At 44.0% G+C, this 524,128-nt stretch overlaps 3 protein-coding genes across 5 annotated transcripts; 2 read left to right on the top strand and 1 right to left on the bottom strand.

The window, feature by feature from the left end:
• Positions 1-74,648: 74,648 nt before the first annotated feature.
• Positions 74,649-190,916, top strand: LOC141080594 (granulocyte-macrophage colony-stimulating factor receptor subunit alpha-like). The gene is made up of 11 exons (XM_073565921.1): positions 74,649-74,703; positions 90,583-90,700; positions 103,617-103,765; positions 113,669-113,810; positions 124,700-124,820; positions 151,155-151,336; positions 165,898-166,034; positions 168,543-168,693; positions 178,877-178,973; positions 183,044-183,128; positions 189,085-190,916. Exons 2-11 carry the CDS (start codon positions 90,616-90,618, stop codon positions 189,178-189,180), a joined length of 1,245 nt encoding a protein of 414 aa, XP_073422022.1. The 5' UTR covers positions 74,649-74,703; positions 90,583-90,615; the 3' UTR covers positions 189,181-190,916.
• Positions 190,917-231,351: 40,435 nt separating this feature from the next.
• Positions 231,352-362,117, top strand: LOC141080595 (granulocyte-macrophage colony-stimulating factor receptor subunit alpha-like). The gene is made up of 11 exons (XM_073565922.1): positions 231,352-231,429; positions 271,021-271,120; positions 281,004-281,161; positions 287,110-287,251; positions 294,906-295,017; positions 295,098-295,273; positions 298,547-298,677; positions 336,756-336,894; positions 358,215-358,323; positions 360,483-360,571; positions 361,852-362,117. Exons 2-10 carry the CDS (start codon positions 271,042-271,044, stop codon positions 360,550-360,552), a joined length of 1,116 nt encoding a protein of 371 aa, XP_073422023.1. The 5' UTR covers positions 231,352-231,429; positions 271,021-271,041; the 3' UTR covers positions 360,553-360,571; positions 361,852-362,117.
• Positions 362,118-383,034: 20,917 nt separating this feature from the next.
• ASMTL (acetylserotonin O-methyltransferase like) lies at positions 383,035-479,644 on the bottom strand. 3 transcript variants are annotated; one of them, XM_073565923.1, is made up of 14 exons: positions 479,384-479,644; positions 476,728-476,849; positions 463,984-464,115; positions 463,110-463,157; positions 451,518-451,582; positions 451,269-451,333; positions 431,643-431,751; positions 429,985-430,393; positions 427,640-427,802; positions 413,041-413,216; positions 391,959-392,076; positions 391,658-391,801; positions 383,374-383,496; positions 383,035-383,288 (listed from the first exon to the last, which is right to left on the bottom strand). In XM_073565923.1, the coding sequence occupies exons 2-14, from the start codon at positions 476,818-476,820 to the stop codon at positions 383,083-383,085; spliced, it is 1,851 nt and encodes a 616-aa protein (XP_073422024.1). In that variant the 5' UTR covers positions 476,821-476,849; positions 479,384-479,644; the 3' UTR covers positions 383,035-383,082. The 3 variants fall into 3 exon arrangements, with proteins under 3 accessions (XP_073422024.1, XP_073422026.1, XP_073422025.1); XM_073565925.1 differs by having other exon boundaries at positions 479,272-479,388; XM_073565924.1 differs by lacking the exon at positions 479,384-479,644 and adding an exon at positions 477,103-477,205.
• Positions 479,645-524,128: the final 44,484 nt, after the last annotated feature.

Below are 524,128 nucleotides of genomic sequence, written 5' to 3' on the forward strand. Positions count from 1 at the left end.
GTGTCCAACACCTGGGTGCACCTCTACAGCAACAGCGTCCAGCACCGAGTGCTGCCTTGTAGCAACAGAGTCCAGCACCTGTGTGCAGCTGTCCAGCAACCGAGTCCAGCAAACTGAGTGCAGCTCTACACCATAGCTGCCACTCCACCATGCTTTGCAAGACTTCTTCACTGACACCATAGCTGCCACTCCACCATGCTTTACACGAACTCCTCACTGACACCATAGCTGCCACTCCAGGCCTCTGACTGAGCTGTCCTGGACTCTCCTCAGCTCCCTCCATCACCCAGGCTGGCAGGAGAACCAATAATAATAATATCACCAACGTGAGTGAGCACTACTGACACACCTTTATTGAGCAAACACACCTGTTAGTGATTCCCGAGCAATTACACTAACCACCAACGGGGGCAAACTATCTCTAAACACACCAGTGCAAAAACTTTCTCTCAGCACAAGTGCAATGACCATACTGGCCAAGGGGACAAAACCAACCCTGAGCAAAACCACTCACAGGAAAAAAAGGTTACTTGTGCATTTTATCTGTCATGTTCCAGCATGGATCATGACACCTACACCTTAGAGTTGTGTCCGTTTTTCAAACAGTTTCGTATATTTGCTGTTTGATTACAGTCAAAACTAGACTGAGACAGCATGTGTCAGTCTGTATACAAATACACAGAGCTTGACAATTTTACATAAACACACCGTACAGCGGTGTACACTCCTCACACACTACCGTGTACCGCCTTTTAGCACGGACAAATAGAAGCTACCTGTGTGTGACTCTGGAAAAAAAAAACAGGAGTTTTTCCATTTTTCCAGACCTACACCTTAGAGTCATGTTTGTTTTTCAAACAGTTTTGTATATCTGCTGTTTGATTGCGGTCTAAACTAGACAGAGACAGCGTGTGTCAGTCCGTATACAAATACACGGAGATTGACAAGTTTACATACACACACCGTACAGCGGTGTACGCTCCTCACACACTACCGTGTACCACCTTCTTGCACGGACAAATAGAAGCTACCTGTGTGTGACTCTGGAAAAAAAACGAGGAGTTTTTCCGTTTTTCCAGCCCTACACTTTAGAGTCGTGTCTGTTTTTCCAAACAGTTTCGCATATCTGCTGTTTGATCATGGTCTAAACTAGACAGAGACAGCGTGTGTCAGTCCGTTTACAAATACACGGAGCTTGGCAATTTTACATACACACACCGTACAGCGGTGTACGCTCCTCACACACTACCGTGTACCGCCTTCTAGCACGGACAAATAGAAGCTACCTGTGTGTGACTCTGAAAAAAAAAACAAGGAGTTTTTCCGTTTTTCCAGACCTACACCTTAGAGTACAAATACACGGAGCTTGACAATTTTCCTTACACACATCGTATAGAGCTGTCTGATTCTCCAACAGTATTGTATATCTGCCATTCACATTACAGTCACTTTTATACCTAGTCAGCGAGTGTGTGTGACACTCCGTAAATACATATACGGAGATTGTTAGTTGCACAAAAATCGTATGCAGCTGTACACTTCTGATACAGTTCCGTATATCTGCTTGTTGGATTATGGTCCAATATATACTGTGAGAGCGTCTGTGACTAACATAATATATACGTTGATTTAATTTGTTTAATACACCTTACACAGCTGGACGCTCCTCATACAGTACAATCTCTTGGCTTTCCAAGGTCAGGGACAGTGTTTGTGCGTGACTGTAGGGATGTGGATTTGCCAGAAACTGCTCCTCCACCCACCACGGGCAGTGCATCATTGACACCTGGAACATTGGCCCACATGTGCGATTATGCCTTGCGGATTCTAAAAAGGGACCCCCGCATTGCCAAATTGATGAATGATGACGACTACTGGCTGGCCAGCATCCTCGATCCATGCTACAAAGGCACATTACCCAACATCATGCCACAGGAGAACCTAGTGATAATATTGGCAAACAAACAAGCAACTCTGGTAAACCGTTTGTTTGAGGCTTTCCCAGCACACAGCAGCGGTGCTGGTTCTCCCACGAGCCATAGTGGACACAATGGAAGAGGTGTTCGTGGTGCACAGAGCAGATGTGGCGCTGGACACAGGGGTTTAATGACCATGTTGTGGAATGATTTCTCAAGTAACCCTGACACGACTGCTAATACTGCATCGATTAAAAGTGACAGGAGTTAGCAGTTGTCAATAATGGTTACAAACTACTTTTCCTCCCATATTGATGTTCTCCCTCACAGGTCATTCCCCTTTGACTATTGGCCCTCTAAACTGGACGCCTGGCTTGAATTGGCACAATATGCCTTACAGGAGCTCGCTTACCCTGCTGCTAATGTGTTATCTGAAAGAGTCTTCAGTGCTGCTGGATCAATCCTGACAGAAAAGAGGACCTGTCTGTTGACCCAAAATTTTAATGATCTAACCTTCATTAAAATGAACCATGCATGGGTTTCAAAGGATTTTGTTCCACCTTCCCCTGATGACACATAGGTTACCAGAAAGGTGCCTAGGTTTTTTTCTCCTCTTCCTCGGACTTGCCCAATTACTCCCTTTGCAGCAGCTGAATGTCCAGCCAACACATCTACAAATGCCAATTTTTAAACCTCCCTAACTGGGCTGCCCACCCCTCCCCCAATGGCTGGGGTCAAGACCTGGCGCACCCGAGCAAGTGCCGTTGCTCTGAACAGGTGGATGGGCCCACTGATGGGTCATAGTACAATACAGTGTCTCAGATGGTGGGAGGGCCCACTTGCCGTCAGACACACCAGCGTACTATGAGGGGCCCTGTGCCAGTACCGTCGACCATGATTGTGCCCCCCCTGCTTGGTCATGGCCACAGCACTTGCAAGTTGCAATACTTACCTCTCCCTGCTCCACCGCTGTGTAGTCTGTGCAGTTAAATGCTTCACAGGGAAGGCCACTAGAAATTTGGTGTATTGATCAATGATGATTAAGATGTAGCTATGGCCTGTCCTGCTGGCCTCTACCTTCAGATGATCAATGGCTACCATTTGAAATGGACGTCAACTTACAAGCAGATGCAGTGGTGGTTTATAATCACCTTTCACAGTTGTGATAGTCACAGATGTGTGACATTCCTGCCACCATTTTTCAATGTCTCCCCTCATGCCAATCCAATAGAATTCCCTACGGCCTGTGGCTTCTGTCTTTTGCACTCCAAAATGACCAGACACATCATGATAGGCAGTGAGGACCATGGGTACATCTCTCCCTGTGATCATAATTTGATGGATACGAGTAACGGTGATGTGATCCTCGCTACTGCGATAAAGCAATCCTTTCTTCACAAAGAACCTTTTTTGCTTTCTCCACAGATACAGTAATTGAGGGTCTGCATCGCCTCTGCAACATCTACCAGGAGGTTTTCCCGCGATGAGTAATTCGAAAATTTCTGCTAACACTCGACTTTGCGTCTATACTTGTATCCATGTAGTTTCCAGTAGCAGAGAGTCTGGACTGGCTTACTGAGATTGAAATATATACGAAGATTTAAAAGTACCACAACATTGTATACTGGTGTACGCTATAAATACTGTACCTTTCCCTTTTTCTACTTTTGTAATTCTGGTGTAATACATAGTGAGCCTGTGAGTGTCTGTGTCTGACTCCGGAAGTATAGACGGAAATTTAACCCTAGACAGGACACACCTGGTATGTGCTGATACAGTACCTTGTTTCAAAAATTTGTATTAAGGTATCATCTGTAGGATAAACAACTGTGGGGGGGACCCTCTTCTTGCCGCAGACAAACACGAGACTGAGACAGAGTTTGTGTTGAACAGGTCCGTTTTTAGTGCCCATCTTTCTGTCGACAACAGCAATTCACCACAGCCGTTTCACATTTCTCTGTACACAGGCCCCGGTACCTTCACTTCCTTTGTAACTATAATCGTGGTGTCCTCTGTGGCTCTTCCACTGTGGCTGGCCTAGGCCCAACCACCACAGCGCTGCACCAATCTGAGCACACCATCCGTATGATAGCCCCAGGCCGTCTTCGTCTGCGGCTACCGTCCTCTGGGCCACCCCCCGTGACCGCCTCAACTGTCAGTCCTCTCTGGAGCCTCTCCACTGTCTCTATTTCCTCAGCAGAACTTCCTCTTTACTGTACTTCCTTCGCTGACTGACTCTTCCAGAACCTTCCCTCAGCCTTTTATACTTCCAGTTCTGGTAACTCCACCCACCATCACCTAACAGTTTCTCTGACCAATGGCAGTTATTCAGTCCCACTCCTACATTCCCCACTGCCCTCCAATGGGCAATGGGCTAAAACACTGCACCTTTTCTCTTTATCTTAGCGGTTTCACACCTACACTGGGCTACACCTCTGCTTCTCACTACAGGCTGGTTTGTCTGTCAGTCCACCTTCCCTACATCATCCATAGTGAGTGAGCATGTGTGGGTTACGCCTTTTATATATATGGTGAATCGGAGAAACAAATTTTTACACTATACTCGATACAGCTTGTATATTGTTATACAGTACCTTTGCTTGACATTTAGCATTACAGTCAAATCCATACTGTGTAAGCGTTTGAGAGTGACTACGGGACTATTTATACGGAGATTTCAATTGTACCCTAAAAATATATATACTTGCTATCTTGTTATCCAGGAACTTTTTTACAACATTTTTTATTATGGTCAAAACCAAACTGAGTGAGCGTCTGAGGGTGACTACGGAAATATATACCGATATTTTAAATTTGCCCAACACTGTATACAGTATAACCCTTCTGATACAGTAACCTTTTAAGCTATTTAGATTCTGGTGTAATCCATAATGAGCCTGTAAACGTCTGTCTGTTACTCCGGCAATATATTTGGAACTTTAAGATTACCCCAGCACTGTATACAGCTGTACGCTTGTGTTACATAACCCATTTACAGCTTTTCATATTCTTGTGTAATCCATACTGGGCCTGAGAGCGTTTGTGTCTGCCTCCTGAAATGTATACGGAGAATCAGAATGTTTACACTATACTATATATACCTTGTATCTGGTGATACTGTACCCTTTTTCAACTTGTTATTTTATTGGGTAATGCATACTGAGCCTGTGAGCGTCTGTGTATGCCTCATGAAATATGTACGGAGATTTACTGTTATCCATAGACTGTATAGAGCTGTACGCTTTTGATACAGTACCATATATCTGCTGGTATTTTGGGTCCATTTTCAAAAACATGAGGAAGTATGGTGGAAGAGGACGTGGATGTGGGCGTGGAGGGCCACCGTGTACTGATAGTGGTGGTGGTGGTGCATCTGCTGGTAGTGCCAAAAACACAATAGCAGTTAAGGCAGGAGGTGTTGAGCCAGCGTCATGGTGTAGCTCTGGAAGGCCTGTAAGGCTCCCTTTTCTGGGAGTAGGTAGACTGCTTTTAAAGCCAGAGTATCAGGAACTGGTTGTGGCTTACATTGCTGAAACAGCCTCCAGCTCTATCGCCTCCTCTTCTGAAGTTGTAAAAAATGCAAGCACTGAGTCGTAACTGCAGGCTTCTGGTCAGGAGCAACCCCTTTCCTTGTGTCCTTCACCCACACCAAAAGTGTAGAATGTGGAAGCACACACCTCAGATTACTCCATGGAGCTCTTTTCACATACCATGTCTGGGTTAATTAAAAATAGGGCCCATCATGTACTGGAGCAATGTAAATCGGGCAGATCAGACACTGGAGCAGCATCTAAGGGGCACATTATACACTGGAGCATTACAAATGGGGCCCATTATGTATGGAGCATTATTGGAGCCCATCATACACTGGAACATCATCCATGAATCCATGAGGCCCATCAAGTACTGGAGCAACATAAATGGGGCAGATCAGACACTGCAGCAGCATCTAAGGGGCACATTATGCACTGGAGCATTACAAATGGGGCCCATTATATATGGAGCATTATTAGGGCCCATGATACACTGGAGCATAATCCATGAGGCCCATCATGTACTGGAGCATTGTAAATGGGGCAGATCAGACACTGGAGTAGCATCTAAGGGGCAAATTATACACTGGAGCATTACAAATGAAGCCCATTATATATGGAGCATTATTGGAGCCCATCATACACTGGAGCATCATCCATGAGGCCCATCATGTACTGGAGCAATGTAAATGGGGCAGATCAGACACTGGATCAGCATCTAAGGGGCCCATTATACACTGGAGCATTACAAATGGGGCCCATTATATATGGAGCATTATTGGAGCCCATCATACACTGGAGCATCATCCATGAGGCCCATCATGTACTGGAGCAATGTAAATGGGGCAGGTCAGACACTGGATCAGCATCCAAGGGGCCCATTATACACTGGAGCATTACAAATGGGGCCCATTATATATGGAGCATTATTGGAGCCCATCATACACTGGAGCATTATCCATGAGGCCCATCATGTACTGGACCATTGTAAATGGGGCAGATCATACACTGAAGCAGCATCTAAGGGGCACATTATACACTGGAGCATTACAAATGGGGCCCATTATATATGGAGCATTATTGGAGCCCATCATACACTGGAGCATCATCCATGAATCCATGAGGCCCATCATGTACTGTAGCAATGTAAATGGGGCAGATCAGACACTGGAGCAGCATCTAAGGGGCACATTATACACTGGAGCATTACAAATGGGGCCCATTATATATGGAGCATTATTGGAGCCCATCATACACTCGAGCATCATCCATGAATCCATGATGCCCATCATGTACTGGAGCAATGTAAATGGGTCAGATCAGACACTGGAGCATCATCCATGAGGCCCATCATGTACTGGAGCATTGTAAATGGGGCAGATCAGACACTGGAGCAGCATCTAAGGGGCACATTATACACTGGAGCATTACAAATGGGGCCCATTATATATGGAGCATTATTGGAACCCATCATACACTGGAGCATCATCCATGAATCCATGAGGCCCATCATGTACTGAAGCAATGTAAATGGGGCAGATCAGACACTGGAGCAGCATCTAAGGGGCATATTATACACTGGAGTATTACAAATGGGGCCCATTATATATGGAGCATTATGTGGAGCTCATCAGATACTGTATGGAACATTATATGTGACTAATTATTTGGTATGGAGAAATATATGGGGCTCATTATTCTGTATGGCGCACAATGTGGTGGCCATAACACTGTATGGAGTAATATACTGTCCTGTTTTTGAGCTATTGTACAATTTAAAATAGATCAGTCATGTCATGTAAGCAGTGAAGTATGTGTCATTGTACTATACCTATATTTCTGTGGCATATCGGAGCATCATGAGTTGTGGTATGTGTTAAAGGGGCGTACTGACACTCTTTGGCCCAGGGCACACGAAAACCTAGAGCTAGCCCAACCCCCCCACAACTTTAGCTAAATAACACCCAGTTTTCAATGAGTAACTATTATTAGGAAGTTTACTGTCTTCCACTCCCTGCCGACTTTGCTTCCCCATTGACTTGCATTGGGTTTCGTGTTTCAGTCGGCCTCCGACTTTTCCCTATAGTCGGCAGATTTCGTTCTACCCGACTTTTGCGAAAGTCTCGTTTCATGAAACCCGACTCGACCCGAAAAAAGGCAAAGTCGCTCATCTCTAATGATGAGGTTTGTGCACATGACAGGAGGAATTTTGGTCCACACCTCTTTGAAGATTATCTCTAAATCATTAAGATTTTGAAGCTATTAACTTGGAGCTTCAACTCCCTCCATAAAATTTCTTTGGGAATAAGGTCTGGAGACGGGCTAGGCCACTCCCTGACCTTAATGTGCTTATTTTTGAGCCACTCTTTTGTTGCCTTGGCTGTATGTTTTGGGTCAGTGTCTTGCTGGAAGACCCAACCATGACCCATTTTTAATGTCCTGGTGGAGGGAAGAAGGTTGTCACTCAGGATTTTACAGTACATGGCTCCATCCATTCTGCCATTGATGCGGTGAAGTAGTCCTGTGCCCTTAGCAGATAAGCACCCCCAAAACATAATGCTTATACCTCCATGATTGACAGTGGGGACAGTGTTCTTTGGGTCATAGGCAGCATTTCTCTTTCTCCAAACACTGAGAGTTGAGTTAATGCCAAAAATTTTTGTCTCATCTTACCACAGCACCTTCTCCCAATCACTCACAGAATCATCCAGATGTTCATTAGCAAGCTTGAGACGAGCCTGCACATGTGCCTTCTTGAGTAGGGGGACCTTGCAGGCACTGCAGGATTTTATCCTTTACGGTGTAATGTGCTAGCAATGGTTTTCTTGGTGACTGTATTCCCAGCTGCCTTGAGATCATTACCAAGTTTATCCCATGTAGATTTAGGCTAATCTCTCCCCTTCCTCAGGAAACCCCATGAGGTGAGATTTTGCATGGTGCCCCAGATCAATGTCAATTGACAGTCATTTTGTATTTCTTCGATTTTCGTACTATTGCACCAACAGTTGTCTCCTTCTCACCCAGCATCTTACTTATGGTTATGTAGCCCATTCCATCTTTGTGCAGATCTATGATCTTGTCCCTGACATCCTTAGAAAGCTCTTTGGTCTTCCCCATGTTGTAGAGGTTAGAGTCTGACTGATTAATTGAGTCTGTGGACAGGAGTCTTTTATAAAGGTGACTATGTAAGTCTGCTGTCTTTAATGCAGGTAATGAGTTGATTAGGAACATCTAACTGGTCTGTAGGAGCCAGAACTATTAGGATATGTGCACACGTTGCGGTTTGCTGTGCGGAATTTTCCGCTCGGAATCTGCATCTTTTGGCAGAATCCGTAGGTCAAAATCCGCACGTTTTTAATGTTGATTTCCTGTGGATTTATTGCGGATTTTGTGTGGATTTGGCATGCGTTTTTCCACCTGCAGATTCCTATAATGGAATGGGTGTAAAAATGCTGCGGAATCAGCACAAAGAATTGACAGGGGAAGAGTCTTGAGGAGATCATTTGCATATTCCCAGTGCCTTCTGGGATAAGTGAAGAGTCTCCGCGAGCTCAACGATCACTGGGTTTTGGCGGTTGCAGCTGAAAAGAGGAAATCGGAAAAACCGCGCGCCGATATTGTCTCATCTTTCATAGTTTTTAAGAAATCTCAAGATGGAAGAGGCCAGGAGCCATTTGGTGAGCTGCATTTCTTGCTACATGTTCACAGATTTACCAGTGGAAAAGCCAAACTTCACATGCCACAAATGCAAGCTTGTGTCCCTGTTGGAGGAAAAGTTGCATAATCTCGAAGAGAGGTTAGCTACGTTGAAGATCATTAAGGAAGGTGAAGAGTTCTTGGACAGAGCAGAATTATCTCTTCATGTTACAGAAAGAGAAGAAATTCGAAGTACACCTGAAGAAACAGAGGAATGGAGACATGTGACCCAGAGAAGCAGGCGGATCAGGAGGCAGTCAGCACCCATACTGCTCAGAAACCAGTACCAGGCTCTCACGCAGGAAAACGATGAAGAAATACATCAGGATAAGACTTTGCCAACAAACAGCAACCTTGTACGCCTTCAGAGTCCTCCTGGATGGAGAAAGAAAAATGTTGTGAAGAAGAAACGGAGAGTGGTGGTCATGGGGGATTCCCTGCTGAGAGGAACAGAGGCCGCTATCTGCAGACCGGATATAACTACAAGAGAAATGTGCTGTCTTCCAGGTGCAAAAATTAAAGATGTGTCTGACAGGATATCAGGACTCTTCAGACCTACAGATGACTACCCATTCCTGCTACTACATGTGGGGACAAATGACACCGCAAGAAACGACCTGGAAATCATCTGCAGAGACTTTGAAGACTTAGGCAAGAAAGTGAAAGAACTGGGAGCGCAGGTGGTCTTCTCTTCCATCCTCCCAGTGGATGGCCATGGAACAAGGAGGTGGAATAAGATTCTGCAGGTGAACAACTGGCTACGTCGATGGTGCCGTCAGCAAGGATTTGGATTTCTGGATCACGGAGTGAACTACTTATACGATGGACTACTTGCTAGAGATGGGGTGCACCTTACGAAGACTGGAAAGCATGTATTTGGAAGTCGCCTTGCTACACTTGTAAGGAGAGCTTTAAACTAGAACAACATGGGAAGGGAAGCAAAAGACCAGAAAAAGCCATACACCTGACAAATGCTATTGAGAACTCTGCTATTAGAAGTGGAAAGGAAGAACAAAGACGAAAGAATCTAATTAATAAAAATATTGGAGAAAGAGAAACCAATCACAAACTAAAATGTTTCTATACTAATGCACAAAGCATGGGCAACAAACAAGGAGAATTGGAACTACTAACACAGGAACAGAAATATGATGTAATTGGAATCACTGAAACTTGGTGGGACAATACACATGATTGGAATACAAGACTAGAAGGATACAACTTATTTGCAAGAAACAGACTTGATAAACGAGGAGGGGGTGTCGCATTGTATGTTCGAAATGCGTATATCTGCACAGAGATTGAAGCTTCAGAGACTGGGAGTTCTGTGGAAACTGTTTGGGTAAGAATACAAGGACAGAACAATGGAAAGGACACCATTGTAGGCATTTACTACAGGCCGCCTGTGCAAGCCGAATATATAGATGAACTCTTTATGCATCAGATGGCCAAGTTCTCCAAAAAATATGACATAGTTGTCATGGGAGATTTCAACTATCCAGACATTTGTTGGGAATCTCTCTCAGGCAAAACTAACAGGTCAAGGAAATTCTTATCCTCTCTTGCTGACAACTTTATCTTCCAAAAGGTAAGGGAGAAAACAAGGGGAACTGCTACCTTGGATCTAATCCTTATAAACAGGGAGGAAATGGTTGAGGAGGTAAAAGTGGCTGGGACCCTAGGAGGTAGCGACCATGCTATTTTAGAATTTTGGATTACTAGAGGTGGAAGACCTGTGAAGACTCAGACGTCAAGGTTAGATTTCAGAAAGGCAGATTTCAAGGGATTCAGAAAGAGAATTGGAGGGATCCAATGGCTGGATATCCTTAAAGACAAAAATGTCCAGGAAGGATGGGAAATCTTGAAAAATGAAATTCTCAAAGCACAGTTGTTAACAATTCCGAAAAGAGGGAAGAATAGGAAGTATTTAAGGAAACCAGGATGGATGAACACAGAACTTAAGCACATGCTAAAAAGGAAGAAAAAAATGTTTATAAAATGGAAAGAGGGAGGCATATCTAAAGAAGAATATAATGCTGTCTGCAGAACCTGCAGGGCACAAATCAGATTATCTAAAGCTGAAAATGAACTGAGGCTTGCAAGAGATGTCAAAAGCAATAATAAAGGATTTTGGGGATATGTCAAAAGTAAAAGAAAAGTCAAAGATGCTATAGGATTTTTACAGGATGAAAATGATGAAATGGTAAGACAGGATGTTGAGAAGGCTGAACTTTTAAATTCCTATTTTGCATCTGTTTTCTCTCAGAAAGGAAATGCAACATCAACTGTTATTCACTGTCCTATTAAGGGAATAGAAGAATCCAGGATATCTATAAACAGAAAGATAGTGAGGAAACACTTAGCTAACCTAAATGAATTCAAGTCTCCAGGTCCAGATGAATTACACCCCAGAGTACTGAAGGAGATAGCAGAAGAAATTTTTGAACCCCTCTCCATAATCTTTGAAAATTCTTGGAGAACAGGAGAAGTGCCAGAAGACTGGAGAAGAGCAAATGTTGTTCCTATCTTCAAAAAGGGGAAGAAGGTGGACCCAGGCAACTATAGGCCGGTGAGTCTGACTTCTATACCAGGAAAGATCTTTGAACAAATTATTAAACAACATGTATGTCAATACCTGGATAAGAATGAAGTGATTAAACAGAGTCAGCATGGGTTTCTAACTAATAAGTCATGTCAGACTAACTTAATTTCCTTCTATGACGGTATCACTGATTGGGTGGATCAAGGAAATGCTGTAGATATAGTATATCTTGACTTCAGCAAAGCATTTGACAAAGTCTCTCATACAATCCTTATTGAAAAAATGACTAAGTATGGAATGGACAAGGCAACTGTTAGGTGGATTCATAACTGGCTTAGTGATCGGACCCAAAGAGTGGTCGTAAATGGCTGTACATCCAGTTGGAAGAATGTCTCAAGTGGGGTACCACAGGGCTCTGTCCTGGGCCCTGTATTGTTCAACATCTTTATCAACGATTTAGATGAAGGAATTGAGGGTAAACTGATTAAATTTGCTGATGACACAAAGCTAGGAGGGATAGCTAATACTAGAGAAGAGAGAGAGAGGATTCAAAAAGATTTAAATAAACTGGAGAAGTGGGCATCAACTAACAGAATGGTTTTTAACAGGGAGAAATGCAAAGTACTACATCTGGGCAATAAAAATGAAAAAAGCATATATAGAATGGGAGGAATAGGGCTAAGTGACAGCACATGTGAAAAAGACTTGGGTATACTAATAGATCACAGACTGAATATGAGTCAACAGTGTGATGCAGCAGCAAAAAAGGCAAATGCAATTCTAGGATGTATTAACAGAAGCATACAGTCTAGATCACGTGAAGTCATTATTTCCCTCTACTCCTCTTTGGTCAGACCTCATCTGGAATATTGTGTCCAGTTTTGGGCACCACATTTTAAAAAAGACATCAACAAACTGGAGCAAGTTCAGAAAAGAGCGACCAGAATGGTGACCGGTCTGCAAACCCTGTCTTATGAGGAAAGGTTGCAGGATTTGGGAATGTTTAGTTTGCAAAAGAGAAGACTGAGAGGAGACTTAATAGCTGTCTACAAATATCTAAAGGGCTGTCACATTGTAGAAGGATCATCTTTATTCTCATTTGCACAAGGAAAGACTAGAAGCAATGGGATGAAACTGAATGGGAAGAGACACAGATTAGATATTAGAAAAAACTTTTTGACAGTTAGAGTGATCAATGAGTGGAACAGGCTGCCACGAGAAGTGGTGAGTTCTCCTTCAATGGAAGTCTTCAAACAGAGGCTGGACAGACATCTGACTGGGATGATTTAGCGAATCCTGCTTTGAGCAGGGGGTTGGACCAGATGGCCCAGGAGGTCCCTTCCAACTCTACGATTCTATGATTCTATGATTCTATGACATGCTGTGGAAAAAAACACTGCGTTTCTGTGAGGATTTTTCCGCAGCATGTGCACAGCGTTTTTTTTCCCCCATAGAATAACATTGTACTGTAAATCACTTGCGGATCTGCAGCGGATCCGCAGGGGCAAAAATCCGCAACATGTGCACATACCCTTAATGGTTGGTAGTGGTAGGGGATCAAATACTTATTTCTCACTGCAAAATGCAGATAAATTTATATAATTTATGCAATGTGATTTTCTGGATTTTATTTTTGATATTCTATCTCTCAATGTTAAAATTAACCTACCCTTAAAATTATAGACTGTTCATGTCTTTGTCGGTGGGCAAACTTACAAAATCAGCCAGGGATCAAATACTTATTTCCCCCACTGTACATCTAATGAATTACTGGCTATTCTTCTATCTATCTCTGCAATATAAATACATATATATACAGTATATATATATATATACTGTATATATATATATGTGTGTGTGTGTGTGTGTTGGTCACTGACACACACATATATTATTTATTATATACATACATTATATATACTGTATATATACACTGCTCAAGCAACACTGATTTGACAATCAACTTCTCGTGCTGTTGTGCAAGTGGAATAGACAACAGATGGAAACTATTGGCAATTATAAAGACACACTCAATAAAGGAGTGGTCCTGCATGTGAGGGACCACTGACCACAGCTCAGTACCAATGCTTTCTGGCTGATGTTTTGGTCACTTTTGAATATTGGTTGTGCTTTCACACTCGTAGTAGCATGAGATGGACTCTACAACCCACACAAGTGGCTCAAGCAGTGCAGCTCATCCAGGATGGCACATCAATGCGAGCTTTGGCAAGAAGGTTTGCTGTGTCTGTCAGCGTAGTGTCCAGAGGCTGCAGGTGCTACCAGGAGACAGGCCAGTAATCCAGGAGACATGGAGGGGGCCATAGGAGGGCAAAACCCAGCAGCAGGACCGCTACCTCTGCCTTTGTGCAAGGAGGAACAGGAGGAGCACTGCCAGAGCCCTGCAAAATGACCTCCAGCAGGCCACAAATGTGCATGTGTCTGCACAAACGGTTAGAATCCGACTCCATGAGGATGGTCTGAGGGCCCGACGGGGGTTGTGCTCAGCGCCGGAGCCCACATCAAAGGGGGAGACACAACATGTGCAGAACTATTACAGCGCATGTCATGAAGGGGTTAAACCACCTGTCAGAGGCCTTTCACCTAGCCCAATCAGATCTCCTGCTTCATTTACTAATGATGGACATACACCCCAAAACATGTGCTTGCATTTGAAGAAACTGGTTTGGTTTCCTTTCCGAAGTCATGTGGCAAAGCTCATTAAAAGGTCAGTATTGAATATTAGGTTTGCTGCCCAAATAGGTGGCACTGGAGTTCAAGTCCTCTTCCTCTCTAAATAGGCTATTTGCATATTTAAATTCCCAGAGGAGCATTGCATAAGTCTACTTATGCATTTATGGTACTCTCAAAAACAAGAAATGATCCTACTAAGACCTACTATTAAATTATAAATTGTACACAATATCTCTTGATCATAATGACACAGGACACTGAGGTCTAAGGGGTAACGATTCTCCTTGTGGAGAGTGACATGCCAATCCTGCACAGAGAAATGCTACCCCTTAGATCTCAGTCTTAGCCTCTCACCTAGTCAAGATCTCACACTTTCCACTGACGAGGGGAAATACCCCAAAACACTGTGCCTGCAAATTGAGATTCTGATTTGTTTTTTATCAGAAGTCATATTGGAAAACTCGTTAAAGGGTCGATAATGACTTGTAGGATTGCTGCTTCCAACAGGTGGAGCTGTAGAGTTCTAGTTCTCTTCCTCTTTGAAGAGGAAATTTGCATATTAATTTTTGTAGGTCATTTAAATGGTAATTCCAAAAGGCACCACTAGATGTCAGCAGTAGATTATAAGCGAGAGTAGTGACTATAATGTATTTAAAGGCTGGATTACAACAGCAGTGGAAAGCATGCTACTGTTTGCCATTCATGTTTATCATCATTTTGCAGTAGGTACAAAGTGTCACAGTTTTAAGAAACATTATAAATTAAGAGTTGCTTTAAGAATCTGGGCATTGGCTGTGATGCAAGAAGACACACATGTAGGCATACATTTAGACACACATGTAAGAGTAGTGGCTAAACACATTTTCTACTTTTACTTGGTATCCATATATACTTCTGAATTGCTCAAAATGTTCTAACTATATATACAATTATACAAGTGATATTTTCAACAAGTTTAAAATTCAGTAGTTTTGCACATTACTAGAATTAAGGGTCTAGCATGTCATGAGTGATAGTCCCAAATCATAACTTTATTCGCTTTATGCCACAGCAGAACATATGAACACTGTTTTAGTTGATTAGACAGTTCTCATTTTCCCTCACAATTTTAACAGTATACAGTTTTTTCTTAAAGGCTTATTCCCAAAATCTCAATGTGGTCTTATAATAATGGACACATATATTTATTAATTTGTGCCAATATACCTGATTTTCAATCTGCTCCATTATGCACATATCCCTTTCCCCAAAGGATGCCCTCCAACTGTTATTTACCCTCCTGTTGGAGCTGTCTTACTGTAGTTCCAGAGTTCCTGTTTTATCATGCACAGTGCAAACTCTCTCAGGTTGTTCTCTTCTAGCATATCTCTGCTGAGCCACCAATAATGGAGTGTATTCTATCTTTACAATACACCATGCTTCAGTGCACTGTATGATCCTCGACTCTGCCTAGCAGATTTTATCTTCTACCATATACATCATAGAATCATAGAAAGGTAGAGTTGGAAGGGACCTCCTGGGTCATCTGGTGCAACCCCCTGCTCAATGCAGGATTCAGTAAATGATCTCAGACAGATGTCTGTCCAGCCTCTGTTTGAAGACGTTCATGGAAGGAGAACTCACCACCTCTCGTGACAGCCTGGTCCATTCATTGATCACCCTAACTGTCAAAAAGTTTTTTTCTAATATCTAATCTGTGTCTCCTCCCATTTAGTTTCGTCCCATTGCTTCTAGTATTGTGCAAATGAGAATAAAGATGATCCTTCTACAATGTGACAGCCCTTGAGATATTTGTAGACAGCTATTAAGTCTCCACTCAGTTTTCTTTTTTGCAAGCTGAACATTCCCAAATCCTGTAACCGCTCCTCATAGGACATGGTTTGCAGACCAGTCACCATTCTGGTCGCTCTTCTCTGAACTTGCTCCAGTTTGTTGATGTCTTTTATAAAATGTGGTACCCAAATCTGGACACAATATTCCAGATGAGGTCTGACCAAAGAGGAGTAGAGGGCAAAAATGGCTTCATGTAATCAAGACTGTATGCTTCTGTTAATACAACCCAGAATTGCATTTGCCTTTTTTGCTGCTGTATCACACTGTTGATGCATATTCAGTTTATGATCTATTAGTATTCTATACTTAGTCATTTTTTTCTATAAGGATAGTGTGAGATACTTTGTCAAATGCTTTGCTGAAGTCAAGATATACTATATCTACAACATTTCCCTGATCCACCCAGTCAGTGATTCTGTCATAGAAGGAAATTAAGTTAGTCTGACATGACTTATTAGTTACAAACCCATGCTGACTCTGATTAATCACTTCATTCTTATCCAGGTACTTACATACATTTTGTTTAATAATTTTTTCAAAGATCTTTCCTGGTATAGAAGTCAGACTCACCGGCCTATAGTTCCCTGGGTCCACCTTCTTCCCCTTTTTGAAGATAGGAACAACATTTGTTCTTCTCCAGTCTTCAGGGACTTCAGGGACTTCTTCTGTTCTTCAAGAATTTTCAAAGATTAGTTTTCAAATATTATGGAGAGTGGTTCAAAAATTTCTTCTGCTATCTCCTTTAATACTCTGGGGTGTAATTCTTCTGGACCTGGAGACTTGAATTCATTTATATTAGCTAAGTGTTTCCTCACTATCTTTCTGTTTATAGATATCCAGGATTCTTCTATTCCTTTAACAGGACAATGAAAATCTGTTGATGTTACATTTCCTTTCTGAGAGAAAACAGATGCAAAATAGAAATTTAAAAGTTCAGCCTTCTCAACATCCTGTATTACCATATCATCATTTGCATCCTGTAAAAATCCTATAGCATCTTTGACTTTTCTTTTAATTTTGACATATCCCCAAAATACTTCGTTATTGCTTTTGACGTCTCTTTCAAGCCTTACTTCATTGTCAGCTTTAGTAATCTGATTTGTGCCCTGCAGGTACTGCAGACAGCATTATATTCTTCTTTAGACATGCCTCACTCTTTCTGTTTGATAAACATTTCTTTCTTCCTTTTAGCATGTGTTTAAGTTCTGTGTTCATCCATCCTGGTTTCCTTAAATGCTTTGTATACTTCCCTCTTTTGGGAATTGTTAACAATTGTGCTTTGAGAATCTCATTTTTCAAGATTCCCCATCCTTCCTGTATATTTTTGTCTTTAAGGATATCTAGCCATTTGATCCCTCTGATTCTCTTACTGAATCCCTTAACCCCTTCATGACCCAGCCTATTTTGACCTTAATGACCTGGCCATTTTTTGCAATTCTGACCAGTGTCCCTTTATGAGGTAATAACTCTGGAACACTTCAACGCATCTTAGCGATTCTGAGATTGTTTTTTTGTGACATATTGGGCTTCATGTTAGTGGTAAACTTAGGTCGATAATTTTTGCGTTTATTTGTGAAAAAAACAGAAATTTGGCGAAAATTTTGAAAATTTCGCAATTTTCAAATTTTGAATTTTTATTCTGTTAAACCAGAGAGTGATGTGACACAAAATAGTTACTAAATAACATTTCCCACATGTCTACTTTACATCAGCACAATTTTGGAAACAATTTTTTTTGTTAGGAAGTTATAAGGGTTAAAAGTTGACCAGCGATTTCTCATTTTTACAACAATATTTACAAAACCATTTTTTTTAGGGACCACCTCACATTTGAAGTCACTTTGAGGGGTCTATATGGCAGAAAATACCCAAAAGTGACACCATTCTAAAAACTGCACCCCTCAAGCTACTCAAAACTATATTCTAGGAGATTATTAACCCTTCAGGTGCTTCACAGGAACTAAAGCAACGTGGAAGGAAAAAATGGACATTTTATTTTTTGCACCACAAATTTTCTTTTATCATTAATTTTTTTCATTTTCACATGGGCTACAGGATAAAATGGATCATAAAATTTGTTGGGCAATTTCTCCTGAGTACACTGATACCTCATATGTGGTCATAAACCACTGTTTGGGCGCACGGCAGGGCAGGAAGGGAAGGAGCACATTTGACTTTTTGAATGGAAAATATGCTGGAATATTTAGCGCTTGCCATGTCGCGTTTGGAGAGTCGCTGTGCGCCTAAGCACTGGAGATTCCCCTCAAGTGACCCCATTTTGGAAACTAGACCCCCCAAGGAACTTATCTACATGCATAGTGATCACTTTGAACCCCCCAGGTGCTTCACAAATTGATCGGTAAAAAAAAAAAGTACTTTTTTTTCACAAAAATTTTCTTTTGGTCTCAGTTTTTCCATTTTCACATGGGCAACAGGATAAAATGGATCCTAAAATGTGTTGGGCAATTTCTCCTGAGTGCACAGATACCTTATATGTGGTCATAAACCACTCTTTGGGCGCACGGCAGCGTCCGTAAGTGAAGGAGCGCTATTTGACTTTTTGAATGGAAAATTCGCTCCAATCGTTATCGGACACCATGTCGCGTTTGGAGAGCCCCTGTGTACCTAAACATTGGAGCTCCCCCACAAGTGACACCATTTTGGAAGCTAGACCCCTTAAGGAACTTATGTTGCTGTGTAGGGAGCACTTTGAACCCCCAAGTGCTTCACAAAAGTTTATAACGTAGAGCAGTGAAAATAAAAAATCATTTTTTTTCCTCAAAAAAGATTTTTTTAGCACGCTATTTTTTATTTTCACAAGGGTAACAGGAGAAATTGGACCACAAAAGTTGTTGTCCAGTTTGTCCTGAGTACGCTGGTACCCCATATGTGGGGGGGAACCACTGTTTGGGCGCACGGCAGGGCTCAGAAGGGAAGGAGTGCCATTTGACTTTTTGAAATGAAAATTAGCTCCAATCGTTAGCGGACACCATGTCATGTTTGGAGAGCCCCTGTGTGCCTAAACTTTGGAGCTCCCCCACAAATGACCCCAGTATGGAAACTAGACCCCCTAAGGAACTTATCTAGATGCATAGTGAGCACTTTGAACCCCCAGGTGCTTCACAGAAGTTTATAACGCAGAGCCGTGAAAATAAAAAATATTTTTTATTCTTAAAAAAAATATTTTTAGTCCGCAATTTTTTATTTTCACAGGGGTACCAGGATAAATTGGACCCAAAAGTTGTTGTATAGTTAGTCCTGAGTACACTGGTACCTCATATGTAGGGGGGGACCACTGTTTGGGCACACGTCGGGGCTCAGCAGGGAGGTAGTGACATTTTGAAATGCTGACTTTGATGGCATGGTCTGCGGGCGTCATGTTACATTTGCAGAGCCCTTGATGTACCTAAACTGTTGAAACCCCCCACAAGTGACCCCATTTTGGAAACTATACCCCATAAGGAAGTTGCCTAGATGTGTAGTTAGCACACTGAACCCTCAAGTGCTTCACAGAAGATTATAACGCAGAGCCATGAAAATAAAAAAAAAATTTTTCCTCAAAAAAATGATTTTTTAGCTCGCAATTTTTTATTTTCACAAGGGTAACAGGAGAAATTGGACCCCAAAAGTTGTTGTCCAGTTTGTACCCCATATGTGGGGGGGAACCATTGTTTGGGCACACGTCAGAGCTCGGAATGGAAGTAGTGACGTTTTGAAATGCAGACTTTGATGGAATAGTCTGCGGTCGTAATTACGTTTGCAGAGCCCCTGATGTGCCTAAACAGTGGAAACACCCCACAAGTGACCCCATTTTGGAAACTAGACCTTCCAAGGAACGTAAGTAAGATGTGTTGTGAGCACTTTGAACCCCCAAGTGCTTCACAGAAGTTTATAATGCAGAGACGTGAAAATGAAAAAATAATTTTTTTCCACAAAAATAATTTTTTAGCCCCCAATTTTTTATTTTCCCAAGGGTAACACGGGAAATTAGTCCCCAAAAGTTGTTGTGCAATTTTTCCTGAGTACGCTGATACCTCATATGTTGGGGTAAACCACTGTTTTGGCACATGTCAGGGCTTGGAAGGGAGGGTGCACCGTTTGACTTTTTGAACGCAAAATTGGCTGGAATCAATGGTTGCACCATGTCGCGTTTGGAGACCCCCTAATGTGCCTAAACAGTGGAAACACCTCAATTCTAACGCCAACCCTAACCCCAACACACCCCTAACCACAGCCCTAACCCTAACACATCCCTAACCACATGCCTAACCCTAATTCCAACGCTAACCCTAATTCTAACCCTAATTCCAACCCTAACCCTAATTCCAACCCTAACCCTAATTCCAACCCTAACCCTAATTCCAACCCTAACCCTCTTTCCAACCCTAACCCTCTTTCCAATCCTAACCCTAACCCTCTTTCCAACCCTAACCCTAACCCTCTTTCCAATCCTAACCCTCTTTCCAACCCTAACCCTAACCCTCTTTCCAACCCTAACCCTCTTTCCAACCCTAACCCTAACCCTCTTTCCAACCCTAACCCTCTTTCCAACCCTAACCCTAACCCTCTTTTCAACCCTAACCCTAACCCTCTTTTCAACCCTAACCCTAACCCTAACCCTCTTTTCAACCCTAACCCTAACCCTAATGGAAAAATAAAAATAAAAATATTTTCTTTACTTTATTAGTTGTGCCTACCTATGGGGGTGATAATCGGGGGGTTTATTTACTTTTTCTTTCATTTTGATCACTGTGAGAGTGATCAAAATGAAAGAATGGAATCTGCAGCCGGCAGATTCGGGCGGGCGCACTGCGCATGCGCCCGCCATTTTCAAGATGGCGGCGGCCATGAACCGGACCCGCCGGACACCGGGAGCGACAGGGGGACTTAGAAGGTGCTGGGGGAGGTGAGATGGGGTGAGGGGGTTATCGGAAGCTGGCGGGGAGCAGAGGGAATGGGAGGGGGGCAGATGATGACAGCGGCGGCAGATCGCCGCTGTCATTCAGTTGCGTGGGGGGCGATCGCCGGTGGGGGGTGGAATCGGTGTTTCCTGCCATGTCCGATGCTACAGCAGCATCGGCCATGGCTGGATTGTAATATTTCATCAATTTTCATTGATGAAATATTACTATCGCTCTGATTGGCTGTTTCACTTTTAACAGCCAATCAGAGCGATCGTAGCCACGTGGGGGCGAAGCCACGCCCCCTGTGGTGAAGAACAAAGCCCCCTGTATCTGCGGGTCGGGTGACCTTTCAGTGACCCCGACCCGCAGGGGGGCTTTAAAGTCATGACGCCACATAGGCGTCATGGGTCGCTCTGGCACGACTTTTCATGACGCCTACGTGGCGTCAAAGGTCGTGAAGGGGTTAAAACCTGCCTTTCTGAAATCTAACCTTGAAGTCTGAGTCTTTACAGGTCTTCTTCCTCTAGTTATCCAAAATTCTAAAATAGGATGGTTGCAACCTCTGAGGGTCTAGCCACTCTTTTTATAGTGGATTACTGTTTATAAGGCTTAGATCCAAGGTAACAGATGCCCTAATTTTCTCCCTTACTTTTAACATCAACATTAGCTGGTTTCTATAAGCGCATAATTGTCCTGCAATTCTCCAAAACTGAGCTTGTAATACCTAAGCAGTACAGAGCTGAGACACAAGGTGAGCTGTGATCATTCCCTGTTGCTTACAGATCAGTGGTGTGAAACTACAACTGATGCTCTGTTGGTGCATATTGGAAAAGATAATCCTCTGTCATTTGCATTAACAGTGTAGCAATTGAAGTCGTACATTACTGTTATGTTAGCAGGGCTGCCACCAGGAATGTCAGTCAGGGCCCTATATTGGCAAAATTCTCAAGCCCCCTAGAAACTTCGTCCAGTCTCTATCCTAGCTTTGCCTCCAGCCCACCTCCACCTCCAACCCTCAAACCTTCTACAGTCTCACCACCCACTCATCAAAAAACTCCACTTCGGTGCCACATCCTCATCAATCACACAGTAACAGTTCCCATCAATTTGTTCCTCGGCTCCTGCATCTTCAATAACAGTAAGTCTGGTACCATAAACACCTCAATTGCTGTAAACCACCCTCCCATGGCACCCACCTGTGTGACGACAGTCTGGAAATTAGAGATATTGTTATCCCTTCTGCATCCTTCTCTGCTTCCACCACCTCTTCATGCATACTGTTCAAAGTGTGCTCCAGCATGCAGATGACTAGAATATTGATGCTGATGACAGCATCAGCAACGCTAGCCATCTTAGTAGCCATTTCTAAACTGTGCAGAAGGGTGCAGAAGTTTTTCATCTGAGCCCACTTCGCAAGCGTGATTTGCATCACGTCCGCGTTAACCCCGGCTATGCAAAAGGACAAACTGCACAAGTGCTCGTTGCTGCTGCCACAGTCGCTGCAAAATGTGGAGACTGTCACAGTCAGCAATAGTATGGTCTATATGACCCACTAGACAATACTCTCTGGAAAATTGGATTAATTAGCAAGGAGAGATTCCATTAACTAAAACATAACTTTTAATGTAATAACTGAAACTGGATAAATCAAGTGATTACAGCCAAACAACACAACATGAAAAAGTTTTACTACAACCTAGTTAGATGCTGCAAGATTGATTTCACACAGGACAGGAAACTATCTAGCTAAATGACAAGGTCACTTTCACCAGTAGCAGCACTAGCAGATACAGCTTTCCTGCACTGTAACATTGAGAAAATGGCAACCTTAAAACATGATGTCCACTTTTTATATGACCAGGGACATGTGACTTTGGCAGCCAATCACAGAATACCTTGTATCATGATGTTGTGGATGGTTTCTGCGCCCTAATGTACACACATTAAGTTAACGCAAAGATGTGGAAACCACAAAAATATGACCAATAGATCCAAATTAGCAAAGAGAATTCATACTTTAATAAAGGGAAATACACAGAATGGGAAAAATGGGGAACATCTGCAAAAGGAAAACAAAGTGCAGCAGTGCTAGAAGACACGTGACCTAACCCTGGCCATATTATCACATATGCAAATTAAGGTCTAAATACCATCCTTCACTGAAAGAACTATATATCCTGATAGACTTTCCGGTATACTAAAGGGGATTAATGAACGACATGCTGCCAGTACATATGGGTGCCGGTTATAATTAGCCACAATTGTGACCAATTCACAAACATGAGTTATCTTAAAAAAGAGTGAACTGGTAGTGCAGCATCCCAAATGAACGGGGCACAATGTCGTCCCCTAAAACAGAGCATCTGAACCGCCTACCCACACTGGACTGAACAGTACCGGAGAAAGACATTACCTCAGGAGAAGAAAATACAGATGGCCGGACGGTCAGCGCGTCCCCCGACGAGCGTTTCGGAGATGTACTCCTTCGTCAGGGGACGTGCAATGTATTGAACCAGTGAGTTTAAATATCGCCGGACCGGAAGTGCCCGAGACGTGGACCAGAAGTGAAGCAGGTGCAGTCAAGGAGACCGGGAAGGCAGGATGGGCCCAGCGTCATGCGGTGGGAGGGACCCAGTGAGGGCCAGGCACTCCCCCACCACAAGAAGACGCTGAATCCAACCCACATGCCGGTACTTGGCGAACACGCATGCAGGACCGCCGCCACGTCAAATCCACTACCCCTGTATCATAGGGAAGAATATCCTTTAAAAGCATTATGCCACTATCTGTACCGTTATCCATGCCCAAGTCTACCAAGATATATAGATACCAATAGTATCCCTGCACCTCACTAAATCCACATAGTACGCAATATGTAGAGACACAGTGTCAAATTATAATATCCAATAATGCATATGGGCGACAGTAGATGCAACAGTATAGAATCTTCATATCCATGGGATCCATCTATCCAGGCAAAAAACAAAGGCATATATGTTGTACACCTCATATTACAAAAACATGACATGAAAAATAAAATGAAAACGAGATAAAAAATAAAAAAATGAAAAAAAATAAATAAAAAATAAAAAGTGTATAAAATAAAAATTGAAAAATAATAAATGAAAAAAATACACAAGGAAATAATAATGCAGAGAAACATAATAAAGATAAGACTAAAACAAATTACAAAGCAATATCCAGAATTACAAAAATACACAAATATACACAAAATATGCATAGCGCATAATCATGTCAATAGAGAAAAGAGGGGGAGGGGAAGGGGGCATTCCTCGTTCATGACAGGCGGAGGTGAACCAAGATATACCGGAGAGTCTACCAGGATATATAGTTCTTTCAGTGAAGGATGGTATTTTGACCTTAATTTGCATATGTGATAATATGGCCAGGGTTAGGTCACGTGTCCTCTAACACTGCTGCACTTTGTTTTCCTTTTGCAGATGTTCCCCATTTTTCCCGTTCTGTGTATTTCCCTTTATTAAAGTATCAATTCTCTTTGCTAATTTGGTAATTTGGATCTATTGGTCGTATTTTTGTGGTTTCCACATCTTTGCGTTATATGTTATAGCGACTGATCCTCTAATTGTCCAGCATTATCAGCATCCAATACTGATTAAAACACACAGGATGCTGTTATATACCATTGCTTGTTTGTTATATTGTTACTGTTCTGTGTTTTGCACAGGTCTCGGCACGGGTCAAATGGACTATAAGGCCAGGGAAAAATCCTGGTTAGGACAAATTGATGATGTTTTAGGTCAGGACGGGAACAGTGGTACACAGGCTGGTGATCATAGGAATGATGTGTTATTCGATTCCATAAAGAAAATGATGACTAAACGCACAAAAATTTGGTGGAATAGAATTTTTTTAGAAAAGTATATTGCAAAAAATATGATACCTAGGGGCCTCCGGGTCCGGGTCCTGCCCACCTTTACCATTGATGATGCAGAATTTGTGGTTGGTTGGGAGAATGCATGTGGGACTTGCTCTTCTACCCTTATGAAATTGCTTGTGGGACATAATACCAAATCTATTAATGGTTTGGACAAAGATATTGATCAGGCTTTGGTAGATCTTCGTGCCCATTGTTCAGTTCAGCAGTTGAAAATATATGAGGAGACCCTTGATAAATCTGTTGATGCAGTTGTGAAGAAGATAAATGAGACACAGGTCTCAAAATTCAACAGGGATTTAAAAGACTATCAAACTAATTCCTTATATCAATGGAAGAAATATACTACAAATCCACCGTCTATGCATCGCAGTGTGTCCAATACCTCGGTGTCATGCACAGTCTGACGTTTCTGCCTCTTCGATAGTCTCTTGGTCCAGGGTTAATTAGGGGAGGATGAGGAGTCATAACTTCCACCCATATAAAAGAAAGAAAAAACGCTCACCTGGAGGCTATAATAGAGACAATAAGGTAATTATCCTTAGTACCCATACTCTCACACAAGCTGACTGTGCACTTTTATATAAAGGCCTGTCTTTTTCACCTGTGGCGGGTTTTGATAGGTTCACGGCCATTAAAGATCTACATATTTTTGCTAGGTCTCTTTTGTTTAAGCGGCTTTTCTTTGATGACAACTTGAATAAATTATTCCCCACAGAGAAAGAACGATCAGCTCTGAGGATATTAGAGGATCTGTCTGAAGAGCACCTGACACCTGAGGGAGGTAAGATACCTCCGTCCATCAGGACACACTCCAAGAGATCACCCCCCCTCTCGAGCTGTAGTGCTATTGATCTCTTTGTAAAAGTGGTGAGAAATGAGTTCTTGAAGGTACCCCAGTATATTCAGAGAAATAATTTGACTGGGGAGGAGAGGAGGCGTTTGAACCATTTGAAGAATCTCCCTGATGTTGTGATCAAACCGGCGGACAAGGGGGGGAACATTGTTCTTTGGCCTAAACAACTCTATGAGAAAGAAGCCAAGTGTCAACTCTCTAACACCACGTGTTATAAGAGATTGACACATAACCCCTTGTCCGCCTTTTGTGGGCAACTCAGGGAGATTCTAACAAGAGCTATGGAAACTGACATTATCTCCAAAGAACTCCTGTCAGCATTGATTGTAGTTGAACCAACCATTCCTACATTCTATCTCCTCCCCAAAACACATAAGAACATACAAACTCCACCAGGTAGGCCTATAGCTTCGGGGCGGGGGAGTTACCTGGAGTGTGTCAACAAGTGGCTGGACTCATTACTCCAGCCGCTTGTGGAGGCTATGCCCTCGTACCTTAAGGACACCAATCAGCTATTGCATAAGACAGATGGCCTTTTTTTGGATAGGGATACTGTTTTAGTTACCATGGACGTTGAATCGCTATACACCAGTATTCGCCATGGTGATGGCTTGCGAGCCACGGAATTCTTTCTATCCATGTCCAATCTATTCCCAGGACTAAGGGCCCTAATCCTGGAGGTCTTGGAGTTTAATCTTACACACATTTTTTTTGTTTTCAGGGGGTCCTTCTTTCCGCAGCTCCAGGGTACAGCCATGGGAGCAGCCTTTGCGCCCTCCCATGCTAATCTGTTCCTGGGGCTATGGGAGAGGGACCTCCTGATGTCAGATCGTCTGTCATCTATGGAGCGCATCCTCATGTGGACGCGCTACATAGATGACAATCTTGTTATCTGGCAGGGTGACACCAAATCATTGGAGGAGTTTATAATGGATCTGAATGATAATGACCGGAACATCCATCTCACCGCCACTTTTGACAAAGATAGGGTTGAGTTTTTAGATGTTTCACTCAGGAGGGGGAAGGAGGGAATGGTCCAAACAACCATATTTCGAAAACCGACGGCAACAAACATGCTCCTACATGCATCCTCCTCTCACCCAACACATATGGTGCGGTCTGTACCGGTTGGCCAGTTTTTGCGCCTTCGACGCATCTGCTCAACCGAAAATTTGAGTCTCAGGCTATAGATTTGAGGAATCGTTTCTCAGAGAGGGGATATAGCAATCGTTCCATCAAATGGGCGTATCTCCGTGCCAAGCACAGTAGTAGGAATTCTCTCCTATATAAAACTGGGGATGAGCAATGTAAATCTGATACGGTAAGATTCATCACTAATTTTAGTGCATGATCGGAACAAATGCGTGGGATTTTGGATAGATGTTGGGTCATACTGAAGACGGATCCCATCATCACTAAGATCATTCCAGATAGACCTTAGATCACTTTTAGGAGGGCCAAAAATCTACGGGATCATATTGTACGTAGTCATTACATTGGTGAATCCCCTAAGACCTTCTTAGATGACTTTGCCCATAATAGAAGTGGTGGTAGTAAGGCCTGTGGTCATTGCGTGGCTTGTGTTAATATGGTCAAAGATGACACATTCACTGATTCCTCTGGACGCAAACAGTATAAGATCAGGAAATCCATTACTTGTACGTCCCATAATGTCATCCACTATGCCACATGTCCCTCCTGTTCCTTAATCTATGTAGGGCTGACTACCTGACAGTTGAAGGTTAGGATCAGGGAGCATGTTTTAGGCATTGCGCAGCAGTTTGGGTTTTATCTGATTTTAAACTCCCTTATTTTGTTTTAGATTGATTTTTGCACTTTTCGGACTGGACGTAACACGGAAGATCTTGGTTCACCTCCGCCTGTCATGGACGAAGATTGCCCCCTTCTCCTCCCCTCCCCCCCTTTTCTCTATTGACATTATTATGAGCTATGCATATTTTGTGTATTTTTGTAATTCTGGATATTGCTTTGTAATTTGTTTTTGTCTTATCTTTATTATGTTTCTATGCATTATTATTTCCTTGTGTATTTTTTCATTTTTTTTTCATTTATTATTTTTAAATTTTTATTTTATACACTTTTTATTTTTTATTTATTTTTTTAATTTTTTTATTTTTTATCTCTTTTTCATTTTATTTTTCATGTCATGTTTTTGTAATATGAGGTGTACAACATATATGCCTTTGTTTTTTGCCTGGATAGATTGATCCCATGGATATGAAGATTCTATACTGTTGCATCTACTGACGTCCATATGCATTATTGGATATTATAATTTGACACTGTGTCTCTACATATTGCGTACTATGTGGATTTAGTGAGGTGCAGGGAAACTATTGGTATTTATATATCTTGGTAGACTTGACAATGGATAATGGTACAGATAGTGGCATAATGCTTTTATAGGATATTCTTCCCTATGTTACAGGGGTGGTGGATCTGACGTGGCGGCGGTCCTGCACGTGTGTGCGCCATGTCCCGGCATGTGGGTTGGTCTCAGCGTCTTCATGTGGTGGGGGAGTGCCTGGCCCTCACTGGGTCCCTCCCACCGCATGACGCTGCGCCCATCCTGCATTCCTGGTCTCCTTGACTGCACCCGCGTCACTTCCGGTCCACGTCACGGGCACTCCCGGTCCGGCGATATTTAAAATCACTGGTTCAATACATTGCACGACCCCTGATGAAGGAGTACATCTCCGAAAAGCGGACGCACTGACCGCCCGGCCATCTGTATTTTCTTCTCCTGAGGTAATGTCTTTCTCAGGTACCGTTCACTCCAGTGTGGGTGGGCGGTTCAGATGCTATGTTTTAGGGGTGGACATTGTGCCCCGTTCATTTGGGATGCCGCACTACCAGTTTACTCTTTTTTAAGATAATTCATGTTTGTGAATTGGTCACAATTGTGGCTAATTATAACCGTCACCCATATGTACTGGCAGCATGTCGTTCATTAATCCCCTTTAGTGTACCGGAGAGTCTACCACGATATATAGTTCTTTCAGTGAAGGATGGTATTTTGACCTTAATTTTCATATGTGATATTATGGCCAGGGTTAGGTCACGTGTCCTCTAGCACTGCTGCACTTTGTTTTCCTTTTGCACATGTTCCCCATTTTTCCCGTTCTGTGTATTTCCATTTATTAAAGTATCAATTCTCTTTGCTAATTTGGATCTATTGGTCGTATTTTTGTGGTTTCCACATCTTTGCGTTATATGTTATAGCGACTGATCCTCTAATTGTCCAGCATTATCAGCATCCAATACTGATTATAACACACAGGATGCTGTTATATACCATTGCTTGTTTGTTACACATTAAGTTAAGAAAATAAAATAGTCAGCTGCTCTACTAACCTCTCCACACCCCCTCCCATCATCAAACATATCCCCCCGTCCCTCCCACTCATCATACAGCCCCACGATTCTAGACAAAGTGAAAACAAAAGCATTAGTGAAAACGTGATGATTTACTGAATTTTGCTGACTTTGATTAAAAATGCTCTTGAAACTGAGCACAAATATGAACGTGCTATGTTTGCACGGAATTTGAGATTGGGGAACGTTTTCCAAACAAGTTTGCTCATTTCTACTCATTGGTCTTTTTTCAACCTATTTAACTATGTTACTATGTAACTGTGAATGATTGCTTCAACTCATCTCGCAGAAAACAAGCCCTCACCCAGCTTTTTCAGTGGAAAAATAAAAATATAATAGCTCTCAGAATGTGGTGATGCAGTAAAACATACTGTACATTTTTTGTGAATCAGTGTGTTTTAGCGTGCAAAAACAGCAAATTCTAAAAGTAGTATACAACCATCCAGTCGCTGTGATCCTGCTTTTTCACCTATTGACCTTAATTGAGTCAATGAAATATGCAGCAAAAATGTAGGAATAAAAATTTTTGCAGATTTGTGGAGTTTTTATGGAATTCCTATGGTGGTTCCCATGCTGTTATCTGTTCCGCTGGTAGATTGGTACCGTCGGTTAGAGCACTGTAGGGTCACAATGTCAGATGTAAAAAGCTTACCGCAGGTCAGCAGGCATTGACTGAGGAGTGACTAAGACTCCCATCAGGCTATGTCTGTTGTCACTAATAACAATGAAAGCAGGCGCCTCTGATGGGCGAAGTAGTCTCTCATCAGCCGGCGCCTGTGCTCAAACTTAAAAAAGTTAGTGTACTCCTTCCTGTCCCTATCCCTGTTTTGTCTTTGTGTCTTGTTTGTTTACATTATATTTCTGTCCCATGCCGCATGAGGTGGGGGAGGGGACAAATTAGGGTTTTTGCAGGAGCATGATAAGGTCGGAGACTCTCTACCTTTAATAGTACCACCAGGGTTAGTTAGGGTCCTATTTCCAGTGGGAAAAACAAGCCGTGGAGACACCATCACATGTTTCTCAACGCAAGCAATGACTAGCCAGCTCTTTCCCCGGGAAGGAACAACCACGGGAAGGGCAGTCTCCAATGAAGGAAACCACCTTTGCCAAAACATGGTATCCATCCACTGACAGCTGTTTCTGGGTATTGCCCCTCATCAGTGTGAAGTAGGAAACTGGCCAGTAGGAGCAGTGCCTAGAAGAAGACTGTGAAAAATGAGGATGAATGAACTCATGGAGATCAACATCCAACACTGCGGAGACACCATCACTTGTTTCTCAACACAGTGATTCTAAAGAGCAATGCCCCCATCCCTTATGGGAAACATGTAAAAACATGCAAAACACAAGCCGCGGAGACACCATCACATGTTTCTCAACGCAAGCAATGACTAGCCAGGTCTTTCCCCGGGAAGGAACAACCACGGGAAGGGCAGTCTCCAATGAAAGAAACCACCTATGCCAAAACATGGTATCCATCCACAGACAGCTGTTTCAGGGTATTGCCTCTCATCAGTGTGGAGTAAGAAACTGGCCAGTAGGAGCAATATATGTTTTTACATATTTCCCATAAGGGATGGGGGCATTGCTCTAGAATGACTGCGTTGAGAAACATGTGATGGTGTTTCCGCAGCGTTGTATGTTAATCTCCATGAGTTCATTCATCCTCATTTTTCACTATTTCCAGTGGGAGCTTGAGGTCCCTCTTCCTTATTGAAGACAGTCACAGAGTGACAGTATTACTAATATCACAGAAGTGGTTATGCGGTATTGTTATTTCGCATTTACACTTTACAAGGGCTGTTCAATACTTGGAAAACCGCTCATGAAATATTGTATTCCTCAGAGTAAAAGAGATATAACAAATACTTACTTCTTGCACCAGCGCCATGCCTGTGCCCCTAGTCATGAGCTCTGCAGTTCTTAAACTGTTGATTGGCTGCAGCTATCACTTGACATAACATTGTTACATGAGCGAAGGAAATGTGACGCTTACATATTGCTAGTGTGAGTGATGAGTATCTTTTTTATTCTACACTGGAGAGGAAAGAATTTAGGAAAGGGTTGTCCTTTTAACGACGGCAAACTCACCATTTTTTTAAAGTGCAGACTATTAGGCTATGTGCACACGTAGTTGGAAGTGCTGCGGATTTTTCTGCACAGAGTTTGAAAAATCCGCAGGTAAATCCGCAGGTCAGGGAGCGGGTCGTAGGTAAGTATCAGACACAGCGATATCGCTAGCAATATCGCTATAACGTCACAAGTTCACAAGTTATAGCAATATTGCTAGCGATATCGCTTAGTGTGACAGTACCTTTACTCTATAGCTGGAAAGATTGTGGGGGAAATCCTGTTAAGATAATGTGACACAGAATCAGCAACTTTGTGAGGCACATTATACTTTCTTTTCAAACCGCAGCATTGAATGTCATGTAATGGAAAACCAGATGCAAAGAGTGTTATACTGATATTTGCACGCACTGCTATAATCACCATTTACCCATGAAAAGTGACATTCCTGGAAATAACTGATGCCAATGATTGCTGAAAAAGCCCTGTATGTATTGTCTTGCTCTTACAATTTAGCTATTCAGAGACATCTAGATATGTGAGCCCCTTGAGAATTATATCTGAAGGACAAATTACAAAGAAGATATTAAATTTGAATATTGGAGCGAGTTTACTGCTGTCTCCATGATGTGAATGTAACCACTATTTTGAATAAATGCTGGTGAAGATAGATTTGGATATTATTCTGTTATCATTTCCAACATGTGCTGAGTTGGTTAGTCCTCAGGCTATGTGCCCACGTTAGCGTTTTTAAACGCTCAGAAAACCAGACTCCTTCCCAGAAACCGCGCGTTTTATTTCCGCACGTTTTTTGCGCGATTTTGGCACAAAAACTGCGTGTTTGTGATGCGTTTCTTTCCGCGCGGTTTCTGGGAACATTGGAAATAGCTAAAAACGCGGACCTTTGTGGAAAATAATGAGCATGCTGCGTTTTTAGCCGCTAAGCGTTTTCTGAGCGGTTAAAAACGCATGCATTGGCACAAAAAGCCAAAAATGCATTAAATTGAATGGGAAGCTTCTTTTAAGCGTTTCTGAAGTGTCTGATCCGGCACAAAAGCTTCAAAAACACTTAAAAAAACGCAACGTGGGCACACAGCCTCAAACATGCAATGCTATTAAAGGGAAGCTCTGATCAGAAAAAGTTCAGTTGTTCAAATCAGGTTGAGGGGTTACATGTATTTTTAAATAAAGCTTGACTTTTTTTATTTCATATTATAATCTTTATTAAAAACCACAAAACAAAACAAACTGACTAATCTTGTAATTTTCACACTGGCTACTTGACTTACAGGTGCTTCTCACAAAATTTGAATATCATCAAAAAGTTTATTTCATTTCTTCAATACAACAAATTAAACTCATATATTATATTGAGTCATTACAAACAGAGTGATCTATTTCCAGTGTTTATTTCTGATAATGTTGATGATTATGGCTTACAGCTGAAGCCCTGCTATGTGTAGCACAAGTGATCGAATGATCACAGCTTCTAGTCTCCCATGGAGACTATTAAAGCAAGTAAAAAGTTAAAAAAAAGTTTTTAAAATTATGTTAAAAAATTTAAAAAATATAAAAGTTCAAGTCACCCCTCTTTTCCCCCATTCAAAATAAAACAATAAAAAATGCACATATTTGGGATCACCACATTCAGAATAGCCCAATCTACCAATATATAAAAATAATTCATCTGATCGGTAAACAAGCATAACGAGAAAAAAAATCCAAATACCAGAATTACATTTTTTTGGTTGCTGCAAAATTGCAATAAAATGCAATACTGAGCGATCAAAACATTGTATCTATCCAAAAATGGTGTCAACAAAAACATCAGCTCGGCGCAGAAAACATAAGCCTGCACTCAGCCCCAGATTCAGAAAAATTGAGATGCTATGAGTCTCCAAAAATTGGCGCAAATTTTTTTTTTTAACAATTTTGCATTTTTTTTCACCACTTAAATAAAAAAGAACCTATCCATGTTTTTTATCTATGAACTCATAATGACCTGGAGAATCATAATGGCAGGTCAGTTTTTGCATTTAGTGAACATGATAACAAAAAAAAACAATTGTGTAATTGCACAAAAGCAATGGTGCAACTCGTTCCATAAAAAAAACAAGCCCTCACAAGGCCATATAGATAGAAAAACAACAAAGTTACGGCTTTGGAAAGAAAGGGAGAAAAAAATGGAAATGCAAAAATGGAAATACACCTGGTCCTTAAAGGGTTAACTCTTTTGTCCTACTGTTTCTAATGCAACACAAAAAGAAAACACAGAATGACAAATGTGCAAAAATACTCCGCAGTAAAAAGATATGACAGTAGTCAGCAAGTGCTGGTAAAAAGATGATAACAAATACAGGGTATTTAGTCGATACTTTTTTTGCAAAAAAATGTATACCAAGCCACTCCACCTTGTCACGGTAACCCTTAACTGAGCAGTCCCTATTTAATGTATTTAAAACCTGAACATATTGTGGTGTAGTAACCACTATGTCCGCTAGGGGGCGCTGTGTTGAGGTTCCAAGGGAGAGGATGAGTGGCAGAATCCTGAAGGATGGTTGTGTATCTCAAAGGGGGTGGCTTTGAGATGGAGACTTAGTTATGCATATTGATCAGCAGTGGTATTGCTGAGGTGTTATTTCAAGGTATAAGGGAGAAGTCTCTAGGGAACTTGGGAGTTGGGCAGGCCAGTTACCTACAAACCCACCCAGGGGTGTGTCTGAAAACACCTGTAGTAAAAGACTATGTGAGGGTGTGAAGGACCTGTGATGAGGTCATAGTCACGTGACCCGGTGGGTGTGGCTATAGACCATATAATGTGGCCAGGGTAGGTCACATGTGTTAAATGCTGGGACCTGGTTGGTCCAGTGTGGAAGGTCCTGCAGAGATGGAACTTCCTGCCAGACAGCACGTGTGAAGTGGCTGGGAGCAATGGCAATATGTGCCTGAAAGTTCCCTGGAGGGAACGAACGTGTGCGGAATGCTGCAGCCGCATGAGGAACCCTGACGTGGGTGAGATAATTGTGAGGCTAAGTGAGCCTGCGTACTGGACATTGATAATAAGAGTGAAGCATTATAATGGACGCTATGCTGGTAATGCTAGTAAGTGAACTTTCTGTTGCTGCTGTGGTTTATGAGTAAACTGCAAGGACTGTATGATTTGATGGAAAATCCGTGCCGGAACTGGTTTTTGTTCGCTGCAAGCGAGCATCTCCTAAGTAAATGACAGCGTTACCTCACATTTGGTGGAGAATGCAGGCAATGTTGTAGCCTTGTTGCTGGGAGCAACGGAAGAGGACTGCAAAGTCAGTTGCTAAGGGCAACAGTTTCCAAAAAGTGCATGTTGCAATGCTGGCAACGCTGAGCCAGGAAGGCTGACGAGGAAGCCACTGCCCGGCTGTGGTTCTGGAACCATGGGGCGGCCTAGTGAGTAAGGCACTCTCCGAATCGGTGAGCCCAGTGCGGCCGTTTCCTCAAGAGAAAGAGACTGGTATTTACTAGGATACCTCTGCGGTAGAGGGGTCCGAGAACCTGCGCGGCCAGCAGGTGACGGTCGTGAAAACCGTGTTGTACTGACTGGGCTCAGTGAGCAAGAGACTGGTGATTGCTATAGGGTGCCTCTGCGGATAAGAGGTACCCGAGAACCTGTGTGGCCAACACAGGCAACGGACTGGTGTTTGTGTGGTACTGACCTGGGTCAGTGGGAAAGACTGTGTTCCTGGAGGGTTCAGTGAACAAGGTCCTGGAGGGTCAGTGTTGGGAAGATCCCTGGAGCACGTGGTATGACCTTGTACCTGGTGAGGCATAAGTGTTGGGCAGTCTCAGGCCGAGACGGATGTCCTGAATAGCACCCGCTAAGCCCCTGGACCTGGTGAGGCCGGTGTGTTGGGAAACCCTGGAAAGAGGGTCGGCTCCCTGAATAGCACCCAGTGCGCCCTGTGTGTTGGACGGTCTCAGGCGGAGTCGGTGCGTCCTGAATAGCACACAGACAGGACACGTGAGTTTTGTGTTGGTGAGGCCGATGTTGGGAAACGCTGGGAGGAGGGTCGCTCCCTGAATAGCACCCGGTGCGCCCTGTGTTTTGGACGGTCTCAGGCGGAGACGGTACGTCCTGAATAACACACAGAAAGGACACATGAGTTTTTGAGTTTTTTGTGTGGTGTTTTTCTTTTCTTCTTGTCTCAACTCAGCCGGCGGTGGCTCAGTGGGAGTCAAGAAGGTGACAAGCGGCTTGATGTGGCTCAGTGGGGTCACGAAGGTGACAAGCGGCTTCCGGTGGATTGGCGGGTCCACGAAGATGGCGCAGCAGGTGCTGCAGGGACACCAGCCGCTGTGTGTGTGTGTGAACAGCAGCCAGTGGTGTCGGTGATCGGTGACAGCAGGAGCTGTGGTGGTGCCAGCAAGGACTTGTGTGGTATCGTTAAGACATAAACTGTGTTGTGTGAACTGTGGTCTGAGAAGACCGGTGTAACGGACATGGGGAGATCCCGAAAGGGGGTGGAGTCCCAGAAGGGGGCGGTGACACAAAGTGGGGTGGTAATCCAAAAAGGGTGGAGTCCCGGGAGGGGGCGGTAACCCAATTTGGGGTGGTTCAGGAAATGGCAGCACTGGTTGACTCAGTGGGTATGTCTGGAGTACCGCAGTGTATGTGTATGTCTTGGGAGGAATGTGGGATATCCTTTACAGGTAGTAATGATGAGCCGCAGGTGTGTACCGTGATGCTGTACCAGGAAGGAGTCTCTGGTAGGCTGGACTCCAAGAGTCAGGTGACTCTAACAGGAACTCCGCTCATTTTATCTCTGACCGAGAAAAACATCAGAGTTCGCTGCGTCCACGGGGGCATTGTGAATTATAAGGTGGACAGAGTCCTGATTGAGATGAAAAAGGGAGAGTGCCAAGGCGGTAGGATACCACCAAACTTAGTGCAAACCTTTGAGAAGCGCCGGGACTTTATCATATTTAATGATATGGGGGAGGAGGATAGAAACGTTTCTACTGTGGGCCTAGCAGACACTGAGACGCTGACGCCTCCTAACGTGGACAGGCCAGACGTAGGGGCGACCGGAGAAAGAATCACGTCAGACGAATTTACTGACCTGACGTCACCTGAAGGGTACATCAGTGTGAATGAGAAGGGTGTGGTAAACAAAAAGAGCAGAGCTGACACACAGATAGAGAGTACCTTGGGGGTTTACCGTACATTGTGGTGTGATTGTGATGTGTTGTTGCCAGTAGCCACCACTAGGACAGAATCTAGTGCTGTGCTGACTGAAACTCGTGACAGGACTGATGGGAACCTGGTCGAGAAGATAACGGAAGTAGAAACACGGTCAGAGGGTAACGGGGGCTCGACTGAGGGGACTAACCCAGGAGTACCCTTTGACGATATAATTAAAGAAGTAATGGTGCAACACATACTGGCCAAAAGTGAACTAGAGCAGGAGATATAGTTAATAAAAGAGACAGTGAAGGAACAGCTCGAACGAGAAAGTGTGATGAGACAAACGGCCGAGCACAGAGTGAAGGAGCTCGACAAAGAAGTCTTGAACCTCAGAGATCACCTATCAACGTGGCATAGTGTGAACAACACCTTAAGAGAGGATGTGGTAGGGCTTGAGAAAGAAGTCTTGGAGCTCAGAAGTCACCTGTCAACGTGGCAAAATGTGAACCAGACCCTTACAGAAGAAATGGAGGAACTCAGAGGAGTAGTTAAAAGTCTTCTGCGGAAGAAGTTGGATGAAGACTTACCGCGGGTGAGTGCAAGTGATAACAGGACAGAACAACCAGTAGCCCTTGGGGCAAAGGGTCATGAAGGGACCAAGTCATGTGAAGTCGATGAGTTAAGAACGGAAGAAGACAGTCACCCGGTCGGGTCAACGGCAGTGAGGGAAGTGTCCGTGGTAAAGCTAGAGCCTTCGGTCCAGGAAGAGAGCAAGACCACAACGTTCCAGTTTGTGATTGATGTACCAGAGGACATGCAAGGGGCCTGTGCAGAGGAAGGTGTGCATGAGGCTTTCAAGGAAGCGGTCAAGGCGTGTGAGGTGCACTGGGAACCTGAGACTCGGCAGTTGGTGATAGTATCGGACAGAGAAGATACGTCTACCCGATTAGCTGTCCTAAAGGAGATGCATCTACAATGTCTCTACACTAAACAAAGGGTCAGGAAGAGTAATGTGAACGCTGCTCGACGCCTAGAGTTAGCAAGGGAGGCTATGGATCAGCTGGGTTTGCGGAATGAGGTGGTGCCGGTACCCAAAGCTCTGATTGGGAGAATCATTGGAAGATCCGGGAAGGTAAGGCAAGACCTTGTAAATATCTCTGGTGTGGTGAGAGTGAGGATCCCTCCTGATGATGAAGACCAAGTATCTAGTGAGGTGGGTAGGATTCCCATCCTGGTGGTTGGCTCCGTGGAGAGCCTGAGAGACTTTCAGATGCTCTTGGAGTATCGAGTGAGGTACCTGCAAGAGATCGAGCAGTTGAGGCAGGACCGCCGGCGAATTAATAAAGAAGTACGGAATACCAGGTGGCGGCCGCCTGCAACCCAACCAGATGTAAGAACTCGAAGAGTTCCGCCAAGAAGTGACAGGGCAGCAAGTGGTAGTTCAACTGGCAGGATGACGTTGAGAGACCATAGTTCCTGTGAAACCCTGAATGAATCAGACTCAGGCCAGACAGTAGGCCTGATTAGGACTGATGACTGTACCAACTGGGAGAGCTGGTTGGGGAACGGAATAAACAGAGAGGAAGGTGGTGACTGGACCGTGTCTGATGACGCACTGTAACTGGAGGGTCAAAGAGCAGGACCGATATTCTGACCCCGCACGTTCCAATTCACCAAACAATTTGGCCTATTATTCTTATCATTTCTATGGTGTTATCGTCCTTCTGTAAAGCTGGAAATAACACAATTTATTACCGTGCCAACACAGACCCCCCTCTGACACAGACTGCAGCGGAATCCCAGTATCACACAGGATAGGATTAGATACACGGCTCAGCAGTCAGTATCACACAGGAGAGGATTAGACACATGGCTCAGCAGTCAGTATCACACAGGATAGGATTAGATACACAGCTCAGCAGTCAGTATCACACAGGATAGGAATAGATACACAGCTCAGCAGACAGTATCACACAGATTAGTATTAGATACACGGCTCAGCAGACAGTATCACACAAAATAGGATTAGATACACGGCTCTGCAGTCAGTATTACACAGGATAGGATTAGATACATGGCTCAGCAGTCAGTATCACACAGGATAGGATTAGATACATGGCTCAGCAGACGGTATCACACAGGATAAGATTAGATCCACTGCTCAGCAGTCAGTATCACACAGGATAGGATTAGATACACAGCTGAGCAGTCAGTAACACACAATAGGATTAGATACACAGCTCAGCAGAAAGTATCACACAGGAGAGGATTAGGTACACAGCTCAGCAGACATTATCATACAGAATAGGGTTAGATACACAGCTCACAAATAGGATGTGCCAAAGGAGAGGACATTTTCATTCCAAGAATTCCACTCATTCCTTCTGATTTGTTTTTTGATTTTAAACGCCTCCAGTTTCCAGTTCAACTGCTATTTGCAATGTCCATTAACAATGCTCAGGGACAGTTCTTGAAAGTAGTAGGGATCGATTTGCAATCTCCATGCTTTTCTCATGGCCAACTTTACATGGTCTGTTCAAGAGTTGGAACTGCCAAAAATCTGTTCATCTTTGCACCAAAAGGAAAAACCAAAAATCTTGAATGAGTTGAAAATAAAATACTATCAATACTTGGGTAATCGTTTAGTTAATTTGTTTTGCAAATCTGTAGTGTTGAATATACCTGTATGATGTGAAATGTTTTTATGTGCAATATAATCATTATAATTTGTTGTAACTAACAACAGTTGGTTACTATGCCCAGGCAACGCCGGGCTCTTCAGCTAGTAATTAATAAATGACATTTACCTACATTTAGTCTACTTTACATCAGCATGATTTTGTAAACACAATTTTTTCTTGTTAGGGAGTTAGAAGGGTTAAAATTGTGTCAGCAATTATTCATTTTTCCAACAAAATTTACTAAACCAATTCTTTTACCAACCACATCACATTTGAAGCGACTTTGAGGGCCCTATGTGACAAAAAATATCCCAAAATGACACCATTTTAAAAACGGCACCCCTCAAAGTGCTCAAAACATTCAATAAGTCTATTAACCCTTTAAGTGCTTCACATGAATTAAAGTAATGTGCAAGGAAAAATGAAAATTTTATTTTTTCTCACAAAAATGCTAATTTTTTTCATTTTAAAGGGTAACAGGAGAAAATGACCCACACATTTTGTTGTGCAATTTCCTCTGATTACACTGATACCCTGTATGTTGTGGGAGACTACTTTTTGGGATCACGGCAGAGTTTGGTAGGGAAGGAGCACCAGTTGACTTTTGGAGCACAAAATTGGCTGGAATATATAGAAAACATCATGTCACATTTACAGAGCTCCTGATATTCCTAAATAGTGAAAATCTCCAGCAAGTGATCTAATTTTGGGAGGTACACCTCAAGGAATTTTTTTAGAGGTGGAGAAATTTTAACCCTCAGGTGATTCACAGAATGGTATAACATTGGGCTGAGTAAATTAAAAATTTACCATTTTTTCCATTAAAATTATGTCTTGGCCCCAAGTTTTAGTTTTTAAAAGGACTAATAAGAAATAATGAGCAGTAACATTTGTTATGCAAATTCTCCTGTGAATATCAATGGGGTATTTATTGATATCCTCAGGAGAATTTGCATAACAGATTTAACTGCTCATTTTTTCTTATTAGTAGCAGTTGAGGTACAATACAAAGCTCAGAAGGGAAGGAGCGCCATACTATAGTGCAGATTTTGCTGTTATAGTTTGGGGGTGCAACGTCACATTGGCAGAGTCTCTGAGATGCTCAAACAGATGAAGACTCCCATATGTTACCCCATTTTACAAATTAAAACCCCTTTATACCATTGGACGGTGAAGAAAAAAAAGAATTATATTTTTACTCAAAAAAGTTTGTTTTAGCTCTAGACTTTACATTGTCACATGGAAAAATGGGTAAAAATGTCTCAAAATTTCACAGGCACACAATTTTACTGAACATGAAAGTACTTTAGATGCGCTTGTGCACTGTTGCTCAGCCTCACGGTGAGGGAAGGAGCGCTATTTGACACCTGCAGCACAGATTTTTCTAGAATAGTTTGCCAGCTCCATATACACAAACCCTAAAGCTCCCTTCACACATAGTGATATTGCTAAAGCGTCACCGATTTTGTGATGCAACAGCGATATCGGTAGCGATCTCGTTACATGTGACACTTACCTCCGACCCGGCTCCCCACTGGATATCGCTGATCGCGCGATAATGGGATGGTCCATTTCTCGTTGTCAGCTTCCTGCTGGCGCCGACGAGCAACTCCATGGACGCAGGCAGAAGACGTCACCCATCGCTGGTGAGATCTGCCTGTTTGGCTGCTCACTAGTGACCACTTAGCGATGCACCAGCGATCCTGACCGGGTCGTATCGTTGTCGGGATCGCTGATGCATCGCTAAATGTAACGGGACCTTAAGTGCCAGAACAGCAGAATCCCGTCTCAATTGACCCCAGTTTGGAAATTACACCACTTTGGGAATTTATCTACAGGTGCAGTGACAATTTTGATTCCAGTGGTATTTTCAAGAAACGAACAGCAATGGATGTTGCTGAGTGAAAATTGCAAATCTCCTAATTTGTAGTGCCCAGTATATTGTGGTGCCTGTAGACTGTGCCTAGCTTATGCTTCTGGAGACTGCACGCTGTAAATTAAGTCCTTACTACAGTTATGCAAAACATGTAGATGCTAAATGTGGTCTAGGCACAATGGGTATAGAAGGAGGGGGGCATTTGGATTTGAAATATGATGCTGGATTTCTTTTGTGGGGCGAGGAGCCATTTTGCTGTTCCAGAGCATTTTTGTTACCAGTGAGATAGAAGCCCCTTATATTTTCATTTACTGATTAATTTTGTTCTTTGGGTCAGGGCAATTACAGTAATACCAGATTTATATTTTTTTAATGTTTGGCTACTATCACATACTATTTTTTTTTTAACAATGATAAGGTGTTTGCATCGTGATATATTGAGAGCTATAATTTTTCTATATTTCTGCTGATAGTCATGTGACAGCTTGTTTTTTGCAGGATGAATTGAAGGGTTTTTTCGGGGACAGAAAATTTTGGATTACTTTATATTCCACTTTATTATCCCTTTTTTTATAAATAATTTTTATTCATTTTTGGAAGGCAGAATGAGCAAAAAAACAGCAATTCAGGATTTTTTATGCAGTTCACAATGTGATTATAGAAATTAGACGGCTTTATTCTTTGGGTCAGTACGATTACAGTGATGCCTCATTTATGTCATATTTTTATGTTTTTCTGCTTTTACACAGTAAAACCAATTTTATAAAAAAAAGAATTGATTTTGCATCGCTGTATTATAAGAGCTATAGCTTTTTCTTTTTTTTGCTAATGGATCTGTATGGCTGCTTTGTAGCGGGACAATAGTTTACAACCGGGAGCCTGACCAGAAAATATTCAGAAACTTACCCATGCTACTGAGTTCATGTACGGTCAGGCGGGCAGCTTTTCATTCATTCTGCGGTGGTTTAGAGCCGGTCTGGTAGAATTAGCACCGCTCCCGGTTGTAAACTATTTAACCCCTTGGGATGGATTGCAGCATGGGACTTGACTGTACGGCGGACAGGTATGGGATTTTGTTGCTTTTTTATTTTTTACAAGAGTAATAGGGCTTAGCTTGAATTGGGAGTTTAATAAAGATGGGAAACCTGTGAGTTAATTATTTCATTAAAAGACTTTATTCTTAATGTGCTTGTGTTTTTTTTAACCCTTTTATACTATTGGATTAATAATGGAGAGGTGTCTTATTGACACCTCTCCATTATTAACTGGGCTTAATGTCACCATACAATAGCAAGGTGACATTAACCCCTTAATACCCCATATTACCCCATATGCTACCAGGCAATGGGAAGAGAAAGGCTAAGTGCCAGAATTGGCGCATCTTACAGATGCGCCTTTTCAGGGGTGGCTGGCGGCAGATGTTTTTAGCTAGGGGTGCCAAAAACAATGGTCCCTTCCTAGGCTATTAATATCTGCCCTCAGTCACTGGCTTTCCCTCTCTGGTGGAGAAAATTGCGTGGGAGGCCACGCTATTTTTTTTCCATGATTATATTCTTTCATTTAACACCTACAGCTCCATAATTTTACACAAACACACTAATAAAATTAGTAGTTAAAAAAATTACTAATAAAATTAGTAGTCACTGACATATCTAAATCTCTCTGATATGCAATGGTTTACTATATGGTTTACCATGTCTCCTTTTCTGTCGGCTTCAGCAATTATTTTACAGAAAACAACAAATGAATTAACGGTTATTCTGCTATCTATCTCTATCTCAAATATATATGTGTGTGTGTGTAACATATATATACAGTGCATTGCAAAAGTATTCGGCCCCCTGGAACTTTTCAACCTTTTCCCACATATCATGCTTCAAACATAAAGATACCAAATGTAAATTTTTGGTGAAGAATCAACAGCAAGTGGGACACAATTGTGAAGTTGAATGAAATTTATTGGTTATTTTAAATTTTTGTGGAAATTCAAACACTGAAAAGTGGTGTGTGCAATATTATTCGGCCCCATTAACTTAATACTTTGTTGCGTCACCTTTTGCTGCGATTACAGCTGCAAGTCGCTTGGGGTATGTCTCTATCAGTTTTGTACATCGAGAGACTGAAATTCTTGCCCATTCTTCCTTGGTAAACAGCTCGAGCTCAGTGACGTTTGATGGAGATCATTTGTGAACAGCAGTTTTCAGCTCTTTCCAGGTTCTCGATTGGATTCAGCTCTGGACTTTGACTTGACCATTCTAACACCTGGATACATTTATTTGTGAACCATTCCAGTTTAGATTTTGCTTTATGTTTGGGATCATTGTCTTGTTGGAAGTCAAATCTCCGTTCCAGTCTCAGGTCTTTTGCAGACTCCAACAGGTTTTCTTCAAGAATGGCCATGTGTTTGGCTCCATCCATCTTCCCATCAATTTAAACCATCCTCCCTGCTGAAGAAAAGCAGGCTCAAACCATGATGCTGTCACCACCATGTTTGACAATAGGGATGGTGTGTTCAAGGTGATGAGCTGTGTTGCCTTTACGCCAAACATATCGTTTGGCATTGCTGCCAAAAATTTTGATTTTGGTTTCATCTGACCAGAGCACCTTCTTCCACATGTTTTGGTGTGTCTCCCAGATGGCTTGTTGCAAATTTTAAATGACACTTTTTATGGATATCTTTGAGAAATGGCTTTCTTCTTGCCACTCTTCCATAAAGGCCAGATTTGTGCAGTGTACGACTGATTGTTGTCCTATGGACAGACTGTCCCACCTCAGCTGTAGATCTTTGCAGTTCATCCAGAGTGATCATGGGCCTCTTGGCTGCATCTCTGTTAAGTTTTCTCCTTGTTTGAGATAAAAGTTTAGAGGAACGGCCGGGTCTTGGTAGATTTGCAGTAGTATGATACTCCTTCCATTTCAATATGATCGCTTGCACAGTCCTCCTTGGGATGTTTAAAGTTTTGGAAATCATTTTGTATCCAAATCTGGCTTAAACTTCTCCACAACAGTGTCATGTACCTGCCTGTGCATCAAACAGAACCCTAAGACTATCACAGAGCAGATGCATTTATACGGAGACTTGATTACACACAGGTGGATTATATTTATCATCATTAGTCATTTAGGATAACATTGGATCATTCAGAGATTCATTCAGAGATCATTCAGAGGCACAGCACACAGCTGCTATGGGGGCCCTCGGTGCCAGTGGGGGACAGGAGGCAGAAACCGACTGCTGCAGCTAGTCCTATCCCTACTGCTAAAGAGAAATTAATATTCACTCTTCCCCATGCCCCTTTGGGCATGGAGAGGGGTGAATATTCATTTCACATTAATAGGGGGCAGTGCTAGCAGCAGGCTGCAGCTAACACTGCCCGCTATCAGGGCAAGCAGACCAGGGCCCACAGTCTCCCAGGGGCCCCTAGCCTACACAGCCGCTAAGTGGCTGCAAGTCAGGGGGGCCCGTCACCAGCGCCGCCCCCCAGTGCACACTGCATTCAACTGTAACGCGTCATAGATGCCGATACAGTTGAAAGCAATAATGGAGGCGAGAGCGTCAGATGATGCTCCCTCTCTCATCATTCCCCTCTGCCTCTGACACAGCGGGTGCACGATTGCGTCACTTCATCGCGTACTCCCTGTGTGTCGGGCAGATGACAGTACAGCCGCTAATACCGGAACCGAGCTGGAATCATCGTGGAAGCGACGAGGAAAGGTGAGTATTGTGTTTGTTTTTTATATACATATCAGTGAGTCCTGGTTACATTATACCCTATGGGTGAGCTGCATTATACACTATGAAAGGGCAGCATGATAACCTATGAAGGGGCAGCATTATGCCCTATGAGGGGGCAGCATTATACCCTATGGGGGTCAGCATTATACACTATGAGGGGGACAGCATGATACCCTTATGAAGGGGGCAACATGATACCCTATAAGGTGGGCAGCTGTCACGTGTACCTGTCCTGTGTGACACGACCCGCTGGTCGGTAACTGAAACAACAAGACTGTCATGTATACCTGTCCTGTGTGACACGATCCGCAGGTCGGTAACTGAAACAACAAGACAAAAGGGGAACACCGGGGAAACAGTTACAATGGTGGGCCCTGCAATAGGGAACGGGGACGTGGAGACCTCCTGCACTCCCCTGAGGCAGTGTCCCAGAACACTCCTAATTTTCCCTATACAGGCTCTTCACCTGTTGCCGATCAGGATACCTGAATCCCTCACTAGCCCTGCACCTATTCCTTACTAGGGAACTGGATAGTGCGGACACTGGTCCCACCGCTGCACTAATACACAAAGAAATATACACCAAATGGGGGAAAACAAAAAAACACTTATCTTTCTCTGCTGCAGTCACCGGGCAGCAGAGTTCATCACCGGATTAGTTTTCAGCAGTGGCTCGACACCTAAGAGCCAGCTGCTATCTTCACCATCTTTCTCTGCTGCAGTCACCGGGCAGCAGAGTTCAGCAAAAAATCAGCTTTCAGCAGTGGCTAGACACCTCAGAGCCAGCTGCTACCTTCCTTCTCTTTCTCTTCTGCAGTCACCGGGCAGCAGAGTTCAGCACCAGATCAGCTTTCAGCAGTGGCTAAACACCTGAGAGCCAGCTGCTAACTTCACCATGGTTGGAATCCACCAAGGACCTGCTATAACCAACACCAGCTGATACACCATGTGACCTTATATAGCAAAGGAGGAGTGGTCACATCAGCAGGGAAAGCAACAAACATGTAATAACCTCAGTGACCACCGGGGGGGGCAAAAACCCATATTAAGGCCCCAAAGACCTGAAAGGAAAAAAAAAGGTTTAAATGAGGGAATCCAGAATCTGACACAGATCCAAGAATTGGACTGTGACAGCAGCATTATACACTATGAAGGGGGCAGCATGATACCCCTTTGAGGGGGCCGCATGATACCCTATGAGGGGGACAACATGACACCCTATGAACGGGCAGCATGATACCCTATGAGGGGGCAGCATTATACCCTATGTGGGGGTGCATTATACCCTGTTAGGGGGCTGCATTATATACTGTGAGGGGAGCTGAATTATACAGTACCTTATGATGGGACTACATTATATTCTATGGGGGGCTGCATTATACCTTATGAGGGGGTTGCATTATACTCTGTGGGGGCTACATTATAACCTATGGCGGGCTGCATTATACTCTATGAGGCTGGCTGCATTATATTCTATGTAGGCTACATTATATTCTATGAGGAGGCTACTTTACATTCTATGAGGGAGGCTACCCCAACACCTGCTATAAAATTAAGACGTGTACTACCTTATATTATACCCTGATATTCGCGCATTTTACCGCACAATTGGTGGTCTTGTATTTATTTCTATGTAGCTACATAATGGGCCCCAAGAATGATTTTCTCTGGTGGGCCCAAGGTGCTCCAGTCCGACTCTGCACTGAATGTCCCCCAAATCAAAGTGTTCTCCTTCGGCTAAGTTGACTCATCTCTGTAAGCGGCATAGTAAGTTTCTCCCGTTATTCCTCTTATGTACTGTATATCCTGTATTATTTTGTCACCTTTGTAAAATCATTTGTATATTTTTTATAAACAATACCTGATTTTTGATTAAATATAAAATTTAATAGTTCTTTAAATCACAGTCCTGAAAGCCATATGCTACCAGAACCAGATCTCTAGTCAGCCTGAATATAAAAATCAACTGGTGGTAGCAGCGAGTAATGCTGGAATTATCATGGAGTTTGCAGTGACTTATCGGGGGGTATATATAAATATATTCCCTACACTGAAATAGGAGGTGTATATACCATACGATCACTATTAGTTTCCCGATAATCTGCCTACTAGTAGAAGCAGCTTGCAGCCTCCTCCCTTAATCGCCGGACAATTGTATAATTGTCCAGATAATAGGGTGTAGCAGAGAGCTGTTCAACACAAAGATCCCAGAGGGTGGTTCTGTGTGAACTTCTCGGGCTGCGATTCTTGACAAATCTGTGTTGCAACTGGTGGGATATTACAGAACATCAGTGAACCGGTTTGAGCAATCATTCCTGTCACTGAAAGCTTACACTGTTTTGTGACAATTCTGTGCAGTTTTGAGGAATCAGACTCAGTGTTTTACTTTTTTTTTATCTGGGACAATACTGTACTTGTAGTAGTTACACCTCTCCCTTTCTCTTGTTTTTCTCTTCTAACTTTCATTTGGCAAGTGCCTGCTAAATGGCAGCTGCTTATAAAAAGCATGAGAAAAATTGTGCTGATCAGTCTGTGTGAAAAGCAAGGTCTCGATGGGTCGGCCAAGACCAAGGAGATGTTATTCTGTGCCTTTGTGGAGAATGACCCCAGAGACCAACACATGGTGGCCCCAGAGCCTGGGATCGGTGGAGCACCAGGAAACCTAGTTATGGATCTGGCTCTAGAGCTGTCAGACTCAGGGGCTGATAGCAGCAACAACAGTTTGCAGAATTAACTCTTGTGTGATCCTCCCTGTGCAGAAAATGGGAGACTGTGACCCTCAAACGCTCCTGCAGCTGCTACTACAAGAATGCAAAGCAGAGCATGAGTTCACAGAGTGGCAAGCTGAGCGAGAGGATCAACAAGTTCAAGTTCAGAGAGCACGAGCTGAGCATGTCCCAAATCCAGAAGCAGAGATCTTTCCCACTGAACCGTGAGTCCGGTATTGCCCAGCTTTAAACCCCGTCCTGAGCATTCTCCTGTAATGAACAAGCATGGCGACTTGGACATATTTCTGTGGGGGTTGATAAAGCTTGCAGGCTGTATGAGCATTTTCCTGTAATGGACAAGGATGGGGACTTGGACATATTTCTGTGCGGGTTGATAAAGCCTGCAGGCAGTACCAGCTGCCTCAGGATCAGTGGGGACCCGATATTTAACCCCAAAGCTCCAAGAAAAAGCTTTGAAGGTGTTTGCGTCTCTTCCTTGAGACCAAGATGGAGACTATGAGGCCATCAAGGAGACCATGATAAAAAAGCACCAGCTGACTCCTGAGGTGTACCTCAAAAAGTTCCGTGCCCTCCAGCATGAACCACATGACAGCTACAGTGATGTGCTGGATAGGCTCAGGACCAACTTTAAGCAGTGGATCTAGGGACTATCAGTTACCACCTTCGAGGAATTGGAGGACCTGATGGTGAAATACCAGTTCTCTAGTTTGATACGTTGATAGTTGGCTACAAAGGACCTACCTGGGCTGTGATCCTGGACAGTATTAATGGCTTCTTTTTTTGTTATATTATCTTTGTTTACCATACAGTAAAAATTAAAGAAAATTGCTGATGAGGAAGAAATAGTATGCAAAAAGACAATGTCGTTCTGTAGTATACTGAAAAATATCTTTTTAGATTCTTCTACACAATAGTTGTAGAAAGGTGGCAGAACTTCAAGTCTTCTTTAGATTTTTGGCTGTCTTGACAATTCGCTGGCACCCCTGGATCATGTGTCCAGGGATCTAATCTTTATAATCCTGATTCAAAAGGAGATAAATGGTGAAGATCCTGTTTATCATGCTGGCTGGTGCAGAAGAACATAACTGGTGAGCTGCTCATTCTGTGGCATCATAGCACTGTGCATATTTGATGGATTGAACAAATTTCTTGGTGGCATCATCATATACAGTATATGTGTGGTAAAATAATATTTAGGAGATGATGCCAAGTGGGTATTATTTAAATTGAGATAACTATAAACATATAACATTAAAACATGTTGAAATATAAACAATAACCAATTAAATAAACAAAGTAATAGGATTTTCTGAAAATATCCTTTCTTTCCAGTTATATACAGTTGGCATGGCACGCTGCCAAACAGCAGATTAGTGTAATTTTATTTCTATCTACATGCTGAATTCTAAAGGTTTTCTTAAAGCATAAATCATTCTTCCATAATTAGGGTCAATAATTGTACATTGCTATTTGTAAATGTAAGGCTAATTTCACACTTGCTTTTTTTTGCAGCGCGTTTTTCCAGCAAAAAAACGCATTGAAAAAACGCATACAAACGCATACAAATGCTGCGTTTTTTTCAAGCATTTTTATGAGCATGCATGAAAAAAACGCAGCGTTTTTATGCATTTGTATGCATTTTTAGTGCGTTTTTACCGCATTTGCGTTTTTTTCCAACATTAGGTGGCCCCTCACACTAACCCAAACCATGACTTTACTAACCCTAACCCTAACCCTAACCCTGACCCTAACCCTAACCCTAACCCTGACCCTAACCCTAATCCTAACCCTGACCCTAACCCTAACCCTGACCCTAACCCTAACCCTGACCCTAACCCTAACCCTAACCCTAACCCTAACCCTGACCCTAACCCTAACCCTAACCCTGACCCTAACCCTAACCCTGACCCTAACCCTAACCCTTAACCAAACCATACTAACCCTAACCCTAACCCTGACCCTAACCCTAACCCTTAACCAAACCATACTAACCCTAACCCTAACCCTGACTCTAAACCCTAGCTAACCCTAACCCTAGCCCTAAACCCCCTTAACTAACCCTAACTCTAACCCAAACCCCTAAATTCCATTGTCCAACTAATGGTAAAAAAAAAAACGCATGCGCAAAAAAACGCATACATAAGCATGCCAATGCGCACATATGCGCACCCATAGACTTATAATGGGTGTCTTGCTGTAAAAAAAACGCATTGCGCGCGCATGCATTTTTTTGAGGCAAGTCAGACGCCCAAAAAATGCAACAGGATGCATTTTGTGCGCCCGAGCGCATACCGCAAAAAAACGCATGCGCGGAAAAACGCATACAAACGCATGTGTATGCGCACATAAGCGCATCCCATGCAAAGTATAGGAAAAAAAAGCATGCGTTTTTTAGCGCTAAAATCCCGCGAAAAAAACGCAAGTGTGAAACCAGCCTAATGGACAAATTTTCCATAAATTCTTCAGTACTTTCCCAGGTTCACTGACCTTTCCTAATGAGCTCTGTGACTATTGAAAACATTTCCCTGGGAATTGTTTACAATATATTTTGGGGTCCTTGGTCTTTAAATTTACAGAACATGTGAGATTTTAGAGTTTATGAAGAGTAACTAAATAAACGTAAACTTAACTTTATCAACAGGAAACATGATTTTCTTATGTATTTACTTAGCACAGTTTGTTGGAAGGTTGCTTACATATGTAAATGTTGTAAGCAAGATTTTACATTTATTGTGTAAAAAAATTTTTTTGTTCTATCCAAAAGTCCCATAAATCTGTTATCACAAAAGATTAACAATACAATTTGCACTTTGGAATCATTATTCCCAATGCCTTTGCTACCAGAGGTTTTGTTCATTTTGCACATTAAGCAACCAAGCCAATTTTAAAGTTTTTATGTATATGAATAAAGCCTAAATGCATAAGAACACATTATGCTAAACAAACAATCATGTATATTTTCTAATAGTAAGACACCTGCACAGCAAGACACATCATGCAATTTTCTTTCAGTGAGTAATGATTTCTAAAAATACAAATACATATATAATACTGGTTAAAAATCCAACATAAGCAGATGAGAAGGCACACAAAATAAAATTTCAAACGTGCAGAACTCGTACATACTGTGTACTGTACAATTTCAAACGTGCAGAACTCGTACATACTGTGTACTGTACATATACCAATAAAATCATGAATAAATATGATACAGGAAAGATGTATATCTTTGTACCGTGTTAGCCACATCATATTAGGAGAACCCAATCAGAGGAAAATAAAACATCCAGACTCCTTATCTATGAAGTGGTGCAATATTTAGTTTCTCCCTCTCCCACAATGATAGTTCTGCTTCAAGTCACTTGTCTTATCTATGGCATTTTTTCTGTGTTGTGCATAAATATGTGACTCTTCAGATTTTGTATTAGTCAATGCCTGATGAAGAGACCTGAGTAGTCTCGTAAGCTTGCAATGTGTTACCAGCTTTTCAGTTAGCCATTATCTGAAGAGCAGATAATATTTGGCCAAATTTTATGTTAAGCGTCTCATATTTTTTCCTTATACTCCAAAGCCGTATTGCTATTCAAATATCACATATTCCACATTGACATGCTTTAGCATGATGTGCAACTTTTTTTGTATATTGTATATGGAGGTAGCTCCTCCTGGTGTACACCTGTTCACAATTCTCTGGATGTGCCAGTCAGTTTTTTGTCTTTTGTATGTTAGCTTACTGACTGAGCACTCCGCCCTCCACCAGATGGTGATTTTAATTACAGCAGGTCCCTACTTACCCATAAATGCAGGCATTGCTGACAGAGGTGTCCACATTCACCCAGGAATTCAGACATCAGTCTCAGAGAGGTATTCACACAGGTCAGGGACCCATCAGACTGAGACCACTTTGACGGTTGATGGGCAGATAATATTTGGCCAAATGTTATGCTTAGCATCTCATATTTTTTCCTAATACTCCAAAGACGTATTGCTATTTATATTTCACATATTCCACCTTGACATGCTTTAGCATGATAGAGTGCAACCTTTTTTTGAACATTGTAAATGGAGGTAGCTCCTCCTGGTATGCACCTAATCACACTAGTCTGGATGTGCCAGTCAGTTTTTTGTCTTTCATGAAATCAAAAAAATTGACTAAAAGAAGAAAGAGGCGTCAGCAAATTCCACATAAGGATAGAAAAAGGGCCAATATGATTTTAGCATGATTGAATTGAGATGTAATGCTGTTGAAACACATTAATAATGGTCTTTTATTTAATCTTCACACACTGCAAACAAGGAGAGCAGTTTTAAACCCTTCAGTACTTTTACTACTAAAACAAAATCCTGAATCCAAGGCTTGTGTGTCTCAAAAAGTGGGATTTCTGCATTGTAAGACAGATAAGTAATAAGTACACTTTGTTGTTCTAATAGTCCAATATTAGTCCTGTATACATGCTACCTGAATACAGCAGAATCAAACAATATAAATATTTAAAAATAAATAATAATATGTAATAAATAAATAGTAAATTAAGAAAGAAATAAAAAGGGATAATATTTGAACCGTTTATACAATTTATGAAACCTACAAAGTTTGACATTGAAGTGTGTAATTAAATAGGCATTTGGATACCACTGCTTACCATCAAGGTTTTGTTTGTATTACAGAGGTCAAAACGAGTATACACCATAAAATCTTGTTTGCTTTTGCAGCTGCTGCATGACATTGAGTACTACTGCTCAGCTTACTTGTAATCAGAATAACCAAGGTCCTGTTCTGCAGTCTCACGTATGCTCCCATTTAATACATATGCAGCAATAGGATTACTCCGTCCTAGGTGCATTACAGTGCAATTATCTACATTAAACCTCCTTTGCCAAGTGTTTGCCCATTCAGTCATCTTGTCCAGATCTTTTTGCAAAATTGTACTGTCAAGGTCAGATTTTAGTATAGTTTGATGTCATCAGCAAAGACTGACACTTTACTCTCAATCCCATCCATCATTAATAGCGAGGTTAAAAGGAATCGGCCCTAGCACATATCCCTGCGGTCCCCACTGCTGACTATATCCCATTTAACTTACCATTTATGATGACTCTGCTTCCAGTCATTTAGCCAATTCCTTATCAATCTGCATACAGTTTTCCCAGTCCTTGCCTCTGTAGCTTCAGTATAAGGCTGTTATGTGGTACAGTATCAAATGCCTTTGCAAATTCCAGATAAATATGGTGATATATTCATATACTGATGGAGCTTTTGGCCTTCATGGAAGAGTCATCAGAAGAAAACCTTTCCTCCATCCTAACCATTCACCATCAGAAGTATGCAAAAGGGCATCTAAACAAGCTGATGCATTTTGGAATCAGGTTGTGGATCAATGGTGCTAAAATAGAACTCTTTAGGCACAATGATCAAAGGTATGTGCAGAGGAAAAAGGGCACAGAATTTCAGGAAAAGAACATCTCGCCATTAGAGTTGAGCGAAACGGGTCGAAAAATTTCAAGTCGCCGACATTTGGTAAAGTCGGGTTTCATGAAACGAAACCCGACCCTAGGATGAGGTTGGCCACGAGCTCGGCAACTTTAGCACCAAAGTCGCGTTTCAAAAGTTTGTTTTCCGCCCTTTTTCAGCCAATAAGGATCCACAGACACTGTGGGCAACGTGATGACATAGGCAGGGGTCACCACCATCTTTGAGAAGGGCATGCAAGTGATTGGCTTGCTTTGGGGGGCGTCACAGGGGGTATAAAAGGGCGTGCACGCCGACCGCCATGTTACTCATGCTGATCTCAGAATAGGGAGAGCTGCTGCTGCTGCTGCTGATTCTGTAGGGAGAGCGTTAGGCAGGGAAGAAGACACCAAAAACTGCTTCTGCTGCTAGCGATTTTGCCTGTACAACACACCAGTCACTGTGTGTGCAGTGCAAGTGGAGGCTATATTTTGCTGGATCAGCTGTGTTGGTTGTTAGGCTGCCTTAAAAGGCTTCCTGATAGCTGCATTGCTGTTTTCCCACTGCTCTGCACACTGCTTTTTTAAAAGCAATCCAAATTTTTTTTTTTGTCCTGGTGAGGTACTGAGCGTGCAATTTTTCACACCATACAGTGGTGTACGCTCCTCACACAGTACTGTGTAACGGCTGTTATCACGGCCACAGTGAAGCTATCTGTGTGTGACTCTGTAAGGATAAGTCGAGGACATGTTGCGTTCTTACAGACCTCCACCTTCTAGTTTTGTCTGGTTTTCAAACAGTTAAGTATATTTGCTGTTTGATCACATTCAAAAGTTTAGAGAGACAGCGTGTGTCAGTCCGTATACTTAAAAAAACACGGAGCTTGACAATTTTACGGACACCGGACAGCGGTGTACGTGCACGCTCCTCTCTCAGTACCGTGTAACGGCTGTTATCACGGCCACAGTGAAGCTATCTGTGTGTGACTCTGTAAGGATAAGTCGAGGACTTGTTCCGTTCTTACAGACCTACACTCTAGGGAGATTCCTATTCTGCCCAATTCTATATACACCTTGTAGTTTGTCATACACTAGCCAATTTCTGCCTGTGACATAGCGGTGTGATATTCACTGGGCCTCACACAATCCAACAGTGTCCACAAGTGTGTTCAGAAATTCTACATCTCCCCTGTCCTATAGTGACATTTTTCACACCTACGACATTGAGCCTGTGACATAGCGGTGTGATATTCACTGGGCCTCACACAATCCAACAGTGTCCACAAGTGTGTTCAGAAATTCTACATCTCCCCTGTCCTATAGTGACATTTTTCACACCTACGACATTGAGCCTGTGACATAGCGGTGTGATATTCACTGGGCCTCACACAATCCAACAGTGTCCACAAGTGTGTTCAGAAATTCTACATCTCCCCTGTCCTATATACACCTTGTACCTTGTTTTACATTACTATATAGTTTGTGGGATTTTGTGTACATTTTTACCAAAAATGAGGAAGGCTGGTGGAAGAGGCCGTGGAATTGGGTGGGGGTTGCCAGCTGGTAATGATGGTGTTGGTGGTGGATCTGATGGTAGTGGCAAAAGCAAAATAGGACCGAATGCAGGAGGTGTTGAGCCTGCGTTATCGTCTGGCTCCACAAGGCCTCGAAGGCTTAGTTTTCTAGGAGTTGGCAAACCGCTTTTAAAGCCAGAGCTTCAGGAAAAAGTTTTGGCTTACATTGCTGACTCAGCCTCCAGCTCTATCGAGTCCTCTTCTGAAGTTGTAAAAAATTATAGCACTCGTTGAGTCGTCATTGGAGGCTCATGTTCATGAACCACACCTTTCCTTGTGTCCTTCACCCCAACCAAGATTGAAGGATGACGCAGGCCATACAACTGATTACTCCATGGAGCTGTTTTCACATACCATGCCTGGATTATCAAGTCAAATGGTGAATTACCCAGGCCAAGATGAATCTGACATGGAGTGCACTGATGCACAGCCACTGATAGATGATTCTGCTGGTACATTCACTCAGAGCACTACATTGTCCTCGCAGTGTAATGAGCCAGATTCTGACCCTGATGAGACTCAGGTGCCCCTTCCCGCATACTATACCACCATACACGGTGACACAAAGGAAGGTGCACATGACATTGAAGAGGAGGTGATGGATGACCCAGTTGTTGACCCAGATTGGCATCCATTGGGGGAAGAGGGTGCTGCTTCCAATAGCTCACATGAGGAGGGGGCGCATCCACAGCAGACATCGACATCGCAACAGCTGTTATCTGGTAGGACCGGAGCACTCCAAACACAGGTTCCAAAAATCAAAAGAGTTGCTGGACAGCTTGTCCAGACGGTCAAAATAGCACAGCGTGCTATGCCGCAAAATGTCTTCCAAAGTAGGAAGAGTGCAGTGTGGCACTTTTTTGAACAAAATCCTCATGATCAGGCCAAGGTTATCTGTAAGAAGTGCGCAAAGACCTTTAGCCGAGGGAAAAATCTGAAAAATTTGAATACCAGTTGCATGCTTAGACATTTAACCAGCATGCACTTGCAAGTGTGGACACAACAGCTTTCCGCGAACTCATGGCCTATGCAGTACCACGCTATGACCTACCAAGTCACCACTTCTTCTCTCGCAAAGCCATACCAGCCCTCCACCATCATGTGAAAGACCGCATTGTCCATGCACTCAAGCAGTCAGTGAGTGGAAAGGTGCACCTCACAACAGATGCATGGTCCAGTCGGCATGGCCAGGGCCGTTATGTGTCCATCACTGCGCACTGGGTTAATGTGGTGGATGCAGGGTCCACAGGGGACAGCGGTGGTGGGACAGTGCTGCCTAGCCCACGGTATAGGAAACAGTTGGCTGTAGGCGTTCGAACCTCCTCCTCCTCCAGAAGCGAAAGCTCGTCCACAGAGCGCAGTCGTACGAGCACTCCATCTGCAGCTGCCACTGTTGCACACGAGGTGTCCCCCTATCGAGCAGCTAGGGGAAAGCGTCAGCAGGCTGTGTTGCAGATGATGTGTTTGGGTGACAGACACACCGCGGAGGTGCTGGCCGAGTACTTTCAGCGACAAACTGAGTCATGGCTGGGCAGTATACATCTTGAGGCAGGCAAGGTAGTTAATTTTGTGGCAGCCATAGCCCTTTCAAAACTCAGCCACATACCTTGCTTGGCTCACACCTTGAACCTGGTGGTGCAGTGCTTCCTCAACAATTATCCGGAGTTAACAGCCCTGCTCCAGAAGGTGCGAAGACCGTGCGCGCACATCCGCCGGTCGCCTGTACACTCCATTCGTATGAAGAAGCTGCAGCGATTGCTCCACCTTCCCAACCACTGCCTCATTATCGACATTGCAACAAGGTGGAACTCCACCCTGCACATGGTTGAGCGGCTGTGCAAACAGAGGCAGGCCATAATGCATTTGTGGGAGGATACACGGCGAGGCACTTTGAGAGCAGACATGGAGTTGACAGGTGTGCAGTGGTCGAAGCTGAAAGACCTCTGTAAAGTCCTTCAGTATTTTGAGGAATGCACACGGCTGGTAAGCGCAGACGACGCCATCCTAATCATGAGCATCCCACTTATGCGTCTGCTCGAGCAAACTTTGACGCACCTTAAGGAGCAGGCGTCTGCAGCCAATGTTGACGAGGAGGAAGAGGAGGAGGGAATCCTTGATGACATTCAGCCATTGTCTGCTCAGGGACCTCTCCTGGACGAGGTGGAGGAAGAAGAGGAGGAGGAGGATGATGATGGGGATGATTACTTAGGGGAGGAGGATGCATCTCGTGGGGCAAGTGAAAATGTTGGCGTGGCAAGGTCTGGTACAGGGTTTGTGCGTGACTGGAGGGATGTGGATTTGCCAGAAAGTGCTCCTCCAGCCAGCACTCGCAGTGCATCATTGACACTGGGAACATTGGCCCACATGTCAGATTATGCCTTGCAGATCCTAAAAAGAGACCCCCGCATTGCCAAAATGATGAACGATGACGACTACTGGTTGGCCAGCATCCTGGATCCACGCTATAAAGGCAAATTACAAAGCATCATGCCACAGGAGAACCTTGACCTAATATTGGCTAATAAACAAGCAACTCTGGTAAACCGGTTGGTTGAGGCATTCCCAGCACACAGCAGCGGTGATGGTTCTCACACGAGCCGTACGGGCCAGGGGCAGCTTGGCAGAGGTGTTCGTGGTGCACACAGCAGAAGTGGCGTTGGAGACAGGGGTTTCATGACAATGTTGTGGACTGATTTTTCAAGTACCGCTCACACAACTGGTAATACTGCATCGATGGAAAGTGACAGGAGACAGCAGTTGTCAACTATGGTTACAAACTACTTTTCCTCCCATATCGATGTTCTCCTGCACAGGTCATTCCCCTTTGACTATTGGGCCGCTAAACTGGACACCTGGCCTGAATTGGTACAATATGCCTTACAGGAGCTCGCTTGCCCAGCTGCAAGTGTGCTATCGGAAAGAGTCTTCAGTGCAGCTGAATCAATCCTGACAGAAAAAAGGACCCGTCTGTCAACCCAAAATGTGGATGATCTAACCTTCATTAAAATGAACCATGCATGGTTTTCCAAGGATTTTGTCCCACCTTCCCTTGATGACACATAGGTTGCCAGAAAAATGGCTTGCTTTGGTCCTCCTCCTATTCCGTGAACTTGACCTATTTCACCTTTTGCAGCAGCTGAATGTCCCACATCAACATATGCCACTTTGTAAACCGCCCTAACTAGGCTCCCCCCCATGGCCGGGGTCACCACCTAGCGCACAAAACCGTGCGAGTGCCATTGCCCTGGATAGGTGGGTAGGCCGACTCTTATATCCAGTCAGAATTTCCTGTTACCCAGTCATCATCTACCAGATCAGGTGTTTGGTAATCAGCCTCCCTACCTTCCTTCACCAGAAGAGGGAGTTCATCAGACATCGACGGTGAAGGGGAAAATGAACTCACAACAAGGACCCCTACTCTTCTCCATTTACACCTTTGGCCTCGGACAGCTCATAGAATCTCACGGCTTTCAGTATCACCTCTATGCTGATGACACACAGATCTACATCTCTGGACCAGATATCACCTCCCTACTAACCAGAATCCCTCAATGTCTGTCTGCTATTTCATCCTTCTTCTCTGCTAGATTTCTAAAACTTAATATGGACAAAGCAGAAATCATCATCTCACCTCACAAGATCTCCTTCTCTACTCCCCTCTTATCTCCTCTTCCCACAATCGCATACAAGATTGTTTCTGCGCATCCCCCCTACTTTGGAACTCTACCACAACATATCAGACTCTTGCCTTCCATGGAAACCTTCAAAAAGAACCTGAAGACCTACCTCTTGCAACAAGCCTACAACCTGCAGTAACCACCAATCCACCAAACCACTGCATGACCAGCTCTACCCTTGCCTACTGTAGCCTCACCCATCCCTTGTAGATTGTGAGCCCTCGCGGGCAAGGTCCTCTCTCCTCCTGTACCAGTCATGACTTGTATTGTTTAAGATTACTGTACTTAAATTTATTATGTATACCCCCCTCACATGTAAAGCGCCATGGAATAAATGGTGTTGTAATAATAATAGCTTACAGCACAGGCTTGGATTCGTTTGGTGTTTTACGTCCATCTTTGTTTAAATTACTGTGCCTCAAAAGTAGTTTTCAACCACATATGGGATATCGGTGAACTCAGAAGAAATTACACAAGAAAGTTTGGGGTCCATTTTCTCCTTTTGCCTTTATGAAAATACAAAATTTGTAGCTAAAATTGAATTTTGTTGGTAAAATGTATTTTTTTTTCTCGGCTTAACGTTATAAACTTCTGTAAAGCACCTGGGGGTTCAAAGTGCTCAATACACATCTAGATAAGTTCCCTAAGGGATCTAGTTTCCAAAATGGCATCACTTGTGGGGGATTTCCACTGTTGAGGCACATCAGGGGATATTCAAATGTGGCATGGCATCCGCTAATCATTCCATCAAATTTTGCATTCAAAAAGTCAAATGGCGCTCCACGTGGTGAGCGCCTCTGATCGCGGCCGGGTGTCAGCTGATTATCACAGCTGACACCCGGCACTATGTGTCAGGGGTGGTCACAGACTGCCCCCGACACGTAAACCCCTGGCAGCATCGGCAGGGAAGGGCCTTTCTCCGTGCTTCCCTGCGACCCCCGCAGCAGCGCAATGTGCAGTGCTGCTGCAGGGGCCTCCCTCCCTGCAGGTCCCTGGATCCAATATGGTGACAGGGACCTTCGGGGGCCTGCAGGGAGTTGGCTTCCTCACTGCTCGCAGAGCGCAGGCATGAAGAAGCCTGCAGCAGTCCCTATGATAGATCGCTGATCTGTCACAGCGATCTGTGATGTGACAGATCAGTGATCTGTCACATGACAGTTATGTCCCCCCTGGGACATTGTAATAAAGTTAAAAAAAAAAAAAAGTGTAAAAATAATTTATAAAAAATCGCTAAATAAATTAAAAAAAAAATATTCCCTAATAAATTCATTTTTTGGAAATTAAAAACAACAATAAAAGTACACATATTTGGTATCACCGCATCCGTAACGACCCCCCCTATAAAACTGTCCCATTAGTTAACCCCTTTAGCGAACCCCTTAAAAAATAAAAATAAAAAACAAAATCTAAAGCTTTATCATCATACCGCTGAACAAAAAGTGCAATAACGCGCGATCAAAAAGACGCATATAAATAGCCATGGTACCGCTCTAAACGTAATCTTGTCCTGCAAAAAACGAGCTGCCACACAGTATCATCGGCGAAAAAAAAAATAAGTTATAGCTGGCAGAATAAAGCAATGCAAAAATTGTTATTTTTAATATAAAATTGTTTTCATTGCATAAAAGCGCCAAAACATAAAAAAAATATAAATGAGGTATCGCTGTAACCGTACTGACCCAAAGAATAATACAGCCTTATCAATTTTACCACACGCGGAACGGTGTAAACGCACCCCCCAAAAGAAATTCTTGAAATGCTGGTTTTTGTTCATTCTGCGTCCCAAAAATCGTAATAAAAAGCGATAAAAAAGTCACGTGCTCGAAAATGGTACCAATTAAAATGTCAACTCGTCCCGCAAAAATTAAGACCTCAAATGACTCGGTGGGTAAAAATATGGAAAAATTATAGCTCTCAAAATGTGGTGCAAAAACTATCTTTACAATAAATAGCGTCTTTTAGCGTATGACAGCTGCCAAAAATAAAAACCCGCCATAAATAGTAAATCAAACCCCCCCGTTATCACCCCCTTAGTTAGGGAAAAATAATAAAATTAAAAAATTGTATTTATTTCCATTTTCCCACTAGGGCTAGGGTTAGGGCTGAGATTAGGGTTAGGGGTGTGTTGGGGTTAAGGTTGGAGTTAGAATTGGGGGGTTTCCACTGTTTGGACACATCAGGTGCTCTCCAAACACAACATGGCATCTGATCTCAATTCCAGCCAATTCTGCGCTGAAAAAGTCAAACGATGCGCCTTCCCCTTCAAGTTCTGCCATGTGCCCAAACAGTGTTTTACCCCCAGCCTACTCAGGACAAATTGGAAAACAAATTTTGGGGTCCAATTTCTCCTGTTACCCTTAGGAAAATAAAAAACTGGGGGCAAAAATATCATTTTTGTGGAAAAAAAATATGATTTTTTTATTTTCACACCCGGGCGTTATAAACTTCTGTGAAGCACTTGGGGGTTCAAAGTGCTCACCACACATCTAGATAAGTTCCGTAGGGGGGTCTAGTTTCCAAGATGGGGTCACTTGTGGGGGGTTTCCACTGTTTAGGTACATCAGGGGCTCTCCAAAGGCAATATGACACCCGCAGACCATTCCATCAAAGTCTGCATTCCAAAGCGTCACTACTTCCCTTCCGAGCCTTGACGTGTGCCCATACAGTAGTTTTCTCCCACATATGAGGTATCAGCATACTCAGGACAAAATGGACAACAACTTTTGGGGTCCAGTTTCTCCTGTTACCATTGGGAAAATAAAAAAATTGGGGACTTAAAGATCATGTTTGTGGAAAAAATATGATTTTTTTTATTTTCACACCCGGGAGTTATAAACTTCTGTGAAGCCCTTGGGGGTTCAAAGTGCTCACCACACATCTAGATAAGTTCCTTGGGGGGTCTAGTTTCCAAAATGGTGTCATTTGTGGGGGGTTTCCACTGTTTAGGCACATCAGGGGCTTTCCAAACGCGGCATGGCGTCCAATCCCAATTCCAGCCAAAAAAGTCAAATGGCGCTGCTTCCCTTCCGAGCTCTGCCATGCGCCCAAATAGTGGTTTACCCCCCCCATATGGGGCATCAGCGTACTCAGGACAAATTGCAAAACAATGTCAGAATCACCAGGATCCATGGAAGCATTTCAGAGTTATTACCTCATAAAGGGACAGTGGTCAGAATTGTAAAAATTGGCCTGTTCATGAACATGCAAACCACCCTTGGGGTTAAGGGGTTACTATACAAATAGCGCTCCATCCCTTCTGAGCCCTGACGTGTGCCCAAACAGTAGATTTCCCCACATATGGGGGGAAAATTGCACAACTAAATGCATGGTCCATTTTCTCCTGTTACCCTTCCAAAAGTAAAAAAAAATAGGTCTAAAGAAAATTTTTGTGAAAGAAACAGTAAATGTTTATTTTTTCCTTCCACATTCCAAAAATTCCTGTGAAGCATCTGAAGGGTTATTAAACTTTTTGAATATGGTTTTGAGTACCTTGAGGGGTGCAATTTTTAGTATGGTGTCATTTTTGGGTATTTTCTGTCATATAGGCTCCTCAAAGTGACTTCAAGTGTGAGGCGGTCCCTAAAGAAAATGGTTTTGCAAATTTTGTTGTAAAAATGAGAAATCACTGGTCAACTTTTAACCCTTCTATCTTCCTAACAAAATAATTACGCTTCCAAAATTTTGGTGATGTAAAGTAGAGATGTGGGAAATGTTATTTATTAACTATTTTGTGTGATATGACTCTCTGGTTTAAGGGAATAAAAATTAAAAGTTTGAAAATTGCAAAATTTTAAAATTTTTTGCCAAATTTCCATTTTTTTCACAAATAAACGCAAGTCATGTCAAAGAAATTTTAACACTATCATAAAGTACTCTATGTCTTGAGAAAACATTCTTAGAAACACCTGGATCCGTTGAAGTTTTCCAGAGTTATTACTTCATAAAGTGAGCGTGGTCAGAATTGTAAAAATTGGCTTGGTCATTAAGGTGAAAACAGGCTTCATCTCAAAGTGATTAAAATTAAACCTTGGTTGATGATGAAATCCATCTTGTGATTGTTCTTTAATCTTTATTTTCAGTTTAGTGTTAATGAGATTCTTGTGCCCTAATATTCATATTGCAGACTGCTGACAGGTCACTGATCCCTAACTGACCTGCCTCCTAGTGTGCATAATGAGTATCTGTATATACCGTACTCAAAAAAAAACAAAAAAAAAACATTTCTGCAGGCAGGTGCCAGCCGTGGCACCTGCCTGCAGCAAAATCGCATGTTTTGTGTGTCAATTATAAGACCTTGATTTTGTGAGATAAATAATAGCAGCTTGTCAGGAGCTGAGAGGGAGGGGAATTGAAGATATACTTATTTGTATGCTTTCTAACTAAGTAAATTAATATAATAACATGAGAATACTCCTATGTCACGTACACACCTCTCAACATGTAACATGGAGTGCGCCTGCACAGGTTAATTTATCTCCTCTCATTCAATCTGGCTCTCAACTTTTTTTTTAAGCTATAAAATGAGCATAAATCACACCCTGACACATTCAGAACACCCGGGTTTCTTAACTTGCTGCCACTACTCATCAAACACACGAGGTGATGAGTCGCCAAAATATGTTACTGTCAGACAATCTAAAGGTCACACACTCTCTGAAGGGCTACAGGATTCTTTTAGATCATACAATGTCAAACTTATTAAAGATTTTAAGCTGTAATACAAAAATATACAGTGCTTACAATAAATTAATAAAAAAGGTTAAAATAAAATGACATAAAAATATGCAAAATAGTTATAATATAAAAAAGGGAGAAACAACAGAAATATCTAAATGTTTCCATGTACAGTTACCTTTTGTTGTCCTAACGTTAAGGAGAAGTGAATCATGGATCACATCGGCCTATTAGGCTTCCGTCACATGTGAACACCTTCTATTTATGTCACCCAGCTTTTGTAGCCCTGATCATAGGCTTATTTTTCCAGCATGACCCCGATTGACCCATTCAAAGATTACTGTCTGTGAATGGATGATAAGCCAAGTTGTGGCATTTCAAATACCTTGTGTCCTCCCTCCCTTCCTCTCTATATACAGACAATAGGAAATATTCCTTCTAGTTACAACCATCTGCTAGCTCTCTGATGCTGCTGTGTTTTGACATCTCTTCATGTTCCCAGGAGATTACCTCCTGTGATTGAGTTCCTGCGATAAGAGTAGGTGGATGTTATATCCTTTATGGGGAGACAAAATATGGATGTACTCTTAATCATTCGCTCTACTGACTTTAGTCTACCTTGCAATCATATACTTGCTTCACATCCTATAAAGAGTTTTTTCTACTAAATTAATTTACAACTTATAAATAGGATAGGTAACTAATGTGAAGACAACATGCTGTAGGGGTTAAAACACATATATCAGCGATGCTTCTCTTATCCAGCTCTGTGGGTTTGCTAACTTGCAATGATTGTTTTAGGAGCTTGTCATTGTTCAGACACACCAGTGTGTGTCTCCTAGTCTGACTCCGCAAACCTCTGTGATAAGCACCTCACTGTCTACAGCCATTATATATTGAGAGCCTGGTGTGGGAGATTAACTCTCTGAGCTCTGTTTCATGCTAAATCTAAAAACTGTGTCAGAACCGCTGTACTCAGTAAACTAAGTGATACATCGTTGGATTAAGGGTCTCTTTGCCTACATCATGCTGCTCTTAAACGAGGTAGCAAAAACCTGATGACAAATTCCCTTTAATAATTGACATATCACATCAGTCGGCTCCATCTACTTCAAAATCCATACTTCAAAGTACATATTTCTAAGTACTCTGAATTAGACTAGAATTGGACTGGAATTGACTGTAAGGTAACGGACTATAACACCACAACAATGTTTCACCTTCTTTTTACTATCACCCCCATACTACTCTATTTCTCCCTAACTCCTGCAATCCCTCCACCCAGTAAGGAACTAGTCATTTCCCCCTCCATCCTTCCCAGCCATCTCACCGCTTCGTCATAACTGTTCCTCCACGTACAATCCTTTTTCTCCAGGCACACACAGTCACATCATGTCCTATCCTGCTCCCACCTTCTAATGCTCTGTCTACTACTCCTCATTGCTGGCGATGTATCCCCAAATCCTGGCCCTCCTCAACACATCCCCACACTCATTTCTAACATCCTGCCACGATCCTCTACACTTTTTTGCAACTATGACAACCTCATACCTATTCATTCAGCCCCCACTCCCCCGGTCCCCCTACATGGAGCACTATGGAACGCACGCTCTGTCTGCAACAAGCTATCGTTTATCCATGACCTCTTTATCACCAACAAACTCTCCTTCCTTGCCATCACTGAAGCCTGGCTCACTCCCTCTGACACAGCCTCTCCAGCTGCGCTTTCCTATGGCGGATTCCATCTCTCTCACACCCCTCGCCCCAGCAACAAACGTGGTGGAGGAGTTGGCTTCCTCCTCTCCTATACCTGCTCCTTTACCCCAATTCCTTTGCCACCCTCCGCTACTCTTCCCTCATTCGAGGTGCACTCCGTCTGCATCTATTCCCTCTCCAACCTCCAACTGGCTGTCATCTACCGCCCCCCAGAACTAGCCATCTCCACCTTTCTCGACCACTTCACCACCTGGCTACTCCATTTCCTTTCTTCTGACATCCCCACCATCATCATGGGTGACTTCAGCATCCCCATTGACACTTCCACCACAGCTGCCTCTAAACGTCTATCACTCACGGCTTTCCTTGGCCTCTCTCAATGGTCCTCTGCGGCCACTCACAAAGATGGTCACACGCTGGACCTTATCTTCACCCGTCTCTGTTCCCTCACTAATCTCAATAACTCACCCCCCCTGTCTGACCACAGCCTACTGACATTCTCTTCCCTCTCCTATCCTACTGCGCAACCCCCGCTCCATAAACTCACTCACCCTCGCAGGAATCTCAAACACCTCAATTTACAATCACTCTCTGAGTCCCTTCTCCCTCATACAGACATAGCTTCCCTTCATGACACAGATGCTGCTGCCACTTTTTATAACACCACAATAACAGCAACACTTGATTCGGCTGCCCCATCACACAGAGCAAAACTCATACAATCAACAGGCAGCCCTGGCTGACCAGCCTGACCAAAGAACTGAGATGGGTTTCCAGGGCCGCTGAGTGGAGATGGAAGAGAACCCATTCTACTGAGCACTTCAGCGCATACAAGCAGTCCCTTGCCAGCTTTATGTCCACACTCTCTGCTGGTAAACAAACTTTCTTTGCATCTGTCATATCCTCCCTGTCTCACAACCCTAAACAACTCTTCAACACTTTCAATTCTCTACCTGTCCCACAGCACATCCTCCCCCTCCTCTCATTTCTGCTGAAGACTTTGCCTCCTTCTTTAAGCAGAAGATCAACAAGATCAGACAAAACTTTGGCCCGCAGCCTCCAATGCCCCCATAGCCGCTCAGCCCTGTTCTGCAAAAGCCAGCTTCTCCACCATGACAGAAGATCAGCTCTCCACCCTTCTGTCAAGATCACACCTCACCACTTGTGCCCTCGACCCCCTCCCTTCTCACCTCATCCCTATCTTGGCCACAGTCTTCATCCCATCTCTAACACACCTCTTCAACCTTTCACTTACAAATGGTGTCTTTACCTCATCCTACAAACATGCCTCAATCACACCCATCCTCAAAAAGCCCTCCATTGATCCATCCTCTGTGACTAACTATCGCCCGATATCTCTTCTCCCTTATGCCTCAAAACTACTTGAACAGCATGTATATCTTGAACTGTCCTCCCACCTCTCCTCTGTTCCCTCTTTGACCGCTTACAATCTGCATTCCGACCGCATCACTCAACTGAAACTGCCCTAACTAAAGTCACTCACGACTTACTAACCGCCAAGAGCAAGCGACACTACTCTGTCCTCCTTCTCCTGGACCTGTCCTCTGCCTTCGACACGGTAGACCATTCCCTCCTACTACAGACTTTTTCATCTCTTGCATCACAGACTTGACCCTATCCTGGATCTCATCATACCTAACAGACCGAACATTTAGCGTCTCCCTCTCACACACAACCTCCTCACCTCGCCCCCTGTCTGTTGGTGTTCCTCAAAGCTCTGTCCTAGGACCCCTATTATTCTCCATCTACACCTTTGGCTTGGGACAGCTCATAGAATCCTACGGTTTGCAGTATCACCTCTATGCCGATGATACGCAGATCTACCTATCTGGACCCAACCTCGCCTCCTTACTGACTGAAATCCCACAATGTCTGTTTGCTATCTCAGCCTTCTTCTCTGCTCGCTTTCTCAAACTGAACATGGACAAATCAGAATTCATCATCTTTCCCCCATCTCACTCTACCCCTCCACCAGACCTATCCATCAATGTCAATGGCTGCTTTCTTTCCTCAGTCCCGCATGCACGGTGCCTTGGGGTGATCCTCGACTCTGCGCTCTCTTTCAAACCACATATCTAAGCCCTCGCCTCCTCCTGCCGCCTCAAACTCAAAAATATTTCCCGAATCCATTAATTCCTCAACCACGAAACCACAAAAACATTAGTGCATGCTCTTATCATCTCCCGCCTCGACTACTGCAACCTCCTACTCTCTGGCCTCCCCTCTAGCACTCTGGCTCCGCTCCAGTCCATCCTACACTCTGCTGCCCGACTAATCCACATGTCTCCCCGCTATTCCCCAGCCTCCCCCCTATGCCAGGCCCTTCACTGGCTTCCTATTGCCCAGAGGCTCCAATTCAAAACCCTAACCATGACATACAAAGCCATCCACAACCTGTCCCCTCCATACATCTGTGACATGGTCTCTAGGTACCTACCCGCACGCAACCTTCGATCATCTCAAGATCTCCTTCTCTACTCCCCCCTTATCTATTCTTCCCACAACCGCATACAAGACTTCTCCCGTGCATCCCCATACTCTGGAACTCTCTGCCGCAACACATCAGACTCTCACCATCAACAGAAACCTTCAAGAAGAACCTGAAGACCCACCTGTTCTGACAAGCCTACAGCCTGCAATGATCCTCGGTCTACTGAACCACCGCACAACCTGCTCTACCCTCTCCTACTGTATCCTCACCCATCCCTGTAGACTATGAGCCCTCGCGGGCAGGGTCCCCTCTCCTTATGAACTTGTGTGTCCCTTGTCTTACACATGTTTATTATACTTGGCTATATTTCCCCTTTTCACATGTAAAGCGCCATGGAATAAATGGCGCTATATAAATGCATAATAATAATCACTAAAATCAGTGTTTCAGCCTGAAAATTATTTTGTTCTCAAGCTACCAATTTTTTATTCATTACTAAACTAATAAAAAAACTGGGCATGTTTGGTATCACCATAATTGAACTTATGAGCCAAACCATATTGCAAGGTAATTTTTACCACACACTGTACATCGTAAAAACAATTCTCCAAAGAAAGATGGTCAGAATTGCGTTTTTTTTCACAGCTTCAATGCAGTTTGATTTTTTTCTTGTTTTCCAGTACTTTATGTGGTAATGTGAATTGTGTCATTCAAAAGCACAGCTCGCCCACAAGAAATAAGGCCTCGTACGTCGATTTGAACAGAAAAGTAAAAAGGTTATGGCTCTGTGGAGAAGGGGAGGAAAAATTGAAAATGCAAAAACAGAAATCGGCCATGTCGAGAAGGGGTTAAATAGGTTGGAGATAGGCTGTACATGGTTGCGGATCGCCTATAAGGTAGGCTGCACTAACAAACTTTACAGAGGAAGAACTCAGAAGTGAACCTCTAATGGCTATATATTAGCAAGTGGCCCAATATCAAGTCAGGGTAAGACTTCCTTTTCCCAAAAAAGTTAATAAATGTGTCAGAATTTGTTATATTCTTCTAAAATACAAAATGTACAATGACGGATCTTCTGACATGTTCCCAAAGGTGCAGCTCTCCAATATCAGATAGCTGAAAACTTCTCAACATGGCATTTGCAAAAGTCGTGGCAATATTTTTTCTAGACAAGATCTAGGAGGAATTAGGAGGAAATATTCTATTTTTATACATATTGCCACAATGTTGTGTAATTCACAGGTTTCCCTTCTCTTTAAATTTGTGAGAATGCTGCAAAACATTTCATAGAATCATAGAATCGTAGAGTTGGAAGGAACCTCCTGGGCCATCTGGTCCAACCCCCTGCTCAAAGCAGGATTCGCTAAATCATCCCAGTCAGATGTCTGTCCAGCCTCTGTTTGGAGACTTCCATTGAAGGAGAACTCACCACTTCTCGTGGCAGCTTGTTCCACTCATTGATCACTCTAACTGTCAAAAAGTTTTTTCTAATATCTAATCTGTGTCTCCTCCCAGTTTCATCCCATTGCTTCTAGTCTTTCCTTGTGCAAATGAGAATAAAGTTGATCCTTCTACAATGTGACAGCCCTTTAGATATTTGTAGACAGCTATTAAGTCTCCTCTCAGTCTTCTCTTTTGCAAACTAAACATTCCTAAATCCTGCAACCTTTCCTCATAAGGCAGAGTTTGCAGTCCGGTCAAACATTGTAAAGGATATTACAATTGCAGAAAAGAATTACATTTCTTATCACAAAATACTTTAACATGTTCTTTTATAACATGGTTTTAAACGTTAATTTAAATAGTCATAAACTGTTATGGATGTGGCTTAGAGGGTCTGTTTCCTGAAGACAACCATTGTTTATATGTTCAATTAAGGCATACAGAAATTATGAAGAGGGGTCCTTCATTAAGAGATAAGAATACTCATTTTATTTATATAGCACCACACATATTCCGCTCCAGTTTACAATTATGAAAGGGAGAAATGAATTGTATGAGCAACTTCAATTCTGGCAGACTCAAACCATCCTTGTAATATATGGACAGGTACTGAGACAATGCCTGAATGGCTTTAGCCTTCACTTGTAAATTTTGCTGCCAGTGTTTTCAGCTAGTTATACCAGGGACCACATTCACTCAGGGATTGCATCAGATGAGACAATGTCTTGAAAAATTATTCAAAGCCCCAGATGACTTCAAATAAACAGTTTGTCTACTATTCAGACAACCCCTTCTCAATCTGTGTATTTCCCCCCTTGTAAAATACAGTAGTAACACTTAGGCTGCATTCACACGTTGCTTTTTTTTTCATTTTCTCGGCGGTTTTTAAAGCGCGATTTTGCCAAGAAAACGCAAAAAAACAGCATCCCATGCTATCCTATGGGATTCCACAATGCTGTACTAATGCTGTGGATTTTCCCGCAGCGGAATTGCATCGCAGAAAAATACGCAGCCTGCTCATTAATTTTGCGGAATCGCGGCGATTCCTCCCACATAGGAATGCATTGTTCTGCTTACTTTCTGCATGTGGCTGTGCCCACCATGCAAAAAGTAAGCAGAACATTTGCGGATGGTACCCAGGGGGTGGAGGAGAGGAGACTCTCCTCCAGACTGTGGGTACCATATCCCTGTAAAAAATAGAATTAAAATAAAAAATCAGGTTATATTCACCTTCCGGCATCTCGCGCAGCCTTACCGATGCTCCCGCCAACTCCCGTTCCAAGTAATGCCTTGCGGCAAGAATCTGTGATGACGTAGCAGTCTCATGAGACCGCTACAGTATCGCAAAACCGCTACGTCATCAAAGGTCTTGCAAGGCATTACTGGGAATGGGAGCATCGCGTTGATCAGGAACGCTATGCGGGACGTCGGAAGGTGAGAAAAACACGATTTTTTATTTTTTTTTATTTTTTTATTCTTTTTAACATTAGATCTTATTACTACTGATGCTGCATAGGCAGCCTCAATAGTAAAAAGTTGGTCACACTAGTCAAACACTGTGTTTAATGAGTGTGACCAACCTGTCAATCAGTTCTCCAAGCGATGTTACAGATCGCTTGGAAAACGCTAGCATTCTGCAAGCGAATTACACTTGCAAATCGCTAGTTTTTCCGCCAGAAAATCACGGGAATTTAAAATGCGGCTTTCCCGCAGAATGGAATTCCGAAATTCCTGCGGTAACTTCCGCAACTTGTGCACATAGCCTTATACTCACCTTTGGTGTTGGCTCCATTCCAGCCGTGTTGGCACTGGCTCTTCCGGTGATCGTGTGACATATTTATGTCACATGATCCCTGTAGCCAATCAGAACTGGTTTCACTCTCCCCACCTTTGGATATATCACATATATCCAAAGGAAGTGTAAGAGAAGCAGCTGTCGGTGTGTTGATTGACAGCTTGGCTGTCCAATCTAAGACTGAGAGGCTCTAACTGTCTTCAAGTGTTTAAAATCCCAGGTGATTGACAGCCTACTTAACTGAGCTGTTTCTCCCAGACCTCTGTCAGCCGTACATTCAGCCAAGTGTGTTTTTTCTCTCTGTGCCTTGCGTTCTGTATGTTGATCTTTCATTGCCTGACCGTGGCCCTCGTTCTGACCATCTGTCTGTTTAATCCCTTCTGCTCTGTTCCGCTATCTCCTGGTATACTGACTTCAGAATGTTACCTGACAACACTTTTGTCTTTTCTGTTAGGCGTCGGGTTCCTGCCACTGCACAGCAGGAATCCAGAGCCTTGCACTTGGCGGTCTCCGATTCTCCTTCGGCCGCAGAGAAGCCTGCTCAGCAGACTCGTCATTCCCAGCACTCTGCTCAGACCAGCACTGTGGGCTTGCTGGCTGCTGCCACCTCTGGTCCACATATAGCAATGCAGGCTGGCCAGCAGCGAGTCTCTCCAGGGGCTAAGTCCTCCTTTCGGTCCATTGAGCATGCCCGTGGAGTGATCTCCCATTGGAAACCGGAGGTCACGTGCTCAGGTCCTTCTCCAGCTCAGATTGGTCCATCCGAAAGGCCAGGAAGGTCCCGGAAGCACACGGCTATAAAAGGTTTGCATGGCCGCTTGGCCATGTGCTAGTGTAGACTGCATTATCAGACTATGAGGAGTGAGTGTTGTATGCATGTATGAATGTCTCTGGTGAATGACTCATTAAGAATCCCCTACCCTTGGTATGCATGTGTTGTGCAGCCTAGCCTGTTAAGCGCCCAGGCGTAGGTGTAGGTAGGACAGAGTCTGAGAAAGGCATCAGTCTCCACCAGTGGCTTGGCACGCATCAGTGCACCTGCTCTTCACTCCGTAGTCAGCATCTATAGCGTGCTCAGAAGGTCTAGAGGGACTCTGACCCCGTGTCCTTAGGGCAGAGTTCTGTGATCGCTTTCTGTGCACTCCTTGGCCGGGCTATGTGAGCTAAACAGGCTCCGGCATTTATCTTCAGTGGTAGTGCGGCTCTGTGAGTTAACAGAGTTTGCTTCTGTTCACACTGGGTGACGTTAACCCACGTGTGACCTTTCCACACCACTTTATACTCCCGCCATTACCTAGCAGCAGTGTCCAACCTTTGCACGGTGGACCCCGGGCTGCGAACGCACCTACTATTATTTTTTAATTTGGTGCGTTCCGCCAGCCCTAATATCTTCCTTCTGTTTGACATACCCTCCTGGCTTCAGATCTTGGACTACTTGACTATCCTGACTCACGACTTGGCTGTAAGAAGTGACTAGCGTAATACACAACCCCTTTAAATTGCCTTATTCCATGATGACTAGATATTTATGAAACCTTTGACAGTGTCAGTAGACATACATTTTTGCAGTTCTCTAAATTTGTCTTCCACATTCCCATTATGAGTGTTCTCAAACTGCCATATGATATTCCAACAGCCTACCCTGTTATGAGCTCATTTTCTCCTTCACCTTTGATGTCCGATGAACTCCCTCTGCTGGTGAAAGGAGGTAGTGAAATTGATTTGGATGGGAAAAACCTGTCATCTGAACAGGTGGAGAGTGATTGGACATCCGGAATCTCTGAGTGGATATAAGGCCGCCGACGCCCTGCTGGGTTGCTGGTGATCCTCTCTGCTCTGAGCTCTGGCCTCCAGTTTAGTCCTGTCTACTAAAGCTAAGTTTTTGCTCTGCGATTGTTCCATGAGATTTTGTCTGCACAGAAGTTGACACAAATGGGTTTGACTGGCTACGAAAGGTAACATCCTCACTTGTGACCTGTTTGCTTGCAATCAGTGTGTGTGCATAAAAGCTTAGTGAGTTTCTGGGATCCAGACAGACTCCTGCATCTTTCATCCAGCCACTATCGTTTCTGCATTGTGAATCATGAGGCAAGCAAAAGAATTGTCAACAGATCTACGGGAAAAGGTAGTTGAGCTGTATTAAACAGGAAAGGGATACAAAAAGATATCTATGGAATTTATAATGCCAGTCAGCAGCATTCAAACTGTGATTAACAAATGAAAAATCAGGGGCTCTGTAAAAACAAAACCACGGTCAGGTAGACCAGCAGAAATTTACTCCACAACTACCAGGAAAATTGTTTGGGATGCAAATAAAAACCCACAAATAGCATCAGCTGAAGCAATGGACTCTCTGAAAACTAGCGATGTGGCTGTTTCAAGTTGCACAATAAGGAGGTACTTGAAGAAAAATGGGCTGCATGGTTGAGTCGCCAGAAGAAAGCCATTACTGCGCAAATGCCTCAAAGTATCTTGCCTACAATATGCAAAACAGCACAGAGACAAGCCTCAGAATTTCTGGAACAAGGTTTTTTGGAGTGATGAGACCAAAATGTAACTATTTGGCTTCAACCATAAACTTTACATTTAGAGAGAGGTTAACAAGGCCTATGATGAAAGGAACACCATTCCTACTGTAAAGCAAGGAGGTGGATCACTGATGCTTTGTGGATGTGTGAGCTACAAAGGCACAGAAAGCTTGGACAAAATTGAAGGAAAGATTAATGCAGCATATTATCAGCAAATAATGCAGTACAAGGGACATATTTGGACGTTCCAACATGACAACAATCCAAAACACAAGGCCAAGTCAAACTGTCATTGGCTACAGCAGAACAAAGTGAAGGTTCTGGAGTAGCCATCTCAGTCTCTTGACCTCAATATCATTGAGCCACTCTGGGGAGATCTCATGTGCACAGTTCATGCTAAACAGCCCAGGAATTTACAGGACCTGGAGGCTTTTTGCCAAGAAGAATGGGCAGCTTTACCATCTGAGAAAATAAAGAACCTCATCCACAACTACCACAAAAGACTTCAAGCTGTCATTGATGTTAGAGTGGGCAATACACGGTATTAAGAAATAGGGTATGCAAACTTTTGATCAGGGTGATTTGGATGTTTTGGGTTGTCATTATGATTTAAAAATAAAAAACACAGTAGTTTGACAATAAATGGCTTCACCCAACTACAAACCACGAGTGGAGAAAATATTTTGGTGTTATCATTCATATTCTCTGAAAATTGGCCAAGAAATCAAATATTCTGCCGGGGTATGTAAACTTTTGAGCACAACTGTATGTTAGTTCCTGTTGCATCACATTTTTGGCAGTTCTTGTTTCCTTCATAAATTACACTAAAATTTCCATTTTTTTATAAAACATTTAAATTTTAGTTTACTAAAATTATTATTTTTTAAAAAATCATTTAAAAAATTTGGGTTACATAAAAGTCATTATACTGGAAAGAATATTTCTTAACTTTTTTTTCCTGTAAACTCAAATTTCTTGTCAATTTTGAATTTTTTTTTCAGTCCTTAAAGTGGAGTAAAGTGTCACACCATTGTTCTCAGCAGCAGCGTTCTGAGAGTCAGAGATGCTTCCAGAGGTATTCCCTATCCTGTTCTCCCATTCAGCACTTTTTCCATCCATTTCAACATTTTCAATGTGCCCCAGACCTCGTTCGAGGGTCTGCCGGAAAAATGCTCGGATTTCAGTTCAAGTAACAAGCATTCGAGCATTTTATTGCTCGGCCATCTCTTTAACTGCCCTAGGCACCTCAGCATCTCATCTATGTAATATTTGCTTAATATTAAAGAAAAAATCAATATCATTATTATTGTTATGCTTTGCTTATATAGCACTATCTTATTCCACAGCGCTTTACAGATATTATCATCACTGTCCCCAATGTGGCTTACAATCTAAATTCCCTATCAGTATGTCTGTTGAGTGTGGGAGGAAACTGGAGAACCCAGTGGAAACCGACACAAACACTGGGAGAGCAATCAAACTCCTTGCAGATGTTGTCCTTGGGGGGATTTGAACCCTAGACCCCAGTGCTGCAAGGCTGCTGTCCTAACCACTAAGCCAACATTCTAAAAAAAAAGGACCTCTGCATTTTACGTACTTATTCATTTCATAATTTTGGATTTCCTTTTGCTTTTTAAAGGACAGTAGAGCAAAATATAAAATTGAAGCCCGATGTGAATATTTAAATAACAGGTGTCGATAAATGTACTTTATGCAGTAAAGCTTAACTTCTTCACGTTTAAGTCACCACTCCCTCCCTCCCTCTCGATTTCCTTCTTCCTGTTTCTCATATGCTGGAAAGTCCTTTCAACTATTAGCTAATGTCTTTTCCTCTGACCATGCAACTTTATGTCGGACATGGTAAAAATATTCTGCTTCTCTTCTATCTTCCATGAGTGTGTTGTTCTCAATGCTGAATGTTTTTTTTTTAATAGTAAGAATGAAAGATTAGATCTTGTTTTTTACGTAGCTTCTTGAAATGGTTCTCTGACATTTTGTAATTTGCTTGCTTCACTTTTCTTGAACGTTTTCTACTTACTAGTTATTTTAGCTCATGTTGATAACCTGCTGATGTTGATTTTTGAAATGGAAATGTAGTTTTACTTTACTGTTTCAGAAAGTGTTGAATATTTGCTTGGCTCTGATCTAGGTTGTACATAAATTCCTGCACGGTCCACAAAAATAGACAATTTTTGTCAAGCATTTGTAATGCAGTTAACATATCGATATGAGTATAATGTGGTCTAGACATGCACTATATGCAATATCAAACTTACGTATACTGTATATTTTTTTGTTTCAAGAGGACCTGTCACGTGTCCAAAATCTATGTGCTGCCCAGAATATGCCAATGGTTTCCGTTTTTGTTTAGTTCCTCTATTGGGGAGAAATGACACTTTTCCCTCTTTTGGCAGTAAGTACCTTTGTGGTCCAAGAGGGTGTGGTCAGAAGAGTTTTCTTAGGTGGTGGGTTCTCTTTTAGCCTTCCCCCTCTATAACACTGCCAATCACAGCTTGGCAGGATCTCAAACTGGTTAAGCAATGTGATCTCAGGAGATCAACCTGGTCTAGTGGGACCACACTGTAAAAAGGCTAATCTGAGCACACGCCACAGGGTGACCTTCTCTTTTTTTTTAGACACATGACAGGTCTCCTTTCAGGGTTGAAACATTTGTGTTGAATATTGCAAAAAAAAAATATTTTCTGCTGACCCGTAATGTTTTTACTTTTTCTTTGTTGGTGCTGTGTGAGGGCATGTTATTTATATAGCGAGCTGACATTTTTATTGATAGCAATTTATGGTACATACAATGCTTTGAACACTTTTTATTGCACTCAGGGGAGTGCGGTGACCAAAAACAATGCATTTTGGCATTTCGATTTATTTTTGCTTACAGCATTTACAATATGGGTTAAACGCTCTTATATTTTGATAGATAAGTTTTTTATGGATGCGACAGTACCAAATATGTTTTTTTTTATTTATTATGAAAAAAAGACATGGGTGTTCAATTTTCGTTTAAACTTTTTTTATTTTTTTATTTAATTATTATTCCCCCTAAGGGACTTGACCCTATGATCGTCTGATGACATAATATGTATTGTAATACCAAAGCATTGCATTTTATAAGGCAAATCACAGTTTGCTATGATGCCAGCCTGCGGCTGAGAATGAATATACTGTATTTGGGAGAATCTGAGCTCCATAATGGAAATATGTAAAAGGCAAACACTTCTAAGGGAACATGGGAATAAAACACAGGCAATACGAAAAGTACTACCTTAGATGCCCCTGAACAAACCAAAATGTTTAGCTTGTGTTATTAATCCCACTAGTTTTTAAACTTTTAAGTCTTAAAAACGTTACAGTAGCTCCAAATGGAATAGCTCTGCTAGGCCCACCAATATGTTAAAAATGCCTCAGATGCTTATTATCCAATTCACTCTTTTGCTCAATTTTTTTAGCATAGTTGTGGCAGTTCATGTAAATTTTATTTATGTGAGTATATAGTACCATTCATATAGATGATGACAGCTAAAATTATACATACCTTCTACTTTAACTGTATTCTACTAAACTATGATGTGAACAATCAAAAAAGTTTACTAAAAAGGTTCGTCTGAAAATGATATTGCCAATTTTTGGCCCTTTCATATACCAAGAGAAAACACAGCTATCTCCCTGAAAAAACACCTACTGGATTAGGGCAGATCTATCACCACAGTGTGCTTTAACCACTGTAATTGTAATGCCCACTGAGTCAGTGACAGAACAGAAAATGTAGGCAATCCCCACATGTGTTGAGGTTGTCCACCACAGAGTCTCAAACATAATATACGAGCACTCCCAGATGCTTGGATAAGACCCAAGCGTGCTCGGATAAGACATTATCTAAGCACATTCGCCCCCACAGAGCCCTAATTGTAACATTGGCTAGTCTTTGTGACATTACATAAAGAGACAGAAGGATTTGCATAAGGCTAGGTTCACATTACTTTAAGCAGCCCGTTCAACGCATAGCGTTGACGGGTTGCGTTAACGGTATAGCATAACGAGATTGCGTTACGTTATACCCGCTAGTGCAGATGAATCATGATGATTCATCTGCACTAGCGGTGACGGAGCCTCAGATGCTGCAGCCAGCGTCCGAGGCTCCGTCAGTGAATGAAGGCACATCGCGAACACGTGCCGCTTTACGGCATGCATTGCGATGCGCCCGACAATGGGCTAAATGGCAGGGTTAATGGACTGCGTTACACCGCATTATACCATGGCTACGTACCTACACATGGACACAAGCACGGGTAAGAGATGAGTACAACTCAACCAATCCTTTCTTGTTCCCTTTCCCCTAGGCAACTTGGCCACGATAATATTAGATATGTGGAGGCATTTCATTGCTGCATGCCATAGGGAACAAGTCTTTGTGAATGGATATTGTTATTTGGCCTTCCATTTATTGAATCTTAGGCTAGTTTCACACTTGCTTTTTTTTGCAGCGCGTTTTTCCCGCAAAAAAACGCATTGAAAAAACGTATACAAAAGCATACAACTGCTGGGTTTTTTTCAAGCATTTTTATGAGCATGCATGAAAAAAACGCAGCGTTTTTATGCGTTTGTATGCGTTTTTAGTGCGTTTTTACCGCGTTTGCGGTTTTTTCCAACATTAGGTGGCCCCTCACACTAACCCAAACCATGACTTTACTAACCCTAACCCTGACCCTAACCCTTAACCCTAACCCTGACCCTAACCCTAACCCTAACCCTGACCCTAAACCTTAACCAAACCATACTTAACCCTAACCCAAACCCTAAACCCTAACTAACCCTAACCCTAACCCTAACCCTGACCCTAACCCTAACCCTAACCCTGACCCTAACCCTAACCCTGACCCTAACCCTTAACCAAACCATACTTAACCCTAACCCAAACCCTAAACCCTAACTAACCCTAACCCTAACCCTAACCCTAACCCTAACCCTGACCCTAACCCTAACCCTGACCCTAACCCTTAACCAAACCATACTTAACCCTAACCCTGACCCTAACCCTTAACCAAACCATACTTAACCCTAACCCAAACCCTAACTAACCCTAACCCTGACCTTAACCCTAACCCTAACCCTAACCCTGACCCTAACCCTAACCCTGACCCTAACCCTAACCCTGACCCTAACCCTTAACCAAACCATACTTAACCCTAACCCTGACCCTAACCCTTAACCAAACCATACTTAACCCTAACCCTGACCCTAACCCTAACCCTGACCCTAACCCTAACCCTAAACCCCCTTAACTAACCCTAACTCTAACCCAAACCCCTAAATTCCATGGTTAACAAAAAAAACGCATGTGCAAAAAAACGCATACATGATCATGCCAGTGCGCACGTATGCGCATCCATAGGCTATAATGGCCATTTTTAGCGCAAAACGTGCGCATACGTGCGCATGCGCTTTTTTGCAGGGCCAAAAAATGCAACATGCTGCGTCTGGAAAATACAAACGCACACCCCAAAAAAACGCAGCGCATGAAAATCGCATACGTGCGCTTACCAGCGCGCAGGTATGCGCACCCATGTTAAATATAGGGGAAAAACGCATGCGCAGGTATGCGTTTTTTTCCAGCGCAAAAAAACGCAAATGTGAAACCAGCCTTATGCTGCACAGGCAGCTTGTAGATACATATCTCTTTGGATAAATTCAGTGTGATATATATGCTGTATATGGAGGACCTCACCTGCACTTTGTGCTCATGGAATGGCACGTTTCTTCAATAACTGGTGCACCTTGACCTTTATCATCTAAGCACTGCATTTGTTTATCACATAATGGAATAATTGTGGTCTGTTCTTATATATTTGTATCATTAAAATCATTCTTATATTGATACTATCTCAGACTCTGCTGTTATGGATTATATGCTCCAATTTTTTTTCGTGTGTGCAACTGTCTATGGGAACGCATGTGTATGCAAGGACATGCGTACGCATGCATTCGATACGCATGCATTATTCAAAATACATATGGAAATCCCATGAGACACACCCATTTTTGCCTGATGTCATATCAAATGCATGTGCATAAACAATGCAAACGCATGCAAAAATGCATACAAACGCATGCACATGCAGCGCTTTTTCCGTCATGCGTAAGATGATGCGCATAAAAAGCGCTGCATAAACATGCATTTTGCAAGCTGCGGACTCAAATGCTAATGTGAACCTAGCCTTAAAGAATTCATGCTGTTTTGAATGCAAAGGAAGGACACACCAAATACTGATTTGATTTAGATCTATTTTATTCACTTACTTTGTATTTTCTTAACTCATAAAAATAAACTATGAACATTTTTTTAAAGAATTTTTACTTTCCATCTCTGTCTAAAACTTTTGCAGAGCACTGCATAGTATGTAAATCTTACTTAGCAAAGAGAGTATACTCATTTATGCTGAGCATTATATATATATTTACATTTATTATATATATTCCGTATATACTCAAGTATAAGCCGACCCGAGTATAAGCAGAGGTCCCTAATTTTGCCACGGAAAACTGGATAAGCTTATTGACTCGAGTATAAGCCGGGTGTGCATTGTCCCCTCATTCTTGTCCTGCACTGTGTGGCTCTCCCTCATCCCATCCTTGTATGTATGTCTAAGCTCAGCTCTCTGTCCTCCCCCCGTCCTTCTCAGTGCTCCCCCTTCCTCCTCTGTGCTCCTCAGTTCTCCCTCGTCCTTGTCTGTGCTCCCCCGTGCTTCCTCCATCCTCCTCTGAGCTCCCCCATCCTACTCCATGCTCCCCCCATCCTCCTCTGTACTACCCCATCCTGCTCTTTGCTCTCCTGTACTTCCCCTGTCCTCCCCCGTGCTTCCCCCATCTTCTCTGTGGTCCCCCATCCCGCTCCATGCTCCCCTGTGCATCCCTGTCCTTCCCTGTGCTTCCCCCATCCTGCTCCGTACTCCCCTGTGCTTCCCCCATCCTGCTCCGGGCTCCCTTGTGCTTCGTCCATCCTCCCCCGTGCTTCCCCTGTCCTCCTCCGTCATACTCACCCTGCTGTGCAATCACTGAACATCCCTGCATTCTCCTTTGTCCTGGTGCAGCAGCTTTTTCCTGTGTTGAGCGGTCATGTGGTACCGCTCTTTAAGGTCATGAATATGGATGGCACGGAGTGGAGTTGCGTCCATATTCATGACCTTAATGAGCGGTACCATGTGACCGCTCAACGCAGGAAGAAGCTGTCAGCCCTGGGACAAAGGAGGATGCAGGGCACATTCAGCGATGGTACAGCAGGGTGAGTATGACGTGTCAGCCACCGGCTCCTGCCGTTGCTCCCCCTCTCCCGCTGGTTTCTGCACAATGACTTGTGTATAAGCCGAGGGGGCATTTTCAGCACAAATTAATGTGCTGAAAATCTCGGCTTATACACGAGTATATACGGTATATAATATATATACAGTATATATTTTCAGGGCCACCATCAGGGCATTACTGCTCTGCCTGGCGTAAGAGCAGAGGAGGCCGCATTGGGCTCTGTCTCTTCTGCTCATCGTGACCCAGTGGCAGGATTCTGCCGGTGCAGAAACTGAACCTGCGTCTGAGACGCAGGTTCAATTGAATTGTATTGCCATGTTAAAATAGTTAAAAATAGTTAAAATCCACCAGCCAGTCAGAGGCTGGCAGCTGCCGTCAGAGCGCACATCACCGGCATATGACGTCATTGTCATTCGCCATCGAGTCCGCACTTGAAATGCCTGGAGGGAACGCGCCAGCTAAGGAGAAAGTTTTTGTTTTTATTTTTATTGAAAGTGGCAAGCCGCAATATGTTTTGATGGCAGGATGGAGACACAAGGAACATGTTTCTCCATCTTGCCCAGGGCAGAATGGAGACAAGGGGCAGAATGAAAACACTGGGCAGAATGGAGGCACAGGGGCAGAATGGAGACACGGGGGCAGGATGGGGGACACAGGGGCAAGATGGGAGACACGGGGGCAGGATGGGAGGCACGAGGCAGGAAGTCAACACAGGGGGCAGAATGGAGACATGGGCAGAAAGGAGGCACGGGGCAAGATGGAGAGATTAGGACAGGATGGAGACATGGGGCAGGATAGAGAAATGGGGCAGGATGGTGACAGATGTGGCAGGAATATGGGGCAGGATGGCAATAGATGGGGCAGGATCATGGTGCAGGATGGAGACACATGGTGCAGGATCATGGGAAAGGATGGATACGATGGAGACAGATGGTACAGGGTCATGGAACAGATGGGGCAAGATCATGGGACAGATGGGCAGGATCATGGGACAGATGGAGCAGGATGAAGACAGATGGGGAGGATGGAGACAGATGAGGCATAATGGGGAGATCATGTGGGGTAGAATGGATACTCATGAAGGTAGAATGGGAGAACATATGGGGCCAGGATGGGAGAATATATGGCTGGAGCCAGGAATGAGATACACAGGGGCCAGGATGGGGGATATTATTACCATAAGGGCTTATTAAGGGATATTATTACTGAAGTGATGTATTTATTTTATTTTTTTAAGGATACTGTTTTAAATGGGGGGGTGGTCCTGTTACTGTGCAGAGTGACACTATGTCACCTTTCTTTCTTCATTTGGTGTAGTGTAGATTTTGGACAAAAATAAGTGATGTGTTCTGCAAGCGGAGCTCTAGATAACTCTGCTATTTCCTGCAGAGATGAACCCTGGATGGAAGAAGTGATGGCGGTCTGTGCTGGATGAAGATGAAAAGTGAAGATGAAGGACTTCACCAAGAGACTAGTGAGTCAGTGTGTTACCTCTACACTCACTATCCACTGTATACTATATACAGAGGTCCTGTTTACAATGTCATCAGTGATCACAGTATTACCTTTACACTGACACTATATACAGAGCTCCTGTGTATGTTATCACTGGTGATCACTGTATTACCTGTACACTGACACTATACCGCAAAGGGTCTGAATACTTATGACCATGTGATATTTCAGCTTTTCTTTTTAAATAAATTTGCAAAAAATTCTACATTTCTGTTTTTTCAGTCAAGATGGGGTGCAGAGTGTGCATTAATGAGAAAAAAATGAACTTTTTTGAATTTACCAAATGGCTGCAATGAAACAGTGAAAAATTTGAAGGGGTTTGAATACTTTATGTACCCACTGTATACAGAGCTCCTGTGTATAAAGTCACTGTTGATGCTAGTATTACCTGTACACTGACACTATATACAGAGATCCTGTGTATGTCACCGGTGATCACTGTATTACCTGTACACAGATACTGCATACTAAGTACAGATCTCCTGTGTATAATGGCACTTATGGTGATAGTATTGTGTTTTTTGTTAATGATCAGTATTGTAGTATTCATTTCACTATGTGGTGGTAATATGTTGTCTGGCCATGGTGTGGTGGTATTTGTTGCTTGTTTGTGCTATTATTCAGTCACTGTGAGGTGGTAATATGTGGTCTGGTCATGTTGTGTTGGTAGTTGTTCCTTGTATGTGGTATTATTGGTCACCATGTGGTGGTAATATGTGGTCTGGACATGGTGCTGTGGTATTTGTCTCTTGTATGTTATATTATTCGGTCACTGTGGTGGTAATATGTGGTCTGGACATGGTGTGGTGGTATTTCTTTCTTGCTTGTGATATTATTGGTCATTTTAAAAATTGAAAAATAAATAAAAATATGCCTAAATTGTATTGCATATTTTAACAAATGTTTAATATTTTAGAGTAGAGTGGGGCCTGGCCAAAAGTGTCTACCATGTTATGGTGGCATATTAAAAAAATATTTTGGCCAAAACAAAAGCTGATGGCTATATGTGTGATCTGGTGATGGGAGCTCTTAATGTGTGATTGGTGAGAAGGAGTTTTTCCAAGAGAGAGCAGTGGGACTGGACAGTTCAAAAAGGTGGAGGCGGGGCTGGGGTGGAGCCTGGGTGGAGTCTCAAGGGAGCCCCAAAAATGTTGCCAGTATAGAGCCCCGAAATTCCTAGTGACAGTCCTTTATATATTAAAATGTATTTAAATATATACAGCTCTGGCAAAAATTAAGAGACCACTTTGAAATGTTCAGTTTGTCTGATTTTTTCTTTTATAGGTACAGTATATTTATGAGTAAAATATAAATTGTTCTTTTAGTCTATAAACTTCTGCCAACATGTCACCGAATTTCCAAGCAATAAATTTTGTATTTTTTTCTGACAAAGAAAAATGGTCACAATTAAAAAAAACAGTGCTTTCAGATCTCAAATAATGCCAAGAAAACAAGTTCATAATCATTTAGAAACAACAATACTGTTTTAACTCAGGAAGAGTTCAGAAATCAATATTTTGTGGAATAACCATGATTTGTAATCACAGTTTTCATGCATCTTGGCATGCTTGCCACCAGTCTTTCACACTGCTTCTGGACCCAAAAAAATTAAGCAGTTCTTTGTTTGATGGCTTGTGACTATCCATCTTCCTCTTGATTACATTCCAGATGTTTTCAATGGGGTTCAGGTCTGGAGAATGGGCTGCCCATGACAGGATTTTGATGTGGTGCTCTCGTAATTTTTTACCAGAGCTTTATATACAGTGGGGAAAAAAGTATTTAGTCAGCCACTAATTGTGCAAGTTCTTCCACTTAAAAAGATGAGAGAGGCATGTAATTGACATCATGGATAGACCACAACTATGAGGGTCAAAATGAGAAAACAAATCCAGAAAATCACCTTGTCTGATTTGGCAAGATTTATTTTGCAAATTATGGTGGAAAATAAGTATTTTGTCACCTAAAAATATGCACGATTTCTGCTCTCACAGACCTGTAACTTCTTCTTTAAGAGGATTCTCTGTCCTCCACTCATTACTTGTAGTAATGGTACCTGTTTGAATTTGTAATCAGTATAAAAGACACCTATCCACAAACTCAAACAGTCACACTCCAAACTCCACTATGCTGAACACCAGAGCTGTCGAAGGACACCAGAAACAATATTGTAGCCCTGCACCAGGCTGGGAAGACTGAATCTGCAATAGGTAAGCAGCTTGGTGTGATGAAATCAACTGTGCGAGCAATAGTAAGAAAACGGAAGACATACAAGATTACTAAAAATCTCCCTCGATCTGGGGCTCCACACAAGATCTCACCCCTTGGGGTCAAAAGGATCACAAGAACGGTGAGCAAAAATCCCAGAACCACATGGGGGGGCCTAGTGAATGACCTGCATAGAGCTTGGACCACCGTAACAAAGACTTCCATCAGTAAAACACTACGCCGCCAGTGACTCAGATCTTGCAATGCCAGACATGTCCCCCTGCTTAAGTCAGTATATATCCGGGCCTGTCTGAAGTTTACTAGAGAGCATTTGGATTATCCAGAAGAGTATTGGGAGAATGTCATATGGTCTGATGAAACCAAAGTAGAACTGTTTGGTAGAATCAAAACTCGTAGTGTTTGGAGGAGACAGAATGCTGAGTTGCATCCAAAGAACACAATATCTATTGTGAAGCATGGGGGTGGCAACATCATGCTTTGGGGCTGTTTCTCTGCAAAGGGACCAGGATGACTGATCCGTGCACATGAAAGAATGAATGGGGCCATGTATCGTGAGATTTTGAGTGCAAACCTCCTTCCATCAGTAAGGGCATTGAAGATGAAAGTGGATCGGTCTTTCAGCATGATAATGATCCCAAGCACACCACCAGGACAACGAAGGAGTGACCAACATACCACCAACAGTGTGTGCCAGCCTTGTGAAGACTTACAGAAAACGTTTGACCTCTGTCATTGCCAACAAAGGATAGATTACAAAATATTGAGATGAACTTTTGTTAATGACTTAATTTCCACCATAATTTGCAAAATAAATCTTGCCAATTCTGACAAGATGATTTTCTGCATTTGTTTTCTCATTTTGACTCTCATAGTTGTGGTCTACCTATGATGTCAATGACAGGCCTCTCTCATCTTTTTAAGTGGGAGAACTGGCACAATTGGTGGCTGACTAAATAATTTTTCCCCCATTGTATATACTGTATGTGTGTGTTGCTCAGTAAAAATGAGTACATTCTCTTTGAAAAGTAAGATATATACATTTCACTGAATTCTGTAATGAAAGTTATTATTAACTCTACTTTCATGCTATGCATGAAAAAACGTTCTATGAAACGCATTCTGGTCAAAATTTTGGAAATTGTTCCTGAGCTCAGTGAGATATTGATTAAGATCTTACTTTTCAAAAGGGGGTGTACTCATTTATGCTGAGCACTATTTACAATTTCTAGACATAATTGAATTCTCAAATATGAGATATTTAATTGCAATCTAAAAAAGATAAATAAAAGCAATATACCAAGCAGCATGTAATATATAAGTGTAGCAGGCTGCAAAATAAAAATATAAACAGTTGTAAAAAAAGCCAGCACATTGGAAACACTTGTCATGAGTGTGCCAGGCCTCCTCCCTTTGTGGAGATAAGTATCGCTGCTCTTATTGGACCTGTCTTTTGCCAGATAAAGCACAGTGAGAACTTTTACAACTCTTATTTGCTAGGCGATGCTGCCTGTGTTTTTTACAGAAACATCTGGAAACAATTATACAGAGGTAAGTGAATACTGAACAAACCCGACAAAGCAATGAAAGACAGAAAGTAAAGGGTTGGTTAAGGCTAGAGTTAAAAATGAAAAAATAATCAGAGAACTGTAATAAACAGAGGAAGCAGGAAGTGAAACGCAAACAGAATACATTTTATGCTGGTAAAAGCCTCTTTAGCTATCTTACACTTCCAGAAGCACCAGCTTTAAAAAAAAATCCATGAGCATTTGCCTTATTAATATATAACGATATAAAAAAATATGTTTACATGGATACAAATTTGTCTTTGGTATAAATCTAAAAAAATATTAGAGAAAATATATACGTGCGGCAGCGCGGTGGCCCTGGGTTCAAATCCCAACAAGGACAATATCTTTATGTTCTCCCCATGTTTGTGTGAGTTTTCTCCGGGTTCTCTGATTTCCTCCCACACTCCAAAGACATACTGATGGGGAATTTAAACTATGAGCCCCATTGGGGAGAGTGATGATAATGTCTGTAAAGCGTGGTAGAATATGACAGTACTATATAAGATATAAGCAAAGCGTAATAAAAATGGAGACATGTCTCCCAGAAATGTTCAGTACTCAATATATAAAGCTCACGAAAAAGTGAACACCACCAATAGATTTATTCTTATATGAAGGGAAACAGGGAGAAAGGAGGGAAAAGATTAAGAACTTTTGAAAAATTGGGAACTGGCGATCAGTTTGACATTTAGAATCTTCTTAACCAGTATAGGGAAAATAACTGAAGTCTCAATTAGGCCGGGATCACACTTGCGAGTGCAATGCGAAAAACTCACACGGGTCTCTCGCATCAACCGCCGGCACTCAGACCAGAGTGTGCGGCTGCACACTCCGGTCCGAGAGCCAGCGGCAGTGCCAGGTGTTGATGAGAGAGACTCGTACGAGTTCCTCGCATTGCACTCGCAAGTTTGACCCCGGCCTTAGGGTGGTAATACAGTCGTAAAATTGTCAGAAACTCCTCACCAAATTTTCAGGGTCTATGGAGAGTTATTGGAATAGTTGTGACACCGACATCACCATGTTTATAAATATACCCCTATTTTGTACCACTAACCCACTAGCAGCTCCTTTCAATTATACAGACAGTAAATGATAGAGATTAAGGTGTAAAATTAATATTGGTCACCCACCCTGATCGTATATCGTTCTATTGTACAGTATGTGTTTGGCTTTTATTTTGCTCTGCGATAATGTAAGATATTTAATTCCATATTATTTTGAATAATCCTTACTATTACTGCATATAGCATTTCATTTTGTGACATGGCAGTAGAATGGTAATTTTATCTTTCCAGATTTGAAATGATAAATTGGTGTGCTATGTAGAAATCAACCACTAATTGAAGCGCTGTATATTCATGTATTCAACAGCATGGGTACAACTGTTGAGCTGGAGTGCCGCAAGTGCTGAGTGCAGCACTGATTGTGGAAGCAAGCACTCACAATCCCAATGTGATCAGCACTTCATGAGGTAGTCACTGCCCTGTGGCACATCCCCATAGTATAACTATTCCTATTTTTTATATTATTTAATATGCATTGCTTATATAGTGCTATCATATTACACAGCACTTTACATACATTATAATCACTATCCCCATGGGGAGCTCAGTATGTCTTCGGAGTGTGGCAGGAAACTAGAGTACCCTTAGGAAACCCAAACAAATACGGAAATAACATAAAGTGGGTACGGAAAGTAATCAGACCCCTTTAAATTTATCACTCTTTGGTTCATTGCAGCAACTTGGTAAATTAAAAAAGGTTATTTTTTTCTCATAAATGTACACTCTGCACCCCATCTTCACTGAAAAAAGCAGAAATGTAGACAATTTTGCAAATTTATTAAAAAAAGAAAATAGGGTCCTCCTAATTTTGTTAACCAGTAAAGGAAAAATTGAACAGCTGCGGCCTGGTATTCTCAGGTTGGCGAGGCCCATGGATTTTGGCCCTCTCCAGCCTAAAAATAGCAGCCCGCAGCCACCCCACAATTGGCACATCCAAAGATGCGCCAATTGTGGCACTTTACCTGGCTTTTCCCACTTATCCTGTAGCGGTGGCAAGTGGGATTCATATTTGTGGGGTTAATGTCACCTTTGTATTGTCAGGTAGCATCAAGCCCACAGCTTAGCAATGAAGAAGCGTTTATAAGACACCTATCCTTTACTAATCCTTTAGTTATATGGTAAATAAAGACACAGCAAGAAAAAAGTCTTTTAATTGAAAAATTGACACAGACTCCTTTAATAGATCTTAATTAAACCATACTTACTGCAGCGCCTATTCCACCAATGCCCTTGTCTCCTGGCAGAGAATTAAAATAAAAAAGCAACCATATCGCTTTCTGGCCTCCCTCTGGTTATTACTGAAGGTAGTGGAGCTGGTCAGATTGACAGAGGGGTTGTGAGTTCCCTTTCTGGGCTCCCTCTGGTGGTTACTGGAGGTAATGGAGCTGATCTGATTAACAGAGGCTTGCCAGCTGATGATGAGGACGACGATTGGAGATCTGGGGTTTCAGATTGGGATTTAAGACAGCCGATTCCCTCTATCCCTGCTGGTGATTTTCTTATTGCCTCCTGAGGTCTGATGTTTCCAGCTCAGTCCCTGCATGTTCAGCAAAGTGTTCATTTGCTATTCTGATTGCATTTGATCTGGTTTTGTCTATCTCATTTTTGTGTGGGTCAGCCAGATCCGGCTGGGGCTGTGCTGAATCAACGTCCATATGTTACTGCTTGTGCCAGTTTGTTTTTGTCCCTTATTAGATTGGCCTCTTTTTGCTCTGCTTTCAGAATATACCAGAGTGCTGATATAGTGGGTGAAGTCGTGCGACTTCACTGTTTTTTGCATCAGATGTGTTGGACTTTTTGCAGGGTTTTTTGCGTGATTGCAGACAGCGTCTTTCCTTTCCTGTCCTGTCTAGTCAGAGTGGGCCCCATCATTTGCTCAGTCTATTTTCCTGCCTGCGTTTGTGTTTTCATCTTGTCTCACCGACAATATATGTTTGGGGTCTATCTATTCCTTTGGGGTCTGCTCTGGGGCAGTTTAGATTTCCCCTTTCTTGCTTTAGGCTTAGTTAGCTCTCCGGCTGTGCCGAGGCGTCTAGGATCATCGTAGGTACGCTCCACAGCTACTGCTAGTTGTGTGGATAGGATCAGGGGTCTGCCATCCGCTTAGTTACCAACCTCTCTGGTTTTCTGTGGCTTAGCTTGGGCTTGCTCTCCTCCTCTGAGACCCAATCATAACACATATCCTTACCTGTCTGCCGAGAAGATATTCATACTGTCCCACGACGACTCCAGCTCTGCTAAAGCTGGATGACTTTGGCTGAGCAGTGGCATTATGCCACCATTCAGCTTGACATCCAGAACACAGCTGAGCTTGAAGATGATCACCGGAGATAGCTCGGTCCCCGTAGCCATAGTTGTATTTTCTGGAAAAATATTCTGTTCAGGCAAAAACAATTCCAGTCCCATGTCAACCTGTGACACAAGAGGAAGTTACAAGTGTCTGACTTATACAATACTTGTAACACAATGTCCACAGCTTGTTTTGGGTTCTTACTGTACCTATCCAGTATAAAGTGTCTCCAATAATGTGCAGGGGAGGAAAAGGAACACAGAGGTATATATATATATTGTGGCGTGGCTAAGGGTCGTATAGCCAATGGGAGGTATGTGTCTCGAGGTGGCTTGTCTCTGTGATGTAGCCCAGAGTGTTTTCTTTAGTGCACATAAGCACTAAGGGACGTCACCAAACTTCTATATGTGTTTAAGGACCTGTGGTGATGTCACAGTCACGTGACTAGTCAGGTGGTGGGAACGTGGGTGTGCCTATAACTTTATAATGTAAACTACTGCTTAACACAGGGCTGTATGTGGGGAGGGATAAGCCTCCTGTGTGTGTTGAGGTTCCAGGACTGAGCCTAAAGTATTGTACATTTGTACTGTGTTTTGCCTGAACTAAAGGCTATTTTGTTCTGTTCTGTTTTGTGGGTTTGTGGAGCAATAAACCCCCTGAACTTTAAAAGGAACGTGCCTCCTGATTGCCACCCGTTGCACCTGAGCGAGTACAATCCCTACTATATATATATATATTGGATACTATGTTACTTATATATTGTTCCTTAGAAGCATGTGGATATGCAAGAATTGTGAGCACAATTACCATGCAGGGCCACCGCAGGACAAATTAAAGTGTTGGTCAGCCGCTACCTAAAATGTCCTTTCTAAATATCTACTTTACAGCCTAACCACTTTTGTAATGAGCTTTATTATAACATATCCTATACTTCTCAGTATCTAGTTAATCCTTAAATGTGCTTTTTTTACTCCACTCCTTGTGATGTTTTTTTGAGAGGAGTCTCAAACAGGACAGCTCAGGAGGCTGGGGCTGCACTCACTTCTTCGCAGCACTTATCGCTCCTCCTAGAGCAAGATGTCATCTGGAGACAGTGCTGCAGTGTTAGTCACTGCTTCTATCTCAACCCCTTGACAATGTCTTTTTTCACACTTGGAGATCCAGCGCTGTGCTCAAATCTTCCTTAGATCCAGGACGTCTTCAAATTGCGACAATGCAATAAACTATAGTAAGAAACTGCAGGACTGATTCCTAATGACATCCTGTTCCAGGGAAGAGAATGCAGCCCCAGACTCCTGTGACATCCAATTTGAGAATCCTTTCAAATGAAACATCACAGGACGTGAAATAAAAAACAACCCATTAAGGGGTTAGTTAGATAGGGAAAATGTAGGGTACTGTGTAGCAAAGCTCATTACAAAAGTGGTTAGTGTGTAAAGATAGGCATTTAGAAAGGACATTTTAGGTCCAGGACCACCTCTTTAAACATTGCACAGTGCCTATTAACACTTCTGGGTTGTCTCTGTAATACATGGTATGACAGGTCCTCCAAGGAGAAAGATGCTCATTGTAAACACCCAATACTTGGACCAAAAGATGCAGATCACGAAAAAGGACTTCCTTTGTTAACTAAGAATTCCCTATTGAAAAATATTTTAAATGTTTCAAATATGCTTCTGGGTAATTCTTTTATTGATCTACTGTATGTGACACATTTAAAAATGTGATAATAACCATTTTTTTTCACATTTCTGCTTTCTAGATCTTATAAGATTGAAATCTAAATTACCAGAAAATGGTTAATTCATCCTATCTGGTATTTTTTCTCTTTATATGGTTTCCTCTGAAAACAGTATGTAATGAAGAAAATACTACCGAAGGTATGAACATTTTCAGATATAGAATATCTCATGTAAAAGCCAATGCACGGGTACTCTGGTAACAAAAAAATAGAGTGCAGGGCTGATTATGTATGGATTCTAGGAATGCTTGATGGATGCGGTGGCAATTCAAGGCCAAATAACAGCCTTAAAGTCTGTTCAAAACTTAGCGATATTTAGTTGGTATTTTTTTTTTCTTTCTGATCATGCCACTTTGCATTAATTCCTGAAAAGCACTTAAAGAGTTAATATACTTAATAGTTTTGAACATGTTGAGGGGTGCTGTTTTTAAAATGGTATCACTTTTGAAGGTTTTCCGATATACAGGTCTACCAAAAGTATCGAAGCTGACTATGTCCCTAAAAGAATAATATTTTACAGATGGTGCTGATGCTAGTATCTCAAGCTCCTCATTTGATTAGCTGGCCTGTCTCTATGTCATCCCAGTGGGGTGACGATCATAGCCAGGAATGCTAATCAAAAACAGAGCCGGGGATGCATTAGTATGTGATCGCCAAGGCTCTCGTCAAGCAGCCACAAAAAACTAATGTGACAGCTGGACCAGGGTTGTGCAAATCAATTCACTTATCTCTACTTGATTGTAAAGAAGTTAAAGGGGAATTCTGGTCTCTAATAATTTTACCTCTACAAGCAAGAATCAAAATATTATTGAACATAGTTATATGATATACTGGCTTGGCCCGTGTGAAATTTTGGCCACCGCCATCAGTATTTGCTCCCCCTCTGCTTCCCCCCGCTTCCCCCTGCCTTCTGATCCCCCTCTATAGCCCCGCCCAGTACCTCCTGAGTCCCGGTGTCCCGCCGTCTTCACTCCATGGGCGCCGCTATCTTACAAAATGGCGGGTGCATGCGCAGTGCGCCCGCAAATCTGCCAGTCGACGGATTCATTCATTCATTTTACAGGTACATTTTGATCACTGTGATAAACTATCACAGTGATCAAAATACAAAAAATGTAAATAAAGCCCCTCTTTATCACCCCCATAGGTAGGGACACATAATAAAGTAAAGAAAATATATTTATCTTTATTTTTCCTTTAGGGTTAGAATTAGGGTTAGGGTTGCAATTAAGGTTAGGGTTAGGATTGCAATTAGGGTTAGGGTTAGAATTAGGGTTAGGGTTGCAATTAGCGTTAGGGTTAGAATTAGGGTTAGGGTTGGGATTAGGGTTGGTATTAGGGTTAGGGTTGGAATTAGGGTTAAGATTAGGGTTAGGGATGTGTTGGGGTTGGGATTAGGGTTAGGCTTGTGGTTAGAGTTATGGTTGGGATTAGGGCTGGGGTGTGTTGGGGTTAGGGTAGGGATTAGAGTTAGGGGTGTGTTGGGGTTATGGTTGAGTTAGAATTGAGAGGGTTTCCACTATTTAGGCACACCAAGGGGTCTCCAAACGTGACATGGTGCCACTAGGGATGAGCGAGCATATTCGTGGGTGCTCGTTACTCGGCAAGTAATGCGGTACTCACTGTACTTGGAAAATGGCAAGTATTTCACTACTCGCCTCGCTTTTCGGTTCTCCCGCCCAGCAGTTTCCTATCACAGTAATGCCGCACCCTTCTTGGTTGTGGGTGGCATTACTATGATTGGCTGGCTGCCCAGTGTCCTATGAGTCATCATAGCCTGGCACTAAGCTCTGCCACTGCCATTTTCTGCACATTGCATGCAGAACACAGCTAGTGTAGGGAGAGTGTGAGCAGCTGCTAGGGAGAGTTGTGTTTTTTGTTTCAAATCAGCCAGAAATCCTCTGTGAAACCCAAAAACTCTTTTCAGAGCTGAAAGTATAAGGTCAGGGTGGGACTGAGTAGTGACCATTTTCCCAGCTTTTTTTTAGGTCACATTTACCCCTGCAGGGCAGATTTTTTGTGCAGTTGCGGTGCTGTGTTCACAGCGAATAGCACGCATGGTACTACACAACTGACACGCAGCCAGCACTGCTGTCTTGTTTGGTGTCTGGGCTGCGTATTCTTGCCTTAAACCTCAGGGCAGTTTTTTTGTGCAGTTGTGGTGCTGTGTTCACAATGAATAGCACTCCCGGTACTGCACAACACATGGCATTAGTGTGTAAATAACACGTCGTAAGTGTGCAAATAGCATGGTATTTGTCAGGATCCTGTCAGCGTCGGCAACTGCCACGGCTGAGCAGGGTGACTTACCCACACTGCAGGAGAACACGGGGCCCAATACGGTAGTGAAGGTTTAAACAGACAGGACCTGAGGCATGGAAAATAGTAAGGAGTACCAGGACCTACAATCATGTGACTGCAGGGGGCGGGGCTTAGCATTCTACTACTGCAGATGATGTAATGTACCTACTGCAGGAATACTGTAGTAGAGGAGAGGAAAACGCAGGTCAGACAAGCAGAGGTCATTCACGAGAGGGCGGTGCGGTACAAAAGGGACGAGCAGAGAATAGTCAAGTCACAAGCAGAGAGTCATACACGAGAGGGCGGTGCGGTACAAGAGGGACAGGCAGAACTCGTAACAGGGACAGAACCGGATCAAAACCAAACAAGCAACAAGTTATCAGGCACAAGGCACATGTACACAAGAGGTCAACTAACTCAGCCGAGGGCAGGAGTATAACTGACACCGGACCTAGGTCCAGTGAGCATTAAATAGCCACCCTCTGCCAGAGAGAGGCAGAAACAATTAACCCCCTGTCTGACCAGGACAGGCCAAAACGAAACCCCGTCCTGGATCATGACAGTATTAGTGTGCAACTCATATGGCATTAGTGTGCAACTCACATGGCATTAGTGTGCAAATAGCATGGCATTAGAGTGCAAATCACATGGCATTAGTGTGTAAATAACATGTCATAAGTGTGCAAATAGCATAGCATTGTTGCAATTCATATGGCATTAGTGTGCAACTCAAATGGCATTAGAGTGCAACTCACATGGCATTAGTGTACAAAAACATGGCATAAGTGTGCAACTCACATGACATTAGTGTGCAAATCACATGGCATTAGTGTGCAAATCACATGGCTTTAGTGTGCAACTCAGATCAGTGTGCTGCATAAGTCTATTTTATGGACCCATAGACTTGAATTGTAAACATGAAAAGTAAATCTAGCACCAAAATTGAAGTCATAATTATGAGTTATCATCTAAAACAAGTTGAATACGCTGTGTTCTCCATTGACCATGTTTTTGTAATGTGTGTTTTTATGGGAGCTGCTTTTATGGAATTTTCCTAATAAAGAAGTCTTTTATCAAGAGTCTGGAGATGTGGTGCTGGGTCTATTTTTCATGATTATAGTTTATAGCTCATATAGGAGCCTTGATTCATGATACCAGGTGTGGGTGAGCTGCATTTACTTCATAAATATTTTTATATTGGTGAGTTTGATCTCTGAAGGATCAAAAATGGAAATGATTATTTTTTAAAATTGTTTATTCACACTTGATAAAAAGAAAACCCACGATCCATAGCAATTGTGGAAATTAAAAGGTTGTGAGAGGGTGGGGACTCCTCTCACTCCCATTGGCACCTCCGTAATGAAATCACAGCGAGTCATGGCACCAAAAATGCTATGGAATCCTTATGCAAGCTAGGTCAATGACAATCCTGAAATGTTGTGCACATGATCAGTAAATTTCCTTAAGTATTTGCATTGCATTTTTCTCTTCAGCATGTCAATTCTTTGTGCATTTCTGCAGCATTTTTTCACCCATTGAATTCAGTTCAATCAGTTAAATCCGCAGCAAAATCACCGGTATAAAAATCTTTGGGATTTGCTGAGTTTTTGCTTTCCTTTTTAACCAGCTTCCTATGGTGTTTCCCACACTGTCATCTGTGTGACAGCGTGGGAAACCCCTGCATGGTGGTTCTTATCATCAGTAATGCTACCATCAGTAAGACCATCGGTCAGAGCATTGCGGGATCATGCTGTCAGATGTCAGCGTGACCCCCACAGCTGTGATTGCGACCCACAATAATCTTCCTGCAGACTGTCAGTCAGTGCGCTGTGGGGTCACGCTGTCACTGTGACCTGCAGCGGTGACCTGCGGTAAAAACCTTACAGCAAGTCAGTAAGCGTGGGCTGATGAGACTACTGCTCTCATTAGGCTACGTCTGCCGTCACTGATAACAATGACAGCAGGCACCGCTGATGGGAGACGTAGTCTCATCTGCCGGCACAGTTGAAAAAAGAAAGTAAAATAATTACATACATATTCAAATAAAAATAAAAACCCATTATACTCACCTAACACCAAATCCCTGATGCCCTCATCTCCTAGAAATAATGTAAAATAATAAACCAACATATACTCACCTGTCTGCCATAGTCCAGGTAATCCTGAGTATCCCACGGCGATCTCACGTGTAGAACAGTCACATCAGGAGATGTGACTGCTCTACCCGGGCATTGGCAATACACTGCAGGAGCGATTACCTCCTGTTAGTGTATAACTGAGCTGCCATGAGAGAGGTCACTGGAGTTCATCAGCTGATCCGCTCCGGTGCTCTCACTTACGACACTGCTGCGTGATAACTTTCCCATGCAGCAGTGGTGCCATAAGGACTATGATGAACTCTCTCACTGCAGCTCAGTGATACACTGTGGGAGCAATTACCTCATGTCAGTTAATAAATCATCCAACTGCCAAATAAATCGAAGATAAGCTCATAACTGACAACACATGGCCACCATCAGGTAGCTAGATTAAAGCCCCAAAACATATGAGCATCAAACCATTAATATTAAAAATACCAAATTTATTAATTGTCCATTAAAAATATTTGCAAAAATACATAACAGAGTACAAGAACAAAAAACAATGACAGACTAGCCCCTCTTAATTTACATATGTTGCTGCATAGTAAGTGACATGACGCTACACAAATGTTTGATATTTCAAAAAAGTTGTCATCCTGCATATTTTACATACCCCAAAGTGCTCATTGCTTTGTGAACTCAATAGCCCAATAGAACCACAAAAAGGGATTAATAGCAGGAAAACAGGCCCATTTAACGCTCTAAATACTGCCTCTAACCACTCATGAATTCTGTGCCTGAGATATATCATATGTGGCTTTTTTACAGCGGGATGAATATGCCCTACCTATAATTCATCATGTAGCAAAAAGTATAACCAAAAATAGTGAAACATTGTGAGCCGCCATTCACACATTACCTGGATCCCAGCAGCGTGTATCAATGAATGTGGAGCCCTGTCACCCGACCCCAAAGTTATTACAAAATAAAGTAACACTGGTCAGAATTGCAAAATGAGGCTCCTTAATTAACATTAATGTAAAAAGTGCCTATGGTTGCTTTACCATATTTTGTACAGTAACAGAAATACGGTAAATGTGGAATAAAATAGTGGCATCCTGGACTGGGATAGTTTTAGTAGAAACACAGTTCCTTTTAGCATATTGAAGTATTCAATTAAATATATAGACAGTTTGTATACAGTTTGTAAATTGATTAAACTGATAAATATGGAGAAGGCACTTTATCCCTTCACCCAGAAGCCTGTTTTCACCTTCTTGACCGGACCATTTTTTTCAATTCTGACATATGTCACTTTATGATGTAATAACTCTGGAACAGTTCAACATATCCCAGTGACTCTGAGGCTAAGTGCACACGTACTTTTTCGTCCTGCGGATTTTTCAGCGCAGAATTGAAGAAATCCGCAGGTCAAATGACCTGCATTTTTCCTGCGGATTTCTTCCTTTTTTCTTGCGGTTTTCTTGCGGTTTTTGTGCGGTTTTCCCCTGCGGATTTGGAGAATGGACAGGTGGAAAACCGCACAAAAGAAGAGACATGCTGCATATTTTGAACCACAAGAAAACTGCGCGGAAAAATCCGCAGCGTCTGCACAGCGTTTTTTTTTCTATTGATTAACATGCTACTGTACATCACAATGCGGATATGCAGCGTTTCTGCGCGGTAAAATCCGCTGCGGATCCTCTAGAAATCTGCATCGTGTGCACATGGCCTGAGTCTGTATTTTTCTGACGTGTGAGGCAATGAGGGGGATCATATGCAAGTGTCGACATGTGTCCCGCAGGATGCCGACGGAGTAAAAATAAACCCGCTGGAGCGCCTTGTGTTTACAGTAGGATGCCTATGAGTCACAAGGCAAAATAAAAGGAAGTGTGGATTAGGTCCATGTAGGGACTTAGATTTTTAGGAAAACCCAACAAGGGCTTTTATTTTTAGAGGGATTTGCAGATTTGGTATTGGAGCGAATCCCTCTCTCCACTCCATGTTTTGGAAGCTGCTCTATGGCTACGATTCCATTTAAATCTCTCAGTTTGGCCTTGCGGGTGTCAGTTTGGAGATTGAAAGGTGCTGAGCAGGAGGCTCTGTGCAACCCAGGTCTGTGTGGCGCTAACACAGAGCCAGGAACTTCAAGGTGGCTGATGCACCCAAGAGACACAGCTGTGCCATTGTCCACGGGAATGGGTTTTGAACACAGAATGTATTTGTGGAAACCCAGCTGCAATCCAGAGGATATCACTCCTGTATGTGAGTCTGGAAATAAAGATACTGTTTATGCTGAACTTTCTGTGGACCCTGCATATCTGTCGCACTGCACCAACCATGCTGCACTACACATTATACTTCATATTAATGGTAAATTTAGGTCAGTGTGATTTACATTTATTTATGAAAATGTTGAAAATTTTACAAAAAATAAAAATTTTGCCGTTTTCAAACGTTAATTTTTTTTTGCCCTTAAACCAGATAGTTATACCACACAAAATAGTTAATAAATAACATTAACCACATGTTTACTTCACATCCGAATCATTTTTGAACAATATTATTTTTTTCGCTACAAGGTTAGAAGGGCAAAAAATCTGAGCAATTTCTAATTTTTCCAGCAAAATTTACAAAACCATTTTTTTAGGGACCACAACCCTTTTGAAGTAACTTTGTGAACTCTATGTGATAGAAAAAACCCAAAAGTGACACCCTTTTTAAAACCATGCTCCTCAAAGTGCTCAAAGACCACATTCAACAAGTTTATTGACCCTTTAGGTACTTCACCAGAATAAAAGCAATGTGAAAGGAAAAAATACAAATTTTACCTTTTCCCACCCAAAATTATGATTTAGCCCCAAATTTGCATTTTCAAAACTGTAACTGGAGTAAATGAACCATAAAATGCATTGTCATTTTCTCCTGACTACGCCAATAGCCTAATTGTGGTGGAAAACTACCGTTTGGGTACACAGCAGGGCTCAGAAGGGAAGGAGTACCCTTCAACTTTTGGAGCTGAAAATAGACAGCGAATGCCATGTTACGTTTGCAGAGCCCTTAATGTGCCCAAATGGTGGAAACTCTCCACAAGTGACCACATTTTGGAAACTAGACCCTCAAGCAATATATCTACAGGTGGAGTGAGTACCTTGAACCTGCAGGTGCGTTACCAAATTTTATAACCTCAAGCCATGAAACTAAAAAATGGCATCATTACCACAAAAATGTTGCTTTACCCCAAATTATTCACTCTTACCAGGGTAACAGGAGAAAATAGACCTAAAAATTTGTTGTTCAATTTTTCCAATTACACACATATGTGGTGTAAAACTATTGTTTGAGTACTTGGCAGGGCTTGAAAGGGAAGGAGCATCATTTGACTTTGGATGGACTAGATAGCCAACGCCATGTTACGTTTGCAGAACCCCTGATGTTCCAAAAGAGTAGACAGCCCCCACAAGTGACTCCATTTTTGGAAATTACTCTACTCAAGAAAGTTATCTACAGGTGCAGTGATCACTTTTAAACCCCAGGCACTTCACAGAATTTTATAATGTTAAGCCATGAAAATAAAATAATATATTTTTCACACAAAAATATTGCTTCTGAATCAAATTTTTCATTTTCACAAGAGTAACAGAAGAATGGACCAAACTATTTGTTCTGCAATTTCTCCTGAGTATGCCGTTACCCTATACATGGTCAAAAACTACTCTTTAGACACATGCAGAGCTTGTAAAGGAAGGAGCACTATTGACTTTTGGAGCACTAAATTGGCTAGAATTGATACCATATCCAGTTTGCAGAGCCACTGAGGTGCCTACAAAATGGATACCTCCCACAAGTGACCCCATTTTGGAAACTACACCATAAAGTAACTTATCTAGTGGTGTGGTGAGCACTTTGAACCCCCAAGATGCTTCACAGAATTTTATAACATTGACTCGTGAAAATGTAAAATACATTTTTCCTCAAAATGTCACTTTAGCCCTAGAGTTTTCCTTTCCACATTGGTAACAGGAGAAAATGGGCTACAAAAAATGATGTGCAATTTCTCCTGTGGACGCAGATATCCTACATGTGGTGGAAAAGTACTGTTTGGGCGCACAGCAGGACTTGGATGGGAAGGAGTACCATTTTAATACTGGAGCACAATTTTTGCTGGAAGAGATTGCGGATGTCACATTTAAAGAGCCTTTGACAAAGCCAACAAGTGACCCTACTTTGGAAACTACATATCTTGAGAAATTATTCTAGGGGCATATTGATCATTTTTAACCCTTAGGTAGTTCACAGAATTGTCTAAAATTGGGCTGAGTCAAGGTAACTTTATCATTTTTTCCACTAAAATGTTGCTTTATCCCTAATTTATTAATTTTCAAAAGGGATAAATGGAGAAAAAAAATCACACAATTTGTTAAGCAACTTCTTCTGAGTAGAGATGAGCAAACCTTTAAAGGTTCAGCTTGATTTGCTGAACGTTTAGACGTTCACCACACATGTTCACCAAAAAGTTCAATTCAATGGTAGGCCAAACCAAATGTATACACAACACCTTAAGGGGCTGACAAAGAGCTTCCCAAACAGGTAAATTTAAAGGCAGACACCATGAAAATTGGCATAAATTGACCCATAGTTGAAAATTGCAAATGGAATGGCAGCAGTCAACCATGGGCCATGCATGATGTATCAGGGTCTGGGCCAGCATTAACAGTTTGGAACTGAAGTTTCAATGAGGACCTGGTGGTTAAGGGAGCGGTGTTTATTCCCCTTAGCTGGGAGCCCTGATACCTTATTCAACACCTCCATTTTTTTTCCAGTCACACTCAGATGGCACAAACATCAGTTTCATACAGTATTTTTGGTAGAAAAATTCAGGAAAAGTAACACAGGTTGTTGAATGATTAATTGATCCACAGTAGAACCTTTTATAATGGCACAGAAGCATTCAGCAATAGGCCATGCATGGGGTATCAGGGTCTGGACCAGCATTTACAGCTTTGACCTGAAGTTTTAATGAGGACCTGGTGGTTGAGGGAGAAATGTAAGCCTTCTTAACTAGGAACCTTGATACCTCATGCAACACCTCCAATTTTTTTCCAGCCACAATCAGATGACACAAACATCAGTTTCATACAGTACTATTGATAAAAAAATATAAGAGAAGTAACACAGTTAGTTAACTGAAAGTAAGTGCAGGCCTGTCTGTCTGGGAGCCCTACTTACACAGGCAACCCACCTGATGGAGACCCAACATTGAGTCTCCACATTCCAAATAATTATTGTCACAACCACAAAAGTGGTATCAATTTCCACAAAGTAGAAATATTATAATAGACCTCTGACACACCTCCCACCACAGGCAACCCACCATTTCAAAAAATTGTCTGTAACATCAGTAGCAGTAGCAACAGCAAACACAGAAGACACCACAAAGTTGACACAGACTGCAATAATGCAAGATCAATGCATGACACTAAAAACTACATCATTGCCTAGTCTGCCCAGTCTGTGACTGGGCTGCAAAGGCATTGGAGATCCATCACTTGTTCATTTTGATGAAAGTTAGGCTGTCTACACTTTCAGGGGACAGCAGGATGAGCTTATCCATCAGGACACCACCAACAGTGCTAAAGACACATTCTGAGAGAATGCTGGCTGCTGGGCATGACATAACCCCTAAGGCATGACAGGCGAGCTCAGGCCACTCTTCCATTTTTGAAGACCAAAATGCAAAACAGTCCCCCTGATGGCATTGATATTGACCTCTAGATACTCCTGCAGCATCCTCTCTAGTCGTTCATGTGTCAGACTTGTACTGTGTTCTCCTGGTGCACAGGCTGATCTAAAAAATGTGTGAAACGACTCACAGAAATTTCTTATGCCACTTACACTGCTATTGTTGCTGCTGCTAATGTTTTTGCGATGACATCTTGACGTTCCCGTGATTGGACGTCTAGAACTGGAATACACACTGTGTGCCTCACTGCTGTCTTGGGGAAAACCACTCTTAAAATTGCCTACAAGCGTGTTTCCATACTCCAGCATGCATGCATCTCGACACTGAGTGCAGTCCTATAGTGCAGTCCAAAGACAATAGAGAAAATGGAGAAATTAAGTTCCCCGTCTTCTCAGCACCTGTGATATGATTCTTTAATGCAAGAGAATAGAATCACAGTAAACTGACATATGGCTCAAACTCTGATCAGAGTCTGAACTAAGTATCATTACAATGATCGATCCAATTCTCTTGAAAGAGAGAATCATTGCTCGTGTGAGGGAGCCCTCTAAGGCTAGTTTCACACTTGCTTTTTTTTGCAGCGCGTTTTTCCCGCAAAAAAACGCATTGAAAAAACGCATACATAAGCATACAACTGCTGCGTTTTTTTCAAGCATTTTTATGAGCATGCATGAAAAAAACGCAGCGTTTTTATGCGTTTGTATGCGTTTTTAGTGCGTTTTTACCGCGTTTGCGTTTTTTTCCAACATTTTTAGGTGGCCCCTCACACTACCCAAACCATGACTTTACTAACCCTAACCCTGACCCTAACCCTAACCCTAACCCTGACCCTAACCCTAACCCTAACCCTGACCCTAACCCTTAACCAAATCATACTTAACCCTAACCCAAACCCTAAACCCTAACTAACCCTAACCCTAACCCTGACCCTAACCCTAACCCTGACCCTAACCCTAACCCTGACCCTAACCCTAACCCTAACCCTAACCCTAACCCTAACCCTGACCCTAACCCTTAACCAAACCATACTTAACCCTAATCCTGACCCTAACCCTGACCCTAATCCTTAACAAAACCATACTTAACCCTAACCCTGACCCTAACCCTAACCCTGACCCTAACCCTAACCCTAACCCTGACCCTAACCCTTAACAAAACCATACTTAACCCTAATCCTGACCCTAACCCTGACCCTAATCCTTAACAAAACCATACTTAACCCTAACCCTGACCCTAACCCTAACCCTGACCCTAACCCTAACCCTAACCCTGACCCTAACCCTAACCCTAACCCTGACCCTAACCCTTAACAAAACCATACTTAACCCTAATCCTGACCCTAACCCTGACCCTAATCCTTAGCAAAACCATACTTAACCCTAACCCTGACCCTAACCCTAACCCTGACCCTAACCCTAACCCTAACCCTGACCCTAACCCTAACCCTAACCCTAACCCTGACCCTAACCCTTAACAAAACCATACTTAACCCTAATCCTGACCCTAACCCTGACCCTAATCCTTAACAAAACCATACTTAACCCTAACCCTGACCCTAACCCTAACCCTGACCCCAACCCTAACCCTAACCCTGACCCTAACTCTAACCCAAACCCCTAAATTCCATGGTAAAAAAAAAAAAACGCATATGCAAGAAAAAACGCATACATGAGCATGCCAGTGCGCACATCTGCGCATCCATAGGCTATAATGGCCATTTTTAGCGCAAAACGTGCGCATATGTGCGCATGCGCTTTTTTGCAGGGCCAAAAAATGCAACATGCTGCGTCTGGAAAATACCAACGCACACCCCAAAAAAACGCAGCGCATGAAAATCGCATACATGCGCTAACCAGCGCGCAGGTATGCGCACCCATGTTAAATATAGGGGAAAAAACGCATGCGCAGGTATGCGTTTTTTTCCAGCGCTAAAAAATGCAAATGTGAAACCAGCCTTAATGAATCAGGAGAGTCTGACAAGTATCATGCACCTCTGTGTGCCTCACCACAAATTCTACTACAATCAGGCGCTGGAGTAATATTTCTTGCATAAGCAACACCATCATGAATTAGACGGGCTGTGGCGTCATGCCCCTGTTGCAGTCCAGTCCTACCCCAGCTCTACCCATTTTGACAGAGTTGGGTGAAACTGTAGTGAAAACACCAAAAGTTGTATATTTTTTTGTGTAACTCAGTACTGAGCCAAAATGGCCAATTCTGGTGTAATCACTTTGAGAAATCAGATTTTTATTAAAAATTAATTAATATAAGAATTGAAATTTAATTTAAAGCTAATTTGTGCTGGAAATTGTTCACATGTCTGTTTGGCATCTGTTTGCATTGGATCCAGTAGAAATAAAAAAGTTGGCTTGTAAGAAAGGTGTCACAGCAAAGTTTCCAGAGATCCTGGGGCTAGGGGCTCCTTCCCTACTCCTAAAGCTAAGGACGCTCTAGCTATCCCTGCTCCCCAGATTACTTCTGATGATGAAGATGCTTAGACCAAGTGGGGAATAGCAGTATATACGAATATACAAACCAGACTAACAGAGGAAAATGTACAGGGATAAATGAGAATACTAATCCTACAAATATGCACTCACAAACAGAGTGGAATTCTCGGAGGAAAAACTAAATAATAGAGACAAATCACCGAGCAAACAATTCCTAAATCGGACCCAAAGTTCCCAATTTTAAACAGTTAAAGGGATTCGTTTGCGGTCCGTCAAATTTAAGGTAAAAGAAAAATTGTAGACTACTTTTTTGTCCATCAAAAACACAGAGGCAGAGGCACTATTAAATTCTATGGGAAACGGATCAAAATGGATGTTCATCCGACAAATGGGTAAGTGCAAAATGAAGACTTTTTAGAAAAAATAAAACCAGTTCAAATTCAAAACTTTTTTTTAAATTTGTTTTTTTCTTTTATATAGAAGAAAATACTGTTCCATTATTAAAGGATTTCTCAGTTAACATTTCTCCTGCATTCGTCACTATTACATGGAACTGCAATATAACAAAGTCTATGAAGAAATACAAGTATTGTGTTATAATTGGAAACGTAATTTATGAAGAACTGACGGTAAGAATATAACACTTTATTTTTAATGTGTTAAGGACAATCTATGCTTCATTAGAATAACCTTAACTATTAGGGCATGTTTATGCAAAGCGGACACGATGTGGATTTTCAGTCTGTCAACTCATAGATTTTGCCACAGATTCATAGCTATTTTTTTTCTGCACACATTAGAGCCTACGTGGATGTACCCTTATGAGAAAAAATAGCTTAGTTCTTAAGGTCCTGGTACATTTAGCGATGCACCAACGATCACGACAGCGATACGACCCGGTCAGGATCGCTGGTGCATTGCTAAATGGTCGCTCGTGAGCTGCCAAACAGGCAGATCTCACCAGCGATGCAGCAGCGGTCGGCGGTCGCTCTTACCTGTCAGACGGCAGCTCTGCTGACAACTTCCTCCCGCGTCCATGAGTCATTCGTCGGCGCCAGCAGGAAGCCGACGATGAGAAATGGACCAGGACGATCTCGCGCGATCAGTGATATCCAGCGGGTAGCCGGGTCGCAGGTAAGTATCAAATGTAGCGATATCACTGTTGCATCACAAAATTGGTGACGCTTTAGCGAGATCGCTAGCGATCTCTCTATGTGTGAAGGGGGCTTTAGTTTCCCTCTTCTTCCACCCCCTTATGACTTCTCAGATTAAGACCAAGTTCAGTATTTGGTCAATATTTCATATCAGTATTTGTAAGCCAAGCCAGGTGTGGGTGAAATATGGGAAGTGGTGACGTGTTTCTATTAGTTCTCTTCTGATTGTTTCACTCCTGATTTTGGCTTACAAATACTAATGTAAAATACTGAACATGTGAACATGGTCTAAAGAAAATATCCCTTATTCATGTGAATAGTGAAAGTCACAAAGATGCTGTATATCATTTATCTAGCACTTATTACCTTAAGGCAGGAGTTACACGAACATATATCATGGCTAAGTGCTATCTGATATTTTATTGAATAGCACTTGAACCAATGTTATATTTTAAGCAGTGCAGATCAGCAATGATTTTCTCATGCCATTTTTAAGTTGGCCATTTTAGATGTATCTTTATAAATGGCCCACCCAGGTGTGTCCATATAAATGGCCCAACCTGTAGATCCTATTAACCCTGGCATAAAGAGTAACCATTTTTTAATTTTTATTTTTATTGACTGCAGCGGGAGCCATGCTGTCATGAGCATACCCGGAGCCTGAGAATAGCGGTCACTTTACTGCTATGCACAGTCACCGGAGCCAGAGTTGGGGAATGTGGACTAAGTCGGAGTTTCATGGGAACATTTGTGGTAATAAATTGGTGAATGAGGGACTGTCTCTGTGACTTTTGACAAATCATAGGTGTCATCAACACCAACTACCATTACCCTGATTGCCAACGCACCAGTGAAATCGGGACAAGCTGGAGATATATTTTCCCGGTAGACAGATTGCACCCATGAATTTAGAATTTTCAAAATTAATAATTACTCCTGGCGGTGAAAGAAGCAGATTTCTCTTAGATATATTACAAAGTTGCTTATTTTCATGATTTATTAAATAAAAATTAAAACAGCAGTTATTCACTAAGTTTGGTGCTTGCCAAGGTTAATAGGATCAATAATTTTTCTACATGACCAAACGCCTGCCAGACATTATACCTACTTGATCTTTTTTTAAAAATGTTTCATTAGATCAAATATTTTCGGTGATGTTTTTAAATGAAACATAAATGTTTACAGAAGAGAAGAAAAATAGTTGTTTTGTCAGCACACCCACATGTAGATAGGAATCCGGAGCATGGAAGACAGCGGTGCAGCAGGAAGACAGCGGTGCAGCAGGAAAAAAATGTCACAAGCACCCTATTCTTCTTAGGCCATGTGCACACGCTACGGTTTTGCTGCGGTTCTGCTGCGGTTTTGGCCCTGCAGAACTGCAGCAGTTCCGCAGACATGGTACTTCACCATGTTAGCCTATGGGTTTTCAAAACCGCAGTGCTCACGCTGCGGTTTTTTACCTGTGGAAAAGATGCATTTTTTTTTCCGCAGCATGTCAATTGTTTCTGCGGATTCTGCTGCGGTTTCACACCTTTAACATAGTAGAGGTGTGAAACCGCAGGGCAAAACCGCAGGCCAAACCGCAGCAAAACCGCAGGTCACTTTACCTGCGGTTTTACCTGCGTTTCCACAGGAAAAAACCTGCAGGTGAATCCGCAGCGTGTGCACATACCCTTAGACTTCGCGTACACTGTAGTGTACAACGGAAACTCTATTATAAGACTTCTGGGTCTGAGGAGGCTTTGAGGGAGGTATACAGTAGCATATGGGTTTCAAATCTTGAGGTTCTTAATCATTGCACTGATTGCAAAGTGAGAATAGTCTCCTATGGGCCCTTAGATATCTTTAAATCTAAGAACTCAATGCTTGTAAAGGAAAATGTATGTGAAAAATTTAGTCCCTATGTGTTTCTATTGACATTTTGAACAAATAGTTCTGTCTCTTCGGAAGTACCTGTCCATATGATGAAAAGGTCATCTATACATCTTTTATAGTAGAAGATGTGGCCCACCTGCAGGGGGGGAGCGAGCGATGTGGACCGATTCAAAACAACTCATGAAGAGGTTTGCATAACTTGGGTGCAAATCTCGTCCCCATAGCACAGTCCCTCAACTGCCTGTAGGCCACACCCTCGAGAGAGAAAAACATTGTACCAAGACCAACTGTATGCCTTTCAGAAAAAAAGGACTAGATATCAGATATTGATGGATCTTGAGTTCAATAATATTGAACGGCTTTCAAGCTCAAATCATGTGAGATGTTGGAGCAAAGGGCTGCTACTGCCAATGCAAAAATTTTAGGTAATTTGAGTTTCTTGAGATCCATAATGAGATGAGTAAAATCTCTCAAATGAGAGGGCAGCTGTAATACATAGGACTGCATAAGATGTCAACATAATGGGATATGTTGGCTGTGAGTGAATGGATTACCGATATAATTTGATAACCGGGGGGATTGGTAAGGTTCTTATGCTCTTAAGTACCTTCGGTAGGTAGTAGAAAAAAAAATGGCAGTTGGCATTGCTTGATGTCAGGAAAATCCCTTTCCTTTTTATTCAACAAGTTATGGCAGTTGGTTAACCAGATAAAGGACATATATTCAGCATGATGTTGGGAGAAGGGATGGGTTTTTAGTTGAACATAGTATTCCTTATCATTAAGAATCCTAAAGCCTTCTTTACGATAATCCTCTGTTTAGAACGACCACCCCTCCACCTTTATCAGCTGCCCTTTTGATAATGTGGGTTCTGTTTGAGTCATTCCATGGTGGTCCATTTACCCAAAGAGATATTATCTTTATAAATTCTGTTGGGTAGTATCCTTAGTTCTTTCTGTACTAGATGATAAAGAGCTTCTATGTGACTATTATGGTGATGTGGATAAAATTTGGATTTAGGGTGGACTTCAACATTTTGAATTATATCGGCTGTAGCAGACTCTTTGGGCGGTTTTGAAAACCCATAGGTTAACATGGTACTGTACCATGTCTGCAGAACTGCTGCGGATCCACAGGGCCAAAAACGCTGTGGAACCGCAGCAGAATCCGCAGCGTGTGCACATACCCTTATGGGGCCCATCATGAACTGTATGGAGCATTATATGGGGCTCCTGATTCAATATGGATATTCAAAAACATTTAACCTACTGATGTCTGAATTAATTTTACTTTTATTGGTATCTATTTTTATTTTTGATATTTACCAGTAGCTGCTGCATTCTCCACCCTAGGCTTATACGCGATTCAATAAGTTTTCCCAGTTTTTTGTGGCAAAATTAGGGGGTCGGCTTATACTCGGGTCGGCTTATACACGACAGTATACTGTCTTGAAGGCAAAAATTGGTCACACTAAATATTGATATAATTTAGATTTATCTTCTATTTATTCATTTTACATTTTGTTAAATGACAAAAATAAATTATTAACACTTCTATTTTAGAGTTGAGCGGTCAGATTCAAAAGTCGCCGACTTTCGCCAAAGTCGGGTTTCATGAAACGAAACCCGACCACAGTGCGAAGTCGGCCATGCAGTCGGCGACCCAAGCGCCAAAGTCGGGTTTCGCCAAATGCTTGCATGTGACTTTTTTCAGCGTAGCGTCGCAGGAGCGTACCTGGAGTGGGAGTGGGAGAGAGAGAGAGGGAGAGGGAGAGAAGAGAGAGAGAGAAGAGAGATTTCGCTGCCTCTAGGGTTAAAATTCATGCCAGGTGTGTTTACAGTCCTCCACTCACTGCCGACTTTTCTCCCCATTGACTTGCATTGGGTTTCATGTTTCACGACTTTTCCCTATAGTCGGCCGATTTAGTTCGACTCGACTTTTGAGAAAGTCAGGTTTCATGAAACCCGACTTGACCCTAAAAAAGGCAAAGTCGCTCATCTCTATTCTATTTTCTTAAATCCTTCTTACTTTGCAGTAATTTTTCCACACCTGCCTAAAAGTTTTTGACAGAAGGCTTAAACCTGGCTAATTTCCCCTTTGTGCCTAAATTTCCTTTCCTTGTTGGATTGATAGAATAGATAATTGTAAATATCCTCTATCGAGGTAAGTACCCTAATTAACTCCTTATAGTGATGTCCCCACCTGGGACAATATAATAAAGTAAACAAAAAAAAAACAAGTGTAAAAATAATTTATAAAAAAATCCCTTAATAAACTAAAAAAAAAAAAATTCCCCAATAAATTCTATTTTTTGTAAATAAAAAAACCCATAAAAATGCACATATTTAGTATCACCGTGTCCGTAATGACCCGCCCTATAAAACTGTCCCACTAGATAACCCCTTTAGTTAACCCCTAAAAAAAAAAGAAGCAAAAAACAATCCTTTATCATCATATCGCCGAACAAAAAGTGCAATAACGCGCAATCAAAAAGATGAATATAAATAAACTTGGTACCACTGAAAACGTCATCTTGTCCCTCAACAAACGAGCTGCCGTACAGCATCATCAGCGAAAAAATTAAAAAGTTATAGATCGCAGAATAAAGCGATGCAAAAATAATTATTTTTTATGTAAAATAGTTTTCATTGCATAAAAGCGCCAAAACATAAAAAAACAACATAAATGAGGTATTGCTGTAATCGTACTGACCCAAAGAATAAAACCGCTTTATCAATTTTATCACATGCGAAATGGTGTGAATGCATCCCCCAAAAGAAATTCATGAAATGCTGATTTTTGTTCATTCTGTGTCCCAAAAATGGAAATAAAAAGCGGTCAAAAAATGTGATGTGCCCAAAAATGATAGCAATAAACATGTTGACTCGTCCCGCAAAAAATAAGACCTCACATGACTCGGTGGGTCAAAATATGGAAAAATTATAGATCTCAAAATGTGGTAATGCAAAAACTTTTTCTACAATAAAAAGCATCTTTTAGCGTGTGACAGCTGCCAAACATGAAAACCCACCATAAAGAGTAAATCAAACCCCCCTTTATCACCCCCTTAGTTAGGGAAAAATAATAATATAAAAAAATGTATTTATTTCCATTTTCCCATTAGGTTTAGGGTTAGGGCTAGGGCTAAGGGCTAAGATCATGTTTGTGGAAAAATATGATTTTTTTGTTTTCACGCCCGGGCGTTATAAACTTCTGTGAAGCACTTAGAGATTCAAAGTGCTCACCATACATCTAGATAAGTTCCTTGGGGTGTCTAGTTTCCAAAATGGGGTAATTTGTAGGGGTTTCCACTGTTTTGGCACATCAGGGGCTTTCTAAACGCGGCATGGCATCTGATCTCAATTCCAGCCAGAAAAGCAATTGGCACTGCTTCCCTTCTGAGTTGTGCCATGCACCCAAATAGTCGTTTATCCCCACATATGGGGTATCAGCGTACTCAGGACAAATTGCACAATACCTTTGGGATCCTGTTACCCTTGGGAAAATAAAAATTGGGGGTGAAAAGATCATTTTTGTGGAAAAAATATGATTTTTTAATTGTACGGCTGTACGTTATAAACTTCACGTCCTTGGGGGTTCAAAGTTCTCATCACACATCTAGATAAGTTCCTTGTGGGGTCTAGTTTCCAAAATGGTGTCATTTGTGGGGGGTTTCTACTGTTTTGGCACATCAGGGGTTTTCCAAACGCGACATGGCGTCCAATCGCAATTCCAGCCAATTTTGCAGAGAAAAAGTCAAACGGCGCTCCTTCCCTTCTGAGATCTGCCATGCACCGAAACAGTGGTTCCCCCCCACATATCAGGTATCAGCGTACTCAGGACAAATTGCACAATAACTTTTGTAGTCCAATTTCTCCTGTTACCCTTGGTAAAATAAAAAAAATTGGACCTGAAGTAATTTTTTTGTGAAAAAAAGTTAAATGTTCATTTTTTTTTAAACATCAAAAAATCCTGTGAAGCACCTGAAGGGTTAATAAACTTCTTGAATGTGATTTTGAGCACCTTGAGTGGTGCAGCTTTTAGAATGGTGTCACTTTGGGGTATTTTATATCATATAGACCCCTCAAAGTGAATTCAAATGTGATGTGGTCCCTAAAAATAAAATTGTGTTGTAAAAATGAGAAATCGCTGGTCAATTTTAACCCTTATAACTTCCTAATACAAAAAAATTTTGGTTCCCAAATTGTGCTGATGTAAAGTAAACATGTGGGAAATGTTATTTCTTTTTTGTGTGCCATACAGTGGGGCAAAAAAGTATTTAGTCAGTCAGCAATAGTGCAAGTTCCACCACTTAAAAAGATGAGAGGCGTCTGTAATTTACATCATAGGTAGACCTCAACTATGGGAGACAAACTGAGAAAAAAAAATCCAGAAAATCACATTGTCTGTTTTTTTTTCATTTTATTTGCATATTATGGTGGAAAATAAGTATTTGGTCAGAAACAAAATTTCATCTCAATACTTTGTGATATATCCTTTGTTGGCAATGACAGAGGTCAAACGTTTTCTGTAAGTCTTCACAAGGTTGCCACACACTGTTGTTGGTATATTGGCCCATTCCTCCATGCAGATCTCCTCTAGAGCAGTGATGTTTTTGGCTTTTCGCTTGGCAACACGGACTTTCAACTCCCTCCAAAGGTTTTCTATAGGGTTGAGATCTGGAGACTGGCTAGGCCACTCCAGGACCTTGAAATGCTTCTTACGAAGCCACTCCTTCGTTGCCCTGGTGGTGTGCTTTGGATCATTGTCATGTTGAAAGACCCAGCCACGTTTCATCTTCAATGCCCTTGCTGATGGAAGGAGGTTTGCACTCAAAATCTCACGATACATGGCCCCATTCATTCTTTCATGTACCCGGATCAGTCGTCCTGGCCCCTTTGCAGAGAAACAGCCCCAAAGCATGATGTTTCCACCACCATGCTTTACAGTAGGTATGGTGTTTGATGGATGCAACTCAGTATTCTTTTTCCTCCAAACACGACAAGTTGTGTTTCTACCATTGGTCCCAGCTCTCTGCAGTTCATTCACTAGGTCCCCCAGCGTGGTTCTGGGATTTTTGCTCACCGTTCTTGTGATCATTCTGACCCCACGGGGTGGGATTTTGCGTGGAGCACCAGATCGAGGGAGATTATCAGTGGTCTTGTATGTCTTCCATTTTCTAATTATTGCTCCCACAGTTGATTTCTTCACTCCAAGCTGGTTGGCTATTGCAGATTCAGTCTTCCCAGCCTGGTGCAGGGCTACAATTTTGTTTCTGGTGTCCTTTGACAGCTCTTTGGTCTTCATCATAGTGGAGTTTGGAGTCAGACTGTTTGAGGGTGTGCACAGGTGTCTTTTTATACTGATAACAAGTTTAAACAGGTGCCATTACTACAGGTAATGAGTGGAGGAAAGAGGAGACTCTTAAAGAAGAAGTTACAGGTCTGTGAGAGCCAGAAATCTTGATTGCTTGTTTCTGACCAAATACTTATTTTCCACCATAATATGCAAATAAAATGAAAAAAAAACAGACAATGTGATTTTCTGGATTTTTTTTTCTCAGTTTGTCTCCCATAGTTGAGGTCTACCTATGATGTAAATTACAGACGCCTCTCATCTTTTTAAGTGGTGGAACTTGCACTATTGCTGACTGACTAAATACTTTCTTGCCCCACTGTATCTCTGTGATTTAAGGGCATAAAAATTCAATGTTGGAAAATGGCAACATTTTCAAAATTTTAGCCAAATTTCCATTTTTTTCATAAATAAATGCAAGCAATATGAATGAAATTTTACCACTAACATGACGTACAATATGTCACGACAAAACAATGTCAGAATCACCAGGATCCATGGAAGCGTTCCAGAGTTATTACCTCATAAAGGGACAGTGGTCAGAATTGTAAAAATTGGCCCAGGCATTAACATGCAAACCACCCTTGGGAGTAAAGGGGTTAATCTTCAAATCTGTGCCTAATGGGGTTATCCAAAATATGTAATAAAATAAATAAAATAAATAATGGACATATAGCATGGCAAGTACTCAGACATACAGTTTGGACGGACTGCGCGAAGCATGAGTCAAACGCCCTAAAACTGTCAGTCTGACTGAGATGAATGTTCATTATCAGTCAGCTAAAAAAGGTGCTTCTCTTCTCCTTTAGTTCAACTCCTCTCAGTGTCCTGTCAGCTTGACTGAACAGAGGCAGGGCCGGACTGGCCATCTGGCAATTCTGGCAAATGCTAGAAGGGCCTGTCTGGTCGTGGACTGCCTTGTCTGCTATGTTGCTAACAAAATCTGTGTTCTCAAGACATTCATACTGTTAAGAGTTGTGACGGAGCACCAAGTCGCTGACTTGGTCACTTACCACTGCAGGCCACGGGTATCATTAGAAATATTGGTCTTGTAGTAAATCTTCCTTTCCTCCATCCATGGTAATATTAGCAATATAAGTATATCCCATCTGGTGCTTGGGGATGGAGATGACATGGGCCTGTGCGATTTCAAATGCCAGGGCTGAATTTCAGCCCCAGTCCGTACCTGAACAGAGGAATATGCGTTCCCAATGCCTGGCTTTACTTGACCACTATCTCCTGCTTCATGCAGCCCATCCTATTCCTACTCCTCTGAGATTTAGGATGGGTTGTGATTGATGGCAGCTGCCATCTTGGAACCCTGTCAGAGCGCAGTAGATAAAGAAATCTTTTTGCTGTATAAAGGAATTTTGAAAAATTATTCATATTTAAATGTTTATTATTTACTTTATTTATTTTAGTACATTTAATGTAAAATCCCTTTAAGAACCTAAATCAGACATTGTAAGTGATGGAAAAACTGTACAATACTATACATTGCATCCTGAATTTGTTCTACATAATTGATTATTTTTTTAGCCTTGAAAATGGAACTCATCCATTGGATCAACATCCTCTATTCTGGCTGTAGAGAAGTTGTTTTGCGATATAAGATAGGTAGATTTTTGTATTGATGCAAATCAATAATATATGTGCCTAAATTATAAAGAGACAAATTGACTAGACTATTTCAAATGCGTTGTCTCAACCTCTTATATAGGTAAAAATGCAAGGTGCTTGTAAAAAGCTTTGCTATTTAATTCTTATTAAATATTTTCTCCGTAAAGAACGGAAAGATTTTTAATTCTGTTACTGTATGTAGAGTAAATTGCGGTGACCTCCTCACAATACTGCACGTGGTCAGTTTGCCAAACAGCTTGCATGCGCAGCTCTGAAGCTTGTCTGATCATCAGATCCAGCTAGAATCAGTGGTCCTGCGCAACCCTGATGCCGACGAGGCAAGTCTACCTCTGTTTGTAGCATGGGAGAGCATTTAGTCCAGATCATTGGTGAGATCTTGATACTGGTTCGAATTGTCAATCTTCTGGAGCGCAGGAAGTCAGGAAACAAAGGACAGGTAGGCTCCTGAAGAAAGAAGATTCCAGAATAGGCAACCCTTTTTAAAACATTATCTTCTACATCTTGTAGGTTGCCAATTGTTCCTATGTATACAAAGTTTTTTATGAAATGTCACTCACATTACACAAAGGAGTAAGTGTCCAACTTTCTGTATATAATTCGTTGAAAGAAGAAGTACATAGTGGTAGAGAAGAAACATACCTGCCTGAAGGTAAGGGTCTTTTACTTGGTACTCAGCATAATTTACAATAGCTTTGTATACATGTGTGTAGATAGTGAAGGAAGTGTGTTTTTATTACTGCATTTAGGCATTACTGTAATGTGTGAGCTCTTCTTGAAAACTGGGTTTACAGTATATATTCATTTACCAGAGGGAGACACAAACAGAAAAGGACCTCTGCCAAAGAAGAGCTTTTTACAGTCCATCATAATGCACAATTCTACCTGCTTTGAAGGTGGAAATGGGCCCCTCTACCATTTGGGCTCCTGTGCAGTTGCGCAGGTTGCACCAATGGGATGTCCGCCCCTCTCTTCTACCAATCCACTGATGCTTGTCTCCTAGAACTGCCCAGGTCCCATGTGATTTTTCAAGCTTCAATCACTGGCCACAGTGATAACCAACGAATGACTACTGCAGCCAATGATTGGCTGTAGGTGTCATGTAATCATAATGCTGGAACATGATGTACAAAGTCAATACTTCACCACTACACCTATCATTGACTGCCGAGGTGACATGTCTATATGAAGAGAATAAAATGTAGAGAGCTGGTAATCACATGATGGCATGTGACCACTGCAATCACTTGTCACAAAATTGACATGTTTTGCTGCTGCAGACGGTGATTGGCTTCAGTGGTTATGGTCACATGCCGATGCTCACCAGAAGAGGGAGTTTGGAAGAAGGGATTTGAGCAGTGTGGGAAAGGAGTAGCAGTGGATTGGTAGGAATATTTAATGTCTCATCATGCTGCAATCTCCTTTAGAAAAATATTATAACAATGCAAATAACATTGCTGTCAGTACAATATATTTCTTTGCATTTTGGACTGGCACAAAAGGGTATCATGGCATCCTCTGGCAGACTTAAAGGGGTTTAAAAATATATATTTTACTCCACAGACTTGCCAAGGTTTAAAATATTAAATTAAATGTTCCTCCCCACCGATGTTTCATCATTAGCGCCCTGCTGCTGACTCTGTTTTTTGTTAAAATAAAATCGAGCTCACCATGATTGTATGTTGAGGGTGTTCAGAGCCTGGAAGCACCTTGTCAAGGCATGGAAAATGCAAAAATGAAGAGACTCCAGCTCCATTTACTGTAATTCTTTATTCACATAAACAATTCTGAGGACATACGTGTTTCAGGTGTCTGCGCACCCTTAATCATGATTTTTGTTGTCTAGCTGAGACGTCACAACATCAGCACATTTCGCAGCTGCAGTCTTTCACTAGGTTCAGCAGTAGTGCCGAGGCGGTTGACAAGAGACAACTAAGAATAGTGTTTGGTTGTCAGCCAAGACCAGTAGCAGCAGCAGAGAGCTGGCACTGGGGCAGAGATGGGGGAGTAATGTTCTTGCTGTTGTTTTAATTTTGGAAGTCCTGGGGAATAACATTTATTCTTGGAAAACCCTTTTCAGCTGTAAAAAAAAAATAAAGGAGCCACCAATTTTGTATATTAAGGAACCAAGCATCTAGCAGAAGACCAGGTCTTTGGGAGCAGGCTTTAACAATTTATTAGATCTTTCAATGATATGTCCCGTATTTGCAACTAACAAAGAATTTAATTGACTTAAAAGTACAGGAGTTTCTCACAAAATTAGAATATCATCAAAAAGTTAATTTATTTCAGTTCTTCAATACAAAAAGTGAAACTCATATATTATATAGTCATTACAGAGTGATTTCAAGTGTTTATTTCTGTTAATGTTGATGATTATGGCTTACAGCCTACTGAAATGTATATTCTGTAAACGCACTCAATACTTGGTCCGGGCTCCTTTTGCATCAATTACTGCATCAATGTGGCGTGTCATGGAGGCTATCAGCCTGTGGCACTGCTGAGGTGTTATGGGAGCCCAGGTTGCTTTGATAGCAGCCTTCAGCTCAACTGCATTTTTGTGTCTGGTGTCTCTCATCTTCCTCTTGTTATTACCCCATAGATTCTCTATGGGTATAAGGTCAGTCGAGCTTGCTCACTAATCAAGAACAGTGATACTGTTGTTTTTAAGCCAGGTATTGGCACTTTTGGCAGTGTGGACAGGTACCAAGTCCTACTGGAGAATGAAATATCTGTCTCCAAAAAGCTTTTCGGCAGAGGGAAGCATGAAGTGCTTTAAAATTTCCTGGTAGATGGCTGCCATGACTTTGGTCTTGTTAAAAGACAGTGGACCTACACCAGCAGATGACATGGCTCCCCAAACCATCACTGATTGTAGAAACTTCACACTAGACCACAAGCAGCTTGGATTGTGTGCCTCTCCACTCTTCCTCCAGACTCTGGGACCTTGATTTCCAAATGAAATGCAAAATTTACTTTCATCTGAAAACAACACCTTGGATCACTGAGCAACAATCAAGCTTTTTTCTCCTTGGCCCAGGCAAGACACTTCTGGCGTTGTCTATTAATCATGAGTGACTTGACACAAGGAATTCGACACTTGTAACCAATGTCCTGGATTCGTCTGTGTGTGGTGGCTCTAGAAGCAATGACTCCAGCAGCAGTCCAGTCCTTGTGAATCTCCCCCAACTTTTTGAATGGCCTTTTCTTAACAATCCTTTCAAGATTTCTGTTATTCCGTTGACTTGTGCACCTTTTTCTACCACACTTTTTTCCTTCCACTCAAGTTTCCTTTAATATGTTTGGATACAGCACTCTATGAACAGCCAGCTTCCCTAACAATGACCTTTTGTGGCTTACCCTCCTTGTGGAGTGTGTCAATGACTGCCTTCTAGACATCTGTCAAGTCAGCAGTCTTCCCCATGATTGTAGAGCTACTGAAGCAGACTAAGGGATCTTTTTATATGCTTAGACAAACTTTGCAGGTGTTTTTTGTTAATTATTCTAATTTACTGAGATAATGACTTTTGGGTTTTCATTTGATGTAAGCTATAGTCATCAACATTAACAGAAATAAACACTTGAAATGGATCACTCTGTTTGCAATGACTCTATATAATACCAGTTTTACCTTTTGTATTGAATTGAAATAAATTAACTTTTTCATGATACTCTAATTTTTGGAGAAGCACCTGTAGATGTGCACATGTAGGAGGCGATATTATATGTTAAGAGCGTACTTAGAGGGCAATATTAATTAAGATTTAAAGGAGTTAAAAAAACTCAAGGGAGTTAAAAAAAAACTGTTAATAGTGCACTAAGGGGCATCATTAATTGTTAAGAGTCACACAAGGGGCATCTTTATTTTTGGGGGTCAATCAGTGAGAATTATCTCATTTTGGAGGTATTATTTTATGTTAAAGGGCACTCACAGGGTATAATTACATTTAAGTGATCATAATAATTTACAATAATAATAATAATTTACAATTGTAGGTTCTAGAAACACAGTCTAAAGTTAAAGGGCTTTTTCTCTAAAGGACAGTCCCTTATTATAGGGGGTGTTCGGTCTAAAACTACTCTATGTCACTGCACTGCAAACTTGTGAATCCTCAGATTGCATGCTCTGCATGCTGTGAGGGTTCTCCTTTGTCGGCGCCTGGAATGGTGGTCATATGAATACAAGTATGGGATATGCATACAGCTGGCCACATTCTGATAAGATGGGTCAATGGCTCAATGCAAATGTATTATGCAAGGCCAGAAAGAGTCTAGACTAGAGAATCTATATCGCATACATGCAATCATATGACCGTCGTTCCCGGTACTGACATCGGAGAATCCTCACAGCATGGTGTGTGCATTCTGGTGATTCACAAATTTGCAGTCACATAGAGTGACTACAGACTTGTAGATTTCTAGACTGAACAATCCATTTACAGTGGAAGAAATAAGTATTTGATCCCTTGCTGATTTTGTAAGTTTGACTACTGACAAAGGCATGAACCGTCTATAATTTTAAGGGTAGGTTAATTTTAATTTTGACGCTTTGTGAGAAGGAGACAACTGTTGGTGAAATAGTAAGAAAATGGAAGGAACACAAAATGACTGTCAATCAATATCTATCTGGGGCATCATACAAAATCTCACCTTGTGGGGTATCCATTATCATGAGAAAGGTGTATAACAATTATATGGGTACTACGGGATCTGACTGCATGGGATAATACGAAAGTGAGACCAAAGTTGATGCAGATGAGTATATTAACAAGAGGAACAAAACTAACAGAGCACTTCTTGCAATAGTAACGAAAACACAGCACAATATAGAATGATGCAAGTAAAGCAAAACTAACAGAACACTTCCTGCAACAGTAACGAATGCACAACACAATATGGAGATGTCCAGTGTAACTGAAGAGCGGGGCGCGACCGCTAATATGAACCAGTCCAACAGTAATATGACGTAGGCGTGCACGAGTCACTAAACATGGGAGTCCAGCAGTAAGTATGAGAATAAGCACACTGCATTTAATTAGGTAAGTTCAGCTATATTATGAATGAGCACGCACACAGCACTAAAGTGTAGAAGTCCTGCAATCATATGGATGGAAATGCACACGGCCCTTAAACGTAGAAAACCAGCATTATATGGGAGTAGCATTAACAGGAGAAGGTCACTATATGTACCATTTTGGGCTGAATGTCCAGCACAAGACCAGCATTGCAGCCCAACAAACAGAGGCCTAGAGGAAATGGTGATGTTAGGATTCTTTACAGGCCACAGGAGATCCAGAGGTGAATAGTTCCACACTAGAAGTCCAGACAGTAGTTAAGCACAGACAGCATCAGGGAGATGCACAGAGGACTGTAGGCAGCATAATTTGGCAGAGCACCAAGTAATGAGCAGCAGCAGCAGGGAGTCCACCAGTAGACAGGCAGGAGCTCTGGAGCCAACAGCAACAAAATACTCAGACTAAGAGGAACACACGGCCTGGACTTAAATAGTCAGAACAGACAGGAAGTTCCATGACAAGGCGAGAGTCAGGACTCAATCTTGGACAAAGGCGCACAGGCACAAAGTCCGGAATCCTTACAAGGTGAGAAATCAGTCTAAAACTACACAGGGAGAACTTGTTAATGATCTCAAGGCAGCTGAGACTGCAGTCACCAAGAAAACCATTGGTAACACATTATGCCGTGAAGGTTATAATAATAATAATAATAATAATAAATTTTATTTTTATAGCGCCGACATATTCCGCAGCACTTTACATTTCAGGTTTAAAATCCTGCAGTGCCCTCATGTCCCCCTGCTCAAGAAGGCCCATCTGAAGTTTTCCAATGAACACCTGGATGATTCTGTTAGTGATTAGGAGAAGGTGCTGTGGTCAGATGAGACAAAAATTGAGCTCTTTGGCATTAACTCAACATGTCGTGTTTGGAGGAAGAGAAATGTTGCCTATGACGCAAAGAACACTGTCCCCACTGTCAAGCATGGAGGTGGAAACATTATGTTTTGGAGGTGTTTCTCTGCAACAGGCACAGGACTACTTCATCGCATCAGTGGGAGAATGAATGGAGCCATGTACCGTAAAATCCAGAGTGACCACCTCCTTCCTTCCACCAGGACATTAAAAATGGATCGTGGCTGAGTCTTCCAGCAAGACAATGACCCAAAACATACACTGAAGGCAACAAATGAGTGGCTCAAAAAGAAGAACATTAAGGTCATGGAGTGGCCTAGCCAGTCTCCAGACCTTAATCCCATAGAAAACATATGGAGGGAGTTGTAGCTCCAAGTTGCCAAGCGATAGCCTCTAAATCTTAATGATTTAGAGATGATCTGCAAATAGGTGTGGACCAAAATTCCTCCTGACATGTGCGCAAACCTAATCATCAACTGCAAAAAACTTTTGATTGCTGTGCTTGCCAACAAGGGTTTTGCCACCAAGTATTAAGCTGTGTTTGCCAGAAGGAACAAACACTTATTTCTCACTGCAAAATGCAAATAAATGTATATAATTTATACAATGTGATTTTCTGGATTTTATTTTTGATATTCTATCTCTCAATGTAAAAATTATCCTACCCTTAAATTATAAACTGCTCATGTCTTTGTCAGTGGGCAAACTTACAAAATCAGCAAGGGATCAAATACTTATTTCCCTAACTGTAATTGCCCTAGGGATTGAAGCTTGAGGAAGATAATTTGCATATTCCAGCTGCCTTCTGGGAAAAGTGAAGAGTCTCCCTAAGCAAGAGGATCGTTGAATACAGCCAGGACCAGCAGCTTGGAAAGCATCGCCGAACCGCGCGCCTTACGGCGCGCAAATTTTTGCCTCTAGGACATTATTGCAAGTCAGCAGGATCTAGGAGCAACATGGCAGATGTGACAACCTACATGGTGAGCTGCAACATGTGCTACATGTTCACAGATCGACCAGAAGAAGAATCCAACTTCACCTACCAGAAGTGTAGATTAGTGGCCCTTTTAGAAGAAAAGGTGCGTGGTCTGGAAAAATGAATTGCAACTTTGAAACTCATCAAAAAAAGGAAGACTTCCTAGACAGAACAGAAGCATCTCTACTGGTCACAGAAGGTGAAGAAAGTGTCAGAGAACCTCCAAAAGCAGACGAGTGAAAGCATGTGACCAAAAGAAGCAAGAAGACCATAGAGACATCACCAACCACACAACTGACAAACCGATACCAAGGCCTTGTGGAGGATGATGATAGTACACCTAAGGATGAGGCACAACCAGCAAGCAAAGAAGAAAAGGGCACACAGCAACACCCAGAAGTGACAACAAAAAGTACAGCCAAGAAGCGAAGAAGAGTGGTAGCGGTGGGAGACTCACTACTGAGAGGCACAGAAGCAGCCATCTGCAGACCGGATATAACTGCAAGAGAAGTATGCTGCCTCCCAGGTGCGAAGATCAAGGATGTGACCGATAGGATACCAAAGCTCATCAGTTCCAAGGACGTCCACCCATTTCTTCTGATACATGTTGGCACCAATGACACGGCAAGGAAGGACCTACCGACAATCTGCAAGGAGTTTGAAGAGTTGGGGAAGAAAGTAAAGGAACTGGATGCACAGGTAGTTTTTTCTTCTAACCTTCCAATAGACGGGCATGACACCAGGAGATGGAACAGGATCCTTGATGCGAACAACTGGCTAAGACGATGGTGCAGACAACAAGGATTTGGATTCCTGGACCATGGTGTGAATTACCTGTACGATGGACTCCTCGCCAGAGATGGACTACACCTCAACAAACTTGGGAAACACACATTCGCCAGAAGACTTGCTACACTCATCAGGAGTGCGTTAAACTAGAAGAAGAGGGGATGGGAAGAAAAATGTTAGACACGAACATGAAACCAGATATTATACTGATGAATGATATGAGGTGTGGCAAAGAAGATCCAAGACAACATACTCAGAAGGGAGGTAAGAACATTTCAAAAACAATCAAAAGGGAGGAGATTGGAAAATTCTCTAAAATGCATGCTCGCAAACGCCAGAAGCCTGACAAACAAGATGGAAGAACTAGCTAATAGCTGCTAATAGCCAAGAATAATTATCTTTCACAATTGGTGCAGAATCCAACCAGAGGAGCAGCACTTTTAGACCTAATACTATCTTACAGACCTGACAGAATAACAAATCTGCAGGTTGTTGGACATCTAGGAAATAGCGACCACAATATTGTACAGTTTCACTTGTCTTTCGCTAGGGGGACAAGTCAGGGAGTCACAAAAACACTGAACTTTAGGAAGGCAAAGTTTGACCAGCTTAGAGATGCCCTTAATATGGTTGACTGGGACAATGTCCTCAGAAATAAGAATACAGAAAATAAATGGGAAATGTTTAAGAACATCCTTAATAGGCACTGCAAGCGGTTTATACCTTGTAAGAATAAAAGGACAAGAAATAGGAAAAACCCAATGTGGCTAAACAAAAAAGTAAGAAGGGCAATTAACAGTAAAAAGAAAGCATTTAAACTACTAAAGTAGGATGGCACCGTTGAAGCTCTAAAAAACTATAAGGAGAAAAATTCTTTATCTAAAAAAATAATTAAAGCTGCCAAAAAGGAAACAGAAAAGCACATTGCTAAGGAGAGTAAAACTAATCCCAAGCTGTTCTTCAACTATATCAATAGTAAAAGAATCAAAAGTGAAAGTGTAGGCCCATTAAAAAATTGTGAGGAAAGTATGGTTGTAGATGATGAGGAAAAAGCTAATGTATTAAACACCTTCTTCTTCACGGTATCCACGGTGGAAAATGAAATGCTAGGTGAAATGCCGAGAGACAAAGAAAACCCCTATATTAAGGGCCACCAATCTAACCCAAGAAGAGGTGCAAAACCGGCTAAATAAGATTAAAATAGATAAATCTCCGGGTCCAGATGGCATACACCCACGAGTACTAAGAGAACTAAGTAATGTAATAGACAAACCATTAGTTCTTATATTTAGTGACTCGATAGCGTTGGGGTCTGTTCCACAGGACTGGTGCATAGCAAATGTGGTACCAATATTCAAAAAGGGCTCTAAAAGTGAACCTGGAAATTATAGGCCAGTAAGTCTAACCTCTATTGTTGGTAAAATATTTGAAGGGTTTCTGAGGGATGTTATTCTGGATTATCTCAATGAGAATAACTGTTTAACGCCATGTCAGCATGGGTTTATGAGGAATCGCTCCTGTCAAACCAATCTAATCAGTTTTTATGAAGAGGTAAGCTATAGACTGGACCAAGGTGAGTCATTGGATGTGGTATATCTTGATTTTTCCAAAGTGTTTGATATCGTGCCACACAAGAGGTTGGCACACAAAATGTGAATGCTGGGTCTGGGGGAAAATGTGTGTAAATGGGTAAGTAACTGGCTTAGTGATAGAAAGCAGAGGGTGGTTATAAATGGTATATTCTCTAACTGGGTCGCTGTGACCAGTGGGGTACCGCAGGGGTCGGTGTTTGGACCTATTCTCTTCAACATATTTATTAACGATCTGGTAGAAGGTTTGCACAGTAAAATATCGATATTTGCAGATGATACAAAACTATGTAAAGCAGTCAATACAAGAGAAGATAGTATTCTGCTACAGATGGATCTGGATAAGTTGGGAACTTGGGACGAAAGGTGGCAGATGCAGTTTAACAATGATAAATGTAAGGTTATACACATGGGAAGAAGGAATCAATATCACCATTACACACTGAACGGTAAACCACTGGGTAAATCTGACATGGAGAAGGACTTGGGGATCCTAGTTAATGATAACCTTACCTGGAGCAGCCAGTGCCAGGCAGCGGCTGCCAAGGCAAACAGGATCATGGGGTTCATTAAAAGAGGTCTGGATACACATGATGAGAGCATTATACTGCCTCTGTACAAATCTCTGGTTAGACCGCACATGGAGTACTGTGTACAGTTTTGGGCATTGGTGCTCAGGAAGGATATAATGGAACTAGAGCGGGTACAAAGGAGGGCATCAAAATTAATAAAGGGGATGGGGAACTGCAATAACCAGAGAGATTAGCAAAATTAGGATTATTTAGTCTAGAAAAAAGACGACTGAGGGGCGAACTAATAACCATGTATAAGTATATAAGACTGAAATACAAATTTTTCTCCGAGCATCTGTTTATACCAAGGAAGGTGACGGTCACAAAGGGGCATTCTCTGCGTCTGGAGGAGAAAAGGTTTTACCACCAACATAGAAGAGGATTCTTTACTGTTAGGGCAGTGAGAATCTGGAATTCCCTGCCTGAGGAGGTGGTGATGGCAAACTTAGTCGAAGGGTTCAAGAGAGGCCTGGATGTCTTCCTGGAGCGTAACAATATTGTATCTTACAGTTATTGTTAGGTTCTTTAGAAGGACGTAGATCTGGGGATTTATTCTGACAGAATTTTATAGGCTGAACTGGATGGACTAATGTCTTTTTTCGGCCTTACTAACTATGTTACTAGTGTGCTGCATAAATAGAAAAAAAATGTATACTTACTTCCATTATTATTAGTGCTGCATCGCTAAGTCATAGTTCCAAAAGAAAACATATTGTAGTTACAGCCCTTCTAATATACTGAGCTTGCTAAGAGATAGCGCTAGGAAATACAGTATGTATATTGCATCTCTTGGGGATCTATTTAGGGAGCTGAATGTTTTTTTAAGAAAAGCCATATGTCATCTATATTATTATTTATTTTTAGAGCACCATTGATTCAATAGTGCTGTACATGAGACGGGGTTACATATAAGATGCATTTATCAAATACAGTGAACAAACTAACAATAACAGACTAGTACAGAAAGGACAGGGTCCTATCATTGCATGCTTAGTCTACAGGCTAATGAGGAAAGGAGACAGCAGGTTGGGGAATTTCAGCAGCTCTGGTAATGGTGAGGTGGGCTTTCAAATTCCGTCTGAACATTCCAAGTGTGGTGGATAATCAGATGTGTTGAGGCACAGAATTTGTGAGGCTGGGGGGAGAAGTTTTAGAAGCAATTTGGGGAGAAACATATGAGTGTGAAGGAGTGAAGGAGGCCTTGGGAGGACCGGAGGCTGCATGTTAAAAGATATTGGGGAATTATTTCAAAGATATATGAAGGAGACAGATTATGGATGACTTTGTAGGACAGTGTTAGCAATTTGAACTGGATACATTGGCGAATTGAGAACCAAAGAAGGGTTTTGCAAGGGGGAGAATCAGAGGAGTAGCATGGAGAGAGATGGATTAGCCAGGTAACAGAGTTAAGGACAGACTGGAGAGATGCAAGAGTGTTAGCAGGGATGCCACAGAGGAGGATATTGCAATAGTCAAGGCAGGAGATGATGAGGGCATTCACTTCCATTTTAATAGATTCAGGGTTGAGGAAAGGTCGGAATATGGAAATATTTTTTAGTTGGAGGCGGCAGGAGGAGGCAAGAACTTGGATGTGCGGTTTGAAGCCAGGACAGAGTCATGGGTTACTCTGAGACAGCTGACTTCCGGTACTGCGGAATACTTAGTTCTACTAAACTTTTGTTTTTCAGGAAAGAAATACACAGCTGCAGAGAATTTTTCCTGTGTGATTTACAATGTTGACATTGTGAACTGTTCATGGTCTGTGGGCAGGGAAGCCCGTGAAGATACTCAATATTCTTTGGTTTTCAGGTAAAAAGTAATATTAATGGGGTACTCCACTACTTTTACTTAGTTTAAATAAACATATTCCCCTATAGCATGCCTTTCTCTTCTAGTGGGATGTATTAGGTGACCACTTCAAGTGGCCACTGATTGTTTGAAGCATTCGTCTTACACCATAACTAGGAGATTGATTCTTCCAGCTCACAAGGAAGATAACCACTGCAGTCAAACAGTGGCCACTGATTGGCTGCAGTTGTCACCTAACGCCCCCATGTCGGAAGACAAAGACAAGAAACTGATAGGATACCCAAGTAGCAGTAAAGAGAAGTACGTGTTTTGCTTTGCTTTCCTAAAAGTTAATTTATATTGGTGCCAATTCTTAATCCTGCTCACGATGCACAGATCGGGATAATTGTTTTTTAACGGGTAATCCAAGCTCAAGGATAAGGGACAGCACAGAAAAATAAAAACCATCAAGCAAAACATCCTCAGAGATTCTTCCTTTGCATTTCAAACCTTATAGACTCTTAGTCTGAGCATACACGACAGGCTGTCTCCCACTTTAGAACACAGTGTGAAATTAATAAACACCATGCCACTATTTCACAAATCAAGGTGTCTTGAATGCAGTGATTGACAACTCAGTCATCCAGTCTGGAGCAGGAGAGTGCCGAGCTGTCTGTGTTTTGATTGACAGCTCTTCCATCCAAGCTGAGACGTGGAGGTGCCGAGCTCCAATCAGGTTTTCCCTGTTCCTTATGAAACTTATCTTGGCTGGCAGTCCCAGATTCCTGTCAGTTGTAGCTTCAGATCAGTGTGGATTGTTTTTCTGTGCCTTGTGCTTTGCTTGTAGATCTATTGCTGCCAGACTTTGGACCTCGTTCTGACCATCTGACCCTTTGCTATGATCCGCTATCTTTCTGATATTCTTACCTCGGACCGCTACCTGACCACACCTCTGTCTTTTCCCTCTGTTTATGACTTACTCTCCTGGTTTCTGACCTCGGACTCATTCACTACCCTGATGTAATGACACCGGTAGTGTCCCTGAGGAAGCCTAGGGGGCACTAGCAGGGGGCACGGGACTGAGTGCAGGGAGTGTGAGAACTGAGGCACACAGGACCTGAGACTAAGCAGTCATGTGACAGCAGGGGGCAGAGTCACTGCAAGTGAGGATGGGGAAGCAGCTGAGAATGTGGAATACAGGGCAAAATTGATAACAAAGTCAGTAGCAAGCCTTGGGTCAGAAGCCAACCGAGAGCGAGGAAGGACAGAACAGTACCGAGGAGAAAACAGAGGCAGAAGTTAGGGGACAAACCAGGTCATACACAGCAAAGCTCACACACACAGAGGCACAACGATTACAGATGAGATGAGTAACCTGGGTCAGTTTCCTCTAACCGAGTACAATCAAGTATCAGCGACACTGAAACCAGAAACTACCAGCATTAAATAGTTGCCCCAGAACCAAAAAGAGGCAAACTCACTTAACCCTGACCTGACCAGGATGGAGCTAGAACCAACTCGTCCTGAGTCATGACAGTACCCCCCTCTCAATGGGGGGCCACCAGACCCCAAGGTTTCCAAGGAAATCGGGCATGAAAGACGATAGGCATGAACCGATCGGACAGGAACCCAAGATTGGTCCTCTGGACCATACCCCTTCCAGTGCACAAGATACTGGAGGGTACGACAGACCAACCGGGAATCTACGATGCGCTCCACCTTGTACTCCTCCTGATACAATACAGGTGGCGCGGGACCCAATGATCCTTCTTCCACAGCCCCCAATGGTTTCAGCAGGGCCCTATGGGATACATTGGGGATCTTAAAATACAATGGGAGGCGCAAACGAAACGCCACTGGGTTAACCACTTCCGTGCACTCATGAGGGTCAATAAACTTAGTCCCCAATTTCGTCGAAGGAACTTTAAACTTAATGTTCCTGGTGGACAGCCACACTTTATCCTCAACCCGGAGAGCAGGTCCCACAGCCCGTCTCCGGTCCACAAAAACTTTAAACTTCCTCTGGACCTCCCGCCACAAATTCCCCAACTCCTGTACAGCCACATCAGCCCCAGGGCATCTGGAGTCCAAACGAGAAAACGCCCCAAAGTGTGGATTGAACCCGTAATTGCAGAAGAAAGGGGAGTGGTTAACATGGTTATTGAACACGAACTCTACTAAAGGCAAGAGATCACACCAATCATTCTGACAGGAAGTGGAAAGATAGCATAAAATATGCTTCAACGACTGGTTGGTCCATTCAGTCTGTTCACTGGTCTCTGGATGATATGCAGATGAAAAGGACAACGCAACCCCCAACCATTTTCAAAATGTTCTCCAAAACCTGGACACAAACTGCAGTCCACTGTCAGACACCACACTCAAGGGCACACCATGCAATCGAACCACATGCTGTATGAACATCCTAGACAAGGTCTCCACAGAGGGCAACGCCACCAAGGGTACAGTGTGCTTCGAAAACCTGTCCACCACCACCTAAATGACAGTATTATCATTGGAAGAAGGAAGATTGGTGATAAAATCCATGGAAAATGTGTCCCTGGTTTATGAGGAACTGGCAACAGCACCAACTCCCCTGCCGGCCGGTTATGAGAGCTCTTAGCGCGGGTACAAACTTCAAAGGTAGACACAAACTTTTTAACATCAGACGTAAGTGAGGCCCACCAAAACCCTCGTGATGGCCCCACGAGTAGTCGAGATCCCAGGATGTCCACTCAGGGCTGAATCATGGAACTCCTGAAGAACTCTGAGTCGAAACTGAATAGGAACAAACAGTTTATCAACTGTTTTGGATAGGGGAGCCTGAGACTGAGGTTCCCGAATCTCCTGTTCTCACCCTGACGACACATCAGCCACCACCACCCCAGGTTGAAGAATGGAGGATGGAGGCTCTGGGGGAGAAACTGGATCTAGACTCCGGGACAAGGCATCGGCTTTCACATTCTTGGATCCCGGATGAAACCTGATTGAGAACTGGAACCAGGAAAAAAAGTGACCATCTAGCCTGCCTAGGGGTCAACCTTTTAGCAGACTCAATATACGCCAGGTTCTTGCTATCAGTAACCACATTAATGGGATGAGCCGCCCCCTCCAAAAATGTCTCCATTCTTCAAAGGCCATCTTAACCACCAGAAGCTCCCGATTGCCCATGTCATAATTTCTTTCTACCAGGGAGAAGAAGGCGCATGTTCTTAGATTGGACAAGATGGCGGGCCCATGGGACAACACCGCCCCACCCCCACCTCTGAGCCGTCAACCTCTAACACGAAGGGTTCAGATGGATCTGGTTGAACCAGAACCAGGGCAGTCTGAAGCATTTTTTCAAAGGCAGAAATGCCAGTACTGCTGAGGCCGACCAGTTCTTAACATCAGCCCCCTTCTGTGTCAAGTCGGTGAGGGGCTTGACCACTTGTGAGAACCCCATAAAGGGAATCTAATTATAGAAGGATAGGGAAAATGAAGGGAGGTCAGCTCACCAGTCTCGGTTGCGATCCATAATCCTCCTGCGCACGGAGTCACCTTGATCAGGGGTGTTGACTGAAGCAAAATAAAGGATGGAATCTCCAGCGCTGGACTTCAGTTAAAAATACATCATTTATTGTAAATTCTTAAAATAGAACAGAAAAAAGTATGGATAAGGACATACAGGCAGATGGGGTCTCTGGTGGTCTCCAACCAACGCGTTTCGACCTAGAGAGTCTTACTCAACTTCGGGGACCGGACCCCGGCCTTGCACTGAGAACTTGAGGAAGGGCTCTGCTCTAACCCTAGTCCTTAGTTCTCTTCTTCTCCTTACGTTCCGTACAAATCAATCTTTCTTATGGAGAATTAGGCTTTCTGAATATCTCTTTCCTGTGCCAGCAGACTCTGGTCACTGAAGTCTTCTGCAGCACTTCCTTCCATCCATCCCACTCAGGGATCTTCTCTCACAGACAGACCAAGTCAGACTGACCTAGTCCTAAAGAACTGCTGCTCTCTTGTGCAGACTAAGCTCCACTCACCTCCCAGCACTCTTCGTGTTCCAAGCAGGGAGCCACCAAAGGTGCTTTGCTACACTACTATGTTGTGTGGGATGAAGGTGTTGGAGTGTGGTCAGGTGTCTCCACCTTACCTGAATGGTGGGGTACCACACCTCAGAAGGAGGTGAAGTGCCTCTGTGGTGACTTAACCCTCAGGGGCACCACATACCCCACGTCAAACACACCACGTCCATGGGCTGCAAGTGAAACAAAGATAAAACAAATAAGGAACATACAAAAAATTTTGAATGCTTAATAAACAATACTTATCTAAACTTCCCAATTTGGGAGGTACTGACTCTTGAACATTGCAGAACAGTTTAACTAATTATCTATACTTAATATATTAAAAGCTATATTATCTAATTTAAAGTGCTATGGTACCAGTTCAAGTATTATTCTTCTACACAAATTCTTCTTTGTCTTTCACTTTTTTCCATCTTTGACCTTGGGTGACAACTGCTGAAATTTATTCAAATTTCACATCTTTATTAAAGTACTACAATTTAGTCTAAATTCTGCAAAATATTCATTCCTAATCCAATACCTAGATACTACTATCAAGTAGAGTTGAGCGACTTTTGGTTTTTTAGGGTCGCGTTTCGTTTCGTGAAACCCGACTTTTCCAAAAGTCGGGTCGAGCAAGATCGTCCGATTATAGGGAAAAGTCGGGGTCGTACCGAAACACGAAACCCAATGTAAGTCAATGGGGAATAAAAGTCGGCAGTGAGAGGAGGACAGGAAACACACCAACAGTGCCCATTTGAATGCCAAAAGCATCAATTCTTCTTACTTAAGCTTGTCAACCTTAATTAACTTCATAATACAAATTACGCACTGAAAAATGGGGGTTATTTGGCTACAGTTGTGGGGGGGGAGGGCTGGCTCCAGGTTTTCATGTGCCCTGGGCGAAAGAGCGCCCCTTTAACACATACCACAACTCATCATGCTCCGATACGGCAGAGAAATAGCGGTATAGTACAATGAAAAATACTTCACTTTTTACATCTCATGACGAGGCCCATCTATTTCTCCATACAGAATCATTGGTCCCATATAATGTTTGAAACAGTATATGATGAGCTCCACATAATACTACAGTATATGTTGGTCCCCATGGATGAAGCTCCACTGTCTTATGGGCCCAAATAATGCTCCAAACATAATGGGCCCAATTTCTAATGCTCTAGTGTATAATGGGCCCTGTAAATGCTGCTCCAGTGTCTGATGTCCACCTTTGGAATGTTCCAGTGTATGGTGGGCCCCATCTATCATTCTCCAGAGTATAGTGCTCCCCAAAAATTGCTGTCCCAACATTGAAAACAATCAAATAAGTCTCCTCGCTAGGGAATCCCTGTACTTGTCTGGACTCCTCGTCGTCCCCATCTTCCATCTCACTGCACAGCATTTCAACTTTGCAAGTGCTGTGATCCTGAGCAAGCAGGGGGGGCCCACTCGTTGGCGACGGCACTGGCACAGGGCCCCTGATAGTACGGTGGTGTGTCTGACGGCGGGTGAGCCGAACCTGCACTTTCATCTGCAGCTTCCTCTTTGTCACCGTGTAAAATGGAACTGTATATGGGAAGGGTAACCCTTAGTTTCATCAGGGTCAGATTCAGGCCGTGTAGCGTGCGAGGGGAATGTAGTGGTCTGGGTCAATGTACCAGCAGATTCATCGAGCAGTGGCTGGGCATCAGTGCACTTGTGTCGCCCCCAGGAGTACGGTTGCCACAGTGGCATTACCTTCTTCCTAGGGAGTGTGATGTCATGCTTGGGAGCAACGAACGATCTCTCTAGCAGGTTAACTGATTGGGCGGCGTTATTCCCACGAGTCATGACCCTCCAAACAGTGTTCATGAAGGCAAAGTGTTTGTTTTACGTGGGCAGTATGGTTGCAAAGCTGAACCTTAAAGGAATGTCCAGAAGGGCACCACCAGGAGAGGAGCCTACGGTTAAATTCGACTCCACCTGGGAAACCTCAACCATGCCAGCTACAGAACAGATGCACACATTGCAAGCTTAATTCCGTTAACGAACGAGACTCCGTCATGCCCCGCGGTCCGAGTCCGGCTTACTAGAGGGACACGTGAGGCTCTGGTACATGAGATTGGCCAATAACTGGTGTGTCATGCCCTTACATGTCCGTGGCTGCATGTGCGCTACACTGAAAAGGCCAGCGTTTGTCGCTTACAGGTGCAGATAACCCGCTGAACAACGTTAGTGATGGGGATCACTGATTACAATTATTACCCGCGAACAATGATTTCCCAGTAAGTGCAGGTCAACCGCAGTTCCGGAATTAGGCCTAACTGTCATTCCTGAAAAAATGAAAAACTTACGTATGCAAACCACAGGTGCTGTAGCTTGCTTAACAGCTCGCCAGCCGTTCTCACGCCCAGTATGGATTACACGTGATTGCACAAAGGTGAGAAAGGGTACTGTATCCCCAGATAACATGTATGGATAGCGTACACATTCAAAATATATGTCTATACATCAGGAGGCAGGCTCAGACGGTGTTAGGCCCAGTATGGATTGCACGTGATTGCACAAAGGTTAGAAAGGGTACCGTATCCCCATATAACATGTATGGATAGCGTACACATTCAAAATATATGTCTATACATCAGGAGGCAGGCTCAGACGTTGTTAGGCCCAGTATGGATTGCACGTGATTGCACAAAGGTTAGAAAGGGTACCGTATCCCCAGATAACATGTATGGATAGCATACACATTCAAAATATATGTCTATACATCAGGAGGCAGGCTCAGATGGTGTTAGGCCCAGTATGGATTGCACGTGATTGCACAAAGGTTAGAAAGGGTACCGTATCCCCAGATAACATGTATGGATAGCGTACACATTCAAAATATATGACTATACATCAGGAGGCAGGCTCAGACGGTGTTAGGCCCAGTATGGATTGCACGTGATTGCACAAAGGTGAGAAAGGGTACCGTATCCCCAGATAACATGTATGGATAGTGTACACATTCAAAATATATGTCTATACATCAGGAGGCAGGCTCAGACGGTGTTAGGCCCAGTATGGATTGCACGTGATTGCACAAAGGTGAGAAAGGGTACCGTATCCCCAGATAACATGTATGGATAGCGTACACATTCAAAATATATGTCTATACATCAGGAGGCAGGCTCAAACGGTGTCAGGCACAGTATGGATTTGACGGCCCAGACTACACAGCGGAGGAGCAGGGAGAGGTAAAGATTGCAAATGCTGGGGCCCTGCCCAAGCAAGGGGGGCCCACTCGTGGGTGTCGGTACTGGCACTGGGCCCCTCATAGTACGGCGGTGTGTCTGACGGTGGGTGTGCACTACCACCGTCAGAGACACTTGATTGCACTATGAGGGACCCTGTGCCAGTGCCCGCGCCCAAGAGTCGGCCTACCCACCTGTCCAGGGCATCGGCACTCGCACGGTGTCATGCGCTAGGTGGTGACCCCGGCCATGGGGGGGGAGGCAGCACAGTTAGGGAGTTTTAGAAAGTGGCATATGTTGATGTTGGACATTCAGCTGATGCAAAAGGTAAAATAGGTCAAGTCCCAGGAAGAGGTGGACCAAAGCAAGCCATTTTTCTGTCACCCTATGTGTCATCAGGGGAAGGTGGGACAAAATCCTTGGAAACCCATGCATGGTTCATTTTAATGAAGGTTAGATCATCCACATTTTGGGTTGACAGACGGGTCCTTTTTTCTGTCAGGATTGATCCAGCTGCACTGAAGACTCTTTCAGATAGCACACTTGCAGCTGGGCAAGCAAGCTCCTGTAAGGCATATTGTGCCAATTCAGGCCAGGTGTCCAGTTTAGCGGCCCAATAGTCAAAGGGGAATGACCTGTGTGGGAGAACATCGATATGGGAGGAAAAGTAGTTTGTAACCATAGTTGACAACTGCTGTCTCCTGTCACTTTCCATCGATGCAGTATTACCAGTTGAATCATAGAATCATAGAATCGTAGAGTTGGAAAGGTCCCCCAGGGCCATCTAGTCCAACCACCTGCTCAAAGCAGGATTCGCTAAATCATCCCAGTCAGATGTCTGTCCAGCCTCTGTTTGAAGACTTCCATTGAAGGAGAACTCACCACTTCTCGTGGCAGCTTGTTCCACTCATTGATCACTCTAACTGTCAAAAAGTTTTTTCTAATATCTAATCTGTGTCTCCTCCCATTCAGTTTCATCCCATTGCTTCTAGTCTTTCCTTGTGCAAATGAGAATAAAGTTGAGCCTTCTACAATGTGACAGCCCTTTAGATATTTGTAGACAGCTATTAAGTCTCCTCTCAGTCTTCTCTTTTTCAAACTAAACATTCCCAAATCCTGCAACCTTTCCTCATAAGACAGGGTTTGCAGACCGGTCACCATTCTGGTCGCTCTTTTCTGAACTTGCTCCAGTTTGTTGATGTCTTTTTTAAAATGTGGTGCCCAAAACTGGACACAATATTCCAGATGAGGTCTGACCAACGAGGAGTAGAAGGAAATAATGACTTCACGTGATCTAGACTGTATGCTTCTGTTAATACATCCTAGAATTGCATTTGCCTTTTTTGCTGCTGCATCACACTGTTGACTCATATTCAGTCTGTGATCTATTAGTATACCCAAGTCTTTTTCACATGTGCTGTTGCTTAGCCCTATTCCTCCCATTCTGTATATGCTTTTTTCATTTTTATTGCCCAGATGTAGTACTTTGCATTTTTCCCTGTTAAAAACCATTCTGTTAGTTGCTGCCCACTTCTCCAGTTTATTTATATCTTTTTGAATCCTCTCTCTCTCTTCTCTAGTATTAGCTATCCCTCCTAGCTTTGTGTCATCAGCAAATTTAATCAGTTTACCCTCAATTCCTTCATCTAAATCATTGATAAAGATGTTGAACAATACAGGGCCCAGGACAGACACAGTCTTCCAACTGGATGTGCAGCCATTTACGACCACTCTTTGGGTCCGATCACTAAGCCAGTTATGAATCCACCTAACAGTTGCCTTGTCCATTCCATACTTAGTCATTTTTTCAATAAGGATTGTATGAGATACTTTGTCAAATGCTTTGCTGAAGTCAAGATATACTATATCTACAGCATTTCCTTGATCCACCCAATCAGTGATTCCGTCATAGAAGGAAATTAAGTTAGTTTGACATGACTTATTAGTTACAAACCCATGCTGACTCTGTTTAATCACTTCATTCTTATCCAGGTACTGACATACATGTTGTTTAATAATCTGTTCAAAGATCTTTCCTGGTATAGAAGTCAGACTCACCGGCCTATAGTTGCCTGGGTCCACCTTCATCCCCTTTTTGAAGATAGGAACAACATTTGCTCTTCTCCAGTCTTCTGGGACTTCTCCTGTTCTCCAAGAATTTTCAAAGATTATGGAGAGGGGTTCAAAAATTTCTTCTGCTATCTCCTTCAGTACTCTGGGGTGTAATTCATCTGGACCTGGAGACTTGAATTCATTTAGGTTAGCTAAGTGTTTCCTCACTATCTTTCTGTTTATAGATATCCTGGATTCTTCTATTCCCTTAATAGGACAGTGAAGAACAGTTGATGTTACATTTCCTTTCTGAGAGAAAACAGATGCAAAATAGGAATTTAAAAGTTCGGCCTTCTCAACATCCTGTCTTACCATTTCATCATTTTCATCCTGTAAAAATCCTATAGCATCTTTGACTTTTCTTTTACTTTTGACATATCCCCAAAATCCTTTATTATTGCTTTTGACATCTCTTGCAAGCCTCAATTCATTTTCAGCTTTAGATAATCTGATTTGTGCCCTGCAGGTTCTGCAGACAGCATTATATTCTTCTTTAGATATGCCTCCCTCTTTCCATTTTATAAACATTTTTTTCTTCCTTTTTAGCATGTGCTTAAGTTCTGTGTTCATCCATCCTGGTTTCCTTAAATGCTTCCTATTCTTCCCTCTTTTCGTAATTGTTAACAATTGTGCTTTGAGAATTTCACTTTTCAAGATTTCCCATCCTTCCTGGACATTTTTGTCTTTAAGGATATCCAGCCATTGGATCCCTCCAATTCTCTTTCTGAATCCCTTAAAATCTGCCTTTCTGAAATCTAACCTTGACGTCTGAGTCTTCACAGGTCTTCCTCCTCTAGTTATCCAAAATTCTAAAATAGCATGGTCGCTACCTCCTAGGGTCCCAGCCACTTTTACCTCCTCAACCATTTCCTCCCTGTTAATAAGGATTAGATCCAAGGTAGCAGTTCCCCTTGTTTTCTCCCCTACCTTTTGGAAGATAAAGTTGTCAGCAAGAGAGGATAAGAATTTCCTTGACCTGTTAGTTTTGCCTGAGAGAGATTCCCAACAAATGTCTGGATAGTTGAAATCTCCCATGACAACTAGGTCATATTTTTTGGAGAACTTGGCCATTTGATGCATAAAGAGTTCATCCATATCTTCAGCTTGCACAGGCGGCCTGTAGTAAATGCCTACAATGGTGTCCTTTCCATTGTTCTGTCCTTGTATTCTTACCCAAACAGTTTCCACAGAACTCCCAGTCTCTGAAGCTTCAATCTCTGTGCAGATATACGCGTTTCTAACATACAATGCAACACCTCCTCCTCGTTTATCAAGTCTGTTTCTTGCAAATAAGTTGTATCCTTCTTGTCTTGTATTCCAATCATGTGTATCGTCCCACCAAGTTTCAGTGATTCCAATGACATCATATTTCTTTTCCTGTGTTAGTAGTTCCAATTCTCCTTGTTTGTTGCCCATGCTTTGTGCATTAGTATAGAAACATTTTAGTTTGTGATTGGTTTCTCTTTCTCCAATTTTTTTATTAATTAGATTCTTTTGTCTTTGTTCTTCCTTTCCACTTCTAATAGCAGAGTTCTCAATAGCATTTGTCAGGTGTATGGCTTTTTCTGGTCTTTTGCTTCCCTTCCCATATTGTTCTAGTTTAAAGCTCTCCTTACAAGTGTAGCAAGGCGACTTCCAAATACATGCTTTCCAGTCTTCATAAGGTGCACCCCATCTCTAGCAAGTAGTCCATCGTATAAGTAATTCACTCCGTGATCCAGAAATCCAAATCTTTGCTGACGGCACCATCGACGTAGCCAGTTGTTCACCTGTAGAATCTTATTCCACCTCCTTGTTCCATGGCCATCCACTGGGAGGATAGAAGAGAAGACCACCTGCGCTTCAAGTTCTTTCACTTTCTTGCCTAAGTCTTCAAAGTCTCTGCAGATGGTTTCCAGGTCATTTCTTGCGGTGTCATTTGTCCCCACATGTAGTAGGAGGAATGGGTAGTCATCTGTAGGTCTGAAGAGTTCTGATATCCTGTCAGACACGTCTTTAATTTTTGCACCTGGAAGACAGCACATTTCTCTTGAAGTTATATCCGGTCTGCAGATTACGGCCTCTGTTCCTCTCAACAGGGAATCCCCCATGACCACCACTCTCCGTTTCTTCTTCACAACATTTTTCTTTCTCCATCCAGGAGGACTCTGAAGGCGTACAAGGTTGCTGTTTGTTGGCAAAGTCTTATCCTGATGTATTTCTTCGTTTTCTTGCATGAGAGCCTGGTACTGGTTCCTGAGCAGTATGGGTGCTGACTGCCTCCTGATCCTCTTGCTTCTCTGGGTCACATGCTTCCATTCCTCTCTTTCTTCAGGTGCACTTCGAATTTCTTCTCTTTCTGTAACATGAAGAGATAATTCTGCTCTGTCCAAGAACTCTTCACCTTCCTTAATGATCTTCAACGTAGCTAACCTCTCTTCGAGATTTTGCAACTTTTCCTCCAACAGGGACACAAGCTTGCATTTGTGGCATGTGAAGTTTGGCTTTTCCACTGGTAAGTCTGTGAACATGTAGCAAGAAATGCAGCTCACCAAATGGCTCCTGGCCTCTTCCATATTGAGATTTCTTAAAAACGATGAAAGATGAGCCAAAATTCGCGAGCCAAAACCCAGTGATCGTTGAGCTTGCGGAGACTCTTTGCTTATCCCAGAAGGCACTGGGAATATGCAAATGATCTCCTCAAGACTCTTCCCCTGGTTGTGTGAGCGGTACTTGAAAAATCAGTCCACAACATTGTCATGAAACCCCTGTCTCCAACGCCACTTCTGCTGTGTGCACCACGAACACCTCTGCCAAGCTGACCCCGGCCCGTACGGCTCGTGTGAGAACCATCACCGCTGCTGTGTGCTGGGAATGCCTCAAGCAACCGATTTACCAGAGTTGCTTGTTTATTAGCCAATATTAGGTCAAGGTTCTCCTGTGGCATGATGTTTTGTAATTTGCCTTTATAGCGTGGATCCAGGATGCTGGCCAACCAGTAGTCGTCATCGTTCATCATTTTGGCAATGCGGGGGTCCCTTTTTAGGATCTGCAAGGCATAATCTGACATGTGGGCCAATGTTCCCGGTGTCAATGATGCACTGCGAGTGCTGGTTGGAGGAGCACTTTCTGGCAAATCCACATCCCTCCAGTCACGCACAAACCCTGTACCAGACCTTGCCACGCCAACATTTTCACTTGCCCCACGAGATGCATCCTCCTCCCCTAAGTAATCATCCCCATCATCCTCCTCCTCCTCTTCTTCCTCCACCTCGTCCAGGAGAGGTCCCTGAGCAGACAATGGGTGAATGTCATCAAGGATTCCCTCCTCCTCTTCCTCCTCATCAACATTGGCTGCAGAAGCCTGCTCCTTAAGGTGCGTCAAAGTTAGCATGAGCAGATGCATAAGTGGGATGCTCATGCTTAGGATGGCGTCGTCTGCGCTTACCAGCCGTGTGCATTCCTCAAAACACTGAAGGACTTTACAGAGGTCTTTCAGCTTCGACCACTGCACACCTGTCAACTCCATGTCTGCTCTCAAAGTGCCTGGCCGTGTATCCTCCCACAAATGCATTATGGCCTGCCTCTGCTCGCACAGCCGCTCCACCATGTGCAGGGTGGATTTCCACCTTGTTGCAATGTCGATAATGAGGCGGTGGTTGGGAAGGTGGAGCAATCGCTGCAGCTTCTGCATACGAACGGAGTGTACAGGCGACCGGCGGATGTGCGCGCACAGTCTTCGCACCTTCTGGAGCAGGGCTGTTAACTCCGGATAATTTTAGAGGAAGCACTGCACCACCAGGTTCAAGGTGTGAGCCAAGCAAGGTATGTGGCTGAGTTTTGAAAGGGCTATGGCTGCCACAAAATTACGGCCGTTATCACTAACTACCTTGCCTGCCTCAAGATGTACACTGCCCAGCCATGACTCAGTTTGTCGCTTCAAGTACTCGGCCAGCACCTCGGCGGTATGTCTGTCGCCCAAACACATCATCTGCAACACAGCCTGCTGACGATTTCCACTAGCTGCTCGATAGGGGGACACCTCGTGTGCAACAGTGGCAGCTGCAGATGGAGTGCTCGTACGACTGCGCTCTGTGGACGAGCTTTCGCTTCTGGAGGAGGAGGAGGAGGAGGGTCGAACACCTACAGCCAACTGTTTCCTATACCGTGGGCTAGGCAGCATTGTCCCACCACAGCTGTCCCCTGTGGACCCTGCATCCACCACATTAACCCAGTGCGCAGTGATGGACACGTAACGGCCCTGGCCATGCCGACTGGACCATGCATCAGTTGTGAGGTGCACCTTTCCGCTCACTGACTGCTTGAGTGCATGGACAATGCGGTCTTTCACATGATGGTGGAGGGCTGGGATGGCTTTGCGAGAGAAGAAGTGGCGACTGGGTAGGTCATAGCGTGGTACTGCATAGGCCATGAGTTCGCGGAAAGCTGCGCTTTCCACCAACCGAAAGGGCATCATCTCAAACGAGATTAGTTTGGCATTGTGGGCGTTCAAACCCAGTGTACGTGGATGAGAGACTGAGTACTTTCTTGACCTACTCATAGTGTCTGGGAGGGTGAGCTGGACTTGAGAGCTGCATACGGTGGAAGTAGCGGTGGACAGGGCGGACTGAGAGAGGGTTGATGATGGTGATGGAGTTGGTGTTCTTTCTGATGGCCTAGAATTAGTCTTTCGTTGATATAACAGTGGGATTCCCTGACTGCTGTGGCCTTGCAACGACACCTCAACATTTGCTGCTGTGCTAACCGGTGGGCTTACAGTGGGGGAAACAATATAGCGTTCCTGACTACCTTCGTTGTGATCAGTTGCACATGTGGCACTTGAGGTTTGGTGTTGTGTCCACGCTTGCAAGTGCATGGTGTTTAAATGTCTAAGCATGCAACTGGTATTCAAATTTTTCAGATTTTTCCCTCGGCTAAAGGTCTTTGCGCACTTCTTACAGATAACCTTGGCCTGATCATGAGGATTTTGTTCAAAAAAGTGCCACACTGCACTCTTCCTACTTTGACAGACTTTTTGCGGCCTAGCACGCTGTGATCTTTTGACCCTCTGGACAAGCTGTCCAGCAACTCTTTTGATTTTTGGAACCTGTCTTTGGAGTGCTCCGGGCCTGCCAGATAACAGCTGTTGCAATGTCGATGTCTGCTGTGGATGCTCCTCATCTGAGCTATTGGAAGCAGCACCCTCTTCCCCCAATGGATGCCAATCTGGGTCAACAACTGGGTCATCCATCACCTCCTCTTCAATGTCATGTGCACCTTCCTCTGTGTCACCATGTATGGTGGTATAGTGTGCGGGAAGGGGTACCTGAGTCTTATCAGGGTCAGAATCTGGCTCTGTACACTGCGAGGACAATGTAGTGCTCTGAGTGAATGTACCAGCAGAATCATCCATCAGCGGCTGTGCATCAGTGCACTCCATGTCAGATTCATCTTGGCCTGGGTAATTCACCATTTGACTTGATAATCCAGGCATGGTATGTGAAAACAGCTCCATGGAATAATCAGTAGTATGGCCTGCGTCATCCTTCAATCTTGGTTGGGGTGAAGGACACAAGGAAAGGTGTGGTTCATGAATATGAGCCTCCAATGACGACTCAGTGCTTTTACTTTTTACAACTGAAGAAGAGGAGGCGATAGAGCTGGAGGCTGAGTCAGCAATGTAAGACAAAACTTTTTCCTGATGCTCTGCCTTTAAAAGCGGTTTGCCAACTCCTAGAAAACTAAGCCTTCGAAGCCTTATGGAGCCAGACGATGACGCAGGCTCAACACCTCCTGCATTCGGTCCTATTTTGCTCTTGCCACTACCATCAGATCCACCACCAACACCATCATTACCAGCTGCCAACCCCCGCCCAATTCCACGGCCTCTTCCACCAGCCTTCCTCATTTTTGGTAGAAATGTAGACAAAATCCAACAAACTATATAGTAATGTAAAACAAGGTACAAGGTGTCTATAGTACAGGAGAGATTTTGAATTTCTGCTCACACTAGTGGACACTGGAAACTTTTGGATTGTGTGAGGCCCACTGAATATCTGAGCACTATGTCACAGGCTCGATGGCACAGCTGTGACCAAAGTGACTAGAGGATAAGTGAGATTTTGAATTTCTGCAGACACTTGTGGACACTGGACACTTTTGGATTGTGTGAGGCCCACTGAATATCTGAGCGCTATGTCACAGGCTCAATGGCACAGCTGTGCCAAAGTGACTAGAGGATAAGTGAGATTTTGAATTTCTGCAGACACTTGTGGACACTGGACACTTTTGGATTGTGTGAGGCCCACTGAATATCTGAGCGCTATGTCACAGGCTCGATGGCACAGCTGTGACCAAAGTGACTAGAGGATAAGTGAGATTTTGAATTTCTGCAGACACTTGTGGACACTGGACAATTTTGGATTGTGTGAGGCCCACTGAATATCTGAGCACTATGTCACAGGCTCGATGGCACAGCTGTGACCAAAGTGATTAGAGGATAAGTGAGATTTTGAATTTCTGCAGACACTTGTGGACACTGGACACTTTTGGATTGTGTGAGGCCCACTGAATATCTGAGTGCTATGTCACAGGCTCGATGGCACAGCTGTGACCAAAGTGACTAGAGGATAAGTGAGATTTTGAATTTCTGCTCACACTAGTGGACACTGGACACTTTTGGATTGTGTGAGGCCCACTGAATATCTGAGCGCTATGTCACAGGCTCGATGGCACAGCTGTGACCAAAGTGACTAGAGGATAAGTGAGATTTTGAATTTCTGCAGACACTTGTGGACACTGGACACTTTTGGATTGTGTGAGGCCCACTGAATATCTGAGCGCTATGTCACAGGCTCGATGGCACAGCTGTGACCAAAGTGACTAGAGGATAAGTGAGATTTTGAATTTTTGCAGACACTTGTGGACACTGGACACTTTTGGATTGTGTGAGGCCCACTGAATATCTGAGCGGTATGTCACAGGCTCGATGGCACAGCTGTGACCAAAGTGACTAGAGGATAAGTGAGATTTTGAATTTCTGCAGACACTTGTGGACACTGGACACTTTTGGATTGTGTGAGGCCCACTGATTATCTGAGCGCTATGTCACAGGCTCGATGGCACAGCTGTGACCAAAGTGACTAGAGGATAAGTGAGATTTTGAATTTCTGCAGACACTTGTGGACACTGGACACTTTTGGATTGTGTGAGGCCCACTGAATATCTGAGCGCTATGTCACAGGCTCGATGGCACAGCTGTGACCAAAGTGATTAGAGGATAAGTGAGATTTTGAATTTCTGCAGACACTTGTGGACACTGGACACTTTTGGATTGTGTGAGGCCCACTGAATATCTGAGCGCTATGTCACAGGCTCGATGGCACAGCTGTGACCAAAGTGACTAGAGGATAAGTGAGATTTTGAATTTCTGCAGACACTGGACACTTTTGGATTGTGTGAGGCCCACTGAATATCTGAGCGCTATGTCACAGGCTCGATGGCACAGCTGTGACCAAAGTGACTAGAGGATAAGGGAGATTTTGAATTTCTGCAGACACTTGTGGACACTGGACACTTTTGGATTGTGTGAGGCCCACTGAATATCTGAGCGCTATGTCACAGGCTCGATGGCACAGCTGTGACCAAAGTAACTAGAGGATAAGTGAGATTTTGAATTTCTGCAGACACTGGACACTTTTGGATTGTGTGAGGCCCACTGAATATCTGAGCGCTATGTCACAGGCTCGATGGCACAGCTGTGACCAAAGTGACTAGAGGATAAGGGAGATTTTGAATTTCTGCAGACACTTGTGGACACTGGACACTTTTGGATTGTGTGAGGCCCACTGAATATCACAGCGCTATGTCACAGGCAGAAATTGGCTAGTGTATCACAAACTACAAGGTGTATGTAGAATTGGGCAGAGTAGGAATCTCCCTAGAGTGCAGGTCTGTAAGAACGGAACATGTCCTCGACTTATTCTCTCAGAGTGACACAGATAGCTTCACTGTGGCTGTGATAACAGCCGTTACACGGTACTGTGTGAGGAGCGTACACCGCTGTATGGTGTGAAAAAATGCACGCTCAGTACCTCAGCAGGACAAAAAAAAAAAATTGGGATTGCTTTTAAAAAAGCAGTTTGCAGCTCAGTACCTCAGCAGGACAAAAAAAAAAAAATTGGGATTGCTTTTAAAAAAGCAGTTTGCAGAGCAGTGGGTAAACAGCAATGCAGCTGTCAGGAAGCCTTAGAAGGCAGCCCAACAACCAACACCACTGATACACCACAATATTGCCTCCCCTTGCACTGCACACACAGTGACTGGTGTTTTGTACAGGCACAATCGCTAGCAGCAGAAGCAGTTTTTTTTTCTTCTTCCCTGCCTAACACTCTCCCTACAGAATCAGCAGTAACCTCTCCCTATGCTAAGATCGGCAGAAGTAAGATGGCGGTCAGCGTGCACGCCCTTTTATACCCCCTGTGACTCCCACCAAAGCAAGCCAATCACTTGCATGCCCTTCTGAAAGATGGTGGTGACCCATGCCTATGTCATCACGTTGCCCACAGTGTCCGTGGATCCTGATTGGCTGAAAAAGAGCGCAAAACAAACTTTTGAAACGCGACTTTGGCGCGTAAGTCGCCGACCTCGTGGCCGACCTCATCCTAGGGTCGGGTTTCGTTTCATGAAACGTGACTTTGCCAAAAGTCGGCGACTTTTGAAATTTTTTGACCCGTTTCGCTCAACTCTACTATCAAGTAAACTCTATATAAAATCTGTTCTATTATTATCAACATTTTTATAAGGCACATTATACAATACTTCACATTAAGACATCAATAATTCTTGCACGTGCTGGACACCGCTCCCAGCCGGGATTTCTTGCAGTGTCCTTAGGTTGGAGCAATGCTCCAAGTTGAGGTAGTTCTTATCTATAGAAGACCTATGTAAAACCAAGAGAGGGCACCTTAAAAGGCGCAACTATTTACAAACACAGTTTGTGGATCACTCATTGTCCATGATCTCTGCAGTTCAGTAAGAATGCTGCCAATGCAACTAGGCAAAAACTGGAATCAAAAAGAAAAAAAACATAATAAACGAGAAGGCACAACGGTGCTAATACCCTCCTGGGTAACAGTTAGTTAGCTGGGGAATGTTCTTTATTAGTGGTCTCCTCCTGGGTTGGTGGAAGCTGGTTTCTTCTGCTGCTTCCAGGGGAGAACTTCTGATTTTCCTCTTTCTGTTGATGGTCTACAAATTGCAGGTATTCCTTCTCCCAAGGAGTTAGGTTGGTGGCTGCCTGTGTAGATGGGGTGGCAGCTTGTGGAACTGCTGCCTGGGTACAGCAGGGGTAACACCTTGTACCTGGGGGTGCTGCTCCTTGGCTTCAGGTGGTATCTCTGCTGCCTTGGCTTTTGGTCTGACAGCAGGTGAAACTTGGGTGCTGCCACGTAAGACCTGAGCAAGCACTGAACCATTTCGGTCCACAGGTACAGTTCCCAGCACCAGGATCATGGCAGGGGTGGTGATCATACCTGGTACCTCCCGGTGATGTTCTGGCTCCTTTGCAGGTACAGGGTGGTGAACAGTTGCAGCTGCAACCTCCGGAGCTGCTTGGTGAGCGGGCGGCAGCTGGATCCGAGCTGGCACAGGAGTGGTGCCTGCCGAGGCCTCCGATGGGGACCTGCGCGGCCGCGCCAGGTCCAGGCGGGGATACAACCCCCGCCCGACAGGCTGTTCCGGGGCCCTCATGTATCTCCTCCTTGCAGGCTGCATCCAGTGGCAGTATCGGCTTGGAGGTGGTGGCGGGTGCTGCAAAGGGTATCGCAGCGGTCGTATGTTCCGCAGGTGCTGCCTGGGGTAGAGTTGTTTTTCTCCGCCGCTTTCTCCTGTCCTCCTTTCTTCCATCATGGCGTCCTGGCCTTCTCTCTCCTTCCCGGGCTCCTTTCCGCCACAGGGCTTCGCTCCTCCTTCTGGGGGCGGCGTCTTCTTCCTACTCCTCCATACCAGGCCAGTATACAAACCCCGCTGGGGGTGGGCCATGTCGCTGTAGCATAGAAGTTTAGGCAGGGGAGGCCCAGGACAGTTCGCTCTCATTTCTTAGGACCACCCATGTTGTCACGTCCTTCTTCAACGCGCCAGCGGCCATTTTGAGAGTCCATTTTACAGTCTATAATTTTGGTTATTTTGCACATTCTCAGCAATTAAGTCCAATAAATCTTCCGCACACAGAACCCGGTGGCACCGGGCTTTGTCATCCTGTTCGTGACGCCAAGTAATGGATCGCCCCGTGCCAGGGCCATGGGGTACTCGGTACCGGGCCCGTTGAGTTCAATGGGAGATGTCATGGTAGCTGTGACCCGGTCCGTGGCCCTGGGCATCCATTGTAAAAAGGGGAAGATGTTGAACGTGTGGATGATGATTAAAGTTTATTAGTGAATGATTCGTGACACCACCTGTGGTTTCGGCAATGAAGATGTTAAGCCGACGCTGCAGACAGATCCTCTAGGACAGATGGTGTGGTGCAGCAATGATGCTGTGGCCCTCCACAGGTAGGGCAGTGGTCCCAGGGCAGTGTAGATGAAGAGAGAGTGAGGAGACGTAAATGGTGCAGTGTTAAGCACAGCGACGTAGCAGTGCTGAGTGTGTTGGCGCAGGAATAAGTGGAGGACACCAGGGCATGTAGTTCCAAAGCTTTACTCACAGTCTGTTGTGCATACAGGTGCCCGCATCCATGCCATGTCCTCCAGGTCAGGAGCTCAGCCAACTTCCAGGCAAGATGAAGTACTCCGTTCCAACACTCCGCCAACATGTGCCTTTCCTGAGCGTCTCCCTTCTAGCGCCTATTTGAAGTACTCACAGTACTGAGTTACACTGGAGTTCCTCCTTTCAGATGTTCTTAGAACTCTACTTGTATGGCAGACAGCTGTAGCCTGCTTCGGGGACTCCTTGCTTCTAAGTCCCGGCTCACTCACGTTGCTGTTGTGCCCCCAAGTCTTGTGTGGGAATAAAGTGGTGACAACTTCTATTCCTCCGGTGTCTGCTGCAGGACCATTAGTATCCATACAACCTCAGGGACCGGACTCCGGTCTTGCACTGAGAATTTGAGGAAGGGCTCTGCTCTAACCCTAATCCTTAGTTCTCTTCTTCTCCTTACGTTCCGTACAAATCAATCTTTCTTATGGAGAATTAGGCTTTCTGAATATCTCTTTCCTGTGCCAGCAGACTCAGGTCACTGAAGTCTGCTGCAGCACTTCCTTCCATCCATCCCACTCAGGGGATCTTCTCTCACAGACTGACCTAGTCAGACTGACCTAGTCCAAAAGAACTCCTGCTCTCTGGTGCAGACTAAGCTCCACCCACCTCCCAGCACTCTTCGTGTTCCAAGCAGGGAGCCACCAAAGGTGCTCTGCAACACTACTATGTTGTGTGGGATGCAGGGGTTGGAGTGTGGTCAGGTGTCTCCACCTTACCTGAATGGTGGGGTACCACACCTCAGGAGGAGGTGCAGTGCCTCTGTGGCGGCTGGACCCTCAGGGGCACTACATATGAACCTGCGAATGACTCATTAAGATCCCCTCCCTCTGATATTACGACTGTGTACAGGGACTTAGATTGGAGTCAGCACCAGTGCGTGGCAAGCCTCAAGCCACTACAGCATCACCCACAGTGCTAGCATCCGACATTGCGCCAGCTTCCTTGCTTTGTCGACCAGCGGCAGTGTCCTATGCCACACTGCAGTTGCAGTGCTCTTTGGCATCCGCAGTAGCGACGCCGCACGCACGGTAGGTCTAGACGGACGCAGCTCCTCTGTCTTGGGTCCTGCTCCTGTGACCAGATACCGTGTGTGCATTTACCTGAGACCAGTGACACTAACAGGCTCAGCCTTTTGTGTTTACCTCTGCTGACATCTCTGTTAGCAAGCAGAGATTGCTTAGCGCACTTGGGTGACATTCAACCCGCGTGCGCATTTCCGCCATATTGCTCGTCTGTCACTAAAATACTTAGCAGCAGTGTTTACATCTACTGCACGGTGGACCCCGAGCGGCGAACGCACTTTATTATTTCTTTTTATTTAGTGCGTTCCGCCGTTCCTAACAGATACTTCTTGGTAATCAGTCAGACGCCTCTCTCACAGCCAAACCAGATCTCACACTTTGCACTGACGAGGGGCAGTACCCCGAAACACAGTGTCTGCAAATTGAGATTCTGGCTTGGCTTTTATCCTAAGTCATGTAACAAGGCTCGTTAAAGGGTCAACATTGACTTTTAGGATTGCTACTTCCAATAGGTGGCACTAGAGTTCTAGTTCTCTTCCTCTCTGAAGAGACAATTTGCATAATTAGCATATTTCCCAGAGGAGAAATGATACTTCTTGGATATGGCTAGATGCATCTTTTAATATTTTTTAGTAAATGTTTAACTAAATTAACACAGTGAAGAACCATAACGATTATAGCAATTAGACCTCATTCCAACATAATATATTCACGTATATGTTTAATCCACAGTGTTCATGGAATAAAACACGCGGTATCCGCACAAAAATCATGGAGAGATGTGCAGTTTTGATTGGAGTTATGAATTACAATTACCCATACAAGGTTATGGGTGTGTGAAAATTATGGACAACACACGGATGGCATCAGTGAGCAGTATGTGTGCTCTCTGTGGCAATTTATTTCTTTATTTTTTCCATACAAGAAAATCACTGATGAAAACGCTACTGGTCCACAAGTTAAGGTGTGCTTCTCGCATGCTTAAGCAGCAGACATAGGAGATAGCTGCGGTAGTCGGTTTCTGGGTCCTGTGATCTGCTGCTTCACCGCTCCCCCTCCATCTTCTGGGAAACTCACTTGAGTATAAGCCAAGTGGGGTGATTTCAGCACAATAAAATGTGCTAAAAACCTTGACTTATACTCTAATATATACAGTACATTAACTTAAAATCTAAATGATCAATGATTTTACAATAAGTTGAGAAAATCTGCTGCCAGGTATTGTAGATCAGCTGCTATTGATGTGCACTGCTCCACATTGGCGTGCAGGGCAGCTCTGGTCAATGTTTCCATCTGCCCATGACAGAGCCTTTAGCAGCTGATCCTGATGGTGCCACATGCCAAAACCCCACTGATCCGATTTTGATGATCTAGCCTTATGATAGGTCATCTATAATTTTTGACCAGACAACCCCTTCACATTTGTACCTTATTATATAAGTTGAGGTAAGTCTTATGTCTTGTATTTTTTATGGTCATGTTTGTCTTACTATATGTTGTTTAGCATATATCCAGTATGGCACACAGCTGATTAGCCAAGGTCAATGCACGTTCATTCACATCACACTATGTTTTAAGCAGGAAAAATCAGCCAGTTAGCTATGTAATGACTAAGAACCTCATGAAGTTCAAAACATGTAGGCTAGCTACACCGAGGATGGGTTTTTTTTGCTATTATATGAAGTTAAGTTTCTACAATAAGTTTTTGGGGAGTTTCAATGGTGCATTTTTTTCACTGAGTCAGAAAAGCAGCGTCTTAGGACACGTGCGCACGTTGAGAATTTGGTGAGTTTTTACATCAGTATTTGTAAGCCAAAACTAGGAATGGATCAATCCGAGGAAAAAGTATAATAAAAACATGTCACCACTTCTGTGTTTTTCATCCACGCCTTGTTTTGGTTTACATATACTGAGGTAAAAAAAACTCACCAAACTCTCAATGTGTCCATTACAGTTCTAGCAGCATGGATGTGATTTAGGCCACATGCACACATTTAGAATTTGGTGAGTTTTTTACCCCAGTATTTGTAAGCCAAAACAAGGAATGGGTGAAAAATGCAGAAGTGGTGCCCATGTTTCTATTATACTTTTCCTCTGACTGTTCCACTTCTGGTTTTGGATTTCAAGTACTGAGGTAAAAAACTCATGAAATACTTGTGGGCGCATGGCCTTAAGGCTACGTTCCCATGATGAGCATTTGGTGAGTATATGATGTAGCATTTCTGTACCTATTACCTAATTAGTTTGCTTGCATTTTTTTCCATTGTGTTTTTGGGTGCACTTGTTATACATGCGCTGGTGTGTCATGTTTAAATTCCTTAGTTTTTGATAATTCTTGAGAGTTAGTGATAAAGTCATGTGTGGTTTAGATGATTGTTTAGGTCATGGGAATACAAGGACTACTAAATTAATAAAACTTAATTAAATGCTAACTAGAAACCAATTAATACCATACATGAATAAATACTCAACAACCAGTCGGACAAATTAGACCACAGTGTTTTATTAAGGATAAAATTGCAACAGTGAAATAAATATAACTTTAAAAAACCATTAAAAAAACATAAAACCTTACCGACTCAGTCCTTACTTGACTTGAGTCGGTCAACCAAGTCCATTATAAATAATTAATAAAGATCAAACAGCCAGATGACTTAGGGCCCTGTTATACACAACGATATTGTGAACGATATCATTGCAACGTCACCAGTTTGGTGACGTTGCAGCGATGTCGAAACTACATTGTTGCGTGTGACATGTAGCAACCATCAACGATCAGTTGGCTGATCGTTAATCGTTGCCTAATGGTCTGGGCCATAATTCTATCATTGGTCTCCCACTGGGCAGCACACGTCACTGCGTGTGATGAGAGACCAACGATCAGCGACGCTGGAAGCTGGTATCCAGGGTAAACGGTGGGTGACTAAGAGCCGCGTGGCTCTTAGATACCCTCTGTTTACCCTGGATACCAGCTTGCTCGCTGGTCCTGATCGCTGGTGAGTCTATCTATGTGACAGCTCACCAGCGATCAACTAACTATGTCCCAGCGATCCTATCCACGTCAGATCGTTGGTGGGATCACTGGGACATTGAAGCATGTAACGGGGCCCTTAGTGTTACCTCTGTTCAATAAAGCAATGTGACAAGATGATTAACAAATAAACAAAGGGCTCGGTGGGAGGTTAAAAATCTTCTGGATCTCTGTCAGAATGGCAGCACAAGCATCCTGTCAGTCTTAAATATTGGTCAGAAAACAGCCTCCCTGTGGTGTCCATCATCCAACTGGTCCATATTTTTGGAGGGAAATGCAGTATCCACGTCTCTGAATTCGCCCAGTAATCTGCACAGATAACTCCCGCCGTTTTCAACAGAAGTATGCATTAATGGTATAGATTGTTCAAACATCTTAAGTCCTGTAATCTCATGAGTCCCCTTTATCTTACAATTCGGGGGCTAACATTTTCACAGTGGAAACACACTAAAAATGCATATGCATTTTTTGCCTGTGGATTTTTCATATCTAATGCAATTTAATGGAGAAAATCTGCACATAAAGCTCGAGATAACCGCCAGAGAAATGGACATGTTGTGGATCTCAAACATGCATCACAGGTCAATTTGCATCGCATATGACCTCCTTCACACGTCCGTATTTGTGGCACAGTATGTGTGGCATCGTTTTTTTTTTTCACAGATACCACACGTACCCATTATATAACTTACGATGCTATTCACAAGTCCGAGTTGTTACACAGACAGTGTGTCTATGCAAAACACACAGATATCTCCGTTTTTTCCAGATGCATGGATGAGAAGGGCCAATACAAGTCTATGAGTCCATAAAAAACACATACAGGACACAGATGGATGCGTGTGCCATCCTTGTCCTGTCCGCGTTTTACATTACCAAGTGTATGAGAAGATTTGTCATTTATTTATTTCTTTATCCGTACTGGAAAGGCACTGATGGCACACAGAAGGTAAAAACGGACACATAGATGACACACTGATGGGAAGCACAGGTGACACTGGCATCGTTTATTCATGTACGTGTTTTATATGGAAGTGGGAAGAAGGCGCTTAAAAGGACTTCACGTGCTGGATCCATATTCCCTGAAGTATAACTGCAATCTCCTATCTCAGTAATGGAAAAATCTGTTTTGACTGAACACAAGTTTTACATGTGAATTGAGAATTTTGAGAATGATTGATTAGTCCTGGTAGAGAAAAGCATATTTCTTTGATAAGATATATTACAAAGTTTTCTTGTTTTGATGTGTACTATTAATTTATTAAATAAAAATTAAAACGATTACTCTGTAAAGACGCACTCTAAGTAAAATTTGCATGGTTTCTTCTGTTAGTAACGTACATGTGATAAATAGTAGAGATTTATTTTCCTACTAAGGGTCCCGTTACATTTAGCAATGCACCAGCGATCCCGACAACGATATGACCCAGTCAGGATCGCTGGTGCATCGCTAAATGGTCGCTAGTGAGCTGCCAAACAGGCAGATCTCTCCAGCGACGCAGCAATAAGCGATCCCTCGGCGGTCGTTCTTACCTGTCACACCGCAGTGATGATGACGACTTCTGCCTGTGTCCATGCATCGCTAGTCGGCCCCAGCGGGATGCCAATGAGGAAAAAATGGCCCAGGACATTCAAGCGCGATCAGCGATATCCAGCGGGGGGGGGGGGGCTGTCGCAGGTACGTGTCACACAAAGCGAGATCACTAGCGATATCGCTGTTGCGTCACAAAATCGGTGACGCTTTAGCGATATCGCTAGTGATCTCGCTATGTGAGAAGGGGGCTTAAATCCTTAATCTGTGATTTACCATCTCTGTTCGAGTCCTTCAGTTGTACCATAGGATTCTGGCTCTCTGAATTATCCAGGCTCATATGTGCTGCTGACTGTAAGTCACTTTCTCTACTCATTAATATGAGAGTCCCATCAAGGTTCTCGTAAGACTGTATAGAGAGAATGGCTTTATATACTATTAATGTCTGTACAATTCAGAGAGTCAGAGTCATGTCTTACAGCCGACGGACAAGACAAGGCTAGGAAACAAAGAATGGAGACATAGGAAAGAAAATGTACAATATTATACTTACATCATGTACTTTACAAATGGAGGACACAATAAAAACATTTTCCCGAAGTGTTTATTTAACAAAATAAATATGCAATTCTTTTTACCAAGTGCTTATTTCATTTTGGATTAGGCAGCTGTCTGTATATGACAAGTGCCAAGACTACAGATATGATTTCCTTGGGCGACAAGTAGGATGTGTAATGAGAAAGCCAAACGTTTCTTTCAGCGAAGAAGTTTATGTGGACGTATCGGGATTAAGCAATCAAACTTCAGTCCAGTTCTTCGATGCCCTGTACTGTCCCATTAATGATGGTAACGCGATGTGCTTCTTATATCATTTGTTTCTAACTTTACTGCGTATTCTTACAGTCAATTGATTTAACTTAAAGAAAGCCAAGTATTTTTATATCCGTGTAGTAATACACACTAGTGCTGCTAACATTCAATGACAGGGCAGTAGGGTGAGGGTGAGGTGTCTGTTAAAGAGTAAAAGCCAATATGTAATAATGTGAGCCTCCTACAATTATGTCTGAAGCAACATGAAGAGACAGCCATAAAATGTTATGAAATAGCCCTAATATACTACCCAAAAAAATACAATGTGCCCTGATTTAGCAAGACTGCCCGTCTTGATGAGAGGATGTGCTGCAGTCAGAGGTGCCTGATTCCCTGATTCATTAAAGGGGTTATCTGGTCTTAAGCTACAAGTCTCCAGTCACTCATTGTGACACAGACTTTTTAATCCTCTCATCTCGTGCACTGTGGGGATTATCATGTGACCGCAAGTATGCAATATGCCACATTACATGGAACAATTCACTGTCATCTAGTCGGAATGTGGCCTGGAGTATGCATATTACATACTTGCGTACACATGACCACCCGCGCTGGCATAGAAGACTCCTTACAGCGTGAAGTGCACGTGATGCGAGGATTCACCAATCTGTATTCATAGAGTAACTGCAGACTTATAGTTTAAAACTCGACAAACCCTTTAAGAGAATGAATTGGCCATGTCACAAAAGTTGTGAGCACTTTCGTGCACCTCTCCAAGAAATATTATTGAAGTCAAAGACTGGAGTAAGATTTACAACATCAAGTACACCACAGGTCATCATAAACTAGATGAGCTGTGGTCTCACACCGCCATTCTACTCTTGTCTTGCCCCAGTTTACCCAGTTTGCCAGTGCTTGGTAAAGCTGGTGTGGAAATTCCAAAATTTATAACATTTTTGAGCAACTTCAAGTTGCACAAAATGTTACGATTCCGCAAAGTGTTTTACACCAAATTTCTGGCAAAAAAAATTTCATGAATCGAGGCCTATTACTGTGAATGAACAGGTAAAATACAGTATGATAATGAATATAAAAAATGCAATGAAAATTTATATGAAAGAGCAATGATCAACTGGAACTAATGGGTAGGGAAATAGACATATAAAATCGTATAAAAGCAAAGCCGCTGCAATAGTAAGGTTATAACAAAGAGGAACATTTTAAATGTGTCACACTACTGAATACAAAAAAGCTTTGGTAATATTGTAGCATTGATGGTACAACAATTTATGGGGAAAAAAAGAATGTTTTGTCTGATTGCACTTGGACAGCAAATATGCTTGTCTGCATCTGTCCTTAAGAAAAATGATTTGGCTTTTTTCCTATGTAAAAAAAATGACCCTTGTGTCAGGTCATCAAAATCGAGAGAAATATCTGTGTAGTCAGCATCACAGATAATTCAAAATAAAACAACAAAATATTACATTGTTGCATGATCATGTTCCCTTGTCACAATAATCATGTAGGATTTTACAAAACACCTTTACATGTAAGGATGAGAGAACATTTCTAAAATATTTTTAATAAATACTGTAGAACATAATTAATTAACAAATTAAGGTACTTTACTCACAAACTGACAAATTCATGTTTGCCATCAAGCCACTGCAAGGTGACCATTCTCTGTGAGGACACTAAACCTAATATTTATAAAACATGCCTCTCCGGTCTAAAATCCTACAAATTTAAAGCTTTGCTATTTTTAATAACCAGCAAATGCTAAGCAGACAGCTGCAGGCTGATATTAATAGGCTGTAAAGGTCCATTTTTTTGGTTCCTTCCCTGATTAATAAGACCAGCCCACAGCAGTCTGCTTTCCCTTAGCTGGTTATTAAAAATAGGGGGAGCTGGATATGCTTCACAGAGCTTATTAAATATCTGATGGCTATCTATATCTCTATATATATCCAATTTATTCTATCTATATCTGCATATGACATTACCTTATTAGTTAGAAAACTGGCTTTAAATTACATAGAGATTACCTCATGCTATAGATTATGTTAAAAATGCATAGCATACAAATTGCATACAGATGCTAGGTGAGGAAAAAAATCACAGACTTGCATGATATAAGTGCAAACATATGGATTCCAGACATCAAACTTTCCAGGAGCAATATTGGAGCTATTTTTATACTTTAATGTGAGTGGGCCCTAAGCCTGATGGGAGAAGTGCTCAGTCAAGTATGGAGGCAGTCACAACCCCCAACAGTATACAACAAAAACCAGACTAACAGAATAAAGTGTAACCAAGTGCATGCTGCTTAGACCGGATAATACCAGAGCTGAGCGGAATGATCCGTGGAGGATCGAGATCCAGTTGAATTTCCTGAAATGTGAATTTGAACACCTTGAAATTCAATTTGGGGTTCGCAAAAAAAAAAAAGTCTTCCACCATTTACACACTGCTGAAGCATCAAATTTGGCTAATGGTTGCACGGGCTTCCACATAATGCCCTGCAGCTATATTTTCAGGATTGCCATTCCACGTACAGTGGGGGCCATTACCTGGGCCATCACAAAACAATGTTTCCCAGTGGAGCACAGTTTGTACTCCACAGTCACTGGGTACACCTTTCTCCTGTGTAAGCTCTTATAGCTAACGGGATTCTCCCTTTCTTTATCCTATAGAGTGTAAACTCTTATGTTCAGCAAGATCCTCTCTCACCTAAAGAGTGTAAACTCTGGTCAGAAACAGGGGTGGACACAGACAAAAGGGCAGCCTCTGTGCAAGAACTGTATATGGGCCCTTTGCAGTCCAATAATGTGTCTGTGACAGAAGATGTTTTCCGTTTTAAAGGTGGAAGTGGGCCCCTTACGTCTGGGCCTCTGTATGGCTGCAGAGGTTGCACCAATGCTATGTCCACCCCAGTTCAGCGGGATCCTCTTCTCTCTCGCATGTAAAGTGTAAGCTCGTATGATGGTCAACTTGGTTCTCCCTCTCTCACCTCTCCCTAAGTGAATTTTCCTTTGTGCTCTTTTTACATCCTGCTCAGTCAACTGAATGAAACAAAGGTGTATTCTATCACTGTAAGGATTATATAAGCCAAGTGAGGAGTGATCTCCAATTTCCATAATGCTTGAAATTCAGCCTAAAGAATTTAACATTTATTTTTTCACTAGATCATAGTTTCTGTAGTCTTTTGAACAATGTTTTACAAACTTCCAATATGATATCAAATACATGTTACTGAGGAAATGCTTCCATCAAAATATAGTATTATAAAGGCCTTATTTTTTCTCAAACCTTGATAGTGGCTGTTTGAAGCTATGCCATAGTGATCAAGAAGATATTTTGGTCACCTCTATAGCCAAGGACTTTCTTCAAATTGCTGTGGTGGTTCTGGTGTTTTGGAAGTTCTTAGCTTTACCAAAAATGACAAAGTGTTTTTCATGACCTCCAATACTACAGGAATACTGTAACTTGACACAATCACGAGAGGTATACCTTCACGTGGGTTTGTTAATATCAAAGTAATTTTATGTATATGCCCAATTGATTAAAGTTGCAACTAGAGTTATAGAAACATCTCAAAAAGATTCCTTCAGGAAACAGGATGCCCCTGAGCTCGAATTTCACACAGCAGAGAGATTGGATACATAGTATATACAGAATTTGTGAATGTAAATATGATCTTACAGTTGTTTGATTTTAATAAAATTGCATGTCACTCCTTAGAGCTCAGTCCAGAGCCTCTCACCTAGACAAATCAGATCTCATACTTTGCACTTATGAGGGGCAATACCTCAGAAGAGGTAATTTGCATATTTATTTTCCTAGAGTAGCATTGCATGACAAATAAGTCTCCTTACATTGGCATGCCAGTGCCTGTATGTCACTCTCCACAAGGAGGAACATTACCCCTTAGACTGAAACATAGAAAAATCCACCAAGTATGACTGGGACACATGGTATCAATTATTACCTGTAATTATACTCCCCATGTATCCACTCGGATTAATGATGCCTATCATCAGATACACAGCATATCCACAGAAAAGATGATTAAAAGGCACTTTTACTAATATAGAAAAAAGCTTTATTTTTAGAACCACATTTAAAATATAACACATCACCAATTAGAGGAATAAGGGGAAATAGACATACACATATGTATAGTGTGATTGCACACATAAAAATGACGCACACATCCAGCACATGGAGGATAATAGCCGCTGTATGTCTCCAATTATATAGCTATCATAAATATGGTAACTATCCAAAGGTGGATCACCCTCAGAAAACAAAAAAAATAATTGATAATAGTATTAAAATTACCATATGCCAAAGATAATTATCTCAGATTTTACCACTGAGGTTGTATACTATAACCTCACATAATACCACATAATATAAGGAAACCATATTCTAGATGTCTATTTATGTTATTAAGCATCCACCACTAAAAAATGGCCACTATAATTAGCACATATTGCCACTATATGATACTGATTATTTGTGGGACGATGCATAGACACAGCCACACATCCTGACTAACCAACTATTTCACTGCCTATAATACCGCCAAAATGGCCGCTGTGTAAATAGGGAACAAAGCCCATTATGTAATAACTACCGGCGGTGATGGTCAGTTGGTACTCCGATGTCTGGATAGCGCGTCCACCCCGATGCGCGTTTTGGACCCACCTTCTTCAAGGGGCATGGCCAGTATGTAAACTGGCATCATTTTATAGTATGCCCGGGCGCCGCATATTGCGGCGTTACCAGAAGTCGTGCCCGCGGCCCTGGAAATGACTCGCTCCGTCGCCGAGGCAACCGCAACACCGGTCTGCACTGGCGTCACACAGTGGGAGTGGCCGGGGCGGGCCTCCCCACCATGTAGAGACGCCACATACAGACAGGGGCAGCGGCAACAGGGAGACAGGCGTGTACTGAGCCCGTGGCACTGACTTACAAATACATAGAGCACACACCCATTGTGAACCTACCAAGTCAAGTATGCCGACCAATAATATATGAATACATACAAAATGCATATGACATCAGCAATTGCCTATCAGGACAATATCATATATATTTAGATACAAAATTTCTTTCATCATAAATAATTATTACATATCAATACTAACCTAAAAAAAATAATAAACCTAACAATAACATCATAATCATTGCTGGTTTCTTCACTTCTTGGCAATAGTTATTCACCCACAATGGGCTGGATTATATATGGTGTCCATGAATATATAGTTCACATTATCCACGGTGGCTCAGTGGTTAGCGCTGTAGCCTTGCAGCGCTGGGGTCCTGGATTCGAATCCCACCAAAGAACAACATCTGCATGGAGTTTGTATGTTCTCCCCGTGTCTGCGTGGGTTTCCTCCGGTTTCCTCCCACACTCCAAAGACATACTGATAGGGAATTTAGATTGTGAGCCCCATCGGGGACAGTGATGAAAATGTGTGCAAACTGTAAAGCACTGCAGAATATGTTAGCGCTATGTAAAGATTATTATTATTATCCATCCTTATAGCTCCAAACACTAAAATTGTAAAGAATTAAAAAATTAAAAAATTAAAAGTGGGAAACCACATAACATAGGTGATATCCATAAACAGAACAGTACTTATAGGAATGGGGAATAACTAATATTTTCATTGAGTCCAGATGTATGGACTGATCCAATTGTCCATATCCATCTGGACTCAAGTTGGGCCAACTTCCTAGAGATCCCACCCCCGTGGATACCCGTCTCAACCATGTCGATACCCCTCACTCTGAGAAGGCTGCCATAGCAGCCATGATATTTCCTGAAATGGTGGGGAATGGTCTTTAACGACATTATATCTTCTGCGGTCGCTGATGCCTTTATGCTCAAAACATGTTCACGCACTCGCACCTTCAGCTGTCTGGTAGTCATGCCCACGTAAATCATATTACATGGGCAGACAGCATAATATATTACATTTTTACTGGTGCATGTAATATATTTTCTTATTTTGAATTCCCGAGATCCGTCTTGGGTGGCAAAAACATCGGTGCGATCCATGTTTGGGCAAGCGACGCAGCGACCACAAAGAGTACTACCACAACGAATTGCCATTTGATCTAAGAAAGTGACTACTGGCTCACCCACATAGTGGCTTTGAACCAGCTTGTCTCACAAGTTTCTTGATCTTCTGGCTGCAATAGCAGCCCTATCCGGCAGGAGTCCCGACAGGACTGGATCAGCTTTCAATATATGCCAGGATTTATCAAGGATTTTCCGCATGCGTGGGAAATGTGAATGATAGTTTGTGACAAATCTCACTTTACCAGACTCTTTATTGGGTCTTGTACCGTATAAGAGTGTATCCCTTGAAGAGTATCTGGCCCTATTAAATGCCTTTTTGATCATTCGGTTGCTGAAACCACGTTCAAGCAACCTTTCTTTCAAATCTTCCGCCTGCTTGAAAAAATCTTCGTTAGTTGAACATAACCTGCGTAATCGCAAGAATTGTCCGGTGGGAACAGAATGGATTATATGTCCCAGGTGGGAAGACGATGCATGAAGCAACATATTGGTGGCAGTTGGCTTACGGAAAATAGCCATTTGTATCTCCCCTTTATGATTTTTCTTCAGGACTATATCCAAACACTGGATCATAATTGTAAGTAATGTGGATGTTTAATTTGTTATTATTTAAGGATAGCATAAAGGACTCGAGGTCATCGCTGGCCCCCTGCCAGATCAACAGTATGTCATCGATGTACCGCGTCCAAGAGAGGACGCGACACATCGGCGACGGTTGATCCGGCAGGGAGAGGTCTTTCTTCCACAGCCCCAGGAACAGGTTAGCGTACGCAGGGGCAAAAGATGCCCCCATAGCTGTCCCTTCGAGCTGCAGGAAGAAAGACCCGTTAAAAACAAAAAAATTTATGTCTTAGTGTAAAACGCAATAATTCAATGACCAGCTCTTTAATTTCCACAGGTAAATTAGACATACCGAGAAAAAATGTTGTAGCCCTAATGCCATCCTCATGCCTGATGCTGGTGTACAGGGACTCGACGTCTCCTGTTACCAGCATCATATCATCTTCTAGTTGCAAACCATCCACTCGTCTCAGCAGCTCGCCTGTATCTTTTAAGAATGATGGCAACCCCTCCACTAGCAGTTGCAGTTTAGAGTCTATCCACCTGTTTTAGTGTTCCATGTAATTACCTCTCCCAGATATAATTGGCCGGCCAGGGGGCGTCTGCGCATCCTTATGGACCTTTGGAAGTAAATAAAAAGTCGGGATGGTTGGTTCCACGACACTCAGGGCATCAGCCAATTCCTTAGAGATGCTTCCTGCTTCCCTTGCTTTATTAATAATAGTATGCAGCGGTAAGGAATAGGCGGACAAGGGGTTAAACGTGAGCTTTTTGTAGTAGGTCTTATTGTCAAGTTGGCTAAAGGCTTCTTTCTCATATAACACCTTTGGCCATATTACCACATTGCTCCCCTTGTCTGCCGGCTTAAAAACCACATCTTTTAGGTCCTGAAGGACACGCAGACGTCCCCGTTCTTCCTTTGTAAGGTTATCACCATGAATATACCTTGGAATTTCCAAGAATTCCTTACTTACAATTTGTACAGAAAGGTCCACATTAGGACATGAAGATAAAAGGGGAACCTCTTTGACCTAGGCTGTATCGAGGATGGAACCTTACCTCCCTCTGGGACACTGTGTTCACTGGACAGATCCTCCAATATCCGCAAAGCTATTTGTTCTTCCTCTGTTGGAAACAAATTGGAGAGGTTGCCATCAAAAAAATGCTTTTTATAGATCAATGAGCAGGCAAACAAATGTAAGTGTTTGATTGCCGAAAATGCATCGAAGGATGCAGCTGGTGAATATGACAAACCCTTCTCCAACAATTTCAAATCAGTCTCAGTAAATATATGATTACTAAGGTTAATTACCTTGTTACCATATCTAGTAGATACAGGGGAGTGGTCATGACGTCTATATGGATGAAACGTGTGTTCGCTTTGATTCCGTCTCATTGATCCTCATCCAGTGGCCATAGATGACCCTGACCTTTCTGACATATCACTTATAGATGAAACAGACGTTTGAGATGGAGTACGACCTAATTGGTGGCCCTGTGATGTAGACTTTCTCCATAAATTTACTGTATTATTTTCGTAATCATGACGATCACAATTTATTTTATCTAGCTGTGTAGCCTGAATCTTCTTTACCACCATTTCCAAGGTCATCTGACTGTGGAAAGACTTTAATTTCTCAACAGTGCCAATAGATTTAAGTTCTTCCTCAAGATTTTGGATAGATCCGTCCAATTGAGTAATAATTTTACTATTACGCTCACTTAAAAGCTGTATGAGGGATCTAGAGCACTCATTGCATACATCTTCCCACCGAGACACAAATCCACTATCCTCCACCGGAAAAGTGGGGATTACCCGAACTCGCAGGCCCCTAGGTATAACTTTCTTATTCAAGTATTTCTCCAAAAATGTGCGATTCCAAAGCTTGGTTCTTTTGACTACCATATTTTGTAGTACCAATGCACGATCATCCCATTTCCCATCACTTTCTCCTTTGTTCCTTATTTACATAGTGGCCATTTTGGCGGTATTATAGGCAGTGAAATAGGTGGTTAGTCAGGATGTGTGGCTGTATCTATGCATCGTCCCACAAATACTCAGTATCATATAGTGGCAATGTGTGCTAATTATAGTGGCCATTTTTAGTGGTGGATGCTTAATAACATAAATAGACATCTAGAATATGGTTGCCTTATATTATGTGGTATTATGTGAGGTTATAGTATACAACCACAGTGGTAAAATCTGAGATAATTATCTTTGGCATATGGTAATTTTAATACTATTATCAATTAATTTTTTTGTTTTCTGAGGTTGATCCACCTTTGGATAATTACCATATTTATGATAGCTATATAATTGGAGACATACAGCAGCTATTATCCTCCATGTGCTGGATGTGTGCGTCATTTTTATGTGTGCAATCACACTATACATATGTGTATATCTATTTCCCCTTATTCCTCTAATTGGTGATGTGTAATATTTTAAATGTGGTTCTAAAAATAAAGTATTTTTTCTATATTAGTAAAAGTGCCTTTTAATCATCTTTTTTGTGGATATGCTATGTATTTGATGATAAGCATCATTAATCCGAGTGGATACATGGGGAGTATAATTACAGGTAATAATTGATACCATGTGTCCCAGTCATACTTGGTGGATTTGTCTAATTGTTACTGTGTTTTGCACAGGTTTCTTGTGTGACATGGATTTCCAGGCCAAGGAGAAAGCTTGGCTTTCACATATCGACCAAGTCTTTGGGGAGAAGGGTCCAACATACAGCAAAATAGTGATGGGAAATGGGATGATCGTGCGTTGGTACTACAAAATATGGTAGCCAAAAGAACCAAGCTTTGGTGGAATCGCACATTTTTGGAGAAATACTTGAATAAGAAAATTATACCTAGGGGCTTGCGAGTTTGGGTAATCCCCACTTTTCCGATGGAGGATAGTGGATTTGTATCTCGGTGGGAAGATGTATGCAATGAGTGCTCTAGATCCCTCATGCAGCTTTTAAGTGAGCATAATAGTAAAATTATTACTCAATTGGACGAATCTATCCAAAATCTTGAGGAAGAACTTAAATCTATTGGCACTGTTGAGAAATTAAAGTCTTTCCACAGTCAGATGGATAAGACCTTGAAAACGGTGGTAAAGAAGATTCAGGCTACACAGCTAAATAAAATAAATCGTGATCGTCGTGATTACAAAAATAATACAGTATATTTATGGAGAAAGTCTACATCACAGGGCCACCAATTAGGTCATACTCCATCTCAAACATCTGTTTCATCTATAAGTGATATGTCAGAAAGGTCAGGGTCATCTATGGCCACTGAATCAGGATCAATGAGACGGAATCAAAGAGAACGCACGTTTCATCCATACAGACGTCATGACCGCTCCCCTGTATCTACTAGATATGGTAACAAGGTAATTAACCTTAGTAATCATAAATTTACTGAGATTGATTTTAAATTGTTGGAAAAGGGTTTGTCATATTCACCAGCTGCATCCTTCGATGCATTTTCGGCAATCAAAGACTTACATTTGTTTGCCCGCTCATTGATCTATAAAAAGTATTTTTTTTTATGGCAACCTCTCCAATTTGTTTCCAACAGAGGAAGAACAAATAGCTTTGCGGATATTGGAGGATCGGTCCACTGAACACAGTGTCCCAGAAAGAGGTAAGGTTACACCCTCGATACGACCTAAGTCAAAGAGCTTTCTCCTTATGTCATCATGTCCTAATGTGGACCTTTTTGTACAAATTGTAAGTAAGGAATTCTTGGAAATTCCAAGGTATATTCATGGTGATAACCTTACAAAGGAAGAACAGGGACGTCTGCGTGTCCTTCAGGACCTAAAAGATGTGGCTTTTAAGCCAGCGGACAAGGGGAGCAATGTGGTAGTATGGCCAAAGGTGTTATATGAGAAAGAAGCCTTTGGCCAACTTGACAATAAGACCTGCTACAAAATGCTCACGTTTAACCGCTTGTCCGCCTATTCCTTACCGCTGCATACTATTATTAATAAAGCAAGGGAAGCAGGAAGCATCTCTAAGGAATTGGCTGATGCCCTGAGTGTCGTGGAACCAACCATCCCGACTTTTTATTTACTTCCAAAGGTCCATAAGGACGCGCAGATGCCCCCTGGCCGGCCAATTATATCTGGGAGAGGTAATTACCTGGAACACGTAAACAGGTGGATAGACTCTAAACTACAACCGCTAGTGGAGGGGTTGCCATCATTCTTAAAAGATACAGGCGAGCTGCTGAGACGAGTGGATGGTTTGCAACTAGAAGATGATATGATGCTGGTAACAGGAGACGTCGAGTCCCTGTACACCAGCATCAGGCATGAGGATGGCATTAGGGCTACAACATTTTTTCTGGGTATGTCTAATTTACCTGTGGAAATTAAAGAGCTGGTCATCTAATTATTGCGTTTTACACTAACGCATAATTTTTTTGTTTTAAGGGGTCTTTCTTCCTGCAGCTCGAAGGGACAGCTATGGGGGCATCTTTTGCCCCTGCGTACGCTAACCTGTTCCTGGGGCTGTGGAAGAGAGACCTCTCCCTGCCGGATCAACCGTCGCCGATGTGCCGCGTCCTCTCTTGGACGCGGTACATCAATGACATACTGTTGATCTGGCAGGGGTCTAGCGATGACCTTGAGTCCTTTATGCTATACTTAAATAATAAATTAAACATCCACATTACTTACAATTATGATCTAGTGTTTGGATATAGTCCTGAAGAAAGATCATAAGGGGGAGATACAAATGGATATTTTCCGTAAGCCAACTGCCACCAATATGTTGCTTCATGCATCGTCTTCCCACCTGGGACATATAATCCAGTCTGTTCCCACCGGACAATTCTTGCGATTACGCAGGTTATGTTCAACTAACGAAGATTTTTTCAAGCAGGCAGAAGATTTGAAAGAAAGGTTGCTTGAACGTGGTTTCAGCAACCGAATGATCAAAAAGGCATTTAATAGGGCCAGATACACTCTTTTACGGTACAAGACCCAATAAAGAGTCTGGTAAAGTGAGATTTGTCACAAACTATCATTCACATTTCCCGCGCATGCGGAAGATCCTTGATAAATCCTGGCATATATTGAAAGCTGATCCGGTCCTGTCGGGACTCCTGCCGGATAGGGCTGCTATTGCAGCCAGAAGATCAAGAAACTTGCGAGACAAGCTGGTTCAAAGCCACTATGTGGGTGAGCCAGTAATCACTTTCTTAGATCAAATGGCGGTTCGTTGTGGTAGTACTCCGTGTGGTCACTGCATCGCTTGCCCAAACATGGATCGCACCGAGGTTTTTGCCACCCAAGACGGATCTCGGGAATTCAAAATAAGAAAATATATTATATGCACCAGTAAAAATGTAATATATTATGCTGTCTGCCCATGTAATATGATTTACGTGGGCATGACCACCAGACAGCTGAAGGTGCGAGTGCGCGAACACGTTTTGGGCATAAAGGCGGCAGCGGCCACAGAAGATATAATATCGTTAAAGACCATTCCCCGCCATTTCAGGAAATATCATGGCTGCGATGGCAGCCTTCTCAGAGTGAGGGGTATCGACATGGTTGAGACGGGTATCTGCGGGGGTGGGATCTCTAGGAAGCTGGCCCAACTTGAGTCCAGACGGATATGGACAATTGGGTCAGTCCATCCATCTGAACTCAATGAAAATATTAGTTATGCCCCATTCCTATAAGTACTGTTCTGTTTATGGATAACACCTGTGTTATGTGGTTTCCCACTTTTAATTTTTTAATTTTTTAATTCTTTACAATTTTAGTGTTTGGAGCTATAAGGATGGATAATGTGAACTATATATTCATGGACACCATATATAATCCAGCCCATTGTGGGTGAATAACTATTGCCAAGAAGTGAAGAAGCCAGTAATGATTATGATGTTATTGCTATGTTTATTATATTTTTTTAGGTTAGTATTGATATGTAATAATTATTTATGGTGAAAGAATTTTTGTATCTAAATATATATGATATTGTCCTGATAGGCAATTGCTGATGTCATATGCATTTTGTATGTATTCATACATTATGGGTCGGTATACTTGGCTTGGTAGGTTCACAATGGGTGTGTGCTCTATGTATTTGTAAGTCAGTGCCACGGGCTCAGTACGCATCTGTCTCCCTGTCGCTGCTGCCCCTGTCTGTATGTGGCATCTCTACATGGTGGGGAGGCCCGCCCCGGCCACTCCCACTGTGTGACGCCAGTGCAGACCGGCGTTGCGGTTGCCTCGGCGACGGAGCGAGTCTTTTCCGGGCCGCGGGCACGACTTCCGGTAACGCCGCAATATGCGGCGCCCGGGCATACTATAAAATGATGCCAGTTTACATACTGGCCATGCCCCTTGAAGAAGGTGGGTCCAAAACGCGCATCGGGGTGGACGCGCTATCCAGACATCGGAGTACCAACTGACCATCACCGCCGGTAATTATTACATAATGGGCTTTGTTCCCTATTTACACAGCGGCCATTTTGGCGGTATTATAGGCAGTGAAATAGGTGGTTAATCAGGATGTGTGGCTGTATCTATGCATCGTCCCACAAATACTCAGTATCATATAGTGGCAATGTGTGCTAATTATAGTGGCCATTTTTTAGTGGTGGATGCTTAATAACATAAATAAACAACTAGAATATGGTTTCCTTATATTATGTGGTATTATGTGAGGTTATAGTACACAACCTCAGTGGTAAAATCTGAGATAATTATCTTTGGCATATGGTAATTTTAATACTATTATCAATTAATTTTTTTGTTTTCTGAGGTTGATCCACCTTTGGATAATTACCATATTTATGATAGCTATATAATTGGAGACATACAGCAGCTATTATCCTCCATGTGCTGGATGTGTGCGTCATTTTTATGTGTGCAATCACACTATACATATGTGTATGTCTATTTCCCCTTATTCCTCTAATTGGTGATGTGTTATATTTTAAATGTGGTTCTAAAAATAAAGCTTTTTTCTATATTAGTAAAAGTGCCTTTTAATCATCTTTTTTGTGGATATGAAACATAGAAAAGTACAGTAAAGCAAACATATAAAAATACTCTGTTGTAAAGAAGTAACAGTAAACAGCAAGTGCTAGTAAAAAGATGATAAAAATGGGGCATTTGGTTGATATGTTTTTTGCAAAAGAATTTATACTAAGCCGCTCTACCAAACATCAAGGTAACCCATATCAGAGCAGTCCCTAACTGATGTATTGGGAGCCTCCATTTTCCCTTCTGGTGAGGACCTCACAGGCTGAGGTGTGTCACTATGACTCTTCACAACTTCCCCCATGGTATGCCATTGCATCTTCATTTTTCCTCCGGATTACACATGTCCTAGCCTGGCCATCTTCTATGAACCTGAGGTCTCGCTACACTTCCATTTCTTGTCTAGTATAGATAAGGCTTGATGTAGTCCCCCACTTGCCTGAGACAAGGAATCCTTCTGTCACTTAATTCTTGTTTACTTCAGAACCTGTTACTCGAGTATGGTCCCCCCATCTGCACACAACACCATTTTCAATGCAGGTCTGTGAACAATGGGACATAGGTCTTTCCCTTTTCAGTAATTTCCACTAACTGCCTAACAGGAAGCTGGATTTCTTATGCCCATTTAGCTCCTCCCACCATGGGTTGTCCCCAATAAATAACCCTCTCCACTGATTAGGCAACTGCCGTATGCCACAAAATATATAAAACAACATTCAAAATATGACAATGCATTATATTACTTTAAGATCTTCAAGAGGATTGTTGACAGCTTCTGCACTTCCTTACATTTATAGTATTACAAGTAATGTTATTGCTATGCATTGGGTAATTGCCAGCAATGCAACATTGTTTCATTTTTTACTTCCTAATAATTTTTTTTACTTACATGAAATGTAACAGTGTGAATAATTCTACAACATTTAATTTCAGTCATTTTAGATCCTCCAAGGAACATAACATTAACATACAAAGGAGATGATCTTGAAATTAAATGGCAGAAGCCAAAAACGCATGACGATATGAAAGAAACCTGTTTTTTCTACAATATTAATGTCACACACAAAGAGGTAACCATTTTACATTCAATTAATATTTAAATGTAAGAATATATTTCTACTAAGAAATAATGTAACACTTAGAATGAATTATTAATATGAATATTACAAACCATAATATTATTTTTAAAAAATTAAAGACAGTCCTATGTAACCCATGTATCTGCGTGGCTACATGTGTAATCTGATCTTGATATAATGTCAAGCCTCTACCGCCTCTTCTTAAAGTGTAACCATCATCTTCATTTTTCCTTCATATATTAATAGTACAGATGAAGATAAGAAATGTTGTAACATATCTTATTAGAGAATATAACTAAAGAAAATGGGTCTGTATCTCCATATAACCTGGCCAGAATAAAGCATATTACTTAGTTGGCCCTATCAGAGATGATAGACAACCAAAAACACAAGGGGAAAAATTTGGAAATATTAATTGAACAATACTTATATACACATACAATATTAAAGTGAAAAGTATAAGGTGAGAAGGACGGCTAATATTAGATATGGAAAGTGATGAAAAAGGTCACCATATCAAGAAAAGAGACAACAAATCCCTTGGGTAAAATGGCTCTTTTCTTGATATGGTGACCTTTTTCATCACTTTCCATATCTAATATTAGCTGTCCTTCTCACCTTATACTTTTCACTTTAATATTGTGTGTGTACATTTCACTTTTCACTTTTACTTTATTGTATGTGTATATTGTGGTGTAGTGACTACTATGTCCGCTAGGGGGCGCTGTATTGGTGTCCCAGGACGGGTGTACAGGCACATTCAGTGTGGTAACAGGAGCAGGGTCCTAAATGACCATTATGGGTCTCAAGGTGGGTGGCCTTGGGATGCAGGCTCCAGGGTGTATTGATCAGCAGAGGTACTGCTGATATTTCTGTTACACTGTGTCAGGGAAGCCTGTGTGTGTCTATGTGCAATAGAACCTTTAGTGATGTCATAGCCATGTGATCACCTGTGGGTGTGGTTACAGGGCTATGTAATTGAGGTGCTTGGCACATGAGAAAAAATGTGAGAGAGTCTGTCAGAGTGTGGACAGACTTCCATGTGTCCAGGTGGGACACTACAGAAAGTGTATATGGGGAGGACTACAGCTCCCAGCATGTGCTCAGACTCTCGGTCCGAGTCTCCAACCACGGACGTTTTGTGTTCCTTTGCCTGAGCTGAAGGTTACTTTTCAGTGTTACGCTGCCTTGTGGGTTTATGAAGTGATTAAACCACATGAACTTTGGGAAGAACCTGTCTCATGATTGTCTCCCGCTGCACCTAAGCGAGTCGCATCCCTACAATATAAGTATTGTTCAATTAATATTTCCAAATGTATGCCCTTGTGTTTTTGGCTCTCTATCATCCCTTATAGAATTTGCAGTTAGTACAGCCTAAGTACTATGATTTATTCTGGCCAGGTTATACGTAGATAGAGACCCATTTTCTTTGGTTATATACTTTAGATCAGGGGCATGCTCCACTTTTCAGTGGGATTTCTTTTATAGGTTAACATATCTTAGTACAGAAATTCACCTTCTCAAAGTTCTCAATTCAGGGGTGAAATCTGTATTCAGTGACTACAGAGTCTCCCATTATTGAGATAGGAGATGGCAGTTGGTGTTCATAAAGTTCTATGAAGAAATGTAACTGTTGTTTCACATGAAATTGCAGCAGCATATCTGTGTCTACCTCTAGCTCCTCCCAATCTCCATAGAAGTGTGAAAGCACCAACTGTCATTTTCTATCTCAGCAATGAGAAAGTCTCTATTCACTAAATACAGATTTTACCTATGAATTGAGAATGAAAGATCAGTCCAGGAGGAGAAAGAAGCAGATCTGATGAGGGATATTGCAAAGTTATTTTCAGATATACAAATGATTTATGAGATAAAAATTAAAATGACGGATACAATTTAAAGAACAGAAGACATTTCTGCAGCTAGATTCCAACAGTCAAAAAAAAAGTAACATATGACTAGAGAATCAAGCTGCACACTTTATAATCTGTAACTATTGAGACACATGGCTCTCCATTGGAGCTACATACACAAAATGTTATTAAAATAACAAAATAAAATGAATGCCATGATGGACAAACCCTTTAACTTGGATGTTAGTAGGTGGGATAAATATGAAGGTCAACTTCCAAAATCAAAATGAATAAATGTTTGTAGTGAACTGTTCTAACGTTTTTGTGGAAAATCTTGGTCTAAAGTTGCACTCTCGAAAAGAATATACCATATCTTTTATGGGAAATTAGACACAATAGGGTGAAATGTACTCTCAGACAGGAGGGTCCGGCTGCTGATGTTCTTTACAAAGTGAGAAGACGTTCCTGTAGAGCGCTAGGGCAGAACGATATTTCCATTGCCTGCAGATTTTTGGGGGATGATGCAGCTTGTTCTTCTTGAGAATGCCATTGTAACATAGAGTATTACATTGAGACATCGTTGCGTCATATAAGATGATAATTAATTCTTTTATTTCTTTTTAACTTTCCATTTATTAAATTTTAGGAAACAAACAGTTTGGGGAGCGAGGGAAATGTTTATAAAATCACTAGATTCCATCCAAATGAAAAAGCTACTGTAACCATGAGAGTAAAATGGCTCAGACGTTGTTCACGTAATCATGAGTGGAGTGCATGGAGCAAACCACAGACAATAGGCAAGTAACAGTTGGTAAAAGTTGAGTATTTGCTGAATATTTAACTCAGCATTTGGAAGCCAAAACTAGGAGAGGGTTAAAAAAATGCAGAAATGTTGACATGCTTCTGATATATTTTTCCTCTGATTGCTCCAATCCTGGGTTTGGCTTACAAATACTGAGGTAAAATAGCGACCAAATACTCAATCTTGCCGTAGGGTTATAATCTATAAACAGTGGTAGTTTCATCTGTCTACGTTCCCACAATGAGCTTTTGGTGAGTTTTTGATGTTGCACATTTTCAGCACCCATTAACCATCCATCAGGTGTACCTCTGACACTTCTGAGATTATGCTCAGTGCGCCTGACAGGCACAGGTTGTAAAACCACCTATAATATCTAGTTATCTAAATTTCTGGACTCTAAGGCTATGTGCCCACGTAGCGATTTTTAAGCGTTTTTGCCGCGATTTTCGGTGCGAAAACGCAGCGAAAACGTTTAAAAATTGTGTACAAAACGCCCCCCCATGCATTCCTATGGCATTCCGCACATGCTGTGCTAATGCTGCGCTTTTTTCTGCAGCGGAATCACATCGCGGAAAAAGTCGCAGCATGCTCATTCTTTTGTGCGGAATCGCAAAGAATTGCCGCGATTCCGCACCCATAGGAATGCATGAGAATCGCTTAGTTCCCGCATGTTGCTATGCCCACCATGCGGGAAGTTAAGCGTCTCATGTGCGGCTGGTACCCACGGTGTGGAGGAGAGGAGACTGTCCTCCAGGCCCTGGGTACCATACCCCTGTAAAAAAAAGAATAAAAAATAAAAAATCGGGGTATATTTACCTTCCGATGTCCCGCGCTGCATTCCCGGGCCTCAGCGTTCCCAGTAATGCCTTGCAGCAAGGCCCTGTAATGACGTAGTCTCGCGTGACTCTAGCGGGCCTTGCCGCAAGGCATTACTGGGAACGCTGAGGCCCGGGAATGCAGCGCGGGACGCCGGAAGGTAAATATACCCCGATTTTTTTTATTTTTTTTAGCATTTTTAACATTCTATCTTTTACTATTGATGCCGCATAGGCGGCCTCAATAGTAAAAACCTGGTCACACTTGTCAAACACTATGTTTGACGAGTGTGACCAACCTGTCAATCACTTTCCAAGCGATGCTTCAAATCGCTTGGAAAGTGCTTGAATATCGCACACGAAAATCGCGGCAAAATCGCGATCATAATCGCAGTAAAATCGAGCGGAAAAAAACGCGCGATTTCTGGGAAGGAGTGCGGTTTTTAGTGAGCGTTTTAAAACGCTACGTGGGCCCACAGCCTAAAAGTAATCAGTGAGCTTCATAAGGATGTTTTAAAGGAGAATACACAAAATCAGATGCCAAAAAAAAAATTTAAATCGGCCCTCAGTGTGCGGTCTCCCTTATCATTATTTATGTCTAACCCTTCTCAATTTGCAATAACGGTATCAAAAACAAGTTAACGAAACAAAATCCCTTAAAATCAGTTTTATTTAGTATAATTAAAATGCACCTATAACGTGCCAAATCACCAGAAGATACAAACAACAGATACAGTGGGGCAAAAAAGTATTTAGTCAGTCAGCAATAGTGCAAGTTCCACCACTTAAAAAGATGAGAGGCGTCTGTAATTTACATCATAGGTAGACCTCAACTATGGGAGACAAACTGAGAAAAAAAAATCCAGAAAATCACATTGTCTGTTTTTTTTTCATTTTATTTGCATATTATGGTGGAAAATAAGTATTTGGTCAGAAACAAAATTTCATCTCAATACTTTGTGATATATCCTTTGTTGGCAATGACAGAGGTCAAACGTTTTCTGTAAGTCTTCACAAGGTTGCCACACACTGTTGTTGGTATGTTGGCCCATTCCTCCATGCAGATCTCCTCTAGAGCAGTGATGTTTTTGGCTTTTCGCTTGGCAACACGGACTTTCAACTCCCTCCAAATGTTTTCTATAGGGTTGAGATCTGGAGACTGGCTAGGCCACTCCAGGACCTTGAAATGCTTCTTACGAAGCCACTCCTTCGTTGCCCTGGCAGTGTGCTTTGGATCATTGTCATGTTGAAAGACCCAGCCACATTTCATCTTCAATGCCCTTGCTGATGGAAGGAGGTTTGCACTCAAAATCTCACGATACATGGCCCCATTCATTCTTTCATGTACCCGGATCAGTCGTCCTGGCCCCTTTGCAGAGAAACAGCCCCAAAGCATGATGTTTCCACCACCATGCTTTACAGTAGGTATGGTGTTTGATGGATGCAACTCAGTATTCTTTTTCCTCCAAACACGACAAGTTGTGTTTCTACCAAACAGTTCCAGTTTGGTTTCATCAGACCATAGGACATTCTCCCAAAACTCCTCTGGATCATCCAAATGCTCTCTAGCAAACTTCAGACGTTCCCGGACATGTACAGGCTTAAGCAGTGGGACACGTCTGGCACTGCAGGATCTGAGTCCATGGTGGCGTAGTGTGTTACTTATGGTAGGCCTTGTTACATTGGTCCCAGCTCTCTGCAGTTCATTCACTAGGTCCCCCCGCGTGGTTCTGGGATTTTTGCTCACCGTTCTTGTGATCATTCTGACCCCACGGGGTGGGATTTTGCGTGGAGCACCAGATCGAGGGAGATTAGCAGTGGTCTTGTATGTCTTCCATTTTCTAATTATTGCTCCCACAGTTGATTTCTTCACTCCAAGCTGGTTGGCTATTGCAGATTCAGTCTTCCCAGCCTGGTGCAGGGCTACAATTTTGTTTCTGGTGTCCTTTGACAGCTCTTTGGTCTTCACCATAGTGGAGTTTGGAGACAGACTGTTTGAGGGTGTGCACAGGTGTCTTTTTATACTGATAACAAGTTTAAACAGGTGCCATTACTACAGGTAATGAGTGGAGGAAAGAGGAGACTCTTAAAGAAGAAGTTACAGGTCTGTGAGAGCCAGAAATCTTGATTGCTTGTTTCTGACCAAATACTTATTTTCCACCATAATATGCAAATAAAATGAAAAAAAAAACAGACAATGTGATTTTCTGGATTTTTTTTTCTCAGTTTGTCTCCCATAGTTGAGGTCTACCTATGATGTAAATTACAGACGCCTCTCATCTTTTTAAGTGGTGGAACTTGCACTATTGCTGACTGACTAAATACTTTTTTGCCCCACTGTATAACAATATATACAGTGAAGGAAATAAGTATATGATCCTTTGCTGATTTTGTAAGTTTGCCCACTGACAAAGACATGAACAGTCAATAATTTTAAGGGTAGGTTAGTTTTAACATTGAGAGATAGAATATCAAAAATAAAATCCTGAAAATCACATTGCATAAATTATATACATTTATTTGCATTTTTCAGTGAGAAATAAGTATTTGATTCCCTATCAACCATTAAGAGTTCTGGCTCCTACAGAACAGTTAGATTCTCCTAATCAACTTGCTACCTGCATTAAAGACAGTTGTCTTACATAGCTACATTTTTAAAAGATTCCTGTCCACAGACTAAATTAATCAGTCAGACTCTAACTGCTACAACATGGGCAAGACCAAAGAGCTTTCTAAGGATGTCAGGGACAAGATCATAGACCTGCACAAAGCTGGAATGGGCTACAAAACCGTAAGTAAGGTGCTCGGTGAGAAGGAGACAACTGTTGGTGCAATAGTACGAAAATGTAAGAAATACAAAATGACAGTCAGTCGACATCGATCAGGGGCACCATGCAAAATCTCACCTCGTGGGCTATCCTTGACCATGAGGAAGGTGAGAGATCAGCCTTAAACTACACGGGGGAAACTTGTTAATGATCTCACGGCAGCTGGGACCACAGTCACCAAGAAAACCATTGGTAACACATTACACCATAAAGGATTACAATCCTGCAGTGCCCACAAGGTTCCCCTGCTCAAGAAGGCACATGTGCAGGCCTGTCTGAAGTTTGCCCTTGAACACCTGGATGATTCTGTGAGTGATTGGGAGAAGGTGCTGTGGTCAGATGAGACAGAAATTGAGCTATTTGACATTAACTCAACTCGCCGTGTTTGGTGGAAGAGAAATGCTGTCTATGACCCAAAGAACACAGTTCCCAATGTCAAGCATGGAGGTGGAAACATTATGTTTTAGGAGTGTTTCTATGCTAAGGGCATAGGACTACTTCACCGCATCAATGGGAGAATGGATGGAGCCATCTGTCTTTCAATGTTAAAATTAACCTACCCCTAAAATTATAGACTGTTCATGTCTTTGTCAGTGGGAAAACTTACAAAATCAGCAAGGGAACAAATAATTATTTCCTTCACTGTGCATCTAAATATATTTATATACTCTTGATAAGCCCCTTCCTTCTTAATGATTCTATGGAAGACAAATTATTGTGCAAACCACTATTTACTTTGTGCTCCAGTCCTATTAAAGGGTGGAACCCGTTTCAGAATATCAGCACTGTTTTCAACTGAAAAAAAAACTTTTTTACAACTTTATATAAATATCAATACAGTCTATACTATGGATTTATTTGTATAATAGTCTGATTCAGTTATTTTACATAAGGTAATTTTCTTTAGCAATTGCTCATTATTTTCAGTGTACTTCCTTACAGAGTTTTTTTTACACTTTGTCCCTATTTGCTTTAAATTTCTATTTATATCAATAAATTTTGCTATTTTATGGTATTTGCTTCCTACATTTCGTTTTTGGCTTATAATCATTACTTGGGTAGTTCAGAGTACAGAGTGTGGCACACACCCCGATGCATGTTTTTGCTTTTTTTTATTTACCATGTTCACTATATGGTAAAACTGACCTGGCAATATGATTCTCCAGGTCAGTCCAATTATTCGGATAGCACGCAGATGTAGATATTTTTTTATCTGAAAAAAAAATTTGGAAGAACAAAAAAATAGCTTTTGTCACTATTTTTCGAGATCCATAACATTTTCAATTTTCAGGATATGGGGCTGTGTGAGATGCAGTGTTCTGAATGCCACTTATTGCATTTTATTGTAATGTCATGGTGGCCCAAAAAAACATAATTCTGGCATTTCTACTTTTTTCTGATTACGCCATTTACTTATTGGATTAATATATTTTATATTTTGGTGGAGCGGAATTTTCTGAATTCAACTATACCAAACTTTTTTTTTCTTTTTTTTTTAATTGTTTTATTTATAAGAGGCAAAATTGGGGTGATTTTATCTTTTGTAATTTTTTAAATATTTTTAAAAACATTTTTTCTCACTTTTACTGTATTTTTAGTCTCCTTAGGCTAGTTTCACACTTGCTTTTTTTTGCAGCGCGTTTTTCCCGCAAAAAAACGCATTGAAAAAACGCATACAAAAGCATACAACTGCTGCGTTTTTTTCAAGCATTTTTATGAGCATGCATGAAAAAAACGCAGCGTTTTTATGCGTTTGTATGCGTTTTTAGTGCGTTTTTACCGCGTTTGCGTTTTTTCCAACATTAGGTGGCCCCTCACACTAACCCAAACCATGACTTTACTAACCCTAACCCTAACCCTAACCCTGACCCTAACCCTAACCCTAACCCTAACCCTGACCCTAACCCTTAACCAAACCATACTTAACCCTAACCCTGACCTTAACCCTAACCCTAACCCTAACCCTAACCCTGACCCTAACCCTTAACCAAACCATACTTAACCCTAACCCTGACCCTAACCCTAACCCTGACCCTAACCCTTAACCAAACCATACTTAACCCTAACCCTGACCCTAACCCCAACCCTAACCCTGACCCTGACCCTTAACCAAACCATACTTAACCCTAACCCTGACCCTAACCCCAACCCTAACCCTGACCCTGACCCTAACCCTAACCCTAAACCCCCTTAACTAACCCTAACTCTAACCCAAACCCCTAAATTCCATGGTTAACAAAAAAAAACGCATGTGCAAAAAAAAGCATACATGAGCATGCCAGTGCGCATGTATGCGCATCCATAGGCTATAATGGCCATTTTTAGCGCAAAACGTGCGCATATGTGCGCATGCGCTTTTTTGCAGGGCCAAAAAATGCAACATGCTGCGTCTGGAAAATACAAACGCACACCCCAAAAAAACGCAGCGCATGAAAATCACATACATGCGCTTACCAGCGCGCAGGTATGCGCACCCATGTTAAATATAGGGGAAAAAACGCATGCGCACATATGCGTTTTTTTCCAGCGCAAAAAAACGCAAATGTGAAACCAGCCTTAGGGGCCTTGAATCAGTGTTCATATGATCAGAAGTTAACAGCCACTGGCTCCACTCTGTTCCATCCGCATCTGTTAGAGGCCCATGATGGCTAATTAAATAAGCCACTGTGTGCTGGGAAATATGCAGACTCGGAATGTAAGCCCAAACCAAAGGAAGGGGCATGACATATGGCGTAACTGTACGTCATATGTCATGAAGGGGTTAAAGCCATTACACCATGGCAATAATTATACAACATAAATAGATGAGATTTGATATGTATTTCAGTATCTCCTAAATAGATTTATTCAGTGGATGCTCCATGATGCTTAATTGTGATGGATCAGATTGTAACTTCTCCAACATTGGTCAAGACTGACATGGTATTGCTGAAAAGGAATCTATCACCAGGTTTTTGCTATTCCATCAGAGGTCAGCATGTTATAGGGGCAGAGTCTCTGCTCCTGCAATGTGTCACTTACTGGGCTGTTTGCTGTCATTTCAATGTTTTCTCTGCTGCAGATCTACCAGTTCTCTAATGCTGAGCTCTGTATAACACCGCCCACACCACTGATTGGCAACGTTGTGCACATGTACTGTGTACACAGAAAGCTACCAATTAGTGGTGGGGGTGGGGGTATACAGAGCTTATGATTATGGAGGACTACCTGGCAACAGGTTTCCTAGTCCTCTATTTATAATCTCCTGGTGTTAAAGTAGTGATTTATGAACAGTACAATAAGCAGCCAAGTAGGTGAGACATCGCTGGAATCAGTGTCTCTATCTCTACATTATGCTACTCTCAGATTAAGTGGAAAAAACTGTTGATGGATTACCTTTAAGATAGACATACTCATGAGACAATTGTTCTTTCAGAAGACATATCTCACCTGAAACCAAAACAGTTGGCCATGAAAATTCCAATGGTGTGATCTCATCTCCCTGATTTCACCTGTTGTGGAAGGATCAGGAGGCCCCCATAGTTTTCTCTTACAGTCATGTTAAAGAAGACTACAGAAAAGTTTACTACCATTCCACCTAGTGTTTCTAATTATGCTGCTTTTAGCATACCTTGCAGCATTTATACTACAACCCCTGACAAGAATTATGGAATCACCGACCTTGGAGGATGTTCATTCAGTTGTTTAATTTTGTAGAAAAAAAAGCAGATCACAGACATGGCACAAAACTAAAGTCAATTCAAATGGCAACTTTCTTGCTTTAAGAAACACTAAAAGAAATGAAGAACAAAAAATGTGGTAGTCAGTAATGGTTACTTTTTTAAACCAAGCATAGGGGAAAAATTATGGAGTCAATCAATTCTGAGGAAAAAATTATGGAATCACCCTGTAAATTTTCATTCCCAAAACTAACACCTGCATCAAATTAAATCTGCTCGCTAGTCTGCATATAAAAAGGAGTGAGCACACCTTGGAGATCTGTTGCACCAAGTGGACTGACATGAATCATGGCTCTAAAGGTACAGTCACACTTAGCGATGCACCAGCGATCCCGACCAGCAATATGACGTGGTCAGGATCGCTGGTACATCGCTAAGTGGTCGCTAGTGAGCTGCCACACAGGCAGATCTCACCAGCGACATAGCAGCGGCCGGGGGGTCGCTACTTACCTGTCAGACGAGGCGATCTGCCCGCGTCCACGCGTCGCTTGTCGGCGCCACAGGAAGCCCAGCAGGAAGCTAATGACGAGAAACAGTCCAGGACGTTCTCGCGCGATCAGCGATAATCAGAGGGGGAGCCGGTCGGAGGTAAGTATCAGACATAGTGATATCGCTAGCAATATCGCTGCTACATCACAAAACCAGTGACGTTACAGCAATATTGCTAGCGATATCGCTTAGTGTGACAGGAGAGACAAGAGATGTCAATTGAAACAAAGGAGAGGTGTCATGATCCAGGACGGGATTTCGCTTTGACCCGTCCTGGTTAGACTATGGGTTAATTGTGCTGCCTCTCTCTGGCAGCAGGAGGCTATTTAGTGCTCACTGGACCTGGGTTCGATGTCAGTTATACTCCTGCCCTCGGCTGAGTTAAGTGACCTCTTGTATACGTGTGCCTTGTGCCTGATATCTTGCTTGCTTGTTCGGTTGTGATCTGGTTCTGTCCCTGTTACGAGTTCTGCCTGACCCTCTTGTACTGCGCTACCTCTCGTGTATGACTCTCTGCTTGTGACCCGACTTCTCTCTGCTCGTCCCCTTGGTACCACGTCGCCCTGTTGTGTATGACCTTTGGCTCTGTCTGACTACCCTTCTGTTTGTCCCTCCTGTACCTCGTTTGCCCGTACTGCTGTGACCTCTGTTTTGCCTGACTCTGAGTTGTGGTATGGTGTCCTGTCCTATCTGAATACAGGACGCTAAGCCCCGCCCCCTTGCAGTCACGTGACCATAGGTCCCGTGCAGATTATTCATTTTCAGTGTCCGCAGGTCCTATGCCTCTTTACTTTCCAGCCCTGACTGGACCCTGACACTGTTAGCCTGAAGCACGCCTGGTCACCTCTGCTGCCCGTCTCTACAGGTATCTTTTAGCACTGCTTCTGTACTCAGGACACACGCACTGGCTCTATGAGCAAGTGCAGTGCGGTGTCTCTGACAAGAGGATTATCAAACTCTTAAAAGAGGGTAAATCACCACACAATGTTGCAAAAGATGTTGGTTATTCACAGTCAGCTGTGTCTAAAATCTACACTAAATACAAACAACATGGGAAGATTGTTAAAGGCAAACATACTGGAACACCAAGGAAGACATCAAAGCGTCTAGACCGGAAACTTAAAGCAATATGTCTCCAAAACAGGAAATGCACAACAAAACAAATGAGGAACGAATGGGAGGAAACTGGAGTCAACGTCTGTGAACGAACTGTAAGAAACCGCCTAAAGGAAATGGGATTTACATACAGAATAGCTAAACGAAAGCCATCATAAACACCTAAACAGAAAAAAACAAGGTTACAATAGGCTAAGAAAAAGCAATCGTGGACTGTGGATGACTGGATGAAAGTCATATTTGGTGATGAATCACAAATCTACATTGGGCATGGTGATGATGCTGGAACTTTTGCTTGGTGCCATTCCAATGAGATTTATAAAGATGACTGCCTGAAGAGAACATGCAAATTTCCACAGTCATTGATGATATGGGGCTGCATGTCAGGTAAAGGCACTGGGGAGATGTCCGTCATTACATCTTCAATAAATGCACAAGTTCATGTTGATATTTTGGACACTTTTCTTATCCCATCAATTGAAAGGATGTTTGGGGATGATGAAATCATTTTTCAAGATGACAATGCATCCTGCCATAGAGCAAAAACTGTGCAAACATTCCTTGAAAAAAGACACATAAGGTCAGTGTCATGGCCTGCAAATAGTCCAGATCTCAATCCAATTGAAAATCTTTGGTGGAAATAGAAGAAATTGGTCCATGACAAGGCTCCAACCAGCAAAGCTGATCTGGCAACAGCAGTCAGAGAAAGTTGGAGCCAGATTGATGAAGAGTACTGTTTGACACTCATTAAGTCCATGCCTCAGAGACTGCAAGCTGTTATAAAAGCCAGAGATGGTGCAACAAAATATTAGTGATGTGTTGGATTGTTTTTTTGTTGGTTTGTTTTTCATGATTCCATAATTTTTTCCTCAGAATTAAGTGATTCCATAATTTTTTTCCCCTCTGCTTGGTCTAAAAAAGTAACCATTACTGACTACCACATTTTTTGTTCTTGATTTCTTTTAGTGTTTCTTAAAGCAAGAAAGTTGTCATTTGAATTGACTTTAGTTTTGTGCCGTGTCTGTGATCTGCTTTTCTTTCTACAAAGTTAAACAACTGAATGAACATCCTCCATGGTCGGTGATTCCATAATTTTTGCCAGGGGTGGTATAAACCTATATTTGTGAAGCTAATATTCAAAGTGTGTATACTGAGTTAGTTGATGTGCAGTCATTTTTTTTTACTTTTAATGTATATCTTATTTCCCTTAGGAGAAGATTTTGTGCAGTTCTCAATATATCACGTTTTGATAGTAGTAGGAGTTTGTACAGCTATTATTATTAGTGTCCTCATTTTCCTGTGTTACAGGTAAAGTATTACTTAGTCATGAATATTGTCTTTTTAGTAGAGGATATTATATTTCTGTTAAGCCCAGAGATGTCATAAAGAAAATGTCATCAGTAAATGTCTAATTGTCTAAATCAAGTTTTTATATGAAATATATATTTATAAATTTGTAATAATATTTTAGAAATTTTCCATATGGCTACCTATGTAAAAAAAGTGAAATTTTGCAATCTTCACAATTGCCTACGATGTAAGTCCCAGTTCCCCAGCGAAGGATTATCTTGTTGAGCTTTTTCTATTGCTTCTCCTGTGGTTTATTTGTGCATTCCCCTTCTCAGCACTTTCCCATTTTGTTACATTCAGGGTCTGGGGTTTTCACAAATACCAAAGGTCTTTTTGGGTTCGTTTCTTCATCTTCTATCTTTCATGTATGACTGTGTGAACACGTCTTTAGCCCTGTGCATCACCCTCTGTTTGTTTGCACTACATTCTGTTGTTTTTTTTGGGTTAACCTCTGTGAATACTAAAGGGTGCAGTTAAGGACACTCATGGTCAGCTGACGTTGAGTGGGGGTGCCATTGCATAATTTTAGGGTTTAACATCTCCCCCAATTTGTTCATTCATGATTGAGTGTTAAGACTCAGTCATAACAAAGACATTCCTAAATCATTAAGAAGTGCACTGCACTTAATGAACTGGGTACATCTTATCAGTGGTGTGCGCCTCCATGGCCTTGCCAGAAATGTTGGGCAACATTTTTGGCATAAGGAAAACCTCTCTATTTAATAAGTTTGTCAGACAGACTTTGACACAGCCTGTCCTGCCCTAGCCCTTTCCCAGCTCTACCCATTTTGACAGAGCTGCCCAAAACTGCCAAACCTCAAAAGTTGCAAATGTTCTGCAACATACAAAGGTGTTTTGCAACAGAATGCTGGCATATACACCATGATAAATCAGCCCTTATGAGTTTAGTATTAGACTCAGTGGCAAGTGTGAGATTTTCAAGATATTTCTCTGTGTGTGAGATTTTCAAGATATTTCTCTGTAGATATGGAAAATAAAAACAAACATTATCAAACACATTTAAAAAATACAATTCAACTGTACTTGTTTGGATGAATTTTGTGATTTTCAAGTTCTTAAGTTGCTTTCATTCCTTAGACAGCTTGAAAATAACACGTTTGCAGTTGACTTGTTTTTTCTACTTGCTCTTATTCTCCTGTTATGAAAATTTCGCCCAAGGAGCCTAACTTCTAAAGCTACACTGAGTGTGTGCAGTAGTTACAGTGCAGAAGAGAGATTAACTCTTAACATACTAGCCACCTCTCTCCAACGCACTAATTTCTATACAGCAGTTTCTGCTCACCTCCCTCACCCTCTTTTGCAACCACAACCACTCCAGACCACAGCCTTCAGTGCAGGTTTAATCATAGCTCTCTGCTCTGGCCGTCTGGAGCTATGTGCTTGTTAAAATACCTTATCTCTATGTGTAAAATTAGTATTAGCAAACGTAGAACAAACCATTCTTCGCTGAAAGTGTTACAACAGTGGTTGTGTTGAGCTTTAATTCTACTAATACTGTAGCTTTACTCTTCACCATATATGTCACTCAAAGAAGAGTGCCCACCCTGCTGGAATCCAGGAAGTAAGGAAACTGCACTGCTATTAGCTGCTCAAGAGACAACTTGTGGATACCTCTTTATTGGCAAAATCCTATATAGCATATGATATCTGTGCTAGTCTTCACATTTTTGATCCTCCTAATTGTACTTATTGTCCCCTGCATCTGTCATTACAATGGAAGCCATTTTTCCATTTCTCTGAAGAGTAGAGAGTGTGTACTATGCTCGCTGAAATACCACCAGTAAGTACACCTAACTAACTAAATCTCCCTGTCTTCCATCAAAGCATTGCATTATTGTAATGCATTAGGAACATTGCACATGGTTCTATCTACAGTAGGGAAAATACTGTAAGTATTTCATACACTCACGATTTTGGGAGTTTTACCCATTTAGAAAGAATGGAGAGGTCTGTAATTTTTATTGTAGGTACACCTCAAATGTAAGAGATAGAATATAAAAATAAAAAACAAATAAATCACATTGTATGATTTATAAATAATTAAACTGCATTTTATTGCATAAAATAAGTATTTGATACACTAGAAAAACAGAACTTTATATTTGGTACAGAAACCTTTCTTTGCAATTACAGAGGTCAGACGTTTCATGTAGTTCTTGACCAAGTTTGCACACACAGCAGCAGGGATTTTGGCCCTCTCCTCCATATAGATCTTCTCTAGATCTTTCAGGTTTTGAGGCTGTCTGTAGGCAACATTGAATTTCAGCTCCCTCCAAAGATTTTCAATTCAACATTCTGTTCAACATTTTCTGAGACCCATAAAGTTTTCAATTTTTGGGGCTTTAGGGCTGTGTGAGGGCTTATTTTTTGCACCCTGAGTGGATGATTTACTGATACTATTTTGGGGTAGATACAATGTTTTGAACAGTTCTTATTGCATTTTAATGCAATGTTGCGGTGCCCATTTACTAATTGGATTAATCTAATTTATATTTTCATAGTTCGGATGTTTATGAATGCATCAATATCAAATATTTGTACTTTTGTTATTTTTTAATTGTTTTATTTTTAATGAGGCAAAAGGGAGATGAGTTGAACTTTTTTCATATTTAAAAAAAAATTTATTTTTTCATTTTTAAGTGTATTTTTTAGTCACCTTATTGGGCTTGAAGCTGCGATCATTTGATTGCTTGTACTATACACAACAGTGCAACAGGGCTACTATGTACAGCGAAAATCATGATCTATCAACACCAGCTAAATGCTGGCTTTCACAGGAGAATCGTCATGACAATGTCACACACAGTGTAGGAAAGACAACACGAGGGCTTGAGGGGATGAAGGGAAGGAAGCCCAACACTAGGAAAGGGGGGGAGTGGAGATCCCTAGGCAGATCTAAAGTCATCCTGTCTGCCATAAGCATCCCTATAAACATCCCTTTCATCAAGCAGGAACCTAATCCCTGCCTGATACTTAGGGAATGACAGGGTGAGCACTAGTCGATACCCATTACTACTAAAGACAGCTGAGATAGACAAACAAGGGGAACACTTATCTTGAGTAGACTCAGAGATGTAACACAGACGTCCTCCAGCAACTCCAGCAAGAGGAAGATAGCCAACTGCTATAGCTCCAAACCTCATTTGGAAATATTGACGGCAACTCCCAGCAGCAGGCTGGGAGTCTATTAACACCCAGGTCCAGGTGTGTCAATTAGAGCTGGAGAAAGGTTGCCACTGGGTCAAAGAGTCAGAAAAGTTAAAAAGGTGTCTGCAAAGCCAAATGCAAAGACCATCTGCAGCTTCTGACATACCCGTGACAGACAAGCACGGCGGTCTTCTGTCATGGCAACCCATCAGCACCCATCAATCATATCATGGGTGCATTGATGTGCTTGTGGAATGATGCGGCCCCCTGCCGGAGCATGTTGGATGCCATTGTCAGAGATTGGCAGAAGTATTTAAAAGGGCAGACAACTATTAAAGGCAGATGATGGCTGAATGAAAAATGCAGGCATGAAGGGGTTTAATTTACGTAGTAATTCTTCTTGACAGAGTCCCTTGGAAAAAAAAGGCCTTTTATACAAATCAAAACTAACACAGTAACTAAGACTCTGTTCAGACTTGAATTTTGATTTTTGGTTTATAACAAAAACCATGATGTTTTCCCAGATCCATCAACAGATACCAATGAAGCCATTCTTTCTGATGGTGTACTTTCATTCAAATAAGTAGTGCTTATTTTTTCATTATCCTCTATATATGGAATGGATTTTCCATCACAATTTATTTTAGCAGAATTAATGGTGATACTACACTTACTTATAGTACTACGCTTCTTATAGATGGCACTAATTGCAAGGAAAGTTAGAGCATCTAAAAAAAAGCTGATAGAAACCAACGATCCATTGTTTGTACACAATTATTTGCAATTCAATTGACTAGATTTATGAGAGACCGATCTAAGTCATATCAAAAGTATTCAATTTAGTTCTGCTTGTCTTTAAGATTCAAAATATGGAAGAAACTGTTTCCACAAGTTCCTAGACCATCAAAGAAATTGTTTGATCAAGTTCAGCAAAGTGAAAATTCAGTAAGTAGATTTTTACACTTTTAATTTTGGTTGCTTTTAACATACTATATTTTTTCCTTTGAAGTAGAATGTTAAAATAGCGATTCAATTTACTATTAGAATGTAATGTAAAGTAATAATAATGGAAAAGGCCTCCTCTGACCAAACCAAAAGAGTTCTGCTAGAAAAGTGATAGTTTACAATTTTGTAACATACAATATTGAAAGCACACATGGATCATAAAATTAAGTCCAGTTTTGGTGCATCTCTTAATTTAAACGTTGGTGAGAACCTGTCATTGAACCCCTCTCAACAACCCAAATCACAATAGCAAAGAAGTGCATTGAGATTAACCTAAGTATATAGTAGAGCAAAAAGATTTGTAGGACCTTGGTCCAGCGGTCAAGTTAGTAATTCATGGTTGCAGGACCAGAGTTATGTGATTGTTTTTATGATTGCTAATATCCCAGGCACCTCTTCTTATTTGTAGGCCCAGCATGATATCATTGTTGCGGTGTGATCCACTTATGACCTAGTGATGGGACTGTTTATCAGAATGGGCGCCTGTGATGACAGCAGGCAGGAGAAAGTTCACAGAAAACCAACACTGATGTTGTACTGGTGTCCTGCAAATTATTTTGCTCAACTGTACTGAAGTATCTTTGAAAGTATAGAAGGGTACCAAGTAGTGATGAACAGATCTGAAGACATTCGAATTTGCCAAATTGCAGGAATTTTACTGGGAGATATTATTATTTATTTATATAGCGCCATTAATTCCATGGTGCTGTATATGAGAAGGGGGGTTACATACAAAGTTATAGATATTGTTAACCGTAAACAAATTTACGATGACAGACTGGTACAGAGGGGAGAGGACCCTGTCCTTGCAGACTTACATTCTACGGGGAGATATGTTTTGCGACAAATTTATTCACAGCCAATTGAATTTACCATCTTATGCTCTTAGATCTGGTGAGATCCAAGAACATAATAAATGTAAAAAAAACCCAAAAAACAATACTCAACTCATTACCCAACTTCGCTGCTCACTGTCCACTATATGGTCCACGCTCCCTCTTCTTACCACTGCCATGCACTGAAACCCTAGGCATCTTTAAGCTATGCTGGAACTTCTGGACATGGCTAAACCTTGGACGTTCTTTTGCTTTTGCAGGGATGTGTAGTGCCTAGTTATGGCTGGCCTAGAGAGTACATCATAAGGTCATGGCACATGTCATGAAGTCAAAACATCACCTCATTTTTGCAACATGCATGAGCAAAGATGTCCCAATCCCAGTCATAGAACAGAACATCCAGACTAGATTGCCTGGGATAAGATCATGTTGCACATCATGACATCATCACAACATTCGCACTACTCTCCACTCCCACAGGCGTGGAGTGCATATTCATTACCTTAATGAGTGGGGCCACATGATCACTCAGCAGGAAGAGCTGCAGGCACCGGTGGCCGGAACGAGATGCAGTGCCAGCAACCAGGGCACACAGGTAGGTGAGTAGGATGTCTGTTTTTTTTAAATAGGAAACATGCAAACAGGGATATGGGATAAGGAGCTATGCATACAGGGATGGGACGGGGGAGGCATGTATACAATGACAGGGATGGGGGAGCCATGCATACCAGGACAGGGATGAGGGGACAATGCATGCCCAACTTATACTCGAGTCAATAAGCTTACCCAGTTTTCTGAGGCAAAAGTAGGTGCCTCAGCTCATACTCGGGTCAGCTCATACTCGAGTATATACAGTACTTAATATTGAGCAGAGCTAAGTATGATGACTACCTGTTACTGCTAATACTTGTCACAAAAGGGCTTATTGTAACATGTATACTTTACTTAAGCAGCTAATCAACACTATCATTTATGGCTTTTTATAAAGTTTATGAATCATAAAACTCCTGTTTTTTAGCACTTGAATCTTGATCAACAGCATCCATCTCAATATGATGTCCCTACAGCCCTCCACAGTTTGATGTTCCCACAATTACCCCACATATTGATTTACTCACACCCCTACTCACAGTATGATGTTCCCATTGCCAACACAATATACAGTTGTGGCCAAAAGTATTGACACCCTTGCAATTTTGTCAGATAATACTCAGTTTCTTCCTGAAAATTATTGCAAACACAAATTCTTTGTTATTATTATCTTCATTTAATTTGTCTTAAATGAAAAAACACAAAAAGAATTGTCCTAAAGCCAAATTGGATATAATTCCACACCAAACATAAAAAAGAGGGTGGACAAAAGTATTGGCACTGTTAGAAAAATCATGTGATGCTTCTCTAATTTGTCAAATTAACAGCACCTGTAACTTACCTGTGGCACCTAACAGGTGTTGTCAATAGCTAAATCACACTTGCAGCCAGTTGACATGGATTAAAGTTGACTCAACCTCTGTCCTGTGTCCTTGTGTGTACCATATTGAGCATGGAGAAAAGAAAGAAGACCAAAGAACTGTTTGAGGACTTGAGAAACCAAATTGTGAGGAAGCATGAGCAATCTCAAGGCTACAAGTCCATCTCCAAAGACCTGAATGTTCCTGTGTCTACCGTGTGCAGTGTCATCAAGAAGTTTAAAGCCCATGGCACTGTGGCTAACCTCCCTAAATGTGGACAGAAAAGAAAAATTGACAAGAGATTTCAACGCAAGATTGTGCAGATGTTGGATAAAGAACCTCGACTAACATCCAAACAAGTTCAAGCTGCCCTGCAGTCCGAGGGTACAACAGTGTCAACCCGTACTATCCATCGGCGTCTGAATGAAAAGGGACTGTATGGTAGGAGACCCAGGAAGACCCCACTTCTTACCCTGAGACATAAAAAAGCCAGGCTGGAGTTTGCCAAAACTTACCTGAAAAAGCCTAAAATGTTTTGGAAGAATGTTCTCTGATCAGATGAGACAAAAGTAGAGCTTTTTGGGCAAAGGCATCAACACAGAGTTTACAGGAGAAAAAAAGAGGCATTCAAAGAAAAAAACACGGTCCCTACAGTCAAACATGGTGGAGGTTCCCTGATGTTTTGGGATTGCTTTGCTGCCTCTGGCACTGGACTGCTTGACCGTGTGCATGGCATTATGAAGTCTGAAGACTACCAACAAATTTTGCAACATAATGTAGGGCCCAGTGTGAGAAAGCTAGGTCTCCCTCAGAGGTCATGGGTCTTCCAGCAGGACAATGACCCAAAACACACTTCAAAAAGCACTAGAAAATGGTTTGAGAGAAAGCACTGGAGACTTCTAAGGTGGCCAGCAATGAGTCCAGACCTGAATCCTATAGAACACCTGTGGAGAGATCTAAAAATGGCAGTTTGGAGAAGGCACCCTTCTAATATCAGGGACCTGGAGCAGTTTGCCAAAGAAGAATGGTCTAAAATTCTAGCAGAGCATTGTAAGAAACTTATTGATGGTTACCGGAAGCAGTTGGTCGCAGTTATTTTGGCTAAAGGTTGTGCAACCAAGTATTAGGCTGAGGGTGCCAATACTTTTGTCTGGCCCATTTTTGGAGTTTTGTGTGAAATGATCAATGTTTTGCTTTTTGCTTCATTCTCTTTTGTGTTTTTTCATTTAAGACAAATTAAGTGAAGATAATAATACCAAAGAATTTGTGATTGCAATCATTTTCAGGAAGAAGCTGAGTATTATCTGACAGAATTGCAGGAGTGTCAATACTTTTGGCCACAACTGTAATGTCACCACATGCCGAACACAGTATGATTGCCCCAGAGGCCCTCAAACAGTATGATAACCCCAACACATTATGATGCCCTCAAAGCTTACCAACATAGTATGATGGCCCCACAGATCCTTAAACAGTATGGTGAATTTCACTGCCCCTCACACATGGTATGATGGTTCTCACAGGCCCTCTATACACACCATGATCCCTCACAGCCACCCACACAGTTTGAAGGTCCTCATAGTCCCCCCTATAAACAGTGTGATTCCTAAAAGGTCCACCTGTATACAATGGGATCCCCCTATCCAGCCTCCTATATACAGTATGATCCCCACAAAACCCTCTATGTACAATATGAACACGGACCCCCTCTATATACAGTATGAACCCACAGCTCCATTTTATTCAGTATGAGGCAACACACAGGCACCCTTCATAAGTTATGAGCCTGCAATTACCAACTTATGCAGTATGAGCCCTCACAAGGCTGGTCTTATATACTGTATGACCTACAAACAGCCTCCTATATAAAGTGTGAAAAAAATCCCCTTATGTACAATATGAGCCCAGACATTGCCTCCTATATGAATATGAGCCCACACACAACCACTCTATACACCATATAAGTCCACACACAACCTCCCTATATACAGCATGAGCCCACACAATGCTGCTCCTATATACAGTATGAGCTGACAAAAAGCTGCCCTTATATACAGTATGAGCAAATACAATGCTACCCCTACACACAGTATGAGCATATACAACATTGCCCCTATATACAATATAAGCCCACACACACTCACACATATAAAAAAAAATTTAAAAAATAGTCCTCTTGTTCCTGTTCCCTCAATGCTTTGGTCCGGTCTTTGCTGTGTATACTGAGGTGCCACACAAAAGACAGGATGTAGAGATGTCATCAAGTCTACTATACACGTCTACACATCCAAGTTGAATGATGGAAGGAGGATCCGGTGGCGCCATCCCCCACCATTATATTCACCACTCTACCTAAATCATGGGAATGCATATTGCTGTGAAATCAGGACACTGGGTGGAGGAGGGCGGCCACATGCTGTGGAACATGAGCCACTGTTTTCAGCCCTTCGGCTGTCTTAGTCTGCCAGGCAGCATCAGCCCAAGGGTTGGAATGTCACACTTTAACCAGGTCTACTTTGATGCCATTTTTGAAGGCAAATATTGACTGGATTTAGATTTCTTTTTTGTTCATTCACTTTTTATTTTGTTAATTGATAAAAAAAATAACTACTAACACTATTTTTAAAAGCATTCTTACCTTGCAACACTTTTTCACATTTGTCTAAAACTTTTGCACAGTTCTGTATTTTGCCAAATACCTATCTGAAGACGAATAAGCACATGGGAAATCTTTTTAGGAGTGGAAAACTCTTTTAAATGCTAGCATAACTGTTTTTATTAATAAATGGATGCTGCTGAGGCTTTTTCAATTACCGGTAAGTCAAGTGTCAGTAGGTATTCCCAATGAGATGTAGGTGATGATAAGTGGGTGCTAGAATGAAGTATCGGGAGTAAAGAAAGGGTATTTGAAGGTTAATTGGACAAATTCTAAAATCCCTCATTATGCAAACTGATGATGTAAAAAATATTGAACCAGAACCATTTTACTGCATGATGTCCTCTGTAAAATAAATAATGCCATTGCCCACTCACTATTGTCTGAGAATTTTGAACTCGAACATTAAATCCCACAGAGCAATTGGTCATGGTATCAGAAACATTAAGGAGAAATCCAGCATCTCAAAATTTCTATGCAATGATTATTTGGTGAAGCAACAGAGAGTTATAATTCCCTCTTGGATGGCTCTTCAGGGACAAACCCCAATGTGCTATAGCACTTTAATGGATATACTGTAACAATATCATAGCCCTCTATTAAACTTATACCCTTTCTACTTTGTTCATATCTTGCTATGAAGCTAAGACTTTGTTCACATGTGCATCATGGTTGGTATAATGAAAGTCAACATAATTTTTTACAAGTGTATACTATCTACTGTATCACCGAACATGGTGTAACCAAGTCTTAAAAGATCTTATACAGTAAAGTCTAACCTATATATAAAAGTATAGGGGGATCTGTGTCCATAAAAACATTTATTGAAACCATACATACAGTGTAAGTCCTTTTAATTGTTATAAGCACTTCAATAGTTTTATCAACAATTCATGCCATATTGCGCATATTAGTTCTACACATGTTAACCAAGCGGTCTTCTTTGGCTTCAGGTGCAAAAACAGTCTGAAATGCAAATCAAATTCATGGAAAAAGATGAAGAAGAATTTATATGCACAGATGTGACTGAAATGCCGGAAAATCTTTAAACCTTGAATAGAAATTTAAAAATGTGTGATAGATTTGAGAAGGCTGGTAATAAACTTGAATTTTGCCTTAAAAAGTCACTTTAAGATATATGAAGTTTTGGGATGTTTAAAAAAATAAAACAGTATAGCAACCATTTCAGTTTTTCTCAAAAAAAACTCAGGTCTTTAAAAAAGGGAGAATGGAGTCGGCTGAAGTAAAGCTCTCTACAGGCAGCAGAGTAGCCTCACTAATTTTGCAGTGTTGTGAGACTTCCTGCTTCTGAGATAATGGATACAACTGTAAGGAGGACTGTGAGCATGGAGCATGTGAACACGGGAGATTTGTGCTGTCTAAAGTCAACAAAATGTAACCATCTGATGTATATAGGGGGCCTTCAGACTACCACCCCCAATAAATAATTTCATGGAAGAAAGATCGGCCATTTTGAATTAAAGCTTCCCATTCCTTTATTCTCCATGGACTTAGGGATCATGCAGTGGGCTACTCCACTCTGTTCATACAAGACATATCACCTATTTCCTCTTTAAGCAGGTTAATATTTTGCAAACAGAGTTGCCTTCTTTTATGTGAGCTTCATAATATACACAGACTTCTTATTTCATAATTGACAAGTAACAACATTCTTTATTTCATAAAGTTCAGTTCAGGTACCTGGCTAAAAGTTGGAAGAATTTTCACCTAATTGTGAGATATTAATGAAGTATTTGTATTTAAAAGGAGCATTGTTTTTGCTGGGAGTGTCACATGAAATTCTTGTTAGCCAAGTGGGCAGCATTTTTTTTTTTATAATATTTATGTAAAGCAAGACACTTTCTCCAACATAAAATGCAAAATGTTTCAAAAATTAATTTATTACAACTGTTCAACATGTAACCAATCAGACATCACCTGAAACTGCTGTCAAACAGTAAAAAAATTGCACTTTGGTTGTAATGGACAAACCACAAAAGGTTTGGGAGGAATGAACAAGTTATTGATAATAAATCTGAAAATTTGTTGTGTATTCATTAACCCACGCTGCTTTTTACGTACAGTGTTATTAGCAAATGAAGACATATTTACTTGCATTAGTCCAGAATTGCAGTGGAATCTTTACAGACTTCAACACAGAGTCTGGGTATAAATCTTGGATCAGAATCCTTAATTTATGTTTATGGCTTCATTTATCATATGCACAGCAGAAAAAAGGGCAGCACCCTTAACGTTGGGTTGCGAGTTTGCATATCTTGGCCAAAATATCGACCAATACCTCACATATTTATATGTATTTTGTGCACTTTATTTTTCAGGGTGCAGCAAAGCCCAGCACTTTGGGCCTTGTATACAGGGGTGTTCACATGGGATGCATTTAGAGAGTGCTGCCAGCCCACCTAATCAAATAGTAGGGACAGGACTAATAGGCTGAGAACCAGACACTATGCATCACCAGCATGTGAACAGTGCCCTATACAGGCCTCTATTGTGCAAATGTATACTAAGCAGTCACCCCCTCCATGAATGGGTAGGTGGTGAGTGGCTGTCTATTTAGTATTTTGCACCTGTGTTTTGCAACATCTTTGCTATATGGGCTGGCTGCATCTTGTAGTGCATTTGTTCAAAGACCTGGGCAGGTAAGCGGTGCTGCCTTTTTTTTCTGCTGTATTTTTGAATTTTTGGAGGATTTTTAGTCCTCTTTTGTGGCTTTGCTATTAGTTCATTTTATCATATGCACTATAAAACAATATTATGAATCATATATTTGGCTTCTGAGTGTTATAATTCTATTTTAAGGGGAACATGTCTGCAGCATCGTACAAATAATTCATGTGGTCCCCAAGCAGAAGTCCTGATTTTGAAAATCTCTGGCGGATCCTCCAGACACTGATTTAACCCGAAATTCTTTCTGTGTGCCGGACAAAAAAAAAAAAATATTCTCTCTCTCTCTCTCCTTTTCCAGGCTGCGATTCCTTTAAAATTCTTCATTTGTCGGATCCGTCAAAAAAACGGACAGGTGGCATCCGTTGTCATCAGTACTAAAACGGATCCGCCATCCGTCCTTTTGGCGGATTTTGACTGATGCAAAAAACTGAAGTGTGAAAGAGGACTAAGATTTTCCTCAGTTTCATTAGTTTATTGCACTGATGAGAAAAAAAAGGTTTTCCAGTTTCTGTTACTTATTAGTAAAAACTGGACAGCACAAGGATGCCATCCAAATAATGTCAAATTTTTTTTTTCATGTACCCGTAGACTTTCTTTGCCAATTTTAAACCATCACATGGACCAAGTGGTCTGATATTGCACAGATCACTTGTCCAATAAAAAAATGACATGCAAAGAGCCCCATACATTGTCATAGGTAAAAGTGCTATCCATGAAAAAAGGGTAGCACTCACACTTGAAAAACTAACATGTGAATGAGCCCTTCTATTGGGGCATCTCCGTATATTGTATAAGATTGCCTGGGTGAAAAGGAGAGGGATTTTTTCCAAAAAAATATTAAAAGGTAAAGAGGTCAGGGGGCTTCTTGCAGATTTTGTTTTATGGCAGGAAGCAGAGTCTCAGAATGACTTGGTGATGGGGCTGTCCAATAAGATGTAGGAAATGGTACAGGAGTAGAGTTGAGCGAAATGGGTCGAAAAATTTCAAAAGTCGCCGACTTTTGGCAAAGTCGGGTTTCATGAAACGAAACCCGACCCTAGGATGAGGTCGGCCACGAGGTCGGCGACTTACGCGCCAAAGTCGCGTTTCAAAAGTTTGTTTTGCGCTCTTTTTCAGCCAATCAGGATCCACGGACACTGTGGGCAACGTGATGACATAGGCAGGGGTCACCACCATCTTTCAGAAGGGCATGCAAGTGATTGGCTTGCTTTGGTGGGCGTCACAGGGGGTATAAAAGGGCGTGCACGCCGACCGCCATCTTACTTCTGCCGATATCAGTATAGGGAGAGGTTGCTGCTGATTCTGTAGGGAGAGCGTTAGGCAGGGAAGAAGACAAAAAAACTGCTTCTGCTGCTAGCGATTTGGCCTGTACAACACACCAGTCACTGTGTGTGCAGTGCAAGGGGAGGCTATATAGTGGTGTATCAGTGGTGTTGGTTGTTGGGCTGCCTTCTAAGGCTTCCTGACATTCCTGCATTGCTGTTTACCCACTGCTCCGCAAACTGCTTTTTTAAAAGCAATCCAATCTCCCTTATCCTCTAGTCACTTTTGTCACAGCTGTGCCATCGAGCCTGTGACATAGCGCTCAGATATCAGTGGGCCTCACACAATCCAAAAGTGTCCAGTGTCCACAAGTGTGTGCAGAAATTCAAAATCTCCTTTATCCTCTAGTCACTTTGGTCACAGCTGTGCCATCGAGCCTGTCACATAGCGCTCAGATATTCATTGGGCCTCACACAATCCAAAAGTGTCCAGTGTCCACAAGTGTGTGCAGAAATTCAAAATCTCCCTTATCCTCTCGTCACTTTTGTCACAGCTGTGCCATCGAGCCTGTGACATAGCGCTCAGATATCAGTGGGCCTCACACAATCCAAAAGTGTCCACAAGTGTCTGCAGAAATTCAAAATCTCCCTTATCCTCTCGTCACTTTTGTCACAGCTGTGCCATCGAGCCTGTCACATAGCGCTCAGATATTCATTGGGCCTCACACAATCCAAAAGTGTCCAGTGTCCACAAGTGTGTGCAGAAATTCAAAATCTCCTTTATCCTCTAGTCACTTTGGTCACAGCTGTGCCATCGAGCCTGTCACATAGCGCTCAGATATTCATTGGGCCTCACACAATCCAAAAGTGTCCAGTGTCCACAAGTGTGTGCAGAAATTCAAAATCTCCCTTATCCTCTCGTCACTTTTGTCACAGCTGTGCCATCGAGCCTGTCACATAGCGCTCAGATATCAGTGGGCCTCACACAATCCAAAAGTGTCCAGTGTCCACAAGTGTCTGCAGAAATTCAAAATCTCCCCTGTCCTATAGACAACTTGTACCTTGTTTTACATTACTATATAGTTTGTTGGATTTTGTCTACATTTCTACCAAAAATGAGGAAAACTGGTGGAAGAGGCCGTGGAATTGGGCGGGGGTTGGCAGCTGGTAATGATGGTGTTGGTGGTGGATCTGATGGTAGTGGCAAGAGCAAAATAGGACCGAATGCAGGAGGTGTTGAGCCTGCGTCATCGTCTGGCTACATAAGGCCTCGAATGCTTAGTTTTCTAGGAGTTGGCAAACCGCTTTTAAAGCCAGAGCATCAGGAAAAAGTTTTGTCTTACATTGCTGACTCAACCTCCAGCTCTATCGCCTCCTCTTCTTCAGTTGTAAAAAGTAAAAGCACTGAGTCGTCATTGGAGGCTCATGTTCATGAACCACACCTTTCCTTGTGTCCTTCACCCCAACCAAGATTGAAGGATGACGCAGGCCATACTACTGATTACTCCATGGAGCTGTTTTCACATACCATGCCTGGATTATCAAGTCAAATGGTGAATTACCCAGGCCAAGATGAATCTGACATGGAGTGCACTGATGCACAGCCGCTGATTGATGATTCTGCTGGTACATTCACTCAGAGCACTACATTGTCCTCGCAGTGTACAGAGCCAGATTCTGACCCTGATGAGACTCAGGTGCCCCTTCCCGCACACTATACCACCATACACGGTGACACAGAGGAAGGTGCACATGACATAGAAGAGGAGGTGATGGATGACCCAGTTGTTGACCCAGATTGGCATTGGCAGGGTGCTGCTTCCAATAGCTCAGATGAGGAGCATCCACAGCAGACATCGACATCGCAACAGCTGTTATCTGGCAGGCCCGGAGCACTCCAAAGACAGGTTCCAAACATCAAAAGAGTTGCTGGACAGCTTGTCAGAGGGTCAAAAGATCACAGCGTGCTAGGCCGCAAAATGTCTGCCAAAGTAGGAAGAGTGCAGTGTGGCACTTTTTTGAACAAAATCCTCATGATCAGGCCAAGGTTATCTGTAAGAAGTGCGCAAAGACCTTTAGCCGAGGGAAAAATCTGAAAAATTTGAATACCAGTTGCATGCTTAGACATTTAACCAGCATGCACTTGCAAGCGTGGACACAACACCAAACCTCAAGTGCCACATGTGCAACTGATCACAACGAAGGTAGTCAGCAACGCTACATTGTTTCCCCCACTGTAAGCCCACCGGTTAGCACAGCAGCAAATGTTGAGGTGTCGTTGCAAGGCCACAGCAGTCAGGGAATCCCACTGTTATATCAATGAAAGACTGATTCTAGGCCATCAGAAAGAACACCAACTCCATCACCATCATCAACCCTCTCTCAGTCCGCCCTGTCCACCGCTACTTCCACTATATGCAGCTCTCAAGTCCAGCTCACCCTCCCAGACACTATGAGTAGGTCAAGAAAGTACTCAGTCTCTCATCCGCGTACACTGGGTTTGAACGCCCACATTGCCAAACTAATCTCGTTTGAGATGATGCCCTTTCGGTTGGTGGAAAGCACAGCTTTCCGCGAACTCATGGCCTATGCAGTACCACGCTATGACCTACCCAGTCGCCACTTCTTCTCTCGCAAAGCCATCCCAGCCCTCCACCATCATGTGAAAGACCGCATTGTCCATGCACTCAAGCAGTCAGTGAGCGGAAAGGTGCACCTCACAACTGATGCATGGTCCAGTCGGCATGGCCAGGGCCGTTACGTGTCCATCACTGCACACTGGGTTAATGTGGTGGATGCAGGGTCCACAGGGGACAGCGGTGGTGGGACAGTGCTGCCTAGCCCACGGTATAGGAAACAGTTGGCTGTAGGCATTCGACCCTCCTCCTCCTCCAGAAGCGAAAGCTCGTCCACAGAGCGCAGTCGTACGAGCACTCCATCTGCAGCTGCCACTGTTGCACACGATGTGTCCCCCTATCGAGCAGCTAGTGGAAAGCGTCAGCAGGCTGTGTTGCAGATGATGTGTTTGGGCGACAGACACACCGCCGAGGTGCTGGCCGAGTACTTGAAGCGACAAACTGAGTCATGGCTGGGCAGTGTACATCTTGAGGCAGGCAAGGTAGTTAGTTATAACGGCCGTAATTTTGTGGCAGCCATAGCCCTTTCAAAACTCAGCCACATACCTTGCTTGGCTCACACCTTGAACCTGGTGGTGGAGTGCTTCCTCAAAAATTATCCGGAGTTAACAGCCCTGCTCCAGAAGATGCGAAGACTGTGCGCGCACATCCGCCGGTCGCCTGTACACTCCGTTCGTATGCAGAAGCTGCAGCGATTGCTCCACCTTCCCAACCACTGCCTCATTATCGACATTGCAACAAGGTGGAACTCCACCCTGCACATGGTGGAGAGGCTGTGCGAGCAGAGGCAGGCCATAATGCATTTGTGGGAGGATACACGGCCAGGCACTTTGAGAGCAGACATGGAGTTGACAGGTGTGCAGTGGTCGAAGCTGAAAGACCTTTGTAAAGTCCTTCAGTGTTTTGAGGAATGCACACGGCTGGTAAGCGCAGACGACCCCATCCTAAGCATGAGCATCCCACTTATGCGTCTGCTCATGCAAACTTTGACGCACCTTAAGGAGCAGGTGTCTGCAGCCAATGTTGATGAGGAGGAAGAGGAGGAGGGAATCCTTGATGACATTCAGCCATTGTCTGCTCAGGGACCTCTCCTGGACGAGGTGGAGGAAGAAGAGGAGGAGGAGGAGGATGATGGGGATGATTACTTAGGGGAGGAGGATGCATCTCGTGGGGCAAGTGAAAATGTTGGCGTGGCAAGGTATGGTACAGGGTTTGTGCGTGACTGGAGGGATGTGGATTTGCCAGAAAGTGCTCCTCCAACCAGCACTCGCAGTGCATCATTGACACCGGGAACATTGGCCCACATGTCAGATTATGCCTTCGGATCCTAAAAAGGGACCCCCGCATTGCCAAAATGATGAACGATGACGACTACTGGTTGGCCAGCATCCTGGATCCACGCTATAAAGGCAAATTACAAAACATCATGCCACAGGAGAACCTTGACCTAATATTGGCTAATAAACAAGCAACTCTGGTAAATCGGTTGCTTGAGGCATTCCCAGCACACAGCAGCGGTGATGGTTCTCACACGAGCCGTACGGGCCGGGGGCAGCTTGGCAGAGGTGTTCGTGGTGCACACAGCAGAAGTGGCGTTGGAGACAGGGGTTTCATGACAATGTTGTGGACTGATTTTTCAAATACCGCTCACACAACTGGTAATACTGCATCGATGGAAAGTGACAGGAGACAGCAGTTGTCAACTATGGTTACAAACTACTTTTCCTCCCATATCGATGTTCTCCCACACAGGTCATTCCCCTTTGACTATTGGGCCGCTAAACTGGACACCTGGCCTGAATTGGCACAATATGCCTTACAGGAGCTCGCTTGCCCAGCTGCAAGTGTGCTATCGGAAAGAGTCTTCAGTGCAGCTGGATCAATCCTGACAGAAAAAAGGACCCGTCTGTCAACCCAAAATGTGGATGATCTAACCTTCATTAAAATGAACCACGCATGGGTTTCCAAGGATTTTGTCCCACCTTCCCCTGATGACACATAGGGTGACAGAAAAATGGCTTGCTTTGGTCCACCTCTTCCTGGTACTTCACCTATTTCGCCTTTTGCATCAGCTGAATGTCCAACATCAACATATGCCACTTTCTAAAACTCCCTAACTGTGCTGCCTCCCCCCCATGGCCGGGGTCACCACCTACCGCACGACACCATGCGAGTGCCGTTGCCCTGGACAGGTGGGTAGGCCGACTCTTGGGCGCGGGCACTGGCACAGGGTCCCTCATAGTGCAATCAAGTGTCTCTGACGGTGGTGGTGCACACCCGCCGTCAGACACACCGCTGTACTATGAGGGGCCCAGTGCCAGTACCGACGCCCACGAGTGGGCCCCCCTTGCTTGGGCAGGGCCCCAGCATTTGCAATCTTTACCTCTCCCTGCTCCTCCGCTGTGTAATCTGGGCCGTCAAATCCATACTGTGCCTGACACCGTCTGAGCCTGCCTCCTGAGACATATATTTTGAATGTGTACGCTATCCATACATGTTATCCAGGGATACAGTACCCTTTCTAACCTTTGTGCAATCACGTGCAATCCATACTGGGCCTAACACCGTCTGAGCCTGCCTCATGCTGTATAGACATATATTTTGAATGTGTACGCTATCCATACATGTTATCCAGGGATACGGTACCCTTTCTAACCTTTGTGCAATCACGTGCAATCCATACTGGGCCTAACACCGTCTGAGCCTGCCTCCTGAGACATATATTTTGAATGTGTACGCTATCCATACATGTTATCTGGGGATACGGTACCCTTTCTCACCTTTGTGCAATCACGTGTAATCCATACTGGGCGTGAGAACGGCTGGCGAGCTGTTAAGCAAGCTACAGCACCTGTCCAGACAAGTACAGGGATTCCCTAGCGAGGAGACTTATTTGATTGTTTTCAATGTTGGGACAGCAATTTTTGGGGAGCACTATACTCTGGAGAATGATAGATGGGGCCCACCATACACTGGAACATTCCAAAGGTGGACATTAGACACTGGAGCAGCATTTACAGGGCCCATTATACACTAGAGCATTAGAAATGGGGCCCATTATGTTTGGAGCATTATTTGGGCCCATAAGACAGTGGAGCTTCATCCATGGGGACCAACATATACTGTAGCATTATGTGGAGCTCATCATATACTGTTTAAAACATCATATGGGACCAATGATTCTGTATGGAGAAATAGATGGGCCTCGTCATGAGATGTAAAAAGTGAGGTATTTTTCATTGTACTATACCGCTATTTCTCTGCCGTATCGGAGCATGATGAGTTGTGGTATGTGTTAAAGGGGCGCTCTTTCACCCAGGGCACATGAAAACCTGCAGCCAGCCCTCCCCCCCCACAACTTTAGCCAAATAACCCCCATTTTTCAGTGAGTAACTTGTATTATGAAGTTAGTTAAGGTTGACAAGCTTAAGAAAGAAGAATTGATGCTTTTGGCATTCAAATGGGCACTGTAGGTGTGTTTCCTGTCCTCCTCTCACTGCCGACTTTTATTCCCCATTGACTTACATTGGGTTTCGTGTTTCGGGACGACCCCGACTTTTTCCTATAATCGGACGATCTCGCTCGACCCGACTTTTGGAAAAGTCGGGTTTCACGAAACGAAACGCGACCCTAAAAAAACAAAAGTCGCTCAACTCTATACAGGAGTCCCCACATCATCAGCATTGATTATTTGGTAATTTGGTATTAGTCCTGAATAGAGATGAGCAGATTGACCAGAGGCGCATTGAGTTCGAGCTAAATTTCCTGAAATTTGGGGTTTCATGAAAATTCAAACATTTTGAGATTCAATTCATGTTTCACAAAAAAAAACAACTTGCCCCCCACTGTTTCCCACACTGTTAAAGCATCAGAAACTGAGCTAATATCATTTTTCATTGCTGCGCAGGCTTCACCATAATGTCAGCACCCCCCCCCGCCATCAGGAAAAACAATAAAGGGGGGGACTCATGGCTGCATAGGCCCTTAATTGGCTTTATTTAATGTTAAGCCTTTATGGGGTTAATAAAAAGGTCATATGAAGTCCATATGGGCAGTTTTTGCTATGGACAGTAACAAGCTAGAACTGGTTTTTGCTGGTTCTTGGTGCCCTTTTTTGAACAAATGTGATTGGTCAGTTATCTTTTGGCGGGCTCAGGTTGTTTCTATAAATAATTCCATTTGTTTACACTCTGGCACTTCGTCACTGACTGAAGATAAGAAGATTTGAAGATTACCTCATGGAAGACTTGCTGCAGCATATTCTCGCCAGGGCTGGGGACAGGGATGGCGAGGCTTGGCTGAGGAGCTGTCTGGCTATAGAACCTCCCTCGGCAGCTCCGGAGGCTGCCTCCCACCCCCTTGAACCATGCCCCCAGGTTCAGCCTCTGTGTCAAGTCATTATCTCCCCTTCATGTTCAAGCAGCGCCCCGAGGGTGAGGAGACCCCGGGCAGTATTCACCCCTCCAGGGATGCCGCAGAGATCCTCCAGCCGCGCTCAGGAAGCACGCTTGTCTTCCGTCCGCCCTCCAACCAGGAAGTCCCGGAGCCCATTGCGAGACTTCAGCCGGACTCGTCAGGTCTCACCGCCAGCGTCATCTCTGGCTGCCGCCGGGGTGAACACACGCCGCAGCCGTAAAGCGCTGCAGCGGTAGTCTGTACTGCCCCTCCACCGGTCCCAACGTCGGCTTCTACTAGCAGAAATCTCCGGTCGCCTGCAAACCTCCAGCCTTATCAGAGCAGGAATGCAGAGGAGGACTTGGCTTCTACCTTACAGCGGCTGCACTCCCCTGTTAATCAGGGTCTGAGGGCTGGCTGCTCACCGGACCAAGACCCACAGGAGGACTTTTCAGGAAGGGGTGAGAACCTCAATGTTCGCCTGCTTGTCTCCCAAAGAGTTAATCTTAAGTCTGTCATTAGGGATGTACTTGCTGAGGCATTGGGTGATTCTTTTAGTGTCCCTGCCCCCTCAGCCTCTACTAGCATTGAAGTGGATCAGCCTGCTCTCAGGGATAATTTAACCCCTCATAATCCATTTAAAGAAGCTCTGACCTGTGAGCTGTCTCCTTTAGGCTTTCACTTATCTTCATCTACAAAAGAGCTGATTTGGGAAAATAAGTATGTGGATTTGTTTTCTTTGCTTTCTCGCAGAGAACAGCTGGGTAGAGCTGACAAGGATAAGCCTGACTCAGATGACTCTAAGCGTTTTTCCTCAAGATCTTTCAACAATTGGGTTCAGGCTTTTGCAATCTACGCAGCTGTTCTCGGCGAGAGGTTCCCAAATCTCTGTAGCAAGCTATTTCAGCATGTAGACATAATCTTGGAGGCTTATAGAAATTTCAGAGTCACCGCATGGCTCAGCTACGACGAAGCCTTCCATCAAAAATTAGCCGTACACACAGAGGTTCACTGGGGGCTGAAGGATGTGGGTTTATGGATCAATGTCATGCTCCCTCAACGTCAGTTCCTTAATAAACAGAATGAATATCAGGAGAAAACATAGAGCAAGCAATATAAAAAATTATATTCAATTTTATTCAAGTAAAGTACTACAAAAGACATATATCTATAGAGATGTGCGATTGTGGACAAAGACAGATAGTATCCGCATACAGTATCCCAAACCTCCAAATAGGGAAAAATTCCCGGACCATGTCCCAAGGAAGTACAAAAAATTCCCACAATAAGAAATTGTGGCCCCCAGGCACAGTGGCCTAAGCTAGACATTAGTAAGGGGCATCATTATAGTAGAACAGGCCGCAATGAGTAAGCGGCAAAAAAACAATGGGGAAGAAAAAGACCCCCAAGGGGCGCTTACCAGGAATGGAGGAGAGGGAAAGGGCTGTACCACCCCCGACGCGCGTTTCGCGGCGTCTCAGGCCGCTTTCTCAAGAAGGATATCCCTCTTGAGAAAGCGGCCTGAGACGCCGCGAAACGCGCGTCGGGGGTGGTACAGCCCTTTCCCTCTCCTCCATTCCTGGTAAGCGCCCCTTGGGGGTCTTTTTCTTCCCCATTGTTTTTTTGCCGCTTACTCATTGCGGCCTGTTCTACTATAATGATGCCCCTTACTAATGTCTAGCTTAGGCCACTGTGCCTGGGGGCCACAATTTCTTATTGTGGGAATTTTTTGTACTTCCTTGGGACATGGTCCGGGAATTTTTCCCTATTTGGAGGTTTGGGATACTGTATGCGGATACTATCTGTCTTTGTCCACAATCGCACATCTCTATAGATATATGTCTTTTGTAGTACTTTACTTGAATAAAATTGAATATAATTTTTTATATTGCTTGCTCTATGTTTTCTCCTGATATTCACTCCATTGTTTGAGTTTATGCATCATTTTGGCCTTGGGGGATAGTTTTTTCTTCCCTCCATACGCCATATAATGACTAAAGGGTTTTTGCTTTCCTTAATAAACAGTCAACATTTCCTGCCCAAAAAAGGGGTTTCTGCTTTGCCTTTAATGACTCCACCTGTAAATGGAGCAATAGCTGTAGATTTAGACATGAGTGTTCCTTCTGTGGTAACGCTCACCCAGTGTCAAAATGTTTCAAGAAGCAGGCCTCTCAACAACTTCCTTCCAAGGATTTTGTACCAAAAGGCACAGACTCCAGTGAAGCTGGAAAACATGCTGTTTTGGGTAAACAGCTACAAAAATCGGGAGATTAGTCAGCTTTTGTTTAATGGCTTCACGTTTGTTTTTTTCGTTCCACGTTTCAGAGGCTATGGTTGTAAATTATCCAAAAATTTGTTATCTCTATCTATTTTTCCTGAGGTAGCTAGGGAAAAATTTTTTCAGGAGGTCCTTCTGGGGAGGGTAAATATATATAAACTTGGCACACACCAAAGGTTTCTGATGCATCAGAAACCTTTGGTGTGTGCCAAGTTTATATATATTTAGTTCACGGATTGGGATCCTACTTGGGCACCACCTACAATTCTCAGGGTTGTGCCAACGGTTTTGTTCTTCTGGGGAGGGTGGCTGGCCCATTTCTATCGCCGCCGATTCCTAACTTTAGGGTTTCCCCACTGGGCGTTGTGCCAAAAAAAGAGGTGGGGTCAATTCGTTTAATTCACTACTTGTCTTACCCGAAGGGTTTTTCAGTAAATGACGAGGTGGACAAGACACTTTGCTCAGTGAGTTACTCCTCTTTTGACTCAGCCATAGAGTTATTGCGGACATTTGGTAAAAACGCCCTGTTGGCTAAGTCCGACATTAAGTCTGCTTTCAGAATTCTTCCCGTTAACCCTGATGGATTTAATTCCTTGGGTTTTTTCTTTGAAAATGAATATTTTTTCAATAAATGTTTACCTATGGGATTTTCCCTATCCTGTTTTTATTTTGAAAGCTTTTCAACTTTCTTGCAATGGGTGTTGGAGTCTAATTGCATAGTTGCATAGGTGCCGGTGTGTTGCACGATCTGGATGATTTTCTTTTTGTAGGTCCAGCAAAATCTCAAGCATGCTCACGTACACTCCACACCTTTCTGGATATGTGTTCTTACTTTGGTGTTCCTATTGCCAACGATAAGTCTGTATTTCCTTCTCACTCCATTGAATTTTTGGGTATCACCTTGGATTCTGAGAGTCTGGAATGTAGTCTCCCTGTTGAAAAAGTGCTAAACCTCTATGAAGCCCTTACCAGTATCTTATCAAAAGAGAAGGTCACTCTTAAAGAGTTGCAATCAGCTATGGGATTGCTTACCTTTGCCCTTCGAGTTATCCCTATTGGCAGAGTTTTCTCTAGGCGTCTATATGACACAACAAAGGGTTTCTCTTCCCCAAATTCTCACATCAGGGTCTCTTCTGACATGAGAGAAGATATAAAAATTTGGCTTTCATTCCTCTCAGATTTCAACGGCAGATCCTGTTTACAATCTATTTTCATTTTTGCTGATTCATTGCCTCTTCTTTACACAAGCGACAATTTCTCAGGATGCGCAATTATTTTTTTATCACACTGGACAATTGCACATTGGCCTGGATCCTGGTTACACTGCAACATTACCAAGAATGTGGTATTTTCAGAGCTTTTTTCAATTTATTTGGCTATCTATCTATGGGGTTCCTTTTTACAGAACCATAGATTAACCTTCCTGTCCTCTAGCCAAGGTGTAGTTTTTTCCATCAATACCTTATGCTCAAAAAATTTATGGCTTTCTAAGATTCTAAGACAGTTGGTTTTAATGTGCCTGAAGCATAATATTTGGATTAAAGCGAAACTTGGTACTAGTAGGAAAGCTATGCTTGCTAAATTTCTGTGCCTTGGTCATTGGTCAAATTTTTACCACCAGGTTCCCAACGCGGACACGGATCCTACGCCCTGCCCTCCAGCAGTTTGGAACACTGTAGCAATTTAATTCCGCATTTTATTGAACAGTCTCTATCAAAGAGATCATGGGCTGAATATTCAGCCGCATGGTTTCACTGGATTGAATTTTGTAATAGGCATAACCTCGATTTTATGCATTCCACCCCCACTGCAGGTCTGCAATTCGCAGCATCCTTGGTACATAACGGTTTATCCTTTTCAGCGGCGGCAAAATATTTTGCGGGGATATCATTTTTTTTAAAAACTGTGGGGCAACCCTCCCCTAACAGGATTTTTTCCTATTAAGCAATTTCTAAAGGGTTTTAGGAAAGGTAGTTTTCAGCCTCACTCCCGTCGGCCTATATCCCATCCTCTTTTAAGGGAACTCTGCTTATCTTTAGACTCGGTATGCATAAACATATTTGCATCATCTCTTTTTCGTTCGGCATTTTCAATTGCTTTTTTTGGGGCTCTCCGTATTAGTGAATTGGTCTCGCTAAGAAATCCAAACCTTCCGGTCTTCTCTTAACCAACATCAGCTTACAGGATTCGACTCTATTTGTTTTCATACGGAAGTCTAAAACTGACCAGCTGGGAAGGGGTTCTAGGTTAGAATTGAAAAGTTTTTCGGATCCCTCTATTTGCCCATAAACACCACTAAGACATGAATTTCTTTGAGGTCCTGTGCTCCAGGCCCCCTTTTTGTGCATAGGGACTCATCTCCTGCAACCATTTTTCAATTTAATTGCATCCTTAAAAAGTGTTTGCGTTTCCTCGGAAAAGGTCACTTGTATATAACATCTCATTCCTTCAGAATAGGAGCGGCTACAGAGGCAGCACGTTTTTTGCTGCATGTTTTTTGCGCACACAAACGCATGAAAAAAACGCATCATGCATTTGTGTGCGTTTTTTGCGGGTTTTGGTGCGTTTTTTGCGCATACGTGCGCATTACAATGCGCACGTATGCGCACCCATAGACTATAATGGGTGTTTTGCTGTAAAAAAACGCATTGCGTGAGCATGCGTTTTTTGGGGGCAAGTCGGACGCACAAAAAATGCAACAGGATGCATTTTGTGCACCCGAGCGCACACTACAAAAAACCGCATGCGCATACAAATGTGTACAAACGCATGTGTATGCGCACCTATGCGCACCCATGTTAAAGTATAGGGGAAAAAAACACATGCTTTTTTTTGCGCTAAAAAACAGCGCAAAAAAACCGCAAGTGTGAAACCAGCCTTAGACATGAATTATATGTTTACTAATTTCTTATTTATTGTAGGTCCGTTGGTAGTTTGGATCATCAGTCACTCTTTTGTTTACTGGGCTCAGAAGAGGGCCGTCCAGCGGCCTTATACTGAAAATCTGTCTTTTAACCCTGCTAACATTCAAATTTTTTGCCACGGTATTCGCGGGATGCGTTGGGGAAATTTCGTTCCTGAGTTAAAGAAATGCTGTCGCAAGTTTCCTTACCCGGATCTGGTAATATTCCATGTGCCTGGTAATGATCTCGGTAAGGTCAGGACTTTGGATTTGTTAGCTTTCTTAAGATCTGACATCACAAGCTTGAAGCAGTCTTTCCCACAGACTAGTTTTGTCTTTTCCGAGATCATCCCCATACTGGTATGGTTTTAGAATAAATTTTCTTTCTTGGATAAGATTTGTAAAAGGGTAAATAGGAGTATATGAAAGTTTTTACCCCTGATAGGCTGGTTCTCATTTAGGCATGAAGACTTGGAAGGCTTTGTCCCCGGGCTCTATAGGAGCGACCAAGTTCATCTATCCGATATTGGCTTGGATATCTTTAATTTAAATTTGCAGGCAATGGTCGAGAAGTGGCTGTGTTGTTTTGGGGGGCCATGACTTGTTGAGTCTTGGCTTGTGGGGAAATCGCCCATTAATTGGGTGCATTGGATATGGTATTGGAAATATGATTAACTGTTATGGTATTTATTGAATGGACTTATTTATTAATTGACTATGTAACCCAAAAATAAACATCACGGCCACTTTTTATGCCAATCTGTTAGTCTAGTGTATTTATTGAGTGAATGGGCTTTGTGCGGCCATGTCAGCCCCCCTCCGCTGTCAGGAAAAACAATAAAGGGGGGAACTCATGGCTGCATAGGCCCTTAATTGGCTTTATTTAACGTTAAGCCTTTATGGGGTTAATAAAAAGGTCATATGAAGTTCATATGGGGAGTTTTTGCTATGGACAGTAACAAGCTGAACTGTTTTTTGCTGGTTCTTGGCGCCCTTTTTTGAACAAATGTGATTGGTCAGTTATCTTTTGGCAGGCTCAGGTTGTTTCTATAAATAATTCCATTTGTTTACACTCTGGCACTTCGTCACTGACTGAAGATAAGAAGATCCCACCCGCCCTCCCTATTTCATAGCTGTTTTTTTTTCTTTGTCGTGATGTTCTTTTTGTGGGGAAATCGCCCATTAATTGGGTGGATTGGATATGGTATTGGAAATATGATTAACTGTTATGGTATTTTTTGAATGGACTTATTTATTAATTGACTATGTAACCCAAAAATAAACATCATGGCCACTTTTTATGCCAATCTGTTAGTCTAGTGTATTTATTGAGTGAATGGGCTTTGTGCGGCCATGTCCTGCAGTTATGATGTCTCATGGATTATCATACTTTGTACGAGCAGTCAGTACCTGGTCCATCATAGATCAGCAGTTCTCAGCAGGGCACAGTTTGCACAGCAGAGTTGTTTTCCATCTCAAGAGTCACTGGTCAAGTCTCTCTTTTCTGTAGAATGTATGCTCTTGTGGTCAGCAGGGTCCTGTCTTTTTCACCTGTAGAGAGTGTAAGCTTTTATGGTATGCAGGGACATCTAACCCTCTTTCTCCTGTAGAGTGGAAGCTCTTATGATCAGCTTGGTTAAATAACCCTTTGTCTTCTGCAGGGGCGGACACAGACTGTAGTGGGCCCCTGTGCAAGAAATTTTTCGGGCCCCCCCCGCCCTTCATAGGGCAACAAAGTTATTTGTTATTTGTTGTTATCTAATATTGAGGCTATGCAGGGCTGGATATAATATCTGTAGGGTGCTGCTGGGCTGTATTTACTATTTGCCAGTTGCAGCCTCCAAATTATATATACAGGCCAGCACAGCCTCCAAATAAAATATATAGCCCACTAGCCCAGCATTGCCTCTAGTTATTAATATATACAGCCCAGCACAGCCTCCAAATAAAATATTGGATATAGCCCAGCATAGCCTTCAGTTAATATATACAGCCCAGCACAGCATCCAAATAGCATATACAGCCCAGCATAGCCTCCAGTTAATATATACAGTCCAGCAACAGCCTTCAGGTAATATATACAGCGCCCAGCACAGACTCCAGGTAATATATACAGCCCAGCACAGCCTCCAGTTAATATATACTGCTCAGCACAGCCTCCAGTTAATATATACAGCCCAGCACAGCCTTCAGATAATATATACAGCCCACCACAGCCTCCAGGTGATATACAGCCCAGCATAGCCTCCACTCCAGTTAATATATACAGCCCAGCACAGCCTTCAGGTAATATATACAGCCCACCACAGCCTCCAGGTAATATATACAGCCCAGCACAGCCTTCAGGTATTATATACAGCCCACCACAGCCTCCAGCCCAGCATAGCCTCTAAATAACATATATAGCCCAAGACAGCCTCCAGGTAATATATATAGGCACCCCCATTTCCCTTTGTTTCATAATGCTCTCCCCCATATGCGGTCTACTTTTGGCATAGTGCTTCTCGCCCTATGTGGCCCCCCAGTTTATGCTGCATCTCCCCATGTGGCTCCCCCAGTTTATGCTGCTTCTCCCCCTATGTGGGCCTCCCCCAGGGCCCCCCCCATTCATGAGCAGCCATGCTTCTCCCCAGGGGCCCCCCATTCATGAGCAGCCAAGACCATGCTTCTCCCCAGGCCAGGGGCCCCCCAATTCATGAGCAGCCAGGCCATGCTTCTCCCCAGGCCAGGGGCCCCCCATTCATGAGCAACTAGGCCATGCTTCAAGTTCTCCCCAGGCCAGGGGCCCCCCATTCATGAGCAGCCAGGCCATGCTTCTCCCCAGACCAGGGGCCCCCCATTCATGAGCAGCCAAGCCATGCTGCAAGTTCTCCCCAGGCCAGGGGCCCCCACATTCATGAGCAGCCAGGCCATGCTTCCCTTCTCCCCAGGCCAGGGGCCCCCCATTCATGAGCAGCCAGGCCATGCTTCAGTTCTCCCCCAGGAAGGAGCCCCCAAAAATCATGCCTGCCGTGCTTCAGTTCTCCGCCAGGAGCCCCCCAAAATCATGCCTGCCTCGGTCCCAGTCCTTCAGTCCTGCTTAGCTCTGGTACTCTTACCTGGAGCAGGCAGGGCAGGCCAGACCAAGAGGATCCATCCACTGTCCGCACTTTCCTGAGCTGCAACATTTAGTTATGGGGCACGGCACGCAGTGACTTCACAGACACACACTGACGCTGGCGCTGCGGCTGCAGCCACCGTCCGGCTGGTGCCACACGCAAGTGAGTGACAGTCAGTCTGTATCCTCCTCTCCTCCCCCACAGTGGCAGCGCAGCACAGCACTGATGCTGATCTCACCTCAGGGCTGGCTCCTCTGCATCGGCGCTCGCACTCTCAGGACCGCTCCCGCAGCGCTGCTCTCCTCCTTGTGCCTCGGCTCTGCAGCGCTCCACATGGTAAATTTGAATAGGTAAATAATTAGCATACCTCCCAACTTTTGAAGATGGGAAAGAGGGACAAAAGCTGTGGCGCAAGTTTTATGCCACGCCCCGACCACTCCCATTTTGCAACTAGTCACATGCATGTCCACGCCCAGCCGCACCTATTTAGCACTGCTGATCAACTGATTGCTTTTAGGGGCATAGTGGCTGACATTATGGGCAAAGTGGCTGGTACTGTGGGCACACTGACTGGTACTAAGTAAAAGAGAGAAAGAAAACAGAGAGAGAGAAAAAAGAAAATAGAGAAAGAAAGACAGAAAGAGAGAAAAAGAAAGGAGAGCGAGAGAGAAAGAAAAAACAGAGAGAGAAAGAACAGAGAGAAGAACAGAGAGAGAAAGAAGAACAGAGAGAAAGAAAGGGGGAAAGAAAGAGCAGAGAGCGAAAGAAAGAACAGAGAGAGAGAAAGAAAGAGGGGAAAGAAAGAACAGAGAGTGAAAGAACAGAGAGAGAGAAAGAAAGAACAGAGAAAAATAAAGAGGGGAAATAAAGAAAGAACAGAGAAAAAGAAAGAAAGAACACAGAGAGAAAGAAAGTGGGGACTGCAAAAATGAACAGAGAGAGAGAAAGAACAGAGAGAGAGAAAGAGGGGAAAGAAAGAACAGAGAAAGAAAGAAAGAGGGTACAGAAAAAAGAACAGAGGGAGAGCGAAAGAAAGAAAGAGGGGAAAGAAAGAAAGAATAGAGAGACCGAAAGAAAAAGAAAGAAAGAAAGAACAGAGAGAAAAAGAAAGAAAGAGGGGAAAGAACGAACAGAGCGATAGAGAGAAAGAAAGAGGGGAAGAAATAACAGGGAAAGAAAGAAAGAAAGAACAGAGAGAGAAAGAAAGAGGGGGAAGAAAGAACAGAGAGACACAGAGAAAGAACAGAGAGAAAGAAAGAAGTAAAGAGAGAAAGAAAGAAAGAACAGAGAAAGAAAGAGGGGAAAGAAAGAACAGAGAAAGAGAGAAAGAAAAGAAAGATTAGAGAGAGAAAGAAGAGAGAGAGAGAAAAAGAGAGGGAAAGACAGAACAGAGAATGAGAAAGAAACAGAAAGAAAGAACAGAGAAAGAAAGAAACAGAGAAAGAAAGAAAGATTCTATAAAGATACGATAGCAGCCTGGCTCCCATTGTAATGCCCACCTGAGCCTCCCGGTGCAGGACATATCATGATCCGCTCACATGGCCAGCATCCCTGATTCCAAGGCGATCTTGCTGTCCACGCTGTCGGAGGAGGACATGGTGATGAATCTGAAGTATGTCTGGTTCCGTCAAAATCTTCTCATGAAATTACCTCATTTCCGGTCCGCTTCCAGCACATCATTTCCGGTGGAACGTCATGTGCGAGTTTTAAAGTGCTCCTCGGGGCTCTGCCGTGTACTCCTGTGTCCGTTGGAAAAGCCCACTTTGTATGCCTTGTACACACTTGGCTCCGTTCCGTACATCCAGTACACATATGGCTCCACTCCGTACACACACAGCTCCGCATACCCCATACACACGCGGCTCCACTCCGTACACCTCGTACACACGTGGCTCCGCTCTGTACACCTCGTACACGTGCGGCTCCGCCCCGTACACACGCGACTCTGCTCCGTACGCCCTGTACACACGCACTGCTCCGCTCTGTACACCTCGTACACATGCGGCTCCACTCTGTACACCTTGTACACATGCGATTCCACTCCGTGCACCTCATACACACGGGGCTCCGCTCCGTACACCTCGTACACGTGCGGCTCCGCTCTGTACACCTCATACACACTTGGCTCTGCTCCGTACACCCATGGCTCTGCTCCAAACACCTCGTACACACGTGGCTCTGCTCCATACACCCCGTATGCACACAGCTCCAATCCGTACACCTCGCACACACGGCTCCATACACCTCGCACACACACAGCTCTGCTCCGTACACCTCGTATACACACAGCTCCGCTCCATACACCTCGTACACACGCAGCTCCACTCTGTACACCTCATACACACGCAGCTCTGCTCCGTACACCTCGTACACACACGGCTCTGCTCCGTACACCTCGAACACACACGGCTCTGATACATCCACACTGTAAAACCCGAGTCCTGGCCCCACACAGAAACTTTACCTCATCCAGCAAGCACCATGACAACCAGCACAGCAGAGTCCTGCAGAGTGCAGGCAGACACAGAGGCAGACATGGCCCCTGATCATGTGACCCCCTGACTCCTCCCCTCTCACAGGTCCTGTGCGCACAAAACACACACAGCTGAGCCACATAGACATGGAGGCCCCTGATCATGTGACCCCTGACTCCTCCCCCTCACAGGTCCTCTGTGCACAGAACACACACAGCCCAGTCACATCATTACAGGCTGCGGTGCCTCTATCTGGGACGGCAAGCATGGCGTCGGTGGATGGGGGGGAGTGGCGTGGCGGCGGGGTGTCAAAAATGGGACTGTCCAGCGGGAATCGGGACAGTTGGAACTTGGCAGCCATGAATTAGCCATGCAGTGCTGGAAGCTGGAGGGGCCCCGTCTCCCCTGGGGCCTCTGTTCAATGAGCAGGCTGCAGGGGCTGTAGGTCCGCCCCTGGCTTCTGCACTCTAGAGTGTAAACTCTTATGGCCAGTGGAGTCCTCTCTCGTTCCCTCCCGTAAAGTTTAGAATATATGCTCTTACAGTCAGCAGTGTTGCATCGTTCTCTTTCTTGTCTCCTCACATTTATTTTTCAAGCATCTACAAGCTTTCTAGTGTTGAGATTCACACAAATTTATCATTGAAAATCCAATTTTTTTCAGAATATTCCACAAAGTTGGTGAATTCGAATTTTAAAAGATTCACTCATCTCTGGTTCTGATAAATTTTAATGAGACTGCTTAATGACCTATTACCTTTACATGTGGGCTACTCTGAATAATGGCAATTGCACCCGACACTTCCTGGAGTGCTGCACCTTTTTCTTGAGCCCTTTGCAGTTGTTGGATAATTTACCCCCTTTTAAAACATAATATTCTGAAATTTTTTACTGACCTTTAAAGGTGATACAGCCTTTAACTATCATCAAAGATTATCACAGACCATTGGCACTTTGGTGCTGTGTATTATACAGTCATATGTTAAAGTTTGGGCACCCCTATTAATGTTAACCTTTTTTCTTTATAACAATTTTGGTTTTTGCAACAGCTATTTCAGTTTCATATATCTTATAACTGATGGACTCAGTTATATTTCTGGATTCAAATGAGGTTTATTGTACTAACAGAAAATGTGCAATCTGCATTTAAACAAAATTTGACCGGTGCAAAAGTATGGGCACCCTTATCATTTTCTTGATTTGAACACTCCTAACTACTTTTTACTGACTTCCTGAAGCACTAAATTGGTTTTGTAACCTCATTGAGCTTTGAACTTCATAGCCAGGTGTATCAAATCATGAGAAAAGGTATTTAAGGTGGCCACTTGCAAGTAGTTCTCCTATTTGATTCTCCTATGAAGAGTGGCATCATGGGCGCCTCAAAACAACTCTCAAATGATCTGAAAACAAAGATTATTCCACATAGCTTTTCAGGGGAAGGATACAAAAAGTTGTCTCAGAGACTTAACCTGTCAGTTTCCACTGTGAGGAACATAGTATGGAAATGGAAGAACATAGGTACAGTTCTTGTTAAGCCCAGAAGTGGCAGGCCAAGAAAAATATCAGAAACGCAGAGAAGAAGAATGGTGAGAACAGTCAAGGACAATCCACAGACCACCTCCAAAGACCTGCAGCATCATCTTGCTGCAGATGGTGTCACTGTGCATCGGTCAACAATACAGCACACTTTGCACAAGGAGAAGCTGTATGGGAGAGTGATGCGAAAGAAGCCGTTTCTGCAAGCATGCCACAAACAGAGTCGCCTGAGGTATGCAAAAGCACATTTGGACAAGCCAGTTACATTTTGGAAGAATGTCCTGTGGACTGATGAAACAAAGATTGAGTTGCTTGATCATACAAAAAGGCGTTTTGCATGGAGGCTAAAAAACACAGCATTCCAAGATAAACACTTGCTACCCACAGTAAAATTTGGTGGAAGTTCCATCATGCTTTGGGGCTGTGTGGCCAATGCGGCACCGGGAATCTTGTTAAAGTTGAGGGTCGCATGGATTCAACTCAGTATCAGCAGATTCTTGACAATAATGTGCAAGATTCAGTGACGAAGTTGAAGTTACGCAGGGGATGGATATTTCAGCAAGACAATGATCCAAAACACCGCTCCAAATCTACTCAGGCATTCATGCAGAGGAACAATTACAATGTTCTGGAATGGCCATCCCAGTCCCCAGACCTGAATATCATTGAACATCTGTGGGATGATTTGAAGCGGGCTGTCCATGCTCGGCGACCATCAAACTTAACTGAACTGGAATTGTTTTGTAAACAGGAATGGTCACAAATACCTTCATCCAGGATCCAGGAACTCATTAATAGCTACAGGAAGGGACTAGAGGCTGTTATTTTTGCAAAAGGAGGATCTACGAAATATTAATGTCACTTTTATGTTGAGGTGCCCATACTTTTGCACCGGTCTAATTTTGTTTAAATGCAGATTGCACATTTTCTGTTAGTACAATAAACCTCATTTGAATCCAGAAATATAACTGAGTCCATCAGTTATTAGATATATGAAACTGAAATAGCTGTTGCAAAAACCAAAATTGTTATAAAGAAAAAAGGTTAACATTAATAGGGGTGCCCAAACTTTAACATATGACTGTACCTGTCTATTCATTCCTTCAGGCAGTGTTCAGTTACACTGCTGCATTTTCAGTAAGATGGCTGGGCAGCATTGTAATAATGCTTATCTACAGATTATTTCACAGGTATGACAGTCGCTCTGCATCTGGTTGCAGAAGGTCTCTGCATTTGGCATTGCGGATACCTTCTTAATCCTTCTGACTTTTGGACCCAGTGTCAACCTCCCTCCGACTTTAATTGACACACCTGGACCTGGGTGGTTATAGACTCCCAGTCTGCTTCAGGGAGTTGCTGGTGATATTCACATTTTCCCTTTTGAAGGTTTGAAGCAATAGCAGTCAGCAAACGCCCTCTCTGGTGCTGTTGGAGGATCTTTGGTGTTACCTCTCTGAGCCTGCTCAAGATAAGTTGCTTCCCCCTTATTTGCCTTCTTCTCTTTAGTGTACAGTGGGGACAGAGTAGTTCTCACCCCCCCTTCTGTATTCAGGGCCTAGCTATAGGGATATACAGGACTTAGGTTTCTGTTAAGCGATTGGTGTGGAACCAATATTGGAATGTTTTGGAGGCAAGGTGCTATTAGATGCCTAGGATTCTCCACTCCCCCTTTCCTTACTGTTTCAGCTTCCTTCCCCTCTTCCCCTCGTGTTGCACTTAATCTTCTCACACTGTGCAGGACTGGTTAACCCTCTCTCTTCAGGTAAGGAGCATTTTACAAGGTGACAAGTTACCTTTAATGGAGTTGTACTTGCAAAGTTAACACCTAAACAGGAGCACATTCTGATATGAAAGATTGAAGAACATCAACATGCAAGTTCACTGCATTTAGCTAAAGAAGTAGAAGACCAAAACCAGGCTCAATGTTTCTCATGACACACTACGGTGAACACTGGAGAGGAATAGCATGAATGTGTGTCATCCACAAAGTAAGCCTCACATAAAGTCCATGTATAAATTAAGCCTGCTTATGATTTGCCACTTTTACTGAAAAATATGAAGACTAATAAGACTATACTTTGGAGTGCTGATGCGAGGAGACTGCAGGCACGTCGGATGCTGTAACGGACTGTATACAGACCAAGGGTGGAAAAGGTTTATTATACAGTAGAAACTCGATGCAGGGAGAAAACAGAGAGATAATATTCCCTAATACAGCAAAAGGCTAATGGAGATAACTTAGGGAACAGGGACAAGTAAAGCCAACAATATAATAAAATATAACTTATCACTCATGCGCCAGTCACAGTTGAACTTCTGTCTGTGACTGATGCTGCCTAGATTGCGTCGCAGTGGGGGGTCTGTCACAATCCTGAGGTAAATGATGTAGTATCTTTTGACGTTAGCGGTGTCCTCCCGTGGTCCTGACAATGGCAGTGTATCCTCGGGATCCTGATGCGGGTCTTGGGTCCAGCAGATGAGGTGATGAAGAGGGATATGACCCTATCCTCAGCGTCCCTACGATATGTCCCTATCCACTACGGAGATTTGCAGCATTGCTCACAGTTTCAATGGGCAGCCCGATTCGTTGTGCCGATTCAACACACGCCTAAGTCCCGTTCACAGACCTTGTCTCTCACGGTCAGTACTGTCAGTGGGGACTGTAGGGCGTCACAAAGATGAGAAGTACAAAGAATCAGGACTCTCATGTCCAAATCCACAGGCAGCCTACCTGGTCTCGCTCTCATCAGGTATGCTGGAGTACAGTTTATAGAGTTCATTGGAATATGGTTGTAGAGGTCTACCAGATCTGGCAGCTTTTCGGGCCACAGATTTCTCTCCTCCAAGGGCAATGTCTTCAGCAGGTCTATTACTACCTGGTTCATCTTCTCGCACATGCCATTGGTCTGTGGGTGATACGGTGTCGTCCGGATCTTCTTACAACCATACAGGTTACAGAATTCATGAAACACTTCTGCCTCGAAAGCTGGACCTTGATCAGTAAGCACTCTCTCAGGGTACCCATGTGGTCTACAGAAGTGCAGTTGGAACGCTCTGGCTGCCGTTCTGGCAGTTTGATCTTTGACAGGCACAACCACCAGGAATCTTGAATAGTGGTCCACAATGGTAAGGGCATAGAGATAGCCGGATCGGCTTGGAACCAGCTTCACATGGTCCAGGGCCACCAGCTCAAGTGGCTGTCTGGTAATTATTGGCTGCAGGGGAGCTCTCTGGCTGTCTCGATCCTTTCTGCGCAGGTTACACTGTCCACACTCCCAGCACCACTTCTCAATGGCTTTTCTCATGCCAGTCCAGTAGAACCTCTCTCGGAGTAATAGTTCCAACTTCTTCCATCCAAAGTGTCCAGCTCCATTGTGGTATGCCTCCAGTACCATTGATGCATCTCTCTTTGGGACTACTACCTGCCAGACCAGCTCATGTGTGCGGGCATTGATACTCCTCCGACACAGCTTCCCTTCATAAATGAATAACTGACCTTTCTCCTTCCACAACTGATGAGTTTCTTCAGGAGCATTCAACTCTGGGCGTGAGTCACCTTGTGTCAGCAGCTCTTTCACCAAGCGGACTGCGGGGTCATTATCTTGCGCTTCTGCCCAATCATGATGGGGCAATGGATTCAGGGTGACTTCTCTCAAGCCAGACCGCCGGTCTCTCACTCCCTGAGCACGTTGGGCCACCAATGGCCAGTGGAAGGGAGGCAACTCTGTCTCTTCCAGAGCCTCAGGGTCTTCTCCTGCATCTGGCAGATTAGGCATCCTGGATAGAGCATCAGCATTGGCATTCTTGTGCCCTGCCCAGTACTTGATGGTAAACTCATAATTGGATAACCGAGCCATCCATCGCTGCTCCAGTGCTCCTAGCTTGGCAGTGTCCAAGTGGGTCAACAGATTGTTGTCCGTGAAGATCGTAAACTTGGCAGAAGCTAGGTAATGCTTGAACCTTTCTGTGACAGCCCAGACTATGGCCAGGAACTCCAACTTGAAAGAACTGTAATCATCCGGGTTCCTCTCAGTGGGACGCAGCTTCCTGCTGGCGTAGGAGATCACTCTCTCTTTTCCATTCTGTACCTGCGACAGTACTGCTCCTAATCCCACGTTGATGGCATCCGTGTACAGCACAAAGGGTTTGTCATAATCTGGGTAAGCCAGAACTTCGTCACCTGTGAGGGCCATCTTCAGTCTGGTGAAGGACTTCTCCAATTCTTCAGTCCATTCAAACGTGGAATTCTTTTGCTTGCCTTTCTTGGACTGCCCCACCAGAAGGTTTCGGGGTGGCTATTTCAGTAAAGCCTTTGATAAATCTCCGGTAGTAGCCTACCAGTCCCAGGAATTGGCGTACCCCATGGAGGTTGCTGGGCTTCTTCCAGTCCCGGATGACTGTGACCTTGTCAGGATCTGGTGCCACACCTTTTGCACTGACCACGTGACCAAGGTACTGGACCTTAGGCTTCAGGAGGTGACATTTGGAAGGCTTCACCTTCAGGCCAAAATTGGGCAAAGCTTCAAATACTTCAGCCGGGTGTTCCAGATGCTCTTCATAGGTCTTGGAGAAAACAATGACATCATCCAGGTGCAACAGGACCGTCTCAAAGTTCATGTGTCCCAGGCAGCACTCCATCAGCCGTTGAAATGTTCCTGGAGCAGTGCAGAGCCCAAATGGCATATAATTGAACTCACAGAGACCCATTGGAGTAGTAAATGCAGTTTTCTCCTTGTCTGCCTCTGCCACGGGAACCTGCCGATACCCACTGGTGAGATCCAAGGTGGAAAAGTAATTAGCAGTTTTAAGTGCAGCTAAGGATTCCTCAATCCTAGGTAATGGGTAGGCATCTTTATGTGTAATGCTGTTAATTTTCCTGTAATCAACACACATTCTCATGGTACCATCCTTTTTCTTTACAAAAACAATTGGAGCTGCCCATGGGCTACAACTGTCCCTAATGACCCCCGCTTCCTTCATCTCTTTCAACATACTCTTAGCACATTGGTACTATGTTGGGGCTATAGGTCTGTACCTCTCTTTTATGGGTGGATGGTCTCCTGTGGGGATATGATGTTGGACCCCTTTTGCCTAGTGGGTGTTTGCTGAATACCTGCTCATACTCTTGTGTCACCCTGTAAACCCCATTTTTCTGGTATGAAGGTGTAGAGTCAGTTCCCACCTGCAGTTGCTGGCACCACTCTTCTAGCTGCTTTCCAGAGCCATTGTCCTCCACCTGGCCGGATGAGACCAAGGGCTCTGCTGCCTGCAATGAGTTGTTATTAACAGTGAGCAGCTTGGCAACTGTGGCGTACCGAGGTGTTGTGGCTTCCTCCTCCCCACAATTCAAAAGACGTACAGGTACTCTCCCTTTTTGTACATCAACCACCCCTCTGGCTGTCAGGACAGTGGGCCTACTTTCGGAGTATACTGGTTCCACCAATGCCTGGTAATCCTTCCCTCTAAGGCCTATAGCTGCCCAACACCATATCAACATTTCACTCCTTGGGGGTATTACAGTGGGGAAAGCATCACTGACTCTGACACTGCCAATCTCTCCGCCAGAGAGTTCTACCTGTTGTCTTTGCATCAGGGCCCGGATCTCCTTCTGCAGGACTCGTTGCGCTCCGGAACCAGCAGTCTCAGCCACCTGTTGCAACAAGACAATAACCTCGGACAGACAGTTTTCAATTACATTGGTACCAAGAGTCATCATGGGATTACATTCACATCGATCAATATCAACAATTATCAGTCCTTGTGATTTTAACTCCACCCGCCCCACTTTTACAGTAATTTCCTTGCATCCAATCTGCGGCAAGGTACGACCATTACTAGCAACTACTGTTAGTTCATCAGTTGGGCCACGGGTGAGTTCAGAATCAGCCCAGTACCTCTTGTACAAAATATACGGCATAGTGGTCACCTGGGAGCCAGTGTCCAGCAAAGCGCTCATGGGGATGCCGTCAATTACCACAGGAAGGATTGACCTCCCTCCCACATACTTGGCTCTCCATTTCCTTGGGCCTGCTGAACCTACTCCTGGGGGTTGGCCCGTTGCCCCAGGGGTTGCTTGTTTAAAGGACAGTACCTGGCCAGATGACCTGCCTTGTAGCAGCGGCGACAGATGGGACGTCCGTCCTGGTCATAGTGATCGTTGTTCCTTCCTCGAAGTGGCGGGGTTCTCCTCTTCCGGAGCCATGGGACATCCTCTGGACTGGAAGCAAGCTGGACCTTTTCTTTGGAGGAATCCTGTAGGGACTGCACGGTCCTGGTAAGTGCGGCCATTCCCTTGGTAAGCTCCTGGACCTGAAGACGCAGCTCCTCTGTTGGATCCCTATCCAGAGTTTGGGCATCAGCCTCCACCAGGATGGAAGGACAAGGCGTTGTTTATTGATGGTAGGTGATTGCTAGGCGCCTCTGGGGTGCTGGACGGTGGTCAGTGGGTTCCTGCTGTACCCGTATAGCTTTATCCTTAAAATCAGCAAAGTTCAGGTCAGGGGTTTGTATGGTTAGGATGCGTAGCTGCCCCCTGTGGGTACTAGACAGGAGTCCCTCAATGAACTGCTCCTTCAACAGTTTATCTTCTTCTTTTACACTGTCAGGATCAACTTGCTTAACTGCTCGCAGCGCCTTCTGCAGGTTGAGGGCATAGTCCCTGATACTGTCTTGTGCCCTCTGCTTACAGCCAAAGAATCGCATCTTGATCTCAGCTGCAGTACGGGTGTCAAAGGTAGAGTTGAGCGACTTTTGTTTTTTTAGGGTCGCGTTTCGTTTCGTGAAACCTGACTTTTCCAAAAGTCGGGTCGAGCAAGATCGTCCGATTATAGGGAAAAGTCGGGGTCGTCCCGAAACACGAAACCCAATGTAAGTCAATGGGGAATAAAAGTCGGCAGTGAGAGGAGGACAGGAAACACACCTACAGTGCCCATTTGAATGCCAAAAGCATCAATTCTTCTTACTTAAGCTTGTCAACCTTAATTAACTTCATAATACAAGTTACGCACTGAAAAATGGGGGTTATTTGGCTAAAGTTGTGGGGGGGTAGGGCTGGCTCCAGGTTTTCATGTGCCCTGGGCGAAAGAGCGCCCCTTTAACACATACCACAACTCATCATGCTCCGATACGGCAGAGAAATAGCGGTATAGTACAATGAAAAATACTTCACTTTTTACATCTCATGACGAGGCCCATCTATTTCTCCATACAGAATCATTGGTCCCATATAATGTTTGAAACAGTATATGATGAGCTCCACATAATGCTACAGTATATGTTGGTCCCCATGGATGAAGCTCCACTGTCTTTTGGGCCCAAATAATGCTCCAAACATAATGGGCCCCATTTCTAATGCTCTAGTGTATAATGGGCCCTGTAAATGCTGCTCCAGTGTCTGATGTCCACCTTTGGAATGTTCCAGTGTATGGTGGGCACCATCTATCATTCTCCAGAGTATAGTGCTCCCCAAAAATTGCTGTCCCAACATTGAAAACAATCAAATAAGACTCCTCGCTAGGGAATCCCTGTACTTGTCTGGACTCCTCGTCGTCCCCATCTTCCATCTCACTGCACAGTATTTCAACTTTGCAAGTGCTGTGATCCTGAGCAAGCAGGGGGGGCCCACTCGTTGGCGATGGCACTGGCACAGGGCCCCTGATAGTACGGTGGTGTGTCTGATGGCGGGTGGGCCGAACCTGCACTTTCATCTGCAGCTTCCTCTTTGTCACCGTGTAAGATGGAACTGTATATGGGAAGGGTAACCTGAGTTTCATCAGGGTCAGATTCAGGCCGAGTAGCGTGCGAGGGGAATGTAGTGGTCTGGGTCAATGTACCAGCAGATTCATCGAGCAGTGGCTGGGCATCAGTGCACTTGTGTCGCCCCCAGGAGTACGGTCGCCACAGTGGCATTACCTTCTTCCTAGGGAGTGTGATGTCATGCTTGGGAGCAACGAATGATCTCTCTAGCAGGTTAACTGATTGGGCGGCGTTATTCCCACGAGTCATGACCCTCCAAACAGCGTTCATGAAGGCAAAGTGTTTGTTTTACGTGGGCAGTATGGTTGCAAAGCTGAACCTTAAAGGAATGTCCAGAAGGGCACCACCAGAAGTGGAGCCTACGGTTAAATTCGACTCCACCTGGGAAACCTCAACCATGCCAGCTACAGAACAGATGCACACATTTCAAGCTTAATTCCGTTAACGAACGAGACTCCGTCATGCCCCACGGTCCGAGTCCGGCTTACTAGAGGGACACGTGAGGCTCTGGCACATGAGATTGGCCAATAACTGGTGTGTCATGCCATTACATGTCCGTGGCTGCATGTGCGCTACACTGAAAAGGCCAGCGTTTGTCGCTTACAGGTGCAGATAACCCGCTGAACAACGTTAGTGATGGGGATCACTGATGACAATTATTACCCGCGAACAATGATTTCCCAGTAAGTGCAGGTCAACCGCAGTTCCGGAATTAGGCCTAAACGTCATTCCTGAAAAAATGAAAAACTTACGTGTGCAAACCACAGGTGCTGTAGCTTGCTTAACAGCTCGCCAGCCGTTCTCAGGCCCAGCATGGATTGCACGTGATTGCACAAAGGTTAGAAAGGGTACCGTATGCCCGGATAACATGTATGGATAGCGTACACATTCAAAATATATGTCTGTACATCAGGAGGCAGGCTCAGACGGTGTTAGGCCCAGTATGGATTGCACGTGATTGCACAAAGGTTAGAAAGGGTACCGTATCCCTGGATAACATGTATGGATAGCGTACACATTCAAAATATATGTCTGTACATCAGGAGGCAGGCTCAGACGGTGTCAGGCACAGTATGGATTTGACGGCCCAGATTACACAGCGGAGGAGCAGGGAGAGGTAAAGATTGCAAATGCTGGGGCCCTGCCCAAGCACGGGGGGCCCACTCGTGGGCGTCGGTACTGGCACTGGGCCCCTCATAGTACGGCGGTGTGTCTGACGGCGGGTGTGCACCACCACCGTCAGAGACACTTGATTGCACTATGAGGGACCCTGTGCCAGTGCCCGCACCCAAGAGTCGGCCTACCCACCTGTCCAGGGCAACGGCACTCGCATGGTGTCGTGCGCTAGGTGGTGACCCCGGCCATGGGGGGGGAGGCAGCACAGTTAGGGAGTTTTAGAAAGTGGCATATGTTGATGTTGGACATTCAGCTGATGCAAAAGGCAAAATAGGTGAAGTCCCAGGAAGAGGTGGACCAAAGCAAGCCACATTTCTGTCACCCTATGTGTCATCATGGGAAGGTGGGACAAAATCCTTGGAAACCCATGCATGGTTCATTTTAATGAAGGTTAGATCATCCACATTTTGGGTTGACAGACGGGTCCTTTTTTCTGTCAGGATTGATCCAGCTGCACTGAAGACTCTTTCCGATAGCACACTTGCAGCTGGGCAAGCGAGCTCCTGTAAGGCATATTGGGCCAATTCAGGCCAGGTGTCCAGTTTAGCGGCCCAATAGTCAAAGGGGAATGACCTGTGTGGGAGAACATCGATATGGGAGGAAAAGTAGTTTGTAACCATAGTTGACAACTGCTGTCTCCTGTCACTTTCCATCGATGCAGTATTACCAGTTGTGTGAGCGGTATTTGAAAAATCAGTCCACAACATTGTCATGAAACCCCTGTCTCCAACGCCACTTCTGCTGTGTGCACCACGAACACCTCTGCCAAGCTGCCCCCGGCCCGTACGGCTCGTGTGAGAACCATCACCGCTGCTGTGTGCTGGGAATGCCTCAAGCAACCGATTTACCAGAGTTGCTTGTTTATTAGCCAATATTAGGTCAAGGTTCTCCTGTGGCATGATGTTTTGTAATTTGCCTTTATAGCGTGGATCCAGGATGCTGGCCAACCAGTAGTCGTCATCGTTCATCATTTTGGCAATGCGTGGGTCCCTTTTTAGGATCTGCAAGGCATAATCTGACATGTGGGCCAATGTTCCCGGTGTCAATGATGCACTGCGAGTGCTGGGTGGAGGAGCACTTTCTGGCAAATCCACATCCCTCCAGTCACGCACAAACCCTGTACCAGACCTTGCCACGCCAACATTTTCACTTGCCCCACGAGATGCATCCTCCTCCCCTAAGTAATCATCCCCATCATCCTCCTCCTCCTCTTCTTCCTCCACCTCGTCCAGGAGAGGTCCCTGAGCAGACAATGGCTGAATGTCATCAAGGATTCCCTCCTCCTCTTCCTCCTCATCAACATTGGCTGCAGACGCCTGCTCCTTAAGGTGCGTCAAAGTTTGCATGAGCAGACGCATAAGTGGGATGCTCATGCTTAGGATGGCGTCGTCTGCGCTTACCAGCCGTGTGCATTCCTCAAAACACTGAAGGACTTTACAGAGGTCTTTCAGCTTCGACCACTGCACACCTGTCAACTCCATGTCTGCTCTCAAAGTGCCTGGCCGTGTATCCTCCCACAAATGCATTATGGCCTGCCTCTGCTCGCACAGCCGCTCCACCCTGTGCAGGGTGGAGTTCCACCTTGTTGCAATGTCGATAATGAGGCGGTGGTTGGGAAGGTGGAGCAATCGCTGCAGCTTCTGCATACGAACGGAGTGTACAGGCGACCGGCGGATGTGCGCGCACAGTCTTCGCACCTTCTGGAGCAGGGCTGTTAACTCCGGATAATTTTTGAGGAAGCACTGCACCACCAGGTTCAAGGTGTGAGCCAAGCAAGGTATATGGCTGAGTTTTGAAAGGGCTATGGCTGCCACAAAATTACGGCCGTTATCACTAGCTACCTTGCCTGCCTCAAGATGTACACTGCCCAGCCATGACTCAGTTGTCGCTTCAAGTACTCGGCCAGCACCTCGGCGGTGTGTCTGTTGCCCAAACACATCATCTGCAACACAGCCTGCTGACACTTTCCACTAGCTGCTCGATAGGGGGACACATCGTGTGCAACAGTGGCAGCTGCAGATGGAGTGCTCGTACGACTGCGCTCTGTGGACGAGCTTTCGCTTCTGGAGGAGGAGGAGGAGGAGGGTCGAACGCCTACAGCCAACTGTTTCCTATACCGTGGGCTAGGCAGCACTGTCCCACCACCGCTGTCCCCTGTGGACCCTGCATCCACCACATTAACCCAGTGCGCAGTGATGGACACGTAACGGCCCTGGCCATGCCGACTGGACCATGCATCAGTTGTGAGGTGCACCTTTCCGCTCACTGACTGCTTGAGTGCATGGACAATGCGGTCTTTCACATGATGGTGGAGGGCTGGGATGGCTTTGCGAGAGAAGAAGTGGCGACTGGGTAGGTCATAGCATGGTACTGCATAGGCCATGAGTTCGCGGAAAGCTGTGCTTTCCACCAACCGAAAGGGCATCATCTCAAACGAGATTAGTTTGGCAATGTGGGCGTTCAAACCCAGTGTACGCGGATGAGAGATTGAGTACTTTCTTGACCTACTCATAGTGTCTGGGAGGGTGAGCTGGACTTGAGAGCTGCATATGGTGGAAGTAGCGGTGGACAGGGCGGACTGAGAGAGGGTTGATGATGGTGATGGAGTTGGTGTTCTTTCTGATGGCCTAGAATCAGTCTTTCGTTGATATAACAGTGGGATTCCCTGACTGCTGTGGCCTTGCAACGACACCTCAACATTTGCTGCTGTGCTAACCGGTGGGCTTACAGTGGGGGAAACAATGTAGCGTTGCTGACTACCTTCGTTGTGATCAGTTGCACATGTGGCACTTGAGGTTTGGTGTTGTGTCCACGCTTGCAAGTGCATGCTGGTTAAATGTCTAAGCATGCAACTGGTATTCAAATTTTTCAGATTTTTCCCTCGGCTAAAGGTCTTTGCGCACTTCTTACAGATAACCTTGGCCTGATCATGAGGATTTTGTTCAAAAAAGTGCCACACTGCACTCTTCCTACTTTGGCAGACATTTTGCGGCCTAGCACGCTGTGATCTTTTGACCCTCTGACAAGCTGTCCAGCAACTCTTTTGATGTTTGGAACCTGTCTTTGGAGTGCTCCGGGCCTGCCAGATAACAGCTGTTGCGATGTCGATGTCTGCTGTGGATGCTCCTCATCTGAGCTATTGGAAGCAGCACCCTGCCAATGCCAATCTGGGTCAACAACTGGGTCATCCATCACCTCCTCTTCTATGTCATGTGCACCTTCCTCTGTGTCACCGTGTATGGTGGTATAGTGTGCGGGAAGGGGCACCTGAGTCTCATCAGGGTCAGAATCTGGCTCTGTACACAGCGAGGACAATGTAGTGCTCTGAGTGAATGTACCAGCAGAATCATCAATCAGCGGCTGTGCATCAGTGCACTCCATGTCAGATTCTTCTTGGCCTGGGTAATTCACCATTTGACTTGATAATCCAGGCATGGTATGTGAAAACAGCTCCATGGAGTAATCAGTAGTATGGCCTGCGTCATCCTTCAATCTTGGTTGGGGTGAAGGACACAAGGAAAGGTGTGGTTCATGAACATGAGCCTCCAATGACGACTCAGTGCTTTTACTTTTTACAACTGAAGAAGAGGAGGCGATAGAGCTGGAGGTTGAGTCAGCAATGTAAGACAAAACTTTTTCCTGATGCTCTGGCTTTAAAAGCGGTTTGCCAACTCCTAGAAAACTAAGCATTCGAGGCCTTATGTAGCCAGACGATGACGCAGGCTCAACACCTCCTGCATTCGGTCCTATTTTGCTCTTGCCACTACCATCAGATCCACCACCAACACCATCATTACCAGCTGCCAACCCCCGCCCAATTCCACGGCCTCTTCCACCAGTTTTCCTCATTTTTGGTAGAAATGTAGACAAAATCCAACAAACTATATAGTAATGTAAAACAAGGTACAAGTTGTCTATAGGACAGGGGAGATTTTGAATTTCTGCAGACACTTGTGGACACTGGACACTTTTGGATTGTGTGAGGCCCACTGATATCTGAGCGCTATGTGACAGGCTCGATGGCACAGCTGTGACAAAAGTGACTAGAGGATAAGGGAGATTTTGAATTTCTGCAGACACTTGTGGACACTGGACACTTTTGGATTGTGTGAGGCCCAATGAATATCTGAGCGCTATGTGACAGGCTCGATGGCACAGCTGTGACCAAAGTGACTAGAGGATAAAGGAGATTTTGAATTTCTGCACACACTTGTGGACACTGGACACTTTTGGATTGTGTGAGGCCCAATGAATATCTGAGCGCTATGTGACAGGCTCGATGGCACAGCTGTGACAAAAGTGACGAGAGGATAAGGGAGATTTTGAATTTCTGCACACACTTGTGGACACTGGACACTTTTGGATTGTGTGAGGCCCAATGAATATCTGAGCGCTATGTGACAGGCTCGATGGCACAGCTGTGACCAAAGTGACTAGAGGATAAAGGAGATTTTGAATTTCTGCACACACTTGTGGACACTGGACACTTTTGGATTGTGTGAGGCCCAATGAATATCTGAGCGCTATGTGACAGGCTCGATGGCACAGCTGTGACAAAAGTGACGAGAGGATAAGGGAGATTTTGAATTTCTGCAGACACTTGTGGACACTTTTGGATTGTGTGAGGCCCACTGATATCTGAGCGCTATGTCACAGGCTCGATGGCACAGCTGTGACAAAAGTGACGAGAGGATAAGGGAGATTTTGAATTTCTGCACACACTTGTGGACACTGGACACTTTTGGATTGTGTGAGGCCCAATGAATATCTGAGCGCTATGTGACAGGCTCGATGGCACAGCTGTGACCAAAGTGACTAGAGGATAAAGGAGATTTTGAATTTCTGCACACACTTGTGGACACTGGACACTTTTGGATTGTGTGAGGCCCACTGATATCTGAGCGCTATGTCACAGGCTCGATGGCACAGCTGTGACAAAAGTGACTAGAGGATAAGGGAGATTGGATTGCTTTTAAAAAAGCAGTTTGCGGAGCAGTGGGTAAACAGCAATGCAGGAATGTCAGGAAGCCTTAGAAGGCAGCCCAACAACCAACACCACTGATACACCACAATATAGCCTCCCCTTGCACTGCACACACAGTGACTGGTGTGTTGTGCAGGCCAAATCGCTAGCAGCAGAAGCAGTTTTTTTTTCTTCTCAGCAGGACAAAAAAAAAAAAAATGGGATTGCTTTTAAAAAAGCAGTTTGCGGAGCAGTGGGTAAACAGCAATGCAGGAATGTCAGGAAGCCTTAGAAGGCAGCCCAACAACCAACACCACTGATACACCACTATATAGCCTCCCCTTGCACTGCACACACAGTGACTGGTGTGTTGTACAGGCCAAATCGCTAGCAGCAGAAGCAGTCTTCTTCCCTGCCTAACGCTCTCCCTACAGAATCAGCAGCAACCTCTCCCTATACTGATATCGGCAGAAGTAAGATGGCGGTCGGCGTGCACGCCCTTTTATACCCCCTGTGACGCCCACCAAAGCAAGCCAATCACTTGCATGCCCTTCTGAAAGATGGTGGTGACCCCTGCCTATGTCATCACGTTGCCCACAGTGTCCGTGGATCCTGATTGGCTGAAAAAGAGCGCAAAACAAACTTTTGAAACGCGACTTTGGCGCGTAAGTCGCCGACCTCGTGGCCGACCTCATCCTAGGGTCGGGTTTCGTTTCATGAAACCCGACTTTGCCAAAAGTCGGCGACTTTTGAAATTTTTCGACCCGTTTCGTTCAACTCTAGTCAAAGGTGCTCCTCAGCTTGGCCAGGACCTTTGCAACAGTCTCTTTATCGGCAGTCTGCCAGGCCTTCACCTCCCTCAGCGCTGCACCCGTTAGCTGTCCAATCAGGATATTCACTTTCTGCTCTTAGACAGAGGGTACACTTTAAACGAGCTGCACAGTCTTTCTTTAAATTCGTTCAAGGTGTATGACTCACCCGAGTATTGCGGTAGCCAGGCCACTCCCGGTATGCAGGGCATGGATAGCGGCATTATGGGGACCGCTGCGGCGGTTGCTCCTCCTGGCGGCACCGCGGGGTTAGCGGCGGCGTCCGCCGCTGCATCGGCTTGTAGTGCGGACATCTTCTCCCCCCCAGTAGACGTTGGCCAGGGCCGGGGGGTTGTGTGAGCTCACCGGCGGCCACTTCACAGGCTTGACGCACCGGGCTGTAGGCCTCAGCTCCTCCTTCTCTCGCGCGCTGTCCTCTCTTCCCGCGTGGCATCTCTCTTCGCGCTCTGCGCAGGCTCCGCCCACGAAGGCCGCCCCTCTTTCTTCCCGCGCGCGCCAAGCAGCGCGGCAATGGCGATTTCTTGCGCCAAATTCACACAGTTCACAATCACAGTCTATGGAACACAGGACCCGGGGATACCGGGCTCCGTAATCCTGTTTGTGACACCAAATTAGGCCACCCTCCCAGGGCAGTGGGGTACTCGGTACCGGGCCGGTGTCAGGGGGATGTGTCACAGCAGTGGTGACCCGGTCCGTGGCCCAGGGCGCCCAAGCAATGGAGGGATGTAGTTAATGGTAGAATAGTTTGTGACGCTACCCGTGGTGTTTGGCAAATATGGTGTTAGGCCAACGCTGCATACAGATCCGCTGGGACTGATGGTATGTGCAGCTTAGATGGTAAAGCTCCCCACAGGTGAAGCTGTAGTCCCAGGGCAGTGTAGATGTAGCTGGCACGGGGATGTAGCAGTGCCGAAAGCGTAGGGAACAGACAAGACATAGCGGTTGAAGTTTCTGTACCTTCACTGAGTATGTGCAGTCCAGGGTCCTGATTACAGATGGTATGGAGCAGGTTAGCCTGGAAGCAATTCAGGATTCTCTCTCACAGGCTGTGCAGTCTCCTTTCCGAGCGCTTTGTAGTGTGAAGCACCCCAGTCCTTAGTTACTCTGAAATGCCTCTTCTCTGACGTTCCTAGAATGTTACTTGTATGACAGACAGCTGTAACCTCTCTCGGGGACTCCTCTCCTGAGTCCTGGCTCTCTATATAATTACTGTTGTGTCCCAAGTCTTTTGGTGGGAGCAAGGCATTTACAGCCTCCTACTCCTCTGGTATCTGTGGCAGGACTGTCAGTGTCCGTGCCACCGTGGAGACCAGACTCCAGTTCGTGCGCTCTCAACCTGAGGGAGCTCGCCTCCTGCAGCTCAACCTCTCAGCTTCATTCTCCATGTCTGCTCACTTCACCCTCCGCAGACTATCTCCCCACTCCTAACTCTCGGCCCTCAGAGGACACCCTTCCCCTACATCCTGGTTCAGAGTTCCCCCTACTGGCCTGTAGTGGAACTGTGTTGCATGTATGGATTGACTGTGAGAGAGACCCATCATTGCCTCCAAGCCTGGCATTACCCTCCCCTGGAGGAAGGCAAAGCCAGTGTGGCGACCATACTCCTGGGGGCACCACATTTACAGAGAAACATATTGGTGGCAGTGTCCTTATGTGGGGCTACATGAGTGTTTCTGGTGTCAAGGAGCTACATTGCATTGATGGTATCATGAATTCACAGATATACTGTTCTTTAATAAAAAAAGATGTTACCATCATTCCGGGACCTTGGTAGACCTGCACTTTTCCAACATGACAATGATCCAAAAAATACATCTAAGGCATCTTACATGAGCTTTAGTGGTCAGGTAAACACAACATGTAAGTTAAAAAAATGGAGGACAACTTGCAGTGTTTTTGCCATGATTTTGAAAAACCATGGCAAAAACTACACATTTTTGAGATAATTTCAGAAAAGTGTATCAAGGTTGCAACATGCAATCCTACAGTGACCATTTTCTAAATTTATATTAGCTATAGTTAGCAGGGGCGCAACTATCACGGTCGCAGAAGTCGCCACTGTGACCTGGCCCGGGGGAGTCAGGGGCCCGGCAGGTCAGACCATGATATCGCCCAACCGTCCTGATTCTTGCGGGACAGTCCCGTTTTTGACCCCCCCCCCGCATCCCGCATTGCACTGAGCCACCATGCCCCCCCATGCACCCCATCCTGGCCCTCCCAGATAGACCCACCGCAGCCTGCAATGACATCCATGGCTATTCTGTGGCTGTGCGCACAGGACCTGTGATGAGGTCACGGGAGGGGAGGAGTCAGGGAGTCACAAGATCAGGGGCCTCGTTGTCTTCAGGACTCTGCTGTGCTGGTTGTCATGGTGCTGGATGACGTAAAGTTTCTGTGTGGGGTCAGGAGGGGTTTACAGTGTGGATGTAGCAGAGCTGTGTGTATACGAGGTGTACGGAGCGGAGCCGAATGTGTACAAGGTGTACGGAGCAGAGCCGTGTGTGTACGAAGTGTACGGAGCGGAGCCATGTGTGTACGAGGTGTATGGAGCAGAGCCACGTGTGTGCGAGGTGTACGGAGCAGAACCACGTGTGTACGAGGTGTACGGAGCGGAGCTGTGTGTATACCAGGTGTACGGAGCGGAGCCGTGTGTATACCAGGAGTACGGAGCGGAGCCGTGTGTGTACGAGGTGTACGGAGCGGAGCCGTGTGTGTACAAGGTGTACGGAGCGGAGCCGTGTGTATACGAGATGTACAGAGCAGAGCTGCGTGTGTACGAGGTGTACGGAGCGGAGCTGTGTGTATACGAGGTGTACGGAGCGAGCCGTGTGTATACGAGGTGTACGGAGCGAGCCGTGTGTATACGAGGTGTACGGAGCGAGCCGTGTGTATACGAGGTGTACAGAGCGAAGCCCTGTGTGTACGAGGTGTACGGAGCGGAACCCTGTGTGTACGAAGTGTATTAGCGCAGCCGTGTGTGTATGATGTGTACGGAGCGGAACCGTGTGTGTACGAAGTGTACGGAGCAGAGTCGTGTGTGTACGAGATGTACGGAGCAGAGCCGTATGTGTAGGAGGTGTATGGAGCGGAGCCGTGTCTGTACGAGATGTACGGAGCAGAGCTGTGTGTGAACAAGGTGTACGGAGCGGAGTCGTGTGTGTACGAGGTGAGTGGAGCCGTATGTGTACAAGGTGTATGGAGCGCAGCCGTGTGTGTGTATGATGTGTACAGAGAGGAGCCGTGTGTATGAAGTGTACGGAGCACAGACGTGTGTGTACGGAGTGGAGCTATGTGTGTACGAGGTGTATGGAGCGGAGCTGTGTGCGTATGAGGTGTATGGAGTGCAGCTGTGTGTGTACGAGTTGTATGGAGCGGAGCTATGTGTGTACAAGGTGTATGGAGAGGAGCAGTGTGTGTACCGGGTGTACGGAGCGGAGATGTGCGTGTATTTTGGCATGGGGGGGCCCCATTTGAAAGTTCGCACCGGGGCCCATAACTTTGTAGTTACGCCACTGATAGTTATTATTATTAAGATGTCCGTTCTTGGTGATAAACGTCTACATTCCAAAGGATTTATTTTTTTGGTGTGTTTAACATGAAAATTTCAAGGTGCTAAACTAACAAGATAAGACATTACATTGAGCTAATCTGTATGACCACATAAAGTTCAAATGAGGAAGAAAGAAAAAGAGATATCTAATATGATGACCACAGAACTAAGACAAAAAAAAATTGACTTTACAATGGTTGTTAGTATTACAACATTGTCTTTGCTGAACAAATGATATTTTAGTGATTAGTCAGTTCTCCAGTCATTCAACTGAACGGCACAGTGGAATATGTAAGTTTCTCATGGGGTAATAGTAAAACTTTAGAATAACAGAACTATTTGCTAGTAGTTTAATTCAGAAAAAAAATTCAGTTGTGGCTGAATGTGATTCTGTGGCTGAATCTGGCAAGGTTTAGTTTTCTTGTGCAGTTTGTGTTATTACTATCCATGTTTTTCCCTTGTACTGTCTACCTAATTAACAAGAGAAGCTAATTATTCTCAAATGCCTAATGTAAACCTCGGGATTCATTCTGAGTTGAACCAAGTGGCTTCTGAATAAGTGGAGATGAAAAATCAGATGTAAAAGCAATTGTTGAAGTTTCTGTAAGTGCTTTCCTTTTTGTCATTCATCTACAAGTACCGTATATTCACGCCACCGACCAAGAGGTGCTTCATCCATAAATACCATTTATTTAAATCTAAAGTCTATACAAGATGTGTTTACTCGTGGCAATCGTTTCACACCAACAGACATTTCCTCAAGGCTTGGATGAAGCAACTTCCGATGACTGCCCTGTATATACTTCTGTCTAAAAGGCTTTATTGGATGGTGCTTATCGCAACCGAGCACCACCGCTGATGTATACTGTAGCCTGTGTATAATGCCGTCAGATGCAGACTGCCAATAGGAGTGTATCTCTGATGATATGATTAGATACCCAGCTCATCAAACTGTATCACACATGATAGGATTAGATACAGGGGTAAGTGAACTGTAGCACACGTAATAGGAGAAGATGCTCAACACAGAGAACAATTGCTTGGATCTGAGCAGAGCCGTCATATACTGTAATTGCAGTCACAGTAATGAGTGCTCACCGGGTCCGGGAACCAGCACTATGGCGGTGATTTCATCCAGTGACATGTACTCACCGCTGGCTGAAGTCACCAGCGGCGCACTGGTACCCGAACATGGTGTGGCTTTGCACACGCAGCAGTAAAGGGTCATTCAGATGTCTGTGCATCATGGACAGCAAAGCTGAGTCAGTGTTCAGAGAATGATGCTTACACTACAGTGCTCTGAACACTACTGGTGACAGTGGCAGTGGGCACAGGTCGGGCAGCCTGACATTATACTACTAATACCAATCTGTTCTCACTGCTCGATGAAGCGCTCTGACACTTTACAAACCAGTGAATAAAAATTGCAGCTCCACCACAGTGGCTACTGGAAAAAAAAGATTATTAAAAAAATAAATGTTAAAACAGTACTTTTTATTTTGCTTAAAAAATAATTGATTATATAGTAATATTTAATGAATAATTATGAATGCAAAAATAAAAAATATTACACATTCCCTGTAATATAGTAAGGTTGAGTGGGAAGGATTCGAAAAAAGTCACTTCTGCATTTGTGGTTATAAGCAAAATTTGGGTGATTTTGCAATGGTGTCAGTCTCAGAATAGACAGCCCATATGGATACCCCTCTGTCAGACCAACCCAGCAAGTTGTTATGGAGAAGGGATAATGCACGAAAGGTAAGACAGTAAGACTTTATAATGGATTTTATATTTAGGGAGATAGAATATTTTGGTTTGCTGCTGAATGGTTGCTGTCTCCCAGGTGCAATGATTCGCCATACAGTGAAACTAGTGGATAAATTATTGGGGACTGAGTTGTTGATGTCCCGATTGTCTTGGTTCACATGTGAGCCAATGGCAGAATTGTGAAAGGTCATTAAGTATAATTTAAACAATTTAGGCTGAAGGGAAAGGTTGGATTCTCTGGAGGAGTGCCTCTGCTATGCACAACACCAAAGACAGCATGTGCTTAGGGAATTATATGCAGAATGCCTCGATGTAGGCAGGAGAACTCCAGCACTTCTAGCACTGAACTGGATTTTCATTGAAGTAAAAACCACTGTATATTCTGAAGATAATTTGCCCTTGAATAGAAAGGATTTGTTGTGATGTGTGAGAGATAAGTCTGACAGGTGGCACAGTGTTCAAATTAGTGTAAAGGACAAGGGAAAAAATATAAGGAGAGACAGCAAAGAGAGAGTGATCAGGATATATTTGCCAGGTGAAGATATAAACTGTGGAGGGGGAATAATGGCTGTGGAGACAAATATCTATGTGTTGTATCTCTGATGTGTTGACGATTCTTAGTTTTTGGTTTGCAAGTAAACTTTCCTAAGTAACTCTTGTTATTATGTGCCAATTTTCATCAAGATTGCAGAAGACAAGCATCACATCCCATGATCCTAGATCATAATCAGCCATTGCCTCGTTCTAATTGTTCCATTCAACTCAATTTATGAGCATTTCTAATTTCAGCGTTAAATCAGTAAATGCTGTTAGCACTGGCGCAGCATGGGTTACCAGTGCCAAGGGAAAAGCAAGTATTATCCTAGCCCTAAAACTAACCATATCTCTAACCCTAGCATTATTCCTAACAGTCCTTGCCCTAAATTTATTCCCAACCCTAACCCTTTTCTTAACTTTATCTTTATCTATAAGCCTAAATCTACACTACTCCTAACCCTATACAGGATTAGAAAAAGTAAATAAAAGCAATAACAATATTATTTTGTTTTAGTGTTCCTTTTCTTTTGTTTGTTTTTTTTACTTTTACTGGGGAACCTTTTTCTGGATTTAGGAAAGCTTCCTCAGCAGGTCTATGTCTCTCATTTCACAAACTTGCAAATGAGAAGAACATTAAACTGTTGTAGAGCAAAGTGCTGCCTTAGTGATCTCTATTGCTGCCTATACAGAGCACAGCAGTTGAGATTAGATACATTTGTCATCTGCTACTGCACTCTGAGAATTCATACCCTGCAAATTGCAATATTGCAAAGCCTCCAATTGCCCTGAAAAACATTTGCAGCACTCTGAGGAATCCTGCTACTGTACCCAACCTCATTTTAGCTCTTTATCATAAACAGCCTAAGTGTCACAGTGATCTAACCATAGAAATGGACAGTAAAGGCCCCGTCACACAGCAATCTCAATAGCGATCTTGCTGCTGAGTCACAAGTTTTGAGACACAACAGCGATCTCACAGCGAGATCGCTGTGTGTGACAGCGATCAGCGACCGGCCCCGTGCCGGTATCGCTGATCGCTGCAAGAAACCTCTGGACATTTCTTTTGTTGCTGATCTCCCGCTGGCCAGCACGCATCGCTGCGTGTGACAGGCGGGAGACCAGCGATCAGCTGGTAACTAAGGCTAGTTTCACACTTGCTTTTTTTTGCAGCGCGTTTTTCCCGCAAAAAAACGCATTAAAAAAACGCATACAAATGCATACAAACGCTGCGTTTTTTTCCAGCATTTTAATGCGCATGCAGGAAAAAAACGCAGCGTTTTTGCGCGTTTGTATGCGTTTTTTGTGCGTTTGCGTTTTTTTACAGATTTTGGAAAAACCCCACAAAAAAGAAAAAACAACCATTCAACAACACACAAGACCAATGGGACTTCATTGTGGGTGTGGTATGTTAATATATATACACCCTGTCTACAGTATTCTTCACATTTGCTTGATTCTTCTCGTGACCATGGATCTGCGCTGGAAGAGTTTTCACTTCAACTTGGATTTGGACATCGCGATGGCTCAGGCGTATGCAGTTGCTTGCCATGAACAAAGGAAGAGAGAGAGGCAGCGAAGACGGCGGCGTATGTGGATACATCCGATTGTTGAACTCCGGGAGAGCCGTGGGGCATACCATACCCTCTACAGCGAGCTCCAGTCAAACCCGGAGAAATTTACAGATTATATCCGGATGTCCCACGAAAGTTTCATGGATTTGCTTGCTCGTGTCCAACAATCCATCCGGAGACAGGACACACAGCTCCGTCGTGCGATTCCTCCTGAGGAACGGCTACTGGTGACATTACGGTATGTTTTAAAAACAAAGGGGTGTGGTCTGATGTTTTTTTTTGTAAATTTAGTATTCAAAACCTTGGGTAATTAGTTTTCGTGAATGTACTAATATTTTTTTTATAGTTTTTAAAAATAATATACATAAATATTAATTTTACTTCTTTGTCTGTTCACAGATTCCTGGCGACTGGAGAAACCCTATCCTCACTACACTTCCAGTACCGTATTGGAATCTCTACCTTGTCTGGAATTGTTGCTGACACCTGCCGGGCTCTCTGGAATGTTCTTTGCCCAGAATTTATGCCCCTGCCCACCGCTGAAAAGTGGATGGAAATTGCTGACAAATTCTGGACAGTATGCAATTTTCCCAACTGTTTGGGAGCTGTTGATGGGAAACACATACGGATCATCAAACCCCAAAGAACGGGATCTGAGTACTATAATTACAAAAAGTACTTTTCAATAGTACTCATTGCAATTGCGGATGCCGGATGTATGTTTGTAGCAGTGGACATTGGAGCATTTGGCCGTGGTAATGACTCGCAGGCTTTTAAAAACTCAGACATGGGCCGGAGGTTGTATGGCAACCAATTTAATTTCCCTATGCCACGGCCTCTTCCTCACACCGAAGCTCCGCCACTGCCCTTTGTAATGGTTGGCGATGAGGCTTTTCAAATGTGCGGAAACTTACTGAAACCCTACTCCAGCCGGGACTTGGACCACACCAAAAAAATTTTTAATTACAGGCTGACCAGGGCCAGAAGAACTGTCGAGTGTGCTTTTGGGATTCTTGTTTCCAGATGGCGAATTCTGGGCACGGCCATTAATCTTAAACTTGAAACAGTCGATGAGGTGGTGAAGGCCTGTGTGGTTCTACATAACTTTGTGATGGCTAAAGAGCACCCGACCTTTGAACTGGACGATGATGCTCCTAACCCATTGCCTGAATTCACTCAGCACACTCTCAGGTCATCCGTTGAAGTTGGCCAAATGAGGGACAAATTTGCGGCCTACTTTATTTCTGATGTAGGACGGGTGCACTGGCAAGATGAAATGGTGTAATGTTGTTGTTTATGGTAATAAAAATCCTTATTTGATACCATTACTGAGTGCACTATATTTTTTAAACTCCGATTAATTAAAAAACTTCCCATGTATAACTGAATTTTGTTATGTTCACACACCTGGGCAGGTAAATACACATACGAGTTAAAATGCAGCATTGCTAGTCTGCGTGAAATATATTGGAATGAGCAAAGCTGCAGGCCATGAATCAGGAAACAATTTTTTTTCAAGATAAAATTGTGCAAATAGTTTAAAACAAAGTATGTGATTTTCTCAAAACACAACACTCAAAACCCAACCCCAATGAAAGTCCATGGGGAATACAAGTCAGCATTGAGTGGATGAATGTAATCTGCTCCATTAAAAGTTATTACACTAGGCCTTGGAATGACTATACTAGGCCGTGGTATTTCAAATATGAGTATACTAGGCCTTGGGGCTAGTAGTATATGTGAAATACCACGGCCTAGTATAGTCATACCAAGGCCTACTGTAATAACTCGATTTTTAACAACTAGCATCTTGTTTCAACAAAAACAAACTGGTGAAACTAGAAAGAAACTTATTTTTTAGACAAGTTTCAACAGTTTGTTTTTCATGAAACCAGATTCTATTTGGTAAAACTAGAGTTATTACACTAGGCCTTGGAATGACTATACTAGGCCGTGGTATTTCAAATATGAGTATACTAGGCCTTGGGGCTAGTAGTATATGTGAAATACCACGGCCTAGTATAGTCATACCAAGGCCTACTGTAATAACTCGATTTTTAACAACTAGCATCTTGTTTCAACAAAAACAAACTGGTGAAACTAGAAAGAAACTTATTTTTTAGACAAGTTTCAACAGTTTGTTTTTCATGAAACCAGATTCTATTTGGTAAAACTAGAGTTATTACACTAGGCCTTGGAATGACTATACTAGGCCGTGGTATTTCAAATATGAGTATACTAGGCCTTGGGGCTAGTAGTATATGTGAAATACCACGGCCTAGTATAGTCATACCAAGGCCTACTGTAATAACTCGATTTTTAACAACTAGCATCTTGTTTCACCAAAAACAAACTGGTGAAACTAGAAAGAAACTTATTTTTTAGACAAGTTTCAACAGTTTGTTTTTCATGAAAACAGATTCTATTTGGTAAAACTAGAGTTATTACACTAGGCCTTTGAATGACTATACTAGTCCATGTTATTTCACATATGACTATACTAGCCCTTGGGTTGGTTTTTAACATGTATTTACCCATCAGTGTGTGTGAGCGGCGCAAACAACATTAATGAAACTTATTAATGGTGAACCACAAATGTAAATTTATTTTTTATCACAAAAAAAAAATTTAAAAATTATTTTTTACGGCGTTTGGGGGCAGATGGTTTCAATTTGGGGGTGTGCAGGGAATATGCAACACTTGCAGTTGAAGACGGTGTTTGAGGGGAAGGGGCAACAAAACTTGTGGGGGAAGGTAGTCCAGTTAAGGGAATTAAACTTGGAACACTTGTAGGAGAGGAAATCTGTTCAGTTACATTAGTTGTAATGGCATGTCGCCGTAGGCTTGTGTGCCTGGACCGACTTTGGCCCAATGCCCGCCTTGATTGATTTCGCCTTGAAGTAGGGGCAAATATGGAATGTAGGTCCCCCGTCTGCTGGTATGGCTGCTGCTGCTGAGGTGGCGGCTGCTGCTGCAGAGGTTGCGGCTGCTGCTGAGGTGGCGGCTGCTGCTGAGGTGGCGGCTGCTGCTGAGGTGGCAGCTGCTGCTGAGGTGGTTGCTGCTGCTGCTGAGGTGGCGGCTGCTGCTGAGGTGGTTGCTGCTGCTGCTGAGGTGGCGGCTGCTGCTGAGGTGGCTGCTGCTGCTGAGGTGGCGGCTGCTGCTGAGGTGGCTGCTGCTGCTGAGGTGGCGTCTGCTGAGTTGGCTGCTGCTGCTGAGGTGGCTGATGCTGCTCTTCTTGTTCAGTGCTCGTCCTTGCAGGAGGACTGGTGGCGGCAGTGATGGCCCAGGTTTGCAGAGTGGTGGTGGCAGGGCTACTACATGTTGTTGTAGCGGCAGGGCTGTTCCATGTTTGCCTAGTGGTGGCTGAGCTCCACGCATGCATGGGATTGGCGGTGGTGCTCCAGACAGGAGCAGCGCTTGCCATGGTGGTGTCGGTGAAGTGACCAGCTGCACTCAGACTTGTGGTGGTGTAACGGTGGGTGTCCAGCCTTTGAAGAGAGGTGTCCGTGCAGTGGTATGCAGCACAAGTCGGTAGTGAGGTGAAGCGAGTCAATGGTGGCACAGGTGGAAAGGACACCACTGACTGCTGACCGTACCGATTATGCTGCATAGCCTGCAAGAAAGCATTGTTGCAGGCCTGCAGCACATTCAGCTGTTGATCAGGACTAAGGTGTTCCGCCATGCCCTTTTCAATCTTACTAAAAAAATGGTGTGCTGGTCTGTTGAGGTCGGCCTCCAGACGGTCAAGGCGCTGTTCTACAGAATTGAAGCGGTGTTCAAAGTGGTTAAAACCACGTTCCATCAGTGCAAAACCGCTTTCAACTCTGTCGGACAGTGACTTGAGGCTGGAATTAAATGTCTCGCTCAAATGCATAAACTCGGGCAAGACATTCCTTTCCAAGGCCCTCTGCCGCTGGCGGGTAGTGCCCGCATAACCAGTGGCAGAGACCTGGGACAGGGGAACACCTGATGGCCCAGCTTCCTGGTCACCAGCTGTGTGTGTGTGGGACCTGCAAGGTGCTTCCTGGCTGTCGGATGGCTGGGACGGGTCAGAGGACGTCCGACGAAGGACCGCTCCAGGGCCAGGTTGCAGGGTGCTGCTCCAGGTGCTGTGGAAGAAAGGAAAATCATTACTACCATGCCTTTACAAGAAGCATCAGCTGTGGATTAGAAAAACACAGATTAATAAAAATAAAAACCCAAAATGTATAATACTTACGATCTTGTGGCAAGGACCGGTCGTAGGAACTGCAACGCGTGATAGTGACGGTATCTAGTTCTGGTCCTTGACGCAGATCCACTGCGAACCTGGCCCTCAGCACGAACATCACTGTTGAAGCGGTCCTTGATCGAACGCCAACGTGTTCGGACTTTGTCCACTGTTGATAAAAAAAAACAGTGCCGTCAAGTACAACAGTCACTGCTTCACAATTTAGCAATACAATACTCAAAGCAGTCACTGTAGACCACGATGACACTGTTGGGTTTCCTGCTAGAATACGCCTAGCACGAAACCCAACAGTGCCGTCAAGGACAACAGTCACTGCGGCACAATGTAGCAATACAATACTCAAAGCAGTCACTGTAGACCCCGATGACACTGTTGGGTTTCCTGCTAGAATACGCCTAGCACGAAACCCAACAGTGCCGTCAAGGACAACAGTCACTGCGGCACAATGTAGCAATACAATACTCAAAGCAGTCACTGTAGACCCCGATGACACTGTTGGGTTTCCTGCTAGAATACGCCTAGCACGAAACCCAACAGTGCCGTCAAGGACAACAGTCACTGCGGCACAATGTAGCAATACAATACTCAAAGCAGTCACTGTAGACCACGATGACACTGTTGGGTTTCCTGCTAGAATACGCCTAGCACGAAACCCAACAGTGCCGTCAAGGACAACAGTCACTGCGGCACAATGTAGCAATACAATACTCAAAGCAGTCACTGTAGACCCCGATGACACTGTTGGGTTTCCTGCTAGAATACGCCTAGCACGAAACCCAACAGTGCCGTCAAGGACAACAGTCACTGCGGCACAATGTAGCAATACAATACTCAAAGCAGTCACTGTAGACCACGATGACACTGTTGGGTTTCCTGCTAGAATACGCCTAGCACGAAACCCAACAGTGCCGTCAAGGACAACAGTCACTGCGGCACAATACAGAGCAGGGAAATACTCACTAAACGCCTTTTTGGCGGATGCTGTGGCGCTGTCCCAGCCATCCATCAACGCTGCGGCCACCTCATTCCATAGCCGCCGTGTCACCACATTGTCCTTGTACAGCCGGTCACGGCTGTCCCACAACGGCGAACGCTCCTGGACCAGGCTGATGAGCTGCTCATTATCCAGGTAGACGTCTTCATCCCGTTGTGGAACCTAGACAAAACACATTCATTAGAATAATCAAATTTAAATTGACTAAAAAGTTACAAAAAAAGAAAAAAAAAAAAGAGTAAAAATAGAAGATAAAAAAAAAAAAAAAACATTACAAATCATTTGATACTTACATTACGTATCACCACCGGGACTTGGCTTCGCTGCTCCTGCTGTTCGCCCTCACTATTCCCGTCCGCAGATGATGATGACGATGTCTGAAAGTTGAAAAAAACGTAAGAGATTTGGAGAAGCAGCAGATATACTTACCAGATGCACGAAAATAATCACCTCACGGTCTGCTTGCGCCAATTCCTGCCGCGATGGGGAATACTCCGATTCTGAAGACATACTGCATGTAAAAATAATAAAAATCATTAGTACATACATAATTTAAAAGGACAGGCATATAATGTAATATACTCACATTCTTCGCTGATATAATGTGTTCTTGGTTGAATGTCTGCTCTTCAATCTGTCTAGTGTAGTAGTGGCAGAGTTTTGGCAGGCACCTCCTTTATATAGCCTTTTTTTTTTGGACTTTAGAAGATTCTAACTAGGATAAAAAGTGGACACCACCCAAAAAACGCTGCGCTAAAAAAGCGCATACCTGCGCATGCCAGTGCGCACGTATGCGCATCCATAGGCTATAATGGCCATTTTTAGCGCAAAACGTGCGCATACGTGCGCATGCGATTTTTTCAAGGGCCAAAAAATGCAACATGCAGCGTCTGGAAAATACCATCGCACAACCCAAAAAAACGCAGCGCATGAAAATCGCATACATGCGCTTACAAGTGCGCAGGTATGCGCACCCATGTTAAATATAGGGGAAAAATCGCATGCGCACGTATGCGTTTTTTTCCAGCGCTAAAAAACGCAAATGTGAAACCAGCCTTACGTACACATCGGGTATCCAAGGGACGTGTGTCCCTTAGATACCCGATGTGTATGTTAGTTACCGGCGCGCTGATGCAGGGAGCTGGTAACTAACATACACATCGGGTATCTAAGGGACGCAAGTCCCTTTGATACCCGATGTGTACGTTAGTTACCAGCTCCCTGCATCAGCGCGCTGGTAATTAACGAACACAGCGATGCCGCGCGCGGGGCGTCGCTGTGCTGATCGCTGGTGAAGCTGTTTGTGTGATAGCTCACTAGCGATCACATAGCGACTTACCAGCGATCCTGACACGTTGATATCGTTGTCGGGATCGCTGGTAAGTTGTTATGTGTGACTCCAACATAACCCAGCAGTAACCAGCGACCTATTTAATAAAACAGTGCACTGACAAACTTCTTTTTTTAATTAATAAATGGTCCAAAATGTCTGTGCATAACACTGATTTATACTGGCTGTAACTGTCAGAGGTAACATCATCATCATCATCATCATGTGACAGAGTCAAGTAATGTGCTATGTACAATGATGAGAAAAAGCGTAACAATGTCTTGCACTTTTGATTTCCAGCCTCCATATCTCACCATCCACTACTGCTTTGAACATGAGACTACCATCATTTTATAGACGATCATCTTGGCTATCTCCTACATAAATTTGACTTGCAACTATTTAGCATATGATCAGTTAAGCAGATACTGGTCATGTTACTGGATTGTTACGGCTTTGCTTCTGGTAATGTAAAAATCTCTCTGTTCCGGAATACTACAAATTACAAACTGAATTCACATTCCCTAATAAGTCAGTGTGTTATTAGGTTGATTTCCAAATGAAAGGTCACTGGTTCGAACAGAGGAACAGGCATAAAGAAGATTTCCCAAGAAAAGAGCAACAACATCATCATCCAGTTCATTGATAGTTGCTTTCCAGCCAGGAAAATTGCCAAACTGCATCATGTGAGTGCCTTGACAGAGGGAAGAATACAAAATGAAGTCCATCCATCCATTCAAAAGACAAAAGGTGGATGTGCAGGCAAAATATTGGAGTCAACAAGTCGGCTCATCACAAGGTCTATCAGTTCTGATGCGACAAACACAGCAGTGGAGTTGGCTTGTATGCTTCCTAATAGTGAGATCATAGATATCTATGCAAGCACAGTGTGATGCTCATTACACAAGACTGGAATGGTGGCCTGAAAAAAGATCTAGCGTCGGCTCGAGTTTGCAAAACAGTATGAAAAATTGACATCAGAATATTGTAAATGGGTGATTTGGATCATGGAGACTAAAGTAAATAGACTAGGCTCTGATGGGTGCAAATGGGTCAGGGAGAAACAAGCAAAAAAGGGGCTAAAGGATCAAGAAATTGAAACAACTATCAAGTTCAGTGGAGAAAGCCTGATAATACAGTATGGGATTGTTTCTCCGCCAAAGGCATTGGATACTTGACCAGGATCAATGGTGGTCTCAATGCTGGGCTATACTGTATGTGAGTATCCTACAAGACGAGTTACTTTGTATACTCGAGTACTATATGTATGAAAAGGATGACATAGTGTTCCAGCAGGACAATGACCCAAAGCATACATCGAGATTGGAGAGGAAATGGCTCAATGACACTTTGGGAATGTGTAGAATAGACCTGAGATCAGATTTCAGTCGAGACATACTTGAATATGATCGAGAACATGCCCAGAATCATTCAGGCAGTGTGGAAAGTCAAAAGTGGATTTACAAGGTACTAACAAAAAAATTAAAATTAAAATTCAGAGTTTTAGGAGCAAAACAGTAACAATACAGTGACATAACAAGAATCTGCATAACTAATCATTTGCTAAATAGTTGCAGTAGTAAACGAGTAGAGATTGTCACGTCCGCCATGTCTGCCATGTCTGTTTGTCTCAAGAACTCCTGGAGCGATGTGCATGCGCATGTTTTGTCTGCTGTCCTGCATGTTCGCTAGAGCTGTGTGCAGACTCACCTCATGTCTGAGCTGCAGGATCCCTGCGTTTCTGCTCTGCCTTCTGTGATCTTCTCGTCATGTCTGGAGTCCTTGATCATGTGATGTTTCTTAAGATCCTGCACTGTCTGGTTCTGCAATCATCTCGTCATGTCTAGAATCCCGGAAGTGCTCCCCTGGTCCTGACCTGGAGGAGGAGGTGCTATGCCCTATATCAGGCCGCCTCTTCCTATGCTCAGGGCCTGATTATTGTGTTGCTTCCCTGCAAGGCTCTGGGTCTGTGGGGTTGCTCCCTCTATTCTGTGCCCTTGCACTTTGCTCTGTAGTGCGTCTCTGCACACGCTCCGTGCTCGTATTCCGCCTTTTGTCTTGTGCCATGTTTGTCTTTGCCTTGCTTTGCCTTGTAGTCCTTCTGCTGTTCTTTGTCTTAGTCTGTTTTGCTATGTCTCGCCTTAGCTATGCTTTGACTTGTAGTCCTTCCTTTGTTCTCTGCCTCGCCTGTTTTGCCATGTCTTGCTTTTGCTATGCTTTGACTTGTAGTCCTCCCTGTGTTCTCTGCCTTGCTATTCCTTGCTTTGTGTTCCTCCCTATGGTCTCAGTCTTTGCTTGCTCTGCCTCGCTCTCTCCTATGGTGCTCTGTAGTGCTCCCTGGCACACGCACCATTTCTCCTCTCCTTAGTGCTCGTTTCTTTGTCTAGTCCCAAGGTCTTCCCTTGGCCCGGCTCTGGGCTTCTGCCTACGCTCTGCTGCTAGACTCTGTCCTCTCTCTGACCTGGCTCTGTTTCTGCCTGTATTCCTTGCCTTGTTCCCTGCCTTGTACTTGCCTTGAACCCTGGCGTGGCTCCTAGCACGCACCCTGCCTTGAACTCTGGCGTGGCTCCTAGCACGCACCCTGCCTTGAACTCTGGCGTGGCTCCTAGCACGCACCCTGCCCTGAACCTGGCGTGGCTCCTAGCACGAAGGTTCCTTTCCCCCCTCCTGTGCCTTAGTCGTGCCTCGTGCTGGCATTACAGCTGTGTGCATTGGCCAGTGTGGAGTGCCCCCTGCGTGGCTCCTAGCATGCACCCTGGCGTCGCTTCTAGCACGCACCCTGCCTTGAACCTTGGCGTGTCTCTACACGCACCCTGTCTTGTGCCTTTGCGTGTCTCAACACGCACTCTGTCTTGTACCTTGAACCTTGGCATGTCTCTACACGCACTCTGTCTTATACCTTGTACCTTGGCGTGTCTCTACACGCACTGTCTTGTACCTTGTGCCTTGGCGTGTCTCTACACGCACTGTCTTATTCTATGCTTTGGCGTGGCTACACACGCACCCTGTCTCGTTTGTGAACCTTGGCGTGTCCCCTACACACGCACCTCGCTTTGAACCCTGGCGTGTCCCCTACACACGCACCTAGTCTTGAACCCTGGCGTGTCCCCTACACACGCACCTAGCCTTGGACCTTGGCGTGTTCCCTAAACACGCACCCTGCTTGGATATCTGTCGTGCCTCCTTGCCTGAACCCTGGTTTGCCTGCCGGATGCCCGGAACCTGCCGACCGTTGCCAGAGGTCCGGAACCAGATGACTGCGGCCTGATGTCCGGAGCTGACGTCCGCAGCCTGATCCCTGGACCCTGTCTGTTTGCCAGCAGTCCGGAGTCCGATGCCATCATGCCATTACCTGTGCCTAGGCGTGCCATCTGGCACGTACCATGTTATGGACCTTGGCGTGCCCATGCGCGCACCTTGCACGTTTTGCTTGTTTTCTCTGTATGTGATCTTGTGTTATTCTAATGAAGATACCTTGCACCTACGTCTAGTCTCGTCTTGCTTCCTGCTCGTCCTTGTCATCAGACATTCATCTAGTGTCCCCTGAGCCGGCCGTCTGGTCCCAGCAGTCGTGGTGGCTCACCCCCTTGGTCTTGCCCCTGACACTCCCTGTATAGGGGGTGGATTCTCACAAGGTCAGCTCGCCCTCGGTGGGTGGGTGCCACGACCCAGAGGGTCCACTCAAAAAATGGGCTCAGCAGGAGCTGAGTCCGTCACAGTTAATCAGGCCATGGACTCCGCTGGTACCTCGGCTACCCGTCTGATGACCCGTCTGTTATAGAATCTGATCTGCTCTGTCTCCTGGACTCTCCTGAATATGGTGGTACCCCGGCCACTCTTCTGATGTAAATCAGACCTGGCCCTTTACCTCTGGACTCATTTGGAAATGATGGCAGCCAGAGTAAGAAGACTTGCTTGTCTAACCGCAGTCCTCCCCACTGGATCTTCATGTCTCGTTAGCGGCTCCTGTGTCTTGACCGGTGCAGGTGTCCGTTTCAGATGTCGGATCAACATTGTTGGAGTGGTTTGTACTAAACTCTGGTTTCTGCCGAAGAAATTTTTTTTTTTTTTCTTCTTTCCAGCCCCGGTGAGAGGGGGCTTAAAGAGGGGGGTACTGTCACGTCCGCCATGTCTGCCATGTCTGTTTGTCTCAAGAACTCCTGGAGCGATGTGCATGCGCATGTTTTGTCTGCTGTCCTGCATGTTCGCTAGAGCTGTGTGCAGACTCACCTCATGTCTGAGCTGCAGGATCCCTGCGTTTCTGCTCTGCCTTCTGTGATCTTCTCGTCATGTCTGGAGTCCTTGATCATGTGATGTTTCTTAAGATCCTGCACTGTCTGGTTCTGCAATCATCTCGTCATGTCTAGAATCCCGGAAGTGCTCCCCTGGTCCTGACCTGGAGGAGGAGGTGCTATGCCCTATATCAGGCCGCCTCTTCCTATGCTCAGGGCCTGATTATTGTGTTGCTTCCCTGCAAGGCTCTGGGTCTGTGGGGTTGCTCCCTCTATTCTGTGCCCTTGCACTTTGCTCTGTAGTGCGTCTCTGCACACGCTCCGTGCTCGTATTCCGCCTCTTGTCTTGTGTTGTCTCTCGTGCCATGTTTGTCTTTGCCTTGTAGTCCTTCTGCTGTTCTTTGTCTTAGTCTGTTTTGCTATGTCTCGCCTTAGCTATGCTTTGACTTGTAGTCCTTTCTTTGTTCTCTGCCTCGCCTGTTTTGCCATGTCTTGCTTTTGCTATGCTTTGACTTGTAGTCCTCCCTGTGTTCTCTGCCTTGCTATTCCTTGCTTTGTGTTCCTCCCTATGGTCTCAGTCTTTGCTTGCTCTGCCTCGCTCTCTCCTATGGTGCTCTGTAGTGCTCCCTGGCACACGCACCATTTCTCCTCTCCTTAGTGCTCGTTTCTTTGTCTAGTCCCAAGGTCTTCCCTTGGCCCGGCTCTGGGCTTCTGCCTACGCTCCGCTGCTAGACTCTGTCCTCTCTCTGACCTGGCTCTGTTTCTGCCTGTATTCCTTGCCTTGTTCCCTGCCTTGTACTTGCCTTGAACCCTGGCGTGGCTCCTAGCATGCACCCTGCCTTGAACCCTGGCGTGGCTCCTAGCACGCACCATGCCCTGAACCTGGCGTGGCTCCTAGCACGAAGGTTCCTTTGCCCCCTCCTGTGCCTTAGTCGTGCCTCGTGCTGGCGTTACAGCCGTGTGCATTGGCCAGTGTGGCGTGCCCCCTGCGTGGCTCCTAGCACGCACCCTGCCTTGAACCCTGGCGTCGCTTCTAGCACGCACCCTGCCTTGAACCTTGGCGTGTCTCTACACGCACCCTGTCTTGTGCCTTTGCGTGTCTCAACACGCACTCTGTCTTGTACCTTGAACCTTGGCATGTCTCTACACGCACTCTGTCTTATACCTTGTACCTTGGCGTGTCTCTACACGCACTGTCTTGTACCTTGTGCCTTGGCGTGTCTCTACACGCACTGTCTTATTCTATGCTTTGGCGTGGCTACACACGCACCCTGTCTCGTTTGTGAACCTTGGCGTGTCCCCTACACACGCACCTCGCTTTGAACCCTGGTGTGTCCCCTACACACGCACCTTGCCTTGCACCTAGTCTTGAACCCTGGCGTGTCCCCTACACACGCACCTAGCCTTGAACCCTGGCGTGTCCCCTACACACGCACCTAGCCTTGGACCTTGGCGTGTTCCCTAAACACGCACCCTGCTTGGATATCTGTCGTGCCTCCTTGCCTGAACCCTGGTTTGCCTGCCGGATGCCCGGAACCTGCCGACCGTTGCCAGAGGTCCGGAACCAGATGACTGCGGCCTGATGTCCGGAGCTGACGTCCGCAGCCTGATCCCTGGACCCTGTCTGTTTGCCAGCAGTCCGGAGTCCGATGCCATCATGCCATTACCTGTGCCTAGGCGTGCCATCTGGCACGTACCATGTTATGGACCTTGGCGTGCCCACGCGCGCACCTTGCACGTTTTGCTTGTTTTCTCTGTATGTGATCTTGTGTTATTCTAATGAAGATACCTTGCACCTACGTCTAGTCTCGTCTTGCTTCCTGCTCGTCCTTGTCGTCAGACACTCGTCTAGTGTCCCCTGAGCCGGCCGTCTGGTCCCAGCAGTCGTGGTGGCTCACCCCCTTGGTCTTGCCCCTGACACTCCCTGTATAGGGGGTGGATTCTCACAAGGTCAGCTCACCCTCGGTGGGTGGGTGCCACGACCCAGAGGGTCCACTCAAAAAATGGGCTCAGCAGGAGCTGAGTCCGTCACAGAGATGAGCAAATGTGATACTCGGATTTCACTTGAGTATCTGGATGCTCGGATATGCTCGTTACTCGGCGAGCATTGGTAGGTGCTCTATTTAAATGTCGAATCCCCATCCCTCATATCTGGTGCCTTTTACGCAGCCAATCAGCATGCAGGAATTGCCTGCGCATCACTGTAAAGCCGTAGCTATCTTGGCAGTGGCATTACTGTGATCGGTTGGCTGTGTGACATTATCAGAGGTTATAAAAGAACAAGCTCCAAACTGATTGGCACATTGACTCCATTGCACAGTTTTGTGACAGTTTGTATTGTAAGGAGATAGTGGTTGTCCAGGTGTGGGTGTGCACAGTATAACGAATCAGAGTCCTGTAGTGTTGATACTGGTGCTTATGCTGAACTATCATAGTAAGGCTGGTTTCACATTAGCATTTATTCGCGCAGCGCCAGCGCATCATGCTCCCCTATGTTTAACATGGCGGGTGCATGGTCTAGCGCTTGCACGCATTCATCAGCGTTTTCGGGTGCTGCGCTTTTTCCAGGTTTGTGCCCAGACGCGCTAGACGCTACATGTTGCACCTTTTTGTTCCGCACAACCTCGTTAAAAAAACGCGTGTTCATGGAATGCGCAAAAAAATCACATTACAGTCTATGGGGTTGCATGCGTGCGCATGGATTTTTGAGTAAACAATGTCTAGACATTTTTTTAAACCACCCCCTACACAAGAAACATTGTTTGGGAGGAGTGTAGATAAAAGAAGGTGTCTGCACTGTCAGACCACTACTCTACGGCCAGCCTGGAAGAGACCAGACACCCTGCAAAACAACAGCGCCATTTGGATCAAAGCTGCAGCAGCAAGAATGTGAGTATTCTTACATCTAATGTCTGCCTGTCCTTTCAAATTTATTATGTACTAAAGCTTTGTATTTTTTTTTGAGCATGTCTTGTGGATCGAAATACAACCCATCCCGGCAAGAACTGGCCCAAGCAGAGCGTGATGTAAGTATCTTCCTGCTTTTGGGTAAGTATAGCTGCTGCATCTACAATAGTGTAATCATTTTTTTTCTTTTTCAGACATCATCATTGGACACGGCAAGTGAGGCCGAACAGCGGAAACAACAAAGTCAATTCCCGGTGAGGAGACGGAATGTAAGTATATAGACTTACTTTGAATGTCCCTTTTTTAATTTTTTTTCTCTTCCTATTTTTCTGTCCTGTTTTTCATCTTCAATCTTCTTTTATGTATCTTTTTCATTCACAAATATTTCCAAGATTATTATTTTTTTTTTTTATAGGTTCCACAACGGGATGAAGACGTGTATCTGGACAATGAGGCCCTGATCCGCCTGGCCCAGGAGCGTGTCCCGTTGTGGGACAGCCATGTCCAGCAGTACAAGGATTCTGTGGTGACCCGGCAGCTCTGGAATGAGGTGGCCGCAGCGATGATGGATGGCTGGGACAGCGTCTCTCCAAGTGCCAAAAAGGCATTTAGTAAGTATTTCAATGCTCTGTGATGCCGCATTGACTATTGTCCTTGATGACACTGTTGAGTGTCATGCTAGATATATTCTAGCATGAAACCCAACAGTGTTATCATGGTCAACAGTGAATGCATTGTGTATTGTATTGCTGTATGAATTGTGCCGCATTGACTATTGTCCTTGATGACACTGTTGAGTGTCATGCTAGATATATTCAAGCATGAAACCCAACAGTGTTATTATGGTCAACAGTGAATGCATTGTGTATTGTATTGCTGTATGTATTGTGTCGCATTGACTATTGTCCTTGATGACGCTGTTGAGTGTCATGCTAGATATACTCTAGCATGAAACCCAACAATGTAATCATGGTCAACAGTGAATGCATTGTGAATTGTATTGCTGTATGTATTGTGCCGCATTGACTATTGTCCTTGATGACACTGAGTGTCATGCTAGATATATTCTAGCATGAAACCCAACAGTGTTTTTACTCTTCGCCACGACAGCACCCACTGGAGGTATTGGATCCGCCCATTTGGAACAGGAAACCCTACAGGAAAGATAAAAGGGGCGGTCCGCCTTTCCTCCTCAGTTTTGGTTTCCTGTTCCAAATGGAGCAGGATCCTGCAGGATCTTACCTGGGCCATGCATCCGCCTGTGCGGTCTCTTCGGGAACGGCAGGGGCTGCGGTCCAGAGGCAGCGTCGGGGGAGACTCCGTTTGACGGCTCCCCCCTCGTCTGGTGGCATAGTGGTAATGGCCGGGTCCGGGGAGGGCCGCCCGGTCTTACCAGGGAGCGCGCCGGTCTGGCATCCGGGAGATTCCCCCCCCCCATCCCCATCGGTGGGGGTATAGCGTGGATGGTGAGGCCATGTGCTTGCGAGCCGCGTGTGTTAATAGCGGTGGCGCGGGAGCAGGCCGGCGCCCGACGCTCCCATACCCCGGAAGTAATGGTTGAACTTCCGGGGTAAGATGGCGATGACGCGGCGCATGCGCCCTGTGACAGGGCGACTTCCGGGGCTACGATAACGATACAGATAAAACAGCGCTGCAACATTGGAACATGTCGTCCCCCGCAGAGTCGCAGACCCCAGCAGGGGATTCAGCTGGGGGCAACTCCACCAGGGACCGCAGCGCCAGGACGGAGACTGCCCACAGGAGCGAGGCAGCAGAAACCCGATCCAAACCGTCTCAGCCATCTGAACCGGTATTAAGCTTCACTGGGTGAGTGTGCAAAGCATATGCTCTACCTATTAAGCTAACCTCCTCTCCTCCCCCCCCCTCCCCCCTCTCTTTACCTTTGACCTCCCGTTTCAGTCAAAGAAAAAAGGAAAAACAAAACATAAAGAATGTGCATTATGTTCAGACCCTCTACCTGACTCCTACCCCAAAAAACTCTGCAAACAATGCATTAAAGAGACCAGGCAGGGGTCGACGATATCTTCTCAGGATATCCGAGCCATAATTAGGGAGGAAATACAAGCCATCAACCGCGCCAGCACTCCCGCAGAGTCCAGTCATAGAAAACAGGTTATTGTTAGTTCAGAGTCAGAGGAAGAACAGGGGTTAAACTCAGGCTCCGCATCCACGTCCTCATCATCATCCTCGGAGGCGGAAGGACGCGCATGTTTTCCTCTGGACAGCGTAGATAACCTGGTAAAAGCGGTTAGGAATACTATGGGGTGTGAAGAGGAAAGGGGAGCCCAGACCGCGCAGGACATTATGTTTGCGGGATTGGCAGAAAAAAAGAGGAGATCATTTCCAGTAATACCGGCAATTAAAGATCTCATCAAAAGGGAATGGGAAAAACACGACCAGAGGGGTTTTCTCCCATCCGCTTCAAAACGGAAGTACCCGTTCACTGATGAAGATCTATTAAAATGGTCTAAAATACCAAAGGTGGACGCTGTCATATCCTCCACTTCCAAACAAACCTCGATCCCGGTCGAGGACGCAGGATTGTTAGCAGACCCATTGGACCGAAAGGCTGAATCTTCGCTCAAAAGGTCCTGGGAGTCCACCACCGGGGTATTCAAACCCGCAATAGCCAGCACATGTACTGCTAGGTCAATGCTGGTATGGCTAGATCAATTAGACCAGCAGATTGAGCAAAGAGTGTCAAGGGAGAAACTGCGTGCAGCCATCCCGTTGATAAGAGGGGCAGCTGCCTTTATGGCAGACGCTTCAGCGGACACCCTAAGACTGGCAGCAAGGTCGGCAGCCCTGGTGAATAACGCCAGACGCGCGCTTTGGATAAAAAGCTGGAAAGGGGATGCACAATCAAAATCCAAAATTAGTGCAACCCCATGCGAGGGTGAGTTCCTCTTCGGAAAAGCCTTAGACGAAATTCTCGCCAAGGCAAAAGAAAGAAAAAAGGCCTTCAGTGATTCTCCCATTCCGTTTTATAGGAAAACCTTTAAAAGACGGCCATTCGGGAGAAGAAGACAATCGGACAGAACGAGATGGGCCACGAAAGACGAAAAGCAGAAGGGTACCATCTTCAGAGGGCCAACATATAGGAGAGAAAAAAATTAAAAGTTTAGACCCACCGGTTGGGGGCAGATTAAAATTTTATTTTACCAAATGGGAACAAATTACGTTAAACCCATGGATTTTGAATATAATCAAGGAAGGAATAAAGATTGAATTCCTTCGAATCCCCTATGAGTTCTTTGTTATAACTCGCCTTAATTCCTCACTTCAGCAAAAGGCTCTCGAAGACGAGATTCGAGTCCTGCTAGCTAAAAAAGTTTTAGTTGACGTCCCTGAGGAACAACAGGGTAGAGGCTTTTACTCTCCCCTGTTTTTGGTGTCTAAACCAGACGGTACATTTAGAACCATTACTAATTTAAAGAAGCTAAATTCATTTATAAAAAATTATAAGTTCAAAATGGAATCGATTAGATCCACTATAAAGCTTCTTTTCCCAAATTGCGTAATGGCAGGGATTGATTTAAAAGATGCTTATTATCATCTCCCTATACACAACAGATTCCAGAAATACCTAAGAGTCGCAGTGGAAGTCGAGGGCAGGATTCGTCATTTCCAATACGCGGCCATGCCCTTCGGGCTTTCCACGGCACCAAGAATATTTACCAAGGTGATGGCAGAAGTGATGGCCTACCTTCGCCAAAAGGACACACTAATTGTACCATATCTAGACGACTTCCTAGTAATTGGGAATTCAGTCAAACAATGTACTGAACGCGTGACTGACGCAGTCTCCTCTTTTCAGAGCCTTGGCTGGATCATCAATATCCAAAAGTCCAGACTCGATCCGCAATCTCTCCAGACATTTCTAGGATTTCAACTAGATTCCTTGACCCAGAGATGTCTACTACCCCAGGTAAAAATCATCCTCACAAAACAAAAAATACAAGCAGCTATAGATAAACCACGTGTATCCTTAAGAGGAGCAATGTCACTATTAGGATCACTAAATTCTTGCACCCCGGCAGTCCGGTGGGCCCAGTACCATGTCCGTACACTACAACACCAGATCCTCCAGGAGGATAAGCGGCATAGTGGTCATTTACAGAGCAAAATAACCCTGTCACAAGAAGTCTTGACTTCCCTAGAGTGGTGGTTAGACGATGACCATTTATGTTCAGGAGTCCCATGGGTTATAGTTCCATCCTGTATTGTAACCACCGATGCCAGTCCCCAGGGCTGGGGAGCCCACATGGAGAATGGGTTTTATCAGGGGAGGTGGAGTAAAGAGGAATGTGATTACTCATCTAATTTAAAAGAACTGACTGCAGTGTTCTATGCTCTATACAACTTCCTTCCGCAGCTCCAACAGAAGCATGTAAGGATCCTGTCGGACAATACCACCACAGTGGCATATTTAAACAGACAAGGAGGAACTCGATCAGAGACTCTGATGTCTTCAGCGGCAAAAATTTTAAACTTAGCAGAAAACTATTTTTTGTCCCTCTCGGCCCTTCATATAAGAGGCGAGAGCAATCAAAAGGCAGACTTCCTAAGCCGTCACACTCTACGACAAGGAGAGTGGTGCCTCAATCGGAAGGTCTTCAGGGACATAGTAGCCGCATGGGGACAACCCGAGGTGGATCTTTTTGCCACAAGGGAGAACAGGCAGATAAAAACCTTTGCCTCCCTATCTCCGTCAGATCACCCAAACATACTGGACGCCTTTCTAGTTCCATGGAATTTCAACCTAGCGTATGCGTTCCCTCCATTGATCCTCCTACCTCAAGTAATTCGGAAGATCAGAGACGACAAAGCAAGAATAATCTTAATAGCACCGTTCTGGCCAAAAAGACCGTGGTTTTCGTGGCTGCAGATTATGTCGATAACAGATCCTTGGGTCCTTCCGACTGCCAATCTACTCTCCCAAGGCCCCTTTTTCCACCCTCAAGTGCTCAGCTTGCACTTGACGGCGTGGAATTTGAGAGGCAGTTATTGAGGACAAGAGGATTCTCGGAGTCCTTAATTGCTACACTACTACAAAGTAGAAAACAGTCCACGACCCAGATTTACATTAGAATATGGAAAAAATTTCTTCAATTCCATACAGTACCTCATACAACAGAAGTTCCGATAATCCCAATCTTGGAATTTCTGCAGAAGGGGAAAGACTTAGGCTTAGCAGTAAATACACTGAGAGTACAAATATCGGCATTAGGAGCACTATATGGCCATAATATAGCAGGCAACAAGTGGATAACTCGTTTTATTACAGCATGTGAACGAATAACTCCAATCCACATACCCTCCGTCCCTACATGGGATCTAAATCTGGTCTTAGACGCCCTAACGGTAGACCCCTTTGAGCCGATCGACACAATACCCTTCAAATACTTAGCACTTAAAATGGCCCTCTTAGTATCACTAACCTCAGCTAGAAGAGTGGGTGATATCCAAGCCTTGTCAATAGATCCACCCTTTTTCCAAGAATACCAAGACAGATTAGTATTAAAACCAGACCCTGCCTACCTGCCAAAAGTGGCAACAAAATACCATAGATCTCAGGAGATACTCCTCCCAACCTTCTATAAAAATCCCTCTACTCCGGAAGAGCAGAGGTTCCATACTCTGGACGTCAAAAGAACTGTCCTAAAATGTATTGAGAGGTCCAACAGTTGGAGGCAGAGTAGGGCCCTATTTGTTTCATTTCAGGGCTGTAAGAAGGGGTATGGAGTCACGAAGAGCACCATTTCCCGGTGGATCAGAGAGGCCATTCGTTTAGCCTACTCCGCAAAAAACGAAGATCCTCCAGGGAACATCAGGGCGCATTCCACCAGAGCAATGGCAACCTCTTGGGCGGAAAAGGGAGATGTTCCGATTGAAACTATATGTAAGGCGGCAGTTTGGTCATCCCCTTCTACCTTCTATAAGCACTACAGACTTGATCTTTCATCAACCTCTGACTTAAGCTTTGGCAGGACTATCCTTGGCACGGTGGTCCCACCCAGGTGATGGTCTCTGGAATCTCTCCAGTGGGTGCTGTCGTGGCGAAGAGTAAAAAGCCGGATTACTTACCGGTAATGCTCTTTTAATGAGTCCACGACAGCACCCGTTCACTTCCCCCCCTAAAGATATCAATAGTTAAAGTATTACCAAATAATGGATAAGAAAGATGTTAAAATAAGAGAACATTGCCTAATCCTTGGCGGTCCTTCTGGTACTCTGAAACGTAAAACTGAGGAGGAAAGGCGGACCGCCCCTTTTATCTTTCCTGTAGGGTTTCCTGTTCCAAATGGGCGGATCCGATACCTCCAGTGGGTGCTGTCGTGGACTCATTAAAAGAGCATTACCGGTAAGTAATCCGGCTTATCATGGTCAACAGTGAATGCATTGTCTATTGAATTGCTGTATGTATTATGCCGCATTGACTATTGTCCCTGATGACACTGTTGTGTTTCCTGCTAGAATATATCTAGTATGAAGCACAATTGTGTTATCGTGGCCAACAATCAGTGCATTGTCTATTGAATTGTTTTGTGATGCCGCATTGACTGTTGACCATGTTCATTTAGGTGTGTGTGATGATACAGATTTTGCCATCAGTGCATTGTGTTATGTTTTTTTCTTTGTTTTTCCAACAGTGAACAAAGTCCGAACACGTTGGCGCTCAATGAAGGACCGCTTCAACACTGATGTTCGTGCTGAGGGACAGGTTCGCAGTGATTCAGCGGCAAGGACCAGAAGAAAATACTGCAATTATCGGGAGTTGGCGTTCCTAAGACCGGTCCTTGCCACCAGAGCATAAGTTTTGTTTTTTTTAATCTGTGCTTTTCTATTCCACAGCAATTGGCACTTGTAAATGCATGATACTAATATTTTTATTTTCTTTCCACAGCACCTGGAGCAGCACCCTGCAACCTATCCCTGGAGCGGTCCTTCATCGAACGACCTCGGACCCATCCAAGCCATCCGACAGCCAGGAAGCAGCTTGCAGGTCAGCAACATGGACAGCTGGTGACCAGGAAGCTGGTCAATCAGGTTTTCCCCTGTCTCAGGTCTCTGCCACTGGTTATGCAGGCACTTCCCGCTAGCGGCAGAGGGCCTCGGACAGGAATGTCATGCCCGAGTTCATGCACTAGAGTGAGGCCTTTCATGCCAGCCTCAAGGTGCTGTCAGACAGAGTGGAAAGCGGATTTTCCCTCATGGAATGCGGTTTTACCCACATGGACCACCGCTTCCACTCTGTTGACAGTCGCCTTGACCATCTGAAGGCCGACTTCAACAGACCAGTGAACCATTTTTTCAGTAAAATTGAATGGGGCATGGCGGAACACCTTAATCCTGAGAAACAGCTGAATGTGATGCAGGCCTGCAACACTGCTTACTTGCAGGCTATGCAGCAGGATCAATACAGGCAGCAGTCCGTGGAGTCATTTCCAACTGTGCCACCACTGACTCGCTACACCTCACTACCGACTTCTGCTGCATACCACTGCATGGCTACCTGCATTCCAAGCCAAGTCGGACACCACTACACCACACCAAGTCCGAGTGCTGCTGGACACTCCCCCGCAACCACCATGGTAAGCGCTGCTCCACCGATCCACCATCTTGGACCACCGCCAACACTCCTGCTACTAGCACCGCCAGCGCTCCTCCTCCTAGGAGCACCGCCACCGCTCCACCTGATTGGAGCACTGCCACCGCCACCGATCCACCTATTTGGACCACTGCCAACACTCCTCCTAGGAGCACCACCGCCACCTTTTTTTTATTTTAAAATAAATGTAAAATTCTGGTTTACCATAATACTGTTTGGTTATTGTGTCTTATGCCGCCTACACACACTGCGCAATACACACACTGCGATGTACACTTGCGCTTTTGCCAACACATAGCTCCATTACTGACACATGTTTCTTGTGTCATTCCTGGAGATATGTGTAGTCAAAAACACAAATATATGACTTGTATTTTCATCACCATTAGTGTCTTCAGTCTGCTAATATTGCACAGACTGAATAGAGGGTGGTGTTGATTGCAAGGCATATCTATTGTTACCTTGCCAGGTATCATAAAAAGTTAATTGAGGATGGTGTGTTTTTATCATCATCAATTAACTTATTGTGACACAAGGCCAGGGGATTGTAGATATACCTTGTAATTAACCACATCCTCTATTCAGTGTGTGGTGAATAAACTGAGGAGATGATGGAGAAAATAAATGTCATATGTACAATACCCTGGCCATGTATCATAACTATTTATCACACCTGGGCAGGTGATTACACATGAGTTTTAACCTGCAGCGTCGCTTCAGTCTGCATATCTATTTCAGGCAGACTGTAGCGATGCTGCAGTTTAACTCGTATGTGTATTCACCTGCCCATGTGTGATAACATTCTGAAGTCAGGATGCGTTATTTTGGGCGTCCTCACTTCAGCATGACACCAGGCCTGGGGATTGTAGAAGTTGTATAAACTTTATTATCTCTCCAGCCTACGTTCAAACTCAAGCCACAGTTGTGATCCTACAAATAATATTTATAGTCACATGGTCTGTTGTCATAGTGACGATGCTTGTGTATCTCCAAATCACTATTTGTAACATCAGGCCAGGTGACACAAATATTAGTTGTATTATCTCCACCGTCGCTGCAAATTGAACACAAACTGTAGAGATAATAAAGGTCATACAACTTGTGTGTGTATAGTCACCTGGTCAGGAGTGCTAGTAAACTCATGATGCACAAAACACAGCATCATGAATTCACTGGTACACCTGGGCAGTTGATTATTGTATTGGAGTGTAAAAAGACAGAGTGCACTCGGTACAGGTATCAAAACAGGTTTTTTATTAACATACACACAAGGAAAATTTTTCACACCATTTCATCTTGCCATTCCACCCGTCCTACATCTGAGATGAAGTAGGTCGCAAATTGGTCCCTCATTTGGCCAACTTCAACGGATGACCAGAGAGGGTGCTGAGTGAATTCAGGCAATGGGTTAGGAGCTGCATCATAGAGTTCAAAGGTCGGGTGCTCTTTAGCCAGCACAAAATTATGAAGAACCACACACGCCTTCACCACCTCATCCACTGTTTCCAGTTTCAGATTAATGGCTCTACCGAGAATGCACCATCTGGAGACAAGTATACCAAAGGCACACTCTACAGTTCTTCTGGCCCTGGTCAGTCTGTAATTAAAGATTTTTTTTGTGTGGTCCAAGTCCCGGCTGGAGTAGGGTTTCAGCACCTTTGCGCACATTTGAAAGACCTCATCCCCAACCATTACAAATGGCTGTGGTGGACCTTCGGTGTGGGGAAGAGGCCGTGGTGTTGTGAGTTCATTTTCCCCTTCGTCACTGAGGTCTGGTGAACTCCCTATTCTGGTGAGGGAAGGTAGTGAGCCTGATTATCAGGCACCTGAGCCTAATGATGATGACTGGCTGAGTGGAGTCACTGACTGGATATAAGGCTGCCGACGCCCTTCTGCCCTGTGGGTGATTTCTCTGTGGACTTCTAGGACACCAGTCTGATTCCTGCTCCTCTAAAGCTAAGTTTGCTGCTTTGCCTTTTTGCATTTGTGTTTTGTTTTTTGCCTTGCTTTTCTGGATTCTGCCATTCCCTGCTGGGGTGAGCTGAATCTCCTTTTGCCTGTTGCTCTGTCTTCAGAATATTCCTGAGTACTGACATAGTCTTTTTGAAGCCTAGCGTCTTCAGGGCCTTTTTCACTGTCAGTCTGTTGGCTCTTATTTTCATAGGGTTTTTCACGGATTGCAGACAGCAGCCTTCCTGTCCTTTCCTATCTAGTTAGCTTGGGCCCCGTCTTTGCTCAGTCTATCTTTCTGTCTGTGTTGTGTTCTTTCTTCTTGCTTCACCGTCATTATATGTGGGGGGCTGCCTTTTGCTTTGGGGTCTGCTCTGGGGCAGTTTAGATTTCCCTTTCTGTCTTTAGGCTATCTAGTCCTCCGGCTGTAATCGAGGGGTCTAGGGCATCGTAGGAACCCCCACGGCTACTGCTAGTTGTGTTGATAGGTTCAGGGGTCCGCAATCCGATAGCTGCCAACCTCTCTGGTTTTCTGGACTTAGCTTGCATTTCTGTTTTTGCCTCCTGCGGTGACTCAATCATAACAGAATCACCCGCCATACCGCAGATCCTAGGGTACTCAATAGCAGGAAAGAATTGTGTTTAAAAAAAAAGAAAAAAAAAAAAAAGTGTGTATATTCTTTCCTCTATATCTCTGAGGCCGCAGGGGGAATTTTTTTTTTCTCTCAATGGAGATAAAGCAATTATCTGATCGTGTGGAGCAGCTCGCTGCAGAAGTGCGGGGAATTTCCGCCTATCTTGCTCGTTCGCATGCTGTTGAACCAAAGATCCCTATACCTGATGTATTTTTTGGGGATCGATCTAAATTTTTGAGTTTCAAAAATAATTGTAAATTATTTTTTGCCTTGAAGCCTAACTCGTCAGGGAGCTCCGCGCAGCAGGTTAAAATTGTCATCTCTTTGCTGCGTGGCGATTCCCAGGATTGGGCGTTTTCTTTGAAACCAGATGATCCTATTCTGACTAATGTGAATGCATTCTTTCAAGCCTTGGGGTTGTTGTATGACGAACCTAATGCTATTGATCAGGCTGAAAAGACCCTGTTGGCATTGAACCAGGGTCGAGATTCTGCAGAGTTGTACTGTCAAAAGTTCCAAAAGTGGGCGGTCCTTACTACCTGGAATGATAATGCCTTGGCTGCTCTCTTTCGGAAGGGTTTGTCAGAAGCTGTAAAAGATACTATGGTGGGATTTCCTGTTCCCTCTGGTCTGGACAATTCTATGGCATTAGCCATTTAGGTTGATCGGCGTTTACGTGAACGCAGGATTGCACGAGAGGTGTTGCCACCGGTTGAACAGACGTCTGAGCCTATGCAATGTGATAGAGTTTTGTCTAAGGCGCAACGTCAGGAGTTCAGAAGGCGTAATAAGCTGTGTTTTTTCTGTGGAGATGCCTCGCATATTATTTCTGTTTGTCCTAAACGAGAGAAACGCTTTGCACACATGTTTTCTGTTGTGGTGTTCAACCTAAGTTTCTTCTGGCAATTACTCTGATCTGCTCCCTGTCCACATCTTCCGCCAAGGCTTTTGGGGATTCGGGAGCAGCACTAAACCTAATGGACTTGGATTTTGCTAAATGTTGTGGATTTCCGATGACACCTCTGCGGACGCCTATCCCTTTGAGGGGGATTGATGCTTCTCCTTTGGCTAAAAATAAACCTCAGTTTTGGACCCAGGTGGTCATGCGGGTCGCCCCAGACCATCAAGAAAATTGCAGATTTTTGGTGTTGCATGGTCTGCATGATGCCGTTGTTCTGGGGTTTCCCTGGTTGCAAATTCATAATCCAGTTTTGGATTGGAAATCTGTGTCTGTGGTGAGTTGGGGTTGTCGGTGTGCCTTTAGTGAGGCTCCGTTTTTTTCCACCTCTCCTCAGTCGCATGATGTTCCTAACTATTTGGCGGACTTTTATGATGTATTTAGTGAGAATGAGTCTGCGTCCTTGCCTCCTCATAGGATTTATGACTGTGCAATTGAACTGAGCCCGGGGTGTAAATTTCCCAAGGGTCGGCTCTTCAATTTATCTGTCCCCGAGCACGAGGCTATGCGATCCTATATTAAGGAGGCGTTGGAGAAGGGTCATATTAGACCATCCTCTTCACCCTTAGGTGCCGTTTTTTTTTTTTTTGTGGCCAAAAAGGATGGTTCGTTAAGGCCTTGTATTGAATATCGTGCCCTCAACAAAATTACTATTAAATATCAGTATCCGTTACCCCTGATTTCGGATCTATTCTCTAGAGTCAGAGGTGCTTGCTGGTTTACCAAGCTTGACCTCAGGGGGGCGTATAATCTTATCCGCATTAAGCAGGGGGATGAATGGAAGACGGCGTTTAATACTCCGGAGGGATATTTTGAGTACCTGGTGATGCCTTTTGGGCTCACTAATGCCCCTTCTGTCTTCCAGTGCTTCATGAACGATATTTTCCGAGACTTTGTCGATAAATTTTTATTATCTATCTGGATGATATTTTGATCTTCTCCAAGGATTGGGATTCTCATGTGGAACATATTCGGACTGTGTTCCGGATCTTGAGGGAGAATTCCCTGTATGTCAAAGGATCGAAATGCCTTTTTGGAGTACAGAGGATTTCATTTTTGGGATTTATTTTGTCTCCGTCAACTATTGAAATGGACCCGGCCAAGGTACAGGCCATTTATGATTGGGTTCAGCCCACTTCTTTGAAGGCCCTCCAGAAGTTTTTGGGTTTTGCTAATTTTTTTCGGAAATTTATAGCAAAATTTTCTAGTATTGCCAAGCCATTGACTGATCTGACTAAGAAGGGTGCTGATGTGTTGAATTGGTCTCCGGAGGCTGTTACTTCCTTTCAGGAGCTGAAGCGGAGATTTACAACCGCCCCGGTTTTGCGGCAACCTGATGCCTCACTCCCGTTCCAGGTAGAGGTGGATGCTTCTGAGATTGGTGCAGGAGCGGTTTTGTCCCAAAAGGATCCTGTAACATCTAAAATGAATCCCTGTGCTTTCTTTTCCCGAAAGTTCTCTCCATCTGAACGTAACTATGATGTGGGGAATCGGGAACTGTTGGCCATGAAATGGGCATTTGAGGAGTGGAGACATTGGTTGGAGGGAGCTAAACATCAAGTTGTGGTCCTCATTGACCACAAGAATTTGATTTACCTAGAGTCGGCTAAACGCTTGAACCCTAGACAGGCTAGGTGGGCCTTGTTTTTTACACGTTTTGATTTTGTGGTCTCTTTTCTTCCTGGAACTAAGAATGTCAAGGCAGATGCCCCCTCTAGGAGCTTCTTTGCTGATTCTCCTGTGGTGACCAAGCCTGCTACCATCTTAGGCGAAGGGGTAGTTCTTTCTGCCATCTCGCCCGATTTGAGACTTGCTCTGCAAGAGTTCCAGGAGGACAAACCTGAGCGTTGTCCCAGTGGAAAGTTGTATGTTCCTGACCAGTGGAAGAAGAGAGTGATGTCTGAAGTTCATTGCTCTGCATTGGCTGGTCATCCAGGTATTTTTGGTACTAGAGATCTGGTGAGTCGCTCTTTTTGGTGGCCCACGTTGTCTCATGATGTCAGGAATTTTGTGCAGTCCTGTGGGACTTGCTCCCAGTCTAAATCTTGTTCTCGCTCTGGTGGGTTGTTGATGCCTTTGCCGGTCCCCAGGAGGCCATGGACCCATATTTCAATGGATTTCATCTCTGATATGCCGGTCTCTCAAAGAATGACTGTTATTTGGGTGATTTGTGATAGGTTCTCTAAGATGGTTCATCTTGTACCACTCCCTAAGTTGCCGTCTTCCTCTGAGTTGGTGCCCCTGTTTTTGCAACAGGTGGTTCGCTTGCATGGGATTCCTGAGAACATTGTATCTGACAGAGGAGTTCAGTTTGTGTCTAGATTTTGGAGGACTTTCTGTTCCAAGCTGGGAATTCAGTTGTCCTTCTCCTCTGCTTTTCACCCTCAGACCAATGGGCAGACAGAGAGAACAAACCAGACCTTGGAGTCGTATTTGAGATGTTTTATTTCCGCTGATCAGGATGATTGGGTTTCATTTTTGCCCTTGGCCGAATTTGCTTTAAATAATAGAGCTAGTTCTGCCACTTTGATGTCACCTTTGTTTTGTAACTTTGGGTTTCATCCTCGATTTTCTTCAGGACAGGTGGAGCCTTCTGCCTGCCCAGGTGTTGACACTGTGGTGGAGAGAATGCACCAGATCTGGGACCAAGTGGTGGATAAGTTATCTCTCTCCCAGGAAAAGACCCAGCGGTTTTCCAATCGACATAGGACCATTGGTCCCCAGTTTAAGATTGGTGATATGGTGTGGTTATCATCAAAAAATATTGCTATGAAGGTGGCTTCTCCTAAGTTTAAGCCTAGATTTATTGGACCTTACAAGATTTTGGAGATTATTAATCCGGTCTCTTTTCGTTTGGCTCTTCCTGTCACATTTAAAATCCATAATGTGTTCCATAAGTCCTTGTTGAAGAGGTTTGTTGAACCAGTTGTTCCTGGGGTGGCACCTCCGGACCCTGTATTGGTTTTCTGGGTCTCTGCCTCTGATATTCATGCCAAAAGATTGGTGCGTGCCTTTCATCGGGCTCACCCTGATTGCCCTGGTGGCGTGGTTGAGGGTTCGGTGACCCCTCCTCAAGGGGGAGGTACTGTTGTGAGTTCATTTTCCCCTTCGTCACTGAGGTCTGGTGAACTCCCTATTCTGGTGAGGGAAGGTAGTGAGCCTGGTTATCAGGCACCTGAGCCTAATGATGATGACTGGCTGAGTGGAGTCACTGACTGGATATAAGGCTGCCGACGCCCTTCTGCCCTGCGGGTGATTTCTCTGTGGACTTCTAGGACACCAGTCTGATTCCTGCTCCTCTAAAGCTAAGTTTGCTGCTTTGCCTTTTTGCATTTGTGTTTTGTTTTTTGCCTTGCTTTTCTGGATTCTGCCATTCCCTGCTGGGGTGAGCTGAATCTCCTTTTGCCTGTTGCTCTGTCTTCAGAATATTCCTGAGTACTGACATAGTCTTTTTGAAGCCTAGCGTCTTCAGGGCCTTTTTCACTGTCAGTCTGTTGGCTCTTATTTTCATAGGGTTTTTCACGGATTGCAGACAGCAGCCTTCCTGTCCTTTCCTATCTAGTTAGCTTGGGTCCCGTCTTTTCTCAGTCTATCTGTCACGCGGCGGCTGCCGCGCGCTCCTCTCTCTGCCTCCTCCCGGCCGCAGCTTACCCTTCCTCCGGCATCCTGCTTCCCTCTGTGCCGCCGTCCTCGGTCCTCCCCGGCTCCTCTTCTCTGTCCGGCGGTCCCCTTCGTCCGGTCTTCCGGACCGCGCCGGGTGCACGCTCCCGCCCCTCCTGCTCAGCGGGCGCGCGCACATACTGTGCCTGGGCACGCGCGCTCCTCCTCCTCCTCCTGAGGACGCGCGCCTGCTCCTCCTCCACTTTAGGTCACGACCCGGAAGTCCTCCTACTAGCCCCTATATCTGGCCGCCTCTTCCTGCCAGCAGTGCCTGAGTATCACTGCTTTTCCCTAGTGATTCTGGCCGCCCTCTATGCACGCTATCGCGTCCTGTCCATCCGTGGCTCGTTCACCTCTCCATTTTTCCTCTCTCCTAGGTCCTGTGTCTCCAAGCCGTGCCCGCCTGTCCTGTGTCTCCCAGCCGTGCCCGCCTGTCCTGTGTCTCCCAGCCGTGCCCGCCTGTCCTGTGTCTCCCAGCCATGCCCGCCTGTCCTGTGTCTCCAAGCCGGTACCGTCAGTCCTGTACCCCCAACTCGGCTCTAGTTGTCTGTCTGTCGTTACTCTCCAGGGTACCAGCTGCCGTGGTAATAGTTACCCGCGGGCTTGCCCCAAACGCTCCCTGTATAGGGGGTGGTCCACCTGGTCAGCTCGCCCCCGGGAGGTTCGTTGCCACGGTCTAGCGGGTTCACCCCAGGTGTACCTTACAGAATACTCAGGCCATGGATTCCGCTGGTACCCCGACCCCGACCCAAAAGGAACTTTTGTTCCTTCGTGAGAATCAGGCGAGGATCATGTCGTTCCTCAAGTCTATGGAGTCCAGACTTTCATCTCTGCAAACCTCCGATCCGGGGATTGCCTCCCAAATCTCCGGCTTACAGCAGGAGCTTGCTCAGCAGCGCGACACCCAGGCCCATATTTTAAACTACATAGCCTCTGTAGATAACCGCCTTCTAGCTCTACAGATGGCGGCCGCTGTCCCTGTGCCTGCAGCAGCTTCCCAGTCCTCGCCCCGCTTGGCTAAACCCCCACGCTATAGTGGGGATCCCAAGCTCTGTCGGGGGTTCATTAACCAGTGTCAGTTGCACTTCGAGCTGGCACCCCTACAGTATCCCTCCGACCGGGCCAAGGTGGCCTTTATGATTTCCCACTTAGAGGGAAATCATCTTCCGAGACCTTCTGTACTCCAGTGTGGTTGTATACCTTGACGATATCCTGATCTTCTCTCCCGATCTGTCCACCCACAGAAGAGATGTCCGCCGAGTGCTGTTCCGATTGAGGGAGAATCGCCTGTACGCCAAATTGGAGAAGTGCGTCTTTGAACAGTCCTCCCTTCCATTTTTGGGATATATCATCTCCGACTTCGGCCTGCGTATGGATCCGGCGAAGGTGTCTGCCGTGCTCAACTGGCCACGTCCCCAAGGGGTGAAAGCCGTTCAGCGGTTCCTCGGCTTCGCAAATTATTATCGGCAGTTCATCCCCCATTTTTCCTCATTGGCCGGCTCTATCTCATCTTTGATTCGTAAAGGAGCCAACCCGCACGTCTGGACCCCTGAAGCAGAGGAGGCCTTCCTATCTCTAAAACGAGCTTTTACCACGGCTTCCGTACTCCATCGTCCTGAGGCCAACAAACCGTTCGTCCTCGAAGTGGATGCATCAGCAACTGGAGCCGGAGCGGTTTTGTCTCAAAAATCTTCTTCCGGTAAACTCGTCACGTGCGGCTTCTTTTCCAAGTCCTTTTCCACCCCAGAGCGGAATTATTCCATAGGGGACCGAGAACTGCTGGCCATCAAGTTAGCTCTAGAAGAGTGGAGATACTTATTGGAGGGCGCCGCACATCCCTTCACAATCTTCACAGATCATAAGAATCTAGCCTATCTTCGATCTGCGCAGAGACTCAACCCACGCCAGGCCAGGTGGTCTCTGTTCTTCGCTCGATTCGATTTTGATCTACATTTTCGCCCAGGCAACAAGAACCTCAAAGCTGACGCCTTGTCCAGATCCTTCCTGCCCACAGATGTCGAAGAGGAACCCACGCATATCTTGGATCCATCCCGGCTCATCACGGTGGCACCACTTTCTCTTCTATCACCTCCACCTGGCAAGACTTTTGTGCCGGAGAAGGACCGAGGACGAATCCTTCACTGGGGACATGCTTCCAAGCTGGCTGGCCATCTCGGGATTAAGAAGACACTTCACCTGGTATCCCGCTACTACTGGTGGCCGACTCTTCCCCAGGATGTCCGGGATTTCGTCGCCTCCTGTCTCTCCTGTGCCAAGATCAAGGTGCCTAGGCAGCTACCTTCTGGGCTTCTACACCCGCTTCCTATACCCTCGTCCCCCTGGCAACACATTGCCATGGACTTTATTACAGACCTACCCCACTCTGCCAACTGTACAGTCGTCCTAGTGGTGGTTGATAGGTTTTCTAAGATGGCACACTTCGTTCCCCTTTCCGGCTTACCATCAGCTCCAGCCTTGGCGAAGATCTTTGTTCAGCACATCTTCCGTCTTCATGGACTGCCCCAACATATTGTTTCTGACAGAGGAGTCCAATTTACCTCTCGCTTCTGGAGAGCCCTATGCAGATCAATGGATGTCACTCTCGACTTCTCCTCATCTTACCACCCCCAGTCCAACGGTCAGGCTGAACGGACAAATCAGTGCTTGGTGAACTACCTCCGGCATTTTTCCAATGTCCACCAGAACGACTGGGCTGAACTTCTCCCGTGGGCTGAGTTCGCCTATAATAACCACGCCAGCGAGTCTTCAGGCAAGTCCCCTTTCTTTATCGTCTATGGGCAACATCCTGGTGTACCTCTACCGGTTCCTCCTGCCTCGGGTGTACCGGCTTCTGACCTTCTGACCGGGGAATTCTCCAGGATCTGGCAGGAGACCAAGGCCGCTCTCGAGTTGGTACGTAACAGAGTTAAGAGACACGCCGACAAAAGACGCCTGGATGCTCCGCCATATCACCCTGGTGATAAAGTTTGGCTGGCCTCCAAGTTTATTCGCCTCAAGGTCCCTTCCCATAAACTGGGTCCCCGTTATATTGGACCTTTTGAGATCTTGTCCCGTATTAATGATGTCTCCTATAAACTACGGCTTCCTGCCTCTCTCCGTATCCCTAATGCCTTTCATGTGTCCTTGCTAAAACCAGTCGTCTTCAATCGTTTCCTTTCTAAGGCCCCTCACTCACCTCCGCCTGTCTCCGCAGACGATGTATTTGAGGTTAAAGATATTTTGGCCATGAGGAAGCAAAAGGGGAGAACCTTTTTCTTGGTTGATTGGAAGAGCTTTGGTCCCGAGGAGAGGTCCTGGGAGCCCCAAGAGAACATCCAGGCCCCTCGAATCTTGGCCAAATTCTTTTCCGGACTGCGGAGGGGGGCGCGTAGGGAGGGGGGTACTGTCACGCGGCGGCTGCCGCGCGCTCCTCTCTCTGCCTCCTCCCGGCCGCAGCTTACCCTTCCTCCGGCATCCTGCTTCCCTCTGTGCCGCCGTCCTCGGTCCTCCCCGGCTCCTCTTCTCTGTCCGGCGGTCCCCTTCGTCCGGTCTTCCGGACCTCGCCGGGTGCACGCTCCCGCCCCTCCTGCTCGGCGGGCGCGCGCACATACTGTGCCTGGGCACGCGCGCTCCTCCTCCTTCTCCTGAGGACGCGCGCCTGCTCCTCCTCCACTTTAGGTCACGACCCGGAAGTCCTCCTACTAGCCCCTATATCTGGCCGCCTCTTCCTGCCAGCAGTGCCTGAGTATCACTGCTTTTCCCTAGTGATTCTGGCCGCCCTCTATGCACGCTATCGCGTCCTGTCCATCCGTGGCTCGTTCACCTCTCCATTTTTCCTCTCTCCTAGGTCCTGTGTCTCCAAGCCGTGCCCGCCTGTCCTGTGTCTCCCAGCCGTGCCCGCCTGTCCTGTGTCTCCCAGCCGTGCCCGCTTGTCCTGTGTCTCCCAGCCGTGCCCGCCTGTCCTGTGTCTCCCAGCCGTGCCCGCCTGTCCTGTGTCTCCCAGCCGTGCCCGCCTGTCCTGTGTCTCCAAGCCGGTACCGTCAGTCCTGTACCCCCAACTCGGCTCTAGTTGTCTGTCTGTCGTTACTCTCCAGGGTACCAGCTGCCGTGGTAATAGTTACCCGTGGGCTTGCCCCAAACGCTCCCTGTATAGGGGGTGGTCCACCTGGTCAGCTCGCCCCCGGGAGGTTCGTTGCCACGGTCTAGCGGGTCCACCCCAGGTGTACCTTACACTATCTTTCTGTCTGTGTTGTGTTCTTTCTTCTTGCTTCACCGTCATTATATGTGGGGGGCTGCCTTTTGCTTTGGGGTCTGCTCTGGGGCAGTTTAGATTTCCCTTTCTGTCTTTAGGCTATCTAGTCCTCCGGCTCTGATCGAGGGGTCTAGGGCATCGTAGGAACCCCCCATGGCTACTGCTAGTTGTGTTGATAGGTTCAGGGGTCCGCAATCCGATAGCTGCCTACCTCTCTGGTTTTCTGGACTTAGCTTGCATTTCTGTTTTTGCCTCCTGCGGTGACTCAATCATAACACCGTGGCATGGGGAAATTGAAATGGTTGCCATACAACCTCCTTCCCATGTCCGAGTTCTTAAAAGCCTGGGAGTCATTCCCACGACCAAATGCCGCAATGTCCACTGCAACAAACATACAGTCTGCATCTGCAATGGCCATGAGTACTGTAGAAACATACTTTTTGTAGTTGTAGTACTCAGAGCCTTTTCTTTAGGGTTTGATTATCCGGATGCATTTCCCATCAACCGCTCCCAAACAGTTAGGGAAATTGCAGACTGTCCAGAATTTTTCTGCTATTTCAATCCACTTTTCGGCGGTGGGAAGGGGCATATATTCTGGACAAAGAACGTCCCACAAAGTCCAGCAGGTGTCCGCAACAATTCCCGACAAGGTGGAGATTCCAGTCCGTTACTGGAAGTGGAGTGAAGATAGGGTCTCTCCAGTAGCCAGGAATCTGTAAAACAGAGAAAGAACAAAAATTAATATTTATGTATATGGTTTTTTAAAACAATAAAAGAAAAAAATTAGTACATGGCATAAAAATAATTCTGCAGGCTTTTGTTTACTACATGGAAGAACAATAATTCTGCCAGATTTGGAATAGTACATGTCAGAACAAAGAAAATTATGCAGGCATTGGTTTTGCAATATTACGTACCGTAATGTGACCAGGAGCCGTTCCTCAGGAGGAATCGCACGACGGGGCTGTTTGTCCTGTCTCTGGATGGATTGCTGAACACGAGCAAGCAAATCCCTGAAGCTGTCTTGGGACATCCGGGTATAGTCAGTAAATTTCTCCGGGTTTGCCTGGAGCTCACTGTAGAGAGTGTGGTATGCTCCACGGCTCTGCTGGAGTTCAATAATTGGATGTATCCACAAACGCCACCGCTGCCATCTTCGCTGTCTCTCTCTCTACCTTTGTTGATGGCAAGCAACTGCATAAGCCTGAGCCATCTCGATGTCCAGATCCAAGTTGAAGAGAAAACTCTTCCAGCGCAGATCCATGTTGACAAAGGAAAAAGCAAGAAAATGTGCAGAATTTGGCTGTAAACAGGGTCTATATAAAGAATTCCCATAACTGATGTCCCATTGGTGGAGTCCGTTGCAAGAATTTTGCAAGGATTTTATTCCTGTGAAATGTGACACCTAGACAACCTATGCGCATAAAAATTGCAAACGCATGGAAAAACGCTTGAAATCGCATATAAATGCTGCTTTTTTTGTCGTCATGTGCACGCTGATACTACAAAATATTGTAGCGTTTACAAGCGCTTGCAAGCGTTTTTTGCATGCGTTTTATGTGCGCTCGAAGCGCTGCGTAAAATGTCGCAAATGTGAAACTAGCCTAAGAGACTTTCTAAGTGCTAATCATTTGCGTTGTTGTTTGGATCACATACATTCTGAATTTAGTCAAGGGAGAGAGAGTTGCAGGAGCAGAGACAGTGGCAGAATACAGTCTGTATAGCTGCAGCATTTTTTGTGTGAAAAATTGAATATATTATGTGATCCATCTAGTATTACGTGCTTTGTGGTGCATTTTGGTTTTATATAGCACTCCAAAAGAGTGTTCCATTTTTTCTCTGGATTAAATTGCTCACCCATAGAGTATTCTGTGCTCTGGGGTACATTTTTTGTGATATCAAACACTCCAAAAATCCAAAAAAGCATTAAAATTTTTTGCTAGGTTAAATTTCTCTCCCTTACTGTATTCTGTTGTCTGGGGAACATTACTGTAATATATCACTCCAAAAAAGTGTTAAATTTCTCAGCCATACAGTATTCTGCGGTGTGGGGTACATTTATGTGATATCTAACACTTCCAAAAAGCATTTAAAATTTTTTCAGGTTAAGTTACTTATGTCATGATCACGTGTGTCTGGACGCAGAGTTTCCGCAAGGCGAACCCATGTGACACACGTGACCCTGGATACACCGCCTCCAGTGGGGCGAATTTAAATAATAACACGTGCAGGTGGATACACCGCCTCCACCTGGCGAATTTAGGTATTACACGTTATACATACAATAATCAAATAATAACGGGGGAACCTGGGAAACTTTAACAATGGTGGGCCCTGCGATAGGGAATGGGGACATGGAGACCACCTAAGCTCCCCTGAGCCAGTGTCCCTGCACTCCTTACTTTCCCTAAACAGGCTCCACACCTGTCGCCGCACGCGTACCTTAACGCCCTTGCTCACCCTGACCCTAAACCCTCACTAGGGAATGGGTCGGTGCGGAGACTAATCCCACCACTGCACTAATAACACACATGAGGAAATAGACAATACAGGGGAAACACCACTTAGCTTTGCTCTGTTGCGTGCGCTCCTAGCATCTTCTCCTCCACCCGGATCCATCACCATAACAGGATCCTTCACCTTAGTGCAACCTTGGAGCAGAGTCCAACACCAGTTGCAGCTGCTTAGAACCAGAGTCCCAAGGATGAGTTCAGCTGCTGACACGAAGTCGAGCATGCTTGAGTCCAGCTCAGCGGCCAAGTCCCACATGGTGAGTGCCACTCTCCATAGTCGCCACTCCACCAGCCCATGCAGACACTTCCCGCTGACACCATCACTGCGACTCCACCACGCCATGCCAGCCCTTCGTCCAGACACCATAGCTGAAACACATCCCCCCTGGCTAAGCTGCGCAGGACTCCTCACCAGCTCCATCCTTCATCCAGGCTCTCCAAAAACAGAGTGAACACACTCTCACAATATCACAGCAAGAAATATCACCAGCAGTGAGTGAACACCCTGAGCACACCTTTATACGGAGTCCCACCTGATCCATAATTAAGTGAACATTAACCTAAACCTAAGGTGCGATACCTCTAACCACCACCGGGGACAGTCAAAACACCTTTGAACTCAACCAAAGTAAAAAAAGTTCACTTTGTGCTTTTAACACCGCCAGATCCAACACTGGATCATGACAACTTACTCATACAGTATTCCGTGGTCTGGAGTACATTACTCTGATATCTATCACTCAAGAAAAAGAAAATTTATCTGGATTCAATAATTCATCTACAGATAATTACGTGTTCTGGGGGTACATTTTGGTGGTATGTAACACTCCAAAAAAGCATAAAAAATCTATCTGAATTAAGTTAGTCATTCATAGAGTCTAACATCTTCTTGGGTACATTTCGGTGATACATACTGTAACCCTTCAAAAAATTGTTAAAAAAATGTATCAGTATTATATTGCTCATCCATAGAGCATTACATGTTCTTGGGTAGATTTCAGTCTTATATATAACACTACTAAAAAGTAATGAGAAATTTGTCTTGATTCAATTACTTATCAATACAGTTTTACGTGCGTTCTGTTACATTTCGATGTTATATAAAGCTAGAAAAAATAAAAGAGTCTTTGATTCAATTACTGATCTATGCAGAATTACATGTTTTCTGTTACATTTAGTAGTCTATCTTTTTTTTCAGTGTTATATTGCTCATTCATAGAGTGCAATTTATTCTTGGGTGCATTTCGGTGATACATAACCCTCCAAAAAATTGCTCAAAAATGTATCTTTATTATATTGCTCATCCATAGAGTTTTACATATTCTTGAGCAGATTTTGGTGGTATGTAACCCCCAAAAATTGTTAAAAAATGTATATAGCATGTATATAGCATTACTTGTTCTTAGGTACATTTCGATGGTATATAACCCTCATAACAAGCTGTCAATTTTTTTTTCGGTCCTATATTGCTCATTCATACAGTATTATGGGTTCTTGGGTACATTTCAATGTTATATATAACACTACTAAAAAGTAGTGAGAATTTTGTCTTGATTCAATTACTTATCCCTACAGTTTTACGTGCATTCTATTACATTTCGATGTTATATAAAACTAAAAAAAATAAAAAAATTTATTGGTTCAATTACTGATCTATGCAGTATTACATGCTTTCTGTTACATTTCGTTGTTATATAAAAGCAAAAAACCTTGAAAAAATGTTTAAGGATTCAATGATTCATCCATACACTATTCATCCATTCAACCAATGCAGTTCTTGTTACAGTTTGCTGGTATATTAAATTCTAAAAAAAAACTTCCAAAAATCTTAATGGATTGAAAGACTCATCCATACACTGTAACGTGGTTCTTGTTACATTTCGCTGGTATATTAAACTCCAAGAAAAGTTTTCAAAATTTTTTAGGGATTTTATGGACAATTTAAAATGCTTTGAGTAAAACTACGGTGGGTTAAAGATTTTAAAAAACACTTGGCCTGGTGCAGCTCACAAAAATTGTAGTTTCCTTTTTATCGTACGTCTACAGTGATATGAAAATCAATAAAATGTTTTGGTCCCTTAATTTGACATTTTCACAACAAAATAACAATATAGGCTGTCATCAAATTTATGTACAATAGACAAAATTGTGATATTTACACTTTTTTATCATTTTTCAGATTTGAATTAGGATAACAAAAATGGATTTTAGAATTGCCATTCAATTTATTTGCATACTATTTCAGTGTGTTCATTTACATCTGTGCTGCAACCTTTCTGGTAAGTATTATTAGTAAAATTGCTGTTAAAGGGGTTGTCCAGAACTATTTTTTTTCTAATATGGGCCTAAAAACTAACAGTCAGGTAGTTGCTAACAGCGGCGACTCAGCTGCTCCATATCAACAGAGAAGCTCTTCGTCTTCCTGGCTGCTCTGTCAATGGGGTGTGACTGCTGACATCATACAGTTAGGCAGCAGGGAGCTGGCTGTTAATCAGTGTCACACTGTAAGGATAGCCGTCAACAAATATTCATGGATAACCCCCTAAATTCCTGCTATGCTAACCCAGTGGATCTCTACTGACGAGAATAACAGTCGTGAAAAAAAATTTGTAGAAATTTAGGTCCATATTATGATACAAAAGATTTTAAATACTAACATTATGGTTATGAAGGGCCCAAAATTCATTTACTTTACATGTTTTAAAAATACTCCTATTAGAAGTATGGACTCAAGTCTTAAAAGAGTTCCTTGCAGGGTAGGTATTCTGTTAATGATAATACTTGTAGAATTTTTAAAGGGGTTGTCCATTCAGAGAGTCATAGAGGCTGACTGACTGGATTTAACCACTTCCCGACGACTAACGGTAGATAAATGTCGGCGCTTACTGGGCTTTGTGCAGCGCCGTCGTTTATCTACTGTCAGCAGTTTTGTGCCCCCCGGGACCCCCACATACCTTACAATGCAGGGATCCCAGCGCACAGTGCTTGCTGGGACCCCCGACGTCATCGAGACCTGATTTGTTCAGGTCCTGATGATGTCAGCGTCACAGCAGCCAATGAGAGAGCTCGCTGGGAAAGCTGCTTGTTTCCCGGCGATCTCACTCATTGTAACGCCACTTCTCCTCTGATCTCGCACTGACAGGAGATCAGAGGAGAAACAGTGTTACTGTGTGACTAGATCGCTGCCTGGCACAGTGGATTGCTGCCTGGCACAGCTGCCAGGCAACGATCTTGTAACACAGTTTCGCTGTTTCTCCTCTGATCTCCTGTCAGTGTGAGATCAGAGGAGAAGTGGTGTCACGGGGTTACCGCGACAGAACAGAGCCAGAGAACCGCAGCGTCTTGTGGCTCCTGCATTGCCACTGAGAAGAAGCACTTCTCCGGCGTATTAAGGGTGTTTGTTTCTTTCAGCAGGACAGGGGTTAATCGGTCATGTGGAAATCCCTGCTTTCAGCTGTGCTGAGTTAACCACCTCTCTCTCCTATAAAGACTCGGTCCACAGGCCAGATCTTTGTCTGAGATGGCATTTGCTTCAAGGATCTGGAGAGGGAGAGGAGCTGGTGGTAGGAGTGCTGGAGGAGTTTATTGTGTGATGACTGTGTGGTTTGTACGCTTGGAGATTCCTCATCCATTCCTGCTTTGTTTTCTTCCCCCATCCTTCACACCCTGGTGTATACCTCTGTTGCTTGTGAGAGTATTATTTGTGAGTGGAATTTTCTGTTACCCTTGTCTCGTTCCCCTGTCTGTCGGGTTGGTTTACTTCGGAACATGGTAGCGCCTCTCTTCCCCGGGAGGGGGTGGGGGTACAGACGCAGGGCTAAGCTAGGAGACAGGGCTAGGGCGGAGGCCCTGGCATCCTCGCCATCTGAGGTATCCCAGGGAACAGGGTGAGTTAGGGTGCCCCCTAGTGTCAGGGCCAGGAAAGGTGCCCCTGGTCTCAGTTTACTCGCCAGTCCAATCGTGAAAATATATCAGGCCGAAAACCTTTTTCTGATCCATGATGGATCCCATCACAGCGCTGACAGGGAAATTGCAGTAGCTCAGTTTGGAGGTGGCGGATTTACGCACGGTGGTTTCACAGCCCCCTGTTACATCTGGTGTGGGGATTGCATCATCCAGACAAATCATTGTTGAACCCAAGGTCGCGCTGCCAGACAGGTTCTCTGGTGGGCGGGACAAGTTTGTTGTGGTCCGTGAGGCCTGCAAACTTTATTTCCGGCTGCGTCCGGTATCCTCCGGTACGGAGGAGCAACAGGTGGGGATTGATCTCGCTCCTGCAGGGGGACCCGCAAGCATGGGCATTCTCTCTCCCATCTGACTCACGCTCACTCCAGACAGTAGAGGGTTTCTTTCAGGCTTTGGGCTAGGTGTATGACGACCCTGATCGCGTCTCCTTGGCTGAGTCATCTCTGCGCCAACTTCAGCAAGGAGACCGTCTAGCTGAGGAATACTGCTCCGAGTTCCGGCGGTGGACCTCCGACACTAGGTGGAATGACCCGGCCCTCCGTAGTCAGTTCTGTGAGGGTCTCTCTGAGAAGGTAAAAGATGCCTTAGCTCTCTATGGGACTCCTGACTCCCTAGAGGCAGCCATGTCTTTGGCGATCCGGGTTGATCGCCGTCTTCGCCAGAGAAAAAAGGAGCCACCTCTGGGGATGGGAGGTCCAAGTTTAAGCGTGGTCTGTACAGATCCCACTGTGGAACCCATGCAGGTGGGTGCAGCTTCCCAAACTAGCAAACATACAGTAGTTCGGCGTAAGGGGGGAGTGTGTTTCTGTTGTGGCAAAAGAGGTCATTTTGTTAACACATGTCCTATCATTTGTTTAAACAACCGCCGGAAAACTAGAGGGCCCGGGTTGCGGGGAGGTTGGTAACTCGGGTGTACTTGTAACCTCGGTGGGAAAGACGCAGTTTTTTCATTTGTTTAAACAACCGCCGGAAAACTAGAGGGCCTGGGTTGCGGGGAGGTTGGCAACTCGGGTGTACTTGTAACCTCGGTGGGAAAGATGCAGCTATTTTGTACATGGGGGAAAATAAGGTAGACGTATCTGCCTTCTTGGACAGTGGGGCGGGGTTTAATTTGATAGACACCAAGTTCATCCGGGACCAAGGTCTTGTCCCACATACCTTGTCCAGACCGATACCCATTATAGCCATCGATTCTGGCCCTCTAAGGCAGGGGCATTTCACGCAGGTGGTCCATGACTTGCGACTACAGGTGGGAGCCATACATTCTGAGGTGTTAAGCTGTTATGTGCTTGAGGGCCTGCCCTCACCTGTAGTACTGGGACTTCCTTGGCTCGCCGAGCACAATCCGGTAATTGATTGGCAGACACGGGAGGTGATAAAATGGAGTACTTACTGTCAAGGACACTGCCTGGGTATCCAGTTGGCAAGGGTGTGTACTCCGTCCGTGCCCCATTACCTGTCAGACTTCGAGGATGTGTTTTCAGAGCAGAGGAGCCAAGAACTTCCTCATCATCATCCTTATGACTGTTCCATTTATCTGGTCCCTGGTGCTAAGCTGCCCAAGAGCAGACTTTATAACATCTCAGGTCCAGAGAGGCAGGCCATGAAGGACTATATTAAGGAAAGCCTGGCTAAGGGTCATATCAGACCATCCTCTTCTTCCCTTGCTGCAGGTTTTTTTTGTCAAGAAGAAGGATGGGGGGTTATGTCCTTGCCTGGATTTCCGGGAACTGAATGCTGTCACTATCCGTGATCCGTATCCGCTACCTCTGATCCCCGACCTTTTTAATCAAATTGTGGGAGCAAAATGGTTCTCTAAGATGGACCTCAGGGGGGCATACAACCTCATCCGCGTTAAGGAGGGGGATGAGTGGAAGACTGCGTTCAATACGCCAGAGGGGCACTACGAGTGTCTAGTGATGCCTTTTGGATTGACGACCGCGCCCGCCGTATTTCAGCACTTTATTAATGACATCTTCAGTCACCTAGTAGGCAGGTTTGTGGTTATTTACCTGAATGATATCCTTGTATATTCACCTGACCTTGAATCACACCAGCAACATGTCAGGCAAGTTCTCCACATTCTACGTGACAATAAGTTGTATGTCAAACCGGAGAAGTGTATGTTCTCAGTTGAAGAGATCCCTTTTCTTGGATATGTATTATCCTCCACCAGTTTTCACATGGATCCAGCGAAGGTCTGGGCGGTATTGGAATGGGATCGTCCTGAGGACTTGCAGGCCTTACAAAGGTTTTTAGGTTTCGCCAGCTACTACCGAAAATTCATAAAAAACTTTTCGGTAGTAGCCAAACCATTCACTGATATGACCAAAAAGGGGACAGACTACTCCAAGTGGCCCAGTCCAGCCAGTGAGGCGTTTGACCCATTGAAGAGGTGTTTTGCTTCTGCGCCGATTCTTATTCAGCCTGATGTCACTCGGCCTTTTATCGTAGAGGTGGATGCATCCGAGGTGGGAGTGGGGGCTGTTTTGTCGCAGGGTACGTCTCCTGGTAAATGGCAACCATGCGCATACTTCTCGAAAAAAAACTTTCGCCAGCTGAGAGAAACTATGATATTGGTAATAGAGAACTCTTGGCTATCAAATTGGCATTTGAGGAGTGGCGTCATTTTTTGGAGGGAGGGGTCACCCTGTGATGGTGATCACTGATCACAAGAATCTGGTTTACTTGGAGTCTTACACCGCGTCAGGCAAGATGGGCGTTATTCTTTACCAGGTTTAACTTTTTTGTTACTTTTAGGCCGGGGAGCAAAAATGTTAAAGCAGATGCTTTGTCCCGCTGCTTTCCGGGGGGAGGCGATAAGTGCAAACCGGTACCTATTCTACAAAAAGGGGTAGTGATGGCATGAATATGCTCTGATCTTGAAAGAGAGGTTGCTGCTGCTCAGGGGGACGCCCCTGCTACCTGTCCTCTGGGTAAACTGTTTGTGCCACTCAATCTTCATCTAAGAGTCCTCAGTGAACACCATGATACAGTACTGGCTGGACATCCGGGGAATAAGGCCACCGCAGATCTACTTACTAGGCGTTTTTGGTGGCCAGGTGCTCATAAGGGAGTATGTGGCCGCCTGCAATGTCTGTGCGTGTTCTAAAACTTCACATACGCGACCATCTGGGGCTCTCCAACCACTGGAGATCCCCAACAGACCTTGGACTCACTTGTCGGTTGATTTTATTACTGACTTACCTGCGTCTGCAGGGAACACTGTAATCTTGGTGGTGGTAGATAGGTTCAGTAAAATGTCTCATTTTATTGTGCTACCAGCTTTGCCTAATGCCAAAACTCTGGCGCAAGTCTTCATCAGGGAGATAATCAGACTGCATGGTGTTCCTACCGATATTGTCTCAGATCGGGGGGTGCAGTTTGTCTCCAAATTCTAGAGGGCGTTTTGCAACCGTCTTGGGATCCATTTGTCACTCTCGTCGGCTTTTCACCCGCAGTCTAACGGGCAGACTGAACGGATTAATCAAAATTTGGAGACATATCTAAGATGTTTTGTGTCTGAGAATCAGGAGGACTGGGTGACCTACTTACCATTGGCTTAATTTGCAGTTAATAATCACGGTCAAGAATCAACCGGTAAGTCCCCGTTTTTCGGGGCATATGGGTTCCATCCACAGTTTAGTTCGTTTAATGGTGATCACCCCTCTGGTTTACCGGAGGAGGAACGGTTTTCTTCTTCCATATCTACCATATGGCAGGGGGTGACTTATAATTTGCGAAAGATGGGTTACAAGTATAAGAGTGTGACCGATCGGAGACGTATGGTGGGTCCGGACCTGTGTGTTGGTGACTGGGTGTGGTTGTCCACAAAGAACATTAAGCTGAAAGTTCCATCTTTGAAATTGGGCCCCAGGTTTATTGGTCCCTATAAAATCTTAGCCGTCATCAACCAGGTAGCATTTCGACTTGCTCTGCCACCGACATTCAAAATTCATAATGTTTTTCACCGTTCACTTCTCAAGAAATACGTGACATCGGCTGGACCTTCACCCCTGCCACCTTCTCCTGTTATGGTCGGTGGTAATCTGAAGTTCCAGATTGCTAAGATCTTGGACTCTCGATTTGTTCGCCGGTCACTGCAGTACTTGGAGGGGGTATGGTCGTGAGGAGAGGATGTGGGTTCCAGCTTCTGACGTACATGCGGCTAGACTGGTTCAGGCCTTCCATGTGGCACATCCCGATAAACCAGGCCATGAGGTTCCGGAGGTCCCTCGTAGAAGGGGGGTACCGTCACGGGGTTACCACGACAGAACAGAGCCAGAGAACCGTAGCGTCTTGTGGCTCCTGCATTGCCGCTGAGAAGAACTTCTCCACCGTATTAAGGGTGTTTGCTTCTTTCAGCAGGACAGGGGTTAATCGGTCATGTGGAAATCCCTGCTTTCAGCTGTGCTTGGTTAACCACTCCTCTCTCCTATAAAAATTAGGCCAGATCTTTGTCTGAGATAGCATTTGCTTCAAGGATCTGGAGAGAGAGAATGGAGCTGGTGTTAGGAATGCTGGAGGAGTTTATTGTGCGATGACTGTGTGGTTTGTACTCTTGGAGATTCCTCATCCATTCCTGCTTTGTTTTCTTCCCCATCCTTCACACCCTGGTGTATACCTCTGTTGCTTGTGAGAGTATTATTTGTGAGTGGAATTTTCTGTTACCCTTGTCTCGTTCCCCTGTCTGTCAGGTTTGTGTACTTCGGTACACGGTAGCGCCTCTCTTCCCCGGGAGGGGGGAGGGGTACAGACGCAGGGCTTAGCTAGGAGACAGGGCTAGGGCGGATGCCCCGGCATCCTTGCCATCTGAGGTATCCCGGGGAACAGGGCGAGTTAGGGTGCCCCCTAGTGTCAGGGCCAGGAAAGGTGCCCCTGGTCTCAGTTTACTCGCCAGTCCAATCGTGACAAGTGGTGTTACTATGTGCCAGGCAGCGATCTAGTCACACAGTAACGCTGCTTCTCCTCTGATCTCCTGTCAGTGCGAGATCGGAGAAGTGGCGTTACTATGTGCCAGGCAGCGATCTTGTCAGATAGTAATGCTGCTTCTCGTCTGATCTCCTGTCAGTGTGAGATCAGAGAAGTGGCAGTACTATGAGTCAGATCGCAGGGCAGCGATCTTGTCAGACACAAAAAAAAAAGTAAAGAAAAAAGCAGGTACGCAGGTTAGGGCTAGGGTTAGGGCTAGGGCTAGGGTTAGAGCTAGGGTTAGGGCTAGGGCTAGGGTTAGGGCTAGGGCTAGGGTTAGGGCTAGGGCTAGGGTTAAGGCTAGGGCTAGGGCTAGCATTAGGGTTCGATTAGGGTTATGGGTGTGTTAGTGTTAGGTTTGTGGTTAGAGTTATGGTTAGGGTTGGAATTAGGGTTAGGGAAATGTTAGGGTTGGAATTAGAATTGGGGGTTTCCACTGTTTAGGCACATTAGGGGCTCTGCAAATGCAACATGACACCTGCAGACCATTCCATCAAAGTCTGCATTCCAGAACATCACTACTTCCTTTCTGAGCCCCACTGTGCATCCAACAGTAGTTTTCTCCCACATAAGGGGTACTAGCGTACTCAGGACAAACTGGACAACAACTCTTAGCATCAAATTTCTCCTGTTACCCTTGTGAAAATAAAAAATTGGGGGTTGAAAGATCATTTTTGTGGAAAAAAAAAGATTTTTTATTTTCATGGCTCTACGTTATAAACTTCTGTGAAGCATTTGGGGGGTTCAAAGTGCTCCCCACACATCTAGATAAGTTCCTTAAGGGGTCTAGTTTCCAAAATGTGGTCACTTGTGGGGGGTTTCCATTGTTTAGGTACATCAGGGGCTCTCCAAATGCGACATGGCGTCCGATCTCAATTCCAGCCAATTCTGCATTGAAAAAGTCAAACGGCACTCCTTCCTTTCTGACCTCTGCCGTGTGCCCAAACAGTGGTTTACCCCCACATATTGGGTATAGGCGTACTCGGGACAAATTGGACAACAACTTTGGTGGTTTAATTTCTCCTGTTAACCTTGGGAAAATAAAAATTTTGAGGTGAAAATATCATTTTTGTGGAAAAAATATGATTTTTTTATTTTCATGGCTCTACGTTGTAAGCTTCTGTGAAGCACTTGGGGGTTCAAAGTGCTCACCACACAGCTAGATAAGTTGCTTAAGGGGTCTAGTTTCCAAAATGGGGTCACTTGTGGGGGGTTTCCATTGTTTAGGTACATCAGGGGTTTTCCAAATGCGACATGGCGTCCGATCTCAATTCCAGCCAATTCTGCATTGAAAAAGTCAAACGGCACTCATTCCTTTCTGAGCTCTCCATGTGCCCAGACAGTGGTTTAGCCCCACATACCAGATATCGGCGTATTCGGAAGAAATTGCACAAAAAATTTAGTGGTTCATTTTCTCTTTTTACACTTGTGAAAATAAAAAAAAATGGTTCTGAATTAAAATGTTTGTGAAAAAAAGTTAAATATTTATTTTTTCCTTCCACATTCCATTCATTCATGTGAAGCACCTGAAGGGTTAATAAACTTCTTGAATGTGATTTTGAGCACCTTGAGGGGTCCAGTTTTTAGAATGGTGTCACTTTTGGGTATTTTCTGTCATATTGACCCCCCAAACTCACTTCAAATGTGAGGTGATCCCTAAAAAAAATGGTTTTGTAAATATTGTTGTAAAAAATGAGAAATCGCTGATCAACTTTTAACCCTTACAACTTCCTAACAAAAAAAATTTTGGTTCCAAAATTGTGCTGATGTAAAGTAAACATATGGGAAATGTTACTTATTAAGTTTTTTGGGTGCCATATCTCGTTGATTTAAGGGCATAAAAATTCAAAGTTGGAAAATTGCTAAATTTTCTACATTTCCGTCAAATATCCATTTTTTCACAAATAAGCGCAAGTTATATGAAAGAAACTTTACCACTGTCATGAAGTACAATATGTCATGAGAAATGTGTCATAATCAGCAGGATCTGTTGAAGCGTTTTAGCATTATGACCTCATAAAGTGACACTGGTCAGAATTGAAAAAAATGGCCCGGTCACGAAAGCAAAAACAGGCTCTGGTGCGAAAGGGTTAAGTTAATGCTGGTGCAAACTTTTCAATGAAAAACTACTGCAAAAATTATTTTTAGCTCAAAATACATGAATTTAAGTAAAAGAAAGTTGTCCCAAAAGTAGAAAGTCATTTTAAGTATTGGCAGAAGGAGATGTCTGGAAATACTTGGCATTTGAGCTCTTGAAAGGATGCATTTTAGCATATGCAAAGACCGGACCACCCCCCGGTGAGTAAAATATATAACTCTTTCTTATTATCTTTCAGGTTACATGGGGGGGGGGCTTATCTACAGCATTACAGAATGCTGTAGATAAGCCCCTGATGTCGGTGCCGGCAGCTGATAGGCCAAAAATAGGGTGACCGATTCCCTTTAAGTATGGAATTTTAGTTGCTAGTCTTAAAGATGGGCATGCAATAATAAGATGCATCCAATTCATTAGGATGTGGGCACCACTTAATGAGTTAGATATTTGCTTATCAGTAGTGTGCGCTGCTTTGCTCCTCATCAGAAATGTTACTCTAGGCAAGGACTGGGATGACATTTCTAGCATCAGGAACACCACCACTTGAATTGAATTTGTCGATGTTGCCATGTCCCGTCTTGGCTCTTCGAGAAAAACAAAAGTTTTGTGCAAGCCAGTTGTGCAAGAATTCTGGTGTTAGCACCATGATGAATTGGGGCCTTAATTTCGCTTCTGGTTGTCAGTTTTTAAGAAACATCCAGTTTTTAAGGGAAACTGTCATGTGAAAAAACCACTATTAACCTGCAGTTATGGGGTTCATCTGCAGGCTATTAGAGTTCTGAACTGGCCTGGCCCCCGCACTTAGATCCCCGCTACTGAGAAATTAACTTTATTCCTCTTGGCAGAGTTCAGCGTTCAGTCATAGGGGTGCAGCCAGTGCCTCACTGAATGCCGAGCGCTGCTGGAAGGAGCAAAGTTCATTTCCTACTGGCAGCGGGGCTCTCAGTGCAGGCACCAGGCAGGTTAAGAACACTATTAGCTTGAACATTAACCCTAAACCTGTAGGTTAATAGCATTTTTTCATGTGACAGGTTCCCATTAAAGGATTACCTTACTGAATAAAGTACAGTCCTCTAAAGTCAAATTGACAATTATAGAAAAACTATAAATGCTTTCTAAATTTCTTTCAGAGCTTGAATTTGACTTGAAACCCAAAAATCTATCACTGGCAGTCACAAACAAAGAAGCATTTTTGATGTGGGAATGTAATGTTTCTAGGGAAAACTCTCGTAACATGTTTTATCATTTCTACTTGAAAAGTCAAGAATTAGAAGAATTTTTAACTAATGTAAGTTGGATTTATTTTTTTTCAAGTTTTCCCACCTTTAAGGCTCCTCCTTTCTGTATTTATTATTTTCACCTGCTATTGTTTGTTGTTTATGCACTAATCTTTCAGGCAGATGTCCAAAAAGAATGATTTAGAGCATTCTCTGCCCCGTTTGTGCCTTTTTTATGAGAGACGTTGACCAAAAGTTTCAGTTGTTGGAAATCCATTCATTCCAAACTGCAGATCTGCATCCTGGTCTAGAAAAAAAAAAATCCCAGACAAGGTGACAAGTTGAGACAAAATCAAAAGCGATTCATAATTTCAATTTATGACATTGTCATACAGTATGACAACCATCACAGACCAAAACAAGTCATTTGTAAAACGGCTGTTGCCTAGGTTGCGGGTCACCGCTGCAACAGTGGCTAAACATCTGCTGTGCTTACAAGCCCTTTACAGTAAAGTTTGTTGTGACAAGCTAATGCTGGTTGCATTACTCGAGCCCTCTCGCTCCTGACCTGGACAGTTTCAATGCAACTGTGCTCCTCCAATGATGCAAAGGTAAAGCTGCCTCTACTTGTAGCACCAAAGTGTGCACAGTTCTGGCCAGCGGTGCAACACTACAGCCGCTTTTCTGAATTGTCATTCTGCTCCCTGGCAAGCGGGATACCAAGAGGCTGGGGAATACTGATTATTTGAATTTCTGCATGAAGCATCTGCTACTCAAGCCCCACACTAGACAAAAACTGTTCTCTCAGTATAAGATGCAAACACATGGGGAGCTGAGATTTTAAAGGGTTGTCCGGGCTTGGGACTAAAGTCTGCAATCACGCTATGTGACTGTAGACTACCAAAAAGGTGACAACGTGTAGTGTGTATGCTGTCACAATGCCTTGGTATTCACAGTGCGAGCAGGCAATCTGCATACTTGCGGTGGTATGCTGACTAGACAATTTTGGCTTCTCTTAATAGAACTAATTCCAGAGAAGTCAGATGAGTCTACTTAGCACGTGACCATAAGTCTGTAGATCGCAGGCATGATGTCTTCATTCAGCAACTCTATGTGACTGGAGAATTTTGTCCCAAGTGCTGACAACCCCTTTAATGCACACTTATGTGTCTCTTTTCTGCTTACAAAATGGTTACTCTCATGTTATATCAATTCCAAGAGGACCGGACACCCCTGTAATCTCCAAGCAGTGGCTGATAATGTGCAGTTTACACTGCTGTTGGCCATGATATAGAGCATACACATTACCTCCTGGTCCTTGCCACCAATCTCCTGCCCCATTCATTTCTATAGGAGTAGTTCTATAAAGAAGCTCACCTCCCATTCATCACATCTACGGCTTGATATTTTTATTCTCCCCATCACACCCATGATTAAGAAGTTATCCCCGCCCACACATTTAGTGACACCATATCTAGATGCTACTGTAAGGAACACACAGTTCATGGGATGCAGTGAGTAACCAGAGACATAGAAGGGGTTAACAAAGATTTACTGAACAATCGTTAACAGGTAATACTCCACGCAGGGACATAAAGGCAATCAGCGAAAGAATTTACGAAATAAATGAGACACTTATCGGTTGCAGTTCTGGCAAGGAGAAAGCTGGAAAATCTCCCAGCGGCGTCTCAAATGATGAACAATGTTTCTGGCTCTGCTATGAAGTAACTAGTAACACTGCCGTCCGACAGTGCCGATGGATGCAGACCAGCTTGACGTGGGTGCACTGGAACATGGAAACAGTCCTTTATGTGGATGCTCCAGAAATGGCGCCGGGCACGGGTCGTGAGCACGTGTACAAGTCTCAACAGCCCACGGTCTCTCGGAGTAGTCTCTAAGCGGTTGATCCAGTATCTTGGGTAGAACAGGGGTATCCGACAGTATGGGTTCAGACGGTAACTTAATAGCGTCACAAGAAGTCTCAAGGTCAGCACACAGAGGTCTGGAAAAAGTGGAGTTGTCAGTATAAGCAGCGGAAACGGAGTCAACAGTCTCCTGTCACCTTGCCGCCAAGTCTGCCCCGTTCCCGCGCTCAGATCTCCTTTTGTACCCCGCACCCCTGTTGTCTGACAGAAAGGTCTCTCCCTTTCAGAGGAAATTTCTTCCACCAACAGTGGTGACAGCCCCAATAGTTCCGACCTTAAAGGGCACCGCACACCGTTGACTCCATTTTGACTCATCTTCTTACACCACCTCTGCATTTTATCCTCCAAAGCTTCTGATGTGGCAGAAGAAGACAATGAATCACATAACTGCATAGGGAGCAGGCATAGTTCAGGCCAGCAGCGAATATATATAAATAATGTATTCAGTAATTAAATACATGTACATTAAGATGCACATGCACTTTGCTAATTATATTTGTGACTGACAGCTTTATGTCTATTCTATTTATAAAAAAGTTAAAGGGGTTGTCCAGTCCAAATCAACCTCAGACTCATTAATCTCTCCAGTGTATGCAGTGTGCACTGCAGTGAATTCACCAGTTTCTCACCTGGAACCGGAGGGTATGAATGAGTTATACATACTCCTGGCCAGTGGACGTGACCTTGCTCCATACACTTATATTGAGCGAAGCTACACCCTGACTATTGATGCAGGCATTTAGTGAGTGTGGCTGACTGGAGGGAGAGTGAGGCCGCGCACACTGGCCAGGAATGTGTACAAGGCCTGGATCACACTACCGTGTGTGATTTCTATGCAGCCGCAGCTCCGGTCCTGAGTGCCGGTCTCTAGTGACCAAACAGGCAGATCTCACCAGCGATGCAGCAGCGATCGGTGGTCTTACTCACCTTTCAGATGCGGTGAGATGACCGTCTTCCGCCTCCGTCCATGGCTCGCTCGTCGGCGCCAGCAGGAAGCTGACGACGAGAAATGGACCAGGCCGATCTCACGCGATCAGCGATAACCAGCAGGGGAGCCAGTCGGAGGTAAGTATCTCATGTAGCAATATCGCTAGCAATATCGCTGCTGTGTCACAAAATTGGTGACGCTTTAGCGATATTGCTAGCGATATCGCTATGTGTAAAGCCCCCTTTACATTCTACAGGATAGTGGGGAAGGAGACAGTAGGTTGGGAGGGTTGCAGCAGCTCCAGTGATGGTTAGGCGGTAGCTCCAGTAGTGGTGAGGGGGCAGCAGGGATCATTGCAGGCTGTAGGCTTTCCTGAAGAGATGGGTTTTCAGGTTCCGTCTGAAGGATTCCAGTGTGGTTGATAGCCAGACGTGTTGGGGCAAAGAATTCCAGAGGATGGAGGCTGTTCGGGAGAAGTCTTGGAGGCGGTTGGATGAGGAGCGAAGGAGGTCTTGGGAGGATCAGAGATTGTGAGGGAAGATATTGGGAGATTAATTCAGAGATATATGGAGGAGACAGGTTATAGATGGCCTTGTAGGTCAGTATTAGTAATTTGAATTGGATACGCTGAGGGAGTGGGAGCCAGTGAAGAGATTTGCAGAGGGGAGAAGGGGAGGAGTAGCGAGGACAGAGATTAATTAGTCGGGCAGCATAGTTAAGGATGGACTGGAGAGGTGCAAGGGTGTTAGCAGGGAGGCCACAGAAAAGGATGTTGCAGTAATCGAGACAGGAGATGATGAGGGCATGCACAAGCAGTTTAGTAGAGTGAGAGTTGAGGAAGGGACGGATTCTGGAAATATTTTTGAGCTGGAGGCGGCAGGAGGTGGAGAGAGCTTGGATGTGTGGTTTGAAGGACAGGGCAGAGTCAACGGTTACTCCGAGGCAGCGGACCTCCGGTACAGGGGAAAGCGTGATGTCGTCAATTGTTATAGATAGGTCAGGTAAGGAAGATCTGTGAGATGGGGGAAAGATGATCAGTTCAGATTTGTCCACATTCAGTTTGAGGAAGCGGGAGGAGAAGAAGGAGGATATGGCTGATAAACACACCGGGATTTTGGAGAGCAGAGAGGTGACATCTGGGCCAGAGAGGTAGATCTGAGTATCATCGGCATAAAGGTGGTACGGGAATCCGTGGGACTTTATGAGTTGCCCCAGGCCAAGTGTATAGATTGAGAAGAGTAGGGGTCCTAGAACAGAGCCTTGGGGGATTCCAACAGAGAGAGGGTGGGATGAGGAGGTAGTGTGGGAGTGGGAGACGCTGAATGTGCGGTTGGAGAGGTATGAGGAGATCCAGGATAGGGCAAGGTCTTTGATGCCAAAGGAAGAGAGGATCTGTAGTAGGAGGCAGTGGTCAACTGTGTCGAAGGCAGAGGACAGGTCTAGAAGGAGGAGTATAGAGTATTGTCCGTTCGCTTTGGCTGTAAGTAGGTCATTAGTAATTTTGGTTAGGGTTGTCTCAGTGGAGTGATGGGGCGGAAACCAGATTGTAAATTGTCAAAGAGCAGGTTAGATGAGAGATGGGAGAAAAGTTCAGCGTGGACGTGCTGCTCCAGGAGTTTGGAAGCGAATAGGAGCAGCGATATTGGGCGATAGCTGGACATAGCGCTTGGGTCGAGGGTTCGCTTTTTGGCGATAGGGGTGATTGAAGCATGTTTGAAAGCAGAAGGGAAGGTACTGGAAGTTAGTGATAGGTGCACATTTTATGATACTGTGAGTATACATGTAAATGTTGGGCCTGATGAATGGGGGGCCCAGACACAAGTCCTGCACTGGTGCCCATTATTGTTCAGTGTCTACACTTGGAAAAACTATAGAGTCTACGGTTGGAAACTATATTATATAGTGATTTGGTGGAACATAGAGACTGCAGAAATTTATGTTGATCCTTTAAAACCCCTATTATTTTATTGCACAATTCCATTTATTATGTAGTTGTGCAGTTTTCTATTATATATAGCATTTTTTGCAAGCGGGGGTTTTCCAGTATTTCTTTTATCATTTTATAGACATCTTCTGCATAAAAATAAGAAAATGAGCTGTACTTTTCCCTGCTGCTCTAACAATGTCTTTGTGCTGAGGCACTTGGTCTTTATGGAGAGGATTGCGGAGGTCAGTGATTGGCTGAAGTGTCCACATTCTGTACTTGTGATGTACACAAAGACCATGGGCAGCAGTGGAGTGTCGGCAGCTAATATTCTTATTTTTATGCAGATTATTCCTTTAAAATAGCTAAAATATCCTGAATAACCCATTTAAATGTATAATTACTCACATCTGAGTTAGAAACAATGTCATATATTTTAAACACTCAATCCCTGGGCATCAGGCAAGCTAAGCACCAAGAACCTGGCAATATCGGTTTGTGCATGTCACATACGTTTTTAACCCGTTTTTTTCTTGCTCAGCATGGTTGGGAGACCCCACCCCTCTCCTGTGTGACATGCACATAAATGAGCTGTCTTGCACCACAAGCCCATATGCTAGGAGGCGCCTGTCTGCATCCTGTTCATTTAGACACTGTTCACATGTTCAGGTTTTAAATACATTAGATAGGGACTGCTTCGTGAAGGGTTACCATGACGTGGTGAAGCTGCTTGGTATACATTTTTTGCAAAAAACGTATCGACTAAATACCCTGTATTCGTTATACAGCACTTGCTGATTACTGTCATGTTTTTTGCTGCAGAGTATTTTTGCAGATTTGTCATTTTGTGTTTTCTTGTGTTTCATTCTTATTTTTATGCAGATTATACCTTTAAAATAACTTAAATATCCTGGATAACGCATTTAAATGTATAATTACTCACATGTGAGTTAGAAACAATGTCATATATTTTAAACACTCAATCCCTGGGCATCAGGCAAGCTAAGAGCCAAGAACCTGACAATATCGGTTTGAAATGTGTCAGCTTTCTTCATGTTCTGTATGTTTTGCATATGATTATTTTTAATGTGTTGAAATCAAGATTTATTTCTGGTTTTAATAAATTTGATAAAGTTCTCGATATTTATGCAGGTGTGCATTACAGACCAATAGTCACTCGCTGTTCTGACACGTGCTTTGGTGACAAAACATTTTAGATCCAACTGCTGTTTTTTTATGCAGGAGAACGTATGTGAGGGACAGGCAGTCCTACATCTGCCCGATTATACAAGCAGTGAAGTCTGTGTGATGTTGGTTCCAGCTTTTAATAATGATAGTGAAGAATGCGAAAGTGCTTCTAAAATTATTATATGTGCTATGCCAGGTAAGATGATTAACCATGCTGAAACTGATCGTAGTTGTCATGCCCGCCATGTCTATCATGCCGCATGACCCCTGGAGTGGTGTACACGCGCACCTAACTATCATGCCCGTCATGTCTTGTGTGCTGCGTGACCCCTGGAGCAGTTTGCACACGTACCTCGTGACCGTTGTGCTGCGTGACCCCTGGTGCAGTGTGCACACGTACCTCAAGACCGTTATGCTGCATGACCCCTGGTGCAGTGTGCGTGCTCACCCCATGACTGTTATGCTGCGTGATCTCTGGAGCAGTGTGCACGCACACCTCATGATTGTTATGCTGTGTGATCCCTGGAGCAGTGTGCACACGCACCTCATGACTGTTATGCTGCATGATTCCTGGAGCAGTGTGCACGCGCACCTCATAACCGTTGTGCTACGTGACTCCTGGAGCAGTGTGTGCGTGCATCTCACCTCATGGCTATACGCCACTGCTTGTGTTCACATGTGCTACCTCTCATGGCTGTGCGCCGTTGCTGGTGTGCACGCGTACCTCATGGCTGCATGCCATTGCTGTGTGCACGCCCGTCTCTGCTCTGCCTGCTGTGGTCCTTTTTATGGTCCTGGAGGACCGAATCCAGCAATCCTCTCTATGGTCCTGGAGGACTCGACCATCTGATCCTCTCTATGATCCTGGAGGACTCGACCTGGAAGTCCTCCCCTGGTCCTGACCTGGAAGTGCAGGTGCTAATGCCCTATATCAAATCGCCCCATCCTATGGTCAGGGCCTGAGTATCGTGTTGCTTCCCTGCATGGCTGCTTGGTCTGCTCGGTCGCTCCCTGTATTCTGTGCCCTTGCACTCTGCCCTGTTGTGCTTCTCTGCACACGCTCTGTGCTTGTATTCTGCCTCTTGTCCCGTGCCATGTCTTGTGTTGTCTTTTGTGCCATGTTTTGTCTTTGCTATTCTTAGCCTTGTAGTACTTCCTATGTTCTCTGTCTTTGCCTGCCATACCATGTTTTGTCCTTGCTATGCTTAGCCTTGTAGTACTTCCTATGTTCCTTGTCTAGTCTCAAGGTTTTGCCTTGACCCTGCTCTGGGCTTAGGCCTACGTTCCGCTGCTAGCTCTATGTCTTCTGTTTGAACCCGGCTCTGGACTCTAGCATCCACTCTGCTTCTCTTCTCTTGTACCCGGCTCTGTGCTACTGCCTACGTTCTGCTCCTTGTCCTGTACTTTGCCTAGCCTTGCCTTGCTTTGTTTCTCCTCGTGCCCTTTGTATGCGCCTGGCCTTCCCTAGCCGCCTGTTTGTGCCTCAGGCGTGCCCGCCTGTTTGTGCCTCAGCCGTGCTCTTCGGCCAGTGACAGCTGCGTCGCCTGTTATGCCTCAGCCGTGCTCGCCTCAGTCTTGCCTGAATGTCTGAGCTTCAGCCCGACCAGCTAGCCAGTGCCCCAGCCGTGCTCGCTGTGCTTCCTTGCACTCACGCTGTTTCTCGCACTCTGCGTTTTCGTGCTACTCTAGCACAAGTCTTTTGCTATCCTTGCTCTGTCCTGAACCTTGTCTCTCTGTCATGTTCTGAGTTCTTTGACCTGTTCTTACCCTGCTCTGTTCTACCTACGTTCTGCTCTTTGCCTTGGACCCTGACCCTGGCGTGCCCCTCGGCATGCACAGGACCATGCCTTGCACCCTGTCCTTGGCGTGCCGCTCTGCACACGCAGGACCTCATCCTGAACCTCAAAGCCCGACGTGTTCTCTAGATCATGTGGGACCTGCCGTGAACCATGTACCCTGGTGTGGCATCTAGCACGGCCAGGACCATTCTTTGTACCATGCCCCTGGCATGCGCAGGACCTTGAATCTTGAATCCTGGCGGCTTCTCGAGTGCGCCCAGGACCTTGAACCCTGGCATGTTCCCTAAACATGCACCATGCCTAGTGTCTTGAACCCTACCTTGCACCTTGCCTTGGACCCTGGTGTGCTCCTAGCACGCACCCTGCCTTGAACTTTGCTTTGGACCCTGGCATGTCTCCTAACACGCACCATGTCTTGAACTCTGTCGTGCCTCCTTGCCTGAACCCTGGTTTACCTTCCGGATGCCCGGAACCTGCCGATCGGTGCCAGTGATCCTGAGCCTGATATCTGCGGCCTGATGTCCGAAGCTGATGTCCGCAGCCTGATGCCCTGATCCTGTCGATCGTTGCCAGCTGTCCGGAGTCCGATGCCATCGAGCCCTTGCCTGTACCTAGGCATGCCACCTAGCACGTACCATGCCATGGACCTTGGCATGCCCACGCACACAGCTTGCTATGCTTTCCCTGTTACCACATCTTGCACCTGATGTTACCCCGAGATCACGCTTTAATGAAGATACCCTGAAACCACGCATTGTCTTGTCTTGTTTCCTGCACGTCCCTTGTCGTCAGACACTGACACATTGTGTCTTCCTTGAGCTGGCCGTCTGGTTCCAGCAGTCATGGTGGCTCACCCCCTTGATCTTGCCCCTGACACTCCCTGTATAGGGGGTGGTTCCTTACAAGGTCAGCTCGCCCTAAGTGGGTGGGTGCCACGACCCAGAGTATCCACTCTAAAGAAAACAACTCAGCTGAAGCTGACTCCGTCACAGTAGTTTACTAAGTGTATGTATATGTAAAACTACTATATATACTCTTCTTAATAGTCATGAAATTGTCATGCTTTTGTGGAATTTGGTAAATTTGAAGCATGAATTGAAATCAGCACTGCGGATCATTTTCTGCTGCAGATTTCTGCTGTAGAGCATGGGTGCTACGTGACTTCAAAACAAATAGAAGTGCTCACTGCACTCAAAGCTGTAGCAATGCTCCGTTAACTATCACCCAGTGCATGGTCATCTCCAGTCCATGCCTACACATGTTTATGACATATGCTTTGTAGTATGTTCTTACAACGAGTTTTTAAAGATGAGGTAAATAAAGTAGTTGAAGTTTTAGGATTGGTAATTTTCACACTATTTACCTGCAGGTAAATAGAGTTTCCCAACATGACAGGTGTCACAACTCTGTTGTCAGATTTCCTGGGACATGGGGCTCTTTCCCTGTTCCTAACACTAGGGGTGCCCTATCTATCCCTGCTCCCTGGATTACTTCTGATGGTGAAGACGCTGGGGCCATGTATCTTGATGAACTCCAAATCAGCCCTATATCTGTCCCCCTCCCCAACCCAGTGAAGTGGGGAGTAGTGGTGTAGACTATACACAAACCAGACAAACGACATACAGGGATAAAGGAAAAATACCAATCAATTAAATATGCACTCACAGACAACAGAGGGGAACATCAGGGAGAAAAGGAATGTAAACAAAATAGAGAATTTGCAAACAGCCCAAAAACTCCCAAGTGAAAGTCACAGAATAATAGTCCAAATGCCTCTACCAACAACTGACTCCTCCACTCACTAGGCAGTAGAACACTTAACACTGGCAATGCAGATTGACAGAGGTGAGGATATATAGGAGAGGGGAGTGGCCAACACTGCACAGCTGAGATCATCCAAGCAGGAAGGCTTCAGACACTCTAAGTTGAACAGTTTAACCCCTTAACGTCCGCCTTTTAACGGCAGTAGTTAAGGGTGCTTAAACCATAGCGCCGCTAATTAACGCGCTGTGGAAAAAAGTATATAGTGCCCCCCAGAGTCGAATTTTCTCCTGGGTCTCGGCTGCTGGGGATAGCCAAGACCCCAGAGAACATGATTCGCATCAGTTTCTACCAACCCCGATTTTGCAATCACCATTATTAACCGTATAATGGTGACTGCAAAAAAAAGTCTGATGTGCTATTTAATTTCTCTCTCCTCTGATGTGATCGCAAATCAGAGGAGAGAGAAATAGGGTCCCCGATCCCCTGGTACCTCCAGGTGCTCCTTGGCCCTCCTGCTTCCCCTGATGGGGACGCCATCTTGCTCAGGGAAGAAAATTGCTGGCGCATGTGCTGTGTGCCAGCCGAGATATGCCGGCCTGCACCTGGCAACAATAGGAAGATTTTACCTATTGGTTCATTGTGGTCACTGTGATAGACCCTATCACAGTGATCAAAACAAAAAAATAGTAAATATCACCCCCTTAGTTAGGGAAAAATAATGAAATAAAGAAAATATATTTATTTTCATTTTCCCTTTAGGGTTTGATTTAGGCTAAAGAGACTTGGGCTAGGGTTAGGGTTAGGCTTGGAATTAGAGTTAGGGTTGGAATTAGGGTTACAGTTGGGATTAGGGTTAGGGTTGGGATTAGGGTTAGGGTTGGGACTATGGTTAGGGGATTGTGGTTAGGGTTGGGATTAGGGGTGTGTTGGGGTTAGGGTTGTGGTTAGGGTTATGGTTAGGGTTGGGATTAGGGTGAGGGGTGTGTTGGGGTTAGGTTTGTGGTTAGAGTTATGGTTAGGGATGGTATTAGGGTTAGGGGTGTGGTGGGGTTAGGGTTGGAGTTAGAATTGAGGGGTTTCCACTGTTTAGGCATGTCAGGGGGTCTCCAAACACAACGTGGCACCACCATTGATTCCAGCCATTTTTGCATTCAAAAAGTCAAACAGTGCTCCCTCCCTTCTGAGCCCCGATGTGTGCCCAAACAGTGGTTTACCCCAACATATGGGGCATCAGTGTACTCAGGACAAATTGCACAACAACTTTGGGGGTCTAATTTATCCTGTTACCCTTGTGAAAATAAAAAATTGTGGGTTAAAAAATCATTTTTGTGGAAAAAAAAGATTTTTTATTTTCACAGCTCTGCGTTATAAACTTCTGTGAAGCACTTAGAGGTTCAAAGTTCTCATCACACATCTAGATAAGCTCCTTGGGGGGTCTAGTTTCCAAAATTGGGTCACATGTGTGGGGGGTTTCTACTGTTTAGGCACATCAGGGGCTCTGCAAATGCAGCATGATGCTCGCAGACCATTCCATCAAAGTCTGCATTCCAAAACTGTGCTCCTTCCCTTCTGAGCTCTGCCATGGGCCCAAACAGTGGTTCCCTCCACATATGGGGTATCAGCGTACTCAGGACAAATTGCACAACAACTTTTGTGGTCCAATTTATCCTGTTACCCTTGTGAAAATAAAAATTTGGGGGTGAAAACATAATTTTTGCGGAAAAAAATGTGATTTTTTTTTATTTTTACGGCTCTACGTTACCAATTTCTGTGAAGCACTTGGGGTTTCAAAGTGCTCACCACACATCTAGATAAGCTCCTTGGGGGGTCTAGTTTCCAAAATGGGGTCACTTGTGGGGTGTTTCTACTGTTTAGGCACATCAGGGGCTCTGCAAATGCAACATGACGCCCGCAGACCATTCCATATGGCGCTCCTTCCTTTCCGAGCTCTGCCATGCACCCAAACAGTAAAAAAAATTGGTTCTGAAGTAAAATGTTTGTAAATAAAAGCTAAATGTTAATCCTGTGAAGCACTTAAAGGGGTTAATAAACTTCTTAATATGGTTTTGAGCACCTTAAGGGGTGCAGTTTTTAGTATGGTGTCACTTTTGGGTATTTTCTCTCATATTTACACCTCAAAGTGACTTCAAATGTGATGTGGTCCCTAATAAAATGGTTTTGTAAATTTTGTGGTAAAATGATAAATCGCTGGTCATCTTTTAACCCTTATAAGTTTCTAGCAAAAAACTAAATTGTTTCCAAAATTGTGCTGATGTAAAGTAGACATGTGTAAAATGTTATTCATTAAGTATTTTGTGTGACATATCTCTCTGATTTAAGGGCATAAAAATTAAAAGTTTGAAAATTGCAAAATTTAAATTTTTTTTGCCATATATCCATTTTTTCATAAATAAATGCAAGTCATATCGAAGAAACTTTACCACTAACATGAAGTACAATATGTCACAAAAAACAGTCTCAGAATGAGCGGGATCTGTTAAAGCGTTCCAGAGTTATAACCTCATAAAGTGACAGTGGTCAGAATTGTAGAAATTTGCCTGATCATAAAGCTGCAAATTGGCTCCGTCACTAAGGGGTTAACCTCTGCACCGCTAACAGAAATCAACACCGTTAATATGAAGGAGACGTGCTACTTTTCAGTGCAATTCCCGATGGAGGATATTAGAATACAGTTTAACTGGCACTGATTATGTACAGTGAAGAAATCACAGCACTCCAGTTATTTCCAGCAAAATGTGTAACTTTTCAATCCAAGTCAGGTTCGCTGGTAAGCAGACCTGTGTTTGCTACTAGGCAATGGAGGGCAGTAGCTTAATGAGGTAATGAGGTTCTTCTGCCTTCATACACGTTGACACGGTGTGCACTCTAGCATACAGCATAAACCACCTTCAATCTTCCAAAATAAGCAGACCGTTCTCTGTAGTCTAACTTGTTTATTGCTGAAGAGTATAGAACATGCAATAAAACTATAAAGAATACAAATGAGTAAGTATTGGGCAGATGATCACACAGCTAACAAAATTACAGGAAGTATACAGTGTGATGCAAACTTTACATAGAAATACACAGGTGTCTAATTACATCTGCTGTGCACTGGCTCCATACAGTTAACAACATTTCTGAACAAAACTGTATTGCAAGAAAGATATTAATCTTACCAGATATGCTTTACCAGGATAACGAACTCAAGTAGGGAAGTTACAGGAGAACAGAAAAACACATGTGTCCTTATGAAATACACAGAAGAAAATGGAATCTTCCTCATCCCAGAATGCATTGCTTCATTCCCACTGCATTGCTTCAATCCCACAGTGCAACACTTCTGTTCAAGACACAGGCTGTAAATGCTATTTAAGACACAGCTATAAATTCAGCCACCACTAGATAGTGCTATAACTAAACCAGCACATAATACAAACATATTTGCCCTATTCAGAGGGCAGAACAGAGGTGGCGCAAGCTGCTCACAATGCAAATTACAGGTAAAAATTTTCTTACAGCCTGCTCCTTGCCTCGCCATCAGAACCCACATCTTTTTAAGAGGGAGAACATTACAAAGCTTAGGAAAAAGAGATGGACTATATTAAATGCTCCTCCCTCTCCTCTACAGGTTCTTAAAAGGAATCTGCCAGTAGAATCAACTCTTCTAAGCCATCAACATTGGGGGAAAGTATTTGATCCCTTGCTGATTTTGTAAGTTTGCCCACTGACAAAGACATGAACATTCTAAAATTTTAAGGCTAGGTTAATTTTAACATTGAGAGACAGAATGTCAAAAGTAAAATCCAGAAAATTGCATTATATAAATTATATAAATTTATTTGCATTTTGCAGTGAGAAATAAGTATTTGATCCCCTACCAACCATTAAGAGTTCAGGCTCCTACATACCAGTTAGACGCTACTAATCAACTCGTTACCTGCATTAAAGACAGCTGTCTTCCATAGTCATCTTTATAAAAGACTCCTGTCCACAGACTCAATGTTTTATTCTAGAGAAATGTATGCATTTATTAATATGTAAATGAGCTGTTGAGATCTATGAGTTGGACACAGATCTCCCTGAGAATCTGCCTCCAGAAATTATTATAGATGAAACGGTGAGTTACCAGTGTTAGACATGTAGATCAGGCGAGTCGGCTGTCAGTCATTACATGTCTCACACTGTTGATGCCCCTTTCATTTAAAATAAGCTCTTAAGATAAACAATTTACAAATCTGTAAATTCATAAGAATATAATAACCAACAGTGTGTCATGTTTGACAGGAACAATCGACATAAATATTCAATGTGTTGTTTACAACATATCCTCGATGACATGTACATGGACCTATAGTGAAAATGCAACATATAGCACTGAGCACATGCTAACTTTACAGTAAGTGTAAGATTATTTGCATCAATATTTGTAAAATAGGTATCCTCGATTTAAATTATAAAACACTCTTTTTGCTGCAGGCAAGGCGCAACCACCGTTAACTGCAAGCAATACGTAAATGACATCAAAATGAGGACAGGCAACTGTACATTTCATGATTTAAACATAGATTATTTTACATCTGTGACAATCCTTCTGAATAGAAAAGGTTCTGAGGAATATGCAATAAAAGATTGGTTCAAACCTGCAGAAAAAGGTATAGTAGACCTTTACTTGTAAGGTAACAATATCCTAACACTCTATTATGCTGCTAAATTATACATAGCACAGAACAGTAAACCGGTGACCTGCCTCTTACTTGCCAGCATCCCTTCTGATTAGTAGACCGGGTGCAACATCATACTGTATGTGTGCCATAATACAACAATGATATTGCATCAGGCTTACAAACCAGAAGAGGCACTGGATACTCCAGCAGATGGGAGGCAGTTCACGAGGCTCCTGTATAATGGCCACAGACTACTTGATGTGGCCACTGGACCAGGGTCTTGAGAATCTATTTGCTTATCTCTACATGGCAGCAATGCCACAAACAGGGCTTTACAGGTGGTACAGCTGTCTGTGGTCAAAGGGGCAAAAACTCACCTGTGAGCTGCTACCCACCAGTTGTTACATGGAAGGTAAGAAGTTTTATTTTAAAAGTGTTTAATTATGTACAGAACCATTTCCCAATATGGCGCTCTTCATTACACATAAGCAAGATGTGTACAACTATAATTCTGTTTCCCCACCACCATGAACCAACAGAATTTATTACAAGGACTTGATAGCTACAAAAAGATCAGATATAGTATATCACAAAACTGAGTACACCCTTCGGATTTTTGTAAATATTTTATTATATCTTTTTATGGGACAACACTGAAGATATGACACTTTAATATAATGTAAAGTAGTCATTGTACAGCTTGTATAACAGTGCAAATTTAGTGAGCCCTCTAAATAAATCAACACAGAGTCTTTAATGTCTATACCACTGGCAACAAAAGTGATTACACCCCTAAGTGAAAATTGCTAAATTGTGTCCAAAATGTCAATATTTTATGTGGCCACCATTATTTTTAAGCACTGCCTTAACTATCTTGGGCATAGGGTTCATTAGAGCTTTACAGGTTGCCACTGGCATCTTATTCCACTCCACCACAATGACATCACAGAGCTGGTGGATGTTAGAGACCTTGCACTCCTCCACTTTCCATTTGAGGATGCCCCACAGATGGGTTTAGTTCAGGAGTCATGCTTGGCCAGTCCTGCACCTTTACCGTCACTTTCGTTAGCAAGGCAGTGGTCATCTTTGAACGTGTGTTTGGAGTCATTATCATGTTGAAATACCGCCCTGTGGCCAAGCTTCCGAAGGGAGGGCATCACGCTCTGCTTCAGTAGGTCACAGTACCTGTTGGCTTACCGCCTCATACGTTTGACACCATCTGATCCAAATAAGTTTATCTTGGTCTCATCAGACCACAGGACATGGTTCCCATAATCCATGTCCTTAGTCTGCTGTCTTCAGTAAAATGTTTGTGGGCGTTATTGTGCATCATCTTTAGAAGAGGCTTTCTTCTGGGATGAAAGCCATGCAAACCAATTTAATGTAGTGTGAGACATATGGCCTGAGCACTGACAGGCTGACTCCCCACCCCTTTAACCTCTGCAGCAATACTGGCAGCACTCATAGATCTATTTTGAAAAGACAACCTCTGGATATGACGCTTAGCATGTGCACTCAACTTCTTTGGTCGATCCTGACTGTTTGGAGTGGAACCTGTCTTGTTAAGCCACTGTATGGCCTTGGCCACTGTGCTGGAGCCCAGTTTTAGGGTGTTGGCAATCTTCTTATTGCATAGACCATCTTTATGTAGAGCAACAGTTCTTTCTTTCAGATCCTAAGAGAGTTCTTTGCCGTGAGGTGCCATTTTGAACTTCCAGTTACCGGTATGAGAGAGTGTGAGAGTGATAACACCAAACTTAAAACTCCTGCTCCCCATTTATATATGAGACCTTGTAACACTTATCAGTCACATTACATCGTGAAGCCATTTTCACTTAGGGGTGTACTCACTTTTGTAGCCAAAGATTTAGACATTAATGGCTGTATGTTGAGTTATTTAGAGGACTTACCAAATTTACACCATTATACAAGTTGTATGCTGACTACTTTACATTGTATCAAAGTGTCATATCTTCAGTGTTGTCCCATGAAAAGATATAATAACATATTTACAAAAATGTGATGTGTTTTCTCACATTTGTGGTATACTGTAGGTGCCTACTAAATGTACACAATGAACAAAATGGATCAGTGCTAATTGATGGTCATTACAGCCGGAAGTCTGCTGATCACCGCCGTGCCTGTCATGACTGTGCTACTATGAAAACCAATCTGTGGTTAGCATACACAGGAAGACATGATTTTCGCTGTAAACTGCAATACTGTATGTATTGCAGTATTGTGCTATACAGTGCAAGCAAGAGGACTACAAAATTCAGTAAAGAAAAAGGGTTTTCAAAATATGTTTATAAAAGAATTAAAAAGTTTGACCATTAAAAATTAAAAATAAAATCATTTTGTAGTGCTGCATCCATAAAGCTCTGATTTAAAAAAATATAAAATTACTTACCCAATCGGTAAATGGGGTAAAGAGAAAAAAAAAAAAATCGAAGTGCCGAAATTGAAGTTTTTCTGTTTCCAAAACACAAAAAATGTACTAAGAAGCAATCAAACTGTCCTTTCTACACCAAAATACAGGGTGGGCCATTTATATGGATGCATCTGGGTGGGCCATTTATAATGTTGGATCCAAAATGGCTGACTTCAAAATGGCCATCATGGTCACAACCCATCCGGATGAGTTTTCCCCCTCCCATATACTAATGTGCCACAAACAGGAAGTTGAAATCACCAGCCTTTCCCATTTTATTTAGGTGGATCCATATAAATGGCCCACCCTGTAGTTTCAATAATAAAATTAACTCGGGGCACAAAAATAAATGAGGAAAAAAAACAAAAAAAGCCACATGTGGAATGACATTTTTTGCACCATTTCACTGCATTTGGAATTTTGTTTCCTGCTTTCCAGTACATTGAATGGTAAAATAAATTATGTAATTCAAAACTTCACCTCGTTCTTATAAGACTTTCTACCAAAAAATATGTATACTTGAAAAAAAACAAACAAAAAACTATTAATTTTATGTGCAAAAAAATAAAATATGTATGACTCTTGGAAGAAGAACAGAAAAAACAAAATGAAAAAAAAAGATGGAAAATCACCTTTAGGTGAAAACAGGGAAATAATAACTTTTTTCCATTTACTGACAGCAAAAAAGGGCTTGACACTGATACAAAATTGAATAACATTAGAAAGTTTCAGGACTTATAATTTTATGATTATTAAGCTTTATTACATAAAACTGGAAAAGCCATGCCTGCTTGGTTCTGTATTACTGATATACTTTTCATTGTTTTAAGAAATTTTGAACCCGCCGACAAATGACACACTAAGACATTCTGAAGAAACTGTCATATTGAGCTGGGAGTCTCCCCGAACAAACTATCCTGTTCCTCGATCATGCTTTCACTACCAAATTGAAAAGAACAAGGTATCACACTGTCTCTAACACGTAAAACGAATATTTCTGTGTCAAAGGGCGTCAAATATTATTGCAATATTAGTGGGATAGTTATCTTTGTCAGCTGCAAATTTTATGTTTGTTCACAATAGAAAAACATATGGCCCAATTGATGAAAACCTGCAATTTTAACACAGTTCTAGATGAGGGGGTATGGCCGAAACAGAGGCACCTGGTTCAGAAAGAGGTGCATGTCTCTTAATGAACGTCTGACAATTGGTGTGGGGTTCCGTGTGCCACACCACAAATCTTACTCCTGTCAGGACTGTAGTAAGATTTCTGGTTTGAGATATGCCACAGAATGTCAGGAATTAGACGACATGTGGCATTCCGTCCCTGTCCAGCACCAGATTCGCCCATTTTTGTAGAGCGTATAGAAAACTGAGTGAAAATGACAAAAGTTTTAAAAAAAATTGCAACTTTTCAAAATGTTTTCCCAGTGTAAACGCCTTGATGAAGCGAGGCCAAAGTACTGACCGCCGTCAAGGGTAATTTTTACACTTTTATCACAGTTGCATAACTGATTTTCTTTCTTGTATTTTGCTGTTGCTCTATGCTGGGCAGGATGTCATTGTGTTCTACTCTAGCATGAAATGTAAGTTATCAATATTGGTAGCAGTCATTATCAAATACAGGCCGGTGAGTCTGACTTCTATACCAGGAAAGATCTTTGAACAAATTATTAAACAACATGTATGTCAGTACCTGGATAAGAATGAAGTGATTAAACAGAGTCAGCATGGGTTTGTAACTAATAAGTCATGTCAGACTAATTTAATTTCCTTCTATGATGGTATTACTGATTGGGTGGATCAAGGAAATGCTGTAGATATAGTATATCTTGACTTCAGCAAAGCATTTGACAAAGTCTCTCATACAATCCTTATTGAAAAAATGACTAAGTATGGAATGGACAAGGCAACTGTTAGGTGGATTCATAACTGGCTTAGTGATCGGACCCAAAGAGTGGTCGTAAATGGCTGCACATCCAGTTGGAAGAATGTCTCAAGTGGGGTACCACAGGGCTCTGTCCTGGGCCCTGTATTGTTCAACATCTTTATCAACGATTTAGATGAAGGAATTGAGGGTAAACTGATTAAATTTGCTGATGACACAAAGCTAGGAGGGATAGCTAATACTAGAGAAGAGAGAGAGAGGATTCAAAAAGATTTAAATAAACTGGAGAAGTGGGCAGCAACTAACAGAATGGTTTTTAACAGGGAGAAATGCAAAGTACTACATCTGGGCAATAAAAATGAAAAAAGCATATATAGAATGGGAGGAATAGGGCTAAGTGACAGCACATGTGAAAAAGACTTGGGTATACTAATAGATCACAGACTGAATATGAGTCAACAGTGTGATGCAGCAGCAAAAAAGGCAAATGCAATTCTAGGATGTATTAACAGAAGCATACAGTCTAGATCACGTGAAGTAATTATTTCCCTCTACTCCTCTTTGGTCAGACCTCATCTGGAATATTGTGTCCAATTTTGGGCACCACATTTTAAAAAAGACATCAACAAACTGGAGCAAGTTCAGAAAAGAGCGACCAGAATGGTGACCGGTCTGCAAACCCTGTCTTATGAGGAAAGGTTGCAGGATTTGGGAATGTTTAGTTTGCAAAAGAGAAGACTGAGAGGAGACTTAATAGCTGTCTACAAATATCTAAAGGGCTGTCACATTGTAGAAGGATCAACTTTATTCTCATTTGCACAAGGAAAGACTAGAAGCAATGGGATGAAGCTGAATGGGAGGAAACACAGATTAGATATTAGAAAAAACTTTTTGACAGTTAGAGTGATCAATGAGTGGAACAGGTTGCCACGAGAAGTGGTGAGTTCTCCTTCAATGAAAGTCTTCAAACAGAGGCTGGACAGACATCTAACTGGGATGATTTAGCGAATCCTGCTTTGAGCAGGGGGTTGGACCAGATGGCCCAGGAGGTCCCTTCCAACTCTACGATTCTATGATTCTAGGACAGTTAGGAGAGGTCCTCCATCATCACCCGGTCAGGGTCATTCATAACGAAAGATTGTCCATGTATAACAACCTAAGTAGCGTCACATTGATATAAGATCTAACATCTAAACTTCTAACATCCATTCTTATATATTTCTTGGAAGCCATCAAAAATAAATACTAGATAAAAAGGTATTTTTAACCCATTCGCAAGCAGTTGATTTTTTTTTGTTTTTTTTGCCTTTTCTCCCCTTTTTCCACAATAAACAACTTTAAGGCTACGTTCACAAGATGAGTTTTTGATGTTGCAGATTTTCTGCACTATTTCTGCATCTATTAGGTAAATTACCGCATATACTCGTGTATAAGCCGATATTTTCAGCCCACTTTTTGAGCTGAAAGTCCCCCTCTCGGCTTATACACGAGTCATATACCTGGGGGTCGGTGGGGGAGCGGGGGTGACAGAGATCATACTGGCCCCCCCACCGCGGTCTCTACAGCCCCCCCGCTTCTCCCACGGTCTCCCTTCCTGCCTTCAGCGGTCACATGGTACCGCTCATTAAACTCATGAATATGCGCATATTTCTGAGTTTAATGAGCGGTACCACATGACCGCTGAAGGAAGGAAGAGCTGCTGGAGACCGTGGGAGTTGGAGAAGCGGGGCTGCAGAAACCGCGCCAGGAGGGGGTAAGTATATCCAATATTCACATGTCCGGGGTCCATCGCTGCTCACTGCTGTCTGTCTGCTTCCTGTGTCAGTGACGTTTAGGCAGCAGGGGGCGTGGTGACGTGTGTAGTGTGCACTGCAGCCTCTGCTGGCTAAACAGTCACTGACAATAGAAGCAGACAGACAGCGATGAGCAGCGATGGACCCCCGGACATGTGAATATCCCAGGTGCCGTGTCCTGAGCAGAAGAGGTGAGTATGGCATTTTTTTTTGCAGAAGCAGCATATGGGGGCATAATATATGGAGCATTTTATGGGGGCAGCATATGGGGAATATTCTATGTGGGCATACTCTATGGAGCAGCATATGGGGGCATAATATATGGAGCATTTTATGGGGGCAGCATATGGGGGCATATTCTATGGAGCAGCATATGGGGGCATAGTCTATGGGGCAGCATATGAGGGCATATTCTATGAGGCAGCATATGGGGGCATATTCTATGGGGTAGCATATGGGGCAGCATAAGGGGGCATGTTTTATGGAGCAGCATATGGGGGCATATTCTATGGAGCAGCATATGGGGGAATATTCTATGGGGCAGCATATTGGAGCATAGTCTATGGAGCAGTATATGGGGGCATATTCTAATGGGCAGCATATGGGGCATATTCTATGGGGCAGCATATGGGGGCATAGTCTATGGGGCAGCATATGGGGGCATATTCTATGGGGCAGCATCTGGGGGCATATTCTATGGAGCAGCATATGGGGGAATATTCTATGGGGCAGCACATGGGGGCATATTCTATGGGGCAGCATATGGGAGCATATTCTATGGGGCAGCATATGGGGACCTAGTCTATGGGGCAGCATATGGGGGCATAGTCTATGGAGCAGCATATGGGGGAAGAATATGAGGGCATATTCTATGGAGCAGCATATGGGGGCATAATCTATGGGGCAGCATATGGGGCATAATCTATGGAGCAGTATATGAGGGCATAATCTATGGAGCATTTTATAGGGCATAATCTATGGAGCATCTTATTGGGGCATAATCTATGAAGCATCTTATGAGGGCATAATCTATGGAGCATTTTATGGGGCATAATCTATGGAGCATCTTATGGGGCATAATCTATGGAGCATTTTATGGGGGCATAATTTGTGGAGCATTTTATGGGGCATAATCTATGGAGCATCTTATGGGGGAATAATCTATGGAGCATCATATGAGGGCATAATCTATGGAGCATTTTATAGGGCATAATCTATGGAGCATCTTATTGGGGCATAATCTATGAAGCATCTTATGGGGGCATAATTTGTGGAGCATATTATGGAGCATAATCTATGGAGCATCTTATGGGGCATAATCTATGGAGCATTTTATGGAGCATCTTATGGGGGAATAATCTATGGAGCATTATATGGGGCATATTGTTCTATGGAGCATCTTATGGGGGTATTATTAACCTTTGTGCAGCATTATATGGGGTGTATTTTGAATGGAGCATCTTATGGGGCCCATCATGAACTGTATGGAGCATTATATGGGGCTCCTGATTCAATATGGATATTCAAAAACATTTAACCTACTGTTACACCTCTCCGTCATACTCACCCGGCCTCCGCTCCCATGCCGCAGCCGGTGTCCGCTCCCACGCCACAGCCGGCCTCCGCTCCCACGCCGCAGCCTCTCCCCATCCGACGGCCACCTCTGATGGGCTCGCGGCTGACGCCATCCCTGCATGCAATGCACATGCGCCATAGGCCGCGCCTCCCTTCAGCTTCTTGTGCTCCGGCTGTGCCCTGACCCGGAAGTACCTTCGGACCAATGGCAGACCAGACGGGGCCATATCAGGCCACCTCCCCCTGAAGGAGGTGCCTGATCATTGTGTTACCTTGCACACTGGGCCCTGCTTCCTCCTGTGCTCTCTGCAGCCTCTCGGTTCCGTCCGCGGTGTTTCCTGCAGCAGCCTCGCAGCCCTGTCTCCCATGTTCCCTGCATTATACTCCAGTCCTGTTCCTGTGTTCCTGTTCCATTATACTCCAGTCCTGCTCCAGCGTTCCTGTTCCTTCCTACTCCAGTCCTTTTACTGTGTTCCATTTCATCCTACTCCAGTCGTGCTCCAGTGTTCCTGTTCCATCCTACTCCAGTCCTGTTCCTGTGTTCCTGTTCCATCCTACTCCAGTCCTGTTCCTGTGTTCCTGTTCCATCCTACTCCAGTCCTGTTCCTGTGTTCCAGTTCCATCCTACTCCAGACCTGCACCAGCATTCCTGTTCCATCCTACTCCAGTCCTGCCTCCAGTGTTCCTGCTCCATCCAGTAATCCATACTCCTACAGTCCTACTTCAGTCCTGTCTCCCGTGTTCCGCTCCAGCCATCTCTCCATATTCCAGCCTTACAGTCTACGCTTCAGTCCTGCACTCCTACTCCAGTCCATTCTGAGCCGCCCCTCTCGGTACCAGCTACCGTGGTACTTGAACCTCTGGGCCTGCTCCTAACGGTCCCTGTATAGGGTTCAATTCCACCTGGCAGCTCGCCGGGGGCCCCTTGGTGCCACAGTCCAGAGGGTCCACTCCTGTAGATTCTGGCTCCTGACCACCCACGCTAACACCTACTGATGTCTCAATTAATTTAACTTTTATTGGTATCTATTTTTATTTTTGAAATTTACCAGTAGTTGCTGCATTTTCCACCCTAGGGTTATACGCGAGTTAATAAGTTTTCCCAGTTTTTTGTGGCAAAATTAGGGGGGATGGCTTATACTCGGGTCGGCTTATACACGAGTAAATACGGAAGGTTATTTCTTTTTATTTGTTTTTGTGTGGTTTTTTACATGCGTTTTTATCACGTTTTTGACGCCGCATTTTTTGTCTCCTTTTGGTATGTCATGCTTTAAATATAGCTGCTTTCTTTTTTTTATATTTCCTGGTATTTGACAAAATGTTACTATTAAAGTCATGTGCAGAATGCATGGGTTTTTTTTATGCGTTTCCACTGCGGAAGCTCACTAAAAACGCATGTGCATTTTTTACCTGTGGATTTTCCGCATCTAATACTAATCTATGGGAAAAATCTGCAAAAAAAACTCAGCGTCCCCGCAAGAGAAATGTTCATGTTGTGGATTTCAAACACGCACCACAGGTCAGTTTACACTGAGTAATAATAAAGAACCATCGGCATGAAATTTCTATAATCCCACTCACTTTGCTGGAACTATAAGCTGCTCCATTTCTGACACACTGAAAATACACACAGCCTTATATTTTCGGCAATTTACTTTGCTGTGTGAGGGTTTGTTTTCCAGGACAAGTTGTAGTTTTGAACGACACCACTAGTTCTGGTTGCGCCTTCGTAAGGTTACTTTTAGACAAGCGTTCTGAGCTGCAGCACAGGGTTGCCACTAAGCTCTGCCCCCGGCCACGCCTCCTCCAGTCAGCTCCTCCTATGATCGCATGACACTGCATGCAAACAGTGTACCCTATACCCAGCGTACGCCGAGCGCACAAAAATGCAACATGGCGCATTTGGCACACATCGGCTCAGCGCCAAAAGGGCGCATGCGCCTGCAAAATCATACCAGCGCACAGCTAGCGTACCCAACGCTAAGTATAGGGTACACTGATCGCATGCAGAGTCATGCGATCATAGTAGGAGCTGACCGTAGGAGGCGCGGCCAGGGTGTAGCTTAGTGGCGGCCCTGTGCTGCGCCTCAGAACGCTAGTCTGAAAGTAGCCTTACACAGCCAGCATCTGCTGGAGAAGGATCAGGCTCATTTTCTGACACCTCTTAATACATACCTATGCTGACTGTGATATTCAGAAATGTCAAGATGAACAAAGTGGTTAATGATCACATATACAGCTTGTGCCTTTTCTCTCATATGAGCCACTAGTACAGTTGCATGTAAAAGTTTAGGTATCACTGGTCAAAATTACTGTTATAGTGAACAGTTAAAGTTAACTGCCGCTGTCCGGTCCACTGGGCGGGGCTTATTCAACTGCTCCCCCACTCCCTGTCTTGCTCTATGCATTTCTTCTTGCGTAGAGCAAAACAGGGAGGGGGGAGCATTTGAATAAGCCCCGTCCATTGGATCCAGACCGTGGCAGTTTACATACATCTGAACTGATATAAGAAAGGTATTTATGCATGAAAGGTGCGGGGTCAGTGGGAAGCAAAAGAACTAAGAGAATCCTTATGTGACACACAATTGAATTACACCATTATATGATATCTCAAAAAAGGGGTGACAGATTCCCTTTAAGCAAGTTGTGATTATGATCATTTTCCATTTGTAGAAGCAGACCACTTTCCAACATCAACTTTTATTGATTTAAGTTTGTATAAAGAAATTAAAAATTTTCATTTAATCCATTCTTTTGCCATTGGGTGAAACACAATCCCAAGGCATGATTGATTACCTCTTCCCCATGCTTAATGGTTGATGAGATGTTCTTTTCATGAAATTTTGTGCCATTTTTTCTCTACATTTACCTTTTATCATCGTTTTATTTTAACCTCATCGGTCCACAGGACTTGTTTCTAAAATATATCAGGCTTGTTTAGATGTTCTTTTGCATACACCTGATGCTGAATTTTATGGTGAGGACACAGGAGAGATTTTCTAATGACTCTTCCATGAAGGTTATATTTGTGCAGGTCTCCCTAAACAGCAGAACAATGTACCACAACACCAGAGTCTGCTAAATATTTCTGTATGTCTTTTGCAGTCAAGCGGGGGTTCTGATTGCCTCTCTAGCAATCCTACAAGCAGCTCTCACTAAAGCTGGAGTCACGCATAGCAAATTACCAACGATACCGACACCGATATCAAGGTGTCAGGATCGCTGGTAAGTCGCTATGTGATCGCTGGTGAGCTGTCACACAGACAGCTTCACCAGCGATCAGCACAGTGATGCCGATCGCCCGGCATCGCTTGCCATCCCTGTAAAAAATAGAATTAAAATAAAAAATATTGTTATTCTCACCTTCCGACGTCCCGCGCAGCATTCCCGCCTCTCTCCACGCTCCGGTCCCAGTACTCCTTTGTGAGAATGACCACGAGACGTCACGGTCTCGCGAGAGCGCAAAGTCTCGCGGTCATTCGTGCAAAGGTTTACTGGGACCGTAGCGTAGAGATAGGCGATAATACTGCGCGGGACGTCGGAAGGTGAGAATAACGATATTTTTTATTTTAATTCTATTTTTTACAGCTGATCGCTGGTCTCCCGCCTGTCACACGCAGCGATGCGTGCTGGCCAGCGGGAGAACAGCGACCAAAAAAATGTCCAGAGGTTTCTTACAGTGATCAGCGATACCGGCAGGGGGGCCGGTCGCTGATCGCTGTCACGCACAGCGATCTCGCTGGTGAGATCACTGTTATATCACAAAAGTTGTGACTCAGCAGCGATATCGCTAGCGAGATTGCTGTGTGTGACTCCCGCTTTAGACCTTATCTTGACTTCCACTGTTCCTGTTTACTGATTTGCTGTCTTCTTAAAACATTCTCAAGCTTTGTGGGCCTCCATTTTCATTTTCAGAGTCCTAGGCGGTTGCTTAGAAGAACCCAAGGTTGCTGATTTTTGGCACAAGGTTAGAGGAGGCTGTGTTTTTATAAAGCTGGGAAATGTGCATCACCTGGCTTTTCCTAACAATGTTAGTGAACAAGCCATATCCCTAACAGCCGAATTAAGGTCTGAGACCTTGGTCAAAGTTATCTGAGCACACAAATCTCCAAGGGTGTTTAAACGTTTGCACTGGACTATTTTCCTTTTTGTTATTTTTAATATGTAAAAAAAGACAATTTTTTTTTTTGCCTACATTGCAAAGGACATGTGTCATCTTTAACTTTAGCTCTTTTAGAGATCATTTTATTTTCAACTTGCTTAACTGGTCACAATTATAGTAATTTTGATCACGGGTGCCCAAAATTTTACTTGCCACTATACATGCTAGTGAGTTATTGGTATTAGTTATCAATTAGGCATCTTATCTTTGTTTGCAATTTGGCACTGGTGCAGATGGTTAGCCACAAGGATTTGGTTGTATAGTGTCTAGTGAGTGATAGCCCAATGTTAAAGGCTTCAATCCTTTATGGCTCAATAGTTTAAAGTGTAGTCCATTGTGAAGCTTGTAGCCTTATGGATCATGAAGTTGGTAATATACTTTAGGTGGCTGTTGGCTGAATGGTCATTCATCTGGCAGGCATCATACACTGACCCTTTTGCCTTATACTTGCATTTTTGACAGAATGTTTCATATGTTCCCACTGGTGGCTTAGAGACACAATTGGGTTGTGCCTATTTCCAGAGATAACAAACAGATCAGGGGTTAAAATTCAACATGTTTGATCTTTCTTCTCACGTACATCACCTGTCAGGGAACATTTGAGGTCCCCGTTCAGATAAGATAACCAGTCCTGTTGAAATTCTATAGGTTCAGAAGACTTTTTGCTAGATAGCCAAATTAAGTTACTGTGATTCTAGTAGAGCTTATGTTGAACTTCATAAACCTGCATATTCTAAAATCTATGTAACTGTATGTGAGGTTCATCATGATCATGAGAGAGATAATGGAATACACGTCAATTGTTAGACGTTCTGTCTTTTCCAGTCTATACATTGGTGGAAGAGCAATTAGTATTAAATTGAGTGAGTTCGATTCATTCCAGATAGTTGTCTCATCCACTTTATCTTGGCTAAACTCATGACATAGTCAACATAGGGGGAACATTAAATAGATGCAACTGAGTTTTATTATTAAAGATAAGCACATTGGTTTAAGACAAAATGTGTTCATTACAAATAATTCAGATTTGCCCAAATCCATTTTTCTTCTTATTTGCTTCAGGCAAATCCATTAAAATGATGGCTGGCCCCCATTTTTTGGGGAAAAAATAATATGTCAGGAAGGGGTTAAAAAAAAATCTGAAAATATTATACTCACCCAACCCTCACTCATTCCACCACACATACCAACCCCGATACAGGTGTCTTCTTCTGTCTAGTAACCGGTGTTGTCTCTTTACTTCATTTTGTTTTTCCAATATTTATCATGCTCAGGAGTCTGGAGAAACCGTAGAGCATAATCATATTAATTTTCGAGCAGAATTCAATTGAATCTACCAAATTTCAGCAGATTCAGCTGTCCACATGCATGATATTTAAGCACTTACAGTGGGGGAAATAAGTATTTGATCCCTTGCTGATTTTGTAAGTTTGCCCACTGACAAAGACACAAACAGTCTATAACTTTATAGAATTTCAAAAATAAAATCCAGAAAATCATATTGTATACATTATATAAATTTATTTGCATTTTGCAGTGAGAAATAAGTATTTGATCCCCTACCAACCATTAAGAGTTCTGGCTCCTACAGACAAGTTAGACACTCCTAATCAACTTGTTACCTGCATTACCAGCTGTCTTCCATAGTCATCTTTATAAAAGACTCCTGTCCACAGACTCAATTAATCAGTCAGACGCTAACCTCTACAACAGGGGCAAGACCAAAGAGCTTTATAAGGATATCATGGACAAGATCATAGACCTGCACAAAGCTGGAATGGGCTACAAAGCCATAAGTAGGATGCTGGGTGAGGAGGAGACAACTGTTGGTGCAATAGTAAGAAAATGGAAGAAATACAAAATGACTGTGAATCAACATTGATATGGGGCACCATGGAAAATCTCACCTCGTGGGGTATCTTTGATCATGAGGAAGGTGAGAGATCAGCCTAAAACTACATGGGGGAACTTGTTAATGATCTCAAGGCAGCTGGGACCACAGTCACCAAGAAAACAATTGGTAACACATTACGCCATAAGGTTTAAAAACCTGCAGTGTCCGCAAGGTCCCACTGCTCAAGAAGGCACATGTGCAGGCCCACCTGAAGTTTGCCAATGAACACCTGGATGATTCTGTTAGTGATTGGGAGAGGTTGCTATGGTCTGATGAGACAAAAATTGAGCTCTTTGGCATTAACTCAACTCGCCATGTTTGGAGGAAGAGAAATGTTGCCTATGACCCAAAGAACACCATCCCCACTGTCAAGTATGGAGGTGGGAACATTATGTTTTTGGAGTGTTTCTCTGTTAAGGGCACTGGACTAATTCACCGCATTAATGGGAGAATGGATGGAGCCAAGTACCGTAAAATCCTGAGTGACAACCTCCTTCCCTCCGCCAGGACATTAAAAATGGGTCGTGGCTGGGTCTTTCAGCAAGACAATGACCCAAAATATATAGCCAAGGCAACAAAGGCTTTGATCAAAATGAAGCACATTAAAGTCATGGAGTGGCCTAGCCAGTCTCCAGACCCTAATCCCATAGAAAACTTATGGAGGGAGTTGAAGCTCCGAGTTGCCAAGCGACAGTCTCAAAATCTTGATTAAGAGATGATCTGCAAAGAGGAGTGGACCAAAATTCCTTCTGACATGTGCGCAAACCTCATCATCAACTACAAAAAACATCTGACTGCTGTGCTTGCCAATAAGGGTTTTGCTACCAAGTATTAAGTCTTGTTTGCCTGAGGGATCAAATCTCTGACATTAAACTAACGCTTACCAGAAGCGCGTCGGAAATCCCACCTATTGGTGACCACGTTACATGATTGCAAATCACTGATGGGTCGACATGACAACCAGAGGTCTCCAGTAGACCTCTATGGTTGTCATTTCCAGATTGCTATGAGCGCTGCCCGGTGGTCGGCACACATAGCAAGTGAGCATTTCTGTTACACACAGGCGATCTGATCATCTCCTGTGTGTAGTAGAGCTGATCAAAGAACTGCCGCTTCTAGTCTCCCATGGAGACTATTGAAGCATGCAAATAAAAATGTTTTTAAAAATTTTTTAAAAATATAAAAGTCCATATCACCCCCCTTTTGCCCTATTGAAAATGAAACAATAAAAAAATCAAATATAAACATATTTGGTATCGCCGTGTTCAGTATCGCCCGATCAATATAAAAAAAGAATTAACCCAATCGCTAAACGACGTAATGAGAAAAAAGTCAAAAGGCCAGAATTACTTTTTTGGTCCCAGCAACATTGCAATAACAGGCAAAAGGATTGTATCTGCACCAAAATGGTATTAATAAAAACGTCAGCTTGGCGCGCAAAAAATAAGGCATCACCTAGCACCAGATCACGAAAAATAGAGATGCTATGGATATAGGAAATGGCACCTTTTTTTTCTAACAAACTTGACTTAGGAAAGTCTGACTGATAGCTTCACTGTAATGACCCCTCCCAAAACCCACACTTACCCCTTCTTAACTTAAATAAGACACGACTGCGTGACATTGGATGTAAAAGGCCACAGCAGCCCCGTTTATTAACACCAAACAAGCAATAACATTTTATCCATAAACGTAGAAATATTCCATAAACATAACCACCAGCAAAATGAGGGGGGGTAAATGAAGAGTCCATTGTACATGATTGCAACACCAGCTCCACCACGTGCCCTCAGCCGCACCACACCGGCTCGAGGACACCCAGCCGAGTGTTGCCCAACCAATATCCTGCTGGGACCCAGCCCAGCAGGGACCCACGTTAACATGCCCCGCTGTGACCCAGCACAGCAGGGTCCCACGTTAACATGTCCCGCTGTGACCCAGCACAGCTGGGACCCACCGTAACCAAGTATACCATTGCACCACCAGGGGTAACCTGCTCCTGCACTGGGTTCACCCCCCCGCTCTTTGTGCAATCCACCGACTTTAAATACCCCCCTCCTTTCCGCCACCGCGAGCACGTATGACACCTTGTACGTGCGAGTACCACCACCAAAAAAAAAATCCCAACCCGAGCCGACTGCGGCTCGAGTAACCAATGCTTCTGTACCAAGACCAATCGATCAAAACTGATCCCCATTAGACCTCACAATGCCAACCTACACCAAACAACCAGTACAACAAGGTCAGCCACACCCAAGACCTGCAACTAGCCAACCGCATCGTCCAATCTTATGCACCGCCTGCGCGACCAGTCCCCAACCTGAGCCGCCGCCTCTGCCTCGTTGAGACCGCAACATTGCAGGCGCCTCCGAAAATTGCACTTCACCTAATAATTAATCAAAGCCAAACCATTATTGCCGTGAACAAAAGAACCTACATTGGTTTCCCAAACCTCCGATAGATTCTTGAAAATGTGCTCAGTAAAACCCACTATGTAGTCATTCCAAACAGGAGCCCCTATGAACAACAACATGAGCACGGCTCCCAGGCAGAAAATTGCACTCCACCTGATAATAATCAAAGCCAACCATTATTGACGTAACAACAGAACCTACACTGGTTCCTCAACCTCCAACAGATTCTTGAAAAACGTGCCCAGTAAAACCCACTATATAGTCATGAACAACAACACGAGCATAGCTCCCAGGCAGGAGCATTCAGGCCCGATGTCTCATATCAAACCCCTTGACGCCCCAGCGACCAAGTCTCCACCACACACGTGCAGTACCAAAACGCTGTTGGTCCCGTCAACCCTGCGTGATAGCATCTATCTTAAAATATCCACCCAACTAGAAAACATAAACCAATCCACCCCGTAATCACCACGACCCGGAAACGAATTAATTGTGTGCATCACCCGTGCACTTCGAACCCAGAATCACAACACTATTGTTGCCACCCTCTTACCAAAAGTGAGATGTACTCTGCACCCATTCCCCTCTGAACTGCGGATTCGACACTACTCACAAAAGAAAGAAAAGCGACTCCACACCACCTGAAGTCCAGGAAATCTCAGACACACAACACGTCTCCTGAAAACCCCAGACACCATAAACCCGGGCCATCCGTCAAAACATTGCACTCACCGGTGCCCGATGCTTGTCCACCACTCAGCCTTAAAGCACCGCAAAAAGCACCCCCAAATGGAGCACAGCCCCAGACGATTACCAGGTCCTTAGAATCATTAAATTAAAAGTCAATGCACATCGCATTAGCTTCCCCTGCCACGGCGTACCACCAGCCCGACATTAATGAAAGTAATGTTATAGTTGCAACCTGCTCACCCACTACCTAAAGTACACCTCCCCCGCAGCAGCGCTGCATCACAACCGTGTCCCCATAATACCAGCCGGTCCTGACAAGTGCGCATAACGGAATGAATGACATAGCCATGTATTGCCGGACGGGCTACACCCACGCGGGGGACCATTCACACGGCCATCGAATCAACATGTCCTGCCTCATGCTGTATACAGAATTCCCAACAAATGGAACAACACCCGCTGGATAAACAAACCGTTCACCAACCAGGACCCCCGAGACCAGTAAAGCACACTCTGGTTACCCAACTCAAATGTTGCATCATCCTTGCGCAACACTTCACCCTAGCCCCCCATCCGGGGGCACCCAAAAACAAAAGACTCTAAGGAGAGCTGTATACCCAGAAAGCAAAGCAGGACCAGCTGCACCCACAATAAACCTCCTAGCCCATCGTAACGAAAAACTATCCACTCTGTATAATAAACTCCTATGTAGCTGCCATCAACGGCTGTAACAAATACCACCCGATACAGTCTGCCAAAAGCTCAATCGGCAACCCTAAAGAACCACAGTGAGAAACCACCAGTCCTTACGTACAAAAGTTGTTAAAACTGCCCCTGGGCAGCCACGACCAGCAAATTACCGTAAGAACGCCATATGACTGCAGATCATGCAAAAGCCCCCAGTGGATCGTAGCCCCACGTATTCAATAACCAAACTCAACCCCCAAAACAGCAGCGCGATATACACGGGAACCTAATAACAACCCCCGACCTGACACGATGTACTCGTTAACCTAACCTGACTTAGACATAGGGCCCCAGGTGAATCAAACACGTTGACTTATCCAAGCACATGATAACCGTAACTACGCCCTGAGCATGAAGAAACCCAAAGTAGTTAAGGGTTGGACCATGAACAGAAATAAGCACACCACCTTCCCTAATACCAGATAGTAGTCCCAGGTTGGACCATGAACAGAAAATAAGCACTGCACCATCCCTAATACCAGATAATCCCCGACTACCACACAGAAACCAAACCACGGACCTCAACAACCAGACATTGACCAACCGTAAAACCCTAGCTCCACGCCATATCTACGTACCCCCAGAAATTAACCAGGAAAGCAAATCCGGTAAAAGGTCAACTCCAAGTCCCCCGAGGGAAATGTCTTCCATTGCTGCCAGAAAGGCAGGTTCCCAAAAGATCTGCCGTCCCAAGCATCTCGACCTCTCCTGAACATCTGCCGCAACAAACCATAATGCCCCTAGTGAACATGAAAACCCTTAGTACACTCAAAGCCCCTATTGGAGAACCGAACCCGGACCGAGGCATATAAATAAAACACACCGTAATGAAAACTTGACCACCTACCCCCTCACCTCTGACCAGCAATAGCACACACCCCACTGTAATGTGAAAGATTAAGCCGCCCGATGCACTCCCCAAACAGCTCACCACGTCAGTGAACTGCCATCCAACCCTTATCAAATACTAGGCGCGGCGATAAAACTGCTCACCACATCAGTGAACTACCATCAAACCCTTATCAAATACTTGGCACGGCGATAAAACTGCTCACCACATCAGTGAACTACCATCAAACCCTTATCAAATACTAGGCGCGGCGATAAAACTGCTCACCACATCAGTGAACTACCATCAAACCCTTATCAAATTCTAGGCGCGGCGATAATCCTCCAGCCCAAAGACCCCATGCCTATAACAATAAACCATAAAACCGGCATGGATATGGCTATCCACCACCGCTCTGCCAATATCCGTATCACCACCTGAATTACTCAAAAACCGCCATGGAATCACTACCAGTCATACACAAACACCCAGAGAATGCAAGCACAATTATACCAACCAAAATAAAATGATGTCGTCACTAGAGTTGAGCGAAACGGGTCGAAAAAATTCAAAAGTCGCCGACTTTTGGCAAAGTCGGGTTTCATGAAATGAAACCCGACCCTAGGATGAGGTCGGCCACGAGGTCGGCGACTTACGCGCCAAAGTCGCGTTTCAAAAGTTTGTTTTGCGCTCTTTTTCAGCCAATCAGGATCCACGGACACTGTGGGCAACGTGATGACCTAGGCACGGGTCACCACCATCTTTCAGAAGGGCATGCAAGTGATTGGCTTGCTTTGGTGGGCGTCACAGGGGGTATAAAAGGGCGTGCACGCCGACCTCCATCTTACTTCTGCCGATCTTAGTATAGGGAGAGGTTGCTGCTGATTCTGTAGGGAGAGCGTTAGGCAGGGAAGAAGACAAAAAAACTGCTTCTGCTGCTAGCAATTTGGCCTGCACAACACACAAGTCACTGTGTGTGCAGTGCAAGGGGAGGCTATATTGTGGTGTATCAGTGGTGTTGGTTGTTGGGCTGCCTTTTAAGGCTTCCTGACACGCTGGCATTGCTGTTTACCCACTGCTCCGCAAACTGCTTTTTTAAAAGCAATCCAATCTCCCTTATCCTCTAGTCACTTTTGTCACAGCTGTGCCATCGAGCGTGTCACATAGCGCTCAGATATCAGTGGGCCTCACACAATCCACAAGTGTCCAGTGTCCAAAAGTGTGCGCAGAGATTCAAAATCTCCATTATCCTCTCGTCACTTTGGTCACAGGCAGCTGTGCCATCGAGCGTGTCACATAGCGCTCAGATATCAGTGGGCCTCACACAATCCACAAGTGTCCAGTGTCCAAAAGTGTGCGCAGAGATTCAAAATCTCCATTATCCTCTCGTCACTTTGGTCACAGGCAGCTGTGCCATCGAGCCTGTCACATAGCGCTCAGATATCAGTGGGCCTCACACAATCCACAAGTGTCCAGTGTCCAAAAGTGTGCGCAGAGATTCAAAATCTCCATTATCCTCTCGTCACTTTGGTCACAGGCAGCTGTGCCATCGAGCCTGTCACATAGCGCTCAGATATCAGTGGGCCTCACACAATCCAAAAGTGTCCACTGTCCACAAGTGTGTGCAGAAATTCTAAATCTCCCCTGTCCTATAGACACCTTGTACCTTGTTTTACATTACTATATAGTTTGTTGGATTTTGTCTACATTTCTACCAAAAATGAGGAAGGCTGGTGGAAGAGGCCGTGGAATTGGGCGGGGGTTGGCAGCTGGTAATGATGGTGGATCTGATGGTAGTGGCAAGAGCAAAATAGGACCGAATGCAGGAGGTGCTGACCCTGCGTCATCGTCTGGCTACATAAGGCCTCGAACGCTTAGTTTTCTAGGAGTTGGCAAACCGCTTTTAAAGGCAGAGCATCAGGAAAAAGTTTTGTCTTACATTGCTGACTCAGCCTCCAGCTCTATCGCCTCCTCTTCTTCAGTTGTAAAAAGTAAAAGCACTGAGTCGTCATTGGAGGCTCATGTTCATGAACCACACCTTTCCTTGTGTCCTTCACCCCAACCAAGATTGAAGGATGACGCAGGCCATACTACTGATTACTCCATGGAGCTGTTTTCACATACCATGCCTGGATTATCAAGTGAAATGGTGAATTACCCAGGCCAAGATGAATCTGACATGGAGTGCACTGATGCACAGCCGCTGATGGATGATTCTGCTGGTACATTCACTCAGAGCACTACATTGTCCTCGCAGTGTACAGAGCCAGATTCTGACCCTGATGAGACTCAGGTGCCCCTTCTCGCACACTATACCACCATACACGGTGACACAGAGGAAGGTGCACATGACATAGAAGAGGAGATGATGGATGACCCAGTTGTTGACCCAGATTGGCATCCATTGGGGGAAGAGGGTGCTGCTTCCAATAGCTCAGATGAGGAGCATCCACAGCAGACATCGACATCGCAACAGCTGTTATCTGGCAGGCCCGGAGCACTCCAAAGACAGGTTCCAAACATCAAAAGAGTTGCTGGACAGCTTGTCCAGAGGGTCAAAAGATCACAGTGTGCTAGGCCGCAAAATGTCTGCCAAAGTAGGAAGAGTGCAGTGTGGCACTTTTTTAAACAAAATCCTCATGATCAGGCCAAGGTTATCTGTAAGAAGTGCGCAAAGACCTTTAGCCGAGGGAAAAATATGAAAAATTTGAATACCAGTTGCATGCTTAGACATTTAACCAGCATGCACTTGCAAGCGTGGACACAACACCAAACCTCAAGTGCCACATGTGCAACTGATCACAACGAAGGTAGTCAGCAACGCTACATTGTTTCCCCCACTGTAAGCCCACCGGTTAGCACAGCAGCAAATGTTGAGGTGTCGTTGCAAGACCACAGCAGTCAGGGAATCCCACTGTTATATCAACGAAAGACTGATTCTAGGCCATCAGAAAGAACACCAACTCCATCACCATCATCAACCCTCTCTCAGTCCGCCCTGTCCACCGCTACTTCCACCATATGCAGCTCTCAAGTCCAGCTCACCCTCCCAGACACTATGAGTAGGTCAAGAAAGTACTCAGTCTCTCATCCGCGTACACTGGGTTTGAACGCCCACATTGCCAAACTAATCTCGTTTGAGATGATGCCCTTTCGGTTGGTGGAAAGCACAGCTTTCCGCGAACTCATGGCCTATGCAGTACCACGCTATGACCTACCCAGTCGCCACTTCTTCTCTCGCAAAGCCATCCCAGCCCTCCACCATCATGTGAAAGACCGCATTGTCCATGCACTCAAGCAGTCAGTGAGCGGAAAGGTGCACCTCACAACTGATGCATGGTCCAGTCGGCATTGCCAGGGCCGTTACGTGTCCATCACTGCGCACTGGGTTAATGTGGTGGATGCAGGGTCCACAGGGGACAGCGGTGGTGGGACAGTGCTGCCTAGCCCACGGTATAGGAAACAGTTGGCTGTAGGCGTTCGACCCTCCTCCTCCTCCTCCTCCTCCTCCAGAAGCGAAAGCTCGTCCACAGAGCGCAGTCGTACGAGCACTCCATCTGCAGCTGCCACTGTTGCACACGATGTGTCCCCCTATCGAGCAGCTAGTGGAAAGCGTCAGCAGGCTGTGTTGCAGATGATGTGTTTGGGCGACAGACACACCGCCGAGGTGCTGGCCGAGTACTTGAAGCGACAAACTGAGTCATGGCTGGGCAGTGTACATCTTGAGGCAGGCAAGGTAGTTAGTGATAACGGCCGTAATTCTGTGGCAGCCATAGCCCTTTCAAAACTCAGCCACATACCTTGCTTGGCTCACACCTTGAACCTGGTGGTGCAGTGCTTCCTCAAAAATTATCCGGAGTTAACAGCCCTGCTCCAGAAGGTGCGAAGTCTGTGCGCGCACATCCGCCGGTCGCCTGTACACTCCGTTCGTATGCAGAAGCTGCAGCGATTGCTCCACCTTCCCAACCACCGCCTCATTATCGACATTGCAACAAGGTGGAACTCCACCCTGCACATGGTGGAGCGGCTGTGCGAGCAGAGGCAGGCCATAATGCATTTGTGGGAGGATACACGGCCAGGCACTTTGAGAGCAGACATGGAGTTGACAGGCGTGCAGTGGTCGAAGCTGAAAGACCTTTGTAAAGTCCTTCAGTGTTTTGAGGAATGCACACGGCTGGTAAGCGCAGACGACGCCATCCTAAGCATGAGCATCCCACTTATGCGTCTGCTCATGCAAACTTTGACGCACCTTAAGGAGCAGACGTCTGCAGCCAATGTTGATGAGGAGGAAGAGGAGGAGGGAATCCTTGATGACATTCAGCCATTGTCTGCTCAGGGACCTCTCCTGGACGAGGTGGAGGAAGAAGAGGAGGAGGAGGAGGATGATGGGGATGATTACTTAGGGGAGGAGGATGCATCTCGTGGGGCAAGTGAAAATGTTGGCGTGGCACGGTCTGGTACAGGGTTTGTGCGTGACTGGAGGGATGTGGATTTGCCAGAAAGTGCTCCTCCACCCAGCACTCGCAGTGCATCATTGACACCGGGAACATTGGCCCACATGTCAGATTATGCCTTGCGGATCCTAAAAAGGGACCCCCGCATTGCCAAAATGATGAACGATGACGACTACTGGTTGGCCAGCATCCTGGATCCACGCTATAAAGGCAAATTACAAAACATCATGCCACAGGAGAACCTTGACCTAATATTGGCTAATAAACAAGCAACTCTGGTAAATCGGTTGCTTGAGGCATTCCCAGCACACAGCAGCGGTGATGGTTCTCACACGAGCCGTACGGGCCGGGGGCAGCTTGGCAGAGGTGTTCGTGGTGCACACAGCAGAAGTGGCGTTGGAGACAGGGGTTTCATGACAATGTTGTGGACTGATTTTTCAAATACCGCTCACACAACTGGTAATACTGCATCGATGGAAAGTGACAGGAGACAGCAGTTGTCAGCTATGGTTACAAACTACTTTTCCTCCCATATCGATGTTCTCCCACACAGGTCATTCCCCTTTGACTATTGGGCCGCTAAACTGGACACCTGGCCTGAATTGGCCCAATATGCCTTACAGGAGCTCGCTTGCCCAGCTGCAAGTGTGCTATCGGAAAGAGTCTTCAGTGCAGCTGGATCAATCCTGACAGAAAAAAGGACCCGTCTGTCAACCCAAAATGTGGATGATCTAACCTTCATTAAAATGAACCACGCATGGGTTTCCAAGGATTTTGTCCCACCTTCCCCTGATGACACATAGGGTGACAGAAAAATGGCTTGCTTTGGTCCACCTCTTCCTGGTACTTCACCTATTTCGCCTTTTGCATCAGCTGAATGTCCAACATCAACATATGCCACTTTCTAAAACTCCCTAACTGTGCTGCCTCCCCCCCCATGGCCGGGGTCACCACCTACCGCACGACACCGTGCGAGTGCCGTTGCCCTGGACAGGTGGGTAGGCCGACTCTTGGGCGCGGGCACTGGCACAGGGTCCCTCATAGTGCAATCAAGTGTCTCTGACGGTGGTGGTGCACACCCGCCGTCAGACACACCGCTGTACTATGAGGGGCCCAGTGCCAGTACCGACGCCCACGAGTGGGCCCCCCTTGCTTGGGCAGGGCCCCAGCATTTGCAATCTTTACCTCTCCCTGCTCCTCCGCTGTGTAATCTGGGCCGTCAAATCCATACTGTGCCTGACACCGTCTGAGCCTGCCTCCTGAGACATATATTTTGAATGTGTACGCTATCCATACATGTTATCCGGGGATACGGTACCCTTTCTAACCTTTGTGCAATCACGTGCAATCCATACTGTGCCTGACACCGTCTGAGCCTGCCTCCTGAGACATATATTTTGAATGTGTACGCTATCCATACATGTTATCCAGGGATACGGTACCCTTTCTAACCTTTGTGCAATCACGTGCAATCCATACTGGGCCTGACACCGTCTGAGCCTGCCTCCTGAGACATATATTTTGAATGTGTACGCTATCCATACATGTTATCCAGGGATACGGTACCCTTTCTAACCTTTGTGCAATCCATACTGGGCCTAACACCGTCTGAGCCTGCCTCCTGAGACATATATTTTGAATGTGTACGCTATCCATACATGTTATCCGGGGATACGGTACCCTTTCTAACCTTTGTGCAATCACGTGCAATCCATACTGGGCCTAACACCATCTGAGCCTGCCTCCTGAGACATATATTTTGAATGTGTACGCTATCCATACATGTTATCCGGGGATACGGTACCCTTTCTAACCTTTGTGCAATCACGTGCAATCCATACTGTGCCTGACACCGTCTGAGCCTGCCTCCTGAGACATATATTTTGAATGTGTATGCTATCCATACATGTTATCCAGGGATACGGTACCCTTCCTAACCTTTGTGCAATCACGTGCAATCCATACTGGGCCTGACACCGTCTGAGCCTGCCTCCTGAGACATATATTTTGAATGTGTACGCTATCCATACATGTTATCCAGGGATACGGTACCCTTTCTAACCTTTGTGCAATCACGTGCAATCCATACTGGGCCTAACACCGTCTGAGCCTGCCTCCTGAGACATATATTTTGAATGTGTACGCTATCCATACATGTTATCCGGGGATACGGTACCCTTTCTAGCCTTTGTGCAATCACGTGCAATCCATACTGTGCCTGACACCGTCTGAGCCTGCCTCCTGAGACATATATTTTGAATGTGTACGCTATCCATACATGTTATCCAGGGATACGGTACCCTTTCTAACCTTTGTGCAATCACGTGCAATCCATACTGGGCCTAACACCGTCTGAGCCTGCCTCCTGAGACATATATTTTGAATGTGTACGCTATCCATACATGTTATCCGGGGATACGGTACCCTTTCTAACCTTTGTGCAATCACGTGCAATCCATACTGGGCCTAACACCGTCTGAGCCTGCCTCCTGAGACATATATTTTGAATGTGTACGCTATCCCTACATGTTATCCGGGGATACGGTACCCTTTCTAACCTTTGTGCAATCACGTGCAATCCATACTGTGCCTGACACCGTCTGAGCCTGCCTCCTGAGACATATATTTTGAATGTGTACGCTATCCATACATGTTATCCAGGGATACGGTACCCTTTCTAACCTTTGTGCAATCACGTGCAATCCATACTGGGCCTGACACCGTCTGAGCCTGCCTCCTGAGACATATATTTTGAATGTGTACGCTATCCATACATGTTATCCAGGGATACGGTACCCTTTCTAACCTTTGTGCAATCACGTGCAATCCATACTGGGCGTGAGAACGGCTGGCGAGCTGTTAAGCAAGCTACAGCACCTATCCAGACAAGTACAGGGATTCCCTAGCGAGGAGACTTATTTGATTGTTTTCAATGTTTGGACAGCAATTTTTGGGGAGCACTATACTCTGGAGAATGATAGATGGGGTCCACCATACACTGGAACATTCCAAAGGTGGACATCAGACACTGGAGCAGCATTTACAGGGCCCATTATACACTAGAGCATTAGAAATGGGGCCCATTATGTTTGGAGCATTATTTGGGCTCATAAGACAGTGGAGCTTCATCCATGGGGACCAACATATACTGTAGCATTATGTGGAGCTCATCATATACTGTTTCAAACATTATATGGGACCAATGATTCTGTATGGAGAAATAGATGGGCCTCGTCATGAGATGTAAAAAGTGAGGTATTTTTCATTGTACTATACCGCTATTTATCTGCCGTATCGGAGCATGATGAGTTGTGGTATGTGTTAAAGGGGCGCTCTTTCGCCCAGGGCACATGAAAACCTGCAGCCAGCCCTCCCCCCCCACAACTTTAGCCAAATAACCCCCATTTTTCAGTGCGTAACTTGTATTATGAAGTTAATTAAGGTTGACAAACTTAAGTAAGAAGAATTGATGCTTTTGGCATTCAAATGGGCACTGTAGATGTGTTTCCTGTCCTCCTCTCACTGCCGACTTTTATTCCCCATTGACTTACATTGGGTTTCGTGTTTCGGGACGACCCCGACTTTTCCCTATAATCGGACGATCTTGCTCGACCCGACTTTTGGAAAAGTCGGGTTTCACGAAACGAAACGCGACCCTAAAAAACCAAAAGTCGCTCAACTCTAGTCGTCACCTATAGATATACCCACTATCATAAAAGCAAACTAGCATGAAGTTAAAAATACCTCCCAACACTCATGAAGTGCACAAAACAGCCTCCTGGACCACAAAGCAACCATTCCCTCACAGATTCGAACGCTGTCCACATGGACCAGCCGCGCATCTTTCCGAACCCCCAGACAAACACACTACCACCCTAGTGCACCCGAAACCATACGTAGCAACACCCTTCCCAACCAATATAATCTAGACATTAATAAAGGTTTAAGTGTGCCTTAGTAAGCCTTACTTACTATAGATATACCCACTATCATGAAAACAAACTAGCATGAAAATAAAAACCACCCAACACTCATGAAGTGCACAAAACGGCCTCCTGGACCACAAAGCAACCATTCCCTCGCAGATTCGAACGCTGGCCACATGGACCAGCCGTGCATAGTTCCGAACCCCCGTAACAAACCAACTACCACCCTAGTGCGAAACCATATGTAGCAACACCCTTCCCAACGAATATAACCTAGACATAATAAAGGTTTAAGTGTGCCTTAGTGAGCCTTACTTACTATAGATATACCCACTATCATGAAAACAAACTAGCATGAAAATAAAACCACCCAACACTCATGAAGTGCACAAAACAGCCTCCTGGACCAAAAGCAACCATTCCCTCACAGATTCGAACGCTGGCAACATGGACCAGCCGTGTATCATTCCGAAACCCCGTGACAAACCAACTACTACCCTAGTGCGAAACCATACGTAGCAACACCCTTCCCAACCAATATAATCTAGACATTAATAAAGATTTAAGTGAGCCTTACTTACTAGGCTGACTCCGCGGAACCCCACGGAACAGCCATCACGTGTCCTCCGCGTCGAGCACCGCAACTACGATCTTCTCCATGGATCTACGCCGACTGCAGCCCTCCTGGGCCGCAGCGCCAGCGCCCAGACCGACTGTCCGTCCGGGAACGCATAGCAAAAAGTCACCGGCTCGGAGCCTCAAACCGGGGGGGAGTTTGGCGCTCCAGCCGCAGGCAACACCTCCTGAATCTGGCACCCAACGCCGGGGGAATGCGACGCCGGACCACATGACCTGTGGCCCTTGGCAGCTGAAGGGTGGCCACATGACCGAGCCACCGCCCGCTTCCCCCCAGCGCCGCAAGAAATGAAATGAGGCCAGTGATGTCACACACCACCTCGCCACTGGGCTCCTTGCCGCGTCACGTCACCGCCGTCCACCGATGCTGATGACCGCGCCGGGTCAGGTGACCACGCCGGGTAACGTGGCCGTGACGTGTGCGTCACCACTGTGTGCCGCGATCCGAAATGGAGGGGAGGCCGGCCACGTCACTCACCGCCCCGCTACCTTGCTGCCTGCTTCTCGACTTCTGGCTCCGGCCCCGCGATGTCTTCTGCAACAGGTCTGCTAATGGGGCTCATCCTCCGCTGCAAACTTAACTCCGGGCTGAGGTGCTCAGGAGGCTGTGATCGTCGCTGCCGCTTCGGAGGCAGAGGTGTCCCATCTTCTCCGCCGTCGCCATCACCGGACCATCGCTGCAGCTGTTCCTTCATCCACTGCTGGCCGCGCTGCTCCATCATCCTCTTCATCTGTGCCACGAGGTATTCCATCTTCTGGATCCAAAGATTCAAGCTGAAGTCCCAGATGTGAGGGGCTGACGATTCCGGACGTCTGCAAGGTAAGGAATGACCATCCCCCCACAGTTCTGCCCTATATATCCATCCCACAACTGACCACTCCCTGCCAACTCACATTGCACCATAAGCCCCATAGCTCCAACCCACACCTTCCCCACAAACACAAAAGCACTACACCTTAACCCTTCACTAACCCTCAGGCCTCGCATCCCTCCTTAATCATGTGCGCCCTCCCTGTAGCCCCTTTGGGGCAGGCGTCCGGGCTTGCCTTTAGCATTATTTTAGCATTATTTTTCACCACTTAAATAAAAAAAGAACCTAGACATGTCTAGTGTATGTGACCTTGTAATGACCTGAAGAATTATAATGGCAGGTCAGTTTTAGCTTTTAGTGATCATGGTAAAAAAAAAAAAAAAACAACTGTGGAATTGCACTTTTTTTTTTGCAATTTCACCGCACTTGGAATTTTTTTTCCCCATTTCCTGTTTCCAGTACAGGACACAATATGTTAAAACCAATGGTGTCATTCAAAAATACAACTCGTCCTACAAAAAACAAGCCCTCACATGGCCGTTTTCACCAAAAATTAAAAAGTTATGGCTCTGGGATAAGGGGAGTAAAAAACTATAACGCAAAAACTAAAATACTTTTGGTCATTAAGGGGTTAAACATGAATTTAAATTAGGAGTACTAAGGTACAGTATGTTTTCTCCTGTCTTCATTGTGCCTGAATAATTAAACAATGTTTTGCCAAGAGGAATTAAGGAAGACAAATAATCACTGCCCTCAGCATTTCCTGCTCAGAAAAGTGATTATTATCCTTCATGACCATTCAACTACGCCTGAAAACACAATTTCAGTAACAGTAATACTGCACTCTATGGAATACAACATGTAATAGGCACCTCCACCCACCATTTATTGTGCCGGTCTTCCATATGAATAAAAAACTGGAGTTTGAACTAAGAAAGTAAGTTAATGTGTATGCACAATGTGAGTGCATATTAACACATGACCATTAACCACAGAAAACAAAAAGCAAAAAACACAAATATTCTGAAATAAAAAAGTAAAAAAATATTACTTATTATTACCTTTTTGCATTATTTGCAGTTTATTTTTTACTTTTTTATTTTAGGATATTTGTGTTTTTTGCTCTTTGTTTTCTCTGGTTAATGATCATGTGTTAATATGCACTCACATTGTGCATACACATTAACTTACTTTCTCAGTTCAGATTTGTTTTTTATTCATTTCATTGTGCATTCTGTGCATATATGGGTGTGACCACCCTCTTTCTGAGCTGGGAAAACCATCCAGTTTGGCCAATGCTTTCCTGGCGGTTCAGTTGCTCGATCCTTGTTCACATTCACGTCACTTGGCAAGTGGAAAGGTTTTAAATACTAGAGTAGGACTGTCCCACATGGGTTGCCTTGATGAGGCGGGATGGCTTGTACATTATTTTGATCAAAATTATGTTTACTAAATACCCTTATTATTATTATGACCTTTATGCATTATTTGCAGTTTATTTTTACTTTTTTAGTTTACGATATTTGTGTTTTTTGCTTTTTGTTTTCTTCCTATGGCAGAGGAGTTTTTGGCTCATCTCAGACACCAGGACCAACGGGCTCCTTCTGAAAATCCTATAGCAATACCGGTATACCATTAGGAGTTCTTTCATACTTCATGATTTTTGTCTTTATTTTTGTGTTCGGATGGGCTACCAAGAATCAGTATTGTATTCGATGTTGCCTAATATCGTATGTCTCTCATTAAATTATGTTCAGCATAATTACATTTAATGATCTGTCATTTTTTAGTGATTGTGCGCCCACGATAGTTTAATGGCTCCAATCTCTTTTATTCATTGGTTTACTGTCCTTTTTCCTCATTCCACATGGGCGTTTTTTATTACCTTTATAAGACAATTTTTCTTCTTTCTTTTTCTAGATTAATTGGAAATACACTGACCAAAAAGTTCTAAATGTATATGTTTTTGGTACATAATGTGTTCAGCTAGTGTTCATTGATGACCGTTGGAGGACATTCACACTTTGAGGCAGTGGTATTGGGTGACTCACAGGAGAAGACAGAAATGGTTGCAAATAGCTTCTAGGTCCTCTTCAGGATCCTCAGCTGAGGACCTGACCTGCTCCTGCTAGATAACAAGAGCTTTAATTTAGCAAAGACATCTCTGTAGCCCCTCCACTTACAATCATATGATGCTTCAGCATTGTTTCAGCTCAGTATCACCAGAACAGCAAGAAACCATTCAATTCTTCACCTATACTCGATACTTAATATCTAGAGGTCTTGTACGCTGGAGGCAAATACAAAGCAGAAATGAAAACTAATGTGATTTCCACGTAATAAACAATAAGGGAAGTTTAAGGATTAACCAATATGTGAGATTTCTTCTTCCTCATTATCTTTCTCCCTTCCTTATTTTTTTAAAAAAAAACCATAACCAACATGCTGAAATCAACATCATTTGAAAATATCACTTTTGCATTATATAAAATAAAAGCATTGTCAATCCATCTACCACAAAACTAATGTCATAGAGCAGGAGGAAGAAACGCGGGAAACGATTCAGTAAAATTTTCATTTTATTCATTGAAAACCCTGGTGTTTGTATGTATAGGAGTCCAGTGGGCGGTCCTATTCTGTGATTGACAGTCTTTCCGGTATGACTGTGCATGCGGAGATACTGCAGCTGTCAATCACTAGTCGCAGTTGTGCTCAGCTTCTGTTTCTGCTTCTCTATGCTGTGAGAGTCCAGATCGCACTGAAGGTACAATGTGGATAACAAGAAAAAAAACAATTCCGCAGTTGGGTGTTTTTTCTATGGCTGACATTGTGTGATTAAAGGCAGTCTGTCATCAGGCTTTTCTATCTCAAACTAGTGTCATCTGTGTATGGGCACTGCAATGCTGATTGATTATTCATAGCTTTCCATTAAAAATCTATCTGTCTTTATGAGAGGATTGTACTGTTGAGTAGTTAAGAAAATGATCTGCAGGTGAAGTATGCAAACTTGTCTAGTTTCCCTCCCTGCCCCTACCGCCACTCTCTTATCAGTGATTGACAGGTCACTTTTCTTTCAGTGACCTTACTGTCCTGTTCGCAATCTAGTGGAAGTAAATCTTATGATGTCAATCCCAGTAAAGATGGATGCACAGAAAGCTCCTAATGAGGAAGACTCTCAGTGTCTGGTGCACTCAGCATAGTTTGCACATCGGGCCTTAAGCCCCCTTATCACATAGCGAGATCGCTAGCGAGATCGCTGAAGCATCACGGATTTTGTGACGCAACAGCTATCTCACTTTGTGTGATGCAGCAGCGACCGGCTCCCCCACTGGATATCGCTGATCGTGCGCTAAAGGCCTGGGAGATCTCTTCATCGATGCAGAACTCAGGACGCAGGCTGGAATCGTTTAGAAACGCTGCTGTGTGACAAGGTGCCGAGGATCGCTAGTTGGTTGCTCCGTCGCTGAAGAGATCTGCTTGTTTGGCTGCTCACTAGCGATCATTTAGCGACAAACCAGCGATCCTTACCAGGTCGTATCGTTGTCGGGATTGCTGGTGCATCGCTAAGTGAGACGGGACCCTTACACTGGCTGTCTTTTTCACTAGGTACTGGTACAGCAGTGAAGAAGCAACTGTTCACTCACTCCCGTGCTTGTCTTCCTAGTGAAGAAGACTATAAGGCCAGGGTCAGACTTGCGAGAAACTTGCACGAGTCTCGTATCTTAATACCCGGCACTGCCGCTGGCACTCGGGTCCGGAGTGCGCGTCTGCATGTATTTCTATGCAGCCGAGCGCTCCGGTCCCGAGTGCTGGCGGCAGTGTCGGGTATTGACATGTGAATACTCGTGCGAGTTTCTCGCAAGTCAGTCACCGGCCTAAGTGTCACTGTCAGTTAATTATGCAGTCTTCCAGAAAAATGAGGAAGACTGTACATTTATATATAAATTGAAAATTATTGAAGGAGAACCTGTCATGTCCCAAAACAATATTAACCCACAGATATAGGGCTACAAAGTTGTGTGGCCACTGTACTGAAACACAGATACTGGGAGGAAAGTAACCTTATTCCTCCAAGCAGCCTCTGGCTTTCAGTCATAAAAGTGCGGCCAGCGCAGCCTCAGTCACTGCTCAGTACATCGTGAGCAACAGTTGTAAGCTCAACTTAGCACATTGACCTGCAGAATCTCAATGCTGTCAGTCAGTGTCGGTGCGTGCTAACAGCTGCCGTTCCTTGTGGACTGAGAAGTGACCGAAGACACGCCAGCCATGCTGCTCTGACTTAAAGCTGGAGGCTGCAGGAAGGAGTAATGTCCATTTCCTCCCAATAGTCTTACCTCTAGTAAGGTGGCCATGCAGATTTCAAACACTGTTAACCTATTGATTAACCCCATATCTGCTGGTTAGTAGTGTTTCAGTTCCCTTTAAAAAAAAATATACAATATATAAATACAAAATCTTGCCCCATCACTGTTTGGACCATTCACAAGCACAATTATTAATTTTATGCACTGTCTATGGAGTCCAATACATATCACAGTATATCACAAAAGTGATTACGCCCCTCACATTTTTGTAAATATTTTATTATATCTTTTCATGGGACAACATTGAAGATATGACACTTTGATACACTGTTACATAGTTACATGGGTTGAAAATCAAGTTTAACCTCTCCCCACCAATTAAACATTTTGTCACTAAATTATCTATAACCCTTAATGTTATGTGCATTGAGGAAATCATCCAACAGCTGTTATAGTTTCTGCCATTACTACCGTTTGTGGTAGAGAATTCGACAATCTCTCTGCTCTAACTGTAAAGAACCCTTTCCTATTTAGCTGCCGGAATCACCTTTCTTCCACTCGTATTGCGTGCCCCCTGGTCCTTATTATGGCCTTTGGAAGGCATGAGTCATGTACAAGTCCTCTGTACTGACCACACATACAGCTCTGGCTAAAATTAAGAGACCACTGCACAGTTTTATAAAAATCTACATGTCTGACAGCCATTCCATTCCAGTTGAATTCCAACCAGAGTACACCTCATTCTACTTAATGTGCTTCTGATTAGGTGATCACCTGAACCAAATCTTATTTAACGAAGGAAAGTATAAAAAAAACCCTGCTGTGGTGTTCACAATCCTTTTGCAATAAGACAAGCTGGATGGCAAAACAATTGCTAGTAATATCCCAAAAGTAATAGGAATGAAAAAATAACTTTTAACCATGCCAAAGGAGTTGAAAAGAAAAGTTTTGAGTGAGAAAAAGAAGGGCTCAATTCTGGCTTTACTAGCAGAGGGATAGAGTGAACGTCATGTTGCCTCCATCCTTAAAATTTCTAAGACGGCAGTCCATTACAACAAGGTCAAGCAGCAGCAGACGTAGGGGACAACAAAGCTACAGACCAGCAGAGAGCAAAAACGACTCTCCACTGACCGGGATGACCGTCATCTTATTCGAATGTCACTCAGCAACCGTAGGATGACATCAATTGACCTACAAAAGGAATGGCAAATGGCAGCTGGGGTGAAGTGTATGGCAAGAACAGTTCGTAACAGGCTCCTAGAGGCGGGCTCAAGTCATGTAAAGCTAGAAAAAAGCCTTTCATCAATGAGAAGCAAAGGAGAGCCAGGCGGAAGTTTGCCAAAGACCATCAGGATTGGACCATAGAGGACTGGAGTAAGGTAATCTTCTCCGATGAGTCTAATTTTCAGCTTTTCCCAACACCTGGTCGTCTAATGGTTAGACAGAAACCTGTAGAGACATACAAGCCACAGTGTCTTCCACCCACTGTGAAATTTGGTGGAAGATCAGTGATTATCTGGGGATGCTTCAGCAAGGCTAGAATAGGGGAAGTTATTCTTTGCAAAGGATGTATGAATCAAGCCAAATACAAGGTTATCCTGGAAAAGCAGGTGATTCCTTCTGCTCGGGCAATGTTCCCCAACTCTGAGGACTGGTTTTTCCAGCAGGACAATGTGCCATACCACACATCTTAGTCAATGTGTGGATGAAGGACCACGACATTAAATCCCTGTCAAGGCCAGCCCAATCTCCAGACCTGAACCCCATTGAAGACCTCTGGAATGTAATCAAGAGGAAGATGGATAGTCAAAGCCATCAAACAAAGAAGAACTTCTTAAATGTTTCTACCAGAAGTTGCATAAGGTCACCCAAAAGCAGTGTGAAAGACTGGTGGAAAGCATGCCAAGACGCATGAAAGCTGTGATTAAAAATCATGGTTATTCCAAAAAATAATGATTTCTGAAATCTTCCTGAGTTAAAACATTAGTATTGTTGTTTCTAAATGATTATGAACTTTTTTTCTTTCGCATTATTTGAGGTTTGCAAGCACTGCATTTTTTTGTTCTTTTGACCATTTCTCATTTTCTGAAAATAAATACAAAATTTAGAGCTTAGAAATTTGGAGACATGTTGTCAGAAGTTTATAGAATAAAAGCGCAATTTACATTTTACTCAAAAAATACCTATAAAGACAAAAATCAGACAAACTGAAAATTTTGCAGTGGTCTCTTAATTTTTGCCAGAGCTGTATGTTTCTACATGTAAATAAGATCTCCTCTGAGGGGTCTTTTTACTAAGCAAGCCCAATTTTTCCAACCTCTTATCATATGAGAGGCCTTCCATCTTTTGTAATAATGTATATGCTCGCCTTTGAGCTGACGAACTTCTGAATATTCTTTTTAAAATGTGGAGCCCAAAATTGGATCCCATATTCTAGATGTGGCCTCACCAGTGATTTATAAAAGGGTAACAATATGCTGGCATCTCTGGATTTTATCTATCTTTTTATATACCCTAAAATCATGTTTGCTTTTGCGGCTGCTGCTTGACATTGAGTACGACTGCTCAGTTTACTTGTAACCAGAATACCAAAGTCCTTCTCCTGTTCTGTAGTCCCAAGTATGGTCCCATTTAATGTATATGTAGTAAAAGGATTACTCCGTCCTAGGTGCATTACTTTACATTTATCTTCATTAAATCTCATTTGCCCAGTGTTTGCCCATTCAGTCATCTTATTCAGATTGTTTTGCAATATTGTAATGTCAAGGTAAGATTTTAAGATCCTGCGCACTGTGTTGCATTTTTGTGTGCTGGGCGCAGCGCCAGCAAAATCATACCAGCGCACGGTCAGCGTACTCAATGCTAAGTATAGGGTATGCTGATCGCATGCAGCGGCATGCGATCCTAGGAGGAGCTGAATGGAGGGGGCACGGCCGGGGGCGGAGCTAAGCAGTGGCCCTGCGCTGCACCCGAGAACACTAGTGTGAAACTAGCCTAAGGCTGTTATGTGGTACAGGTATCAAATGCATTTTCAAAGTCCAGATAAATCACATCAGCTGCATTACCTACATCCAGATTTGCACTTACCTCCTCATAGAAACCCAATATGTTGGTTAGACACAACATGAATCCATGCTGGTCGTCATTTATTATATTATTCTCTACAATATATTTCTGTAGGTCATCTCTTATAATGCCCTCAAAAACTTTGCACACTACTGATGTCAGACTTATCAGACAGTAGTTGCATGGATCCACTTTCTTACCTCTCTTAAATATCGGTACCACATCAGCCATCCTCCAATCTTGTGACATCACCTCTGCTACAAGAGAGTCAAAGAATATGAAATAATATGAAATACAGCGGTCTGTCAATTCCCTCAATATCCATGGATGAATGCCAACTGGGTCGGGAGATTTGTCAATGCTTGGGGAGAGGGGGGGATTTTTCAAGCTCACCACGCCATGTTATTCGATATTGGAGGCTGAAATCTGTGTGTCGGGTGCAGGTCCTGCTGGTGAAGCTCAGCCAAAGGTTGAAGGAAAGGAAATAAGTGGCACAACCGTCCACAATATGTAAAAATTTAGTTCATGCTTTTTTCAAGATTTATTAAAAACATGGAATCCAAAAAATATAGATAAAAAGGTTTTTATTTATATTTTTGGATTCCATGTTTTTAAAGACGATAATAAGATAATAATAGAGGGCAGGGAAAAGGCAATGATGTTAAATAGGCACCTTTCATCCATGTTCACCAATGAACTGTCTGCTCGATGGTTCAAAGTTCATCGCCTGATATAACTAGTTTAATACAAGAAGTACGTCTGCGTTAGAGCAAATTAAACACTGACAAATCTCCAACGCGTTATGTGGTATTTCCTGACAAAGGGGGCATGGGATCCCCGAAACGTGTTGAATAAACCACTGTGAACCTGTAACATTCTCCTGGAATTGTTCCTTGCGGCAGCGCGGAGTTTACCACAAATTCCCATTGATCATATAATTTGTAGTGTTCATAGCCTTCAAGATTTTGAATGCCCTTTGTTTTTGTCTTAAAAAACCTTGTACTGTATTATTTATCCATAATGGTTCCTTTTTATTATTGGGCATTTTATTGCTAGATGATATAAGTTTTCTGCAAGATTCTTGCAGTATTTACCCCATTTATGTTCAGTATTCCCAGTTTCCATGACATGGTCTCAGTCCTACATGATTAAGCTCTTCCCTTAAATTGTTAAAATCAGCTCTCCTAAAGTTCCAGGTTTTTGCATTTCCCTTTTGAATGTTTGAGTGAAAATAACATGAAAAACTAACCATATTATGGTCGCTGCATCCCAAACTCTCTGACCTGTAGATCAGAAATTGTATTTGCACTATTTGACAGAACTAGACCCAGCATATTACCTCCCCTGATTGGTTCATCTACCAGTGGTGAAATGTAATTGTCTTGAACAGTGGTGAAACTTGCAGCTTTTAGCACCACCAGGAGACTCAATGTCCCATTGAATGTCTGAATAGTTAAAATCTCCCATAATAAGGACCCTTTTATTATTTGTTGCCTTTTTCATTTGTTGCAGCATTTCATCCTCTACCTGCTCAGCTATATTAGGAGGCTTGTAGCAAACTCCAATCAGCAGCTTTCTATTATTGCCAACCCCATGGAAATTTACTTACACTGACTTTACATTTCAGCAGCTCTCCCCAGTGTTGTCATTGAGCACAGGTCTTAAGTTAGATTTAGCAAAAATACACACAACTCCACCTTTTCTGTCTTTCCTGTCCTTTCTAAATGTAGTGCAACTCTCTACGTTTGTCAGCAAGTCATGGCTTTCATCCAGCCACGTTTCCTTAATGCCCACGACATTGTATTTAGTGGCTGACATAAGGGTCTCCAGTTCATTCATTTTGTTTGCAAGACTTCTTGCATTTGCCAGCAGACATTTAATACTATTAGCACATTTATTACTCCTCCTCACCATCCTATGTTCCTTGCGTGTCCCATCTCCCTCTGAATCCTCACTGACCACTACTGTCCCACTCTCGGTCTACTCTATTTATCCCCTTTTTAGCACAACTACCTCCCTTCCCCCAGATCCTAGTTTAAAAGCTCCTCCATTCATCTGACAATTTTTTCCCCAAGCACAGCTGCATCCTCCCCATAGAGGCACAGCCCTTTCCTACTGTAAAGCCTGTAGCCAACAAAGAAGTCGACCTAGTTCTCCATGAACCTAAAGACTTCCTTCCTGTAACAATTTCTAAGCCACTTATTTATCTTCCTATGCTCCCGCTGTCTTTCTAGTGAAGCTCATAGCACTGGCAGTATTTTTGAAAACACCACCTTGGAGGTCCTGGCCTTCAGTTTCTCTCCTAGCTCGCCTTTAATCATTTTTAAGGACCTTTCACCTCCCTCTAACTTTGTCATTGGTACCTAGTCACACCCAGCAATCCTATTTGCAATATGCTGAACCCAAGCACCCAGCAGACAACACACTGTTCGGCATTCATGGTCTCGGTGGCAGAGGACCCTGTCTGTCTTCCTAATTATAGAGTTCCCTACCACCAACATCTGTTTGGCCTTTGTTGCACTCCTATTTCCCTCCTTCCTATAGCAGTCGTTTTTCTGGTTACTAGGAGCAACATCCTGCTGTCCTGGGCCAGCCTTCCTAATATCAGCCAAACAGGCATATTTACTAGGTTGTGCCAGATCAGGACTGGGCTTCTTACCACTTTTCCCCATACCCCTTACTGTAGCTGTTACCCAGCTACCTACTTCTGGGTCCTGATCTTCACCCACCTCCACATCATTGGCCCCAGCCAGCACATGCTTAGTGAGCTCTAAAGTCCACTCCGAGTTTGTTGTGGTCCTGAGTGTTGCAATCTGCACATTTATATCCATTATCTGTGCTTTCAAACATATAACATGCGGACTTCAAGGCCAGATATATTCACCCTCAAACAGGTGTTCAAGGCATGCATACATCTCATAAGATGCACACCTGGTAGTATTGTCCATGGAGCACATAATAAATGGGGATAGAATGCGCAGATAAAAGCAAAAAAACAATGAAAAACTAGGATAATACCACACTATGCTCTTGTGTTAAACTATGATAATGTGTTTAACTATGCACTTAACTGCAGCACCACACTTAAAATGCAGCCTCTGCACCGCTCAGCCATCTCGCTGAAAGTATCTGGAATTTGTAGTTCTCCAAACAGCAAACACATAAGTAGTGGCTAGAAGCTATTAGAACAAATGTAAAGATGTCAGCGTACAGCTTGTATCACATTGCAAATTTGGTGTGCCCTCTAAATAACTCAACACTCAGCCATTAATATCTAATCCATTGGCAACGAAAATGAGTACACCTCTAAATGGCCAAATTGTACCCAAAGTGTCAATATTTTCTGTGACCACCATTATTTTCAAGCACTGCCTTAATTCTCTAGAGTGTCACAGGTTGCGATGGCATCCTCTTCCACTCCTCCATGACAACATCATGGAGCTTGTGGATGTTAAAGACCTTGCGCTCCTCCACCTTCCGTTTGAGGATGCTCCACAGATTATTATTATAATTATTATGCATTTATATAGCGCCATTTATTCCATGGCGCTTTACATGTGAAAAGGGGAAATATAGACAAGTATAATAAACATGTGTAAGACAAGGGGCACACAAGTACATAAGCAGAGGGGACCCTGCCCGTGAGGGCTCACAGTCTACAGGGATGGGTGAGGATACAGTAGGAGAGGGTAGAGCAGGTCGTGCGGTGGTTCAGTAGACCGAGGATCATTGCCGACTGTAGGCTTGTCGGAACAGGTGGGTCTTCAGGTTCTTCTTGAAGGTTTCCGTTGATGGTGAGAGTCTGATGTTTTGCAGCAGGGAGTTCCAGAGTATGGGGGAATCTCGGGAGAAGTATTGTATGCGGTTGTGGGAAGAAGAGATAAGGGGGGAGTAGAGAAGGAGATCTTGAGATGATCGAAGGTTGCGTGCGGGTAGGTACCTAGAGACCATGTCACAGATGTATGGAGGAGACAGGTTGTGGATGGCTTTGTATGTCATGGTTAGGGTTTTGAATTGGAGCCTCTGGGCAATAGGAAGCCAGTGAAGGGCCTGGCATAGGGGGGAGGCTGGGGAATAGCGGGGAGACAGGTGGATTAGTCGGGCAGCAGCGTGTAGGATGGACTGGAGCGGAGCCAGAGTGCTACAGGGGAGGCCAGAAAGTAGGAGGTTGCAGTAGTCAAGGCGGGAGATGATGAGCATGCACTAGTGTTTTTGTGGTTTCGTGGTTGAGGAATGAGCGGATCCGGGAAATATTTTTGAGTTTGAGGCGGCAGGAGGAGGCGAGGGCTTGGATATGTAGTTTGAAAGAGAGCGCAGAGTCGAGGAACACCCCAAGGCACTGAGCGTGCGGGACTGGGGAAAGAAAGCAGCCATTGACATTGATGGATAGGTCTGGTGGAAGGGTAGAGAGAGATGGGGGAAAGATGTTCAGTTTGAGAAAGCGAGCAGAGAAGAAGGCTGAGATAGCAGACAGACATTGTGGGATTTCAGTCAGTAAGGAGGCGAGGTTGGGTCCGGATAGGTAGATCTGCGTGTCATCAGCATAGAGGTGATACTGCAAACCGTAGGATTCTATGAGCTGTCCCAAGCCAAAGGTGTAGATGGAGAATAGTAGGGGTCCTAGGACAGAGCCTTGAGGAACACCAACAGACAGGGGGTGAGGTGAGGAGGTGGTGTGTGAGAGGGAGACACTAAATGTTTGGTCTGTTAGGTATGATGAGATCCAGGATAGGGCCAAGTCTGTGATGCCAAGAGATGAGAGAGTCTGTAGCAGGAGGGAATGGTCTATGGTGTCGAAGGCAGAGGACAGGTCCAGGAGAAGGAGGACAGAGTACTGTCACTTGTTCTTGGCGGTTAGTAAGTCGTTAGTGACTTTAGTTAGGGCAGTTTCAGTTGAGTGATGCGGTCGGAAGCCAGATTGTAACCGATTAAAGAGGGATCAGGAGGAGAGGTGGGAGGACAGATCAAGATATACATGCTGTTCCAGTAGTTTTGAGGCATAAGGGAGAAGAGATATCGGGCGATAGTTAGACACAGAGGATGGATCAAGGGATGGCTTTTTGAGGATGGGTGTGATTGAGGCATGTTTGAAAGATGAGGGAAAGACACCATTTGTAAGTGAAAGGTTGAAGAGGTGTGTTAGAGATGGGATGAAGACTGTAGCCAAGCTAGGGATGAGGGGAGACGGGAGTGGGTCGAGTGCACAAGTGGTGAGGTGTGTTTTCTTGACAGAAGGGTGGAGAGCTGATCTTCTGTCATGGTGGAGAAGCTGGCTTTTGCAGGACAGGGCTGAGCGGCTAAGAGGGACATTGGGGGCTGTGGGTCAAAGTTTTGTCTGATCTTGTCGATCTTCTGCTTAAAGAAGGAGGCAAAGTCTTCAGCAGAAATAAGAGGAGGGGGAGGAGGTGCTGTGGGACGGAGTAGAGAATTGAAAGTGTTGAAGACTTGTTTAGGGTTGTGAGACAGGGAGGATATGAGAGATGCGAAGTAAGTTTGTTTAGCAGCAGAGAGCGTGGACTTAAGCTGGCAAGGGACTGCTTGTATGTGCTGAATTGCTTAGTAGAACGGGTTCTCTTCCATCTCCGCTCCACAGATGTTTAATAGGGTTTAGGTCTGGAGACATGCTTGGCCAGTCCAGCACCTTTACCCTCAGTTTTTTTAGCAAGGCAATGGTCGTCTTGGAGGTGTGGAGGTCAGACCCCCACTATTCAGAACGTTATCGCATATCTCAGATATCTGCTATAACGTTCTGTGATGATTATTACCTTTTTCAACCTACTTAGCATGTACTCTAGAAACCAGATATGAATGCTTATCACAATAATGTGTATTACATCTGTGCATTTTAGGTGCTAATTTCTGATGTGCGCAGTCCACAATCCATGTCAAATATTGAAAAGAAATGTTTAATCAGGATAAGAGCAAAAGGAGACCATACCTGTGGATTGAGCACAAGCTGGGGCCAATGGAGTGAAGAGATATCATGTGGTAAGATTTCATTGTACAAAAGTCACAAAAAGCCACTACATATATAGTATATATATATATATATATATATATATATATGTAATATTTATATGGAATTCCACTATTCTGCACAGTAAAGACCAGAAGTAAAGGCTTCACTGTCCAGGAAAACCGGAAATTGTGCCGGAGATAAACATTACATCATATTTGTAGTATTCCTACAATTATAATAATAATACAATAATATAATTTGACAATTTTTGCATAGGTCTCTGAGGCCTGAATTCATCAATGAAAAAGCGTCAGCTTGCGTTTCTCAATCTCAAAACACTATTACAGCAAAATGGAGCCTGAAAAATTGGACTTGTGTTCCTATGATAGTTGCCTCCATCACCCAATGGAGGACTAGGGTATGAAATGCCAAGCAAGACAAAATGATCCGCACCACTGCAGCACATATGCTGGATTAATTGTACAAATCCAGTCCGCTTTATTGGCTGCCCAAATCAGACTCCTGGTTGCCCACTCATGAAAAAGACTACAATGCAATCCATGTAGCAAGTAGAAAAAGTGTGTCACTCACTGTCCTTAAAATTTCACTTTATTTCGACAATTTTTAAAACATCCAGGACCTGTTGAAGCGCACGAGCATGAAATGATCGTCGTCCAAGCTCTCTGATCCACGAACAACTCTCCTGACCTGGATGTTTTACAAATTGCCAAAATAAAGTGAAATTTTAAGGATGGTGAGTGCCACTCTTTTTCTACTTGCTACATGGAGGACTAAGGTATGTTTTGTTTTTCATCATAATGACAGTCACATGTACCCTAATAGACTCTACAGAATACTTATAAGATACACAGAGGGGACTCCTCCTCCTACACCATCCTTCAGTACAAATTGCGCATTAAATCCGCCCACAAATTACGTCCTGACGATCGCACCGTGTCAGGACGTAATCTTTCACTGCAAGCGCCTTGGCGTTTAGTAGTGAACACTGCGTGCGGATGCTCATAGAGCAAGAAGAAACTAATGAGCAAAATACAGCTTCCTGATGAGTCAGGAGTAAGACTACTTAGTGCAGTCGAAACGCTTCAACTGTGTCATGTCGACCATGTAAATTTTTCTTTTGTATGCACTATATTTTCTTTGGAAAAAGAAAAGGAAAATCCAGTCCTGTTGAGCTGGATTCCAATCTTTTCTTTTAGCCTTGATGAGAGGCCAGGGCGAGGCCAGTGTCTGAGCACCAGGTAGATGAGCATGGAGCAACTGGATGAGCTGGAATCAAGTTTTTATAATTTGTGGCACATGCCAGTTGTAATGTGCAAGTAATTCAATTAGTGATGAAGTCTGTAATGCACGGTGGAAGCAGTGGAACTACATAAGAGAGTAAAATAAATAAGTGGGGTGCGTCTCTTAACCCCTTTCTGACAATGGACGTACTATTCCGTCCATGGGCCATGGGACTTAATGCCCATGGCCGGAATGTTACATCATACGCGATCAGCCATATATCTGTATGCCATATAAGGGATCAGACTGCACAAAATGAGTGTCCCATAGTGGAACACAGTGTAAAACATAGAATGAAATAAAACAAAAATTAAATAATTGTAAAAATATTTTAAAAAAATAAAAAATAATAATAAAAAAATCAATATTTATATCATTCAATCAATATTTGAATAAAAAAACTAAACAATAAAAGTACAAATATTTAGTATCGCTGCGTCCGTAATGACCCAGCCTATAAAACTGTCCCACTAGTTAACCCCTTTAGTGAAAATCATTAAAAACAAAACAAGGCAAAAAAATGCTTTATCATCATACCACTGAACAAAATGTGGAATAACACGCGATCAAAAAGACGGATATAAATAAACGTGATACCGCTGAAAATATCATCTTGTCCCGCAAAAAACAAGCCACCATATAGCTCTATCATCAGAAAAAATAATAGTTATAACTCTCAGAATAAAGCGATGCAAAAATAATTATTTTTTCTATAAAATAGTTTTTATTGTATAAAAGCGCCAAAACATAAAAAAAAATAAATGAGGTATCGCAGTAACCGTATTGACCCGAAGAATAAAAGGGCTTTATCAATTTTACCACACACAGATATAAACGCCCCACCAAAAGAAATTCATGAATTGCTGGTTTTTGTTCATTGTGCCTCTCAAAAATCGGAATAAAGTGATAAAAAAAGTCATGTGCCCGAAAATGATACCAATAAAAACGTCAACTCGTCCTGCAAAAAACAAGACATTACATGACTCTGTGGGCCAAAATATGGAAAAAGTATAGCTCTCAAAATGTGGTGATGCAAAACCTATTTTTTGCAATAAATATCGTCTTTTAGTGTGTGACAAAAATAATAAAATTTTCCATTTTCCCATTAGGGTTAGGGTTAAAGTTAGGGTTAGGTTTGTGGTTACCATTATGGTTACTGTTGGGATTAGGGATAGGGGTGTGTTGAAGTTAGGGTTGGAGTTAGAATTGGGGGGGTTTCCACTGTTTAGGCACATCAGGGTCTCTCCAAACACGACATGCGCCTGATCCCAACATATGGGGTATCAGCATACTCAGGACAAATTGCACAACAACTTTTGGGGTCCAATTTTTCCTGTTACCCTCGGGAAAATAAAAAATTGGGGGCGAAAAAATCATTTTTGTGAAAAAATAAGATTTTTTGTTTTTACGGCTCTACATTCTAAACTTTTGTGAAGCACTTCGGGGTTTAAAGTGCTCACCACACATCTAGATAAGTTCCTTAGGGGGTCTACTTTCCAATATGGTGTCACTTGTGGGGGGTTACCACTATTTAGGCACATCAGGGGCCTCCAAATGCGATATGGCGTCCAATCTCAATTCCAGCGAATTTTGCATTGAAAAAGTCAAATGGCGCTCCTTCCCTTCTGAGCTCTGTCATGTGCCCAAACAGTGGTTTTCCTGCATATATGGGGTAGCAGCGTACTCAGAACAAATTGTACAACTTTTGGGGTCCAATTTCTCCTGTTACCCTTGGTAAAATAAAACAAATTGGATCTGAAGTAAATTTTTGGTGAAAAAAAGTTAAATGTTCATTTTTTTAAACATTCCAAAAATTCCTGTGAAGCACCTGAAGGGTTAATAAACTTCTTGAATGTTGTTTTGAGCACCTTGAGGGGTTCAGTTTTTAGAATGGTGTCACTTTTGGGTATTTTCTATCATATAGACCCCTCAAACTGGCTTCAAATGTGATGTGGTCCCTAAAAAAATGGTATTGTAAAAATGAGAAATCGCTGCTCAACTTTTAACCCTTATAACTTCTTAACAAAAAAAATGGTTCCAAAATTGTGTTGATGTAAAGTAGACACGTGGGAAATGTTATTTTTTAACTATTTTGTGTGACATATTTCTCTGTTTTAACCCTTTTCTGCCATATGACGTATTATCCTGTCCATGTGCCCTGGGACTTAATTAACAGGGACGTGATAGTACATCATAGCGATTAGCGGCGCTCACGTGGTGATTATCACAGCTGACACCCGGCACTATGTGTCAGGGGTGGTCACGGACAGCCCCTGACATGTTAACCCCTTGCACACTGCGATCAAACACGATCGCAGTGTACCGGGGGATTAGGGAAGCATCGGCAGGGAGGGGGCTCCCTCTATGCTTCCCTGAGACCCCCGCAGCAGCGCAATGTGCAGCGCTGCTGCAGGGGCCTCCCTCCCTGCAGGTCCCTGGATCCAATATTGCGGCGGGGACCTTCGGAGGCCTGCAGGGAGCCGACTTCCTCACTGCCTGCAGAGCGCAGGCATGAGGAAGCCTGCGAAGCACCTGTGTCAGATCATTGATCTGTCACAGTGATCTGTGATGTGACAGATCAGTGATCTGTCACATGACAGTGATGTACCCCCTGGGGCAATGTAATAAAGTTAAAAAAAATTGTAAAAATATTTTATAAAAAAATCGCTAAATAAATTTAAAAAAAATATTCCCTAATAAATTCATTTTTTGGAAATAAAAAAAAACAATAAAAGTACACATATTAGGTATCGCCGTGTCCGTAACGACCCGCCCTATGAAACTGTCCCATTAGTTAACCCCTTTAGTGAACCCCTTAAAAAATGAAAATAAAAAACAAAGCAAAAAATAATGCTTTATTATCATACAGCCGAGCAAAAAGTGCAATAACGCGCGATCAAAAAGACAGATATAAATAACCATGGTACCGCTGAAAACATCATCTTCTTCCGCAAAAAACGAACTGCCACACAGCGTCATCAGCGAAAAAATAAAAAAGTTATAGCTTGCAGAATAAAGCGATGCAAAAATAATTATTTTTTATATAAAATTGTTTTCATTGCACAAAAGCGCCAAAACATAAAAAAAGACATAAATGATGTATCGCTGTAATCATACTGACCCGAAGAATAAAACCGCCTTATCAATTGTACCGCATGTGGAACAGTGTAAACACACCCCCCAAAAGAAATTCTTTAAATGCTGCTTTTTGTTCATTCTGTGTCACAAAAATCTGAATAAAAAGCTATCAAAAAATGTCTTGTGCCCGAAAAACACACCAATAAAAACGTCAACTCGTCTCACAAAAAATAAGACCTCACATAACTCAGTGGGTCAAAATATGGAAAAATTATAGCTCTCAAAATGTGGTGATGCAAAAACTATTTTTACAATAAAAAGCGTCTTTTAGCGTATGACAGCTTCCAAAAATAAAAACCCGCCATAAATAGTAAATCAACCCCGCCCCCCCGTTATCACCCCCTTAGTTAGGGAAAAATAATAAGATTAAAAAAATGTAGTTATTTCCATTTTTCCATTAGGGTTAGGGCTAGGATTAGGGCTAGGGTTAGGGATCAGATTAGGGTTAAGGGTGTGTTGGGGTTAGGGTTGGAGTTAGAATTGGGGGGTTTCCACTGTTTGGGCACATCAGGTGCTCTCCAAACACAACATGGCATCTGATCTCAATTCCAGCCAATTCTGCATTGAAAAAGTCAAATGGTGCTCCTTCCCTTCTAAGCTCAGCCATGCGCCCAAACAGTGTTTTACCCCCACATATGGGGTATCAGCCTACTCAGGACAAATTTCAGAACAACTTTTGGGGTTCAATTTCTCCTGTTACCCTTAGGAAAATAAAAATTGGAGGCAAAAATGTCATTTTTGTTGAAAAAAAAATATGATTTTTTTGTTTTCACGCCCGGGCGTTATAAACTTCTGTGAAGCACTTGGGGGTTCAAAGTGCTCACCACACATCTAGATAAGTTCCGCGGGGGGTCTAGTTTCCAAAATGGGGTCAATTATGGGGAGTTTCAACAGTTTAGGCACATCAGAGGCTCTCCAAACGCGACAAGACACCCGCAGACCATTCTATCAAAGTCTGTATTCCAAAACGTCACTACTTCCCTTCCGAGCCCCGACGTGTGCCCATACAGTAGTTTTCTCCCACATATGGGGTATCAGCGTACTCAAGACAAATTGGACAACTTTTGGGGGTCCAATTTCTCCTGTTACCCTTGGGAAAATAAAAAAAATTGGGGACTAAAAGATCATGTTTGTGGAAAAAATATGATTTTTTTATTTTCACGCCCGGGCGTTATAAACTTCTGTGAAGCACTGGGGGGGCTCAAAGTGCTCACCACACATCTAGATAAGTTCCTTAGGAGGTCTAGTTTCCAAAATAGGGTCACTTGTTGGGGGTTTCCACTGTTTAGATACATCAGGGGCTCTCCAAAGGCAACATGACACCCGCAGACCATTCCATCAATGTCTGCATTCCAAAATGTCACTACTTCCCTTCCGAGCCCCAATGTGTGCCCATACAGTAGTTTTCTCCCACATATGTGGTATCAGTATACTCAGGACAAATTGGACAACAACTTTTGGGGTCCAATTTCTCCTGTTACCATTGGGAAAATAAAAAAATTGGGGACTAAAAGATCATGTTTGTGGAAAAAATATGATTTTTTTATTTTCACACCCGGGCATTATAAACTTCTGTGAAGCCCTTGGGGGTTCAAAGTTCTCACCACACATCTAGATAAGTTCCTTGAGGACTCTAGTTTCCAAAATGGTGTCATTTGTGGGGGTTTCCCCTGTTTTGGTACATCAGGGGCTTTTCAAACGCGACATGGTGTCCGATCTCAATTCCAGCCAAAAAAGTCAAATGGCGCTGCTTCCCTTCCGAGCTCTGCCATGCGCCCAAATAGTCATTTACACCCACATATGTGGTATCAGCGTACTCAGGACAAATTGCACAATAACTTTTAGGGACTTGTTTCCATTGGGAAAATAAAAATTTGGGGTGAAAAGATCATTTTTGTGGAAAAAATATGATTTTTTAATTGTACGGCTGTACGTTATAAACTTCTGTGAAGCCCTTGTGGGTTCAAAGTTCTCACCACATAACTAGATAAGTTCCTTGGGGGGTCTAGTTTCCAAAATGGGGGTCACTTGTGGGAGGTTTCCACTGTTTAGGTACATCAGGGGCTCTCTAAACTTGACATGGCGTCCGATCTGAATTCCAGCCAATTTTGCATTGAAAAAGTCAAACGGCGCTCCTTTCCTTCTGAGCTCTGCCATGTGCCGAAACAGTGGTTCCCCCCCACATATCAGGTATCAGCGTACTCAGGACAAATTGCACAATAACTTTTGCAGTACAATTTCTCCTGTTACCCTTGGTAAAATAAAACAAATTGGATCTGAAGTAAATTTTTGGTGAAAAAAAGTTAAATGTTCATTTTTTTAAACATTCAAAAAATTCCTGTGAAGCACCTGAAGGGTTAATAAACTTCTTGAATATGGTTTTGAGCACCTTGAGGGGTGCAGTCTTTAGAATGGTGTCACTTTTTGGTATTTTCTATCATATAGACCCCTCAAAGTGACTTCAAATGTGATGTGGTCCGTAAAAATAAAATGGTGTTGCAAAAATGAGAAATCACTGGTCAACTTTTAACACTTATAACTTCCTAGCAAAAAAAATTTTCGTTCCAAAATTATGCTGATGTAAAGTAAACATATGTGAAATGTTACTTATTAAGTTTTTTGTGTGCCATATCTCTGTGATTTAAGGGCATAAAAATTCAAAGTTGGAAAATTGCAAAATTTTCAAAATTTTCACCAAATTTCCATTTTTTTCACAAATAAACGCAAGTTATTTGAATGAAATTTTACCACTAACATGAAGTGCAATATGTCACAAGAAAACAATGTCAGTTTCATCGGGATCCATGGAAGCGTTTCAGAGTTATTACCATATAAAGGGACAGTGGTCAGAATTGTAAAAATTGGCCCGGTCATGAATGTGCAAACCACCCTTGGGGGTTAAGGGCATGAAAATTCAAAGTTGGAAAATTGCAAAATTTTCAAGATTTTCACCAAATTTCCATTTTTTCACAAATAAACGCAACTCATAGCAAATAAATTTTACCACTATCATGAAGTACAATATGTCATGAGAAAGCAATATCAGAATCACCACCATCCATGGAAACGTTCCAGAGTTATTACCTCATAAAGGGACAGCGGTCAGAATTGTAAAAATTGGCCTGGTCATTAACATGCAAACCATCCTTGGGGGTAAAGGGGTTAATGAATTAGGCCACCTTGTCATATTGAACCAATCTGAATGGCTGCAAAAAAATGTTAAGGGGTATTTATATGAACCAAGTTTTGAGTATTTGATAACAATTTGGAGAGTTTCTCCTCCAAAAAAATCAATGTGAACAAATTGAAACTTACACTGAGTTTTTGGAGCGGAAACTCAACTGAACCCTCTTCATAATCTCTAAATTAAGTTTTGAGGATTTTTCAGTTTTAACATAAAGAACGTTATGGATTTCTACATGATCAGAACCACCATCAGTGCATGAAAGCAGTGCCAGAACCTCCATCAGTACAGGAATACATTCAGACCCCTGATGGCAGTGCCAGCAGCTTATATGCGAAAAAATAGGTGACGGATTCACTTTAACAATAGTAAGGAGATACTGAGAGTTGTTACCAGCCATCATCAGATTGTTGACCATACAGGAACCTAAGCACTGATGAGACATAGGAAGGAATACAAATAAGCATTTATATCCAGATACCTAATAGGTTACATCTTCTCTGATCATTCCCATCCCTTTTTCTGACACATCTTTGCCTCCTCTGCGCTGCAGTGCCAGCAGCAGTGTGATGAGGTCACAGTGTGACAAGCTCATCACGCTGCTGCGCATCACGGCGCGGGCTGACAAGCGCTCCACTGCTATGCCCCTGTCCCAGGTTCGTAATGTTTAACTGTATTTGCCTCACCCCCAGAGGCCGGTGCTGGGCCCATTGATTTCTATGGGAGATGTCACCGTGGCAGTGGCCCAGCCTGTGGCCTCATGAGGTCAATGTAAAAGGGGTAGAGTGATGGGGATAAAGTTGTTGAGATGATTCGTGACGCCACCTGTGGTTTCTGGTCAGTTTGACCAGCGCTGCAGGGTTGCTTCTCTGGGACAGATGGTGTGGTGCAGCAATGATGTTGAAGCTCCTCACAGGTGGAGCTGTAGTCCCAGGGCAGTGTAGATGAGGTTGGCAAGTGGGGAGATGGTGTAAAGAAGTAGATGTAGCAGAGCCGGGTGTAAGGCGCAAGAATAAGTGGAGGATACAAGGGCATGTAGTTCCAAGGCTTTAGTCACAGTCTGGTGCACACAAGTGCCTGCTTTAGTGCCGTGTCCTCCAGGTGAGGGGCTCAGCCAACTCCCAGGCAAGGTAAAGTACACCTTTCCAGCACTCCTCCAACATGTGCCTTCTCTGAACGTCTCCACACTAGCATCTAATCTGAAGTACTTATAGTTGCGTATTAAACTCAAGTTCCTCCTTCTTGATGTTACTTAGAACTCTACTTGTACGGCAGAGAGCTGTAGCCTGCTTCGGGGACTCCTTGCTATCATGTCCCGGCTCACCCACGCTGCTGTTGTGCCCCCAAGTCTTAGATGGGAATAAAGTGGTGATGACTTCTATTCCTCCGGTTTCTGCTGCAGGAACATCAGTATCCATACAACCTCGGGGACTGGACCCTGGCCATGCGCTTCAAACTTGAGGAAGGGTTCTGCTCTAGTCCTTATTTCTCTTCTTCTCCTTACGTTCCGTACTAAACTATCTTCCTTCTGAAGAATCAGGCTTTCTATGGCTCTTTCCTGTGCCAGCAGCTCCAGGTCACAGGAGTCTGCTGCAGCACTTCCTTCACTCCATCCCTCTCAGGGGATCTTCTCTCACAGACTGCCCTTTTCCTAATATTCTCCCGCTCTCTTGTGCAGTCTAAGCTCCACTCACCTCCCAGCACTCTTCGTGTTCCAAGCAGGGAGCCACAAAGGTTGCTCTGCTACACTACTGGTGTGCGTGTGGGATGTGAGTGTTGGAGTGAGGTCAGGAGTCACCACCTACCTGGATAGTGGGGTACCACACCTCAGGAGGAGGTGCAGTACCTCTGTGGCGACTGAACCCTCAGGGGCGCCACATATTCGCATCTGAAAAGGCACAAATACAGCTGATCACAGGAAGATGATAACCAGAATGGCCTAGTTCTCTGGGGGCCGCACAACATCCTTTGGTGAGCCCCATGCGGACAGCGGGCCATTTATTGTGCAGGCCTGAATTAGGTGTATCTTATTCCAGTGGTCCCTCTCATTAGGATTGCCATGCACAACGCAAGTATTATTTATATGACCCATAGTGCCTAGTATACATAGCTGTGAATGACGTATGTTTATTTAATAGGAAAAATCTTGAGAAGTAATTCTTCTATTAATTTTGTGTCAAAATTTTGATGTTTATGGCCTAAAAAATACCCTAAAAAGCTGGTTACCAGTAGAGTTGAGCAAATTTTTTTGTGTTCTCTCCTATTCGGTAAGCTATAGCACTTTTCGAATAAGCTGCAGAGGGAACCTGACTTCCTGGATTGCGCCGGCTGATCAGCTGAACCGCTCTGCAGCTGCATGTGTCGCGGTTGTGTCACAGTCACAGCACATGCATAGAGAGCTCAACAAACAGGCTCTCCATGCATGTGCTGTGACTGTGACACAGCCTTGACACATGCAGCTGCAGCGCCGATCCAGCCGGATTCTCTTTACAGCTTATTCTGTAAGCGCTATAGCTTGTCAAATAAGAGGGAACCTGAACAAATTTGCTCAACTCTAGTTACCAGTGGTCGCAATTCTTCTTAGTTTGTTGTTTATTGCCCAACATTAGGCAAAATCTGTCTCTAATAAGCTGGACCACTGGCAGTGGGAGCTGATGTCTCATTAGCTGATTTCAAATTGCCTTTTCAGAGAGGGACTAGAACTCTAGTGTCACATATTGGAAGTAGCAATCCTAATAGTCAATATTGACCCTTTAACATGCCTTGTCACATGGTTTTTGATAAAAGCTAAACCAGAATCTCAATTTGCAGACAGGGTGTTTTGGGGAGCTGCTCCTCCTCGGTGCAAAGCATGAGATCTGATTTGGCTGTATGATAGGCCTCTGATTGGGTCTAAGGGCTGACTTTTCTCCTTCTGGAGAGTGATATGCCTGATTAGCTGAAGCATGCTCAAGACTGCAGCAATGCACTTATCAATGATATGTACATAGTAGCATATGAAATGCACAGCGGGGAATTGGCATCACAATGGTATCAGTCAGGAGAATGCCCAACCCCTTTGCATTGTGCCTTTTTAATTAGAACAGCATAGGGTTAGATAATACATGGAGAATAGGTTACAGGTGGTTGGATTACTTATGGGTGCTCCCGATTATAAAAAATAACAGCAAAAAAGCTGAGGTTTACCCGTCCAGGCCTCCAGACAAATTCACAGGATGCAGTGGACCCATATAGTTAAGATGGCAACACTGATGCAAGAATACCGATGAAACAACCGCTCACAGCCTACAATACATGGAGGGGCGGTTGCCGCAGTTTACAAGACCAAATGGGCCCAACTGCACCCTTGACGTGTAAACCTCTCTGCTTTTTTGCTGTTTTTTGTATTATTGGAGGACTTTTTAAAGTCCTCTTTTTGTGCTATTTCAGTGTTTGGATTTAGTGTTAGGGACCTGTAAATGTGGGGACCTTTGGCGCAGGTTACGGGCTCACGTATTTTGGCCAAAATATCAGCTAATACCTCACATTTTTTATGTGTTTTTTTTGCACTTTTTATTCAGGGTGCAGTTGGGCCCATTTGGTCTTGTAAACTGCAGTGTCAGTTCACATGGCGTGCATTTTGATAGCGCTGAGCAGCCCGCCTGATCTAATAGAAGGGTGTCACTACTAGGCTGTTAACCTGGATGCTGTGCATTGCCATGGTGTGAACAGCGCCTCATACAAGTTTTTTAATGTGCATTAATATACCAGGCAACCGCCCCCTCCATGTAATGGTAGGCTGTGAGCGGTTGTTTCATCTGTATTCTTGCACCTTTGTTGCCATCTTAATTATATGGGTCCATTGCATCCTGATAGTGCATTTGTCTGGAGGCCTGGATGGGTAAACCTCTCTGCTTTTTTGCTGTTTTTTTGTATTATTGGAGGACTCTTTAAGTGCTCTTTTTGTGCTATTTCAGTGCTCCCGAATATACCACAGTGGATGATGGGATGTGTGGAAAAGGAAGTCCTGCTAGTATCGTACTGGCAAGCTTTCTCACACCCCTCCTACAATGTCGAGGATGGTAAATTGCTGAGCAGAGACAGAGTTGGAGAAATGAATGTAGAAACAAAAACACATCAAAAGCACATAAACATTTCAAAAAACATAGCAGAAGGTCACAAAACTAATGCACTTTTAGTAAGCAGCAACCGTCCTTGATAATCAACATGAATTAATGAATTGATCAGTGTGCAAATGGTTATTTCATTAGTATTTTACACTTAGGCCGGAGTCACACTGGCGAGGAATACGGGAGAGTGAGAGGCGCAAAAAGCACGCATTAGACACGGACAAATGATTTTCTATGGGGTCACTCGCACCAGGCGTATATTTCTCTTCAGTATCCAACGCTCCGTGCCACTCGCAGCATGCTGCGATTGTCAGCGTACTACGCCCGTAGTACGCCAATGCAAGTCTATGGGTGCGCAAAAAATATGGATTACACCGGACCAAACCCTGTCATAGGGCTCCATTATATGTCCATTTTGCAAGCCTGCAAGAAAATCTTGCCATACGGATTGCATACGGATGCTGACATGCGCAAAATATGCGACCACACCTTGATTACGGATGACATACGGAGCACTATTTAGGGGTCTGTCATCCGTATTACGCATGTAAAATACTGACCGTATTTTGCGCAGGTTAGTGTGACTCCAGCCTTACATCGCCTTTGCCTTTATCAAGAGGACCTGCTGCATCCCGTAGAGCATTAGTTTTCTAACCTGTGTGGCTGCAGAGAAAATAGATGAAACTTGCAGCTAATGTGAGAATAAATTATTCTGCAGACTTTTTTTCAGCTTGAAATTCCTTACCGTTAATGTAATTTTCCAGAACCCATGCCAGCAAGACCAGAGAGAGGTGATCCCCTCTTCAAGGACAGGAAACCCACAGCATAAAAGAGTAACACCTCTTCACTGCATTAGTTTTTTTTTTTTATAGAGCATGAAAGGACACCATTTAATAGTTTAATAGAACAACACAATTTTTTCTTCTAAACACTGCATGACTTCAGTACTACAAAGGAAACAAAATGACCACCCATTACCAGAGATGGGAGGGAATAGAAGGGTGCTGTAATGGGTTCTGAAAAATCCCATTACCGGTAAGTAATTTAGTATATTTCTATCACCCATTACAGCACCACTTGAGAGATTTAGAGAGAAACTTTAAACTTAGGACAGGATCACAGCCTATAGAACTCTTCTCCGATGGGCTCATACTCACTTTCGAGAGACTCACACGATTCCCGTGCGAGTCTCTCGCATGAAAACCTGGCAATGCCGCCGGCACTCGGATAGGAGCATGCGGCCACATAGCAATACATGGAGCTGCACGCTCCGGTCTGAGTGCCAGCGGCAGTGCCAGGTGTTCATGCGAGAGACTCGCATGAGAATCGTGCGAGTCTCTTGCAAGTGAGTATGAGCCCTAAAGGAAAGATCAGCAGAACATGATGCAAGGTGAAGACTGTGTCACAGCCTTGCATACAGTTGAAACCAGAAGTTTACATACATTACATAAAAAGACAAATATGACTTTGCAGTAAGTAAAAAAATGCCTTAAAACATTCTCTCTCATTATTCTGGCATTTGGCAAATATTAATAATTATGGTAATCCTAATAGACCTAAAATAGGAAAGGTTTATTCTGATTTCATGTGATATATTGAGAAAAACATGCATATGTGTCTTTTTATATAGTGTATGTAAACTTCTGGTGTTAACTGTATTTTCTCAATGGATACATCTGCTCTCTCCACCCAGGCAGGAAAATTTTCAGAATAAGCTAGCCCTGTAGCCTCCTGCCATATATTTTTGTCGTTACTGCTTTCCTCCTCTTCAGCAATATTGTGATCAAATTATTTTAGAAGCTTACTTTGAAATTCCATGCTGTTTAATGCAGGTTGGATACTTTGAGAATGTAGAATTGGACCTTAGAATAGTATATCTGGAATCTCTGGCAAGACCCATGCCTCGGTGACTGACATTATTTTCATCCAGGAAAACCAAGGTCTCTTGGGCAAAAACAGAGCTATCAGGATAACCCTTTCCAAATCTTCCCTAATGCTTGCTAGAACTGCTCGGACCAGCATCACAGGAGGTAAGGAATATACCAGACGAAAATCCCATTTGAGCAGGAAGGCATCAATTTCTTAACCCCATCCCCTGGGATCTAGTGAACAGAATATTTTTACCTTCCTATTCTGTGTGTCTGCAATAATATCTGTTGGGAAGCCCCTATAGATCCACAATCTGATTAAGCACTCTCTGACTCATAGTCCACTGCCCGTGTTTCAGTTGGATGCGGCTCAAAGTCTACTTTGAATTCACTTATTGTGAGATGCTGTTAAAGATAAGAGGTGAGACTCCACCATACAAAAATCTGATCAGACAGTGTCAATAGGGATCTGGGCCTGCCTTCCTCCTGATGTAAGCTAGTTATCCTGTTGTCCTTCAAGACATTTACGTGGTGACCTTGAATAGGTGACTGCCTTACTGCCGATAACTTCCAAGAGGAACTGGATCTTTCTTCCCTCGTCCATTAGCCATGGCCCAGGAAATCTCCCAGATGTGCCCCCCATCCCTGAAGGTTTGCATCTGTAGCAATCACCCACGATATCTGATTCTTCCAAGGAACTCCTCTGTATAGATTTTTTGTCTCCAACGAGTGAGATTAAGTCACCGTTGAAGAAAGACTAATTTTTACAACCAACTTCAAAGCAAATTTATTTGCCAGAATCTGCCACGGGTGTGTATCTGTGACCATGTTACTACTGGAATGCAGGACGTTAAAGTACCTAACAGCAATATTGCCTTCCTTTGAGTTGTGACTAGATTGCTTAATAATTTTAACACTTAGCATGACACCTTCTTCTCCTTCTCCCTTGGCCGACAACAACTCTGGATTCACTGAGTCTAGGAGACCAGGGAAGACCTGCACTCTTTTAGGTTCTAATCTTTTTTAAATTGAGTAGCCAAACTAAATCTTGTCAAAGTTGCTCTTAACTCTGCAGCGCTCGATGGATATGCCCACAATCAGGAAATCATCGAGGTAAGATATCATAAATGCTTCTTTCTTTCATAGGAGAGTTGTCATTTCTGCTATAATCTCCTTAAAGTCTGGAGGGCCCAATGACAATTGAAGGGAAGAACCTGAAGCTGAAAGCGTGATTTCTCCTTTTATGCTAAGAGCTACTCTCAGGAATTGTTGATGTTTTATGTGAATTGGAACGTGATAGTACACGTCCATTAAATCCTAGACTACGATATAGCAATCTGAAACCAGAAGTTTTATAGCCGATCTTATAGACTCCCTTTTAAATGGTCTAACTCTCAGGAATCTGTTCAGCCTCTGCAGGTTTTAGCAAAGCAAGGTAAGACTGGGTTAAATCATAGCAGTATAGCTTTTGATTAGTGGCACCTGAGGAGCTCCGCACATGATCTGGCTAGGTGTTCACCTTAGATAAGCAAAGCCTACTATGGGTACAAGAATCCAATTAATCTAAGCAGGTGTAAGCAGGATCAGATTTCATATATAAAATATAACTTTTAATGTTCAAGATTAAAATATGGGTATTTGCAAAAATTTCTACATTTCTGTTTTTTTTTCAGTCAAGATGGGGTGCAGAGTGTAAATTAATGAGAAAAAAATGAACTTTTTTGAATTTACCAAATGGCTGCAATGAAACAAAGAGTGAAAAATTTAAAGGGGTCTGAATACTTTCCGTACCCACTGTATGTGATGTTAGCACGAGCGCCATGGGAAATTTTCCCACAACACTCGCATTAATGTCAGAAAGGTGAAGTGAGTTCATTGATCATGTACGGTGATCTGCGGTGAAGTCATTGAGCTTGAACTGAAGTGTCCTCATCTGTCATGATCCATGCTGGATCAGGACTGATGAAAAGCACAGGCAACCTTTTTTTTTTTTCTTAAGCCGTGCTTAAGTTTGGTTTTTGCCCCCGGTGGCCATTAGGATTAGTGCACTGTGGTGTTGTTTGTTCTAAGTTTGCCCCCAGTGGTGGTGAGCATCATTGCACTCTTGTTTCTTTAGTTAAGTGCACATGATTATAATGCAGGTGTGGCTCTGCTATAAAAGAGTCACAGGTGTTGCAATCAGTGTTGGTTAGAGTGTTCATTTCAACCATCCTTGGTGGAGGAAGGAGCTGGAGAGCGTTCCTTGCAGCACTGTCTTAGCCCTGGTGTGGAAGGAGTCATAGGGGATTTCCTTGTAGCTCTGACAGAGCTTGGGTGCAGCGATTCAGGAGGAGAGCTGCATTCTGGTGGTGGACTCTGTTGCCAGGAGCAAGTGCAACAGAGTAAAGCTATGTGTTGTTTCCCTGTTTGTGTTTTTCCTTAGTGTGTATTAGTACAGCTGTGGGGCCAGTGCCTGCGCCACCCAGCTCCCTAGCAAGGGATAGGTGTAGGGTGTGCTAGGGCGACAGGTTCCTGATCAGCGCCCTGTGAGGAACCAGCATATGGAACGTTAGGAGCGTTAGGGACACTGACTCAGGGGAGTGCAGGAGGTCTCCACGTCCCCTTTTCCTATCGCAGGGCCCACCATTGTAACGGTTTCCCCTTTCCCCGTGTCTTGTTGTTTTAGTTACCGACCTGCGGGCTGTCACACAGGACAGTATCACGTGCCACATCTTGTTGTTTTAGCTACTGGCCTGCGGGTTGCATCACACAGGACGGGTCATTGTGACATCATCATTGACTTTTTCCCACGGTGCTGAGGTCACGGCAGTTCAGTCCTGCTGGGAATGCAGGCTCAGTGACCTGAGGTAACCTCAATGACGTCACCGCTAGTCACTGACGCTTCGCTCAAAGCAGCTCATTCACCAGTCGTTCTCAGCCTGGATGGTTGCATCTTGGCACCGTCTAGGTTGAAAACTATTATAAATCCCCAAGACATGGATTACGGTCGGGGACAGAATAACAGACAAGTATGGTATATTGTTGTTTTTTATTTTTGTTTTATTACAGGAGAACGAGGGCTTCGGTGGAATTAGTCGTTAGGTGAGTATAACTGTGTTTGTTATTTTTAAATAAAATGAAAAACTGTGTTTAAGTCTTATTTCTAACAAAGGACTTTATTCTGGTTATGTCTATATTTACCAAACAACTATAGAATTAGTAATGGATAGGTGTCTTATAGACACTTCTCCATTACTAATCCATGAGCTTGATGTCACCTGACAATACAAAGGTGACATCAACCCCACAAATATGAACCCCACTTGCCACCACAACAGGGCAAGTGGGAAAGCCAGGCAGAATTGGCGCATCTAATAGATGTGCCTTTTCTGGGCAGCTGCAGGCTGCTATTTTTAGGCTGGGTGGTTTATATCCATGGCCCCATACCAGCCTGAGAATACCAGCCCCCAGCTGTTAGCTTTAGCAAGGCTGGTTGTCAAAAATGGGGGGACCCCGTGCCATTTTTTTAAATTATTTATTTAAATAAATAAAAATACGGTGTGGGGTCTACTCTATGCCTAATAACCAGCCGTGCTGAAGCTGACAGCTGAGGGTTGCAGCCCCCAGCTGTGAGTTTTGCCTGGCTGCTTATCAAAAATACAGGGGAACCAACTCAGGTTTTTTTTTTAATTATTTAATTACAGCGCAGGAGCAGCGGATGAATACTCCCATCCGCCGCTCCTGCTCTCACTGTTATTAGCAACAGCAGGTGTCAGTTGATGGGAGCGGTAGTCCCATCAGCTGACTACAGTGACCGGAGGGTAAACTTTATACCTCTGATGACAGCTGAGCGCTCCCATTGTCTTTTGACAGCACGGGAACCGCGCCTCTCTAACCAGCAGGGATGATTTCACCGCCATCACTAGCTCTACGTTGGTGTTTCCCACATTGTCACACAGCTTGACAAACACTGGCTTTTGTGCTGTGTATGTTCGGCTATCGGCGATTTAATCGACGATTAAATCGGCGAATATTGCAAATTTGGTGATCTTGAGCCGAACCGAACATTGAAATATTCACTCATCTCTAGTGGTAAGCACCTTGAATCCACAGGTGCTTTACAGAAATTTGTAACATTAAGTCAGGAAAAAAAAAAATCACATTTTGGGCTTAGGGTGGGGCTCATAAAAGTAGGAATGACGTTTTGGAATGTAGACTTGGTCTGCCGATGCCATGCCTCGCTTGGAGATCCCCTGATGTACTTTAACAGTGAAAAAACCATAAGTGACAACATTTTGGAAGCTAGACCCCACAAGGAATGTATCTAGATGTGTATTTAGTACCTTGAATCCCCAGCTACTTCACAGAAAATTATATTGTATATCTGTGAAAATAAATCACATTTTTCCCACAAAAATGTTAATTTAGCCCCATATTTTTTATTTTCACAAGGTTGGCAGAAGAAAAGGGACCCCAAAATTTATTATTTCTCCTGAATACGCCAATACCACATATGTGGTTTTGAGGCATAGTGCAAAGATCAGAAGGGAAGAAGTGCCAAGTTGGAGTTCACATTTTGCTCTAATGGTTTGAATGTGCCATGTCACATTGGCAGAGCCCATGAGGTTCCAGAACAGCAAAACCCTCCATAAGAGACCCCATTTTACAAACTACACTACCTCTCGATAAATTAACCCAGGGGTGCAGTGATCATATTGACACCACAGGTGGGTCACAGAATTTTATACCATTGGGCACTGAAAAAAAAATAATTACATTTTTATCACCAAAATTTTGTTTTAGCCCCAGATTTTACATTTTCACACTGGGAAATGGGTAAAAAAAATTCTGCTGAATGTAGAAATACTCCATGTGTGGCTGCACATAGCCATATGGTGAGACTCGGGAGGAGGAAGCGCTATTGGTAAATAGCGCTTTGTCCTTCCAAAGTTTTGCCGTATGGATAAGTGGTAGTTATACAGGAGACATCCTGCTGTGCAGAATTTTCTCTAATAGTTTGCGGACTCCATATACAGAGCCCCTAAGTGCTAGAAGAGCAGAATTCCCCCATTTTAGAAATTATACCCCTTTGGAAATGTATCTGCTGTACAGGTGTAGTGATGATTTTGACTCCATGGGTGTTTTCCAGAAACAAGCCCAAGTAGATGTTGCTGAGTGAAAATTGCAAACTGCCGATCTAGTGCTTGCTCATGCACCTGTAAATTAGGAGGGCTCTTATCACTACAGAAATGCCAAACACATGGACACTAACTGCGATTTTGGCACACTGTGGGGCTCAGAAGGGAAGTGGGCATTTGGATTTGGGAGCACAGAATTTGCTGAATTTCTTATAAGAGGCAAGGGTCATTTTGATTTTTCAGAGCCTTTATACTACCAAAAATGTTGAAGCCCCCTATATTTCTGTTAACAGATGATGGGCCACAGTGGGGAGTTGTTTTATTGTGGACTGAGTTGAATCTTTTATTGGGGAATCTTCTGCCGGGGGTTTTGTCTGAATCACATATTTCAGAGATTTACACGGAAACCCCGGTGTAAGCGCTCATCTTAGAGTAGAGTGCAGGATAAATATGTACAGAGCATTACTGCCATCTTTGAGAGGAAGAATAAACAAATCAACACCAGGTGAAGTATTGGTTTCATTTATTTTTTTATGCCATTCCTTGTGCAGTATAAATGATTAGGCAACTTTATTCTTTGGGTCAGTGTGATTACAGCATACCACATTTATATATTTTTATGTTTGGATGCTGTTACACACTAAAAGACGCTTTTTTTCAAAAACTAATTTTTGTATCACCACAGTTTGAGAGCTATAATTTTTCCAGATTTCGGCCGAAAGAGTCAAGGGACTTTTTGCAGGATGAGTTGACGTTTTAATTGGCACCTTTTTCAAGCTCATTACATTTTTTGATCACGTTCTATTTTGATTTTTGGCAGGCAGAATAAACAAAAAACAACATTTCAGAAAATATTTTGGGGAGTTTTTTATGCCATTCTGCATATGGAAAGATTGATAAGGCAGCTTTATTCTTCGGATCAGTACGATTGCAGTGATACCCCATTTATATTATTTTATGTTTTGGTGCTTTTACACAATAAAAACTTTCATAGAAAAAATAATTATTTTTGCAACACTTTATTCTTAGAGCTATAACTCCAAAAAGCTTGTCAGCAGATGGAGCATGAAGTGCTCTAAAATTTCCTGGTAGATGGCTGCACTGACTTTGGTCTTGATAAACTACAGTGGACCTACACCAGCAGATGACATGTCTCCTGAGACCATCATTGTTTATGGATACTTCACACTAGGCATTGGTAATCTAGGTTCCAGAGTCTGGAGGAAGAGTAGAGAGGCACACAGTCCAAGCTGCTCGAGGTCTAGTGTGAAGTTTCCACAAACAGTGATGGTTTGGGGAGCTATGTCATCTTCTGGTATATATATGCTGTTTTACCAAGACCAAAGTCAGCGCAGCCGTCTACCAGGAAATTTTAGATCACTTCATGCTTCCTCTACTGACAAGCTTTTTGAAGATGGAAATTTAATTCTCCAGCAGGACTTGGCACCTGTCCACACTACCAAAAGTACCAATACCTGGTTTAAAAACAACAGTATCACTGTGCTTGATTGGCCAGCAAACTCACCTGACCTTAACCCCATAGAGAATCTATGGGATATTGTCATGAGGAAGATGAGAGACACCAGACCCAACAATGCAGATGAGCTAAAGCCTTCTATTCAAGCAGCCTGGGCTTCCATAACACCTCAGCAGTGCCACAGGCTGATTGCCTCCATGCCATGCTGCATTGATGCAGAAATTGATGCCAAAGGAGCCCTGATCAAGTATTGAGTGCATTTACTGAACATGCATTTCAATAGGCCAACAATTCGGGTGTTACAAAGTATTATAATTTACTGAGATAATGACTTTTGGGTTTTCATTGGCTGTAAGCCATAATCATTAACATTTACAGAAATAAAACACTTGTAATACATCACTCGGTTTGTAATGACTCTATATATGAGTTTTACTTTTTGCATTGAAGAACTGAAATAAATTAACTTTTTGATGATATTCTAATTTTGTGGGATGCACCTGTAGATCCATCATTTCCAGCTCTCCAAATTTCACCAGCATGCTTGTCATCAGGGTGTGCTTGCACTCTTGGGACATTGCATCTGCCGGCAGACACATCGGTTTACTATGCTGCCACCGTCAAGCGTCTGATCACCAGTTGATTGCTCTTGAAGTTAACGGCGCGCTCATCATCAGGGCATGCTTTAACAGACCTGCATGTCTTATGCATGCGCAAGCCCGGAACATCGCAGTGGCCGGAAGACCCATCAGCTTACTATTCTGCCGCTCTCCATCATCCGCTCACCAGCTGATTTCCTCTTTGGAACCACTCTGGCTCCTCCAGGAGCCACCTGCTCCAGCCACAGCAGTGCCATACCACTAACAAGACAACTTGGTCAGGGCCTGGGTAAGTTTCCATGTTCCATGACGGTCATTCCCTTGGACAACTCCATCATGTAGGTTCCCTATCCAAGGACAAGAAGCCAACTGATGCATTGGAGAGGGTCCGCCCTTTTATTCTGTAGTTTTCCTGTCCTTGAAGGGTGGATCCCTTCTCCTAGGTGGTGCTGTCATAGGAAAAACTATTCAAAACTTAGTTACCTTTTACATGGTGCCTTGTAACTGATGTTTCTGCATGTTTATTGGTGTTACCCTACTTTCTTTTCATTCTAGATGCACCCCAAAACCAGCTAGCCAAACCTGAATTAACATTGTTTATCTTATTGGGGCTCTCTGGCTTTATAATGTTGCTTACAATTATTATCAGCATTTACTACAAAAGGTAACATTTATTTTTAATAAAAGCATAAGTAAATGTTGGCGTAAATATAAAGAGATTGCTAAAAAAATAATGGACAAAAGTAGTGATGGGCGATCCCATGGATGTTCGGGTTTGGAGGAACATCTAAAACAAGTTCAGTTTGAGTACCAGAATGGTACCTGAACCTGGACACCATTAAGATGAACATCTTTTGTTTGCCACACTGCCATCTGCATTACAGAGCGGTAAACACGGGCTCCGATTGATGTAAGATCATTACTGCCAGTCAGAGAGCTGCGGTTCCGACGCTGTCGGACGGCAGTGAGAGCCAGCATTTGTGACCAGTGGTAAAAAAAAAAAAAAAGTACTACTCCCATCAGCCAACACCTGCTGTCACTGATAACAGTGAAAGCAGGCGCTGGTGATAGGAGTATTCATCAGCCGGCGCCTGTGCTATAAATAAATAATAAAAAAAAATAGGTGCGGTCTCTTCTTTTATTGATAACCAGCACAGGCAAAATTGACTGCTTTAACTCTCAGCTGTCATCCTTGTTATGGCTGGTTATCAAGAATAGAGGGGGTCTCATGCTGTTTTTCTTTTACGAAAAAGACACATCCAGAATAAAATTCTTTAATTGAAAGACACAGACTCCTTTATTTGAAATAAAAATGCAAAGTTATACTCACCTTACGCCTAATCCATTGAAACCCATATCACCTGTAAAAATCAGAAAATAATAAACAACCATAATACTCACCTTTATGCTTAATCAACCGATGCCCTGTTCCCTGGAAAATAAGAAAAATAATTAAAAAAAAACATACCCCTCACCTGTCCCACATGAAGATAATCCATACTGTCCCACGATGATCCGGATTATTTGGAGGGCAATCGCATCAGCGACAGCATTTTTTTTCTCTGGCATTCAAAAGTTTGGCACTATAGCTATCATGGGACCCAGTGGTTTGACCACAAGTAACCTTTCACAGTTCACAGCCACAAGGTCTCCCAGCAGCTGCAAAGGCTGGAAACCTTATAGGAATCTCTGAGGGACAATTTGAGGTTAATGTAGTTTCCAGCTGCTAGAACACCTGAATACTGTGAACTAAGGTTACCTTGGGTGTATATTTAACTGTACTTGTTAATAAAAAAAAACAAAAGATGAATAAAATGGAGTGGGGTCCCCCATAATTTTCATAAGCAGCAGAGGGAAAGCTGACAGCTGAGGGCTGATGTTAATATTCTGGGAAGGAGCCAATAGCCATAAAGGTTCCTTGGCTACTAATATCACCTCACAGCTGTTGCTCAGCCTTTACTGGTTATTATAGGGGAGACCCCCAGAAAAAAATTAAGTGAAATCCCCTCTATACTCAGTAACCAGCAAAGGCTATGCAGCAAAATGCACCTTCCCTGCAGTGGCTGTTATCTGCTATTTCTTGGAAGTTGGCTGGGGCGCAAATATCCATGGCCCCTTACCAGTCTGAGAATACCAGCCCACAGTCGTTTGACAAAAATGGGGGGACCCCACAGCGTTTTTTTAAATGATTTAAATAATTTAAAAAAAAAAGTGTGGGGCTCTTTTATTCTTGCTATCCAGCCATGATAAAGCTGACACCTGAAGAATGCAGCCTGCAGCTGTCAGTTTTTCCTGCGTCAAAAATAGAAGTAACCCCTATCTCATTTTTTTTTCAATTGAATTATTTACAGCACAGGTGCCAGCTCAGCTGGTGAATACTCCCATTAGTGGAGCCTGCTTTCTCTGTTATTAGCGACAGCAGGCGTAGGCTGAAGAGAGAACTTCCTCGAGAAGTGAATGTTTAGGGTCCGTGTCCAAACACTAGCGATTTGGTACGGACCCCAAACTTTACTGTCTGGGTTCGCCCATCTCTAAACATAATATTTGTAAGATAATAAAAATGTATTAAAATGTATATTTAGCTGCTAGTTCAATGGGAGCTGTAGAAAGCTATATGCAATTACTTATGGCAGCTGCAGTTGCAAACAACTTAGAAGGAAGGAAAATAAATTCTGAATATAATGCCGATCATGCAGCCACTTAAAAAAGAAAATACAGAAGAGTCAAGGCAATGTCATGTAGCAAAAATTCTGCATTTAGCCCAAGCCAAATTTCTCAAACCTCGAAAATCAATATCAATAGCAAAGATCTCTGTACTTCTAGGATATTCAACGCTTTTTGTCCTCGGATTCCACAGCCAAAAAATTACTTGAATGAAGCCCAAGATTTGTAAAACAATTGAAGTTATTAAGGTAAGTGTTTCTGAGATCAACAACATATAATCTTGCCTTATGAGATGGAAGACATTGCATTAATATATTTTGGGTACATTTTATCATCAGTAAAAATGTTAAGTCACTTTTGAAACGTTGCCATTATTTGAGTCAAATTTTTCCAAATGTATCACAATGTTTAATAAATTTGTTACAAATTTTTATCCACTTTGGTCAATTTTTACATCACACAATAGGGTGAGCTCTCTGACTTTTAAAAAGTCACAGTTCCCATCCCCTCTTTAAAAATTTGTCAAGATGGGTGTAAAATAAAATTTACAAAATCACAATTTGTTTTTTTTTAACAAAAACAGCATGCTACTAAATTTGCAGTTTTTATACCAAAATACTGCCAGAAAAGTCTTGATCAGCCACAGGCTGATCGCCTCCATGCCACGCCGTACTGATGCAGTCACTGATGCAAAAGGAGCCCCGACCAAGTATTGAGTGCATTTACTGAACATGCATTTCAGTAGGCCAATATTTGAGTTTTTAAAATCATTTTTCAAGCTGGTGTTACAAAGTATTCTAATTTACTGAGATAATGACTTTTGGGTTTTCTTTGGCTGTAAGCCATAATAATCAATATTAACAGAAATAAACACTTGAAATAGATCACTCTGTTTATAATGACTCTATTTCTATATATTTTTGTGAGAAGCCCCTGTATTTATCATATGGATCTATAGCATTTTAGTGGTAGATGCTCTACGTATCAACATCTCCATTCCAAATATTCAAGCCAGCACATCGAATTATAATTAAAAATATTAACTATCTACACGTAGTTGTGAATACCTTATTTTTTGTACCCATTTTTAATTAATTATATTTTTACTGAATTTTTAATATGTTGCACACAAAACTAACAGTGTTTGCATGGTCCTTTATTTTGCCTGTTCCTGAACCCCACTGTTCCCTTGTATGTTATGTGCTTTTAATAATGCGGCTGGGTAGTATTTTATTGCTATTTACTTAGAAAATTAACCCTGTATCTGCAGGTGTATAGCAATTTTGCACATGACAGGTTCATTTTAAATTCAAATAGGAGTAGCAAAAGCAGAGACACCCATTTGTCTACAGCTTGGTTTCTGAGTTTGTGCTTCTCATCAGTATTCAGTAGAGTTGTGGTTAGCTGGGTGAGACGCATTTATATCCTTTACATAGGGCAAATGTGATACATTTTGTTATAAAAACTAAAATTATACCAAATGGCAATAAAATACCTTTTGGTTTCTACTTTTATGTTATTCTTGCAGAGAACGGATATAATGGACTTCCACTCTTTGAACATCAGAAACAGAAGAATGCATTTAGTGTCCAGGATAATTCATGAAAAAGGGAAGAGCAGAACAAGGCTACCGTAATTGTTTGACTTGCTCCATGTAAATGTGCAAGTCTTCTGAATGGATTATACCGTGTTAAATTTTAGAAATCAGTGTATTCTGTATCAAGTGCTATTGCTTTGTTTTGAATCTCCTTTTATTGAAAGATAAAAACAATATAATGGTGAAATCATAACCAACATAGCAGGAAATCAAGCTCTTTTGTAATTTCATGTCATTCGAAATACGAGCAAAGGAAAAAAAGTGGTGAAGAAAATGATAATGGCGAATTGCCTATGCTTTTATAAATTACACAAAGTGTTGACATTTTCTTTTGACTAAAATCATAGTAAGCTTGAACACACTACGGCCAATTAATCTATAAAAGAGTACGCGAGGTCAGGAGTCTACTAAAATAATCCCAAGCAAACACTGAAACAAAATATAAACTACCATGCACCCCCATAAATGGATTTGAACCCAGAATCGCTAAGCCACCATGCTTCGTTTCCTTTACTAAAGGTCTTCTTCAACTTTAATTTCTTTTGGAAGAATGCATGAAGATGTAACCATTGTGGGCCACGGTTGTCTGCCATGGCCTGGTGAAATATTCATCATGCCTCTTTTTCCAAAGTTGGCTTTTGTTGGCATGGATGTAAGAAACCTGTGCAAGCAAATCAGTTTTAGATTTTGTTGCATTGTACAAAATATTGCACAAATACATTAATCACTGACACAGCTCTGCTTTCGCACTGTGCCGCCTCTGAAGCAGGCATAAACTGCCATAGCAGAGCTGTGTATGTCATGCCATCATACGTATCAAAGCAGTGGAGGACTATATTTAGGACTATGGTGTGTGCATTATAATATATGGAGCGCTATGGGGAATGCATTATACTATATGGAGGACTATGGGGTGCATTATACTATATGGATGACTATGGGGAGAGCATTATACTACATGGATGACAATGGGGAGTGTATTAAACTAAATAGAGGACTATGGAGTGCATGATACTATATGGATGATAATGGTGTGCGTTATACTATATGAATGACTATAGTGTGCCTTATAGCATATGGATGACTATGGGGAGTGCATTATACAATATGTAGGACTACTTGGGTGTGTTATACTATATGGAGTACTATGAAATGCATTATACTACATGGATGACTATTGGGTGCCTTATACTATAAAGAGGACTATGGGGAGTACATTATACGATATGGATAACTATGGAGTTATTATTATGCTTTGCTTATATAGTGCAATCTTATTCCGCAGCACTTTACATACATTGTCATTGCTGTCGCCGATGGCACACACAATCTAAATTCCCCTATCAGTATGTCTTTGAAATGTGGGAGGAAACCGAAGTACCCTGAGGAAACCCACGCAAACACGGGGAGAACATACAAGCTCCATGAAAAAGTTATCCTTGGTGGGAGTTGAACCCAGGGCTCCAGCACTGCAAAGCAGCAGTGCAAACCACTGAGCCACTGTGCTGCCCTGGAATGCATTATACTATATACCCATCATGCATGATACACCCCAGATCTGTATATATAATCCCATCATGAGTGAAACTCCACCGACCAGTGTATCTAATCTCATCATGTGTGACACGCCCCAGACCTGTGCATCTAATCCCATCAAGCAACTGCTTCCCCTTGTGTTTAAAAGTGGAAAATATCAAACCTTTTTAAATAACTTTTCATATTTTACTTAATTAAAAACATTCACGATAATATTTTTTTAAAAAATAAAATATTAATACTTTACATTTTTTCAATTGTTGAAATTTGTTTCAATGGCACCTTCCCATCATTACAAGAACTTTTTGGCTCGAGCTGCACTGCATAGGTTTTCATGGGCGAGCTGTATGAAAACCTTATATCATCAAGCACAATGCCAATCATCAGATGCAGTGGTGTAAAGCACACTACCACTGAACACTAGAGCATTGAAAACTTGTTCTGAGGAGTGATAAATCACACTTCTTTAAGAGTCTGATGGATAAGTCTGTGTTTGGCAAATGTTGGAGGATTATTACCTGCCTGACTGAATTGTGCCAAGTTTGGTGGAGAAATGAAAATGCTATGGGATTGTTTTTCAGAAATCAGTCTGGGCCCTTTAGTGCCATTGCAGAGTGGGTCTGGTGTGGTTAAGACCCAGGTGCTTCTGCTCTCTCTAGTACCTTTGATCAGATAATCACCGACAAGGAAGACGAGTTGTCAACACTTCCAAAATGGTGCACACCACTGATTCAGCTGTTTATACAGCGACCCAGAAAGAACAGTGTTAAAGCATCTCTGCTTTCTTTATGGGAAGTCGAGCAATCTCTGGCAGCATGGTAGTCAAAAAGAATAGAAGGCTTGATAAAGGACCATACAGGTCTGAAACATGTTGCCTGGGAGCGCAGCAGATATTTCTTTTCTGTCTTTTTAATTTTTGTGCTGTTGTGTTCAACCTATATGTGTGCCTTTATTACTATTGGATTATTAAAGCAAGGTATTAAGAAGATGTGAGTCCTGGCTATCATGTGGACTGTTTCGAAAACATTGCATTGTTATATGTAGAAGGCTGCAACTTTTAAAGTCATTGAACGGTTTTCATGAAAAATTATTGATATAGTATTTTCAACTATGTAACAATGAACTTTTAACTTTGTTATGTTTTATTTTTAAGTCTACGACTACATTTACACTTGTATTTTGACATTTTGTTTGCCTTTTCTATTGTAAGAACACACAAAAAGAATTACCCCTTCATAACTGGGCAATTTTTCATTTTTGCTCATTCGCATATTCCTTCCTTCTTTTATGTCAACACACCAATAAGGCCGGCGTCACACTAGCGAGAAAATCGGACGAGTGCAATGCGATAAAAAATCACATTGCAATCGTCCCAATGTTAATCTATGGGGCAGCTCCCATCAGCCGATTTTTTTCTCGGCCGTTTTAATTCGGCTGAGAAAATCGCAGCATGCTGTGATTGTCACCGATTTTCGTCCGAGACTCGCCCATGCAAGTCTATGGGTGCGAGAAAAAAATCGGATTACACAAGGACCACAAGTGTGACTTGAGAGAAAATCGCACCCGGTGTTCTTTACCAAAAGCCGGCAATTCATTTTGCAATACAGTAAAATCACACTGACAGGTTTAATAAAAAAAAACAAAAGAATAGATATAGACACACAGAATGCATATTATATATATATATATATATATATACACTCACTGGCCACTTTATTAGGTACACCATGCTAGTAAGGGGTTGGACCCCCTTTTGCCTTCAGAACTGCCTCAATTCTTCGTGGCAGAGATTCAACAAGGTGCTGGAAGCATTCCTCAGAGATTTTGGACCATATTGACATGATGGCATCACACAGTTGGCGCAGATTTGTCGGCTGCACATCCCTGATGCGAATCTCCCGTTCCACCACATCCCAAAGATGCTCTATTGGATTGAGATCTGGTGACTGAGGAGGCCATTTGAGTACAGTGAACTCATTGTCATGTTCAAGAAACCAATCTGAGATGATTCGAGCTTTATGACATGGCGCATTATCCTGCTGAAAGTAGCCATCAGATGTTGGGTACATTGTGGTCATAAAGGGATGGACATGGTCAGCAACAATACTCAGGTAGGCTGTGGCGTTGCAACGATGCTCAATTGGTACCAAGGGGCCCAAAGAGTGCCCAGAAAAAATTCCCCACACCATGACACCACCACCACCAGCCTGAACCGTTGATACAAGGCAGGATGGATCCATGCTTTCATGTTGTTTACGCCAAATTCTGACCCTACCATCCGAATGTCGCAGCAGAAATCGAGACTCATCAGACCAGGCAACGTTTTTCCAATCTTCTACTGTCCAATTTCGATGAGCTTGTGCAAATTGTAGCCTCAGTTTCCTGTTCTTAGCTGAGAGGAGTGGTACCCAGTGTGGTCTTCTGCTGCTGTAGCCCATCTGCCTCAAAATTCGACGCACTGTGCGTTCAGAGATGCTCTTCTGCCTACCTTGGTTGTAACGGGTGGCAATTTGAGTCACTGTTGCCTTTCTATCAGCTCGAACCAGTCTGCCCATTCTCCTCTGACCTCTGGCATCAACATGGCATTTCCGGCCACAGAACTGCCGCTCACTGGATTTTTTTTCTTTTTCGGACCATTCTCTGTAAACCCTAGAGATGGTTGTGCGTGAAAATCCCAGTAGATCAGCAGTTTCTGAAATTCTCAGACCAGCCCTTCTGGCACCAACAATCATGCCACGTTCAAAGGCACTCAAATCACCTTTCTTCCCCATACTGATGCTCGGTTTGAACTGCAGGAGATTGTCTTGACCATGTCTACATGCCTAAATGCACTGAGTTGCCGCCATGTGATTGGCTGATTAGAAATTAAGTCTTAACACACAGTTGGACAGGTGTACCTAATAAAGTGGCCAGTGAGTGTATATATATATATATATAATGTCATTGAGACACGCATATATATACAAATATATATATATATATTTATTCATACAGTTCTTCATAGCTGAATCGCCGCTAAAACATTTGCTGGCTTTTATAAAATCATTCCCCCAACCCGACATGAAATGACACATGGTTTACATACAGTAAACCATTTCATTTCATGTTTTTTTATATGTCGCTGACTAATAATTAGATGAGGGTTTGTGTGCAAAATTTGGGAGAGCTAGATGTTAAATAAAGGGGTTAATTCGTTGTAAAAAAATGCGTGGGCTCCTGCGATAAAATCGCAACCAGAGAGGTAAAGCAGGTGAGTGAGGGCAGATTTTTATAGCCTTGAGAGGGACTATTGTTTTTGCCCCCCAGGCTACAAAAATCTGCCCCCAGACACCTCAGATAAGGCGCATCTATAAGATGTGCCTTTTCTGGCATTTATCCTCTCTATTCCCATTGCCCTGTAGTGGTGGCGAATGGGCTAATAACAAAGGGTTAATGTCACCATTCGATTGGAAGGTGACATTAAGCCGATTAATAATGGAGAGGTGTCAATAAGACACCGATCCATTATTAATCCCAGACTATGAAAGGGTTAAAAAACACACACACATAGACATTAATTAAAAAGTGTTTTAATGAAAAAAAGACACCAAGTTTTTGACAAGTTTTTATTCCTCTTGTAATCCAAAGTAAAACCATGACCTGCAAAAAAAATAACAAAAAAATCAACAATATCCTTACCTCTCCGCCGTTCAGTCATGTCCCACGCTGCAATCCTTCACAAGGGTTTAAATAGTTTACAATGAGGACCGGTGCTAATGCGACCAGTCCCACTGTAAACTACTGCCGAATGACTTAGTTCAGCTCTGCGCAGCCTCACTGGTTGCCTGGAGATGAACTAATTAGCATGGGAAAGTTTCTGATTTTTTTCCCACGCTCATTAGTTCACTTCAGGTCAGCCGGGGACTCCCGCTGACGTCAAAACATGAAATGAAATGGTTTACTGTATGTAAACCATGTGTCATTTCATGTCGGGTTGGGGAATGATTTTACAGAAGCCGGCAATTGATTTTGCGGCTATTCTGCTATGTAGAACTGTATGAAATATAAATATATATATGTATCTCAATGACATGTGTGTGTGTGTGTATATATATATATATACGCTGCATGCAGAATTATTAGGCAAATGAGTATTTTGATCACCACATCCTTTTTATACATGTGGTCCTACTCCAAGCTGTATAGACTTGAAAGCCAACTGCCAATTATGTAAATCAGGTGATTTGCATCTCTGTAATGATGAGGGGTGTGGTCTAATTACATCAACACCCTATATAAGGTGTGCTTCATTATTATGCAACTTCCATTCCTTTGGCAAAATGGGTCAGAAGAGAGATTTGACGGACTCTGAAAAGTCAAAAATAGTTAGATGTCTTGCAGAGGGATGCAGCAGTCTTGAAATTGCCAAACTTTTGAAGCGTGATCACTGAACAATCAAGCGTTTCATGGCAAATATCCATCAGGGTTGCAAGAAGTGTGTTGATAAAAAAAAGCGCAAAATAACTGCCCATGAATTGAGGAAAATCAAGCGTGAAACTGCCAAGATGTCATTTGCCACCAGTTTTGCCATATTTTAGAGCTGCAACTGTACTGGAGTATCAAAAAGCACAAGGTGTGCCATACTCAGGGACATGGCCAAGGTAAGGAAGGCTGGAAAACTACCACCTTTGAACAAGAAACATAAGATAAAACATCAAGACTGGGCCAAGAAATATGTTAAGACAGATTTTTCTAAGGTTTTATGGACTGATGAAATGAGTGACTCTTGATGGGCCAGATGGATGGGCTCGAGGCTGGATCAGTAAGGGGCAGAGAGCTCTACTCCGACTCAGACGCCAGCAAGGTGGAGGTGGGGTACTGGTATGAGCTGGTATCATCAAAGATGAACTTGTGGGACCTTTTCAGGTTGAGGATGAAGTGAAGCTCAACTCCCAGAAACTGGCAGTTTCTGGTAGACACCTTCTTTAAGCAGTGGTACAGGAAGAAGTCGGTATCGTTCAATAAAAACATGATTTTCATGCAGGACAATGCTCCATCACATGCATCCAAATACTCCACAGCATGGCTGGCCAGTAAAGGTCTAAAAGAAGAAAAAATAGCAAACAACAAATAGCTGAAAATAACTGAAATCTTCAGTGTACATAACTAGTCACCCCCCCTAAAGTCTGGGCTTTGAATACGTCACTCCAAAACATTTAAACATTTCCCCTTAAACCACTCGAGTGTTGCTTTAGCAGTATGCTTTGGGTCATCATCATTATCCATCCCAGTCTCAAATCACTGACATACTGAAACAGGTTTTGCTCCAGAATATCCCTGTATTTCACACCATCCATCCTCCCCTCGACTCAGACAATTTTTCCTGTCTCAGCTGCTGAAAAAAATTCCCAAAATCTGATGCTACCACCATCGTATTTCACTGTGGGGATGGTGTTCTGGGGATGATGAGCTCAATTTTATCAATTTTGGTCTCTTCTGACCACAGTACCTTCCTCCATACAATTGGGGCGTCTCCCATAAATCTTTTTGGCAAACGTAAATTGAACCTTACAATTTTTGTAAGTAAAGTCTTTTTTTCTGCCAACTCTTACATAAGGGACACCTCTATGGAATGTCTGGCTTATATTCATATGGACAGATAGTCCAGTCTCTGCTTGGGAACTCTGCAGCTCCTTCAGGGTTACCTTTGGTCTTCGTGCTGCCTATCTGATTAATGACCTCCTTGCCTAGGCTAATAATTTTGGTGGGCGGCCTTCTCTTGGCAGGTTTGTTTTGGTATCATGTTATTTCCACTTGATGATCATGGATTTGTTGGTGCTCCGGAGGATCATCAGAGATTGGAATATTATATATATATATATATATATATATATATATATATATATATATACGCACACACACACACACACACACATACATACATACAGTATATATTTTTTATAACCAAACTTTCACTTGTACTTCTCAACAACTTTGTGGCTGATTTGTTTGGAGACCACCTTGGTCTTCAGGGTGTTGTTTAGTTAGTGGTGCTTCTTGCTTAATGGTGTTGCAGCCTCTGTGGCCTTTCAGAAGTGTGACACTTAGGCCTTCTTCACATGTCCTGGCAATTCCTGTACTGGAAAAAACAGTAATGGTGAGATCCATGTGCCATCTGTATGTACGTATTTGACATCCATGTATCTGTGTGGCATCCGTGTGCCACGTACCGGAACCTGGGAAAAGCCGTACAGTTAGCTGTTCCCAGGTGCAGGGTGCTGAAGGTAGCTCTCATCATAGGCACCTGGTTTTCCTGAGATCAGCACAACCAGGCGACATTGAAGGGAGTCGTGTTCAGCACTCACTCCTGTAATTCCATGGTTTATAGCAACGATCAGGCTACTGAAAGCGAAGCTATATATATATATATATATATATATATATATATATATATAACAAATATATATAAAATAAATATACAATATATATATAATATAATATATACCGTATATTCTCGAGTTTAAGCCAAGATTTTCAGCCTGTTTTTTTGTGCTAAAAGTCCCCCTCTCTGCTTATGCTCGAGTCATATACCGGGGGTTGGCGGGGGAGTGGGGGTGTCAGAGATCATACTCGCCCCCTCCTGGCACGGTCTCTGCAGCCCCTGCTTCTTCCATGGTCTCGGCGCACCTGCTCTTCCTGCGTTCAGCGGTCACTTGGTACCGCTCATTAAACTCTTGAATATGTGCATATTCATGACTTTAATGAGCGGTACGTGACCGCTGAACGCAGGAAGAGCAGGAGTGCAAAGACCTTGGAAGCAGGGGCTGCAGAGACCATGTGCCAGGAGGGGGTGAGTATGACAGGGGGAGGACAGGGAGCAGTGCAATATTCACCTGTCCCCGTTCCACCGCCGTGTACCGCTCTGTCCTCCGCGACTGTGACGTTCAGGTCAGTGCACGCCCTCTGCTGAACATCACTGCATAGACTTGGCAGACAGAGCGGCGCGCGGCGATGGACCGGGGACAGGTGAATATCGCCTGTGCTGGGGACGTGAGCCAGTGGTGACACAGGCACCTGTCCCCCACAGTGTGCCAGTGTCCCCGCCTGCTTTGGACGCCGGCACCTGTCCACCAGCTATGAGAGGTGAGTAGGTCATTTTTTTTTTTTTAATTGCAGCAGCAGAGGCAGCAGCAGCAATATATGGGCCATATTTATCTATGGAGCATCTTCTTGGGCCACCATTAACCCTTGTACAGCATTTTATGGGGGGTATTTATCTATGGGGCAACTTTTTGGACCACCATTAACCGTTGTGCAGCATCACCCTCGGCTTATACTCGAGTCAATAAGTTTTCCCAGTTTTTTGTGGCAAAAATAGGGGTCTCGGCTTAAACTCGGCTTATACTCGAGTATATGTGGTATAATAAATATATATAATAAATATTATATGTACACACATATATACATACACACAGTGGGTACGGAAAGTATTCAGACCCTTTTTGGTAAAATCAAAAAAGTTAAATTTTTCAACACTCTGCACCCCATCTTGACTGAAAGAAACAGAAATGTAGAAATGTTTGCAAATTTATTAAAAAAGAAAAACTGAAATATTACATGGTCATAAGTATTCAGACCCTTTGCTCAGACACTCATATTTAAGTCACATGCTGTCCATTTCCTTGTGATCCTCCTTGAGATGGTTCTACTTATTCATTCAAGCCCAGCTGTGTTTAATTAAAGCCCCTTTCACACACTTTTTTACTATCAGTCGCAATCTGTCAAATTTGTAAAAAAACGTATCCGGCGACTGATGCCGTTGGTTAAGTTTTTTTCTCATGGCCTTCTATGAGCGACTGATGGCCTCACGTTTCATACGTCGTTCGCCGGATCTGTTGGAAATTCTCTGTTCGGCGGCCGGAGACGACGCAGAAAAGAACGTCTTTTGTCTCCGTCGAAAAGTCATACAGCGACGGATCCGTCGCCGTCCGTCGTCTGCTAGAATGGACGCCTGTGGGCGACGGATCTGTGGCTGTCTGACAAATGACAGAACCCGGCGACGGATTCCGTTTTTTTAACTGAGCATGCTCAGTTTACCTCTGGTCATTAGTGTCAGCTGATGGAACAACTGATATCATCCGACACCTACTACCACTAATTGCAGTGAGAGCAGGAGCGGTGTATGGGAGTATTCATCTGCCGCTCCTGTGCTGAATATCTATATACAGTTATATATGGACCTATTTGGACGGAGACAACATTTTTCTAATTTTGGTTCTAGACATTACCATAATGAATTTTAAACAAAACTATTCAGATGCAGGTAAAGTTCAGACTTTCAGCTTTCATTTGAGGGTATCCACATTAAAATTGGATGAAGGGTATAGAAGTTTCAGCTCCTTAACATGTGCCACCCTGTTATTAAAGGGACCAAAAGTAATTGGATAATTGACTCCAGGGCTATTTCATAGACAGGTGTGGGCAATCCCTTCGTTATGTCATTCTGAATTAAGCAGATAAAAGGCCTGGAGTTGATTTGAGGTGTGGTGCTTGCATTTGGAAGGTTTTGCTGTGAAGGAAACATTCGGTCAAAGGAGCTCTCGATGCAGGTGAAACAAGCCATCCTTAAGCTGCAAAAACAGAAAAAACCCATCTGAGAAATTTCTACAACTTTAGGAGTGGCAAAATCTACAGTTTGGTACATCCTGAGAAAGAAAAAAAGCACTGGTGAACTCATCAATGCAAAAAGACCTGGGCACCCATGGAAGACAACAGTGGTGGATGATCGCAGAATAATCTCCATGGTAAAGAGAAACCCCTTCACAACAGCCAACCAAGTGAACAACACTCTCCAGGAGGTAGGCGTATCAATATCCAAATCTACCATAAAGAGAAGACTGCATGAAAGTAAATACAGAGGGTTCACTGCACGGTGCAAGCCACTCATAAAGCATCAAGAATAAAAAGGCTAGACTGGACTTTGCTAAAAAACATCTAAAAAAGCCAGCACAGTTCTGGAAGAACATTCTTTGGACAGATGAAACCAAGATCAACCTCTACCAGAATGATGGAAAGAGAAAATTATGGCGATGGCGTGGTACAGCTCATGATCGAAAGCATACCACATCATCTGTAAAACACGGCGGAGGCAGTGTGATGGCTTGGGCATGCGTGGCTGCCAGTGGCACTGGGTCACTAGTGTTTATTGATGATGTGACACAGGACGGAAGCAGACGAATGAATTCTGAGGTATTCAGAGCCATACTGTGTGCACAGATCCAGCCAAATGCAGCCAAACTGATTGGTCGTTGTTTCATACTACAGATGGACAATGACCCAAAACATAAAGCCAAAGCAACCCAGGAGTTTATTAAAGCAAAGTGGAATATTCTTGAATGGCCAAGTCAGTCAACTGATCTCAACCCAATTGAGCATGCATTTCACTTGTTAAAGACTAAACTTCAGACAGAAAGGCCCACAAACAAACAGCAACTGAAAAACACCGCCGTGAAGGCCTGGCAGAGCATCAAAAAGGAGGAAGCACAGCGTCTGGTGATGTCCATGAGTTCAAGACTTCAGGCAGTCATTGCCAACAAAGGGTTTTCAACCAAGTACTAGAAATTAACATTTTAGTTACAATTATTTAATCTGTCCAATTACTTTTGGTCCCTTTAAAAACAGGGTGGCACACGTTAAGGAGCTGAAACTCCTAAACCCTTCGTTCAATTTTAATGTGGATACCCTCAAATGAAAGCTGAAAATCTGAACTTCAACTGCATCTGAATTGTTTTGTTTAAAATTCATTGTGGTAATGTCTAGAACTAAAATTAGAAAAATGTTGTCTCTGTCCAAATATATATGGACCTAACTGTATATAAAACTGAATGTATGTGTGTGTGTGTGTGTGTGTGTGTGTATCACCAACCAATCACGAAGCAGACCACTAGAGGGAGACATTTCTTCAAATTCAGGGCTCAATAAAAATGTAGGGCTGAAAGTCTATAGGAGGGAGAAGGACAGAGAGGTAGGTGAGCTGGGGAACAGCAATGTGAATGATAGAAGGGTGTGGAGCATAACAAAAGCATATCTCTGTAAAAGTGAATGTAGGTGACAACACCTCAGCAGACACTGCCATGGTGGGAGAAATCTAGCATCCCCAGGAACATAAGCTCACAGCCATTGTCTGCTCCCAGAAAGGAGCAGAGAGCACAGGACAGAAATGAATCACCCCCTCCCTACCCCATATACCCATATATTAGGGGTAGTAGTCCGGTGGCTCTGACGGGATGATGTGGGATATTAGTAGTAGTAGTCATGTGGCTTTGGCTGAAGGGATGATGTTGGATATTAAGGGTAGTAGTCCAGTGGCTCTGGCTGACGGGATGATGTGGGATATTAGGGGTGGGCTGTGGAGGAAGAGAGCGGGGCTGTGGAGGGACAGCGGGACACGGATGTAGAGCATGGCTGAGGAGTGATAGAATGGGACGGCAGGTGGAGAGCGGGGCTGTGGAAGGAGAGGGCGTGATGGCGGGTGGACAGCGGGGCTGCAGAAGGAGAGAGCGTGATGGCGGGTAGAGAGCGGGGCTGTTAAGGGAGAGAGCAGGACCCAGTTAGGTACTATGCCTGGGCAACGCCAGGCTCTTCAGCTAGTAAATAATAAAAAAAATGGCATGGGTCTCCCCCTATTTTTGATAACCAGCCAGAAGAAACTCACAGCTGGGGGCTGCAACCCTCAGCTGTCAGTTTCAGTAAGGTTATTTATCAAGAATAGAGGGGTTCCCACTCTTTTTTAATTATTTATTTAAAAAAAAGGCGTGGAGTCCCCATGTATGACAACCAGCCTTGCTAAAGCAGACAGCTGGGGGCTGGTATTCTCAGGCTGGTAAGGGGCCATTGATCTTGGCCCTCCCAGCCTAAAAATAGCAGCTCCCAGCTGCCCAGAAAAGGTGCATCTATTAGATGCGCCAATTCTGGCGCTTTGGCTCTTCCCACTTGCCCTGTAGCAGCAGCAAGTGGGGTAATAAGGGGTTAATGTCACCTTGCTATTGTAAGGTGACATTAAGCCCGGGTTAGTAATGGAGAGGTGTCAATAAGACACCTCTCCATTACTAATCCTAGAGTTATTCAAGGGTTAAAAAAACACACAATAAGAATAAAGTCTTTTAATGAAATAAACACACAGGTTTTCCATCTTTATTGTTCTCCTAATCCAATCGAAGCCCTCGATCTCCTGAAAGAAATAAAAAATAAAAAAACAACAATATACCCATACCTGTCTGGTGAACAGTCAAGTCCCACGGCAAAATCCATATCTGGGTGGGTAAATACTTTTCAACCAGGAGCGGCGCTAATGCGACCACCCCAGCTGTAAAGCACTGAGGAGTGAGATACTGGGAGCGGAGGTTCAGTGACTAGCGCTAACGTCACTGACGCTCCGCCCCCTCATAGCCTGTCCTGGAGTGAACTCTGAAAAGTGGGAAAATCCAAGGGAAGAGGTTACCACAGGTAATGTATCTATCTATTCTATCCTTTCTATCTCTATTTTAAAAAACGGATCCGTCAAAAACCAGATGAAACGGACGAAAAAACGGACGCGATGGATCCGTCACTCAGATCCGTTGAAAATCGGATCCGTCGCATCAGTTTTCCCACAATCTGCAACGGATTCGTCGGATTGTGACTGACGCCAAAAAACATGTGTGAAAGGGGCCTAAACTGACAGACCTTGATTTGTAAAGGCACACACTTGTCTACATAAGACCTCACAGCTCGCTTTGCATGTCAGACCAAATGAGAATCATGAGGTCAAATGAACTGGCCAAGGAGATCAAGACAGAATTGTGGCAAGGCACACATCTGGCCAAGGTTACAAAATAATTTCTGAAGTACTCAAGGTTCCTAAGAGCACAGTGGCCTCCATAATGTTTAAATGGAAGGCGTTTGGGACCACCATAAGTCTTCCTAGATCTGTCCATCCAGCGAAACTGAGCAATTGTGGGAGAAGAGCCTTGTAGAGAGAGGTAAAGACCCCAAGATCACTGTGGATGAGCTCCACAGATGCAGTAGGGAGATGGAAGAAAGTTCCACAAAGTCAACTATCACTGCAGCCCTCCACCAGTCAGGCCTTTATGGCAGAGTGGCCCAATGGAAGCCCCTCCTCAGTGCAAGACATAAGAAAGCCCACATAGTTTACTAAAAAAACACATGAAGGACACCCAGACTATGAAAAATAAGAGCCTCTGGTCTGATGAGACGAAGATAGAACTTTTTGGTGATAATTCTAAGCGGTATGTGTGGGGAAAATCAGGCACTGCTCATCACCTGCTCAATACAATCCCAACAGTGAAACATGGTGGAGGCAGCATCATACTGCTGCAGGGACAGGACGACAGGGTGCAATTGAAAGAGACATGAATATGGCCAAGTACAGAGATATCCTGGATGAAAACATCTTCCAGAGTGCTCTGGACCTCAAACTTGGCCGAAGGTTCACCTTCCAACAAGACATTGATCCCAAGCACACAGCTAAAATAACAAAGGAGTGGCTTCAGAACAACTCTGGGACCATTCTTGACTGGCCCAGCCAGGAGCACTGACCTAAACACAATTGAGCATCTCTGGAGAGACCTGAAAATGGCTGTCCACCAATGCTCACCATCCATCCTGACGGAACTGGAGAGGATCTGCAAGGAAGAATGGCAGAGGATCCCCAAATCCAGGTGTGGAAAAACTTGTTGCATCATTCCCAAGAAGACTCATGGCTGTACTAGCTCAAAATGGTGCTTCTACTCAATACTGAGCAAATGGTCTGAATACTTGTCTACATTTCTGATTTTTTTCAGTCAAGATGGGGTGCAGAGTGTACATTAATGAGAAAAAAAATGAACTTTTTTGAACTTACCTAATGGCTGAAATGAAAGAGAGTGAAAAATTTAAAGGTGTCAGAATACGGTTAATACGAACTACTGGTTCCAGTAGCTTACCCCCACATATAGGGAGCCATGACGTGCGCCCAAACAGTAGTTTCCCATCTATAGGGTATTGACGTACTCAGAAGAAATTGGACAGCAATTTGTATGGTGCAGTTTCTCCTGTTATCCTTGTGAAAATAAAAACATGTGGCTAAAATAAAATTTTTGTGACAAAAAGTTAAACGATCATTGCTTTATTCCGCATTGCAAAAATTCCTGTGAAGCACATGAAGAGTTTATAATTTCTTGAATGTGATTCTGAGCAAAAGGAGGGGTACAATTTTTAGAAAGCTGTTAATTTTGGGTATTTTCTCTCATATAGACCCCTCAGTCACTTTTTGTAATCTTTGTTGGAAAAATGAGAAATCACTGGTCAACTTTAACCCTGTTTTGTTTTATTATGAACATGAAACACATGAAATTATGTTTCAAAAAATATACTGATGTACGACAGACATGTGTAAATGTTATTTATTAACTATTTTGTGTGACATAACTCCCTAATTTAATTCAAACAAGAAAAATTATAGCCAGCTCACCCAGTTAGACGTCCTTAGTGGTTCTGCTCACTGCCAGGAAGCCGCACGGAGTTGTAATGGGAGAGGAACACCCATGTTGCAATAGAAACAAAAACCAGCAAATAATTCCAGCGGATGCTTCCTACTTGGCCATAAAATCCATTTTATTTTTATCTTTTAAAATAGTTCCATGTGGCAGAAACCCAAATATATACAGGGGGTCAGAAGAAAAAAGGGCACACTGCTGCTTTATGCGTGCAGACTACGCGTTTCGACCTTACTAGGTCTTCTTCTAGGTCTGCAAGGTCGAAACGCGTAGTCTGCACGCATAAAGCAGCAGTGTGCCCTTTTTTCTTCTGACCCCCTGTATATATTTGGGTTTCTGCCACATGGAACCATTTTAAAAGATAAAAATAAAATGGATTTTATGGCCAAGTAGGAAGCATCCGCTGGAATTATTTGCTGGTTTTTGTCCCTAATTTAATGGCGTAAATATTACAAGTTTGAAAATTGCCAAATTTTAACTAAAATTTCTGATTTTTTCACAAATAAACGTCACATCGAAAAAAAACTTACCATTATCATGAAGTACAATATGTCACGAAAAAAAGTCTCAGAATCATTGCGATTCGTTGAAGTGTTCTAGAGCTATTACCACAAAGTGATACTGGTCAGAATTGTAAAATTTGGCCTGGTCATGAAGGTGAAAACAAGCTTGGGGAGGTGGGGTAAAGAGGCTAACTTTTTGAGGGCCGGGCAATTTTTCATTTTTGCACTTTATTTCTTACTCTTCATCCGAAAGCCATACATTTTCTGTCTTTTCTTTTCTGTCAACATAGCTGTCTAAGTTTTTTGTGGCATGTGTTGCACTCTTGAAATACGTTATTTTGCCTTAAAGTATATAGGAATAAGGGGGGAAAAATCAAGTGTGGTAAAATGGTGATAAACATGCAATTCCAACATTGTTTTTTGTGTTTTGTTTTCTGGAGATCATGGTGAAGCAAAAATGATCTGGAAACCTGATTCTCAAGATCAGTACAATTTTGGTTTCCCAAGTTTGTGGGAAAAAATTATTTTGTTTGGTCGCCAAATCCTGAGATCTAGAATATATTTACTGTTCCATCAATGGAGCTATATTGGGACTTGTTTTTTTTCGCATGACCTGAAGCTCATGGTGTGATTGATACCATTTTGGGGGTAGACAACGTTTTGATCACTTTTTATTATATTTTTTAGAAATGTATGGTCCAAAAATACACAGCACTGCCATTTTGATTATTTTTTTCATTGCAGCATTCACAGATTGATTTAATTACATATTTTCATACACCACACTTTTATGGACATAGCGATACCAAACAGATTTATGTTAGGTCTGTATTTTTAAATGGGGAAAAAGTGAGGCGTTTAGAATTTTTATAAGCTTTTTTTTAGCTTCGTTAGGAGACTTGAACCTGCGATCTTCTGATAGCTTATACTATATACCGTAATACCATAGTACTGCAGTATATAGCTCACCTTCTGTCTTTGTCTTTAGAATCTAGTGTTTTTGCTCGTAGACTAGTAACTTTGTTGTATGAATAAACAAGTTCCTTATGAAATTGCTTTCAATATGTTATTCTCAGAGAGAAGATTAGAAGGCCAGGAGCATTTGCTGAAGAATAAAATTCAAGTCTTAGCTCATTTAAAGCTGACTAGTGATGAGCCAGAGTGCTTGGATAAGGTGTTCTACGAGCATGCTCGCGTGCTAACAGAGTATTTTGGGCAAGCTCGAAAACTATGTTTGAGTCCCTGTGGCTGCATGTCTCACTGCTGTTTGACAGCCGCAACACATGCAGTGGTTGCCTAACAAACAGGCTATCCCCTGCATGTGTTGTAGCTGTCGAACAGCCGCGAGACATGCAGACGTGGTGACTCGAGCATAGTACTCGACCACGCAGATATTCTAATAGCACATGAGCGTGCCCCGATAACACCTTATACGAGCATGTTCACTCATCACTAATGCGGGCATAAGGTGCCACTTCAGTTTACATTTTGAAAGGCTTTATATTGGAGACGTCAGCTCATCGCGAAACAGAGACCTTCAGCTTGTATGGGTTTGTGGCTGTGCTTCATCCTCTAGGTCAGGGGGATAAGTCAATATGCCATCTTGTGGTTGCAGTGGAGCTCAGAGGGGCATCACAAACTGCAATGATGATTGCTGCGGGGTCCAGTGCAAAAATGTTATGTGTTGTACCAATTGGTCATCAGCTTTACCATCACAGTAAATATTTGCATATTCGTATTTCCCAGGGAGCAATGCATCTAGGATTTCACTGTGATTTAGCGCCTTAGCTGTCTGTGGATGGATACCTGGCCTTGGTATTTCCCTTGTCATATCTGTAAACTCGTAAAGAGCTGGATATTGACTTAAAGGGCCACTTAATATGGTGGTAATGGTGGTTTCCGAAAGGAGCCACTCCTTGGCTGGGTCCTTCCCTGGAGGAAGATCTGGCTTGTCCCGTGTGAGACTCTTAAATGAGGCTCCACGGACTTTATTTGCATATTCATCACAGTAATTGTATTGAAGGAAGGCAATCTATGCTGTTAGAGGAGGAATTTCTATTTCTCCTCAGGTATTTTCTATCTTATGGGTAGCCATGCAATGAAGCATAATCAGAGAGACAGACTGCTCATTGTCTTTCCAAATAGTCTCTAAAGTTTATTGACAGGGTGATCTTTTATAGTACACAGTATACTATAGTAGAGCTGTGAGCTATTAATGCTGGGGGTGCCAAATGGTTAGTGACACTATGCTGTGCCACAGTAGAATACTAGAAACATTATTCTATAGCTTTCCCCATTGTATTCTAGGAAAAAAAAGACAACAAATAAAACTGTATAAAATTGGGATAAACAGAGGACAAAGACTGACCCTTTTTTCTGCTTATGAATAGTTGTTGCTAATGAATTATGATTCTATTTTTCTTTCATTTTTCCCTTCATACTGTATATGGTCTTTGCATTTAAAGCAGGGGTGGGCAATTAATTTTCCCAAGGGGCCACATGAAAAACTGGAACTGCTGTGGAGGACCGAACCAATAGGCTGAACTTAAAAGGGCGGTCCAAAACCAAAGGTGAATTTCATATTAAATATCTATCTATTGAGTGTAATAATCTAATCTTGATTTCTAATATATTACAATGAAAAATTCCCTAACGTACCCTCTACATTCTGACTTCCTGTCTTTTTTTTAAATGTCCCATGACATTTTGTTTGAGATTCACCAGTGCATGCTGGGATACTCAAATGACCCGTCATCAGGGGGCAGAAGCTGTGGTCACTGCCGCAGCCTCTGCGCCATCTCTCTGAAATTAGGCGCCATCAGTGATGTCTGTTTTGGAGGCTCGGCTAGTCCTGCTCACCTGATAATGCGTCGGTTGTAAATTGTGACGTATTCGCAGTATGAGCTCCCTGTGCTACATTCCTTTGAATGCACAGTGACAGTGCGCTCCCTTGCTGGCTCTAAGGAGAAGAGATGACCTGGCAGGGACTAGTCCAGTGTCTGAAACCTTCATTTCAAGGTGGAGAAAGCAGCCTCTGCCCCCTAATGATGTCCCGTGTGAGTATCCCAAAATGCACTGGGATTCTCAAACAAATGTCATTAGAAGGAAAAAAAAAAACCACACAGACAGGAAGTTAGAGTACATAGGGAATGGCAGAAATTTTTTAATTGAAATATATTAAAAAAGTGATCAGATTATTAAATTAAATTTAGTATGAAAGTCAACTTTGATTTTGATCACCCTTTAATTCTGCATAATATTAACTTTATCACTATATAAAAAGCAGTTGCTTTTGTGATGAAGTTTACATGAGCGTATAAAAAAAAATCATGATTTTCATCCAGAAAAAGACAATTTTTCATCTGTATTGTCAACCGTATGGCATCCATTTTTATACATCAGAAGTGAATTAAGTTTTAAAGAAGAAATACAGTGTCCTGTATTAGTAATGGAAATGTATTCGTAAAAATCGGATGCTATACTGATGATTCATATGGCATCCGATTGTTTTATTTTTGCACACCCATAGACTTCAACAGGCGAGTCTGATCCGAAATACAGAGGAGACCAGTGGGTGCTGTGACATTTCTCACACAGACATTTTCAAGCTGTAATCTAAATAGCTCAGTTGCATAACATTGCTCCTAGTGCTCCGTGTGAGTTTATTTTTTTTTTCCATAGACAGCACTTGGGCAAATATTACAGTCGTGTGAACATAGCCTCACAATGGTTGTTGCAATGAAGCTCATCATAACACGCAATAGCATTGGAAAAAAGTTATTCGCCCACCTCTGTTCCACATGCAGAGATCCACATCACATATTGGGGCAGGAGGTGACAGGAGGGGGTGGGAATCCTTATTGCAGTCTATGGAGTGGATGTGATAAGCCACAAGTCACAGGGGGAGCACTATGGGGGGGGAGTTAACCCTTACCTCTCATGCACAGTACAACAGCACAAACTGGGAGCAAAGAGGGAGGTAAGGGAGCAGAGAGGGAGGTAAGGGTTAACCCTCACATAGAGCGGTGAGGAGGCAGCAGAGTACATGGTGGGGCAGGAGAGCAGTTTGAGGAGCACATAGAATATCCCCTCTGCAGGCTGCATGTACTGGAGGTGAGGGGGCACTTCCCTGCGGGACCCTGTATTCAGTAGGAATATGCAGCCCAAGTGTTTTTTCTCCTATCAGCTGCCAGGAAGATACAGGGAGATTTAGTGGCTACTAATTAGCTGCTCTCCCTGAACTTAAACTACAGCCCCACAACTTTCATGCCACAGTGTGAAAGGAGGCAACGAAGGTGGTATGACCTACTCAACACAGCAGACACATTATGCTGCCTCCCAGGTTGTATCTGGGCTCCTCTTAGAAGCTACTTGCCCATTATCTGCAGCAGATGGGTGCTGTAGTCCCAGCTTCCCTCCTCCTGTCCTGACCGCTCTGACTCCTGCACAGGTTTCACCAGCTCTGCAAGCCAGGAACTGAGCAGCCCCGCATCCACCAATGAGAAGGTGGGGCTACAATAGCTTCTAAGAAAGAAAAGACTCATAGAGCAGTCCTTCTCCAGCCCTCTGGCTGTGAGTGTCAGCGGGCCGCACAAACACTCAGGGGGCTGGATGTGGCCCGCGGGCCGCAGTTTGCCCAGGCCTGATTTAAAGCATTGTTTCCTGGATCATTGGACGAATCCAATCTATGTCTCGCACATGCCACACTTTGCATAAAGTTATTATTTAGGTTATCATCCACTTTAGATAAAAGTTGGATAAGCACTCTTTCGGCCAACTGACTGCTCTTCCCTCATACAAATGCACGATCACTCGGCCAGAAAATTACTCTTTATAGAAATTTATTTTCCCTTTTGGTATTAAAGTGATCTACGTACATCATTAATATTAGACAAAAAAAACCCAAAACATCTCTACCCAATCAAGTCAGTATTTAGAAGAGGCACCAATGGTAACAACATCCAGGTCTGTATGGACAGCTCAGATTCAGTTTTGTCTTTAGGCAGAAGCTGTCCCTACATGTAAAGAGTGAAAGTGAATTTTTGCTAACATTACTTCCTTTAAATTATTTTTATTTTTTCTATGTTCATAAAGTGAAACAACATAAATGCAAAATGAAAAGAGGAGAAATCCAGAGTAGTGGTCTTCAATAAAATGTAAACTTTTATTTGTGGAAAAGCATAAAATGGATAATCCAATGTCACAACGGCATCAGGGAGTTATAAGCAAACGCATTTCGGAGAGAGATCGTTATTTATAGCAATGAATAATGATCTCTATCCGAAATGCATTTGCCTATAACTCCCTGATGCCGTTGTGACATTGGATTATCCATTTTATGCTTCTCTACAAATAAAGGTTTACAGTTTGAAAAGTCAATTTTAGGCCAGTTTCACATGTCCAACATTCACAATCCGAGTTCACACCGCGTACGTCTCCTGACCCAAACTCAACAGTCTCATAGGCTAATAGGAGGCTGTTGAGTTTGGGACAGGAGTCTCACCGACAGTCCTGACATCGCGGTCTGTACTTGGGCCGAGAATATGAGATTGGTGAAACTGGCTGCACTCAAATTATTTGACAATTAAAATTCATCTAGCCTGAAACAATTATCTTTTTACAGCTAAAATTGCATCTAGAAAATTGCCTGTGCTCTTAATTTGTACACTATTAAATCCATGATTTTCTAGAAGCTTCTTGTATTCTGTTCCGCTTCTCTGCTTTCCGTCACTCATACTAAGAGATTGTAGCAGACCTCTTGGATCCTTTGTTTCTTCATCGAGGACAATTTCTGCAATAAGCACGGCACTCCTACCTAAATAAAGTCAAGGAGTAATAGTGTAAGTGGGCCATAATGGATTATATATTTTATTGCACATGTACTGCCTGCGTGCTTTTACCTGGACAGCAGGCTTCAGAGATCTTCTGCAAGAGATGGTTTAATTTTCCCTCTGGCAAATCATGCAATATTCTGGAGAGTATGTATAGATCAGCCTCAGGGAGTGGGTCTTCCAAAAAGTTACCTATGGCAGTAGTTAAAATAATAATGGTAAATGTAAGTAATAATAACAAATGCCGAACGCTCAAACTTTTACCTAATCCCTTCTGTAAACATCAGTGGCGATAACTAAGCGATCAATGACAGAGAGAAGCATTGCCAGCCATTGTAGAATTGAAAACTGGTTTTAGCGGTAAGTTGCTTACTATGGTCAGTGTCTACCACTACGCTATGCTGCCCACCGATAGGTGACAGTCATATAAAGGCCCCGTCACACACAGCAAGATCACTGATTTTGTGACACCACAGCGATCTCACCAGTGATATCGCTGTGTGTGACACGCTTCAGCAACCGGCCCCCCCCACCGGGTATCGCTGATCGTGCTCGAATGTCCTGGGCCATTTTTTGATTGTTGGTCTCCTGCTGTCCAGCGCGCATCGCTGCGTGTGACAGCGAGAGACCAACGATAAGTGACACTGGGAGCTGGTTTCCAAGGTAAACATCGGGTATCTAAGAGCCGCGCGGCTCTTAGATACCGGCTCTTTACCTTGGAAACCAGCTTGCTAGCTGGTCCTGACCGCTGGTGAATCTATGTGACAGATCACCAGCGATCAGCTAACTATGTCCCAGCGATCCCATCCACGTCGGATCGTTGGTGGGATCCCTGGGACATTGAAGCGTGTAACGGGGCCCGAAGACACATGAATCAGGGGCACTGTGCAGCACTTCTGTTATACTTCTAGACTATAAAATGTATATCCAAGTGTGCTTAGGCTGTATAAAACATGCAATGATTAATAGAATAATGGTGACACACAGGATTGCCAATATATTTCATGTTTCCATTTTTCAGAAGTGCCACTGAGGAATAAAGATCAGCTGATTTCAGCAACTTCCTTTTTCTGAAAAACTGATAGTTCCCTTTTCCTTCCAACCACAGACGATTACTGCACACAAAGTGCACCAAATATCCACACACAACCCACATCCCAGTGATACTTGTAGACAAATCTTTACTTTGTAAAAGGCCAGAGCCCCGGCAGTTCCATGGTTTCCTCCTGTGTGTAGGACTCTGTGAAAATGGCCGCCGGGGGGCAGCGCATGTGCAGATGGAGATCTCGGCACCAAGATCTCGGGAGATGAGATTTCAGCCGTCTTATAATCCGAAAAATATGGTACTTCTTACTGAATCAGGAGTGTCAGATTCCAGCACACCCTCTCATCATCGTGAAAATTGCCGGTGTCGATGAATTAGGGTCAAAATGTATAGGAATACTTATGGATGTAAAAACATACTTCTGTCTCTACGGCATTGACCGGGTAACACGTAGTGTATTCCATCAGCAGGCTTAGTGTACATAAAGCCGAAAGGTCAATTTAAAGTCCCCAGGGCCGAGTGCAGATGGGAATTCCCAACATTTGCAAAAATCACTTTGTCAGCTACAGCCATTACCTGTGGCAATCAACGGGTTAAAAGACATGAAAGGTATTGCAGCTTTTACCCATAGCAGACATGTACAATGAGAAAATAAATCACCCTCTAATACAGAGATGCTAAAAGATTGTTCTAGACTGAGGACCCGCAACAATCAAAAGGCAGTGGGGTGGTTGTGAAGGATTGTAGGATGTAATGGCAGCTTACTATCTTCCTGAAACATGTGTAGTTGTAACAGGACACCTGGCTCAGCAGGGGGGCTCAGCCTTCTCAGCTTCAGAGAAAAAATTCACTCCTCCAGCAGCTACCTAGTATCAAGTTCCTACAGCAAGACCCCCTGGTGATACCATGCGGTCTAAAGGTACTGTCACACTTAGCGATGTACCAGCGATCCCGACCAGCGATATGACGCGGTCAGGATCGCTGGTACATCGCTAAGTGGTCGCTAGTGAGCTGCCACACAGGCAGATCTCACTAGCGACATCGCAGGGGACGGGGGTCGCTACTTACCTGTCACACCAGGCGATCCTGCGTCCTCCCGCCCGGCTCCACGCGTCGCTCGTCGTCACAGCAGGAAGCGCCGCAGGAAGCTGACGACGAGAAAAGGCCCAGGATGTTCTCGCGCGATCAGCGATAACCAGCGGGGGAGCCGGTCGTAGGTAAGTATCAGACACAGAGATATCGCTAGCAATATCGCTATAACGTCACTAGTTATAGCGATATTGCTAGCGATATCTCTTAGTGTGACATGCCCTTAAGGGTACGGTTACTTAGCGATGCCCCAGCGATCCCGACAACGATATGGATCGCTGGTGCATCGCTAAGTGGTCGCTAGTGAGCTGCCACACAGGCAGATCTCACCAGCAGCATCACAGGGGTCGGGAGTCGTTACTTACCTGTCAGACGCGGCGATCTAGACGTCCTCCCGCCCGCGTCCATGCGCCCTCGTCGGCGCCACAGGAAGCCCAGCAGGAAGCGCCCGACGAGAAATGGTCCAGGACGTTCTCGCACGACCAGCGATGAGCAGCGGGGGAGCCGGTTGGAGGTAAGTATCAGACATAGCGATATCGCTAGCAATATCGCTGCTACGTCACAAAATCGGTGACGTTACAGCAATATTGCTAGCGATATCGCTATGTGTAGCGGGGGCTTTACTGCTTTCTTGAGTCAGCTATGATTTCATAAGGAGAATATTGACTTATCATATGTGCTAGCCACACACTGGCTACTTTTCCGAGGTCTCAGGAACAGACCGAACGCCTTCCATAGTCTCAATCCATGCTATCATTCCAGGGTGGGGAGATACATAGACTTGCTAGTTGGAGCCAGGTAGCAACGTAAATGTTTGGTCTCCAAGTGTAACAGGGAAGGGGAGTGAGGGTCGGCCCCAATAGCACCAGAACCCCCGCCCTATTACCTTGGGAAATTATGATCTTACATAGGTTTTGGGAGAGGAAGCGACAAACCTCCAGGGGAGGGGGATATGGACCCTCTTGGGGCGGAAAAAGGCGTGACTAACCAAGGGAATAAAGGCTTGTGTAAAGCCATGTGTTCTCCGTCTGTTTTGCTTGCTGTTAACTTTGAAAGTGGGGGCCATGTCGAGAAACGTGCTGTGAAGGAACTACGTGCCAGCAGGCACACTGCGGCCCAGGGCACACAAGGTCGAATAATATATATATATATATATATACACATATATATACACATATATATATATATATATATATATATATATATATATATATATATATATATATATATATATATATATATATATATATATATACACACACACACACACACACACACACCAAAAGTTTGGACACACCTTCTCTTTCAAAGAGTTTTCTTTGTTTTCATGACTAAGAAAATTTTAGATTCAACCTGAAGGCATCAAAACTGTGAAGGAACACATGTGGAATTATATAATTAACAAAAAAGTGTGAAACAACTGAAAATATGTCTTATATTCTATGTTCTTCAACATAGCCACCTTTTGCTTTGATTACTGCTTAGCACACTCTTGGCATTCTCTTGATGAGCTTCAAGAGGTAGTCACCGGAAATAGTTTTCACTTCACAGGTGTGCCCTGTCAGGTTTAATAAGTGGGATTTCTTGCCTTATAAATGGGGTTGGGACGATCAGTTGTGTTGTGCAGAAGTCTGGTGGATACGCAACTGATAGTCCTACTGAATAGACTGTTAGAATTTGTATTATGGCAAGAAAAAAGCAGCTAAGTAAAGAAAAACGAGTGACCATCAAAGAATACAAGGAATAGACTTTAGACCAGTGGAAATCTGTGCTTTGGTCTGATGAGTCCAAATTTGAGATCTTTGGTTCCAACCACCGTGTCTTTGTGCGACGCAGAAAAGGTGAACGGATGGACTCTACATGCCTGGTTCCCACTGTGAAGCATGGAGGAGGAGGTGTGATGGTGTGGGGGTGCTTTGCTGGTGACACTGTTGGGGATTTATTCAAAATTGAAGGCATACTGAACCAGCATGGCTAGCACAGCATCTTGCAGCGGCATGCTATTCCATCCGGTTTGCGTTTATTTGGACCATCATTTATTTTTCAACAGGACAATGACCCCAAACACACCTCCAGGCTGTGTAAGGGCTATTTGACCAAGAAGGAGAGTGATGGTGTGCTACGCCAGATGACCTGGCCTCCACAGTCACCAGACCTGGCAAAAGGGCCAACAAGTGCTAAGCATCTCTGGGAACTGCCTTCACTCTGCGGTCCAGCTCACCCCAAACCATCTCGACTGGGTGCAGGTCTGGTGACTGTGGAGGCCAGGTGATCTGGTGTAGCACCCCATCACTCTCCTTCTTGGTTAAATAGACCTTACACAGCCTGGAGGTGTGTTTGGGGTCATTATCCTGTTGAAAAATAAATGATGTTCCAACTAAACGCAAACCGGATGGAATAGCATGCTGCTGCAAGTTGCTGTGGTAGCCATGCTGGTTCAGTATGCCTTCAATTTTGAATTAATCCCCAACAGTGTCACCAGCAAAGCACCCCTACACCATCACACCCCTCCTCCATGCTTCACAGTGAGAACCAGGCATGTAGAGTCCACCCGTTCACCTTTTCTGTGTCGCACGAAGACACCGTGGTTGGAACCAAAGATCTCAAATTTGGACTCATCAGACCAAAGCACAGATTTCCACTGGTCTAATGCCCATTCCTTGTGTTCTTTAGCCCAAACAAGTCTCTTCTGCTTGTTACCTGTCCTTGGCAGTGGTTTCCTAGCAGCTGTTTTACCATGAAGGCCTGCTGCACAAAGTCTCCTCTTACAGTTGTTGTAGAGATGTGTCTGCTGCTAGAACTCTGTGTGGCATTGACCTGATCTCTAATCTGAGCTGCTGTTAACCTGCGATTTCTGAGCCTGGTGGCTCGGATGAACTTATCCTCTGCAGCAGAGGTGACTCTTGGTCTTCCTTTCCTGGGGCGGTCCTCATGTGAGCCAGTTTCTTTGTAGCGCTTGTTGGTTTTTGCCACTGCACGTGTGGACACTTTCAAAGTTTTCCCAATTTTTCAGACTGACTGACCTTAATTTCTTAAAGTAATGATGGCCACTCGTTTTTCTTTACTTAGCTGCTTTTTTCTTGCCATAATACAAATTCTAACAGTCTATTCAGTAGGACTATCAGCTGTGTATCCACCGGATTTCTGCACAACACAACTGATGGTCCCAACCCCATTTATAAGGCAAGAAATCCCACTTATTAAACCTGACAGGACACACCTGTGAAGTGAAAACCATTTCCGGTGACTACCTCTTGAAGCTCATCAAGAGAATGCCAAGAGTGTGCAAAGCAGTAATCAAAGCAAAAGGTGGCTACTTTGAAGAACCTAGAATATAAGACATTTTCAGTTGTTTCACACTTTTTTGTTAATTATATAATTCCACATGTGTTAATTCATAGTTTTGATGTCTTCAGAGTGAATCTACAATTTTCATAGTCATGAAAATAAAGAAAACTCTTTGAATGAGGTGTGTCCAAATTTTTGGTCTGTACTGTACATACATACATACATAGAGTGTATTGTCTAGTGGTGCCCTTTAGGCAATTAAATATATAATTTAACCTTGGGCTGCTCTTTTATCGCGATCTACCAATCCACACGTCCGTATTCTCGTTTTAACTTTCAGGCCTGATATAATCCCGTTAACGGACCAGGCTTATATCTAACAAGAAACTGGTGGCAGTCCTATCAGGCTCACCAGGCGCTGTTTCACTGGTGCTAGTGAAAGGGGCCTCTCAAGACCGTGGGTGAGTGTGGTGCCACATCAGTGACTGTGTGGGCCAGATCCTCTCACTCCCCATGCCTCCCTGGTCCAGTGTGGACAGTGGGTGTCTGTGTAAAACTGTACCAAGCTAACCTTGCGTGTCCCCAGGGGGTGCGGAATAACACGATCGTGAAAGTGGGGAGACCACACTATGTGATCTTTCTGATGTAATAGTGACATCAGGAGGGGTGGTGAGGTGCAGGTTCATGACAGTGGTTATATATAAGGGGCTGAGCATGTGCCGTATACAGTGGAAAGCCGCCATCATACATTACCTAAAAAGAGGGAGAGACACCAAGTGCAATATGATCTTTTCTGGTGGAGAAATCTGTCTAGGTGAGATGTAAAGGAATTGCTCAACCTTTTGGGTTATCTAACCCACAACTGAGGAATCAAGGTGTGACAGCTGCTGCAGTACCCTCAGGTCAAGAAATCCTGTCATGCAGAACAATTAGTGGAAGATAAGAGTGATGTGAACAGTTGTTCTCCTGATTAAGAAGTTGGTTCAACTTCGAAACGTGTTGAGAATAAACAGCATGATCTAATACTTCATCACTAGAGATGAGCGAATTTGTTCGGATTTTTTCCCCGAATCTGATTTTGACATATTCAAGCCATATTTGTGCCGAATATATGTCTTATGATCGGTTCCAAACATATTCGGAAATTTCTACTCCCATTGACCCTAATGACGTTCGGCTGTGTTCGACTAATACAGCCAAAACAATATTCGATTCCGATTGTATCGAACAAATTTGCTCATCACGTCTTCCGGATTTCTTGAATCTAGTGTAGGGAAGGTGATCTGACGGACGGACGGACTAGTCAGAGTGAAGAAGGAAATTTTGCACAGTGTAGGTAGGTGTCAGTTATTACAGTGGGGAAACAGCTAGGAAAGTGTAGTGGACGTGCAGTACCTTGGGTTGACCATTAGATGGCAGGGAGGAGTGTGAGCAAAGGACTTGACAACAGCTTAGGGCTTTAGAAGCCGTTGGTCATGGGGGGCGGGGTTACAGTGACAGGGGACCGGGAGCGCTATAAATACTGAGGGAGGGTTCCAGAAGGTTCCAGTCCCCAGGGGAAGCTCCAGTGACAGGAGGACTGCGACAGTCTGTGCGCTGTGAGGAGAATCTAAACCAGGGGGAGTGAGGAGAGAGAACGTCAGGGGGATGGTCCTGACAGGAAGGACCGCAGAAGGGACGAGGCACTGGGTGTGAGACACCATATTTGACACGACGACTGATCAGTGGAAGCGCTGTTGGTTTACGGGCCTAAGGCGGCCACAGTGACGGACCTGTCACGAGCGTCGACGAGTGAAGAGGGGACGGTGTACGCACACGCGTCCCCAGTTCAGAGTACGGTGTGTGAGAAGCGGCCCTGGAAACAGAGGGCCGTGAGGTAAAGAAAGTGCGGTGTGCTCTGAGGCCGTCAGACGGACGGCAAGTGAAATAAACTTGGACCTGTTGCACCCAGAATCTGCCTCCATCTTGTTTCTGTTTCGTCTCTGCGCGGTAAGAAGAGGGACCACCCCCCCCCCAGCTCGGCCCACCGACCCTACACTAGCACATCAGTCCAGACCACCACTCCCATCCTCCACCAATCATACATTATCTGGATGAGGTCAGCATACTGGGTAAATGGCATCATAATAACACAACAAGTAACATTTAGGTTTATGTTTACAGACCAAACTACAACATATCATCAAACACGAGGTGATCTGTGGAGCAGCTTGCTAGCCACCTCTCTCTGAGAGTCAACCACTCAATGGCTCAGGTCACCTGCATGTGGCTCCCCAGCTGTTAGAAGCTGCAGATAGTTATGGTATAGGCACTTATGGTATCAGCAATCATGGCATTACTAAAATGTACCCCTAAGGCCAAACAATATTATGGCTAGCCAACACTAGGTAGGGGTCATATCACCAGGAAATATATTTGATAGACAATCAACAGCAAATATATTTAAAAGAGGCTGGTGACCTCGGCTTTATTGTATGCCAGATAATGCAGACACATTACAGAAATGGGAATAATTCTTAAGTATATCTTCTACCCATGTCTTTCATGGCTAAAAAACAAAACCATTAACATTAATGGTGATGTTCAGAAGTCCATATTTTTTGTTGATTTTTTGTTGATCAAAAACAGACAGGTCTTTGATTATTTTTTTTTGCAGAATCAAGGATCAAAATTACAAATACAAGTCAATGGGTCTGTTAAAATCTTGGACAGCATCAGTGTACAGTCAATGCGCTGCCTGTGATTAACATTGCAATGTATAGGAGGAGCTTTGTAATTTATATATTTGTAAAATTACTGATTGAAAACTAATGTTTTTTTCAAACATGAAAAATCATTGCTGTCCGAATAAGGTCTAGACACTCTGCTAACGTTAGACACTTAGATGAGCTGCAGAGCAGGATGTGGATGACTCGGTGTAGGTAATGTTACCTGAAGTGAATGTCACACGACTTGAATCCCATCCGTCAGACTGGAACTTGGAGCTATGTACAATAACTTCAGGAAGGTCAAGTACATTCACTTTCATTTCTGGGTATGTTTGGACCAGTTCACGAGCAAGCGCACCGGTGCAGCCTTAAGACAGAAAGAGAAGTTACAAAACAAAATCTAAGTAAAGGTCATGGCTACGGGTAATTTCCAACCTTACAGCCATATAAAAAGCACATCATGACAGCCAGCTTGCAGGCACAGATTCATAAGACAGAAAAAAATGCAGATCACCAATTCATACCTCCTAAATCACAAGCGGAGCTGTACTTAGAAAGGTCAAATGCAGTCACTATATCTCCTGCAGCGATTCTCAGCGTACTGTGAACTACCCGCATGAAGCGCTCCTTGAATTCAGGTCCCTTTTGGTAAGAAGAAAAACAAGTTTCAGCGGCAGATCACTAAATGCACTGTGCCAACTGTAACAATTGTTTTTTGATCATCCACCAGGCAATGCATGGTCAGCCTTAAAGGGCTTCTCATACTAGAACATCCGGCGATTATTTCACATCAAGATGAAGTCTTGTTCAGCAGCTGCTAGACAAGACCATTCTCCACCATTACATTTAGCTCTTACCAGGAAAGATCTTTGATCAAATTATTAAATCTCCTTGAGAAAGCGCCTCCTAGAGTGCGAAACGTACGTCGGAGGTTTGATCCACGGCTGGGGGTAACTGTGCACCATCTGGTAAGCTTTTTCCATATGACTGTCGCTGATATATGATGTAACTTATGATGAATGTTATGGATTCTGCTTGCCGTCATTAGCCCTATTGCCTGATTACACATCGGCTGCTTGCCCTGAGGATATTTTGTCCAGCCTATATGGCGATTATTTGGCATTTGTAACTGCCCTTGTGTCAGCATATTTTACAAACTATTCTGGCTAATGTTATATACAGGTGCAGTCTTTTTTTTTTTTTCTCCCCCACCTGCCTTCTTAATATTGGTGTCTATTTGTCATCTGCAACTTTGCAGGTTATTTATATATATTGTCTGTGCTCGCATTTAATAAAGGATTTTGATATTTTTATACTACTTGGATTTGTTTGCTCCCTTTTTCCTCCTAAATTTGTGGGTTTGTAACTAATAAGTCATGTCAGACCAACTTAATTTCCTTCTATGACAGAATCACTGATTGGGTGGATCAAGGAAATGCTGTAGATATAGTATATCTTGACTTCAGCAAAGCATTTGACAAAGCATCTCACACAATCCTTATTGAAAAAATGGCCAAGTATGGAATGGACAAGGCAACTGTTAGGTGGATTCATAACTGGCATAGTGATTGGACCTAAAGAGTGGTCATAAATGGCTGCACATCCAGTTGGAAGAATGTCTCAAGTGGGGTACCACAGGGCTCTGTCCTGGGCCCTGTATTGTTCAACATCTTTATCAATGATTTAGATGAAGGAATTGAGGGTAAACTGTTTAAATTTGCTGATGAAACAAAGCTAGGAGGGATAGCTAATACTAGAGAAGAGAGAGAGAGAGGATTCAAAAAGATATAAATAAATTGGAGCAGTGGGCAGCAACTAACAGAATGGTATTTAACAGGGAAAAATGCAAAGTACTACATCTGGGCAATAAAAATGAAAAAAGCATATACAGAATGGGAGGAATAGGGCTAAGCAACAGCACATGTGAAAAAGACTTGGGTATACTAATTGATCACAGACTGAATATGAGTCAACAGTGTGATGCAGCAGCAAAAAAGGCAAATGCAATTCTAGGATGTATTAACAGAAGCATACAGTCTAGATCACTCATTATTGCCCTCTACTTCTCTTTGGTCAGACCTCATTTGGAATACTGTGTCCAGTTTTGGGCGCCACATTTTAAAAAAGATATCAACAAACTGGAGCAAGTTCAGAAAAGAGCGACCAGAATGGTGACCGGTCTGCAAACCCTGTCTTATAATGAAAGGTTGCAGGATTTGGGAATGTTTAGCTTGCAGAAGAGAAGACTGAGAGGAGACTTAATAACTGTCTACAAATATCTCAAGGGCTGTCACATTGTAGAAGGATCATCTTTATTCTCATTTGCACAAGGGAAGACTAGAAGTAATGGGATGAAACTGAATGGGAGGAGACACAGATTAGATATTAGAAAAAACTTTTTGACAGAGTAATCAATGAGTGGAACAGGCTGTCAGGAGAGGTAGCGAGTTCTCCTTCAATAGAAGTCTTCAAACAGAGGCTGGACAGACATCTGTCTGGGATGATTTAGCGAATCCTGCTTTGAGCAGGGGGTTGGACCAGATGGCCCAGGAGGTCCCTTCCAACTCTACGATTCTATGATTCTTAATCTGAGCTCACAACATGAACAAGCGAACCTCTCGCATTGCATTTAAATCTAACAAGGTATTTCATGAGCAGGGTCCTCTTCTAGCTATTTCTTGTCCATTCATAGACTAAATAATGCTAGTCAGATGAAGAAATTCAGCACTAACCATCCTGCCCCTACATGTTAACATAGATGCACCATGATGACTAAAGTAGTTTTCCAGATTGAGGACCTTACCAAGCCATCTCACTTTCCTAGATCTATGCGAGTATGACTGTTATGTGGTTTAAATATCCAACATTAGAATAGTTGTAGATATAAAGCGGACACAGATGAGGAGTTATTTGGGTCTACTCAATATCTGGGCAACTATAAAGTTAATCTGACCATTTTGGAGCGGTTTCAAACTGGTATCAAACCCTTCAGCCTAGAGCCTGACCAGTGTCAATTTATGAGGTAATAACTCTGTAACACTTTAACATATCCCAGCAATTCTGAGATTCTAAGGCTAGTTTCACACTTGCTTTTTTTTGCAGCACGTTTTTCCCGCAAAAAAACGCATTGAAAAAACGCATACAAAAGCATACAACTGCTGCGTTTTTTTCAAGCATTTTTATGAGCATGCATGAAAAAAACGCAGCGTTTTTATGCGTTTGTATGCGTTTTTAGTGCGTTTTTACCGCGTTTGCGTTTTTTTCCAACATTTTTAGGTGGCCCCTCACACTAACCCAAACCATGACTTTACTAACCCTAACCCTGACCCTAACCCTGACCCTAACCCTTAACCAAATCATACTTAACCCTAACCCAAACCCTAAACCCTAACTAACCCTAACCCTGACCCTAACCCTAACCCTGACCCTAACCCTTAACAAAACCATACTTAACCCTAACCCTGACCCTAACCCTGACCCTAACCCTTAACCAAACCATACTTAACCCTAATCCTGACCCTAACCCTGACCCTAACCCTGACCCTAACCCTTAACAAAACCATACTTAACCCTAATCCTGACCCTAACCCTGACCCTAACCCTTAACAAAACCATACTTAACCCTAACCCTGACCCTAACCCTGACCCTAACCCTGGCCCTAACCCTTAACCAAACCATACTTAACCCTAATCCTGACCCTAACCCTGACCCTAATCCTTAACAAAACCATACTTAACCCTAACCCTGACCCTAACCCTAACCCTGACCCTAACCCTGACCCTAACCCTTAACCAAACCATACTTAACCCTAATCCTGACCCTAACCCTGACCCTTAACCAAACCATACTTAACCCTAACCCTGACCCAAACCCCAACCCTAACCCTGACCCTGAACCTAACCCTAACCCTAAACCCCCTTAACTAACCCTAACTCTAACCCAAACCCCTAAATTCCATGGTTAAAAAAAAAAAACGCATATGCAAAAAAACGCATACATGAGCTTGCCAGTGCGCACATATGCGCATCCATAGGCTATAATGGCCATTTTTAGCGCAAAACGTGCGCATATGTGCGCATGCGCTTTTTTGCAGGGCCAAAAAATGCAACATGCTGCGTCTGGAAAATACAAACGCACACCCCAAAAAAACGCAGCGCATGAAAATCGCATACATGCGCTTACAAGCGCGCAGGTATGTGCACCCATGTTAAATATAGGGGAAAAAACGCATGCGCACATATGCGTTTTTTTCCAGCGCTAAAAAACGCAAATGTGAAACCAGCCTAAGACTGTTTTTTCATGACACATTGTACTTTATGGTAGTGGTAAATTTTGGTCGATATAATTTTAGTTAATTTATTAAAAATTTTAAAAAATTTGATAAATAACTGAAAATTTAGCAATTTTGAAACTTTTAGTTTTTATGCACTTAAACCAAATAGTTACTCTTGAAACTAGAAGTTTACATACACCATATAAAAAGACACAAATGCATGTTTTTCTCATGAAATCAGAATAAACCTTTCCCGTTTTGGGTCAATTAGGATTATCATACTTCTCAATATTTGCCAAATGCCAGAATAATTAGAGAGAGAGGATGCTTTAACGCATTTTAAATTGCTTACTGCAAAGGCAATAGTTTACATACATTTCATTAGTATTTGGTACCATTACCCTTAAACTGAATGACTAGGGTCAAATGTTTGGGATATACTTCCACAAGCTTCTCACAGTACTTGGTCTGAATTTAGGCCAATTCCTACTGGCAAAACTGGTGTAACTGACTCAGGTTTGTAGGTCACCTTGCACGCACCGGCCTTTTCGGCTTTGCCCATAAATTTTCAATAGGATCGAGATCAGAGCTTTGTGATGGCCACTCCAAAACATTGACTTTGCTATCCTTAAGCCACTTTGTTACCATTTTGGCAGTATGCTTCGGGTCATTGTCTTTTTGGAAGACCCATTTCTGCCCAAGCTTTAACTTCCTGACAGGTGTCTTGAGATGTTGCTTCAGTATTTCCACAGTCTTCTTTTCTAATGATGCCATTTTTTGAAGTGCTCAGTCCCTCCGGCAGCAAAACAACCCCCCCAACATAATGCTGACACCCCCGTATTTCACATTTGAAGTGACTTTGAGGGGCCTATGTGTCTGAAAGTACTCAAAAGTGATATTTTAAAAACTGCACCCCTCAAAGTGCTCAAAACTACATCCAAGAAGTTTATTAATCCGTCTGGTGCTTTACTGCAAATAAAGCAATGTGGAAGGAAAAAAATGAAAATTTTACTTTTTGCCCACAAAAAAAAATGATTTTTTGCCCCAAAGTTTTCTTTTTCATAAGGGTAACTAGACAAAATGGACCACACAACTTGTCACCGATACCCCATATGTGATGGAAAACTACTGTTCATGTGCATGGCAGGACTCCGAAGGAAAGGAGCATATTAGCGCAAAAATCATTGGTATACATAGCGGAGACCATGTTGCATTTGCAGAGCCCCTGATATGCCTAAAAAGTGGAAACCCCTACAAGTGACCACATGTTGGAAACTACACCAGTTAATGAGCTTATCTAGATGTGATAAACTGATTAGCCTAAAGGGCCTGTCACACTAAGCGATATCGCTAGCAATATCGCTATAACGTCAATGGTTTTTGTGACATTATAGTGATATTGCTAGCGATATCGCTATGTCTGATACTTATCTCCGACCGGCTCCCCCGCTGGTTATCGCTGATCGCGCGAGAACGTCCTGGGCCGTTTCTCGTCGTCAGCTTCCTGCTGTGGAGACAAGCGACGCGTGGACGCGGGCGGGAGGACGCAGGATCTCCTCGTCTGACAGGTAAGTAGCGACCCCCGACCCCTGCGATGTCGCTGGTGAGATCTGCCTGTGTGGCAGCTCACTAGCGACCACTTAGCGATGCACCAGCGATCCTGACCGCGTCATATCGCTGGTCGGGATTGCTGGTGCATCGCTAAGTGTGACAGGCACCTTTAGACCATGCTCCAGGCATGGTGTAAGCAGGCCTCCGCAGCTGACAGATCAGGTGGTCATCATGTGACTTCCGATTGTCAAAGCAACCATCAGGCCCCTACGATGACATTGTGGCGGCGCCGATCATACAGGGGAGGGATCCCCCTCCCGCTCCCTGCCTTCTAAATGTTGCGATCCCTATTAGTCGCAGCATTAAAAAGCCCTGGGCGATGCAGGCACCAGTCCTGGCAGTGACCGCCGGGTATTGGCTATCCCTTAAGCCCAGATCCCAGTGGTGATCGTGCGGGCAATGCTCCTCTGCCTGCACGATCACAAGGACGCACCGGTACGTCCATTTGCGGGAACAAATGACATGCAAAACAGAACGTAACGGTACGTCCAATACTGGGACGGACCTGCAGGCGCGGGGACTTGAACATATTAATCGAGCACGCCAAAGACACCGTTGACACCAGAGCATGCTCGGATAACACTTTATCCAAGCACGTTCGCTCATCACAAGAGGCAATGTGTTCTATGTAGTGAGAAATCACACATCTCTATCTATCATCTGATGGACAAGTGGAGAACGTTACCTGCCTGACTGAACTATGCATGTGTATAGTTTATGGTAGAGGAGGGATATTTTTATAGGGCTGTTTTTCAGAATTCAGCCTCTGCCCCTTAGTTCCAGTGAAGGGAAATCTGAATACTTTAGCATAAGTCAATTCAGACAATTGTAGCTTCTAACATTGTGGGAACTGTTTAGAGAAGGTCCTTTTCTGTGCCAGCATGTCTGTGCTCCAGTGCACAAAGCAAGATTCCTAAAAGCATGCTTAGGAGAGTCTGATTTGGAAGAACTTGACAGAGCCCTGACCTCAACTCTATCGATCACCTTTGGGATAAAATGAAAAGGAGGATTCCAATCTTGACCCTCTCGTGCAACATCAGTGTCTCATCTCCGAAATGCTTTACTGGATAATTGGGGAAGAAATTCCACAGAAATGCATCAAAATCTCGTAGAAAGCCTTCCCTGAAGACTGAAAGCTGTTACACCTGGAAACGAAAGACCAACTCATGCCTATGGATGTGGAATGGGAGGGCAAAAAAGCTCCTGTAGGTGTGATGTGTTAGAATCCCAATGCTTTTGCTCTGCTTTTGCAGAGCGAAATTATAAGTCTTTTCATCTCAAATAGTAAAATATATGTAAAGTATCCAGCAAAAGTCGAAACTTACAAGGGATCCTTGAGCGCTCTCTAGTGGCACAAGTTTGTAGTGCAATCAGAATAATGGAGAATAATATACATTTAACACTGTGCTGGAAATGTGAAAAACAAGCAACTGAATGGAATGATCTGGACTCCAAATGTGGAATTGCAATCACTTCACTGAATGGTCATGCAGAAGCACATATTTGAAACTAATGTAATTCCGACATTTTGATCATGTGTGGTATTTTCCTCGGGCTACTATAGTGAAAAATATTACAATACAGTACATGCAGTATAGTATTCTATATCCTGCTACTAACTTCCTCCTAAAAATAACAATTATTTAGGGAATTGAGGTGATTAATAGGAAACAGCAGGAATTAAGTCCTGCTAAAATGGTAATATTTTTATCAGTTTGTAGTGAAAATGGACTGTTACCTGATTTTTGTGATGGAGAGATTAGATCACTGGCATGTGTTAACTAGTATTAAAGATCAACTATCCCCACACTAAAAACTAGCCATATTAGTAAATCAGAAGTACGTATATAGTGATCAGTGTGGATACTCGTTGCTAGTGTTTTCCTGAGCATGCTCGGGTGTCCTCCGAGTATTTTGGCGTGCTTGGAGATTTCGTTTCTGTCGACGTAGCTGCATGATTTGTGGCTGCTCGACAGGCTGAATACATGTGGAGATTCCCTAACAAACAGGCATTTCTCACATGTATTCAGCCTGTCCAGCAGCCACAAATCATGCAGCTACGTCGACAGAAACGAAATCTCCAAGCACGCCAAAATACTCGGAGGACACCCGAGCATGCTCGGGAAAACACGAGCAACGAGTATACTTGCTCATCACTACAGATGAACAATGTACTTATATCGATCCTGCCTCTTTTGTGGTAGCCAAATTCCTAAGGTGACAACCCAATACATATCCCGAGATTGCCACCTGAATGTTTTGACACAAAAGGGCAGATTCATTAAGATTGGCATTGGTCACACCACTCTTAATTCAATGTATCCATCTCCATGGAACCCTTCATTAGGAGGTGAAATCCACCAAATTAATTTGGCACATATTCTCAATGGCATGCACCTCTGCTGTGCCTCGTCAGAAATGTTACTCCAGCTCTAATTAGCATTTACAGCATTAAAAATGCTGCCGCTTTTGCAAACTTTCCTGGGCAGGTGCAGCCAAGCCCCATTCTGGCTCTTCCACAGCTCTACCCACTTTGGCGGAGCGGCTTCTAACTTGTGCAAATACGGCAAAAAGTTGCAAAACTTTTGCCCAACTCCTCATTGCCAAAAATTTTGCAAGTTGTCAAAGAATTTTACGCCAGTATTGTGGTGCAAGAGCTTAGATGAATTGCCACCAATAAGTCTTTTCCAACAGTTCCTGAATATGCAATACAGTATACTGTATATTATGGCTACTATTACTTTTTTTTTTTTTTTTTAAATTCGTTTATTAAACCATAAGCAGTTATACAATACACACATTTAGTATATGATGTTAAGCTTGATACAAAATATACATATGTTCAGATAACATGACAATGTGAAGCATAATGTGTGCATCAGTTGTATATAAATAAAGCAAAACATAATACCAATTAAATCACAATAGCTTTGTGTTATTATTCCAATGATGAAACCTGCCTAGCTTCTAAACCATACCTACGCCTACAAAAACAAACTATTCCACAGCCTACTTCCACATGAGCTGTTTACTGTGCGACATCCCTGCTCTGCAAAGTGAGGTGAGAGGAATTCCACCTCTCCCAAATCTTTTCGAATTTACCCAGGCACCCTCTGTTGTGATACAGCGTACGTTCATATGGGATAACCGAATTTACCAAAGTGATCCAGGACCCAAGAGAAGGAGGTGAATTCCCCATCCATCGTAATGCTAGTACCTTTCGTGCCATAAACAGTGTCTCCCGTAGAAAAATCCCAACATAGTGACCCCATGCCTCCTCATCCCACACTCCAAATAGACAGATCAGTGGCTCAAGGGGAACAGGGGTTTGTACCAAAGATGTCAATAATGAGGTCACCTCCCTCCAGTATTGCACATCAACAGGACAGCACCAGATCATATGGATAAAGTCTGCATCTATTGAGTGACATCTCGAACATTCCGATGACGGGTATCGGCCCATCTTAGAGTCGAGTTGGAGTCAAATATGATTGATTAATAATATACAATTGTATCATCCTGTTGTTGGTAGACGGAGATACCCAGATTGGTGACTCCAGGATTTCTTCTCATACCTCACCCTGTGTATCTGGGATGAGCCCCCCCCCCACTTCTTCTTAACAGAATCTAAGGCACATTCTGTCCCCACTGACAACATATGTGTACACAGAGAGGTGATGAGACCTTGAGGGCCCTGTGATTTAAGGATCCCTATCAAGGGTAGAGACGAAATGGCATTATTTATACATCTCATGTGCGATTGAAAAGCTGACCATAGTTGTAAATAACGGAAAAACTGGGATCTCGGGACACTGCGATTAACTTGTAATGGTTCAAAGGACACCAAAGTTCCATGATCATATAGATCAGGGGTCCCCAACCGCCGGTCCGCGGCCCAGCGCCGGTCCGTGGCCCAGCACCGGGCCGTTGCAGTGCCCTTGCCGGTCCGCGGACACAAGGGGAGCCGGGGGGCGGTGCAGCAGCTGATACTCACCCTGCATCCTGCGGCGGCTTCATCCAGCGGCGGCTTCATCCAGCGCTGAGCGGTCACGTGCTACCGCTCATTTAAGGTCATGAATATGGACGCCACTCATCTCCCATAGGCATGGACCTTAATGAGCGGTATCACGTGACCGCTCCGCACAGGAAGAAGCTGAAGAGCCGCGAGATGCAGGGACGTGCAGCGACGGGAAGGAAGTTCAGCGACGTGAGGGTAAGTATGATGGGGAGGATGGGGGAGCCGAGCGGAGCCATAAGGGAGGGAGAATGGGAGCGGAGCCATATACACAGGGGAGGGAGAATGGGAGCGGAGCCATATATACAAGGGAGGGAGAATGGGAGCGGAGCCATATATACAGGGGAGGGAGAGTGGGAGCGGAGCCATATATACAGGGGAGGGAGAGTGGGAGCAGAGCCATATATACAGGGGAGGGAGAGTGGGAGCGGAGCCATGTACACAGGGGAGGGAGAGTGGGAGCGGAGCCATATATACAGGGGAGGGAGAGTGGGAGCGGAGCCATATATACAGGGGAGGGAGAGTGGGAGCAGAGCCATATATACAGGGGAGGGAGAGTGGGAGCGGAGCCATGTACACAGGGGAGGGAGAGTGGGAGCGGAGCCATATATACAGGGGAGGGAGAGTGGGAGCGGAGCCATATATACAGGGGAGGGAGAGTGGGAGCAGAGCCATATATACAGGGGAGGGAGAGTGGGAGCGGAGCCATATACACAGGGGAGGGAGAGTGGGAGCGGAGCCATATATACAGGGGAGGGAGAGTGGGAGCGGAGCCATATACACAGGGGAGGGAGAGTGGGAGCGGAGCCATATACACAGGGGAGGGAGAGTGGGAGCGGAGCCATATATACAGGGGAGGGAGAGTGGGAGCGGAGCCATATATACAGGGGAGGGAGAGTGGGAGCAGAGCCATATATACAGGGGAGGGAGAGTGGGAGCGGAGCCATATACACAGGGGAGGGAGAGTGGGAGCGGAGCCATATATACAGGGGAGGGAGAGTGGGAGCGGAGCCATATATACAAGGGAGGGAGAATGGGAGCGGAGCCATATACACAGGAGGGAGAATGGGAGCGGAGCCATATATACAGGGGAGGGAGAGTGGGAGCGGAGCCATATATACAGGGGAGGGAGAGTGGGAGCGGAGCCATATACACAGGGGAGGGAGAGTGGGAGCGGAGCCATATATACAGGGGAGGGAGAGTGGGAGCAGAGCCATATATACAGGGGAGGGAGAGTGGGAGCGGAGCCATATACACAGGGGAGGGAGAGTGGGAGCGGAGCCATATATACAGGGGAGGGAGAGTGGGAGCGGAGCCATATATACAGGGGAGGGAGAGTGGGAGCGGAGCCATATACACAGGGGAGGGAGAGTGGGAGCGGAGCCATATATACAGGGGAGGGAGAGTGGGAGCAGAGCCATATATACAGGGGAGGGAGAGTGGGAGCGGAGCCATATACACAGGGGAGGGAGAGTGGGAGCGGAGCCATATATACAGGGGAGGGAGAGTGGGAGCGGAGCCATATATACAAGGGAGGGAGAGTGGGAGCGGAGCCATATATACAAGGGAGGGAGGGTGGGAGCGGAGCCATATATACAGGGGAGGGAGAGTGGGAGCAGAGCCATATACACAGGGGAGGGAGAGTGGGAGCAGAGCCATATACACAGGGGAGGGAGAGTGGGAGCGGAGCCATATATACAAGGGAGGGAGAGTGGGAGCGGAGCCATATATACAAGGGAGGGAGGGTGGGAGCGGAGCCATATATACAGGGGAGGGAGAGTGGGAGCAGAGCCATATATACAGGGGAGGGAGAGTGGGAGCGGAGCCATATACACAGGGGAGGGAGAGTGGGAGCGGAGCCATATATACAGGGGAGGGAGAGTGGGAGCGGAGCCATATATACAAGGGAGGGAGAGTGGGAGCGGAGCCATATATACAAGGGAGGGAGGGTGGGAGCGGAGCCATATATACAGGGGAGGGAGAGTGGGAGCAGAGCCATATACACAGGGGAGGGAGAGTGGGAGCGGAGCCATATATACAAGGGAGGGAGAGTGGGAGCGGAGCCATATATACAAGGGAGGGAGGGTGGGAGCGGAGCCATATATACAGGGGAGGGAGAGTGGGAGCGGAGCCATATACACAGGGGAGGGAGAGTGGGAGCGGAGCCATATATACAAGGGAGGGAGAGTGGGAGCGGAGCCATATATACAAGGGAGGGAGGGTGGGAGCGGAGCCATATATACAGGGGAGGGAGAGTGGGAGCGGAGCCATATATACAGGGGAGGGAGAGTGGGAGCAGAGCCATATATACAGGGGAGGGAGAGTGGGAGCGGAGCCATATACACAGGGGAGGGAGAGTGGGAGCGGAGCCATATATACAGGGGAGGGAGAGTGGGAGCGGAGCCATATATACAAGGGAGGGAGAGTGGGAGCAGAGCCATATACACAGGAGGGAGAATGGGAGCGGAGCCATATATACAGGGGAGGGAGAGTGGGAGCGGAGCCATATATACAGGGGAGGGAGAGTGGGAGGGGAGCCATATACACAGGGGAGGGAGAGTGGGAGCGGAGCCATATATACAGGGGAGGGAGAGTGGGAGCAGAGCCATATATACAGGGGAGGGAGAGTGGGAGCGGAGCCATATACACAGGGGAGGGAGAGTGGGAGCGGAGCCATATATACAGGGGAGGGAGAGTGGGAGCGGAGCCATATATACAAGGAAGGGAGAGTGGGAGCGGAGCCATATATACAAGGGAGGGAGGGTGGGAGCGGAGCCATATACACAGGGGAGGGAGAGTGGGAGCGGAGCCATATATACAGAGGAGGGAGAGTGGGAGCGGAGCCATATATACAAGGGAGGGAGAGTGGGAGCGGAGCCATATATACAAGGGAGGGAGAGTGGGAGCAGAGCCATATATACAGGGGAGGGAGAGTGGGAGCGGAGCCATATACACAGGGGAGGGAGAGTGGGAGCGGAGCCATATATACAGGGGAGGGAGAGTGGGAGCGGAGCCATATATACAAGGGAGGGAGAGTGGGAGCGGAGCCATATATACAAGGGAGGGAGAGTGGGAGCAGAGCCATATATACAAGGGAGGGAGAGTGGGAGCGGAGCCATATATACAGGGGAGGGAGAGTGGGAACGGAGCCATATATACAAGGGAGGGAGAGTGGGAGCAGAGCCATGTATACAGGATGGGACAGGGGAGCCATGCATACAACAGGGGGAGCCACACAGAGCTGGATGGGGGGGACCACACATACATTTTCTGATGATTAGAAAATAATCAGCATGTACAGTACTCCAGTACAATTGTTCTTAAGTGCTCAATGCTCCATTTCCTTGTAGGTTCCAATCATCATTAGCAGTGACGGTCATCAGTAGAAGTAGCCCAGTGCTCCCACTGAAACAGAGAAACAAACCAGGTGCTCCCACTCATTCAAAACCTATGGTGAGTTGAGTCACATTAAAAATGTTATAATTAAATGATAAATATGCACTGCTAAACTACAACCGCGTCCATAGCCCCGCCCCCTTATGACCAAAGCCCCGCCCCTGTCACACCTCCATCCCCGCCCTGCCGGGCCATGGAAGAATGGTCTTGGTTCAAGCCGGTCCCTGGTGCAAAAAAGGTTGGGGACCACTGATATAGATCACCTATCGTAGAGACACTATACTGAACCCAAAACTCGGCGGATGGATGTTCAAGTAGCACCGGGAGGTAGTCATTATTCCATAGGGGCATTTCAGCTATAATATCCCCAAATCTAACCACCCCTTTAATCTGTCTCCATACCGATTGTGCCAGAAGAAGCAGGGGTAACAATCTCGAGACATTTATTTTCCTCATTTCCAAAAAACCCAGTGGGCAACTAATCTGTGCAGCATGAAGTAGATGACTTTCAGAACTTGGGAGATGACCTCCAGGCATCCATGTACTTATGGCCTTGGCCTGTCCAGCCAAATAATATAAGAAGAAATCGGGTAACGCTGCCTCCCCTCCCTTCTTGGGCCTCTGTAGAGTGGTTAGTTTAAGCCTGGCTTTCCCCCAAATAAAGGATGTGGTTTGGGAATTCAGATTAGCAAAAAAGGATTTGGGCACCACTACTGCACTATGTTGAAGAAAGTAACTAAGTTTGGGGAGTAATATCATTTTAATTAAATTAATACGTCCGGCTACAGACAGTGGAAGTTTACCCCAGATCGCGAATTTACCTCTGACCGTCTCCAGCAATGGTTGTATATTGAGTTGTAGATCAAATTTACTACCTTGAGAAATATAGACACCCAGATATTTAAAATTGGTTACAATAGGCAATAAGGAGAGAGTCTCAAGTCTTGGCATTGGAGCGTGGGAAAGAGGCATCAAAGCAGATTTCTCCCAATTAATGTATAGGCCAGAATATTTACTGAATTTATTTATAGTGGTGATGACTCCTGTCAGAGTTTCCTCCGCTTTGTCCATAAATATCACCATATCGTCAGCATATAGGCCTATGGTATCCGTCTGACCTGCTATTTCTATACCAGCAACATTAGGGGAAGATCTTGTATGAATTGCCAGTGCCTCAATAGCAAGAGCAAAAAGGGCCGGGGAAAGGAAAGGGGACACCCCTGACGAGTTCCCCTATGCAGTGAAAATGATTCAGATATGGAGCTATTTACGATAACCCGGGACTTGGGCTTCATATATAAAACACTGACCCATTTTTGGAATCTATCACCAAATCCATACCTCTGCAAACATGCATGGAGAAAAGGCCATTCAAGAGAGTCAAAGGCCTTGGCCGCATCCAGCGATGCCAATGACCATTCATTATCTGATACCAGAGAGCTATATTGGACCACTGACTAGACTCGTCTTATATTAATGGAGGTGCTCTTACCAGGCATAAAACCAGTTTGGTCAGAGTGTACAAGATCTAATATGACAGAGTTCACTCTTTTGGCCAAAATTTTTGTAAAAATCTTGTAATCCACATTTACTAGTGATATGGGCCTATAAGATCCACAATCTAAAGGGTCCTTCCCCTCCTTTTTAAGAACTATTACGTATATTGGCCTCATAAAAGGATTCCGACATGCATCCCCCTCCCAAATCCCACGAAACACTGTCAACCAATGGGGCGCCAGTATATCCTGGTATTTCCTATATAATTCCACAGGAAATCCATCTGACCCAGGGGCCTTCCAGGAGGCCATGTCTTTTATGGCATCCTCTACCTCCTCCAGAGTAAACTCAGCATCCATAAAGGCCTGTTGGGAAGGACTCAGCGTAGGAAACTCTATATCTGACAAATAATTTAAACACTCCAGGCCATCCACATCAGTCTTAGACTTGTATAGTGAACCATAATAGTCAGAAAAGCATTTCAGTATCTCCTCAGTTGAGGAGATCCAAAGTACCATCCGAATCACGAATCTGTAGAATTGTGTTAGTCGCATTATGCTGTCGTACTAAGTAAGCCAAAAATTTGCTTGCCTGATTCCCCATCTCAAAATAAGATTGTCGGGGAAAAAATAATTTACGTTTCGTCTTGGTGTCAGTATATTGAGCATATAACCTTTGAGCAGACAGCCATTCTACCCTATTACTGTTAGTTTAATCAGATATATAGGCTGCCTCCGAATCTTACAGACGTTGCTCCATCTCGCCATCCTCCTCCGATGTCACCCGTTTAATGTAAGAGATCGTAGAGGATAAACAACCCCGTAAATAAGCTTTAAGAGCATCCCAAAATACATTAATATTTCGGGGTTCAGGGTGGGAAGAGACGAAGCAACGTAACTGATCTAACGTTCTATCAGGCGATGTTATCAACTTCAGCCAAAAAGGGTTCAACCTCCATGTTATCCTATTGGTCGATGGCCCGTATTTAAGCTTAAGAATAACTGGGCTATGATCCGAAATCCCCCTACTTCCATGTTTAATATCATCCATTCACGCCGCCAGACTGCTGGATCTAAAAATGTAGTCTATGCGAGACAGAGAGCGTTTAGTGGAGGAATGGCAAGTATACTCCATTATCTCCGGATGGCGCATTCTCCAAAGATCCAGCCACCCACTACCTGCCATGAATTGTGACAGTTGGGATGTGCCCGGGGGGGGGGGACCCCATTCCGTACTCCATCATCTAATCTCAATTTATCAAGATGACTGTCCATGAACAAATTAAAATCTCCCATACAAATGACATGTGCATCTGGGTAACTCAAAACAAAGCTCAATGCCTTCTGAATGATTGATATATTGGCCGGAGGGGGATTATAAATACAAAGAACAACATATTTCTGAGAGTTGATCAGCGCATGCACAAACACAAATCGTCCCTCAGGGTCTTTCCGGGCCTCCCTAGTTTCCCACCGAACATCTTTATGAATTAACAGTGAAACCCCCCTTGAATAGCTGGTGTGAAAAGCATGTATAAACCATTGCACCCACGGTTTCTGTACCCACCGAACCGTGTCCCTGGTCAGGTGCGTCTCCACCAGAGCCACAATGTGAGGACGGTAGTGTCTAATTTGTGAGAACACAATTTTCTTTCGAGGGGTTTTTATGCCTCTTACGTTCCAAGTCATACAAATCAACTCAGAACCCATTCCCGTCCACCTGGATATGTTGCATAGTGGTGCCCGAACCGAGTGCAGAGATCCCACCCAGATAGCAAAATTGGCATCGACTGCGGCATTTACCTAAATAACTGTAAAAACTAAAACTTTTGAAAAAGAAAAAACAAAACAGCAACCTAGTAACATAGGAGCACAGTCTCATACCCCCATCAAAAAAAAAAAAAAAAAAAAGGGGATACCATCACTGAGCACAGTGTCCGGTATTGTTGATAACTGGGTACTCGCCGAAAGAGCTCCAATTAGACCTTTGGTTGAAAGGATCCGAAGTAACAGCCGCCACATTAGGATTCCTTCGCAAGGGATCCCCTATGGGACCGCAGCCATTCAGTCGCCTCCGCTGTCCCCGTGAAAAATATGGAGGAACCTTCATGAACAACCCGAAGTCGGGCCGGATATATCATCTAGTATACAATGTTTCTGTCCCTGAGCCGTTTCTTGACCTCGATGAATTGTGCCCGCTGCTTCTGCAGTTCCATGGAAAAGTCCGGAAAGATGGAAACGACAGCATTGTTGAACTTAATAGGACTTTTTAGTCGTACAAGACGCAGAATGGTATCTCTGTCCTTACAATTGAGCAAGCGTGCCAGGAAAAGTGGAGGCGGGGCCCCTGGAGGCAGGGATTTTGTAGGGACCCTGTGAGCTCTTTCAACAGTGAACACTGAGGAGAATTCATCTCCCAGGGAGGTCTTAAGCCAATCCTCCAGAAACTGCTCAGGATGCTGACCTTCCGAGCGCTCAGGCAGCCCAACGATGCGGATATTATTCCGGCGCATTGTTTCCAAATCATCCGCCTTCTGCTTCCAAGCATTCATGGAGCCCGCCACCTTGGTTAGTTTAGCCTCCATAGGTGTAATGGTATCCTCCACCTTGGACACCCTCGTCTCCACCTCTGTAATGCGTCCCTTCATGGCCTGCATATCCTGACGGAGTCTCCCCACCTCCGTGTAAACATCCTCAATTTTCTCCGTCAGGGATGTCCTGGTCAAAGAGATAGCGCGCATCAACTGCTCAGATGCCTGCTTAAGGGTCAATTCCTCCTGTTCCGTCTCCTCCTCGCCCCCAGAAGGACGATTTTTGCGCTGAACTTGAGAGGAAGTGCTCCTATTATGTCGTGCACTTTCAGCGGGGTCAGGTCTGACAAACTCCTTCAGTTTTTCCGCCGCTCCTGACCCTTTAAGTCGGCTCATGGTTATCTGCAGTGCGGTCTAATGAAACAGCTGAAAACGTGTGGTTCGGGTATCACCCACCACAGGGGGTTACAGCAGGGCTGGTAATAGTTAATTGTAATTCAGGCCACAGAGGGATGCCACAGGGATTATGAGGACGGCAGCCAGCCTCGTTCAGCACAGTTCCTTGTGGCCAGGGGAGGGAAAGGGGGGCCCCACAGAGACAGCTGCAGTGGGGGAGGGTATACAGAGCCTCCCTTAGTAATGGCGCCAGCCGGCGCAGTGAGCAATTAATAGAAGAGGGATACCACGCAGGGCCCACTTTTTCAGGGCACTCACCGCGCTTCCCCTCAAGATTGTCAGCCGGTATCTTCACTGCCCGGCAGCGGTGTAAGCCGACGCTGCAGCTCTCAGTAGCTGAGCTGCGCGTCCAAGATGGCCGCCGCCTCGTGGGGGATTAGCAGCCCGCTCCTGTCTCCCCTGTTCTCAGAAGTTGCCTCCCGATCTGCCGCGGGGTACCCAGGGGGTCCCGACGTCTAAGGGGGTCCAGCCAGCGTCAGGTAAGCCACCAGGAGGTGGTCCAGGGTCCAGCAGGATGATGAGGAGCTCTCCTAGCCAGCGTCCTCTCCCGTTCACGGCATAGCCACGCCCCTTACTATTACTTTTTGGATCACATTTTTTCTTGTATATTAAGCAAAAAACATTTGCTCTTTTCAGATCTCCAAGTTTCCACCACAAACATAAAAAAGGAGGATTCAGTGCTTAAAAATTCTCCTATGTGTCCGAAAGCTCGTTAGCTGATGCCACCATAGCTCAGAATAACATTTAATTTTCATCATCATGCCATTGTCTGCTCTCCACAGTTGTTTTGATGCTCAAAGGGCTTGTTGTGTATGGGATTACCTATAAAAAGGACTTCTGATTCATCTAGCTTTATTTCAGCATTGACACTATCTACAGCTTGCCTTCATTTCCTCTATTACAAGAAGTAAGGTACTGCTGTAAGTACTGTGCTTACACACAACACAAACATGTCACTAGGCACTTTTCTGCTGTTCAGTCCAACTAAGCAAGATTTGCTAACCAGCATGAGAGACCTTTCAAAGACCGGAACGGAGGAAAGCCATGGCGTGGTGAAGATAGAAGAGAATGTGTAAATTCTGTACACCTGGAGGTATAGGAGATAACCTAGAGAACAGTCCTCCTGAGAGCCCCTAGCTTTCAGTCAGAGGCATGCCCAAAGTGACAACAGCTCTTGCACACAGCATTGGGAACGTTGCCTGCAGGTATGCCATGGCACCTAGATTGCCAGCTCGCTCTGCACACAGGCGCTACAGAGCGACACGTCAGTCAAAATGCCGAGATGTGCTTGCAGGCACCGTTCGCAATGCTGTGAGCAATGACTGTAGGCAGTTTGGGCATGCCTCTATGACTGAAAGCTGGGGGCTTTATAGGTCATGCCCCCATTGTGCTCACTCAGATTCCTCTCTTTTGAAGCCAACACAGTCAGACTCTCCCACCCTTTCTTCCTGCAAGTGGCAGTTGCGTACCACCCTGTGGGCCTAACCCACCACTTACTGGATCACTTTGAAACCTAGCTTCTCCACATTTTATCCAGTGACATACGCACTCATTATGGGGGACCTTAACATCCTCATTGATAATTCAATTTCTCTGTTTTCCTCTCGTCGTTTATCTCTATCCTCCTCTCTAGGCTTTTCACAGCTTAACGCTCATACACATGAAGATGGTAACACACTGGACCAGGTCTTCTTCCAACTTTGCTCAGTGTACTAATTATGTACTAACTTCCCCCTCCTACTCTCTCACCACTACCTTCTTTCCTTCTCTGTTGAGACTTGTCTCCTTACACAAACACCACACACACAGAAACCTTCACGCCATAAACATACAGCTACTTATGAAACATTTAGCCATCAATGTCCCCAAACTCTTTCTTCAGGTACCTTTCCCCCCCTTTCAAAACATGATGTCAAGACCCAATTACTTAAAAAAAAAAAAGTACATATAGATCTCTTAATCAGAACTAATCTGTTGATTACAGACCTGTCTCTAATCTCCACTTCATCACTAAAGTCCTGAAACACAAACTAATCTGCTATCTTTCAGATAACCTCTTCTTGACCCTTTACATTCTGGTCTCCACACTCTACAGTGACCGCCCTTACTAAGGTCGCTAATTATCTACTAACTGCCAAATCTAATGGTCTCTATGCTCATCTGATTCTTCTGGGTCTCTGCAGCGTTTGATACTGTGGATCACCAACTTCTGCTCACTACACTGCATTTGATCAGTCAAAAGGATACCACTCTCTCTTCGTTCTCCTCCAACTCCTCTAACGGCTCCCATTGTATAATTTGTTGGCCCTTCTCCAACTCTTTCTCTGATTCTTTGGGTTTCTCATGCTGCAGTACAAAGCCCCCTTGTCTTTTCTCTTTCCACAGCCCCTATTTTTAGACAAACTTTCAGCAAGTTTGGCTTTCAGTACTATCTCTATGTTGATGATATCCATTATACACATCTCCCAATATTACCCCGATTACTACGAATTACCAGTGCCTACCTGTTCTCTGTCTGTAACCAAATGTTCTCCATCTGAAACTGAATGTCTCCAAAACTGAACCTCTTGTGCTTCCATCCAACAAACCTACCAATCCTGACATTTCCATGTGTGGAACCACCAAAACTCTCAAGCAACACACCTTCCGCCTTGAGGTTATAATTGACTCCAATCTTTCCTGAAACCGACCTTTTCGATTCTCTACAATATATCCTGAATGTAGCAGCCAGGCTCATTTCAGTCCACCCCTGTGTCAGCTATTGCACTGGTTGTCAATCTGCTAGAGACTATAATATAAACTTATCACACTCAGCCACAAAGCTCTCCATGGTACTGCATCGCCCTAATCCTCTCCCTCATCTTTATCTATCACCTTACCCATGCTCTCCGTGATGATATGTAAGATTATCATTCACCAGAAACTGAGCCTCACACTTGTCTTTAAGACTTTCCTTGAGCTGCACCAGTTCTTTGGAATACATTACCCCAGAAAACCCTGATAATGCCAAGTATAAAAAAGTTTTAAGTATAGCCTAATGTACAATAATAAATTATATTGTGGCACCGTGTTAGCCAGAAAAATCGATGTGAATACTTTTCCGCCCAATGATGACAAAAGTATTATCAGGGTGATACCTTTGGCTTACCAGAAAATAATATGTTTGCAAACTTTCAGAGCACAGTGGCTCCTTCTTCAGGCAAGATAACAAATGGATTAATAAGAAAAAAGCACAACATTTAAGGGATACTACAGTAGGATATTCTGTTCATTAGGTGGGAGGTGTGATGCCTCCTAAAGAAGAGTCAAGGAAAATCGAATTAGCATTTTCTTACAAATGGAGAGGCAGTTGGAATGATGTTCTTAGTTGTCTGAAGTCCTTCTGGTGGAAGTGTGAACTGTGTCCATGTAGTGAGTCATAAATCCAGGTATTATATTGGATTTCACTTATCTTGGTAATTATTGAACTAGGTGTTATTCTGTAATGTAAACTTAAGGTACGGAGGGCATGACGAATGTTGTGAAAAGTCTGGACCATGCTTTCTCTGCCTTTCCTCTGGACTGGGATATACAAGCTCAATAGACGCTGGTGCTATGTCCATCCCATGGAAGAGAAACTTTCTGCATGCCTTGAGCAACTAATCTGGCAAGGGAGAGGTGGAAGAAGCAGGGCAGGGAGCACCAGGTATGGTGTCTATACATGGGAATGCATAGTCACATTTAGGCTTGGTGGTGAAGGTTCATTTTAATGTAAAATAAGGTTTCAGAAGAATGTTAAAAGACTGAATAAAGGTTCAATATATGAAACACAAATGTCCCATATTTACCTTATTACACGTTGTATGAATGGCTTTATGATGTTGGTGTCCTCCTTCTACTATGGTGGATTCCAGATGAGTAAAATGGGACCATACATGATCATTGGAGAAGAGAATATATTCATGGATTGAAAAAGCAGCATCAGAAACTAGATATGTATTAGCCAATTCTGTGTTGCTATACACTAAAAAGAGAAAAGATGAAACAAATTATGTAATGTCATTTAGTATAGCAGGTTTTTTTTTCACAGACCAAACCCCAAGATTTGCTGAAAATTAAGACTGAGAGGCTTGTATCCACATACCATGAGAACATGACCAACTGTATAAACATGTTGAGGACCATAAGCATTGTGTAACACATGGAAAATAGAAATTGCACTTACTGAACTAAAGGAGGACTGCCTCCCCCCGGCTTATTTCATTCTAACATGCCGCCCTTGAAGCAAATGAGCTTACCAACATGTCTCACACTGAAGCTCTCGCACTTCGATATTACACAGCCAACAGCAATTAGATTACATACATGTATGAATCACAGTCATTTTCCTTGCTTTAAAACTAAACAAGAAATCACATTCCAAAAAAATAGTAAACCCCCCCCCCCCACAAAACTAAAGACCACTAATCAAACCTGTTCATCATTTCAACCAGTAGCATTCCATGTGAAGAGAGCATCCATCTTTATATTCACCACATTAAAGGGGCCATCTGACCAATTTAAACCATTTTCACGTTTTATTACATTATTAGGGAGCACGATGTCCTTTCCACTCTGGACGCTCGGCCTGAGCCATGACCTGCTAACAGAGAACACTGCTTGCTTGATCTGACTAACCCTGTCCTTCATCGACTGCCATGGAATACCAAAAATGCAGATTATGCATGAGGAGACTGTACCCCCGCACTCCTAACAGTGTCTGACTGAAAGCCGTGCAAGCCGATATACAACAGGCAGCCGCCAATCACCACTGAGGAGGCATGGCGAGGGCTCTCCTTATGAATACACCAGACTCAACTATGAACAAAAACAAGGTGCAAAGGCAATGGTGAATTGAGAGTTTCCTGTATTCATGATTCTATTGTTTTGCCTTTTTAGTCCATATTTTTTTTTTTTAGGTGCTCCATTTATTTTTTCATTTCCTGCTCTGTGAGTGGAGTCTATCAATTCTAGATCCTTTAGCCCAATTCATCAATTACAACTTTTAAAAGTCTGTGTATTTTTGAGTAGGCCAAAATTTTGGCTCTAAAAGTCACAAAAGCAGTTCAAGATCAGAAGAAAGTCCATTTTTTACTTTGCGACAAATTCATGAACTGCGTGCCTCATTTTGGTCATGTTGGCACCAAAACCAGCAACTAAAACCAAAACACAAAAAAGGAAAGGAGATTTAAAAAAAAAAAAAAAAAAAAAAAGCAAAATGATGAAACAGGGCCACAGGGTTCAGTGTACTTTCAATACTCCTATTAGTCAAATGCCAGGCGAGCCGACTTGCTCGAATACTATGCTGCCCACTGGATAGTATAGTCTGATGACAAATCTGCTCTCAAAGTGGACCCATCACAAACGTAACATTTTAAAAAGAACTTTAATTTATATTGGTTTATTTTATATAGAAACTGATTGCTTTGAAAGCCATCATCTAGCCAAAAACCTTCTTTTTAGATCACCTTTTTTGTTTTGTTTTTTTTAAAGAGAATCTGGCAGTAGGTTTTAGCTACCTCATCTGAGAGCAGGCAGATATAGGTATAGAGAATCCAAATCCAAAGATGTATCACAGACTACTGGGCGAGGCCGTTCAGACACAATTAAGAGTTTTTAGATTTAGAATGAAGCACTGCTGAGGAAGCTAACCCCGCCCACATCACAGCTAACCCTGCTGTACATATACAAAGTCAATAGAACGTGAGGTGCCTGCCTATCAAAAGGAGAAGGTGTTGCTGGACCAGAAGGCACACGCTGCTGGGTCAGAGTAAGGATAAGCTCCTAGAACTAAAACAATTTTTAGCAAACAAAAGCACAGAGCTTGATACAAGAGGCATTGCTGAAATCTGTGTTTTACGCCCTACCGCATGCTGTCTTCATCTTACATAGTAAAAGCCTGTTGATAGATTCCCTTTAAGGAGCGTGCTATAATCCTCTGGATTGCACTACACTTGCTTCTAATATGCAGGAATAAAGACCAATAACCACTGCGCTCCTCTATGCACCAAACTCTGCACGCTGCTCTCTGCGCTGGATTACTGGCGAGATCAATGTGTGGGGAATGAAAGAACATCATTCTGATACTATGAGGGCCATAGCTTCCTTTTATTAGGATAGGTGTCACTGCTGCTTCACTCTGCAAAACTGATGAAAAATAAATAAATAAATAAATAAATATATATATATATATATATATATATATATATATGGTAGATTTTGAAAATAGTTGCTGTCAAATTTTCTTGGGTTTTCTGCACCTTCTCAGCCTTGTCTTATTAGTGACAGCACCCACAATGTTTTTTTCTCATTTTTCGCAACTGTAATTAGCTGTTCGGTCTTCTTCAATGGGTGGAGAAGCAGTCTATACGAGAGGAATACCACTTCACTACTACTCTCAGCAGAGTTGTGCCTGACCTGCAGCAGGTGATCAGATTCCACCTGCTCTTCCCTGTTACATTCTCACAAGGACTGCATCATGGAGCCTCCTATTTTATCTACTAGTCACACAGCATGACTGTCACCGCTATAAATTGCGTCATCTCCAGCTGGTTAGAATAGAGGGCAGAGTTTACAAGACTGGCAGTCATGCAGACAGAAGCGCAGCAGCCACACCTGTCCTAATAAAGTGAGACTATGACCGCCACAGTACAGCTGTGATCCTCCTTCATTTCACAGCACCGAACACGATCTCTCCGCTTTAGGCAGCGAGATCTTGACACAGTTTGTGAGATCACATTGTTCACCGGAGAACGATCACGTTCTGCACTGTGGATTAAGGTGCGGCTGAGAATTTAAAAAAAAAAAACATTTTTTAATTACTCTTAGAGAAGTGTTTAATTTTTCTCATGATTGATCCAATAAAATAAAGGAGGGGTGCAATTTGAGGATTGGTGCTCTTTAATTCAGATTTGTGCCCCATTACTTTCCACTTGGTGCCGAATTACTGAACTGAATTGTATGGTTATGGTCACACGCTTTTTTTTTCTGCAGCCAAAACCTGATCTCTTGGCAGCAAAAAAAGCTGCAGATAAAGCAGGTTTTGTTGCTGCGCTTTTTTTCAGCTTTGCTTCCGCCATTCAAGCATGAACAATGCAAGGTTTAGGCCAATGATGAAAAACATGTGTGACACCACAAAACATTTTTGGAAAAAGGAGCAATTTGATCAAATCAGTTAGTGGAAAAGGTTTTTTTAGGTCTGAAAAAGTGATTATTTGGAACAAAAAGTTCACATGAGCTCATGAAAAAATACCAACTTCAAGAGAAAACACAGGAGGGTGGTGATGGTGGGGGGAGTTGAATTGGTCAATTACTGCTTACCTAACACATTGGCAATGCATCAAGTTAAGCCCCCTTTACATTTAGCGATGCACCAGCGATCCCGACCACAATATGACCCGGTCAGGATTGCTGGTGCATCGCTAAATGATCGCTAGTGAGCTGCCAAACAGGCAGATCTCACCAGCGACGTAGCGACGCAGCAGCGGTCGTTACTTACCTTCCACACGCGGCGATGATGACGTCCTCCGCCCGCGTCCATGCGTCGCTCGTCGGTCCCAGCAGGAAGCAGCCGACGAGAAATGGACGTGGACGATCTCGTGCAATTAGCGATATACAGCGGGGGAGCCAGTCGGAGGTAAGTATCACACATAGCGATATCGCTCACAATGTCGCTGCTGCGTCACAAAATCGGTGACGCTTTAGCGATATTGCTAGCGATATCGCTATGTGTAAAGTCCCCTTTAGTCGGGAATAGTTTACTTTCACACATTGGTTAGGAATATTCAGTTGGTCAGGAACTGTTCAATGTCACACATTGGTTGGGCATTGAGAGGCTCAGCCTGTTTACTTTTACACATATCACTAGTTTAATTAAACGGGTTGTCCAATACTGGTACAACCCCTTCTTGATAAAAAAAAAAGGTTTGGCCCCATAAAATAATAAAGCCTATACTCTCCTCCTGTGCAGACGCCGTTCAAGCGGCACTTGCTCTCTCGGGGCTCCATTGCGGTTGTTTGGGTGCCGTGGTCACGTGTCACATCAGGGTTGCCTTCGGACAAATCGAACATGAAGCGGGAGTACAGGCTGCAGCTGATCTCAGACTTCCTCTTCATGCTCAATTCGACAGGAGGCGGGGAATGACACCGGCACTGATTGGGCTCTAGCATCACAACAACAGAACGGGAGCACAGGAAGAGCGCCAGCATTTTATGGGGGCCAAGCAAGTGGAATGGGAAGTTGTCCAAGTAGTGGATAACTTCTTTAAACTATACTAATTCCGATCTGACATGCAAAAGTGTGATGATGCTAAGACATTTTGGGTCCAACTTGGGAACCATCACAAAAATAATTGGGTTTCATAACCTGCTTTTTTCACTAGAAATGCTGCAAAAACTGATAGCAATGTTTTCTTGCTGCTTTTTTGCACTTACTCATTGCTTTCTATGGGTGAAAAAAAACGCTGCAAGAATTAACAAAATGTGAAAAGCAGCTTTTAATTTGCATAAAAAACACAGCAAAAACACAACGTGTGAACATAGCCTATATCTTCATTGTGTAAATGTCTAACAGGCTGAAGAATACTAATCCTGTAGATACATACCATACATGCACATTGTACAGCAAATCCGTAAGCCTGTTATGACAGCTATTTCTCCATCAAGGTCCCTTTTAGACAGCATTTATTCATAACATCCTTAAAAACACCTACACAGTTGAAGCGTCCTTGAAAATTATTTAAATACATTGGCAACAAGGTAATGTCATAAAGAGGCAGACAGTCATGGCCGCTTTGCTACTACCAAGCTATCCTCCTTATTAAAGGAATTAACTTCTGACCAAAGAGAGAAAATATTCTAACAGCGGCTATTATTACCGTTTGATTAACAACCTAATGTTATCTGCTAATATTTATAGGAGTATAGCCAATGTAAGATATGTATGCCACTGGAGCCAGCACCTTTTTGTAACACAATCACGAACTAGTAGTGTACAGCATAGGCAGCAAACGTGAACTACCGATTTCTTTTTTTTTTTTTATTATAAATGTTATTTCTTAAAAGATTTTGGTAATATATATTTTTTCACATATCTCAAAATGGTATTAAAATAAAAAAATAGAAATCTCACAATTTTCACACCGGCCACGGGGGGCTATTTTAGGCTATGTGCACACGTTGCGGATTCCGCTGCGGGTTTTTCCGCGCGGAAACACAGGTAAAACCAGAGTGTGGCAAGGCTAAGGGTCGTGTAATTGATGGGAGATATGGGTCTCATAAATGGCTTATCTCCATAATGTAAGGCAGAAGTAAAGCATACCAGATATTGTTATTGTTTTTGTTTGAAGGACCTGTGGTGAGGTCACAGTCATGTGACCAGTCAGCTGCTGTGAACGTGGGTGTGGCTACAGCCTTATAATGTGACCTGCTCCTGAACCAGGGAGCTGTATGTGGGGAGGACTACACCTCCCAGCATGTGCTGAGACTCGCGGTCTGAGTCTGCAACCACGAAGGTTTATGTTTTGTTTGCCTAAGCTAGAGGCTATTTTTGGTGATACGCTGTTTTATGGTTTATGACAGAAATAAACCTCATGAACTTTGGAAGAACAGGTCTCCTGATTGTCTCCCGCTGCACCTGAGCGAGTCACATCCCCACAATTGGTGGTACACGTGCGGGCAGCGGTCCCAGCAGAGACTTGAGACAGTTGCTGCATGTCCTGGGTGAAGTTTGCAGCGGGGCAACAAACATTGCCTGGAATCATGGAGGACCTCATGAAACACCTGGTCCAGTCCCAGGCACTGCAGCAGGAAACCAACAAGCTGTTGTTACAGCAGATCCAGCAAAGCCAGCAGGAGCAGCGGCAGCAGTTCCAGCAGAGCCAGCAGGAACAACGGCAGCAGATGCAGCTTCTGGCAACCGCCATCCAGGAGGGCAGGACGAGCGCCCCAACCCCAGGTCGGGCTGATGCCACCGACGTCGAGAAGGCGGTAAGACGCGCATTACAAAAAATGACCCCTGAGGATGATGTGGAGGCCTTCCTGACGGTGTTTGAGAGGGTGGCTGAGAGGGAAAAACTTCAGCCAGAGCGGTGGGCGGAGGTACTGGCCCCTTACCTAACGGGGGAGCCCCAGAAGGCGTACTTTGACCTGACGGTACAAGATGCCAGAGAGTATCCCAAATTAAAAGCGGAAATTCTCGCACGCTTGGGGGTAACAATGACTACCAGGGCACAGCGAGTTCATCGCTGGGCCTATCTCCGGGACAAACCCCCGCGCTCCCAAATGTTTGACCTGTTGCACCTGGTCCAGAAATGGCTGCAGCCAGAGTCGGCTTCCCCGGCACAGATGGTAGAGCGAGTTGTGATGGATCGGTTTGTGCATTCTCTGCCAAGACCTCTACAGACTTGGGTTGCCCAGGGTGATCCCCAAAATGCTGATGAACTGGTTGGGCTGGTCGAGAGATACCAGGGGATGGAAGGTTCCTTGGGGAAGCAGCCCATTCCATATTGGGGGTCCCAGCAGGGGGCGGAGTCACAAAAAGGGGTGGTGCGTCCAAGGTCAAAAGGGGCGGGGGAGGCGGTGCCCAAGGTCCCCTCGGGTGTTATTTGCTGGAAGTGTCATGGGCCAGGACATATAGCGGCCCGTTGTCCCCAGACCACCGAGCAGATGGACTGCAGCATGGGACGCCGTAGTTCATACTACGCATATCCAGCTTGCAGTGTGAACTCGCTACCTAACAAGGGGCCACAAGCGTGTCCCGTGAAGGTGAACGGTCGAGCAGTAATGGCGCTTCTGGACTCCGGGAGCTTGGTGACCCTTGTGAGGGCCAGTTTTCCTCTAAACATACTCCCGGGTAAAAAGATTGGTGTTCGGTGCATACATGGCGATGCAAAGGACTACCCTATGGCTAGGGTGAAGATTGAAACGGCGCATGGCACCGAGTCGCATGAAGTTGGCGTTGTTCGAGACTTGTTGCATCCCATAATTATTGGCCGGGATTTCTGTCTGTTTTGGGATCTGTGGGGGATGGGTTCTGAGTGTGCTAGCAAGAGCAGGGAACCAATCCACCCCACTGAGGTATCGCCACCACCAGAGGCAGACTAGTTCCCTTTATGTGTCCTTGTTGGGGATGAAGAGGAAGGGTCCCCTGTACCTGACATCCTGGAGTTAGGGGTGGCCGGGGAGAATTTTGGAACTGCCCAACATAGGGACCCCACACTAAGGGAAGCCTTTAACAATGTCACCGTCATTAATGGGGTTGCACAAGAGCCGGGAGCAGACACAAGGTTTCCCCATTTTATGTTGAGTGGGGAATTGTTGTACCGGGTCACGAAAATAAGGGAGGAGGTGGCAGAGCAGTTAATAGTACCAGGCCCCTATAGACGAAAAGTGTTGGACATGGCCCATTCACACATCTTGGGGGGACACCTGGGGGTGGAAAAAACCCAGGAACGGATTGTACAGTGGTTCTATTGGCCTGGGTGTCACCGGGAAATAGTAAACTATTGCAGGTCCTGCCCGACATGTCAGTTAACTGCCCCCACATCTCATTTTCGGAACCCTCTTGTGCCACTGCCCATTATTGAGGTGCCATTTAAGAGAATTGCCATGGACTTGGTCGGTCCCTTAGTTAAATCAGCTCGGGGCCATCAGTATATATTAGTCATCCTGGACTATGCCACACGCTATCCTGAGGCCATTCCCCTGAGAAACTCCTCTGCGAAGAGTATAGCCCGTGAGCTGGTCCATGTGTTTTCCCGGACGGGTTTGCCGAAGGAGATCCTGACCGACCAGGGGACACCTTTTATGAGCAAGGTGATGAGAGAATTGTGCAGAGTCTTGCAAATTTCCCAGCTGAGGACTTCAGTGTACCATCCAGTCAGATGGCCTTGTTGAGAGGTTTAACAAGACCCTGAAGAGCATGCTGAGAAAAGTCATAGAGGAAGATGGTAGAGACTGGGATTGTCTCTTACCGTATTTACTGTTTTCTATCTGTGAAGTTCCCCAGGCCTCCACGGGGTTCTCCCCCTTCGAGCTTCTGTACAGCCGGCATCCGCGAGGTCTCCTAGATATAGCCAAGGAAACCTGGGAAGCCGAAGTCACGCCCCACAGAAGCGTCATTGAGCATGTGGCACTGATGCAGCAGAGGGTTGCGAAGGTGATGCCCATTGTTAAAGAACATCTCCGCCAGGCACAAGAGGCTCAGGCCTGGGTCTACAACCGGTCAGCCAGAGTGAGGCAGTTCAATCCGGGAGACCGAGTTCTCGTGCTAATACCGACGGTGGAAAGTAAGTTCTTGGCCAAGTGGCAAGGGCCATATGAGGTGGTGGAGAAACTGGGAGACGTAAACTACAAGATCCACCAACCCGGAAGACGGAAGCCATACCAGGTTTACCATGTTAACCTTATCAAGCCGTGGCAAGATAGAGAGCCAGCGGTAACTCCGTGCTTGCTGGGCAACCTAGAAGGGGAGGTTGGAGCCGTTACCATAGCGGAGACTCTATCGAAGGCCCAGAAGCAGCAGTGCCGGGAGTTACTCCAGAAAAACCGCGACCTGTTCTCAGAGTTGCCGGGGTGCACGAAGGTGGTGGAGCACGAAATTCTGACAGAGCCACATGTGCGGGTGAACGTGAAACCATATCGTATTCCTGAGGCCCGGCGAGAGGTAATCTCCAAGGAGGTGCAGCGTATGTTGAAGCTCGGGGTCATTGAGGAATCCAAGAGCGGCTGGTCGAGCCCGATTGTCCTGGTCCCAAAACCTGATGGTGAATGGAGGTTCTGCAACGATTACCGGAAGCTGAATGAGGTCTCCAAGTTCGACGCTTATCCCATGCCACGCGTTGATGAGCTCATCGAGAGACTTGGACCTGCCAGGTACATAACCACTTTGGATCTGACCAAGGGATATTGGCAGATCCCCATGGCACAGGAAGCCAAGGAGAAGATGGCATTCTCCACACCAGACGGGTGCTTCCAGTATGTCCAGATGCCGTTTGGCCTACAGGGAGCTCCAGCAACCTTCCAGAGGGCGATGGATAGAATCCTTGCACCTCATAAGCTATACGCTGCCGCATACCTGGATGATATCGTCATCTTTACCCCGGACTGGGAGACTCACCTGGAAAAGGTCCAAGCAGTGTTTGACGCTCTAAGAGAGGCGGGGTTTACAATAAACCCGAAGAAGTGTGCCTTGGGGAGAGAAGAAGCCAAGTACCTCGGATATGTAGTGGGGCGTGGCGAGATCAAACCCCAAATCAATAAAGTGGAGGCAATTCAAACATGGCCGAGACCTCTGTCAAAGAAGCAAGTTAAAGCCTTCCTGGGGATTGTGGGATATTACAGGAGGTTTATCCCAAACTTCGCCACAATGGCTGCACCTCTAACCGATCTGCTTAAAGGGACAAAGTCAGTGATGGTCAGCTCGTCCGAAGAAGCAGAGTCAGCCTTCCAAGAAATGAAGGGAGCTCTTTGTAAGCAGCCCGTTTTGGTGGCCCCAGACTTTAAACGTGAATTTGTCCTCCAGACAGATGCCTCAGATGTCGGGGTAGGAGCTGTCCTTTCCCAAGAGATACGTGGGGAGGAGCATCCTGTTCTCTACTTGAGTAGGAAGTTGACTTCTTGTGAGAGAAATTACTCAGTTGTAGAGAAGGAGTGTTTGGCCATAAAATGGGCAGTGGACACATTACGGTACTACCTGGTCGGACGGAAGTTTAGGTTAATATCCGACCATGCCCCACTCAGGTGGATGAGGGAAACCAAGGGCAAGAATGCTAGGGTCACCCGCTGGTTCTTAGCCCTACAAGACTTCAGTTTCCATGTAGAGCATAGGGCCGGGAAGCTACATGGGAATGCCGATGCCCTCTCCAGAATCCCTTGCCTGGTAGGTGAAAGTGCCAAGCCCCACGGCTTTAGGCAGAGGGGGGAGGTATGTGGCAGGGCTAAGGGTCGTGTAATTGATGGGAGATATGTGTCTCATAAATGGCTTATCTCCATAATGTAAGGCAGAAGTAAAGCATACCAGATATTGTTATTGTTTTTGTTTGAAGGACCTGTGGTGAGGTCACAGTCATGTGACCAGTCAGCTGCTGTGAACGTGGGTGTGGCTACAGCCTTATAATGTGACCTGCTCCTGAACCAGGGAGCTGTATGTGGGGAGGACTACACCTCCCAGCATGTGCTGAGACTCGCGGTCTGAGTCTGCAACCACGAAGGTTTATGTTTTGTTTGCCTAAGCTAGAGGCTATTTTTGGTGATACGCTGTTTTATGGTTTATGACAGAAATAAACCTCATGAACTTTGGAAGAACCGGTCTCCTGATTGTCTCCCGCTGCACCTGAGCGAGTCACATCCCCACAATAGGTAAAGTGACCTGCGGTTTTCCTGCATTTTGGTCTGCGGTTTTGCCCTGCGGTTTCACAGCTCTACTATGTTAAAGGTGTTAAACCGCTGCGGAAACCGCCCAAACAATTGACATGCTGCGGTTTGTAAACCGCAGCAAAACCACGCGGAAAAAAACGCAGCGTGAGCACAGCGCTTTCGAAAACCAATAGGCTTTCATTGTACTGTACCATGTCAGCGGAACTGCTGCATTCCGCAGGGCCAAAACCGCTGCGGAAACGCAGCAGAATCCGCAACGTGTGCACATAGCCTTATACATTAACTTCCTGTTTCAGGAAACAACATGTGTACAAAGCCACAAGGGTCAGACCGTAATCCTATCTTTTGTATTGAAGTGTCTTATCAAGCCTACGCAAAAAAAAATCGAGAAGGTTTGAGGGTCTTTTGTGACATCAACTATTGCAATTGACCTATGCATGACTGTATGCATAATGGATCCGATCCACCATTGTAATCCTGCCTCTAAGGGTATGTTCCCACGGTCAATAAACGCTGCGGTATGTTACAGCATAATGGATGGTATTTCAAGAAATCCCATGCCCACTATGTGTGCACACGCACAGGAGGCGTGTCTTTACAGACCGCAGCACATCTATTTATCTTGTGGAGACGCGAGTTTCCACAAGATAAATAACACCAGTGCAATGTATACTACATGGTGATTTCGCATAGTTCAAATAACACATGCGGAATCACCAGCATTCAAAAGCAGGCAGCTCTTTGGACGCAACGGACATGTGCTGTGTTCAAAGCGCTGCCGGTTACTGACCGTGTGGACGTAGCTTTAGGAATCTTGCTAAAAATTCTCCTTGAAAAGACAGGACGTACAAGCCTAAAAAAAAGTCAATGTGAAAACTGCAAGATTACCATTTTATTTTTTTAATAAACATTGAGATATGAAAAAAAAAATCCCATTTAAAAAGATACCTGTTACGGTTGCTGTTGCAGGGAGGAGACGTAGAGGCAACCCAGAAGTGGACCCTCTGGGTCACGGCTCCAGAGCCCCCCGAGGGCATGCACCCAGGTGAGGCCACCCCTTATACAGGGAGTGTTAGGGGCAGGCCCCCCAGAGGATAGAGCCGCGGCGGCCGGAACCAAAGGGACGACTGGGGCTATTGGCTGGAAACGAGGCACAGACGTATGCGAACTGTTAGGCACAGGGGGACAGAGAGACCACGGAGAATGGCAGAGTGCAGGACCGAAGCACAGAGGGTGGCAATAGCTGGAGACTGCAATAAAGAGAAAGCACTGGTAAAACTAGACGGAAAGCAAGGCAAACAAACAGGGACAGTATGAGGACCAGACAAGTAGACGGAAGGAGCAGGACAGGAAAGATACTGGAACAAAGGAGGGCAAGGAATGGCAGAAGGTGCAGGGGAAGAGCTAGCAGAGGTAGCGCAGAAAACGGCAGAGGAACGAGGTGGCATGAGACACAGAGAGCGCTCCAAAGAAGACAGCGTCACTGCAATCGTTAGACAGGCGTCTTACCTGTCCAGACGCCGAGCATAAGTAGCCGATGGGCGCCGCCATGTTGGGGGTGGGACCAGTGCGTCACTCTTCCCAGGAGCCTGCGCGCCAGGAGAGAGAGAGTGCGCAGGCGCCCGACGCCGAGGGACCCGGCAGCCGGGCGCGGGGACGCGCCAGGGAGCAGGAGCGCGCAGGTAGGGACCGCGACAATTCCGTATATACTCGTGTATAAGCCGACCCGTGTATAAGCCGACCCCCTAATTTTGCCACAAAAAACTGGAAAAACTTATTGACTCGTGTATAAGCCAAGGGTGGAATCCATAGACTATGCCCCCATATGCTGCTCCATAGACTATGCCCCCATATGCTGCCCCATAGACTATGCCCCCATATACTATGCCCCCATATGCTGCCCCATAGACTATGCCCCCATATGCTGCTCCATAGACTATGCCCACCTATGCTGCTCCATAGAATATGCCCCCATATGCTGCTCCATAGAATATGCCCCCATATGCTGCTCCATAGAATATGCCCCCATATGCTGCTCCATAGAATATGCCCCCATAAGCTGCTCCATAGACTATGCCCCCATATGATGCTCCATAGACTATGCCCCCATATGCTGCCCCACAGAAAATGCCCCCATATGCTGCCCCATAGAATATGCCCCATATACTGCTCCATAGATTATGCCTCCATATGCTGCTCCATAGAATATGCCCCCATATGCTGCTGCTGCAAAATAAAAAAGTCATACTCACCTCTCCTGGGTCCATCGCCGCTGTCTGCCGCTTCTTGTGTCAGTGACTGTTCAGCCAGCAGAGGGGCAGCGCGCACTAACCACGTCACCGCATCCCCTGCTGCCTAAACGTCACTGACACAGGATGAAGCAGACAGCGGTGAGCAGCGATGGACCGGGGGACAGGTGAATATCGCTATACTCACCCATCCTGCTGCGGTCCCTTAAGCCTTGCTTTTCCACCATCTCCCTTCCTGTCTTCCGCGGTCACGTGGTACCACTCATTACACTCATGAATATTCATGAGTGTAATGAGCGTTACCATGTGACCGCTGAAGACAGGAAGGGAGACAGTGGAGAAGCGAGGCTGCAGAGACCGCGGCAGCACAAGTAAGTATGATCTCTGACACCCCCGCCGACCCCCAGGTATATGACCCGTGTATAAGCCGAGAGGGGGACTTTCAGCCCAAAAAAATGGGCTGAAAATCTCGGCTTATACACAAGTATATACGGTAAATAAAAAATACATGTAACACAAAAACTTGAAGTAAAGAAGGTCATTTGCTGAGGATAGGTTCACTTTAAGTGGTGAATGCATTCAGAAATTTGTAAAAAATAAATAAGTAATTGCTTGGGGCAACATTTTGAGAGACAGGTAACTTATTATTCCATTGATAGAACAGTATTAGAGCTTATATTTGTTTGGCGAGCTGGCTGTTTTATTAACATCATTACGGAGTAAATTTTTTAAATTATTTTTAATACAAATTTTATGTAAAAGAAAAAAAATGCCAAAATACAATTAAACAAAATGCAATTATAACGTATAAAATTCCACAAACGGGGAGATACAAAACAGCCTAATTAACATCATAGATCAATATTTTCTAAATTAGTTAACTAAATGAATAATACACCGACAACACCTCGATGCATATTGTACAAAGTTCGGCAAGTTGCAGAGAACTACACCACAAAACCACTGTACCTGCAAGTATTGGGTTGAGAATGCTGTAATGAAGTACAAGGATTACTGACCGTTATGTAGCACTGGCGCCCCTTATTTCTATAGATTGGTGTGGGTCCTCATAATTGGAATAACAGCAAGGGTAAAAATAGCAAACCCTAGCAATATGCCACGTGTGCATGCGGTTTTAATAGGAGTTGACTAGGCGGCTGCCAAATCTCTCTAGTGGCAGCTTACATCCCTCAGGAATAAAATGATTGGGCATGTTGAAATCAAACAGCCCGATCCTTCTTTTGTTGGGGGAGAGTATACACATTAGAGGTTAGGATGACATGGATTCTGAAGCTTGCCTCACTGTACAGGAAGATCAGTTTGTAGCCTTCACTGCAGATTTGGTTAATACCAGACAGCACTCTCTTTCCAACTGAACCCTTTCAAGAGTGCTGCTTTTCACTTTATGGATTACATTTTGCTTATGAGCACCTCTCCTACAACAATAAGTTCTGACCTCCTCCTTTTATACTAACTTATATTGAAACTTTTCCCACAAATTTGTATATTAATCTGATCACCTCTTCCGGCTTTATAGCATCCTGCCTGCCGATTTTTAACATGACATGTTCCCTTTAACATCATTCCCTTGCATGTTAGCAAACAGCCATCGAAAATTAAAGTGTAAGCTCAGAAACTCGTATGAAGTTTAGCAATATTAGTTTCCCTTGTGAAAACTAATATCGCCCAGGATGGCTACCATATTCTGATAGATTTCTCGTTTTCATTTTAAGGTCTTGCAGACTACAACATTACATAGAAATAAATTACCACTAAGATTCACCTTGATGAGTTTTCTCCAGCAGGCCAAGGGCAACACAAGCATCAAGAAGCCTTTCAGTTCCATGTAGGGAAGCATTAATCTTATCCGCAATTTCCATGGCCTTCAGCGCACCTTTATCTTTCAACTTATCAAAGACCTTCAGCTTAGATGCAGCAAACAATGTCTGTAAACAGAAGACAAGTAGTGGAAATCAGAGCGCTTGCCATTTATCTCCGCTTCGCGCCGGCACAAGGTTTAGGTTGCCGATTAGGTGTTAAAAATACATTTTTTTGCTACAGGATATAATACAAAAGTAAAAGGTAACAATCCTGACAAAAATATTTGAAACCAAGAAAAAGCAGGCACAATAACCGCTGCACACTCCTAATGCATCCGTGAAAAAGAGCTTATCTTCCATATTAGGGAAGTTTGGGATCTTTCATATGGCTCCACATTAATTACTTGGCAAGTATGTACCTTCTATTATTATGCTAAATGGACACCTCCTTAGCATACAAGGTGCCTTTCATTTGTAATGCATGTTAGATAATGTTGATGAGATTTTGGGGATATGCTTTGTACCTTCCATGTTGATATATGTATGGAATGTTTTATATAATATAATGGTTGGTCCTTCATATTGTTTCCCGTTAACATGTTAAATTGACATATTAATAGATACTTTTATTCATCCCACATGCCAGATAATGATTTTACAGCTTATTTTTGGCAATACTAACTGCACCTTGTTTGTAGAGATTCCCTTTAAAAAAAAAAAAAAAATTTGTACAAGTCTACATCTGTCACCCCATTTTTCGAGTATCAGGTGCCAGCACCGCTATCAGGGGCTTAGCTACAGCATTCTGTAATGCTGTAGATAAGCCCCCGATGAAACCTGAAAGATAAGAAAAATGAGTTCTATTATACTCACCCTGGGGTGGTCCTGGTCCAGTTTTGGTCTGATGGGTGTTGCGGTCAGGCAACTCCCATCTTCTAACGGTGACGTCCTCTTCTTTGCTGCCTGTCGTGGCTCTTGCGCAGGCGCACTACTCTGCCCTGTTGGGAGCAGAGTCCTGCAATGCGCCTGCGCACTGCAGTTTTCTGCTCTTCCCTCAACAGGGCAGAGCAGTGCGCCTGCGCAAGAGCCACGACAGGCAGCAAAGAAGAGGATGTCACCGTTAGACGATGGGAGGCGCCGGACCGCATCACCCATCGGACCAAGACCGGGCCGCCCCCCCGGGTGAGTATAATAGAACTCATTTTTCTTATCTTTCAGGTTTCATCGGGGGCTTATCTACAGCATTACAGAGTGCTGTAGATAAGCCTCTGATGGCGGTGCCGGCACCTGATACTCGAAAAATGGGGTGACAGATTCCATTTAATGCCAGGATATCTTTCCTGGAATTACATTTATATCCATATTTACATTTAGACAATTGTGATATAATCTGAGGAAGACATTTTCCATTCTTACATATGTCAACATGATTCAGTGTAGCCATTTTGTCTGTGGTTTTAGTGTTTTTACTCGTTTTTATGCATGTGCACTTTATGTTGTTCAATAAAGCTCTTTTTCACGGATGCATTAGGAGTGTGCACCGGTTATTGTGCCTGCTTTTTCTTGGTTTCAAATGTTTATGTTATATGGGCACAGTGGTGGCACACCTCTGTCATTGGATTATTTGGCATATTAGCAGTGCCCGCCATTTTCTTCTTTTGCTCTATTTATTCCTGATGAAAATATACCCAATTCCAGACACAGGTGTACACTGCACAGACCTTTAGAGCAGGCGTTATACATATTACATAGATTTTCATACTTTGCATCATTACAGGAGCTAAAAGATGGGGATCCAGATCTTCAGTTTACAGAATAATTCCTTTAACCCTGCAATTACATGACTTTACAGATTATTAACTGGTCAAAGAAAAGCATAGAAAAAAAAATCTGCCAGTATAATAATTGGTGCTGTATAAGTCGGGGTCTTGTATTGGGCTACCATCACATTCATTGTCTTGTGTCAGATTAAAGGCACTTTACAGTAGGTTATACCGCCTAATAATTTGGGGGAACCAAAGGAATATTTAACCCCTCTCTCCCTGAGTAGACACTGAATCAGCAGATGGCCAAGGAGCTTAGCAAATTCTGGCAGACGTTTACCGCGATAGAAAGTCTGCATAAATTCTCATCCGTGTCTAATCCCAATCCACAGGGAGGTAAATCAGGCTCAGCTCTTGAGATTAATATGCAAAGTCTTAACATACGATGTACCGCTATGTCAATCAACGCTATAATTAAAGGATCATTAATCTGAGCCTTTATTGTTGCCAATAAACTAACTCTCAGCATAGAAAAATCCCATTACCTTGGATGCTTTGAAGCCATCAAGGAGGTCAGTGAGTTTTGACAATTTCTGGGCACAGTGTTTAGGCCTTTTTTCAATCCCATTGTGAAGGCCGGGAAAACTGGACACAGGGGATCTCGGACTGTCAGCTTTACACACCCGATCGTGTCCTCCTTTCTTCGCTTCGCAGGTTTTGTTGGCAAACGTGCAGTCTTTTTCAACATCACTGAGGTTCTCAAAACTCTCAACATAAGGAATAGAATCATGCTTCTCTCTGTGTATGGTATGACTGGGTGGCGGGTAATAGAGCTCGGCCAATTTTTTGCAAAAGTGATTCAAGGGAAATCCAACTACATTTAGAAAGTCCCCATGCACGCTTTCTACTAGCATTCCTCCAAGAGACTGAATGCCGTAGCCACCAGCTTTGTCCCTGCATTAGGAAAAGTACAATATAGTAACATTCCTGCTCATACATTGACGCTTTGGAGCATTTTCATATACATTTTCAGCCACATCACTTTAAAAAAAAAATAATTATTTGAGTTGAGCAAAAAGATTGGGTTCGCTCTGACCCAGAATCCAACTGGAGAATATAATTTCCTTGTCTACAGCCCACTTGCCAGCAAATATTCAAGCTCAAAGCAGGTTTTTGCTACCTCATCTGAGAGCAGTGTAATGTAGGCAAAGAGGAGCTGAATCCAACAATGTATCACTTAGTTTACTGGGTCCAGACGTTCTGACACAATCGGAGCTTTTAGATGTAGAATGAAGCAGAGCTGAGAAAGCTAACCCCGCCCACACCAGGCTTGTCATGTACCAAGTCAATAGACTGTGAGGTGCTTATCACAGGAGGGGGCGTTGCTGGACCAATGTAGTCCAGCAACGTTAATCTATTAGTGACAAATCCTTCAGTTAGTACACAACAGCAGACACTTCTACAAGTGACACATCCCTGAATTCTGTGTACCAGCCTCTATCGCCTGCTGTCTTTAGATACTATAACAAAAACCTGCTGAAAGATTCCATTTGAAATGGATCTTAAAACTTAGGATACATGGGGCATGGTGAACCTTTTGTACACCTTTGGCCATAACATTTTTCTAATATTTTTCCAACACCCATAATCCCCTACCTATGAAGATGAAGATCTATTAAGAAATCAATTGGACAATTTAGTATTCGGCAGCGGACATTCTGCCCTGCTGACAGATTTTTTTTTTCACCAAAACATTCATGAGTTAGAAAGGGGTTGACCGGCAGGTCAAGAAAAAATAACTGCAGATTTAAACAAGCAAAAAAAAACAAAAAAACAAAACATAACATTATGGCCTTGTTAAAGGAGGTGAGTATGTTTTTTGTATTTTATCGGGGCCAAACATTTAGTTCAAGAAGGGGTTGTCATAGTAGTGGACAATTCCTTTCAGAGGGTAATGAGACAAGTAAGTCGCAAGAAGTCCATCCTTGTCGCATTTTTTGCACATGCTTGTAGCGGTCTTAGTTCTCATGTATTGCACAGCAAAGTAGAAGGGGCATCGAGTGAACTTTGGTCATATTATAGGTGCCGCTGTGTAGCCTCAGCCTTACATATGGTTTATTTCACCACTAAACACATACATTTGCTGTTCATGATCTTTACTGGGTCACATTCTGCATCTTCTCTACTGCAAAGTCAGACTTACATTGGTTCTCCACTGTCGATATATTCCCAGAGGAGCTCCTCTGACAGGTCTGCAAACTTAACTTTTGTTTCTTCATAAAAATCAATAATATCAGTTTCCAAAAGGTTGTCTGAAACAAATATGAGAACATCACATGTCCAAGCAATACAAAACTCCTCTACCAATATAAACACTGATGTAACAGGACTATTGGGTGTCTGTAAATCTGCCATAACTATTCCCATCTTAGTAAGTCATCTATTCACATACACTGAACAAAAATATAAACGCAACATTTGTTTTTGCTCCCATTTTTCATGAGCTGAACTCAAAGATCTAAGACTCTTTCTATGTACACAAAAGGCCTTTTTCTCTCTAATTGTTCACAAACTTTGTCCAAAGTTGTGTTAGTGAGCACTTCTCCTTTGCCAAGATATACGGCTGCTAGACAGGAATTCCATATATGGATTCAGGCTAACAAACAGGCAACCCCCACATTTATTCAGGCTGTCTAGCAGCTGCAAATCATGCAGCTATGGTGACAGAAAATAAATCTCAGAGCACATCCAAATACTCGGAGATCACCCGAGCAATGAGTATACTCGCTCATCACTAGTAGTATATCATGATGCTGATTAGACAGTCAGATTATGGCACACGTGAGCCTTAGATGGGTAGATAGGTGGTAATTTGCAGATGGCTATGGTTTCAACTGCTTGAATCCACACAGATTACGACATGACAATGTTGACCTCCTGTGCACCTGCACAGAACCCTCCCAGGCGCCATGACACACAAAAGGTCGACGATTCCATCGCCAGTGGCTGGGGATCTGAAATACAGAGAGGACTGGACGGGTGGTAGTGAGTAGCAGAAAGGCCAGAAAGAATGGTTTTAATAATAATTTTTTTTTTTTTTTTATATATATACGTAAAGGGGTCTGGAGAGACCCAACAGTATAATAGGAGACATTAAATTTGCAGAGAATAACTTCTCCACAAATCGAATTTCCTAGGAAAAAAAACTTGTGAATAGGCAAAACAGAGTTTAGCCGGATCCACTCAATTTTTAATGGCAGTACATAAGTAGTGCAAACTCATACCTATGTAATCATAGGATTGCATGTACATGTCCCCTTGAAAAACTAATAAATATTGTAAATATATATTTTGCATTTTCATAATGGTAACAGGATAAATTGCACCATACAATTTGTTGTGCTATTTCTCCTGAGTACGTTGACACCCCCATATGTGGGGGAATACTAAATATGAGGTACAGTATAAATCTCAGAAGGGAAGAGGCGCCATATTGAAGTTCAGATTTTGCTGGAATGGTTTCAGCGTGCCATGTCACACTGGCAGAGCCCCTGAGGTGCCAGAACAACAGAAACCCCCAATATGTGAACTCATTTTACAAACTACACTCCTCAATGAATTTATCTAGGGGTGTAGTAATCAAATTGACACATGTCCCTCACAAAATTTTATAACATTGAGCACTGAAGAAAGAATAAATTACATTTTTACCACTAAAATGTTGTTTTAGCCTCACGTTTTTAATTTTTCTAAGGGCTAATAGGAATTTTTGAGGTCCATTTTTTCCTGAGTGCGCCAATGCCCTACATGTAATCGGGAAATATTTTTCAGGTACAGTGCAAAGCTCAGAATGGAAGGAGCGCCATATTATAGTGCAGATTTTACGGTTCTGGTTTATCGGTGCCATGACTCACTAGGAGAGCCCCCGAGTTGTCAGAACAGTAGAACCCCCCCCCCTCATAAGTGTCCCCATTTTACAAACTACACCTCTCAATGAATTCATCTAGGGGTGCAGTGATCATATTGACACCACGGATGTGTCACAGAATTTTATACCATTGCCAGTGAAGAAAAAAATAACTACATTTTTACCACCAAAATTTTGTTTTAGCCCGAGAGTTTACATTTTTTCACAAGAAGCGGGTGTTACAACACAGCTATCGGGTGACGCAGAACCAGGGGTTCCTTCCCTGACCCAAACTCTAGTTGGCGCCCTAGCTTGCCCTATTCCCTGAGATACTTCTGAAGGTGAAGATGCCGGGGCCTCCACCCTTGCATTATGTCCTGAGTTAGCCGTCCGTCTGTTCTCTTCACCCACCCAGGGAAGGGCACTATTGCGCACCGCAGTACACCAACCTGACAAACCAGGCTACACAAACAAGGGTTAACAGAAAACTCCAGACGTACAAAATATTCACTGACATAACAGAGGAATGTAGTGGATGGGGTATAAACAAAAGTAGAGAAGGGGAGGGAATTACCACACTTACAAACCACACAGTAGTCACAGATAACTCCAACACTCCTTCTCATTGGAACACCCTCCTGCAGCCATGCAGCAAATGCTAGATCTGACATGGATTTGCATCAGAGCCCAGATTATAACAAAGGGGAAGGGAGTAGCTTCACTGGGATCAGCTGCGAGCTCAGAGTTTTCTAACATGGCCGATTAACCTGTTTTGCCAAAAGGAATAAACACCATTAAAATGAAGGAGAAGTGCTTCATCTCAGCACCGGAGTAGGAGCAATCAGACGCTGCGGTCTTCTGGCTCTACACTGTAGCAGTAACCCTGTGACAGTGGGACTGTCCTAAACAATTTTCGGACTCAATATACAGTGCCCCTAATTGCAAGAAGAGCAGAATCCTCCCTCAAGTGACACCATTTTGGAAATTTTACCCCTTTGAGAAATTATCTACAAGTGTAGTGCTGAGTTTGACTTGATGGGTGTTTTCCAGAAACAAGAGTGAAAACTGCAAACTGCCGTTGCAGTCACCAGTATGTTATGCCCAGCTCATGCTTCTGGAGACATGCACCCGTAAGTTAGGTGGGTTCTCATCACATCAGATATGCCAAACATGTGGACATAATTTCACTTTTCCAGAGCCTTTGTGCTACCAGTAATGTGGAAGCCCCTTATACCACCATGGTTACTTACCGGTAGCCGTATTTTCCGGAACCCATGACAGCACACCTGAGAGAGGGATCCGCCCCGCTAGGACAGGAACCTACTGAAATATAAGGGGTGGCACCTCTCCCTCGCTTTAGTTGGTTACAGAGCACGAGAGGACTTCCCGGTTAGTTACATGTTTTTCCAACACCACATCACACAGATACACCCTACTAATGTGCACACCCATACGGTGAAAAAGGGGGGGGGGGAAATATACGGGTGCTGTCATGGGTTCCGGAAAAACCTGCTACCGGTAAGTAACCATGGTGGTTTTCCCTTCACCCATGACAGCACACCTGAGAGATTTTTGGAGACTTCGAAACACGTTAGGGAGGGACCACCGCTAGTAGCACCCTTCTATCAAAGGTCAAGTCAGCAGAGGAGGATAGGTTTAATCTATAGTGCTTAAAGAAGGTTGATAGTGAGGCTCAGGTACCGGCCTTACAAATTTGCTCAATTGATACCTCTGCCTTTTCAGCCCAGGAGGTCGCCACGGCTCTGGTGGAATGAGCCTTGATGCCGTCAGGAATCGGAACACTACTAGCTGAGTAGGCTATACTAATGGCCTCCCTAATCCATCTGGCAATAGTCCCTTTTGACACTCCATAGGCTTTCCTGGCACCCTGAAACACTACGAATAGGGGCTGGGACCTCCTCCATTAGCTAGTTACAGATATATATATTCTAGCAGGGCTCTCTTAACGTCCAAATTGTGGAATTTTTCCTCCCCTGGATTTTTTTGATTTTCGCAAAAGGAAGGAAGGACAATCTCCTGACTTCGATGGAAATCTGATACTACCTTAGGCAGATATGCGGGGTCTGTTTTTAATACTACCCTGTCTTGAAATACCTGTATATAAGGTGGACTTACTGAGAGAGCCTGCAAGTCACTTACTCTACGGGCAGACGTGAGGGCCACTAAAATAATCATTTTTAGGGTAAGATATTTATGGGTAGTTGTTGAATAGGCTCATATGGTTCTTTTGTAAGGGCCTCTAATACCAGGTTTAGATCCCATGGAGCTACTCTTGGTAATGGGATAGGTCTAGACCTATGGCAGGATTTAATAAATCTAGCTACCCATCTTTTTGCTGCCAATTTGCAGTCATAAAGCGTGCCCAGAGCGGAAACCTGACCTTTGAGGGTATTTACCGCTAACCACAGCTGTAATCCTGATTGTAAAAACTCTAAGATAGAGCAAGAGCCCCCGATTAGTGCTATCGGCTTACCTAAGAACTGCAGGAATTTATTCCATGTTCTTCCGTAGATATTAGTCGTTACCGGTTTCCTACTTTTTAGCAGGGTGGCCACCAACCCGGGAGAGAACCCTCTATCCATTAGAAGCAACCTTTCAAATTCCATGCCGTCAGATGGAATCCTTTGACCTGAGTGTGGAATATTGGCCCTTGAGTTAGCAGGACTGAGATTTCCGGCAGAATCCATGGATCTGAGAGGGACATCATTCGCAGCAGAGAGAACCAGGGTCTTTCTGGCCAGAATGGGACTATTAGGATCACCCTGGCTTGATCCTTCCTGAGCTTTCTGACTACCGTTGGGATCAGAGTCACTGGGGGGGGAGTTCCATGGAATCTGTAATGAGTCGAGCGCCCATGGATTTTCCCTTGGGTTTAATGAACAGAATCTCTCCTGTTATAAGCGAGTCACCGTAGGAGGCAAAAACAGAAATACAAGCTAAGTCCAGAAAACCAGAGAAGTTGGCAACTATCAGATTGCAGACCCCTGAACCTATCAACACAACTAGCAGTAGCCGTGGGGGGTTCCTACGATGCCCTAGACCCCTCGATCACAGCCGGAGAATTAAATAGGCCTAAAGAAAGAAAGGGGAAATCTAAACTGCCCCAGAGCAGACCCCAAAGCAATAGGCAGCCCCCAACATATAATGACGGTGAAGCAAGATGAAAACACTAACACAGACAGAAAGATAGACTGAGCAAAGACGGGGCCCAAAACTACCTAGATAGGAAAGGACAGGAAGGCTGCTGTCTGCAATCTGCCAAAACCCTATCAAAAACATAAGCCAACAAGCTGATATGAAAAAGGCCCTGAAGCAGCTAGGCTTCAAAAACTAAATCAGCACTCAGGTATTTTCAGAAGACAGAGCTAACGGAATTCAGCACACCCAGCAGGGAGTGGCAGAAATCCAGAAAAACAAAGCAAAACAAAGTCAAAGCACCAATGCAAAAGGCAGAGCAGCAAACTTAGCTTTAGAGGAGCAGGAATTCAGACTGGTCTCCAAGGATCCCACAGAGAAATCACCCGCAGGGCAGAAGGGCGTCGGCAGCCTTATATCCAGTCAGTGACTCCACTCAGCCAGTCATCATCATCAGCCTCAGGTGTTTGATAATCAGGCTCACTACCTTTCTTTACCAGAAGAGGGAGTTCCTCGGGCCTCAGTAATGAAGGGGAAAATGAACTCACAACACTCTCCACTTGCCTGTTTTTGTTGGAGAAGAGGTCTGTCACCAGCTCCCCCATAGTCGTGTTATTTTTTGAAAAATGGACCGAATTAGAGCCCATTCCCCTTGCCTTAGTATACTGCGGCTTAGGAAATCGGCTTCTATATTCTCTATCCCCTTTATATGCAAAGCCGTTAGAGAGAGTAGTTGCTGTTCTGCTCTGTGGAAAATGTCGCTGGCTGCCTTCATTAGGGAGTGAGATCTTGTACCCCCCTGATGATTGATGTATGCCACTGTTACTTTGTTGTCCGACATGATAAGGACATTGCGACCACTGAGTAGGGGAATAAAGTCTCTTAGGGCTTTGCTCACTGCCCACAGTTCTCTCAAGTTGGAAGATGCGCCCCGTTCTTGAGGCCCCCAGGGCCGCATGACCCCTTAGGTGCGCCCCCCACCCTGAGGAGCTCACATCTGTCAGGATTATATCGGTCACTGGTTTGTCCCATAGCATCCCTAATGCCAAGTTTGTCCTGTCTAACCACCAGTTGAGAGAGTTCCTGACCTCAAAGGAAAGCTCCAGCCTTCCTTCTAAACGCCCTCTCAGCGATCTTTGTGATGCTAGAATTTCCCCTTCAAGCTGTCGGGTGTGAAATTGTGCCCACCTGACCTCCAGGATACAGGACGTCAGGGTACCTAGCAAGGACATCGCGTTCCTCAGGGTCATGTGGGGTTGGTCTAGGGCCGCCAAGGTCACATTCCTCACCTTCTCTATTTTGGCCTCTGGTAGTAGACAGGCTTGTTGCTCGGAATCCAGGATAAATCCTAGAACAGTTTGCTTTTTTAGGGGCTGTAATCTTGATTTTTTTTACATTTACCATCCACCCCAGTTCCTGTAGGGTGTCGGTCACTCGTCTCAACTGTACGGTACAGTGGTCTTCTGAGCTGCCCACTATCAGGAAATCGTCCAAATAGGGTATTATGACCGTGTCGTGAATTCGGAGGAAGGCTGTCATTTCCGCTATGACTTTGGTAAAAACTCTTGGGGCTATGGATATGCTGAATGGCAGGGCCCTGAATTGGAAATGTCTGAGAATGCCCTGGATATACTGGGCCACTCAAGTATTTCTGATAGCCTGGGTGGATGGGGATGTGATAGTATGCATCCTTTAAATGGACTACGGCCATGAAACAATCGTGATGCAGCAGTTTTATGCCTTTAGTTACCAACTCCTTCTTGAAGGTCTGATTGTCTGATTTTTTTATCCACTGATTGAGGCCTCTGAGGTTTATGATCGTTCTGAATGACTGGTCCGGTTTTTTTTATCAGGAAGAGGGGCGAGTAGAACCCCGATCTCTCCTGTGCGCTCGGGACGTCGGAAAGAACCTGCTTGTCTAGCAGGCTCAGGAGTTCCGATTCTAAGGCCAGCTGATCTTCTATTGCCTTCCTGATAGGGGTAATGACAAATGATGTTTTTGGCTGCTGTGAAAAATGAATCTTTAGGCCTTCCCTTATGATGCTTAGGATCCAGGCATTGGAAGAGATGTTTTCCCAGGCCTGGGAAAACAGCGCCAATCTCCCCCCTACCGGAATACTGGCGTCATTGTGGGGATTTCTTGGAAGTGGAGGTGGCTCCACCAAACATAAAACCGGACTCCTTTTTGCTTTTATCTTCCCATCTCCTTCTATCCCCCGGGGGACGGCCCCTGTTGAATTTTCCTCTCCGAAAGGGCGGCCTCCTCTGATCTGCTGGAAACCTGGGAAAGCCTTTCTTTCTGTCACTTGTCTTCTCTAGGATGTCATCTAGGTTTTTCCCGAATAAAAAAACGACCATCGCACGGGAGGGAGCACAGCTTAGCTTTAGACTGCAGATCTCCTGGGCAGCCCTTAAGCGACAATGCGCGCCTGGCAGCGTTTGATAATCCTGCCGCCCTAGCTGTCAACCTCAGAGTCAGCAGAGGTGTCCGCCAAAAAAGCTGCCGCCCCATGCAGAAGGTACATATCTGCTAGTATTTTTTCCCTAGAGACTTTTGAAGCCAGTCTCTCTTCTAATTGCTGCAGCCAAATTAGGGAACGAGCCGTGCATGTGCCCACTATTGCAGGCTTCAATCCTCCTGCTGCTGCTCCCCATGCATGTCTCAAGTAGGAATCTGCTTTTTTATCTAGCGGGTCCCTAAGTACCCCTGAGTCCTCCAAGGGCAGAGACGATTTTTTGGATGACCTGGACACCGCCGCGTCAATCTTTGGGACTTCGTCCCATATTTCTGCGTCCTTATGCTCAAAGAGGTATCTCCTCTTAGAAGCAGAGGGAAGAGCACCTGACCTCTCGGGCTTCCTCCATTCTCTCTCAATGAGTGCTTGGACCTTTTCATTGACTGGAAAGGTCCGTTTCTTTCTCACTTGTAGTCCCCCAAACATGACGTCTTCCAGGGACTTAGCCGTTGTTTCCTCCTGTAGGCCCATCGTCACTCTGATGGCCTTAAGGAGAGAATCTGTATCCTCTACTGGAAAACACGGTTTGCCACCGGTGTCACTGTCTGAGGAGGAGGATGGGTGTTCGGCTTGAGATAAGGCCGAGGACGAGTCTGAGCTAGAGCTAGGGGGATTCTTCCTACTCTTTTTCCCTTTTTTTTTTTTTAACAATGCTTTAAGCGAGCCTTCCATCACCAACCTGATAACGGATCTGAAATTGGTTGTGAAACTAGGCGCTTCCTCCGAAATGGTTCGCTGGATACAGCTGGCGCAGAGGTCCTTCTGCCAATCTCTCGCTAGGGGGCTTTTACATATGGCACAATCTCTGTGGTTCCTCTTACTCCCTGCTTTCTTAGGTTTCTCCTAAGGAATTTAAGCATACAAAGAAGGCCCCTATTAACAGCTTACTAACATTCACGAAGATCACTCACCACCTGTAATCAAGGGTACCGGACTCGGAGGCTGTGTTCTCTGGATCGCGATGATTTCCCCGACTTACGGCGACTGCTGCTCGATCGGCTGCCATGCTTGTGGACGGAGGGCTGTGAAGGAGGCAGAGACAGTGGAGACGGTGACCGCTCCTTCTCTGACCCCATGTTTACCCATCCATGCCGACTGCCATCCTCCTTTAAATAGGCTGCCTCGGTCCTAGTGAGCGTTTTCCTCCCCTCCCCCTGCGACCGCCGGCTGACCGCTGTATCTTCTTCTCAGGAAAAGGCCGGCGTCACACTCGGCGCCATATTGCCGATGCCTGACGTCAGCCGGCGCGCTCCCAGAATGCCCTGCGCCGCTGACGTCAGCGGCCTGAAGACGCCCGCGGCCCTCCCTAGGCGCTCTGGGGGAGCGAGACCGCGGGCATGCTTTTCTTCTGCTTATCTTGCAGTAACCATAGATTTATGAGTGTTAGGTGCTTTTGGTGGCCTTCTAATGTGATTTTGTGATTTAACATTTGTATTGCAATTTGTGGGGTCTGTACAGAGGCATGTACCCTTTTCGGGGTCTGTATGTAATGGTCGCATTTATGTTGTTTTAATTGTTTTTAACCTGCACTGAGTGTTGTTTTGTTCTTGTTGGTTCCATTAAAGGTTTATATTTTTGTATTTAATTATATTGTTTTGGTGATCCCTTCTTTTACATGCCTCTTTTCTTTGGTTTACCATGCGCAAGGGGAGGGAGGCGCGGTGGAGCCTCCAGGAGCCGCTGCCCGCGCCCACACGAACCCGGAGCCCCAGGGACCACCGGGGACTGTGCTTCCAGCACCCGACAGCCGGCGCTACAGGTGAGACACCCTGTTCTTCCCGCGCCGGGACGGGCCTGGGACCTTTCCCTATGATAGGCACCGCTGTCAGTGGGATTCCCTTCCAGGACAGGAACCCAACTGAAGCAGGGGAGAGGTGCCACCCCTTATATTTCAGTAGGTTCCTGTCCTGGTGGGGCGAATCCCTCTGTCAGGTGTGTTGTCATGGGTGAAGGGAAAATTTCCATTAACAGATGACAGACCTGAGAGAGGGCTTGATTTTTTTGTGCACTTATTTGAAGCGTTTATTGGGAACATTTTACATAACGTTTGCGATCACATTTATTCTTTGAGGTTTCCATCAAAATCTGAGTGACAATTCAGATGAATTCCCCGAGGGATACAATCACTATAATGAGGCAGCAGAGTTACTCTGGACTCCGTCTGGCTTCTGTTCAGCGTTGTCCTTTTCAGAAGAGCACAAAGACTGACACCGCTGGATCACAGGTCCTACGGCATCCACAGTTCCTCCATCTGCCTTATTATAGGGAGTCTTCCGCCAGGAATTCTATCCAAATCACATATTTTAGAGATTAACACGGAAACTCCGGTTTAAGCGATCAGCACAGAGTGCAGGATAAATGTCAGCTGAGCCTTACTGCAAGCTTTAGGAGGCAGAATGAAAAAAATATCAACAGCAGGTGAAGAATTGGTTTTACTTATTCTTATGCCATTCTTCGTGCGGTATAAGCAATTAGGCAATTTTATTCTTCTGATTGGTGCGATTACAGGATTTATATCAGATTTTTATGTTTGGCTGCTGTCACATGCTAAAAATGCTTTTTATTGCAAAAAATAGTTTTTTGCATTATTATATTTTAAGAGCTATACTTTTTCCACACATGACATTTTTTGATTGCTTTTTATTCTGATTTTTGGGAGCCAGAATGACCAAAAACCATCAATTCAAGAATTTTTTGTTTTGGGGGAGGGGGGCAGGGGGACGTGGGAGTTTATGTCAGCTAGCATGTGGTAAAATTGATAAACCAGTTTTATTCTTCGGGTCTGCACGATTACAGCGATATCACATTTAATTTTTTCTTCTTGTAATGTTTTGGCGTTTTTACACAAAAACTTTTATAGAAAAAAATTATTTTTGCATCACTTTATTCTGAGAGCTGTAACTTTTTTATTTTTCCACTGATGGAGCTGTGTGGTGGCTTGTTTTATTGCGGTACCATGATTATTTATATTCATCTTTTTTATTGCGTTTTATTTGACTTTTTGTTCAACGGTATGAAGATAAGTATAAAAACAAGGCAAAAAAATGCCTCATTTTCTATTGTGTTCACTAAAGGGCTTAAATAGTGGGACAGTTTCATAGGTCGGGTTGTTCCAGACATGGCAATACCAAATATGTGTACTTTTATTGTTTATATATTATTTCATACAAATATTTATTTATAGGTACAATATATTTAAAACTTTTTTTTTTTTTTTTTTTTAAATTTGTCCCACTATGGGACTATAATTTTTTCCAGGCTGATCGCTTATATAGCATGGGGATGCAGGAGCATCCCTATGCTAGGCAAACTATCAGCGCTACACTGACAAAGTTGCTGATCATGCTCTGATCTAGCAACTTTGCTAGCTCTGGTGAGCCGAAAGTCGTCATTACATTGAGTACCCATGGCAATGATCAGTACCCCGCGATCACGTTGCGGGGTCTCCAATCCAAGGGCAGAGGGGCTGTCTTCCCTCTGCCTGCTCCCAAAATGCTGCGATTGAGTTCGATTGTAGCACTTAGGGGGTTAAAGTGCCAGGGGTACTGAGTGCTGGCCGTCGCGAACACACAGCCCGATGGAACTTATCATACGTCCCAGGTCAATAAGGTCCAGGTAACAGGGACGCATAGATAGGTCTCAGGTGGGAAAGGGGTTAATGGAAACCATAAATCTGTAGCTTCCAGTACATATAAATCAGCCTTGATCTTGTGATGATCACACAAGTGCTTGAACCATCACAGTACAGTTATCAGAGCGGTGTCTTGTAACAAGTCTTGTGAGAAAATTGAGGGAACCGCTAATCACCAGAAGAAACTAGGCATACAGATTAGCTTCTGTAAGTATATCACAACCAGGGTTGTGGGGTCGGTAAGCCATGCCTCTTACTCCTCAATTTCCCTAACTCCTGACTCCACAGCACTGCCTCAATCCTGAGCATGTACATATAGTGCAGCACAGATTAATCTCAGCTAAAAGCCCAGATCCTTAGATCAGGAACAGAACAGACAATTATAGGACATTTAATAACTTTTCCAGCTTATTATAAAAAAAATTCACAGCACTTCCTGCATTGTACTACTGAACCCAATTTATCATATATTTTAGGAGTCGGTGTGTTTTATACTAACTCCACCAAAATGGAAACAGACTTCACGACCCTGTTTACAACAGATCCAAATTATTTCTTTCTATAATAAAAAAAACCAAAAAAGCCTCTATGCAGTCAACCTCTTCTTAATCCCTTTGTTTCACCTTGAAAAATAATAACACTTATACTCACTGACTGCTACTCTCTCACCTCCTCCAAATGCATGTGATTTGTTGAAGGCGGGGAGAGTGAGTTAGTGCCATTTGGTGCAGTGACCATGTGATATAATGTCACATGATCCACGGGAGACGGTGGTTACACCGCTGGAGCAGACCAGTCACCAGAGGTGAGTAGAGGTGTTATTTTACAAAGTACCGTAGAAACATAGGGACTGAAAAGGGTTTGTCTACTATATAATATACATATATGCTACACCTGCATATAATACAAGAGATATGAGGTGAGAAAAACTATGTGCATGCTATTTGACTTCTATGGTTTTACAAAATCAGACCATAACACAATTACACCTGGTCCTTAAAAGCTGTAAAAATTAAGGAATTACAACCACAGATGAACACCACAAGACAAATTACACTATGTCATCATATAAGAAAAACTAGACCAAAATGTAGAAAAATGTGTGAAAAAAATTAAAGAGGTTGTCCACTACTCAAGCATTGATGACCTATTCTTAGGATAGGTCATCAATGTCTGGCCGGTCGGGGTCTGACACCCCCACCGATCAGCTGTTCTCTGTGTCAGCAGCCGTAAGTACTCGCTTGCGGAGCCGTCCGTCTTATGTTAGTCGCCGCAAGGTACTACACATCTGCCTACTCAAGAATATCCATGTATTTCAAACCATCCATCTTCCCCTTGACTTGGATCAATTTCCCTGCCCCTGCTGCAGAAAAACATCCTCACAGCATGATGCTGCCACCACCACGTTTCAATGTGGGGATGGTGATCTTGAGGTGATGAGCTGTGTTTGTTTGGCGACAGACATCGCATTTACCTTGGTGGCCAAAATGTTCAATCTTGGTCTCATCTGACCACAACACCTTCTTTAATACATTTCAGGAGTCTCCCACATGTCTTTTGTCAAAAATCACAATTTTTATGTTTAAGTAAAGGCTTTTTCTGGGCCACTCTTTGATAAATGTCACCTCTATGAAGTGTAATGCTTATTGTGGTCGTATGGACAGATAGTCCAGTATCCGCTTGGGAACTCTGCAGCTCCTTCAGGTTTACCTTTGGTCTCGGTGATGCCTCTCTGATTACTGCCCTCCTTGCCAAGGCTGAGAGCTTTGGTGGGCGTCCCTGTGTTGGCAGCGTTGTTGTGGTACATGGTCTTTCCATTTGATGATAATGGATTTGGTGGTGCTCAGGGAATCAAAGATTGAGATTTTTTTTTTTTTTGTTAAATAACCCAACCCTGACTTGTACTTCTCAACAACTTTGTCTCTGACTTGTTTGGAAATCTCCATGGCCTTCATGGTGTTGTGTGGTTAGTGGTGCCTCTTGCTTAATGGTGCTGCAGTCTCTGTGGCCTTTCAGAAAAGGTAAAGTGTATATACTGACACTAAGTGAAAGGAAGTTCACATGAATGCACTCTAATCATGTGACAGGAAGGAAATTGCTTGCACCAGAATTTTTTAGGGGCTTCATAGCAAAAAGTGGTGAATACATACGAACATTCTAATTTTTAGTTATTTAATCCCATACATTTAATGTTTGCCTATATTTTACTAAAAAACACAAGTTGCAATGTAAAGAAAAAAGAGGAAAATCCAAAGGGCGTGCATTCTTTTGCAAGCCACTGTACCGTTTGCTATTTTAGACCATTTTAAGAACAAAATGGTATGAAGGGACTTATGAAAATGTATATAATTTCAGCACAGAATGAACACGTCTTATTTGCTGTACACCCTTATCACAAGCTTTCCTATCATTGAGCAGACCGGTGGTGGAGGCTGTGGCACAATCATAAGTTTGCTCCAAACAGAATACAAAAATGAAAATGCCATCGTATTCTGGCTATAAAATATATGACTGCTTAAAAGCTTAAACATATTGATCATGTGGTTGCTAGACCACCCAAACGATCAAGAATTGTACACTCAAAACATGAAACAATAATAATTTTACTATATTATATTTCAATAAAAATTAAGTAAATGTTGGTGCCTCAAACTAGACAAAGAAAAATCAAATGGGTTCAGACAAATATGGGGAACACAAAAAATTATTATTCAGGAAAATGAATTTTGGTCATGCAAAAAGATATACACAGACATATCGCTTAATGTTTTTGGGCACGAGACGTATCTGCAGTTACAGGGAACTGCAATGGGTGCCTGTTGCGCAAATCTGTTTTTGGGAGCATGGGAAAGGGAGATTTTTATTTGCAATCCCATCCCCCAAAGTGACCTCATCCAAGAATGGATGAAGTATATTGATGATATCTGGTTTGTGTGGGAGGGAAGCATTCATGACTTAGAGAAATTTATGGGCACCCTTAATGAAAATCATCTCAATATTAAATTGACGTTTAAATTTGGTAAATCCATTGATTTCCTGGACCTTCAGATACGTGTCCTGCCTGACGGCGGAATCGGTACTAAGGTTTTCCTTAAGAGCACAGCAACAAATTCTGTTTTACACGCCCAATCTGCTCACTCCCAAACAACTATTAGGGGAATTCCTATCAGCTAATTCTTGCGTGTCAGGCGCATTTGTTCTGACATGGATGATTTTGAGGCCCAATCGCAAGATTTGACTGTGCGATTTACCGAACGGGGTTACAGTCAGAGGGCGATCCGCAGGGGTTAGGCCCGTGCTAAACAGATCTCTCGTAATGCACTTTTGTATGACAACAAAGTCAAGATTGATGGGGCGGAGGGAAACCATGTCCGCTTTATCACTGGTTACCATAACAAATGGCATCATTTTAAACAGATTGTCAACAAACATTGGCCCATTCTACAGGCAGATCCAATCTTGAAACAAATCTTACCCTCTACTCCTATGATTGTGCCTAAAAGACCTAGGAATCTTAGGGATATCCTAGTGCACAGCCATTATGAGCCCGTAAAAAGTTGTAGTGGAGTTGATAAGGAACTGGCCGGTTTTTTTCCTTGTGGTAGGTGCAAAGCCTGTGCAAATTGCATTAAGGCTAAAACGTTTGCAAATTTTGATGGCTCAAAAAAATATGATATTAAGAAATTCATCACATGCACGTCGAAAGGGGTTGTGTACCATGCGACGTGTCCATGTGGGAAAGTGTATATTGGCCTTACCACAAGGGAGTTGAAGATTCGGATCCGGAAACATCACTTGGATATTGTTAAGGCCAAAGACAATTACAAGGCACTATAGGAAATTTCACGGCTGTGACCCTTATATTCTTAAGATTAAGGGTATTGATTTGGTCAGTTTGGGACCTAGAGGGGGTGATCTGGGCAAAGCGCTTGCCCAAGTGGAGAGCCGCTGGATTTACTGGCTAGGCACATTGGCCCCTCAGGGCCTTAACGAAAACCTTGGTTTTAGTGCATTTTTATAATTTATATTTATTCTGTAGATCCACAATTTTTATTGTGTTTGTTGTTTGTGTGTCTTTTTTTTTTTTTTTTATTGTTTTTAATTATTTTGTTGTTCGTAGGCTGTTATATTGTTATCCTGGCTGATCTGTACCATTCATCATTGCCACTGTCTGGTTTCTCGGAGAATTGTTGAAGAATGGAAATATTTGGACAAGAGACATCTGTACATGTTCTACAATCAAGAATTCTATCTAATATGAACACTATATAAATATTTTTATCTTGATCACATAAATTGATCTAGTTGTTGGCCCTTTGGGGTTTTATTAGTGCCGGCAAAAAAAATCTTTACAAGTTCAATGAAACCACAAAATCTTAATATTCAAGTGGATTCAAGTGTTTTATTGTGGATATTTTATTACAATTAGTATTTTGTCATGTCACCCTTACATTTTATCACCATCTGCAGTCGTTTAGGCATGGATTCAGCAAGGTTGGCTAAGTATGTGGAGTCCATGTTTACCCACAGTGTCTTCAGCACCTCCTTTAGATTGTTGATGTTGCTGGGTCGTGTCTCTTGAACCTTGTTTTTCATTAAATTCCAGGCATTTTCTATGGGGTTAAGGTCAGGGGAATTACCTGGCCACTCTAAAATGTTAATGTTATGGTCACTGAGAAACTTTCTCACGGCCTTGGCTTTGTGGACAGGGGCTCCATCATGCATAAAGTAATCACAGTGATGTATGACCCAAAAAGTAAGCATGTGTTCTTCCAAAACAGTAATATAATTGCTTGCTTTCATAGTTACATTCTTGGGAAGGAAGTACAAACCTGCCCTGCCCATGCTTCCACTGAATGCACCCCACACCATCACACTGTCACTGTGTTTAACAGTCTTAACTGTTTATTTTGGGTCATACCGTGACACGGTACTCGGACAACGCACAACTTTTGAGCCTCCCCTGACCAGCCTGAAAGTGCTCTCATCACTAAACATCACTTTCTTCCACTCTTCAGATGTCCAATCTTGATATTTCTTACAAAGGCAAGCCTTTTCTTCTTCATTGCTGCTGTGAGCAGGGGCTTCTTTGCGGCACAGCAACTTGATAGATCCAGGTCCTTCTGCAGGCGGTGACGAATTGTCCTAGTTGCGATGTTCTGGAGGAGCATAGGGTACTTGTTATTTAGTTCAACAGCAGTTATAGAAGGATGTGACATCACTTCATGCTTCAGAAGCTTATCAGTCCTTGGTGAAGTCTTCTTAGGTGCGCCAGAGCCTGACTTCCTCTGCGGTACCATCTCAGGAGGCAATGATGCCGCCGACCGCTTCAGTTGATAAATTGCTGCTCTTGACACTCCCAGATCTCTAGCTACAGCAATCACCGAATCCCCCTTCTCGAGCAGAGCCAAGGCACGGGATTTCTCTTCCATTTTAAGCTTCTTTCGACCCATTGTGGGAGATAATAAAAAACTGAGGGAGATAATAAGACTGCCTAATAGCAAAACTGGCTGAGCTGCACATAACAACCAATCAGAGTGCAGCTTTCGCTTTACCAGAGAAGTGAAAACTGAGCGTTGATTGGTTGATATTTGCAACAAAGCCAGCTTTAATATTAGACAGTTTTTTATTATCTCCCCCATTGTGTACACTTTTAAAAAGTGAAATTATGATGTGGATTTTATATGTAAAGTTTTTTTTTGCTGCGCAAGTGTAAAGATTTCTTTTGCCGGCACTGTAATATGAACACTATATAAATATTTTTATCTTGATCACATAAATTGATCTAGTTGTTGGCCCTTTGGGGTTTTTTTATGTTTTCATTGTGAACAACATGAGTGAATAGTATGAGTGCCATTTGGCTTATCTTTTTGCATTATAGAATTTTTTGTAACACTTTGGGCCTTTTTATGGTATATATGATTACACTATTTAAATGTTACTTTGGTCTTGCCATGTTATAATTATTGTATTTATAATTATCTGCACAAGTATCAATTGTATTGCACCTTGACACTTTTTTAGCGTTTTTGCACTTTCGATTTCCTATAAATAATAAATGTAAATGTTATTTTGGTTTTCCCATGCTATAATTATTGTATTTATAATTATTTGCACAAGTATGAATTGTATTGTATGTTTACACTTTTTTTAGTGTATTTTTTGCACTTTCGATATTTTATGATTAAATAAACTTTCACTCATTATTATGTATTTTAGTATGAGTGCTGGATTATGCCCTGAGTGATGTTCCTGATTGGCTGGCCCCTTTCCTGCAGGGGTGGCCGCCTCATGTCCTCACGTTCAGTGCGGACGCCAATGCCGTAATTTTTGGTCTGCATTTTTATGCATACGCTCACTTTTTTATATTTTTTTCAATTGCACTTACTTGCACTTTTTTTTGCCCTTTGTGTCTGTTTACAAGTACATGTACTTTGTCTCCAAAAAAGGTTCTATTCGCAAATTAGGTGATTATCATACCCCCTTTTCTATAGAATGATTGGGCATGTGTATATATTTAATTGGATCGAGTTTCACTTTTTGACTCTGAGTGGCTATTCATTTGTGGCTTAAATATGAGCTGGATCTTATTTTTTTATATTGGATTCACAAGTTCCTCCCCGTGTGATCCTATATGTAAGATTAGCGTTATTTCTGCCAATTGATTCATTTGGGTTGTGCAGGTGCTATATATATTCTGTGAGGTTTTTTAATATATAGCTTGGGCTGGATTAAATCACGTGTGCAGCTGAAGCTTAAGTAGCTTGTTTGACTCAAATATTGCCTGGCTTATCTAAGCCTGCCCGCTGTGGTGATTCAAAGCCGCTTGCGCTGAGGTGATCCAATTCGGACTGCTCGTTGACTCAATATTCTTTGGCTTAATTAAGCCTGTTAGCCGTGGTAATTCAAAGCTGTGATGATTCGATTCTGACAGCTTGGTTACCTCTGCAGTATTCTGCTGGGCTTACGTCATGCACGCTTCCTCTGGTTGTGAGGGTGATGTAGAGCTGCATGCGTGGTCCTGGTTTTGTGCACATACCTCAGCCCTTTCCAATGAATCTCGATTGGTTCAGCCAGGATATATAACTCCTACTTTGCCCGTCCAGTGACGCGTTCCCAGAAAGAAGCACTTGCGGTGCGAAACGCGCGTCGGGGTCTGTGAGTTCAGCATGTCAATTGACATCTTACTCGTGGGAGACACTTTTCAGGTAATACGTATTATGTAAGGGTCTATGAGTTTAAAGCTGTGCAGCCTATATGGGTTACGTGGGTTAGTCCTCTGTCTGGATATATTAACACTATTAGGAGCGGGACTCCATTGAATTTATAGAGTCAATAGGGCAGCAGGATTCTACTGATTTGTGCACGAGTAGCTATCACTATTATGGATTTGCATGAACGCTGCACTTTACCATATGTATATATACACCTTGATTAGGATTATTTTCTAGCAATAGATTTTATAGGAATATTTTTGAATTTGCAAAAATCAACAAAAACGCAGTTTTCCATATATATGCACTTTATTTAGGCTCATTTTCCAGTGCTTTATTACATGAGTGTTATATTTTTTTAAATAAACGCAGTGAATGTACTATATTATATTACTTCTCATGTCAAGCTCTTCTTAAGAGATGTGTGTGTGTGTGTGTGTGTGTGTGTGTGTGTGTGTGTGTGTGTGTGTGTATCTTTTTGCATGACCAAAACTCATTTTCCTGAATAATAATTATTTGTGTTCCCCATATTTGTCTGAACCCATTTGTTTTTTCTTTGTCTGGTTTGAGGCACCAACATTTACTTAATTTTATTATATTATATTTCAATAAAAATTCTTATTGTTTCAGGTTTGTTTTGAGTGCACACTTCTTGATCGTTTGAGTGGTCTAGCAACCACATGATCAATATGTTTGAACATTTTGTGAAGTGTTGCCCTTCCTGTGTTTAAGGTTCTATGATTCTATAAATGCAATTCTAGGATGTATTAACAGAAGCATATAGTCTAGATCACGTGAAGTCATTATTTCCCTCTACTCCTCTTTGGTCAGACCTCATCTGGAATATTGTGTCCAGTTTTGGGCACCACATTTTAAAAAAGACATCAACAAACTGGAGCAAGTTCAGAAAAGAGCGACCAGAATGGTGACCGGTCTGCAAACCCTGTCTTATGAGGAAAGGTTGCAGGATTTGGCAATGTTTAGTTTGCAAAAGAGAAGGCTGAGAGGAGACTTAATAGCTGTCTACAAATATCTAAAGGGCTGTCACATTGTAGAAGGATCAACTTTATTCTCATTTGCACAAGGAAAGACTAGAAGCAATGGGATGAAACTGAATGGGAGGAGACACAGATTAGATATTAGAAAAAACTTTTTGACAGTTAGAGTGATCAATGAATGGAACAAGCTGCCACGAGAAGTGGTGAGTTCTCCTTCAATGGAAGTCTTCAGAGGCTGGACAGACATCTCTCTGGGATGATTTAGCGAATCCTGCTTTGAGCAGGGGTTTGGACCAGATGGCCCAGGAGGTCCCTTCCAACGCTACGATTCTATGAAATGGGCTTGGGTAGTATGTTTATCTGCTTAAAAGATTAACAGAAATCATGCACAAAACCCCCCAAAATACCTTCTTGACTTCGGCAATGCACAATTACAACTCCTGTGAAGACACTATGTTCTTTACCACTTAGCCTGTAAGGATTTGGAGAAAGAATTAGTGTAACCTTTGCTTCATCATTCACAGAACGTACAATAGATTTACAAAGTGCGGGTGAAGTGTTTGTATACTTGCCGCCGGCGGTAACGTGAGCAATTATCATGCATTTTATTACAAAATGTAAAGTTAAATCAGCTATTTACTAGAAAAGTCTCCAACCTTGATAGCATATTGTAAGCGTCTTGTTTGTCAAATGGCTTTTCAAGGATTGTGTCTTCCAGAGTCTGTATAAAAAAAAAAAAAAAAAAAAAAAAAAAAAAGAGCACAATGCCATTATAAGACGCCACGTACGCATGCAGAACACAGCGGCATTGAGATTTACAATAATGGGAATAGCTGTGATGTAATCCAATTATCACACAAATACAATGGGTGAGCCCACAGATGTGAGGATGAGGGCGCCTACAATACAAAAGACTGTCACACACTGAAATTATGGCTTTCATTCACTTGTAGTACGTCAACATTCCCAACATAGGCGCAGCATGAAAGACTGTTTAATCTTATATAAGACTAGAACTTTTGTGATCCATTTCCATACAGACGACCAGCAACTTAGCTGAGTAGTTCAGAAGGGAGAGCCCAAAACCCATGTCCCGAGCCAAGACCATATACTGCACTTGTCATCTCCGAGACCACGACGTAGCCAACGAGAAAAAAATACAGTGAAAAACAACCTTTAAACCATAACATTAAAAGAATGCAAAACCTATCTGAAATTAAAGCCAGACTCTACTAAGATTGTTGGCCTGGACTGGTGAAAAAAAACTAGGGACCTCCCAGTCATAGTATGGCTATTAATGCCCGAGACACTAAAGAAGCAGTCCCCAGTATAGCCATATAGGAGGTGGCCCGGGTATTGTTATCAATACCTGAGACACCAAGGAAAGTGGCCAGCGTATAGCCATTAATACCTGAGACACTAAAGAAGTTGGCTGGTGTATAGTTATTAATACCTGAGACACCAAGGAAGATGGCCCGCGTACAGCCGTATAGCTATTAATACCCAAGACACTAAAGAAGGAGGCCCAAGTATAGCTATTAATACCTGAGACACTAAAGAAGCAGTCCCCAGTATAGCCATATAACTATTAATACCTGAGACACTATAGGAGGTGGCCCGCGTATCGTTATCAATACCTTAGACACCAAGGAAGGTGGCCAGCATATAGCTATTAATACCTGAGAAACTAAAGAAGTTGTCCCACGTATAGCTATTAATACCTGAGAGACTAAAGAAGTTGGCCGGCGTACAGCCGTATAGCTATTAAAACCTGAGACATTAAGGAAGGAGGCCCATGTATAGCTACTAATACTTGAGACCCTAAAGAAGGTGACTCGCTTATAGCCATTAAAACCTGAGACACTAAAGAAGGTGACCCGCGTATAGCTACTAATACCTGAGACCTTAAAGAAGTAGGCCTGCGTATAGCCTTTAAAAACCTGAGACCCTAAAGAAGGAGGCCCACGTATAGCTATTAATACCTGAGACACTAAAGATGGAGGCCCGCATATAGCCATTAATACCTGAGACATTAAATGTGGCCTGTGTATAGCTATTAATACCTGAGACACTAAAGAAGGAAGACAGAGTATAGCCATTAATTCCCGAGACACTAAAGAAGTTGGCCCACGTATAGCCATTAATATCGGAGATACTAAAGAAGGTGGCCCACATATCGAGGCTCCTGGGCGTCTTACTGGCACCCCTGCACTTGACCGCCACTATGTCGCAAGGTAATTTGTTTACATTTTAACTTTGATCTTGTTACACTGTGACATCTCGCTATGATCCACTGATCTAGTATATATTTTCACTCAGTTTCATTAGGGAGCAACTTTGCCTGTATTGTAGACTATTTGTTGCTATGTGCATTAGATGAACTGCTCCCTGATATATACCTATTTGATTGAGTTTTCTGTATACATCAGTTCACTACTCCTGGCAGTTGATCTACTTTATTGTAGTTCACAGGATCTTGCTATCACATTGTTTATGGTCTAGCGTTCTTGTGCTTTGTGAGACACATCTTTCTCTATCCGGCACTATACTTACTATCTTACATTCATGCCGGTATCCTTTAGCTGTTTTTCTCTTTACCTCATATGAATACCTTTGTATTTTTCGTCTATTATATATGTGCAATAAAATTATTTATATTTTTTCAACATCCCTTCAATTTTATTTGTGACTAGCTGAAGAGCCCGGCGCTGCCTGGGCATAGTAACTAACTGTGGTTAGTTATAACAAATTATAATTATCCTCCATCCCATAGTCCAGTGCCTATATACCCATCATACACATCCTTCATACCATAGTCCTGTGCCTATATACCCATCATACATATCCTCCATCCCATAGTCCTGTGCCTATATACCCATCATACACATCCTCCATCCCATAGTCCCGTGCCCATATACCCATCATACATATCCTCCATCCCATAGTCCCGTGCCCATATACCCATCATACATATCCTCCATCCCATAGTCCCGTGCCCATATACCCATCATACATATCCTCCATCCCATAGTAGAGTGCCCATATACCCATAACACATCCTCCATCCCATAGTCCCGTGCTCATATACCCATCATACATATCCTCCATTCCAGAGTAGAGTGCCCATATACCCATCACACATCCTCCATCCCATAGTCCCGTGCTCATATACCCATCATACATATCCGCCATCCCATAGTCCCGTGCCCATATACCCATCATACATATCCGCCATCCCATAGTCCCGTGCCCATATACCCATCACACATCCTCATTCCCATAGTCAACCATTATGACATCATAATGAGCGGCGGGGCTTGCAACCTATGATGACATCAGCGTCGCCATGGCAACCATTATGACATCATAATGAGGGGCGGGGCTTTATACACACACTTTTTCCCCATTATGTAGATAGGAGCAAAATTGTTTGGTGAATTGGAACGCACGGGGTTAAAATTTCGCCTCACAACATAGCTTAGGACACTCTCGGGGCCAGACGTGTGACTGTGCCAAATTTTGTGGCTGTAGCTGCGACGGTGCGGATGCCAATCCCGGACATACACACACACATACATACAGTTAGGTCCATACATATTTGGCAGAAACAGCATTTTTCTAATTTTGGTTCTAGACATTACCACAATGAATTTTAAACAAAACAATTTAGATGCAGTTGAAGTTCAGACTTTCAGATTTCATTTGAGGGCATCCACATTAAAATTGGATGAAGGGTTTAGGAGTTTCAGCTCCTTAACATGTGCCACCCTGTTTTTAAAGGGACCAAAAGTAATTGGACAGATTAAATAATTGTAAATGAAATGTTCATTTCTAGTACTTGTGATAGGCGCAGGGCAGAACAGAGAGGTACCTGCTTGTTCATGGTTAGTCCTGTGGCACATATCAAATATAGTCCTGAATAACACTGACTATGAGGTATTATTGGCTATATTCTGTCTGGGAGGTCACAGATTACTCTCACCGATCTAGGTCAACAAGGTTATTACATACATGCTCTTATGGGGCATGCCCTCTTAACATTATGGTTATGTGTAATTTCTCTCACTTTGCTGAAGTCTTCTTCCACAATAATGAAAATTGTCAGCTATTTACCGGAGAAGATATGGTTGTTTATTGTATATTTAACCATGAGATCACCCATGCTCAAGAAGTTTATCACACTGTGGTGCACAGGTGGTTATGGGTCACACTGTAGCTGTTTTTAGGACGTAGTCTGACAAGCTCGGAATTTGTGGCTTCCTACATCATGCTATCACTGCTTCAAGAACTTTAGCCTAATTATTTTCCCAGAAAAAGCCGGATTACTTACCGGTAATGCTCTTTTAATGAGTCCACGACAGCACCCACTTGGAGAGAGGGATCCGCCCATAGGAACAGGAAACCTACAGAGATAAAAGAGGGCGGTCCGCCTCTCCTCCTCAGTTGGATTTCAGAGTACCCGGAGGACCGCCAATTATTAGGCCATTATATTATTCTATATGCTCATTCTATTTCTATAACTAAGATGGTGTATATATAATATATATATATATATTATGTTAACTTCTAGGGAGGGTTAGTGAACGGGTGCTGTCGTGGACTCATTAAAAGAGCATTACCGGTAAGTAATCCGGCTTTTTACTCTTCGCCACGACAACACCCACTTGGAGAGACTTTCAGAGACCTCCACCTGGGAGGGACCACGGTGCCGAGGACCGCTCTACCAAAGGTTAGGTCGGATGAGCATGATAACTCCAGTCTATAGTGGTTATAAAAGGTAGAGGGTGTTGACCAAGTAGCAGCCTTACATATAGACTCGATTGCGACATCTCCCCTCTCTGCCCAAGAAGAAGCCATTGCTCTGGTGGAGTGTGCCTTGATACCTTCCGGGGGATCTTCATTGCTCGCTGAGTATGCCAGGCTGATCGCATCTCTGATCCATCGTGACAGGGTACTCCTTGTGACCTCATAACCCTTCTTTTGGCCCTGGAAGGAAATAAATAGAGCCCTACTCTTCCTCCAGCTGCTAGATCTCTCGATGTTTTGTAATACTGCTCTTCTAACATCTAGCGTATGAAATTTCTCTTCCTCTGGAGTAGAAGGGTTACTAAAAAATGAGGGGAGGTGGATTTCTTGTGATCTATGGAACTTCCCTGCTACCTTTGGTAAGTATGAGGGGTCTGGTTTTAATATTAGCTGATCCTGGAATGTTAATAGGAAAGGGGGTTCTATCGATAGTGCTTGTATGTCGCTAACCCTTCTGGCTGAGGTTAGTGCAACTAGCAGTACTGTTTTGAGAGATAGGTGTTTAAGGGATATTGAGTCTAATGGTTCAAACGGAGCACGTGTAAGGGCCTCCAGCACCAAATTCAAGTCCCAAGGAGGGACCCTAGGTATGTGTACCGGTTCGCTCCGCTCACAGGCCAAGATAAATCTGGTAATCCATCTATTCCCTGCCACATTATAACTATAGAGGGCCCCTAGAGCCGACACCTGGACTTTTAGAGTGTTAACAGATAGTCCTAAATTTTTTCCCTTTTGTAGAAATTCTAGGATTGCTGTTATTGGAATTTCTCTAGAATCAGGGGCTGTGTGAAACTCTAGGAATTTTCTCCACACCCTGGTGTAAATTTTTGTTGTAGACAATTTCCGACTTTGTAGGAGAGTGTTGACTAGCCCTTCCGAAAAACCTCTTGCCCTCAACATTTCCCTTTCAAGTTCCAAGCCGTCAAGTGGAGATCGTCCACTTGAGGATGGAAGAATGGCCCCTGCGAGAGTAGCCTGGGGGCTGAAGGAAGCACCCAAGGGTCGGTCACTGACATTGCCCGCAGGCATGAAAACCACGGTCTCCTGGGCCAGAATGGTGCTATTAAGATTATTCGTGCCTTCTCTGCTCTGATCTTCCTGATCACCTGCGGCAGTAGTATGATTGGGGGGAAGGCATATGCCAGTTTGAACCGCCATGGGGCCTGGAGGGCATCCAGGATTTCTGGACTGTCTGTCACATTCAGAGAGGCGAATCTTCGCACTTGTTTGTTTTTCCTGGTGGCGAAGAGATCTACCTGGGGAAGGCCCCATAGTGACACGACGTTTGTGAATATTTGCCGGCTCAAGGAACCACTCTCCTTGCCGCAGTGTGTGGTGGCTTAGAAAATCCGCTTCCGCATTGTCTTCTCCTCTTATGTGGAGGGCTGAGAGAGATGAAAAATGTTTTTCGGCTAAAGACAAGATCTTCCTTGCGGAAGACATTAATGCGACTGATCGAGTCCCGCCTTGCCTGTTCAGATATGCGACCACTGTGGTGTTGTCTGACAGGATTCTTACGTTCTCTCCTTGTGACTGTGGGAGAAAATGATATAATGCATGACCCACTGCTTTTAACTCTTTCAAGTTTGATGAATCGTGCTCTTCCCTTATATCCCATAAGCCTTGGGTGAAGGTGCTTCCCATGTGGGCTCCCCATCCTGTGGGGCTGGCGTCAGTAGTAATTATACGGGAGGGTGTTACTACCCATGGTACGCCTCCCGATAAGTTATTCTCGTCTAGCCACCATGTTAGGGAGGTTAGGACTATCTGAGATAGTGATTTTTTTACTTAAATTCCCCTGGTCCTGAATCTCCTCCAAGAGGATTTGATGCTGTAAATCTCTTGTATGGAATTGGGCCCACCGAACCGCCGGGATGCAGGAAGTAAGGGACCCCAGGAGGGACATTGCATCCCTTAACGACATGTGTGGTTCGTCTATCGCTAATCTGACCTTCGTTTTAATTGTTGTAATCTTTACCTGTGGTAGCAGACATTTTTGGCTTATGGAGTCTAGCTGAAGACCCAGGAAGGACTGAACTGATTGTGGTTCGATTCTGGATTTCTTGAAATTTATTACCCAACCAAGAGCCTGTAGGGATAAGATTGCATCAGCCACTCGTTCATTACATTGTTTAGTTGAGTTACCTATTATCAAAAAATCATCCAAATAGGGTACTATCAGCGTGTCCTTCTGGCGTAAGAAAGCCATCACTTCCAGCATCACCTTTGTAAAGACTCTTGGAGCGATGGAAAGGCCGAATGGCATGGCTGTGAACTGAAGGTGTTTTATGGTGCCCTCGAGGAAGACCGCCACTCTGAGGTATTTCTGAAATCTGTAATGGATGGGAAGATGATAATAGGCATCTTTCAGATCCAGGCCTGCCATCATACAATTGGGAAAAAGGAGCTTAATTGTGGATCTAATAGACTCCATCTTAAATTTATGATTTATTACAAAAGTATTCAGTTTCTTCAGGTTAATTATCGTCCTGAAGGAGCCATCGGGTTTAGGTATCAGAAAGAGAGGGGAGTAAAATCCTCTCCCTTCCTGTCCTTTTGGCACCTGGACCAAGACTTTTTTGTCCAGAAGACTGAAAATTTCAGTCTCTAAGGCCCGCTGTTGGACTGGGGAGTTAAGGGATGTTACGATGACTGAGTTACGGGGCACATGATGGAACTCTAATTTTAGTCCTTCTCTAATAATGCCCAGGACCCAAGGGCTGGTCGTGATTTTCTCCCATTCCTGAAGGAAAAATTTTAGTCTCCCTCCTACTGGAGGGACTGGTTCTTTAGCTCCGATCTCTGCGGAAGGAGGATCCCCTAAACATAGCACCTTTTCCTTTTCCTTCTTTCGTGGCCCAGCGGTTCTGATTCTCTGCTGTTCTTCCCCTACCAAATGGTCGTCTCCTGAACGCTCTCCTATAAAATGGGAGAGAGGGGTTAGGGAACCCTTTTTTCCTTTCTTTTGCTTTAGCAAGGATTTCGTCCAACGCTTTTCCAAACAAAAACTCACCCTCACAAGGTATAGCACAGAGCTTTGCCTTGGATTGGGTGTCACTTCTCCAGCTTTTAAGCCATAGGCTTCGTCTGGCGTTATTAAGCAAGCCTGCTGTTCTGGCTGCCATGCGTAGTGAATCGGCTGATGCGTCTGCTATGTATGCCGCTGCCCCACGAATCAGTGGTATGGCTGCTCGTAGCTTGTCTCTGGAGACTTTTTGTTCCACTTGTTGGTCTAGCTGATCAATCCAGACCAGCATAGAGCGAGCTGTGCACGTACTGGCTATTGCCGGCTTAAACGTGCCCGTGGCTGCCTCCCATGCTCTCTTTAGTGAGGCATCTGCTTTCCGGTCCAGTGGGTCTTTTAGAATCCCTGCGTCTTCTACTGGTAAGGCCGACTGCTTTGAGGCTGAGGCAACTGCCGCGTCGACCTTCGGGACCTTAGACCACGTTAACAATTCCTCGTCGCTAAAGGGATACCTTCTTTTTGAAGCCGAGGGAAGATAACCTCTCTGATCCTGCTTCTCCCATTCCTTTTTCACTAAGGCCTTTATTGCCGGTATAACGGGAAAAACCCTCCTCCTATCTGTCAATCCCGCAAACATAATCTCTTGGGTCGTTTGCGGCTCCTTAGTGTCTGTGCAACCCATGGTGTTTCTTACAGATTTCACCAAGTTGTCCATGTTCTCTAACGGAAAACATGAACGACCCTCCATATCAGAGGAAGAGGATGATGTAGACGTATTGGAGCTGTCAGAGACTACTGCTTCGTCTTCATCTGTATCTAAGCTAACTGCCGTTGGTTTGTTAGCCTTAGTTTTCTTAGATATGCCACTAGACTGGGTTAGGGCCTGTAGTTCCTCCCTTATTATAGCCCTAATATCTGTGGCTGATGTTGAAGCCTGTTTTGTATTTTCAGAAATGCATTTTTTGCACAGCCTCTTTGTATAAGAGTCCGGTAAAGGACACATTCCTTGTTTTTTGATTTTTCCTTCCTTTTAGCCTATGGTGGACATAGCAGAGGAGAGAGAGAGAGGGAGAGCGAGAGAGAAGTTCTTTAACAGCTTGATAGGCAGAGAGTCGTCCACTCACCCAGAGAAACTGTAGGTACCGGTTCAGGAGGCTGAGAAGGGGTTCTTTGGGCATGACTTCTGTGGCTCCTATCCGAGGAGCCTCGCCGTTCCGCTGCCGCTGTATCACCTGCCTGGGGATGCGTGTCCTGTCTTGGGGAAGACATGTCTGCACGCTCTATCACTATCCCCCTCGGTTTTTTATGCCACTCTTCAATACCTGGTACCTCCCCCTCCCAGGTGCGCCTGCTTCCGGTGCATTCATTTAGCCTGCGCCCGGCCTGGAAACACCGTCCGGCGCCGCTATATTAAATCATGTCCCTTTTTTTTCCTGGAGGGGGCGGGGAGTGCTCCTCTGCTGGTATCGCGCGGCTGTGAAAGACCGCGCATGCGCTGTACGCTGAGGAACCTCCGGTAACCCGGAAGTTCCTCCTTACCTCTTCCCAGCGCTGAACCTGCGTCCTCGCTGTTTCAGAACGCCAGAGATAGCTTCTCTATCTCGGCTCCGCACTCCCACACGGACCGGGATGGCTGCCTCCAAGATCCCGGTGACGTGTATCCATATAAGAAAACCCCCGGTCGGCTCCACCCGGTACCGGTGTTTCTTTTTGCGCTGCCACCGTCTCAGACGAGGGGGGAGCCGGATTCCAGCACTCCCCCGACGCTGCTTCTGGACCGGAACCCCTGCCGTTCGCACGGACACTGCACAGGCGGTTCCTTGGCCCAGGTATGTCTTCTGTAGAGATCCTGTGGTTCCGATAGGAACAGGAAACCAACTGAGGAGGAGAGGCGGACCGCCCTCTTTTATCTCTGTAGGTTTCCTGTTCCTATGGGCGGATCCCTCTATCCAAGTGGGTGCTGTCGTGGCGAAGAGTAAAATGCTATTTTCCCTAAACATCTCTAAATATGAACATAATGTAGCATTAATGTATTAAAATACTTACCGATTGCCTTCTGTCCCAGGTTCCAGCACCGGTCCTTTTCTGGTTCACGTGAACTTGAAACAGATTAGCCAGCTTGCACATAGGTTTAGGTGTGAACCAGAAGTCACTTTTCTCAGTGTAAGTCTATGATGCCTTATCCAGAGTCTTATAGATTTACAATAGGAAAGCAACTACAGCTCCAATGGGTGGCCCGAAAAAGCTGAAGAGTGGTCACACGTGGTTCAGAAGAGGAACAGAGCGGTGGGGATATCTGGGAAAGATGGCGGTCAGCAAGTATATTAATACACTTACACATTTAGAAAGAGTTAAGGAAAAAAATTGCTGGGAGGACTACTTTAAAAGGTTACTTCAGCAACACTCATTTCTGAATTGTGAGGAAAGTAACACTGATGCTGTCTCATCTACAAGATATACTAAACGGAAAAAAGTATTAAGACTCCTACACTTTACACTACAGGAGCTTTCCGACATCATATTCTAAATCCTTAGGCATTGCTATGGAGTTGGTTGTACCTATGCAGCTAAAACAGCTTTTACTCTTTTTTGGAAGGCTTTCTACAAGATTTTGGAGTGTTTATAAGAGAATCTTTGCCATTTCATCCAGGAAAGCAGTTGGGAGGTCAGACACTGATATTGGATGAGGGGGCCTGGCTCACAATTTCCATTTTAGTTGAACCCAAAAGTGTTCAAAAGAGGTTGAAGGCAGACCTCTGTGAGGGCCAGTCCAGTTCTTCCATATTAAAGTTACCCAACTATGGCTTTGTGGATCTTGGCTTTTATAGCCTTTCCACAAACTGTTCCTACGAAGTTGGAAGCATACAATTGTCCAAATGTGAAGAAGCATTAAAGTTTCCCTCCAAATGTAGCTGTGGGGCCTAGTCTAACCTACAAAAATTAACCCCACAGCATTACTCCTCCTCCAGCAAACTTCACATTTGGCATTATTTAGTTTGGTAACATTCTGCCAACATTCACAAAACATAGACTGATCCATCAGACATAGAAGCAATATTCGTCACTCACAGAACACTTTCCACTATTACAGAGAACAGTGTCGGCATATGTTGCACCATTCCATCTGACGCCTGTTATTCTGCTTGGTGATGCAAGGCTTGCATGACGCTTCACCGCCAAGATAGCCCATGCAGTGAAGCTGTTGGTGTGCAGTTTGCATGCGGATGAGGTTTGCAGTTATTGAGTCAGCAGAGTACTTGTGACTTTTACAAACTATTTGCTTTACCACTCCACTCTAACTTTACGATTTGACACTCCATTGCAGAGTTGCTGCATTTCCTAAACGCTTCCACTTTTATATATTACCACTCATCATTGAACCCGGGGGCAGAGGAAGCGACCATGGCCGTGGAGTCTCGGGGCCAGGGCCTACGACAGCACTGGTTTCAGCTGAATGTACACTCTCGGCTGAAATATATTGCAGAGCAGAGAACTACCGAATATCTGCACTGCAATCACTATACATGCCACCAGTCAGAGGTTGGCAGCATATGTTGGCGTTGCCTTTGAGGGTGGTGCGGAACTTCACTGTCATGCGCCGTCCGACACCCTGCACCAGCTGTTGAGTATGAAGAGGATGCCAGGATATGTGGGAGCAGGTAAGAATTTTTGGTCTTTTTATATGTGCTGGAGAAGAGGATGGTGGACATTATTACAGATGGAGGCCAGGATGAAAGATATTTACAGGATGGAGGCCAGGCAGGATGAGGACATTATTATAGAAATGGCCAGAAATTATTGCAGGATGGGAGACATTACTGAAAAATGGAGGCCTGAATTAGGGACATTATTGTGGGATGGGGGACACTGTTATAGAAGGAAATCAGGACGGGGGACATTATTACAGAACAGATCTAGTATGGGGGGCATTATTGCAGGATGGAGGCCAGGATGAGGACCAATATTACAGGATGGGGACCAGAATGGAGGACATTATTACAAGGGTCAGTACACCCGACCAACATGTTGGTGAAGGCCCAGGTCTAAATTCTGCACTGGGGCACATAGAATTCTAGCTACAGCTGTGGTTGAATGTGGAATATTTAGAAGAGATGAAACAAACTTGCTAAGGTGCCACCGTATTAAAGGACAATGCTTGAAATAAGTGAGCCCTTTAGAACAACCCATCTCTCACAAATATTAGTAAAGGCCGACTACTTGACGACGGGCTGGATTTTATACACAAGTGTAAATGAGACTGAATGAAAAACCTGAATTCCATGACGAAGACATTTCTCCCCAGTACTTTTGTTCATATGTGTAAGACAGAGGATTCGTACTAATTAAACCTAGAACTATAACAGTAGACTCTAAAATCAGGAATGTCCTTGTGAGTTTCATAGGAAAAGCCCCAGTGGGACATAAATACAAGATAATTAAGGGGCACATAGTTTACACGAATTTTTGTCACACTCACCACTATTGTGTCTGCTCCAATGACTATATCAGGAGTTTTCAAGTGTTTCTAAGGACAAAAGAAAAAAAAAAGTCTTCTGCTTAATTCTCACAGATTGAAAAAAAAAAATAAATTGTTCTTTAAAATATAATTCTCTTGTTTGCCTGCCATACATTTGACTTAATTGTACTGAAAGGAACAATATAACACTTTTATTTCAGTGGGTATCAATGCCAGACATTTGCCGTTACACAGACATTATGGGGGCGATTCATGTGGTCTCGCCAAGTACAGCGCTTAAATATGGCAAACCCCCAAGTAGTGATGAGCGACCGTGCTCGGGTGCTGAACGTGTCACTTCGGCTTACTCAAATAATATGTTTGAGTGCCTGCGGCTGCATGTCTCGTAGCTGTTGGGACAGCCGCAACACCTGCATGGATTGCCTAGCACTCAGTAATTCCCAGCATGTGTTGTTGCGGCTGTTGAACAGCGGCGAGAAATGCAGCCGAGAGAACTCGAACATATTATTCGAGCACGCCAAAGTCACTCGGTTAGCACACAAGCATGCTCGGGAAAACACCTTATCCGAGCAGTCGTTCATCACTAGAACTAACTCAAGCTGCCAAGCATGGCTAGTGGGGCTGTGAAAAGCATCTCCATTGTAGTCTATGCAAGGCAGCAAAGCTTTTAGACCGCACATATACAAAAAAGTTATATTTTCCATATCCTAACTGGTTATTATGGGTGACTCTTCCATTTTTCCTTTATACTGGATTTCATTAAATTCCTTGGTCATTATCACCATTATACACGTCATGTGAAAACACACTTTAAGATTCCAATTATGATTCAAACCAGTAAATAAAAAAAAAAATACATGAAGTTCAGACTAACCACGTGCATTCTCCTGGCCACTTCCAAGGCCTTTTGTTTGGCAGTTTCAACTGCATATTCATATGGAGCAGAAAACAAGGACTTATCAAGGGTCTCTTTGAACCAAGATGGAACCACTTCAAAACGAAGGCCCTGCAATACAAAAAAAAGTAAATTCACATTTTGAACACATGTCTAACGTAAACGTCAGAGTCAAATTTAAGACGACCTGGACATCTTTGCATGGTTTCTCACACTACAAGGCTCCTCGATGGTGTTTTCTCCCACCCTCTCTTCTCAAAGTGCAATTAAAGATAACAAGAGGGAGGAAAGCATACAAGTATTCAGGGAAGGCAGATCCCACAGGCTGTACATAGCGGGGAGGGCAAACACAGCATATGGAGAGAAAGCATCAGCATCCTCGGAGTCACAGAACTCACACACAGCACAAATCACAATGGAAAGTTGATTTTTTCAGGATATTTAATGGGGAATATTCAGCAGAAAAAGTAAAACACATAGGAAGTGAGTCATCAAGCTACGCCCCTGTCCACTGTCCTGGAATCATAGGCCTTTCCCTATACACGCACACAGGTAGAGACTTGTCAGTCATTGGCAGTGGACAAGGAAACCATCTGGGGCCCGTCTGGCCAACTAGTCTCCAACGCGGCTCAGTCCTCAGCGGCTTTTAAAGCAAGTTTTTCTCTGAAATGCAGCATTGGTTCAGAGTCAAACATGTCTGACTGAGATCATACAGCCAGTGTCTGATACATGCTAGATGTGGATCGAGCAGCAGGCATCAACGGTCAGGTTCTCTTTAAAGAGAAACTACATTTATATAGTGTGTGAATGTTTATTGGCTTTTTTTAAATATTTTTTTTTTTTGTTTAGTTTCTACACCAATTTTTTGAGATCCAGGATTTTTATATGTTCTCAAAGATCTCTGTGAGGGTTTGAATTTTGTTGGGCAAGCAGTAGTTTTTATTGGTGCCATTTTACCGGTAAATAACATTTTTAAACATCAAATCAACGTTATAAGCCATTGTTAACTTATCCATCGCCAATTGTTATTGGAAAAAAAAATGTTCTGACGGTTCCTTCAGCTTTTACATAATGGAAGAGGAAAAAAACAACTATATCATAGGCTGCACGTGAGTCAACAGTGTGATGCAGCATCAAGAAAGAATTCACAGTTATAGGACGTATTAAGAGAAACAGAGTCTAGATGACGTGAAGCAATTATCCCCCTCTACTCTTCCTTGGTCAGGCCTCATCTGGAATACTGTGTCCAGTTCTGGGCACCACATTTTAAAAAATGACATTGAAAATCTGGAGCAAGTTCAGAGAAGAGCTACCAGGATGGTGAGTAAGGCTGGTTTTACATTTGCGTTAAAACAACGCTGCGCCCTGCGTCGTTAAGCCCCACCCCGAGCTGGCTCCCTGCCCGCCCCATCCGGGATCACCGCCTACTTTCGCATTTGCACGCATGCGATCGGTGCACCCTATCTTTAGCATAGGGTGCGCAGATCATGCGCTGCCAGTGTGAAAGTAGCATGCTGCGCACTTTTGACGGTGCGCCGTGCGCGCCGAAATGCAGCATGTTGCATTTCGGCGCGCACGGCGCACCGTCAAAAGTGCGCAGCACGCTACTTTCACACTGGCAGCGCATGATCTGCGCACCCTATGCTAAAGATAGGGTGCGCCGATCGCATGCGTGCAAATGCAAAAGTAGGCGGTGATCCCGGATGGGGCGGGCAGGGAGCCGGCTCGGGGCGGGGCTTAACGACGCAGGGCGCAGCGTTGTTTTAACGCAAATGTGAAACCAGCCTTAACTGCGAAGTATGTCCAATTAAATGATCTGGGAACTTGCAAAAAAGAAGCCTAAGAGGTGATATCATAGCGGTCAACAAGTATATGAAGGGATGTCACAGTGTAGAGGGATCATCCTTTTTCTCATTTCCACATGGAAACACGAGAAGCAATGGAATGAAACAAAGGGAGAAGATACAGATTACACTGTGTTCCAAATTATTATGCAAAAAATATTTCCTCATATTTTCTCTAAATTACCTATATGAATTGCAGTCATTGTTATTTTCCAGTCATCTACTATTCTAGTATAATTGCAATGTTTTTGAACAAACTGCCTATGAAAACAGCATATTTTTAAAAATAAGAAACACTCAAAATGCATGTTCCAAATTATTATGCACAGCAGAGTTTTCAACCTTTTTATTTTGAACAAAAAATGGTCAATTGTGAAATTATATGCATTATCAGCTTATTACAAAATGAAATCAAACAGTTTTCAAGTCAAAACTTTATTCTAGGTGATGTTACATTTGCACATAGGACCCCTTGTTGGAAAGAAGCTTCTGAACTCTCTCGTCCATTGAATTTGTCAGTTTTTGGATGGTTTGTGCATGTGGACAGAATACCCTCCCAGAGCTGCTGCTTAGATGTGAACTACCTCCCGCCATCATAGACACTCCTTTTGATGATGCTCCAGAGGTTCTCAATGGGGTTGAGGTCAGGGGAAGATGGTGGCCACACCATAAGTTTGTCCTCTTTTATGCCCATAGCAGCCAGAGATGCAGATGTGTTATTTGCAGCATGAGACGGTGCATTATCATGCATGAAAATGATCTTGCTACGGAAAGCACGGTTCTTCCTCTTGAACCATGACAGGAAGTGCTGTTTTAGAAACTCCACATAGACTATGGAGTTCATCTTTACCCCTTCAGGGATCCTAAAGGGGCCAAGAATCTCTCTCCCCATGATTCCAGCCCAAAACATTACTCCAACTCCTCCTTGTTGGCGCCTTAGCCGTGTTTTCATGGGGTGTCCATCAACCAGCCATCCTCCACTCCATCCATCTGGACCATCGAGCGTTGCACGGCACTCATCGGTGAAAAAAACAGTTTGGAAGTCAATCTTCATGTATCATTTGGCCCACTGGAGCCGTTTCTGCTTGTGTGCAGTGGATAGAGGTGGTCGACAGGATGGCTTACGCACAGCTGCAAACCTCTGAAGGACCCTGCATCTTGTTGGGGACGTTGGAGGCACCAGCAGCTTCAAAAACTTGTCTGCTGCTATGACGAGGCATTTTTGCAGCTGCTCTTTTAACCTGACGCAATTGCCTGTTGGAAAGAGTCCTCAATTTTTCCTTATCAGCACGCACACGTGTGTGCTGGGAATCAGCTACATACTTCTTGATTGTGCGATGATCACGATGAAGTGTCTTGGCAATGTTGATTGTAGTCATGCCTTGACCTAAATACTCCACAATTTGTTGCTGCTCAGCAGCCGACACATCCTTTTTCTTTCCCATTTTGGCAAAAAATGAAGGCTGCTTAATAATGTGGAACAGCCTTCTTAAGTAGTCTTGCCTTTATTTGGACACACCTCCCAAACTAATTTGCACAGGTATCTGCAATTGCTTCCAGTGATATAAAGAGCCCTGACACACATCACCATCAATGAGTTTAAATGACAAAAAAATTCTAACCTTATCACTCCTAAACTCTTTTTGCATAATAATTTGGAACACAGTTTATATATTAGAAAAAAAAAAACTTTGATAGTGAGGGTGACCAAGGGAGTGGAACAGGCTGCCACAAGAGGTGGTGAGTTCTCCTTCAATGGAAGTTTTCAAACAGAGGCTGGACAGATATCTGTCTGAGATGGTTTAGTGAATCCTGCATGGAGCAGGGGGTTGGACACGATAACCCTGGAGGTTCCTTCCAACTCTAACATTCCATAATATGAAGAAAAAAAAAAGACAATGCTAGGCAAAAAGGATGATGCATGCAAGGAAAAAAACATTCTTTTTTCAGATGGAAAAACGGACATCAAAATCTGAATGTAGCTTTAGTGAGCTTTAGATTTCAGTTAGGTGCAAACTTCTCTGGCAATATAGCGATAAATGCGTCAACGAAGTTAGGAACTCTGGAGACTTGTACAACTGGGCAAAATATTTCTTTCCCTTAATATCTTGAGAAGCATCTAATGAAAATGTAAACCATGCTGGTTCATGATATGGACTATTTAAAAAGGAATGCCGCCTTGCATGGACTTTTCTGGTATGTGTTTTAAGTTTAAGCTATATGTAAAAAAAAAAAAAAAAAAAAATATTCTTCCGGTTCCTGTATGTACTGTATTTTTTAGACTATAAGAAACACTTTTTTCCTCCAAAAATGTGGAGGAAAATGGGGGAGTGCATCTTAAAGTCCGGATGTACCGGCTCTGGGTGTGCTAGGGAGGTGGGGGAATGGCATCGGCGGAGCAGCCGGTCACAGGAGACTGGAGCCAGTGGTTGCGGCTAACTCCTACTCCCTCGGTTAAAGAGAAATGAATGGGCATGGAGGGCAGTGAATATTAATTTCTCTTAAGTAGCGGCATATGTGACCGCTGGTGGCTGACAATGAGCGCTACTGAAGAGTAATGAATACTGACTGCTCTATGTGCGTACAATCCCGGCGAGTATTCCGGCAGCGCATAACGTCCCTGCCAGGTGCTGTTTACAAGCATAAAGCAATTGCTGGCACCGGAGCAGGATGCTGCGAGGGAGCGCCTGCTAGGTAAGTGTAATTTTTTTTTTTTTAATGTCTTCTGATGGGACCACGCATACCAGGATGGGGGTGGAGGCCAATTATAAGGATGGGGCCATGCATACCAGGACGAGATGGGGGCCCTGCATACCAGGATAGGGATGGGGCCATGCATACCAGGACGAGATGGGGGCCATGCATACCAGGATAGGGATGGGGCCATGCATACTAGGACGAGATGGGGGCTCTGCACACCAGGATAGGTATGGGGCCATGCATACTAGGGTGAGATGAGGGCCCTGCATACCAGGATGGGGATGGGGCCCATGCATACCAGGATGAGGATGGGGCCTGCATACTAGGATAGGGATGAGGGTGATCATTCCTGCCAGGATAGGGATGAGGGATCCATGCTTACCAGGATAGGGATGAGGGGGCCATGCTTACCAGGATAGGGTTGAGGAGCCATGCATACCAGGACATGGATGAGGGGGCCATGTGTATCAGGATGGGGATGAGGGGACCATACATACCAGGATGGGGATGAGGGGACCATGCATACCAGGATAGGGATGAGGGGGCCATGCATACCAGGATAGGGATGAGGGGGCCATGCTTACCAGGATAGGGATGAGGGGGCCATGCTTACCAGGATAGGGATGAGGGGGCCATGCTTACCAGGATAGGGATGAGGGGGCCATGCTTACCAGGATAGGGATGAGGGGGCCATGCTTACCAGGATAGGGATGAGGGGGCCATGCTTACCAGGATAGGGATGAGGGGGCCATGCTTACCAGGATAGGGATGAGGGGGCCATGCTTACCAGGATAGGGATGAGGGGGCCATGCTTACCAGGATAGGGATGAGGGGGCCATGCTTACCAGGATAGGGATGAGGGGGCCATGCTTACCAGGATAGGGATGAGGGGGCCATGCTTACAAGGATAGGGATGAGGGGGCCATGCTTACCAGGATAGGGATGAGGGGGCCATGCTTACCAGGATAGGGATGAGGGGGCCATGCTTACCAGGATAGGGATGAGGGGGCCATGCTTACCAGGATAGGGTTGAGGAGCCATGCATACCAGGACATGGATGAGGGGGCCATGTGTATCAGGATGGGGATGAGGGGACCATACATACCAGGATGGGGATGAGGGGACCATGCATACCAGGATAGGGATGAGGGGGCCATGCATACCAGGATAGGGATGAGGGGGCCATGCATACCAGGATAGGGATGAGGGGGCCATGCATACCAGGATAGTGATGAGGGGGCCATGCATACCAGGATAGTGATGAGGGGGCCATGTGTATCAGGATGGGGGATGAGGGGACCATATATTCCAGGATAGGGGATATTAAGTACAGAATTGACCACATTTTTTGCTTCAATTTTGCTTTCTAATTTCCTCTTCTAAAACCTAGGTGCGTCTTAAGGTCTGGTGCGTCTTATAGTCCGAAAAATACGGTAACTTATCTGGACTCCAGTACTCCATATTCAAAAGGTTTCTACCTCTGCAATTTGCACCTGAAGATCCCATGTGAAAATCAGTCTGATAAAAAGAACGAATCTGTCTGATGTATAACAAAGATAATATTACAATATTACAGAAAGGCGATGTGAACTCTAAAGCTATGGTCACACGATGATTTTTTTCTGAATACTAAAAGCAGCGTTTTACAGTACCAGCAAAGGTTATGAGATATCAGAAATCTCATACATACACGTAGCTTTTTTTTCCTGACTGAATTGGAAAACTGCTGCATTTTTTAAAACTTCAGCATGTCACTTCTTTTGGTGTTTTTACAGTGTTTTTTCACCCATAAAAAGCAATGACAATGCAAAAGAGCAGCAAAAATGCAAGTATCAGGTTTTGCTGTGTTTGTAGGGCAGAAAACTCAGGAACAACATGCACTAACCTGTATCAGCATGCACCAGAGGACAAGAAACAAATGTACCTGAAAAACGCAGCAAAAAAATGCAGCAAAAACTGCTTTTTGTAAGCAGCTTCTTTACTGCCAAAAGAGCAGGTACTGCCTGCAGAAAAAACTGTGAACATAGCCGTGCAACAATGGGGCAGATTTTTGACAAATATCTAAGGTTTGCATCTAAAAATTATACTCACGGGCTTTGTTTTAGATATATTTCTGCACATACATATTTATGGATTTTTGGGGCCAAAACTTGTATTCTGTGCAAAAAAATTATTAATTGAAACATACCCCAAAAAACAACATCAAATCAGGGTATTAGTGAAAGGTTCATAAAATAAACTTGTGATATCAATAGCATTTTCCTGCACATGCAGTGAACACATTTTATATACTGGTCTTTCTGGTGCAAAAAGGTCCCAAATTGATCCAATCTAAAATGCACCCGTTCTCTAGGAATTTGGCACCAATAAAGGGGCGCACTTTCGTTCTTTTATTTGCCCAAGGTTTTTTATTTTATTGCACTGATGCAGCTAAAAAACCCACTTTGCAAATTATTTTGATCACTATATCCCGCTGAATTGTCTGCAGCTCCTGTGCGGCCTGGCATGTCTCCATGGTTACAGACTACAAACATACTAGGTAGTCTGATCCTGCGTTCATATACTACTCCATTCATTCTTCTAAATCCTTTTGCTTACAGAACTGGATGCATTTGGAACATGATAATAAATCATTTCATCACATGTCCGATATTGTCTGGTTGGAAATGGAACATATTGCCGTGTATGATCGCACACCTTCATAGAATCTGTATCTGAATTGACAAAAGGCTGGGCAATACCCTATAAGAGGTCATCCCACTACTGCACAATCCACGATTAATCTAAACTGAGCCCCATAGAAAATAAAAACAGTACAGTCACCTCATGCCGATGCTGCTGAGACATGGAATCACATGACTGCTGCAGCCAACCAGTAGCCTTTACGATATATTCAGGACCAATCAGCAGCCACTCATTGACTACAGCAGTCATGTGACACAACAATGTCATGTCACCCACTGGGAGCAGCTGTTATGTCACAACTGGAATGGCGTCACTAAGGGACGTCATGTTCATTTCAGTGAGGAGAGGGACTAATCCATTGCCAGTCACCTCTAGCCACAGGTTGTGTCCCTTGGGAACATGTCCGATTCCCACGCTCCTGACAGCAGAAGTTAATGCAGGTAATGTGCGCCAATAATGACAATATCATTCTGTGTAATTTGCGGATTATATAAATGCACCCCAAATTTTGGGGAGAAAAGTAAGAAAAATATTTTTTATACAAAATGGTGGTGCTTCTTATAATCTGTGCTACCTATTGCTTACCAAGGGCGGCAACTGCGGTGGAGCAGGGTCACTGCTGGCGGAGGCAGGCATGGGGAGATGCTGCGGACCCCAGACTGGGAGGAAGGTGCAACGCTGTGGGTGTTCGATGGTGCGGGGGCTCCAACGTTTTGTGAAAGCCCGGAGGCACCGCATTTCCATGGTTTACATTGCGTTAGGCTCTGGGAAAATGACTGCTGGGGGCTTCACATGCGCAGATGGAGATCTCGACGCAGAGATCTCGTCTCCCACAATCTTGGCGCTGAGATCTCCATCTGCATACGCGCAGCCACAGGCCATTTTTCCGGAGTCTACCGCAGTGTAAACCATGGAATTGTGGGGAGCTCCAGGCTTTCACAAAATGTCAGCAGAGCCCCCATGCCACCGAACACCCCCTCCTCCCAGCCTGAAGCCCACAGCATCGCCCCACTCTTGCCTCCACCAGCAGCGACTCTGGGACCCCACTCCATCGAAGCCAGTAAGGCATATTTGAATTATAAGACACACCGCCATTTTCTCCACAAATTTGGGAGGGGGGGGGGGGGGGGGAGTGCATCTTATAATCCGAAAAATATGGCACATATTATATGGTATATCATGGATAATATCTAAAGTAGTATCTCAATTTCTAAAGTGTAAGTTACCAATGAAGTTAGCATGAAAAAAAAAAAAAGTCTTAAATTTAAAAGTTTGAGTATCCCCCCCACCCAAGTATTCAAAAGCAAAACCAATTACAGATGATTGAGAAACATCAAGATGAAATGTAGATAGAGCTAAATGTGTAGAATAATATAAAATACAGAAGATAAAAAAACAAAGACAAAGATTACAAGGATGACACCTGGAGACAGAGCTGTAATTGAAAAAGAACAAATAAGAAAACGGAGATCTGCCAGTGAGTACAAACACAAGGAGTCCATGAGAAATTGTAGAGATAGCGAGACTGGAAATGTGCGAATATGATAAAACAATTCAGCATGAAAACCAAGCTGGATGTCAACAGGCGCCGGACGTCAGGAGTCAAGAAAAACGGACAAGTGCAATCCAATAAAAAAGTCAGCTTTCACTCAGACCAATGTTAATCTATGAAATACAGATCACGTGCAATTTTTTTTCCTCAGCTGAAAAAAAAAAAAAAAAAAAAGGGAGGGATTCACCTCGTACATCAGACGGGACTCGCCAATGCAAGTCAATGGGTCTTCTTCCTTGAGTTCGGAGGAGGTGAAGGCCAGTGCTCTTTCCGAAATGGAGTCAGGAGCTTTTCGACAGGATGAAGAGGAGGCACTCGACACGACAAGTCCAAGCCACACCATGGACAACTCCCCTCAGCCGCCCATCATCCTTCGCCACACCCGGCAAAGGAGGGCCCACCAACGATGACAATGCCGGAAGAGCCAGAGAGTTTGGTGTGACAGAAGAATGGTAGGAGGGCTTCTGCTTGAGTCTGGCACAATATTTTTAAAAAGTCCCCTTTGGGTTTAGGCTGCAGACCAGGGCAGCTATGCAAATTGTCCTGAATTTCGCCACACCCCCTAAACAGTCCAATGGTGGTTTTTGATTTCCTGGAAATGTGGCAGCTTCCTCAGAAAAAACAAACAGTCACTGGACCCCGAAGAATTGCAGTCAGCAAAGCCAGTTGGCCAACATATGCCACCTCCATCGTCAGACTCCCACCAGCAACCCGCTCATCCTCCTGTCGCCCATAGCCTGCAGCCAAAACTACAGCATCCTGGCCCATATTTTGGCAAACTAAAGCACCATCTTCACCAACTAGCCAGCCAATGTTTAATTTCCCAGGATGGACTGTGGACTCAAACTAAGAACACAACCAGAGATTCCAGACCATGGACATTTCAGACCCTTTAGTACCCTGCCGTTTGTTACCCCCTCTATGTGTCCACTCCATCACCTTTTTCAAACACCCAGTCCACGCCTTGATGTAAGTCCCCTTTATCGTATTATAATTTGTAAAAAAAATAAATAAATAAATTATACACACATATACACACACAAACACTAGCTAAAGAGCCCGGCGTTGCCTGGGCATAGTAACCAACTGTGGTTAGTTATAACAAATTATAATGATTATATTGTACATAAAAAACAGGCATCTAATCCTATTCTGTGTGATACTGACTGCTGTGCTGCGTATCTAATCCTATCCTGTGTGATACTGACTGATGAGCTGCGTATCTAATCCTATCCTGTGTGATACTGACTGCTGAGCCGTGTATCTAATCCTATCCTGTGTGATACTGACTGATGAGCTGCGTATCTAATCCTATCCTGTGTGATACTGACTGATGAGCTGCGTATCTAATCCTATCCTGTGTGATACTGTCTGCTGAGCCGTGTATCTATTCCTATCCTGTGTGATACTAACTGCTGAGCAGCTAAAGATGGATGGAGGAAAGAACCCAAAACACCACCCATCGGACCAGACACAAATCATTTACATAAACGGCCAAAATGATGTGACAGATTCCCTTTAAGGTTACAAGGGGTACTATAGCTAGATAGATTAGGGACGCCATTAGCATAGCATACACCTCTAGTAATGTACCGGTTCCTGAGAACCTGAAAGCCCATTCCACCAGGGCCATAGCGACCTCCTGGGTTGAGAAGGCGGAGGCGTCGATTGACAGACTATGTAAGGTGGCAACATGGTCTTCCCCATCAACCTTCTATAAACACTACCGTCTTAAGCTGTCTTCCTCTCATGACCTATCCTTTGGGAGAAAGGTGACCCCCTCACTAAGGTGTTTTTGATCTATATAAATCTCTCAGGTGGTGCTGTCATGGGATAAGGAGAAAATAAAAAATCTTTGTTACTTACCGGTAACAAGATTTTACAAAGCCCATGACAGCACCGTTATATTCTCTTCCAGTTTTATCACTAATGGTATGCACTTTTAAGGGTGTTTTAAGAAGCAATGTTTTTGGTGGTGGTTATGTTACTAAATGTCTGGAGGTCCTCTCGTGCTCTGAAACCCAAACTGATGCGGAGGAGAGGTACAGCCCTTTTATTCAGTAAGTTTTATGTCCTTGAAAGGCAGATTACCCTCTCTCGGGTGGTGCTGTCATGAGCTCTGTAAAATCCTGTTACCGGTAATAAACTAAGATTTATTTTTTTTTAAATGTTCATTTTCTGACATATCTTTAGTTCACATAGGTGACTAAAACACCTAATCTGCTGATCACTTGTACAATATACTACTATACTTTACCACTGCAGTAAAGACCATTTTCTATTCATCTATGAGATCAGTTAACTGGCCAGGCTTCAGAGAAGTCAGAGAAGTACAAAGATGGTGGCAAGGAGGACCTTGGTGATCTAACAAACACGGCGCAAATGCACTACTGGAATGGAATACAGGTGATGGTTCTTAAAACATCACTCCCTCCCCCTTACACATAATCCCATGATCTAAAAACTAAAAAGCTGCAGTGATTGACATCAGCATCTGAATGTTTAATAGCAGTGGTTGGAGGTAGCAGGCTCAGGTCCTGAGCACAACCTATGAACCCACATCAGAAAAGACATGCACATGTATGATACATTTCAGGATGGGGATAAACAACCACGGTGCAGGAAGACAAAGATTGTAATACATTTATAGTATATACCGTAAATAAGTTTTGCCTAAACAGTGCAAAAGTGGATTTAGCATTTAATGCTTCAAGGGGTATTCCCATCTCCAAGATCCTATTCCAATGTAGTAGATGTAATAATAATAATACCTCCAATTAGAAATGTAGTATAGTTCCTCTGATTCATTATGTCACTTACCCCATGTGCAGGGCATTGCAGTAGTTTAGGTATCCACCATTACTAGGTAAATCCCATGCACCACTCGTGCAGACTTGGTACAGCCCCTCCACTAGATTGTAAAAATTGCATGTACTCCAAGAATCCAATGCACAGGGTATCTTCCTTCCACAAAAATACTTTTATGAAGACAAGTGTACAAACAGGAAAGTAAGTCACGTTTTGGCCAAGCAGGGCCACTGTCAATCCAAGAATAAAAAACGTGCATAGCTTATGTATCCGTGGTTCTGACCACACATATAGTGAGTTAGTTAGCTGTTAGTGGTCGTCACCATGGACACCAAAGCTACTGCACTGCCCTGCACAATGGGTAAGTGACATAGCAAATCAGGACAATGCTACCTTTCAATTAGAGGTATTTGGTAATTTTGTTACACCTGCTACATATTGGGATAGGATCTTGGATATCATTAATTATCTGAGTTCATAATAGTGTATTCCCAAAATCAAAATCTATTTTCTATCCACAAGATAGAGCATAATTTACTTATTGCTGGGGGTCTGATCGCTGGGCCCCTGAAGCCAAAATGTATTTATTTGTAGTAATAAAACATCTCACACACTTCGCTTCCCTGATCTCCCATAATGGGAGCCAATTGCGTCTTTAGTAGTGATGAGTGAACGTGCTCGGATAAGGCGTTATCTGAGCATGCTCGTGTGCTAACCGAGAGTCTTCGCAATACTCAAATAATATGTTCGAGTCCCCGCTGCTGAATGCCGCGTGGCTGTTCCAAGCCGCAAACCATCCAGGGATTGCCTAACAAACAGGAATTCCCTGCATGTGTTGTGGCTGTCGAACAGCCATGAGACAAGCAGCCGCGGGGACTCGAACATATTATTCGCGCTCTCCGAAGACACTCGGTTAGGCCATGAGCATGCTCAGATAACATCTTACCCACGAACGTTATCACATCAATAGGAACAAATAAATAGAACCTAAGACAGACTTACAGCCATGGGTATGAGAAGTATGAGAATGCCGAAGATAATTTCTAATGATTTTCAATTAAAAAAAAAAGAAAAAAAAGGTATAGTGTGAGCAGGACCATGTGCTAGGTGTGTACACGTATGCCCAATTCTTACCACGTTGCGAAGTATATCTTGCCTGCGAGGAGATGCGCTGGCCAGCACAACCCTCTTCCCGGCCAGCTTAGAAATGAATGGCTTCAACAGCATTTTTCGTCTGTACTTGCTGAACTTTACTCCTAAATAAAAGGATAAAACATTGAATTAATACAAATCATCCAAAAAAAAAAAAAAGACATAGTATATAATGTCACGAATCAACCAAATCTTGTGGACATGAAGAATACCACTGATGGAAACAATTCTTTACAGACTGGAAGATGATATCTTGAAAATGAAAATCATCCAACCAAGATGCTGACCAATTCCCGCTTTACAGAAATAGTTGTACGTACAAACTACAGGAAGACAGCCGAAAACAAGATGTATTACCATCACTTGATTGTCAGCCCAGAGAAAGCAGCCCTGAAGACGCCTGCAAACGACAGCGTGGCTGCTCCTTTAATGTCCTGGGGCGAGCAGATAATGCAGGCTGGTGACACAGCCGCTCGATAGTTTAGCAATCTAGATTAGACTTTGATCAGACCTTTTTTAGATAATCAGATGCCTGGCCAGAAGCAAAAGCACTGAAAAAGTCTAATGCAACTGCCACCCAGTGACATATTAACCAGTGCCGTAGGTCGCCACCAGCGCGGAAACGTTAGCTGACATTTCAACCTACTTGGCAAATTCACCAGAAATTACAATTGACATAGCAGCCGCTTAAGTAATAGATAACTCGGCACAAGTGGCCGGCGTGAGAGGTCACCAGAAAGTGGCCCACTACATCACAGAGGGGGTGTGGAAACTGTAACAAGTTACAAGACCACCATGGAAAACCCCTATCAGAATGCAGCCGATGTTTACGTCGGGGCAGGAATGGGCAGCCGCAGAGAAAAAGTCCCATCGTGTCCAATTATACTTGCTCATAGATTTATCCAGAGCAGAATCTGCTCCTACTAAGAAGCTCAGAGGGGGTTCCAGATCCCCTTGTAAAATAGAAAGCAAAAAGAAAGGAAAACTCTCACGGTATTAGCGGGGATGTCACCGAGGCCACCGCAGTTCAGGTCGGCTGGGAACGGAGCCTCACTTGACCTGAGGTAACCTCGATGACGTCACCACCGGTCTCTGAGGCTGCGCTCCCAGCAGTTCAGTCACCAATGGTTTTCAGCCTGGACGGTCGCATCTTGGCACCGTCCAGGTAGAAAACTTTTTATCCCCCAGAAATGGATTACGGCGTGGGACAGAACGACAGACAGGTATGGTATAGTGTTTGTTTTTATTTTATTTTTATTACAGGTGAACAAGGGTTTCACTAAAATTATGCATTTAAATAAAAATGGAAAACTGTGTTTATTCTTATTTCAAATAAAGGACTTTATTCTGGCTGTGTCTTTATTTACCATACAAATGTAGGAATAGTAATGGATAGGTGCCTTATAGATGCTTCTCCATTATTAAGCCGTGGGCTTGATGTCACCTGACAATACAAAGGTGACATCAACCCCACAACTATTACCCCACTTGCCACCGCTACAGGGCAAGAGAGAAGAGCCAGGCAAAGGGCCAGAAATGGCACATGTAATAGATGTGCCTTTTCTGGGCAGCTGCAGGCTGCTATTTTTAGGCTGGGGGGGCAATATCCATGGCCCCTTACCTGCCCCAGGCCATTTTTTATTATTTATTTACAGCGCAAGAGCGGCGGATGAATACTCCCATCCGTCGCTCCTGCTCTCACTGTAATTAGCGGTAGCAGGTGTCAGATAATGGGAGCTATAGTCCCATCAGCTGACACCAATGACCGGAGGTTAAATTTATACCTCCGATCACAGCTGGGCGCTCCCGCTGTCTTTTGACAGCATGGGAACTGCAGCTTTCTGACCGGCGGGGAGGAGTTCCCCGCCGATCAGAAGTGGTGTTTGTCTCTCTGTGATGCCAGCGCTGATTGGGTGCCGGGGATAACGTGTCACAACACCGCATCACAGCCCTGGGACCGCGAGTGCTGACACGATGGGAAGGGAGCCGATACAGGAGGGGCCAAACACTAAAGTTTAAGAAGGGGATGTCCTAGTAGTGAACAACCCCTTTAATGGGAATCTGTCATCAGGTTTTAGGTATGTAATCTGAGAGCAGCATTGTAGGGGCAGATATCCTGATTCCAGCAATGTGTCACTTACTGCACTTCTTGATGTAGTTTTTATAAAATCCGCATACATTTTCAATCCTGCATCACGGCAAAAAATATAGATCATCCTCACCACCAAAAGTGCAGACCGCTCTGAAGGGCGACAGAGTTCACTGGCCAGTGTAACCAGGCCGGCAGCCACGGGGCGACCAAGAAAAACATGTGGGGGGCGAGCAGCAACGGGTGCAAAACTGAAAGCTGTCGGTAGCACATGCTGCAGAGTAACTGGTGAAGTGCTGCCGAGACCATGACGTTCCAGAACAATGGCACTAACAGGTCGGCTTGTATGGTGCGATTACTGGTTACGACACGACTGAGATAGAGAGATATATATATATATATATATACACACGCACACACACACTCAGTACTCATACCGTGCTCTCCACATGGTGACTGTCACGGTGCATAACATTATTGCACTACATACAGGACCAGATGACGCAGCACTACTGTCGCGATACGATATACCTGGCGCACGGTACTTACAGCTGTCCCCAGCTCCGGTCTGTACTGTCCGCCTACTATTCCGTAAAAGGACCTTAATGACGTCATGTCAGTCACATGACCATGGCGGTCATGGTCATCTGACTGAGCAGTGTACCACGTGACCGCTCACGGAAGCCGCGCAGGACACGGAGCGGAGCGTGCAGATGTAAGAGAGGCTGCTCCGTGTGGGGTGTCAGTCATGTGCGACATCAGGAAACAGAGCTCATAGTGTCCGGACCCACAGCTCTACTCCCTGTATGAAGGGCAGCTATGGAGAGCTCACTTCTTCCGTACACGTGCACTTGTTTATATGTGCTTACACAACCACACCACCAGGGGGCGCACTGAGATCACGTGATATTAGCCTCCTCCCTCACACACATGAATATGTGCTTACTTGAGGGCTTTATCAGGTGAGTCCTCCCTGAAACCCCCCTGAGAAGACACTCAAAAAAGGCTCTAAAGACCATGTGCGTTTCTATGTGACAGCAGCTTGCCCTTTATATTCAGGCTTTTGAGCATTTTTTAACTACTTCAGCTTTCCAAAGACGCCAAGCGGCTAAAAGAAGTGGCGGGTCCCTTCTTCAGGCGGTTTTCACTCAGACGACGCTCTTTTATAAGTCACTAGGAAGGCTCAGACCACGCTCTGTTCTATACAAGTCAGTAGGAAGGCTCAGACCACGCTCTGTTCTATACAAGTCAGTAGCAAGGCTCAGACCACGCTCTGTTCTATACAAGTCACTAGGAAGGCTCAGACCACGCTCTGTTCTATACAAGTCAATAGGAAGGCTCAGACCACGCTCTGTTATTTATAAGTCAATAGGAAGGCTCAGACCACGCTCTGTTCTATACAAGTCACTAGGAAGGCTCAGACCACGCTCTGTTCTATACAAGTCACTAGGAAGGCTCAGACCACGCTCTGTTCTATACAAGTCAATAGGAAGGCTCAGACCACGCTCTGTTCTTTACAAGTCAGTAGGAAGGCTCAGACAACGCTCTGTTCTTTACAAGTCAGTAGGAAGGCTCAGACGGCGCTCTGTTCTATACAAGTCAATAGGAAGGCTCAGACAACGCTCTGTTCTTTACAAGTCAGTAGGAAGGCTCAGACGGCACTCTGTTCTATACAAGTCAATAGGAAGGCTCAGACAACGCTCTGTTCTATACAAGTCAGTAGGAAGGCTCAGACAACGCTCTGTTCGATACAAGTCACTAGGAAGGCTCAGACCACGCTCTGTTCTTTACAAGTCAGTAGGAAGGCTCAGACGGCGCTCTGTTCTATACAAGTCAATAGGAAGGCTCAGACCACGCTCTGTTCTATACAAGTCAATAGGAAGGCTCAGACCACGCTCTGTTATTTATAAGTCAATAGGAAGGCTCAGACCACGCTCTGTTCTATACAAGTCACTAGGAAGGCTCAGACCACGCTCTGTTCTATACAAGTCAATAGGAAGGCTCAGACCACGCTCTGTTCTTTACAAGTCAGTAGGAAGGCTCAGACGGCGCTCTGTTCTATACAAGTCAATAGGAAGGCTCAGACCACGCTCTGTTCTATACAAGTCAATAGGAAGGCTCAGACCACGCTCTGTTATTTATAAGTCAATAGGAAGGCTCAGACCACGCTCTGTTCTATACAAGTCACTAGGAAGGCTCAGACCACGCTCTGTTCTATACAAGTCAATAGGAAGGCTCAGACCACGCTCTGTTCTTTACAAGTCAGTAGGAAGGCTCAGACAACGCTCTGTTCTTTACAAGTCAGTAGGAAGGCTCAGACGGCGCTCTGTTCTATACAAGTCAATAGGAAGGCTCAGACAACGCTCTGTTCTTTACAAGTCAGTAGGAAGGCTCAGACGGCACTCTGTTCTATACAAGTCAATAGGAAGGCTCAGACAACGCTCTGTTCTATACAAGTCAGTAGGAAGGCTCAGACAACGCTCTGTTCGATACAAGTCACTAGGAAGGCTCAGACCACGCTCTGTTCTTTACAAGTCAGTAGGAAGGCTCAGACGGCGCTCTGTTCTATACAAGTCAATAGGAAGGCTCAGACCACGCTCTGTTCTATACAAGTCAATAGGAAGGCTCAGACCACGCTGTTATTTATAAGTCAATAGGAAGGCTCAGACCACGCTCTGTTCTATACAAGTCACTAGGAAGGCTCAGACCACGCTCTGTTCTATACAAGTCAATAGGAAGGCTCAGACCACGCTCTGTTCTTTACAAGTCAGTAGGAAGGCTCAGACGGCGCTCTGTTCTATACAAGTCAATAGGAAGGCTCAGACAACGCTCTGTTCTATACAAGTCAGTAGGAAGGCTCAGACAACGCTCTGTTCGATACAAGTCACTAGGAAGGCTCAGACCACGCTCTGTTCTTTACAAGTCAGTAGGAAGGCTCAGACGGCGCTCTGTTCTATACAAGTCAATAGGAAGGCTCAGACAACGCTCTGTTCTATACAAGTCAATAGGAAGGCTCAGACAACGCTGTTCTATACAAGTCACTAGGAAGGCTCAGACCACGCTCTGTTCTATACAAGTCAGTAGGAAGGCTCAGACCACGCTCTGTTCTATACAAGTCAGTAGGAAGGCTCAGACCACGCTCTGTTCTATACAAGTCAATAGGAAGGCTCAGACCACGCTCTGTTCTATACAAGTCAGTAGGAAGGCTCAGACCACGCTCTGTTCTATACAAGTCAGTAGGAAGGCTCAGACCACGCTCTGTTCTATACAAGTCAATAGGAAGGCTCAGACCACGCTCTGTTATTTATAAGTCAATAGGAAGGCTCAGACCACGCTCTGTTCTATACAAGTCACTAGGAAGGCTCAGACCACGCTCTGTTCTATACAAGTCAATAGGAAGGCTCAGACCACGCTCTGTTCTTTACAAGTCAGAAGGAAGGCTCAGACAACGCTCTGTTCTATACAAGTCAGTAGGAAGGCTCAGACCACGCTCTGTTCTATACAAGTCAGTAGGAAGGCTCAGACCACGCTCTGTTCTATACAAGTCAATAGGAAGGCTCAGACAACGCTCTGTTCTATATAAGTCAGTAGGAAGGCTCAGACCACGCTCTGTTCTATACAAGTCAATAGGAAGGCTCAGACCACGCTCTGTTCTATACAAGTCAATAGGAAGGCTCAGACAACGCTCTGTTCTATACAAGTCACTAGGAAGGCTCAGACCACGCTCTGTTCTTTACGAGTCAGTAGGAAGGCTCAGACCACGCTCTGTTCTATACAAGTCAATAGGAAGGCTCAGACCACGCTCTGTTCTATACAAGTCACTAGGAAGGCTCAGACCACGCTCTGTTCTATACAAGTCAGTAGGAAGGCTCAGACCACGCTCTGTTCTATACAAGTCAGTAGGAAGGCTCAGACAACGCTCTGTTCTATACAAGTCACTAGGAAGGCTCAGACCACGCTCTGTTCTTTACAAGTCAGTAGGAAGGCTCAGACCACGTTCTGTTCTATACAAGTCACTAGGAAGGCTCAGACCACGCTCTGTTCTTTACAAGTCAGTAGGAAGGCTCAGACCACGCTCTGTTCTTTACAAGTCAGTAGGAAGGCTCAGACCACGCTCTGTTCTATACAAGTCAATAGGAAGGCTCAGACAACGCTCTGTTCTATACAAGTCAGTAGGAAGGCTCAGACAACACTCTGTTCTATACAAGTCACTAGGAAGGCTCAGACCACGCTCTGTTCTTTACAAGTCAGTAGGAAGGCTCAGACCACGCTCTGTTCTTTACAAGTCAGTAGGAAGGCTCAGACCACGCTCTGTTCTATACAAGTCAATAGGAAGGCTCAGACAACGCTCTGTTCTATATAAGTCAGTAGGAAGGCTCAGACCACGCTCTGTTCTATTCAAGTCAGTAGGAAGGCTCAGACCACGCTCTTTACAAGTCAATAGGAAGGCTCAGACAACGCTCTGTTCTATACAAGTCACTAGGAAGGCTCAGACCACGCTCTGTTCTATACAAGTCAATAGGAAGGCTCAGACAACTCTCTGTTCTATACAAGTCACTAGGAAGGCTCAGACCACGCTCTGTTCTTTACGAGTCAGTAGGAAGGCTCAGACCACGCTCTGTTCTATACAAGTCAATAGGAAGGCTCAGACCACGCTCTGTTCTATACAAGTCACTAGGAAGGCTCAGACCATGCTCTGTTCTTTACGAGTCAGTAGGAAGGCTCAGACCACGCTCTGTTCTTTACAAGTCAGTAGGAAGGCTCAGACCACGCTCTGTTCTATACAAGTCAGTAGGAAGGCTCAGACAACGCTCTGTTCTATACAAGTCACTAGGAAGGCTCAGACCACGCTCTGTTCTTTACAAGTCAGTAGGAAGGCTCAGACCACGCTCTGTTCTTTACAAGTCAGTAGGAAGGCTCAGACCACGCTCTGTTCTATACAAGTCAATAGGAAGGCTCAGACAACGCTCTGTTCTATACAAGTCAGTAGGAAGGCTCAGACCACGCTCTGTTCTTTACAAGTCAATAGGAAGGCTCAGACAACGCTCTGTTCTATACAAGTCACTAGGAAGGCTCAGACCACGCTCTGTTCTATACAAGTCAATAGGAAGGCTCAGACAACGTTCTGTTCTATACAAGTCACTAGGAAGGCTCAGACAACGCTCTGTTCTATACAAGTCACTAGGAAGGCTCAGACCACGCTCTGTTCTTTACAAGTCAGTAGGAAGGCTCAGACAACGCTATGTTCTATACAAGTCACTAGGAAGGCTCAGACCACGCTCTGTTCTTTACAAGTCAGTAGGAAGGCTCAGACCACGCTCTGTTCTTTACAAGTCAGTAGGAAGGCTCAGACCACGCTCTGTTCTATACAAGTCAATAGGAAGGCTCAGACAACGCTCTGTTCTATACAAGTCAGTAGGAAGGCTCAGACCACGCTCTGTTCTATACAAGTCAGTAGGAAGGCTCAGACCACGCTCTGTTCTTTACAAGTCAATAGGAAGACTCAGACAACGCTCTGTTCTATACAAGTCACTAGGAAGGCTCAGACCACTCTCTGTTCTATACAAGTCAATAGGAAGGCTCAGACAACGCTATGTTCTATACAAGTCACTAGGAAGGCTCAGACCACGCTCTGTTCTTTACAAGTCAATAGGAAGGCTCAGACAACGCTCTGTTCTTTACAAGTCAGTAGGAAGGCTCTGACGGTGCTCTGTTCTTTACAATTCAGTAGGAAGGCTCAGACGGTGCTCTGTTCTTTACAAGTCAATAGGAAGGCTCAGACAACGCTCTGTTCTTTACAAGTCAGTAGGAAGGCTCAGACCACGCTCTGTTCTTTACAAGTCAGTAGGAAGGCTCAGACCACGCTCTGTTCTTTACAAGTCAATAGGAAGGCTCAGACAACGTTCTGTTCTTTACAAGTCAGTAGGAAGGCTCAGACAACGCTCTGTTCTTTACAAGTCAGTAGGAAGGCTCAGACCACGCTCTGTTCTTTACAAGTCAATAGGAAGGCTCAGACAACGCTCTGTTCTTTACAAGTCAGTAGGATGCTCAGACGGTGCTCTGTTCTTTACAAGTCAGTAGGAAGGCTCAGCCGGTGCTCTGTTCCTTACAAGTCAGTAGGAAGGCTCATACGGCGCTCTGTTCTTTACAAGTCAGTAGGAAGGCTCAGACGGTGCTCTGTTCTTTACAAGTCAGTAGGAAGGCTCAGACGGCACTCTGTTCTTTACAAGTCAGTAGGAAGGCTCAGACCACGCTCTGTTCTTTACAAGTCAATAGGAAGGCTCAGACAACGCTCTGTTCTTTACAAGTCAGTAGGAAGGCTCAGACGGCGCTCTGTTCTTTACAAGTCAGTAGGAAGGCTCAGACGGTGCTCTGTTCTTTACAAGTCAATAGGAAGGCTCAGACAACGCTCTGTTCTTTACAAGTCAGTAGGAAGGCTCAGACCGTGCTTTGTTCTTTACAAGTCAGTAGGAAGGCTCAGACGGCGCTCTGTTCATTACAAGTCAGTAGGAAGGCTCAGACGGCGCTCTGTTCTTTCCAACGCTCTCACAAATCACTTAACTATCAACCATCTGCTCACTCTTTCTATACTCCTTCTAGACGCAGGTGATATCTCTCCCATCCCCGGCCCCTCATGTTATAGTAAGTTGCACCCCTCTACTGCTACACTCAGAAACCCCTCAACTCTCTAATATTCCCTGCGTGCCTTCTGTCTCTTAATTATGCCCTTTGGAATTCTCGCTTAGTGTGTAATAAACTCCCCTTCATCCATGACTTCTTCCTTTCTGATTCTGTTATCCTTCTGGCTCTTACTGAAACCTGGATCCAGCAGTCAGACACCACCGCTGCTACTGCTCTCTCATATGTGGACTACACTTCTCCTATACCCCAAGATCAGACAACAGAGCAGGTGGAGGCATTGGTCTGCTCCTATCACCGAAATGTACCTTTCAGGTTATCCCTTAAGTACCCTCACTTATCTTCCCTTCTTTTGAGGTCCATGCTGTCTGACTCTACATCCCCTTCTCCATGCGAGTGGCGGTGGTGTATCATCCTTCTGGCCCCCCCATCAGTTCCTGGATCATTTTGCCACTTGGCTTCCACATTTTCCCTCCTGTGACATCCCCACCCTCATCATGGGAGACTTAAAATTCCCATTGCTTTTCCCCTCTCCCCATCTGCTACTCTTTATCTCTAACCTCCTTCAGCCTTTCGCAGCTTACTAACTTTCCTACACATGAAGATGGAAACTCCCTCGACTTGGTCTTCTCCCGGCTTTGCTCAGTGTATGATTTTACAAACTCCCCTCTCCCGCTCGCTAACCACAACCTTCTTTCATTCTCAGTTAAGAACTGCCATCCCGCTCAGATCACCCCCACTTTCCACACTTAGGGCAGAGACAGACTGCCTTATTTCTCGTGCGAGAATCTCATCATAAACCTTGTACTGGCTGTCGGCTCTCCTGACCTGAGCTTGACAGCTGCATAGTAATCCATCATGCTGTCTTGCTCTGGTCAGGAGAGGTGTCGGGCCAGTCCTCGCAGTGCAATGCGATTCTTTCACGAGTTATACGGCCTTCTGACTCTGCCCTCATAGAAATATACCATTAACACCCAGAAACTTAAGAAAGACTTTCAGTCATTATTGGCACCTATCTCCTCCCTCTCATGTCCTGATTCTGCACTGAAGCATTATAATGAAACACTGCAAAGTGCCCTGTATGAAACCGCACCTACTATACATAGAACAAATCGGCACAGACAGCGACAACCCTGGCGCACACTGCAAACACATTTCCAACAGCGGTGCTCCAGGTGGCCGAACGTCTGTGGAGAAAATGCAATCTACCCAAAGATTTCATCCATTATAAGTTTATGCTTAAAACATAGAACACTTCCCTTCACCTCTCCAAACAAACCCATTTCAACACCCTCATCACCTCACTATCCAATAACCCTAAACGTCTCTTTGACAATTTTCATTCCCTGCTCAACCCAAGAGTGCAGGCCCCAACCATGGATCTCCATGCTGACGATCTAGCTAATTACGTCAAAGAAAAAATTGCCCACATCTGACAAAGTTTTCTCCCAATCTCCTCGTACCGTGCACTGTCCTCCCTCCCCCACTGCATCTAGCTCATTCTCTGATATTGAACCAGTCACAGAAGAAGTGAACAGACTCCCAATTTCCCTCAAAGGACACGGAAGGGAGACTGGTGGCTGAAACTGCCAACCCAGCGGTAGCAACTCTGGCCAACGTTCCTCCCGTAACAGCTGACACGGTTGCTCCTTCAGATTTGCAACTCTCTGAGCGTTCAACTGCCGTGTACCCCTGCTCGCTATAACCAAGACCAATTCGTCTGGCACCAAATTGTTCAAGGATTGGAAGACTGTCAACGAGAACTACAGAAAATCTCGCCAATGGAATGGCGAGCAAAAAGAGAGGGGGAATGTAAGAGGGTGAAGAGGAAAAAGAGCCCAAAAGGGGTTACCTCCCCTGCTCCGTGTCCGGAACCACCTAGCCGGGCAGCAGGGTTGCCGGGGGGAAGACTTTCTGGCCTGAACCGACTGCACCATGTGACTGTAGGGGGCAGTGAGGAAAGGGAAGGCGGTGGACCGGAAGCTGTGCAGGCAGAGGGTGCGAAATAAGAGCACGCGGGACAGAGGCCAGGCTGCAGCACTGCGCTCTCAGAGAATGAGAACTCCCCGTACAGAGACCAAAGGACGAGGTGTAGAGAGTGCCGTATGTGAGTACGTGGACCCGGTAGCCTCCGTGAGTAGGGGAGTCTTCCCCCCTGACAGTGCAGAGATGGTGACCCCAGAGTGCAGTCCTGGAGACCTCAATGACAAGCTAGGGCCCCTGAGTATGGCAGAGAGACTTCTCAGTGTGCGCTGCATCGTTCCTGTGGAGAGACAGTCAGGGTATCATACAGAGACTCAGAGCAGGGAAGACTCAGGTTGGCAGCTTCTCCCAGCTCCTGGCTTTAACCCCTGAGGTTCCAACTTCATTTAGAGAAGATACTGTAGAGACTGCAAGCACCACTGTTGTCGGTGCCAATGTGGTAGAAGTAGACCCCTTCAAACAAGCTTTCCCTGGACTGATATGTTCTCTTTTTCTCAATTTAACCATTTCAATGCCTGCATACCTTTTATTCGTTCTACAGCTCCATTGTGCTGTTCTACTGTTTAATACTGTCACCTTTAACCCTCTACTGCTCCTCCCTGCGTGGAGAGAAAATCCTTGTAAATATACCTTTAACTCTTGGTCTGTCTCTGATCCGTGGTGACATCCTCAGTACCTGCAGTTTATTACACTAGTATACCAAGGACATACCTAAGGCGAAAGTGTTCCAGTGTCTACCTCCAAGTACAGCCGAGTGAGCTGATCTACCACACCACACACATGGCTTTTGCCTCCTGCTTTGTTTGTTTCTTTGTGGTCCTGCCTATCCTGCTGTCCTGGTCCTCATTGATTCACCTGTCATGCGTCAAGACCCACTCTGCTGCATAACATGATGTATTCTGATCAGACTGAGTATTCACTGCGACAGATTTTCTATAAATCTATGTGCTTAATAGGTGTAGACTTTTCATTATATTATTGAATAATTGAGGTTTCTGTAATACTGCAGAGTTGTAAGCTTTACCAACATTCACTAGATGTCTGTTACACCGCTCCGTCATACCCGGCCTCCGCTCCCACGCCGCAGCCTCTCCCTGCCCGGTGGCCGCGGCGGTCACCTCTGACTGGCTTGTGGCCGACGCCATCCCTGCATGCAATGCGCCATAGGCCGCGACCTCGCCTCCCTTCTGTTTCTTGTGCCCCGGCTGTGCCATATCAGGCCGCTTCCCCCTGAGGGAGGCGCCTGATCATTGTGTTACCTTGCACACTGGGCCCTGCTTCCTCCTGTGCTCTCTGCAGCCTCTCGGTTCCGTCCGAGGTGTTTCCTGCAGCAGCCTCGCAGGCCTGTTCCTGTGTTCCAGTTCCATTATACTCTGGTCCTGCTCCAGCGTTCCTGTTCCTTGCTACTTCAGCCCTGTTCCTGTGTTCCATTCCATCCTACTCCAGTCCTGTTCCTGCGTTCCTGTTCCATCCTACTCCAGTCCTGTTCCTGTGTTCCAGTTCCATCCTACTCCAGTCCTCCACCAGCGTTCCTGTTCCATCCTACTCCAGTCCTGTTCCTGTGTTCCAGTTTCATCCCACTCCAGTCCTGCACCAGCGTTCCTGTCCCATCCTACTCCAGTCCTGCCTCCAGGTGTTCCTTCTCCATTCAGTTATCCATACTCCTATAGTCCTACTTCAGTCCTGTCTTCTGTGTTCTGCTCCAGCCATCTCTCCATATTCCAGCCTTACAATCTACGCTTCAGTCCCGCACTCCTACTCCAGTCCATTCTGAGCCGCCCCTCTCGGTACCGGCTACCGTGGTACTTGAACCCCTGGACCTGCTCCTAACGGTCCCTGTATAGGGGTCGGTTCCACCTGGCAGCTTGCCCGGGGCCCCTCAGTGCCACGGTCCAGAGGGTCCACTCCTGGAGATTCCGGCTCCCGACCACCCATGCTAACAATGTCACTTTAGAACAAATGTAAGATACAAGTTTTGGGTATTTTTAGGGGAAGGTTGCAAAAACCACAATGTAAATTGTGACATTTCATGGGTGCAACCAAGTAGAAGGTGTGGTAATTTTTTGTCAGTGTTTCACATGTCCCTTAGATTAGATCAAGCAACAAATCAGTTATAGTGGGGATGGAAGTTTCATTGAGATTTCAAGTAAACGAACAATCCAGAGTAGATTCAAGTGGATTATCCACTACTGAACAACCTTTACTTAATCATTTAGGGCCCCCTAAAAACATTGAAAGTATATACAGTGGGGAAAAAAAGTATTTAGTCAGTCAGCAATAGTGCAAGTTCCACCACTTAAAAAGATGAGAGGCGTCTGTAAATTACATCATAGGTAGACCACAACTATGGGAGACAAACTGAGAAAAAAAAATCCAGAAAATCACATTGTCTGTTTTTTTTTTCATTTTATTTGCATATTATGGTGGAAAATAAGTATTTGGTCAGAAACAAAATTTCATCTCAATACTTTGTGATATATCCTTTGTTGGCAATGACAGAGGTCTTCACAATGTTGCCACACACTGTTGTTGGTATGTTGGCCCATTCCTCCATGCAGATCTCCTCTAGAGCAGTGATGTTTTTGGCTTTTCGCTTGGCAACACGGACTTTCAACTCCCTCCAAAGGTTTTCTATAGGGTTAAGATCTGGAGACTGGCTAGGCCACTCCATGACCTTGAAATGCTTCTTACGAAGCCACTCCTTCGTTGCCCTGGCGGTGTGCTTTGGATCATTGTCATGTTGAAAGACCCAGCCACGTTTCATCTTCAATGCCCTTGCTGATGGAAGGAGGTTTGCACTCAAAATCTCACGATACATGGCCCCATTCATTCTTTCATGTACCCGGATCAGTCGTCCTGGCCCCTTTGCAGAGAAACAGCCCCAAAGCATGATGTTTCCACCACCATGCTTTACAGTAGGTATGGTGTTTGATGGATGCAACTCAATATTCTTTTTCCTCCAAACACGACAAGTTGTGTTTCTACCAAACAGTTCCAGTTTGGTTTCATCAGACCATAGGACATTCTCCCAAAACTCCTCTGGATCATCCGAATGCTCTCTAGCAAACTTCAGACGGGCCCGGACATGTACAGGCTTAAGCAGTGGGACACGTCTGGCACTGCAAGATCTGAGTCCATGGTGGCGTAGTGTGTTACTTATGGTAGGCCTTGTTACATTGGTCCCAGCTCTCTACAGTTCATTCACTAGGTCCCCCTGCGTGGTTCTGGGATTTTTGCTCACCGTTCTTGTGATCATTCTGACCCCACGGGTGGGATTTTGCGTGGAGCACCAGATCGAGGGAGATTATCAGTGGTCTTGTATGTCTTCCATTTTCTAATTATTGCTCCCAGAGTTGATTTCTTCACTGCAAGCTGGTTGGCTATTGCAGATTCAGTCTTCCCAGCCTGGTGCAGGGCTACAATTTTGTTTCTGGTGTCCTTTGACAGCTCTTTGGTCTTCACCATAGTGGAGTTTGGAGTCAGACTGTTTGAGGGTGTGCACAGGTGTCTTTTTATACTGATAACAAGTTTAAACAGGTGCCATTACTACAGGTAATGAGTGGAGGAAAGAGGAGACTCTTAAAGAAGAAGTTACAGGTCTGTGAGAGCCAGAAATCTTGATTGCTTGTTTCTGACCAAATACTTATTTTCCACCATAATATGCAAATAAAATGAAAAAAAAACAGACAATGTGATTTTCTGGATTTTTTTTTCTCAGTTTGTCTCCCATAGTTGAGGTCTACCTATGATGTAAATTACAGACGCCTCTCATCTTTTTAAGTGGTGGAACTTGCACTATTGCTGACTGACAATACTTTTTTTCCCCACTGTATATAGTTGGCTACAGGTTCTGCGCTAGGGACAGGCTGCACCTCAATGGGGAGGGTGCAGCTGTGCTGGGGGAGAAAATGGCTAGAAGGTTGGAGGAGTGTTTAAACTAGGGACGGGGGGGAGGGTATTCCTTTTGCAGGAGGGGAAGACAGTGCAGATAGAGACATGGGCGCAAATAATGAAATTGGGGGTGGGAGTGGCATGGGGGGTGAGGTTAGAACAGTTAATAATTTAAGAAAGAATAGAGGTACAGAGAGATACATAAAGTGCATGTATACTAATGCCAGAAGCCTCGCCAACAAAATGGAGGAATTGGAGTTAATGTTGTTGGAACAAAATTATGACATGGTGGGGATATTTAAGACATGGCTGGATGAGAGCCATGACTGGGAAGTTAATTTACAGGGCTATAGTCTGTTCAGAAATGACCGTACAAATAAACGAGGGGGAGGCGTGTGTTTATATGTAAAATCATCCTTAAAACCCATCCTTCGTGATAATATATATGAATCTAATGAAAATGTAGAGTCCCTGTGGGTAGCGATAAGGGGAAGGGGGAAAGATAATAAATTACTGATAGGGGTTTGATATAAGCCTCCAAAAATAATGGAAGCAACAGAGAATATCCTCATAAAGCAAATAGATGAAGCTATGACTCAAGGAGAAGTCATTATTATGGGGGACTTCAACTACACTGAAATACATTGGGGAACTGAAACCTGCAGTTCCAGCAAAGGTAATGGGTTTTTGACAACTATGAGAGACAATTATCTTTCAGAACTGGTTCAGGACCCATCAAGAGGGGGGGGCACTGCTAGACCTAATATTAACCAACAGGCCAGACCGCATATCAAATGTAAGGGTTGGGGGTCACTTGGGTAACAGTGATCACAAATTAATAAGTTTTCATGTATCCTTTAATAAGATGTGTAGTAGAGGGGTTACAAGGACACTAAACTTCAGAATGGCAAATTTCCAACGGATGAGAGATGATCTTGGTGCAATTAACTGAGATGATATCCTGAGACATAAAAATACACAAAGAAAATGGGAGACGTTTATTAGCATCCTGAATAGGACCTGTGCACAAAATATACCGTATGGGAATAAACATGCGAGAAATAGGAGGAAACCACTATGGCTAAATAGAGCTGTAAGAGGTGCAATAAGAGATAAAAATAAAGCATTTAGAGAATTAAAGCAAGTAGGTAATGAGGCATTAACTAAATACAGAAGATTAAATAAATTCTGTAAAAAGCAAATCAAGACAGCAAAGATTGAGACAGAGAGACTCATTGCCAGAGAAAGTAAAAATAATCCCAAAATATTCTTTAACTACATAAATAGTAAGAAACTAAAAAATGATCATGTTGGTCCCCTTAAAAATAGTCTGGGTGAAATGGTGGATGAGGATGAGGAAAAAGCCAATATGCTAAGTGACTTTTTTCAACAGTATTTACACAAGAAAATCCCATGACGGATAACATGATCAGGGATAAAAATTCTCCATTAAATGTCACCTGCTTAACCCAGCAGGAAGTACGGCGGCATCTAAAAATCACTAAAATTGACAAATCCCCGGGCCCGGATGGGATACACCCTCGAGTACTGCAAGAATTAAGCACAGTCATAGATAGACCATTATTTTTAATCTTTAAAGATTCCATAATAACAGGGTCTGTACCACAGGACTGGCGTATAGCAAGTGTGGTGCCAATATTCAAAAAGGGGACAAAAACTGAACTCGGAAATTATAGGCCAGTAAGTTTAACCTCAACTGTGGGTAAAATCCTGGAGGGTTTTCTAAGAGATACTATACTGGAGTATCTGGAGAAGAATAACCTCATGACCCTATATCAACATGGATTTACAAGGGACCGTTCCTGTCAGACTAATCTGATAAGCTTTTATGAAGAGGTAAGTTCTGGACTGGACCAAGGGAATGCAGTGGACGTGGTGTACATGGACTTTTCAAAAGCTTTTGATATGGTGCCACACAAAAGGTTGATACATAAAATGAGAACAATGGGGATAGGGGAAAATATGTGTAGGTGGGTTAAGAGCTGGCTCAGGGATAGGAAACAAAGGGTGGTTATTAATGGAGCACACTCGGACTGTGTCATGGTTTGCAGTGGGGTACCACAGGGGTCAGTTTTGGGCCCGCTTCTTTTTAACATATTTATTTATGACCTTGTAGGGGGCATAGAGAGTAGAATTTCAATATTTGCAGATGACACTAAACTCTGCAGGGTAATCAATACAGAGGAGGACAATTTTATATTATAGGAGGATTTATGTAAACTAGAAGCTTGGGCTGATAAATGGCAAATGAGCTTTAATGGGGATAAATGTAAGGTCACGCACTTGGGTAGAACGAAAAAGATGTATAATTATGTGCTTAATTGTAAAACACTGGGCAAAACTGTCACTGAAAAAGACCTGGGTGTATGGGTGGACAACAAACACATTTAGTGGCCAGTGTCAGGCAGCTGCTGCAAAGGCAAATAAAATAATGGGATGCATTAAAAGAGGCATAGATGCTCATGAGGAAAACATAATCTTACCCCTATACAAGTCACTAGTGCGACCACACTTAGAATACTGTGTACAGTTCTGGTCTCCGGTGTATATGAAAGACATAGCTGAACTGGAGCCGGTGCGGAGGAGAGCAACCAAGGTTATTAGGGAACTAGGGGGTCTGCAATACCAAGACAGGTTATTACACTTGGGGTTTTTTAGTTTGGAGAATCGAAGGGTGATATTACAATGTATAAATATATGTGGGGACAATACCAAGACCTTTCTAATGATCTTTTTACTCTTAGACCTTTGACGGGGACAAGGGGGCATCCTCTACGTCTGGAGGAAAGAAGGTTTAAGCATACTCACAGACGCGGATTCTTTACTGTAAGAGCAGTGAGACTATGGAACTCTCTGCCATATGATGTTGTAATGAGTAATTCCCTACTAAAATTTAAGAAGGGACTGGATGCCTTTCTTGAAAAGTATAATATTACAGGGTATATACACTAGTTTCCTTAATATTGCGTTGATCCAGGGAGCTAGTCTGATTGCCATATGTGGAGTCGGGAAGGAATTTTTTCCCCAATGTGAAGCTTACTGTTTGTCACATGGGTTTTTTTTGCCTTCCTCTGGATCAGTATGTTAGGGCAGGTTAGGATAGGAAATGGGTTGAACTAGATGGACTTAAAGCCTCCATTCAACCTTAATAACTATGTTACTATGTTACTATAATCAGTTTCTACAGTGGCTCTGTTTCTTTGATATTCTTATTACAAGCAGGTCACATGACATTATAGTGCCACATGACTGCTGCAAACTATCAGCGGGCTCTGATCGCCTGTAGCTTAGCTCATCAGTTTTCTGTCAGAGCAGATTTCTGCTATGATAAAATAGTAAAGACTGCAGCTAATCACCAACAGCTGGTTGACTGTAAAAATCAGTTGACTCAACAATGTCATATGACCCTTCAAGAATAGCAGCGCTGACATCACAGGAAGGTAACGTCATGGGAGATGAGTGTAGATTGCCCTGAAGTGATCACATAGGGGCTGTTCGCTAAGGGTGCTTTCACATTACATTTAGGAACCCGTTCAGTGTCAAAATACAACAGCATGAGGGCGCAGCTGTGATCTGAGGTGTAAAGTTTCCCTCCAGTTATTGGTGTCAGCTACTGGGACTACTGCTCCCATCAGCTGCCGCCTGCTGCCACTAATAACAGTGAGAGCAGGAGCATCTGATGGGAGTATTCATCAACCGGCCCCTATGCTGTAAATAAATTTTTTTAAAAATGGCATGGGTTCCCCTGTATTTTTGATAACCAGCCAGGCAAAACTCACATCTGGGGCTGCTACCCTCAGCTTCACCAAGGCTGGTTATCAAGACTAGAGGGGTTCCCACTCTGATTTTTTTCAAATTATTTAAATAAATGATTTAAAAAATGGCATGGGGTCCCCCCATTTTTGACAACCTGCCTTGCTGAAGCACACAGCTGAGGGCTTTGTATTCTCAGGCTGGTAAGGGGCTATGGATATTGGCCACCATCCTAAAAATAGCCCGCAGCCACCCAGAAAAGGCACATCTATTAGATGCACTAATTCGAGCACTTTGCCCAGCTCTTCCCACTTGCCCTGAAGCAGCGGCAAGTGGGGTTCATATTTGTGGGGTTGATGTCACCTTTGTATTGTCAGGTGACATCAAGCTCATGGCTTAGTAATGGAGAGGTCTACAGACACCTATCATTACTAATCCTATAGTTGTAGTAAATAAACACACAGCCAGAGTAAAGTCTTTTAAATGAAAGAATGACACAGACTCCTTTAATGAAACCATACTCACCTAATGTCCATATCATTAAATCCCTCGTCTCCTGTAATAAAACAAAAATAAAAAACAACAATATCTCTCACCTGTTTGTTGTTTTGCACCATGCCATGATCTATGTCTGGGGGAATAAACAGTTTTCATCTTGAACAGTGCAAAGATATAATCGTCTAAGCTGAGAACTCTTATGAAAAAGCTGCTACGAGCGCAGCATCAGTGACTTTCGGTGACGTTATCGAGGTCACTGAGGCTGTGTTCCTAGCCAGGCCTTTGAACTGCGGTGACCTTCCTCTGGTGAAAACACCACTAGCACAGTGAGAAAAAGTCTCACGGTGCAGAGACAAGTTCACCACAGTTCATCAGGAGAATTTCACTGCGGTGAACTCACCTCTGCACCATGAGACTTTTTCTCACTGTGCTAGCGGTGATCTCACCGAGGTCACCACAGTTCATTGGCCTGGCTGGGAGCGCAGCCTCAGAGACCAACAATATCCTCGATGAGGTCACCGCTGCTCACTGATGATGAGCTTGCAGCAACTCATTCATCAGTGGTTCTCAGCATGCACGGTCGCATTTTGGCACCGTCCAGGATGAAAACTGTTAATCTCCCAGACATGGATTATGGTGTGGGACAGAATGACGAAGATGTGAGGGATGTTGTTTTTTTATTTTTGCTTTATTACGGGAGACGAGGGATTCATGGAATGGGTGTTAGGTGAGTATAACTGTGTTTGTTAATTTTAAATAATAAAGTAAAAGTGTGTTTTGTTTTATTTCAATTAAAATACTTTATTCTGGCTGTTATTTACTATACAACTATAGGATTAGTAATGGATAGGTGTCTCATAGACGCCTCTCCATTACTAAGCTGTAGACTTGAAGTCAGCTGACAATATAAAGGTGATATCAACCCCAGAAATATGAACCCCGCTTGACACTGCTACATGGCAAGTGGGAAGAGTCGGGCAAAGCGCCAAAGATCCTAAGCACTCCTCTAAATCAACAAAAGAATGGCTTTGTCAGAAGCATATCAAAGTTTTGGAATAGCCCAGCAAAAGTCACACCTGAATCTGTCATGATCCCAGTGCAGGTTTTTGAGTTGCACACCTGGGGTTAATGTCTGGAGCTTGGTGCAGGTTTTGACCTGCACACCTGGGGTTAATGATTGTGGCCTCTTTCTGGTTCTGGGAGAGCTTCTTAAACCCCTGGGAAGCTTCAATCCCTGCCAGTTATACTTTTGCCTTTGGCCTAGTGTGCTGAACCGTGTGCCCGTTTGTTGCAATAGCTTGTTTGTATTGTTCTGACCAGGTTCTGTTTCCCGTTGTGAGTTTGCCTGTTGGTTTTGTACTACTTTATTATCTCTGTGTATGACTCATTGCCTGTGACCTGACTACTCTCTGCTCGCCCCTTTTGTACCTTTGCAGCTATCTCTGTGTGTGACTCATTGGCTACGTCTTGACTATTCTCCCTGTCTATGCCCCCTGGTAACTTTGTCTCGCAGTTACCCTGCTAGGAGTTCTTGTGCAGCTCCTAGCTCTGTGGCGTTTAGGCCACGCCCCTAGCAGTCACGTGCTTCAGGTCCTGCGGCTCTGAAGAACGCATCTACTCGGCTGCTGCCCGCTCCACAGATATCTTTGAGCACTGTTCGCTTTACTCAGGACACGCGTACTGGCTCAGTGAGCAAGTTCAGTGCGGTGTTCCTGACATTATAACAGGCCTACAATTTTTTTTTTTCTCTCCTCACTTCTGCAGCATGGACCCAATGTGTGCTTTATCTGAGCAGGTGAAATGCTTGACTCAGTAACTGCAGAAGCTTAGTTTGGAACACCAAGCTCTGGCCCAGTTCCAACGGCGGGTGGAGGACTCAGTTCAGGGGGTGCTTTCCGCAGGCTTCCAGCAGGTGGGGAATAGAGATGTTATTTTAGTCCCACCCGAATCCCCGGTTAAATTGCCAGATACATTTTCTGGTAACAAGGATGATTTCAGGGCATTTAAGGAGGGCTGTAAGCTCTTTTTCTCTTTGAGACCCCGCTCCTCTGGGGATGAGAAACAGAGGGTTGGAGTGGTGATGTCTCTGCTTAGGGGGTCCCCACAAGCCTGGGCATTTTCGCTTTCCTCTTCTGCCCCTGAGAGAATGTCTGTGGATGCGTTTTTTGAAGCCTTAGGGCTTATTTATGATGAGCCTGATAGAGTGCGGTTGGCTGAGGACAAGGTGATGAGTGTCTGTCAGGGGGAGCACTCGGCCGAATGGTTCTGTACTGATTTCAGACGTTGGGCAGCCGAGATTTCCTGGAGCGATGCCGCCCTTCTGGGGCTGTTCCACAGAGGCCTGTGTGAACGTCTGAAGGATGCTTTGGCACTTCATCCTCCGCCTGACTCCCTGGAGGATGCCATGATCCAAGCGGTTTGCATGGATCGCAGACTGCGGGCTAGAGGCATTATGCAACGGGAAACACCATTATTCTTCAGTGGAGATGAGACCCGGACTCTTCCTATGGCTATGGAGGTGAGTGCTGTTACCTGTGAGGGAAAGGAGAGAAGACACCGCTGGGAAAAGCAGTTGTGCTTCTATTGTGGGAAATCTGGACATTGGAAGAAGGACTACCCCTCCTGTCCATCATCCTCCAAGATGGCGGGAAATGACCTTCAGGTACAATTTTCCACATGTGCAAAAATGGTGCTGCAGGTGGAACTGGAACTTGGTTATGGTCCTGTCCAGGCTACTGCTTTTATTGACTGTGGTTCTGCTGTGAACCTGATTGATACCAAGGTTATGACTCTTAATAAGATAGGGACAGTCAGGCTTCACGATCCTGTTAAACTTGTGGCAATTGACTCGTCTCCTCTTACCCAAGACGGTATCTGTTGCAGGTCTGAACTTTTTTCTCTAAAAGTGGGTTCCACTCGTGGAAAAACTAAGTTGTCTTGTGCTAGATAACTTGCCTGCAGGACTGGTACTGGGGATGCCTTGGCTTCAACGCCATAATCCTACCATTGATTGGGTTACAGGGGAAATCACTCAATGGGGATGCAATAATAAATGTGGTAACCTGGGACATCTTGTTAATGCTGTTAAATCCGTGTCTGTGTCGTCTGTCGGTCTGGAAGGTATTCCGGAGTACCTGAAGAATTTCGAAGACGTTTTTTCCGAAAGTGAGGCTGAGGCTCTGCCACCACATAGACCCTACGATTGTGCCATTGATTTAGTACCCGGAGCCAAGTGACCTAAGGCTCGATTGTTCAATTTGTCTGGGCCTGAGCGCCAACCATGAAGGAGTACATAGCTGAGAGCCTCCGCAAAGGGCATATCAGGCCTTCTGTGTCACCTGTGGCAGCAGGGTTCTTCTTTGTGAAGAAAAAAGATGGTGGTTTGCGGCCGTGCCTCGACTTTCGAGCACTGAACAAGATAAAGGTTAGGAACTCTTACCCGCTTCCCCTCATCCCAGACTTATGTAACCAGTTAGTTGGGGCCCAATGGTTCTCCAAGTTAGATCTGCAGGGGGCCTACAATCTGATAAGGGTTCGGGAAGGGGACGAGTGGAAAACGGTATTCCTCACATCAGAAGGACTCTTTGAGAACCTGGTAATGCCGTTTGGGTTAACTAATGCACCCGCTATTTTCCAAAATTTCATCAATGTTGTATTTTCTGATCTGATAGGCCGTTTTGTTATTATATATTTGGATGACATTTTGGTGTATTCCCCAGACAGTCAATCTCACTTGCAACATCTAAAGACTGTTCTCCAGAGACTCAGGGAGAACCAATTGTTCGCTAAATTGGAAAAATGTTTGTTTTTTGTACAGGAGCTGTCTTTTTTAGGGTTGATTGTGTCCTGTGAGGGGTTTTGTATGGATCCTAAGAAGGTGCTGGCGATCGCTGACTGGGTTCAGCCTCGAGATCTCAAGGGGCTCCAGCGCTTCTTAGGATTTGCGAACTATTACCGGAGATTCATTAAAGTTTTCTCACAAGTGGGTAACCACTCACGGATCTTACCCAGAACGGCGCTGATGTAAAAAATTGGTCTGTACTCACTAAGGAATCCTCAGCAATTAAGAAATGTTTCATGTCTGCCCCGGTGTTGGTACAACCTGACCCGTCCAAACCATTGTGGAGGTGGATGCTTCTGAAGTGGGGGTGGGGGCTGTGCTGTCCCAGGGTCCGGCCACCCTTACCAATCTCAAACCCTGTGCCTTCTCCAAGAAGTTCTCTTCAGCTGAGAAAAACTATGATGTAGGCAATAGGGAACTTCTTGCGGTCAAGCTAGCGTTTGAGGAATGGAGGCACTTTTTGGAAGGGGCGGCTCACCCTATCACGGTTGTCACGGATCACAAAAATTTGTCATACCTTGAATCTGCTAAGAGGCTTACTCCTAGACAAGCCTCACTTTTTTGGTCACTTTTCACGATTTCAGTTCTCCATTACTTTTCGACCGGGGTCCAAAAATGTTAAAGCGGATGCCCTGTCCAGAAGTTTTGATCCAGTGTCTCCCCCTGAGCCGCCGTCCTCCATTCTTCCCCCAGGGGTGGTAGTGTCGGGGGTCTCAACTGAGTTGGAACAAGAAATTCTAAGGGCTCAGGCCCTAGCTCCGGTAACCAGGCCAGGGGATAAACTGTTTGTCCCAGATTCATTGCGGCCTAGACTTCTGCAGGAGTTTCATGAGTCTAGGCTGAGTGCTCATCCAGGTATCACGGCCACTAGAGAGGCAGTAGCCAGTGGTTTTTGGTGGCCTTCACTAAGGTCCGATGTCAAGGAATTTGTTTCTGCTTGTGGCATGTGTGCCCGTTCCAAAAGCTCGCATAACCGACCGGCTGGGGAACTCATACCTTTACCGATTCCTGATAGGCCATGGACTCATCTTTCCATGGATTTTATTACCGGCCTTCCACCTTCCAGGGGCAATACCGTGATCTGGATAGTGGTGGATAGGTTTTCTAAACAGGCCCATTTCATTCCCTTGGCAGCATTACCTTCAGCAGAAACATTGTCAAGGTTCTTTGTGCAGCATGTGGTCCGAATGCATGGGGTACCCCTAAATGTTGTGTTTGACAGAGGTGTGCAGTTTGTGGCCAAAATTTGGAGGGCGTTCTGTATGAAATTGGGCATCTCACTCTCCTTCTCGTCGGCATATCACCCGGAGAGTAATGGTCAGACAGAACACACCAATCAATCCCTGGAACAAATTCTCAGGTGGCTGACCTCCGCCACACAGGAGGATTGGTGTGATGCGTTACCGTTGGCTGAATTCGCTTTTAACAACCGGGTGAGTCCAACAACATGTCCCCATTCCTGATTAACTATGGGTTTAATCCGCATTTTGGGGAGTTTTCTCGGGTGGATTCCAGTTGTCCAGGGGCAGAGGGTTCCGTTCAACGGTTAAAAAACCTCTGGGCTGAAGTCCGGCGTAATATCTCTCGGGCCCAGGGGAGATACAAATATTTTGCTGACAAAAAGAGAGCCTCGGGAGGCATGTTTCAGGTGGGAGAGAAGGTTTGGCTCTCCACACGTAACATCAACTTAAAGGTACCATCAGCTAAGTTGGGACTAAAGTTCATTGGTCCGTACGAGATTATGGAGATAGTCAACCCAGTGGCATATAGGTTGCGTCTCCCCGCCTCCTTAAAAATATCCAATGTGTTCCATAAATGAAACCTGCAGGATCTGTCAAAGAGAACTCTGAGTCTGTTGTTCCTCCAGTGCTGGTGGAGGGTCAATTGGAGTATGAGGTCGGACATATTGTGGACTCTCGGCGGGTGCGCCGCTCTTTGCAGTACCTGATCCACTGGAAGGGATATGGACCAGAGGAGCGCTCATGGGTCCCTGCTCGCTCGGTACATGCAGATCGCCTGGTTCGGGCTTTCCATGCCAAGTACCCGGGGAAGCCTGGGGGTCCAGAGGCCCCCCGTTGAGAGGGGGGTACTGTCATGATCCCAGTGCAGGTTTTTGAGCTGCACAACCGGGGTTTAATGTCTGGAGCTCGGTGCAGGTTTTGACCTGCACACCTGGGGTTAATGATTGTGGCCTCTTTCTGGTTCTGGGAGAGCTTCTTACACCCCTGGGAAGCTTCAATCCTTGCCAGTTATACTTTTGCCTTTGGCCTAGTGTGCTGAACCCTGTGTGCCTGTTTGTTGTTATAGCTTGTTTATATGGTTCTGACCCGGTTCTGTTTCCCGTTGTGAGTTTGCCTGTTGATTTTGTACTGCGTTATTATCTCTGTGTATGACTCATTGCCTGTGACCTAACTACTCTCTGCTCGCCCCTTTTGTACCTTTGCAGCTATCTCTGTGTGTGACTCATTGACTACGTCTTGACTATTCTCCCTGTCTATGCCCCCTGGTAACTTTGTCTCACAGTTACCCTGCTAGGAGTTCTTGTGCAGCTCCTAGCTCTGTGGAGTTTAGGCCACGCCCCTAGCAGTCACGTGCTTCAGGTCCTGCGGCTCTGAAGTACGCATCTACTCGGCTGCTGCCCGCTCCACAGGTATCTTTGAGCACTGTTCGCTTTACTCAGGACACGCGCACTGGCTCAGTGAGCAAGTTCAGCGCGATGTTCCTGACAGAATCCAAATGAAAATCTGTAGGTGACCTGAAGAGGTCTGACTACAGGCGATGCCCTCCAGATCTGACAGATTTGGAGCTACTGCAAGAAAAAGTGGGGAAGAGATTGCCAATTGTAGATGCTCCATGCTGATAGACTCCTACCCAAAAAAACTGAATGTTGTCAAAAATTCGAAGTGTATTTCAGCAAAATATTAGTTTAAAGGTGTACAAATGTATGCAGCCACTTTATTTTAATTCTATTTTTTTATTTTTCCACTCCAAAAGATGTTAGTTTATTTTTCAATTGAATTATACAGATTATGAGTGACATAAAATGTGGAAAAAGTTGTCAAGTTATTTTTGGTATGATTTTTTTATATGACAAAATCCTGGAATTTTAGCAAAAGTGTATAGCCTTTTTATATCCAATGTAGACTTCCCTTTGATTTCAATCAATAAATGCGCCTATAATGCATATAATTTATATTGCACATTAGATTTGTTTTTATAAAAAAAAAACAAAAAGCGATCATTACTTACAGTCTATACAAAGCCAGGTGCATGTTTATGGTTAGCACGGAGCATATACCAATAATAGTCACTTAATAGCATGCCATCCTGAGAAGCTTCAAGAGTGCTAGCTACAGCTACAAATGTTACCTAAAATTTGGCCAACAGATATCTTTCGCTTGGACCCGAATATCTCTTCACTTGATGTGTGGTGGAAAGCAAACTACAACTTAGGCTAGTTTCACACTAGCGTTTATGAGCGCAGCGACGGCCTGCGCACGGCCGCCACTAAGCCCCGCCCCTGCCACGCCTCCGCCAGTAGCTCCGCCCACCGGCGCATGACGCTGCATGCGCCCTGCGTCCTCTATCTTTATCACAGGGGGCGCAGGCCGTGCGCAGTATGCGTTTGGCGGCGCATGCGCCTTTTTGACGGTGCGCCGACGCAACCAAACTGCAGCAGGTTGGGTTTGGCGCAGGTCGGCGCACCGTCAAAAGGATGCATGCGCCACCAAACGCATACTGCACACGGCCTGCACCCCCTGTGATAAAGATAGGGGACGCAGGGCGCATGCAGCGTCATGTGCCGGTGGGCGGAGCTACCGGCGGAGGCAGGGGAGGGGCTTAGCGGTGGCCGTGCGCAGGCCGTCGCTGCGCTCATAAACGCTAGTGTGAAACTAGCCTTACAAAGATGAATTTTGTTGAAAAAATATCTAACTTTAAATCAGTTCTATTTATCTGGATGGAGTTGTTTTAGAAAAATGGAAAAGCTATAACTTTAATGCTGAGCCTGCTGTTAGCACAGGGGGCGGGGTTAAATCCGCCTCTATTTATACACAGAAAGGTGACTGAAGCCAAGCCGGCACCTCCCCGATTCCGGCCAGGGGAAATAAAGTTTTTCATTTCCTCCCGGAGTGGGGCTCTCAGTGCCAGTGCTTCATGATGTCATAATACTTTTAACCTGCAGAATAACCCCATATCTGCAGGTTAATAGCAATATTTTGCAAGACAGGTTCCCTTTAAAGGGAATCTCATATAATGATATCATTCAATTGTGTGTCACATAAGGATTCTCTTAGTACTTTTACTTCCCCCTGACCCCGCACCTTTCATGCATAAATACCTTTTTTATATCGGTTCAGATGTATGTAAACTGCCACGGTCCGGTCCGCTGGGCGGGGCTTATTCACCTGCTCCCCCCCTCCCTGTCTTGCTCTACGCATTTCTTGTGTAGAGCAAGACAGGGAGGGGGGAGCAGGTGAATAAGCCCCGCCCATTGGACCGTGGCAGTTTACATACATCTGAACTGATATAAAAAAGGTATTTATGCATGAAAGGTGCGGGGTCAGGGGGAAGCAAAAGTACTAAGAGAATCCTTATGTGACACACAATTGAACGATATCATTATATGATATCTCAAAAAAGGGGTGACAGATTCCCTTTAATCCTTTTTTATGAATCCACATGAAAAACGCTGTGAGTAACCCTAAAAAGCAACTACTTTTCCCTAATTTACTTCAGCTCAACTAATCCATTCAGCTTTGTATGAATTTGAGGAAAAGGTTAATCGCTGGTACAGTAACTATCCAATAGGCCTGATATATCAAAGCTTTTACACCAGTATTCTGCCATAAAAAGCTTTGAAAAGTGGCATAAGTTGGGCACAACCAGTGATTGTACTAAAATTATGCGACTTTAGACATTCTCAAAAGAATTGCACCCGGGACCGACAAATTGGCGACTACCGCTCGTTAAATTCTTTCCAAGTGGCAACGTTCGCTACATCACAAATATAAATGATAAACTGTGACAAATTCTGGTATTTCTTAAGAATTACAACACTGGAATACAGTAAATTATTGAATCTCAGTTTAGATTTTACTGTGAAAGTAATGTTAAAGTTCCTTAAATTTCAAGAATGGTAGCAGGTGTCAGGAAGTTCCGTTTTGTGCTCTATGTTGTTTTTGGCACCAATAAGGATGTGGTAATTATTACTGCTGGCTGATCCTTATCACGCACATCATGATGACATACGCACAAGGTGCTGTAGGCAATTACAATTAATGTCAGCATTGCTGAGATATGTAAAAAAAAAACTCACCACATAGCCATTTGGAAGACTTAGCCCCTATCATTTAGTAATCTGTCCATCTATTATGCTGAAAATCACCTTTAAACCAATATGCCAAGTAGGTGATCAATGCACTAGTGACCAAAGTTAAACTGGACACACAATGTAAAGAAGGCTGCAGAATGGAATAAAATGTTTTTGTGTTTTTTTTATTTCGCTTCTCTGTTGTTGAGATATTAGAACATTTTCCGTGCGGTATCTTCTGACTGCTCCTGTGTGAGCCATAATGATGGCCTACTCTCACTGCAAAACAATTACAAGTTGCCCTGAGACAGCAGACATAAGTGTTATTTCATCTCCCACACTGATAAACCTGCTTTAACCCCTTTACCCCCAAGGGTGGTTTGCATGTTAATGACCAGGCTAATTTTTACAATTCTGACCACTGTCCCTTTGTGAGGTAGTAACTCTGGAACGCTTCCATGGATCCTGGTGATTCAGACCTGGTTTTCTCAAGACATATTGTACTTCATGATAGTGGTAAAATTTCATTGATATGATTTGCGTTTATGTGTGAAAAAAATGGAAATTTGGCAAAAATTTTGAAAATTTTGCAATTTTCCAACCTTGAATTTTCATACCCTTAAAACACAGAGATTTGTCACACAAAATACTTAATAAGTAACATTTCCCACATATCTACTTTACATCAGCACAACCTTGGAACCAAAATTTTTTTTTGTTAGGAAGTTATGTGTTAAAAGTTGACCAGCGATTTCTCATTTTTACAACAAAATTTACAAAATCATTTTTTTAGGGACCACCTCACATTTGAAGTCACTTTGAGGGGTCTATGTGATAGAAAATACCCAAAAGTGACACCATTCTAAAAACTGCACCCCTCAAGGTGCTCAAAACCACATTCAAGAAGTTTATTAATCCTTCAGGTGCTTCACAGGAATTTTTGGAATGTTTAAAAAATGAACATTTGACTTTTTTAAAAAAAAATTTACTTCAGATCCAATTTGTTTTATTTTACCAAGGGTAATGTGACAGAGTCAGCTTACGCTGAGTCATTTTCTTTTCAGTGGACCCTCTGGGTCGTGGCACCCACCTACCTAGGGCGAGCTAACCTTGTGAGGAACCACCCCCTATACAGGGAGTGTCAGGGGCAAGACCAAGGGGGTGAGCCACCACGACTGCTGGAACCAGACGGCCGGCTCAGGTAGACACTAAGTACGAGTGTCTGACAACAAAGGACGTGCAGGAAACAAGACAAGACGTGAATTCATGGTATCTTCATTAAGGCAAACTCAGGGTTACATCAGGTGCAAGACGTGATAACAGGGAAAACACAGCAAGGTCCGTGCGAGGGCATGCCAAGGTCCATGGCATGGTACGTGCCAGGTGGCACGCCTGGGTACAGGCAAGGGCTCAGTGGCATCGGACTCTGGACAGCTGGCAACGATCGACATCAGAGCATCAGGCTGCGGACATCAGCTCCGGACATCAGGCCGCAGTCATCAGGCTTACAATCTCTGGCAGCAATCGGCAGGTTCTGGGCATTCGGCAGGCAAATCAGGGTTCAGGCAAGGAGGCACGACAGATCTCCAGACATGGTGCGTGTTAGGGAACATGCCAAAGTCCAAGGCAAGGTTCCAGGCAGGGTGCGTGCTAGGGGCACACCAGGGTCCAGGGCAAGGTGCAAGGCAAGGTGCGTGTGTAGGGGACACGCCAGGTTCAAGCTACAAGACATGGTGCGTGTGTAGGGGACACGCCAGGGTTCAAAGTTCAAAGTACGAGACATGGTGCGTGTGCAGGGACACGCTAGGGTTCAAGGTCCAAGGCAAGGTCCTGCGCGTGCCGATGGACACGCCAGGGTCAGGGTTCAAGGCAAGGTCCTGCATGTGCCGAGGGACACGCCAGGGTCAGGGTTCAAGGCAAGGTCCTGCGCATGCCGAGGGACACGTCAGGGTCAGGTTCAAGTCAGGGTGCGTGCTAAGAGACACGCCAGGGTTCGAGGCTAAGGCAAGGGCCTGTGTGTGCTAGGAGGCACGCCAGGGTACAGGCTAAGGTCTGTGCATGCTAGAGGGAACGACAGGGTATAGGGCTAGGGCCTGTGCATGCAAGAGGGCACGACAGTGTACATGGCAAGACCTGCGCGTACTTTTACAGAAGCATGGGGAGGTATGCCGAGGAGCAGGCTAGGGCCTGCGCGTGCTATTAGAGAAGTGCGCAAAGCACAGTGCAGAGACAGTGTGGGTGCAAGGAAGCACAGAGAGTATGGCTGGGGCACTGGCAAGCTGGTCGGGCTGAGGCACAGACAGACGGGAAAGACTCCGGCGAACCCGGCTGGGGCATAAAAGATGACACAGCTGTCACAGGCTGATGAGAACAGCTGAGGCACAAGCAGGTGGGTATGGCTGAGGCACAGACAGGAGGCTAGGAAGGCCAGGCGCATGCAAAGGGCACACTAAGAACCAAGGCAAGGCTAGGCAAAGTACAGAACAAGGAGCAGAACATAGGCAGAAGCACGGAGCCAGGTCAGAGAGAGTATAGGGCTAGCATTGGAGCGTAGGCCGAAGCCCAGAGCCGGGTCAAGGGAGAACCTTGAGACTAGCCATGAAATGTGCTAGAGAGCACCATAGGACAGAGTCTAGCAGCGGAGTGTAGGCCGAAGCCCTGAGCTGGGTCAAGGCAGAACCTTGAGACTAGACATGGAATGTGCTAGTGAGCACCAGAAGACAGAGTAAGGAGAGCCAGGCAAAGACAAGGAACATGAGAAGTACTACAAGGCTCAGAATAGCAATGACCAGACATGGCAAAACAGGCAAGGCAGAGAACATAGGAAGTGCTACAAGGCAAAGCATGGCAAGGACAAAACACAGCACGAGAGACAACACAAGACATGGCACGTGACAAGAGGCAAAGTACAAGCACAGAGCGTGTGCAGAGACGCATTATAGGGCAGAGTGCAGGGGCACAGAATACAGAGAGTGACCGAGCAGACCAAGCAGCCATGCAGGGAAGCAACACGATATTCAGGCCCCAACCATAGGAAGGGGCGGTCTGATATAGCACCATAGCACCTGCACTTCCGGGTCAGGACCAGGGAAGGATTTCCGGTTCAGTCCTCCAGGATCATAGAGAGCATTGCTAGATCAGACTGGGCTGGACCATAGAGAAGGTCACATGATCAGGGGCTCCAGAAACAGAGAGAGGACTGCTGCAGGCAGAGCAGAGACGGCTGGTCACACAGCAACGGCGTGTAGCCATGACGTAAAACACATGCGCACTGGCAATGGCAGGCAGCCATGAGATGAGGCGCGCGTACACACTACTCCAGACATCTTGCAGCACAACAGTGATGAGGTGCGTGTGCATACTGCTTCCAGGGATCTTGCAGCATAAGACATAACGGGCATGATAGTTCGGTGCGCATGCACACTGCTCCAGGGTTCATGCGGCATAGCAGACATGGCGGGCATGACAGGTAACAGGAGAAATTAAACCCCAAAAGTTGTACAATTTGTCTTGAGTACGCTGATACCCCGTATATGCAGGTAAACCACTGTTTTGGCGCATGGCAGAGCTTGGAAGGGAAGGAGCGACATTTGACTTTTCAGTGCAAAATTGGCTGGAATTGAGATTGGACGCCGTGTCGCGTTTGGAGAGCCCCTGATGTGCCTAAACAGTGGAAACCCCCCACAAGTGACACCATTTTGGAAAGTAGACCCCCTAAGGAACTTATCTAGATGTGTGGTGAGCACTTTGAACCCCCATGTGGTTCACAAAAGTTTATACTGTAGAGCCGTAAAAATAAAAAATCATTTTTTTCACAAAAATGATATTTTTGCCCCCAATTTTTTATTTTCCCAAGGGTAACAGGAGAAATTAGACCCAAAAAGTTGTGCAATTTGTCCTGTGTATGCTGATACCCTATATGTGTGGTTAAACCACTATTTGGACGCATGGCAGAGCTTGGAAGGGAAGGAGCGCTGTTTGACTTTTCAATGCAAAATTGGCTGGAATTGAGATCAGATGCCATGTCTCATTTGGAGAGCCCCTGATGTGCCTAAGCAGTGGAAACCCCCAATTCTAACTCCAACCCTAACCCCAACACACCCCTAATCCTAACCATAACTCTAACCACAAATCTAACCCTAACACACCCCTAACCCTAATCCTATCCCTAATCCCAACCATAACCGTAATCCTAACTTTAGTCCCACACCTAATCCTAGTTTTAGCCCCAGACCTAACCCTAGCTTTAGCTCTAACCCTAACGTTAGCTCCAACCCTAACTTTAGCCCCAACCCTAGCCCTTACCCCAACCCTAACCCTAATGGGAAAATGGAAATAAATACTTTTTTTATTTTATTATTTTTCCCTAACTAAGGGGGTGATAAAGGGGGGTTTGATTTACTGTTTATAGCAGGTTTTTATGTTTGGCAGTTATCACACACTAAAAGATGCTTTTTTATTGCAAAAAACATTTTGAGAGTTATAATTTTTCCATATTTTGGCCCACAGAGTCATGTGAGGTCTTATTTTTTGCGGGACGAGTTGACGTTTTTATTGGAACCATTTTGGGCACTTGACATTTTTTGATCGCTTTTTATTCTGATTTCTGGGAGGCAGAATGAACAAAAACCAGCAATTCATGAATTAATTTGGGAAGGGGGCGTTCATACTATTCCACGTGTGATAAAACTGATAAAGCAGCGTTATTCTTCGGGTCAGTACGATGACAGCGATACCGCAATTTATATCATTTTTTTATGTTTTGGTGCTTTTATACAATAAAAACTATTTTATATAAAAATAATTATTTTTGCATCGCTTTATTCTGAGAGCTATAACATTTTTATTTTTTCAGTGATGGAGCTAAATGGCAGCTTGTTTTTTGCAGGACAAGATGACGTTTTCAGCAGTACCAGGTTTATTTATATCCATCTTTTTGATCGCGTGCTATTCCACTTTTTGTTCGTGGTACTATGATAAAGCATTGTTTTTTTTGCCTTGTATTTTAATGGTGTTCACTAAAGGGGTTAACTAGTGGGATAGTTTTATGGGTTGGGTCGTTACGGACGCAGCAATACTAAATTTATGTACTTTTATTATTTAGATGTTTTTATTTAAATATTTTTTTATTGATGGAATAAATATTGATTTTTTATTATTATTCTTTAAAATATTTTTACAATTATTTAAAAAAAAATTTTTTTTAATTTAATTCTTACTTTTACACTTTGTCCCATATGGGACACTCATTTTGTGCATGCTGATCGCTTCTATAGTATGCAGATCTGCATGCTATAGAATCTGTCAGCGCTGTAAGCTTCTATGCACTAACCTGAGAGACTTCCTGACATGCACTGCGCATGATAGGAAGTCTCAGCTTTGGAGACCCGGATGTCGTCATAACTAGAGTTAACCGACTTTGGTCGGATCAGGTTTCGTGAAACCCAACTGAAACAAAATTTGAGTCAGATGAAACTGGTCCGACTAGGGCAAAAAAAGTCGGCGTTTCGTCCGAAACCCGACCCCAATGCAAGTCAATGGAAAATAAAAGTCGGCATTGAGTGGATGAATGTCATCCGCTAAGTGCCGACTTTTATTTCCCATTGACTTGCATTGGGGTCGGGTTTCGGACGAAACGCCGACTTTTTTTGCCCTAGTCGGACCAGTTTCATCTGACTCAAATTTTGTTTCAGTTGGGTTTCACGAAACCTGATCCGACCAAAGTCGCTCAACTCTAGTCATAACGTAAAAGTTGTCATGATTCATTTTTTCGCCATGTTTTTTACACTCGTTTGTTGCATATGTTCCCACACTCATTAGTATGGGTGAAAAATGCTGCAAGAATTGACAATATGCAGGTTTAAATCTGCAAAGAAAAATAGGCAACCTGTGCATGAGATCTCACTCACTTCGCTTGTACTGTAAAACCTTGCATGCTTTCCATGGGCACCTAGCCTTACAGTTAATTGGGGAGAATCACAGGCTGAATAATTTATATTATTGGGCAGCAGAGATTATAGTTTATGGGGGAAACAGTGCTGTTTATCACTTTATATTTTGTTTGGTGGGTGGCTAATTGTATGTTGGTGTAGTACATATCTGTATTCGGGGGGAGACACATGTATGTGACCTTGTTATTTTCTGGGCTGTGACGATTATTGGGACAAGACAATTTGTGCCTGGGGGATGTTGACTTGAAAGTCTGACTACATGGAAAAGAAACAGCTGAAAACTATCAGATGAGACATCAGCGGTAAGAACCTGGATGTAAATATTATTCAGTATCTGCTCTGTGTGACATGGAGTGACAACATCATCTCTAAAATTCTTTAGGATGCATTCTCACAATTTTTTTTTTTATCTGACAGCACTCGGACTCAGAGTTTGGTAGGTCAATTCACACATCCATGAAAATCACGGATCTGAGAATGAGATCCATGAGGGTCAGAGCATGTCCTGTTCTGATTCAATTTTGAAGATCAGAATAGGACATGCGCAATGCATCTCTTAGGCTATGTGCCCACGTATGCAGAAAATTTCTGCTTCAAAACCGGACACCTTCCCAGGTTCCAACGTTTTTGTTGCGTTTTTTTCACTCGTTTTCTGACTCATAGAAAATAGCAACAACGCCGTCTTTTCCGCAAAATTAATGAAAAAACAAACCACCACCAGGAAAGGGGGAAATTAATAAAATAAACAGGATCAAATGGAAATGAAGCTATAAAAAATAGTGTAAAAAAAATTATATTTTATTAACTCATGACAAAAACAATAATAAAATAATACATGCATATATCATATAATAAATACTATGAAGGCACACTAAAAAAATCAATGAATAAATAAATTGATTAAAAATAATCAATGTGGCACCACATATGACACTATACAAGCTGATAATAGCCACACAATATGGGCTCACAAAATTAATATCAAAAATAGATCGAAAACCATGAATAAATAAATAAAGTGAATAATTGCAAAGAAAATATATAAAAAAAATAATAAAATTAGTGCCCTGTGTGAATAAATTGAACAAATAATCATAAAAAAATTATCACTCTGATGGTAAAAACCTAATAAAAAAAAACACCAATCAATAATATCACAAACAATGCAAAAAGTGCACCAGTGCAAATTATTCACTCTAAAAGAGCCATGAGTAGCATTATTCCGTTGGTATATCGAAATTACTGAACCACTATATACTGTATATGAAGTGCAACTGTGCTGGCTGTGACTGCTGCTATATGTATACAAAACAAATAATATTATTGTGCAAATAAAGAAATTAATAAATAATGAAAGTGCATCAGTGCAAGATAACCGCTATATACATAAAGTGCAACTGTGCTAGCTGTAACTGCTACTATATGTATGCAAAAACAATAATATTATTGTGTAAACAAAATAATAAATAATAAAAGTGCACCAGTGCAAGATAACCGCTATATACAGTACATAAAGTGCAACTGTGCTGACTGTAACTGCTGCAATATGTATGCAAGAACAATAATATTATTGTGCAAGCAAAATAATTAATAAGTAATAAAAGTGCACCAGTGCTAGATAATCACTGTGAGGAAACCATAGACAGCGGTATAATAGCTGGGCTACACTAATGGTAGACAACGTTCATGAGGTAGTGTGGCTGAGTCAATTTACCTGAGTGTCAGAAGGAGCAACATGTAATAGTGTGCCTCCGCGACGCGCCCCGATGCGCGTTTCAGATTATAATCCTTCGTCAGGGAGAAAAAATAATGAGCATGCTGCGTTTTTGGCCGCTAAGCGTTTTTTGAGCGGAAAAAAACGCATCAATGTGCACAAAAAGTGCATAATTCATTTAAAATGAATGGGATGCTTCTTTTATGCATTTTTGAAGCGTTTTGACTGGGACAAATGCTTCAAAAACGCTAAAAAAATGCTTACGTGGGCACACAACCTAAAAACGGGCAGCACACCGGCACTGCACGCGCATACAGGAATGTAGACTTATGTATAGCACAGTCCCTTAGTATATAGTGTACTCACTTATTATGTACAGTATAGTGTTGTCCTTAGTTACACAGTTTCCTCTTTTATTATGTATAACACTGTCCCTTATTACATATCATCCACTATAGTTATACATGGTGCCGCCCCTTATTATATAGCTACCTCTGCTGTTATGCACAATTCTGTCCCTTACATAACGTTTTCTTGTTGTTCACAGCGCCCTCTTTTATTACATAGTCCTCGTTTGTTAGATATAAAATGACTGCTGACAGAGCAGTCGGTGACCGAAGACCAGTCCACCAGCTCCTCCATCAGAAAGGAAGCTTTCCCATGCTCCGTCAGCTGTCATTGTGTTATGTACATAACATGAGAGGACGTTATGTAATAAAACAGGGCTCTATATAATCCGATTTGGAACAGACAGTACTGTACATAAGACAGGGCACTGTGTAATAAGAGACGGCAATATACATATTAAAGGAGACTATGTAAGATATATATATGTGTGTGGTCATATACAGAGGGTACGGAAAGTATTCAAACCCCTATAAATTTTTCACTCTTTGTTTCATTGCAGCCATTTGGTAAATTCAAAAAAGTTCATTTTTTTCTCATTAATGTACACTCTGCACCCCATATTGACTGAAAAAAAACAGAAATGTAGAATTTTTTACACATTTATTAAGAAAGAAAGACTGAAATATGACATGGTCATAAGTATTTAGTACCCTTTGTTCAGTACTGATTAGAAGCACCCTTTTGAGCTTGTACAACCATGAGTTTTCTTGGGAATGATGCAACAAGTTTTTCACACATGGATTTGGGGATCTTCTGCCATTCTTCCTTGCAGATCCTCTCCAGTTCTTTCAGGTTGGATGGTGAACGTTGGTGGACAGCCATTTCCAGGTCTCTCCAGAGATGCTCTATTGGGTTTATGTCAGGGCTCTGGCTGGGCCAGCCATGAATGGTTACAGAGTTGTTTTGAAGCCACTCCTTTGTTATTTTAGCTGTGTGCTTAGGATCATTGTCTTTTGTCTTGCTGGAAGGTGAATCTTCGACAAAGTCTGAGGTCCAGGGCACTCTGGAAGAGTTTTCATCCAGGATATCTCTGTACTTGGCCGCATTCATGTTTCCTTCAATTGCAACCAGTCGTCCTGTCCCTGCAGCTGAAAAACACCCCCATAGCATGATGCTGCCACCACCATGTTTCACTGTTGGGATTGTATTGGACAGGTGATGAGCAGTGCCTGGTTTTCTCCACACATACCACTTAGAATTATCACCAAAAAGTTTTATTTTCGTCTCGTCAGACCAGAGAATCTTATTTATTATAGTCTGGGAGTCCTTCATGTGTTTTTTTAGCAAACTCTATGCGGTCTTTCATATGTCTGCGACTGAGGAGAGGCTTCCGTCGGGTGACTCTGCCATAAAGGCCCAGATGGTGGAGGGCTGCAGTGATAGTTGACTTTGTGGAGTTTTCTCCCTTTCTCCCATCTCCCTACTGCATCTGTGGAGCTCAGCCACAGTGATCTTGAAGTTCTCCTTTACCTTTCTTACCATTGCTATTCTCACCCGATTGCTCAGTTTGGCTGGATGGCCAGGTCTAGGAAGACATCTGATGGTCCCAAACTTCTTCCATTTAAGGATTATGGAGGCCACTGTGCTCTTAGGAACCTTGAGTACTGCAGAAATTATCTTGCAACCTTGGCCAGATGTGTGTCTTGCCACAATTCTGTCTCTGAGCGCCTTGGCCAGTTCCTTTGACCTCATGATTCTCATTTGGTCTGACTTGCACTATGAGCTGTGAGGTCTTATATAGACAGGAGTGTGCCTTTACAAATGAAGTTCTATCAGTTTAATTAAGCACAGCTGGACTCCAATGAAGGATTATAACCATCTCAAGGAGGATCACAAGGAAATGGACAACATGTGACTTAAACATTAGTGTCTGAGCAAAGGGTCTGAATACTTATGACCATGAGATATTTCAGTTTTTCTTTTTTAATAAATTTGCAAAAATTTTTACATTTCTTTTTTTTTCAGTCAAGATGGGGTACAGAGTGTACATTAATGAGAAATATATATATATATGTATATATATATATATAATATATATCTGTAACCTTGTCACCATAAAAGGAGGGGGGCCCAGTCACTTTTCTTGCGCAGGGGCCCCAAGCTGTCAGTGTTCGCCCCTGGATCCTCCCCCTGAGTTAATGGTTGGCGAGATTTTCTTTTTCTGAAATTCTGTGTTCTTTTTTTCTCCACACATACTGTACCTTTGATTATTGTGGCCAAAGTTTTATTTTAACCTCCTTGATCCACAGGACTTGTTGCAAAATGCATCAAGCTAGTTCAGATGATCTTTTCCATATTTCTTATGCTAAACTTTATGGTGAGGACATAGGAGAGATTTTCTTCTGATGACTCTTCCATGAAGGCCATATTTGTGCATGTGCCTGTGAACAGTAGAACAATGTACCACAACTCTAGATACTTCTAAACATTTCTGAAGGTCTTTTGCAGTCAAGTGGGGGGTTCTGATTCGCCTCTCCAGCAGTTCTATGAGCAGCTCTCACTGAAATTTTGCTTGGTCTACCAGACCTTACCTTGGCTTCCACTGTTCCTGTTAACTGCCATTTCTTAATTACATATCGAACTGAGGAGAGGGTAACTTGAAAACGCTTTACTATCTTCTTATCACCTTCTCCTGCTTTGTTTAGGAGAACCCATGGCTGCTGCTTTTTGGCACAAGGTTAAAGGAGGCTGGGTTTTTATAAAGCTGGTTAACTTGCATCTCCTGGCCTTTCCTAACGATGATAGTGAACAAGCCAGAAACCTAACAGGCTAGTAAGGTCTGAAACCTTGGTCAAAGTTACCTGAGCACACAAATATTCAAGGGTGCCTAAACTTTTGCATTGGCCCGTTTTTCTTCTTGCAATTTTTAAAATGAAAACAAAAAGACAATGTTTGTTTTGCCTAAAATACAGAGGAAATGTGTCATCTTTAGGCATTTTAGAGATTATTTAATCTTCAACTCGCTTTGCTAAGTGTTCACAGTAAAAGTAATTTTGACCAAGGGTGCACAAACTTTTACTTGCCACTGTAACAGTAACCATATAATGAAATTTCCTCTTTGTAATGATGCAGGTAGATAGAAGATTAGCTAATTGTCTGTTTTTATTTCACATTCGAAAATAATTTGATGGACTTTTGTCTGAAAAAATATTTCAGTAAATTCTCTGTATATTTTTGACTGTTAACACAGATTATTAGATGTGTATTCACTAGAAATCTAAACCTATAAATGAGTGTCATATTTATAGTTTTATATTTTTGACTTTTTGTAAATTAGTTCTTTCCTAAATCATACTAATCATTAAAAATATCTATGTGCTATTTTCTAATGCAGTTTTTCCTCATTAAATTAATACTCATTAGCTAGTAACTTAACAGCTCTCCATCTATTTTGCAATAGCTGTATGCAATATGGTTTCTGGCATAGTTGCCGTTGCAGAATCTTCCAAACAGTTGGCTGAGGAATGCCAAGTTCACGAATTAAGCGAGTTGTTGATTTCTGTGGGCAACGTCCAAAGGTCTCTCCAACCCTCTCCAGTGCATCGCTTGTAACACTCAGTCATCCGGGGCTTTTAAGTTTACACAAGCATCCTGTGTCTTTAAAATGTCTCTACCACTGCGGAATGTTTTGGTGTCCAGGTGGGTCACTTTCATACCGTCTTCAGAATGCTCGCTGCACGGTAACATTTGATTTCCACTTCTCATACTCTAAAACACAAAACGCTTTCCCTTGCATAGTCGCCATTTTGGGATCTGATGCCACCCTGTAACCTGGTGATTCACAAGCGAGTTTTCATACATGAGTTACAAGCCCTGACATGTGATCTTTCAATACGTTATTATTACAAAAGGATGAAGTGTAAATATTTGCAGTAGAGATGAGCGACTTTGCCTTTTTTAGGGTCGAGTCGGGTTTCATGAAACCCGACTCTCTCAAAAGTCGAGTCCAACGAAATCGGACGACTATAGGGAAAAGTCGGAGGTCCGACTGAAGCATGATACCCAATGCAAGTCAATGGGGAAGCAAAGTCGGTAGGGAGTGGAGGACAGTAAACACACCTACATGCCAGACCACTTTTTTAAAGTGCGCGAAAACTCTCTCTCTCCCTGGATGCTGCACATGTCATCTCATTGCCCACAGTGTACGTCCTTGTTCAGTGGCTGAAAAAAGTCACGTGCAAGCATTCTGGGAAATTCGACTTTGGCGCTCATTTTGCCGACCGCATGGCTGACTTCACGCTGTGGTCGGGTTTCGGTCGGCGAAACCCGACTTTGCCATAAGTCGGTGACTTATGAATCTGGCCGACCTGTTTCGCTCAACTCTAATTTGCAGTAATATGAATTCAAAACCCGATGAATCTTTTCAGCCATTCTATAGTTACGGGTGTTATATTCACATAGCTTAAAATGTATCAATAAATTATAAGAAAATATATTACACTTGTTTTTATGGTTGAAACAGATTGGTCTTAATATATTTTCAGCTTATGTGGTGAAATTGTAGTTTCTAATTAAATAGCAGAAAATAAAAATAAAACTGAGTGTAACCAAAACTAGAGCTAGAGTCTGGTATAGAGTAAGGAAAGCTGTGAACTGGACAATAATTATGTTTTGTTTTGTTTTTTTTACTGGTTATAGTTAAGATCCCATGTTATATTAAATAGTTATTTTTTTATTTTTTTTTTATAAATTATTTATGACTGTTGCAAGGGAAGACAAGAACAAGGATATTAACATTTGAATACAATCACACGGAAAAATAACATTCATTTTACATATGGGGTAAATATAACTTGGGGAAATATGGAAGTAAAATGGAGGGGAGAAGAGGTTAGGGAGAAGGAATTGGACAAAGGGGATGGTAAAGTGGATGGTGGGAGGGGGGAAAGTCCTCTTCAGAACTAGAAAATAAATTCAAAGCTCCGAGAGTAGGTCTAATAACAAATATTTATGTATGGTATAAACATTTATTTTATTTTTTTACAGTGGAGGAGGGAATGAGTGAATTTTGGTATAAAATCTGTACTTTAGATTACAATCCTATTTTGGTATTCATACCACACATTCCAATGTTCAAGGAGCCTATCCTGCTTAGATTAAGGCTGGTTTCACACTTGCGTTTTTTTGCGCTGCGTTTTTGCGCATAAATGCGCATGGGTTTTTTTTCCTATACTTAAAATGGGTGTGCATTGTCATGCGTTTGTACGCGTTTGTATGCCCATGCGTTTTTTTGCCCAGGCGCACAAAATGCATTCTGTTGCATTTTTTGTGCGTCCGACCTGTCTAAAAAAAACGCATGCGCACGCAATGTGCACGAAATTCACCCAAAAACCCAGTAACGTCTATGGGAACGCTGACGTGCGCAGCGCAAAAAAACGCATGCAGTTTTTTTTTGCAAAAAACCTATTAACCTATGTTAATGTTTAACAGCTCAGACTTGGAGAAATTTATTTTAAAGTTTGACACAAGACTGACTGTGCGTATTTCTTTGAGTAATATTTCAAGTGATTTACAGGAATCTGATAGATAAAAGAGCACATTATCGGGAAGTGCAGCTATTTTATGTTTTGTTTGACCACATTTAAACCTTTGGTTTCAGGGTTTTTTCTTGTTTTTTTTCTGTAATATTAATCAATTCAGAATTTTTTTATTTTTTTTTTACAAATTGGACTGTTACGGGTGTTACATAGTTCAAATGTTTTTAGTTTCTTGAGGTTTCTAAAAGCAATACCTTTGATTTTAGACACATTTTTACTCACTAATAGTCCTTTAAAGAGATTTTAAATTACTTATAAGTGGAAAAAAAAATAATTTTCAACATATTTTATGGAAAACAAAGGTTTGTTACATTTTTTGAAATTGTTACTTTTAGTGCAATAACACCCAAATTAGCAAGGCCAGTATGATTAAAAAAATGTACTATAATTGATGTAATCAAAAATATGTACATTTAACTTTTAATCAGTGAGGTTAAAGTTAAAAAATGTATAATTTTTAAAAATTGTGGTAATGTTCAGTTTGGAAAGAATGGCCCCTTTTGTTATCAATAATTTAAAGCCTTTAAGTGTAGACTTTTAGATATAATTCAATATGTGTAGCTACAATATTGCTTTGACCATTTAGGTATTGCCGTGTCATTTACAAGGCTTCTCCACTGCCATACTGTATGATCAAAAGTAATTGGAGAGATGACTAAAATGTTGTTTCAATGCTTGGTGAAGAATATTATTTGTTTAATTAGAAAGGTTAACAAGATGAAAAAAGCTTTAGATGTGTTTTATATTTGAAACTACATGGTTATCACCCTCAAAAAACAGTTATCCCCTATCCTTGCGATAGGGAATACCTGTCACTTCTCCACCTAAATCTGCTTCAACCACATCTGCTTCTGTCAGCAGGTGCTGTCGTATTTATTCTGTGGGCAGTGCTGGTGATGGAGGGAAAACGTCACCACCAGAAGCTCTGAGCAGTGCAGGCTTTGCCCAGCCACGTAGACTTGCTTAGTGCCATTCACTCTGGCAAGATGGGTGTGTTTACTGTCCAGCAGGAGTAATTAGCTTCCTGCTGTGGCCAATAGGGCAGCACCACACCTTTCTAGAACTCCCACCTTATAACTGGGGGTTGGCAGTTATCGTTCTATTAGCTACGTTTCAATTACGTTGCTCAGTTTCTGTTCAGCCTGTGTTAATCTCGTTCTGACTTTAGCCCATTTACTGAAGATTCTTCTGATTTATCATTTTGTCCCTTGTCCCACTTCCTGGTTCTGATCTGGTGACCTGACAGTCTGCCGGTCTGCTCCACTGGCCAGCAGCTACACCCAAGTACTCAACCCAAAGCTCCTGTATAGGTCCATATTCCTGTACAAGAATTATAGAGAGGGCCAGCACTTCCATGGAACCTGATACTCAGAGTAGTTAGCACAAAGCCTGTCCATGTAAGCACTATTTTAAGCTGTCAAGCGCATGCCTCTTAATGAATCAGGAGCATCTGACAAGTAGCGTGTACTTTCGTGGGCCATGCCAGAGATTTTACTCTTACAAATAAAGTAGCACTCTATAGTGCTATAGCATGTAGACATGAAATATATGAAATTTTAACTGCATTACTGCTCTAGATAATAAGAAAAAATGGCCAATTCATGCATGCCCTGCAGCCAACGACAAGGCGATCTTCGGTTGTTGGGAACTATCTAATGTGAATCCTCTCCTAGGCTGAAGCCTGCATTTATGGGTAGGTAGGATCCTGCTGAAATTAAAACCGCCACAGGCTGATGGGTGGAGTGCTCAGTCAGAGAGCCAATAAACAAGTAACAAAAGACTGACTGTCACTTCTAAACTGGAAACTGGTGTGTATTGTGAGCTGTAGTGTTCCTTAGGCCAGAAGTCTTGCTCCAGTCATGCACTTATTAATAAATCAGGAACACCTGACTCCAGCACACACCCCCATCAAGACTGGTGAGAAACTGACGGTCTTGATGAATTGGGGCCTTTGTGTTCAAATGCACATACCACATATAAATGAAAAAAAAAATAAAGGAAATGGTGGCTTTGTAGGTGAAGCCTGGTTATTGGTTATTTTAAGTTGTTACATGCTCATAGACATTCACTTATGCAAACGTGAGAAATACCAGTAGGCAAAAAACCATTACTTTTCTAGGTAAAACAGCCACATATGCAACTGAAAATATCACCTTACAGTAGTGTTAGAAAAGTACCTGATGCTATTTGGTATAGCTGTTACACATATTTCTGTTACAATTAATAAGATTTTACAATGCTTATAAATATATTTCTATCACTCTTTAGTCTGAAATTAAACTTCTCTTTCCTTCATCCAGAACAACTGTTTAATTTGCTTCCCTAACCAACTGTTTAATTACATAGCTAGCTCTGCCCTGAGTTATAATCCTGGCCAGTTAAATATTCTTTTCTGCTAAGTAGTTTTATTCTTTATGTCTACAGGATGATTATACCTTATATACTCGAGTATAAGTCAAGATTTTCAGCCCATTTTTGGGGGCTGAAAGTCCCCCTCTCAGCTTATACTCGAGTCATCTATGCCAGGGGGTCGGTGGGGGAGGGGGAGCAGGGGTGTCAGATCATACTTACCCCCTCCTGGCATGTCTCTGCAGCCCCCCTGCTTCTCCCAAGGCAGGGCCGCCATCAGGGAATTACTGCCCTGACTGGCATATGGGACCCGATCAGCAGAGGGGGCCCGCATCAGGCCCCGTCACCTCTACACATCGGGCCCCACTGCCCTATCCCCAGAGGCAGGATTCTGCCTATCAAGTAGCTGAACCTACGTCCAGGACTCAAATTCAGTTACTCTATTGCTGCGTGGGCCCCCATGGCAATAGTTAAAGCTGCCAGCCAATTGGAGGCTGGCAGCTAATGTCAGCGCGCACGTTGCCGGCATCTGACGTCATTGTCAGTCGCTGGCGAGTGTGCGCTTTCTCGTTGGGGCACAGGTTGCTCGCCGCTGCAGCACGGCAAGGTAAGAGGAAAGGTATTTTTTTATTTAGTATTGAAAGCTGCAAGCTGGTTCCGGCAGGATAGAGAAAGGGCAGGATTGGGGGCAGGATGGAGATGGAGCAGGATGGAGATGGGGCAGGTATGGGGGCAGGATGGAGGCGGGCAGGATTGGAGATACTGTGGGGCAGGATGGAGATGGGCATGACTGGAGACATGGGGCATATTTGGAGACACAGGGGGCATGATTGAAGGCACAGGGGGCAGGATTGGAGGCACAGGGGGCAGGATTGGAAACACTGGGGGCAGGATTGGAGACACGGGGCAGGTTGAAATACATGGGGGCAGGATTGCAGACCCTGCGGGCATGATTGGAGACACAGGAGGCATGATTGGAGACAGGGGGCATTGTTGTGAGCTCATCTATTCATTCACCTTTTGTGTCCGAGGATCTCCCTCTTCTGGTGAAGGAAGGGAGTGAGGCTGATTTGGATGAAAGAAACCAAACACCTGAACAGGTGGACTGTGACTGGATAACAGGAACTTCAGACTGGATATAAGGCAGCCGACGCCCTTCTGAGTGGCTGGTGATTTCTCTGCTGGATTCTTGGAGACCAGTCTGATTCCTGCTTCCCAAAGATAAGTTTTTGCTCTGCTATTGAACTTATTAGTTTTGGTTTTGTTTACCTTGTTTTTTGAGTTCAGCCATCCCCGGCCGGGGGTGTGCTGGATTCTTATTCCTTGATCAGTGTTCTCTTTTGCTCTGCTTTCAGAATATTCTGAGTGCTGATATAGGGTTTGAAGTCTAGTGACTTCAGGGTCCTTTTTGCTTATCAGTTGTGTTGGTAATATTTTTAGCAGGGTTTTCTCGGATTGCAGACAGCAGCTTTTCTGTCCTGTCCTTTTTAGTTAGCTTGGGCCCCATCGTTTGCTCAACCTATCTTTCTATCTGTGTTAGTGTTTTCATCTTGTTTCACCGTCATTATATGTTGGGGGCTGCCTGTTGCTTTGGGGTCTGCTCTGGGGCAGTCAGTTTTTCCCTTTTCTCTCTTTAGACTTATTTAGATCTCCGGCTGTGACGAGGTGTCTAGGATCACCGTAGGAACACTCCACGGCTACTGCTAGTAGTGTGATAGGATTAGGGGTCTGTAATCCGCTAGTTTCCAACCTCTCTGATTTTCTGGGCTGAGTTTGTGTTTTGTTTTTCCTCCTCGGTGACTCAATCATAACAGAATCACCAGCCATACCGCAGATTCTAGGGTACTCATAAGCGGGAAGGAATTGTAAAAAAAAAAAAGTGTCAGAATTTTTTTTTGTGTGTGTATATTTTTTCCTCTTTTTCTCTGAGGCCGTAGGAGGAATATTTTTTTTTTTCTGATGGAGTTTAAGCAATTGTCTGATCGTGTGGAGCAGCTTGCTGCTGGAGTGCGAGGAATTTCTGCCTATCTTGCTCATTCACACGCTGCTGAACCAAAAATCCCCACTCCTGATGTGTTTTTTGGGGATCGGTCTCAATTTTTGAATTTTAAGAATAATTGTAAATTATTTCTTGCCTTGAAGCCTAACTCATCGTGGAGCTCTGCGCAGCAGGTTAAAATTGTCATCTCCTTGCTGCGCGGCGATCCCCAGGATTGGGCGTTTTCTTTAGTACCAGATGATCCTATTCTAACTAATGTGGATGCATTTTTTCAGGCCTTGGGGTTGTTGTATGATGAACCTAATGCGATTGATCAAGCTGAAAAGACCCTGTTGGCATTGAGCCAGGGTCAAGATTCTGCAGAACTGTACTGTCAAAAATTCCAAAAGTGGGCGGTCCTCACCACTTGGAATGATGGTGTGTTGGCAGCTCTCTTTCGGAAGGGTTTGTCAGAAACCGTAAAAGATACTATGGTGGGATTTCCTGTTCCCTCTGGTCTTGACGATTCTATGTCATTAGCCATTCAGGTTGATCGGCGTTTACGTGAACGTAAAATTACACCGGAAATGCTGCCACCTGTTGAACAAATGTCTGAACCTATGCAATGTGATAGAGTTTTGTCTAGGGCGCAACGTCAGGAGTTTATAAGGCGTAATAAGCTGTGTTTTTTCTGTGGAGATGCCTCTCATATTATTTCTGTCTGCCCTAAATGAGAGAAACGTTTTGCACACACATTTGCTGTAGGTGGTGTACAACCTAAGTTTCTTCTGGCAATTACTCTGATCTGCTCCCTGTCCACATTTTCTGCTAAAGCCTTTGTGGATTCAGGAGCGGCCTTGAACCTAATGGATTTGGATTTTGCTAAACGTTGTGGTTTCCCTATGACACCCCTGTGGACGCCTATTCCTTTGAGGGGTATTGATGCTACTCCTTTGGCGAAGAATAAACCTCAGTTTTGGACCCAGGTGGTAATGCGGGTCGCCCCAGACCATCAGGAAAATTGCAGATTTTTGGTGTTGCATAATTTGCATGATACCATCATGCTGGGGTTCCCCTGATTGCAAATCCATAATCCAGTTTTGGATTGGAAATCTGTGTCTGTGGTGAGTTGGGGTTGTCGGTGTGCTCTTAGTGACACTCCTGTTTTCTCCACCTCTCCCCAGTCGCATGAGGTTCCTGACTATTTGGCTGATTTTTATGAAGTGTTTAGTGAGAGTAAGTCTGCGTCTTTGCCTCCTCATAGGAGTTATGACTGTGCAATTGAGCTGAGTCTGGGGTGTAAATTTCCCAAGGGTCAACTTTTTAATTTATCTGTACCCGAACATGAGGCTATGCGTTCTTATATTAAGGAGTTGTTGGAGAAGGGTCATATTAGACCATCCTCTTCACCCTTGGGTGC

The sequence above is a fragment of the Dendrobates tinctorius genome, unplaced genomic scaffold (assembly GCF_039654945.1).
Source record: "Dendrobates tinctorius isolate UK_male_01 unplaced genomic scaffold, ASM3965494v1 ptg000016l, whole genome shotgun sequence".
Lineage (NCBI taxonomy): Eukaryota > Metazoa > Chordata > Amphibia > Anura > Dendrobatidae > Dendrobates > Dendrobates tinctorius.

Coding starts and splice junctions, on each gene's coding strand:
- LOC141080594 (XM_073565921.1), top strand. CDS start 90,616: ATGGTTAATTCATCCTATCTGGTATTTTTTCTCTTTATATGGTTTCCT. Junction 90,701..103,616: donor TGAAGAAAATACTACCGAAG/GTATGAACATTT, acceptor TCTTTTATATAG/AAGAAAATACTGTTCCATTA. Junction 113,811..124,699: donor AGAAACATACCTGCCTGAAG/GTAAGGGTCTTT, acceptor TTTGTTTTTCAG/GAAAGAAATACACAGCTGCA.
- LOC141080595 (XM_073565922.1), top strand. CDS start 271,042: ATGGATTTTAGAATTGCCATTCAATTTATTTGCATACTATTTCAGTGT. Junction 295,018..295,097: donor GAGCACATGCTAACTTTACA/GTAAGTGTAAGA, acceptor TTTTTGCTGCAG/GCAAGGCGCAACCACCGTTA. Junction 298,678..336,755: donor ACCAAATTGAAAAGAACAAG/GTATCACACTGT, acceptor TGTGCATTTTAG/GTGCTAATTTCTGATGTGCG.
- ASMTL (XM_073565923.1), bottom strand. CDS start 476,820: ATGCTGTTGAAGCCATTCATTTCTAAGCTGGCCGGGAAGAGGGTTGTG. Junction 463,158..463,983: donor TGGCCAGGAGAATGCACGTG/GTTAGTCTGAAC, acceptor TTTTGTCCTTAG/AAACACTTGAAAACTCCTGA. Junction 451,583..463,109: donor TTGGAGCAGACACAATAGTG/GTGAGTGTGACA, acceptor TTTTTTATACAG/ACTCTGGAAGACACAATCCT.